The sequence below is a fragment of the Caretta caretta genome, chromosome 1 (assembly GCF_965140235.1).
Source record: "Caretta caretta isolate rCarCar2 chromosome 1, rCarCar1.hap1, whole genome shotgun sequence".
In the NCBI taxonomy this organism is placed as follows: Eukaryota; Metazoa; Chordata; order Testudines; family Cheloniidae; genus Caretta; species Caretta caretta.
The window spans coordinates 59,732,488-60,309,203 of record NC_134206.1 but is presented as its reverse complement, the minus strand read 5'-3'; the positions used below and the strand labels follow the sequence as shown (position 1 = coordinate 60,309,203).

The window sequence follows — 576,716 nt, the reverse complement described above, 5'->3', positions numbered from 1 at the left end:
ACAAACGACTTTTCTTTTAACTAGTTCATTAATTTTAAAGTGCCAAAGACTAAATCTGCTAGTGCTGCAATCCTGAAAAGCTGCATCATGTGAACAAGTTGGTCCATTGAAACAAGCACACACATTTCTTGTTTTTAAGAAATGTTTAATCCTTTTTAAAAAAATTAGTCTAACATGAATTAAGCGCTCACTGTTGTCTCTGATAGTCCAGACTGTGTCTTGCATAAAGTCATTAGTATGCTTGTGTAAAACATGAAGCATGCGTTTCATGAGGCTGCTTGAAAAAACTAAATTTTAAATACATAATAAATAAATTTTAAAGCAAGAGTAAATTATCAGGGAGGTCAGTATTTATCTGGTTTAGAGTGAGGGGGCATAAGGTATATAAAACAGGTTATAACCAAGTTTAGTGTATGACAAGCACAACCAGACATGTTCTGCAAAGCTAAAAGAACATTATATATTCCTTACTTGGGATGGGTACAGAGTGTACCCAGTTGCTCCAAGGCTGTGGTGATGAGAGGCCCATAGAAGTATCTAGATATGTAGTCTGTCTAATGAGCTAATTGGTTACAGTGAGAGCAATTGAAGAGCCACTAATTCAATTATTGTTTATTTGCAAGCATTTCCATGGTGCCCACTGTGAGTGACCCGATGTGCCTGGAGTAGCCCGCACTGGAAATCAGGGCAAGCTGCAAAAGGGAGAGCAGATACTCCCAAAATTGGAGGTTAACACTGAAGTTAAACCACCACCAAGTCACAGACTGTACATCTGATCTCCCATGCTGGTTATCAAGAAGTAAAAAAGAAATCACACAGCTCCCTTATTGCATTCCAGTTCTCTGGCTCACAATCTGCACCTAGGTCCAGTAGAATGAGAAGTTATTTAAATAAGTCTGCTCACTATACAAAACGTTCTTCTGCACCCCAAAGGGCCAGCCACACTGCCAGGTCAAAATTAGGTTGGATCTTATCCCAAATACCACGCCAGCAAATCCTTTAGTGTCTAAGGGCACGTCTACACTGGCAAAGTTACAACACCGCTCAGAGAGCACTGACGGGAAGCCACTGTGGTGTGTTCACATTGTCAGCTGCCTGCGCAATAGCGTGTTCACACTTGCGGCACTTGCAGCGGTATTCGGAGCGGGGCACTCTGGGCAGCTATCCCACAGAGCATCTCTTCCTCGTCTGCTGCTAAGACATGTGGGAAGGCAGAGCAGGTTGCGGGGCATCCTGGGTCCTGTCCCAATGCCCCGTGATGCATTGCTTTGCATCCCAGCAATCCCTGTGCTTCCGTCCGCATTTGGTGCCATCTTTCAACAGTTTGTATGCTGCGCGCCCTGCCTCTTTGGGTTGCAGGAATGGATCCCGAACTGTTGACCAGTATGCTGCTCGCGCTGACTAACACGTCATGAGTGGCAGTGGAGTTATTCCTTAAACTACAAAGACAAGAGGAGTGTGACATTGATTTTGCCATGCATACTAGCTACGACACGAGATTACTTATGGCATTCACCGAGGTGCTGACCACACCAAGCTTCTGGGCTCAGAAAACAAGCCTTGGGTGGTGGGATCACATCGTCATGCATGTCTGGGATGATGAGCAGTGACTGCAGAACTTTCAGATGTGGAAAGCCACGTTCATGGGACTGTGTGAGGCGCTTGCTCGAGCCCTGTGGTGCAAGAACATGAGAATGAGAGCTGCCCCGTCATTGGAGAAGCGTGTGGCGATTGCACTGTGGAAGCTGACTACTCCAGACTGCTACCGATCTGTCACTAACCAGTTCGGAGTGGGAAAGTCGACCGTTGGACTCTTGTTGATGGAAGTGTGCAGGGCCATTAATCACATCCTGCTCTGAAAGATCGTGACTCTGGGCAACGTGCATGACATTGTGGATGGCTTTGCACAAATGGGCTTCCCTAACTGCGGAGGGGCAATAGATGGCACGTATATTCCAATTCTGGCACCAGACCACCTAGCCACTGAGTACATTAATCGCAAGGGCTATTTCTCAGTGGTTCTCCAAGGGCTTGTGGATCACTGTGGGCATTTCACAGACATTAATCAAGGCTGGTCCGGAAAGGTGCATGATGCATTCATCTTTTGGAACACTGGCCTGTTCAAGAAGCTGCAAGCAGGGACTTTTTTCCCGGACCAGAAGATCACCGTAGGGGAAGTCAAAATGCTCATTGTGATCCTGGGAGACCCCACCTACCCTTTAATTCTATGGCTTATGAAGCCATACACAGGGCAACTTGACAGCAGCCAGGAACGGTTCAACAAGGGTGAACAAGTGCAGAATGACTGAGTGTGCATTTGGCCATTTAAAAGCCCACTGGCAATGTCTCTATGGGAAGCTGGACCTGGCCGATGACAATATTCCTATGCTTATAGCCGTGTGCTGTACGCTCCATAATATTTGTGAAGGGAAGGGTGAAAGCTTCACTCAGGGCTAGACTGCAGAGGCTTGAACAGCCAGAGACCAGGGCTATTAGAGGGGCATAGCGCAGGGCTGTAAGGATCAGGGATGCATTGAGACAGCAATTTGAAGCTGAAAGCCACTAATATTTGTTGCTATGCTTGGGACTGCAGCGCTTGTAATGCTAGGAGATGATTGGTGCACATGATGCAATAAGGGGGTTTAACATAATTGTATGTTGCTTTGTAGTGCTCTTTTTGCTTTTAATTAATAGAATAAAGATTGCTTTCAAACAAACACAATTCTTTTATTAAAAGACAACAACCGGAGGAGAGAGTCAAATGAAAAAATACATCAGCAGGGAGGGGGATAGGGGAAGGGAAAGTCTCAGGAAGAGGAGGGGTCCCAGGACGGCTAAAGATTTGTGTATGTCCAGGGATCATATCCAACCTTTTCCTTTGGAGTACAATGCAGCGGGTACTTCAGCAGGGCCAAAGTGCAGAGGGATTGGTGTTGAGTTCAGTGGGTACTGGGAGTCCACAGTGCTGCACTGTGAGAAGGGAGGAGTGGAAGCCTCAGGTATATACTGGAGCGAGGAGGTTGATAAGAGTGTGTTGGTGCTGTCTGTGGGGAGCATGGGAAAGAGTTTTGTGACAGTGGCTGCAGGGGAGGGCGGGCGTGGAGTTGCTGAGTTTGAAGAGCTCGTATCTCCTGAAATGTGTCTGCTTTGCAACATTTAAGAGCCGCTCCGTGGCATCATTCTGGTGCTCCAGATTCTCCTTTCGGTCCCTCTTCTCGCTGTCCCGCCACTCCTTCAATTCCTGTTCTTCGATGGTGGAGTGTGCATCATAACCTCATGCAGAAAGGCCTCCTTAGTTCTTCTTGGTTGCTTTCTAGTTCTGCACAGCCATTCTGCCACCAATAACGAAGAGGGAGGCTGGGCTCCCAAGGTCATCTCTGTGAAGTTTAAACACAACATTTTACAGAAGCGGTATTGTTTGCAACACAGACAACACTGATTCAGTGCTTTAAAACACAGCCAGTACTCACACACCTGTCACTAACTGACTGACCCCAGGCAAGCACACATGAGCCCCAAAATGGTGAGTAGCCGCAGGGGCAGGGTAAATCACTGTTCCCGGACCCTGCTGTACACTTGGCACATGGCTCTTGGGGAGAGCCAGCACTGTAAAGGGGGCCTGATAATCATTCCTGTCCCCACACTTTCCACAGGATGTGATCATTATGGAAGATATCTCGCTGCTGAGGGTGAGCAGGGAATCAAGGGAGGATCTTCTCCAAGCCTGCAGCTTCTGCCCTGGCCCCTGTGCAGCTCGCCTGTGTGCAGCACTGGTCCCCCACCCCCCCCGGTGACGGCACAGTGACACAGGAAAGTTACCATTAATGGGACAAGAAACAAAGCAGCTCTGCCAAAGAACCTGCTGCAGCAGATTGCCCAGTATCTCCACAAGAGTTTCCTGGAGATCTCTGAGGGAGATTCCCGTGAAGTGAGGGAGTCAATCAACAGCCTGTTCCACCGTTCAGACTAGGCAAGTGGTGGGAGACAAGCCGGCTTTCTGCAACCCTCCTGCCCCCAACAAATCGCTTCAGCAATTCCCAAAATCAGATCCACTTACCAGGGGCCTCCTCTCCTGTTTGCACTTCACCAAGCTCTGACAACTGTGCCTGGCTTGCCTCCTCGCGGGTAGAAAAGAGTTCCTGGCTGCATGCATCTCTGGCCTCATCCTCATCCAAGATTTCCTCCTCTTGGCTCGGTCCACTCTCGACTGGCACACGAGCCAACGAAATATCCATAGGGGCCTTCACAATGGAGGTGGGGTCGCTGCCAAGTATCATGTCAAGCTCTTTGTAGAACCAGCAGCTCGTGGGAGCAGCACCAGCGTGGCAATTTGCCTCCCGTGCCTTGTGGTAGGCGTTCTGCAGCTCCTTCACTTGGATCCTGCACTGCAGTGTGTCCCGGTCATGGCCCCTTTCTGTCATGCATCGTGAAATCTGTCCATAGGTATCAAAATTCTGACTGGAGCGTAGCTGGGACTGCCCAGCCTCCTCGTCCCAAATGCCGATGAGGTCCAGCAGCTCGGCTCCAAGACCTCCAAGCGGGGGATAGTCTGGTGCGTGGATCAGGCATGGCCACCTGGAAAGATGCACTGAGACCACTGCGTGCATCACCATGCAAACAGCAAAGGGACTTTCAAATTTGCAAAGGAATGTACGGGGTGGGGCTGACGGTTGGTCACCTGAGGACAGGGCAGTAGAGTTCAAACCGATGACCAGAGAGGCGAGAACAGGCATTGTGGGACACCTCCCGGAGGCCAATCTCAGCGCTGTAATCGCCACAGTGTCCACACTGGCACCGCAGCACTGTAGCTCCGGTGCAGAAAGCTCTACGCCTCTCGTGGGGGTGGTTTTTTTATAGTGCTACAACTGCGCAGTTTCTGCGCAGTAAGTGGCTTGGCAGCGTGTACATCTCGGGAGTTACAGCTCAGAAAGCTGCTTTACTGCGCAGAAACTTGCCAGCGTAGACAGGACCTAAAACTAAAGGTTTATTATAAAGAAAAAAAGAGAGAACAAGAAGAGTTGTTAAATGGTAAAGCAATCAGATAAATACATAAGACTATAAAGTCCATATATCAAGTTCTTAGCAGTGTTGGTGAGTTTGCTAGCTTGAAAATCCCTCTGGAACATATCCACAGCTTGGATGGGTCATTCAGTCCTTGTTCAGAGTGTTAGATCCACAACAGAGGTCTCGCTAAGGGATGGGGAGCAAGCAGATACCAGACACAGTGTTGGTATACAATACTCTATATGCTCGTTATTGATTACAAAACAAACCTTACTTACTCCACAGTCACACCCCAAACATACTATACCAAAGTCCAAAGGTCAAAATGGTCCAGATGACCAGTCTAGTTTCCTTCTGTCAGGATAAGATCATAAGATGCAGGGAGACGGCAAAAAACACATCTATATCCACACAGGACTCTGGATCAATGAATGACTCCAATTTGGAGAAATTATAGGCATCCATTTATAGTCCATTCCATTGCATCATCGGTTCTTTGCCTTTGTTTACTAGGCCTTCTACCCACAAAATTCCAAAGAGACAATTCTGGGCGGGTCACCATGATCCAAGGCATGCCATTTCCTCCAATTCTTTATACAATTTACATTAGTCTGTCTAGTGTTATTTCCTTTTCTGATAATTTTCCGTATTTTTCTTGGAACATAAGATTATTTTTGCACAAAGAGTTCGAATAGTCCTTGACCTTAAGTACTTGCTTCAGTTGCTAACTTGCAATGCACACATTCATGTTAAGCACACGTCATTCATACCAGGCCTCAATGACCTATAACATTTACATGGATATATGAATCACAATATATATATATATATATATATATATATATATAGGGGTGTGTGTGTGTATCCCAACATTCCCCACTCTTGATACATGATTAATGCCATTAATTATTGTACCACTTTATAATTTTGCAAGCCATTCAATTTTATATATCACTTGCTCCAAAACTACTTCTTGCATAATAAAGATTAACAAAATCATTAATGCAAATAATATTATAATAGGATGTAGCATTACATTTAGAAGAGCTGTGACACTGGAAGACCAGCCTTTTAAATCATCATACCAATGAGAAATTACCAATTCTTCTCCTTCTTTCTCCTATTTTAATATTTGACCATTGTGGATCAAAATGTTTATTTTCCCCAGCTGAGCAGACTTAGATACATCTTTTGCATATTGATTTTTTTGCTTTCGTAGATCAATTTTTCCCAATGTATTCCCAAATCAAACCAGCCCACATCTTTGGTTCCCAAACAATTTCCTTTTTGAAAAATAGAGGACATTGGTAATTATTATTAATTACCTCTATTACATTACATTACATAATTATTACATTACATTACATAATTATTATTAATGACCTCTATTACATTACATTTGCATGACTCAATTGGGCCTTTTTCTGTCATACTTCCCCAAAAGACATGTTTTTCAGTGGTTACCACACAGATACACCCATTGCCTAAATCAAACACTTTTGTGCCATTAGAAGCCAAATATTGCATGGTACATTGTCCGCTTGAATGGTTCAAATGACTTCTCTGTAGGGACCAAGTTAGTTGTGGGCACACCCATTTGCGTTGTCCCCACTCTTCACAACGTTTCATTAATTCTACTAATTTATAATCCCCTTCTTCTTGAATCAAGAGTGTCCCACTTATTTCTATTTGCCATAATTCTCCATTAATAATTTTTTGCAACACCCAGGCCATTGCTGCTTTTTCTTTGCTTCCCTGTGTTGTGTAGCAGCATTCTGCTTTTCCACTCTCCACTCAGAGTGGCTTGATCTCAATTAAACTCTATATATTTCTTCCATCTTGTAATTTGTTGATTCCATACATGAGGATCTTTGAACCACTCAAAAGACCATTGCCCATTGCTTAAGAGATTAACCATTCTCTCTATGTATTTTATTCCATAAGTTTGCATCTGTACACCTTGTATTGCTAGTACAGTTTTATTGTCAATCAGACATACCAAATAGATTTACATTTCGAGATGTTTTCAAGGCTTGGGGTTGTTTCAATTGGAGTTCCACACTTCTTATTCCTTGTTCCAATAATACACCAAAATTTTGTGTCACATTTCTGTATATCCCCCAAAATCTTACCCAAAGCTGACATTTTCTCCTGTAACGTCTCAATATCAAATGTGTTTAAAACTCCAGCTCCGATAGTATCTACGATATATTCCCCTATACCTCTCGTTTCATATAGTCCCATCTCCCCATTGTTGTTGCCATGTTTGTAATAGAGGCAAGGCATATGGCACACACTCCAGATTTTGTGCACTTATGTTTGTTGGATCATATTAAAGAAGTTCTGTATTAAAATCACAAATGAGTTTGATTCCCCAGAGTTTAAATTCCAGGGTATTACTAATTAAGAGGTCTCTTGGTTTTTGGTACTGTTTTTCTCCCTCTGTGTGAAACTTGAAAGCTGCTAATTGTGTTAATACATTCTAAGACAGAGTCTGTTCTCAAAGCAATTCACAGAGAGAGAGACTCAAAGCAATACTCTGTAACAACAGAAACAGCACCCAGAGACTCCCCGCCCTTTTGTTGTATTAACAATTGTGATTAAAATAGAGATAGAGGATGTATGTGGATGGATGCTTGGTGTGGTTAATAACTGAATGGTCAGGGAGGTGCCAGCCTAAGAATCCAGTGTCCACCAGCTGAAGAAGGCGTCAAGTGGAAATAACCAGAGGACCCCCGGAGGGCAGACTGGAATCCACCCAACAGCCTCAAGAATGGGAGAACCAAAGAACAAGATAACATCTGGCAGCACGGAGCCGTCAGGAATGTGCTATCTGCTGATTGATTCAGCAACAGCATGACGAAGCAATTCCCATGGACTGGCATAGGAAGAAATTCCTATAAAAATGGACTCTAGAAAGTGAGAACTTTGGGGGTCTGATTCTGAAAACCAACTTCCAGGAGCATCAGTTGAGCATCTGACAAGGCCCTGCTCCCTCCTCATGTCCAGGCCACCTGGCCAGTGGCTTGGCATGAGCAACTCTAAGGCTGGTAACTATGATAACAACCTTGCAGAATCTGTGTGTGTGTGTGTGTGTATGAATGAATGTGTGAATAAATATGAGATTGAATGGAATGTTATAACTATAACTAACTGCTTACTATGATTCTTTCTGTATTCACAATAAATGTAGTATTTTGCCTTTTCCCCTTTAATAAGATCCTGCTGGTTTTTAATTTTACTTGTGCTCCTTCCAATCAGATTGTTTGATCCCCAATAGTTGGGGCTTCGATTACTTCTCCTCTCCTATATGGGTGCTCGTCTGCCATAATTCTTGGTGCAATCTTGTTTATTGGTATCTGATTAATAAACATAAAAAAAGACCATATCCCCGAAAATATATTCCCCCATTAATTTTCCTAAAACAACTTAATCTTATCATTATGGAAGGATTTGCTATTACACCATATTCCCATAATTTAAGAGCCATTGACTCATTCCATCCCACATGAGTATTATCCAATTCTTGTTCATTAGTCACATCTAGGGTGACCACATCAAATCCCAAACTCCAAAAGGTACAGTTCAGAGTACTCATATTCAGATTGTTCTCATCATAACTAAATCTAAACCTTAGGTGACCTTCCCCCTTAGTATGTACAAATATCTCCATTGCTCTTCCAAATCTTTTGGCTTTAGATATTCCCATGTCAATTTTTTGCCATCTTCCCACCACATTTCAAATTTTACCTCAGAAGGGTTTTTCTTTACATCTGGTTTTGTTTGGTCCTGTTTTTCCCATTCTGTCCCATGAATAGTCAAATGTATTATCCCCTTCGATCCATACCTCCATCCCAGAGGTGCTGCCATATGTATATCCACATACCCCTAAATTTCCCCAAATATTCAAAAAACATAAAAGCCAAAAAACATATTTCTACCCTTTTTGAATTATTAGGATCCTCAATATTGAAGCCCTGGCCATTATTCCATATGAATAATGTCCGATGCTTCCAGCCCATATTATTTTAAATACTTACAGTAACCTCTTCTACCTTCGCTCGAGCTCTGGTATTATTATTTCTTCCTAAAATATAATGCACACAACACAATTCTTCTACTAAGCACAAAATGCAAAGCAAAGCAAGCATAAGCAATAAACCCATTACAAAAATAGTAGCACCGTATTCACACTACAAATCCAAGGTCCGTACAGAATAATCTTCAGTGCAATTGGGCATTCCTTTCCCGCTGTAAAATAAACTAAAAGGAACATTGTTTAATCTTTAGGCCATAACTTTAGTTGTGATGTGTGGACCCACTTTCCCTTTTCCCCCTTGTTAATCTGCACTACAGTAGGTAAAATTTTATTCATGATGGAAAATGGTCCAACCCATTTAGACTCCAGGACATGATTTTTCAACGTTAATTTCAAGTACATTAAGACAGGTTTTGGAGTAACAGCCGTGTTAGTCTGTATTCGCAAAAAGAAAAGGAGTACTTGTGGCACCTTAGAGACTAACCTAAGGTGCCACAAGTACTCCTTTTCTTTTTGCAAGTACATTAAGCTATCTCCAATTTTCCATGATTTACTGTCCTGAGCCACACAAGAATCCATATAATCTCTTGCTTTTTCAATGGCATCAGTCAGTTTAAATTCAATTTTCTTAAATTCTATTGGTAACTCCCTTACCCATTGGGTAACTGATACCTCCTCCCCTTCTTCTTCTTCTTCTGGGTACAATAAAGGGCTCCACAGTCTCATAGGCCTTCTAAAGAGAATTTGATAAGGCTGGTAGCCAGGACCCAATTGATCATTACTTCGGATTGCCACCAACACCATTGGCAATTTATCATCCCAATCTTTGCCAGTTTCTTGCACTACTTTACGTAGAGCTTGTTTAATAGTTTGATTCATCCCTGCTACTGTCACTGATGATTGAGGATGATAGGGGTATGTAGTTGTTGCTTTATTCCTAAGGCTTTTTATAAACTTCTAATTACCCCTCCTACAAAATGTGGCCCATTAGCTGAATCAAATACTTTTGGAGTTCCATATCTACTAAACACTACTTCCAACAACTTTTTGGCAGTGATCTCTGCAGTATGATTTCTGGTGGGAATTGCCTCTACCCATCCAGAAAAGGAATCTACTATCATTAATAAATACTGATTCCCGCTTTGGGTCTTAGGCAATTTATCAATATAATCAACCTGTATTCCACTCCATGGCCCCACAATTCTTTGGTGCAACAAGGGTCCCAAATTCAGTGGTCTATTCCTGTCTGCTGCACACCTTATGCAGTTTTTAACAAAGTTTTCTACATCCTCTCACACTTTAGGCCATATTCCAATTTGTTTTACTTTAAAGAGAGTATTCTCTATTCCTTGGTGGGCCATAGGGTGACACAGGTTAATAATCTCTTCTCTTTGAAGTTTGTCAGTTACCCACTTTACCTCTCGTTTTCTTATTCACCACATAACCACCTTGTATATTCCAGTTTTCTCATCTTTCCTCAGGTTTAACCTCTGGTTTTATGGCTTGAGCTCTAGTAGCTACAATAACCCCCAAAGGTTTGTTTGCTGATAATTTAACTAAAGCATCCGCTTTATCATTCCAATATTTTTCATTTCCTTCTCACTTTTGATGACCTTTAATATGTCTTACTCTTAATTTTCCTGGGTGTTTTTTCAACCAATCATAGATTTCCTTTGAACCATATTTTTCCTCTCAGCTGTTTCCCAATGATACTTTTTCCAAATCCCAATCCACTATAACAGTCCTTGTACCACAAAGTCTGAATCCATATAGACAGTCTGCAACATTATTTTTCTGTTTAAGCAGATCACTAAGAGCTCTGACCTCTGCTCCCTGAGCTGAAGTCATACTCTTAGAACCAGAAATAGGTTCCACATCAATTTGTACAGCCACATATTCCGTATATTTCTTAGAGTTCTCATGGTATGAACTACCATCTGTAAACCAAACCTCTTTTTTTCCGAGGCTTAATACTTCATCTACCAGGGGTGCTTCTTCAACTAACTTCTGTTCAGTTTCTGGAAGTGGGCATTCATGCTCCTCTCCTTCTGTCAGGAGGGCATATGGTAACATCATTGCTTGTTTGTTATTCTCATAAGTCACATCTCTGCTAGTTAATATCAAGGTCCATTGGGCCATCTGGGTATTTGATACTCCTTTCCCCTGCAAAAAGAAAAGGAGTACTTGTGGCACCTTAGAGACTAATCAATTTATTTGAGCATAAGCTTTCGTGAGCTAGAGCTCACTTCATCAGATGCATACTGTGGAAAATACAGAAGATGTTTTTATACACACAGACCATGAAAAAATGGATGTTTATCACTACAAAAGGTTTTCTCTCCCCCCATCCCACTCTCCTGCTGGTAATAGCTTATCTAGAGTGATCACTCTCCTTACAATGTGTATGATAATCAAGGTGGGCCATTTCCAGCACAAATCCAGGTTTTCTCCCCCGTACCCCCCCCCCACAAACCCACTCTCCTGTTGGTAATAGCTTATCTAAAGTGATCACTCTCCTTACAATGTGTATGATAATCAAGGCCCATGATGATAATCAAGGCCCAAGATGAAAAAACATCTTCTGTATTTTCCACAGTATGCATCTGATGAAGTGAGCTGTAACTCATGCAAGCTTATGCTCAAATAAATTGGTTAGTCTCTAAGGTGCCACAAGCACTCCTTTTCTTTTTGCAAATACAGACTAACACGGCTGTTACTCTGAAACCTTTCCCCTGCAGTTTCCCTGATAAAATATACTTCAGGGGAGAGTGAAGTGTTTGTATTATAATAGGGGCTGTGCCCGTAGTCAAAGCAAAAGCTTCAATGGCCCACACAGCAGCTAAACATTCTCTTTCACAGGTTCCAAACTGCTGTTCCGTAGGGGTTAATCTTCTAGATTCATATGCTACCGGTGTTAACTTCCTATCAGTTTCTTGCATCAATACCACTGCTAGACTGCGTTGGGTTGCTGCCAACTTAATCACAAGCGGCTTGTTTATCTCTGGGAATTTCAATGCTGGAGCTTGCCTCAAGGCTTCTTTTAAATTACAGAAAGCTTTTTCTTGTTCAGGCCCTCACTCCCATTTTACTTTCTCTTTTAGTAAACGCCACAATGGTCCAGTTATAATGGCAAAATTCCAGATGTGTTTCCTTAAATAGTTAAACCCTCCTAACATCACCCTCAATGCCAGAGAATCCTTTGGGCTTGGTAAATTCATTAATTATTTCACCTTTTGTTGATCTACCTGAATTCCTTGTTCCCTTAGGGTCACCCCCAAATAATTCACTCTCCTCTGCACTAGTAGGGCTTTCTCTTTATTAGCCTTGAAATCCGTTTTCTGAATGAGTCTCAACCCTTTTTTAGTCCACTCAGTCACCTCCTCTTCAGTGTCCCCCACAATAATATGTCATCTACATATGAGGTGACAGGTTTCAGAGTGGTAGCCGTGTTAGTCTGTATCAGCAAAAACAACGAGCAGTCCTTGTGGCACCTTAGACTAGCAAATTTATTTGGGCATAAACTTTCATGGGCTAGAACCCACATCATCAGATGCATGAAGTGGAAAATACAGTAGCAGGTTTTTTTATACATAGTACATGAAAAGATGGGAGTTGCCTTACCAGGTGGGGGGTCAGTCTAACGAGACAATCCAATTAACAGTAGAATACCAAGGGAGGAAATATCACTTTTGTAGTGGTAACAAGGGTGGCCCATTTCAAACAGTTGAAAAGAAGGTGTGAGTAACAGTAGGGGGAAACTAGTATGGTAAAATTAGGTTTTGTAATGACCTCTCCACTCCCAGTCTTTATTCAGGCCTAATTTGATGGTGTCCAGTTTGCAAATTAATTCCAGTTCTGCAGTTTCACGTTGGAGTCTGGTTTTGAAGATTTTTTGTTGAAGAATTGTCATTTTTAAGTCTGTCATTGAGTGACCAGGGAGACTGAAGTGGTCTCCTACTGGTTTTTGAATGTCGTAATTCCTGATGTCAGATTTGTATCCATTTATTCTTTTGCATAGAGACTGTCCAGGAAATGGATTTATTAGTTGGTGTGCTTCTGGCTGCCTGTCCAAAGCATTTTTCACGACTGCCTGTCTAATCTTTCCAGTGGTAGCTGTCCTGATTAACCTATAAGATTCATTCATATTTAAATTCTCTGTTCCTCCTAATTCTGCCCACTGTACCAGCCATGTAGCTAAATTTTTCATATTCAGTGGGCCTAATGACATTACCATCAACTGTAAGTCCGATAAACTCGCAGGAATTATTTGCGTCTCCTCTGACTGTGTCTCCCCCACTACATCCTTAATGGTTGATCTCCATTCTATCACTGCTACAGACTTTTCTGGCTTAGGCTCTCCCGGTCAGTTTCTTATTTCTTCCCTCAACTTAGTATAAAGCCCCTCGCAAGGATGGTCAAATTCCCTTTTCTCTCGAGCCACTCGCAGATCCTTTCCATAGCAGATATCAATGGAATCCAAATCCAAATCTCTCTTTTTTGACACACAGCCGCAACTTGCAACTCCTGTATTTTTACTTGCTTTTTCAATGCTCCCATAGTTTTCTGGCACCAACTGTGAGAAACGCTTACGATCTCCTCTTCCTTTTCCTTAGTCAAATCTCGAATTAACTGTCTCATTCCTATCACTTTATGGTCTAATTTATCTTTGCCTGCTTTAATCTTTACCCAATCCATCATTCTTTTCTCCAATTCCCTATGTTGTTTCCCCATTTGTTCTAACTGAGTTTGCATTATCTGTGTCTGCCTCACTTCCCATTCCAAATTTTCCTGACAAGTTTTAAAATTCTCTTGTAATGATTGTAACTCTGCACAGACTTCCCCTTACATGCAAATTGCCTTTTTTACAGCTTGCCACAACAGCCATACTAAGGCCGTTTGCTTTTTACTGGCATTAGGCTTGTAAAGTTGTACATATTTCTCAAATATGTTTTCTAAGGTATCAAGTATTACATCAGGTTCCACCTTAAACAGTGTTTTAAACATTATTACACTCACACCACGTGGTATCTCCCCACGCGTTTTTTTTTTCCTCACAAATTTCACAAATAAGGAGTCACCCTTATTAATCTTAAGTAAGGACTCCCCCAATACTGTAAGACCCTGTCTCGAAATCCAGCACTCCTTAGTATCTCTCCCCTCTCTGCATTCTCCACCAGTTGTTAGACCCACAATAGCAGTCTCCCTACGGGATGGGGAGCAAGCAGATATCAGACACAGTATTGGTATACAATATGCTCTTTATTGATCACAAAACAAACCTTACTCACTCCACATTCACACCGCAAACATACTATACCAGAGTTCAAAGGTCAGAATGGTCCCGATGGTCAGTCGAGGTTCCTTCCATCAGGATAAGATCATAAGATGCTGGGAGCCGGCAAAAACCACATCTATATCCACACGGGATTCTGGATCAATGAACTACTCCAATTTGCAGAAATCATAGGCATCCATTTATATTCCATTCCATCACGTCATTGGTTCTTTGCCTTTGTTTTCTAGGCCTTCTATCCGCACAATTCCAAAGAGACAATCCAGATCTTATACAATTTTACATCAGTCCATCTGGTGTTATTTCCTTTTCTGATGATTTTCCATATTTTTCTTGGAACATAAGATTATTTTTGCACAAAGAGTTCTAATAGATCTTGTCCTTAAGTCCTTGCTTCAGTTGCTAACTTGCAACGCATGCATTCATGTCAAGCATGCGTCATTCATACCAGGCCTCAATGACCTATAACATATTACATGGATATATGAATCACAATGTGTAGATATATATATAAACAAGAGCTTCATTTGTAGCAAAGTTCCTCTAGAGGTAAGAAACAGGAATGAAGACCAGAAGCAGGACTGAAAACAAAATGGCACAGATGCAGCTGCCTTTCATACTTTTTGCCATGCGGGTTGAATTTCCTTTGTCCCAAACACAAGCTTTACAGCACATGGCCTGGAAAAGCCTTAGAGTTCTGTCATAGGAATGCCCCTGCATGCCTTGCTGAGTCATAAGGTGTATTCCCTGGTTTCTTTCAATGGGTTCATTGTACAGTTGATAACACTTGATGGGCCATGGAGCAGGCTAGACAGTGCTGATGCCAATCTGTTTAGGGGTGTCATCCAGAAACACAGCACAAGTTTGGAAATAGATATACCATACATATCTATAACTCATAATACAAAGGTGATACAAACATAAACAAGATTATCATACTTGGCAAATTATAACATTTTCGCAGATACCTCACATGGCATATCTGGTCAGATTCCTTGCAATTTTATAATATTGGTATCATCAATATCATAAAGTGCCCCATATGTTCCATACAGCGTCACACCCATCACCGTAGCTCCTCACAACACTTCTGACTTAATGAAGTGGTGCTAATGACACCAGCTGAAGCCCTTTAGATTTAATTAAAAGTTCATCCATCCATGCCAGAGCTCTACACTGACTTGTACAGCAAGTTAAGCGGAAAACCCCTTCTCTATAATTTTTGTTCACCAGGCCTGGATGTAGCACCTGGTTTTTAAGTGTCCATCTTTCTCCCAAGCATGACACTGAAAATGCAGAAGTGTAGATTCTCATTTTCAGAGGTGCTGAGCCCTTGTGTTCTCATTTATGTCAGTTAGAGTTGTGGATACTCAGCACTTTTGAAAAGTGTGCTTGTAGGGCCTGTAGATGATTGTAGTAGTTGTTGCATATTGACTCCCAAACAACAAAATTTTGGACCATTTTATTGGACTAATTAAGCCCCCTGAGAACCAAGCTTCCTGCAACAGAAGGTCTGGCCTACTCTGCCCTGTGGCTACTCATTCTTCATCTCTCCTTGGCAACTGACTGGTCCTCTTTGTGACTAGCCTGTCACTCTTTCACTTCCTCCGGGGCCAGCCAGATAGTTCCACCTCCAGAGTCTCACTTTCAGTTGTATATATCTTCCCTGGTGCAGTCTACCAACAGACACTGAAAACTTGTCCTGCTTAGAAACAATGTTTGCAGAATGTGGAATCCAGTCCCTGTCATTTCGCCCAGAACTGGGATAAAGATTTAGGAAGTACCTAGAATGAGACAATGGAGAACTGAGATGAAGCATTGCTGGGAGGTGTTTACTTATTTATTTTTGGAGTGTAGCTTTAAAGAGGAAAATAAACCTGTGAATATTTGACCAATATGGGTAGAGAATTCCCTACTGGCAGAACTAATTAAAATCCTTAATGTTATTTTTTGTAATAGTAAAAAGCAGGTATCAGTGGGAGGTATCTTTTATTTAGCTACCTCTGTTTTGCACGTGAGTGTAAGGGACCATGACATAGGGAATTAAGCCTAGCTGTCATGCCTGGGCTGGTGTCCACAAGTCAAAGATGACCACAAGATGGTAGTCAGCGAGCAGGGATTGGCGTAATCACTAGAGTCAGGATTGATAAGCAATGGTTCAGGGTCAGAGTCAGGCTGGGGTTGGAGACTAGCGATCAGAAAGAAAGGTGTTGGCTGGAGTTTTAGCAAGCAGAAGTCTGTGTGGTTGCCCAGACAACCTCGTGGGGCACCCTCCAGGGTTAAATAGGGTGCATGGGGTCAATCAGAGGGCCACAGGGTGTTGTCACTCTGGACCCATTGGGTGGTACTTCCTGCAGTGCCTAATCTCCACAGTGCTCCTGGGAGATGGCTCTACATGGCCTCCGGGTGGTGATGTGGGAATGTCAGCTTCCACAGATGTGGGTTCTCCTTATATTACCCACCACCACCTTTAGGGGCACCCTTCCTCTGAGTTGGTGCTGGGCCTGGATTGTCCAAATGGTTTTGATAAAAGCTTTTTACCAGGTCAGGGGCATGGACATGGGCAGCAGGTTCCCAGGAGTGCTCTTCAGGAACATAGTCCTCCCAATCAATGAGATAGTACAGTATCAGTCAAGTTTAGTGTAGACTATATTCCTCCTAGCCTTGGACCTGAACTGGCAGAGGCAGATGTTAGGACTGGTCAGAAAAGGGGTCTTCTGTTTAAGGCTTCAGGAGGAATACATGGAAAACAGGATACATCTTGAGTGAGCTGCAGTTTGACAGTGATGGAGTTGATTTGCTGACAAATCCGCAGTGGTCTGAGGAACTGGTGGCCTAGCTTTCAGGATAGCCTGTTCATACAGAGTTGCTTTCCTTCAAGACAGACCTTTTGTCCCGCTGTGAGAGCTAGGCCTTCCTGGTATCGACGGTCCATGTCCTGCTTGTGTCTTTTTTTGTGTCTTCAAGGTAGCCAATAAGCTCCTCCTGGATATGATGAATTCATTGTATCCAGTTGGCAGCTGCTGAGTTCAGGGAGGCAAGACCAGGTAGAAAAAAGGGCGGAACCTGCAATTTGCCAAAAAGAGACTTTGTACCATGGAGTCATAATCGGCATTGTATTAGAACATGGCATAAGGCAGGAGTGAGAACCAGTTATCATGATGGTAGTTGACAAAGCACCTCAGATATTGCTCTAATACTTGGTTCACCATCTCTGTCTGCCCATCTGTCCGGAGGTGGTACATGGAGGAGGTAAAAGTGTAAACATCCATTAACCAGCATATTTCATGCCAAAAACATGAAATAAACTGTGGGCCTCAGTCCAAGGTGATATGGTCTGGAAGCCCATGAAGGTGGATAACGTGCACCCACCAGCCAAGAGGGCGAAGTGCACCATTTTGGTCAGTTGGCCTACGACAGTCAATACCATTGTGTGGCCATCAGAGTTGGGGAGTTCCATTATGAAATCCAGGTAGGTTGAGGCCCAGAGTCTAGGTGGGGTCTCCAGGAGTACTAAAGTGCTGAGGGGCTTAGTGCAGGGAGTCTTGATACATGCAAACAGGTCACAAGAGTCAATATAGTCCTCTACTTTGGCTTGCATAAGAGGCTAGCAGAAGAAATGGGAAGCCATGCGGAAAGCCTTAAGATGGCCAAAATAGCCCACCAACAGTGTCATGGCAAAAATGAAGCACTTCTAGCCAGCAGCTGAATGTGCTGGGGCAGAGATGCGACGGGAGAAGGACAGAGCCCCACATCCCATAGGTGGGTGCAGGGTGGGGAGGTTGCTGGTCAGAGGAGACATGTGGGGCAGTCGCATGTCCTCCCAGTCTGTTAATACCAGGCTGTCCTGCTCCAACAGTGGGGAGGCCCAATCCAGCGCTTCTCCGGTTAGCAAACTGATCACTAGTCCCACCCTGGCCTGGTCAGCACGATACGTTCAAGGGTAGAGCAGGAAAAGGAGGCAGCATTGGTTCAGGAACCCTCTGGACTTCTGGTGGTTCCCACCAAAACACGCCAGTAGCCATACTGCAGGACTCTGTCCAGAGGTCAGTGCCCAAGCTGAGCCTGGAGCACAGACTTCTCTTCCTGGGACTGTGCTAGCAGCTCATGGAGTGGCTGATTTTCTGCTTAGAGCTGCACCATCTGCGACTGCAGCACACAGTTCTTGGTTTGGAGTTGAGTGACACTCCTGCAGATACAGTACTCCAGGGGGTCCAGTGGATTCTGGTAGACCCACCTCTTCCATTTCTCTGCTAAGGGGCTTCTGTGGAGGAGGTCAGAAATGGGTCTGGGTGAACTGTAAGGGATCAGGGCATTGGCGATCTGGCCCAGCAGTCATGGTTAGGGTGATGTTCACATGTCAAGGAAGGCCACTAGGTGGTAGTCAGCAAGCTGAGATCAATAAGCAAGAGCCAAAGTCAGAGTCTGGCCAGGGCTGGAGACCAGAGATCAGAGATAGTTACCAAGCTGGAATCAGGAGGCAGGGTCAGAGTCAGACTGAGATTGGAGACTAATAATCAGAAAGCAAGGTGCAGGCTGGAGTCACAACAGGCAGAAGTCTGTGTGGTTACCTAGACAACTTCCTGGGGCACCCTCTGGGTTAAATAGTGTGCATGGGCCAATCAAAGGGTCACAGGGTACTGTCACTCTGGACCCTTTGGGCGGTACTTCCTGTGGCACCTAATCTCCACAGTGCTCCTGGGATGCGGCTCTACATGATCTCCTGGTTGCCATGTGGGAATGTCAGCTGTCCCAGGCTCTAATTCCACTCCTTACAATGAGTTTTCTGAATGAGAGACTTATCAAGGAGGATATAGATAAGGGTTTTTGTGTGTTAAAGTAAATAGAAAAAGCATGGATAAAATGAACAGCAGCAAAGTTGTATCATATGACTGGAGAATTGCTAACATAGGGAAAAATAAGTGATCCGGGTAACTACAAGCCTGTTAGTTGGACATCTGTAGTATGCAAGGTCTTGGAAAAAATTTTGAAGGAGAAAGTAGTTAAGGACATTGAGGTCAATGGTAATTGGGACAAAATACAACCTGTTTTTTCAAAAGGTAGATCGTGCCAAACCAACCTGATCTACTTCTTTGAGAAGGTAACAGATTTTTTAGACAAAGGAAACACAGTGGATCTAATTTACCTCAATTTCAGTAAGGCATTTGATACAGTTCCACATGGGGAATTATTAGCTAAATTGGAAAAGATGGGGATCAATATGAAAATTGAAAGGTGGATAAGGAACTGGTTAAAGGGGAGACTACAATGGGTCATACTGAAAGGTGAACTGTCAGGCTGGAAGGAGGTTACTAGTGGAGTTCCTCAGGGATCGGTTTTGAGACCAATCTTAATTAATCTTTTTATTACTGACTTTGGCACAAAAAGTGGGAATGTGCTAATAAAGTCTGCAGATGACACAAAGCTGGGGGGTATTGCCAATACAGGGAAGGACCGGGATATCATACAGGAGGATCTGGATGACCTTGTAAACTGGAGTAATAGTAATAGGATGAAATTTAATAGTGAAAAGTCCAAGGTCATGCATTTAGGGATTAATAACAAGAATGTTTGTTCTAAGCTGGGGACGCAACGCTTGGAAGTAACAGGAGGAGAAGGACCTCGGAGTATTATTTGATCACAGGATGACTATGAGCCACCAATGTGATATGGCCATAAAAAAAGCTAATGCAGTCTTGGGATGCATCAGGCAAGGTATTTCCAGTAGAGATAAGGAGGTGTTAGTACCATTATACAAGGCACTGGTGAGACCTCATCTGGAATATTGGGTGCAGTAATGGTCTCCCATGTTTAAGAAGGGTGAATTCAAACCATAACAGGTACAGAGAAGGATGATCCAAGGAATGGAAAACCTGTCTTATGAAAAGACTCAAAGAGCTTGGCTTGTTTAGCCTAACCAAAAGAAGGCTGAGGGGAGATATGATTGCTCTCTATAAATATATCAGAGGGATAAATACCAGGGAGGGAGAGGAATTATTTAAGCTCAGTACCAATGTGGACACAAGAACAAATGGATATAAACTGGCCATCAGGAAGTTTAGACTTGAAATTAGATGAAGGTTTCTAACCATCAGAGGAGTGAAGTTCTGGAACAGCCTTCCAAGGGGAGCAGTGGGGGCAAAAGACATATCTGGCTTCAAGACTAAGCTTGATAAGTTTACGGAGGAGATGGTATGATGGGATAGCCTAATTTTGGCAATTAATTGATCTTTGACTATCAGTGGTAAATAGGCCCAATGGCCTGTGATGGGATGCTAGATGGGGTGGGATCTGAGTTACTACAGAGAATTCTTTCCTGGGTGTCTGGCTGGTGAGTCTTGTCCACATGCTCAGGGTTCAGCTGATCACCATAATTGGGGTTGGGAAGGAATTTTCCTCCAGGGCAGATTGGCTGAAGAAGAGCTCTGTGCAAGCTCGATCAAAAGCTTGTCTCTTGCACCACTGGGAGATGGCCCAATAAAAAGTATTATTTCACTCACCTTATCTCTCGAGGGATTTAAATAAAGTTACAAATAGGATGTTTCTGCAGGAGTAAGTACAGATTGAGGTAAAATTGTTCTAGGCTCAATTATTTGTGTGCTCAAAATGGATGGAAGTGTTTTCAAAACGTAACAAATGAACCAAGGAGTGACATATTCTGCTCCGCAGCTGTCAGCAGCTGGCTGTTGGTCTAACATAGGGCTTCCAGTGTTGCTAACACCAGTGGAAATAAACTGATGTTAACTCCATTTGCTAAAAAAATCCCACTGTTGCTAAACTTCCCTAGCGTAGCCAAGGACATATCTTCACTTACAATGGGAATAAGCTGCTATAAAAGCAGGAGTCACAGATTCTGCCTTACTCCTCTGTCAGATAGATAGATAGCTTGGCAAGCTCCGCATCCAGTAAGAATAAAGCCATATCTGCACTACAAAGTTAAGTTGATTTCATGTAAGTTGACATTGAGCCTCCAATTTAAGTAAGTCAATCTTGTGTGTCCCCACTATGCTCATTGTGTCGGCGGAGTGCATCCTCACGAGCAGGGCTTGCATTGACTCATGGAGCACTGCATTGTGGGTAGCTATCCCACAGTGTACGTAGCCGAATGGAATTTTGAGTTGGGCTTGCAATGCCTTATTGGACCAAAACTTTTGGCCAGGTGATTATGGGAACATGGTGTTAGTTTCCATGATGCACTTACCTCCATCCCTCCCTGAAATCAATGGCAAACAAACCAAGCCTTTTTCACGCCTTTTTTCAAAAGCAATACACGTGATCCCTTCCAACTACAACCATGGCACGTTTGGGAAAGCGTGGTTGTGTGACCCAGATTTCACCAAACAGGGGGCGGATTACTTGTTGATTTGTGGTTCAAAGGCTAGCATTGAAAACTTCCCCTGTTTCCCCAAGGTGACCCTATGTGATATCACTCTCCTGAGGGTAACAGAGGCGGCAAGAGAGCAGATGCTGCAAGTGTCTGGGTACAGTCCTGGTCCTTATGCTGCAATGCTGTGTGCCGCAATGATGTCAGCAGAGTTAATACTGGAGTGGTGCAGGTAAGTGTCCTTCCGTGATGGACGAAATAAGGCAGCCCTTCCCAGTAACCCACAAAGGATTGCAGAGTAACTCCATGAAAGCTTCCTAGAGATCTCTATGGAGGATTCCAGGGCCATCCCTGTACACATAAACAGTCTTGTTAGGAGCTCACCCTCCATGTAGCTGGAATGGCCACCAATGCTCACTACACCCACTTTTCTGTTCAGATTAAACATAAAAAATAATAGCATGTAACCCCTACAGTTTGATTGAAAATGTGTACTCACCAGAGAGGTGACTTCCCCAGCATCATGCTCCACTAGCTGGTCCTGTGAGGGGATTAAAAACAGTTCTTGGCTGTTGGGGAGAATGGATCCTCCGCTTGTCTCCATGCATTCTCCTCCTCCTCTTCCTCTTGCTCATCGACAATGTCCTCCTCGTTGTTGCCTAAGGTGGTCCAGAGCTCCTGGGAGATATCCACGGAGCATTTTCAGATAGTGGTGGGGTCACTGCCAAGAATTGCATGCAGCTTCTCATAGAAGCAGCATGTCTGTGAGGCAGAACCAGATGGAGGGTAGGGATAGGATACAGAGGGACCTAGACAAATTAGAGGATTGGGCCAAAAGAAATCTGATGAGATTCAACAAGGACAAGTGCAGAGTCCTGCACTTAGGACGGAAGAATCCCATGCATTGCTACAAACAAGGGACTGAATGGCTAGGCAGCAGTTCTGCAGAAAAGGACCTAGGGGTTACAGTGGATGAGAAGCTGGATATGAGTCAACAGTGTGCCCTTCTTGCCAAGAAGGCTAAAAGCATTTTGGGCTGTATAAGTAGGGGCATTGCCAGCAGATCAAGGCACATGATTGTTCCCCTCTATTCGACATTGGTGAGGCCTCATCTGGAGTACTGTGTCCAGTTTTGGGCCCCACACTACAGGAAGGATGTGGAAAAATTGGAAAATGTCCAGCGGAGGGCAACAAAAATTATTAGGGGACTGGAACACATGACTTATGAAGAGAGGCTGAGGGAACTGGGATTGTTTAGTCTGCAGAAGAGAAGAGTGAGGGGGATTTGATAGCTGCTTTCAACTACCTGAAAGGGGGTTCCAAAGAGGATGGATCTAGACTGTTCTCAGTGGTAGCAGATGAGAGAACAAGGAGGAATGGTCTCAAGTTGCAGTGGGGGAGGTTTAGGTTGGATATTAGGAAAATCTTTTTCACTAGGAGGGTGGTGAAGCACTGGAATGGGTTACCCAGGGAAGTGGTTGAATCTCTCTCCTTTGAGGTTTTTAAGGTCAGACTTGACAAAGCCCTGGCTGGGACGATTTAGTTGGGGATTGGTCCTGCTTTGAGCAGGGGGTTGGACTAGATGACCTCCTGAGGTCCCTTCCAACCCTGATATTCTATGATTCTATGACTGTTTGCCTCCCTTTTCTTCTGGTACACTTGCCGAAGCTCCTTTATTTTCACGTGGCACTGCTGTGTGTCCCTGCTGTAGCCCTTCTCCCCCATGTCCTGTGCGATCTTGGCATAGATGTCAGCATTTCCTCTTCTGGATCAGAGCTCTGCCTGCATAGACACTTCTCCCCACCCAGCAATAAGATCCACCATAAGGTGACCAGATATCCCGATTTTATAGGGACAGTCCCAATATTTGGGGCTTTTTCTTATATAGATGCCTATTACCCCCCATTCCCTGTCCTGATTTTTCACACTTGCTATCTGGTTATCTTAATCCACCACCTCCTGTGTACTCCATGCTGAAGCGCGTGTGCGGCCTTGAGTCGCCATGATCAGGTGTGCTGACGAGCTCTCCACGCCGATTAAACAGGAAATGAACATTCAAAAGTTTCTGGGACTTTAACAGGGGAGCAGCTGTTTCCTGTATACCCGGCTGACGTTCAGTGGAGTTGAAAGTGTTCTCCAGAGCGGTCACAGCAGAGCACTGTGGGACACCTCCTGAAGCCAATTCACTCGAATTACACAACACAGTGTCTACACTACCCCCATGTCAACCCGTGGATATCGAATCAAGTGCTACGCCTCTCACAGAGGTGGAGTACAGAAGTCAACTTTACAGGCCACTTAGGTTGGTAGAAGGGACTCAATAATGTAGACACATACATTATTAGCTTGATTTAATGCGGCTTACGTCGACCTAAGTTTGTAGTGTAGACTCGGCCTAAGTGGTGTAAGAGGAGAAGGTCATAAGTCTCTTGGAAAGCAGAAATAACACCTGAGGGGTAAGTGATATCTGCTGCATTCTGAGGGTTACAAGACAACATTCCAAAGTGTCTAATTGCTGCATTCCATAGTCTGTACATTATAATGGGGTGAAGCTTCATCTCCAGAGAACAAAAGCCCATAGACAGCACACTGAAATAATTGATTTTTCACTTAGGGCCTTCTCCTGTGCAGCAATGGAACAATGAAAGACGGGGATGCTCCAGTCTTCATTGAATTGGACCCCTTATTATTGCATGGATTTCTAAAGCACCCATCACCATAGCATCTGGTAGCACTTCACAGATATTATATGAGGGGCAATAATTGAATAAGCCTCTCCCCACATTTCTTTTACACTCATGACTTCTTGAAAGGATTTATTCCAAGATGAGTCATGGTGTTCCTTATGGTATGCTATGAAAACACCTTTACAAAGCAATTATTCTTGAACCATGTTGTGAGCATCTCCAGCAGAAACATGAATAATCAAAATTCCTGATGTGCAATAGCTGCCAATTGCTTCATTTTCAGTTGAATCAAGCCACTTGATTCTTGTCATTTCTCAATCAAACCTACTTTGTCTTTAACGACATACAACACTTGCACTAATTCAACTAAACTTGTGTTTTTGGGAGCCCTTTGTTTTCTCTGAAAACTGTTATGTAACTATGGTTGGGCTATTGCGCGGGTTGCAGCTAAGCAAAATGCAGATGCTCACAGTTCAGCAGCTTTGAAACACATGGTTAGTCATTTGGTTACTTCTGTATTTCATTATTAAACAGGAGTTCCTCTATTTAAATACCTACTGTTCCTTCAGTAGTAATATGAAAATTTGTTAAGGACATTTTATTAATATTGTTTTAAAATATTTCCATCAGTAAATTAATTAAGCTACACTAATTTAACTGAGGCTAAACTGGTTTAAGTGCAGCTACATTAGAGGGTTTCACCTGTTTAGATTTTTTTACAACTGGGGCAACTTGTTTATTACAGACCAGGCCTAAGGATCTATTCCTGAAATAGGAGCCAGAACATTTATTGACTGCTCAGGCACACAGGTCCATCTGGGCAGTTCCAGTTGCAGGATTGGAGCCTAAAGTTCCTGCCCCTGAAAAGCTATATTTTCCTTACTATATCTACTATAAAAATGAGTTTGTCTTTAGTAAATTTAATAGATATAAACATACTCAGGTATTACTGTGTTGATGGAGTCCATATAAATACTTAGAAAGACACAGTATCACTTTTTAACTGTCAAGTGCTTTAGAAAGTGGTTCTGAGGACTATGAGATTGTTATATTTGTGTTGGGGTTGTATGTCTTACATGGTAGATTATGAAAGGGTTTCCTCTTTTTCTTTTTAATGTAAAGTGAAACTTTGTAATACTTCACACTATCTGCAAAAATGGACTGAACTAACCTGAATCTAATTGGAAATGGAAGAACAACCTGTGACCTTACATGAATTGGTAAATTAAGGGGAAAGCCAATGGTTAGAAATGAAACAAAAGAGATTTTGTTTCATGGAATCCAGGCTTGAGAGAGGCATTTGTCTACATGGGGAAATTTACTGGCATAATTATACTGCGGGAGTTTTACCAGTATAACTCCACATGTGGACACTCTTAAACCTGCACTCAAGCTTTTGTGACTTGAGTCCCAATCTTGCTGCCACTGCCTGCAGTCAGTGGGAGCTGTGCCAATAACTTTAGTGGGAAGAGGACTGAACTCTTGTGTCCATTTCAACCATTACTTTCTTTTCAGGTGTTTTCTTTTGTGCTAGGCTCCGCCCAAGAGAAGCAAAGCTATTGTCCTAACCCCATCTACCACCTGGGGCTCTGATGCTGATTGGGGTCTTTGAGTGCTACTGCAATACAAATAAGTGTGGTTCATAAACAGACAAGGGTGGGAGTGAAGAGGACCAGGGTGATAACAAAACATGCAGTTACTCATTAAGGCATGTACACTCTTTGAAGGTTCTTTTACTTCCCTCCCCCTCAATTCTCACAGGTTTTGTGGCCACACTACAAAAGTCCAAATATTTTATTTGCCACCTTCATATGACAAGAATTTGCCACTGGGGGCAGAACCCTGCTGATTCATGGATAATACACTTATGTGCCATTTATACATTTTCCTTTACTTGCTATGATAATAATGGCTAGAGTTAAACACACTGCAGCCAACTGGGACTAAGGAGCCACAATCCTTAAGTGATGTGTCAAAAGGCAACAACGGCCCCTTTCCCCACACACTACACACCCTGGTGAGCATGGCTATTTATAGCTATCGATGAATAATCTCAGAACAACTGCACTAGGTCTTTTTTCATTGATCTGAGATGCAGTATCCGATAGTACACATACACATTTCAACAAACATGACTGTCTCCCTGCCTTCACGGTGTGGATAATTATAATTAACACCTAGCCCTTCTGTAGTGTTTTTCATCTGTAGATATCAAAGGATTATCCCTGTTTTACAGATGGAGAAACTCAGGCAAAGGGAGGTGAAGTGACTTGCCCAAAGTCACCCAGCAGGCCAGTGGCACAGCTGGGACTAGAACCCAAGTCTCCTGAGTGGGTCCCAGGGACCTCTTAGTGCTAGCTGGCAGAGGACACACAGGCTGCATAGTGTTTTACAGGGATCCCTTGGGTCAGATATATGCTTAGTAGTTCACCAAAGGGTGATATGTGAAGTCTCTACCAAGAGCCAGTAGCCTGCTGGTCACCGTAATCATTGTGAAATGATGTATGGATAATATTTAAGAAGATATATATCTATACAGAAAGTTATGTTCTTAAGGTCTGAAAGACATGAGGGCAAGTAGAAATCTGGCCAAACAGGCTAGAAGAAACATGGGTATTTCTGGCTATGGGGAGGTTGGAGCTGCAGGCATCATGCGACCCTTACAAAGATACGTTATCAGAACTTGTCTTTCAGGAGGGCTATAGATAGGAGACTATGTAGTTTCACCAAATGTATTTGTGTCTGCAATTTACTGCGTCCTTCTCTTGCAGGCTTAAGCTGTTCTAGAGCAAAGATATAGAGGTGGTTTTGGGGTTGGCCAGAAATATAGTTTCCTGCACTCAACTGAATTTTTGCCAATGAGTTGTACAAAAAGGCCAGGCCTCTTCCCACACCAGTGTGGTGTCCTCATTTTGCCTGTAATACAGACAGTATCCAAACCCAAAAGTCAACCTTAAACAAATGAAACACAGGAAATAGTGGTAGGGAAACTCCTGATTATATTTACCCTGCTTCTAAGCTCCAGTTGTGCCTTGAAATTCACCCTGAGGTGCTTGAATGGAGTGGAGTGGCCTTTCCCAACTTCCAAGCAGTTAGGGAAGACTGAAGTCCAGGAGTGGAAGCCTGACCCTGTGAGGTACTGAGCACCTTCAGTTCCCACTGACATCAGTGAAGAAGAACTGCAATGGAAACTGAGAGTACATTTGCAGCAAAGTATGGTCTCACCACTTGGAGCCTATTGTATGAGCCCAAAACCACTGCTCCACCATGTACAGGTTTCTCAGTGAAATACAGAAATACAAAAGAATGTCCTGAAAAAGGTCAAGATAGTTGTGGTGATTTGTGCAGCCTTCAGGGTTTTAGAGGCAAGAATGAAAAATGGTGTGGAAAAGGAGTAGATTGTGGGATGGAACAGAGGGATTTGTGGGAATTTGACCCCAGACTCCTTCACCTTTCTGAGAGGAGTGATGATATTCCACAATACAAGGCGGCAGCCCCACAGTACATTGCAAAACATTCTCACAAGATCCATAGTGGCTATGGATGTAGAAGCCCTCTACACCAACATTCCACACAAAGATGGACTACAAGCCGTCAAGAACACTATCCCCGATAATGTCACGGCTAACCTGGTGGCTGAACTTTGTGACTTTCTCCTTACCCATAACTATTTTACATTTGGGGAGAATGTATACCTTCAAATCAGCGGCACTGCTATGGGTACCCGCATGGCCCCACAGTATGCCAACATTTTTATGGCTGACTTAGAACAGCTCTTCCTCAGCTCTTGTCCCCTAACGCCCCTACTCTACTTGTGCTATATTGATGACATCTTCATCATCTGGACCCATGGAAAAGAAGCCTTTGAGGAATTCCACCATGATTTCAACAATTTTCATCCCACCATCAACCTCAGCCTGGTCCAGTCCACACAAGAGATCCACTTCCTGGACACTACAGTGCTAATAAACAATGGTCACATAAACACCACCCTATACCGGAAACCTACTGACCACTATTCCTACCTACATGCCTCCAGCTTTCACCCTGACCACACCACACGATCCATTGTCTACAGCCAAGCTCTGCGATATAACCGCATTTACTCCAACCCCTCAGACAGAGACAAACACCTACAAGATCTCTATCAAGCATTCTTACAACTACAATACCCACCTGCGGAAGTGAAGAAACAGATTGATAGAGCCAGAAGAGTTCCCAGAAGTCACCTACTACAGGACAGGCTTAACAAAGAAAATAACAGAACGCCACTAGCCATCACCTTCAGCCCCCAACTAAAACTCCTCCAACACATTATTAAGGATCTACAACCTATCCTGAAGGATGACCCAACACTCTCACAAATCTTGGGAGACAGGCCAGTCCTTGCCTACAAACAGCCCCCCAACCTGAAGCAAATACTCACCAGCAACCACATACCACACAACAGAACCACTAACCCAGGAACCTATCCTTGCAACAAAGCCCGTTGCCAACTGTGCCCACATATCTATTCGGGGGACACCATCACAGGGCCTAATAACATCAGCCACACTATCAGAGGCTTGTTCACCTGCACATCTACCAATGTGATATATGCCATCATGTGCCAGCAATGCCCCTCTGCCATGTACATTGGCCAAACTGGACAGTCTCTACATAAAAGAATAAATGGACACAAATCAGATGTCAGGAATTATAACATTCATGAACCAGTCGGAGAACACTTCAATCTCTCTGGTCATGCGATTACAGACATGAAAGTTGCGATTTTTCAACAAAAAAACTTCAAAACCAGACTCCAGCGAGAGACTGTTGAATTGGAATTCATTTGCAAATTGGATACAATTAACTTAGGCTTGAATAGAGACTGAGAGTGGCTAAGTCATTATGCAAGGTAACCTATTTCCTCTTGTTTTTTCCTACCCCCCCCCCCCCAGACATTCTTGTTAAACCCTGGATTTGTGCTGGAAATGGCCCACCTTTGATTATCATACACATTGTAAGGAGAGTGATCACTTTAGATAAGCTATTACCAACAGAAGAGTAGGTTTGGGGGGGGGGGGGGAGTGCGGGGGAGAAAACCTGGATTTGTGCTGGAAATGGCCCAACTTGATTATCATACACATTGTGAGGAGAGTGATCACTTTAGATAAGCTATTAGCAGCAGGAGCGTGGGGTGGGGGGAGAGAAAACCTTTTGTAGTGGTAAACACCCATTTTTTCATGCTTTGTGTGTATAAAAAATCTTCTATACTTTCCACAGTATGCATCCAATGAAGTGAGCTGTAGCTCACGAAAGCTTATGCTCAAATAAATTGGTTAGTCTCTAAGGTGCCACAAGTACTCCTATTATCACAAGGTAGTTTCAGAGTAGCAGCCGTGTTAGTCTGTATCTGCAAAAAGAATGGCAAGACTTGTGGCACCTTAGAGACGAATAAATTTATTTGAGCATAAGCTTTCGTGAGCTACAGCTCCAATGAAGTGAGCTGTAGCTCACGAAAGCTTATGCTCAAATAAATTTGTTCATCTCTAAGGTGCCACAAGTCCCCCTTTTCTTTTCACAAGGTAGTAACAGTCAGCGGTTCAGGGGCCACTGGGATGCCTACCCACTGTGCCACATTTTTTGCTGATACCAGTTTGAAATGGGAAATCCCCAGTAGGTGCTGTTGTGATGGAAGCTTGTAGAATAGTGTGTTGGACGGACGCGTGGGAATCCTGACCATTATGCCAGGGGCGAGTTTAGTTCTATGAATAGGATCTATAAAGCACATGAATGGAGAGGACAAGTTGAGAACTGCTTGGAGAGAAACAGGAGCTTCAGGGCCCGATTCCCCACTTGATTACATCAGTTTTACACTGTTATAGCCTTATTGAAATCATTGGAGTTATACTCACGTAGAACTGGTGTAAGCGAGTAGAAGACTCAGTATTTGGCAGTGGGAGTGAGGCTTTATCAGTATTAGAGTATTTTTATTTATTTCAGATTTTGTTTGAATTATGTATGATTGAGTCTCTTGGACTATTAGTGGCATTTGTTTGTCAAAGAAAGGAAATACTGAGTAGCTCACACAGAATTTTACAAACCACTTCACATTTGAAGTAAATTATTGCACTAAATTATAAAGGTTATTTATTGAGTGCCAATGCCGAGCTCATGGCTGCACAAAAGAAACAGGCCCTGCCACAAGGATGTGACTATATTTGAAATCCAGTATTGTGCTTTTTAAAATGAGCTGCTCACAGTTACTAAAAAGTTGTACCTCTTGGAACATCCTACAATGTTAATTTAGTCAATTTACACATTGCATAAGAAATAGTTTCCCATCTGTCAACAGCTGACACCTCAGAAGTAAAACATTTTTACAGCTTATTTACACAATCAAAGTGCTGTGCTGAGACTTTTCTCAAATATTTTAAATTGTCTTTTATTTAAAGAATAGAATGCGTTACTTAAATATGCACACTAAGATGCTCCACCCCCCCACCTACAAAATGCATGAAGTACAAAAGCATGCACCGAATACTTAAAGATGCGCACCACAATATATGTATTGGGCTACATTTTTGTTCTTTTACAATGAAATAAATGTAGAGTAAATTCATCTATATCAATGGGGTTTCTTTGGATTTATACAGAGAAGAATTTTGTCTAACAAGTTATTGTACTCATGGAAAAAGAGGAATAAAAACACCCTCACACTTTCCTTATTATTTAGTATTTGTATTGGATAGCCCCTGTCAGGAACTGGGGTCCCATTATGCTAGGCATTCTACACATATATAATGAAAAGCCAGTCCCTGCCCCAGGAGCTTACAGGCTAAGTATATGATGAGGCAACAGGTAGATACAAGAGACGGGAAGCACAAGGTGATAGTGAGACAGTTCTGATCAATGGTTATAGTTTCACCAAAGATAACAGTGCACCTAACATTGTACTGCCAGTGAAGTTTTTAAATTTATGCATCATGCTACATAAGGATTTAGTTTTTCCACCATTTACAGATTTTTTCCCCCTGTGCCACTTCCAAATCAGGTTAAAATCAACCAGCTTATCTTCCATCCTGAATATAAACTTTTTACATGAGAAGGCTGTTGAGAGACGTCAAGAATTCTACTATAAGTTTATTGCTACCCTTTCAGTGTCGCAGAACTATGTGTTTAACAATCAGGCCATCCATTAGGCCTTGTCTTTATTACAATTTGCACTGTCTTAATTAATAATTGTTAAAATCTATGTATTTAGTTAAATTGGTGCAAGCCACTGTGTGGACACTCTTCACTTGATGGAAACCTGGCTTGTGTCAATTTAGCTTAAATAGATTCCTTATTAACTTGCTTTAGCTTAAATCACATTTAACTTAAGGTAAACATACAACTTTAGTTAAACCCATGCAATTCGTAATATTGACAAGGCCTAGAGTTGCCAACCCTCCTGGATTCTCTAGGAATGAAAGATTAATCTTTAATTAAAGATTATGTCATGTGATGAAACCTCCAGGTATACGTTCAACCAAAAATGGCAACCCTAACAAGACCTTGTTGATGCTTTATAGATCCCTTTAATTCCCCAAACTTAAACAAAAATGCAGCGTTTCAAATCAAGGGCCCAATTTTGCAACTTTTCTCATGAGTTAGCATTAATCAAGCAAGCACTGACCCATTGTTTTGAAACTATAGGCATGTCTGAGGATGACTTGTGTAGGTGTTACATGATCAGGTACACATTTTATTTCCTATTTACGATTATTGTCGACACCTTGGGCCAAAAATATGCAACCTCTCTTTTTCCATTACTTGTGTTTGCTGTCTTTGATAACATGCAAGCAGTTCTAACATTCACATTTCTAAATCCCAACCTTACACATGTGATTAGGATTCAATATAACCTACCAGAAATTCTGAATTTTATTTCTTGTAATGTCATCTCTGATGCTGACGGTAAGAACACTTTCAAGATTTTATCTCCATTTTGATCAATTCTCTAGAAACTTAAATGGTTTTCATATATTTCATGTCAACTATTACGTTAGCAATTTCTTAAATATAATATTTGTCTGTCTTGATGTCTTTATGATTCAATTTTCTTAAATGAGCATATGTTGAAGTTTAGGAAAAATTATACTCATTTAATGAACAGTCCCTTAAGATCATATATTGTCAGTGCACATTATCATTTCATTTTGCTCTCATTTCTAGTTCCTTAAAGTCCATAAGAGCTTTAGACCCTGATTCATTCCAATTCAGGAAGGGTGCTTAAGCTTATGCTTAACTTTAAGCACATTGCCTAGCTACTTTCCTCAGGTAGGGCCCTAGGGCTTGTCTGTACGTAAAAGGTGTTGCTTTAGCTATACCAGTATAGTTAAAGTGGTGCAACCCTCCCGAGAATGGCTACAGTTTTATGAGTACAAATGTGCATATGCCATATAGTTTATTCCCATATAGGAAGATGAATAAAATGTACAACAGGTGTAGCTGCATCCACACAAAGGGTTGTACTGATATAGCTATAAATCAGTTAAAAAAAACAAACAAAAACCTACACCCTAATTGAAACAGTTACACCCAGGGCCGGCTCTACCGTTTTTGCTGCCCCAAGCAGGATGTCTGAAGACAGAAGCTGCCGCCAAATTGCTGCCGTGGCAGTCTGCAGCGTAAAGCTGCCGCCAATTTGCCGCCGCGGCAGCCTGAGGAAAGAGGCTGCCGCCGACTTGCCACTGCAGTGGAAAGATGAGACACCATCCTGATGGCACACGGACGGCCGCCCCTTTCAGAGTCCTGCCCCAAGCACCTGCTTGGAATGCTGGTGCCTGGAGCCGGCCCTGGTTACACCAGTACAAAATCTCTGTGTGGGGCAGGTTTGGTAATCTAGATTCTAATTTCCTTATTCACACTGAATGGTGCCTTACTCTGCAAGCAGACCCACTGATTATGATTGGACTACTATGTAGTAAGGCACTGGTCTATATGAGTAGGAGTATCAGAATCTGGCCCTTGATCTTGTTTTTTTAAGTGAAGGGGAGAGGTTTACCCTATCTTTACCTTTATGTAATGCTTCTGCCACTATTCTGGAGTGTAATATCTACAATATGGCTGAGAAAGTGCTTCTCTGAGGCTTTAATCTCAGCTGAAACGGAATCCTTATTGAGTCAAGCTTGAACTACTACCTGGTAAAATGGGTCCAATGGTCCTTTTCCTTTATATCATTTTAATTATCTCTGTATATCTTTATATTTTTTATTGCCAAATATTTTCTTTCATCACACTGATGGCAAAATGGCTACTCATACAGGGTGTTTAGTAAAATAAATGATTAACTGAAGCAAGCGAAGACAGCTTTCATGGTCTCTAGATATGTTCTTCTGCACCATCAGTGCAAACTCTTGCTTTTCTGTATAGAACAGTACTTTTATTTTGCCCTTTGTTGTGTATCTTAGTTGTAACTGACCAATTACTTCTGACCTTCTGCTTCTGCACTTCAGCAATGACAAAACGAAGCTGAACCAGTGCTTGACAGGGGAGCACAAATAATACATTCAGTGTACTACTTTCCAGACACTAGGCCAGATTCAGTCAGGTTGGCCAGCATATCTAGCCACAGGAAAACTCACCCAGAAGAGGAATGCAAAGTGCCCACAGATTAACACAGCCCCCAGGATGAGCTGTGCTGTTTGAGAAGGGGTGATCAGGATGATAAGGGATATGTAATTTTTGGGCAGCCTTCAGCAATGGGGATCCTCTGTTGGGACTCAGATATAGAGTGGTGGTGCCATACCCCAGAGGATTAAACCCCCAGCCACCATCCTCTACACAGTAATCCTTGCTAGCACATGAAGGTGCAACTTACTTGACTGCCCTCAGTTCCCACTGGACTCACTGGAAGTGGAGGGTGTATCAACCCCACACTGGGTCAACAGGGGCTGACCGATCACTGCAGGCCCAGGAGACCACACCCATTTGCCCCTGCTGCACATGTTTCAGGTGGAGGGGACAGATAACGGAGGCAGTCCAGTTCAGTCAGGGATGGCTGGAGAGGAGGAAGGATGTGTGCTGTAGGCTCCTGCAAAGGAATCTTGGACTCTCCAGGCCACTGGGACTGGGCATCTGGACTATGCTGTGGACGACCAGCTGACCATGGAGACTGACTGGGACACCGAGCCACTGCCAGCCAAGGAGATGCCCAAGATGGACCTTATGGTAAGAAGTAACCCAGGGAATGTATTAGAAGCTGATGCTTGAACCCTTACTAGGGAAATTACTAGCTTCATAGGGTCCTGGGTCAGAATCCGCTGGAGTAGGGTGTGGGCCCGGGTTCCCTTAACTGCCCCACACACCAGCCATGAGGCATGGCTACTGGGGGCCCCAGTTCAAGACTGAGCACTTGCTTTAGAACATAAGAGAGGCCATACTGGATCAGATCAAAGGTCCATCTAGCCCAGTATCCTGTCTTCCAACAGTGGCCAATGCCAGGTACCCCAGAAGGAAAGGAACAGAACAGGTAATCATCAAGTGATCCATCCCCTGTTGCCTATTCCCAACTTCTGGCAAAAGACGCTAGGGACACCATCCCTGCCCATTCTGGCTAATAGCCATTGATGGACCTATCCTCCATGAACATATCTAGTTCGTTTTTGAATCCTGTTATAGTTTTGGCCTTCACAACATCCTCTGGCAAAGAGTTCCACAGACTGCATTCTGTGAAAAAATACTTCCTTTTGTTTCTTTTAAACCTGCTACCTATTAATATCATTTGGTGGCCCCTAGTTCTTGTGTTATGAGAAATAGTAAATAACACTTCCTTATTTACTTTCTCCACACCAGTCATGATTTGATAGACCTCTATAATATCCCCTCCTTAGTCATCTCTTTTCCAAGCTAAAAAGGCCCAGTCTTACTAATCTCTCCTCATATGAAAGCCCTTCCATACCCTTAATCATTTTTGTTGTCCTTTTCTGAACGTTTTCCAATTCCAATATATATTTTTTGAGACGGGCGACCACATCTGCATGCAGTATTCAAGATGTGGGCATACCATCGATTTATATAGAGGCAATATGATATTTTCTGCCTATTCCTTTCTTAATAATTAGCTTTTTTGACTGCCGCTGCACATTGAGTGGATGTTTTCAGAGAACTATCCACAATGACTCCCAGATCTCTTTCTTAGTGGTAACACCTAATTGAGACCCCATCATTTTATATGTATAGTTGGGATTGCATTTTCCAATGTGCATTACTTTGTTCAGCCCCAGAGGCTACAGGCTGTTTGTATGCTCTGCCATGCCCTGAGGGTCAGAGCCCCCAACTGCTATTGTCTGCCCCAGCCAGGAAGTTCAGGGGCCAGAGATTGAATATTTGCTCTACCCCGCTTCCGGGGCTATGGACTGCTTGGTTGCTCAGCCCTGCCCAGGGTCCTGAGTTTCCCAATTGCAATCATTTGACTCAACAAGGAATCCCGATGGCCGTGTGATGGGTGTAACAACCCCACAGTGAGCCAACAGGGGTGGCCCTGCTCGACACACTGAGCCCCATGACAGAGGATACACAGCACCTATCAGTACTAAGATCATAGTGTTTGGTTACTGGGACACTGCACCCCATATTCTTGGTAATATGATTATGACATAGTTATTATGTATTTTCTGCAAGATAAGTCATGTGAGATGTCATTGAAAAGATTATGATTTGCTGAATCTGTTTATCTTATTTGTATGCATGTATCATTTTTGTATCTGAAGTTATGAATACTGATTATGTATCTGTATTTCAAATGTAGTTACACCCGGGTAATGCTCACTAGACAAGATGTTTTGAGTTTAGATAGTGGTTGAAGAAGGGCCTATTCAGTGCAATGGACCATTAGGAAAAACAACAGGCCTTAGGAAAAGCTGATCTCCCACCTGCTGAGCCTTCCTGTGAACGCTCCAAACAGCCTGTGAGTGATGGCTGCAATGACTCTACAAGGAAATGTAATGAGACCACATGTCTCTAGACTCCATCTTGGGATATCAGTATTTTTCCACCAACTGGTCTGGGAACCAAGCTTTGAAACAAAGGGTTCCCACCCTATGCAAAATCTATATAAGGCAGAAATCATCTGAGGTTCTTCGCTCCCCACCCAAGATGACTCCTGGAAACACCTGAGGAAAAAAGACTGAACTGGGGGAAGTGCTGGACCCAGGCTAAAGGGATTTTTAGCCTGTGAATGGAACAGTTGGGGATTCCAAGCTGTAAAGCAAGTGCAGCTTGCCCCTTAAGAATCTGCAGCCTGCTTGTGAGGATCTGCTATTCAGATCCTATCTATTTAGTATATTAAGTTTAGTTTGCATTTTTCTTTATTTGCTAGGTAATCTGCTTTGATCTGTTTGCTATCACTTATAATCACTTAAAATCTATCTTTTGTAGTTAATAAACTTGTTTTTGCTTAATCTAAACCAGTGTGTGTGAATCTTAGCTCAGGAGTAAGAGGCTGTTGCATATTCTTCTCTACACTGAGGAAGGGGGTGAATGTTACGAGCTTATGCTGTACAGTTACCCATACAGAGCAAGACAGTATAATTTTGGGTTCATACTCTGGAGGGCATGCATGCCTCAGGAGCTGGGAGTAGCTTTCCCATGCATGGGCTGGTCAGAGAGCCTGTTTGCAGCTGGGTGTATCCCTACCTGTATGTATGCTGGTGAAAGTGCAGGCTGGAGGGTTTTGTAGCTTGTCACAGCAGTACACTGTGAGAGGGAGCCTAGGCTGGTGCATTAGGGGGCTCAGTGGTAATCCAGTTCCAGGTTGCACCCAGGGGGGAACCCATCAGAGTTACCTGAAAAAGTAATATTATGACAGTTAAGGAGACAACATGAAAATAAATTTGCTTTTATCTAATGGGAGGGTCATGCTGCCCTCCCCATTTAGAATCTATTTTTAAGCGTCACACTAAATGTTCCTTGTTACCAGTAACCCCCACTTCTCTTATCTCTCTCACCATCACTTTCCAGTCCTTATGTGGCTTCCTCGTTATTTATTATTTCTGCAACATTGGTGCCATCCCCTAATTTGAACACAGCTATGTTGGCACAAAAAGAATATACCCAGCAAATAAAGACATGAAGTAGCTGTGCAGGGTGAAGAGTGATGCTATGGGGGGTGGGGACTGTTTGTTTTGTTTTTAATTTGTCAAAGAATTCCCTGAAAATCCTGAGAGGCCTAGACATGGCTACAGCCTGCAAGAAGTAGCCCTGCTTGAAGACAGACAGATGTGTCACCATGGTAACAGAAGCAGCTCCACGGAAGTGTTCTGTGCATCACACCAACCATCCACAGACAGTAGTTCAAAAACCACTGAGCTTCCTGAAATGCAACAGAGAGGGGATGCAAACAGTCAATAGGTGTAAGGTAAAGATATTTACCCAACTTCCATATTTTTCACCTGTGAGCTCATCGCTTCTTTCAGACTCAGAATAGGCTTTCTTTTTGTATGCTCATAGCACAAAGCCAGAGAGCAATCCTGCTCTCGGTGAAGCCAGTGGGAGAGCTCTTTATATGAACAGCAAGAGCAAAGGCCAAATTTGTTCTTTTGCTTCAGAAGTTTGCTTTGTGTTACATCCTCTTTTGCCCTTTCCTCTTTGCACTTTCTGGTCTCTGTGCAGATTGTTGATATTGGTTTTCTTTCCTTGAAGACATTTTGTTTCTCTTTTGAAAACTAATAAAATAGGTGAACATACAAAAGGTCTGCTTTGACTTTATGGAATCAGAGCCACAGGTTATGAATCAAAATGTATCAAATGAAATAGACCTGTTGATTGGGTACAGTTGATTGGGAAGCCAATCTGAAAAACAATCTGGCAGTGCCAGATGTGGCCACGATACTGAGCTGCTCAAATTCATCTGTATTGGTGAACTGGTCACAGACACCCTGATTTCAGGGATAAAACTGAGATACTTTGTCTATAAACTAGTCTAAGATTGGATATTTATGTTGAATATTCTATCTGTGGGATCTTGTTCAGCATATGGGATATGGTGTGTATATATATAGGATGGTAGAACCTGACCTAATGATTCCACTGTATTTTTCACAAAAGTTGGGGTGTTAGCCTTTTAGGGCTAAATTCCAGTTTGCGTATTTAGTCTATAAGCTTCCCCTCTTTCCCCCCGCTCATTACTGTAGTGTGGATATGATAGTCTTTATTTCCTGCCCTGCCCTGTTTTATAGTAGTGCTGTGTGCTGTTAAAGGGCTCGCTCATTCCACCACAGAGGTGAAAGCATGTCACTGGATGGGGAAGTTATCCACTTGTTTAAAATATATCTTATAAAGATATAAAGGCATTAAGTATACCCCTAAATCACTCTCATTATAAGGCTGAGCATCAGAGAAAGACAGTCACTGAGAATAAATATTCGTGGAGCTGCTCCTTCTGAAAGAGGACATGATAACAGTTTTCAAGTAAATAAAAAGTTATTACAAAGAGGAGGGAGAAAAATTGTTCTTCTTAACCTCTGAGGATAGGACAAGAAGCAGTGGGCTTAAATTACAACAAGGGAGGTTTAGGTTGGACATTAGGAAAAACTTCCTAACTGTCAGAGTGGTTAAGCACTGGAATAAATTGCCTAGAGAGGTTGTGGAATCTCCATCGTTGGAGATTTTTAAGAGCAGGTTAGATAAACACCTGGTCACGGATGGTCTAGATAATACTTAGTCCTGCCATGAGTGCAGGGGACTGGACTAGATGACCTCTCAAGGCCCTTTCCAGTCCTATGATTCCATGATTAAGGAGGTATAGAAAAAAACCTTTATTTCACATTGGTAGTAGCAGCGAGATGCTTGATAATAACAGACTGGAGGATTTAGTGAGCTGATAAGCTAAAGGTTACAGAAGGTCACAGGAATGGAGAAGTTGACCTTTGAACATTACAAACCACCAGACAATTATTGTGAACATTACAAACAGCCAGACAATTATTTTAAGACCTCACTTACTTTTATTGCATCTAAACACAAATAAAGACTAGGCCTCCAAGGACTCAGTCAGTTAGTATGGCTTTCTTTTCTGTTTTTGACAAGACCCCCATTATACTGGGCGGCTGGCTCCATGTGATCTATTGAACCTGTGAAACAAAACATGCGGCTGTCCTGGGCTTAGAAAGGGAATTGGGTTCATAGTTTTACTTAAGAGATTTACTGTCTTAACTAGAAGGCAGGTAGAGGAAAGAAGAGCCCTGAGAGTCTGATAGTATATATCACCTGGTATTAGGAGATACCAGACAAAACTGTCTGACCCACATGTGACTAGCTGACAATGTTGTGTGCATACAATTATAAAAATAAAATGCTCAAAACTAATCTGAAAAACACCCTGGAGCTTTTCCTTCAGATGTGGATGAAATATTGAGTCTTTCTTTGGAGGGCCAGTCTAAAGGGTTATGGTCAGCAATAGCTCTGGTTGAAATCTAGCCTGTCTCAACATTAGGGGGGAAAACATCTCCTAGTGGTACTGAGAAATCAGAGGTAATTTACCTGATTATTCAGAACTATTCTCTGTGGTGTAAGGGGAAGCCTCCTCCTCATGCTGCATTGCTCCAGCATCTTCTGAATAGGTTGTCTGAGGTAACCATGACCAGTCAGTGGTACATCAGTGGTAAAATACCCAATGTACCCTCTCTGAGGGACCAATTGTGATAGCCCTACTCATTCCACAAGCAATCCCCTTGGTTTATTCAATGTGAGTTGGAAGGGGAATCTGGTCCTGAGCCATTTTTGGCTATTGTCCCTTCTAACATTTCCTGAAGTTTGAAGGAAGTATGTCAAATTTAAACTAGGGGAAGCTGCAACAGCATCCTTATTTGAAAATCTTTACATGTTAGTTAGTTTCTGTATCCAGTAAAATGTGCATGATTTCACTAGATTACTTTGTAATCAGTACAGATTAGAGTTTTGTTTTATGTTCTCCACCATATTTCATACCAAGGTCTACCAGGTTGCTTTAAAAAAAAAACCAGTTTTCCTGAGAGTGGGAAGGTTGGCCCCCTCACTTTGAAAAACTGCCATTGGACATTAATTTCCACTTGAACAGGTATCAGGGAACCTTAGGATACCTGAGGTTAAGGTATGACACTGCTAATGGCTATATAGTAATGTGGAACTTGGATGTAAGCACAAGAATTTGTGGAAGGCTGCGAAAACCCAGAGTTTGGCATAAATTTTATGGTAATTCAATGATTTCATGGTCTATACAATTCTTAAATATTTTTGGTAGCACCTGTGATGTTCTAGGAAGAATAGGGTAGTGCATCTTTAAAAGACATGTTAGTGGTCACTAAAATATGCATACCCAGAAAATGAACACCCTCTCCCTCAAATCTGATGGAGTGGACAAGAAAAACTCAAAGCTCCAGAAGGCTGCTGGGGATAATATACTACTGGTGGACAAGGATGTACTAATATAAAGAATATGTCATGATTATTTATGTCACAGAGTCAGAGTTAACAAAGAGAATGTAATCTTTTCAGCCCAGCATCTTCTATCACCACGATATGTTGATGTAACCTGTATTCTGAAAGGTTCAAATGCTCAGAAACTCCCCCTACAGTGCCGTTTTCAGTGCGTGACCAGTCAACATACAATTTCCTGCGTTTCCTCTTTTTATTCCAGTTGTCCACCAGAGGGAGCTAGACTCCCCTGCTACTGCATGTAAACCATGTAAACTGTAACAGAGTTGTGCCACTGAACTCTCGGAGCTAGTTAAACACAGATCACATCCATTCCCTGCAAGAGGAAGTGACCAAAGAATCAACGTCTCTAGCATGCTTTAAAAGTATGAGTCCTGTCTTTCTCCTGGCACTTTGAGAATAACTAGTATAAAGTAAGTATGTGGACATGGACAAAGTGCTCTGTGATGGGGAGAAATCTTTGTGATGCTCTGTAAGGCACTGAAAACTGATCCTAAGGCAGAACTGAAAGACGTTTGCTTGCTGCTGCAAATCCAGTGCACCCTGTTCACACCAGCAGGGCTGCCATTTCAACCCTGGCTTGGAGAAGAGAGGGAGGCTAATGTGTTTCTCACATGGACATATCCCACATTAATTTTGCTGATTTCATTATGCACAAGTATTATCTCAAGTCATCTGTCCTCAGAACTGAACAGAGTTCAAATCATGCTCTATGCATTATAACACAGGGCAAGGTGAAGGCCTCGCCCACTAATAAAATATGAATAATAACACTTCCCCTACCTCAGAGGGGTATTGTGAAGAGCAAATCACTAATGTTTGTGAGGTGCTCAGACACTACAGTGGTGAGTGCTATAGAAACACCTGTAGGCAAATAGAAGGATAATGAACCATTGTGCAACAATTAAGGGCAGGTACGAAAGCAATGAGTAAGCTATTTCTTTTATCTCCACCTGCCCTGCAGAAGCTGGTGGCATCGTGCCATGATCGCTGTTAAAGTTGCAGTGTACATTTAGTATTGGATCGTTTAAAGTAATGCCACTCCACAAAGATCAAATCCAAACATCTTATCCGGCACCAGAGATTTGGATGAGGAGTGTTGATTCAATCCCTGTACTTTCAAACTGCCTACTGATGTCAGGGTTAGCAACTGAATGTCTGAAGAAAAAAAACAAAAAACCAAACAAACTTCATTCAGATGGCGCTCAAGGAGTTACCTACTCAAAGGTAAACAGTAACTGGATACTTAGTCACGAGCCGAGGTTCTTGTCTGTCGATATTCTGTAAGACAGGGATAATACTTCCCTACCTCACAGGGGAGTTAGGAGGATAAAATCCTCCTTATGTGTATGAGGCACTCTGCTGGGGTTTACAGACCCCACATTAAACCAGAGCAAGGCATGGGGTAGAGCCTTCTGGCCCAGTACTTCCCCTGAGCAGCTGCAGGGCATGTGCCAGGTGGAGGGACAGTTTAAATGGGCACAGGTAGCCCAGGAGTAAGGGGGGAGAAATTTAAGGCTATGCTAGGTAGTGAGGTTGATGCCTGGAGCTGTGGGAAGAGTGATGATAGCATTGGGAAGGCCACTCTGGAAGCAGTGATCCATTTTAACTCCCCCACCCTTTGTTTTTTATTATTTTTGCAGTTGGAAACCCAAGAGAGGCCCTGAAGGAGGGGATGTTGTCCACCTGGCAAGCTATACTGACACTGCTAAGTTTGTGGCTGTGCCCCAGACGGAGGAGCCACAGCCTGGGAGGAAGTGATCTGGGGTGGGGAGTGTAACTTGGAGTGGACCAATGAGTGGTCTGGACATGGCAACATCCCTTTAGGGCCCTGGGCTGGGAGCTGGTAGAGTGGGAGGGACTGAGTCCCCCTCCCCTCTGTTGTGAGAGACCCCAGTGTGGTGAGGAAGGGGGAAGAAGGGACACATGGGGTGTAGTGGGGGTGGTGGAACTGAGGCTCACTGTGTATGACCTGGCAGGGCCCCCCTCCAGGGTGAGCAGACAGAAGAGAAAGGAGGAGTCACTGTCTGACCACTAGATGAGTTGACTATTGGGCTGGGCTGCTACAGGTACTTCTCAGATGCAGTGATGGGGCTATGTTATTATCTAGGTAGATAAATATGCGAACAAGAGAGGCTTTGAATCTCTTTGGAAAACTAGAAGTATATTTTCAGTGTGGTGCTCAAGGATGAACTGTCCAACCTCCTCCTACCCCCCAAAATGACAATGGGAGTGATGTGGCTGCTCCTCACCCCTGGGTACCGTACTGAGACTGCCAACTCATTTCGCACACAACACTTCACTTCATTCAGATCTAAGGCAAGGTCTACCCCAGACTTTTCAACCTTGTTTGACAGTGGCTACCAAAAATGTGACTTTCACCAGCCCACCTAACACTGAACTATGCTGAAGATGCAACCTCCCTTTTAACAAGTACAGTCAGTCCCTGTGAGAATGAAGGGTTGATGCCAATTTACGAAAATAAGTATGGATTTTAATTGACCCTGGCCAGGAGAGCAAGGCAGCTGAGTTCAACTGGCCGAAGGGAGGCAGGGGAAGTTGTTTGCCCTTATCAACCAAATCTGAAAATGCTGGAACTGCTGAATAGTTTTTGTACAGCCTTGTCAGTATAGAAACCACTGGGGTTAAAGAGGTAAAATCCCCTAATGTTAGAGTTGCCAACCCTCCAGGATTGTCCTGGAATCTCCAGGAATTAAAGATTAATCTGTAATTAAAGACTGTCATGTGATGAGATCTCCAGGAATATGTCCAACCAAAATTGGTAACTCTGCCTAGTGTAGAATCAGTTATACCGGTATACCAACTTTTATAAGTGCCTTTATACTACTTTGGGGTTGTACTGCTTTAGTTTTGTTGGTTTGACTAAGCTCTGAATTGAGCCTGTAAATGGTGCCTACGCTGACATCAGATGTTTGATAGTGGGCGTTGGCCAGGGCTTCTCTTGCCTTCCATCAGGCAGGGTTGGGCTAAGTTGCCTAGCTCATTTGGACAGGTTTCACATGCACTTTCTAACACACTCAGCTATGCTGTGACTGGCAAAAAGGACGTAGTTCTACAAGGTCTGCAAACACTAAAACCATTATGTGCTTCGCGTAACCATGTAACCTAGAGCCTGCAAGAACCCAGTAGATCTAATGCAGCCATCTGATAGTGACAGCTTATTCCCTACAAGGTATTTTCTAATATTTTGTTCAGTCTACTTTAAAATACTTCAAACAATGAGGATTCCACCATTATCCCTGGGAGATAATGCCACAATCCAATAAAATTTACCATTAGATTGATCAAACTTGCCATTTCTTAATTTCATTTCATTACTTCTAATTATATACCCTTCCACCACTTCCTGGGGGAAGAACTGCAGTTCTACAGGACACTGGATAAACCTATCTTCATATCTCCCTCCAGAGACTAACCCTCAAAGCGCTGGCCAAAATGTCCTCTAGTTTGGGGTGCCTCACTTTTTGGGTGCCCAGCTTGAAACAGTAGGGGTTAGTTTTCAGAGGTGTTGGACTCCTGTAGCTCCCAATCACTTCAGGGGACTGAACGCCCACAGCTCCAACTGAACATCAGGCCCTAGCTGTCAAGCTGTGCCCCCAGTTAGGTGACACTTTTGAACATGTGGGCAGTGGAACTATGCCAGTCCCCATGATACTGACAGCCGGATCTCTCCTTTAGCTCAAGGGATAAGAACTAGCGCTTGTGGTGCCAAAGGTCCTGGCTTCTATCTCCTCTAGCGATTAGTCTGGATCTGTACATATCCATCGATTTATTAAATCTACACCTTCAAATAGCTCTAGACCAAGGGTTCTCAAACTTCATTGCACTGCGACCCCCCTTCTGACAACAAAAACGACTACATGACCCCAGGGTGGGGACTGAAGCCTTAGCCCGCCTGAGTCCCGCCACCCTGGATCTGGTGGGGGGGAGGGAGGGCGTCAAAGCCGAAGCCCAAAGTCTTCAGCCTGAGGCCGGGGTCCTGTAACCTGAGCCTCATTGCCCAGGGCTGAAGCCCTTTGACTTCGGCCCCAGGTGGTGAGGCTCGGGCTTTCGTCCCAGGCCCCAGCAAGTCTAAGCCAACCCTTGCAATCCCATTAAAACAGGATCGCGACCCACTTTGGGGTCCCGACCCACAGTTTGAGAACTGCTGCTCTCGACACTTACAGTATATCTGCCTTTAGCTGTCACCTGACCATGCTATTTAGTGCTTTTTATGCTTTCTTCTAAATCATTCCTTCCTTTCCTTGCACTGTATTTTCCAAAACTAGATAAATACTAATGCAACACTGTGAGCCCTAGGAGTACCCTAATGCCAGAAGGCAAAGGGCTCCCTGTATGTAGCAATGAGCTTCAATGAGTCTGACCGGTTCAGTGAACCCTAACTCATTGTTGTCCTCACCTCCATGACAACTTTTAGATATAGCTTAGCTTCCTCTTCTTCGGCTATCCCTTGATGCGAGGATGATGTCTGCCAAGGGATGATTGTGGGTTTTTAAGTGGCTGAGGAGCCGAATTCATGCCCTGCAGATTTTCCCACAGAAGGGAGAGGTGTAATCTTGGAGGAGACATAGTTGTTGGCTGGACTGTTGTGTCCTTTCTTTCCTCCTTTGTCGCTTCTGTCTCATGAGCACGTCTGTTCTCTTCAAAGTGAGCAATGGTGCCACTGTGTTCTGTTCCACGCCGAGTCCTCCCAGTTTGTTGAGCTGATGCCTCCCTTTTTAAGGTGTACTTTCAGTATGTCTTTGAAGCACTTCTGCTGCCTTCCGCGAGCACTTCTTCCCTGACTTACCTGAGAGAAGAGTAATTGCTTCAGGAAACAAGTGTCAGACCACAGTGGCCAGCCCAGTGGAGCTGGTGTTTCATGACCTGCGCTTCTCTCTGCAGCCAACATCAGCAGTATAGAACGCAGATGCTGATGCGTCGGTCTTCCCAGCTGATCCTGAGAACCCTCAGATATAGCTTATCATGTGTGACCTGGCAATATTATTGCATGGTGTATGTATGGGTGATGTATTAAAAATTATGAATATGTGCTGGAAATATGTTTTTAAAAGGTGTTTGGCAGGCAGGGCTTAAGTCGACCGATCCTAGCCAAAGGAATGTGGTTACGTTGTTTCAGCATAAATTGAACAAGGAGAGACAATGAAATTACATCCGTAGACAAAGCCATCAGGCAAACCAGGGTGGGAGATGGCCACTTAACACTCTCAATGGGGGTGAAAGCTGCAGCTCCAGGAAACCTTCCTGCCTCCTGAAGCAAAATCACTGAACTTTGGAAGATATTAGAGGAGAGAGCCAGCCAGCCATTGTGGCATCCTTCACCTGAAGAGACAAAGAAACCCAGCACTTCGGACTCTGTATGTTGGATCCTGGCTAAGGACACGCCAGCCATGCTGGAAGAAGGACTGTGGAGAGAAAACTACTTTGAACAAAGGATTAGATTGTTAAATTAGATTTTAGTGTTAGAAGCATATTTTTGTTTTTGTTTGTAACCATTTCTATCCCAATTACTTCCACTTGGTGTCACTTAAATATTTGTTCTGTGTTAATAAACTCACTCTTGGTTTGTTACACAACTATCTCAGTGCAGTCTTTCATACTGCTGAGTCACGCTAACAGGCTGGGGTGGTGTATTGTCTCTTTAAAGGAGCATCAAACTTGAAAAGTTTTCGGGAGTGTTCCAGTGAGAGGGACTGGACGCTACAGGGGAGACAGTTTTGGGGCATCTTGGGGCTGGAAGGGTTGTTGGTGTCGCCCTGCACAGAGGGAACAGGCTGGTGGAAACCAGGGTGAAGCTATTTGTGCTGTGGTCACACTGTGGATATCAAGTCTCTGAGTCAAAGCTGCACAGCACAGAGGCACCTGGGGTTATCCAGGGCAGGCAGTGACAATCCCTTTCTGGTCTGGGTTGAACCCCATAGCAAGACAAACACTTATCAGCATGGTATTGCATTAAGGAGACAGATTGGTTTTGAATAACTTCTCCTGCTGCCTCTTTCTGCCTCTGCGTCATCTCAATATGCTTGATCTTGGGCAGCCTGAAACTCTCAATATCAGTGAGATGGATGGGCATGGATCTAGCACAGTAGGACCTAAAGCCAACATGAATCCTAAATCCATGCTGATGCACTTGAACAACAATGGTCGGCTCTGAGCACCCACAAATCTTTCCAAAGTCAATGGGAGCTGCGGGTGCTTAGTTCCTTTTGAAAATCAGGCCACTTATTTAGGTGCTTAAGTATGGGTTTGGCCACTGGGTTTGAAAAATTGTGTTCGAATTGAACATGAGCTGAAGCAGGGCCTCATGTCAGGAAGGGAGAGAAGCTTCCTCCCAAGCTCTGCCACAGAACAGGCAGTTCTAAGTGTCGGGGGACAAATCTGAACCTGAACTTTCAGACAAATGGAGATGCCGTGTCTGGAGTAACACTGTACTGTTAGCAGTACAGGAACACTCTTAGCAGTAAAGAGCACAGAGATGAGTTAGAAAAACAACTGCCTTTTGTTAAGGGCAAAATTAAAACTACACAGACAAGAATTTATTCCTGTTCAGGCTGATTAGGGTGCAATTTGGTGACACACAAACCCATCAGCAAGATATTGACAGCCCCCTCAGCTAGTAAAACACAAATGCCAGCTCCACACCAAAAGAAAATACTATTAATAAGCAGCAATTGGGAAATGATTGATCTCTTGTGGGGTTACACTCCTGAGGGAATTGAGGTATTCAAACTTTCCATGTTACAGCAGGCTTGGATATTTTAACAAATGTTAGGACCTAATCCCAGTCAATGCTCAAAGTTCATAAACTTTCAGCCTTAGCTTGTTGAGGTCCATCGTGTTCACCCCATATCCAGTGCTGTGTTGCCAACTGAGGTGAAATGATGAACTGCTGAGTGAATGTCAATACAATGTCATCCAATGTACTGGGATAAGTCTGCTATTATATATATATATATATATATATATATATATACATATATATACACACACACACACACACCTCTATTCTCCTCCTGTCTCATCTGTCATAATTAATGACTGCTGAGAGACATACTGCCTAGTTCTCCCCTGACACTAGATTTACACTTCAGTGGATGAAGCAATGTCCACTAACTCCTCAATACTGACCCTAGACAAACTTTAAAGCAGCTGCAACAATGTATATTGTTTCCAGCCACAGGCCTGTGGATTACATTAAAATATTCAGTTTTTGGGAAGGTTTGGTAGTTGGGGGATGTTGATAAGTAAAATGCTGACGCCCTCAAAAAAATCAGGGTTTACTTGTAAAGTTTTCTATGTTTATTATGTTTGATGTCTGATATATCCTCAATATCATCACCAATTCTGAATGAGGTTAATTACTTTATCTTGATCAATCTGGAGACAACTGAAATATAAAATGCCACTAACATGAAGTCTTCTCTACAGTAGTTCTCAACCTTTTTAGGCTCAGGACCTATATATACACACAGAGAGAGAGAGAGAGTAATAAGTACTAAATAAGCACACCATGCATGCCAGAGTGGAAGCTCCTGTTCTGTGGGGCTGGCTGGGCTCTGTTCCCCAGTCTGGGAGTTGCAACCTCTGGGGCGAAACAGTACTCACCTTTGGACCATCAGGAGGGCTAGCTGGACCAAATTTGTGAGAGTGGCATTACAACTGGCTCATGGAGTCGCAGAACTACTCACTTAAATTTGGCCTAGCTAGACCCCCATTTTAATGACAGAGGAGCCGCTGGGTCAAATTTGAGTGGTACTACAACATCAGAAGTCACGATGCCTGGAGCAGGAAGCTGAGCTCAGCCAGCCCTGTGGGACTGGAGCCAGAAGAGCAACTGCTGCAGGATGAGTGTTGACAACCTCTGCAGCCTGTGCCCCCAGGGGCAGGGCCCCCCGTGATCTCCCACTCTCCCCAGGGAAAGGACTTTCCCCCAGCCTCTCACCTGATTGACACATTCTGGTGACCATCATGACTCATGGGTTGGGAAACCCTGCTCTACTGAGCCATCTAGTGTTTCCCAAGTTATTTCCTAGGGTCACATTGTGCTAGCCATTTTCAAACAGAATGGAATTCATGGGGAGTTGTGCTTAAAAATGAATAAGACGTTATGGCCACTAATTAAGAGGGTGATATACTGTGGAGAAGAACCTAATAAATTATTTGGGTTCAGACACAGTGTATAATTTGAAATCCAATTTATAACCTGAACTGAAAGGCTTCAATTCACCAGTTTTCTGTACTTCATTTAATTCAAAAGACTTTGATAGAGCAATGACATGAGTGCAGTAACATGACCTTAGTCATAATCAGACATATTATGAATGAAATGTAGTAATGCAGAAGAAATAGAGTACTCTATTCTAATCCTGGTTTCAGAGTAGCAGCCGTGTTAGTCTGTATTCGCAAAAAGAAAAGGAGTACTTGTGGCACCTTAAAGACTAACCAATTTATTTGAGCATAAGCTTTTGTGAGCTACAGCTTATCCTTTGATGACAGTTTTATTAACATCATCAACCAAAGGTTTTTAAAGTCTTGCCAGGCACATGCACCTACACAGACATTATAGCCTGTCTAACATTTTACTGAATTGCCATTCCTGTGTCCTAGTCTTAAAAAGTGACTTGTTTCAGTAGAAACAAATTGAATGTTTACAAGAGGTTTGTCAACAGTTCTATTGTTTTGTTTTGTTTTAATTATATCAAGATCACTTTGTTTTTCGTAGCAAAACCACCACTGCTACATGTACAGTAAACAGTATATATGATAATTCTGAATTTGACCTCCATTTTTAAGGCCATATTTTGCCACCCTTACTTCTGTCAAGTAGTACTTTATTCCACGAATAAACACATTCAATTCAGTGGAGCTGAGTTTTGTGTGTAAGATGATATTCAAGGTGATTAAGTGTGGCACAATCTATCCTATAGATTATCTGTCTATTTCAAGAGTTTCCTCCTACCACGTGTTTGAACAGCACCTACCACAATGGGTTTCCAGTCTCATCTGGACACCACTGTAATATCTAATAATTTGTTTAATGGCCTTACTGTATTTTCATTGTGTTAATAGAACCAAATTAAAAATCATGCATCTAGGATAAAGGATGCAGGCCATACCTACAGGATGGGACTGCATCCTGGAAAGCCGTAACTCTAGAAAGGATTTCGGGATCATAGTGGACACACAACTAAATAGAACCTCTCAGTGCAATGATGTAGCAAAAAGGACTAATGAGATCCTTGGGTGTACGAAGAGGGAGTAGGGAGGAGATTTTTACCTCTGTATACAGCATTGGTGAGACTGGTTCTGGTGTCCAGTTCTGGTGTCACATTTTAAAAGGCTATTGGATAAAAGGATATTGGAAAATGGAAAAGGTACAGAGAAGAGCCACAAAAACGATTCAAGCACTGAAAAAATACCTTCCAGTGACAGACTTGAGCTCAATCTGTTTAGTTTATCAAAAAGAAGATCAAGGGGTGACTTGATTACAACGCATTACTGGGAGAAAATATTAGATACTAAAGGGCCCTTTTAGCCTAGTGGAGAAAGGCATATCAAGAACCAATGGCTGGAAGTTAAATCCAGAGAAACTCAAATCAGAAATAAAGGCACAATTTTTTTTTAATAGTGAGGGTGATTAATCATTGTAACTAACTGCCAAGGGAAGTGGTGGATTCTTTATCTCTTGACATCTTCATATCAAGACTGGATGCCTTTCTGGAAGATATGCTTCAGCCAAATACATGTTATTGGGCTCAGTAAAGCAGTAATTGGATAAAATTCTATGGCCTATGTACAGGAGGTCAGACTAGATGATCTATTGGTCCCTTCTGGCTTTAAAAATGTATGAATTTATGAACTACTTTATAAACTAGTAATTGTTCCAAAATCCTTACTAGAACTTAGGTCTCCTGAAGGAACATATAAAAATGCAGCACTCTAGTGGGGGGTGATATCTTACTGTTTAACAGCTGATTTTTGTGTTTAAGTGTGTGTTTTAAAATCTACATGCTTATGCAAGTTTCATTGAAACTCATGCCTCACGGGGGAATTGAGGGTAGGGTTAGTGTTCCAAAATTGAGGTTGTTTGAGGCAGGTGTTCCTGAGATACAGTTCCCCCTAAAAAAAAATTGTGATATCAAAATTTTACAGTTCTTATAACCTCTTTTGCACACACCTACGTTCTGATGTTCCCTGCATTGATTTCACCCACTCAAGATTGAGCTCATCATTCCCTTTGAGGAAGCACTATTAAAAAAAGTTATTCAGGATAAAAATTGGTTCTACAATGTGGCTTGAGCCAAGCTGACAACCTAAGATAGGTGAGGAAACATGTCTTATTGTATCAGCTTCTGTTGGTAAAAGACAAGTTTTTGAGCTCCACAAAGTTCTTCAGGGGGAGGTTATCAGAATGTCATAGCTAAATGCAAGGTGGAACACATTGTTAAGCATAAGGAGTTAACATGTGTTGCAAGAAACCATTCACAATGAAGCAGGCAAACACCACCTCTGGAGCCATAGGACAAAGGAGAGTTAGACTATGTCTACACTGCACTTTCATCGGTAAAACTTTTGTCGGTCAGGAGTATGGGGAAAAAAAACCCTACACCCCTGACTGACAAAAGTTTAACTGACGAAAAGCGCCAGAGACAGCAGTTTGTTGATGGGAGACACTCTCCGAGTGACAAAGCTACCACCCCTCATTGGGGGTGGTTTTATTTTGTCAGCAAGAGAGCTCTCTCCTGCCGACAAAGTGTGGCTACACTGCGTACCTTACAGTGGCACTGCTGTAGCAGCACAACTGTGCTTCTGTGAGGTGCGTAGTGTAGTCATAGCCTTACTGGGTTACAGATTGCTGTAATGAGACATAAAACCAGTGTCTTTACTGACTTCGTGATTTTTAACGTCTAGCAGAGTTATGCATTTAAATGCCCAAGCTTGTCTTCTGATGGTATTATGAGGGTTTCCTTTGAGGATGAGGGCTGAGAGATCAGATATGGTGAGATTGTTTTGTGAAAAATGTTGGCCCGCAGGTGATAAGGTGATTGTGTCTTATTTTCCTGTGAGTTCATTGGAGAGCGTAGTGATTGTCTGCTTTCACCCGTAGAGTTGGTGGGGCGTTTGATAGGCATGGACACATCAAAACGCTTAGCACATGTAGTGTACCTAATCCAGTGCATCAAATGCCCCAGACCTGAAGAAGAGTTCTGTGGAGCTCAAAAGCTTGTCTCTTTCACGAACAGAAGCTGGCCCAATAAAAGATATTACCTCACCTATATCCTGGGCCCAACACAGCTACAGTAACCCAGAGGAAGTCATTTGTACATGTACATCAGGACTGGAGGTCTGTTGCAAAGTAGTATTCTTGCAGGCAGTCTGACAGACTAACTGGGTGGCTACTACTGACTACTGAACCTGTGCCATCCCCATGCGTGGTGCGTTGGAGTTGTGGTCTGGTCCTGGTGTCTTTCTTAAAAATGGCTGTTGTACACATCAGTTGCATTCTGCAGGGGCTCCTTTTGGAAGTTTTCCCTAGAGACCAAAGCGGCTAGTAAAGAGATGATACTTTAAGGTGCTCTAAAGTAGATGTGCAGACTCAGATTGTTTTAAAAATTGCTATGCCTCATTAGGGCCTGGGTAGAATTAGCCGTGCAAATTTTGCATCATTTGATCATGGGTTTCCTCAGATACAGCCTCCCAGTAAGGAGCTGTTTTTTAATATTCAAATCACTTTAAAATCCACAGGCATCGACTTGAAAACTGGTATGCCACAAAAGGGCTGGGGTACAGTGTAGTGGAAATTTCAATTCCTGAGATACAGCCCCCTCTAAAATGAGTTAGTCATAACACTTTCAGATGCTTAACTTTTTATTTATTTTTTGAGCAGAGCCAGGGAAATGACTCCCATGAAATTTATATTGTAGGCTTCCCCGAGATCTACTATTGAATAGTACTAAAGAGAAATTTAGAAATATTTCAGAAGTAACTGCATTATAAAAACTTTGGCAACTCTGCTTACTGACAGTTCATATCTTGGAGAACTATTATTTCCTCCAACTTCTACATGAGTGACAGTCAGTGTATACCATACTCAAATGGTGGCTTAGTGGAATAAGCTCTCTCCCTTGAATACAAGAGCGGTCAGGTCCAATCCTCTCTTGTGGAGTTTTGCATTGTGTGTCCATTAGTGCTTCCAACCTGCTTTAGTTGGGGTCACAATGGGGATCATGATGTCTTCCCAAAGCCAAGACATGAGATGAGACTGCAGGACTGGGTAGACTTCTGAAGTTGGTGAGCAAGGCTGTTATGGTGCATATCAGCACTGACAAGATGGCTTCATTTGATACCTCACAGATTATAGATGACTCTAGAGAAAATCTGAAGGGTATTGAAGGAAAGGAATGTCCAGGTGATCTTCTCAGAGATCCGTCCTGTGCCATAAGTGAAGGAAGACAGAAGGCAGAAAATTCTCAAGGTGAAGTGTTGGCTAGGTAAGTGGTGTGAGGGGGAGAAGGTTTTGTTTATGTGAATATTGGGCCACCTTCTGTCGGTGGAGAAAGTTGTACAATTTGCGTGGCCTCCATCTCAGAAGGAAAATCAATATCCTAGGAGAAAAGGGGACTAGACTAGTCAGGAGGGTGTTCAACTAACAAAAGGGGAGGGTGAAAAGAAGAACAAATGAGTAATCATTTAGCACAAAATCACAATGTGAAGAACAAAATTAATCAAGAACCAAAAGGCATGAAGGGAAGATTCTTTAATTGTCTACACAAGAATGCTAGGATCCTGGGTAACAAACGAGGAATTGGAATTGCTCACTTATAAGCACAAATTCAACCTAGTTGGGTATTAGTGGAATCTGATTCACGTGACTGGAATGTTAAAATCACTCATTACAATAACCTATTTAGGAAGAGCCAAGTGGGCAGAAGAGGACAAGGAGTGGCACTCTGTCAAAAATGCAATTAGCTGTTTCTGACTCACTGATAACTCAGAAGCAAGTGATCTTGAGTGCCCGTGGATAAATGTTCTAACAGCTAATGCTAAAAATGGGGTATTAGCTGTTGTCTGCTGCACAATAATCACACTAGAGAACAGGATGACGCCTTAAGAATATGTTACAATGTGTCAGTACTAAAATGTACTTGGAATTTTTAAATGTTACAGATGACAATTTCTTAACTCAAAAACTGTTGCATCCAACATGGGAAAATTCTATATTAGATCTCACCTTGACAGATAAAGAGGTTTGAGGACAGAACTAAGTTAATGGTTGCTTATGTGAAAATCATCAAGATTTGATTACATTCATTATGTGCAACCAGGATAAACTTCCAACCAGTTATAGATATATTTGGTGTGTTAAAAGGGCCAATTTTAATAAAAGTGTAAACAATTACACGCCAAATCACTTGGGAGAGAGAGTATAAATAGAAAAATGTGAATGATACTTAGAAGCTGTTTAAGAAAATTTTACTAGATGCCCAAGAAATCACAATAGAGAAAGAAGGCTACACTGGTTTTTTTTTTGTTTTTTTTAAAGGGAAGGAGTTAATAGCAATGAATATAAATTAGAAACTAGAAATAGTAGAAAATGGATAAGGGATGCCAAAAGACACAAGGAGACCTCTTTAGTTAGCAGAGTCAAGGACAATGAGAGAGAGTTTAAGAATGTTAGGAACTAAAGGAAGTCTAGCAATGGTTTGATCCATTAATACATGGAAAGGGTAGAATTGTCAATAATAATGCAGAAAAGGAAGTATTCAATGCATATTTCTGTTCTGCATTTAAGAAAAAGTAAGATGCAGTATTCATATCATATGATATATTTCCCATTTCAGCTGTAACTAAGGAGGATGTTAAACAGCAGCCACTATTTAAAATCAATAGCTCTAGACAACTTATATCCAAGAGTTTTAAAAGAGCTACCTGAGGAGCTATTTGGACAGTGACTGATTTTCAATAAGTTTTGGAGCACTGGGAAAATTCCAGAGGACATGAAGAAAGCTAATGTTGTGTTACTAATTTTAAAAGAGTAAACAGGATGACCTAAGTAATTATAGGCTTATCAGACTAATTTCAATCCTGGACAAAATAATAAAATTGCTGATATGGGACTCAATTGAATAAAGAGTTAAGAGGGTAATATAGTTAATCCTGGTCAACATAGGTTCACGGGAAAATAAATCTTGTCAAACTAACTTGATATTGTACGTGTGTGTGTGTGTGTTTTGATGAGATTACAATTTTGGTTGATACAAGTAATACCTACTTAGATTTCTGTAAGGCATTGGATAGGTATCACACAACCTTTTTAACTAAAACTAGAATGATTCAACATGGCATACATTAAATGGATTCAGAACTGGCTATCTGATAAACCTTATAATGTAATCAAGCCAGTGTATTTCTCATGGAGTCTCTCATGGATCAGGTCTTGGCCCTATGCTATTTAATACTTGTATCAATGACCTGGAAGAAAACAATTACTGATATAAATTTTAGATGAAACAAGGACTCACTAATACAGAATGATCTGGATCAGTTGGTAAACTGAGCATGAGCAAATGATGTGCATTTTAATACAGCCAAATGTAAGGCCATATATCTAGGATCAAAGAATGTAGGCCATATTTACATGATAGGGGACTCTATCCTGGGAGGCAGTGACTCTGAAAAAGTATTGGGGGTCATGGTGGATAATCAGCTGAACATAAGCTCCCGGTGCAACACTGTGGCCAAAAGGGCTAATATTATCCTTGGGTGCATAACCAGGGGAATACCAAGTAGGAGTAGGAAGGTTGTTACCTCTGTATGTGGCCCTTGTTTAACCAATACTGTAATACTGTGTCAAGTTCTGATGTCCACTATTCAAGAAGGATATTGAAAAATTGGAGAGGGTTCAGAAGACCCATGAGAATGATTAAAGGACTGGAAAGCATGCTTCATAGTAGTGATAGACTCAAGGAGCTCAATCTAGTTAGCTTCACAGAGAGAAGCTTCACAGAATGACAGTAGTTCATTGAGAACAGGGCCAGTTCACTTGTGATTCTTCAGCTGCCTCCCAATTTGGTTTAAAAGCAAACAATTGGTGAATGAGGGTTGTGTTAGAGTACAGATTGAGTCAGTTGGGAAAGGCTGGGTGAGAGCTTCCGAAGATCAGGGTGACTGTGGAAGCTCCCAGAAGGAAACTAGGTGGTTCCTGGGAGAAGGCTAAAGAGCAGCCAGAGGGATTTTGCTGACTGGTGTCCCCAAGCCAGAGAGCCAGGACTGGAGAGGACTGAAGGCCATAGCACAGCAGAGGGAGTTGCCTGCTGATGTCTAAGCTGGAGAGCTGAGTCTGAGGACAAGAGAGGACTAGAAATAGGGGAGACAGCAGAGAGGCTTACATAATGATGTCTCCAAGCTGGACCCAGGGAAATGGTGAGAGGGCCAGGGGAAGGGAGGGATGGTCCCCTAGTGAGGATGATCTTCCAGCAGAGAGGTGGGAGGCTCCTGCTGGGAAGAGCAGGTCTGCATTCCAGTTGGAAGGGCTGGGATGGCACTCCTGGCAAAAGGACAGAAGAGGATGGATGAGGAGTTTAGATGTGGCAGAGCGTGTGTTAAATGGACTATGTATGGTCACTTTTGTTATGGACTATTTGCACTATGTTCTAGTAATGAAGCATCCCGAAGTAGGGGTATTGTTAGGCAAGAGAGCTATTGCAGAGTTAGTGGGGACTCTCAAGAAGGGGAAACTGAAGCAGACCCGCCAGTTCTCCCCAGTCTGCTGCAGGAGGGGCTGCCCTATGACAAGAAGGCTAAAGGGTGATTTGATAAATCTACAAGTACCTACATGGAGAACAGAAGCTTGATAATAGAGGGCACTTCAGTCTGGCAGACAAAGGCATCACAAGATCTAATGACAGGAAGTTGAAGCTAGAGAAATTCATACTAGAAATAAGGTGCAGGTTTTTTAACAATGGGGGTAAATAACCATTGGAGCAACTACCAAAGCTGTTGTGGATTCTCCATCACTGGACATTTTCAAATTAAGAACAGATGTTTTTGTAAAAGATAGGCCCTAGTTCAACCTGTAGCGAGGAGGTGTGGCCTCCCTCAGAGTGACAGGAGGGACCACAAAATGCCCCCTTGTGGCTGAACCAAGAGAGCCACATCTGCCTCACTGGAAGCAGAAGGGCAGGACTGGAAGCAGATGTACAAAAGGTGGGCCCTGCAGCTCAGTTGGGCTAGAGCCACCATAGGAGACAGATGCATCCCGCCTGCAGAGGATCTGCTGGGGCTGCCTCCTGAGGACTGGCCAGAGCTACCAGGGCCGCTGGCCAACCGAGATACTGAGAAGTTGCCGGGGCTGCTGCCTGAGGACTAGTCAGATCACCCCAAGATGACAGACGATCCCCACAGTATAGAGATACCAAACCCTGGGGATATAGGAAGTAGCCCAGGGGAACTAGAAGACTGTCTGGTTGAGTGTTGGACTGCTACAAGGTCAGTGTGTTGCGGGCGGATTCCACGCTGACCCAGTGGCGGACCACTCCACCACTTTTAGGACCCCAGGCTGGGATGCAGAGGAATCGGGCAGGCCCATGTCCCCCTATCCCCTCCAACCCCATCTTAGGCCAGGAGGCCTGTGGTACCCTACTGCTCACCCTTAGACTGTGCTGGTGCTCACCCTTACCTGGGGCTCATAGATTGCTTAGCCACTCTGCCCTGATTGCAGGACAGAGCCTACTAACTGTCTGCTGCCCAACCCTGACTGAGGGTCTGGGGCTCATAGACTGCCATACTTTTCTGCCTGGTCGGAGGCCTGGAGCACTAAGTGCAGCTGATTCCTCACTTTGAGCTCACCTTTACAGGTACGTGAGGGGGAAAGGAGTCCAGGAGAGCTGGCTGTATTTTAAAGAATCCTTATTGCGGTTACAGGGACAAACCATCCCAATGTGTAGAAAGAATAGTAAATATGGCAGGCGACCAGCTTAGCTTAACAGTGAAATCCTTGCTGATCTTGAACACAAAAAAACAGCTTACAAGAAGTGGAAGATTGGACAAAGAACCAGGGAAGAGTATAAAAATATTGCTCGGGGATACAGGGGTGAAATTACGAAGGCCAAATCACACCTGGAGTTGCAGCTAGCAAGAGATGTTAAGAGTAACAAGAAGGGTTTCTTCAGGTATGTTGGCAACAAGAAGAAAGCCAAGGAAAGTGTGGGCCCCTTACTGAATGAGGGAGGCATCCTAGTGACAGAGGATGTGGAAAAAGCTAATGTACTCAATGCTTTTTTGCCTCTGTCTTCACGAACAAGGTCAGCTTCCAGACTACTGCACTGGGCATCACAGCGTGGGGAGGAGGTGACCAGCCCTCTGTGGAGAAAGAAGTGGTTCGGGACTATTTAGAAAAGCTGAACGAGCACAGGTCCATGGGGCCAGATGCGGTGCATCCGAGAGTGCTAAAAGAGTTGGCGGATGTGATTGCAGAGCCATTGGCCATTATCTTTGAAAACTCATGGCGATCGGGGGAAGTCCCGGACAACTGGAAAAAGGCTAATGTAGTGCCCATCTTTAAAAAAGGGAAGAAGGAGGATCCTGCTAATTACAGGGCAGTCAGCCTCACCTCAGTCCCTGGAAAAATCATGGAGCACGTCCTCAAGGAATCAATTTGGAAGCACTTAGAGGAGAGGAAAGTGATCAGGAACAGTCAGCATGGATTCACCAAGGGCAAGTCATGCCTGACTAATCTAATTGCCTTCTATGACGAGATAACTGGCTCTGTGGATGAGGGGAAAGTGGTGGACGTGTTGATCCTTGACTTTAGCAAAGCTTTTGACATGGTCTCCCACAGTATTCTTGCCAGCAATTTAAAGAAGTATGGGCTGGATGAATGGACTATAAGGTGGATAGAAAGTTGGCTAGATTGTCGGGCTCAACGGCTGGTGATAAATGGCTCCATGTCTAGTTGGCAGCCGGTATCAAGTGGAGTGCCCCAGGGGTCGGTCCTGGGGCCAGTTTTGTTCTATATCTTCATAAATGATCTGGAGGATGGTGTGGATTGCACTCTCAGCAAATTTGCGGATGATACTAAACTGGGAGGAGTGGTAGATACGCTGGAGGGTAGGGATAGGATACAGAGGGACCTAGACAAATTGGAGGATTGGGCCAAAAGAAATCTGATGAGGTTTCAACAAGGACAAGTGCAGAGTTCTGCACTTAGGACGGAAGAATCCCATGCCCCGCTACAGACTAGGGACCGAATGGCTAGGCAGCAGTTCTGCAGAAAAGGATCTAGGGGTGACAGTGGACGAGAAGCTGGATATGAGTCAAGAGTGTGCCCTTGTTGCCAAGAAGGCCAATGGCATTTTGGGATGTATATGTAGGGGCATTGCCAGCAGATCGAGGGACATGATCGTTCCCCTCTATTCGACATTGGTGAGGCCTCATCTGGAGTACTGTGTCCAGTTTTGGGCCCCACACTACAAGAAGGATGTGGAAAAATTGGAAAGAGTCCAGCGGAGGGCAACAAAAATGATTAGGGGACTGGAACACATGACTTATGAGGAGAGGCTGAGGGAACTGGGATTGTTTAGTCTGCGGAAGAGAAGAATGAGGGGGGATTTGATAGCTGCTTTCAACTACCTGAAAGGGGGTTCCAAAGAGGATGGCTCTAGACTGTTCTCAGTGGTAGCTGATGACAGAACAAGGAGTAATGGTCTCAAGTTGCAGTGGGGGAGGTTTAGGTTGGATATTAGGAAAAACTTTTTCACTAGGAGGGTGGTGAAACACTGGAATGCGTTACCTAAGAAGGTGGTGGAATCTCCTTCCTTAGAGGTTTTTAAGGTCAGGCTTGACAAAGCCCTGGCTGGGATGATTTAGTTGGGGATTGGTCCTGCTTTGAGCAGGGGGTTGGACTAGATGACCTCCTGAGGTCCCTTCCAACCCTGATATTCTATGATTCTATGATTCTAAGCAGGACCAATCCCCAACTAAATCATCCCAGCCAGGGCTTTGTCAAGCCTGACCTTAAAAACTTCTAAGGAAGGAGATTCTACCACCTCCCTAGGTAACGCATTCCAGTGTTTCACCACCCTCTTAGTGAAAAAGTTTTTCCTAATATCCAACCTAAACCTCCCCCACTGCAACTTGAGACCATTACTCCTTGTCCTGTCCTCTTCTACCACTGAGAATAGTCTAGAACCATCCTCTTTGGAACCACCTCTCAGGTAGTTGAAAGCAGCTATCAAATCCCCCCTCATTCTTCTCTTCCGCAGACTAAACAATCCCAGTTCCCTCAGCCTCTCCTCATAAGTCATGTGTTCCAGACCCCTAATCATTTTTGTTGCCCTTCGCTGGACTCTCTCCAATTTATCCACATCCTTCTTGTAGTGTAGGGCCCAAAACTGGACACAGTACTCCAGATGAGGCCTCACCAATACATCCCAAAATGCCATTGGCCTTCTTGGCAACAAGGGCACACTCTTGACTCATATCCAGCTTCTCGTCCACTGTCACCCCAGGTCCTTTTCTGCAGAACTGCTGCCTAGCCATTCGGTCCCTAGTCTGTAGCGGTGCATTGGGTTCTTCCGTCCTAAGTGCAGGACCCTGCACTTATCCTTGTTGAACCTCATCAGATTTCTTTCGGCCCAATCCTCCAATTTGTCTAGGTCCCTCTGTATCCTATCCCTGCCCCCCAGTGTATCTACCACTCCTCCTAGTTTAGTATCATCCGCAAATTTGCTGAGAGTGCAATCCACACCATCCTCCAGATCATTTATGAAGATATTGAACAAAACCGGCCCCAGGACCGACCCCTGGGGCACTCCACTTGACACCGGCTGCCAACTAGACATGGAGCCATTGATCACTACCCGTTGAGCCCGACAATCTAGCCAACTTTCTACCCACCTTATAGTGCATTCATCTAGCCCATACTTCTTTAACTTGCTGACAAGAATACTGTGGGAGACCGTGTCAAAAGCTTTGCTAAAGTCAAGAAACAATACATCCACTGCTTTCCCTTCATCCACAGAACCAGTAATCACATCATAGAAGGTGATTAGATTAGTCAGGCATGACTTGCCCTTGGTGAATCCATGCTGACTGTTCCTGATCACTTTCCTCTCGTGTAAGTGCTTCAGGATTGATTCCTTGAGGACCTGCTCCATGATTTTTCCGGGGGACTGAGATGAGACTGACTGGCCTGTAGTTCCCAGGATCCTTCTTCTTCCCTTTTTTAAAGATTGGCACTACATTAGCCTTTTTCCAGTCATCCGGGACTTCCCCCGTTCACCATGAGTTTTCAAAGATAATGGCCAATGGCTCTGCAATCACAGCCGCCAATTCCTTTAGCACTCTCGGATGCAACTCGTCCGGCCCCATGGACTTGTGCACGTCCAGCTTTTCTAAATAGTCCCTAACCACCTCTTTCTCCACAGAGGGCTGGCCACCTATTCCCCATGCTGTGATGCCCAGCGCAGCAGTCTGGGAGCTGACCTTGTTCGTGAAGACAGAGGCAAAAAAAGCATTGAGTACATTAGCTTTTTCCACATCCTCTGTTACTAGGTTGCCTCCCTCATTCAGTAAGGGGCCCACACTTTCCTTGGCTTTCTTCTTGTTGCCAACATACCTGAAGAAACCCTTCTTGTTACTCTTAACATCTCTTGCTAGCTGCAACTCCAGGTGTGATTTGGCCTTCGTAATTTCACCCCTGCATCCCCGAGCAATATTTTTATACTCTTCCCTGGTCATTTGTCCAATCTTCCACTTTTTGTAAGCTTCTTTTTTATGTTTAAGATCCGCAAGGATTTCACCGTTAAGCCAAGCTGGTCGCCTGCCATATTTACTATTCTTTCAACACATCGGGATGGTTTGTCCCTGTAACCTCAATAGGGATTCCTTGAAATACAGCCAGCTCTCCTGAACTCCTTTCCCCTTCATGTTATTCCCCCAGGGGATCCTACCCATCAGTTCCCTGAGGGAGTCGAAGTCTGCTTTCCTGAAGTCCAGGGTCCGTATTCTGCTGCTTACCTTACTTCCCTGTGTCAGGATCCTGAACTCAACCAACTCACGGTCACTGCCTCCCAGATTCCCATCCACTTTTGCTTCCCCCACTAATTCTTCCCAGTTTGTGAGCAGCAGGTCAAGAAAAGCTCCCCCCCTAGTTGGCTCCTCTAGCACTTGCACCAGGAAATTGTCCCCTACATTTTCCAAAAACTTTCTGGATTGTCTATGTACCGCTGTAGTGCTCTCCCAGCAGATATCAGGAAGATTAAAGTCGCCCATGAGAACCAGGGCGTGTGATCTAGTAGCTTCTGCGAGTTGCCGGAAGAAAGCCTCATCCACCTCATCCCCCACTTGTCCTGCCTTCAGTGAGCATAAAGAACAATTGATCACTGTTTTCTTTATAACATATTGGAAGACTGTTCATAGATTCCAGGGCCAGAAGGGACCATTATGATCATCTAGTCTGGCCTCCTGTGTAATACAGGCCATAGAGCTTCCCCTAAATAATTCCTAGAGCATATTTTGTAGAAAAACATCCAATCTTGATTTTAAAAATTGTCAGTGATGGAGAATCCACCACGACCCTTTGTGAATAGTTCCAATGGTTAATTACTCTCACTTAAAAATATACGCCTTATTTCCAGTTTGAATTTTTCTAGCTTCAACTTCCAGCCATTGGATTGTGTTATACCTTTCACTGCTAAATAAAGGAGCTATTTTTAGCTCAGTCTTCTCTTCTCAAGATTAAACATGTCCAGTTTTTAAAATTTTCCTAATAGGTCAGGTTTTCTAAACCTTTTACCATTTTTGTTGCTCTCCTCTGAACTTTCTCCAATTTATCCACATATTTACTGAAGTGTGACACCAAGGACTGGATACAATACTCCAGATTTCAGAGGAACAGCCGTGTTAGTCTGTATTCGCAAAAAGAAAAGGAGTACTTGTGGCACCTTAGAGACTAACCAATTTATTTGAGCATGAGCTTTCGTGAGCTACAGCTCACTTCATCAGATGAGGCCTCACCCGCGCTGACAAGAGTGTGTCAATTACAAAAAAAATAACACTATGTTTTTTTGTTATTTTACCATTTTTCTGACTTTATCCTAATATGGTGCTGCAGTTTGGACTATGGAGGGGGGAGGGGGATTGTAGACCATTCTCTTGTGTCCCAAAAGAAAACCCCCCAGCACATTACATCTTTTAACCACAAGGCAATACAAAAATGGCCAGATGGGTTAAAAACCAACCATTTGGTAACCCTACCCTGGAATGATTTTTTTTAATTTGATGGGCAAACTGAAAAAATAGAAAAAATACTTGATTTTGAACCAAAACTTTTGTTCTCACTGAAAAAAAAATCGAGCATTGTTTCAAATTGACATTTCATAATGAACATTAATACTTAAAAAAAAATCCTCATTTTTTATTCACTCCAAACTATTAGCCACATTTTACTCAAATTCGTGAATAGGTGATCATGTTGAAACTGCATTCTTTGGCAAATTTACTATTCTAGTGAAAAATGTCACCAAACTCTAGCCTAGAATAGACATGTGTTGGATGAGATGGTGACATGTCAGGACTATTGTACTGTGTGCAAAAATGAGACCTCTTCTTTTAGGATGGTCTACAGTAGTGATTCTCAACCTTTCCAGACCACTTTATCCCTTTCAGGAGTCCGATTTGTCTTGTGTGCCCCAAGTTTCACCTCACTTAAAAACTACTTGCTTACAAAATCGGACATAAAAATACAAAAGTGTCACAGTACACTATTACTGAAACATTGCTTACTTTCTCATTTTTACCAGATAAATATAAAATAAATTGATTGGAATACAAATGTTGTACTTACATTTCAGTGTGAGACTTGAGTCTGTTATTCACTTGTGAGCCTTGTCTGAATCCAGAACCCCTGCCACTTGGGGCTGAAGCATGTAACTTAGCTTCGTGAGGCCCTAGGCAATTGCCCTGCACTTGCGACCCCCCTAAAGCTGTCCTGTGACCCCACTGGGTTCACAACTCCCAGTGGGGTCACAGGACATTTTATCAGTTTATCACAACTCCTGATAAACATTGATCTAGATGAGTTCAGTACACCCTGGAAAACTTCTGCGTACCCCCAAAGGTAGGTGTATCCCTGGTTGAGAACCACTGGTCTACAGGATGATCAAGTTCTCAATAGCTTACTTAATGTGATCTTAAAGAATTGCCCCGGAGCTTGTTATTGCCCAGTGATGGAATTTAATTGGTTCATTTTAAAAAGGCTTGTACAAAACAGACAGAGGAAAAATAGATACTAAAGATATTGGGTTACCATTTAGTCAATACTCAAAGTTTATTTCATTTGAAAAAAAAATAGCAAACCTCTCCAATTTTTTAATACTAACATTCAATAGATATGCTTGGTCTATTAAGCAAGTATAATCAGAGACTTCACTGAATAAAATCACTAGAAAAGACATGTCATAGGTGTTGTACTGCTGCTCATTCTGTAATATGGTAATACTCTTTAAACAGAGAGATCTGATGGCTATATTCCTGTATGTCTCTTTTAAACAAAAGCTCACTGTTGTGATAATTATTGTTTTGTTTCTCATAGTTACATGGCAAGGATTTGTAAACCTGTTAATACTTCCTAAATACATAAATTGAGTGTATGCATGAGGTTTGTACATCCTACTTAAATGGCAACTTAAAAAAGAAGGTCTGCCTGAACATTTACTCTTGTTACAGGCAACACCGAAATTACTGTAACAGAAAGATATTAGAGATACAGTGGCCTTATTTATTTTAAAAATTGTTAGTTCGTTTGTGCATTTGACATCACTTTGTGTATAGTCAATGTCTTCACTGTGTAGTCAGCTACTCCTGTTGATTGTGTGGGTCTTTTGCACAGAAATGGAGGCAAGAAAAACATTTTAAAAGACAGAAAAATGTTACTTTAAAACAAAAAAAATGTCAGGGGTCTCCGGGGCAGATGTGGTACTTCCCTCAACTTTGTTTGGGGTTTTTTATTTGTTTGGTTGAGTTTTTTGGGAGGGTGGCATTTTGTTTTTAACTAGCCCCCACCCCCACCCCCCGAGCTGGACCAGCTGGGGGAGGAGCACCTATCCTGCAGCCCCAGCCCCAGAGCTCACACGGTGGGGAGAGGTGCCTCTCCCCCCGAGCCCAGGTGCTGCTGTGGGGAGAGAGAGAGATGGGGGGAGTCCTCTCTCCCCGCCATAGCCCCAGAACACCCTCCTGCACCCCAAACCACTCCTCCCTGGCCCCACCCCAGAGCCCGCACTCTCAGCCAGAACCCTCACCCCCTGCACCAAACCCTCTGTCCCAGCCCTGAGCCCCTCATCCCCAGCCCCATTCCAGAGCCCGCACCCCCCAGCCCTGACCCCCTCCCACAGTCCAAAGCCTTCGGCCCCACCCCCACCACATGAATTTTGTTATGTGCACCAATATAAAAGTGACGTGTCACACATCCCCTCCATATTGGTGCACATAACATTCATTCCGCACATGGGTGGGAAAAATTAGAGGGAACACTGGTCACGGCACCTAAGTCCCTTTGTGGATCCCAGCCTGGGTCTGTACAGCCCAACTTAATCCTTGCCTCCTGAAGGAGAATTATATGAGGTACTGAAACCCTTGATTAATAAAGATATTTGCAGGGTTTTGTTGGCTAACATGTCTACTTTGGGCCTGAGCAGCAGGGAGGCATTGCAACAACTCAAACTACAGCAGAAGCTGTGACTGCTGAGCTTTGTTTCAGGAGCTGGCCCTCGCTGTGTTGTTTTGAATTTCCCTTTGCCCTAGTGCTGACCCGTGACTTGACTGACTGAGCCAAATGTGATAAGACTGACACCATGATATGGCAGCTCAGGAAGAGAGAAAACGATGATTGTTTCTAAAAGCGGCAAGAGGGAAAAGAAACAAAAACGTGGAACTCTTAATTTTTTTTAAACCCCCCATTACTCTGAAAAGGAGCTTGTTGGGTCAGTGGTTCCCTCCCCCATCCATTGTTTAGAGCTATTGGATTTCTGCCAAACTGTTCAGCACATCTCACTATCTTGGAGTGGTAGAAATGTGGCAGATCGGCAGGACTTACACAGCCTGTCTCATTAGCTGAAGTCAGACTGAGCCAGCTTATAAACCATTTCTGGGATAATTTTTACTGCTCTACATTTTCTGGGTTATGTCTAAAAGCCTGGCCTCCAGTCTTAGCTTTTGACAGGGTGATTTTTTATTTGAAGTTATGAATGTTGAAGGATAGTTCCTTACAGTCCCCAACAAGCAATCAGAATAAAACACTGAGTTCTTTATATACTGATACATACTGTCATACCGTGACCTTGAAATAATTTTTTGGAATATTAAGAGAAAAGCTGATGTCACAAATAATAGTAAGAAACTATAATATATTCCACTGCAGACCAGTGGCACACTGTTAGCATTTCTCTAGCCACCATGCCTATATCTAGACTTCGAGCTGGGGGGTGTTCTTCCTAGATAAGAGACTGTGACTAGAGTCCTGCACGGATACAAAATGCCTAGGGTCTCAGATGAATACGTATTTGGGATGGCTAGACCATCCCACAGGTCACACTGCTCTGGCTACATTCTATTTTTAGTGCACTAGCTGGATGAGAGCTAGCACGAGTATGTCTTCTTGAGCTGGGAATCACACCCCCTGCTTAAAGTGCAGATATACCCCTTGAGAAACAGTTTGTCACAGAGTGGCTGCCCCTATAAGGGGAGTTGCCAAAGCTAGCTGTGACTTATGAGCTGCATATGCGGCCCAGAATGTGTTACCTGGGCCATGGGGGCTGGGTGGCAGGGCAGCAACAACCTGGACCCTGACCCTGACCCTGGACCCCACACCATGTGGGGCCGGCCAGCTGTCCAGCTGTCCAGCTGTGCCGGCTGCCACAGATCCTGGACTCCCACCAGGCAGGGTGGGCCAGCTGCCCTGTCCCTGGACCCTGGAGTTTGCAGGGCCAACTGGCAGCCCCGTCCCCAGACTCCCATCATGCAGGGTGGGCTGGCAACCCCCACCCCCATCATGTGGACTGCCCTTTAGCACACAGCTGAGCTGGGCCACAGTTGTTTGCTATTTGGGCTGCAGATTGAGAACCGCTGATCTAGAGCTAAGGTTTAGACACCTAAATCTGGGCTTGGGGTGGGGTTGCTCTTGCTCAAAGCAGGGAGTAGCTATAGGTGGGCCACCAGTCCCACCCAAATGGGATGGGCTCTGTGGCCAGCTTGGTTCACATGGCCCACTGATTCTACCCCTTCTGCCATGGTGTTTCTTCCCCCGTCGTTGCAGCAGCAGTAACAGCAGGGAGCTGTGGCATCTCCCCCTCAGGGTGGTAATAACCCAGGGAGCCCTGTCCCCATGCTGAGGGGTTTATGTTGACTGGCCCAGGCAGTGGTATCGGAGGAAGCAGGGAGGGGACTTCAGAATGTCCCAGCCCCCCTGCGAGTTCAGCAGGTGAATGAAGTGTCCCTCCCTTTACCTAGGGTTTACTCCTGCCCTCCCACAACACTTGCAGCAGGGGTATCTGCACCAGTCACTGCCTTCATGCTGTGGAAGGAGTTGCTGAGGGGCGTCTTCCCATAGCCCCACAGGTAGGTTTGTGTTGTGGCTGGTGGTGTAGGGATGCCAGGTGTCCAGTTTTCGACCGGAACGCCTGGTCAAAAAGGGACCCTGGCAACTCCGGTCAGCGCTGCCGACAGGGCTGTTAAAGGTGGGGCTAAGGCAGGCTGCAGCATGTCCCCCTCTGACTCCTACATGTACAGGCAGCCAGGAGGCTCCACACAGTGCCCCCACAGCAAGCGCCAGCTCTACAGCTCCCATTGGCCATGAACCACGGCCAATGAGAGCTGTGGGGGCAGCACCTGTGGATGGGGCAGCGCACAGAGCCACCTGGCCGTGCCTCCGTTTAGTAGCCAGAGGGGGGACATGCCACTGCTTCCAGGAGCCACGCGGAGCCTGTACCCCTGACCCTCTCCCACGCCCCAACCCCCTGCCACAGCCCTGATCACCCTCCCGCCCTCTGAACCCCTCGATCCCAGCCCAGAACATCCTCCTGCACCCCAAGCCCCTCATCCCCAGCCCCACCCCAGAGTCTGTACCCCTAGCCTCAGCCCTCATCCCCCGCATATCCCAACCCCTGCCCCAGCCCTGATTCCCTTCCCACCGTCCAAACCCCTCAGCCCCCGCCCCACACCAGAGCCCGCAACCGCAGCCCAAAGCCCATACCCCCACCTACATCCCAACCCCCTGCCTCATCCCAGGGCCCCTCCCATACTCCAAATCCCTCAGCTCCACCCCCCAGCCCAGAGCCCCCTCCTGCACCCAAACTCTTCATCCCTGGCCCCACCCCAGAGCCTGCACCCCCAGCCAGAGCCCTCACCCCCTCCCGCACCCCAACCCTCTGCCTTAGCCTGGATCCCCCTCCTGCACCCTGAACACCTCTTTTCTGGCCTTACCCAGAGCCCGCACCCCCAGCTGGAGCCCTCAACCTTTCCACACCCCAACCTCCTCAGCCAAATGAGCAAGAGATTGAGGGTGGGGAGAGTGAGCAACAGAGGGAGGGGAGGATGGAGTGAATGGGGAATGGGGCCTCACAGAAGGGATGGGGCAGGGCAGGGCCTTGTAAGAGGGGCGGGGCAGGGGTGGGGCAAGTATGTCTGGTTTTGTGAGAGTAGAAAGTTGGAAGCCATATGGTGGGAGGGCAGAGCCTGGCTAAGTTGTCTCTTAGTGCATACATAAATTCCAGTCTGAAAAATCCCCATTTTCCACCCATCCCCCAAGAACTATCTGAATTGGCACCAATGCCTACATGCAGTGGATCTGGGCGACAGCCTGTGGAGTGTAATCCTGCAGGGAATATATAGGCCTCCGCAGAAGACCCAGGGTCTGGAAGAAAGGACATGATTGACAGGTTGAACTTGTGCTTAAATAGTTTAAATTTGAAGAAATAAAATAAAACTGAGTCCCTGAAGAAAAAGGGACCGAAATCATGTGGCTGGAGAGTGTTCTTTGGTGCACGGGCTAGTGAGAAAGCCCACTGGCTTCTGCTGTTAAATAAGTGTCCATCAAAGTTGGAGGTGTGGCTCCACTCCCACCTCTGCCTCCAGCTGTGGCTCCTGGCCACAGCCCCACTCCCGGCTAGGGTTGCCAACCCTCCAGGATTGGCCTGGAGTCTCCAGGTTATGTCATGTAATTAAATCTCCAACCAAATGTCCAACCAAAATTGGCCACCCTACTCCTGGCCCCAGACCCAGTCCTAGCTGCAGCCCCAGCCTTGACCCCCTTACCCCATCTGTATCCCTCCGCCACACCCCGAACAGTGGCCCCACTCTCGGCCATGGCTCTAGGGTGGTGGTGGGGTGTGTTGACAAGTGTAAGGGGGGGTGACCCTCAAAAGTTTGGGGAATGCTGGATTATATAATAAATTACATGGCACTGTTACGTTACCTCTTTTGAACCCAGCAGTTAGCCAATTCAGGGTCTTGCAAATTACTTCGTTTAGGGGGAGAAATTGATGATGCAGTTTGGTATTTCTTTGGTGTAATCTTATTTATTTACAAATAATGTAAAAAGTCCTGTTTCCCTGTACACAAACAGGAATCAAAGTGTGGGAGACAGTTTCCTTGCTTAATATTTAAAGCCTCCTTTTCCAGCCTGCACTCTACCCCAAAATTCCTCTCTCTTAGCTTTCTCTCAAGGTTACACTATGGGTGCTTCTCTGTCTATCCTTAGCTTTCTGTTGCCTTCTCTGTCTGCTTCTGTGGTGTTTCTGAGGTTTCCCTCCCTCCATGCTCACACACAGAATCATAGAATATCAGGGTTGGCAGGGACCTCAGGAGGTCATCTAGTCCAACCCCCTACTCAAAGCAAGACCAATCCCCAATTTTTGCTCCACATCCCTAAATGGCCCCATCAAGGATTGAACTCACAACCCTGGGTTTAGCAGGCCAATGCTCAAACCACTGAGCTATCCCTCCCCCCCCCACACATAGTTCCACCAAAACAATGCCCAGACCCCTACATTTGCAGTCAGCCCCCCGTGAAACCCCTCTGCCCACATAGCTCAGCTCCTGACCATCCTTTTGTTTTGGGTGGCAATTTCTATTGTTTCAGCTATTTTATTCCAAAAAGGGAGCTTAACAGTTTTTACATTTATTCTGAACGATGTGCACTTGTTACACCCACCAGCTTCAGAGGTTTCACCCAATACACAATAGTACTTATCAAATGACTGCTCTCATCAACCACCACTAAAGTAAAAAATGTATTGAACACTCGAAGTCCCAGATTTTGATTTTCTGCTGCCATAAGCACAAATAAAAATGTGTGGTCCGTGCCTGGTCCGTTGGAATCCTAGCCATGCGTACGTAAGAAGGTGTGGCCACCAGATATGCCAACAAGGTAATGGGCCCCATGAAGAATCGCATATAAGCCAGATCCAGTGAATCCTGTAGTTCTCAAAATACAACGTAGATAGCAAACTCTTAAAGAACAGAAGTAACAGGCCTGTAAAGGACCATGTGTATGAGTCACAGTGCTCCAGTACAGATGGGAACTTACTCCAGTATGTTGCACAAATCTGTGTTGTTAACATTAACGTACTATCACCAAATCTGACAGGTAACCAGTTTCCTGTGCATAGTACACTGCATCCAATACTCTGCTCAGCTGCACACCACTGAGCTGTGTTTTAGATGCAACCATCTGTGGCATGTTGTCAGACCCCTGTATGGTTTACATTACTTTATTAACTAGCCTCAAAATGTTATGGATTGTGCTACGAATGGGAGGTTTTTGCCACACTGCTCAGATATGGACACTATTCCTGCTAGGTTTGGAAGGAATTTATTTGGCTTTTCAATAGGTGGACTGTGTGACTTTCTGACAGACTTATGTGCTTAAGATTGCCTCTCCACATTCGGCCTATACCTATACGTGTGTAGTTATTCACTCATATGAATAGCCATGTGACAGAGTTCTGGGAACCAACAGCTGTGTCAGCACTGGGGTCACCTAAACACCAGTTAATTGTTGCCAGGTTGGATCTTGCAGTATTCTTGCTAGCAAGTTAAAGAAGTATAGGCTGGATGAATGAACTATAAGGTGGATAGAAAGCTGGCTAGATCGTTGTGCTCAACGTCTAGTGATCAATGGCTCCATATCTAGTTGGCAGCCGGTATCAAGTGGAATGCCCCAACGGTCAGTTTTGTTGAATATCTTCATTAATGATCTGGAGAATGGTGTGGATTGCATCCTTAGCAAGTTTACAGATGACACTAAACTGGGAGGAGTGGTAGATATGCTGGAGGGTAGGGATAGGATACAGAGGGACCTAGACAAATTAGAGGATTGGGCCAAAAGAAATCTGATGAGGTTCAACAGGGACAAGTGCAGAGTCCTGCACTTAGGACGGAAGAATCCCATGCACTGCTACAGACTAGGGACCGAGTGGCTAGGCAGCAGTTCTGCAGAAAAGGACCTAGGGGTTGCAGTGAACGAGAAGCTGGATATGAGTCAACAGTGTGCCCTTGTTGCCAAGAGGACTAAAAGCATTTTGGTTGTATAAGTAGGAGCATTGCCAGCAGATCAAGGGACTTGATCATTCCCCTCTATTCGGCATTGGTAAGGCCTCATCTGGAGTACTGTGTCCAGTTTTGGGCCCCACACTACAAGAAGGATGTGGAAAAATTGGAAAGAGTCCAACAAAAATGATTAGGGGGCCGGAGCACATGACTTATGAGGAGAGGCTGAGGGAACTGGGATTATTTAGTCTGCAGAAGAGAAGAATGAGGGGGGATTTGATAGCTGCTTTCAACTACCTGAAAGGGGGTTCCAAAGAGGATGGATCTAGACTGTTCTCAGTGATCCCAGATGTCAGAACAAGAAGTAATGGTCTCAAGTTGCAGTCGGGGAGGTTTAGGTTGGATATTAAGGAAAACTTTTTTACTAGGAGGGTGGTGAAGCACTGGAATGGGTTACCTAGGGAGGTGATGGAATCTCCTTCCTTAGAGGTTTTTAAGGTCAGGCTTGACAAAGCCCTGGCTGGGATGATTTAGCTGGGGATTGGTCCTGCTTTGAGCAGGGGGTTGGACTAGATGACTTCCTGAGGTCCCTTCCAACCCTGATATTCTACATGGCCCCACAGTATGCCAACAAAGGTTCCTCAGCCCTCGTCCCCTAACACCCCTACTCTACTTGCGCTACATCTTCATCATCTGGACCCATGGAAAAGAAGCCCTTGAGGAATTCCACCATGATTTCAACAATTTCCATCCCACCATCAACCTCAGCCTGGTCCAGTCCACACAAGAGATCCACTTCCTGGACACTACAGTGCTAATAAACAATGGTCACATAAACACCACCCTATACCGGAAACCTACTAACCGCTATACTTACCTACGTGCCTCCAGCTTTCATTCAAACCACATCACACGATTCATTGTCTACAGCCAAGCTCTAAGATACAACCACATTTGCTCCAATTCCTCAGACAGAGACAAACACCTACAGGATCTCTATCAAGCATTCTTAAAACTACAATACCCACTTACTGAAGTGAAGAAACAGATTGACAGAGCCAGAAGAGTACCCAGAAGTCACCTACTACATGACAGGCCCAACAAAGAAAGTTACAGAACGCCACTAGCTCTAACCTTCAGCCCCCAACTAAAACCTCTCCAGCGCATCATCAAGGATCTACAACCTATCCTGAAGGACGACCCCTCACTCTCACAGACCTTGGGAGACGGGCCAGTCCTCACTTACAGACAGTCCCACAACCTGAAGCAAATACTCACCAGCAACCACACACCACACAACAAAAACACTTACCCAGGAACCTATCCTTGCAACAAAGCCCATTGCCAACTCTGTCCACATGTCTATTCAGGGGACATCATCATAGGACCTAATCACATCAGCCACAACATCATCAGGGGCTCATTCACCTGCACATCTACCAATGTGATATATGCCATGATGTGCCAGCAATGCCCCTCTGCCATGTACATTGGCCAAACCAGACAGTCTCTACGCAAAAGAATAAATGGACACAAATCAAACTTCAAGAATTATAACATTCAAAAACCAGTCGGACAACACTGCAACCTCCCTGGACACTCAGTTACAGACCTAAAAATTGCAATCCTTCAAAAAAACTTCAAAAACAGACTCCAACGAGAAACGGCAGAACTGGAATTAATTTGCAAACTGGACACCATTAAATTAGGCTTGAATAAAGACCGGGAGTGGATGAGTCATTACACAAACTAAAAACTAGTTCCCCATGCTAATTTTTCCCCTACTGTTACTCACACCTTCTTGTCAACTGTTTGAAATGGTTCCAGAGTAGCAGCCGTGTTAGTCTGTATTCGCAAAAAGAAAAGGAGGACTTGTGGCACCTTATTTAGTTTCTAAGGTGCCACAAGTACTCCTTTTCTTGTTTGGAATGGGCCATCCTGATCATCACTACAAAAGTTTTTTTTTCTCCTGCCTGATCATAGCCCACCTTAATCGATGAGTCTTGTTAGAACTGATATGGCAACACCCATTTTGTCGTGTTCTCTGTGTATATATATCTATATATATATCCCCACTGTATTTTCCACTGCATGTGTCCAGCGAAGTGGGTTTTAACCCATGAAAGCTTATGCCCTAATAAATTTGTTGGTCTCTAAGGTGCCACAAGGACTCCTCATTCTTTTTGCTGATACAGACTAACACGGCTACCCCTCTGAAACCTATCTGATGAGGCTAATTAGTGGATTAGAATGGGCTGGGGGAGGATAATGAGCAAATTGGCCCATTAACACGGGAGATATGACAAGACACAGGAAGGAAGTCCAGAAGATATGGGGCAGGCTGCTGGTGCTAGGAAAGATTGCTGGGTTAAGAGATTCCTTCCTTCCTTCCTTCCTTTCTCTGGAGTACTGAGGAGAAACTGAAACTGGTAAAAAATATGGTGTTTGGATCAGTAAAATGGTGGGAAGAGCAGATGTAAATAAACTGCATCAGGATGCTTAATAGTTGAAGATCTCTCTGAGTCTGTGCAGACAGAGCAGAAGACAGGAGCAGGTTGTTGCCCTGTCACAAGTTGCTAGGTTGCCTGAGATAGGTCAGCCTACAGATCCCTGTTCCATGCTTGATTTAATACTAGATCTAGACATTTTAGTATCTGAGCAGAGTGTTATAAAAGAGAGAGTGTCTAATTCATTTGGATAAATAATCCGCTGGTAGGTGGGCTTTATCTAACCCTCGTATCAGTTTGCTCTTTGTGAGGATATGTATTTTAAGATACTATATCCTAGTAACACCAGAATTAAATGTCGACTGGAGTAAGACAGGCAAGCTCGGAGAATTCATTATAAGGTACAGAGCTGCTCTCATCTAAGTCATGGGTTCCAAGCCAGAGTAATCAAAAATTACATTCTAATCGTTGTAAAGTGGCACATATCAAACTAGGTGTTAGGCTAGTTCTTAGCAGCAGGTGCCAATATAATTAAAAACACTCTCATGACTGGCATTGTTTGGTAGAGGGACCAGCGATTATATAGCTATAGAGAATAATCCACCTATTTACTAATTCAAGTAGCTCTTGAAGTCAGAGTGAAGACATATAAACAAGGCATTATGGGGAAAATTGGAAAGACTTCTGTTTACCCGTGGACTCTGTCACATGGGCAATCTGATACCTTTCACCAGCAATGTTCAGTGCAAGATCCTGGAGTTTTAACAAAGGTCACTTAAAACAGGTAAATAACTCTGTATTCCATGCTCATGAGATGATATACTGTTCATTAGGTCTAGAAACTTCCAAGCAGATAAGACAAACAGTGATGCAAGTAGGGTGGTATGGTCTGGTACACCGTACCAGTAAGCTATTTATAGCTGATGCGGTGTACCAAAGACCCAGGAGGAGCCACCCGGAAGCCCCACACCAGCAGCTCCTCCGGTGTGGCTGTACCACCCCCAGCCCTTCCATGCAGCTGCGTGCCTGCGTCTCCTATCTGTGGTCTGTACAGCAGCTCTGTCGGAGGACAGGACTGAGGGGGGCGAGGCTGGGGGCGGTACAGCTGCCAGCATGGGACTGCCCGACGTTCTGCTCCTTTCACCGCTGCGGTTCCCAGGAGAAGCCTGCGGTTCTTCTGAGACCATGAGAGATGAGGTTGGTGATATGCTCTTGAATACCATCAAAATGTAATGAAGAAAAGCATTCTAGTAGGCATGCAGAAGGGAGCAAGGCCTTAATTAAATAAAGATGGTGGCCTTCTGTATTGGCCTGAACTGTAAATAGCAGGGGGCCACCACTAATGCCCCCTTAGTGGGAAGAGGTGGGAAAGGAGGAATGACTCATATAACAGAACCCCCCAGTTTGCTACCCTTAAACCCTGACCATAGGCTACTGGTGAGAATGTAATGGGGGGTGGGGGAAAAGCACAGCATGTGAGAACATTGTTACCATGTTCTGAGGACTGGCTTTAGTTATCCTTCTTTGGAATCTAAGACAGGTATAAATGCCCTCTTCAAGAACAGGAATAGTCAGGACTTCCCCCAAATAGAACAGTTGGGTTCAATCCAGATTAGATAAAAGACTAAAATTTTTGTTCTGAAATTCAGCAAAGGGCCAGATCCTGCAGTCCTTATACAGGGAAAATCCCCATCAACTTCAGCAGGGGTTCTGCTTAGATAAATCCTGCAGGGTTTTGTCCAAAGAAAATACAGGAGCTGTGTGAATGTACTGCATAGCTGCTATAGAAATGTAATACCAGTCAGCTGAATTTACAGATGTTGTGATAGGGCAGTCAGCCCCTTTAAGGGCAGTGACGGCTAGGGGTCAGCCTACCCTTGTCACATAGGCCAGCCCACCTAAGATTTTAAAGATGTGATAATATAAAATTAAGGACGTAGGAGCTATTGGTAGAGAGGAAGCTGTCCCAGGAATAAGTGGTGTTGGGAGGAAATCCCATCACTATTTCTTTAAGGACACAGGACTAGGAGCCTGGCAGAGTTGGCAGGGCAAGGCTCACCTCTCACCCAGCCAACTGGGATGAACTTTGGGAGTGGGGACCAGTGTATACGCTGCCTTCTCCCACATAGTAGGAAAGACACCAGTGGAAGATCTGTCTGCTGAACTCTCCTAGCTGGAGGGTGAAAGGACTAGTTGAGGAAAAGGGCCAGCTGTCCCCATTGTAGGTTGTAGGACAGAATTAAAGGTCCACCCCCTCAAGCAAGTGGGAGGAACCATTGAACCCCAACCATAATGGAAGTCTTGGGACAAGAAAAAAAAATAGAGATAGGAGTTGAAAATCAGAGAACCAGACGTTGACATAACAAAGAACACTGGACACTGCTCCTCAAAGGTGTCTAAGGAGTCAGTGGACACCGCCCAGAGGAACTCTGCCTGGAGGCATGATCGGACAAGGGACTGGCAATAGGACCCACAGTGAGACAGCCCCTTGTCCAGCTTCCTTCTCCTGCTGTAATGGATGGCCAGCTTGGCCAGTGCTAGGATGAGGTTCACGAGGACGTCTTGTTACTTTGTGGGCATGCAGATAAGGTGTGCTAGGATAAACGAGTCTGAGAGGGGAAATGCAGCCAGAACCTGAATAAGAGGTTCTGGAGGAGCCAGGAGAGGGGCTGCAGCCTGATGCGCTCTTCATAGGCATGCACCAGGGTTTCCCTCTTGCCACAAAAGGAACAGGTGTCAGGAGTTTGTGAACTGTGCCAGATACATACCTGTGCTTACAGCTCCATGGAGGAGCCACCAACTAATATGATTGGTGCATAGCGTACAGGCTGGCCTAGTGGGATTCCTTGCCCTCTGTGGGTGACAAGGGCCATCTGTAGGAGAAGCTGGCTAAGCTCTACAGCTGGTCTGAATTATGACTCTAGCTCTAAGGAGGAGAGCTGGGGACTCCTTTCTTCAGAGAATGACTGTTTTTAAATTACAACCCCAGCTTCAGAGAGTGGGTGGCGGAAGGGGAGGGAGGATCCTGAACAAGTGACCGAAGAGATGAGTTAATTCTGTAGAAAGAATTAATAAACCAGGCCCCCATGAGGGGGTGTATGCTTTGAACTAATCTGGTCTGAGTAATTGACTGAAAGAACCCAAGTGGGTGCATTGCAGGGCCACCAGGGAGCATGCACATGACAGACACCATTACAAAGAAACGTCTAAGGCCCAGCATCTGTCTACTTGTGAAATAGATCAAGATAAAACATGAAGATCGCCATGGGGGATCACAGGGCTGTCATGAATGGAACCAAACTGTCGGAACCAGCTTGAAAACCACTAACAGTAACAGGCTAGATTCTGTGTGGGTGTGCCATACAGAAAACACAGCCCAGGGTGAAGGTGGAAAGGATGAGGCTGAAGGTGGAAAGGATGAGGTGATTTAAAGCTACCTGTGTATAACCCACATGTTCTCATTACAGCATTTAGTGGTGCAAATAAGGGAAGAAACAACGGGGAGGATACAGAGTTCTTGGTTTTGGTTTGAAGGACTCTGGCCTAAACCCCATTTTTAGTCACCATTGCAATCCATGAAACCCCTGCTCAGTGGCTGCCTAACCCTGTAGGTGCCTAACTTTACTTGGTGCCTAAGTTTTTTGCAGTAAGTTCCCTAGGCACCTATTTTTCTGCCTTTGTGCACTCACACTGCTGCCTCCCTCTAGGCATCTGGACACCTAAGCCCCAGAGCAACCCACAAAGCTCTGGAAGATTGGCACTTGCCCGCCTATATTGCCTGGTCTGGTGAGGGCTAGAGGAAATTGTGATGTAGGTCTCTGTCTCGCTTTCCTATGGAAGTTGTTCCACTGTAATTAAATAACTGACTTTATTAATTGAGCAGGAGAGAGTGAGAAAGTGACTCGGGTGCTCAACGGAAAAGTGGCAGATACCTCTTTAAATCCCACAGCCTAAGCGACAATCCTAACCACTAAACTAAAGGTTATAAGGGAGTTCCACCTCCTCTCCATGTCCCCACAAACATTAGGTATGGAGAGAGGCAGGTGCCTAACACATTCTCAAGAGAAATTACTTAAGTGCCTGAGCCATCTGACTCCAGGAGAGCGGTTCCCTATTGTAGATTGCTATCAGAGAGAGGTGTCTCCTTGTAGTCCCAGCTTAGGCACTGAATTCTGTGGGGGCCAGGGCTTAGGAAATATCCTTCTCCTTGGCATCTCCCATTTGCTAGCTTAGGCAGCTGTGTCTAGTGTATTGGCTTTTGAGGATCTTGTTCACAGGCACCTAACTCTTATTGTATAGGGAGCCAAGGTGCCTAATTCAGATTTGTGGATCACAGTGCAGTTCCTGTGAATTCTTTTTAATAGGTGCCTAAAAGTTAGCTGTTGCTAACTAAGTCCCTTTGTGGACTTGGCCCTCTGGGCTTACAGGCTCGCTGAAACTGAGCACAGTGATTCTGCTACATGGGCCAGGATCATCCAGAAATTGGGGGCAGGCACTAGGTTGTTTGAAGCTACTCAGGTGACTTCCATTGTGGGCAAGCAACCTGGAAGGACATACCCAGAGTCATCCTCAGGGGATGGAACTAATGAAAACTCATGTGGGGAGAGAAGTTTATAAATAGGAGTGGGAGCCAGACTGGAAAAACTTAGTGATGGGTCTACTGTAAGGATGGTGTTCCTGGGACTTTGCCAGTTTGGGACTTTGCCAGGCACTACAGGGTCCTTTATCTCACTAGAGGAGAAGACTACAATTGCTGCAAGCTATGCAAATTGCAGGTTGTTATTGCCAAGACTCAAGGGGAGACTGTAGGACTAGAGCTTGTTTCTCAGACTTTAAGAAGCTGGTGTGCCATCCAGAGGATTTGGACACTATTCCACAGAGACTAAGAAGTGTAAAGCCTCACAGAGAAGAGCCATATGCATGTATGCATGTACATGTTCAAAATTTTAGATATTTGAAATTGATAGCAACAAGTACTGAAACTCGGGGGAAAGCTCCCCTGAAAGTATTTTCATTAGAAGTTATTGACAATCTTTACAGTTGTTTCAAGGGTTATGAGTAAACTATTATGTAAGCATAGAGAGAGAGAAAATGTTTTCATTTAGATATGTTGTGTCACTCTCCTATCAGAGATTTAACTCTGTGTGTGTGTGTGTGTGTATGTGTGTACACACCTGAAAAGACTAAATTTTGTCTAATCTCCAGTTGCACACCTAAAAGGTAAGCTGAGGTACAGGAAGGGGAAAGAAATTCTATACCTGATGTTAGCATATTGCCTTCCCCAAGCCCATTATATTTGCACTTCACTAAGGGTGCCTGCTCTGGGGCAAATGTGGCCCCCTGCGTAAGCTGGAGCAGCTGAGGGTAGTGCTGAATATTACAGCAGGCTCACCTACATGTGTATGGGCTGCTCTATGACCAAGAACTGCTAGAGTGCTCTGTATTGTGCCACTTCCCCACCCAGTACTCAACACACACTACAGCCGGTGATGTGAAGAGTGGCAGCGTAGGGTTGTGTAAACTGGCTATACACTGCCAACATCCTAGGGGAACCTCTGAAGGCTGGTCCATGCATTTTTAGTCATCCAGAGTTACATAAAGGTGCTATAGTGTGTGGACAGGGGTCTTCAGCATCTGGCCCTGTGCTTTTGCTATGATGAGCATTGAACGATCTGAATCTACATGAATTAATAATCATTTCCATAGTAGTTGTTTCTACCCTCCCTAGAAAAGGCCAAAACTACGGAGCACACCCCCCCCCTTCTGTTCTCTAGTCCCTGCAGCCCAATTTTAGCCACCCACTCCATGCTTGGGATTATGAGGGGAAAGGACTCTTCGCACCTTCTTGTGCGCCTGTGGAAAGGCTGGCCTTGATTTGGCCCTACATGTATTGTTATGGCAGAGGTCACCAGGTGGCTCTGTTACACATAGCTGTGCTTCCCCCCCCCCCCTTGGCATGTATCCAAATTTTTAGTCTTGGAAGAAACACAGTGGTGGTGTTAGTTTCGGATAGAGATCTTTGAGGATGCTGTGGGAAGTAGCAAGTGTTTTTTCTCTCTCCCTTCATCTTTCAAACTAGAGTAAATTCTTGGGGCCAAGGAGCTCCTATAACTGGACATGAAATCTCTGAAAGAGGGGTTTCCTGCCTGCTGTTTGACCTCCTCTGCTCAAGGGCTAGAGTGTAGAACAAACAAGTTGCACTAAGAAGGTATCCGGATTCTGCACCACTGATTTCTCCTCCAGTGGGATGCTGATCTGTAAGGCCTACCCATCAGCTACTGCTCAGTAGAAAGGTGATAGTATGATTCTAGCCATTCCAAATATTAGATTTGCAAAAGCTGTTACTCAAAGTGTTTGTTTAAAAGACTTATCAAGAAATTCTATAGGAGCAACTGAGGAATATTTCAGAAAGTATCCAGTAGTGCTAATCTGAACTGAGTTCCTAAGCCTCCTTTTCTGACTAACACCTGTCCTCACATTGCTACTGGGAATAGTTGTTTCCACATGAACATTCAAATAGGCCAGGTAAACACAAAGATACAAATAGCTCTGTATTACTTGTAAATATAACACTAGTGCTCTGGTTAAGGCAAGAGAGATTTCTAATTTTAGTATACTAGAATACAAACTTAAATCTTGAAAGTAGGTACAGATAAATCTTGGGTTTAGAGGAAGAGTACTATCAGAAGATGACAAAGACCAAAGCTACTGATAGAGGAAAAAACAGGAGAAAAACATCAGCGGGAAGCCAGAAATTATTCATTTTAAATAAGAAACAGTGGCAGTAATTTTAAACTGCATGTCTGCTTCCTAGCCGGTTTCAAGCTGCTGGAAACCTGTGATGCTGCTCAACAAGCCATGTGGTAGAAGCAGCTGCATGACGTTTCAGGGCTTCTAGAAGACTTCCATGTAGCGTATCAAACATTAGTAATCTCCCTCAGTAGGTACAGAAAGTAGCATAATTGTTCCATCTCAGGACTCTGATATCAAAAACCCGCACAACCCACTCATCCTCGTAGTCTGAGATCACCAAAACCACTTAATACAACTGTTATTGAGTGGTTATTCGGAACCTTCAGTGTACATGATGCTTTACATGTAAAGACATGGCCCTTGTTTGTCATTTAACTCCTGATAAATTAAGATGATCAATTCAAATATGAGGTGTGGAGGCATAATCAGTGAGGGGAGCAATGTAGGAAGCCTTAAAAAAAAATAGATGGGACGTGATACTGTTCAAAGCATAAGCTGATTACGAGGGCCAAGAGCGTGGCAGAGACAAACCATAAGAGAAGATGCATCTTCTCTCACTCGTCACACTCCTCTGTAAGAGGAAATAAGAAGAGATAGAGGACAGATAGTTGAAGAGTTTTGAATAAGTACTTACAGCTTTATTGTGTACCACTGAGGGCAGGTTACATTATTTCTTGTTTTTACAAGGCTAGTGGAGGAAGTCTGGCAGCTCACGCTACCCTGTTCCAGAAGTCCTCCTGCAGACAAGACAGAGAAAGGGGAACAGACAGCCACTGAGAGAGGAAGCGATGCCATAGTAACCGTTGTCATCTGGAAAGTCCCAGGCTACTGTTCAGTTTAGGACCTGGGAGAGGAGTCTGTAGTGCAGTATAGAGCAGGCCAGGGCTCTTCTCTCAATCAACCAGGACAAATCCTGGAAAAGAGGGCAATATATAGTCAGCCTCTTTCCTCAAAGTTGGGAAGATGCTGCTAGGAAAAAGGACTGGCTGTTCTTTTGGAACAGGAGAGTGATACTGAGTGACTGTTTGGACTTAAACTATCTCTAGACTACACAGGAGAGTTGTAAAATTCTTACCCCATGAGGGACTCCGGCTGGAGGAAGGAATCCAGCACTTTTGGTGTTTGCAGTTCATTTCAAAATGTATTTAGCTCTTAGACGCTGCTCTCAGACCAGCTCTTGTCTTTGACTGGCAATAATCATACAACCATGGTTAATACATTTAGTGACTTTTTGGTCCAAGATTAGATTAAACTGATCTTTGAGATGCATTAGACTGTTCCATACTTTGAAAGAGTACAGCTAGCTCACTGCCAGGGCCCAACTTTTAACAGACTTAAATTAGCTGAATATTTATTTTTAGAATTGCTTGATTTCTGATTTAAGGGCTGCTCCTTAACCACTAGTTGTCAACTCTTCTTTCATATACATTGTGAATATAGAAATAGGTGTCAGCTAATTGTAAACATCTATTGAAACTAAAAAGCAAAAGGATTCTTATTGCCCTTTTTTTCCAACACCAGTGTCCCCGCTCTGGGGAGTGGTAGCAGATATTGTGGGGGGGGCCTTGCAGATCATCTTCCTAGTGGAAACATCAGTGACGCAGAGTCTGGATATAATCTAAGTTTAACTTGTTTTATTTACAAGCATATACTAGTCCTGAAACACAGGTGGTATAACAGCATGCAGGCAATCCTTACTTTCAGGAATTTCAACCCAATCCCAATACTCATCCCCATGGAGCAACGCTGCCTCAGGAATTGACTAATCAGAGATTAAGTCAGAAAGTAACTGCAGTGCTGCTTGCACAGTTTCTTCTACTCAGAATTTTGTATAATCAAAAACTAATAACAAGCATTTCTTCAGAGACAAAAAACTTGCTCATACACTGAGAAAGAACTTTGAGGACTATATGTAACAGAGCCACCTGATGATGCCTGCTATACTGGTATCTTTGTATGCGTTAGGTGGATTGCTGTGTAGAAGCATCTGTTACAAAATCTTCAACTAGTACTATTTGGGATGGGTCCAGGTTTAGATGATTAATGCTGAAGCTCTTTCTCATATCTGAGTCTGTCACAGGCTGAATGAATTCATACCTTCTATTCTATCTCAGGCAGATAGGGCACACTACCATTTGTATTACTTAGTGATCTGATGAACAAATGGATCCAATGTCAGAGAGTGAAACTTCTGTACTGAAGCAGAGATAGCTGTGGAAATGGTGGTAAAAATAACCCAGCATTCAGCTTGTCTCCTGATTATGCTAGTCTATGTTTCTGTCATTCATTGCTCTCATCATCTTTGTTTTGCAATGCCATAAGTATTAATGTGTGATATGAAAGTCCAGGCCCTGCTGTGAAAACTAGTCTTTTAGGGGAACTACATACTATGTTTATACTTCAGTCCAGAAATGAACACTCTTACACGTGCTATCAATGCCTCAGGAGATTCTGAACAAATGCCAGCCTTCTCACATCATTTGCCAGCCTTTTTTCCCTCCAAAACCATTACTTGCAAGGATAAAATCAGTGTCCATAAGTATAGTGGATTGGGATTATAGCGTGGGGTCCAAAAAGGGGTTACAATGCTGAGTGTCACATCACATAACTTTTAGGTACCTAGAAAATCCAGGGACAATAGTAAAAAGAAAAGGAGTACTTGTGGCACCTTAGAGACTAACCAATTTATTTGAGCATAAGCTTTCGTAAGCTACAGCTCACTTCATCGGATGCGTAAAGTGGAAAGTACAATTCACAGAGCAGAGTTAGGTGCCTACGCTTCCTATATAATGAATGGGGAAAGATTGCGCCTAATAAAGTGATCCACAAAAGCCAGCATGCAGATGGAGAATCACCTAACCGAGCCAATGGGACAGGCCAAATAGTGGGGTGTGCTCTAAGCCCCACCCATATCTGAGATAGGTACCTAAGGGAGGGAGGTACCTTCCTCCGCTCAGCAATGAACAGGCACTTACTTGTGAGGAGGAGGTAGTGGTGCCTATACTGCCCACCAGCCCAGGTGTGAGAGCACTCCCCTGGGATGTGGGCAACCCAGGTTTAATTCCTGGATATCAGGAGCAAGTGTTAAATCTCCAGAAGAGTTGCCCTTCCTAATGCAAATGGAGCAGTTCTTAGAGGGTGTTCCCTCTAAGAGGAAATAGAAAGATACATCCTAGATGGGAAGCCCACAACTGTAATTGAGGTGGGGCAGATTGGAGCCAAATGGGTGGGGGTGGCAGAAAAGAAAAAAACTAGTAGCAGTTGGCGCGAATACCAGAAGGGGTAAACCGGAACAAAAAGGGTGGAGGGAGGAGAGAGGAACAATCCTGATCGCAGTTGGAGTGGAGACCAGAAGGGACAACCTCCGACCTCACCCTACTACCAGGAACAGCCCAAGGCCCCAACTACATCCCAAGGAACACTCCAGATACCTTATTGTCCTGCCACACCATTCTCCAGCAACCCACCTCGCCCCAGTGACCCGTCAGCTGGACGATGTTTTAAATGTAATGAGCTGGGGCATGTAAAGGCCAACTACCCCAAGAACCCCAACAGATTACAGTTCATTGCACCAGAATCACACCAGAAGTCCTCAGGCCCAGATGCCTCCCAGATACCCTCGGAGCGGAGGGAAACTGTGAGTGTGGGTGGGAAGAAGGTCACCACATGGAGGGACACCGGAGCGCAAGTGTAGGCTATCCATGCTTCCTTAGTGGACCCAAATTTGATCAACCCAGAGATCCAAGTAACAATTCAACCCTTCAAGTCCAACTCTTTCAATTTGCCTACAGCCAAGTTGCCTGTCCAGTACAAGGGCTGGTCAGGAACATGGACTTTTGCAGTCTATGATGATTATCCCATCCCCATGCTGTTGGGGGAAGACTTGGCCAGTCATGTGAAGCTAGCCAACAGGGTGAGAATGGTTACCCGCAGCCAGGTTAAGCAAGCTGTCATGCCTAGCTCTGTTCCGGAAACTTCTACCAGGACCCAGTCAGAGGTAGTGGAACTAGACCCCATGCCAACATCTGCAACGGCAGTAGTGGAGAGCCAATCCCAGAACCGGAACCAGCAGAAAACCAGCACCACCACCATTGCCAGCACTGAATCCAGTATTTGCAACCCCAACACCAGAGGGCCCCACCGAACCTGCACTGGCAGCAGCAGATAACCCTACACAAGAGGCTCAGTCGGAACCTGAACCCCAACCCCAGTGGAAAGCGGTTCACAGTCAACGGAAACAGCCCCATCCCCTACATTGCTTCCAGAGGGGCCAAGCCCAGATCCACAATCCAATGAGGAACTGATGTCTCCAGCATCAAGGGAACAGTTCCAGACCGACCAGGAAGTGGATGAAAGCCTCCAAAGAGCTTGGACGGTGGCACAGTGCAACCCACCACCTCTCAGCTCTTCTAATCGATCCAGGTTTGGTAGAAAGAGGACTTTTATACAAGGAAACTCTTTCTGGTGGACACCAGGAAGACCGGCATCCTCAGAGACAGTTGGTAGTTCCAACTAAGTACCGGGTAAAGCTATTAAGCTTAGTCCACGATGGTACATGCCGGGGTGAACAGAACCAAAGACCATTTGGGAAATTCATTCCACTGGGAGGGAATGGACAAGGATGTTTCTACCTATGTCCAGTCTTGTGAGGTGTGCCAAAGAGTGGGAAAACCCTAAGACCAGGTCAAAGCCCCTCTCCAGCCACTCCCCATCATTGAAGTTCCATTTCAGCGAGTAGCTGTGGATATTCTTGGTCCTTTTCTGAAAAAGACACCCAGAGGAAAGCAGTACATACTGACTTTCATGGATTTTGCCACCTGATGGCCAGAAGCAGTAGCTCTAAGCAACACTAGAGCTAAAAGTGTGTGCCAGGCACTAGCAGACATTTTTCCAGGGTAGGTTGGCCCTCCGACATCCTCACAGATGCAGGGACTAATTTCCTGGCAGTAACTATGGTAAACCTTTGGGAAGCTCATGGGGTAAATCACTTGGTTGCCACTCCTTACCACCATCAAACAAATGGCATGGTGGAGAAGTTTAATGGAACTTTGGGGGCCATGATACATAAATTCATAAATGAGCACTCCAATGATTGGGACCTAGTGTTGCAGCAGTTGCTCTTTGCCTACAGAGCTGTACCACATCCCAGTTTAGGGTTTTCCCCATTTGAACTTGTACATGGCAGTGAGGTTAAGGGGCCATTGCAGTTGGTGAAGCAGCAATGGGAGGGATTTACACCTTCTCCAGGAACTAACATTCTGGACTTTGTAACCAACCTACAAAACACCCTCCAAAATTCTTTAGCCCTTGCTAAAGAAAACCTACAGGATGCTCAAAAAGAGCAAAAAGATAAACATGCCAGAGAATGTTCCTTCAAAGTAGGGGACCAGGTCATGGTCTTAAAGATGCTCCAGGCCCATAAAATGGAAGCATCATGGGAAGGGCCATTCAGGGTCCAAGAGCGCCTGGGAGCTGATAATTATCTCATAGCATTCCCCACCTCAAACCGAAAGCCTAAGGTGTACCATATTAATTCTCTAAAGCCCTTTTATTCCAGAGAATTAAAGGTTTGTCAGTTTACAGCCCAGGGAGGAGATGACGCTGAGTGGCCTGAAGGTGTCTACTACTAAGGGAAAAGTGATGGTGGCGTAGTAGAGGTAAACATCTCCATGACCCTTGGGAGTATGCAGCAACAGCAGATCAAGGAGCTGTGCACTAGCTACGTGCCGACGTTCTCAGCCACCCCAGGACTGACTGACTGGGCATACCACTCCATTGACACAGGTAATGCTCACCCAATTAAAGTCCAACCTTACCTGGTGTCTCCTCAAGCTAAAACTGCTATAGAAAGGGAGATCCAGGATATGCTACAGATGGGTATAATCTGCCCCTCTGACAGTGCTTGGGCATCTCCAGTGGTTCTAGTTCCCAAACCAGATGGGGAGATATGTTTTTGTGTGGACTACCGTAAGCTAAACGCTGTAACTCGCCCAGACAACTATCCAATGCCACGCACAGATGAACTATTAGAGAAACTGGGATGGGCAAGTTCATCTCTACCTTGGACTTAACCAAGGGGTACTGGCAGATACCGCTAGATGAATCCGCCAAGGAAAGATCAGCCTTCACCACACATGTCGGGCTGTATGAATTTAATGTACTCCCTTTTGGGCTGCAGAATGCACCCGCCACTTTCCAAAGACTTGTAGATGGTCTCCTAGCAGGATTGGGAGACAATGCAGTTGCCTACCTTGATGATGTGGCCATATTTTCGGATTCCTGGGCAGACCACCTGGAACATCTACAAAAAGTCCTTGAGCGCATAAGGGAGGCAGGACTAACTGTTAAGGCTAAGAAGTGTCAAATAGGCCTAAACAGAGTGACTTACCTTGGACACCAGGCCAAAGTGGATGCTATCCAAAAGTGGCCTGTCCCAAAGTCAAAGAAACAGGTCTAATCCTTCTTAGGCTTGGCCGGATATTATAGGCAATTTGTACCGCAATACTGCCAAATCGCCACCCCACTGACAGACCTAACCAAAAAGAAACAGCCAAATACCGTTCAGTGGACCGAAGAGTGTCAGAAGGCCCTTAACCAGCTTAAAGCGACACTCATGTCTGACCCTTTGCTAAGGGTCCCAGACTTTGACAAACCATTCCTAGTAACCACAGATGGGTCCGAGCATGGTGTGGGAGCAGTTCTAATGCAGGAAGGACCGGATCAAGAATTCCACCCTGTAATGTTTCTCAACAAGATGCTGTCTGAGAGGGAAAGCAACTGGTCAGTCAGTGAAAAAGAATGTTACATTGTCTACGCTCTGGAAAAGCTATGCCCATACGTTTGAGAACGGCATTTCCACCTGCAAACTGACCATGCTGCGCTACAGTGGCTTCATACCACCACGGAAAATAACAAAAAACTTCTTCGGTGGAGTTTAGCTCTTCAAGATTTTGATTTCAACATACAACACATCTCAGGAGCTTCTAACAAAGTGGCTGATGCACTCTCCCATGAAAGTTTCCCAGAACCAACTGGTTAAAATCGTCCTTGAGATGTGGAAAATATTGTTAGTCTTTATACACTTGGTAGTATATTTAGAGGTGCATGTGTCTTATTAACTCTGTTTTCTCCTAGAGCTCCAGGAAGAAATCCCAGCCAGCGTTTCATCCTATCTGTGGTTTGGGGGGGGTGTCATAAATATAAAGGGAAGTGTAAACACCTTTCTGTATACAGAACTATAAAATACCTCCTGGCCAGAGGCAAAACCCTTTCACCTGTAAAGGGTTAAGAAGCTAAGATAACCTTGCTGGCACCTGACCAAAATGACCAATGAGGAGACAAGATATTTTCAAAGCTGGAGAGGGGTGGGGAACAAAGGGTCTGTCTGTCTGTGTGATGCTTTTGCTGGGAACAGATCAGGAATGCTCTTCATAACTCCTTAAGTTAGTAAGTAATCTATCTAGAAATGCATTAGATTTCCTTTTGTTTAATGGCTGGTAAAATAGCTGTGCTGAATGGAATGTATATTCCTGTTTTTGTGTCTTTTTGTAACTTAAGGTTTTGCCTAGAGGGATTCTCTATGTTTTGAATCTGATTACCATGTAAGGTATTTACCATCCTGATTTTACAGAGGTGATTCTTTTACTTTTTCTTCTATTAAAATTCTTCTTTTAAGAACCTGATTGCTTTTTCATTGTTCTTAAGACCAAGGGTTTGGGTCTGTGTTCACCTATGCAAATTGGTGAGGGTTTTTATCAAGCCTTCCCCAGGAAAGGGGGTGTAGGGCTTGGGGGGATATTTTGTTGGGAAGACATCTCCAAGTGGGCTCTTTCCCTGTTCTTTGTTTAACACGCTTGTTGGTGGCAGCATAGGTTTCAAGGACAAGGCAAAGTTTGTACCTTGGGGAAGTTTTTAACCTAAGCTGGTAAGAATAAGCTTAGGGGGTCTCTCATGCAGGTCCCCACATCTGTACCCTAGAGTTCAGAGTGGGGAAGGAACCTTGACAAGTGTTCTACCTGCTGAACTATGTGATAGTCTGATGTGGGACCTCGCCTGTTGAAGCTGTGCCATTGAGGCTGAATTAATGAAAGAATGGTTGGAGCAGGGCAGCTGGCTCAGGTGTGGACCCGAACCGCTGAACTATAGTCGGTCTCTCTCCTTCTCCCCTCCCAATGACTGTTCCACAGTGGATAAATAGTCAAACCCTTTCTCCCACTCTGGCAGAGAGGGGAGAATTTAACCTAGGTCTGCCACATCCCAGGTGAGTGCTCTAACCATTGGGCTAAAAGTTATAAGGTGGAGAATGGCACCACAGCCACCAGATTTTTGAATGGGACCCAGTCTAGTAGAGCTTCTGGATTGGTCCCCGCATTTGACTTCGGTGGCCAAATGCCTGTCTTCCCCTGATTAGTGAATGACTAGAGGAAAGCAGCAGTGTGCATGCCCAGAGGCATAAACACAGGTGCACAGGGAACTTTTACCTTGAAAAACTTAGATGCCTAGTGAGTTTAGGCCCCTATAGGGTTTGCTGCGATTTTTGTTGATCACAGTGGAGCCAACACTGGGACTTAGGTGCCTAAAATGTGGCTTGGGCACCTAAGTACTCTTGTGAATCCCACCCAAACTGCCCTAGGTGTGACGGCAATTGCGACTGTAGCCCTAAAAACAAAAGTAATTGAAATGCATTTGGTTTCTTGGGGTATGTCTACACAGCAATTGAACAACCACAGCTGGCCTGGGTCAGCTAACTTGGGCTGCGGGGCTGTAAAACTGCAGTGTAGACATTCAAGGTCAGGCTAAAGCTCGAGTCCTGGGAACCCACGAGGGGGAAGAGTCCGAGAGGTCAGGATCTACCCCGAACTTGAATGTCTACACCGCAGTTTTACAGCCCAAGCCCCATGAGCCTGAGTCAGATGACCCGGGCCAGCTGGGAGTGTTTAATTGCTGTGTAGACGTACCATTGGTGATTCTTCCTGTAATTTACACATTGGACCAAATTCTGTCATCCATTACTTATGCAGTCTTGCTGTATTTAGGGGAGTTGCACAGGTCTACCTGAGGGCAAAACATATAGCACCTTATAGCTTCTCCTTTTATTGAATCATTGAAATGTAATATCAGGGTAGCTGAAGGAATGAGGCAAGACAGCACTATCAAAAACTCCAAAATCCTTTACTGCCATTGGAGCCCTAACACAGCAGTACGAGCTGTTCCTAGGGCTGGCTACAGGCAGCACCACCTACCAGGAAAACACTATATTTCAATTTCCACTTTTCCAGCCTCAAACTGCACCTACCTGCAACTATCACTGAGGGAGAGGATGCCAATTTACAATATAAATTAAGATCTGTGGATGGAAAATGTGACGTTTTTCAGACAAACTGCTGAAGTATTCTCCATGGTGTCCATGAGAGGTATTAAAGCAACAATCTCTAACAATAATGGGGAAATACTTAAATAGTTATAAGATATTATTTGTAAGGTAAAGAATGAAGAACTGTGCACATACTTAAGTGATTTAATAGGGCAGAAGAATCAAAACTTCCCCACTCCTTTCTAGCAGTACTTGAGTCACATAGCATGTGGCAAGTTTTCCATAGATTAATTTTATGCAATGGAATTTTACTAGAATTTCTACTCCACAGCTAATTTCTACTCCACACGTTCTTTAAAATTAATCACTTTCCTTACCACTAGAGCTCCTCACTCCTTGCATCTGATCATAGTAGGGGAGAAAGTTAAACATTTTTATATAGTTTAATTATTTGCTACGCTTACGATGGTTTTGACAGTCCACTAATTGCTGAAAATGTTCTTCCTTGGGCTACTTTATTATTAAACTAGCATTTCCATATGATATGGATCCTCACTTAACATGACAATTTTGTGGAGAAAAGAATGCTGTGGGACAGAGTGACAACCATTTCAAGGTCATTGGTGGCACTTACAGAGCAGCTGGAGATGGGGACAATTCTTCTGGGCCTGAAAAATGAGCACTGGCTGGTGGGATCTCATTGTAATACAGGTTTGGGATGACAAGCAGTGACTACAAAATTTTCGGACACACAAAAGACACATTCCTGGATCTATACTGCCAAGCTCAGTCCAGCCTTCCTCCAACACAGGGGCACCAGAATGATAGCTACAGTGACAGTGGAGAAGGGAGTGGCGATTGCACTGTGGAAACTTGGGAAATCATTTTGGAGTTGGAAAATCCATGTGGGAGCCATTTTCATTTAGGTGTGCAGGGTCATTAATCATCTCCTGCTATGCAGGACTGTGACTCTCCGCAATGTGCAAGACACAGTATGTGGTTTTGCAGCAATGGGGTTCCCAAACTGTGGTGGGGCAATAGATGGCACACATATCCCTATTTTGGCACCAGCCCACCTTGCCACAGAGTACATCAACAGAAAAGGCTACTTTTCTATGGTTATGCAACGGTAGGTGGATCATTGAGGACACTTCACTGACCTCGCTATTGGCTGGTCAGGGAAGGAACATGACACTCACATCTTTAGAGCACAGGACTGTCAGAAAGCTGCAAGTAGGGATTTTCTTTCCCAACTGGCAGATTACGATTGGCTATGTTGAAATGACCACAGTTATCCTGGGGGACTCAGCCTTCCCATTGCTCCTCTGGCTCCTGGAGCTGTACACTGATCACCACAACAGCACCAAGGAAAAGTTTGAGCTACTGGCTCAGCAGGTGCAGACTGACAGTTCAATGTGCTTTTGGTAAACTGAAGGGATGCTGGCGTTGTTTACTCACAATATTGGATCTCTGTGAAAAAAATATCCCAATGGTTCTAACTGCCTGCTGTGTCCTGCATAATACCTGTGAAGCAGAAGGGGAAAAGTTGCCATTGGGCTAGAGGGTGGAGGTGGAGATGCTGTCTGCTGAGTGTCAACAACCAGACACAAGAGCTCTTAGAAGAGCTCCCTGTGGAGTTATAGAGCTTAGGGCAGCTTTGAAGGAGCATTTTAATAATGAGCCACAGTAATGTGGCGTGGTGGACTGTGCTCCACTTGGCCCTGCTGTTTTGGGGCCTGTTAGTAATTGTGTGGTGTTTGGTGTACATGTATGAATATAACACTGTGTTTGTCACTGATCCTGAGTTGTCACACTGTACCATAACAAGTGGGTGCTTTCAGTACTGCTAGGCTCTCTGCAGCATATGGTGTGAACTAATAAAGATGAATTATTTCTCAAAGAATAGAATTTTATTGATTTTTTTTAAAGTGCAAAGAAAAATCTGTTCAATTAAAAACAAATACATAAAAAACTTAATAAATTAATAGAACAGAGCTTAAGATGGGGAGAGAACATTCATATCCATTTTAGCTACACATGCATCAACAGTGGTTTTAACAGGTCAGTATATGTGAAACTGTGGTCTTCCTTACAGTCCCCCGGCATGCAGTGGGAGGGATAAAGAGGCAGCCACTGATGCCACACTGAAAATAGAGGGCAGCTGCAGGGAGGTGTTGCAATGGAGTTCTCCATGGACTGCAACAGGAGGTGAGCCCATGTTTGCTGAACCTGTAGGTCCACAAGAGTCTGCAGCATTTGTGTTTGCTGCCACAGAAGCTCCATGTCCTCTTGCATCTCCCACTCCTTTTCCTGCTGGGCCTTCCTCCTGTCTGCTCTTTCCATCTCCAGACTATCTGCAATATTCACCCTCCAGGTACTCTGCTCTCAGTCTGATGTAGCACTGGCTTGCAGGATCTCAGGAGTCCTCTGCTTTCTCCTCCTTATCTGGCTCCATCATTCTACGGGTGTGCCTCCAGCAGACGGCAGCAGCTACAGATAAAACACACGGAGGTACCACTGTCAGTATAGTCACAATGGAAAGTGAAAATGAATATTCAGAACTCCCTTCCCTTGTTCCCCTCAAGTCTTAAACCAGACATGCTTATTGACACTTCTGCTTCTGAGTGCTTGTGCATGGCACCACTCACAGCACCAGCCATGGTGAGTGTGGTCTGCCAGGGTGAGGGAAATGAGGTGGGAATTGCTTGGGTGCATAAAACTATGAGTATAGGGCAATGGCACTGAACACTGGCACAATTTTCCATAGGTAGTGGTGAACTCCTAAGGGTAATAAAGGCACAGAGAGCACAGCTGCTGCTGGGGTCCTGATGCCGCCGGTGCCGGTATGCAGCTAGCTTGTTTACTGCAATGGTACATGTTGAAGTTATCCCAAAGTGGTGTGGGAAAGTGTCCTACCGTGGAGGAAGAAATAAGGCTGCCATCTCTAGAAACCTTTGGGAGACGATCACAGAGTAGCTCCATTAAAGTTTCATTCAGATCTCTCAGGAAAATTCAAGAGACATCCCTGTGAAGTACATAAACAAACTACTCTGTGTGCCCCTCCCCTCTCCAGCTTAACTGTACAGAGGAATGAAAAGCAGATAACTCTTCCTCTCATTGTTGTACTGCTACTTCTAGTACAAGTAAATTAATGAAAAATCGATAGCTGGGTCCTGTTAAGTTGGAGGTACCATCAGTACATTATTGTAATGGGAAATACATTTACATGAGTACCTAAGGTTCCTTCCCCTGCATCAGGCTCACCCGTGCTTGACTTCCAGGATTGACTGGATTACAGTGGAGTCTCAAACAGGTCCTGGTTCATGGCATAGTGATCCCCCTCCCCCAGTCGCAAGTCCCCCATCCTCTTCCTCTCTCCTCCTCGCTGTTCACAGCAGGAGTCTGTGACTTGGGCTCGACAGAGGTATCCATGGTGGTCTGAGGGGTGGTGGTGGGGTGTCTCCCAAGTATGGCATATGGCTCTTTATAAAAGCGTCAGGTCTGTGACTTGGTACCAGGTTGCCGTTGGCCTTCCCGGCCTTGTGGTTTGCCTGCCTCAGTTCCTTCGCTTTCATGCAGCACTGCTGCTGATCTCTGTTGCACCCTTTCTTCTGCATCCCCTGAGCAACCTTCTCATAGATGTCAACATTTCTGTTGCTGATCCGCAGCTGTGCCTGCACATGCTCTTATCCCCACAGGCCCAGAAGATCTAGGATCTGTTGTTTACTCCAAGCTGGAATGCGTCTGGAACATGTAGCCAGCACGGTCAGCTGGTCAGTTGCACATAACAACGGAGAGCTACTAAGTGTGCATACCAAGCTGGACAATCAGGAAAAGGTATTTCAAAAATTTGCAGGGCTTTAAACTGGTGGGAGGGCTTTCTGGTCTCTGTGATGCCTGGGCAATGGAATTGACAATTGTGGCATAGCGGTCAGTGTCAGGCATTGTGGGACAGCTTCTGGAGGACTGTTAGGATGGACATAAGTAATGCAGTGTCTGCACTCATACTGAGTCAACCTTGGCATGTCAATCATTGCTCAATGCTGACGTGGGAGGTGGTGTTATTGCATCACTGTAACATGGCTCTTACGTTGGTGGGAGACACATATAAGTGCAGACACACACACAACTAGATCGATGTAAGGCGGCTTACATCAACCTAACTTTGTAGTGTAGACCAGGCCTCTGTGTTTCTTGGTTGTGCTTGCACCACCCCAACATGGTTTCAAAACTAGCTGGAGGCCAGTTCCACAGATGTTGACCAAAAACTAACATCCTGTGTTTTGAGAAAATGCTACAAACATTTGAAAGAAGTAATTAACAATTGTAATGTTTAGTGTTTAGGCTGTCTTGTATGCATCCGACAGCTGGGCAATAACTAACTAACTAACGCATCCTACAGCTGGGCTTATCTAGTCAGAAATCTATTGAGAAGTGATCAATAAATGATGGGAGATGATCGTTTTATAATTGTCAGTCTTCTGCCATCATCTCCAGATTCTACAGCATTCACCTAGAACTAAACATGCACATAACCAAGCTATTCCTAGATGTCCCAAGATGGAGCTGTGTTTGCTATATCTTTAAGAATGCCTCATTGGAAACAAATGGGTTCTGAGTCTTTTTCATTGAGGAGTTAAAACTATTTTGCTGTCTCTGTTGAAAATTAGCAAGAGATTAGCAATGACCAGACCTACATTTCCTGTTCTACCAGTAGTGTAGATTCTGAATTTGCATAAATGCAAAAGTCCCAGACAAAAGAATCAGTATTATGAAAATGCAAATATTAAAGGTTGTTTCCATATGTTCTGGCAAAAGTCAATCAAAACTTGACTAGTATTACTAGATACCCTGTATGTGTGCTTTAAATTATACACTTTCAGGTCAGCTTTGCTAAGTGCTTTAATACTGAAGCTTTGATACTGAAATTTGCAAAACATATGCAGCTACAGTATGTAAATAAGATTCATAATATGATGGACATGGCAAATCTCTGGAGCTCTTGGGCGTGGGGGAGGAATTGTAATGAGACGCACCCCATATTATGCAGAGTAGCAGTAATACCAGAGATGTCACTGTAGCTATTGGAGTGCTGTATTGTTAAGTTTGTGGAGAAATGGAACGGAAGCAGAACACGGTCAGACCACCAAATCTCAACAGTCACAAAGGCATTTCTTGGAATTCTGGCAGGCAGTAATCCAGCAGAGAGAGGCTGTTCTTTTAGATATATTCTGCAGAATTAGACATCACGGCAAACTTGTGTCAGAAAATGCAAAGGCTGTTTCTTTAAAAATGTAATTAGCCCATAATGAAGTACACTTATTAACAGTTATGTATTACATAACATAATATGTATTATGTTGCATATAGAATGGCTTCTTAATGTTTTAAATAAATATAATCACTCTAGTACTATATAATGCATTAATCCTTTTGAATTAGTACTTCATATGCTAGACACACAAGTTGGATGAGGTAATATCTTTCATTGGACCAACTTCTGTTGGTGAGAGAGACAAGCTTTCGAGCTTAGAGAGGGCTCTGAAAGAGAGCTCTGTCTGAATTCAAAATCTTGTTTCTCTCACCAACAGAAGTTGGTCCAATACAAGATAATACCTCACCCACCTTATCTCTCTAATATCCTGGGAACAACATGGCTACCACAACACTGCATACTTCATACATTGCTATTTTACTTGTATTTAAATATATATTTTTACTAATGCTTGACTAGTCTCATGTTAATGTGTGTTTTAATCTAAGCGCTTTGGGATTCCAAGTTTTAACAAATTAAATCACAAATATAACTATCAGGTAGTTGCTATAGATATTACAAGGGCTAAATCCTATCTGGCCTGATTTTTCAGAGGTGCTAAGCACACTCAGATGCAACCAAAGTCAGTGGGGGAGACGTACATAGAAGTAGACTGCCTATATTGTAGGAACTGCATATGCTTGAGAGAGGAAGGTCAGGGCACTAGCCTGGGACTCGAGAGTTGGGTGTAATTTCCCAGTTCTGCCACAGACTTCCTGTGTGACCTTGGCCAAGTCCCTTATTTGTAGTCCCACACCTGTAAAATGGGGAACACTATCCACTCTCATTGGGCTGTAGAATTGTTCAGATACTATGGTAAAGGAGAACCATGTAAATACCTAAGACAGGTAAATATTCTAATTAAAAATCAAGCCAATAATTTTTAGTCACCACTCTGGCTGCTGTCTGAGCACAGGCTATAGGATTAACCCTGAATTTTATTTTATGATATAATTTTACAGCAAATTAACAAATTTTACAACAAGGTAGCAACTACAAAAGTGAGGTTGATGTACATCACCTTGAGTCCACCTCTGTCAAATTTGTCTCTGGTTGACCTAAGAGCCCTGTTATAAGGACACAATAAAATCATTTCCTAAATGGTGCAGAGCCATGGTTTACCTACTGATGTTGATGCAGAGCCAGTGTAGACATTGCATGACTTGTGTGGACTCTAAGAGTCCTCCAGCAGCTGTCCCACAATGCCCTGTTTTCTATGACAGTTTCCGCTCTAGTCACAGTTGTGAACTCCGCTGCACAGGGATCACATTGTTCGGAAGCCACCCCCTCACACACACACACACACCCCGGCATGTTTTTTAAATGCCTTTTCCTGATTGCCCACCTTGGCGAACACACCTAGAAGCTCCCCCTCGTTGTGTGCAACTGCCCAGCAGTATTGGATCTCCTGGGCCTGCCGGGAGAAGAGGCTGTACAAGCACAGCTACAGAGAGTCATAGAAATGTGGATATCTGAGAGCAGATTGCACAGGGGATGCAAGTAAAGGGGTACGGCAGGGATCAGCGGCAGCTTTAAACTGCTCTCTGCATAGTTGCCATTTCTGCAGCAATTTCTAGTCTTCTCTCTCCTTTAAGCCATTTTTAACGTATACATTCAGTATTTCATATTCATGCTTCTATAATAAATTAGATGAAAATGGCAATTGGGCCACAAACTGCTGCTGCTGGAAGAGCAGCTGGGCTTCTGGAGGAGAGGAGAAAGAGTCCAAAAACTGACTGCACAAAACCTTGATAAATAAGATGGGGGCAGAAGACATTGCATGTACTTTTTTTAACTGCAACTTAAAGCCAGTCCAGGGGTGCTTTAGCCAGCTATTGGTGCACTTCTTAGCATGCTGAAGGCATTCAGCAAAATGTACCCAAGCACATAAGAGAACCCTAGCAGTGCACATCCTGTTTTGGCTCATTGCTCTATTATTTGGTGATTACTAGAACACTGGAAATGAATTTCACATCTCTTTTTTCACGTCACTGGGTTTCTATCCAGCTGTGTAATTGCTATAATATTACTCAGTATGTAATGCTATTTCCTAGACTGGTCATTCTGACTTCCCCTCCCCCCGTCCCTATTCACTCTTTTGGTTCATATTCTCACAATGTTCTCATTGTGATTCACTTCCCTATTGCCATTTTTAAAAATAAATGCTCAGATGCTATGGTGATGGTTATGGCATAAGAATCTGATTAGAACAGAAATACTGGTGTCTTCCCCCTCTTTTCTTCTAGCCTCAAATTTAGGGAATACTCTACCCCTCTTCATTTCTGATTCTTTAACCTTAAATGCCATCTCAACTTCTCCTTTTTTAAAAGCTGCTTTTAATGATTTGATGTTTCTCGCTCTTCTTATAATCTTTCAGTAGTTCTCACTTGATTTGGGAGCCATGTGGGTGGAGGAAGATGGTGAGGGGGAGGGAAGGCAGATCTGACAAGGAGCCAGGGTGCTGGGGGAGAACTGGGACTGGCTGGGCAAAAAGATGGACAAGGAGCCAAGTGATGTGAAACTGAGATTGGATGAGGACCCTGGGGTGGGAGACTAGGACTGGAAACTGGTGAAGATGAGGAACATGGGTGGAATGGAGAAAGACAGATCAGATGAGGAGGTGGGGAAATTAGGATTGGCTGAGCAAGGAAGCTTGGAATGGGAGCGAGAGGGAAAGTCAGGGATTCTGAAGGAGTGAGAAGAGGACTTACTAGGATTGGGATAAGAAGCCAGAGGAGTTGAGATGAAGACTGTGTCAAGGAGCTGGGAGTAGGGAGAAGATAGAATGAGGACAGGTTGGATGTGATGGGGCAGAAGGGGTCAAGCTTGGGGGAAATAGATGGAAGAGTCTGTGCCCTCTGGAGCACACTCTCCTCCAGAGCCTGGAATGGAACCCAAGATTCTTGAGTCCCACCATTACTCTGCTGTCAGCAAATATCTGTGAAACCCACTGGCAAAGTTTCCCATCCCTCTCTAGGACTAGTCCACGGAGGAAGACAACCTGCTGTTGTTAGTTACTCTGTTAGCTCAGCTGGCAGAGATCTCTATGGTGGATTCAAAGGTTCTAACCCTGCTGATGAACCATGTTGGTGTCAGTATGATGCCACATGCTGGAATTCCTGTTTTTTCATTTTGATTTTTAAAAATTTAGGAAATTACACACACACAAACATGCAAAACACATTACGTAGGGTGCAAAACCAAGCACTCAAAACTTAGGAAGTACTAGAATTAAGGTTGCCCATGCAACCTTAATTCAGTTCCTTTGTGTGTATGTGTTTGTTTGAATCAAGCACAGGAATGGAAGTTAGTGGTTGCCTAGGGACCAGTGATCATGACCTTATTACATGCAAAATACGAGCAAACAGAGGACAGTCCTGTACAGTTATACAAATTTGGTCTTTTGAAGCACCAAATATGTATGTGTGTGTGTGTGTGTGTGTGTGTGTGTGTGTGTGTGTGTGTGTTATATACTTGGGGCTTCAAAAGACCTAATTTCCCAAAGCTGAGTAAAATTGACTGGGAGGAAAAAATTAAATTGAAAAACATGAAGAAAATTTAGGAGCTCTTTAAGAAGAATTTATTAGGTTGCCAAAAAGCCACAATTCTACAATCAAGAAAGAGAAAAACTTTGGTTAAAAGCTTATCCCTGGTTCAATGGGGAAGCAAAGGCTGCAATTAGAAATAAAAAAGCAATATATAGCAAATGAAAAAATGGAAGAAATAGATATAAATTAGAAGTTACAAAATGTAGAAAATTGATAATGAAAGCTAAAGCCATCAGGGAAAAATCCATAGTTGGCAGGGCTAAGGACAATGTGTTTTCAGAAGTATATTAAGAACAAAAGAAAACCTATGGTATAGGCCAGTGGTGGGCAACCTGCGGCCCGTGTCACACATGGCCCATCAGGGTAATCTGCTGGTGGGCCACGAGACAGTTTGTTTACATTGACCAACCACAGGCACAGCAGCCCACAGCTCCCAGTGGTCATGGTTCACCATTCCTGGCCAATGGGAGCTGTGGGAAGCGGTGCAGTGTCAATATAAACAAACTGTCTCGTGGCCCTCCAGCGGATTACCCTGATGGGTCACAGGTTGCCCACCACTGGTATAGGCCCATTGCTAGCTGCAGATGTTAAAATCGTTGTGCAGGCAACCCTAATTCTGGCATTTCCTAACTTTTGAGTGCTTGATTCTGTATCCTTAATATTCCTCTAATGTGTGTGTGAGTGTGTGTGTAAGTAAAACCAAATCCTTGGATTGTGTAAATTGGCTTAGTTCTAATGGACTTAATCAAAGCTATGCCGAAGTACACTAGCCGAGAGTTTGGCCCATGTAATTTTTCACTTATTAAGCGATATGCTTGATGCTGTATTTTCTGCACCAGTGATGCTCAGTGCTACTGGGTCACTCATATGCATTTTAAAAACATAAGGTCCTGATTTTCAGGGTCCTGTTGAAGTGAATGGAAGTTGCAGGTTCTTAGCACACCTGAAAATTGGACCCTAAATGTGCACATGCCTTGGATCCAATCTGACCTATAGGTTAGAAATCCTGGGCCAAATCCTGGGCAAGTGTGTGTCTTTGAGGCTCTGGGTGATTTGGAAATGTCATGCAGGAGATGTAGTTTTAATATTCTGGTGAATAAATATTTCAAATGTTTAAATATATAACCCACACAACCTAAAATAAAAATCATGCATTTCTTTACTCTTTATTAATAATTTTGTCTGTATTTATTAAGCAAACTAAGATCTTGGGAAAAAGAAAAGGAGGACTTGTGGAACCCTAGAGACTAACAAATTTATTCACTTTATCACTTATTTGAGCTGTAGCTCAGGAAAGCTTATGCTCAAATAAATTTGTTAGTCTCTAAGGTACCACAAATACTCCTTTTCTTTTTGCGGATACAGACTAACACGGCTGCTACTCTGAAACCTAAGATCTTGGGGAAACTGATGGACTAACCGCACTAGCTAAAATCAGGCAGACTCTGTAAAAGAACCATACGTGCTTCTCTCACATAGAGCTCTGTCCAGTCAAACATATTCAGCAAGCCCTGGAAAGCTATTGAAGTTGGCTGCACAGCAGGGCATCCTATTCAGTAGGCAGGAACAAAAAGGGCAAAAAAAGCCACCCCAGCACAAAAATTGTATTGCTTGCTGATAGTTGTACAGCGGCTGGAAGGAAGAGATCTTTTCATCACATGAACCACGACTGCTTGTTCTTGCCTCCCTTTCCCCACTGTAACTGTGCAGCACAGGTACAGGAACATCCCTATTTGGTAACAAGACAGAATTATGGGTTTAAAAGAGAAAATTCCAACAACCTGGTGTTGAGCTGGGAAGAGGTGGAGAGGACCATACCCACCCCTATCTCTATTGAATAAGAGAGCTCTTGCTTCCCTCCTTATTGTTGGGGCAGAGGCTGAAACAAAACCCAGTCACCTGGTCTAAACAGTACACACACTGCTATTTAAGCTAAGATACTGTTCTGTAAAGTGCTGAATGCTTTTTGCAAAGTGCTGAGCATCCTCCACTCCCACTGAAGACAGAGTTTAGGATGCTCAGCAACTTGCAGGACTAGGCCTGTACTCTGTCCATATTCTAGAATTCACTGCTTAAAATAATGTGTGTTTAAGAGTGAGAATAAAAAGAAGCTATTCAAGCTGCTACAGAAGTGGGCAGCACCCATAACTCATTGAAATGCCACTCTTTGGTAAGGTGAACATGAATATGGCTTGTGCTGAGCTAACTGGCTGTAGATGAAACACACGAATGATAAAGACCAATCGGAATGTTGCGACACTGGGTTTGTTTGAACTGTATTTCATGTAAACCACGAAAACTTAGGAAGATATTTAACACAGGATGAAAGGTGACTTCAGAACGGAAAGTCTGAAACATCGTGTGACACAGTTGTTGTAGTGGAAATCCAAATTCTCATTGGTTAGTATGGATGCTACATCGTTATGGTAGGAGAGAAGGAATCTTTTAAGAATAATAAAAATCAGTCTGCATTTCAGTTGCAAGCCAGACTGACACAAGTTGTTAATTAAATAAGATGAGGAAAATCAATTATTGTTTTGCCTGCGTGGTGTTAGTTGGAAAGGGTTTTCCGTAACTGTTGAGGAGGCACATGTAGAGCACCGATTTGCATACTGACTCTACTCCTCTTATCTCTAGATTTTTCTATTTAAGTCATCTCTAGCTCCAACCTGCATGTGATGCACAATATTTAATATCTTGTCTGCATGGGTGAATAGTGAGTTTGATATTATGTTTCTTCAGTGTATTAGGAGAAGTTGTTTCATTTGTTTTGCTAGCTGTTCCTCCCCTCTTCTAGACATCTTTATGTGAGGGCCCACTGAAACAGGGAAGGCCTATAACCTCCTTCATCCCATGAACATGTGGGAATGTGCACAAATATATTTAGGGGAACTTGAGAAACGTAACATCTGTTTATCTAACTCAGTTGCATGAAAATGTTGATGAATGACGAATGAGAGAACCCTTTCATTGAAAGCCTTATGCCAGTGTAGCCACAAAACCCTTACCCTGATGCTATTTCTTTTACTAGGAATCCCTGAATAGGAGTAGCCTGGATTACTTCTTGGGTGTCCTAACAATAAGAATGTGTTCAGGGCTATACACAATACACTGGAAAGCAGTCCCTGCCCCAGCTGCTAAATACAGTATAGACAATACAGACTGCTCAATGTTTTATATACAAGTATTGAACACAAATAAGGCATAGGTGGAATAACAAGTTTTTGTGCTCTTTTCCCCCACTTAGTTTAGCTATACATTTTAAATGCTCCGTTATTGTCATTAAAAGATCTTGTGGAAAAACTGGTTTTAAGGAAAGTATGGAAATGTAGCAGGAAAGATCGCTTGATGAGTAGTGACGGAGAAGAAATTCCAGACACAGGCAGTAGCATGAAAAAAGGCACAGATGAAATTAGAAGACAAAGGGGAAAGTCAGGTGGAGGCTTTGGAGGAGGGTCATGGAGAATAGTCCTAAGATATCAGGAAGGCCCAGATCCAGAAAGAGACTTAGGCGTTGTGATGCTTAACAGTGCAGTACCTAACTTTTAGGTGCCTAGAAAATCACAGTAACAATGTTGCCATCCACAAATCTCCCTATATGATGAGTGGAGAGAGAAATGTGCCTTAGATTGTGTTCCACGAAGCCAGCATGTTAGGTGGTGGCTGCCCAAACTAGCAATGGGAGATGCCAGGGAGGGTTGTGTATGCTAAGCCCCGCCCTTCTCCCAGAGTACCATACCCAAGTCTGGGCAGCAGGGAGGTACCCCAATATAGCCAGACGAGTGTCTCTCTTCCCCTAACTTGTGTGCGGGGCTTGGTCTGGTGGACGTGCTCAGAGGCTGCCTAACTCCACACAAATCAGCCAGGGGATAACCTTTAGTCTGGTGGTTCTGGCACGCCTCTGGGATGTGGGAGACACCCCCATTCATTTCCCCCCCTCTGCCTGATGAGGAGAAGCGCTTTTAAGAGGGATCTGCCACCTCTAACCACTAAGCGATAGAGTGATTCTTGCTTGGTCTCTGGCCCAATTAATATTTAATTATTCAATTATTTATTAAAATAGAACAACTTCAATAGGAGAGATGGAGGGGTGCCACATCAGAATATCCCATGTCCCAGCAGCTACAGCACTCTCATGAAAGGTGGCAGATCCCTGTTCAGATCTCTTCTCCTCATCAGGCCAAGGGGAGACTTGAAAGAAGGTCCCCCACCTCCCACATGATTTCTCTAACCACTGGACTAAAGGTTATGTAAGCAGAGTCAGGATGAACTCCACCCTGACATCTGGTGGTGAGTTGTGGCAAGTTGTGGAAAAGAACTTCAGGGGCTGATCTCATTTGCATAGGCACACCCACCCCACCTAGCATGAGCCCATAGCTGCCCAAATGGTCACTTTGGCTGCTGTGGGATCCCCAGTTTCTCTGTTATTGGGGCAGGAAGAATAAATTGTAATTATCCTGATTATGTGAATCAAGGACAGTGGAACTGTACTTGGCCTTTTGTTATGATGGAGGGACTCGCCATCAACTAAGTAGCACTCGTTGGGCAAGGGACATGGGTTCCAAAATTCAGTGAATTGAGAGAGGTTGGTGGTAGGTGGCCCTTTGGTGAGGGCCTTACATGCTAATTGTACTTCCTCCTCTCTCCACTGTGGAATATCAGAGCTAATTTTGATTCTATTAGGCATTTCATTACAGGCTGCTGAGCTGAATTCACTTTGGGCCAATGGTGCACTAGTACTGAGGCTCCCCTACTATAGACTGAAATTGTGAAAGAGCTAAACTTATTCAGAGCTGAAATCACTGAGTGTTTGTTAAGTAGTGGGGGAGCCTGAGGATATATTGTGGAGCAGTTTGTCGGACAGCTGGTAGAGCAGAGCGGCTCGTGGAGCGGAGCAGTTTGTGGGATGGCTGGAGCAGCTCATGGGGTGTGGCTGGCAGAGAGGAGCGATTCTTGGGATGGCTGGTGGAGCGGAGCCCCATGGAGAGGTGGAGCAATCGGCTTTGGACCATGTAAGGTGCCCCTTAACTCCCCCACCATCTCCACCCAGGTTGGGAGGTAAAACTCTGCAGATAAACTTTCGAGCTCTGGTGCTGCACTGACCAGGGACAGAGACTTTGGGGACTTTGGGTGACTTTGGGTTGCTGGACTCAAGAACCAAAGGGAAAGGACATGCCCCAAATTGCTTGAGGTGGGTTTTTTTTTGCTCATGGGTTGTGTTATGAATCCTGTTGGTGGTGTTTCCCCAACATAATGCCACATTGTTTCTCTCTGTTATTAAAAGGCTTTTGCTACACTCTGACTCTGTGCTTGTGAGAAGGGAAGTATTGCCTCTTGGAGGCACCCAGCGGGGGTGGTATATATTTGTCCCAGGTCACTGGGTGGGGACTCGAGCCGGTTTTGCATCGTGTATTGGAATGGAACCCCTAGATACTGAACCCGGCCCTTGTTGCTGCCAACTCTGACAGGCAGAAAGGTCACAGTTATAAGAACATAAGAAAGGCCATATTGGGTCAGACCAATGGCTCATTAAAACTGTAGCATATATATATATTCAGGCTTGGGCTGGAGCCTGGGCTCTGGGACCCTGTGAAGGGGGAGTCCCCAGAGCCTGGACTCCACTTGGTGCTGCAATCTTTTATTGCAGTGTAAATATATCCTCAGTGAGACAATGACTGACAAACCACATGTACACAGTGCATACTCCCTTCTCCCATGACATTCAGCATCCTTTAACCAACTGTATCTCTCTGTATTATGAAATCTCAAAGATCAAGCTGTAACCATATCCACCGGCAAGTGGAAAAAATCTCACTCTGTACATTTTGCACAGTCTTGCAGTGTTTATTTGATGGAAGGGGAGAAGGAGTGCCCCAGCACTGCAAGAGCCTGGAGTTGTCCAATACAAATAAAGAAAGTTTTGAATTGTCTTTTGTAGTCACTGTTACTAGAACCAGTGAATTCTACTTCCTCCCAAGGGAGCTTATTACTTATATCCTATTCCCTGATGTTATGCTATTTAATTCAGACTACACAGTCAAGCCCCGAACCTGCAAGCATTTATGTATGTGTGTAAGATTACTCACATGCTTTTTTGGGCAGAGATTATCTTTTTGTACAGTGCCTGGCATAGTGGGGCCTTGAGCCCTGACTTGGGCCTTTAAGGAACAATGCTATACAAATAATAAGTGCTTGCCTTGCCCTAAATTACAGGCAATAATCTGCAGTTGGAGAGTGTCCGTTGCAGCACATAGAACAGAAAAGAATGACAAACATGCTTACTACTTCTGATCCTGTATATTAGTAATAGAGTAAGGTCACTAAATTTAATATTATAGTAGCGTCCAGAGGCCCTGACCAATATTGGAGTCCTATTGTAATAGGCACTGTACCAACATAAATATTTCTGATTCTGACTTTACTTGCACCAGCTTTACTCTGGTAGAACTCCCTTGACTTCAGTGGAATTACACCCAGTTTACACTGTTTAACAGCAGAATCAGGCTGTTTGGAAGAGTTTACAACCTTGGGGTGGGGAGACTATCAAATACATACAATTGTTGTGCCTTTTTAATTATTTTAATAGTAATTATAAATACTGATCCTCCCCATCTGTTCCCGAGTGGCCTACCTAAAACTGCCCCTCAGCATAGCTAATAATCCCTATCTAGTCATCAGTGTTGGCCAGTTTCTTGCTGGTGTTGACATCTATGGGACGAATGTGCTTAAAGTTAAATAGGTATATAAATGTGTGCAGGATCAGGGCCTTTGCTACATATTGGTGTTAAATACCAAATAGTTATTAAAATGTCTATCATATTGCCCCTTAGTTATTTCTTTTCCAAGCTGAACAGTCCCAGACATTGTCTATATGCTTCCCAGTCCCAGATATTGTCTATATGCTTCATTGGTGCAAGACTATTATAGTTACTTTAGATATTAACTGCTTATGTTGAAACAAGCTGAGTCTTTGTCTTTCTCTAACTTAAAACAGGCAGGGCTGTGTTTCTTCGTAGTTATGCCATGTTAAGGTCACTGGAACATTTCATGTGACTAATCCATTTCTGGATGTTTGGGTTAAATAGACTGCAGCTGTACTAGAGTGTTTGGGACTCATTCTGTGTTGCTGTTCTCAGGAGGCGCGGTACAGAAGATGCAGTCCAGGAGAGTGATAAAGGGAGGGGCAAAGGTGGTTGTATGCAACGTTTGTGCTTGCCAGAATAGTGGATTAATTTAAATCAAGGCAATTTAAATCATGGTTTAATTCACCAAGTGGAAAGTCTTGATTTAAATAATCGATTTTAATAAACTTCTCCATTTGTACTTCAGTTAAATTCTAAAGAAAGGTGCATGCTCATTGGTTGATATAACCTTTAAAATATGTTGATTTACAACTAAATAGAGCCTTTAGCAAAAGATGTACCAAATATAGTGTATCTAGGAGGGAATACTATAACTATATACATTTACATAAGAGATTATATAAATTAATATTTTCAGATTATTAATAATTAGCGGTACATTTTTAGAGTGCTAGAAAATGATGAATTAATATTGCTTATTTACTAGATAATTAACTTTTTGCTTATGATTTGTGTCAAGCAGCATTAGAATGGTAATGGGAATTTTAAACAAACACACAACAGCATATAAAATTTATGTTTACTAAAGAAAACAAGCCTTTAATATAGTACATAGAAATGAAGGACTGGAAGGGACCTCAATAGACCAACCTCAGTGCAGACTAGATGACCTATTATCTAGACCATGCCTGACAGGTGTTTGTCTGACCTGTTCTTAAAAACCTCCAATGACTGAGATTCCACAACTACCCTAGGTATTTGTTCCAGTGCTTAATTACCCTTATAGTGAGAAAGTTTTTCCTAATGTCCAGCCTAAATCTCTGTTACTGCAATTTAAGTCCATTACTTCTTGTCAAGACCTCACTGGATAAGGAGAAAAATTTATCACTCTCTTTATAACAACAACTTTTTACATCCTTGAAGACTATTATCATTTCCCCCCTTAGTCTACTCAACTCCAGACTAAACAAACCTAGTTGTTTCAGTCTTTCATCATATATCATGTTTTCTAGACTTTAATCACTTTTGTTGTTCCCCTGTAGACTCTCCAATTTGTCCGTGTCTTTTCTGAAGTGTGCTGCCCAGATTTGGACACCGTACTCCAGTTGAGGCCTGAGTAGAGTGGAAGAATTACTTCTCATGTCTTGCTTACAACACTTCTGCTAATACACCTCAGAATGATGTTTGCTTTTTTTTGCAACATTGTTGACTCATTCAGTTTGTGATCCACAGTATAACCCCCAGATCCTCTTCTGCAGTACTTCTTCATAGGAAGTCATTTCCCATTTGTATTTGTGCAATTGTAATACCTATCTATAAAAAGAGGAATAAGAACAAACCAGGGAATTATAGACAGTCAGCTTAATGTCAGTACCCAGAAAGATAATGAAGCAAATAATCCAACAATCAATTTGTAAGCACCTAGAAGATAATAAGGTGATAAGTAACAGTCAACATTGATGTGTCAAGAACAAATCATGTCAAATCTACCTAATATGCTTCTGTGACAGGGTGACAAGCCTTGTGGATGGGAGAGAAGCAGCAGATATGATATATTCCTTCGTATGTGTATTGCTTTGCATTTATCCTTATTGAATTTCATCCTATTTATTTTAGACCATTTCTTCAGTTTGCCTCTACCATTTCGTATTCTAATCCTTTTCTCCAAAAGTGCTTGCTTGGTATCATCTGCAAACTTAATAAATGTTCTCAGAATGCCATTATCCATATCCTATATGAAGAAATTGTACAGAACCGGACACAGTACAGATCTCAGAGGGATCTCATTTGATATGCCTTTGTAGTTTTTGACTGTGAACCCTTGATAACTACTCTGTGAGTAAACTTTTCCAACCATCCACGTTATAGTAGGTTTGTCTAGGCCATATTTCCCTAGTTTGCTGATGAGATAGTCATGTGAGACAGTATCAAAAGCCTTGCTAAAGTCAAAATATATCAAGTAATATATTGATTAAACTGCATTAAATCCATGTAGACACTCTCAGTCAGAATTAAAGTGGCTGTAATTTGGTTTATCTTAATTATTAAAGCCATTTTAATTCTAAACGAGAGTGTCTACACAGGGGATTCACCTATGGTCCAAGAGGTGAAGCTGGGTCTTTTCAATATCTTCATCAATGATTTAGATAATGGCATACAGAGTACACTTATAAAGTTTGTGGATGATACCAATCTGGGAGGGGTTGCAAGTGCTTTGGAGGATAGGATTATAATTCAAAATGATCAGGACAAACTGAGGAAATGGCCTGAAGTAAATAGGATGAAATTTAATAAGGACAAATGCAAAGTACTCCACTTAGGGAGGGACACATACAAAATGGGAAATGACTGCCTAGGAAGGAGTACTGCAGAAAGGGATCTAGGGGCTATAGTGATCACAAGCTAAATATGAGTATTAGTAGGAGTGTTGCAAGCAAGACACAAGAAGTAATCCTTCCACTCTACTCTGTGCTGATAAGGCCTCAGCTGGAGTATTGTGTCCAGTTCTGGGCACCACATTTCAGGAAAGATGTGGACAAACTGGAGAAAGTCCAGAGAAGAGAAACAAAAATGATTAAAAGTCTAGAAAACATGACCCATGAGGAAAGATTGAAAAAATGGGTTTGTTTAGTCTGGAGAAGAGTAGACTGAGGGAGGACATGATAACAGTTTTCAAATACATAAAAGGTTGTTACAAGGAGGAGGGAGAAAAATTGTTCTTAACCTCTGTGGATAGGACAAGAAGCAATCGGCTTAAACTGCAGCAAGGGAGATATAGGCTGAGCATTAGGAAAAACTTTCTGTCAGGATAATTAAGCATTTGAACAAGTTGCCTATGGAAGTTCTGGAATCTCTTCAACTGGAGGTTTTTAAAAGCAGGTTACACAAACATCTGTTGGGGGTGGTCTAGATAATATTTAGTCCTGCCTTGAGTACAGGGAATGGGACTAGAAGACCTCTCGAGATTCCTTCCAGTCCTATGATTCTATGAACAGAGAAGAACCGCTTGGTAATAGCGATCATAATATAATTAAATTTAACATCCTTCTGGGAGGCAAAATACCAAAGAAGCCCACCACAGTAGCATTTAACTTCAGAAAGGGGAACTACACAAAAATGAGGAGGCTAGTGAAGTGGAAATTAAGAGGTACAGTCAGAAGACTGAAATATCTGCAAGTTGCATGGCAACTTTTAAAAAACACCATAATAATCTGAATTTAAATGTATACCCCACATTTAAAAATATAGTAAAAGGGTCAATAAAGTGACACCACAACTAAACAGAGTAAAAGAAATGGTTAGAGGCAAAAAGGCGTCTTTAAAAAATTGGAAGTCAAATCCAAATGAGAAAAACAGAAAGGTGCATAAACTCTGGCAAGTCGAGCATAAAAGTATAATTAGGCAGGCCAAAAAAGAATCTGAAGAGCAACTGGCAAAAGACTCAAAAATGAACAGCAAAAAATTGAAGTATATCAGAGGCAAGAAGCCTGCCAAACACTTAGTGGGGCTACTGGACAATCAAGGTGCTGTAAAGGAACACTCAAGGAAGATAAGGACATTGCATAGAAGCTAAATGAATTCTTTGCATTGGTCTTCACTGCAGAGGATGTGAAGGAGATTGCCACACCTGAGCCATTCTTTTTAGGTGACAAATCTGAGGAACTGTTCCAACTGAGGTAGCAAAAGAGGAGGTTTTGGAACAAACTGATAAACAGTAATAAGTCACAAGGACCAGATGGTATTCACCCAAGAGTTCTGAAGGAACTGAAATATGAAATTGCAGAACTACTAATAGTGCTATGTAACCCATCATTTAAATCAGCTTCTGTACCAGATGACTTGAGGATAGCTAAAATGACACCAATTTTTTAAAAAGGGCTCCAGAGGCCATCTGAGCAATTACATGCCCGTAAACCTAACTTCAGTACCAGGCAAATTGGCTGAAACTGTAGTAAAGAACAGAATTATTAGACACATAGATAAACATGATATGTTGGGGGAAGAGTCAACAGGTCTTTTGTAAAGAGAAATCATGCCTCACCAATCTATTAGAATTCTTCAAGAGGATCAATAACCATGTGGACAAGGTGATCCAGTGGATATAGTATACTTTGGCTTTCAGAGAGACTTTGACAACATCTTTCACCAAAGGCTCTTAAAGCAAAGTAAGCACTCACACAGATAAGAGGGAAGATCCTCTCATGGATCAGTAACTGGTTAAAAGACCAGAAATTAAAGGTAGGAATAAATGGTCAGTTTTCACAGTGGAGAGAGATAAATAGTGTCCCCAAGGGATCTGTACAATGACTAATGCTGTTCAACATATTCATAAATGGTCTGGACAAAGACATAAACAGTGAGGTGGCAAAATTTGCAGACAATACAAAATGACTCAAGAGGCAAGTCCAAAGCAAACTGCAAAGAGTTACAAAGGGATCTCACAAAACTGGGTGACTGGGCAACAAAATGACTGATAAAATTCAATGTTGATAAATGAAAAACATAATCTCAGTTATGGATAGAAAATCATAGGGTATAAATTAGCTGTTACCACTTGCGAAAGAGATCTTGGGGTCACTGTGGATTGTGCTCTGAAAACATCTGCTCAATGTACAGCAGCAGTCAGAAAAGCTAATAGAATGTTAGGAACCATTAGGAAAGGGATAGATAATTGGATAGAAACTATGATAATACCACTGTATAAATCAATGGTACACCCACACATTGAATACTGCATGCAGTTCTGGTCACCCATCTCAAAAAAGAGATATTGGAATTGGAAAAGGTAAAGAGAAGGACAACAAAAATTATTAGGGGAATGAAACAGCATCCATGTGAGGAGAGATTAAAAAGTCTGGGACTGTTCAGCTTGGAAAAGAAATAATTAAGGGGCAATATGATAGAGGTCTACAAAATCATGAATGATGTGGAGACAGTTAATAAGGAAGTTGTGACGCTGTATGGTATATGGATGACCATTTATAATATTATTGATACCAATATTACAAAATTGCAATGAATCTTATACAAGATATGCCATGTAAGGTTTCAGTGCAGATGTTATGATTTGCTAAACATGATAAGCTTGTTTATATGTATGTATCATCTTTGTATCATGAGTTATGAATATGGGTAGTATATTGATATCTCAAACTTGTGCTGTGCATCTGCGTGACACTCCCCAGACAGATTGGCATCAGCATTGTCCAGCCTGCTTGGTGGCCCATCAAGAGCAATCATCTGTTCCACGAACTTATTGAGAGAAGTCAGGAGCTACATCTATGAGTCAGCAGGACATGTAGGGACAGGAGAGTCCAAGTACCTTTCCATGCCCATGTGCTGTGAGCTTGTGTTTGAGACAGAGGATGTACAAGCCACATGGCAAAGGATACAAAAAGGCAGCTGCATCATCTCCATTTTGTCTTCAATCCTGCTTCTTACCTCTGGAGTAACTTCTCTACAAACTGAAGCTTTGAACAAAGGACTTATAGACCCCCCCCCAAGCTTTGGATGTGTTTCAGAGGGACTTTACAAGCCAGCAAAGTCACCAATGCTCCTGAGAACCTCATATATGGACTCTGAAGTCATATGCATGTATCTGATTGCTTTGACCATTTAACAACTCTCTTCTTGTTCTTTTCTTTCATAATAAAACTTTAGTTTTCGATACTAAAGGACTGGCTGGCAGCATGGTATTTTGGGTAAGATCCAAACTAGTATTATTTTGGGGATCAGAAGAACATTTTGTATAGTGAATAGAGTTTTAAATAACTTCTCACTTTACTGAACCTATTTACTGATTGGCAGCCAGAGACTGGAAAGCAATAGAGGGGACTGTGTGATTTTCTCCCCCCTACCAACCCCACCCCCAGCTTCTTGATAATCCATGTGGGGAATCAGGAGCACAGTTTGTGACTAGTTGGTGAATCTAACTACAGTGTTAACCATCAGTTTGGGGTTTGGGGAGAATCTGCTCTCCTTTTTGCAATCTGCCCTGAGCATGGCATTTTCAGTGTGGGCTATCCTAGGCACCTTGGGTCACACTGGCATAGTTGGCAGGATCCACAGAACCAGATCATTTGGGTTTTGGATCAGAACCCCACACTATTCCAAATTTAAAATGTGATACTGAGAGTGTTTAAACGTTAAAGTTAGACACAATGAGTGATCCATGATCATATGAGGCTATGAACACAAAAGAGCTTAAACAACTATGCAAAGACAGAAAAATAACACTTAAAGGGGACACCTCAGATCAGAAAATGAGAGATTTGCTCATGGACAGTGACCAGAGAACAGGGTCTTGGTCTGCCCCTCTCACAGATGTAGCTACTGCAGAAGCAATCAAACCGGAAGCCCTGAGAGAGAGCCAGCATCTTCAGCATGAGAGAGAAATGGCAGAACTTTGAATGCAAGAGAAGGAAGCCTTGGTCCAGCTGGAAAAAGAAGCTGGAGAGAGAGAATCTCACAGGAGACGAATGGAACTTCTGCAAGCTGAGATGGAAACTGTCAGACTCCAGCTCAAAATCCTGGAAGAGAAAAAAGGTTTGTCACTGCCTGGAAGTTCTTCTCCTCTCAATGTCAAGGATTTGTCCAACTTATAAGGACAATGAAGATGTTGAGGAATTTCTGTGTTTGAAAGACTCTGTGATATTCATCAAATTCCAGATGAGAGAAAAATGCCTGTTCTCCTCACCAGATTGACTGAAAAGGCAAGAAATGTATTTAATGAAATGGAGTTAAATGATGCTTTGAATTATGTAAAGTTTAAAGAAACTGTATTGCAAAGATTTAAAGCTACTCCTGAGTCTGATAGCTTAACATTTCTAAACGTCAGTCTATCTGATAATGTTATCTATGTTAAGACTGTTCATAAATGGCTTGGGTATATAAAAAGGTGGATTAAGGGGGAAAAGGCTTATGATAGTTTGTTAAAGTGATTGATTTAATTGCTATGAAACAGCTTCTTGAAATAGCACCTGATCATATCAGAGCTGAAGTGTGTGATTAAAAACCCTGATACCATTTTGAAAGCTGCAGAAATTTCAGGTGCTTTCAAAGAGAGTAGAAACCATGGACGGCATAAGCCTCAAGGAAAAACAATTCCTATTCATCAGTTTAAGAGGGAGGATGGGCTCAAGAATGAGATTAGCTTCAATTTTGTTAGAAAATCTTACACAAACCCAGAATTTAAAACTGCTTACCCCAGAGGAAAACCACTTATATGCACTTGTGTGGAATTGTTGTCCATATAAAGCCAAATTGTCCAAACAGTAGGGACAAAAACATCCCCAAACCAGCAATGCTTCAACCAAAATCTATTTGAATATGGAAGTACAGACTAGCCATATAAATGCTAACACCACTAGCTTGAGTCCAAACACAAACACTGCAGGTGTTATGCTACCACTTTAGTAATCCCTGATGGGAGGGAGGACTGTAGCCTCACTAATTATGTTATGGTTGAGACATAGAGGGATAATGAGAAGTTCATAAAGAGTGCCTGGGTCAATGGGATTATGTGTACTGGATGGATAGATTCTGCCTCAGACATTACCTTGGTTAAAAAGGAATTAGTCTGGGAGGAGAATTATTTGCCAGATCAAAGCATGAGCCTGGTGGCACTTTCTGAGCATACAGTAAAGGTGCTCTTAGCAAAAATCCACTTAGAGTGGGAAGATTTTAGGGGTGATATGACAGTTGGAGTTAGGGAACACCTCCCTGCAGATGTTTTGATCAGAAGTGATATTGTAGTTGCGACTAGCAATGTCAATGTCATAACCAGGTCACAAAGGGAATATGACTCTGATATGGATACTGTAACTTGTGATAGTGAGGGAATCTGTGAACAGACAAAGGATATCTCTCGGCTGGTGCCAGTTGAGACTGTGGCTGAAGTGGCTCTGAATTTAGGTGAAATTCAGAAGAAGTTTTATTAGGGCCCAACAAGAGGGTGTTTCATTAGAAAGGGCCAGAATTGATGCCCAAAACCTCACCTCAGTGGACGAAGGAACAGGCAGATTTGTCATGCAAGATGGCTTGCTGTACAGAGAACCTCCTACTGGGAAAAAGCAGCCTCATGGTAAGATCTGCAAGCAGCTTGTGGTGCCTGAGGAATATAGAAGTGTTTTGTTAAAGTTGGCTCATGATGGTCACTCTGCAGGACATCTGGGCATAGAAAAAACTTGTGACAGGTTGAAGCAAAATTTCTATTGGCCTTACCTGTTTTGAAACAGTGAGGGAGTATTGCAGAATCTGTGATTTGTTTCGGAAGCACCAGGGCTTTAAGGGTCCTAAGAAGGTACCTCTACAGCCATTACGCATTACTGGGAGGTATTTGCCAGAATATCTGTGGCTATTGTGGGACCATTCCCTAAGCCTTCCAGGAATAGAAAGAAGTATATTCTGGTGTTGATGGATTTTGCCATCAGATACCCTGAAGCTGTAGCTTTGCCTAACGTTGAGTGGCTACAGCTTTGTTTACTATTTTAACATAAAGAAAAGGAGTACTTGTGGCACCTTAGAGACTAACCAATTTATTTGAGCATAAGCTTTCATGAGCTACAGCTCATTTCATCGGATGCATACTGTGGAAAATACAGAAGATGTTTTTATACACACAAACTATGAAAAAATGGGTGTTTATCACTACAAAAGGTTTTCTCTCCCCCCACCCTACTCTCCTGCTGGTAATAGCTTATCTAAAGTGATCACTCTCCTTACAATGTGTATGATAATCAAGGTGGGCCATTTCCAGCACAAATCCAGGTTTTCTCCCCCACCCCCCCAAAAAAAACCAAACCCACTCTCCTGTTGGTGATCCAAGGAGAGTGATCACTTTAGATAAGCTATTACCAGCAGGAGAATAGGGTGGGGGGAGAAAAAACCTTTTGTAGTGATAAACACCCATTTTTTCATGGTTTGTGTATATAAAAACATCTTCTGTATTTTCCACAGTATGCATCCGATGAAGTGAGCTGTAGCTCACGAAAGCTTATGCTCAAATAAATTGGTTAGTCTCTAAGGTGCCACAAGTACTCCTTTTCTTTTTGCGAATACAGACTAACACGGCTGTTACCCTGAAACCTATTTTAACATAGTGGGTTTTCCCAAGGAAATTTGTTAGACTGTGGTGCCAATTTTATGTTGATTGTATTTAAGCAGCTATGGGAGATGTGTGGAGTAAAGTGCCTAAAAGCTGTCCCTTACCAGCCAGAGACCCATGGTTTGATAAAAAGGTTTAATGGAACATTGAAGGCTATGCTAAAAATGTATGTCGACAGGTGCCAGAATGACTGGGAGGTCTGGGTGTCATATTTGTGTGCATATAGAAGTGTACCCCAAGAATCTACAGGATTTGCTCCCTTTGAGCTACTTTATTGGAGGCAGGTCAGTGGACCCCTATATCTGATTCATGACTGAGGTGACAGAAGAGCCAGTGATATCTGTCACAATGCAAAGAAAGCTTGCAAGGCATGATGGATCTGGTTCAGCAGAATCTTGAGAGAAGTCAGGAAGCTCGGAAGGCTTTGTCTATTAGTCATACTGAGGAAAGAGCATTTGAAATTGGAGATGTGGTGCTTACACTAGATCCTGTGAGAAGGAATAAGATGCAAGATATTTGGAATGGACTTTATGAGGTAGTGGAGAGAATTAATGAAGTTACATGTAATGTGAAGAGGATATGCAAATAACGCATACTAATAGGTTGAAGGCTTACCAGAAGAGGGAGATAGCTGTAAACATGATTTGCTGTGCTGAGGAAGAGACTTAGTCTATGCCTTTTGTCGATATGGTTGCAGAGAGGAATCGCAGCTGGAAACCACTGAAATGGGAGAGGGTTTAACTCCAGCCCAAAAGAATGAGATATTAGCTTCATGGAGGCACCACAGGCAAATATTCTCAAACCAGCCAGAACACAATGACATACTAATGCACTCCATTCAAACCACAGGTCCCCGCCAAGCTCCTAGCAGAGCATACAGAGCTAAGGGAGAAATGCAAAAGCAGATTCAAGAGGAGGAAAAGGAAGAAAGCATGTTATCCATGGGAACAGTTACTAGATCTAAAAGCCCATAGACACCCCCTATTGTTATGGTACTCAAAAAGGACAAAATCATGAGGTTTTGCATGGATTATAGGCCGCTGAATGCTATCACACAACCTGACCCTTACCCCATGCCCAGAATAGAAGATTTGCTAGATACACTGGGGTTTGTGTGTGTGTAGTGAAGTTCATAAGCACACTGGATTTAACTTAAAAAGAAAAGGAGTAGCCATCACCTTCAGCCCCCAACTATTAAGCCCTCTCCGACGCATCATCAAGGATGTACAACCTATCCTGAAGGACGACCCATCACTCTCACAAATCTTGGGAGACAGGCCAGTCCTTGCCTACAGACAGCCCCCCAACCTGAAGCAAATACTCACCAGCAACCACACACCACATAACAAAAACACTAACCCAGGAACCTATCCTTGCAACAAAGTACATTGCCAACTCTGTCCACATATCTATTTAAAGGACATCATCATAGGACCTAATCACATTAGCCACGCCATCAGGGGCTCGTTCACCTGCACGTCTACCAATGTAATATATGCCATGATGTGCCAGCAATGCCCCTCTGCCATGTACATTGCCCAAACCGGACAGTCTCTACGCAAAAGAATAAATGGACACAAATCAGACTTCAAGAATTATAACATTCAAAAACCAGTCGGAGAACACTTCAACCTCCCTGGACACTCAATTACAGACCTAAAAATCGCAATCCTTCAAAAAAACTTCAAAAACAGACTCCAACAAGAAACTGCTGAATTGGAATTAATTTGCAAACTGGATACAATTAACTTAGGCTTGAATAGAGACTGGGAGTGGATGTGTCATTACACAAAGTAAAACTATTTCCCCATGTTTCTCCCACCCCCCACTGCTCCTCGGACGTTCCTGTCAACTGCTGGAAATGGCCCACTTTGATTATCACTACAAAAGGTTTTCTCCCCTCCCCCGGCTCTCCTGCTGGTAATAGCTTATCTTAAGTGATCACTCTCCTTACAGTGTGTATGATAACACCCATTTTTTCATGTTCTGTGTGTATATAAATCTCCTCACTGTATTTTCCACTGAATGCATCCGATGAAGTGAGCTGTAGCTCACGAAAGCTTATGCTCAAATAAATTGGTTAGTCTCTAAGGTGCCACTAGTACGCCTTTTCTTTTTGCAAATACAGACTAACATGGCTGCTACTCTGAAACCTGGATTTAACTTGAGGGTACTGGGAGTTTCCCTTTGATACTGACTGCCAAGAAAAATCTGTTTTCATAGTGGAGTCTGGCCTGTATGAATTCAAAGTCTTACTGTTTGAATAGCAAAATTCAGGAGCCACATTCATGGGGCTTATAAATGAAGTCCTACAGGGTTTGGAATCTTTTGCCAGGGCGAACATAGATGATCTAGCTATCTTCAGCGGTTTTTGGCAAGACCACATAAACCATGTGGGAATTATGTTGCAAAGGCTTTGAGAGGCTAACCTTAACTTTTAAGGTTTCTAAATGTAAGATGGGAGTCTCAGAGGTGTCATACTTGGGACACAGGGTGGGCAACGTGTTGGTTAGCCCTGAACCCTCAAAAGTAGAAACTTTAAAAAGCTGGCCTGTCTCTAAAACAACAAAACAAGTCCAATCCTTTATTGGCCTAGCCAACTACTATAGGAGATTTGTAAAGAGGTTTAGCAACATTGTTGCTCCAATAACAGACTTTACTAAGAAGGGAAGGTTAGAAAAGGTGATATGGACAAAGGCCTGTGAAAATGGCTTTCAGAGCATTAAAGAGGCCTTATCTAAACAACTTGTCCTAACCAGCCCTGATTTTGAGGAACCATTTCTGCTGTACACAGATGCCAGTTCAACTTTTAGGCTTTATTCCTTCTTCCACATACACAATCCTCTCTCATCAAGCACTTCCTAAAAATAGTGTTCTCAAAGTTCCTCAGTGCTCCCTTTTGAGAAGCTATCTAGCGTACATAGCATCCCTCTCCATGCTGCTGCTGCCTTTTTAAACAGCTGCTGCTGTTACCCCAGTCCCCTGCAATGATGATCGTATAAACGTCTACATTTTTAAAAGATTAAGTGTAGTCACTTGAATGAAAAGTGTTATCAATGAGAACCACACTGATGATCACTGCCATGCTTTTTCATGCTTAGGTTTTATTAACTAACAAACTTGGTATTTATGTTTTTGTAACTATTACTTACTGAAGCAAACCTAAGTCTTCCTTATTTTGGAGGAATGGACTGCTATTCTTTCCTTGTGGAGTCATTCTCTACCTATGGCACATAATAGTGTAGTCTTCTGTGGGCTGTAATGCTTTGGCCTAATTTTGATTGTTAGGATTAGTGTGCAGATACTGGGTGGTGCTGGTCTGACCCAGGAGGTGGTCCCGTCTGGTCTTAGACTGCCAGGAGGCCAGACTAGATGATCTGGTGGTCTCAGCTTCTGGCTTTAAACTGTTTTGATTCTGGGCACGTCTACGCTACAGCACCTACAATGGCATACTTACAGTGCTGCAGTGGTGCTGCTGGGGCATAGATATTTCTTACATTTCCAGAAGGCTTCCCCGCATTGAAGTAAGTAATCTGTGAGAGGCAGTGGACAATTCTGCCAGCCAACTCTGTTTGCAGGGGTTGATTAAGTTGACTTAGCTATGTTGCATTGGGCATGGCATTTTTCATATTCTTGAGTGATGTAGCTAGGTTGATCCAATTTTTTGGTGCGCATTGGGCCTCTATTACTCCACTTCCACGACAGGCGTAGCACTTAGGGCAATGTAGTTAGAGCGACAGTGTCAATGTAGACATGGCGTTGCTTACGTTGACTTGCTGCCTTTCCCACAATGCCCTCCATTGACTGCTAAATCAGTGCAGGTGCTGGCACAAGGAGTGTAGCGTGGACAGGCAAAAGCGAGTCAATTACTGCACATTGACATAACTTAGATAAACCTAATTTTGTAGTGTAGATTTGCCCTTAGAGATGTTCAAGTTTCTTCCCCGGCTGAGCAGGATGTTTGCTGTGCTTTAGTGAAACACACTAAATCAGGGTGAGTCAATAGGCAGACTGTAGGCCAAATCTGGACCATCAGATGCTTCTGAATGAGTGAGAGCTCTTTCTACTTACTTACAATTATTATTGTTTTTGTATTATTTTCTCTGGAGCCCGGACCTCGACAATACCTTGACCAAGAAATTTGGACCTTGACAAAAAAATAAGTGATTACCCCTGCCCGCAAATCTCCTTTGTTCAGAGTGACCCTCCCCGTGCTAGGCACAACTCCTGTACTGCCTGTCAGGCACAGGTCAGAGGGGTGGCAGGTGGCCTGACGGTTTCGGTGGGTGGGGAGCCACAGGGCTGAACGCTTGCACAGGGGTGCAGAGAAGCCGCTTTGGAGGCAGCTCCCCGCCCGGGCTGCGCTGAACTCCGGCGCTCAGACGAGTCACAGGAGCGGGTTTCCATGTAACGCGGGGGTTAATGAGGGGGCGCTTCCTGAGGCGGGCAGGACGCCACAGGGGAGGTCGGCAGGCGGGCCGCGCTGCGGGCTCTCGGAGCAGGCTCGCCGGGCTGCGGCCGGCAGGTGGCGCTGGGCCGCCGCAGCGCTGCCTGAGCCGGGCCCGGAGGCGGGGGCAGCCGGCGGGACATGCGCGCTGGGCCGGCGCCGCCTGGCAAGCGGAGAAGGAGCCCTCGTCCCGGCCGCTGCCTCCGCGCCGTGCTGCGCCCTGCCGGCCCCCTGCCGCCCCGGCAGCACCGCGGACCGGTCCCGCTCCCCAGCGGCCCCCGCGCGCCCAGCGAGCCGCGGCCAGGCCGGGAAGATGGCGACGCTGGGAGGCGAGTCTCCGGCTTTCCCCGCTGGCCTGGCGGCGGCCGGGGCGCTGCACCCCCAGCACCTCGGCGGGGGCGGCGGCTCGCTCGGCTACAACCTGCCGCTGAGCCGCGCGTTGGAGCGGGCGCTGGAGGAGGCGGCGCACTCCGGGGGGCTCAGCCTGAGCGCCAGGAAGCTGAAGGAGTTCCCGCGGGGCGCGCCCGGCCACGACCTCTCCGACACCGTGCGGGCAGGTGAGCCGGGGGCGGGCATCCCCCCAGGCACCCCCTGCGTGTACCCCCCACTCCGCCCGGGGACGGGCACCCCTCACTCCTCCTTCTCCCGGCGTGTACCCCCCACTCCGCCCGGGGACGGGCACCCCCCACTCCGCCCGGGGACGGGCACCCCTCACTCCTCCTTCTCCCGGCGTGTACCCCCCACTCCGCCCGGGGACGGGCACCCCTCACTCCTCCTTCTCCCGGCGTGTACCCCCCACTCCGCCCGGGGACGGGCACCCCTCACTCCTCCTTCTCCCGGCGTGTACCCCCCACTCCGCCCGGGGACGGGCACCCCTCACTCCTCCTTCTCCCGGCGTGTACCCCCCACTCCGCCCGGGGACGGGCACCCCTCACTCCTCCTTCTCCCGGCGTGTACCCCCCACTCCGCCCGGGGACGGGCACCCCCCACTCCTCCTTCTCCCGGCGTGTACCCCTCACTCCGCCCGGGGACGGGCACCCCTCACTCCCCCCCCCGGGGGACGGGCACCCCCCCATGTGCCACCTGCACTCCTCATACCTACTGAGGTCTCCCCCCATGCACCCTTCTAAGACAGGTACCTTCTGCATGCACCCCCTGGGGACAGCTGCAACCCACTCTTTGCATGTACCCACCCCTACATGCATCTCCAGTCCCTTGACAGCCATCCATCCAGGGGGCAGGCCCCCCCACGCTATGCACTACCCCAGAGGGTAGTCATACATCCACAACCCACACGGGGGCTTATACCCATTTCCTCCACGTAGCCTCTATGCAAACCAGTAATTCATCTCTTAGTATGGGGATATATTCCACAAACCCTTCATATTCCTGCCCACACCATACATTTGGGCTACCTTTTCACACCCCATACATTTGGGCTACCTATTCACACTCTTGCATATGCCCAGTGAAGTTGGTTGTGTAGTGGTGCTGCAGCTGGTGGGGAGTGGGTGACTACCCACCCACATAGACTCCTGCTGCTGGGGGACGTAAATACAGGTTGAACCTCTCTAGTCCGGCACCCTTGTGACCTGACTGGTGCTGAACCAGGGAATTTTCTGAACTATGGGAGATCAATGTAGGGTGTGGGTGGGTCTCCATAGGCACAGGAAGTAGGGTGCCAGTGGGTCTCCATTGGCACGGGTCTCCATAGGCAGCACCCCCAGGCTTTGCACCCAGCATGGCTCCCCACCCGGGGGCTTTGATGCCTGCCCGGGGTCCCAGCCACCGGCCCCAGGTCTTCCCCCTCCCACCCGGAGCTTACATGCTGCGAATCAGGTGTTCGCGGTGCTCCAGAAGGGCTGGGACGGAGGAGGAGGAGTTGGTAAGTACAGGGCCGCTGGTGTGTGAGAAGGAGGGAGCTTGGTGACCGTGAATGCTCCGCACCCAGTCATTTTTCCCCGTGGGTGCTCCAGCCCTGGAGCACCCACTGAGTCGGTACCTATGCCGGACCACAGATGTTGCCAGACCAGGGAGTGCTGGTTTAGAGCGGATCAGTCTGTACCTACACACATTTGGGGTTATGTACATCACCTGCATACTTACCCACTCATACACACAAGGGCACATACACCTGTACCTCTTGAAGCCCACATAACCACCCAGTATTGTATCCACACGTTGGGATCACATACACTTCTACCTCTCCTGCAGAGAACAGGCACTATAATATTTTTCATGAAGAAGGAGTATGTACCTTTTTTAGACCCAGACCAGGTTTCACCTTTAATAGTTCCTTAGCTTTGTCTGTGGTGGCTGCTGCTGGTGACTGGTTCTCAGAATGATTAGTTTCAGTGCTTCAAGCGAGTTGTACCTATGGAATAGATGAAATATATAAAAGGAAATTTATACATATATTAATTATCATGCTGGATCAGACCAATGGTCCATCCACTCTAGTATTTTGTCATTGACAGTAGAAGATGCAAGAAACCCTGTAGCGGATAACCTGTTTGTAGAGGAGTTAGTGTTCAGCTGTCCTTTGAAGCATTGGGGTTTACATCCTTCCCGTTCACAGCATAAAACAAAACCCAACCCTCATTTTTTTTCAAATATATCTAGCCTTGTAAATTTCTGATCTTTATTTAAATCCTATTAAGCTATTGATCTTTGGGTAGCAATGAGTTAATTAGGTATTGTGAAATCACTTGTGTATTGACCACACATACTTGTAATATTTGTATATGTATCGTGTGTGTGCATGAATGCACAAATGTTTACATGCGATGTATACAGCATTTAATGTACACTGTTACGGGTATTACATGCATATGTTCATGTTTGCCATAGGCTTACTCTTCCTAAAAAAAAATTATTTAGTTGAAGTTTGTAAAAAAAAATATATTTTTTTTTCATTTGAACATACTGGTTTGAAGCTTTTTATGTGCTGCAGTGTGGGTATGTACTCTTGTAACATTTTAACTAGGTAATGTGTTTGCAGAAAACACAACATGGAAGGGGATTTTCATCCTGGTTTTGCTTGATCTACATGGAGTCTGCAGAAGCAGTCTGTATCTTGATTTTAAAAAAGCAGAGTTTGCTCTTTATGATAAGTCTTTGTAACCTGATCCTTTTTTGGGGAGTTATGTATTTTAAAAAAATTAAAGTATCTGCATATCATCTTAACAGCATGTTGTAACCTGTTAAAGTGAACAGCCTGTTTTGTGAGTTATGTCATGGGTTGATATTTCTGGAGGGGCAGTCAGTTGTTTCACTATTTGCTTTACAAAAGCAGAACATATGAACAGTTGGAGGATATGTATGGCCAGGTCATCTAACTCTTACAGGACATTTTTGTGACAGTAATTTTTGTCTCACCCCTCCTTACATTTACATTATGTAAATACAATGCTCTTTTTGCAGCAGTTAAGTCGTACTTATTAAATTTTACTTTTACCTTTTGGCAGATAATCACTTTGACTTTCTTTCTGGAGTACTTCAACTTTGGTGCTCGTTTTAAACTTCATAGCACAGGGAGACAGGAGCTTTAAGCTCAGAGATGTGAGTAATAGGGGACTTGCAAAGAAGTAAAACCTTGTCTGCACCCTGGCAGCATCTTCCTGGGGTCACAGATTTCTCAGTTGCACATTTCTTAACATAAGTTTTCAGCAAAATCTGAAACTGCAGGTACTTTATAATAAAAGATTCTTAAGGGTGGTTCCTGAACATGCTCCCCGTGTTTTAGCCAGATATAACGAAATATAAGCTGCAAAGTGTGGCTAATGTAAATAGCCTAAGCAAAATATTTCTTAAGTTCAAATTTGATCATGTATGTTTTTCTTCAGCAAAATGTGGGACTGTATAAAGAACTCAAATTGCTTCCTATATTTTTGGAAGCTTATGGCCAAGATAGAAAATACAAAATACAGATCATTTTTCATGACATCCTTTAGATGCAGTTTGGGCACAGAGTATTAGTAAAATTTATTCAAATATTTTGGCTGAAAATGGTGCTGAAAAATGTCTTTGCAGAATGGAAGTATATAAACCATCTGTGTCACGTGCATGTATCTTTACTAAGTTTTTATTGTTTAATGTTAGTAAAGAAGTTATGCAAAGATTGAGGTTGCTTATGGTCAACTTTATTGTACTACGTTTCCTTAAGTAAATGAGGTTACTAGATGAAATATCATACATAAAGAGTAAAATACCCTCAAGTGTTTTCTTAAAGATACATATTTTGGTTAAAAATCATATTTAAAGAAACTAATATCCTTATTTATGTAGTTAAACAACCCAGACTACTAGAACTGGAAAATTTTGGGTTTGTTTTTCCTTTTGTTTACTACTTGCTTGTCACTCAAATTGGATAATGAAAATAGACTCTAGTCATTTTCACTTCCTAACTATCCTTCACCAGTGCAATGTTTGGGTTATAAGCGTTTGGGGTAATGCTCAAATCAAAAACCCACTTCTCATTTTAAATCAAACATGAAAATTTAACTTTAAAGCAGTCTTGTGCAAAAAAACCCAAGTCTACTAGATAAAATGAACTTCTGAGGGCTAACTAGTTGGCAGTATTCCTTTAATACTCCTTTTTTAAAATGCTTGTAAATGCATGGATTTAATTTACAGGGTTTCTGACACTTGCGGCATCTAACAAAAAATCATAACCAGTATGAAGTATTCTAATTACGTAACATTTTTATATGAAGATTGGTCTTGAAGTTTATATATCTTTAAAAATGACTTAAAGTTGTTTTTTTATCACTCTAAACTTGTTTTAGTATATAAAGTCCTATTGCAGAGAGCTCTTTAAAGCAATATTTCAAAGCTACCTTTACTCATTATGGGCATTACCTGCTCCTACTAAAGTCAATGTCAAAACTCCCAATAAAGTCAACTCTCACTGCAGTAGGACTAGACTCCAGGTATGAATGAGAATCTGGTATAAATGTGCAATATTAATATGAAGGACAGTAGAACTAAGGATACTAAATAGGATGTATTTTTGAAATGTCTAAAAGTGTTGTTCATTTGAAAACTATTAAAAAGGTCTAAACAATTTAAAATTATTTAATACACTGTTACTCATTTGGGAATTTTTCTGCTTAAGAACTGAATGAGTCAGTAAACTGAATTTTCAGGTTCTTTATTGGATGTGAAGTATTAAGGGATGTCTATTACAAAAAGACTTAGGGCATAGCAAAGTCTCTTTTTTTATATAAAGTTTCTGGTTAGATTTTTCTAAACCACATCAGTGTGGCTGCATTGCACAAGCAGTTTCAAAAATAATAAATGCTATTCTTATCACTTGTATTACAGACTGGATTATGCAAAAGACAGTGGCACACTAATCATATACTTCTAGAGTGAGTGTGTAATTATATTCCACACAACCACTGGGAAAGCTAGAAGCATATTAGTTTATAAAAAGAAAAGTTACTTTAGATGTGCAACCATGGCTGTGTCTGTCAGTTACTGTAACCTCTTTTTGTGAGTCTTGACTATATTTCTGGAGACTGATCCTGCAAACCTTTTCTTGTGTAACTAATACCCATATGATCCCATTGATTTCAGTGTAAGGATTGCACACACGAATAGGATTACTTGTGTGAGTAAAGGAATGCAGGACGTGGGACTTGCTTTTTTAAATTGGTTAACAAAACCATTTAAAAAAGGTACAAAACTATTTAAACATAGTTACTTGGCTAATTTGGAACAGGTGGAAACATGATTTTTTTTTAAGTTGCTTAAAATTCTCTGTAAATCAGCAGGACTCTATACCATGTTTTTAAAATGGTTATTCCTGTGCAATGCTGCCCAGGCAAAACCATTAGTTTGAAACCATCTTCAAATAACTAAGTTACAAGTGGGAATGTATGTGACTTTGCTTTCCATATTCTCTTATGATGACTGGGGCTGCTCACACTCACCCTCTGCTCCCTAGGAGATCGATTTCAAGTGTTTTTTATTTAGCTTTTAATGAGCACTTTTGATTGAAATATGACATATAAAAGTTTGGCTCTGAGGATTCTTTCTACAGAATCTGAAAAATGTATTTTTGATGGTTTTTTATTATAAATTTTAAATACGTTAAGGCTTAACAAGTTCTACATTGCTTTTCATTTGAATTTAGTCCAATTTAACCATTTAATTTTTGACCATTTAATTTTTTTCTTATGTTGAAACTGGTTTCAGTTATTATCCATTAATTAAAAATGTTTGCCCACAAATTCAGATTTCCCACAGCTTCTTTTTATAAAAACTATACACATTTAATTATTTTAATTTATTCTGATTAATTTCCTCCAGCCCTTTGCTATCCTAGTTGCTCTTCACAATGCTCTGTTTCTGGTAATTTTGCTAATTAGATCAGTAGATGTTCAGTCAACTCCATTTAAGATGGATGTAGGTTGTTTCGGGGAGGAGTAAACAATCAGACAATCCAAATAAAAACCCATTTTCCCAAACCAGGTTTCTCTAAGATTTTTGTTGAATAAGTTATAGGGGAAAAAAAAAAAAGAGTATGACTATTTGACAGGTCCTATTCACTTCCTCTCTGATTTCCTTCCCTTTCCCAATGCCCACTCTGCTCCACTCATCCAGAGAGAACATAATTATTGCCTTGAATGGACGCTGAATAAAATGAATAAATTGGGCTTTGCACAAAAAGCTTCATTCAACAAAATTACTGTAATTTAACCAAATTATAAGAGTATATGGCAAATTATAATCCACCACAAGATAATATAAAAAAAAATCAAATTCTGTATAAAACCAAAATAAGAATGATTTGAGCAAGAGCATTCACATTTCAGGAATTAATCATAATACTGATAGCGCATCTGTGATTTTCTCTTGTGCCTAGATGTTTGACATTTAATCCTTTTACTGCAGGTTTCTTATGTTTATTTAAGGCCTTTTAACCTTGCTCAGAGTAGCTTTTATATAAATATTACTCTAAACTTATTGGAATAATGAGGGGAGGGAAGTTAATTTGAGAGAAATAAATTATGATTATTACAGAGCCATCAAAACCAAAGCTTAAGGGAAATACCGAAATGTATTAAAAAGTAGAAAAAATCATATCAAGTAAATAAATGGAAGTCCAGTATTGTTTACCCAACTGTCAAAACAATATTGCTATTTTAGACTGAAATGTCTTGACATTATTTTTAGTCTAAACAGCCCTGTATCAACATCTTAAGGTTTCTTTTTTCTGAAGGGCTATCCTTTATAGAAGATCTTTCAGTATAAAGGAGCCATTTGGAAGTAAAAAGGCTGCTAGTGATTAGTAATCACAGCCTAGCCCTTTCGAAGTCATTTTCCTTTTCGTTTGGGGCCCATAGTAGATGTCCTCCCTTCAGGTTTTGGGACCCCATAAATGTCAAGGCTAAACAAATCCTTTTTAAAAAGTACCTATTTGACCTTTTTGTTACTGAGCCTTGAATATTTTGTGGTACAAGCTGATGGCTAATGTTTAAAGCTTGTCACAGATTTTTTTTTTTTTCTGTAAAACCTGTGCAAGTCCCTCTTACATTCTCCGACAGCTAGCCTTTGTGACCATGTTACTTCCTCTTTTGGGAAAGACTCCAGATCACTTTGTGGTCAATTTTTTTCCCATATGTAAAACGAGGACAATAATAGTTAATATCCTCACAGTGACGATGTGACTATTAATTAATCAGTGCTTATAGAGTGCTGTTAAGTGCTAAATATTAGAATGAGAGGAAGATGAGGAGATGGAGAGACAGTAGAACACAGGAAGGACCAAGTGTGAGAGAGTGAAATGAAAATTTGTGGAAGTGCAAGATACAGAATAAGAGGAAGAAAGGAAATGAGGCAACATAATGTGGGCCTGAACAGAGAGAATGGTTATGAGTATGAATGAAAACCAGCTTTTCAAAGAAAACAGCATTAGAGAGTAATGACAGAAAATTCATGAAGATGGATAGAATGGAAGACGAGAAAAGAGAATAAAGAATTGGAAGAAGTAAATAAGCAAGAAGAGACCTAAGTAAGTTTGACTAGTTGAATTTTATATTCTGAGAGAAATCTTACATCTCTAAATTAGAAGAAAGAGGGTGGGATTTTGAGCAGTTAAGTTATGTTAATATTGTTGGCTATTTAGGCTTAGGTAGTCCAACACTGGAGACAGAGAAAATAACACAAAATTAACAGGTGAATAATGCATTTATGTGCAGGCAAGCCCACTTAATTCTAATTTTAAAATGTTGACAAGTATACATTAAAGCCAGCACAAGAAGCTGGATTTCTCTTTCCACGCAGGAGAGAAAGCTGATGGTATTACTGATATTTGTAAAAATGCAAATTATTCTCTTCCCAAAACCCTAAGGCTGGTCTTGTATGTAGTAGCATGACCACATGAAAGGATGGAATGGCACAAGATGCTGATGCCATCTCTGTTCCTAACTGTACTCTCGCTGACCGCAGCCAGTTTTTTTGCTCACTTTTTGGGAGACTAGTCCCTGTGTCCACATCTTTGATTGTCCAATCCCCATTTCCTGCCTCCTCAAAGGTCAGAGTTTAGGCTTCTTTTGTAAATATCCATGTAATAGGGTCATTGATGGGCTCAGAGGCCTAGTGGTTAGCATCCACTGAGTAATGGGGGCAGTGATGGGGAAGCCCAGGCCCTAGGAGGATCAGCAGCATTTGGCCTCAGGGGAGAGAGGGTCCTCCAAGTTACCTTCCCTGGGTCATTTCCTACCACTGTTTTCCTTCGTCAGCTTCTGGTCCCAAATAAGGTAAAAGAAACCAAGCTATCAGCTCCAACAGGGCTCAGCATATAGACCTGTTCCCTCAGGAAGGCTTCTCCAGTGCCTTTGGCAGGAGCCTTCAGGGTAGGTCTGTCTTTCTTCCCTGCTAAGTTGGGTTGCTCCCTTTTCAACCCTCCGGTTGGAGCAGCCTCTTCAGGGCTGGAAGGGCAGGGCTACCTGCACCCAATATGGTCTTCTAATCCTTTCTGGCCTAATGTGGGGTTTGTAAACTGCATTACAGTCCATTAGTACCAAATAAGCCAGTTAGCTCAAATAAAGAAAGTTTGTTTGACATTGAAAACAAAATTTAAAAAAATCAGTACTTAAAAGCTAGGTTCAGTTAGCAGTATTGCAGTATTGAGAGTAGAGTAGTTAGAATTTATTGAGTAGAGTTAAACATCTTACCTCTCAGCGACAGTGTTGATCTTGCAGTTAACAAGCTGAGTTCTAGTCAGTTTGAGTTGTCATCCTAGTTTGTTGGTTACATGTGGCTCCTCCTTCAGGGATTGGGAATGTGGGTGCCAGGCCATCGTCCATGGGTCCCAAAATATTGGAAGGCCTGTGGTGAAACAAATCTTGATATAATTTTTATTTAAATTTGAGACTTGAAATTTGGAGTGTTAGGGAGGAATAAGACTTGGTTCCTTCAGTGCTTTTCATCTTTAAACCTTAAAGTGCTTTGTTTTGTAAAGGAGGGCAAAGGCCAGACTTACCAAGGTGATAGGCACCGAGTGACATTTACAAGTGCCTAAATAAATTTGGCGCCTAAATAAATTTGGCACCTAACTCCCATTGAAAGTCAATAGGATTTAAACTCCTAAATGTCTGTGGCACTTTTGAAAATCCCACTAGTTGCCCATCTGCATCGTTAGGCACCTAAATACTCTTCTAAATCTAGCCCCATGTATCTTTATCTCCTTTTAGCATATAGGGAAGCACATAGAGAGAAAGGACTTGCCCAGATTCACAGAATAGGTCAGTGGCAGAGACAGAAATAGATCCAAGTCTCCTGGTTCCAGCTGCAGTCCACTGGACCACAATGCCTCCTAGTTAGACTTTGGGGTGTAGCAAACCCATCAAAGTTTATTCACTCATATCAAAGAGGTTTGTTGAATATGTTTTAAGGAATTCCTCACAGTCTTAACACAGTATCATCTCAAGGAATAGTTCCTTCCTGCTATGGTTGTGAGTAAACATACCCTTTTGGGAAGTCTTGTGTATTGACTGTGTTTCTACCCTATGTGGTGGTCTTGTTTATTCTCAGGCTGACTTGTTGGCCGGCATGCCTTTTTCTTTCTCTCCTTGTATGGTACTGATCACTATAGTGTATGAACACCTCAACATATTTAAAAATAGAAATAACAGTAACAATCTTTGTTCCTTCCATCCCAGGCTGTAGGAGAAATATTAAGATTATTTTTATACTTGTGTATGAAGACTTTACTGAGAGAGAGCGCCAAATAAGATGAGAATTGCATATATTTGTGAATGTGATGAGGTCTATAGTCATTCCTGGATCTGGAGAAAGTGAGTTTCCTACTTAGCAATGCCTGTGAAAATTCTTTTATTTGAGCACAAGCTTTCGTGAGCTACAGCTCACTTCATCGAAAGCTTAAGCTCAAATAAATTTGTTAGTCTCTGAGGTGCCACAAGTACTCCTTTTCTTTTTGCGAATACAGACTAACATGGCTGCTACTCTGAAACCTGTGAAAAATTCTGATTCTCATGATCACAAGTCTGCTGACAGTTTCAGTGGAGCACAGCTGTTATGGGAGGTCCTGAGCCTGAGGGAACGGTGATCTGAGGTAGCTACCCACGATCCCATGCTGGGCTTTGAATGTCAGGACAGAGAACTTGAACTCCTCGCAGCGGGGAGGTAGAGCAGACAGCAGAATACACAGTAATTTGTCTTACTAAGTGGACAAGCTGCTGTCTTTTATATCAGTTGTAGTTTTCTCAGGGCATATGGTTTCATTTCTAGATACGAGTTGCAGTAATCAAGCCTGGAGGTCACTGACTTACAGATCTCTTGGTCTGAAAATATGTTCTTTACAATGCTGAGCTTGTTGTCAGTGTTGAAAAACTAAGAGTAATACTTGAATTAATAGGTTAACTAATTGGAAATTAACTTTGTTTTTTTTTTACTTTTCAGTAGATGAAGGCATTGAAATATATGAATCCACTTGCTTGTGGCAGAGTTTTGTGTAACTTATGTTGTGGTGGTATCTTTGAGATAAATGATAGCACCTGCATTCTGCTCACTAATCCATCCCTCTCAAAATACCTAATAATATTTCAGACTTTTACGCAATTTTTATACAGTTGGCTTTAAAACTCTCCAAGCCTCAGAATTACATGGTTTGAAGTGCAGGGCTGGTAATAGGCATTCTGGACTGGTAACAGGTTTAATTTCCAGTTGTTTCTCTTGTTAACCATAAAGACTAGAATCAGAGGCATTGTACTAATGCAGTGCTGGGACTACAACACTTTTGAGATGGCTGATGTTAGAATAGTGACATCATTTTAGGTAGTAAAGCTATTTCAGATAATTTTTTTTTGCAGTGCTGTAGCCATGCTTCTTAACAATCTGCTCCACCGTGAATTTAACTATGACACTCTGAGTACCTATCCCAGACTTAAAGAAGAGCTCTGGTGTAGCTCAAAAGCTTGTCCCTTTCACAAACAGCAGTTGGTCCAATAAAAGATAATTTTTGGAAATTTCTAAAACTTGGCTAGTTTTTTCTCCTCTTCTAATGTACAGTTACTAATTCTAATGTACTAAAGTACAATTTAACTTGAGGTATCACACTATTGACTTTGTCATATTTCAAATTCTACAATATAAAGCATTTACTAGTACATTATTAAGTACCATTTAAACACCAACTTGTGAAAATGTTAAAATGGAACTGATGTGTTTTGACAAGGGAAGATATTGTGAGGATGGGTAACTGAAAAATCAACCAAAATTACAAGATGTAGAAATCATGGAAATAGTTGTTAGGCAGAAAAATAGATAGAGAAGAAGTATAAGGTAAATAAAGTACCTCATGTTGTCAGTGATTATTAGTAATGCTTTGCGGTGCCTTTATTTTAAATTCAGCATGTATTTCTGAGAATGCAATTAGGTCCAGTTGAACTTCTGTAAATCTGGTTCCCTTACACCAAAATAATACAGCAAGTAAAAAAGCTGACCTTCATATTTAAAGTAAAAGAAAAGAGCAACAGCATAATAAAAATTCATAGATTTAAAGGCCAAAAGAGACCGGTTGTGATCATCTAGTATAACTTCCTGCTTACCACAAACTGTAGGACTTTCCTGATTTAATTCCTGCTTCAAGTCCAATACCTGTGGTTGAACTAGAGCGTATCTCTTACAACGGTATCCAGTCTTGATTAAAACATTTCCAGTGATGGAGAATCCACAACCATGCTGGGTAAATTCTTCCAGTGGTTAGTTACTCACACTATTCAAAACGTATGCCTTATTTCTAGTCTGAATTTGTCTAGCTTAATTTTCCAGCAATTGGATATTGTTATGCCTTTGTCTGTTTGACTGAGGAGCCCTCCATTATCAAGTTTCCACTTCCCATATAGGAACTTATAGACTGATCAAATACCCTTAACCGTAACCTTCTCTCTGATAAACTAAATAGATCAAGTTCCTTGAAACTCACTACTATAAGGCATTTTCCCCAATCCTTTTCTGAACCCTCTCCCAATTTTTCAACATCGTTCTTTAATTGTGGACACCAGAACTGGATACATTATTCCTGTAGAAGTTGCACTTCTGCCAAATATAGAGGTCATAAACACCTCTACTCCTGCTGATATTCCCCTGGCTAAACATCCAAGAATTGTATTATCTCTTTTAGCTTCAGTGTCACACCCTGGAGCTCTTCTTCAACCGATTATCCGCCACGACCCCACCCCCCCAATTTTTTTTTAGAGTTCTGCTTCTGAGGATAGTCCCCCATCCTTTAAGTATTGCTTATATTCTTCGTTCACAGATGTATGACTTTACATTTGGTCATATTGAAATGCATGTTTGCTTGTTCCCAGCATAACCAGCTGATCCAGATGGCTCTGAATTGGTGACCACATCTCTTCATTATTTACCACTCACTCAGTCTTTGTGTCATCTGCAAATTTTGTCAGTAATGATTTTGTTTTCTTCCAGATCGTTGATAAAAATATTAACTAGCATAGGACCAGGAACTGATCCATATAGGAGTGTTGGACATAATTTTCCTAATAAACTCATTAAGGATTACCCTGACTCAGTTTTCACACAAGCATTCGTTTATTAGTCTGAAGGTCACTTGGTATTGGTTACATGTAGAATATCAATGTAAGCATATATACCCTTATATTCTCTGTCTTAGCAACAATATAATTATAAGCATTTTCTGAATACTTACAATCAGATTAGGCCTGGGAGGACATCCCATTATGGTGTGAAGGGTAAGGAAAAGCTCCAGAGGGATAAGGAAAAGTTCTGACAAAGAACTCCCAGAAAACCTTGTCTTTTATACACTATAACAAACAAGTGATATCAGTGCTAGTTATTGGACCTTAGTTAAAATCAGCTGAAGCAATTTAGGGCTGCAGTCTGCTTTCATCAGTTTTCCTCCTTATCTTATATTTTTTCCCAACTACTGGGCTAAGCATTTTCTAACCAATTATTTACTGCACCTAGTGCCCAGTTAACCAGTTTTCTTAATAGGTGTGCGACAGTTCTGAAAAAAGGACCATATTTTATGAGTTTACTGTACCCACCCTACACACACCCAGATCATCTATCACTTGAAAGATTATTTTATATATGTTTAGATGAAGTCTGATTTGGAGGTGTCAGGAGGTGCTGTATGCCTGTAGTTGTGAAACAATAGTACCCAAAATGAGTGTCACTTTTTGCATAGTTCCAGAAACACTGCAGTATGACTGACTTTTTAGTTTTTATTGTTTAGTTAATTTCAGCACTTTAATGTGGTGTTTACTGGTCAGAATGATCAAATGACATGTATTAAGATTTTTATTGGTTTTGCCTGGGCAAGCTTTTTTAGAAATGAAGCTGTTTAGCATATAATCTAAATGGCAAATACCAATATTTTTCAAGATACTAACATTAAATGTTTTCACATAATATATTCTTAATTGTCAAAGTATCTCACAAGCGATTATTATAGTTTTCTACATTTTTCAGTTGAAACTTGCTGTCCAGACCCATCTCTCACTGAAGGTTGTGGACTAGTAGAGGTAGATTGTGTGCCCACAATTTGTACAGCATAGTGGGTAGACATAAATGCATATATAAATTCCTAATGTAATGCTTCTCTATTTGTAAGCTTTTGTACATATGACGTTGCACCTGATTTGCCTGGTAGAATGTTTTAATTTGCAATTGCCTGTTCATGCAGTACAAGCCTTTGAAATATTATAGAAATTAGCTTTTTAGTTTAGTGATGCTTATACAAAAATGTCAGTTCTGATGCTAACATAGATCTAATTTATATCTTCTGTAGTACAAATCTGTGTACTTGTACAAAATGAAAAACGGTGGTGGTGGTAATGCTAACAATATACTTTGGGAATTTTACCTCTACAGAGAAGTTACAGTGTATGAAGACTTCGAGGACACAAGCCCCTTAAAACGTACTTGAAAGAACAGGACTTGCCACAAATTTGGAAAATGTGTTACTTGTCAAGAAAATCAAAAGAATGCAAAACTACCAAAAGCTACCAGTGCTGAACAGAATTCGGTGATTCTGGCAGCAGAAGCCAGGAGAGATTAATTGTATGGAAGACTACTGGCTGAGTTTTTTAGGTTAGATGAAATTAGACAAAGGTTTCTAACCATCAGAGGAGAGAAGTTTTGGAATAGCCTTCCAAGGGAAGCAGTGGGGGCAAAAAACCTATCTGACTTGATAAGTTTATGGAGGCGATGGGATAACATGATTCTGGCAATTAATTGATCTTTAACTATTCATGGTAAATAGGCCCAATGGCCTGTGATGGGATGCTAGATGGGGTGGGATCTGAGTTACTACAGAGAATTCTTTCCTGGGTATCTGGCTGGTGAATCTTGCCCACATGCTCAGGGTTTAGCTGATGGCCATATTTGGGGTCGGGAAGGAATTTTCTTCCAGGGCAGATTGGAAGAGGCCCTGGAGGTTTTTCGCCTTCCTCTGTAGCATGGGGCCCGGGTCACTTGCTGGAGGATTCTCTGCTCCTTGAAGTCTTTAAACCACGATTTGAGGACTTCAGTAGCTCAGACATAGGTGAGAGGTTTTTCGCAGGAGTGGGTGGGTGAGATTCTGTGGCCTGCCATGTGCAGGAGGTCAGACTAGATGATTATAATGGTCCCTTCTGACCTTAATATCTATGAATCTATGTGCTACCAGTTATTACAGGAGCTGCTTTCAGAAAATTCACAAGCCAGCTGAATTTGGCACGTCAAAGTTGAATTGAACACGGGAAAGAAAACAGACTAAATCTGATCAGACAGTGTCATGTTCACCTGCTTCCATAATCACCAGAGCAAGTATATCCTTTGGTGATTGGATCTGTTGCATTGTTTGCTTGAGAACAACACACAAGAAAGACAAGAAACATCATAAAAGAGAAACATTTGAGAGAGCAACCTATCTAAGGGAGGAAGCACTTCAAAAAGGAGATGACATTTTGTGCAGAATATCTGTCGAATACTTGATTGCTAAGGATGCAGTTTATCACTCAGCATGCCATTCTTTCTACTTGATTAAAACTAATCTTAAAGCAAACCATCTGGTTATACTGCAGCAATAGTCACCTTATGACATTGCATTTTATCAGCTGATTGAAGAGAGAGACAGTGATCTTATCTATAACAAGAAGGCTGTTCTCCAGTCCTAGCTGCTAAAAAGTTAAAGTCCATCTTCCCTCAGATGTAGAAACTGCAAGCTGCTCCAGTAGCAAATTACAGGCAAGATTAGAAAAATACTATGGTTCTGCAATTCCATTCCCTTCAAAGTCAGGTGATAGTAATTTGCAGAGGTCAGCTATTTTTGTGCCCCTGTTTGTGCAGGAGTTTGTCCTTTGGTTGGTAAAGAGGCTTATAATTCAGCCAACAATGAATATCGTACTTCATAAGACAGTCGTATGAGGTGCTTGACAATTGTGGAGTGCATACTATTGAACAGTTCCAAAATTATGACACCACTGCACATAAGTCTGGCTGCACAGTTGCACCCTGAGTTTGGGTCTCACAATTTAATTGACATACTACACCTTCATGGATTCTGCATCAGTTATGATGAGCTGAGGTGATTCATCACTGGTGCTGCAAAAACTAAAGTAGAAAGACTCCAGGGACATATGTTCATTCCAAATGGAATTGTACCACTTTGTGCTGGTGGAAATCTCATCCATGAAGGAAATAACATAGAAAGCAACATAGAGACCTTCCATTCAATGGCTAGAGAAGTATTTTAGGAATAGTCTGCAGATAGTCCAGCATCACAAGAAATATCACTGAAGTGTGGGAAAGAAAAGTCACTTATTTTCGAGGGGCAATCGGAGTCATAGAATCATAGAATATAAGGGTTGGAAGGGACCCCAGAAGGTCATCTAGTCCAACCCCCTGCTCGAAGCAGGACCAATTCCCAGTTAAATCATCCCAGCCAGGGCTTTGTCAAGCCTGAGTCATTTATGCAGTGTGCAGCATTTGAAAAACCTAGAACATATCCAGAATGGAGTTGCTGTGAAAAAGAACTTGAAAATATAAACCCTGGTTGCTTACAAATGGACCCTGTCTGAGATCTCTCCTGGTGTCTTTTAAGACTATTGTCTCGTGATGTTCTGCCAATACCAAATTACATTGATGATGTTCACACTAAAGTGATTCCATTTTGGACTGGTTTAAACCACAAACTTGCAACAGAGAAGAGCACCTAGACAGCAGTTGCATATGCACCTATTGTGGATGCCAACCAGCTGACATGGCCGCAGTCTATATCACAATGCTGAAATAAGGAAATAGGAATAGCTCTAGGACAGCAGCATGCGGTTCAGATCTTGGATCAGCAGCTGTTTGCTGTTGCTCAGCAAGTGAAATGGATTCTCCTAAATGAAATTTATACCACTGTGATTTGCCTGGGTGGTTTTCACAGCCCGTGCTGTTTTATTGCATGTTTTGGGAAATTTTGGGGAGTTGCAGGATCGCTTGACCTTTTTGTGGATTCTGATGTATATGCAGCTTGTATTGCAGATCAAATTGGGAGAGTGTGCTGGGCAAGCTGCAATTTCTGCAGCAAGGAAGTTGGTAGCAGTAGTGTCTGACAGGAGAGAGGGAAGAAAAAGGAGACCCACAGAGACCTGAATTGCTTGCACCTCAGTCTAGCCATCAAAAAGGACAAGTCACTGGCCAAACTCCCACCATGTGAGGACAGTTTTGAAGAACATGTCAAAAGAGTATCTTGGCAAACAAAGGTTTGGATGTCCTCCCACATAGGCAAACCAGATATTGGGTCACTATTGCCACACGGATGGAAAAATATGGATGATGAACTACATCCTGTATTGTTCAAGGGCCCAATGGCATCTGAGCTTCCGCAACACCTTATTTGTGACTGTGCCAGTCGGGGTCACTGCACAATCAACTGTCTGTAGTCAGAATAATCTTCCCTGCACAGAACTGTGCACATGCTAAGGCAGTTACGACTGTGGTAACCCACACATTCTTGATAGAGATCATAATGTTGAACAAGATGAAGATGTTGACTAGAAATGTTACCAGCGCTATTACATTTAAATTATACCTGTATACGTGTATTAATATATTTTGTTTTCCTTTTATATTATTGTTGTGATGCTTTGAGGTCGCAAAGAAATCCAATTTTGCTTTGAAATAATTGTAGTCATTAAGCTATCAGAAACGAATGCAAATATTTGTAAGTGGTCATTTTAATATGTTGAAGGTGCCATTGTTTCCCTCTCTTAAGAACAGCCATACTGGGTCAGACCAAAGGTCCATCTAGCCAAGTATCCTGTTTTCCAACAGTAGCCAATGTCAGATGTCCCAGAGGGAATGAACAGAACAGGTAATCATCAAGTGTTCTATGGTAATGGCACCACTTGACAGCTCCACATCAAATCTCATCTTAAAGTAGACATAAAAAGCTTTTTATGATGTGTATGTGTGTGTAGAGAAGGTACCTTAAGTCAACCAAGTTGGTGGTATCTGATTCATGCCGATTATTTCCCAAACCTTAAATAAAATTACACTGGTATTCGAAAGGGTCACTTCAAGTTTAACACAAATAATCCTTCTTTCTCATAAGTTCATTCTTTTTTGTTATGTGCATTGGGCCTATTGCTCATGGTAATATCAAAACTCAGTTAAAAACTAGTTCACTTGGGTCTAAGATGGGCTATGTTTCTAAAAGAAGCCCACTAGAAACATGTCTGCCTGATATAGATTCCCTGTTTACAATTAAATTTTGAGACCCAGTGGCCAGTTTTGAGTCCATTTAGAGTTTTCCAGGTTGACATTATATTGTTCTAGTTTCTTAGGGTGTGTCTACACTGCAAAAAAAGGTGTGCTAGCTATCTCAGGTTAAAATATCAGTGATAATATGGCAACTTTTTAAAATGTTGGTTAGTAGGTGAAGTTAATGCCTTTACAGGATTCTGGGATTGAACTCCAGCTATAATCCTGAGAAAAAGCTGAGTTGTTGCCATGCGTTTGCTGCCTTTAAGGCCAACAGGCTTATAGTTATTTTGGCCATCCCATTTACCTTTTTTCAATATTGGCGCAACATCAGCTTTCTTCCCGTCCTTTATAATTTCACCACTTTCACCAGACTTATTAAAAATGAACAGGAGCAGTCCAGAGAGCTCCTTGTCCACTTCTTTCAAAACTCTTGGTTATAAGTTATCCAGACCTGTTGATTTGAAAAGGAAATTAATATTGTGTTAAATTAAAAAGGTTCTGACTTAAACTGATGTTAAAATAAGTGAATATGGAGGTAAGGCAGCCACTCTATTCTTAAAGTACTATTTTATGTCTTAATATTGCAAACTTTACTGGTATGTAACAGCACATACACATGAGACTCTCAGAAATTCTAGGTTTCAGAGTAGCAGCCGTGTTAGTCTGTATTCGCAAAAAGAAAAGGAGTACTAGTGGCACCTTAGAGACTAACCAGTTTACATCCGACGAAGTGAGCTGTAGCTCACGAAAGCTTATGCTCAAATAAATTGGTTAGTCTCTAAGGTGCCACTAGTACTCCTTTTCTTTTTTCAGAAATTCTAGTCTCAGTTGTATGATTTATATAGTTGTATGAAGAAGACTTACCTTTGAATTTCTTGGCTTTTGCTCAAAGTCAAAACCTTCACATAACTATTTTATATTAACATAACTAGCTATTTTAAGAAGCTAATCCTGAGCTTTAGTAGACAAGACCTTGTTCTGTACATACTACTAATACAGTAACTCCTCACTTAAAGTCCTTCTGTTTAACGTTGTTTTGTTATGTTGCTGATCAATTAGAGAACATGCTCGTTTAAAGTTGCACAATGCTCCCTTATAACGTTGTTTGGCAGCTGCCTTCTTTGTCCACTGCCTGCAGAAAGAGCAGCCTGTTGGAGCTAGCTGGTGGGGGCTTGGAACCAGGGCGGACCGGCAGCCCCCCATCAACACTCCCCTCCCCTAAGTTCCCTGTGCGGCAGCTGCCCAGCAGGCTATCAATTGCTGGGCAGTTCAGCTGTCCCTCTGCCCACTGCTGTGTGCTGCTCCTGCCCTCTGCCTTGGAGCTGCTCCCCGAGCCTCCTGCTTGCTGTGCGGGGGGGGGGGGGTGAGGAAAAGAGGGGGGCTAATGTTAGGGTGTCTCGGTCCTCCCTGCTTACCCCATCTCCGTAGAGCGGTGCGGGGGACGGACGGAGGGGACATGACAGGGCTCAGGATGGAGGGAGCTTGCTGGCAGCAGCTGGTGTCTGAACTTGCTGATCTACTTAAAAAGGCAATGTATTTAGTTGGGTCACTGTACTTAAAGGGACATTGTGCATCTCTCTCTCTCTCACGCATGGTGTGTGTCTGTGTCTCTGTCTGCCATGCTGTATCCCTTTCCTCCATTTGTGCTGCCTTGTAGAGTGTGAGGCTACATTAACAGCAATGTGTTAACCCTTTAGGGCTCAGCCAAGTGCTAGTTCATCATTTAGCAGTAAGGCATTCCTTGGGAAATATCCCACCCACTTCCACCCTCTGACTTCTTCCTCGTCCAAGCTTCACAATCATCATTGCTGTGTACAGTATTAAATTGTTTGTTTAAAACTTATACTCTGTGCGTATGTGTATTGTGACAAAGTTCCTCCTCTGCCTTGGTGGGTCCTGCGCTTATTGGAGGATTTTCTCACCTCAGAGGTTCACGGCAGCCCTCAGTTTGGCCACTTTCGTGGCTCAAATCTGCCATTCACTCAGTTAGCCTCATCACTGGCCAGCAGGGGAAAGGAAGAAGAACAATCCCCACAGTCTCTGCCGATCCACCTAGTGGATCGGGGAACAGGCTAGAGACCTTCCCCTCTGGTGGAACCCACAGTCCAGTTCAACTCCTCTGGTGTCAAGTAGGGAGTTGAGAGGTTTGGGGGGAACCCGGGCTCGCCCTCTACTCCGGGTTCCAGCTCAGGGCCCTGTGGATTGCAGCTGTCTACAGTGGCTCCTGTAACAGCTGCATGACAGCTCCAACTCCCTGGGCTACTTCCCCATGGCCGCCTCCCAACACCTTCTTTATTCTCACCACAGGACCTGTTTACCCCCCGTATTTACATGAATTCTTATGCGGAAATTAGATTTGCTTAACGTCATTTTGTTTAAAGTGGCATTTTTCAGGAACATAACGTTAAGCGAGGAGTTACTGTACTAATATCTTGCAAATTTCAGCTGAAGATTTGTTTTACATAGGTAAAAAGTATTACTATTCCTGTTTTTACAGATAAGAAATGGAGGCACAAAGAGGTTGAGTAACTTGAGCTAGATCCCAGAGCGAATAAATGGGAAAAGTTGAGAACAGAACCCACCTATGACTCCCAGTTTTCTGTTTTAACAATTAGATCAAGACGTGTTCAAGCGTCTGTAAGAATGGGTGGAGTGGTATTTTATCTAAAGTTTTCTTTTGTGTGCGTGTGTGTGTGTGTGCGCGTGTGTGCATGCGGTACTTATAAAGCTAAAATCTCTGAAGATTTCATTGCTGTTTTAGGGCATGGGTGCCACTTCATGTAAATATTTTTGCACTAATGCTGCGCAGAGACAAAAACATGAAACACTGGAAACAGCTGGAACTTTTCATTAAAATGCAGAGAAAAAAACATGAAGGTAGGATTCAGAAATGTGCAGTCTGTGAAAGGGTCATTGTCTAGATTGGTGACTGATTAAAAATCAGATATTCTCTGAATGAGAATGTGAACTTCAAAGAAGCAATATTTTGGAAAAAAGTGCTCTACTATACCTTCTCTCCTTTCCAGCTCTTTGTACATTTAGCTTCTTAGTGAATGGAAAAGGTTATTTTTGGCGTGGTGCCCAAGAACTAAAACTAGCTCCTGGAATCCTTTAACTCTGTCTGATGTTGAACAGCTCTGGGTGGTAGTAAAATAACTGTAGTAATTGGCAGTCTGACTGAAATATTTTAGTTGTTTATTCTAATATTAAGTTGTGAGAGAGAGAGCCACATGACATGTCCTGCATCCAGCTTATCAGAAATATGTAACCCACATTTATCTAGAAAGCAGTGAAAAACCTGAATAATACAAAGCGGTTCCTACAAATAACTGATAATGCCCTTCCTTGGGGAAGGGGAGGAGGAACTAGTTTACTTGTCTTCTATATGGATGTTAAAAATGAGAAGTGATGCACAGATTTACTGTGAGAATTTTAAAAACGTTCCCAATGTCTTTGAGACTATGCACACTGAATATCAAACAAGCCTGTGAAGTTTCTAGTGCTGTTGCTGAGAACAGGGCTTTTTTTTTCTTGTGACAGTGGATTAAAAAATTAGGAACTGATACAGTAGAACCTCAGAGTTATGAACACCTCATTTGGAACCGGAAGTATGCAATCAGGCAGCAGAGACTTAAAAAATAAAAATAAAAAAACCAAACACAAAATAATTTCTAGAGCAGATCTTTTAGAAAAACATTCAGTCTTGATTTAAAAATTGCTAGTGATGGAGAATCTACCATGACCCTTGATAAACTCGTTCCTGCACCAGTATTTATTTTGTGTACAGTATTACCGTTGTGTACCTTTGTGATTATGGAATTGGAGAAATCAGTTATGAATTATTTCACAACCTTTTTACTGAGGATTGCTTTAAATTATGGTTATTACATTCAGGGATTTATGAGATAGGTTAAGTATTTTAACATGAAAAATCATTATTCATTAATGAAAAGTCCTAAGGGCTTCTCCATACAGCACAGTAATGTCTGCTAGGAAGGTGTGAATTCTAATGTGCTGTGCACTGACTGGCCTATGTAGACCCTGCTGGCGCACACCTAGAGTTAATGCTCATGAGGGAACTTGTAGTTCATGCCAGCAGTCTCTGTGTGGACCAGTTAGTGCACAGTATGTTGTGGACAAAGTTGCTTACGTTTTTTGTTTTTAATCACTTAGCCAAAACAATTTTTTGGTATAAAGTTGCTGAATGTATTTGAAAATTACCTGCATAGCTGTATAATAGTCTCATTTGTGTAGCCAGGACGTGGATGTCTTGCTAACAAGGTCATTTGTGTGGATAAAAATTAATTTAATATGTTGAAGAGCTGTAGGTCTGTGTTTTTGCCATGCGGTAGATTTTTCTGTAGTCTCTTGCTGAATCTCAGTAAATAAAATGGCTTTGCTACATGTTTTCATTGTAGAGAAACCGTTGTAATTCATTGATATTCCTCTGGCTGAAATTGAACCAGGGTGGAAAAGATTAAGTATCTTGGCACCCAACCTTAGTTGGAGTTTCTGGAGTCCAATGAGGGGAATGTGCCTGAGGGGACGGTGAGAGAGAATGAGAAGGCCTGTTTTTACTAAGATGTACAAATTCTCTTTTTATCTACTATATTGTATACATGACCTAGGTCCTACTCTTTCCATTAAGTATAAATTGATCATTTTTTGTTACATGAAATGTAAATGGTTGCATTGAGGGTAGGCCAGTTTGTGCATATAAACAGTTCTCAAAACAAACATAACATTGTATTATAGAAATTAGCGACTAAGTAATGTGATTCCCGTTACATTTACACAGAGGCTAAGGGAACACAGATACATTCTGCCTTGCTCCTTGTTTGGTATTAGACTCATGGGAAGCTATCAGTGTTACAAAAAAATCTGATAAGGAATGATAAGCCATTATTATTCACTTTATTTACAGAAGCTGATTTCTCTTGGAGAGATTGATTTACTGAGTATTCTTCAGATGTTAGCTCTTTTGTCATTCTGTGTCATTCTTTGCTCATTTAATGCAGTTTTTTTCCTATGATACTGGAATAGATTATTTGAGTCATGGGACCTGATAATTTTAAAGCCAGAAAAGGCGGTTAAGATGATTTAGTCTGACCTCCTGCATAACATAAAATTCACCTAGTAAATTCCTGTATCTAGCCCAACAATTTATAGTTGAATTAGAATGTGTCTTTGATATATTCTTGATTTCAAGTCTTCAAGTGCTGGTAATCTTTTCCACTGGTGAAATCTTGAAAATGTGCTCACTATTCCCATTTTGAAGTTGAAAGTTAAACTTCTTGCCATTGGATCTTGTTCTGCCTTTGTGCCGTATTTAGTGGACTCTTTAATGTATCCGATACCTTCTCCCTGAGCAGTTCATTATAAACTACCTCTTAACCTTTTTTCATAAACTAAATAGATTGAGTTCCTTTAGTCTCTCATTTTTCAGATCTCATATTCATTCTTGTAGTTCATCTGTAAACCTGTTCAATTTTTTAACATAACATTTTAACAACATCTTTTACTTAAAAATGTGGACACAAGACCTGGACACAGCATTCCAGTAATGGTCTCACAAATGCCATATATGGAGGTAATATTACTTCCCCACTCTTTAATATACCTCTCTTTATACGTCGAAGTATCGTGTTAGTAGTTTTTGTCACAGGCATCACATTGGAACTCCTGGTCCATTTGCTATCCATGATGATAGTCTTTTTCAAAATTACTGTTTTCCAGAAAATGGTCCCTAATTCTGTATGTCCTGTATTCTTTTATGACCTTGCATTGTCTGTATTAAAATGCATGTTGTCTGATTGTATACTGTGTACTGAGTGATCCACATCCCTCGTTATCAGTGACTGATTCTTTTAATTATCTCACCACCAGTCTTTGTGTCGTCTGCATATTTTATCAACAATGGCTTTATAGTCTTTACAGGAAAAAAAATTGAATAAGTTGATCAGAAAACCAGGCCCTGTGAGGCCCATCATAATGTATGCTTGAGGGATTAATGTCTTGCTATGCTGAGAGCAGACTGCTCACTTTGTCTGTGAGTAGATGTTGGCTTAATGCTTGCTGCAGGCAAGCCAAAATTAATAAGATTTCTAATGTTTGCAGTGTTGTAGCTGTGTTGGTCCCAGGATATTAGAGAGACCAGGTGGTTGAGATAATATCTTTTATTGGACCAACTTCTGTTGGCAAAGGACAAGCTTTTGAGCTTACACAGAGCCCTTCTTCAGGTCTGGGCTGAAGAAGAGCTCTGTGTAAGCTTGAAAGGTCTCTCTTACCAACAGAAGTTGGTCCAACAAAAGATAATACCTCACCCACCTGGTCTCTCTAAGGTTTCTATAGTGAACAAAATAAAATACTTCATGATCTGCTAATAATTTTTTACTACTAATAAAATACTTGATTTCATTGCAGGATTACTGAAGTGAAACCATTCTTGGTTTTTTGTTTAAAGATTTCCATTGCAATTTTTTCTCATGTTTACCTTTAGACAGTATTTTAAAGTATATATTCCTTAACACTTTAGTGTGTTGTAGAACTCTTTAGAGGGCTAGGATGCAGTCAGATTTTAATTAAATTAATTAGATCTGTAACAGATGAGTTCTTGAATTCCATTTCTGCTTCATTCTTTTTGATTCTTTTGGTAAGTAAAGGAAGTTGTCAATGCCCATAAAAAGTTATTTAAATTATTTAAAGGTTTAAAAAATTGATGGGTCAGTTGATTCAGCAAAACATTTGTATTACAATAGGGAAATATAATCTATCAACTGCTTTTAAAGCACTGTAATATAAGTGCTATAGGCTCCAATTTAGCAAAGTACTTAAGCATATGCTTTGCCAGATGAAATGGGGACATAATGGTAAAAGTTATTTCTAAGTGGGAGGAAGGTTTATAAAGCAAATACAGGAAAGCCAGCTCTTTTAATAAAATTAAAAATCTCTTCTGAAGTATCTATTGCAGAAAACTGTTTGATCGTTCTGTTTATAGAAACAGGATGTTTTGGCCCTATGAAATGTGGATTTCTTGGGAGTGAATTTTTGAGAAACAGTTTGCTCTGGTGGAATGCAGATTACATCAATTTGTTTAAAACATGCTGTGACCAATGCATAAAGAATAGCTTTGAAAGTATCAGTAACAGTGGGATTCCGAGAGGGATTCCATGCCAAGGCTTCACAGTTTGCACTGAATTGGTGGTATTAGAGTTCAGACGATCACCTCTTGGACACTTAAAAACTAGAGTTGGGAGTTAATTCAGGACAATTTGGGGACAAGTGGAAGAGGACAAAAGCATATATGACATGAAACAAACACTGCAAAGGACAAGTTGGGGTGAAAAACTGATGAAAGGAAAATGGAATTGGAGGAACAGAGGAGTTGAAGACCCATGCTTCCTTCTTTTGAATTGTTTCCTTTTCCTTTTAACTACTTCAGTCTCACTTCTTCACTTCCAGTATTAAGTATATTTGTATTGAGGTAACACACAAATACCCCAGTCAGAATAAGGGCACCGTTGTGCTGGACATTGCAGAAATTAAAAAGGGTGCTCCCATCTAGAGGAGTTTACAATCTCATCTCTCCTTGTTATTCTCTTCTGTCCTCCTCCTTCCTGCCCACCCATATGTTGCAGCCTCTCCCATTCTTCTGTAATCTTTAGTTCTCCCATATCTTTCTTGCTCCTCCCTGCTACATTTTCTCTCTGTTTTGCACCAGATACCTTGTGCAGTTGGCACTCTTAAAAGATTTCCTCTACTCTGAATTTTCTATCTAGTTGATTTGCCTAATAGCCTGTTTTTCTTACAGCACAGTAGACTTTTCAACAGACGGCACTTCCTGTCAGTTATTTTATTTGGGATTCTGCTTCAGTCATTGCTGATTTAGCAGTGGATTAATGACAACTGCACTGAGAAAATATTAGAGGACTGATGAAGATGGAGAAAAAAGGGAAGTAGCAGCCATATAAATGGCACTGATGGGGTGAGGTTGGGGTCCTGGGTGATTTTTAGGTAGCCAGTCTAAGAATGGTTCTAGAAAATGTATTTAAATTTGCTTTAAAAGGGTGGTCAGGGTGCTAAAGCCTTCATAATTGCATATTAACTTTTAATAGTAGGACATGATTAGGTGAGGTTTTTTTTAGGCTTTCCAACTTGCTAGAGAAGAAGGACTTTGACCTTCCCATGCACTAATGAAGAACAACCACTGAATAAATCAAAGCAATTTTTATTGTATGGATTTAGTTTTTCAGATATACACGGATTAAGTTTCCCTGCTGTAATGATTACAGAGTGAGTTGTGCTTTAGATCCCTTTGCAGTCCCTCTTGAGTATTTCCCTTCAAGTGATAAGCATGCACCTGTCCTTTTAGTGGAATTCTGCACTTCACCTCACTCTAAGACAGGTCTCTGGCTGTAGCCCCCTTGTTTATGGCTGTGATAATTTGGTATCCACAGTAATCTTTGCTTTGGAACTTTGTGACCAATGTCTGGTTAAAGTGACCTCAAAACAGTTTCTTCAAAACAAATGTATTGTTTGTTAATCCAAAGGCACATAGCAACAGACTACTTAAAACAAAACAAAACAAAAAAACCCTAAGTGCATATTTTCTTACATATAAGTGCATATAGTTTTTTCTTGCCAGCTTAAACAGACTTCACTTAACCCAGGTATCACGAAACATTAGGTTGAGGTGAGGTAGATTGCTACCTGCAGCTACTTCTTTGTGACACCCAAGCTTTATGTGTCGTCCTTTAAGTCATTGGTGGTTTTTTATCCATTCCCACCCCCCTTTGTTTAGAGTTCCCACCCAAAGATTTCTTGGGACATTGAGGAGGTCATCTGAACCTGACCACACTGGTTTCTCTGTTTCTCATAAGGGTGTTGGAGGTACTCTTCCCCCAGTGGATTCTTGCCCCTTTGAGCACCAGGCAGTTGAAGTCTATCTGCAGTCACTGTTTGTGTGTTCCTTTAGGATTTAACTCTTAGCCAGCTTTTACCAGCAATGCAATAGCTACGCAAACCCCCATCCATATCTATATATAGATGTTTAACATTCATAGAACTATGCAGTTAATCTGTATGCAGATAATTCCCACATTCTTCACACCTGGCAACTATTATGCATAGATCTTTCATCATTAGAATATCTGGGAAATAATTGATAATCAAATAGTTTAGTCCAAATTAGTGATTTAACATCAGTCTGTCTGTTGAGAAGGGAAAGACATTATTTTAAAATATATCTTGTGGAGGTTACAAAATTTTGAAAAATGTGTTCAAGTTCTTGAACAAGTCCGAACTGATGAGACACTGAATAATTGCAAAGAGCTTTTTTTTTTTAAAGGTGAGACTTCAGTTTGAGTACATTACATTTAGTATTTGTTCGTGCATGCAGGAGGGCAGCAGAAGAAAGCATGCTATTAGAATGACTTATCAAAATTGTCTCACTTGTAAGACTGTAAATTTCACACAGTAGAAACTTCTAATCTAAAAATAGAATTTCCCAAAAGACAATTAAATTTTCTGTTTCCATTCTGTGCCAGTTACAAATAATTCCTCAGTAATTCCTCAGTAACTTTTTCTAACATAAAAATAGTTATTAGTAATCTACTGATTTGTTTTAATGGGCATCTTCGGGCTTACTTACTGTTCTTCTAAAATAGAATGCGGTCAATAGTAGGCATATTAAACTGTAAAAAGACTCTTGGGTGTTCTTTGGGTGTACTGCATTTCAGTATGTGACTTGTGCAATATCAGATTGTCTAGAGGCATATAAACAGCAAGGGAACAGTGATCTGGATTGTGTCCTACAGATACAAAAGGGATGTATTTTCTTGTAAAAGAAAACGCGTCTGTGAAAGAAACTGTTACAACATTTTTGGTCATCTAAGCATAACAAAAGATATATTAAAAATCTTACTCAGAACTATTTCTAGTATTAGGATAAATTATAAGAAACCGTACTCTAATTTTGATGATTATGCTTTGCCTTAATTCTCTTTGGTTTTCGTGCTCTGATTCTGCTGTATAGCTTTAGCAAGGTCTCCTTCACCATCTATACCAAGCCTCTATAGTATGATTTAACCTGCTTTGCTGAATCGTCTTGCGTAATTTTAAATAAATCTGGTTTTAAAATATAAATGTAATTTTATCATTAGCTTTTGCAATCCTTGAAGTCATATTTTTAACAAAAGAACTGGAGTTCCTCAGTTGTGTTTCCAGAGTGTAAGATACTGCCTTTTGAACCCATTGTTCTGTGACATTTGGAATATCTTGACTGCCTTACTAGATTTTCATTCTAAGGCTCTTTACACCAAGTAAAGAGATTTATCACTTAAACTTAGTTTAGACTTAATCTTCATCAAACACATATTTTAAATAACACAATTATTCAGTTAATTGAAATGTTGCAAACCAATTATTACTGCTGATCTTGTGTCACAGTTGTTTCCATTAAGTAAGCAATTTGGTTTTGCTGCTTTTGAGGATTGACACACAACCCCCTTCATCAGTAGTTGTTAGTGTCTGGTTGTAAGCTTTCCCAGGCTGTGCTGATTTTAAAAGATATAATAGAGAGCACAGGATTTCTAAATTAGCTTAACTACTGTATGTACCTCAATGAAAAATACATATTTCCAGGAGCTGGAAAGTGTAAATGTCCCTAGGAGCTGTTAACAATATATAGGTCTTGAGGGAACATTGTGTCAATATGAAAATGCTATCATATTTCCCCCTTCCTGTTTTAAGTTAAAGAAGTGACATGCCTTCTCTAGGGTGATTTTTTAAATGTTAGATTTTTTTTGAGGTATAAAACATTGTGTTGACAGCTACTACTTTTTAAAAAATATTTAACAACTTCAGAAATTGGTGATGATTTCATAGAGGTGCAGTACATTAGCTGACATTCCTAATATTGCAAGATTTGGGATTAATATAAAATGTACAGTCATATTAATTCACATTGTTTTTTGTTTCTGTGGGACAAGCTGTCAGTAAGCAGGTGGTAGTGTAAAAAATGATGTAATGACATCTTCCTTTTGTGTGGCTAAAGGCTTCTGAGATTTAGTTCACCTTCTTTAAGAATGAAAAGTGATTTAATAGTACTTGACAGGTTTCAGAGTAGCAGCCGTGTTAGTCTGTATCCGCAAAAAGAAAAGGAGTACTTGTGGCACCTTAGAGACTAACAAATTTATTTGAGCATAAGCTTTCGTAAGCTACAGCTCACTTCATCGGATGCATTCAGTGGAAAATACAGTGGGGAGATTTATATACACAGAGAACATGAAACAATGGGTGTTACCATACACACTGTAAGGAGAGTGATCAGATAAAGTGAGTTATTACCAGCAGGTAATCTTTGGTCACTTTTCGATTACAGACCTAAAAGTGGCAATTCTTCAACAAAAAAACTTCAACAACAGACTCCAACGAGAGACTGCTGAATTGGAATTAAGTTGCAAACTGGATACAATTAACTTAGGCTTGAATAAAGACTGGGAGTGGATGGGTCATCACACAAAGTAAAACTATTTCCCCATGTTTATTCCTCCCCTCCCCCCCCATGTTCCTCAGACGTTCTTGTCAACTGCTGGAAATGATCCACCTTGATTATCACTACAAAAGGTGTCCCCCCCCCCCCCCCGTCCCGCTCTCCGGCTGGTAATAGCTCACCTTACCTGATCATTCTCCTAACAGTGTGTATGGTAACACCCATTGTTTCATATTCTCTGTGTATATAATTCTCCCCACTGTATTTTCCACTCAGTGCATCCGATGAAGTGAGCTGTAGCTCACGAAAGCTTATGCTCAAATAAATTTATTAGTCTCTAAGGTGCCACAAGTACTCCTTTTCTTTTTAATAGTACTTGGCATTTATAGCCCTTTGCACTTTAAAAATGCTATGCAAATATAAGCCAAAAGCAGTGCCACAATTAGAACTCAATAAATCCTCACTACCAGTCTAGTGCTCATTTGGAGTATAACTTCTATGGTGATTAGTGATATATAAGGCTGTTTTAGTCATGGGTATTTTTAGTAAAAGTCATGGTCAGGTCACGGGCTATAAACAAACATTCACGGCCTGTGACCTGTCCATGACTTGTACTATATACCCCTAACTAAAACTTGGGCCGGGGTGCTCTGGGGAGGCGGGCCAGGGGCACTGTGAGTGCTGGGAGCAGGGGACTGGAAGCCCCGCTGGTGCTGGGAGGGGGGGCTGGGCAGCGGCGGCCCGTGGCCGGGGACCCGTGTTGGGTTGGAGGGTTGGCAGGGCTCCCTACCCAGCTCTGTGTGTCCCTGCAGCTCCTAGGTGGAGGGAAGGCTGGGGGGCATCCCACGCTGCCCCTGCCTTTAGCTCTGGCTCCACAGTTCCCATTGGCTGGGAACTGCAGTCAGTGGGAGCTGCTGGGGCGGTGCCTGTGAGTGCGGACCCACCCCACTTGCCAGGCCCTCGGAGTGAGCAGCTGCAGCTCCCGTCAACCCTTGAGGCATTTAGGTGGCACAGGACTTGTTGCGCCATTTTCCCCTACCAGGAGAAACTACATCTTCCAAAGGTGGGGCTTTCCCCAAATAGATCTCTTTGCCACATGATGCAACAGGAAGTGCCAGCAGTTTTGCTCCTTCTGAATCACGTCCGAGCTCAATCATGGACATGTTTGGCCTCCCATAGGGAGGCCATCTCCTATATGCATTTCCGCCTATCCCTCTCATTCACAAGGTACTCCTCAAGATAAGGCAGGAACAAGCTTCAGTGATATTGGTAGCTCCAGCCTGGTCCTGCCAATTCTGGGACACATTGATCCTGGAAATCTCCGTGGAAGCCCCAGTCACCTTGCTGCTCCTTCTGGACTTAATAACTCAGGATCACGGCTATCTCCAGCACCGAACCTTGAATTGTTGCACCTCATGGCGTGGAAGCTCCATAGCTAAACCCGGTGGAGCTCTCCTGCTCTCACCCGGGTAGACAGATACCCCTTGGCAGTAGGAAACCCTCCACCAGGGCTACCTACCTTGCCAAGTGGAAAAAGTTTTCAATTTGGTCGGTGCAGCATCGCTCATCCCCGATGCTCACCCCATACTACTTATACTGGACTAGCTTCTCCATCTCAAGCAGCAGGGACTGGTCTGTATTGTCAATAAGGATTCACTTGGCAGCCATTTCTGCCTTCTGCTGAGTGTAGAGGGCCGGTCTGTCTTTGCCAACTCTACTGTCACCTGTTTCCTGAAAGGTCTTGACAGGCTATATCCGCACATCCACCAACCTGGGACCTCAGTCTGGTCCTTTCCAAATTGATGAGTCTGCCCTTTGAACCACTGGCGACTTGTTCCCTGCTCTCCCTGTTGTACGGGTGGCATTTCTGGTAGTGATAACCTCAGCCAGGAGGGCGTCTGAGCTCAAGGCCCTAACAGCAGAGCCCCCTTACACCATGTTTTATAAGGACAAGATTCAGCTCTGGCCACATGCAGCTTTCCTCCCAAAGGTTGTATCCCAGTTTCACATCAACCAGGACATCTGCCTCCCGGTGTTCTATCCTAAACCGCATTCGACCGGCAGGGAGCAGAGGCTTCATTCATTGGCTGTCCGCAGAGTGCTAGCCTTTTACATTGAAAGAACAAAACCCTTTAGGAAGTCCATTCAACTGTTTGTGGCCATGGCAGACAGGATGAAGGGTCTTCTAGTCTTCTCCCAATGAATTTCGTCGTGGGTCACGTCCTGCATCTGAGAGTGCTACAAACTGGCAGAGGTGCCTGCCTCTCCATTCACAGCACGCATGACCAGGGCACAGGCTTCTTGAGCAGCATTCCTGGCGCAAGTTCTGACCCAGGAAATATGCACAGCAACGTGGTCCTCCATACATACTTTCACCGCGCATTATGCAATTACCCAGCAGGACAGAGACGATCTGTCCTTTTGGTAGAACAGTGCTCCAGTGAGTAGACATTTGAACTCAGACCCTGCCTCTGAAACTTAGGCTTGGGAGTCACCAGATTGGAATGACGTGAACAAGCACTTGAAGAAGAAAAACGGTTACTCACCTTCTCGTAACTGTTCTTCGAGATTTATTGTTCATGTCCGTTCCAATATCCACCCACCTACCCCTCTGTTGGAGTAGCCGGCAAGAAGGAACCGAAGGGGTGGCGCCCAGGCCGACCCGACGGATGCTGCTATGAAAAAAATCTGGCTGCCGTGCCCACGCGCACACCTGATTGGAATGGACATGAACACCATATCTCTAAGAACAACAGTTACGAGACGGTAACTTTTTTCTCTTATACCTAATCATGTAAATCACAGGAGAGTACAGATCATACAAACCAATAAGTGTATGAGAGTCTCTAGGGACCATTGGTGTCCAGGAAGTCCGGCAGGGAGGGAGTCACACAATAGGTGGTCTCTGCCTCATGGAGCCCCTTATCCAGCTTCTGTGATGTTTCTCTCTCTTCTCCTGTGCTTCCTCTTCCTATCTGACTTCCTCTGTTCTTTTGTGTCTTACTCTTTAACCCCCCCCCCACCCTCACGCTTCTTTTGGTTCTGTCTTTCAGATAGTTTTCCACCCCTCCTTCCTTCCCTTCCTTTCTGAAGAGTCAGCTAAACTGGGTTTCCAAAGATTTAGTTTACCCCTTTTTCACGTGTTTGCACCTGAACAGCTAAGTTGAGTCCTAATGGGGTGGTGTGCTTGTATTTCTGTCTGGTGTGTAACTGCTTCAGTACCTGTCATCAGTGGAGGATTCACATACATATAGGTACTCATAATACAGCAGTTTTTCATAACACAACTTTAATGTCAACCAGAATTCATAAGTTGTACAGACATAGCCCCAATTCATCACAACATCATGGAGGAGCGGCCACTATTTGAGTAAATGCAGAGGGTCTGTGTTTCAGGCATCATGGATTATGAATTCTTTCCAGTCTCCTATGAGTATGTTTTGCATGGGTACAGCTGAATTTCGCTAGCTGTTGGCCTTTTCAAAAAAATATAGTGACATATAATAATAAATGAAGAGGAATAAATAGAGGGTATTAATTTCAGATCTTTACATACACCATAAAAGCTGCTTTTTCTGGTACGTGGGGGACTGGGGGGTGCTGGTAAGTGAAAAATGCCGGTTAACTAAGAGGGAGGGAGTTTGGGGGCAGGAAGGGGTGCAGGGTTTGGGGCAGCGGGTAGGGCCGCGGGAGGAGATGCGGGGTACTGGATATGGGGGGTGTTCACCTTGGGCGGCTCCCTGCAAGCAGTGACCTATCTCAGCTGCTCCTGGGCAGAGGAACCTTCACAGGCGCTGCCCCCACAGTTCCCGGCCAATGGGAGCTATGGAGCTAGTGCTAGGGGTGGGGCGGGGGCAGTGTGCGGAGCTGCCTGCTGCGCCTATGCCTAGGAGCAGCCAGGACATGTTGCCGCTTGCAGGGAGCTGCCCAAGGTGAGCGCCCCCTGAATCCGGCACCCCGCACCCTCTCCCACGCCCCAACCTGCTGCCCCAAGCCCCCTCCTGCACCCAAACTCCCTCCCAGAGCTCACGCTCCACACTCCCTCCTGCACCTTAACCCCCTGCTGACCCCTTGCCAACCGGACTATAAACCAGAATTTCAATGATCAGAAATGCAGATTTATAGAGCTTTCTGTGTGGTGAAGTGATGGATAAAACAGCTTTTATTGTACAATGCCTTGCTGAACTTCTTCCCTTCAGCAGTACATCTTTAGTATTTATCGATTTGGAGAACTTTCTCTAATGTGTCTCAATACCTCATTTAAAATGCTTATAAACCAGTTTCTGTCTGTCAGTGAACTAACAAGTGTTGCAAATAAAAATATCTGCATTTTAATTAAATTTGAGATGTTGTGGCAAATACTTTCTTGGGAAATCCAGTGGAAAGTCCCTTTGTGTTAATCTGTAGCTATCTGGTTGTTTTATCAACCATTACGCTATTACAAACCTATGCAAACTTCATAGTGCGGGTACACCAGTAATTATCCTGACAGACATGCAACAGTAATAGCTCTACTTAATTTAGAGAACAACTTACCTACAGCTTAAATCTGTTGTTGTGCGCTGTGTGCTTATATTTTATTGGAATGGCACAATGGCTGAATTGATCTGCTTTGAAAGAGTCTGGGAAACAAAATGAAGATATACAGAATAAGGCCATGTCTACACTTACAAGCGTACAGTGGCACTGTAAGAACGCTCGTATAGCTGCGTTAAGTTGACGGGCGAGATCTCTCCAGTGGACATAATAAACAAGCTCACAGAGCGGTGGGAGCTACGTTGGCGGGAGAGCATCTCCCACTGACATAGCGCTGTGAACGCCAGTGCTTATGCTGGCAAAAGTTATGTTGCTCAGTGGGTGTTTTTTCACACCCCTGAGCCACAAAAGTTTTGCCGACATAAGTGCTAGTGTAGACATGGCCTTAATAACAAGGCTCTTGGTGGAGTCTGTACCAGTGACATAGGGAAAGGTAGGAGAGAGGTACAGAAGGCCACATTTAGGTTGCTTGGAGGTACCTTGGAGGATTTGAGTCCTGATGTTGGCTCTTACCAGTGTATTCATTTGAGTAAAAGAAATAAAACAGAGCTATAGTTTGTTCTTGCTGTGGTAATCTCTGGTAATCACCCGGCCTACTGGGACACCATAGGTTCGCCACACATCCTATGAACCACTCACACAGTGCTGAGTGCTCCTAGGGATTGGCATGAGACCCAGTTATTCTCAATGGAAAAAAATTCACATGCCAGAATAAATCTACTAGCAGGCGTGTGTGAATCTGTTCAGCTAGTGCAATCTCTGTTTACCTCAAAATTTGCAAATCATACGTGCAATTTTGCAGATGAGAATGGCCCCTATTTCCCCATTTGTTAGCAAGGACTACCTGCCTTACTGTACTTTCTCTGAATTGATCCAGTTGTTTTTTTAAAAAAACCCTTTGTTGGATAGATGCACTCCAAACAAAACAAATACAGGGGTACTCACAGGAAATACTCTGGTATTCTTAGTCGTTGACATTAATAACCTACTTTCTTAAAGTAATGAGGAAATCTATCCATAGTAATGAGATTGAGGGTTCCAGTGCAGACGACTCTCTAAAATCGTCCCCAGAATAGCTGCTTTAGTTTTTTGCAGTCTTTCTTTTTGAACAAACATATCCATATGTCTGGTCTGTCAAATCATTTGCCTAAAAACAATAAAATGAACAGAGCTACTCCTTCATCCTATGACAAGAGCATCCAACCAGTTTTATACATAGCAATTTTTATAAGGCATTGGGAAAATGAACTCACAGCCCTTTTCTTGCCTTTATCCAATATCATCAGTGTCAGTGGCATTTTTTTAAACTTTCTACCACAAATAGAGATGTCTCAGTAAAGTTGTGTTAGAGGAGGTAGCCTGCCTTTATGACAGGTAATAGGCATAGTCAAGTCATGAGAACACGAGTAAAAATAATGCAAGCAGAAGTCTGGCAGCAGGGTGGGAGTTATCCAGTTTATTGCAGTGAATGCAGAATGTATGATTACCAGTCTTATGAGCAGGTTGCATCTTTGTGCATTTGGTGCAAGCAACTCATGGCCCTCAGCGACAGAGTATGGGTTCTTGAGACCAGAGTGACTGAACTGGAAGAGCTAAGGGAGGAGAGCGAGGTACATAGATAGGAATTTCTGGGGCATAGTAAAGCAGTCTGACAGGCTCTGTTCTGTCGAGGACGATGAAAGTCTTGGAGCACGTCAAGCTGGAGTGGAAGGAAATGATCCCATAGTTGGGACTTTCCTTCCAGATGATATCATGGTATCCTACCGCACTGAGGGTACGCCTCTCAGAGAGGGAACCTGAGTTATTAGGAAGACACAGATAGTAACGGGGGATTTGATTATTGGAAAGATAGTTGGTTTTGTGACTCCGGGAGAATTGCATGGTGAATTGCCTGCCAGGTGTGAAGGTTGCAGACCTCTTGAGACATCTAGACGGACTTATGTACAGTGCTGGGGAGGACCCAATGGTCGTAGTACATGTAGGTACCAGTGACATAGGGAAAGGTAGGAGAGAGGTCCAGAAGGCCACATTTAGGCTGCTCATTAAGAGACTAAAGTCCAGGACATCCATGATAGCTAGCATTCCCTGAAATGCTTCCAGTTCCACACAGAGGGCCAGACAGGTAAAACTGTGGATGAGATGATGGTGTTGGGAGGGGGAATTTGGGTTTATTAGTACTGGGCAACCTTTTGGGAAACGAGGAGCCTATACAGGAAGGATGGGCTCCACCTAAACCTAAATGGAAGCTAATTGCTGGCATGTAAAATTAAAAAGGTTGTAGAGGAGCTTTTGAACTGGGTGCTGGGGGAAATCCAACGGGTGTGGCTATGCACATGGTTCAGACAGACACATCCCATGGGGAGGATTTATTAAAGGGAATAGTCTCTATCCTAGTAAAAAGGAAAGGTTAGAAGTTGATAAAGTACAGGTAGGAACTGAAGAGAAACAGTCAAATGAAAGAGAGTCCCATTCATTACATTGCATGAAGGCAGACAACTAAATATTGAAAAATGTGTAAGTCTAAATACTAAGATGGGTGAACTTGAATGCCTGATATTCAGTTAGGATGTCAGGGTACCCCCTTTCCCTTCCCCCCTTCCCCCCTGCACTCTGAACTCTGGGGTAGAAGATGTGGGGACCCACATGAAAGACCCCCTAAGCTTATATTTTACCAGCTTAGGTTAATACTTCTCCAAGGCACAAATTCCTTTCTTTGTCCTTGGACAGTATATTGTTGCCGCCACCACCAAGTGATTTACAAATTTAGGGAAGGGTCACTTGGAATCCCTATCTCCTCCAATATATCCCCCAAACCCGTTCACCCCCTTTCCTGGGGAGGTTTGAGAATAAAATACCAACCTGTTGCCTTAGCAATTTGAGCTCAGCCAGACTCTTTGTCTTTAGGATACTGAAATCAATCGGGTTCTTAAAACAAGAACTTCTATTACAAAGAAAAAAGTAAAAGAATTACCTTCCATTCTGATTTTTCAGGTGTAACTTTACAGGGTAATAAAAAGATTTAAAACACAGAGGATTCCCCTCTGGGCTCAGCTTCACAGTTACAAAAACAGGAACGAAGGTACCTCTGTAGCATAGGGAAATTCACAAGCCAAAACAAGAGAGAACCTAACGCATTTCCTTGCCCTACTCACAGTTTCTGTGGTTTTAGATGGATTATTCCAGGTATATTTTTCAGGAGATAATTGTACCTGCTTGGCTTCTCACTCAGTCCGGAGAGGGAACAACACACAGAACAAAACAAATCCTCCCCTCCCCAGATTTGAAAGTATCTTCTTTCGTCTTTGGTCCTTCTGGACAGGTGCCAACTAGGTTATTTAAACTGCTTAACCCTTTACAGAAAGGCTAAAAAAAGAGAAAATCAGATAATGGGGATTTCAGTTATTCCCATATTTACTGGAAACATGTCACCTCAGGATGTGATTCAGAGATGAAATGTCTAGTCACCATTAATTTCTGCTTCTTGGAGAAGCTAATCTGGCTAGTCCTGGAACTCACAAAGGAATTCTTGATTTAGTCCTAATGGAGCACAGGAGCTGGTCTTTTGGTGAATAGAGCAGAACTGCTTGGGAAAACAAACCATAATGTATTTAACAAATTAACATCATTTTAGTTGGGAAAATACCAAAGAAACCCACCATAGTGGCATTTAATTTCAGAAAGCAGAACCGCACAAAAATGAGGCGGCTAGTTAAATGGAAATGAAAAGGAACAGTCACAAGAGTGAAAATTCCTGCAAGATGCATGGAAACTTTAAAAGACACACACACACCCACCCCCACCCCCACCCCCACACCCACACACACACACACACACCCACCCCCACCCCCAAATGCTATCCTAGCCAAACAGAGTAAAGGAGCCAGGTAGAAACAAAAAGACATCTTTTTTAAATATTGGAAGTGAAATGCTACTGGGGAAAACAGAAAGGAATATTAACTCTGGAAAGTCAGTTGTAAAAGCATAATTAAGCAGGCCAAAAAAGAATAGGAATAACAAGTAGCAATAGACACAAACTATCAGCAGTTTTTTTGTTTTTTTTTAAAGTACATCAGAAGCAGGAAGCCAGCCAAACAATCAGTAGGGTCACTGGATGATGGAGATGCTAAAGGAGCACTCCAGGAGAAAAAGGCCATTGCGAGAAGCTAAATGAATTATTTGTTTCAGTCTTCACTGCAGAGGATGTGAGGGAGATTCCCACACCTGAGCCATTCTTTTTAGGTGACAAATCTGAGGAATTATCCCAGACTGAGGTGTCAATAGAAGATGTTTTGGAACAAAGTGAGTTCTTAGAGCCAGAGGGTATTCAGCCAAGAGTTCTGAAGGACCTCAAATATGAAATTGCAGATCTACTAACTGTGGCATGTAGCTTTCACTTAAATCAGCCTCTCTACCAGATGACTGGTAGATATTTAATGCAACACTGATTTTTAAAAAAGGTCCCAAAGGCAATTCTGTCAATTACAGACCGTAAACCTAACTTCAGTATCAGGCAAATTGGTTGAAACTATGGTAATAAAGAATAGAATTATGAGACACAAATATGAACACAATATTTTGAGAGAGTCAGCGTGGCTTTTGTAAAGAGAAATCATGCCTCATCAATCCATTATTCTTTTAGTGGCTCAGCAAACGTGGACAAGGGTGAACTAGTGGTTATTGGGTGCTTGGGCTTTCAGAAAGACTTTGGCAAGGTCCCTCATGAAAGGCTCTTAAGTAAAATAGACGGTCATGGAATGGAAGGGAAGGTCCTTTTATGGATCACTAAGAGGTTAAAAGATAGGAAAGAAACAATAGTAATAAACTGTAAGTTTTCACATTGGAGAGAGGTAAATACCAGGGATCTGTATTGAGAACAGTGCTGTTCTGCATATTCATAAATGATCTGGAAAAAGGGATAAACAATGAGGTGACAAAATTTGCCGATGATACAAAATGGCTTAAGATATTTAAGTCCAAAGCAGACTGTGAAGAATTATAAAGGGACCTCACAAAACTGGGCAACAAAACGTCAGATGAAATTCAGTGTCGATAAGTGAAAAGTAATGCACATTGGAAAACATAATCCCAATTATACATACAAAATGATGGGGGTCTAAATTAGCTGTTACCACTCAAGAAAGAGATCTTGGAGTCATTGTGGATAGTTCTCTGAAAACATTGTGCAGCAGCAGTCTAAAAAGCTAACAAAGTTTGGAATTATTGGAAGGTTTTAGATAATAAGATGGAAAATATTATTATTCTACTATATAATACATGGTGCACCCGCACCTGGAATTCTATCTGCAGTTCTGGTCACCCCATCTCAAAAAAGATATATTAGAATTGGGAAAAGTACAGAGAAGGGTAACAAAAATGATTAAGGGTATGGAATAGCTTCCATATGAAGAGAGATTAAAAAGACTCAGAGTGTTCAGCCTAGAAAAGAGACAACTGAGGGGCGATATAATAGAGTTCTGTAAAATCATGAATGGTGCCGTGAAAGTGAATCATTTACCCCTTCTCATAATGAAAGAACCAGGCACCACCCAATGAAATGAATAGGCGGAAGGTTTAAAACAAACATGAGGAAATACTTCTTCAGACAGTGCACAGTCATCCTGTGGAACTCATTGCCAGGGGATGTTTGTCAAGGCCAAAAGTATAACTGGGTTAAAAAAACAATTAGATAAGTTCATGGACACATAACAAGATTGGTCCATCAATGGCTATTAGCCAAGATGGTCAGGGATGCAACCCTATACTCTGCGCGACCCTAAACCTTTGGCTTCCAGAAGCTGATTGTGGATGACAGTGGATGGATCACTTGATGAATTGCCGTGTTCTGTTCCTTCCCTTTGAAGAATCTGGTTGCTGTTAGAAGACGGGATGCTGTGCTAGATGGACCATTGTTCTGACCCAATATAGGCATTCTTCTGTTCGTATGTAACTTTCTTGATTAGCGCACTGTTCCCTGTGGGAAACTAGCTACATAATAAAACATTTTTCTTAGGTATCTAATTTGTTAATCGTGTGCAGACACAATATTTTGAAACAACATTGGCTGTTGGAATTACTGTTTATCAGAGATGCTTTGAAAGTATCTTTCAGCTAGGAAAGAGGATTTCTTATTCATGAAGTTAATATGTTATATCAGGGGTGGCCAAACTTACTGACCCTCCGAGCTGCATACAGCAATTTTCAGAAGTTCGAGAGCTGGGGCGGGCCTGCTGGGGCTCGGGGTTTCAGCCCCACAGAAGGCACCTGATGGGGCTCTGGGCTTCAACCCTGCAGGGAAAGGGGTCTCAGGACTTCAGCTCTGCAGAAGGCACCTGATGGCGCTTGGGACTTCAGCCCCGCTCCTGCTGAAGTGCAGAGCCCCAGAAGGCATGCCTTGCAGCACTGTAGCCCTGAGACCACCCCCCTCCCTGCTGGGCAGGCAGAGGGGATGCATGGGAGGGGTCATGTGCCCCTCATGAGTTTTGCCAGGGTTTGATGGCCCCACTTTGTCACATGGTGCCATTGGGCCCCCTCCCTGCATGGCCGCTGCTGGAGCCAGCAAACTGGGAGCTGCAGCTGTGAGGAGAGGCAGCAGCAAACAACTGGGAGCTGCAGGGAGAGGCACTGCTTTTGCTGCTCTCTCCTATGGAGCTAAAGCAGTGGCTCCTCCCTGCAGCTCCCAGCTATTTGCCACTGCGTCTCCACATGAAGATGCAAGGGGTGGGGGGGACCACTGAGGAGACCTGACTCAAGCTGTTGGGGGTGGTGGTGAACCTTTAAATTGTGCCCCCCCCCAAGCTCCCTGCCACCCCCAGTCTGGTAGATGGAGAATGAGGGGGTTTGAAGGGGCTCTGCGAGCCGCACTTCAACAGTAAAAGAGCCACAAGTGGCTCACAAGCCTCAGTTTGACCACCTGCTTTATATGTATGTACATACATACGTTTGTATGTGGAATTTGCATTTTTTTTCATGTAGACGGGGAAAAAAGAAGGAAAAGGAAAGTTCCATGTACAAAACTTGAAAATTGGAGGCCTTTTTACTTTTAATATGAGAGCTTACAGGATCTAAGGGCAGGATTGTGCCATTTATAGAGAGGAGCAGTTTGTAGATTTTCTTCTGGAGCTCTCAATTAATGACACTTTGTGCTCATCACTATAGTAACTGGGCCTCAAAGTGCTAACCTGATCTATTTATTATTATTGTCCTCCTTGTGTTTTACTATAAATACTGCGCTATTTAAAAATATGGAACTAAATCTATTTCTGCATTTTAGTGAATTAAATGTGTTTTCTGTTACATGATTGGATTGTGACTTTAAGATTTCAATAGGCATTTCTTCATGCCTTCAGGAATAATTAATACATGCAAGAATACAAGATTGATGGGAAGAAAACTAATATCTTTTGTAGTTAGCCATGCCTCAAACATATGTCAACGTATTTGTCTGGTGATTTGTCTTAGCAGTTTTCTGGAGAATTTATTGGGGATGTTTTGTTTTGCTTACTTTCTAAATGAAAAACATCTTTGCAATCCATGTACTTGTTAACATTCTGTTCATTGTTTCCCTGTGATGTAAAGGGCAGATATTCTGATCAGATTTAATACAAATACACAAGTTTCTATATATAGAATAGTTGGTGAAATTTTCTGCTTCCCTTTTTGTGGTCTGTGTTCATACCATAATTGCATTCCAGAAAAATTATCCTGTCCAACCTCTAAATCTTCACTTCCATACAAGCCAAATGCTTTACTGTTGAATGCCAGAAGAGTTTTGTCACTTCATTAATACAAGATTTATTCCACTCCTCAAGGCTTAAGTCTACATGTTCTTGTGCTACAGAATTGATTGGAATCTCTTAAAAGCTGAGGTGACTTCAGAAGGCTGTTTTTCAAATTGACCATTCTGTTCCACCTTGTATTTAGCTATGACATTCTGAGTAAGTTTCCCAGGCCAGGAGAAGTGTTGTGTGCAAGCATGAAAGCTTGTTTCTCTCACCAGAAGTTGTCCAATAAAATATATTACCTCACTCCCCTTGTTTCCCAACACTTGTAAAAGTAGTTTTGTTCGCTCTTTCTTCAAGCCTCTAATGCTTTGAGATAAGTAACATAAGGGAATCACTGTAATGACAGAAGAAAGTTGTTGCCTAGTTATGTAGTTTTATTGGTTACTCATCTGAGTGGACTTCACCAATTAAAGAAACAGGTGACAGCTGCATAAAAGAGAGAGGCAGCATATTAGCAGGTTTGACTCCAGTCAGTAAAATAAGAGGAGAATGTGATATGAAATGTACAGTTTCAAAGTGTCGTGAATTATACAAGAAAAATAACATGACTTCCTGTTTTGTTGAGACCGGAAATTAATATTCTTGTAGCTGGTAAGGGGAAAATGTCTAGAGCTACTTTAATGATTGTCCATTGCATTTTGCATAGCCACCATTGAATGTACTTTTTCTGGACTTACAGTTAAAAGACTTATATTTGGAAATGATCCAAGTATTATTTTACTAATTCATTAATATTTAAACCATTTTCATCATCGTGCCATGTGGTATTGTTCTGAATTTTAGAGAGTGTATTAAAAGCTGACTTGTCATGGTTACAAGAGTTTAATAAGACTTTGTGCATTATGTTTTTAAAATTGGTGGGAGTAGATAAATTAACACACTTAATTTACCAAGACACCAGAAATACTGGGGAAAGTACCTAAAATCAGGTATGTGTTCACTGATTCCACAGCTGCAGAATTTCTCAAAGGATTAACGCTTTGCCACAGAATTGTGCTTCAGAATCTGAGCTTTGTGGAGGAGGAGAGGCTGGTTGTATAAATGTCCTAAGGGTCTGCAGGAGAACAGTTCTGATAATGTGCTTTATAGGAAGTGTGCAGGAGGGGAGCTCTGCTCTTGTGCATTTAGGGGAGTTAGAAGTATTGATGATCCTCTCTCTTTTAGGGGGCGGGCAGGGAGGTGAAAAGTCTTGCAATATAGACAATTATGCGCAGCTAGCAAAAAGTTTTTCATGAGAACATTTAAGAATAGGGTGCTCTAGAAAACTATATTGTAGTTAGCCCACCTAGGTTCCTGTAATAATCTAGTTTAAATTTTCAGGGATCCTTACTTTTTCTTTAATAAAGAACAAACATTCCCAGACAAAAATTATTAATTTAGAGTTAAGGGTACTTAAACTATTAATATAACCATAATGCAAAATAAATAACTACAGCGTTACCACTTTTTTTGGGTGGGGGGAGGCATAAACTCTAGAACATAGAAGTTGCCTTGCCTTCCAGACCGGTTGTCTGTCCCATCAGAATTAAGATTTGAACACAGATCAGTACCAGATGCTTCCTAGGAAGGTTCAAGGAGCCCCTGTAGTGAATGATGAAGAAGTTTTTTATTCCTAGCTAGACTCTCAATATAAAGGTTATGCCTTGAAGTGTGACAGTTTATATCCCTTAAAAAAAATGGTTTATGCTTTCATCCTATGTTCACATTCGTATATCTAATTCTTTTACGACATCAGATAAGCTCTTGGTCTCATACTTTGTGGCAGTGAGTTCCATAGGTTAACCACACGTGGTTAAAAAACAAGTATTTGTTTCCTTGCAATTTAACTGTCTCTTCTTTTTCTTGTATAACAAGGGGATAAATAGGAACACACTATTTACCTTTTTGACCTCTTTTCACCTCTATCAAGTCTCGTCTTATTCATCTCATTAAATTGTTCCAGTCTTTTCAGTCTTTCTTCATATGGAAGTCTCAATGTAATTGTATTAGCTGTACAGTAATACACTGAAATATATAAGATGAAGTTTGTTAATATCGTGGTAAACCAAATGTATGAACGTTAAAGGATATGAAAGGGTTATATAAATTACAGTAAATTGAGTTCTACTCCGAATGCTCAAGTGTTAATCATCATATTTTGCATAAGAGAAGTGTTATAATTACTGCAGTGATCCTGGCCCCAGTTCTTTTGTACACTAGGGCTGCTTTGTGCCACTCTGGCAATGCAAAACTGCTCTAAAGCAGGCTGATCTAGCCCTGGGAATTCCCCCTGTGCAGCTCATATAACACTGTCTGTTTCACAGCTGCTAGAGTAGGGGACGTGGCTGGACATGGACAATGGTGCCCTTGCATTTGGTTGGTTAATTGGTCCCTCAGAGCTAGTATAGATGAAAACAATCTTCAGGGTGATATAAATTTATCCTGTGGACCTGCTCAGTGAGCAGGATGGTGGAGGTGGCCCACATCTGACGTAAAGAATCTTGCCCCTTAGCTCTTAAGTTCTTTGTGTGTGGTTACCGTTATATTTATTGTTATGATTAGTATGCTAGTGTCTAGAGGCCCCAATCAAGATCAGAGCCCACAGTTGTATAGGCACTTTACAAGTGTGTAGCTAGTCCCTGTCCTAAAGAACTTACAATCTCAATAGATACACAGCAGAAGGATGGGAGGAGAAACAGAAGCGAAGTGACTTGACTGAGGTTACTCAGCAAGTCAGTAGCAATGATATAGCTTTGTACTGAAGTTATAAGTAATAGTTGGTTTTTCTATTGTAATGCACTGATTTTTTGGAGTTTCACTACATTTGGTGTTTTAAGGCACATTAAGTTGAAACTTGGTGTGACATTGTCAACACAGATATAAATTGTTTTAATGAGAATTCTATGTGTAAGTACTTAAAAAATAATTACCTTTTAAAAAAGATTTTTCCTTAAAACTTGCCAAAAGCATCTTAAAACAATATTTTGTGTAGATTTAGGAGAGACCAAATCCATTTGCTGTATACTTTTTAAAGCTGGAATTACTAAAGTACTTAAGTTTAGAAATTAGCCAGTGAGCATGTACAGTTGCTAGTTTTGATCATTTGCTTTTGTAAGACTGTTACATACCCTGAAGTGAATGGTTAACTTTCTCACAAATTTTTTATGAAAATGTCACTGTGACTCTACTACAGTGCTCTCTTTTTAGTAAGCAAAAAGTCAAGGTGAATTTACAGTTATGATATGAGGAAGGGCAAAACCGTGTCAGTGCAAATCTGTGACAGCATCATCACGATCACTAGAATGATTTAAAGTTGGGCTGTACAAATCCTGAAGAGTATACTTTAGAGGAAGAATGTGCATAGGCAGAGATATAGTCTACTTCATTTGTGACCCAACTTTTCTTCTTCTTGTTTTCACCTGTTTTTCTGTTATATTTTTATATTTTACGATTTTTAGATCATTTTAACAATTATGCAAAACCAGAGTTACCTGATGATACTGTGAGAGTTTAGGAAAAAAATACATCATGCAGAACTCGGCAGCTTGATTTGCTTCAGATCTTTCTCTAGCCAATTTTCATGCTTTGCAGGCAGAGCCGCGGGGACCTGGCAATAGGCTGGAAAGCTTCATAGGATTAAGGCATATATGTTAGCCGTATAAATTATGGCATATTTCAAATATTTGAATAGAAAACAATTAATAGATTTTGACGCCAGCAGGGACCCCTTATGATCATCTCATCCAACCTCCAGCATAACACAAGCCATAGAATTTCACTCAGTAATTCCTGGAGCAAGTCCATAACTTCTGGTTGAGATATTGGGAAAAGTCCATCTAACCTTTGAAATTTTATTAGGGTGATTGATTGATTGAAACTACCAATTTTAATAATAATTTAAATAAAAAAGCAGGAAACATTAATTTAAATAATTGATTTTAATAGTGTTTAGCATTTGTACCTTAGCCCCGCTGCGTAGGGCTGAAACCCTCAGGCTTCGGCTTTAGCTTTTGCCATAGGCCCCAGGAAGTCTAAGTCAGCCTTGGTGACCCCATTAAAATGGGGTCATGACCCACTTTGGGGTCCTGACCCACAGTTTGAGAACTGGCGGACTAGGGTACAGATTGCACAATATATTCTACTCGCTGTAGATTGGATCTGTAGAGAAGATTCTTAAGAATGAAAGAAAATCTGGTGTATAAGAGCAGTCCTCTGTCTCAAAGGAGGAGGAAGAAATTCATGATGTTAGTTCTTTCCTGTCTTATGTTGATGTCCGAGGTTGGTCTGTCTATTCAAAACAGTTGCACCAGCGATTTTTAAAATACGTATTAATGCTAGGGTCATTATTGGTGCAAGACACTGCCCTTTAAGCTGAGTACATCATCTGCAATGGTCACCAAACCCTTGACAGTACTGGGGTCAGCACTGAACCAGCATACACCTAACATACATTTCCATTAATAGCCTCCTCATTACAGCCCCTTCAGGTTAGTGCTGTTAAGAACTAAAATTGAGTTAGTTTTGGAAATGTTGTCATGAGGAGCATTTGTGTCTTATATAAATTGCCTTATAACATGCCTTCTGCATCTGAAGAAGTAGGTTTTTTACCCATTAAAGCTTATGCCCAAATAAATCTGTTAGTCTTTAGGGTGCCACTGGGCTCCTCATTGTTTTTATAAATTGCCTTATAGTTTGAGAGGAAACTTGTTTTAATGTTAGATTCTTAAAGAGAACAACAATACTCCTCCTCCTCTAATGAAGATCATTTTACCTTTCTGGACACAAATCCCTTCATTGAAAAGAGGAACCTGAGAGTAGATGCTTCTGCATTTCAAACGTGTTTTGTCAGTATGGAATTTTCTGATCTTAAAGCAGGTTCATTTTGTGTGTTTAAAAACAAACAAAGCCTCACAAATCTTATAGCCTAAAGATTTTTATATGTATTTTTGTACTTTTAGTCCAAACTGGGAAAAATCAGTGTTTGGCAAAGGATGTACAGTAATTGGTTGGGGAAAATATTTGCAAGTTTAAGTAGGGTAATAAATAGTATTAAAAGCTACTTAGTGGCTTCCTTTCAGCTAACCACGCTAAAGTTGGTCATGTTGGTTTTGCATTAGATAAATTTTGAAGTAATGGTGTATTTGTTTGCCTTCTCAGCTATAGATTTTCATTTTTAATGCACATTAAAATGTAATTTATATTAAAATATTTTGTTTTATACTGTACATTTTTCGTGTCCAGTAAAAACAACATTATACACCCATGGAGAAACTAGGAAATTTAACATACTGATCTATTAGAATAAGGTATGGTGACAACTCTCCATACAGCAAGGGAAATTCTAAACTGTGCTCCTGTAAAGGAGGGAGCAGGAGTTCCAGAGATGCTTTGTGACTGTAATTTGATATAGGTAGGGCAACATGATATCACAAAGCCAAATAGACCGGTTGAAGGAGTGGTTCCCAAACTTTTTAGTAAGGTGAACCACCAATTGCATTTTGTCTTTCTTGGGGCCCACAGCTTTATCTCTGTTCCTCCCTCCCTTTCCAAGCCCCCTGCTTGGCTCTTTCCAGCCCCCTTGTTGTTGGCTCTCACAGGCCTTGCCTCTTCCTGCAGCCCCAGCCAGCCTTTCTCTCCTCGTAGCCAGGATCCCTACCAGGTTGTTGACTCTTTGCTGGCTTTGGCTGCTTCTGCCATGCTGCTGCTCTCATCCTGCTCCCCATGCCACTGCCTGTTGCCTTGGGGACGTGAGAGCAGGATTCATGCAGCAGCGTCGAGGAAGCAGCCAGAGAACGGACAGCCACCAGCCTGACCCCGCCTTGCATTTGCCCAGGAGGTGTTCCTCCATGCTGCTACCTGGATCCTGCTCCCCAGGCTGCTGCCTGCTACACAGGTGAAGTGAGAGTGCGGAGGTGGAAGGGGCAGAAGGGGGAGTTCCTCTACGGTATGTGTGACCCACTGTTGGGTCTGGACCCACCATTTGGGAAACACTGAGGTAAACTATAAGCCTGCCCAAGGTATTCACAGAAATCTGATTTCCCTTATTTTAATTTTCTCTTTTCCAAGTTCCCACATCTCAGACAGTCATGAATGTCATCAATAGAGGTCAATATGCAGAATAGAAAACTGTTACAATTCAGGGCAATTGTACCTGTATTTCTCCTAAGTGATTCAGCAAGGGCACTCATTCTCAGGCAACGGCTGGGGAGCTGGAAGCCTTTCTTGTATGGAGACCTGCATCTCACTTCCTTCTGACTGGGGTATTTCCAGGATGCAGTGTCCTGCCTTGCCTGTGTAATTCCCAACAGAGAGAGGCTGCCCAAGCACACCTTCCTGCTTTCTTTTCTGAGATGGTTAACAGTGTGACTGCCCACAGTTAAAGTTATCACACAGCTCTTTTATGCAAGCCTATTTTATTCTTAAGATAAAAGCACTTCAGCGAAAACATACTAAAACCAGTAAGAACCTACACACATGCTGATAAGCTTACCAGAGATCACCATAACCCTAACATGGGCTCTAGCAGGAGTAATTCTTCAGCACACCACCCAAGGGAATTCCTGTGGTCACAAGTTCATAACAGCTTCAGATCAGAACAGCCACCTAGTCTTACAGGGCTTCAACAGGGCTTGCAACCCTTCCCTAAGGACTGGGACAGTCCATGGACCTTGGGTCCTGTCTGCTGGATCAGGAAGAAGGCCCTGAGCCTGTTTAAAACCAGGTTATTTATTGGTCTGTTGGTCCCTGGAAAATCCAGGTTGACCTAGCATGTGTCCCTCTTGGGTGGTGGGGTGGTGGTTGGGGCTTCAGAGGGCTGATAACAGAGCAATTACATTAGCATCCCCCACCTCCCTAGAGGAGTTATATACAATTTCACAATAATACACAATTGAAATTTTAATACAATGGACTTCCAGAAGTATTAAACCTAATTCAGTAAAGTTTAATTTAACTCAAGTTAACTTTAATCTTAATGCCATAAGGTTTGTCCAGTATATGGCAGGATGTTGTCAGTCTGTCTCAAAAACTATTTTGTACTTCAGTTTTTGAAGAAGTAAACTAAATTATGTGGAAAAACAAGATAATGAGTTCATTAGCTGAGCTACAAATACAGTAAAGCACTTTTGGTTTAGGGCAGCTAACTTTTTACTCAGTAACATGGCTAGGTTATTCATTGAATAGATTTACAACATATTTCAGTGTTAGCAATGCAAGTGAGCTAATTTCACTGAACAGAGAAGCAATGAAAGTAATATTTTGGTGTCAGAGTATTAGTTTGCTTTTTCATCTATGGATCTTTAATGTTTTTTTAATTAAAAAAGCAAAGTTTTCCTTAGATAAAAAACAGAGAATATCTAGTTAGTTACCCATCAAATGTTTAGGTGTATGAATCTAAAATGTTGATTATATTTTTAAAATGTGATTTTAGATATTTCGTCTGTATTTCCTTTTGTCAAATAAAGTAGGAATACTAGTTCAAAAATTACTTCGACTTGTATACAGTTTTTTTGCATTTTGGTGCATGAGACATAATATTCAGTTTCCAGGGCAGTTGCACCTGAAGGGAAGTGTTGGACCTGAAGGGAGAAAAGAAAGAGGAGTCTGATGTCTCTGGCTGGCAATAGGCAGAGCTTTGATTCAGCGGTATGTGCAGTGTCCAGACAGTGGCAGTATTTGTTGTTTCCTTCCAGAATTATCAGTGATATGGAAATGAATGAAGATGGGAAATATGGAGAAGAGAAATATAAAATTGCTTAAACACCCCACTGTGCCCTCCCGCCAAAAGAAAACCACCGCAAAACCCTAAAACAATATAACAAGCCTGTGTTTTGTGGGTTCTCATAGTAAAAAACTACAGTGTAGAAAGAATTTCTGAATGATTATAATAGCTAAGCTTAAAACAACAAACAGTTTTCTACACACAATTCAATATCATATCTAAATTGTTAGCAGTGTATATATTTTATTTAGGGAGAATGAATCTTACTTAAGATCAGTCCAGGAAAGCAGAGGAAAAAGATAGAAATTGGTCAGATAAACAGTTGCTAAAATGTTTGTTATAAATAAAGCAATGAAAAGTACTAATTTTCTTTAAATGCTGACACAAATTACTAACAAAAAAGTAACTTGCCCCTTAGCTTAAATTTTCTCACCTTGTCTACACTAAGAAAAATTGGCTGCATTGTTTTCTACCAAAAGTAACAGTAAGAGCTGTAGTGTGGGTATTCCAACAACCATATCTTACCCAGCCTTGAGTATGATTAGATAACATGGTAAAAACATCTGCACTGGGACCACACGATAACTTCTGCTGTTGCTAGTGTCGGAGGAGCTGCACCAAAGAAAAAATCAGGAGTCTGAATTTTGCCAATATAGACACATCCTCTGAATCTTTTCTATGAAAAACAATTAACTTCTGGCATTGTCAGTGTAACTCTCTAATAAGCAGAAAAATAAAAATGAAGAACTCTGTTTAAATTGGATGTGGTTCAGATTGTTCAGATAAAAGCTGATTTCCCGATCTGTCATTTAGTACAGTTTTATGCTCTTGCTAAAGACATGGGAATTATCTCCCCAGTGCTGCTTGTATGCCTTTCCTCTCTGACTCCTTTCACAGTCATTCTCCCTGACAGTTCTCCTTTAGGAAAATAAGATGTCATTTTAGATTTACAGACACCTGGTATGACAGTTAAATTAGGCTTTGCCCAATTAGTCTGGCTTTGCTGGCTTGAACTATGTTTTAAAATTGTGTAACAGCTCTGCCTGTGCAGAAAGGAACAAAATGTTTGCATCTCGGAAAGAATAATTCCAAGTGCTTTGTGGAATGAAAACTCAAACATTCCACTTTAAAGTCAGTGGTTTGTTTTTTTGTTTTGTTTTGTTTTGTTGTTTTTAACCAATAGGTGCCAAGGAAAGTGTATTTGACCTGGACTCCACAAGTATTAGAGGATTTTTATAAAGGATAAACAGTGCCAGTTGAATCTTGGCCTGACAAAACTCTTAACTTACTCCTTTGCAAAGCTGCTTTTTCATTAACTAGAGAAGTAACACCAACAAGATATGTGGAAAATCCGTAAAAAAGATCAGGGAAGACTACAGTTCTTCTTAAAGTCCCTAAGAGAGAATTTTACTTCATTTTAGATAGCATAATTCAAGTACTAATATAATTGAGGCTTAATTTGATGTAAAAATCAATATCACTTGTCTTTGCGACTATGTAAGAACACGTGGTGAGATGTGATGTGCAATTTCAGAGGTATTATTTTCCATTTGGGAAAGGGTGTGTGTAAAAAATCAGGCTTATTCTGGGAAGCTAGCTTCTGCCTTAACTATTGAGCAGCTACGGTCACTCCATAATATGTAGAGCATTCATTGATAGTAAAGACTTCTATCTTATTTCAACTGAAGATAATTCTTTTTTAAAAAGTTCATAAGGGAGTAAAATAAGAATTGAGAATAGAATGACTGTCTCGTTCTTAACTCTAGCATTGTAACTGTGGAGCTATAATAAATTCTTCCTCAGTTGATTTAAGAACCAGCTATTCAAGAGGGATTCAGTAGTTTCATGTCTTTGTCAAGTGAGGAAGGACGGTGCTGTGGTTAGGGCACTAGCCTGGGACTCTGGAGACTTGGGTTCTGCCACAGACTTTCTATGAAACCTGGGGCAAGTCATTTAGGACTTGTCTATAAGAAAAGTTAGTGCACGGCGAGTTGGGCTGTAAATCTACAGTAGCCTGCAGTGCAATAACTGACTCTGTGGATCCAGCTACTGTGCACAATAAGTTCCAAAGTGTACTTTGATCTATTCCACTTTGAAACACGCTAACTATTCACCTCTAGACAAGCCCTCTGTTTCTTCAGGTATGTCTACACTACAGTACAACACCTGTGGCTGGCCTGTGTCAGCTGACTCAGGCTTTTGGGCTTGTGCTGCAGGGCTCTAAAATTGTGTAGATACTTGGGCTCTGAGACCCCCCCCCCCCTTCCCTTGTGTGGTCTCAGAGCCTGAGCTCCAGCCCAAATGTCTACAAGGCAATTTATAGCCCTGTAGCCCAAGCCCACAAGCCTGAGTCAGTTGAGATGGGCTAGCCACAGGTGTTTGATTACAAGACATATCCCAAGTTCCCCATTTGTAAAATGGTGATAATAGTACTTCCCTAAGTCACAGGAGTGTGGCGAAGATGGATGAGCATAGGTATTATTGTAATGCAGGCCATGCAAGTACCTCAGAGACATTTGGGCTTTCAAACTATCTGGAATCAGGGAAGACTCAGAATGCCTCGTGTGTGTGAAATAGCTGTATTTTTTTCATAAATGTAATCTTCTGTGAAGAATCCAAATTAGCTACAGTGGCTTCAGAGTTTGACATGTACTTCAGTAGAAGTAAATGTTGAGCACTTTTAAAAATCTCACCTTGTGCATGTGAGACTTTCTTTTGCACATACAAATGTGACATTTTCATTTTGTGATTGATCCTGCTCTCGTTGCAGTTCCTTGGTATCAGGATCCTTTTGTTAGGAATAAAAATTAAGATCAAAATTTAACTTCAGTTCTTCTGAAAAGCAGGCCTCTTAATTTTCCAGCTATAGGCATCCTTTTCTGGATTTTGGTGCTTAACTTTAGACTCGTACGTTTTGAAAATTTTGGCCTCATTACATAAAACAGTCTTGCTGAGCTAGCCCTTTATACACTACAGGTATACAGGTAAAAACAGATACAGTGTTTTAGTAGGTTTCTGCCCTCGTTTAGAACTGCTGCTTATATACTCTACAAAAACTAATATAGAGAACAATTAGAAATTGATTTGGACCCATTGCAAAGAATTCTAACACAGAAACAGGTAAAATTACAAATGAGTGCAGACAAGAAATAAATGCAGGTTCTTTGCTATTCCGTATCCACAGCCATTTTCAGAAATACTGTTATATGAAAACAGGTTCTCTGTTCAAAGCAGTAGGAGACAAGTTTCCTGTTACTTGTGTGTATCCTTCTTGTGACCCCAGCTGAATGCCTGTTTACTATAAAAAGGGCAAATTCAGGAACTCAGCTGTCCAGAGGGACCAAGCTACTGTATAGCTGGTTTATGAAGCACCGTGCACCTGAGTGGAAGGAAAGGTCACACACAAAAATCATAACTGGATGTTTTTGTGGTTAATTAAAAATATTTTTATTCTTTAAATGTGAACTTGAAAAATGATTTTTTTCTGTGAGGAGGTAGTGACTCGGTCACAGTTTCACATTTCTTCAGTTAGAATTTAATTTTGTGCAAGAAAAATGATCTTAAAGAAGCCAGTGTTGCCTTTTTTATAATTAGTAGCTGTCCCAAAACAGAATGTGAATTAAAGGAAGTGTATGTAGATATCCAAGGGAGGAGAAAGCCCCCTTAAGATATAGGTCTTTAAAAGCTTACATTGTGGATTGAGGAAATTATTGTTTTGTTTGGAAAGACAATGAACTAAGGAGAGAGAACTTCTGTAAAATGAATTGTTATAGAAAGTCCTGAAGGTTTGCTTTACAACAGTTTCATAAAACACAGTATTCTTCTTTGAGAATGAGATATGTAGGGATGGAAGGAACCTCAGGAGGTCATCTAATTTTTTGGTCTGTCCTCCCGTGCTGAGGCAGGATTAAGTATATCTAGACCATCCGTGACATGTGTTTGTCTAACCTGTTCGTTAAAAACCTTCAATGATGGGTGCCCCTGTTCGAGGCAGCTGCAGGGTACCTTCAGCAAGGGCATCCACTTATAGCTCCCCAGCCATTGCCTCCCTTGGGTGGAGACAAGCGTGCCTCTCCCTCCTGACCAGGGTATTTCCATGCTCCACCATCCCCTGCCTACACTGTGAATTCCCCAGCAGGTCAGACTGCCTAAGCAGGCCTGCTTTGCTTTTTGTTCAGAAGTAGGGCAGTTGATTAACTGCAGTTAACTTACGCGATTAACTCAAAAAAATTAATCACAATTAAAAAAATTAACTGCAGTTTTAATCGCACTGTTAAGCAATAGAATATCAAGTGAAATTTATGAAATATTTTTGGATGTTTTTCTACTTTTTCAAATATATTAATTTCTATTACAACACAGAATACAAAGTGTACAGTGCTCTCTTTATATTTTTATTACAAATATTTGCACTCTAAAAATGATAAAAGAAATAGTATTATTTAATTTACCTCATACAACTACTGTAGTGCCATCCTTATTGTGAAAGTGCAACTTACAAAAGTCCTTCTTTTTCAGCCAATTGTTAAGATAAACAAGTTTGTTTACGGGACATAATTCTGCCTGCTTATTATTTACAGTGTCATCTGAAAGTAAGAACAGGTGTTTGAGTGGCTGTTTTGTTACCAGCATTGCAAGGCATTTATGTGCTAGATATGCTAAACGTTCATGCCCCTTCATGCTTCAGCCACCATTCCAGAGGACATGCTTCCATGCTGATTATGCTTGTTTAAAAAAAAAAATGGGTTAATTAAATTTGTGGCTGAACTCCTTGGGGGAGAATTATATGTCTCCTGCTCTGTTTTACCTGCATTCTGCCATATATTTCATGTCATAGCAGTCTCGGATGATGACACAGCCCAAGTTTGTTTTAAAAACATTTTCACAGCAGATTTGACAAAACGCAAAGAAGGTACCAATGTGAGACTTCTAAAGATAGCTACAGCACTCGACCCAAGGTTTAAGAATCTGAAGTGCCTTCCAAAATCTGAGAGAGACTAGGTGTGGAGCATGCTTCCAGAGGTCTTAAAAGAGCAACACTCTGATGCGGAAACTACAGAACCCAAACCACCAAAAAAGAAAATCAGCCTTCTGCTGGTGGCATCTGACTCCGATAATGAAAATGGACATCTGTCGGTCCACTCTGCTTTGGATCGTTATTGAGCAGAACCAGTCATCAGCATGGATGCATGTCCTCTGGAATGGTGGTTGAAGCATGAAGGGACAAACTAATCTTTAGCGCATCTGGCTCGTAAATATCTTGTGATGCTGGCTACAACGGTGTCATCAGAATGCCTGTTCTCACTTTCAGGTGACGTAAAGAAGAAGTGGGCAGTATTATCTCTTGCAAATGTAACCAAATGTGTTTGAGTGATTGGCTGAACAAGAAGTAAGATTGTTTTACATTTTATTTTTGAATGTAGGGTTTTTTTACATAATTCTACATTTGGAAATTCAACTTTCATGATAGAGATTGCATGACTATACTTGCAATAGGGGAATTGAAAAATACTATTTTGTTTTTTACAGTGCAAATATTAGTAATCAAACATAAAGTGAGCACCGTACACTTTGTATTCTGTGTTGTAATTGAAATGAATATATCTGAAAATGTAGAAAACATCCAAAAATATTTAAATAGATGGTATTCTGTTATTGTTTAACAGCGCGATTAACTGCATTTAATTTTTTTTATTGCTTGGTAGCCCTATTCAGAAGCTATAAATAGCATAATTGCCCAGGATTTTAAGTTACCACGCAGTTCTTTTGAGTAGGGTGGCCAGGAGCCAGTTTTTCGACCTGAAAGTCTGGTAGAAAAGGGGACCTGACAGTGTCCAGTCAGATATATTGACTGGGCACCCAAAGTCCAGTCACTGTGGGTGAGAAAGGTGCTGGGTCATCACCTCGGCCAGCCCCATCTCAGCTGGGATCACCTCTTACCTGCGTCAGGCCGCTGCAGCTTCCAGCCCGGCTGTGCAGCCATACCATGCCACCCTTACTTCTGTGAAATTGACCAAAATGGACCATGAATTTGGTAGGACCATACCAAGAAAAGATACTACCTCACCCACCTTGAGTCTCTAATACGACACTCCTGTTAGTACATCCTAGAATGACATTTGCCTTATTAGCAAACATACATATGGTACATTTTGTATTTTGAGAATTAATGAGCTGAAACTGAGACTCTAAAACATTATATCAGGGAACTAATATAGTAGTTGCAGTGATGTAATGTTTTCTCATCCTTTTATATCTTTCCTATGCATTTTCCTGAGTTTCAAAACTACATATTTTAGAACTTAGATTCTTGTTTCTTCCTCTCAAGATAGCTGCATTTAGCAATCTTCCTTCAGATTTTAGGTAATGTTGTTTTTCAATATTGTTGCATGAAAAGCGGCCTAAACAAACACCACAGAATAATATAGCACACCAGAAACTGTATGTGCTGTATCCTTTCAAAGGAAGATATTGTTTGTTTATGAATTTTGCTCTTGTATTGTGTACTAAGGGCTGGATATTTTCTAAAATCAGTTTTTCCCCAGCGACTCCCCTGAGAGAAAGTGGAAATATGCTTCAGTAATACAATTCTGTAACTAAGCGGTGATCCTCAAAGAACATTTATTTTATTCATGGACACAGAAATATTTGCATTTGAAATGAATAATTTAATTGTAAATGGCAGGGGTCAATGAGGGCAGACTTCTGAATTTTTGAGAAGTGGCTGTAATTTTATTGATTCCATAATAGAATCACTTCTCAGGGCAACCTGTATTGGAAGCAGGGCAAAGGGGGAAGGCGATAGATGCTCCATCTGTCACCTACCTCCCTCATTTTGAATTCTGAAATACAGGGCATCACAGCTGCTTAAAACAAAGGCCCTATCAGAGCCTGCATTACTCCCAAGACCTAGTCTGGCCTGCAATCCAGAAAAATCAACTGACTGGGAAACCGTATGACTTTGTTATAGGGTGGATCAGGCTTGCTTGTGAATCCAACTCCCTTTTCTAAGCCAGGTATGCTGATTCCTAATTTGCAGAAAAAGCTGTTGGTTTTTGGTTTTTGGCCCCAAACCCTCCTGACTTCTTTTGGTTTGGGAGACCAAAACAGTAACCTCATCACTACCTTGCTGAAAAGGAGGATCTGGCACCCCTGCTGCTAGGATCTATAACCCAAAGCTACAATCCTGTAAAATGTATTGGTAATCCACTCCATGCCTATTCAACAAACAGAGTACCACACAAACAGTTGCACAAGTACTCAAAGTACCTGCCCCAGTGGACTGTATATGTCTGCAAAGTCCAAAGGTGCATGTGCAATTCCATGGGAGAAAGCAAAGCAGGAAGAGGGAAGCTCTTCTCTATCAGGCTTGATCATTTTATCAGTTGGTCTGCACCCCAGACAGCCAATCCAAGAGCCTAATTCAGGGACCAACCCCAATCAACCCCATAGCTAGAGAGGCTCCCCACTGACTGATGTCACAAGGAAGCCAGAGGTGTGCCTGTCCTCCTTGCCTCATCCTGCATTCCCACACTGTCTGAAAAGACTAGCGTGCATTCTTGGAACACAGCTTTCTTACTGCCAATATTTTAACTAACTCAATCACTTAGTGGAGATGGTTAGGAAACCTCAGCATTTTGTCAAATAGATAAAACGTCTTGCTAAATTTTGTTCTCTGTTTTCTGACCAGCTCTTTGCTAGTTATCCGTGGTGGTATAGGAACCTATAAAAAGGCAGCGAAAACAAAAAAGTGTTTCTCTTTCGCTTGAATTTGTTGCTTTTGTTAAGTATTTTGACATCCATGCATAGCTGTGGGAAATGGAGTTCTAGTAAAAACTTGCAGCTTAATTTAATTATAAATGTGGTAATTATGAGCTAATATAAAGAGGCAGGTTTATTTAGTAACTATAGGGAATGTTATTGCATAATGCTTTAAGTTGGTACATATATAGATATTACTACTTCTGCAGTAATTCAGTGTTAAGATTGTGGTTAATTGCAACACATCAGGAAATGCAAAACTTAAGGTTTCCATAGAAACACTAAGTCTATTGCATATGTTGTATCTTTGTGTTACACATATAGTAGCATAAAACGTAACTGTACTGAACAACTCTACTAAGAAAAACAATAATAAAAAGTGCTACGAGTGTGAAGTGTAGCTCAATTCATGTCCATGTGAGAACTTTAACTTCAGTATTTCATGATTTCTTTGTGACTTTCTTTTCAATGTGACATTGCCTTAACTGTTTTTGGAATTTCATTTCCCACAATTTGATTTTAAGATTCCTTTTTTCCTATTTTGCAAAGCATGTACAGCTCACAAAGGGCTACTGACATGCTACATTTGAATGATCAGAGTTCAGCTTTTAAAAAATGATTTGACCAGGAAAAAAGGTATCAAGAAGATTGTTAGTATGAGAATCTATCCTCTTTTTTTGAATGCTAGCAAAACTCAAAAACAAACAAAAATCAGCAACAACAACAAAAAAACCCAAAACCACTTTTAGGTGTGACTCATGAAAAATGACATTCCAATAACAAAGCTATAAGTGTAATCCAAAGAAGTCTCTTTTGGCAACCACTGTATTCTAGTTATGATATGCATGCAAATATGTAAAAAGATAAGGAGTACTTGTGGCACCTTAGAGACTAACCAATTTATTTGAGCATAAGGTTCGCGAGCTACAGCTCACTTCATCAGATTAATACCACCACTCAAGCCCATTGTTTTCACCATTCTCCTTCTCTGATTGTGTGCTACAGCTCACGAAGCTTATGCTCAAATAAATTGGTTAGTCTCTAAGGTGCCACAAGTACTCCTTTTCTTTTTGCGAATACAGACTAACACGGCTGTTACTCTGAAACCTGTCATCATGCAAATATGTATATGTTTAGATTCTTTGTTTCTCAAGTCTCTAATGTTGAGTTAAAAAAATCTGAAGTTACTGAGTGTTCTCGAGATGGTTAATATTTCCTGAAGAAGATTTACAAATCATCTCAAGTTTAAAAGGTTTTTGTGTTAAAGAAGCTTGATAAGTTCAGAACTGTAAAGAAGCTGATACCAGTGTTCTTCGATGCATTGGCCCTCAAGAGGTGCTCATACTTTTTTCTGTGAGCCCAAATGTATCACTTTTGTGACTTGCCTATAGCCAAATGCATGTATGGCTTCAGATCTCTTGCTTCTTTCTCCATGGGAGCTGGAGACCTGAAACCACTCATGAACTGATTCTTCCAAGTCACTGGGTGGTCCCCTCCATAATTTAAATAATGTAGACGTATGAAAGATCAAAATAATTCACAAAACTATTTTTAAATGTCTGCAGAAATGGCTGTTCATGAATCACTTGGTACAGTACTACAAAGAATTTTTAACTTTGTTTCTGCAGTTTTGTTTATACTTTGTCAACTCAGAGTTATTCTGTTGTGGTGCAAGAATTCCATGATTGTTAATGGCATTCCCCAACAAAAGACAATTTTACATTTGTCCTCATTGTCTAAATTGCAACAACTTCCTTCAGTCTCTCTCTCATTTTTTCTCGCCTTAAATCCTAAAACACAAAATCCTTAAATATGTATGTGATAAGATTGTTAGTGGATAAAGGAGTTAGTTTAAAGTAGTCAGTAAAGCTGAATGTTAAGCTTATTCATTCACAAAATATCCAACATGTTAAAATGTTATATGGGATGCATATATTTTATATATCATACACAACAAAATGCTGATTTGCTATCCATGTGACAATTTGCCTAACATCCTCCAGGTGAAGGAGAAGTGACTACATGACCCTTGGAGTGAGTTATTGTCTGCTAGTTTGTTTTTGTTATTGTGTGCTTGCTGTGTGCCTGCTTGACTGAAGTTTATAGTGTGGTCTGCGTGTGTGTGTGCATGCGTGGGTGGGTGGGCTGAGCCTAGTGACCTGCTAGGCAAGACTGAGAACTTCCTAATGAGACTTTACCCTTTCATCCCTAGTCCATTTAGAATCCTGGGACTGGGAGGCAGGGCTAACTCAGGGAGAACAGGAGTTTAAAAAGTTAGAATGTAACAGAGTAGAAAAGCTAGCAAACAGGAGTTTTGTGAGGGAACTTAGAGTGGGAGCCTGATAGTGAGACATACGTAATAAACCTTCTCTAAAATTAGGTCTATAACTGCCCCTTCCCCAAAACATACACTCAAAGAGCAAACAAACAAAAAACCCTGCAAGAGTAAAATAATACAGGCACAAGTCCAGCAGCAGAGTGGGGGCTATCCAGTTTATTGCAGTGATTGCAGCATGTATTATTACCTTTCTTGAGGGTAGATAGCATATATGTGCATTTAGTGCAAGCAATTCATGGCCGTTAGAGACTGGGTATGGGCTCTTGAGACAAAGCTAGCTGAACTGGAGGAACTGAAGGAGAGAGAGAGAGAGGTACATAGCTGAGACTTTTTGGGACACAATAGAATAGTCCCATACCCAGTCTGACAGCCTCTGAGCTGTCAAGGATGATGAAAGTCTTGGAGAGGGAGCACATCAAGCTGGAGTGGAAGGAAATGATCCCATAGTTAGGGCTCTCCTTCCAGATGATGTCATGATATCCTCTCTCACTGAGGATACACCTATCTGAGAGGAAACCCCAGTTATTAGGAAGACATAGTAGTAACAGGGGATTTGATTGTTGGAAAGATAGTTTTGTGATGACTGGGAGAATTGCATGGTGAATTGCCTGCCAGATGTGAAGGTTGCAAACCTCTTGAGACATCTAGACAGACTTATGTACAATGCTGGGGAGGAGCCAATGTTGTGGTACATGTAGGTACCAGTGACATAGGGAAAAGTAGAAGAGAGGTCCGGAAGGCCACATTTAGGCTGCTTGTTAAGAGACTAAAGTCCAGGATATCCATGATAGCATTCCCTTAAATTCTTCCAGTTGCACACAGAGGGCCAGTTAGACCAGTAGAACTGCAGGATGTCAATGTGTGGATAAGATGATGGTGTTGGGAGGTGGGATTTGGGTTTATTAGGGCTGGATAACCTTTTGGAAAACGAGGAGCCTATACAGGAAGGATGGGCTCCACCTGAACCAAAACAGAATCAGACTGTTGGCATGTAAAATTAAAAAGGTTGCAGAGGAGCTTTTAAACTAAGGGCTGGGGGAAAACCAGCAGGTGTGGCTATGCACATGGTTCAGACAGACATATCCTTTGGGGAGGATTTATTAAAGGGAATATTCTCTATCCTAGTAAAAAGGAAAGGATAGAAGTTGATAAAGTACAGGTAGGAACTGAAGAGAAACAGTCAAACGAAAGAGAGTTCCATTCATTACATTGCATGAAGGCAGACAACTAAATATTGACAAATTTTGTAAGTGCTTTTATATAAATGAAAGAAGTCTAAATATTAAGATGGGTGAACTTGAGTGCCTGATATTCAGTGAGTTTATTGATATAATAGGCATCACAAGACACTTGGTGGAATGATTTTAATCAATGGGACATGATAATATCAGATACCTATAAATTATATAGGTCTGACAGAGTAGGTTGTGCTAGTGAGGGAGAGAGCACTACATGTGAAAGAAAGCAGAGTGAAATCTAGTAAAAATCTTAAATGAATCAAACAGTACCATAGACTCTCCATGGCTAGAAATTCTGTGCTTGAATAAAAAGAGTATAGCAGTAGGAATATATTTGTAACCCCCTGCCTCGTGATGGTGATGTGAAATGCTCAGTGAGATTAGAGAGGCTACAAAAACAGAAAATTGGATAATAGGATTTCAGCTATCCCCATATTGACTGGGAACATGTCATCTCAGGATGTGATTCAGAGATGAAATGTCTAGACACCATTCATGACTACTTCTTGGAGCAGCTAGTCTTTGAACCCACAAGGGAGAAGCAATTCTTGATTTAGTCCTAAGTGGCACACAGGATCTAGTCCAAGAGGTGAATATGTGTGAACCACTTGGTAATAGCGACCACAATGAAATTAAAGTTAACATCCTTGTAGGGGGGAAAATACTAAAGAAACCCAGCACAGTAGCATTTAACTTCATAAAGGGAAATGAAACAAAAATGAGGAGGTTAGTTAAATGGAAGTTAAAAGAAACAGTCACAGAAGTGAAATGCCTGCAAGCTGCATAGAAACTTTTTAAAAACTTCATAACTCAGGCTCAAACTATAGGCATACTCCAAATAAAACAAAAGAGGAAGAGGACCAAAAATGTCACTGTGGCTAAATAGAGTAAAAGAGACAGAAGACATTCCTTAAAAATTGGAAGTGAAATGCTACTGAGAAGAATAGAAAGGAACATAAACTGTGGAAAGTCAGTTGTAAAAGCATAATTAACCAAGCCAAAAATGAATTTGAAGAGCAACTAGCTAAATACACACAAACTAACAGCAGTGTTTTTTTCAGTACATCAGAACTAGGAAGCCTGCTAAACAATAAGTGAGGCCACTGGATGATCGAGGTGCTAAAGAAGCACCCCAGGAACACAAAGCCCTTGCAGAGAACTTTGCATAGGTCTATACTCCAGAGCCTGTGAGGGAGATTCCCATACCTATGCCATTCTTTTTAGGTGACAGATCTGAGGAACAGTCCCAGATTGAGGTTCCAGTAGAGGAGGTTTTGGAACAAATTGATAAATTAAACAATAAGGAGTTTCCAAGACAAGATAGTATTCACTCAAGACTTCTGAAGGAAATCAAATATGAAACAGTGGGATTACGAACTGTGGCATGTAGCTCTAGGAAGAAGGATAAAGGAGTTGGAGGCGCAAGTGGTGTTCTCGTCCATCCTCCCCGTGGAAGGAAAAGGCCTAGGTAGGGAGCGTCGAATCGTGGAAGTCAACGAATGGCTACGCAGGTGGTGTCGGAGAGAAGGCTTTGGATTCTTCGACCATGGGATGGTGTTCCAAGAAGGAGTGCTAGGCAGAGACGGGCTCCACTTAACGAAGAGAGGGAAGAGCATCTTCGCGAGCAGGCTGGCTAACCTAGTGAGGAGGGCTTTAAACTAGGTTCACCGGGGGAAGGAGACCAAAGCCCTGAGGTAAGTGGGAAAGCGGGATACTGGGAGGAAGCACAGGCAGGAATGTCTGTGAGGGGAGGGCTCCTGCCTCATACTGTGAATGAGGGGCGATCAACAGGTTATCTCAAGTGCTTATATACAAATGCACAAAGCCTTGGAAACAAGCAGGGAGAACTGGAGGTCCTGGTGATGTCAAGGAACTATGACGTGATTGGAATAACAGAGACTTGGTGGGATAACTCACATGACTGGAGTACTGTCATGGATGGTTATAAACTGTTCAGGAAGGACAGGCAGGGCAGAAAAGGTGGGGGAGTAGCACTGTATGTAAGGGAGCAGTATGACTGCTCAGAGCTCCGGTACGAAACTGCAGAAAAACCTGAGTGTCTCTGGATTAAGTTTAGAAGTGTGTGCAACAAGAGTGATGTAGTGGTGGGAGTCTGCTATAGACCACCGGACCAGGGGGATGAGGTAGATGAGGCTTTCTTCCGGCAGCTCACGGAAGCTACTGGATCGCATGCCCTGATTCTCATGGGTGACTTTAATTTTCCTGATATCTGCTGGGAGAGCAATACAGCGGTGCATAGACAATCCAGGAAGTTTTTGGAAAGCGTAGGGGACAATTTCCTGGCGCAAGTGCTCGAGGAGCCAACTAGGGGGGGCGCTTTTCTTGACCTGCTGCTCACAAACCGGGTAGAATTAGTGGGGGAAGCAAAAGTGGATGGGAATCTGGGGGGCAGTGACCATGAGTTGGTTGAGTTCAGGATCCTGACACAGGGAAGAAAGGTAAGCAGCACGATACGGACCCTGGACTTCAGGAAAGCAGACTTCGACTCCCTCAGGGAACGGATGGCCAGGATCCCCTGGGGGACTAACTTGAAGGGGAAAGGAGTCCAGGAGAGCTGGCTGTATTTCAAGGAATCCCTGTTGAGGTTACAGGGACAAACCATCCCGATGAGTCGAAAGAATAGTAAATATGGCAGGCGACCAGCTTGGCTTAATGGTGAAATCTTAGCGGATCTTAAACATAAAAAAGAAGCTTACAAGAAGTGGAAGGTTGGACATATGACCAGGGAAGAGTATAAAAATATTGCTAGGGCATGTAGGAATGTTATCAGGAGGGCCAAATCGCACCTGGAGCTGCAGCTAGCCAGAGATGTCAAGAGTAACAAGAAGGGTTTCTTCAGGTATGTTGGCAACAAGAAGAAAGCCAAGGAATGTGTGGGCCCCTTACTGAATGAGGGAGGCAAACTAGTGACAGAGGATGTGGAAAAAGCTAATGTACTCAATGCTTTTTTTGCCTCTGTTTTCACTAACAAGGTCAGCTCCCAGACTGCTACGCTGGGCATCACAGAATGGGGAAGAGATGGCCAGCCCTCTGTGGAGATAGAGGTGGTTAGGGACTTTTTAGAAAAGCTGGACGTGCACAAGTCCATGGGGCCGGACGAGTTGCATCCGAGAGTGCTGAAGGAACTGGCGGCTGTGATTGCAGAGCCATTGGCCATTATCTTTGAAAACTCGTGGCGAACCGGGGAAGTCCCGGATGACTGGAAAAAGGCTAATGTAGTGCCAATCTTTAAAAAAGGGAAGAAGGAGGATCCTGGGAACTACAGGCCAGTGAGCCTCACTTCAGTCCCTGGAAAAATCATGGAGCAGGTCCTCAAAGAATCAATCCTGAAGCACTTGCATGAGAGGAAAGTGATCAGGAACAGCCAGCATGGATTCACCAAGGGAAGGTCATGCCTGACTAATCTAATCGCCTTCTATGATGAGATTACTGGTTCTGTGGATGAAGGGAAAGCAGTGGATGTATTGTTTCTTGACTTTAGCAAAGCTTTTGACACGGTCTCCCACAGTATTCTTGTCAGCAAGTTAAGGAAGTATGGGCTGGATGAATGCACTACAAGGTGGGTAGAAAGCTGGCTAGATTGTCGGGCTCAACGGGTAGTGATCAATGGCTCCATGTCTGGTTGGCAGCCGGTATCAAGTGGTGTGCCCCAAGGGTCGGTCCTGGGGCCGGTTTTGTTCAATATCTTCATAAATGATCTGGAGGATGGTGTGGATTGCACTCTCAGCAAATTTGCGGATGATACTAAACTGGGAGGAGTGGTAGATACGCTGGAGGGGAGGGATAGGATACAGAGGGACCTAGACAAATTGGAGGATTGGGCCAAAAGAAATCTGATGAGGTTCAATAAGGATAAGTGCAGGGTCCTGCACTTAGGACGGAAGAACCCAATGCACAGCTACAGACTAGGGACCGAATGGCTAGGCAGCAGTTCTGCGGAAAAGGACCTAGGGGTGACAGTGGACGAGAAGCTGGATATGAGTCAGCAGTGTGCCCTTGTTGCCAAGAAGGCCAATGGCATTTTGGGATGTATAAGTAGGGGCATAGCGAGCAGATCGAGGGACGTGATCGTTCCCCTCTATTCGACATTGGTGAGGCCTCATCTGGAGTACTGTGTCCAGTTTTGGGCCCCACACTTCAAGAAGGATGTGGATAAATTGGAGAGAGTCCAGCGAAGGGCAACAAAAATGATTAGGGGTCTGGAACATATGAGTTATGAGGAGAGGCTGAGGGAGCTGGGATTGTTTAGCCTGCAGAAGAGAAGAATGAGGGGGGATTTGATAGCTGCTTTCAACTACCTGAAAGGGGGTTCCAAAGAGGATGGCTCTAGACTGTTCTCAATGGTATCAGATGTCAGAACGAGGAGTAATGGTCTCAAGTTACAGTGGGGGAGGTTTAGATTGGATATTAGGAAAAACTTTTTCACTATGAGGGTGGTGAAACACTGGAATGCGTTACCTAGGGAGGTGGTAGAATCTCCTTCCTTAGAAGTTTTTAAGGTCAGGCTTGAGAAAGCCCTGGCTGGGATGATTTAACTGGGAATTGGTCCTGCTTTGAGCAGGGGGTTGGACTAGATGACCTTCTGGGGTCCCTTCCAACCCTTATATTCTATGATTCTATGTATTCTGTTGCTTAAATCAGCCTCTGTAGCAGATGGCTGGAAGGTATCTAATGCAACACCAGTTTTTAAAAAGGGCTCTAGAGGTGCTCCTGGCAATTACAGGCTGGTAAGCCTAACTTCAGTACCAGGCAAATTGATTGAGGCTGTAATAAAGAACAGAAATAGCAGACACAGCGATGAACAAAACACATTGGGGAAGAATCCACATGGCTTTTGTAAAGGGAAATCATGCCTCACCAGTTTATTAGAATTTTTTGAGGAAAGTTCAGTAACCATGTGGAGAAGGGTGATCCAGTGGATATAGTATACTTGGACTTTCTGAAGTCTTTGTCAAGGTCCCTTGCCAAAGGCTTTTAAGCAAAGTAAGGAATCATGGGATAATCAGGAAGGTCCTTTCCTGGATCAGTAACTGGTTATGTTACCCACACACTCTGTGGCACCCATCTTTACCCAATTCCTAGGGATCAAGGTGTAACCCAGTTGATTTAGGCACCCCCACCCTTTCCCAGTTCCTAGGGCTCCGGGCAAAAGGCACCTAACCTTACCCAATTCCTTGGGCTCAGGGCGTAATCTGGTTAATTTAAGTACCACCCTTACCCAGTTCCTAGGGCTCAGGGCATACTCTTCTGTGGGTTTGCGGGGTTTTTTACCAGTGAAAGAACCTTACACAGTAATATCCTTAACCTTGCATCCAGTGAAGTGAGCTGTAGCTCACGAAAGCTTATGCTCAAATAAATTGGTTAGTCTCTAAGGTGCCACAAGTACTCCTTTTCTTTTTGTGAATACAGACTAACACAGCTGCTACTCTGAAACCTATCCTTAACCTGTATTTATTAAACAGTCACCAAAACAGAATACACTTTAAGCACACCGTGCTCACCACTCCCAATAAGGCAGAAGAACTTTTCATGCTGGCCAGTCAGGATCAGATTGTCTGGGGATGCAGCTTGTGCATGATGTAGTTGGCAGGGTGCTGAGGTCAGGCAACTCTGATCTTGGGGCTGTGTCCTAGAGCTGGTTCCAAAGAACTTCCTTTTGGACCCCAGTTTATACAGTGAAACTTGAGTCCTGCTTAGCTATACCTTAACCAATCATTTTACTAAAGTATTACAAAATAATTCTTTTACCAGTCCTAACATATTATGAAACCATTCTTTACCCAGTCATACCCCACCACCTTAGTTGATTTAAATCTTGCAAAATTAATTATGCAACAGACAGAAACCATACAGGTAAACAATAGAGAAGTAGGGGCTATAAAGATAAAAAAATAAAGTATAGGATTCACACTTACACTGTTGATAGGTGATTCCTTGCCAGACAGAATGTAATCAAACTCATTTTTCTTTAATGAACTTAAGATCTTGTGATGGGTTCCCCTTGGGGTGCCACCTGGAACTGGGGTACCATTGAGCCCCCTGATCCACCAGCCTGGGCTCCCTCTCACACTGTATTGCTGTGACCAGCTGCAAAGCCCTCCTGCCTGCACTTTCACCAGCATTCATACGGGTAGCAACAAACCTAGCTGTAGTTACACGCTGGCTCTCTAACCACCAGCTTCCCAGCCTGGGACCCCAGAGCAGTACTGTCCTGCCCTGGTCAAATCTGGCCAGTATATAGGTTTAATACACGGTCTGCCTCTCCCTCAATGTGAAGAGAACAATGCATATTTGTGGTAACCAAGCAGAGATTTTTCCCAAACACTCCAGTCAAAGCTCACCGATTTAGATTAAAAAGTTTATTAACAGCAAAATATAGATTTTAAGTGATCATAAGGGATAGCAAACAGATCAAAGCAGATTAGCTTGCAAATAAAAATGCAAACTAAGCTTAGTATACTAGATAGATTGGTTATAAATTAGCAGATTCTCACCCTAAGAGATGATACAAGCAGGCTGCACTTGCTTTACAGCTTGGAATCCCCAGATGCTTCAAACACAGGCTAGAAATCCCTTTTGCCTAGGTCTAGCACTTCCCCCAGTTCAGTCTTTTTTCCGCAGGTGTTCCCAGGAGTCCTCTTGTGTGGAGAGTGAAGAATTACAGATGATGTCACTTCCTCCCTTGTATAGCTTTCGCATATGGCAGGAACCCTTTGTTCCAAAGCTTAGTTCCTAGACCAGTCTGTGGAAAAATACTGACATCCCAAGATGAAGTCCACCATCATGTGGCCTGGTCACATGTCCTTGTAGAGTCATAGCAGCCATTACATACAGGCTGTTTGAAGTGTTCTCAGAAAGGCTCCCCAGCTGGGAGATAAACTTCTCCTAAGGCCTGTTGTTCTTTCTAATGGCTCATTGCCCTGAATAGGCCCTTATGAACCAGCTATCTAGACTGAAAGCATCTTGTCTAGTGGGGGGTTACCCAGGTGTAACTACATTTACAATACAGATACATAATCAATATTCATAACGTCAGATACAAAAATGATACATGCATACAAATAGGATAATCATATTCAGCAAATCATAACTTTTCCAATGACACCTTATATGACTTATCTTGCGTAAAACACATCATTATGCTATGAAGAATATCGGGTGCAGATTTGTAGATCTGTTTCTTTCTTTATCTGATGGTCATGGGTAAGGATAGTCTTCTTAAGAGCCTGATATTACATTGTTTTAATACAATTTTGATGGAATGAGCGGATGTGACTTTCTGCTTCTTGGCTCATGGCTGCTGCTCTCCTAATATGGCTACAGAAAAAGGTGTCAGACCTTACGGTTAAAAGATAGGGAAGGAATACATGGCCAGTTTTCACAGTAGAGAGAGATAAATAGCGGTGTCCCTCAAGGATATGTAGTGGGACCAGTGCATATTCAACATATTCATAAATGACCTGGAAAAAGGGATAAACAGTGAAGTGGCAAAATTTGCAGATGATACAAATGACTCAAGATAGTTAAGTTCAAAGCAGACTGTGAAGGGATCTTACAAAACTGGGTGATTGGGTAACAAAATGTCAGATGAAATTCAGTATTGATAAATGCAGAATAATGCACAATGGAAACATAATCCCAACTATACATTCAAAATAATGGGGTCTAAATTACCTATTACCACTCAAGAAAGAGATCTTGGAATCATTGTGAATAGTGTTCTGAAAAGATCCACTCAATGTGCAGCATCAGTAAAAAAAACAACAAAAAAAAAACAAGAATGTTTGGAACTATTAGGAAAGGGATAGTTTCTGTCTATCACAATTGTGTGCTCCGTGCAATTCTGGTCCCCATCTCAAAAGAAATATTAGAATTGGGGAAAGTACAGATAAGGGCAACAAAAATTATTAGGGGTACAGAACAGCACCCATATGATAGATTTAAAAGAGTGGGAGTGTTCAGCTTTGAAAGGAGACAGCTGAGGAGGGATATGATAGAGGTCTATAACATTTTGAACGTTGTGGAGAAATTGATAGGGAAGTGTTATTTGCCCCTTCACATGAACAGGGGTCACCTAATGAAATTACAGTAGGACCTCAGAGTTACGGACACCTTAGGAATGGAGGTTCATAACTCTGAAATGTTTGTAACTCTGAATAAGACATTATGGGATGCTTCTCAGAGTGGACTGCTTGGAGCGGGAGCTCACAGCTGTACTTGCTAACTTCAGTGTCTTCACCTCCTACCTGTAAGTGACTGCTCCCCGTGTGGTGAGTAGGGGGTAGGGGTGGGGACAGGTAGCCTAGATATGCCTACCTTTAAGATGCAGTACAGGCAGAATACAGTATTTGCTATGTTTTTTTGGTCTCTGCTGTTGCCTGATTTCTTACTTCTGGTTCCATATGGTGTCTGGTTGACCGATTAGTCTGTAACTCTGATCGTATCTTAGAGGTTCTACTGTAATAGGCAGCAAGTTTAAAATAAACATAAGGAAGAGGATCTCCACACAACACTCAGTCAACCTGTGGAACTTGTTGCCAGGGCATGTTGTGAAGGCCAAAAGTATAACTAGGTTCAGAGAAGAATTAGGTAAGTTCATGGAGGATAGGTCCATTTGAGGCTAATAGCCAAAAAGGCCAGGGGTGGAACCCCATGTTTTGGGTGTCCTTAAACCTCTGACTGCTACAAAATGTAATTAGATGACAGAGAATGGATCACTCAGTAGTTCCCCTGTTCTGATTATTCTCTCTGAAATTCGTTGCTGGCCACTTTTGGAAGATAGAATATTGGGCTAGTTGGACCATTGGTCTGGCCCAGAATGACCATTCTGATGTTCCTGTGTTGTGATAAATTGACCACTTTACCTGCTTTCTGCCCACTAATCCATCACCCCACCAATCTATTGCCCCAGGAATTATTCTAACACCTCAACCTATATTGACGGGAGAGCTTCTTCCACCGACACAGCTTCTGCCACTTGCTGAGATGGTTTTATTATGCTGACAGAAGAGCTCTCTCCCATCGGCACAGAGTGTCTTCACCAGACATGCTGCAGTGGCGCAGCTGCATCGCTGCTGCTGCAGCGTTGTACATGTAGACGTGCCCTTAGTCAGAAGATGTTAAAATGAAGAGCAGTTGGGACAGCTCAGGGACATACTTGTATATCACTGAAATGGAATAGAAACGGAGTCAGTTGGATAAACATACAGTCGGCAACAATGGTAATTCTTAGTATCATCCGTAATAGATTGGGAACTTCATTTACAGTTGTGAAATGGTTTAGCTGTTCCTTAGCCCTGGTCTACACTAGGACTTTAGATCGAATTTAGCAGCGTTAAATCGATTTAAACCTGCACCCGTCCACACAATGAAGCCCTTTATTTCGACTTAAAGGGCTCTTAAAATCGATTTCCTTACTCCACCCCTGACAAGTGGATTAGCGCTTAAATCGACGTTGCCGGCTCGAATTTGGGGTACTGTGGACACAATTCGATGATATTGGCCTCCGGGAGCTATCCCAGAGTGCTCCATTCTGACCGCTCTGGACAGCGCTCTCAACTCAGATGCACTGGCCAGGTAGACAGGAAAAGAACCGCGAACTTTTGAATCTCATTTCCTGTTTGGCCAGCGTGGCAAGCTGCAGGTGACCATGCAGAGCTCATCAGCAGAGGTGACCATGATGGAGTCCCAGAATCGCAAAAGAGCTCCAGCATGGACTGAACGGGAGGTACGGGATCTGATCGCTGTTTGGGGAGAGGAATCCGTGCTATCAGAACTCCGTTCCAGTTTTCGAAATGCCAAAACCTTTCTGAAAATCTCCCAGGGCATGAAGGACAGAGGCCATAACAGGGACCCGAAGCAGTGCTGCGTGAAACTGAAGGAGCTGAGGCAAGCCTACCAGAAAACCAGAGAGGCGAACGGCCGCTCTGGGTCAGAGCCCCAAACATGCCGCTTCTATGATGAGCTGCATGCCATTTTAGGGGGTTCAGCCACCACTACCCCAGCCGTGTTGTTTGACTCCTTCAATGGAGATGGAGGCAATACAGAAGTAGGTTTTGGGGACGAAGAAGATGATGAGGAGGAGGTTGTAGATAGCTCACAGCAAGCAAGCGGAGAAACCGGTTTTCCCGACAGCCAGGAACTGTTTCTCACCCTAGACCTGGAGCCAGTACCCCCCGAACCCACCCAAGGCTGCCTCCTGGACTCAGCAGGCGGAGAAGGGACCTCTGGTGAGTGTACCTTTTAAAATGCTATACATGGTTTAAAAGCAAGCATGTGAAAGGATTACTTTGCCCTGGCATTTGCGGTTCTGCCTTTGCAAAAGGTTTCTGGGGAGGGCAGCCTTATTTCGTCCTTCATGGTAGGACACTTTACCACTCCAGGCCAGCAACACGTACTGGGGAATCACTGTAGAACAAAGCATTGCAGTGTATGTTTGCTGGCATTCAACCAAAATCCGTTCACGCGGTGGGAGGAGGCAAAATGCGACCTTGTAACGAAAGCACATGTGCTATGTATGTAATGTTAACTTTCAAGGTTTACCCTGAAAGAGTGTAGCCACTGTTTTATAAAATGTGTCTTTTTAAATACCGCTGTCCCTTTTTTTTTCTCCACCAGCTGCATGTGTTTCAATGATCACAGGATCTTCTCCTTCCCAGAGGCTAGTGAAGCTTAGAAAGAAAAAAAAACGCACTCGCGATGAAATGTTCTCCGAGCTCATGCTGTCCTCCCACACTGACAGAGCACAGACGAATGCGTGGAGGCAAATAATGTCAGAGTGCAGGAAAGCACAAAATGACCGGGAGGAGAGGTGGAGGGCTGAAGAGAGTAAGTGGCGGGCTGAAGACAGGGCTGAAGCTCAAAGGTGGCGGCAGCGTGATGAGAGGAGGCAGGATTCAATGCTGAGGCTGCTGCAGGACCAAACCAGTATGGTTGAGCTGCAGCAAAGGCAGCTGGAGCACAGACTGCCACTGCAGCCCCTCTGTAACCAACCGCCCTCCTCCCCAAGTTCCATAGCCTCCACACCCAGACGCCCAAGAACGCGGTGGGGGGGCCTCCGGCCAACCAGCCACTCTACCACAGAGGATTGCCCAAAAAAAAGAAGGCTTTCATTCAATAAATTTTAAAGTTGTAAACTTTTAAAGTGCTGTGCTTAAAGTGCTGTGTGGCATTTTCCTTCCCTCCTCCACCACCCCTCCTGGGATACCTTGGTAGTCATCCCCCTATTTGTGTGATGAATGAATAACGAATGCATGACTGTGAAGCAGCAATGACTTTATTGGCTCTGCAAGCAATGATTAAAGGGAGGAGGGGAGGGTGGTTAGCTTACAGGGAAGTAGAGTGAACCAAGGGGCGGGGGGGTTCATCAAGGAGAAACAAACAGAACTTTTACACCATAGCCTGGCCAGTCATGAAACTGTTTTTCAAAGCTTCTCTGATGCGTACCGCGCCCTCCTGTGCTCTAACCGCCCTGGTGTCTGGCTGCGCGTAACCAGCAGCCAGGCGATTTGCCTCAACCTCCCACCCCGCCATAAACGTCTCCCCCTTACTCTCACAGATATTGTGGAGCACACAGCAAGCAGTAATAACAGTGGGAATATTGGTTTCGCTGAGGTCTAAGCGAGTCAATAAACTGCGCCAGCGCGCCTTTAAACGTCCAAATGCACATTCTACCACCATTCTGCACTTGCTCAGCCTGTAGTTGAACAGCTCCTGACTACTGTCCAGGCTGCCTGTGTACGGCTTCATGAGCCATGGCATTAAGGGGTAGGCTGGGTCCCCAAGGATAACTATAGGCATTTCAACATCCCCAACAGTTATTTTCTGGTCTGGGAATAAAGTCCCTTCCTGCAGCTTTTGAAACAGACCAGAGTTCCTGAAGATGCGAGCATCATGCACCTTTCCCGGCCATCCCACGTTGATGTTGGTGAAACGTCCCTTGTGATCCACCAGAGCTTGCAGCACTATTGAAAAGTACCCCTTGCGGTTTATGTACTCGGCGGCTTGGTGCTCCGGTGCCAAGATAGGGATATGGGTTCCATCTATAGCCCCACCACAGTTAGGGAATCCCATTGCAGCAAAGCCATCCACTATGACCTGCACATTTCCCAGGGTCACTACCCTTGATATCAGCAGATCTTTGATTGCGTGGGCTACTTGCATCACAGCAGCCCCCACAGTAGATTTGCCCACTCCAAATTGATTCCCAACTGACCGGTAGCTGTCTGGCGTTGCAAGCTTCCACAGGGCTATCGCCACTCGCTTCTCAACTGTGAGGGCTGCTCTCATCTTGGTATTCATGCGCTTCAGGACAGGGGAAAGCAAGTCACAAAGTTCCATGAAAGTGCCCTTACGCATGCGAAAGTTTCGTAGCCACTGGGAATCGTCCCAGACCTGCAACACTATGCGGTCCCACCAGTCTGTGCTTGTTTCCCGAGCCCAGAATCGGCGTTCCACAGCATGAACCTGCCCCATTAGCACCATGATGCATGCATTGGCAGGGCCCATGCTTTCAGAGAAATCTGTGTCCATGTCCTGATCACTCACGGGACCGCGCTGACGTCGCCTCCTCGCCCGGTATCGCGTTGCCATGTTCTGGTGCTGCATATACTGCTGAATAATGCGTGTGGTGGTTAATGTGCTCCTAATTGCCAAAGTGAGCTGAGCGGGCTCCATGCTTGCCGTGGTATGGCGTCCGCACAGAAAAAAGGCGCGGAACGATTGTCTGCCGTTGCTCTGACGGAGGGAGGGGCGACTGACGACATGGCTTACAGGGTTGGCTTCAGGGAGCTAAAATCAACAAAGGGGGTGCCTGTACATCAAGGAGTATTTCAGGCAGGACTGCACGGAGGGTTCCAATAAGAAATGGTGCACCTAAGTTATCGTTGTTATTGGAACAAGGAGGTTAGCCTGGCCTCTGATTGATACATGGCTAGATTTACCTCGCTGCACCTTCTCTGTGAGTGACTGCAGTGTGACCTAGAGGAATGAGTCCCCTAGACAGGGGAGGAGGCAAATGAGTACAAAACAAATCTGGTCTATTTCTTGTTTTGACCCACTCCATCTATCTTTTACATCTTTGGCTGGCAGCAGACGGTGCAGAAGGACTGCATGCCATCCACATCTCATGGCTGCTTGGCAGAAGATGGTACAGTACGCCTGCTAGCCATCCCCATCTCTTGCCTGCCTGGCAGAAGATGGTGCAATACGACTGCTAGCAATCCTCATCTCTTGCCTGCCTGGCAGAAGATGGTACAGTACGACTGCTAGCAGTCCGTATCGCCTGCCTGCTCACCATAAGACGGTTCAATAGGACTGACTGCAGGACTAAAGAGAATGACCTGGTCAAGTCACTCCAAATTTAGTCCCTGCGCCCATGTCTGCCCAGGCGCTCCCAGCCGACGCGGCCAGGAGCACCTCGGACACGATGAGGACGACTACCAATCGTATTGCACCGTCTGCTGCCAGAAGGCAAGGGGTTGCTGCTACTGTGCAGCAAAGCCGTACCGCGTCTGCCAGCACCCAGGAGACATAGGGTGACGGTTACCTGAGCGGGCTCCATGCTTGCTGTGGTATGGCGTCTGCACAGGTAACTCAGGAAAAAAGGCGCGAAATGATTGTCTGCCCTTGCTTTCACGGAGGGAGGGAGGGAACGGGGGCCTGACGACACGTACCCAGAACCACCCGCGACAATGTTTTAGCCCCATCAGAGCGCTCCATTGTGACTGCTCTGGACAGCACTCTCAGATGCCCGATTGTTTGCCATTGCTCTGACGCTGGGAGGGGCGCTTACAGGGTTGGCTTCAGGGAGCTAAAATCAACAAAGGGGGTGGCTTTACATCAAGGAGTATTTCAGGCAGGACTTCACAGAGGGTTCCAATAAGAAATGGTGCACCTAAGTTATTGTCCTTATTGGAGCAAGAAGGTTAGCCTGGCCTCTGATTGATACATGGCTAGATTTACCTCGCTGCACCTTGACTGCAGTGTGATCTAGAAGAATGAGTCCCCTAGACAGGGGAGGGGGGGGAAGCAAATGAGTACAAAACAAATCTGGTCTATTTCTTGTTTTGACCCACTCCATCTATCTTTTACATCTTTGGCTGGCAGCAGACGGACTGCATGCCATCCACATCTCATGACTGCTCGGCAGAAGATGGTACAGCACGACTGCTAGCAGTCCGTATCGCCTGCCCGCTCACCATAAGACGGTTCAATAGGACTGACTGCAGGACTAAAGAGAATGACCTGGTCAAGTCACTCCAAATTTAGTCCCTGTGCCCATGTCTGCCCAGGCGCTCCTGATCGACCTCACAGAGGCGACCAGGAGCACCTCAGACATGACGATGACGGCTACCAGTCGTACTGTACCGTCTGCTGCCACAAGGCAAGGGGTTGCTGCTACTGTGTAGCAATGCCGTACCGCGTCTGCCAGCACCCAGGAGACATAGGGTGACGGTTACCTGAGCGGGCTCCATGCTTGCCATGGTATGGCGTCTGCACAGGTAACTCAGGAAAAAAGGCGCGAAATGATTGTCTGCCCTTGCTTTCACGGGGGGAGGGAGGGAACGGGAGGCTGACGATATGTACCCAGAACCACCCGCGACAATGTTTTAGCCCCATCAGGCATTGGGATCTCAACCCAGAATTCCAATGGGCAGCGGAGACTGCGGGAACTGTGGGATAGCTACCCACAGTGCAACGCTCCGGAAGTCGACGCTTGCCTCGGTACTGTGGAAGCGCTCCGCCGAGTTAATGCACTTAATGCACTTAGAGCATTTACTGTGGGGACACACACACTCGAATTTATAAAACCGATTTCTAAAAAACCGACTTCTATAAATTCGACCTTATTCCGTAGTGTAGACATACCCTTAGTGATATTAGTTTTGTTGCTGTAAACATTTCTGTTCTTCTGGAATGGTAGTGTTGCTGGTTCTGATGGAAAACATGATACAGTTAAATCTACATTCATTTCGTAAAGTATGATGCTGATTTATGAATAAGTTAATATTAAATGCAAATGCAAAGTATTCTGTTATGTGTCTCTTCCTCTTTCTTAGAGGCAAGTTGTTGGAGTGGCCTCAAATGCCACTGCTTATGAAGCCTTTACCTGAAAGGCTAGATCTGTTTGTTTTAGTTGTCAGTTAGAATCAACTGCTTAAATGTTTTTTTTTTAAACATGTCTTTAAATGTATTTTTTTAAAACGACTCAATTTTTCATTCTCTTTTGTTTAACATTAGATATTCAGGTTTTGTCTGTTTTGTTTTTTCCTGAAAGACTCTGGAGACAGGAGAGCTAGTAGAATTATAACATCATAAGTACCAAGAAAGTGAAGCTTGAGCAATTGAAATGAGAAAAACTTAAGTCAGAGCTTTTAAAAAAATGTTATGCCTATTTAATTCAGACATCTGACAAGCAGTTGGGAAAAGAAAATCTATTTGTGAAAGGGTCAATATCTACATCCCTTTGTCTGAGAGTTGAGAAAACTACTGATAGGTTTCAGAGTAGCAGCCGTGTTAGTCTGTATTCGCAAAAAGAAAAGGAGTACTTGTGGCACCTTAGAGACTAACCAATTTATTTGAGCATAAGCTTTCGTGAGCTACAGCTCACTTCATGAAAGCTTATGCTCAAATAAATTGGTTAGTCTCTAAGGTGCCCCAAGTACTCCTTTTCTTTTTGAGAAAACTACTCTAGCTGTTTGGTATTCCAAGGAGAACTCCAGCAAAAACAGAGTTTATAACCTAATATTGCTAAAGTGTAAAAGAAGAGTGAAAAAAAGTAAAATCTCAGTGCTTTGGGTTGCTTTTATACATCATAAAGAAGTCAAAAGGAACACGCCCCATTTTCTCCCTTTGCAAGACATCTGTAAGTAATGTTAATACTTGTAAAGTGTAGAGAGCAGCGGGAAGCCTGAATAGGTTCTGTAGTAATAGCAATATATCATCTGCCAACACTCCCTTGCTATGACAGTTTGTTCTCGTTTGTGTAGGTTGAGTGTGATGATTGTTGTGTTCAGATTTATACTTTGGTTATACTTCTGTGCTTTTATGTCTCTCTCTTGGCCAAACAGCTCCCAAAGAGGTAAGTGTGAGAAACAAGGCTGTGTTTGAGCTGGTAAATGTGGATTGTGTATAATTTTATTGTTCCTTAGAGAGTCAGGAGAGAATTGAGTCATTCATCAAACAGGTTTGATTAAGACTGAGAATGGCCTCAAATGCTAACAGTAAAGTGGATATCTTCCGTCTCCTCCTCCTCCTCCTCTGTTTTATGTTACGATAGTGTCAGGAGACTGCAGTCAGATTTGGCACTCTTCTGGCCTAAGCATTGTATAATATAGAGGTAGACTTGGTACCTGTCCTGAAAAGAGCTTTCAGTCTTAACAATATGAACAGCTTCAATAGGGTGGGGGAGAGGAGGGTGTGTGTGTATGTATGTATATGAGAGAGAGATATGGGGCAAGGAAGAAGGGTGTGTGTGTGTTGCAGAAGAGATAGGGGTAGCTATTTTAGTTTTGTAATTACATCTGTAAGTATTTATTGACTACCCTCATCTTGGCCACAAAACTCCACATGGCCAGAATGGCAAAGGACCTATATGGATCACTGACAAGACATGCAGCTTTTTCCAAGCTAAGGGGCAAAGATAGATCTCTGCTGCCATGGCATGGGTAGTGTTTCGTACTTGTAATTTAAAGTTTCTAGCCTATTGAGTAACATAATTACTAAATGACAAGTTTCAGAGTAGCAGCTGTGTTAGTCTATATCCGCAAAAAGAAAAGAAGTACTTGTGACACCTTAGAGACTAACAAATATATTTGAGCATAAGCTTTCGTGAGCTACAGCTCACTTCATCAGATGCATTCAGTGGAAAATACAGTGGGGAGATTTTTATACACAGAGAACATGAAATAATGGGTGTTACCATACACACTGTAAGGAGAGTGATCAGATAAGGTGAGCTATTACCAGCAGGAATAGTGGGGCCCCCACTCTACTTGCTCTACATTGATATCTTCATCATCTGGGCCCATGGAAAAGAAGCCCTTGAGGAATTCCACCATGATTTCAACAATTTCCATCCCACCATCAACCTCAGCCTGGAGCAGTCCACACAAAAGATCCACTTCCTGGACACTACGGTGCTAGTAAGCAATGGTCACATACCACCACCCTATACCGGAAACCTACTGACTGCTATGCCTACCTACATGCCTCCAGCTTTCATCCAGACCACACCACACGATCCATTGTCTTCAGCCAAGCTCTACGATACAACTGCATTTGTTCCAACCCCTCAGACAGAGGCAGAGACCTACAAGATCTCTGTTAAGTGTTCTTACAACTACAATAACCACCTGCGGAAGTGAAGAAACAGATTAACAGAGCCAGAAGAATACCCAGAAGTTACCTACTACAGGACAGGCCCAACAAAGGAAATAACAGAACGCCACTAGCCATCACCTTCAGCCCCCAACTAAAACCTCTCCAACGTATCAAGGATCTACAACCTATCCTGAAGGATGACTCATCACTCTCACAGATCTTGGGAGACAGGCCAGTCCTTGCTTACAGATAGCCCCGCAGTCTGAAGCAAATACTTACCAGCAACCACACACCACTCAACAGAACCACTAACCCAGGAACCTATCCTTGCAACAAAGCCCATTGCCAACTGTGTCCACATTTCTGTTCAGGGGACACCATCATAGGGCCTAATCTCATCAGCCACACTATCAGAGGCTCGTTCACCTGCACATCTACCAATGTGATATATGCTATGATGTGCCAGCAATGCCCCTCTGCTATGTATATTGGCCAAACTGGACAGTTTCTATGTAAAAGAATAAATGGACACAAATTAGACTTCAAGAATTGTAACATTCAAAAACCAGTTGGAGAACACTTCAGTCTCTTTGGTCACTTGATTACAGACCTAAAAGTGGCAATTCTTCAACAAAAAAAACTTCAAAAACAGACTCCAATGAGAGACTGCTGAATTGGAATTAATTTGCAAACTGGATACAATTAACTTAGGCTTGAATAAAGACTGGGAGTGGATGGGTCATTACACAAAGTAAAACTATTTTCCCATGTTTATTCCGCCCACCCAGTGTTCTTCAGAGGTTCTTGTCAACTGCTGGAAATGGCGCACCTTGATTATCACTACAAACGGTTTTTCCCCCCACCCCGCTCTCCTGCTGCTAACAGCTCACCTTACCTGATCACTCTCGTGACAGGGTGTATGGTAACACCCATTGTTTCATGTTCTCTATGTACATAAATCTCCCCACTGTATTTTCCACTGAATGCATCCGATGAAGTGAGCTGTGCTCACGAAAGCTTATGCTCAAATAAATTTGTTAATCTCTAAGGTGCCACAAGTACTCCTTTTCTTTTTGCGTAATTACTAAAATTACATAGTAGATATTTCTTACCTTTTAATTTGATATTCTTTTCCTCCCTGAAATAAACCTTTTAATCAAGAAAAACTGAATTGGATTGTGATGAGTTGGGGTTTCACTACTGTTTGGTATCCCTGAGCCTTATTACAAAGTCGAGGGAAAGCAGGGATCCCCACCCCAAAAGGTACTGCAATGGAAGTAGCATAGGCCGCGGTGATAATGTAAAGTGGCAGCCTGGAAAAAGTTAAGGGATCCCTGCATAACATGTGGCTGGACTGGGTACAAGAGAAAGAAGCTGGGTCACAGGGGGAAGGAGCCCTCTTTGGCATGGCTGATGAAACATAGAAAAGTCTTTGGGTATCGTGAACAGCATTTTGCAGTTGAGTTATTTTATTTAGTGTTGTTCATATCCTTTATAATAAAACAATAAATCGTTCCCAGAGGAATGGGCCTTAAAAAGGACTTTTTTGGGTGGAGTTTGTTTCCCTTCACTGGCTAGTGAAAGAGCACACTGCCAGTATAGTTCAAGGTATACTATAAAATAAGTGTACTGCCTGTATGTGAGAAGAACTCTTATTTTGTTGTCAGCAAGAGACTTTTGTTCTGAACTTAAAAGTTAAACTCTTTACCCAGCATCAAAATAACTTTTTGGAATGAACCAGCAAACTTTGATGGGCTCACTTAGACCACCAAATGAAAAGGAAGTTGCTGTGGTTTGTGGATAGGAACTTATTTACAAAGACTGTAAATGCTAATTATATAAGGATATTATAATTAGAAAATGACATGCAAATGATGTATTTTCACACCTAAACACAGTACCCTACTGTAACTGTAATAAAGAGATTCTGCAGTTACAAGAGAGGGTTTGACAAAGAAAGACAAAGTTGAACTCTGTGATGTAGACTGAGGCCTTGTCGTCACTACTGAACAGAATGTATTTTTTATCATAAGCAACTAATGTGTGTGAGCTATCCTGAGGTAACAGCACAGTGAAGACAAGGCACTTCAGTTTTACTATAAGGTAAACTCACCACGGTTAGCACTATAAGCCTGGTTTACCTTATGGTAAAACTAAAGTGCCTTGTACATCGGGATAGCTTACATGTATAAGTTACCTTGAGGTAAAAAATGCACCTTTTTTTTTTTAAGCAATGAAGACAAGACCAGACTGAGGCTGAAAACTTACTGCTATGTGGTCAGAAGCAAACTAATTCCCTAGAGTGCAAGATTTTCTAATGTTGTTAATTTACTAGGTTGTATCTAATAAGTAGGGCTGTCAAGAGATTAAAAACATTAATTGCGATTAATCGCACTGTTAATAGAATACCATTTATTTCAATATTTATGGATGTTTCCTACATTTTCAAATATATTACAACACAGAATACAAAGTGTACAGTCATCAGTTTATATTTATTTTTAATTATAAATATTTGAACTGTAAAAAACAAAAGAAATAGTATTTTTCAGTTCCCCTATTGGAAGTATAGTAGTGCAATCTCTTTATCATGAAAGTTGAATTTACAAATGTGAAATTATGTAAAAAAACCTTGCATTCAAAAATAAAACAATGTAAAACTTTAGCGCCTACAAGTCCACTCAGCTTTACTTCTTGTTCAGCCAATCACTGAAACAAGTTTGTTTATGTTTGCAGGAGATAGTGCTGCCCTCTTCTTGTTTATAATGTCACCTAAAAGTAAGAACAGGCATTCGCATGGCACTGTTTAGCTGGTATCGCAAGGTATTTATGTGCCAGATGTGCTAAAGATTCATATGTCCCTTCATACTTCAGCCACCATTCCAGGGGACCTGCGTCCATGCTGATGATGGGTTCTGCTTGATAACAATTCAAAGCAATGCAGACCGACACATGTTCATTTTCATCATCGGAGTCCGATGCCACCAGCAGAAGGTTGATTTTCTTTTTTGGTGGTTCGGGCTCTGTAGTTTCTGCATTGGAATGTTGCTTTTTTAAGACTTCTGAAAGCATGCTCCATACCTTGTCCCTCTCAGATTTTGGAAGGCACTTCAGATTCTTAAACTTTGGGTCAAGTGCTGTGACTATTTTTAGAAATCTCACATTGGTACCTTCTTTGCGTTATGTGAAATCAGCTGTGAAAGTGTTCTTAAAATGAACAACATGTGCTGGGTCATCATTCAAGACTGCTATAACATGAAATATATGGCAGAATGCGGGCAAAACAGAGCAGGAGACATACAGTTCTCCCCCAAGGAGTTCAGTCACAAATTTAATTAACGCATTACTTTTTTAATGAGCCTCATCTGCATGGAAGCATTTCCTCTAGAATGATGGCCGAAGCATGAAGGGGCATACAAATGTTTAGGCTATCTGGCACATAAATACCTTGCAATGCCGGCTACAAAGTGCCATGCAAATGCCTGTTCTCACTTTTTCGTGACGTAAATAAGAGGGTAGCGTTATGTCCTGTAAATGTAAACAAACTTGTTTGTCCTAGCAACTGGCTGAACAAGAAGTAGGACTGAGTGGACTTGTAGGCTCTGAAGTTTTACATTGTTTTGTTTTTGAGTGCAGTTATGTAACAAAAAAAATCTACAGTTGTAAGTTGCACTTTCATAACAAAGAGATTGCACTACAGTACTTTGAAGTACTTTGGTTGAGGTAAATTGAAAAATACCATTTCTTTTGTTTATCATTTTTACAGTGCAAATATTTGTAATAAAAATAATATACACTTTGATTTCAATTACAACACAGAATATAATATGTATGAAAATATAGAAAAACATCCAAAATACTTAATGAATTTCAATTGGTATTCTATTGTTTAACAGTGCAATTAAAACTGCAATTAATGGTGATTAATATTTTTAATCGTGATTAATTTTTTTGAGTTAATCATGTGAGTTAACTCTGATTAATCGACAGCCCTACTAATAAGCTGTACCTCCAGAATCTTGGACAAGTTACGTGGGTATAACCTACTTAATTTTAATGTTATGATTTTTTTCTTTGTTAAACCTGCATTTAATTAAGAATTGGAGATTATTTGAGGACTCTGTATGGTCCTTATGAAAGCAGACTAACATGAGATATTAAAAAAGACCAACAAAAGTGGGGGGTCCTAGCTTGAACACTTAATTCAAAGGCAAGAAAGTTTGGGATGCTTCAAAAGGTGCTGTAAAATGAAGATGTTTCCTGACTTCATAGATGTGTTGTGAGGATTTATTCATTAAAGTATGTAAAGCATTTTGATATCTAAAGTATTGTGATGTTCAAAATGTCAGCAAATCTTACGGGTCTATCATACTGTAGCTCTTCCTGTATTACTGTTTTGAAACAATTTTGACATGTGAGAACTTCTTGTGGGTTCAGGCTAAATTGAAGAAATAGTTCAGTCTAGTCAGATTGCTTCTTCTTTCGGACATGCTTGTATGGTTAACTGATATGAGGAATCTTGATTGAGTAGGCAATGATTGTTTTGATCCCCCTCCCCAACTGGAGAGTATTAGTTTACCTCAGTATTTGGATCCCAGTCTTCCCCTGTACCTAATACATACGGATCAGGTATAGTTTGAGTTTGCCATATTCTGTTTTCACTGCACACTGAGTCCCTTTCTGATTACAGTGCATAGTATAGTTGATCATGCATTCTGGCAATATGACAGGGTAAAATTTTCAAGAGCAATTAAGTCCCACCAAATTGGACCTAGGCACTTAGGCTCCTAAGTGCCTAAGTTACTTTGCCAGAAACTTCAGTGTTAAACAAAAAATGAACAATATTAATGTTAAGACAATCACAGAATCATAGGACTGGAAGGGACCTCAAGAGGTCATCTAGTCCAGTCCCTTGCGCTCATGGCAGTATTATCTAGACCATCCGTGGCAGATGTTTGTCAAATCTGCTCTTAAAAATCTCCAGTGATTGAGATTCCCCAACCTCCCTAGGCAATTTATTCCAGTGCTTAACCACCCTAAGAGTTAGGAAGTTTTTCCTAATATCCAACCCTAAACCTCCCTTGCTACAATTTAAGCCCATTGCTTCTTGTCCAGAGGTTAAGAAAAGCAATTTTTCTCCCTCCTCCTTGTAGCAACCTTTTACACACTTGAAAACTGTTATGTCCTCCCTCAGTCTTCTCTTTTCCAGACTAAACAAACCCAGTTTTTTCAGCCTGCCCTAATAGGTCATTTTCTAAACCTTTAATCATTTTTGTCGCTCTTCTCTGGATTCTCTCCAATTTGTCCAAATCCTTCCTGAAATGTGGCACCCAGAACTGTATACAATACTCCAATTGAGGCTTAATCATCGCGGAGTGGAGCAGAATAATTACTTCTCATGTCTTGCTTACAGCACTCCTGCTAATACATCCCAGAATGATCACTTTTTTTGCAACAGTGTTACACTGTTGACTCATTTAGCTTGTGGTCCACTGTGACCCCCAGATCCCTTTCCACAGGACTCCTTCCTAGGCAGCCATTTCCCATTTTGTATGAGTGCAATTGATTATTCCTTCCTAAGTGGAGTACTTTGCATTTGTCCTTATTGAATTTCATCTTATTTACTTCAGACCATTTCTTCAGTTTGTCCATATCGTTTTGAATTTTAATCCTCTCCTCCAAAGCACTTGCAACCCCTCTCAGCTTGGTATCGTCCAGAAACTTTATAAGTGTACTCTCTATGCCATTATCTACATCACTGATGAAGATATTGAACAGAACCAGACCCAGAACTGATCCCTGCGGGACCCCACTCGTTATGCCCTTCCAGCATGACTGTGAACTACTGATAAATATTCTCTGGGAATGGTTTTTCCAACCAGTTTCGCACCCACCTTATAGTAGCTCCATCTATGTTGCATTTCCTTAGTTTGTTTATGAGGCGGTCATGCAAGATCATATCGAAAGCTTTACTAAATCAAGATATACTATGTCTACTGCTTCCCCCCATCCACAAGGTTTGTTACCCTGTCAAAGAAACCTATCAGTTTGAATCATAGAATACCAGGGTTGGAAGGGACCTCAGGAGGTCATCTAGTCCAACCCCCTGCTCAGAGCAGGACCAATCCCCAATTTTTGCCCTGATCCCAAATGGCCCCCTCAAGGATTGAGCTCACAACCCCTGGTTTAGCAGGCCAATGCTCAAACCACTGAGCTATCTCCCCCCCACCCCCGTGTTTGGTTTGACACGATTTGTTTTTGACAAATCCATGCTGACTGTCACTTATCACCTTATTATCTTCTAGATGTTTGCAAATTGATTGCTTAATTATTTGCTCCATTATCTTTTGGGGATAGAAGTTAAGCTGCCTGGTCTATAATTCCCTGTGTTGTCGTTATTTCCCTTTTTATAGATTGGCCCTTTTCCAATCTTAATGATCATTAATGATCTGGATGATGGGATGGATTGCACCCTCAGCAAGTTCGTGGATGACACTAAGCTGGGGGGAGAGGTAGATATGCAGGAAGGTAGGGATAGGATCCAGAGTGACCTAGAAAAATTGGAGGACTGGGCCTGTCAAGGTTCCTTCCCCACTCTAAACTCTAGGGTACAGATGTGGGGACCTGCATGAAAACCCCCTAAGCTTATTTTTACCAGCTTAGGTTAAAACTTCCCCAAGGTACAAACTATTTTACCTTTTGCCCTTGGACTTTATTGCTGCCACCACCAAGCGTCTAACAAATATATAACAGGGAAAGAGCCCGCTTGGAAACGTCTTTCCCCCCAAAATCCTCCCCAAATCCTAAACCCCCTTTCCTGGGGAAGGCTTGATAAAAATCCTCACCAATTTGCATAGGTGAACACAGACCCAAACCCTTGGATCTTAAGAACAATGAAAAAGCAATCAGGTTCTTAAAAGAAGAATTTTAATCGAAGAAAAAGTAAAAGAATCACCTCTGTAAAATCAGGATGGTAAATACCTTACAGGGTAATCAGATTCAAAACAGAGAATCCCTCTAGGCAAAACCTTAAGTTACAAAAAGACACAAAAACAGGAATATCCATTCCATTCAGCACAACTTATTTTCTCAGTCATTTAAACAAAACAGAATCTAATGCATATCTAATTAGATTACTTACTAAGTTCTAAGACTCCATTCCTTTTCTGTTCCTGGCAAAAAACAACACACAGACAGAGAGAGCCTTTGTTTCTCCCCCCCTCCAGCTTTGAAAGTATCCTGTCTCCTCATTGGTCATTTTGGTCAGGTGCCAGCGACGTTATCCTAGCTTCTTAACCCTTTACAGGTGAAAGGGTTTTTCCTCTGGCCAGGAGGGATTTTAAAGGTGTTTACCCTTCCCTTATATTTATGAAAGGGCCAAAATAAATCTGATGAGGTTCAACAAGGACAAGTGCAGAGTCTTGCACTTAGGACAGAAGAATCCCACGCACTGCTACTAATCCCATGCACTGCTACTGATGCAGCCCAATATGCCATTAGCCTTCTTGGCAACAAGGGCACACTGTTGACTCATATCCAGCTTCTTGTCCACTGTAATCCCCAGGTCCTTTTCTGCAGAACTGCCTCTTTGCCAATCTGAACCGTCTGGCTAAGAGGCAGTTCTGCAGAAAAGGACCTGGGGATTACAGTGGACAAGAAGCTGGATATGAGTCAACAGTGTGCCCTTGTTGCCAAGAAGGCTAATGGCATATTGGGCTGCATTAGTAGGCGCATTGCCAGCAAATCAAGGGAAGTGATTATTCCCCTCTATTTGGCACTGGTGAGGCCACATCTGGAGTATTGCATCCAGTTTTGGGCCCCCCACTACAGAAAGGATGTGGACAAATTGGAGAGAGTCCACTGGAGGGCAACGAAAATGATTAGGGGGCTGGGGCACAAGGCTTACGAGGAGAGGCTGAGGGAACTGGGCTTATTTAGTCTGCAGAAGAGAAGCGTGAGGGAGGGATTTGATAGCAGCCTTCAACTACCTGAAGGGGGTTTCCAAAGAGGATGGAGCTCGGCTGTTCTCAGTGGTGGCAGATGACCGAACAAGAAGCAATGGTCTCAAGTTGCAGTGGGGGAGGTCAAGGTTGGCTATTAGGAAAAACTATTTCACCAGGATGGTGGTGAAGCACTGGAATGGGTCACCTAGGGAGGTGGTAGAATCTCCATCCTTAGAGGTTTTTAAGGCTTGGCTTGACAAAGCCCTGGCTGGGATGATTTAGTTGGTGTTGGTCCTGCTTTGAGCAGGGGATTGGATTAGATGACCTCCTGAGGTCTCTTCCAACCCTAATCTTCTGTGATTCTAAGTATAAAAAGGTGCAGATCTGTTTCTTTCTAGATTTAGGACAAATTAGCTAGGAAAAAAGCAGGGGCCTCTTACCAGTTTGAAAAAAACTTGTCATGAGCTGAATGTTGAGACAATCATATTACACTTGGGTTGGCGAAATTATAAATAAAAATTCAAAGACAAAATCTATTCAATTGTGTCCCTGATATAGTATGTCGAAGTGGGAAAGCACAATAGAAGGCTGAATAATCTGTATATATATATTTTTAATTCTACTGGTTTTGTCCATTGATAAATTACTTTGTTGTTTTCTGGTTTAAATTCTTACTTTTTCTGTTAAATTACAGTAGTAAGTGGCTGAAATAAGTTAAATATATAAGCTATGAGTGAAAGATTGTAGTATGCTATATTGTTTGATATCGGATCATTTTGAATTTTACTACTGCATATATAAACCTCATTCCTATATGCAGATATGCTAGCACAGGCCCTCATACCCACTGTGGAGTCCCATTTAAATCAGTTTAGGATGGGGCTATATAAATACCTAGATACATATAGTTCATTGAAGCAATGTTGATAACATTGCTAGAATAAAATAGTTTTTAAAAGGTCTTATTTGATTTGTGTTATATGAGATGCTGCTAAATTCCTTGTATCCCTTTTTGTTCATTCCTATTGCTTAATCCAGGGGAGGCTATAAAGCACAAAGAGTGATGGATGATTTTCTCCTTTCCTGTTACTGGTAGTTTAGTTTAAATGTTTGCTGTAAATTATGCTCAGACATTCCAAGCAACAGCTGAGATATTTCATGCTAATCATTTTATATACACGCTTAACAGCATGACTAATAATAGCATGGTTGATGTTTTTCCCTAATAAATTTGTTACTCTGACTATAGTTGGAGAATCCTGTCTTCAGAAGTTTTATAGTTTATAACTATATATTTTAATATCTTTTATTGGACCAATCTCTGTTGATGGAAAGGACACTCTTTCCAGCTTCACAGAGCTCTTCATCAGGTGTGGGGAAGGTAACCAAGTATTCCTTTCTGAGAGCTGAGGAAGAGCTTTGTGAAGCTGAAAAGCATATCCTGGGACCAACATGACAAGCAATTATATATATTGTGACAAAGCTCTGTCCTTGTCTCCATGGGTCCCACGTTTCCTTGCGGATTTCGTTAGCCTCAGAGGCTCACTGTGACCCTCCACGTAACCCTTCTCTCTCTAGAGACAAGGGTCACAGTCTCCTAAGCCATTTTCATCATAAGTCAGCGAGGGAGGTGAGGAGAAGTTATCCTTCCTTGCACAGTCTCTGTTGACTCCCAGTCTTAGTGATTAATCAGGGGGTAAAGATGGGCAGGGGGAGCCCAGGCCACCCTCTACTCCAGGCTCCAGCCCAGGGACCCTAATAATATCAGCTATGGTAGCTGACCTTTTAGAAACATAACATGTACAATTCCCTGGGCTACTTCCCCCACAGCAGCCCTCACTTCCTCAAGCTCCACTTCACCCTTACCTCGGGTCCTCCTTCCTTGTGCCTGATATGGTGTGTACTACTCAGTCTCTCCAACAGTGCAACTTCCCCCCACAGCTCCTGACATGCACACCCACCTGACTGGCTGGGAGGCTTTTAACTAGTTTCAGCCAGTCCCTGATTGGCTTCAGGTGTCCCAATCAACCTAGCCTTCTCCCTGCCTTCTGGAAAGTTCTTAATTGGCCCCAGGTGTCTTAATTGACCTGGAGCAGTTACCATTTCACTTATCCTGGTATCAGGGATTTGTTTAGCCTGGAGCTAATATATCTATCTCCCACTACTTTTCTATAGCCAGCTGGCTTTGCCCCATCACAATATATATATATTTCCTTCTTGCACACTAACTACTGGGCAGTGGCCTCTCAAGTAGAAACATTCAGACCCTTTCAGAACTTTGTAAACAATTAAAGGAGGAAGTTATTTTTGGCCAGGAGGTGATTTAACATTGGGCTTTTTTGGAACCACAAAATAAGTAGTGCATTTATTTATTTATTTTAAACTGAAGACAGGGCAAAGAGAAACATAATTTTACAATATTCAAGTTTGTCTTCAGACACGGAAAGAAGTCTCTGGTTAGTTCATGCTTGTGCAGTTCCGGGAATATGAATGGACTATGTACTAATGCTGTAAATGTTTATTTAATTTATTGATGAATTAGAATACAAAAAAAATCACCTTGCAAAGTTACTTATCATGAAAGGGTACTAGGGCTCAAGACCACACTGTAAAACAAAAAATACAAAATTAAAAAAATATTTCTATGAACTGGTGCTTAAGGATGATGCACTTGTATATTTTCTTTATAAGACAGGGTTTTCCAAATATCTCTGGCCACTTCCGCTTTTTGTTCGGGTTATTGCACATGCTTAAAACTTCCTTTGGAAACTTTTAAAATGCATCAGTTTCAGGTGCAATAAAGCAAAATTAATTCATTAATTAAAATAGTTATTTTTCCAGAGCTAATAAGAGGGAAAATTACTTCTTATTTGAGGCCAGAGTGGGGGACTTGTGTTGTCCATCGGCTAGTCAATTTATTTATGTTTCTGTCATACTCCTTATATTAAGGCTGAATTTATTGGGCTGAGGATAATCTCTTTAGAAAAAAAACTTAGGGAACTATAGTGTCACCTTGGCCCTCTGAGGGAGGGGGTTGATATCTTAGGAAGGTGTGGTGGGTCTGTAGTATTTGAAAGCTACCATGCTGTGGTGACCCACGAGCACTTCAACTAGGTGAAGGGTCTGCAGATCAGATCTAGCCAAGGCAAAACTTGTTAGAAATCTGTCCATGGATATGACCTGTGTATCACAAGAAGAGAGGTTTGCATTGGTTTATTTTTTATTTATGCCCTAGGAGAAATGAAGGTATAACCTGTTGATCCATATTTGTAACTTATTTCTCCTATGTTTAGGATTTTCAGGAACTATGTATGCATTAATAAAAGCAAATATCTTTAAGGAGTGTTGCACTGTAGACCTAAACTTCAATAGACAAGGGTTAACAGTAAAAATAATAAGTTAAATTTCCAAATCTAATTATTTTAACTTGGGATGTAATCATTGAGCAACATTGTAAAGGATTGATAGTTTGTCTTCAATTTATTTTGAGTTTGTTTATAACCCAAATTTCTCTATCTAATTTGTTTAAAGTGCCAAAAGGACTCTTAACATTTTTTTTAAAGCCACATTCACGGTAGTACTGAAGTAGTTCAGGTAGTCTTAAAAAGGAGCACTGTTGCACACAGACTAAAAATTGGTCGAAGGACCATGAACAAGAGCTAATGAGGAAAGGCAATAGACTCTGTGGTCATCAAACTTTTCCAGACGTGAAAGATTTGTGGCCTGTTTCTGGCTCAGGGATCGGCAACCTTTGGCCCGCAGCCCGCAAGGGTAAGGTCCCTGGCGGGCCGGGCTGGTTTGTTTACCTGCTGCATCCACAGGTTCGGCTGATCGCAGCTCCTACTGGCCACGGTTCGCCGCTCCAGGCCAATGGGGGCTGCGGGAAGCGGCGGCCAGCACATCCCTCGGCCCACGCTGCTTCTCACAGCCCCCATTGGCCTGGAGCGGCGAACCACGGCAAGCGAGAGCCGCGATCGGCCAAACCTGAGGACGTGGCAGGTAAACAAACCAGCCTAGCCCGCCAGGAGGCTTACCCTGGTGGGCCGCATGCCAAAGGTTGCCAATCCCTTTTCTAGTATCACACAATTACGTAACTATATTAGTATAATTGAGGACAACACTGCAGGTCTTGGGATAGTATATATCTGTTTCAGCAGAGCTAGAATGGGAAATGCATGTGCTTCTTTCCCTGCCATGTGGATTCTACAGAAATATAAGTAGTTTTTAAAAATTGCTTGATGTTTGAGAGATTTATTTTTTGTAAAAGAGGTCTAGATTTGGAAGATATTATCTCCAGATTATTGCAATTTCATTGAACTGTACTGATGGTAGTTCTGAGTTGCTGCAAAAAAATGAAGACCAAAGGACAGCTGGAAATGAAATGAGTACACCACGAATAAATACCTCAGCCATTCACATAGGAGAATGCAGAAAAGTTTTTAAAAATGTAGACTGCTCCTGCTGGCAATAAATTCTCCTGTCTTCTAACTGGAAGTTGCTTGAGGTGACTCATTGATATGCATTGTGTTAATTTTAATTCGTCCCCCACCTCCAAAAGAAGAGAAAAGTGATTGTTGTCTTATTTTCTGATTTGCAGATACAAGCAGCTATTTCAAATGTCCATTCCTCTTTATTCATGTTTATCACACAGTGACAGCTTTGTCATATACATTTAATCTTCCCTGTACAATGGATGTTCCCTTGGAGCCATACCAAGAAGTGTTAGTGAAGCTGATACAACCTTGTGAGATATTCTTTCAAACTTGCCTACTCGCAGCACTGAATCGGTAAGGAAAGTAGCATGGCTTTTGGTTCTCTTCCAAAGCTATAACGAAAACAACGGTTATAACATTGATCTATGTAGCAAATGAATTACAGCATTTAATATTTTACACAGCTGCAGCACCAAGCAGTCAGGAGGCTGAAATTTGGCATACAAGAGAAATTATTGTCTTTTAAAGAAAATGAAAAACATTGCAGGTGCTTAAGGTATAGAAGTGGCCAAAAATGTTTCGTGATATCAGACGTTTGTGAATTCTTAGATCAGTCTCCTGTGACAGGTTTCCTGCTGATGACCTGTTCGTTAGCTGCTAAACTATATGTGAGGCTCATCACAAAATATGGGTGCCTTAGATTGTTTAAAGGTATACACTTAATACCATCTACCTCTACTACTTTAGCCGAATCTGTCATAACTTCTGCTGATAAAACTAATTTTTTCAAGTCCTCCTGATACGCAGATGCGCCTTACACTGTGCCACCAAAGTAGCAAACCATCAGAGAAAAATGCTCTGCTTCCAGTTGTGGAGAATTGTTTCCCAGCAACCAAACACAGAATTCGAGGTGATTTTCTGTAGTAACTAGTTCCAGATTATTCACACAGCTTTAGAGATCGTAGCCAGTACCGTGAAATACTCCTGGAACCAAAGCGGTCAGTGTGCATTCTACCGTCAGAATAGCATGGGGATAGGGTCTGATGGAAGAACTTGCATTTCAGGAGCAATTGTGAAACCATGCTCTCCTCCCTTCCCCCTCAGAAGATCTTATTACTTTTACAAAATCCACTGCAAAATGTGTACTAGTCTGTGTCCTAGATCTAGCTGAATATCTTCTCTTGGCCAATCACCAGATTGCTCTTAGAGGACCCGCTGTACTAGGCCCTGTGTACTTAAGCCTCTGGAGTCTGACACAGGTGCATACACTGGCCCTAGTTAGGGGTCTCTAGGCACATTCTGTCTAGCACCCATCCTGAGAACTGAAACTTCAGAGTTGAACGCCTAGCCCCTGTTATTAGTGTTGACCCCTAAGGGCTAGTCACACTATTGTGCTACGCTGGTGGAGCTGCACCACAGTAGCGCGTCTGGTGAAGATGTGCTATGCCGATGGGAGAGCGCTCTCCCATCGGCATAATTACTGCACCTCAACGAGAGGCGGAAGCTAAATTCGGCCGGAGAGCGTCTCCCGCTGACATAGTGTGGTGTGGACGCTGCTTTAAGTTGCTTAGGGGGGTGGCTTTTTCACACCCTGAGCAACATACGTTACATCAACTTAAGCGGTAGTGTAGACAAGCCCTAAGAGTCCCTTGTAGCGTAGCACACTATTTCCCAGAACTCCCCAGCCATGTGAGTGTTCTGGGTCCACAGGTTACCTTTTTAAGAGCATGTGATAGATATAACATATACATGCAGACAGATTTTTCACAGGATTCTAAACCACCATTGCTCTTTAGTTAATCACACAAGAAGTACACAGATCTATACAAAAATAATAAACCCTACGCACATTTCCCTGCCTCAGTTTTCTCAGCACTCTGATTCCTTGGGATGGAGTCAGAGTACTCTGGGCCACCCAGGGTCTGTCTGCTGCAGCGCACAGCTGGTCTTAATCATGAAGTCTTTCCAGGTCAGCTTGCTTTGACCTTTGCTTGGTCCCCCAGTTATAGCAGAACCCCCTGCTACATATTATGTCCCTCTATTCCCCAGTCCTCCTATCTCAGTCTGTGAGTGCCTTGAGTTTATATGTCCCATTACCACCACCTGGTTCCTTTTTCCAATGCTGGTAATTTTCCACTCTTCAAACCCAAGCCTCCTGTAGACAAGCTGGAAGAAAGTGGCTTCTCCCAGCAACAGCCAATCTCCTTGGCATACCTGTTGACTGGGTAGAATATAGTGATTAAGATTAACCACTTTCAGATATATCTAGTATGGAAGAGACATGCTTAAAGTCTTGTCAGCAATGATGGATTCACATAGATATAGAGCATTCCATGGTACAGCAGTTTCCATAAGAAGCAATTTCCCAGTATCAATTAGAATTCATAAGTTGTACAGACAGATTCCTGAAATCATAACACAGACAACCCTCCCCTTTTCTCTCCATTTCTCAACAAAAATTCAATAGCAGAGTGCTGAAGTGAGCGCACATCTTATGTAGATTTTATTACTCATGCAAACTGTATAATATGAGATATTGCCATAAATTAATAAATAAAACTGAAGAACATATGTTACATAATGTATAGTCACCTCATCGTCGTTCTTTAATTATATTTCTTTGCTTGCTTTCATCTTATATATATATTGTGTGTGTGTGCATGCATGCAGATAATCACTAATATCCAATATTCGTAAAGTAACACAGTTTTACTTCCTCTGTTATATTGAATGGTTTTCTTGGTTATACTTAATTATACTTGTTTTCTTCATATTGCTGCACTTTCTAGGTAATATAAAAGACCATTGGATTTGTAGTTTGAGAACACGATATTCGCACAATGTTTCCCAAAACATATCTGGAGTTGCCGAAGTTACATGGATAGTTTGTTATGGCCCTTCAGTATACAGCACAAAATAAAAATGTCTAGCACTTGCCAGTGTAAGCCACTGACATTCCAGGCACTTGTGTATATGTTTTGTTTTGGCAGACTGCCATATAACTACACTACCCACATACTTGTTTAAAGTAAATTTAGTGTGCCTTTAACTATAGTTTAACATAGTAGTTTTGCTGTGTAGGAGACTGGCAATTGGTTAAGTCAAAAGCAATAACAAAATAAATAAAAGTAAAATAGTAGCACTGTCCTTCCTTCTAGTGGACTAAGAGAAGAGCTGACTATGTTCTTCTGGTTGTTATAAGATACCTGACTTGTAAATTACTGGGAAAGAGTGGAAGAGGCTAGTTGCCCTTCAAACACTTTTGATAGAAACAGATCTAGGAAAATTCAGTAACAAAGGAAGATAAGCATACCTTTCCAAATAAACTTAAGACCACAATGGACTTGCTAACTATTTTGCTTATTTTTTTACCAACTGAAACCCCTTAACTTTAGAATTTTATAGGTGAAGCCAGTAGCATAAGATATTGTTAGGGTCACCTAATGTTTATTTTCCGTGCTTGCTGTCTGCCTCAGGCTGAATTTTTTTTTTTTTTTTGGAAGTTTCAGCAAAAACAGTTATTCTTCAAGTGATTGTTCATGTCCATTCAAACCAGGTATGTGTGCACTGCGTGCACGCCAGCCGGAAGATTTTTCCCTTAGCAACATCCGTAGGGTTGGCCTGGGCGCCCCCTGGAGTGGCGCCTTCATGGCGCCCAATATAGGGCTCTGCCGACCCTCCACCCCCTCAGTTCCTTCCTACTGCCGGTGATGGCTAGCTGGAACTTCGCTCGCTCCTGTAGCAAGCGCTTTAGTAGTGTCTGATAGCATATAGTATATATAGTTTCTCAGTTAGTTAATAGTTGTTCCTTATAGTTATAGTTTATTGGTTTGGCCTCCCCACCCGACAGCGTTTCATCTTCTGGGGTATGCCCAGGTCTCCAGGGTTTAAGCTCCATGAGGCCTGTGGCAAGTTTATGCCCAAGAGTGATCCTCACTCTTCCTGCTTGCAGTGCCTTGGTGAGAGTCAGCAGAAGGAGAAGTGCCGTATCTGCAAGGGTTTCTGTCCCAGAACTCTCAAGGACTGGGAACAGAGACTAAAAATTCTGTTGATGGAGGTGGCATTGAGGCCACACTCTGACCCGTAACCCATTGAACCGGCACCGAGCACGTCCTCATTGGTGTGCAGCGCTATGGCAACAACAGCGCTTGAAACGGCCCCAACTAAGGACTCTAAGGCCCCCCAACACCACCATGGCTTGGGCCATAAGAAGTCGGCGTCAGCATGGCACTGCTCTCCATCCCTGGTGCCGGTAACAAAGAGGCCGGTGAGGGGTCCATCACCCCTCTCGAAACCTAAGGGGTCTGTGGCATCCACGAGCATGTTGGGACAGACCGCCTCCTCCTTGCTTCCACCCAGGGTCTAGTTGACTCCTGCCCCAGCCGGGATCTAGTTGAGTCCGAACCCTCCTCATTCCCCGGACCACCAAGGGGACATACAGCTACTGTCGACGCCGGAGGCGTTCGAGGCGGCTACAGACTTGATGTGCCTCCCGGTGCCGTCCTCCCCACAGAGGAGGGACAAGTTGCCGGTGACTGCGTGCCCCCTGTTCTGGGCAAGCCAGCCATGATGACCCGCCATTCTCCATCACCAGCACCCCCGGCACCGCCCGCACAGATAGAAGGACCGTACCATTCCCCGGCTTCGCGGCACCACTCACTGGCGACCCATGGTCCTGCTCCTCCATGGTCCTCCTACTTGGAGACCTCGGTGTCGGAGGCGGACTCTTAGAACTCCAGCAGATCGTAGAGCAGGAGTTCTAGGTCTCGACGGAGTCACCAGCATACCCAGCAACAGTGGCAGCCGTCTGCTCAATGGCCCTTCTGAACATCCCGGGCTTATCATCAGAGCCAGGGCCAAGCCCAGGGTCTGTGATCCAGGACTGTGTCGGTGTCGTCGGCATCTTTAATGCCACAGACAGTGCCAGCATCGCTGCCAGCGGCACCATTGTCCTTCGAGGGATCCTCCCTGTTCTCTGAAAAAAACAGATAAGAGACTTTACAGTTTGAAGGAATCTAGGGCTACTCTGTGCTCGCTGGGGCTCCACATGCCAGCTACCCAGCACAGGCATTTTAGGCCTCAGCCTGCCCCTCGGCCTTACCAGCCGCAGAACCGCCAGGATGCTCCGCGTAGGCGAAACAGGAGTGGCAGGAGGAGGCAACATCCCTCCTCTGGGCAAAACTCTGGCCAGCCCAAGCCTCCCTGGTCTAGACCTCCCTTTTGAAGGTGCGGTCGAGGATGGCTCACAAGTACGGACTCTGGATCCCTCCCCTCTTACCTTCTCGTCCCATCTGTCCTCTTTCTACCATGCCTGGTCCCAAATTACTTCAGACCGCTGGGTGCTCCGCACAGTAAAGAGGGGATATTCCATCCAATTCTGTGCTTCCCCGCCCTCCAACCCCCTTCCCTGTCCCTCTTCGGGGACCCCTCTCACAAGCAACTTCTAATTCAAGAAGTGTAGTCCCTATTTTCGGTGGGGGCAGTGGAGGAGGTTCCTCAGGAGCTAAGGGGCAAAGGGTTTTACTCCCGTTATTTCCTAATACCGAAGGCCAAAGGGGACCTCAGGCCCATCTTGGACCTGCGGCAGCTCAACAAGTTTGTAAGGAAATTCATGTTCCGTATGGTCTCACTAACCTCTGTTATCCTCTTGCTGGATCCAGGGGACTGGTATGCCGCCCTCGACTTGAAGGACGTGTATTTTCACATTGCAATAGTCCCACATCACAGACGCTACTTCAGATTCATGGTGAGCAGTGGCCACTATCAGTTTGCCTTCCAAAGAGTCCGTTTGGACTGTCAACAGCTCCCCAAGTATTCACAAAATGCATGGCGGTCGTCACGGCATTCCTGAGCAAGCGCCAGATACAGGTTTTTTCTTACCTCGACGACTGGCTGATCAAAGGCCACTCATGAGACCAAGTGGAGCGTCAGGTCGAATTCATAAAAAGGACCTTCCCTGAATTAGGTCTCCTCCTAAACGAGGCCAAATCTACTCTGTCCCCGGTGCAGAGGATAGAGTTTATAGGCACAGTCTGAGACTCGACTCAAGCCAGCGCGTACCTCCCGGAAGCCAGGTTTTGCTCATTAGCGGACATCATACGGGGCCTCAGACAGTTCCCCATGACCACAGCAAGGAACTGCCTAAAGCTGCTGGGTCACATGGCTGCGTGCACCTATGTGGCACAGCATGCCAGACTCAGACTGCGTCCACTCCAGTCTTGGCTGGCGTCGGTGTATCGGCCAGCCCGAGACGCTCTGGACAGCATCATAACTCTGCCCCGCCCGGTGTTGGACTCCCTCCTATGGTGGCTCGACCCAGGAGTAGTTTGTGCGGGAGTGCCCTTTGCTGGCCCTCAGCCCTCTCTCTCATTGGTGACAGACACTTTGGATCTGGGCTGGGTAGCTCATCTAGGGGACCTCAGGACTTGAGGCCTCTGGTCTCAGGCGGACCTCGCTCTGCACATCAGTGTCAGAGAGCTGAGAGCGATGCGCCTGGCATGCCATGCTTTCAAAACCCACATAGCAGGCAGGTGCATCTCAGACCTCACAGACAACACCGTGGTGATGTTCTGTATCAACAAACAGGGGGGTGCATGCTCCTGTGCCGGGAAGCCCTTACACTGTGGGACTTCGGTGTAGAGCATTCGATCCCCCTGCAGGTGTCATACCTCCTGGGTATGCAGAACGAGCTGGCAGACAGTCTCAGCTGGTCCTTCCATGGCCACAAGTGGTCCCTCCGGCTGGATGTGGTGAGCTCAATCTTCCGTCTCTGGAGCTCTCCCCAGATAGACCTGTTTGCCACTCACCGGAACAGGAAATATGAACTATTCAGCTTCCTCATGAGTCACAGTTTGGGGGTCCATCGCGGATGCCTTCCTCCTACCGTGGAGGGGCCGTCTGCTCTATGCTTTTCCACCAATTCCGCTGGTCCACAAGGTGCTCCTCAAGATCTGCAGTCATACTGATAGGGCCTGAGTCACACTGATAGTGTCGGCGAGGCTGCGCCAGCACTGGTTGACATCGCTCCTGGGAATGTCCAGAGCGGCACCACTCACTTTACCGCTGGTCCCGGATCTGATCATGCAGGACCATGGCCGACTCTGGCACCCGAATCTAGAGTCGCTCCACCTCACAGCCTGGATGCTCCATGGCTAAACACCACGGAGCTGTCCTGCTTGGATCAAATCAGAAAAGCCCTCCTTGGTGGTAGAAGCCCTCCACAAGGGCAACGTACCTTGCCAAGTGGAAAAGGTTCTCCGTCTGGGCGGAGCAACGCAGTCAGTCACTGTTGCTTGCCCCCATACCATTCACACTGGACTGCCTCCTTCACCTAAAACAACAAGACATGTCTCTGTCATCAATAAGGGTCCATTCAGCTACCACTTACCCCTTTAGCTGATCTGGGAGAGGTCTCTGCTGTAGTTCTATACCTCCTGTATTCAAATATCACTGATAACCACTGCAGAAGGTCAGTGTGGTTCCACATGATGCAGGGTAGTTGTTTTTTTGTATATAATGCTTTAGATTTAAAAACAAGAACATTAAAAGAATGTGTCAGAGTCAAGTACTCAGAAGTTAGGAAATGTCTGTGCATCTGTAGTTCAATTCTCTTATTATTTGCATTCTGATAGCATGTGATACGTAATTAAAGACTAGGAACCAGTGCTCAGGATGGACCGTGAAGGAGGCAGGGGGCTGTAAGAAGAAAAAGGACATTCTCTTGTGTTTTAAGGAACTGGCCAGAGACAGAGGAGAGTTGGGTTCTGTTAGTGGCTCTACCACAGATTTCTTATGTGATGTTTAGCAGACTCTGTCAAAGTGCATAAATCAGAGGGTTAAATCTAAGTTTTCACAGGCAACCTTAATTTTGTCATTTTCTAACTTTTGGGTGCTTGACTTGGAATTTTAACATTCTTTCAACATAGTTTTTTGTATGTAATATATGCTTATTGTAATGTAGTTTGAGGTTAGAAATATTTTGTCTGTCAGATCATGAAACTACTATATACAGAAAACAGGTTAACTATAGATAGTTTAAAGCAGAACAGCCATGTAGTACTTTTTTGGATAGCACACTAAATCCTTGTTGCAAGAACATAGCTTTTTGAGTAATATATGTAATATAAATGCAGATGGTGCTTGCGTAGAGGCTAATACAAGCACAATTTGGATGCTTTTAATGCAGTAAAAAATGATCAGCTGCCATTTGTATCAATCTTAAATAAGCAAATGTTATAGACTGGACTTTTCATTAGATGGTATTTTGTTCAGTCTCTCATGAGAGAGAGTACTGATCGTCTGAAGGAATTAAGAGACTCCATGACCCAATTCTTTGATGTTTCTAGGTACCACAGACTTTATTTTCTTGGTCAAAAATTATATAAAAAACTAATAATGGAGGTGGGATGGTGGTGGTGCTACACTATTGATCCAGAAAGCTGGATAAATGTTTTTTTGTTCTTTGTTTTTTTCCCCCAGAGATGTTATAAGAGGAGGGTTGTGAGGAATGTGTATATATTTTTATAAATCACAAAGAGCTATACTCTGCTACCTTTATGCATGTTGAATAGTATCTTACGCTGCAAGTAGTTCAATTGATATCAATAGGATTGTTTTGGGACCTGTGAGGAACTATTCTTTGTGAATCATGGTGGCAGAATCTGGTTGTAAAGTAGGCCAGACTGCAAAACTTTGCTTTTGTCACACAAATAGAAATGCGTAAACAGTATACAATTCTGATTCCCTCTTACTACCTTCCTTTTTTTTTACTGGACATGACCTAAGTATCAACATGTTGGAATTTAAAGAATACCTTTACTAATGGGATTATACAGTCAGCATCCAGATCAGAATAGTGATAGTGTTGACAGAGGTGTGGGCGGGACAAAACCTGCTAAAATAATAATACTGGATGACTTCGCCTGTCCATATGTTAACTGGTCAAATGTCATATTAGGATACAGTTTGAAAAAGCAATTTTTTGACACATAGCCAACTGGGTTTTGAATCAGCTTGTCTGCAGCATGTGAGAATGATTACTGCTGATTTAGGGTCAAGACGCAATGGTAGTTGAGCCCACTAAGTAATAGTGACCATAATATAATTAGGTTCAATATCCTCACAGGAGGGTCGTACCAAAAACTAGTACTGCAACACTGAATTTTAGGAATGATTTTTAAAATGAGTAAGCTAGTTAAAAAGAACATTAAAATTAAAGTTAAGTACTTAAAATCCATTGGATCATCCACTGTTACAGTTCAGGATCAGCTGCATCTTTGATCCATTGGGTGGTCTCTCTTGGAGTACACCCCCTCCAGCTTCTAGACCATGAGTCTTTACCTCTGTGTAGGGTGGAATCCTACAGTTCTTCCTTTCTCAGACTGGGTGCGGGGTTGCCGCTCCTTATGTACCTGTTGTGGTTGCTCAGTAGGCCTGACTGGGTTCAAGACCTGCAGATGTTCCCTTTGGGAGCTGTGACCAGTATGAATACAGTGATTCAAAACTGCTTTTTCAAAACAACTATTGTTTAATCTTAACAGTAATAACAAAGTATAATAATAAAAGGGTTTTTAACACAATGAACAGTCTACACACACCTCCAATTTACAGCTTAGTTGGGCATAGTTTATCCTAGATATCCCAATCACTTGGGGATCAATCTACGTGCCCAGGAGTCCCTGTCTTTCTCACCCCTGCTCTTCAGGGGTTGCACTTTTATCCACCCCTACGTTCTTTGACTTGTTTGTCTCTTGGGCATAGTTAAACAGGTTTACATGGCACACTGTGTGTGTATGAGAGAGAGACTTCAAATCAGTGGGTCCTCTATATAGTTTAATTATTGGCAAACGGGAGGCTATCAGAAGTGTTCACTTTCTTGCCTACATGCAGCCTAACTACACAAATGAAAACTGTTAACGCATATGCACTTAAACAGGTAAAAGTGCAATTTAAGAGAGTATATATTAATGTGGTAAATTACGGGATTGAGCAAAACTAATTTAAGTGGGGTTAAGCACTTGTATGTTAAGCATTGGCAAAAGTGGAATTAAATCAGTTTAAAAACAATGGTGTGTAAAAAAGTCATGTGTAAATCAGCCCTAAATAAAAAAGGAAGCAGAAAAGCATGAAGGAAAAAACCTACTATGGTTTAATCACAAAGTAAAATTTTAAGACAAAAATTTATCCTCCAAAAGTGGAAATCTATCCTAAATAGTGCTTATGGAAATGAACATAAACTAGGGTTGGTAAAATGGAAGATGGAAATTAGGAAAGCGGGAAAGGGAATTTGAAGAGCAAATACCTAAGGATATAGAAATGAATAAGAAAAAAATATGTATATCAGAAGCAGGAAACATGACAAAGTCTGTGGGTTCACTAAACAGGGAATAAAGGGAGCTATCAAGGAGGCCCAGGATATTGCTGCAATGCTTACAGGTCTAAAATTCCAAGAATTCCAGCTAGTGGGCTTTTTAAATATAGAGACAATATTCGCAAAAAGAAAAGGAGTACTTGTGGCACCTTAGAGACTAACCAATTTATTTGAGCATAAGCTTTTGTGAGCTACAGCTCACTTCAAATAAATAAATAAATTGGTTAGTCTCTAAGGTGCCACAAGTACTCCTTTTCTTTTTGCGAATACAGACTAACACGGCTGTTACTCTGAAAAGAGACAATATTGACTGCCTTTCAGTCTCCTAGTATAGTATCTAATTATAATGAAAAACTACATATTTTTATCAGTTCAGCCATTTCATTCATAAATTATTTTAGAATTCTTGGATGACTACCATCTGGTCCTTGTTTATTGATTGGAATTTAAATTATCAATAGGATTTTCTCTTTTGGAACTTCAGTGTTTGATAGTTTCTTCATAGTTATTACCTACAAAGAGTAGCTCTGAAGTTGCTATTTCCCCATTATTCTCTGTAATAAACAGATGAAAAGAAATCATTTAGTTAAATTACTTGAGATATAAATGTAAACATAGTTATAAAACACTTGGAGGTGCTTAATATGATAGGCACAAAACAAAAAGCGTGACTTCTCTGAAGAAAAAAATGGTGCCTTTCCAATCTACTAGAATTCTTTGAACATGTCAACAAAATAGTGAACAGAGAACAGTTTGATATAATTTATATGGACTTTCACAAAGCTTTTGATAAAAAATGCTTAAAAGAGATGTCACAGGGTGAGTGGAAGAGTTTTGTTCTGAACTAGAAACTGCTTAAAAGAGGATGCAAACATCAGGAATAAATGGTAAAATTTCCGTACAGGAGGTAGTAGTGGGTTGCCCCAAAACCCATACTATGCTTGGTGGTGTTTGTACTATATTAGGAAACTTTTTTGATGAGGTATATGAATAATTTTTTAGCTTTGCCTTGTGCAGTAATTTGGGAGCTTTTTCTAATATAGCTTCCATGTAAATGCTATATGATTAGTTCATTGCTTATATAAATGCAAAGTAGTTATTAGTCGTCTTTTTATGGCATTAATCAAATTTGTGTTGATGAGCTGTTACCATTATTTTACATCGAGTTCAAGAAGAACATGAATAATTTATTACAACTCTGGCATCTGTGAAGATGCACAAACAGAAAGAGGGAAATGATTAGAAAAGTAATATTCTGACTTTTCATGTCATTGTAAATTAACGTCAGGTTGCTTTTTTGTAGATTTGCCCACATACCTTCAAGAGAACAAAGTTCAAATATACCTCTGTATTTTTCCTTGTTTATATCTTGTTTTTTTATAGATTATGAAACAATATCCACTGTTTCATAATATCCATGGTATTTATATTTCTTGTTTAATCCTTGGGCACATCTTTCAGTGCTGTAATCTAATTTGTGACATGAGATTAGAAACTGTGAAATTCCTTGTGAATCTTAATTTATAAATAAAAAAAAACCCACTGCATTTAAAAATGAAGCAAATGTAAGGTAACATAGGGTTCTTGAATCTTGAAACCTGACATTTGTTTTTTACCTTTAAAGCTCTCAGTGGGTTGGGACTTGCTGTTTTTGAGTATGTTACACTGAATCCTGGCATGCAAACAGATCATCAGGGTTATTGAAGTTGACAGTTCCCTAGAAGAAGCTCTTTGGGGCTGGAGCAAGGTATTCATAATGGAAGTCTTTGGAATTCCCTATCACTGGAGATTAGGGTAAACCTGGGTGTTGCTAGCTTTACTGAGGAATGTAACACATTTCTTGCCTATGATTTTCCTACTGCAGCAGTGAGCACAAGATGATCTAGTGAGGTTTTTCTTGAGAAAACAAACCACAAAAATAGTCCCATTTGTGAAATCATTTGAAAATGAGGATTTAAGGCTAAAATCTGCTCCTGAGTTCTGGAAACTTCTTTGCCCAACAGTCTCTGAGAAAACTCCTAATTTGACTGTGTTATTCCAACAGCAATGGCCACTCCAGGGATGGCAATCACAGTAGTCAGCAAATTTCAGACTGATTTTTCTCATACACAAGGCTCAATTCTAATATTAGTTGCATGTCTTTTTCTTTGGTAAAATCCAGTAATGCGGTTGAGCACCCAAACATTCTAGCAGATTTTGAAAGTAGTGTATGTAGTAAATTTGTAAGACAGTGTTGTAGCTGTGTTGTTCCTAGGATAATATAGAGAGAAGGTGGATGAGGTAATATCTTTTATTGGACAACTTTTATTGGACCAGGAAGTTGGTCCAATAAAAGATATTATCTTACCCACCTTGTCTCTTGTGAATATGTAAGACAGTGAAGCAAACTCATTATCCCAGACAACCTGAGTGAAAATTAAGACTCCATACAGTCTGATTCTAAAAAAAGGATATAAAATACTTTTTACATGTTAACACAAAATTAAGCCTTTTCAGCAATTTGCATTATTAATCTATTCTGTGTTAATAGGCATTCCTGAAAGTGGTAAAATTGTTTCTGATTTAGTTGTATTCCTGTGTACAGCTTGGTCCTATTTAGACTGTGGAAAACAATCAACCACATCTCTAAACTTGTGCTTTTGGGAGCACTGTATGCATTGATATGACTGTCTGTGATAGGGTCCACTCCACACAAGGCCTGAAGGGGTAAATTAGGCCAATTAACCTATAGGCTACACCTGGGGGAAAGCCAGGGAGTGCTAAGGTAGGGTTGCTACCCATCTGAGTTTTACCTGGACAGCCCATTTTTTGGCTTTAGTGTCCAGGTGCCATTTATGGTTGCCAGGTGCCCTGTTTCCGGGCACTTGAACCAAAAGCCCGGTTACAGAGGGGTGGGGAGAGTTACCATGTCATTAACCTGTGCCAGACCCTGCTCATCTGGGGCTACCTCCTACCTACATGCAGGCTCCTTGAGATGATCCAGCAAGTGATGGGGAGGGAGAGCTACGGGGTGGGGTGCTGAAGGAAGAGGTAGCCCCAGGACCATGAGGAAGAGGTAGAGAAGGGAGTGGGGCCTTGAGTGAAGAGGTGGAGAAGCGGCAGGGCCTTGGGGGAACAGGCAGGGAAGGGTGTGGGGCCTCAAGGGGTCCAACTACCAGCAATTAGAAAGGTGGAAATCCTGTGCTAAGGCCTAATTGCTGATAAAGTCCAGCTGCGGGGAGCTGGGCTGGGTTTAAAACGACAGGAAATTGGCCCCAGAAAGGGGGAAATAGTCTGCGGCCACTCCCTGGGAGAAGGGAGGTATGCTGGGGTCTCCAGTGCCAAGTAGCCTGTGGCTACTCCCTGGAGGAAGGTGTTTGGGCTGGTAAATCTAGGGAGGGGAGGAGCCAGAAGGTAGAGCTGAGAAATAGGAAGGAGTCCAAGAGAAGTGCAACCTGGTTTGGGGAAAGCAGGCCACCGTTGCTAGAGAGAGGTCTCTGGACTAGAACCTGGAGTAGAGAGCGGGCCTGGGTTCTCTTACCAATCACAGGAGTAGTGGCATAGCCAAGGTGGTGAAGGGAAGACTGCTGTTTATGTATGGAGGGACTTTGATACCCTGGAAGGGGAGTACTATAGTGACCTGGCTGGAGGGCTGAGTCACAGCAAAAAAGAGAGACCACAGGGCGAGGAACTGACAGAGAGGGGCATCAAACCTGGAATCAGCTAATCTCCAGAGCAACCTGGAGAAGGCACTTCAGGGGTGAGTGGAGCCTGTAACACCTTTTTAGGATTATTTTTTTTAATGGCCCCAGAATGCTATGATTTCATAATATAAAGCATTTATGGTAGAATTTAATAGAGCTGTCTGTCTTAAGGTTTTATTTTGGTACCCATCACTGTAGTATCTGAGCATTCTTACATTGAAATAAATAGCAGTAACAAAGTCCACCAAGGTTTTGGATCTATTCCCTTTCCAAGGTAAAAATGCCACTTGGGCGATTGATTTGTTATTTGGGTTAGTTGATTTTTTGTTATAGGCTTTTATTTTGAATTTTTGGGAGGATGAGGAGTATGCCTTTCTCCTTTTCTGAGCTTTCATCTGCTATATATGCATGATGGCTAAAACATCCAGAATAATTTGAAACGTATGGCCTGTAACAAAAGAAATGCAGTGCTTGTTAAAAACTTGCACCACAGAGAATATAATTTTCATCTGAGTAATTCATGAAATTCCACAGATTTGCTTTCTTTATTGTAAAATAGCTCATTTTATATGAATTTTAAACTTTTTTCCCTCTGGCTAATATAAGATGGAGGAAAATTCCCAGGACTTCTGATCAATTTTCTATGATTTAAGGCATTTGTAAACTCTTAATATATCTTGTAAATTAAAAATTCATTTGTTTTAAAAAAAATTGTTTGCAATTGTACAAGTCAGTGTTCCCACAGTGTGACTTACAGTATATATCGCTATCATCAGAATGTCTCTATCAGTCCCATCTTGGCTGAATGCAAATTTTGAGACTTCAGGCATAAGTAGATTCACAGACTCTTTGTTCCTACTATGTTGAACTGAGAGAAGAAAATTGAGCAAGGTTTTTTTTCTGAAAAATTTGTCTGCAGAATTATATATGGTTTCATATACTGTATTGCAGACTGCCAATCTCTGCCTATTTGAGTATTTTGTTATATTGCCTCTTGTAACTGTAGCAGCTGAACAACTTGTGAAAATTAATAATAATAAAAAAATTCCTTTGCATCAGGTGGGAGCAAATTCTTGACTAAAACCATTCCATAGTCCTTGACAGCTCTTATGAAAATCCTATCTTGTGCTAAGTAGACTCAGCAGTCTCCCCCTTAGTCAACAGTTTAATTGCTCCCATGGAATGTAATTTGTGGGATACCAGTGTCATGGAGGAAGTGTGTCTCTCAGGAAGCTAAAGCCAGTCCTATGAGGACTTTGAATATCAGGAAAAGAGACCTGGAATTGGACCATGTATTCGGTAAGGAGCTAGTGCAGGTCTTAGTCTTTCTTGTGGTCATCTTCAGCCAGCTCTCCTTCCAGGGCCTGGTTTCAATGGTGCATTCAAAGCTTGGAGATGGTTTGATATAAGAGATGTAGAGCTGGGTATTGTTCACATATGTTGTGGGCACTTGAGCCTGTGTTGTCCCATTAGCTGCCTCAACATCTTAATATAAATGTTGAATAGGATGGGGCAGAAGTTTGAGCTTTGTGGGCCTCTGCATTTGATGGCTTTGAAGATGGGAAATTACCCATAATGACCCATTGGGCTCAGTCTGCGAGGATGCTCTCAGTGCTTTTACTTGCTACAACAGCTAGCTAACCCAGCACTGGAGCAGTACATCTGTTACTCCTGGGGGAATTGTGCGCTGAAAAATTCTGCAACAAAAAATTAAAAATTCTGCACACAATATGGGAAGTAAATTGCTGGGAAGGAGCCTGGCTGTAAACTTGGCGGGTTGTTGGGTATGGGTGGGAAATTATGTTTTTTTTGGAGAGTGGGGAGGGATTGTTAGGGAGCTTCCCCCATGCAGACCCTGGCTGACTCCTAGCCTCTCCCATTCAGTCAGGCACATCTGCCCCTATCCCCATGTGTGTCTGCACCCCCATGTGTCCCTACATTCCCACTCAGACACCCATTCCCCCCCATCCCCATGTGGCCCTGCAGCCCCTCTCCCTGTCCCCATGTGTCTCTATGCCCCCAATCAGCCACTCCCTGTCCCTATGTGGCCCTGTGCCCCTTCCCCTTTCTCCATGTGTCTCTGTGCCCCCACTCAGCCACCTCCCCATCCCCATGTGACGCTGCAGCCCCTCCTCCATCCCCATCTGGCTCTGCGCCTTCCTCCCCCCTGTGGCCCTGCGCCTCCACTCCCATTCAGCCCCTGCCCAAGTCTGCTCTCCCCCACTAGTCCTTATGAGCTCCTGTCTGACCCCCCAGCAGCCCCACACTGTCTGTCTCCCCATATCCCTGTCTCCTAACCTGGCCCAACAGGCACTGTGAAGAAGGCAGTTTCTTTCTCTTCCCTAGCTGGCTGGGAGCTTCTGCTCTGTTCTAATGCCATAGCGCCCTCTGGTGGGCAAAAGGCAGAATTGCAGTAACTTTCCGGCAGAAGCTTTTTTCTGCGCAAAAATTAAAAATATGTATGGCTCATTAATTATGCACATGCACAGTGGTGCAGAATTCCCCCAGGAGTAATCTGTTAATCCCCTTATCAAAATTAATTGCTTACTAAGGAATATGAAAGTTTAGAGGTCCTCTCATGCCTTCTCCATGGGAAGAACTGTCTGACAGTCAGTTAACTCGGTGAGTTTCATATCACAAATTTCTAAAGATCATCAAATGGCAGGGTGCGTGGATCTCCTAGTCTACTGATTCTTGGATATGTAAAGGAGGAAATCACATGGTTCTAAAGGGCATTTCGATGAAGGGCCTGTGCTTCCACAGCAGTTCCTACCCACATTCTTTATGTCAACACAGCTCCCTCAGGAACCATGCTTCCATGGGTTCTCTACCACCAGGTGCTCCAAACCATCTTGCACTCATTCCTCTTGAGGGGGGAAGATAATGTGTAACATGGCAATATCTATGCTGTAGATTTCTTGCAGGCGTATTTCTCTCCACCCAGCCAACCCAGATTTGTGTAGTAGTTCTTTTGGGCAGTGGGGCTTCCACGAGCTCCAAGGGAATGGGAATATACCATATAGCCACTCCCTCAGTACCTTCAGTGGCATCAGGGGCTTTTATGACCCCCCCCCATTCTTTTTTGTTACCCTGCACTTCACAGAAGAAGGGAGCAATAGGGCCTTAGTGATTTATGTTCAAACCAAATGCTTCCACTTGCTTAAATATTTGGCCTTTATCAAGGTGTCATAGGACATCATGTTATCCGTAATATTATTATTGCTGCATGCTTTGAATATCGGGTGCAGTGTACTGCCTGAGAGGAAGTGTAGAATATACATCTGTTGTACTTGCTTTGGCAATTCTTATTGGGGGTTACAGGGCAGTATGCAGTAGAAAAGCAGCATGTTTAGCAGTTTTTAAAGTTTGATGAAATAAAGAAGTATGGCACATGAGGTGGGTTATAAGGTCAGGAAATGGGAGTGTGTAAAACAGTATATCAAGGTATTGGTAAAACATAAATAAAGCTTTAGAATGTGCCAGTTGCCTTAAATAGCTAGATTTTGATAGCTCAGTATTTGCAAATACCTAGGGAATACCTCAATAGTGAATTAAAGTTCTCTAGTTATATTATCTAAGGCAATATTGGAAAACTTTTCAGCATGGCCACTGTACAGCAAAACTTTCTATAGGATTGTTATCTTAACAGAATTCAGTATATTAATTTGCTGTGATAATAGTTATAAATGGAGGTGATTTGCATCAGATTTTGAAAATCATTGTATGAAATAATAGGTTCACAAAATGAGTTCTGTGTAGTTGAGTTTGACTTTGCATATGTTTTTAGCCCTTCTTCTGCCCTATCCCTCACTTCTTTAAAAGCAAGTTGCATTGTTATATATTAATAAATGCTGGTGTAACATACTACTCTAGTGTGTGAGATCAGGACTCCCTCTAGCGGCTGGCTCCAGTGACTGATTATGCAGTGTGCACTTCTCAGAGCTCACTTTTTTTTCTTTTTTCTCACATGGAAGAGGCCTGTGGTTTTGATGGTGATGATTCTGGGTTAGATCCCTGCTGATCACTGTTGTGGTTTATTACATTGGTGAGTGGTAAATTAGGGTTGTCAATATAAAGCTGAGCTTCACTGGGAAATTACTATTAAACTGTCCGAATATCACTGGTTAACTTAATCACTCACGTTCGCCATGCACATGACAGGATGTTGAATGGCAGCAGATGGAACAAGGAGGAGTGAAAGAGCTCATTTTCTATTTCCAGGGCCAGGGAGAGAGTGTACTGAGTTGTTAACATGCTAGTTCACAACATTATTGGGGGAGGGATGCAAAAATTAGGTCTGTGAAAAGATTAAAAAACAAATTGTGATTAATTGTGAGATTAAGCCACAATTTATTGCAGTTTTAATCGCACTGTTAACAGTAGAATACCATTTATTTCAATATTTTGGAATGTTTTCTTCATTTTAAAAAATTGATTTCAATTATAACACAGAATGCAAAGTGTACAGTGCTCACTTTATATTATTTATTTTTATTACAAATATTTGCATTTGTGTGTGTGTCAGGGAGAAGTGTGTGTGTCGTGGGGTGAGGGAGGGGTGGGGGGAATGTGTATGCATTGGGGAGCACTGTCTCTTTAAGCAGAGCACTCAGGACCCTGAATGTTTTTCAGCCATTGGCAGATGCTGTCTGCAGCACTCACTCCTGAGCCAGCAGCAGACAGGCTCCCACTGTTCCCCAACCCCAGCTCAGCAGTGACCGGGTACATGAGAGGGGGACACCCCAACATCAGTCCCTTTGCCCCTGCTCTGCGCAGAAGACAGGAGGCAGGCTTCTGGTCTGGAGCAGCTTGCCCAAAGGTGGCTCCATGGGGGAGGAGGCGGGAGCAGCAGTGGAGCAGGTCAGTGGGAGGAGGCACATCCCTGCCCCGGAGGTACGCAGCAACGCACCCCCTGAGCACGGTGCCCTGGGCGGCGGCCCCCCTCACCCTCCTCTAAGGCCAGCCCTGTCCAGTGGGGAGGGGAGAGAGCAGACAGTGGGGGAGCCGGGCACCTCTCTGTCCCAAGAAGGTGTTTAACCAGCTCTCCCAAATTGCCTGCAGTCTCTTCTCCCTGGCTGTCTCCTGCTTGTTGCCACAGCCAATGCCTCCCTCCGCACTCAGCCGCCGCCACGTCCCATCTCCAAAGGTGTGCGATTAATGCTTGTTTAAAAAAAAAAAAGCATTAATTTGTTTTGAGTTAATCACATAGGTTAACTGCGATTAAGCGACAGGCCCAGCAAAAATATATATTCTTTCTTCTGAAATTTGCTCCATCAATGGTATGGTTTTACATTAACTGTGACAGTGAGGCCAATATTTTCAAAGTTAATTCTTATGTTAACTGTAATATGGGGAGTGACCACAATACAAAACAGTGATCTTTAGGAAGTGTGCATGAACTAGCAGAGTTACTACATAGTCTTATTTATGTGACCCTGTCCAAACTCTTGTTATGACATGTCTAAAATTTACATAGCTAGGTCTGTGGGATGTTCACCCGGTCTAATTATTCTGCAAGCCACCTTCATGTATTTGAGCACAGTACGAACAATACATTACAGTGTTGTCAATCAGTATTTGTACCTTGGTGGGCATACAGGATTACACTACTGATGGTTACCTTCCAGAGATCAATCCTGGGGCCCAAGAGTTGTCAATGTGCCCTTTTAAAAATAAATAAATTTTTTTGGGGGGGTCTGTATTAGTAACCTTAGTTTCAACATTACATTTTTTTCTCATATGAAATCAGAAGTATATTTTAAAACTCTTACCACCAAGCCTGCCGGAATGCAGCCCTTTCTATATATCTTATTCTCTTGGTCCTTCGGTATTTGTTATAATAATGTCTATCAAACAAAATGTTTTCTTTAGTTGACTCAAATGGAAGTATTCTTCCCACTTTTTCATGACCATGATGACATCACTGGAAGTGCTATGATTGCTAGTTGCCATTCGTCCTGTAGGACGCTGTGGAGACGTAGTTAACTCCCTGACTCTAAGGGCAGGTCTACACTACAGTAGGGATCGATGCTCTGAGTTTGATCCACTGGCGGTCGATTTAGCGGGTCTAGTAAAGACCCGTCAAATCGACTGCAGATCGCTCTCCAGTCGATCCCTGTACTCTACTCCTGACGAGAAGAGTAAGGTACGTCGACAGGAGATTTTCTCCCACCAACCCCTCGCGATGTAGACCCCGCGATAATTCGACCTAAGGTATGTCGGCTCCAGCTACGTTATTCACGTAGCTGGAGTTGCGTAGCATAGGTCAACTTACTGTGGTAGTGTAAACATAGCCTTACAGAGACAGAAAATAGTTGCAGAGACTGAGGCTATGGCTACACCAGAGCTTGCAGCTGCGCAGCTGTAAGCTGTCTAGTGTAGCCACTCTAAGCAGATAGGAGAGAGCTCTTCCATCGACTTAATCCACCCTCAGGGACCGACATAGCGCTGTCCACACTGGCGCTTAGGTTGGCGTAAATTATGTCGCTCAGGGAGGTGGCTTATTCACACCCCTGAGCAACATAAGTTATACCTGCATAAGTGGTAGTGTATACATAGCCTGAGACAAAACATAAAGCCGCATTAGATTACAGCAGCATCAATACTAAGTTTACTTCTACAATTATATTACTTGTTAAATATGCTATCCAAACCTCCTGCCTTTCTGCCATCAATGAAAACTCACAAGCCTGATCTTCAGGTTATATAGCTTGCCTTAAGAGTTACGCCATGCTAATATTTTCCTAAAGAATGTGTAACATTTTTTTGTTGGAGGAGGATAACATTCACTACAGTTTGGAAAGAAAATTTTATATGGGTATAGGATGGAATGAAGCAGCTTCTCCACACAAGACCATCTCCTGGTAATGATTCAAAAAGGGAAAGTTATACTGGTAGTTGATCACTTGCTTTCCTTATCAGGAAAAAGACGAATGGGATATGACAATTCATTACTTAATTGTTGTTGTTCTAACCTGTATAAACTGGTTTTTATTTCCTTCAGTATATCCTATGATTAATATGAAATATTGAGTCACTAATTTGTCTCTTTCGACAAAAAATAATCATATAGCAGCACTTTGATAATCATACAGGAGAAATTTAATGTTAGAATTCTTAATGCAAGATTAACTCTTCTGACATACAGTTTTGTTTTGGCTCACTGTAATGGAAATGAAGTTTACATTGTATATAAATTCTTTAGCAGCTACCTTGAATGCGGTTTTATCTAGTGATGGTTTATTTGTATTGCAGTTACACTCAAAAACCCCAATCAGGGTTAGTATTCCATTGCAAAATTGTGCAAACAAAGGTAGACACAGTCCCTGTCCTGAAGACCATTAATAATATAATTAATAATAATAATAATTTATTATTATTCATTTATTAAATTGTTACAGGAATACATGGTCCAAGAACACATTGTGCTAGACACTGTACAAGTACTTCATAAAAAGGCCTCCAAGAATTTACCTTATTTTCTTATCTACATTAGCTATTTTTTTATTGTTGCTTACACATAGCCAAGGAAGTATATTTTAGGTACTATATTAGATTCTTGTCCAGTTTCCAGCTTAGTACAATACTATTTCTCATTCAAGAACAGAATAATTGCAACAAAATTATGCTGACTGTTTCACGATAAAGATTCTATCTAGTGTTTTTCTAGTGTGACTTGCTTATTTTTTTGCATTTTGTTACTTTATTTTGGAGATTTAGCAAACTGGCTTTTGGCAGGTGAAAGACTTTTTGAAGCCAGAAGCCATTTGAAAATCTCTTGGCATCAGCTACAATGAATTATTTGTGTACATCAATTAAAAAGCTTAAGAAGCTGCTTCATGATTATTATTTTTCTATTTTAAACCATTTTATATTTATGTACATATAGAAGTGGTGCGCTCAGGTGAAGTCTACATGCATAGGTGCCGGGGGTGCTGCTGTGCCCCCTGGCTTGAAGTGGTTTCCATTATACATAGGGTTTACAGTTTGGTTCAATGGCTCTCAGCACCCCCACTATAAAAATTGTTTCAGCAACCCTGACAGCATCTATGGTCTTGATAACTATTAAATACACTTCTTTACTTTGGCAGTCATTGAATGAACTACAAATCATGGAACAATTTATGCTTATTTTTCACCTTTTGACATCTTGTGCCCTGTAATCCTTGTAATATTCCAGTTGATTGCGCACAGCTGTCTCTCTCTCTCCCTCCCATTAGTGAAAGCTTGGATCCAGTAACTTTTTTTTTATTTTCACCCACCTGGAGACTCATTCTTCTAGCTGCTTTCTGGACTTCCACCAGCTAAGCAGTGGGTCTTCAGATCACTGAGTGAGGGTGTTCTGAGGGCAGTGATATTTGGAAACAAGTGGGGCTTGGGAGTTGCAGACAGAGAAGAGGTTTGTGAACTGGTTCCTTATTTCATTTCTTATACAGAAAAGCTATTTTTGGAAATGCTTAGAGTGTTTAAAATGTTAAGGTGTACATTTTAAATCATTTTTTGAAAAAGTTTTCTGAAGAGTTTGTCAACTGTGGCATGAACAAAAAGACAAGTGTGCTATAACATTTTTATTGAAATTTATTTGAGGTGCTATGCAAATTCACTTGAGGCTGAACCACTTATTGGTACTAGAATCCTCTATTTAAGCCAGAATCTTTTATTCCCATCCAAGAAAAACTCTATTAACAGACCACATCATCATGGAAACTACATTTATGGATTACCCAAAGGATATAATAATAAAATAAAAACTGGTAGCACAGTACCACTAAATATAAAAGTAATTAAGCACTTTGCAAGAGTTTCTACACAGCCACAGATTAAAAACCTGTTCATTTGTTTATTGAGGTAGAGTGTTTAGCTTGTGCATATTATTCCTGTGTTCTTTCCACCATCAGTTTTTAAGAGATGGGATTTTTTAATTTTCACATGGAAAACTTCCAAGGACAGGGAATGGAGGATTTGGTTTATTATTATATCAAACTGGAACATATATAACAGAGCAGCGCTCCTTAAATATTGCATTGTGGTGTCACAGCGACCAGACACAACTCTAAATTAGTGGACCCCTTAATCTAGTGACAAGACTCTCTGCATCCTGTACGTAGCCACAATTGGGGCTAAAAGGGACTTGTGTTCTGTAGGCAGGAGCTGTGACTGATGAATCAATGGACAATTTTCTTTGTCCACATGCATAAGTTTGCTAAACTACTTCCATGTGACAGTTGCTTTTGCTTGTCTGTCTTGTGACTTGAACCTGAGTTCCAAGTCAAGAGTGCTGTCAGCAGGCCCAGCTGACAGCAGTAATATTTCCATCATTATTTCCTGTCAATGTATGCTCGGTTGAGGTAAACAACAATAAAAACCATGCACCTTAACAATTAAGCAAATGTACAATTACATGATGATGACCACCCAGCAGCATGAAATAATCATGTGCGGATGTGAAACTTATTAGCTAATAAGTCCAAGGAATAAAAAAGTTTGTTTCACCTTTGCAGAAACATATCATCAACCTTCCCCAAAACCCTGCCTAGTTTTGTTTGTAGGCGTGCAACCCAAGAAGACAGAATGTTAGTAATTAAATACAACTGTCAGCTGAGCAGCACTCTTCGTCTCAAGGGAAGGACTTTTAGAATTTGTGCTGACAAGTTGAATTGCAACTGTCAACAGATATTTCCTGAAGAAGGCCTGTAGGTTTAATACAAACTTATTCTGTGCTTTCTTCTTTTTAGTGTGTTTGTGTATACACTCACATATGTGATTTAGTTCTTTCTTTTGTTTTGTGTTGTGGCCATGGTTCATTTAGGTGACAATAAAAGACATAAAAACACCAAAATGTTGTATGACCTTATCCTTCAGTTGTGATAACAGAAGGATATAACAAATGTTTTCACTTCCTCTTTTGTATACATAATTCACCATATACCTAATTATCCCAAGTACAACAGGAAAGCTTTTGTTTAATTCTGTTGTCAGCTGTGTTAGTATGAAGAGCATTCCTTAGATTAATCCTTGTTCTCAGAAATTTTAACATAGTTAAATCAATATAGAAAATAACATTAATCAAAAGGTTAATTTCACTTTTAAGACAAAGTCTGAAATGTGTGGTAAGAATTTATTAGCATTTACTAGAGTTACAATGTTTAGCTTATGGACTAATGAAAATATATTGAAAGAAGGCAGTTACCCACTACATACTAGCAAGTTAGTTTCATAACCACCTTAGTGAAATCTAGGTTAATTTTCTTTATTGACTGTCATGATTTTTTTTTCAAAAAAATTAGTTACAATTGAACAGCATACATGATTAAATAGCCTCAAATCATCCATTAACTTGTCAACATCCAGGTCTTGCATGTCTAAAACTGATATAAATTAAGTGTGTATGAATTAAAATGAATTCTTAACACAGTGATGCTCAGACCACAGAGGTTCAGGAGCCAAATTAGGGATCAACATTACCCAAAAGAGCCACAGTAGTGTGAATTCATTGTTACATTTATGATAATACTATTCATATTTAAACAGTATGACGGGAAATATTTAGTTCATATATCTAGATAATTCTCACAGCAGATAAATTAAAAACTTGATAACTTAATTGGTTAATAACACAGTAAAAGCATCCTGATTGGTTGTTAATTAAATCACACAATGTTTTAATATTATGTGCTGCAAAGAGACGCAGGAGACATGTCAAAGAGCCACTTGCGGCTCATGAGCCACAGTCTGAGTATCACTGTCTTAACATATAATTAAACAGCCAGGATAAAATGGTTGAGTCTAAAAATTTTAATTTACTTAGGTTGTTATAACTTTCTGTGAACTGTCCTCCAAATTTGAAATGTTTGGTTTTCCTACCTGTTGTCATGAAAGATGCTGATGAACAGATAAGGAAACCAGCAAAAGAGGGCTCTTTTGTTATAACTGTTTCACGTGCAAATCTGTGATACAGAGAATAGCGGATGGAGGGGGAGAATTTGTATTCTTACTTCTCTAATAGTTCTTTGCCACTCTTAAAGCAGTTGTATGTTGTCATCTTATAATACACAAGTCTTTTCAAAATAAAAAACAGTATTTCTTGCCTGTGAGTTGTTTTTTTCTTTTCTTAGCACAAGGTGTGGATAATCACATTTCTAAATAGTGACAGAGCCTCAAATGACTTACACAGGCCATCCCAAGCCAGTACAAGTTGCAGTTTTATACCACACCACCATTTGCCCCATTTTCTTTAGAAAGATTATTGTACAAATTTTGTTTTTCTTATTTTATACTTCCGTTGTTCCACTTTATCACTGTAGCTGTAAATTTGGTTTGCACTAGTAACCATGAGTTACATGCTCTGATTCTGCGACATGACATTTGAAGAGTAGCTTATTATGCAAGTAATCCCATTGATTTTCATGGTTGCAGAAATAAAGAAGTTATGTAAAGGTTGTCATGACTACATAATGTAGGTAATCTAAATACATTTTAACAAATGCATTATTTGGTAGGTCTAAATTGTGGCAGGAATTTTCATTTTAACATATACTTTCATGGGTAGTTTCCTTATCCATAAGAGAGGTTCTTCTGGCTAAATTATGTCCTCAATGACGCTTGTTGTGCTGATACATTCCATGTATTAAAATGTTAATAGTATAATATTATGCATATCAGTGATTTAAGGCCTGAATTTGAGACATGTCAAGCTGCAAATTGTGTGAGCCTCTCACAAAGGAGTTTTTGGTCTTGTACCAGCTAGGTAGGCAAGCTGACCATGAACGGCTGCTGAGTTTTGACAATTAACTTTTCTATTACATGATATGCTCAGTAATTCATAGTATATATATATCCTTGTCTTCCCTGTATTCCATGATTCTGCAGTCACATAATTAGCCATGAAATTTACTCCTTGCTGCAGAATTGTTCATTAGAATGTCAGCTTTAATTAAAATACTATTTCTAGCCCTTATGGTTATGGAGATCATCTTGAACATGTGGAGAGAGTGTAAACTGATGCTATTACATCTCTTTGAAAGTGCAGTGGCTGAACCGCTACATTCATCTTACACAGAGGCTTGAAGACTCCACAATTCTGTGGCTGCAGGATTTGGCTCTTTGGATCTCTAGCAGATCCACAATTCTGTTATTTGGAGCTGGTCTGACCCAGTATGGCCATTCTTAGTTTCAAATTAATTGAAACTGGTGTGATTATGTAGTGTTGTTTTGACAAAATTTGCTGAATTTTGCAGAATTTTTACTTTTTTGGCATAGAATGCCCCCAGGAGTAAAGTGTGCTGAAATTAAACCTAGGAACTGAATTTTCAGGAACCAGAAGAATGGGTTGGATAATCAAGTTTCATCTTCTTTAATTGTGAAGAAATGGCCTTACACAAAAGACGATCAGTATGTACTCTAAAAACGTGTTGACAAAATAATAAACTCAGTCAGAAGTAAAATCTGGTACTTGGAAGACCTTTGTAGCAACTTGCTTCAGAAATAAGAACTACTTTCCTTGAGGGGTTAAGCACAGTAGCTATTCAGCTGTGTAGGAGGGAGCATATTAGTCATACTGTTAGTACTGAAGCATGAATGCTCTGAAATATGAGCAGCTGCAGTCTTGATGCTGCTACATTTGTGTATCTCATTTTTTGTGAGGTACCAGAATTTGAAGCATATGCTGTTAGCAAGATGTAGTAGAAAAAGTCTATTTGTTCTAGTCAGGATGGTGAAGGTTTATCGCACTGTTCAGTGAAGAGTGATGTCATGTGAAGTGCCACTCCTTTTTGTTTAACTAATGTTGCTGCACACATGCACGCGTGACTCAGTACTTTATGAACTGGGTACCTGTCAAATTTGGACATAATTTTCTGTATTTAAAGACACTGACAGGTTTGATCAGAATTAAGCTACCTTTATTATTACATTTTTTCCCACCAATGTGTTCTTTGCGTGTTCTTAAAACAAGAAACAAAACAAAAAACTACGAACCTAAAATATTTTGTTCTTCAAGTTAACAGCAAAGGAGTTGTATAGGTAATTGGCAATCCAGTTGGACTTCAAATAAATTAACTATAGCATTATTTTTATTAATAATTAGAATTGCAGTAAAACTATAGGTTCCTGGCCAGGATCTGGGTCTCACTATGGTATATGTTGTACACACGCTTAGGAAGACAGTCTTTTCCCAGAAGAGTTTTAACATCTTTACCTGTTGTCAGATATGGCCTTTTGCCTGATGGATCAGACAGTCCTTCTGTATACTTACTGTATTGCCTCTTCATTTGTTGTTCTTGAAAAAGTTATACATCAATCCCAGAAAACAAATGATCAAACTAACATTGACTGTGCCTTTAAGTAATATAATATTGGTTACTATTAAGGAATACATTTCTATAACTATTAGAAAGTGGATAGACTTATTGATAACAGCTGCTAATCAGTATCTACACAGCTGGTATTAATCTTTGGATACATTCTGTTGCTATAAAGTGCAAATTTCAGAAGTTATGCTTTCAAATCTAATATGATGGTGGTTTTTCTTAACATCTTGAGTCCAGTGAATAATTATTTTAATTAAATTGAATAACAGGCAATTTAATATTTGATATTTCATATTCAATATGTAACAGACTTCAATTTCAAGCTTCTAGGGGTTATTAATAATTTTGTTCTGAATTATGAAAAATATCAATAGTTCCCTCTTTTATGCCTATGATGGCAATATTTGTTTTAATAATGAAATATATCTGTTTAAAGTATATTTTTTTGATGTTTCAAAAATTTGCTTTTTTTTTTTCTCTCCTCAGATCTGTCCAAGAATAGATTAACTGATGTTCCTATGGAGCTGTGCCATTTTGTGTCACTGGAAACACTAAATTTATACCACAATTGTATTAAAATTATTCCAGATGCCATAGTGAATTTACAAATGCTGACTTACTTAAATTTAAGGTAAGTTAACTTTACTGTTTTTTCTGTATGTTGTCACTTATGATGGCTCTTTTTCTCTCTATGTTTTCCATGCATCTCTTCGGAAACATCACCGGCTATGTTGCTCATTTTATTAGCTTCCATAAAGCAGAAGCCAATTGCTAGTAGGATTTTTCTGTCCTCTGTTAATTATGTATATGAATACATCATAGGCTAAAATAAAAATAAGCTCTTACAGAAGATATGAAGAAGCATCGATTCTGCTTTGAATGATGGTCCCTGCACATATTCCACATGTGGCTGTGCAGGTGCGCCATGTGCCTGAGTCCAGAAGCGTTTCTTAGCGGTGTCTATTGACCCGCACATATGTTGTGCGTCCACTCATGCTCCCAGCCGAGGATATAATAGATAGTGCAGGTTGATGCCTCTCAAGTTCCCTCTTATCGCCACATAAGAATGGCCATACTGGGTCAGACCAAAGGTCTGTCCAGACCAGTATCCTGTCTGCCAGCAGAGGCCAATGCTAGATGCTAGCAGAGGGAGTGAACCTAACAGGTAATGATCAAGTTTGTATTGATGACTACTGGCTGAGTTTTTTAGGTTAGATGAAATTAGACAAAGGTTTCTAACCATCAGAGGAGTGAAGTCTTGGAATAGACTTCCAAAGGAAGCAGTGGGGGCAAAAGACCTATCTGACTTGATAAGTTTATGGAGGAGATGGTATGATGGGATAACATGATTTTGACAATTAATTGATCTTTAACTATTCATGGTAAATAGGCCCAATGGCCTGTGATGGGATGCTAGATGGGGTAGGATCTGAGTTACTACAGAGAATTCTTTCCTGGGTATCTGGCTGGTGAATCTTGCCCACATGCTCAGGGTTTAGCTGATGGCCATATTTGGGGTCAGGAAGGAATTTTCCTCCAGGGCAGATTGGAAGAGGCCCTGGAGGTTTTTCGCCTTCCTCTGTAGCATGGGGCCCGGGTCACTTGCTGGAGGATTCTCTGCTCCTTGAAGTCTTTAAACCACGATTTGAGGACTTCAGTAGCTCAGACATAGGTGAGAGGTTTTTCGCAGGAGTGGGTGGGTGAGATTCTGTGGCCTGCATTGTGCAGGAGGTCAGACTAGATGATCATAATGGTCCCTTCTGACCTTAATATCTATGAATCTGTAAGTGATCTCTCTCCTGCTATCCATCTCTGCCCTCTGACAGACAGAGGCTAGGAACACCATTCCTTACCCATCCTGGCTAATAGCCATTAATGGACTTAATCTCCATGGATTTATCTAGGTCTCTTTTAAACCCTTTTATAGTCCTAGCCTTCACAACCTCCTCAGGGAAGAAGTTCCACAGGTTGACTATGCGCTGTGTGAAGAACTTCCTTTTATTTGTTTTAAGCCTGCTGCCCATTAATTTCATTTGGTGGCCCCTAGTTGTTATGTTATGGGAACAAGTAAATAACTTTTCCTTATTCACTTTCTCCACACCACTCATGATTTTATATACCTCTATCACATCCCCCCTTTGTCTCCTTTTTCTAAGCTGAAAAGTCCTAGTCTCTTCAATCTCTCCTCATACGGGACCCATTCCAAACCACTAATCATTTTAGTTGCCCTTCTCTGAACCTTTTCTAATGCCAGTATATCTTTTTGGAGATGAGGAGACCACATCTGTATGCAGTATTCAAGATGTGGGCGTACCATGGATTTATATAAGGGCAATAAGATATTCTCCATCTTCTTCTCTATCCCCTTTTTTAATGATTCCTAACATCCTGTTCGCTTTTTTGACTGCCGCTGCACACCGTGTGGACGTCTTCAGAGAACTGTTCATGATGACTCCCAGGATTTCTTTCCTGATTAGTTGTAGCTAAATTAGTTGTATGTGTAGTTGTGGTTATTTTTTTCCAATGTGCATTACTTTACATTTATCCACATTAAATTTCATTTGCCATTTTGTTGCCTAATCACTTAGTTTTGTGAAATCTTTTTGAAGTTCTTCACATTCTGCTTTGTTCTTAACTATCTTGAGCAGTTTAGTATTGTCTGCAAACTTTGCCGCCTCACTGTTAATCCACTGTTAACATGGCCTGAGTCAGAACCCCTGTTCCTTTGTGCTCTTAGTATTCTATGGGAGTAGTGTAGCTTTCATTTAGTGCATATAGTTGTAAATAGGGGTATCTGCGTCAATGAGGAGAAGTCAGTGTTGATGCCTACACAGGAGATCAACTGTACTGGAGTGTAGCTTGACTCTGTCATGCGAAAGCCTTTCTCCCGGAAGACCACTTCACAATGCTGACAGCCCTCCTCAAAGATGTGCATCACAGACCACAGTCCACCGCTGTCTCTCCCTCCTTGGACATATGGCAGCCTGCACCTACATGACACCACACGCACATCTCCATATGCATTGTTTTCAAACTTAGCTCTTTTCCAACCAAGATCCTATGGGTGCCAGGGTCATCGTTCCCCAGACTGTGCTGGCCTTCCTCAGACGGTAGTCCAATCTTTCCCAGATTATGATTGATATTCCCTTCGCCCCTCCCACACTGCAGGCCACCATCACAGTGGATGCCTCCCTCACAGGGTGGGGAGCCAACTTACACCAACACACAGGTCAGGGTGTGTGGTCACCACAGGAAGCCAGGATGTACATAAATGTGCTGGAACTGTGGGCAGACTGGTTAGCGTTCCAGGCCTTCCTCCCACTTGTTTAGGCCCTCCATGTCCAAATGTTCTCCGACAACATTGTGGCAGTGGAATACATCAACAAGCAGGGCAGTGCCAGGTCTCCTTCCTTCTGCTTGTTGGTCCAGCTTTGGAACTGGTGCATCAAGAACGATGTGATGCTTCAAGCCACACATCTGCCTGGAAGCCAGAATTCCATAGCCAACATGTTCAGCAGGACACTCTATCTCAATCACAAGTGGGAGCAACACGATGCCATGTTCCAGTACTTCTTTGCAAAGTGAGGCACTCCCCTATGGGACCTCTTTGCCACTCCCAAGAATTGAAAGCTGCCCTGCTATTTTTCTGGGGAGCAACAGAGGACAGCTCTCAGGGAGACACTCTCCCCCTCCATGGCTTTCCCTTCCTATGACAGGTGCTACGCAAGGTTCGACAGGACAGAGCCATTGTCATACTTGTATCCCCATTCTGGCCCCATCAGTTCTGGTTCACAGACCTCCTCACTCTCCACCTGCACACCACTTTGCCTCTGCACACTCCCTGATTTACTCACACAAGAGTGCGGGAATATTTGTCATCCCCGTCTGGGCTCTCTTCACCTCACATCTTGATTTTTGGATGGGTGTCAAAGATAGACTGCCCATGCGACAGATCCTTACCCAAAGCAGGAGAGACTCCACCAGAGCCTGCTACCAACCTAAATGGAAATGCTTCACAATATGGGCCCGCTACCCCCATCATTCACTAAACATGGTGTCTATTCCAGTCGTCCTCGATGACTGTCGAGCACCTCAGTTCTATACGAGTGCACCTGGCAGCATTTAGTGCCTTTCTTGCTCCTGTGGACGCACCTTGGTCTTTATGCACCCCACCGCTATTCTCCTCATGAAGCGTTTACTTAACACCTTTCCACCAGTACTCAAGCCCATACCCCCATTGGACCTTAATCTCGTTCTCTCCATCCTCAGGAAGCCATGCTTTGAATCGCTGGCAACATGCTCCCTCTGCCACCTCTCAATGAAAGTGACATTCTTGGTAGCCATTACCTCAGCCAGATGGGTCAGTAAACTAGCGGCCATGATGGTGGACCCCACCTACCTGATATTCCACAGGGACAAAGTGTCCTTATGGTTCCAATCCAAATTCCTCCTAAAAGTGGTGTCAGAATTTCACTTAAATCAGAGCATCCATCTGCTGGTTTTCCGCTTCAAACCACATGCTTCCCCCACTGACAGAGCTTTTCACTCCTTTGACATCTGCCATGCATCGGCATTCTACCTACGCAGGACTCAACCCTTTTGCGCATCACCAAAGCTATTTGTGGCCATTGCCGAGCGGTCAAAGGGTCAAGCCCTTTCACACCAATGCATCTCCAAATGAGTGTCGGGGTGCATCTGCAAAAGCTACAACCAATCCAACACGCTCCCATCTGATAGTGTCACAGCATACTCTACACCAGCACAAGCCGCCACATCAGCCTCACTAGTGGAGGTGTCCTGGCAAGATATCTACTGTGCTGCAATGTGGCGCACTGTCCACACTTTCACAACGCACTGCGCCATCATGCAAGCGGAAGCTATAGATGCCACCGTAGGCAAAGCTGTACTGCAGACTGCACTCCACTGGCATCCTTGCGCCTACCTCCATGCTGATCACTGCTTGTGAGTCACCCATATGTGGAATACACCTAGGGACCATCACTAAAAGAAGAGGAGGAGGTTACTTATCTGGACCTGGAGGTTCTTTGAGATGTGTGGTCCTTATCTTTATTCCACTACCCGCCTTCCATCCCCTCTGCTTCGGACTGGATTCCACAACAGTAAGAACGAGACTGGAGAAATGTCGACCCACACTACCTATTAGCCTCTCGGCTAGGAGCATGAGGGGATGCACTATGCACATGTTGGTCAATGGGCACTGCTAAGAAACACTTCTGGATTCATGTGCATTGCACATATGCGCACCCATGTGTGGAATACACACAGGGACCACACATCTCAAAGAATCTCCAGTTACAGGTAAGTAATCTTCTCTTTTCTACCTGGATTTGTCTAATCAAATCTTGATAGCTAATTACAGCAACAATCCATTGATCTTTTCTCCTAAGTTTTATTATGACCGTAATAAACTTCACATGGCTCACATTGCTGATTTTGTAGTCACAAAAATTTATATATGGCAAATGCACTCTTTTAATTTTAATTAAACTTAGCATTAAATGTCTTATTGGCTCCTACAGCATATATAGTCTCCCTTAGAAAACAACTGCATTAAATACTGTGAAGTTCACCATTTTCAGAAAAGTGTGAAGTTCTGTGCATTCATGTCTAAAACACTACAGTTTGGAAAAAGTACCTACAATACTTGTGTAATTATCCTGCATTTATGCAAATGCTTTGTGGATATACCAGATATTTAGCTTTTGAAAAGACTTTAATCAGAATAATTGATACCAAATTTATTCTGGTTCTACAGTATTAAAAATAGAAAGCATTCTGAAATAATGCTAAATAAATAATGTATTAATACTTATCACTTTATGTATTCAGAGTGAGTTAGAGATATAAATCCTCACAATACTCCTGAGTGGTAAAATAGGGCCAAATAAGGTATTTGGGAAAAGTATGTAAGTGTAATTGTTTTAAAGTTAACTAGACTGTTGGATAATGAAAATGGCTTGAGAAAAACCACTTGTCCTGTAGGAGTAAGCATTTTGCTCTTTTAAGTCACTCTTCCTACTTTCCCTCTTAGAAAGGTTTCAAAGGAGCAGAAGGGTATTGGAGAAAAGAAGTAGTGGCCTGAAGTCATTTCTTGTAGACAGATGTTAGCAGTGAAACAGATTGGCACAGGTGCTGCTTCTCTTCTCTTCTGTTAAAGGAGGGAGGGAGGAGCAGAGAATTTGGAACCCTTGCCTTTTCCCCCAGAGGTGAGAATGAACAGAGTGGCCCACATGGAGAAAAAATATTGATTAAAATGGGGGTGAAGGGTATGTTAGAAGTTATCTTTATTTGGAGACAAGGTGAGGGTAGATTTGTTGCTGAGGAGGTAAAGATATAACACTCTCCTATAGTTATATTAAATAGGTGTGACTTTGCAGTGTGTGAGGCCTTACGGGGCTTGGTGGTGTGAGCGTTTTTCACCAAGGCTGCCAGACTTAGTCTTCAGGCTTGCAAGTATTAAGGACCGTTTTCAAGCTCTGGTCATATTCTTACTGAACAGTAGTTTTGGTGGCTGTCAGGGCTCTTAGTTTGGGCAGTTATCCAGAACATGAGTAATGTGTTTTCTAACAGGAGCGACAGTATTTTAAAATGATCACCTGTAGTTTGTAATGGTGCTACAGTTAGTTATAGTTTTAGATATATCCATAATTGTTTATTTGTATTACATTTGTATTTATTTGTAGCAGCTAGAATCCCAAGTCATGGACCAGGGCCCCATTGTGCTAGTCAATGTACATTACAAACACAGAACAAAAAGACAGTGCCTGCCTCCAAAGGCCTACAATCTAAGTATGAGACAAGGGGCAAGAGATAGATGTACACAGATGGGCGAGTACCAGAAATCAGTGAGACAGTATTGGTCAACATGATAGGTAGCAGTCTCAAGAAATATAAAGTTTACATAATAAATTTTGTAATTGCATCTAGTAATTATAGTGAGATCACATAGCATTGATAGTGCAATTTGTGTGACTTGTACATGTTGCCACAAATTCAGGACAGCAGTTACAGAACCAAACAGTAGTTTGGTTTTTACTGGTTGAAAAAACTATTGGGTTGAAAGAAAGTACATTATTGTGTTCTCTGAGAGAGTGATCAAAAGGCATATATGTATTATATGTAAAATCCTACAGATATCGGGCAGTGTCTGCTTCCTTATTCATTGATGTCATGTGTTGTAACCACTTGGGACCAAAAAAAACCTGAGGTGAAGATGATGATTGTTTGTGTTACGTAAATAGTGCAACACTGTGGCGGAAGGAAGGGAAGATCTTGTTGGGTTATCAGTATTGCCAACCTGAAGAGAGATCAAAAATCAGAAGTTAGATCCTCCAAAATCATGAGATTTCCCCCCCTACCCCCAAACTGAGATTTTTTTTTTAAAAGAAAGATTATACTGTTTTTGGGTCTCTCTTGATTTTTGATTTTTTAACTCTCCCTACCTATCCCCTGTGTGTGTGTGAGAGAAAGAGGGAGAGAGATGATGCATTGCCCACTCTCCCAAATTTATTGAATATGGTGACTTTGGCTCCTGCTGCAGGTCTCTCAACCTCATAACTGTCCTTTGCCCTCCAATTAATTCTGTCCCCCTTGGCCTCCAAATCAATCCTGTCCCCTCAGTTTCCACATCTGCCTGTCACACCAATTCTGTCTGTCTCCCAACCTACCTGTCAGTTTTGTCCCTTTCCCCCATGTCCACCTCTGCTGCTACAGCTCTTCAATTCCCTTTCAGGCAGGGGGTGGGTATTGCAGCCAAGGAAAAAGAGGAAAGGGATGAGGAGCTGTCTCCATTGTGAAGGGAGGAGGAGTGAGGGGCACTCTGCTCTCTCCTCACCTGTGAGAACAGCGAGCTGAGATGGAAGAGACGCTTCTGCTTCCTTCAGGGCTAAACTTTGCAAGGGGGCCAGAGAGTTTTGTGTCATCGTAAGACGAGCTCCAGCTCCCTCTGAAATTCTGTCACTCGGAAAATAATCGTGAGAGTTGGCAATACTGGGTTACACAGTTTCAGAAAAGCAACCCAGAATCAAAACTTTAAAAGGAATGTTTTAAAAATTATATAATTTTTATTGTGGATTCAGAAGAAATTCCTGAAAATGTTACCTTTCAGATTTGAAATTCAGGAGTAGACTGACTCGGTCACAGACCAGGGTACTATTCTAAAAACATAATATCTCAGCTTCTGGTTCCACATAGTCAGGCCTGATGGCTGGAGCTGAGGTTGAAGCTAGGTGTAGTGTCAGGATTGGGACAAGGGAAGTGCTGAAACCGGTGTCCAGGCAGAGGCTGTTAGTCAGAACCGAGGTCAGAGTCAATAGGCAAGCCAACCTGGTATTGAATCCGGAATCCAGATGTTGGCCAATGCCAGTTGGGAGTGAGTCCAAGTGTCAGAGGAACAGGAGGTGGGTGCGGGACTGGAGTGGCTCAATAATTGGGCAGGAGCAAGGTCAGAATAGGCCATGAACAAGGATGAAACAGCTAATATTCAGTTCTGTGTTGGTGAAATACCAGAGCCTAGGGGTCATCTGTCCCAGGTTCTGCTTAGGGATAGGCTGCTTCCACATGCCTGAGGGCTGAGTCACTACAGGCTCTGTTGGAGGAATAAGTCATTGCAGAGTTAAAAAGAGAACTAGATATATTCATGGAGGCTAATAGCCCTTAATAGACTTAGCCAGGATGGGTAAGGAACGGTGTCCCTGGCCTCTGTCAGAGGGTGGAGATGGATGGCAGGAGGGAGATCACTTGATCATTACCTGTTAGGATCACTCCCTGGCATTGGCCCCTGTTGACAGACAGGATACTGGGCTGGATGGGCCTTTGGTCTGACCCAGTGTGGCCATTCTTATGTTCTTATGCTGCATGCCTGAGTGATGACTCTGTGTCTCTGTTGAAGGAGTGAGTCATGGCAGCTGAGTGGGCAGCCCTGGTCTGGCTGCGGGTTTGCCTCGTATAAGATACTGCAGATATGCATATATAATTTAAATAATGTGGGTTACAAGATCATATTATTTTGGGAACCACTAGCACTAGAAAAAATGACTATAAATCATTGGAAGTCTTGAATTCTCAATTTTTCAGTAGAGTAGAGCCCTCGTTAGTTTACAAAATATCATGCTTTGAATTGCTACTGGGTTCTCAAATGTGGTCTATAATGGCTTGTATTTTTGCCTAATACCCTGCGCCAATTTGCTGTTGCAACTCATTGATTCAGATAGCACAGAATTCCCCAAGATTAACTATCAGTCTGCAGGACACTTTCCAGCGGATCCCAGTATGGCCCATAAACAAGATATACTTGATATTCTTTCTTGTCTGCAAGGTCCAGAGATCCATCAATGACCTCTCATTCTGAAAATAGCTACAGAAGCAGAACTAGACCTTTAAGTCAGTGATTGGGGAAGTCATGACATGACTGAAGAACCCGCCAGGTTTTTGTTCTGTCTCCATAGTGGCGGGAAGGTTTATTGGAATTCCTGATGGAGAGCAAAAGTGTTTTTTAAAAAAAGATTTTGGCCATAAATTTGTTTCTGTAGCCGTGTTTCTGATCCTCCCCTGCATACGGATTTAAGGGTCCAGTTCCTCTTTACTGTTGAGACACCATTACAGGGGTCCCTGCCAGTGTGCCGGGAACAGGTCAAAAAGAAGGGTGAAGCATGAATGTATGCTGTCGTCTGCACCCCACTTGTGGAGTGCCTGAATTGGAGATCTCTGTGTATTCTGCAACCAGGAGTCCTGTATACCTCAGCAGATCCAGGTCGGGCAGGGACCTTCATGGAGTTGGTCTCCTGAGCTTGGATCAGCAAATCCAGACCATCAGGAAATTGGGTCAGTAGAACCACTCCTGCTCCCTAAAAGGTGGGTGGGGAGGAAGGGGAAAGGTTTATACTCCATTTTTCCCTCTGATTAAGAAGAAATCATGAGGTGGCAGTGCTGTGCTGGACCTGAAGCATCTCCAGTTCCTGAGAGAGCCCAGATTCAAGATAGAAACACTACCACCAGGGTGAACTTCAATCAGCAAGGGGAAATTAAATTATTACTTACTTGAGAGATGTGTACCTTCACATCCCTAGAATTTCACTGCAAATTTCTCTATTTTACCTTTTGGATCCCAGCACTTCGGATACATTTTGTTGCCATTTAGCCTTGCCATCTCCTCTTCCCCAAAGTATTTACAAAGTTACCCATTGTCCTGGTAGCTGCCCTCAGGCAGGAAGTGGGGTGGGGATTCAACTCTGTCCATTCCTTGGTGTTCTGATAAGGGCTCTGTCCAAAGACAAATTGGTACAAAGCACTTCAAGGGTAATTGGGAACCTAGAGGACCAAAGTTTCATTCTAAATTGGAAAAAAAGAGCAAATTAGACCCCACACTGCAGATAGCTCACCTAGGGTTGGAAATTGACACACATTCCCACAGATTGATTGATTGTTTCTCAAGAGACAGAAAAAATGGCAGATGGCCAGCAGCCTCTGAAATATCCCAGAGGCTACTGGCCATCTGCCACTCCCTGATGTAATTATTGGGGATGGTCATGTCATATGTAGACACAGCAATGAGTCCGAGTGCATCTGAGACCTCTTTAGTCATTGCTGCTATCCCGATCTCCTACACCAGTTCATCCTACCAGGAGAATCCAATTTCTTCAGAGTCTAAAAACCTCTTTTAAGGTGATGGCTCAACACTCATAATTTCAAGAAGTGATTTCCTTTACCTGAGTTGGACAAGAATAGTGCTTACCACTGATACCCAACTCAGAGGATGGGGAGCTCACATGAAGATGAATTTAGTACCAGGCACTTGACGGAGCAAGAGTAAAAGCAGTCTATTGTTTTACTGTAGTGCTTAGAAGCCCCAGCCATGGACCAGGAGCCCACTGTGCTAGGCACTGTAAAAACTAAACTATGGTTAGATCTCAGAGCAATTCACTATAGACTCAGGAGCCTCTCTTCATGGGTAAACAATGCCCACATCCTAATCATGATTGACAACACCAATGCAGTGTTCTACATCAACAAACAGGGTGGTATAAGGTCACCAACCCTAAAAAAGGAAGCCTACCTTCTGATGTTCTGTGCAAAGGGAAACTCTCATCTCTTTTTGCTCTACATATTCAAGGCAGAAAAAAAACATTATGGCAAACTGGCTGGGCAGGGAACAGCTAGATCAAGTGAAGTGGAGTCTTCATCTAGAAGTGTTTTAGTTACTAATGGTTAAATTTGGGGTCCTGCTGGTAGACCTGTTTGCATCACACTTGAAGTGCAACATCCCACCTCCTTTTCCTCCTGAAAGGGTGAGCCAAGAGTAATAGGCACATGCTTTCTTCCATTTGACCCAAGAAAGAAGCTCTGGCATATATTGTATGTTCAGAGAGCCCACTTGATCTTTATCTGTCACATACAGGTTTTTCACAAGTGTAATGTTCTATTCCTTTTCTACCATCCAGCATTTAAAGGAAAGAACCTCAAAATCTTCCATTTCAGGGTGGTTGAGATGGTACATACATGAAGCATGCAAGTCAAAGAGCCTCTCCCTCAACTGGCCTCAAAGCCCACTTACTAAGAGCAGCAGGAGCCTCCAGATCTGCAGGGTAGACACCTGGTTATTCAAACCTTTTCAACATTTTACTAGGAAGAAGCTGGCTTTGATAGCAGGTTGCTTGCAGAATTAGAGAAGGAACATAAAACCTTGTGTATAGTTCTGCTAGATTGAATCTTCCTTGAGGCAAACTGCTATAAAAATCCCATTGGTCAATAGGTTTGTGGACCTTGTATATGAAAGAAAATAGGAACATTTATTTATTCCTTTCTCTGAGTTAAAGTCCACAGATCTGACCCTCCCTTGTTTGAAGCATTTATTTGACCAGTAGGATAAAAATTCCTTCTAGGTTCATTCAAATTTTGGTCAATAAAGTTATTCTGTGCAATAGGAATTCATTGTTTATTGCTATAGAGTGTATTTATTAACAAGTTTTAGTCCACATGGGGGATTATCCTTTTCTAAGGAAGCTGTGTTAGCTGGTATGTTAGCCCTCCCTTATCAGTGACTGACAGGTCTGATTCTGCCTATGTAGCTGCATGCAGGCTGAAAGGCGGTTGGACCCTATAACTCAGAGAAAGGAAATATTTGTTTAATCAAAATAAATTTTCCTGTTCCATATACTGGCTCCACTGATGGAACAGAGCCTCTTCTGTTTGGTGTGTCTATGCACCCTTCCTTGTTTCTGCACTTTCAGCAATAATGAGGGTATATTTTACCATCCATAATTTAATGGTGCTGTGAAAGTAAACTCTGCTTCCCATTCTGACTTCCTATTATATATCCTATTCTACCAACCTCTTGCTCTACTCACTGTTATTAAATAATTGAGGGCAAATTCTCTAAAGTCATTTTGTAGTCACAGGAACCTGGCAAATTAAGTTTAAAATTTTAATTACACAATTTGACCCTTATACTTTTTTCCCCCGTGTTGCTGAGTAGTTTTCTTGTCCTTGAGCTGTACGATTACTGGAACTGAAATTTGACCCCGTTGTCCCAACTCCAGATATATTTTATCATATTTTCTATTTGTTCTTTATTTTAATTAATCACTCTCACCATTGAGTGCTCTGAAATATTAAATTTTAGGCAGTCCTTACTGAACATGAATATCATATATTCAACTCCAGTTTGAAGAGGGAATTGAGGATATTTTATAGGAAGAAATTAATTATGGTTCCTAAGTATCATTTCAACGTGCTAATAAAAAGAGTGAGGAGATTGTTGTTGCCATTGTTGCCATGGTGATGTTATACATGTGCTCTACATTTATTATTAGGTATTTGTGCTTTCAGCCTCTCAATGATTTAGTGTAAAGCAAATGAATTTGTTTATTTGTATTCTGGGTAGCTATTATGGGAAAATAGTCTTTGGTTGGAACAGTGCAAATATAGTACAGATGTACGTAGTCAAAACTGCATTATACTCTCCTCCCAATAGATTTTCTTCAGGGCAGTGATATGCCTTTGCTATATTCTTCTTGTCTTTATTCTTAGCCTTTCCAAAACTGCTTTTTTTTTCTGGTCTGCTTTTTTATTTTGTGTTGCTGGTGTATGGTAATTTTGTTGGATCTGTGTTCATTTGAAATCAAGCTTAGAAATCTCAGCCAAAGTTGCTTTCTGTATACCTTTCAGTTTAAGATGTGGCTCTGGATATAAAAAAATTATAGTCATTCTTTCAGAACACTGACACTCTGGAGACGGTTGGATTTAGGCATCATAATTTCATGAGAATAATTGTCTTCTGCTTTAAAGCATAGGATTAGATTCGATTATGGCTACTACGGACTTTCTGTGTGATCTTGAGCATCCCACTTAACATCTATGTCTGTTTCCTGACCTGTACAAAGGGGATAAAAGTATTTACTTATCTTCACAGGGTTTTTTGAAACTAAAATATTTGTAAAGTATCTTGAAATTTTTGGATACAAGACTTTGTAGAAATATAAATAATGATTTTAATATACAGCTTTTGGAGCAGATGTCAAGATTCAGAATTGGATAAAAGAAGCTGTGGAGACAAATGTGAGAGATCCATGTGGGAATTTGGGACATTTAATGCAATTATAAATGAAATCTGTCTTGGGTTCTCAAAATACAGTCATGCATAAATTGTTCATTCTTTAGAGGCTTGAACAGTGACATATATTGAGAGGGTGACTAAAATAGCTTTTAAGAGGGTGTGAATGTAAATTAAAGTTAATGGTAGTTGGTACAGGATTTTAACCTGTAAAGAAAAGAAAGCCAGGTGTTTTGAATATGAAAAATCTTCAGCTTCTTGGAAAACCAAAAGTTGAGAAGCAAACAACTCTGTAGATTTTTGTGGCATACCTCGTAGGAACTTTACCGGAGAAAACTCTAAACCACAATGTAAATTAGCATTTTTACTTAGTGCTAACTAAGAGTCATGTCTCCTTCTCCTGTCACTCCCAACTTCCAAACTTCCCCCAACATCTCTAAAATAGCTGAGGAGGGACGGGAATTGAATCTGCCCAGGTGTCCCTGTCTAAATATGATTCCTTTTTATTCTCTGTGCCAATCCACCACCCCTGCGCTATCTACCAGCAGGACAATTATTTTACGATGAAGGAGGAAATGTGTTCCCTCTAAGAGCTTTGTTATTTCCTAAATTAACTTTTTGTAAATTTATTTCTAATGATCTTTCTCAGTGAATTTCTCAAGTTTCCATGTGATATATTTCAGAGTAGCAGCCATGTTAGTCTGTATCCGATGCATCCGATGAAGTGAGCTGTAGCTCACGAAAGCTTATGCTCAAATAAATTGGTTAGTCTCTAAGGTGCCACAAGTACTCCTTTTCTTCATGTGATATAGAAATCAGTGAAATGGGGAACAGTGAGCAGCCTTACTCTAGTCTAGTCACAACTTGTTTTCCAGCACCAGATTCATTATATTGCTGTCCTCTTCCCTAGCCTCTTTTCATCGGCCATTTGTTAGTACTGACCAGCTACAGACCTCTTGGGCAGATGTGGTTAGAACAAATTGGGTATGGCTCCTACTGCCTAAAAGAAGTGAATGCTAGATGATTTGTGCCAATGTTCAGACTTAACATATCCCTTTCAAGAAGAAGTTAATAATGATTGACCACCGGTTGAAATAAAATCACTGTGTTCACCACAAAAGAGTGCTTGCTGCTTTTACTCTGGGAAAGCATGTTTTGTCATCTTTTTTCCAACAACAGCAGCCTTCGTTGACTCTTGATTTATGGTTTTATATTTAAAAATCTATAAATTCATATCTAAAGTTAAACAATAACCCACTGCAGGTGCATATGTGCATTCTGGGTGAAACTTATGTAAGCTAGAGAATTAATGAGCATTTGCGGGAGAGAATTTAACTTGTGACATACAGGACCAGACCCAGGGCTATAATTCTACATGCCATCAAATAGATAGATAGATACATGCCACCAGATAGATCAGTAGCCAGAGCTTGGAAATCATGTGGTAGAAATAATGGGCACAATTATTAGGTGCTTCATAACAACCCCCACCCCCACCCCACACGCTCTTTTTAAAATGCATGGTGGGTCAAGGTTGAGAGCAAGCAGCTACTTAAAATGAAAACTGAACCTGCATTGGTGAATGTGCTGGCCCACCACAACATTTGTTAAAAAACGTATCTTTTGAAATGATGTTGGTTTATTGGGTTAATGCACTAGCCTTGTTCTTAAGCATTACTGGGTTTAAATCCTTGTTTATGATTTTAATTTAAATGATTTCAGTGGTTTTCTCTTGATCAATAGTGCAAAATTGTTCAATTTGAAGTACAACACAATATATTACATACAATACAATATGATGCCAGTCCTTACTCCTTACGCTGGAAGGGCACTGGATGCTAATTTGAAAATGAGATGTACCAAGAGATGATGTAAAGTTGGAGAGGGGGGGTGGAGAAATCCCTTAACCATTTTTTTGTTGTTAGTAAGGTATTTTGAGTTTACAAGCCTCTTAAAAATTTATTATTTTTCAGTTTAACAAAATTAAAATGTATGTCTATGGCTTGGTCGGCTCAGAACAGACCAAAGAGTATTTTCTCTCTGACTGGCAAAATTACTAGCAGTATGGGAACAAAATAAGAATCGCTTTTCTCTCTTTGTGGCTCTTCCTTCACTGTAACCAGGCTCTCTGTTGGAATACCACCCTGCTGCTGGAAAGATGCAGGAGGATGACCCATGTGGCCCATTTGCACGTCATCTTCTTTGCATCACTGAACATGCAAAGAAGTAAAAAAGTTCCAGAGAACCCTAACATTAAAAAAAGAACTTCAAAAAGTATGTTTCCTGTAGCAGCTTTCCACCCTTTGCTGCTATGGTACATTGTATTCATATTGTGAGAACTCCTGCTATTGGGACAGCCTTGGCTTCCTCCAGAGCAGTGGTTCTGAACCTATTTACCATTGTGGGCCGCATCCAATACTACCTGTATGGCCCTGAGGATGTCACATGGGCTGCAGCTCTGTGCTGATTGGGCCGCAGGTTGAGAATCACTGCTCCAGAGATAGCACTTGGCAGGCACTCTTCAGAACTCAGTCAGAAGAAAGGAAAAAAACAGCTTACCTGATGGAACAGTCCCTCCAGCTAAAGCAGTAGTGAGAGGATGAACCATAGTGGAAGCAGAGGTCAGATTGCATGTGGGGAAAAATGTCGTGAGCTCTATTCACAACATGAGTTCTCTCCAAATGATATGCTGCTCACGGTAGACTGCAGAGGTTCAAAATATGATCATGCATTCTCTGGTCTCCTTGAACTCAGCTCCTTCTCAGAGGATTCTGAATATACCTTGGGCTCTGCTAGACCCCTTATGCTTGGCTTACCTGCAGTGAGACTTCTGTGTCTGTGAGGCTTTGGCTCTTTCTTGATAATGGGAGGAAGTGTCAGTACTCTCCCAAACCCTGTCATTTGTGGTGACAAAATGGGCTGTCATAATAGATTATGCAGCTCTTCATAATATGCTCCTCCCTCACCACCTTATGTGCTTTGAAGATCAGTGAAATGTTAACAATATTGACATTTAAAATGTTATCATTGGGCACCTTAGTTAGCATCCTTTGAAATGAATGAGGTAGGTCACACTTCGAGAACTATTGTTCCAAGTTTTGCAAACATTTGCAAAAGTGACTATTTCGGTTCATGTCTTTGAGGCTGTCTCAGCAAGGTAGCAGCTAGAGTTGTTTTATTTATTTAAAATGAAAGCCTAGATTCTGGAGGACAAAAAAGCATAAAAGATGCGCTGATGCACTTCACCGCTGATCAGCTCAATCTGAGCCCCAGGTGGAAGGGAGTGAAGGTTCCTAACCCTCTGCTCTTTTCTCTGCTCTGCTTATGTGAGTAAATGAATATTGTTTAGTGTGCCAATCTAAACAAGGTTCCTTTTGTTCTCCACCAAGGAAAAGTCCCAAAGAAGTGTTACCCCAATTGTTTTTCTTTTTATGATTTTCCAGAGTCTTGGGTTTATTCCTTTGATAAACCATTCAGTTACAGCCAACTATATAATGCTGCAGCCCCTACTCCTCTCTTCTTATCTAGATTGCTCAGTTCTTCCTTCGCAGGAAGAAAAAGCCTGGATTTACCTGCTGAGAAATGTTTGTTCTGCAATGCAGTTTGGAAGCTTAGTGGAGAAGATAGACCAAAAGGTCTTCCAGAATTTCTGCTTAAAGGACAAGAAAAGGGGTTCTCAATGTTCACTCTTTAGCTCTCAGGGCTATGGAAACAGCCTGTCCCACCTGGGATCCTAAATCGGCATTCTAGTTCTACAGGCTCCCAGAGTAATTTTCTGATAAGTGGCTTTCTTCCATAAGGTGAACTTAACTCTTTTCTGTTTGACCTCCTAAAAAACCTAATGCTTCTTTTAGGGGTCCCCTGTAGAAATAAGTTTACAAGGAACTATCAAGAAAAGTTTTAATTTGTTGCCTACTGCTGTTAGGTTTTCAGATCAGCCATATCTGCTCAAATAGTCTGAAATGCATCAGGATCCAGAATTCTCTGCTTTTTCACATTAAGAAAGTTTGAAGGAATTTCTGAATTAGTCTGTAGGAACTAACAGTTGTAATATGAGTTGGGTGTCTTCTGTGTGTGTGTAGCTGCTAATTTAGCAACTTTTGCAGAGCATTGTGGATCAGGCTGTTAGGAAGGAACATTCCCTCCTTGCCTGGCATGTTACCCCTGTTGTGTGTGTGGGGTTTTTTTTGGAGAATTTTGAGGCATTACTTCTAACAGTTCAGATATCCAGGTAACTCTGCTTCTTACATCATCTCATGCCAAGAACCCTGAACTTTTCACTTCAGGAATGCATTGTGATTGCTCACCCCTTGACTGAAAGAGTTGGCCTGTTGAATTCTTAACAAAGATGTCCAATTATTTTTAAGCAAAAAAAGAAAAAGAAAGAAACGACAAACCCTTTCAGCTCATATTTATACACCAGAAAGAAACGAAGATGAGCACAAGACCTTTAAAAAAAAATTTGGGGGGTTACTTTTAAAATTTCTCTGTGGGAACAGAGCCTTTACAAAGGTTGATTTACTGTTTATGCATTTTAAAGGATTCAGATGGCCTTGAAGCTTCCTGATATGCCACTGTGCTTAAAGAATTGTATACAAGAATCACAGCAGCAGTGTCCTTCCTGATCGGGATCACAGAATATGCCGACTGGGCTGTAGTTTCTTCCTTGACAGATAGAGGTGAAGCCTCATTAGATAAACTGTGCTGGTCTGCCACCTTGATCAGGCATTGGTGACTGCTGCATTTGGCTGAGAAAGGTTTGGAGATAGCCCTCCTTTGAGGTTTCTCTTTTAAGGGAAGAAATTATTGGGATCATAGTTGGTGTCTTCCCAGTCAGATTAACCTCTGCATTCTGAGAGTCCCGTCAGATACTGTTGTTTAGAACACTGTTCTCTATTCTGATCAAAGTCACAGAAAAACAAACTAACAGTTAACTCTATGTGTGACTGAGCTGATTAATACACCAACTCAGCCTGATGGACATTATCCTATGAGGTTTAGAAAAAGGAAGTTCCTCTTAGGGATGAGGAATGCAGGCTAACCTTCATTCTTTCACATAAAGATTGTCTCAAACTGGGGAGTAAAGAATGCGCAAAGGAGGAGCAATGAAGGGGAAACTTTTCAAGGATGGAAAAATGATAGATTTGTGGTTGAATCACAGGATTGGGAATCAGGAGACTTGAAGTATGTGCTCCAGCTCTGCCACAGACTTCCTGCATGGCCTTGGACAAGTAATTTAATTTCTTGTCCCTTAGTTTTCCAATCTGCAAAATAATTGTGATAACACATCCCTAACTCACAGGGAACTTTAATATATGTGAGATGTTCAGATAATGTGGCGATGTGTTATAGTAAAGTTCATTAATAAATGTTTGATTTGGTTGGTTGCCATCTTTCCTATTGTTGCAACCAGAGAGGGAGAAAACACTATGGTCTATTTTGCAAGATCAAGTCACAAAAAACGAACGATCAGGTAAGAGAATAAACAATTTTGGCTTTTCCGATCTGAGATATGTGAAGAGTTTCAGGCTGTAAAGAATTTTCAGTGCTGAGTTTCAAATACCTGGGGGGAAAATGGGTTGCAACAGACACAGAGAAGACTTCATATGCAGCTGTGTTTTTTGAGAACCGGAGGCATGCCAGTGGTTTTTCCTATGATCAGTTGTTGGCCTGTCCTTCAGTTAGCTGGGAAAAAGTCTCTCATTTATGCTTGCTTCAGTAAAATCATAGTTTTTTTTATAAAATCCTTGCAGCTACTGCTCTCATTGAGTTTCCTGCATTTGTTGTGGAGGAAAACAGCTGTTATAAGTTGATGTCACTTTGTTCGTGCAGTATATTCAGGAGTAAACTGATAAAATTTATTCTTTTGTTTCAGGGTGGTGGTATTCCATAAAGCTGTTTTGTTCAGTAAATGGAGATTTTTTTTCCCTAATTTTGCTTATGTTTGATGTTTTAATGCAGTTTTTTATTCCAAAACTTTCATTTGCTTTTTTTTATGTGCATGCAACATGATATATCAAGATATCTCAATAACTGGACTTTTTAAATAGCACATTGTAATCTCAGATTTTCTAAGTGAGCATATAATAGAATGTAACTTGTATTTTTAATGTTTGTTTTTGTTTCTTTTGTTGCAGTCGAAATCAGCTTTCTTCTTTGCCAGCTTGCCTGTGTGGTCTTCCTCTAAAAGTCTTAATTGCAAGTAACAATAAGCTAGGTTCCCTTCCAGAAGAGATAGGTCAGCTAAAACAGTTAATGGAACTGGTATGTTACTGATTTGGATGTTTGTTTTTTGTTTATTTTATTACTAGTTAAGGTGTAATCAACTTTGTAAAGAACTTCCTGCCAAAGCCTAATGATACAGTAATCACTGTTACACAGTCAATGCTCCTTAGTATGTGGTGAACTTTTTAATTGCATCAGATAGCACAAAGTTACAGTGTAACTGTCTCCTTTCCAGGCTCCCTAACATCCACACTCTCTTTGGGTTCATATAAAACACATCAGTAAAGATCATCTTGCCTACTTGTTGTTGTTCTCACTGCATGACCAAATCACTCCTCTGTTCAAATCCCTCTACTGGCTCCCTGTTTTGCTGCAATGAGTTCAAGTTTCTTGTTCTGGCCTCAAAGTCCCTTCCTAGCTCTGCACCTCTCAGCTTATCTTTTTTTCTTTTCTTACCTCATTGTGTTTTACAAATTATGCTCATCTTTTCAGTCCCTTTTAGTTTCTCTCTCAAATATTTCCAAGCTGTCCATTATGCATGGAACGTCTTCTCTAAAGTGATCCATATGGCCACTGTCCTCTTTCCGCAAAACCTACCCCTTCAGTAATGGCTATAAGAAATCAGCCAGTTATTGAGGGCAGGAATTAGATGGCACTTCATAATTTTTTTTAAAATTGCAAATGTTTATGAAAATTTTATCTGTAAAAGCCTGTGTATATTTTAATGTTTTCTCCTCCCTCACTTTCTTCCCCTTCATATGACACCTTGTTTATTAGAGTGTAAGCTGTTTTGGACTGTCTTCTGCTTATTTCTGATCACCTAACCCTTTTGAGAATAGCCATTAGTAAATGAACCAGTTACTCTGGCATTGCTTCTGAATGCCCAGTAGAAATTATATTACAAAATTTTTCTGGCTGGTAATGTCACTACCTATTGCTTCTATCTTGGGTATTTCTAAGGTGTCTGTCGTGGTGTCAGAAAGTGTCTGCTCACCCATCTTATTTATTAAATAATATTTCCTATACTTAAAGCCTGAACCTGTTACATGGTGTTGAGTTAACTTTGGCCCCAGTCCTGCAACTGACTGTCCCTCCGTGGAACTAGTTGCAAGATTGGGGTGTTTAAATAGTAGCTGAGAGTATTCAGCAGCTCTCAGAATTAGGCCCTTACAACTATAGTTGGGCTAACTGTAGTTGGATACTTTTATTTTTTCTTTCTCTCCCTTGGGATGTACGGGGTCTTTATAATGGCCTAAAGGATGTTTAATATTTTTCTTTTTTGTGAAATGTGCACTTTATTGGTTTTTCATACTTTGTCATGTTTATAATGACTTCTTAATGAAAATAAAGCTATCAAATTAAAACACAAACAAAAACAATCTCACTACTTTAAAATGAAACTGCTAGTTATAGTGATGGTTTATTTTATGCTTAATCTATTAGTGGATTTATTTTATTAAGTTTTTATTTGCAAGTACAATTCAGGAATATTAAACATCTCTCTTTTAGGGGACAGAATGACTAGGTGGATTATTAATGGGATTTGAATCTTGTCAACTCTTGGTCACTGCTGGTTTGAATGTGGCATTACTTAGCAATGAATAAACATCCTTGCCATCTAATGGCTGTTTCGGGGTCTCTCTGAAATAAGTTGGTGGTGCCAGTCCATTTCTCGTTGGACTGCGTTTCATATTTTAGTTGACACTAAGTGGCATCCTTGATAGCAATTTCAGTGAAGAACTACTGAAATACCTTCCCATCCTACTAGTCCATCGAGAACAGGTTGAAACACACTGACAGGGTAGTTTAGCACTATCCATGCAGTTACTGTTCCATGGAGGGTTGCCAGGTGTCCAGTTTTTTACTGGAATGCCCAGTCAAAAAGGGACCTTGGTGGCTCCGGTCAGCACTGCTGACCGGGCTGTTAAAAGTCCAGTGTTCCGCGTTGTTTCTGGGAAGCAGCCGTCATGTCCCTCTGGCTCGGAATTGCAGCCAATGGGAGCTATGGGGGTGGCTCCTGGGGGCAGGGGCAGCACGCAGAGCCACCTGACCACCCTTCCACCTAGGAGCAGGAGGGACGTGATGCCGCTTCCTGGGAGCCACCTGAGGTAAGCGCCTCCCAGAGTCCGCACTCCTCACCCCCTCCTGCACCCAAACTGCCATAATTAAGCATTTACATTTTAGAACATACAGTTTAAAAGGTAAAGTCTCCCTCTTGCAGAAAAATTGCCCAGAGCCCATTCCTGCACCCCAAACCCCTTGTCCCCAGCCCCACCCTTGAGCCCGCACCCCCAGCTGAAGCCCTCACTCCCTCCTACACCCCAACCTCCTGCCCCAGCATGAAGCCCCCTCTCGCACCCTGAAATCCTCAGCCTGGAGCCCCCTCCTGCACCCTAAACCCCTCATTCCCGGCCCCACCCCAGAGCCCGCACCCCCAGCCAGAGCCCTCACCCCTTCCCACTCCCACTCCCCCATCCCTAGCCTGGAGCCCCCGCCCACACTCCAAACCCCTCGGCCCCACTCCACAGCCCAGAGCCCCCTCCTGCACCTCATACCCTTCTTTCCCAGTCCCACCCCAGAGCCTGTCCCCTCCGCTGGAACCCTCACCCCCTCCCACAACCCAGCCCCCTGCCCCAGCCCGGAGAAAATGAGCGAGCGAGCGAGGGTGGGGGAGAGTGAGCGATGGAGGGAGGGAGGATGGAGTTAGAGGGGGTGGGATTTTGGAGGAGGAGTGGGGCAAGGGCGGGGCATCGGGAAGGGACGGGGCAGGGGTGTTCAGTTTTCTGCAATTAGAAAGTTGGCAACCCTAGTTCCATGGGTAAACAGAGAATTTGCATTTAATAAGAATAAAAGCCCCGCTTCTGATTTAGCTTTTAAAAATTAAAAGCAAAATTATTTAAGAGCTTCAAAAGAAATACTAATTGTGCTCAGGAGGAGGCAGGACTCTTTGGATTTTTGGTTTGGTTTGGTCTTTTGTACTACCACTGTTTCAAAAGACAGCAGATTTGACTGATTCTGCTGCTTCCCAGTCCAAGTATTATATCAGTGTCACTCTTTGGAGGCACCAAGAAAATGTAAAAATTACTTTTCTAAAAATAATTGCAAAACAACATTGACTTGTATTGTAGCACATATCACTTTGGTTAGAATCTGACTGGAACAAGAGGGTAGAAAAACTTGTGTCAAAGCTGAAAGTATGACTCATCTTTTTCTCTGTGTTCTATATGGTTACAAAATAGCATGTTAACATAACAAGTTTTGTTAAATTTGTGAATAATTCAGTTCTGATGACATACTCCCCTTACGTTGATGAACACTAATTATTTATGTAACTATTCAGATTGCATTGTTTGCTTGGAAATTGCTAACTTATGACGTATTGGATGGGGTAAAGAGGAATATAAATTAAAGCATATTGATAAATAGTGCTACGGTATATGATTCAGAGACTTTATATGGATGGGTTGCCACAGATTAAGCTAGGTCTCAGAACCCAAATAAAAGCATTTACCAGTAAAATGTTTCTGTTGCTATTGTACTATACCATTTTATAGAAATTTAACATTTTCCCCATTTAACTGCACCCAGATTATAGTAAATACATTTCATAGAGCAAATTGTATTTGTTGTGTATTCTTTTTAGTCTCTGAAGTGAAACATTGAAATGTTTTTAATTTCTATTTAGATGCTACCACTTTAGTGAACATTCAGATTAATTTTAAGTATTGGTTAGGAAAATAACTTTCCTGTGGTTGTTGTAATTAATTACAATTCAGTTGTTCAGTTATTTTCCTTGCATTCTCTATGGTCTCAGATGGCATGAGCTCTAAGAGAACTGGCTTCTTTATTAAGACGTTAACTCATGACTGAATCATGATTTTGAGATGAATGTGCAGGATGAAATTCACTTTAATGTTGACTGCTCGCATAAACTCATATGTGCCCATTACACCAGTTCAGACCTAATTTAAGGATTTATTTGGTCTTTGGCAGTATGGTGAATTTCACCCTTTGAGAACACATAGCAACCAATATTTTAAGCAAATTTAAAATGTTTTAATAGGCAGTGAACAAAAGATTTAATCAGATGACATATTTAGTGGCATACTACTGATTATTTGAATAATCTGAAAGACACCTGGAATGTTCTTCAATGGATGTCAGTAGAACTGGTGAAAGTCTTAACAAAGCAAAAATTTTGCTTTTGAAATATAATTTTCTGTGACTAACCCTTAAAATAAAAAGTATTAAAGTAAAAATGGATATCTTTACCACCACCACCATTTGTTTAATTATGGTTAAACTACTAACCGATTCTTATCCTTGCTTGGGCCATCTATTGGAATAAACTTGTATTAACATTTATAAGAATAATTTTCGAACGAAATCCAAAATGGATGGAACCACATTGTAGTTGTATTTTCTACTAATTTGTAACCATTAAAATTTAAAGATATTGAGTGAAATTAATCTTGTTCCTGTGTACCAGAAGGATTTCATAATCCTTTGAGTTCTTTTAAAATCAAGTTGAATCTGTTTCAATCAGCTGGCTGTGGTTCTGCTCTGAAAAGTGACTCAGTAAAACAACATTGTCGAGTTCCATGATATTTTGTTTGTCTCAGTTATTTCATATTAAATGTCCAGTTTATAAGTAAATATTTTTTCCTGTTGGCAATGTTGCAAACTCAACTCTGAGATCTAAAAGTCAATCTGGATTCTTTTCTTTTTATGTATAATCACCAGAAATAAAGTTTCTGAAGACTAAATTCTGTCCTCATTTATAGTTGGAGAAACAAATTGTCTTCAGAAGGGTAATGAAGATGTAACTGCAACTGTTGTGTGCTGCAACTGAAATATAGTTGAATAAGGCTGCTTGAGCCAGAATTGAATCCAGCTCCCCCTTCCTTGTCTGAATTGGTTCTAATAATGAGTAAAAAGCAAAACCAAATGTTTTTAATGGCAAGGTAACTAGGTATGCACCAGACTGGAAATTCTGTAAGCACCTTAGGTACATTAAATACAAAGTTTTAAAATTTAAATATGAAAATGAATAATAAAATCAACACTGTTTTTCTTTTGTTTCAATAAAATAATTGATTTGGTAGCTAATGGGAAAATATGTAACTCTTGACAAATCATCCAGTGGGTCAACAGCCAGATGATTTATTTTACTTGCTATCAGTGCTCAAAGTGCACACACAATTTTTTGCAGTAGTTGGGATTGAGATGGTGGAAACCCTCCAGCAGGTCCAAATGTATGTAGTAGTTTTGAAAAGTGAGATGGACACAGAAGCTTTAGAGTTAAATCTGCATTGAAATTATTATAGATAGTTTACACCTGTCCTAAAGGGTGAATCGTCTCCATGACCGTGAAGAGATGCCTGTTAACGGCATTACTGTGGTTCTGCTGCTGAGGAGATGTGGCCCATGTATGGAAATGTGCATCCCTTCAGTGCCAAGGAGCTAAGCTGCATGATGGCAACCTGCATGCTGCTGTAGAGCAGGACTTAGGAGGTAGTGCTAGTGTACAACTCTATGCTACTGTAAAAACTGAGTATTTAAAACTCTTAACTTCAGACTTTCGATAGTGCTAACAGCACTAACTTGTTTGCACACTATTTGACCTCCAAATTCCACTTGCCATAGAAATTTACTTAAATTGACTATTGTTCTCCAATCTTATTTGAGAGAGTTTGTCCATGTTGTCAAACAGGGAGACAACTGATAAGAATAAAATGGAATTATTAGAAGAAATCTGACCTTCATCAAATATTAACCTTTGGAATTTGAAAAGGCATTTGGAGTACATTATTTTAATTGTCTGCAGATGTCCTTGAAGCCAAGATGCAAAACAAAAGCAGGGTAATGTATTACATACTGGAATTAGGAGAAGTACGCTGCTCTTGATTTGTCATACGTACCCAACCAGAAAGTAAAAAATGTTGTATGCAGTGTTTAGTTGGATAAAAGATACTGTTGTCTCTGGATATCTTGTGACTATGAACTGAAGAGATGAGTTTTATTCTTGGATTTCTTAAAAGGTCACCAGCAGACTTTGTCCTTGCAGCTACTAACAACCATAAAATTATTATACTTCCTTAAAAAATATCTTACACCCTGAAACCAAAGTCAGTTTTATTAAAGATTCATACACACATAGAAATATGCTTCTAGACACATCCTTACCATACAATTTTTCTGCAAGAGGGGCACTTTACCTTTTAACTGTATGTTCTAAAAAGTAAATGCTTAATTATGAACTTGTTTCAAGTCTTTAGATTAAAATTAGGGCAGTAAATCCCTAAAAATATTTGGACTAAGAACAATGCAATTAACCATACTTTACCGTAGTTTGGACAAGAGAGGGTTTCCAGTGCATTCATTAACAAGGATTTTTTAATTTTCTTGTCTAAAACCTAAAACAATTCCCTGGCTCTGTTTTGAGAAGGGAAGGAAGTTTTGGCTGCAGTGGGATCCTGATAAGGAGACTTTTATCTCTCTGATACCCAATCCAGTATTGTCAAATAGAGCTTCCGTTTTCTCACTAATTATTCTTTGAAGAAATTCTTGATTTGGAAATGGCATTGACATAATATCTTTGAATAGTATTAGAGAAACTCCCTTCAAAGGGCTAAATTTGAAACCCGATTTGGGGAACTGCAGAATCTTATTTCTCATGGGTATTGAGCAACTTTGCCACTCGAAACAATAACCGTAATAGTAGGAGTTAATGTCCTTAAGAAATTCCCTTGTCTCTTTAGGAAAAAGTGTTATCTCTACGTAAATCATACTCTTGGAGATACAGTGTCTGCTTACTTTTGTTGATCTCCCTATTATACAGCACATGAAACCTTGCAGGACCATTCTAGTCAAACGACAATGCATCACAGGTTAGGCAAAAGGTTCAGCGTTCTTTTCAGTGTCATGTTGACTACATAGTGATGTGTTTGGTAGTATAAGCTAAAGCCTGTAAGTTAGTTTGATCTTGTTTTAAAATGCCCTGATTACAAGAGTTGATCTTGATTACTGATTTTAGGCTTTTCAGAGTCTTGATTAATGCATCAACAGTATTAGTATTATTAATGCATTTATTTTATATATGTATTACTAGTATTAATGCATTTCCTACTTTCCATTGTACCTTGTGTTGGATCAACTCCATCTTGTACTGCATCTTAACTTTACAAATCTAACTTTCTAGCAATTGTTCTTTTAGAAATTGTGAGCTGAAAAGAAGCTGCATCTTGGTCCAGGTTGTTAAAACCTGAGATGAGGGGCCTAATTCAGCCCTCTATAAATTAGCCATTGGGGCATTGAAATGTACAGGAATTTTTCTTTCTGTACCTTTGTAAATTTCAACAACCTCCCAGATCACAGGAACAAAGCACACAGCACTCAGGGTTTGGCTACACTTGCGAGTTACAGCGCAATAAAGGAGCCCCCGGGCGCACTAGCTCACTACCCGTTTACACTGGCAAGGCACGTAGAACACTCTGACTCCGCGGCTACAGCGCTGCTGGTACTCCACCTCGGTGAGTGGAATAACGTTTGCTGCGCCCTCGCTGGAGCGCCGCGGCGCCAGTGTGAACGAGGTGTTACATTACTGATCAGCCTCCAGAAACGTCCCATAATCCCCTTAAGTCAAGTGGCTACTCTTGTCATTGTTTTTGAATCGCTGCAGGAATGCAGATATGCCATTTGAAGTTCCGTTTCTGACAGCCAGCTGCTTATCTGCTCCGAGACAAAGCAAGCCATTGGTGTGGGATGCTGTGTGTGAGAGAGAGAGAGGCGGGGCGTGGGTGGAGGGGCGTCTGCTGCTGTCTGAACTTACAAGACAGCATGCTGACATGCTCTCAGCCCGCCCAAAACCCACTCTCTCTCTCCCCCCACATACACACAAGACAATCCCTGTCACACTCCACCCCAACCCACCTGTTTGAAAAGTATGTTGCAGTCACGTGCATGCTGGGATAATTGCCCAGAATGCACCACTTCCCATGCTGCTGCAAGTGTCATAATATGGCCACGCCAGAGCGCTTGAAGCTGTCAGTATAGACAGACTGCAGCACTTTCCCTACGGTACTCTCCGAAGGCTGGTTTAACTCAAAGCGCTCTACATCTGCAAGTGTAGCCATGCCCTCAGTATAGAGGGACATGCACACCTGTCATTGCGAATTAACCAATGGAGTGCTCTCTGTTCTAAGTGTTTGGAAGTCTGTACTTTGGAGAACTTACAGACATTCTGAGTTCACAGAGTACTCTGATTAAAAGTATTTATATTTTTAGATGTGGTTAACTTGGGACCACTTAACCAAGAAAATAGGGTAAAGCACCTGTATGATTTAGGAGTCTAAATTCCTTTGCCTTTCAATGAGACGTATGCTTTTAAGTCACTTACATGCTTTTGAAACTTTTTACCTAATACTCTTTTAACAACCTCTATATTTCCCATCAAATAAATGATATTTTTTTTATAAAAGAGGAGAGTTGTTTCCCACCATCTTAAATTTGTACTGTCACATTGAATTGCCAGTTCTCCTTCTCTCTCTTTCAAAGAGGTGACTTTTGTAAGGGGAGACTATTTCTCCTTCTGTAGAGTTTAAAGTATGAATTACATACCTAGCAGTAATTGTGAGCCCCTTCCTATACCCAGTTCTTAAACTAGTGCGTAAAAATAACTGCAATTGTGTTATGTTTTTGTGTTGCTATCATTTTGGTTTTAAAAAAGGAAAAATCTCTAAATCAATTTTTTTTAAATTGAAACCCAACTTCTAATATATCTCCACCAAACCTCCCCGCAAGTAATCTATTTTAGAGTCCCATCAAAAGAGAGCCAGCTGATTTTAGAAAATTGTTCATTTCCTATCAGTGTTCTGTGTCAGCCGCCCCTCCCCCCCCCCCCCCCCCCCAGATTGCAAAGTCCTTCAGAAATGTACTGGAAAGTCAAAAACAGATGTAGAAAAATGAACAAGGAGCCCAAATGGCAGTCTGCATAACTTCACTAAGCAAATCTAAGTAAATGCTGTATTTTGGTTTTATGTGATGTGACACCTATCACATGGCTAGTTTTTCAGTGCAAAGATAAGACATGGCAGGTTATATGAATTTACATTTCATTAACCTGGAAAACATGTTTTAATGGGTCAACAAAGTACTTTGAATTTCACACCCATAATAGTAGACTGTCTTGAGGGAAGACAGTTCATCATCTCCTTATTGCTTTTAATATAGGATGTCAGCTGCAATGAAATCACAGCTTTGCCACAGCAGATAGGCCAGTTGAAATCTCTAAGAGAACTGAATATCAGAAGAAATTACCTCAAGGTTTTACCACAAGGTAAAAAGAAAAAAAAATAAGACCTTTAAAATCACTTTCTAATTAAAACTTAGAAAATATGCATGTATTTAATTACGTAAATAAGTAAGATAAACCTCGCATTTCCTTGTGTTAAAATTTGTTGAGTTTGGATTTACTGTGCATCAGCAACATTCTACAATACTTACTGCCAAGCAGAAGCAATATGTGGGTCTTTTTAAAATGAATTATCTTTGTGATTCATGGTGGCTTGATACTTGTCTTCAAATCATTAGTTTGAAGAGTACTTATTTATGAAAGACCTATGAAGGCAGACCCTCCGCTGGTATAAAATGTCTTAGCTCTGTTGCGGAGTTATGACAATTTACACCAGCTGAGGATCAGCCCTGTGGAGTCCTAGAAATATTTTAGGAATCTTGGCGAAAAGTATATGATGTACTTAAAAATACTATGTTTTTTTTTCCTGAGGTCATTGTACTTGCATTAGAAGCCTAATCAAATCGGTACTGCTTCTGTGTGAGTAGAAGTTGCATATTATTAGGGCTGTCAAGTGATTAATAAAATTAATCATGATTAATCGTGCTGTTAAACTATAATAGAATACCATTTCAATATTTCTGGATGTTTTCTACATTTTCAAATATATTGATTTCAATTACAACACAGAATACAAAGTGTACAGTAATCACTTTATATTTATTTTTGATTACAAATATTTGCACTGCTATAACATGAAATATACGGCAGAATGCGGGTAAAACAGAGCAGGAGACGTACAATTCTCCCCCAAGGAGTTCAGTCAGAAATTTAATTAACGTCATCAGCACGGACGCATGTCCTCTGAACGATGGACAAAGCATGAAGAGGCGTAAGAATCTTTAGCGCATCTGGCTTGTAAACATCTTGCAACGCCAGCTACAATAGTGCCATGTGAACACCTGTTCTCACTTTCAGCAGACATTGTAATTAAGAAGTGGGCAACAGTATCTCCCATAAATGTAAACAAAGTTGTTTCTCTTAGCAGTTGGTTGAACAAGAGGTAGGACTGAGTGGACTTGTAGGCTCTAAAATTTTACATTGTTTTGGTTTTGAGTTACGTAACAAAAACTACATTTGTAAGTTGCATTTTCATAATAAAGAGATTGCACTAAGTACTAGTATGAGGTTAATTGAAAAATACTATTTCTTTTGTTTATCATTTTTACAGTGCAAGTATATGTAATAAATAATATAAAGTGAGCACTGTACACTTTATATTCTGTGTTGTAATAAAAATTGATATATTTGAAAATGTAGAAAAACATCCAAAAATATTTAATAAATTTCAATTGGTCTTCTATTGTTTAACAGTGCAATTAATCATGATTAATTTTTTGAGTTAATCACGAGTTAACTGCGATTAATCGACAGCCCTACATATTATGCTATTGTCCAAGTCAGGGGTGGCCAACCTGTGGCTCCGGAGCCACATGCGGCTCTTCAGAAGTTAATATGCGGCTCCTTGTATAGGCATCAACTCTGGGGCTGGAGCTACAGACGCCAACTTTCCAATGTGCCGGGGGGCTCTCTGCTCAACCCCTGATTCTGCCACAGGCCCTGCCCCCACTCCACCCCTTCCTGCCCCCTCCCCTGAGCCTGCTATGTCCTCGCTCCTCCTCTTCCCCGCTTCCTGCATGCCATGAAACAGCTGATTGGCGGGGCTCCTGGTGGGCGGGAGGCGCTGGGAGCAGGGTCGGGAGAGCTGATGGGGGGGCTGCTGACGTATTACTGTGGCTCTTTGGCAATGTACATTGGTAAATTCTGGCTCCTTCTCAGGCTCAGGTTGGCCACCCCTGGTCCAAGTGATGATACCTTAGGAAATGCACCAGAAGAAATTCTATATTGTCCACTCACCTCTTGGTCTCTGGTGTTTGATTACCAACACCGTTAAACTGTTGTGGGTTAGTTTTTACACACTGATACACAGTATTGGCATAAAACTGTGTATATTTGGGGATATTAAAGCAATAAGACATTAAACAGGAAAGTGGTGCTTATTAACATACACCTTAATTATGTACATATAAAAATGAGGTGAGTCTAGATGTGGTGTTTATAAATTTACAGGACTTGTGGGGATAAGATGCAGTTATGAAAGCCAGCTATTTTTCCTGGGCTAAATCTTGAAGTTCTTACTCAAACAAAATTTTCTTTGAAGACAAGTTAGAACTGAATGTTTGAATGATTCAATATTAGTAATGAAAAGCATTAGAAAAAAGTTGAGCACCCTAGTAATGTAGTCCTGCCCACAAAAGGGAACAGTTACTCTATTTGGCATTGCTTTGATTCTTTATAGTCACCCGAATTAATATCAACATAATAATGTGCTGGGGAAAGTGACTATATTTAGCTGTTTTTCTTACTTAATCCCATTTCTATCCCTTATTGTGGCAGCATTGCTTATTCTGACAATGCCTTTGGAGAGATCCCATCAGGATTTCCAGAGTTTATGCTATCAATACTGACCATCCTTTAGTAATCTGAAATGCTGTGGCCTACATTAGAGACCCAACCTTCTTGCCTGGCTCTGTCTGATCAGCAGTCCCAAAGAAGGTATCTTTGACTGACACAGCGACTCTAGGAAATGTCTATACTCCTTCAAAAGAATAGTACAATACGTTGTATCCCAACTGAGCAACAATAGTTTATATTACTAGAAATAGAGGTTAGAGACTATTCTTTCTACTTAATATGGTACAGAATTTATTTTCAAACCCACTTGTTTTTATGGAATTTGTAGATTTAAATAGCTCCGCTTCCCTTTGCAGCATGAGAGGTATTTGATTTTATTTTAAGCAGCTGCCAAGTTGGCCTACATACTTGCGAATGACAAGTGCTGTGACTATAGCACTGGTGGACATTGTACACAGAATGTAATTTATAAGGTCTGCAGAATGCATATAAAGTAACAGGATTGTCCACAACTTGTATTTAGAAGAAAAATAAATTTAATTTATTATACTGTGGAATCCTTACTTTGCCCAGTTACAAATAGAATCATATTCAAAAGTACTTACTTCATGTATTTTGTGACAAAAATAAATATCATAATAACTATGATCCTTTCTGTTACTTTTAGAACTAGTAGAGCTTCCCTTGGTAAAGTTTGACTTTTCCTGCAATAAAGTGCTCGTGATTCCAGTTTGTTTTAGAAAGATGGTACAGTTACAAGTATTACTGCTTGAGAACAATCCTCTGCAGTCTCCACCAGCACAAGTAAGTAATGTGTGTCACTTAAATTGTGATTTAGAATAAGGATAGGCTAGATGATGTCAAGAACAGCCTGTGTTTAATTATTATAGTATAAAATTCATTATCTTGTTTTTTTCGAAGATTGCAAACCCAGCAGTGCTAGCTGTTGGGTCTTAATTATCATAGTCAATTGATTTTAGCTAGAATTTTTTCTGAAATATAAATAAATGGGAGATGGTAGGTCTCCTCAAGCTCCTAACTTGTGCTCTTGAGCATACATAGCACCTGAACAGAGTCATTCTAGAATATTCCCCCTACTAAATTGTAGCTATCTTATAAATACATTGTTAAACTTTATTTCATTCACCTGTCTTCTTTCAATGGTTACTACTAATAAACAGGATATTTTCATGATGGTGGAGGGAAAAATTGTAAGAGAAGTGTTGTGGATAAACCTATATTCCATAACTGCTATAAGGGAATAGGTTGACATTTTAGGAAGCTTTGGTGTGATTTTACCAATTAACAAACCACTAATAAGTTCAGGCCAGGAAATCAGTTAAAACATCATCTTCTGGAAGTCTACTGTATGGGATGCACACAGAAACTAAGAAGTTCCATATTTGGATATAGCCTGCCTTGAAGTGTAATATATTGTGATGGTGAATGTAGACAACACCTCCACCAGTAGACAGTGCTATATCTTACTTGTATGTTATGTTGTTTGTGATCTGAGGGGTTAGCAGGAAGATCTGTCCTGCCTGTGTTTACTAAGTTGGTGTTTGCTGTGTCCGAGTAAATCTTTGATTCTATAAGCAAATATTGCAACCAGTGGCTTCAAGATGGCAAAAGCACTTTTGCCTGAGAAGAAATTTACTGGATTTTTGAGTCTTCAGACTTTGAGAGGATTGTCGAGGAAGTAGCACAGTACCTAGTGGTATTTTTGAATAGTAATGCCAAGATATTTTACCAGTAGCTTCCCAGTGCAGATCATGGTTCTTATAGACAGTTACACAAACACTTATATAACCTCTATGAAAGGCCCTTGGCCTTTTTGGAGTACTGGAAGGAATGACAAGCCAGAAGGCATCTGGAAGAGGAACCCCTGCAGAGTTATATGCGTGCATTAAGGAGATTGTTCAATAGACCTTTCCGTCCTCTCCCTGTCCAGGAGATGACTCGAGTGAATCAGAATCTGCTGTGCCACATATGGAACTGGCAATTCAGAGAGTGGCAAGCCACGAGAGGATTCTGTGTGAAAAGTCAGTTTCTAAACAGTTTAACAGGAGAACTTCATAATCTGCTGGTGAAGGATAACATGCTGAACATATCTATGGACCTGATTATATGCAGAGTTCAAAAATATGGAAGAAGAAATTTATGTTTCCCTTAAAGGTATAAGCTGCTAATTCGCACCCCTAGGGTGATTCCTTTATACCAGATGCTGCACTTCAAGAAATTATTGCTAGTGAAATGGCTAAATAATTGGCAGAGGCCCATGTGCAACCTATTCACCGGCATCCCATAGGTCAGAAGAGAGAGACTGTTTCCCAAGTGGGTCCCATGACAGATGACATTTGCAGGTGATATGGAAGCAAAGGCCATTGGAGACAGAATTGCCCAAACAGAGGTAAGCCACACCAAGGGAAATGAGAAGTTGCTGATGCAGTAGGGCCACCATCAGCAACTCTTAGAATGGGCCAGTCAGAAGCTACACAGACACCTGTTACTATGTGTCTGGAGACTACAATGCTGTTGAACTCAGGATCTGAAATAAGTCTAATCTGTGGTGCCCCACCCAGTACTGAAAGGGAAGAGAATTTGTACTGCAGGAGTTAAACTGGTGAGTGTTAATCATCAACACTACTCCCCCTGAACTTGGGGTCTTCGCATACTAAGTGGACTTCTGTTGCGGTGACCAGTATTAAACCAGGGAATATTCCTATGAGGCAGCCCCCACATCAGATTTCCCTGGAATAACAGTCACGGATTATTTTTGGGTTCCACAAATCCATGCTTCCCTGTGACTTGATGTTCAGGCAGCAAGAACTGGCAAGGCCCTCTGCACCTACACAGAGAGGTGTCATGGTGGAATCTAATATCAGCGACCTGATGACTGCGTTCCGGAAAGTGGAGAAACAGATGAGCTGGAAATGAACATGTCGAGCACAGGGTGCCAGGAAAAAAGGAAAATGATGTGCCCATCCAGGAAGGAGAGAAGCTGTAGGTATGCAACTGGAAAAATCCCAGAATTACTCCTTTTTTGGAGGGGACATTACACAGTAATTAAGAAATTAAACAATTTATCCTTCCTGATTTTAAAAAAAAAGAAGTGAGCCCACCCTTTTGTATTGCATTCAGAATTGGTGCCCAGCTTCACTGAAAGAAAGAGGAGGGCAAGCATTGAGGATGCTCAACAACTATTCCAGCGGGCTTCAGTAGAGGATTTGGAGGTACTCAGCAGGTTCCTATGGCACATAAGGGGAGACTGATTGTGGACAAAGAATTGCTGGGGTGTTCTAGGAACCTCAACACAGTGCCGTCTTCATCAGACAGTCTGACCACAACAGATAGGCCTGATCCAGAGGACATGAATCCTTCACTCGCTGATCTAGATCCAACTATGAGTGATGCGTACATGACTGAATACAGGACTTGCGTGAGCAGATGAACATGGAAATCTGCATGGATGGCAGACTACTTGGATTCCTAGGAGTTAATGTTTAAATTCATATTTAACTAGAGAGGGGAACGTTGTAATGATCAGTGTAGATAGCACTACAGTAGATGATGCTATATCTTTGTCAGTGTGAAGTTGTTGTATGTGGGTACTTGCAGTGTCTGAGTAAATCTCTGATTCTATAAGTGAGTTCTACAGTAAAACTGAAGGAAATGCCTATGTTCTCTGTAGGCTTCTGCCATCCAAAGTTTTTCCACTGTCATTGTTTGGACGCATTAAACTATTACAGCTCTGCTATGGGAGCCGAAAATGATTGTTGATTGACAAGCATCACTTGCATGGAATAAGAGTAAGACATGATTTGCTTAAAGAAAATAAGCAAAACGTTTGCCATTTTTCCATTAACCATAAAGCTGATTTTAAAAGATAAGTGAAGCAGACACCCCCAAGTGGTGAGATTAGAAATATTAGCTCATTTTTATTCAAATGTAATAAATGCAGCATACAAATGCATAGAAACTTGTAAAGACCGTTTAACTACATAGAAAGAGACAACACATTTAAGTGCCCAGTTAACTACTTTCTTAAAATAAAAAAATATTTATTACTTTAATATTTTTCAGTTTATATTTTGTCTTTCTCCATTGGGAAGGGAGAAGGTACAGTACTTTCCTCATGGATTTATAATGTATCATATGTTAAATATGGCTGCTTCTTGTTTCTACTTTCTTTACACACTTATTTTGTTTTTGATGTTAAGGGAGATGTGCATTACTCTTGGAATGTATTTATACCTGAAGACGTAAAGTTGTGCACATCTTTCCCAAACCCACATGGGTCACGGTGGGCATGCTCCAGTTGAAGTCATTGGTAAAATTCCCATTATCTCCATTGCGACTTCTTAACGTCTTCTCCAAAGCAGCAAAATTAGATCGCACACTGTTTTTGTTGTAATTTTTACAAACGATATAATCTGATGAAAAACATTCTGTCTGCTATTTTTCCAGGAAGTTAAGGTCAAATTTGGAGCAAATATTTTTTAAAAAATCTTTATGGTTATAAATGTTTTTTTTTTCTCATCCTAATAGATTTGTATAAAGGGTAAAGTGCACATATTCAAATATCTCAGCATACAGGCGTGCCAGATTAAAACAGCAGACTCACTTTATCTTAATGCCATAGAACGACCACACTTGCAGCAACCTGTGGAAGAGAGGTAAGTATAAAAGACTAACGCTGCATTCTTTGTTCACATAAATCAGTTCTAGAGGTCTGGAAACAAAGTGGAATGTATTTTTTATTCTTTTACTTCAAGAGTTTTCAATGTAGTCTTATGTCAGCTGCACCTTTTTCTGAATAAAACTCTGATCTGAATTAATAATCTCTATTATTACAATTATTAAAGGCAGCCTTTTTCAACATTCCTGTGTTATACTTTATTTATTTATCACATATACTTTAGCACAAGTATATCCTTTGTATTCGTTAGCTTTTCCATTAGCTTATAAAAAAATAAAAATTATGGAAAATACTGTTTGCATGTTTTGGAGAATAATCTTATAATAATGGCTTCCAGAGAAACACAAAACCTCTGGGATTTCCACAGATTATTTCACACAAAATCCCAGTATTTGGTAAAAACTGAGCCTTAATCAGAGACCTGGCTTTTACAAAGACTCATAAAATTGCGTTTTTAATTTTTATTGGTAAATGTCTAGTTGCTGAAAAAGTGACACTGTGCAAAAAGAAAAAATGGTGGAATTGGGCAGGATTACAATTTAATTTTTTAAATCACAAATAGGCAGAAATGTGTGTGGAAAAAATGTAATGGTCAATGTACTATCCTAGGAACATGAGCATATGATTGATATTGTACAATGAGTAAAGGTCATATGTTAGGCAGTGAAACCAGAGCAGAAGGTACCTGGCATTATTATGGTTTACCAATTTAAATAAGTAAACCTCAAGGAGTTTTTAAATGAATGCATGTCACAAAGGTACCTATGTTGTTAATTACTTCACACTCTAGGGAGATCCAACCCCCACTCCTCCAACACTAATTAATTTTTAACATATTAATGCTCAGGTGCGATTCAGTTGACTACAGTCTGAGTTCAGCTATTTTAGTTGATTTGAAAGTCACTTTGGGGATATGCTAAGCAATCAGAATGCTGCTAAGCTGCTGGCAGTTTTTATCTGTGTGAACAAAAAAGGATGATTTAACAATAGATTATTTTTTCCTATACTTAATAAATCTTCTTTTTAACCAGTCAGCTTAGTATCTTCTTAGAGGAGCTTGTCGAGTTGTTTGTTTAATCCATGTTACTTGATGTTGAACATTTGCACAATAATGTTACCAGTCTTACTTCACATGTATTATATTATTAATTTGTTAAGGGACTGATCTTGGACCATAGAAACTAATGGGAGTTTTGGCATTGACTTCACTGAGATCAGGCTCAGGCTCTTACTGCACACTAAGATAACTTTCTGTTGGTTTTTGTTTACATTTAGCATTGATGACATATATCCAAGTAAGAAGGATTCTGATTCAGGTGTTGGCAGTGATAATGGAGATAAGCGTTTGTCAGCTACAGAGGTAAATTACCTGAATTTTTGCTTTTTCAGCCATTTTGGTTTATACTTCCAGTTGGATAGTTTTGTGGAGATGCTTTCTATGTAGCAAAAATATGCAGCCAAACCCTGGACAGAAATTTCTACAAAAGTAAAGAGTGAAATGATGAAGGTAGAAGAGAAACTTTATTCTATATATCCTGTGGAGGGGGCTGTCAAAACACTTATTTCAAAAGGTTTTAAGAATACATTACTGAAGAACAGAAGCTGATCATGAGTGGATTGATGCTTTTAAGATTTTATTGCCTATGAGAATTAATTATTTATCTCGCTCTGATTGAAAGTCAGTGGGAATTGTGCACCAAACTCCTTTAGGCACTTTTGAAAATCTCACCCTAAATTTATTATCTTGCTTCCACCACTCAGATCTTCTTTTCAAGTTCTTGCTGTCTAAAGGCCACTGGAAAACACAGACTCTGGATGTTACAGCTGCTTTGTAATGTTCTTGCACATGGCTGTTTTGTTCTGTAAATATTCATTAAAACAGACGCCAGGCTGGCACTCTACTTTGCTGCTGAACTGGCCCCCCTTTTTTTTTTCTTTCTTTCTTTTTTTTTTTTTTTGGAAGCCCAAAATTGAAAAAAGAGCCTTTTGAGGTGAGTCTCCCCAAAGTACTAATTTGGACTTGGTGCAGTTTTTAAAATATTGTACATTTAAAAGCAGAAAGAGAGAAAGAAGTGTGAACAGAATGGTGGGAGGCTGCTGAGAGAACAGGGTATTGCAAAAAGAGAAAAGAATAGGTAAATTGAATCTTCGGGGGAGTTGAGAAGAGCAAGTGAAAATGGATGAATGGAAAAGAGCATGAGAGGAAATAGGAAAAAGAAGGGTGGGAGATAGTGTGGAAAATATGACAGGGAAAGTAATGGGGTATGGAGGAAAATGAAGAAGGAAAGGAAAAGGAGGAAGTTTATCTGTGTAATACAGCTCCCAGTGGGTCATGACTTTAGGACTTTATTGGTACATGCCTTTTTATTTTTTTTGTACAACACCTGCCATGTTCTTGATACTAACCAACGGAACCATATCATCACAGAGTGGCATGATGAAAGCTTTAACTTCTCCATTTAATTTTTTTAAAGAGAATGCTGCCATTTTCTGTACTTCTTGTAAAGTATGGATTTTCATGGGAAAATGGGTGTTGGAGAGCCCATGTGGGTGGCCTCCCCTTGTCCTGGTCCCAGACAGGGGCTCCCACAGGGAGCAGCAGTGGCCAAAGCTGCTTCGTTACTCAGATGTTGTAAATGTGATATGGATGCGTTACCTAGGGAGGTGGTGGAATCCTCAGAAGTTTTTAAGGTCAGGCTTGACAAAGCCCTGGCTGGGATGATTTAGTTGGGGATTGGTCCTGCTTTGAGCAGGGGGTTGGACTAGATGACCTCCCGAGGTCCCTTCCAACCCTGATATTCTATGATTCTATGATCAGAAGAGGCCAAGTATCCAGTCCCCACCCTTTCCTCCCACCCTCCTTTGTATACTTGATGCTCGAATATGAATTCTGTTTGGTTGGGTTTTTTGTAAGTCTGGCAGCCACAAGTGGGGAATTCGGTGGTGAGGGTCAGTAAGACATGAGGCACGCTTTTAGCCACTATAAATAATAATGACAATGAATGGGGAGTAAATCTCTAAAGTAATTGAATGATGAACTTGCAGAAACTTGTCCAAGTTGCCATAGAATTTTTGGTCTGATTGATGGGAGGAATTCATGTCACTTTAAAGGAATACATATTTTGCGACTCTGAACATGTTTATGCTGATTTTCAGTGCTCATCTGCCTCTCAAATGGGTAGGAGAGAAGTTTTTTGGAAGTTGTGCAAGGAGAAAGATTCAAGTCTAGAATTAAATCTGAATTTATTGTTAATACAAAAACAAATAGAAACTAATGAGCACTTGTCATAAAGGATATAAATTGGTTTGTTTTTTAAATGTTGGAACATTAAAAACGGCATCAACTGGAAAGTATTTTGACAAGTTTCCCCCTAAAAATGAAGCTGAATCGCTGCAATTTCAGGCCAGCGTTTTAATAGTTTCCCTGTAGTCCTGGGAGCATATATTCCATTCAAGGAGTCTGAATTTCCTTATTGCCATATTTCTCCATATTGCTTTTCTCATATGTTTGTTTAAAGTGACTAAGCTTGTTAATGAAGCACTGTTATTCCAGAGCTTCCTGTGTGACTATAAATATTTTTAGAAAATGGATTGTCCCTCCTGTAATTAAAATGTAGCAGGCCTACACTGGAAAAATTGTTTTAAGAAAATAGCAGGAGTGATACAACCCCTTTTTCATATAATAGCACAAAGATTAATTATGTAATATTCATGTATTCATTCATTCATTCATTTTCTCTTTCCAGTAATAGAGAAAATGGGAAGTAGGATCATGAATCCTAAACATGCATAGTGAACTTAACATGAGAGAAGTGAATGGTATCACATTTTCTTGTACATCATACTTTGAGACCTCTATTGTACATGGAAATTTTGCAAAATTGTGATTTCAGGTCCACATTTTGTAACCAAATACATCCGTGATCTTTTCAAAGAGAGCACGTTAAATTGGATTATAATCACTTTCACTCCTTTAAAATGTGAATGCTTTTACAATGTACAAAAAGCTCATCTTTCTTACTGAGACTATCTTTACAAATATATCAAAACAAATTGACTTGTAGTTCCCTAAGATTAATTATATTTCAGTTCATTCATAAAATGACACACAGAGCTCATTCTGTATTTTCTGTTCTTTTTTCAAGTATGTGTGAGATTTTTGTGTAATTTAAATAAAAATGAGCTTTTTTTAATTCAAATTAAGTGAAGTTTTTCTTTCATTTAACACTGATGTACATTTTAGGAATCTTGTCAGATATGTAGTTGGGCAGAAAGGAGGGAGAGGGGATAGTGGGCTAAAGGAACAAATTACATATATTCTCTGACTAGCTGGTCTGACCCTAACAGCATCATAGAGGTAATTTCTTTATATCTGAAGTGTAGTCCTGGATATTGCCAATATCACACACAGACATCTTCTCCTTTCATGTATTGTTTCTTTAGAAAATATATTGATTATGGCAACTGTGAGATAAATCCTGCTTTTCAATGGTATCTCCTTTACAGTATCTCATTCATCTTTAGAGATGATGGGTAACACTTTGATTCACCTTTTTTCGTTAAAAGTTCTGTCTCAGTTAAAATTCATTAGAACAGCAGCAGATTTTTATTCCTTTAACAGTAGTATTTGAGATTTGCACAGGGAGATCAAGATTAAATATGACATGTGAAGATCCATTTGATTTTTCTGCACCATTACCCTGAAGGATGTGGCATTGGTACCAGCACTGTAGGCTCTTTGAGTGCTGATCCCTATGTGTTTTCCACTGTGGGGACACATGTGCTCCATGGCCCTGGAGCCGGAGAATTTTGAAAGCTGTGGCTGCTGATCCACATATTCACCCTGGCTCACCTCATGCCTCTGACAGGAGATAAAGAGTGTGTGGACCGACTGCCTCTTTGGTTCCTTCTCACCGCCACATGGTTCAGGTCAGACCCTCCAGAGTCCAAAGCTTTGGAAGTATTTCTTTATCTGTTAACATATATTTAGATATCTGTAAATAATTTTTAGAAGTTTTAGAATTTAAAAGTTTTATCTAATAGTTTATAGTATTTTATAATTAGTTAGTTAGTCTCCCCGATTGGGGAACACTTCTTCCTCTGTACCCCATTTTGGATATTAGACTATGCCCAGGACTCCGGGGTTCAAAATTTGTGCTTCTTGCCTGCGATCCTTCTCAATCAGCGATGACCATCAATGCTGCATGTACTGCCTTGGGGAAGTCAGTGTCATGGCAAGGTGCAATATCTGCTGTTTGTTCCCCAGTCATACCCAAGAAGGGTGGGAATTTTGCCCAAGGAAGCAGCTTATGGAAAAGGCCATGAGGCTGCAATCGGAACTAGGCTGGGAGCCCCCCTCAGGTCCCTCCCCACCCCCGTTCATCCATCTTCCTGACTCAGCAAGGAGTGTGCCTTCTTCTCTCATGAGGCCTTGTTAAGGACTTCAGCAGGGTTTTGTCAGGAGAACAGGGAGCATTCTCATAAGCATTAAACTAAATCTTCCTCCAAATCCACTTTGAAGAAGTTGGATTCAAACCTACCTAAACCAAGCACGTCTCTAAGCTCAGCCCACAAGAACTTAGTACATTCTAAATATCAGTAGCATGACAAAGGCCACAAGTTTAGGGCTCCATTGGCACTGAATCACGATCTGCCAGCACCAATGCCTCCGGTACATTCAAAACACAAACCCTGGGTTCCGCCAGTACTGATGAAGACCGATCACTGAGAGCATTGGCTACCCACAGTACAGTCTTTGTCTTCCATGGCTGGGTCACAGACTATCTGTACTGTGGCTCCAGCAGTTCAAATGGGCAGGACCCCTATCCCTCTAGGAAGAGCTGAGACCTGTGCTGCTCCTGAGGACATCTTTGCTCTTCCAGGTCTGGAGTCTCCTACTACATCAGGTCCCTCCCTCTCAAGAGAGGTTCTGACTCCACCAGGAGAGCCAACATTTGGGAGGAGTCTGTCTCTCATTCCATCTTTGGGCTGAGACTTTCCTCCAGTGGCACCATCAGTATCACTGTTAGGCCCAAAATTGGCTCTCTCCTCATCAGTAGATACTGACCCAACTAATGAATCATTATTCCCTCCTCCAAAACACACCTTCCTGGTCAGAAGGCCTGGAGCAGCTTGGGACCAAACTCCATCCCATCATCTGCCTCAGAACCATTGGTATCCCATGCAATGGGGACCTCTAAGATCCCTATTTGATCTATCTTATTGGCCATACTGGGTGCCATGGGACCAATACCATCCCGCAGAATTGGTCCAGTATGCTAGGGAGTTGTCCCTTCTCTCCCATTAAAGAGAGCAACCAGAACTGCCAACTGAGGAGGAGGAGTAGTATGTGCCAAATCTGTCAGTTCCATTAGAAGTGATGAGATTGCCGTCTTTGTCTCCAGATGAGGCAGTGTTTCCAATGTCTCCACCCCAACCCTCCATTACTGTAAGCAATTCCAAGGACTTCCTCGCAGAATTGCAGGGGAGCTTGCAGATTCCTCTTGAGGAGGTTCAGGATCCTCAACACAAGCTACTAGACATCCTCCAGTCCTCTGGCTCCACTCAAATAGCACTCCCTGTTAATGAAGTCATCCTGGAGCCATCTAGAGCAGTCTGGCATCCCCTGGCTACCTATGCCCCAACCCCTAACAGGACAGAAAAATGGTACTATGTCCCAGCCAAACCTGTGGAATTTCTGTTCTCTCATTGGTCCAGGCCGCCACAGAGAAATCTAAGCAACAAACTCCCTAACTGATAAGGAGGGCAAGCTTCTCAATTTATTGAAAAGGAAGTTCTTTTCTTCTAGCCTCCAGTTCAGGATAACCAACTACCAAGCATTGATGGCTAAATACGAATTCCATGAATTTTGAATAGTTCGGGACTTTGCTGACGGACTTCCGCAGCAGAACAGAGCTCAGTTGCAGGCTCTCATAGAGGAAGGCAAATTGGTTGCCAGAACCGCTCTCTAATCAGTGGCAGATAGGGCTGACACATCTTCCAATGCAAGAGCTACTGCCACTGTAATGTACAAGGAGTTGTGGCTCCAGGCTTTGGGGTTTTCCAGGGAAGTCCAGAACACTGTTGAAGATCTACCCTTTGATCAGATTGTTTAATAAGAAGACGGAGTCCTTACACACTCTAAAAGACTCCAGGGCCACCCTCCACTCCCTGGGAATATATACACTTGCCCCAAAGAGAGAATTCCACCAGCAGCCATGCAAGCCTAGACTGATGGCTCAACAGTTCTACCACTGGAGACCTTATGCGCCACCCTGTAAGAGGCAGAGGGTCCAAAAGACCTGCTTTGCCTCACACCTTCCACAGCAGGTTTCTCAGCATAATGCTAGCCCTCCGCAAAACGTTATTTGTGATGGGAGCTTGAGAGCTGCAGACTACTAAGTCCTGCATCTTCTGACCCTCACATACTCTTTAGGGATTGTCTAGTCCTCTTTTTCAACACCTAGAGTTCAATGACAATGGACAAATGGGTAAGGAATGTCATCCATTCTGGCTATATGATACAGTTTATGTCCCTACCCCATCCAAAACCCCTGCCCTGCCCTCTTTTGGGGGCCACTCTCACAAGAAGATTCTCAAACAAGAAGTGGAATCCCTCTTAGAGTGAGAAGTGATAGAGCAGGTTCCTCATTAGTACCAAGGGAGGGGTTTTTACTTGACATACTTCCTAGCATCCAAAAAGAAGAGCACTGGGAGACCCATTCTCTACCTCTACCATCTTCATTTTCACACTTAAGCTTTGCATGGTTCCATTGGCATCTATAATTTCATCCCTGGAAAAGGACATGCTATTTACACCTCTCAACATGAAGGACACCTACAGTTATGTGGACATGACCGTCTCACTGGGTGATGGTCTATTTCTTCCATGGTCAGACCACTTGAACTATGCCTTCCCTCCACTACTACTCTTGCCTTGGGCTTTACACAGGATTCAGCAGGACAGGACATGAGTTATCCTCATTGCCCTCAACTGGCCCAGAAAGTTTTGATTCACAAACCTTCTACACATGCCATCTCAGGCACCAAACATTATTCCAACATTTCCTGATCTCTTGACCCAGGAGAATGGCAAGATCAAATGTCCCAACCCCCATCTGCTTCATCTCAGGATTTGGTTTTTGGATGGACATCATCCTTAAAGCTATCATGTTTTAAAGCTATACAGAACATCTTTTCTAATATTAGGAAGGATTCCACTAGAAAATGTTACCTAGTTAAGTGGAAGCATTTTTCTGTCTGTGGGCATCAGAGGTGTCCCCCTGAAAGCTGCTGCTATTCTTCTCATTCTGGACTTTATTTTTTTCCTTAAAGATATCAGGTTTATCTGAGTGAGTGGGTGGGTGAAATTCTGTGTCCTGCGTTGTGCAGGAGGTCAGACTAGATGATCATAATGGTCCCTTCTGACCTTAGTATCTATGAATCAGCTCCTTACGGTTCCTTTGGCAACAATCCGTGCATACCATCCACCTTCACAGGGCTACTCCGTCTTCATGCACCCATTGACTAGCAGATTCTGGAAAGGCCTAATCAGAATCTTTCTGCCTATAAAAAGGCCGGCTCCTCAATGGAACTTGAATCTTGTTCTCTACATATTAACTAAGCCTCCCTTTGAATCATTAGCTTCTAGCTCCATGTCTCTCCTATCCTTGAAAGTCACATACCTCATAGCTGTCACCTCAGCCAGAAGGATTGGTGAGCTTGGAGCACTGATGGTGGATCTCCTTATGCTATATTCCATACGGACAAATTTTTAATTGTTTACACCCTAAATTCGCTCCAAAGTATTTTCAGAGTTTCATCTGAACCAGTCAGTTCACTTAGCTGTGTTCTTCCCAAACCCACCCTCAACCTCAGAAGAAAGGAGTATCCATGTCCTCGATGTTTGGTGAACTTTAGCCTTTTACTTGCACAGAATAAAACCAATCAGAAAGTCTCCCAGACTATTTCTTGCCATAGTGGAAAGGATCAGGGGTCAGGCTATGTCATCTCAAAGTGGATCTCAGTCTGTATTTTGCTATGCTATCAGTTATCTAGTGTTCTCTTTTCTTATGGGGTAAGAGCTCATTCCACAAGAGTTCAAGCAACGTCTGTGGCACCATTTCAAGAGGTGTCTCTGGTTGATGTCTGCAAGGCAGCTACATGGAGCTCCAGGCACATGGTTGTGGGACACTGTGTCTTGGTACCAGGACTCCTCCGCTGATGCATCTTTTAGAATGGTAGGCTTTTGTTCAGCACTGCCATCTACAACCTCACACCCTCCTGTTATTTGGGTACTGCTGGTCAATGGCCCAGCACTCGAAGAAGAGAAAGCTACCTACCTTATAATAACTGGAGGTTCTTCAAGATGTGTGGTCCCAGACTGTACTGCTCTACCCTCCCTCCTTTCCCCCTGCTTTGGATTTCTTTATTCTCAGTAGAGAAAGAACTGGAGAGGCAGTCGGTCCGCTCCGCCCTTTATCTCCTTGGTTGGAAGCACAAGGTGAGCCAGGGCGCGTGCGCAGTCCTACACACGCTGCTTTCAAAATTCTCCAGCTCCTGATGCATGGAGCACATACATATACACAGTGCAATACAGATAGGGGTCACATATCTCACGAAACTTCCAGTTACTATGAAGTAAGTTTTTTCTTGTGACATGTAGTTGTCCCAGGATATTAAAGAGACAAGGTGGGTGAGGTAATATCTGTTATTGGACCAACTTCTTTCTGTTGGTGAGAGAGACAAGCTTTCAAACCACAGTACCTTTCCCAGACTTGAAGAAGAGCCCTGTGTGGCTTGAAAGCTTCTCTCTCACCAACAGTAGTTGGTCCAATAAAAGATATTACCTTACCCACCTTGTCTTTCTCATAGGAAGGCAGAAGCTTTCAAAATGGCTGCATCAGGCACTAAAGTTGTTTGAAATTAATGCTACAATAGCCTTAGATTTTTAAGATGAAAATTAGACTCTTCTCTTTTGCGACTTTGATCCTTGTAAGTCTGTCAACGGCTTCCATTGCTAACTGAATAAAAATATAAGTACAAATGAAGGAAATGAGATACAATATTTCACTTGTGTAGAGCTATGATGACTTTATATAATTACAAAGTTGCTTTGGATAGTTCCTATTTGGCCCTATACTGTCAGGAAACACCTGGGAAAATCAGTTACATAGTTTAAAAAAACCAACCACCCTGAATAGCCTGTGGAAGGAACGATTGCAAATGAGCGAGGCTGCATTTACCTTTCAACACTTTCTAAATTGTTTGCATAACTCCACTGATCAAAAAACCCTGCCCAAATCTTAAATATTAGAATTTGTAATCATGCCAATAGAAGATGCCACTGGGCTGCACTATTTTCAGCTGATAGTTGCTAAATTAATAGGACCTGAATCTTTGGTCCAAAATAATCTTTCTGAATCTGCTGCAAAAGCCATCTGCTTGACAGAATTTGTGGAAGTGTTGAGGAATGCCTCTGCAAAAGTGGAAAGGGACATTACTGCTGCTCTGATTTAATGACTGTCTGAATTTATTTATTTCCTATATATGATTATTTTTAAACGCTGGATGGTCATCATTATGTGATTATAACTCTAATTATTAGGCTGCGTAGAGCTCTTTGTACAGGGACCTTTTTTGTTTTAAATCTAAATAAATAAATGTTTTTTGTAATTGTATGTTTATAAATAAGTGACAAATAGAAGCAGTTGTGCAATACTAAGTTATTTCACTGTTGAGCTTTATCACTCATGGCAAAGGTTTGTCAGATTCCTCAATGTATATGTTTGTATATACTAAAAGCACTGAATTGTAAATGTAGAATTCACGGGTCAAAAGTATAGGACACATAGCCTTCCTCCTATAAGCTACTATTTAATCTTTTACATATTTGAATGCTAATAAAATAATTAACGTCAATTGACATTTCAGTCTTGGTTTAATTTTTAAATTAATGTTTTTCTTGTTTCTTCTCAGCCCTCTGATGAAGATACTGTCAGCCTTAATGTACCAATGTCAAACATAATGGAAGAAGATCAGATTATAAAGGAAGATACGGGTCACCACATCAACCTAATCCAAGGTCTGAACGTAAAGAAGAGAAAGTTGTTAATAACAAGAATTTTCCCTGCTATTCTAGATGTAATCCTGTATGAGTGCAATTCACAAAAAACTTCCCAACCCAAGTTTCTACTAACAACATGCTTAAAACCTACTCCTTCAGTTTACCACTACTTTTCCTGGAAAATTTATGAAGCACGTTTAGTTTTGTACTTCTGAGAATAATCACTTAGGCCTGAAACTACAAAGGCACTGAGGCACTTAAACCCCAGACTTAGATGCCTGCTATCTCACTCTAGGTGCCTGAATGCCTATCTCCTGCCTAAGCCCCAGAGTGATCCATGAACCAGAGTAAGGTAGGCATTTGTCTACCTAACTCGCATGCATATCATGATCCTGTAGGTGTGCTCCGAGGCTGTCTACTGGATCGGGTACCATTCAAAATCTGGCCACCGGAGGAGGAGGACATGGAAGGTGGTGGTAGTGGTGCACCTTTAAACTTTTAGCCTAGTGGTTAGAGCACTCATCTGGGATGTGGGACAGCCAGGTTCAGTTCAGTTCCCTCCTCAGGCAGAGGTGGGGGAAAAGGAATTAAACGGGTCTCCCACACCTCTCAGGAGAGTGCTCTAACCACTGAGCTATGGCATATTCTGATGTGGGGCTTCCTTAGTCTCTCCTGTTGAAGCCGTTCTACTATGTATACTTAATCATTGGGCCAGTGAGAGAGAGTGACTCTGTAGCCTGATGGTTAGAGCACCCACCTGGGAAGTGGGAGTACAAGAAATAGATCAGGTATCTGCTTCCTAGACTGACCTAAAATATACTCTAGTCTGTGTAACTTAATTTTTGTATTGTTAGTGACATTTGTTGCATTTACAATTGATTGAGTGCTTTCCATGAGTCATATTCTTATCTCTCTCACTAGTGTAATTTAAAAGTAACTCCACTGACGTGAGTAGAATTGTTCCTGAATTTTACTTGTGAGAAATCAGAATCTGGTGTCACAACATAAAATAAATTTGCATTAAAAGTAAAACGTCTACACTTTATTAGTAGTGGTCCAGTGTAGGCCAAAGTCGTCCTCCCTGTTTTTATCATTCTTGTACCTTTTGGATTTCATTTTAGGCTGTGTTGCTGTGCCCTACTAAATTTAAAAGGTTCCTTAGGTGACTCTGATTTAAATGCAAAGTTGAAAAAGCTGAATCAGAAATAATTTTTATATCTTTTTGGGTCTTTTGGTCTCATTTCTCATTAGTAGAATTTCGTCAGGGACCTTCTCTTATGATTCACAATAAGTCAAGAGAAGCAGGAAACCAGTTTGCTGAAGGATCACATCCCCTCACGACTGAATTTATGAGCTACATCAAGGCAAGTTTTTGATCAATTTTAAAAGAAAAAAATCTCATGACTACCTTCCTAGCAAGCAGAAGTGATAAACTGTTGGCACCTTGCTCTTAATAAGAGAAGTGCAATTGATATTCATCCTCATCAGTGCAGAGCCATAGAGGGCAAACATAGGCAGATTAATCATAACTGTAATTTTAAAGCTGTAAGGTCAGGTTACCCACAACACTTATTTTAACCTAACCCTAACCCTAACCCTTGAAATCTGTCCTTTTGTTTTCTTTGTTTTGTTGTTTTTAACTAGCAGATGTGTTCATCAGTAAAAGTTTACATTTTTCTTCAAGTTCTGGTCCCTGTGCATATTGCATATGTGGTACACATTTACTTAATGTGCCTGAGACTGGAGAATTTACTAGTAGTGCCTGTTGGTCCATGCCTGCACCCTTGCATTCCTCATGTTCGGTACCGAGGTTATAAGGGGAGGCGTGGACTGACTGCCGCTCTAGTTCCTTCTTACCGCCACATGGTCTGAGTAGAATCCTCTGTGTCTGAAGCATCTTCATCGTCTTTTTATCTGTAAATGTGTTGTAAATTCTTAGTGTTTTACTGTTTTTGGTACTTTTCTAGTAGCTTTTCACAGTTAGTATAAAGAGGACTATGCCCGAAGTTCTGGGGTTTAAGAACTTAGTATCCTGCCTCCATTTCCTTTTGGTCAGCGATGACCATCAATGCTGCCTTCGCTGCCTGGGGGAGGCTCACATCTCCACCAAGTTCAGCATCTGCCACTCCTTTCCTTCCTGAACCTGAGAGGGAGGAGAGCTTAAACTGTACCTCATGGAGAAAACCATGAGGCCCCAGTGGGATTCAGTCTGGAAGGACCCCTCTGTACATTACCAGCAGTCCCTGGAGTACCCAAAACATTGGAGTACCCTCAAGCAGCATTTGGGACCCTTGGGGGCCCATGGGATCCCTTAGCATGATACCCTGGATCATGCACGAGTCTGACTTGACCCTCTTCCCCTAGACAACAGCAACCAGCTCTGCCAGAGCACATGGAAGAGAAAGATGTTGAGCAGGATTCACTGATACCAACCATATTGACAAGCATAAGCTATCGTGCCATCCTCACCATCCCTGCCTGATGACCACAGGCAATGCCAATAACTTTTGCAAAGGGTGGCAACCGAACTTCATATCCCACTTAAGGAGACCCATGATACACAGCATAAGCTCCTGGACATCCTGCAGTAAACAAGGTGGTCATGGAACCAGCCAGGGTGGGATGGCACATAAGCACATCTTGCAGCCCTATCCCTAAAATGGCTGAGATATTTTGTAGCTGTGAAAGAGACAGAATTTTTGTTCACCCATCCGAATCCCCAACTCCTTAGTAGTTCAAGCAGCCACAGAAATGTCCAAGCAGCAACAAGCTAAGACTACCCATGCAGACAAGGATACTGAATACCTCAACCTTCTAGGGAGGAAGATATTCTCATCTACCAGCCTCCAGTTTAGATTTGCTAAGTGTAATTTTACAAACTACTCCAAATTTCTGTAATTTAAAGACAAACTCCAATTCTAAGCCATTCTCGATGAGGGTAAACTGGTAGCAAAGACCTCACTTCAAGACACAGTGACTTCTGTGGCTTCCATCTTTGGGGCTCCCCACTGAGGTTCTGAATACTACCGAGGATCTGGCCTTTGATGAATCTTACCTCTTTAACAAGAAGACAGATGAGGCTTTACACTTACTAAAAGGTTCCAAGACTACCCGCAACTCCCTGTGCATATATACTCTGGCCCTGAAGAGGAAACAACATTAACAGGTATACAAGCCAAGGCTCGTTCCACAGCCTTTCTACCAACAGATCCCATATGACCCACCATGCAAGTGCCAGAAGGTGCAAAGACAAAGGTTTCGAACCCCATCCACTTTGACATCATCCACCCAACCCATTCTACCAACTAAAGGTTACTTTTGAAGGGATGCTTGAGAACTGAGAACCATCATCGATGCCATCCCTAACTACTCCCTGAAGCTTTGGTGGCATACTTCCTCCACAACTGGAGGGCTATAACAACATACAAGTGTGTTCTAGATGTCATCCACTTTGGCTACATCTTCGAGTAGAGAGGCGTCTCTCCTGTCCCTGCCGCAGCCCCGGAGCTCCAGCATCTCTCCCATCCCCGCCGCAGCCCTGGGGTTGAGGCCGGGGCCACAGGAGAGGCGTCTCTCCCTGCTGCAGCCCCGGAGCATATGCCTTCCCCCCCACCCCCATAGCTGTGCATGCCCCAAGCTCCCTCAAAGCCCATCACCGTCCCCCACCTCACCACACTGTCCCCACCCACCCTACACATCCTCCACATTCACCTGTGTTTGTGGTTGATGCCCAGCCCTTGATGGTCTGCTGTGTGGCTGCGCAGGCACACACTTTAGAGAGAACACAGGTGAGAACTTCATTATTCGGTCCTAAACGAAATCATCACCTGAGTAGGGAATGCCATCTTGGGACTTGTTCACCTCCCAAATGAACAAGAACATCTACTATCCTGGACAGACCACCTGAAGTATGCCTTTTCTCTCATTCCACTGGTCCCGCAGGTTCTGCGGAAAATGTGCCGTGACAAAACGTGCGTCATTCTCATTGCACCCAACTGGCCCAGGCAGTTTTGGTTTCTGGACCTCCTGCAAATGTCAGCCCGTCCTCCTCTCAGCATCCGCCCCCTCCCAGATCTGCTAACTCAGGAGAATGGTAGAATCAGACATCCCAACCCAAACCCTCTTCACCTCGTAGCCTGGTATTTGGATGGGCATCAGACTTGGAGTCTTGGCATGTACACATTTAAAGGGTGTTCAAACTGTTTGTAACCACGACAGAGAAGACTCCATGAGACAATGCTGTTTAGCTAAATGAAGGTGTTTCTGTACCTGGATGCAACAAAACTAGCTAGTCTAGAAAATAGCCTGGATATCTGCTGTCTCTGGAGCTATCTCCTCACTCTCAGATATCGGAGCTTTCTTTTAGCTTGCTGTGGGTACACCTAGCAGCAATCAGTGCCCTCCACATTTGGGTAGAGGACTATTCTGTATTTACTTCCCCGATAACTGCCAGATTTCTGAAGGGTCTCACTAGGATCTTCCTACCAGTAGTAAAGCCAGCACCGCAATGAGACCTCAATCTTTTTCTCTCAGTACTTACCAGACTACCCTTTGAATCATTGGCTACATGTTCAGTGTCCAACCTGTCAATGAAGGTCACCACCTTCATCACAGTCACTTCAGTCAGGAGGATGAGTGAACTGGCAGCACTCATGACCGACCCACCATATTCCACATTCCATAAGGAAAAAGTTTCCCTTCACCTCCATCCAAAATTCACCCCGAAGGTAGTCTCTGACTTTCACATAAATTAATCAATTCACTTGCTGGTATTCTTCCAAAAACTCATGCTTCCAGTGAAGAGAGGAGACTTCATTCCCTCAACGTCAGATTATCTTTAGCTTTTTATCTGCAAAGAACTAAACCTATTAGGAAAACTCTCTTCTTTCTCCCTGTGGCAGAGCGATCATGGGGACAAGTGTGATCAGCTCATAGGCTGTCTAAGTGGACCTCTAGCTGCATCTTCTTTGCAATCAGTTAGCACAACTCCCTGGGCAGTTTTAGGGTGGCTACCTGGAGTTCTGAGCACACCTCTTTGAAGGATTATGCTTTAGCCAAGCCTCCTTTTCAGATGAGTTGTTGGGAAAGTGGTATTACAGATCTCTAGACTACCAGCATCTTCTCACCGCCTCCTCTTTCCACAGTCACCTGCCTGTGGAATACACATAGGGACCAGCACTTGAAGAAGAAATGGCGGTTAGTTACTGGTAAATGGAGGTTTGTGAGATGTGTGCTCCCTATCTGTGTCCCACTACCTGCCCTCCTGGGAGGAGTGGTAGATACGCTGGAGGGGAGGGATAGGATACAGAAAGACCTAGACAAATTGGAGGATTGGGCCAAAAGAAATCTGATGAGGTTCAATAAGGATAAGTGCAGGGTCCTGCACTTAGGACGGAAGAACCCAATGCACCGCTACAGACTAGGGGCCGAATGGCTAGGCAGCAGTTCTGCGGAAAAGGACCTAGGGGTGACAGTGGACGAGAAGCTGGATATGAGTCAGCAGTGTGCCCTTGTTGCCAAGAAGGCCAATGGCATTTTGGGATGTATAAGTAGGGGCATAGCGAGCAGATCGAGGGACGTGATCGTTCCCCTCTATTCGACATTGGTGAGGCCTCATCTGGAGTACTGTGTCCAGTTTTGGGCCCCACACTTCAAGAAGGATGTGGATAAATTGGAGAGAGTCCAGCGAAGGGCAACAAAAATGATTAGGGGTCTGGAACACATGAGTTATGAGGAGAGGCTGAGGGAGCTGGGATTGTTTAGCCTGCAGACGAGAAGAATGAGGGGGGATTTGATAGCTGCTTTCAACTACCTGAAAGGGGGTTCCAAAGAGGATGGCTCTAGACTGTTCTCAATGGTAGCAGATGACAGAACGAGGAGTAATGGTCTCAAGTTGCAGTGGGGGAGGTTTAGATTGGATATTAGGAAAAACTTTTTCACTAAGAGGGTGGTGAAACACTGGAATGCGTTACCTAGGTGGTAGAATCTCCTTCCTTAGAGGTTTTTAAGGTCAGGCTTGACAAAGCCCTGGCTGGGATGATTTAACTGGGAATTGGTCCTGCTTCGAGCAGGGGGTTGGACTAGATGACCTTCTGGGGTCCCTTCCAACCCTTATATTCTATGATTCTATGATTCCTTCCCCTCCACTTTGGATCATGTCCGGGTTCACGGTAGAGAAGGAACTGGAGAGGCAGTCGGTCCACACCTTCACTTATGCCATTGGTACTGAGCACCAGAAACCCAGGGCACAGGCATGGACCAACAGACATCATTTCAAATTCTCCAGTCTCAGGCACATGGAGTGCACGCACACCATGCGCGAAATACAGGTAGGAACCACACATCTCAAAGAACCTCCAATTACAGGTAAATAATTTCCATTTATATTTTTAATTAGACAGTGTTTTCATGCATTCATAGGCTACAGTGATGCCAAAAGATGATGGGATATAAATGTGCATTTAGTTTGTAAAGATCTTAGCAGAAACGTCAAGATCTCCAAAGACAAAGGATATCATCTGCTGTTCGGTAAGCTGCGTAAGGATGTACTTCTCCTGAAAAATATAGTGAATAAGGTTCAGTGACTACCTTTCTCATAGGAGTCTGTTTGTAGCACTGATAGCAGGAAGGTGTGTGTGGTCATGGAGGAGTTAGAGCTATGGATAAGTTTAATGAATTATGTAGAAAGCCATGGGCTTTTTCCCCAACAGAAACTTTGGAATTGTATTCATCTATATTTCTCTTATATACTGTAGTAATCTACATCATTACTAGTGAAAACTAAGGTGGCTTTACAGTAGGTGTGAGAATGCACACTGTCAGCCATTGTTCCTGCTTTGCCCCTTTCACTGCCTTCATGGTTAGTTGGTTAATCTTTGTGAAAATATCACTCTTGTATTGCTGCAAGGGTTAGTGAACACTTTGGCTGTTAGCTATGTTGTATCCAGCTGTGTAAATAACATCTGCCAAGGGAATACTGTAGCTTACACTTCTGACTGTTTTCAGAATTGGTCTGAGACTTCTCTTAGGTTGCTCCATTGTACGTACCTCTCTGTAGTTTTCTGAATTGCGTGTTCTTCATTTTCATTATCCTCTGCTCTCTATTTTATTGTGGAATTGGATCTTTGGCATTCCTGAATAATATCTCTCTGAGAAAGTTGCAGTAAAATCCTTATAAACGATCCATAAATCATTCATGAATGCAGCCACTTTGTAATTCATGAATTTCAGCTGGTTCATTATGTAATGTAACATAACACGATTTTTGGACCGATTTCATCATTTATCCCATAATAGTAGGATTTCTATGAAACTTTTTATGCCAAGGTTTGAACAATGTTTATTTTTATATGAGAATTTGTTTGCTGGCCAGTTTTGCCAAATTTTAAGGACGAGTGTATTCCACTATGGTCACAAGAAGTTGCATTTTACAGTAATGTTGTGATTGGGCAGGCAGGTCTTGTCTAGATTGAAAGGCCAGAAGAGACCATTGATCATCTCATCTGGATAGCCTCTTGACCAATTTGTACCTTTTCACCGAGAGATCTAGGAAATGATCCAAAGAGGTCCTGTGTACTTGCCATCAAATTCCTTTATGAGAGAAAAGTGCTAGATAGCCACAGTGGAGAGAATGGATGTGGTTTCCTGACCTCTTAGAAGTGAAGGGAAAAGAACTTCTAGGTGTGCAAAAGAACTTGCCTTTTTGCAGTCCTTCCTACTATTTCCTCTAGCAGCACCGCTCTTGCAGGTGTCATTCTACCAACGGCAGGGCCTCCCTGGTAGTTTTGCAGTAGCAGCCATAGAGGGCATATACATTAAGAACAGTGTAAAAAAAATCCCCAAATGCTCTCAGCCCTCAGTGGCCTCTGCAAAAGAAAATGTAAACTGCTTAATTTAAAAACGTTTTTGTAAAACAACCAATTTCAAATATAATTACTTGTATCAAATACCTACATTTCTAGGGTGACTAAAGCTATCTGAAACGTGCAGTTATCCAATACATCCATGTTGCTTGTTATGTTATTGCTTACTGGATATATAAACACATCCTACAGTATCATTAAATGTGGCAAGTGTTTATTGCTGGGATATTCTCTGATATTATTAGGGAGAGTTTTTTATGGATGTTGGCTATATGGGATGTAATGTATCATCTCTTGGAAAAAGGGCAGGGATTAAAAGAAAGGGTCAATGAAACTAAAATTTCTATTTTGTTTTGGTTTGCATTTTTCATTTAAAAATCCTGACTTTTTTTCACCCGCCCAGCTCTAATATACACTAATATAACGCTTTACATCTCCAAAGCACTTTACAAACATCACGTACTTAATTTTCACATCTCTTTTGTGAGGTAGGTAATTAATGTTATCCCTGCCTGACATATGGACACATAGGCATAGAGAGATTAAAGGAGACAGTTTTTTCTCTTGAGAATCAACATGGTGAGGTAGAAGGAAATGGAAGACTTCACTCTACTCTCTCCTCCCTCAAACTGGATCTTATATCAGAAGCTGCCATTAAATGCCTGTTGTGCATTAACACTTTCTCCCCTCTAAGGTGTGCTATAGAACTATTGGCTATTCCCTCAACAATGCCCTCAGCCTGGCTATAATCTAGCATTTTCGGCACCTCATTGTAGAGTGTGTTGCAGAGCTTAATTCAGTGATGCAGAGGTGCTGTTAAAGAATTTCAGAATGGGAAAAATGTTGCCTCAGATGTGGATTTTGATGCTAATGACAGGTGAGATTAGCAAAAGTGCTTGAGCTAACAGTCCACAGGTTTTATGGGGGGGAGGGGTTGAGGCAAGGCATTTTCCTTATCGATCTGCAAGAGTTCGAATTTGTTGGGCTCTTTAGTTCACACTGCAGATCTTATATATTGTTTCCCAAGATGTATTTTGGGAAGGTGGGAGACTTTAAGGCTGGTATAAATTATGGAATCATATCCACACGAGAGTTTGAACCAGTTTACCTAAATTGATTTAAAACATAACTTGTTCAAATGGTTCAACTTGCAATAGAAACAAGGCCTTAGTTTTAGTGGGTTTGGGAGGATTTTATATTTGAGATTTGTCCTAATTTGTGTGCTTTATTCTTTAATTTGTGTACATATACCCAAAGCTTCAGATGGTCATCTTTTAAAATAAATTAACATAAATAATGGTTAATGCAGATTTCTGAAATATATGGTGGGGAGCATAGTTATTTTTCATTGTAGAAAATACCTGCATTTTCTATTGGAGAGATCAAATGCTTCATTAATCACTTAATGAAAAATAACAGATGAAAAGAATGGCTTTATTTGTGGTATTGGGCACTAACTTTGGGAATAAAGTCATATTTTGTGATGAGAAATGTTAGAGAAGCCAGTGCACACAATTCAGTGATACATCTGGCAGAATCAGACTGCATTTTATTGGTGCAGGGTTTCTGAGATGGATGTGCCAAACGCATGGCCTTGAAAATAGTCCTTTTGTCTGTTGTTCATTCCCTGCCAGTGCAAGTGCACATCCTTTCAGACAGCTTCCGTCCTTACTGGCCCCTGAATTAATTCAATGTTTCTGCATGTTGGAGATGAAAATGAAAGCAAACGTATAAAGTGCCAAATGGAAATATAAGTGTCGGATGCACCTTTACAAATATTAACCATCAGTTCATAATTATGGATGCACCTGGTAGCAACTCCACAGTTGGAGTTCTGTTATAAAATGGGGTTAGAATGAGGCACGAATTCTTGGTTTTTTTCCCCTAAAAGTAGGTGACAGACTGGTGTGCAGTTTCCCACAATTAGTTTTTACGATGTAAATTTTCTATGAGGTCTATGTTTTGTTTCTTTTAATACTTTCTAACAGGAAGCCTTTGAATTAGGGCTCTGGTTAAAATGTATCATTGGCAGATCTACTTTCATCATTAACCAATATTGCTTTAAAGTATTATCTATCCACACAAAACTTAGTAGAAAGGTGGGCCTTGAGAAGATCTGGTTCTTTTTTAAAAAATGAATTGAATGTGATTTGTAGCCATTATTCACATTATAACTGAAAGTGTATGCACTGTGTGCACCAACCGTGTTGGAGGGGAGCTGAGCAGGTGCAGACTAGCTTTGTTGACCAGACCACGTGGTAGGAAGATGGGTACAAACTAGCCTGATTGACATAGGGTGGGTTTTGGGCAATTAACCTGTTTGACGGGTGGTGGACAAACGCAATTTTGTTTGATTAATGGAGGGTTGGATGAGCACCTACAAAGCCTGATTGATGAGGACTAAACACACACACAACCTCCACCATGAGGAGCTACACTTGTCTGTGAGAGTGTATCTTTCATCATATAAATGTACCTGCTGACAAATATTTTCCTACTGCACTTCAAACGCCAACCCCAGTGTTCCACTCCTTCCTTCCTCATATATTGCCAATCCCCCAGTACACATTAAAAAAACCTAGAAAATGAATGGAGCAAAACTTTGTTATGAAGCACTCAGGATTACTGTACACATGTCTGACACAAACCCATCGAAACAAGGAAATGAGAAGTGACCTAAATTATTCTTTCTCCACCCACAAGCACACATCTTTACATTATCACAACTACAGTACAAAACAGATCATGCACCACTTAGCAACAGAGCTCTTTGTGTATTAATCTATCTTTAAATAGTGACAGAATGGTCTTGATTCTTCTCCCACATATGGGAGTTTAACACCAGTGTAAATCCACTGATTTCAATGGAGTTACTCCTGATTTAGTGTGGCGTAAATGAGAGAAGAATTAGGCTCATGCTTAATTGGTGGGTTATTTGCATACATCAGAAGGATATGAGAGAAAATGGGGGCATTCAGTCATAATTCTCAAGTTGGTTGACTTATTTTTATATTTAAATGAGGTTAGGCTTTGCCCTCAATAAAATGTGACAATTTAATGAAAGTTGGTGTAATCAGTATCTTGGTTGGGGGTGGAGAAATAGCAATGAAGCACAGACTTTAGATTGCTTCAATTAACTACTCTAAACTGATAAAGGAATTAGGTCAGTGCTTAGTCAGAAGAGGAAACTTATTATCTGTCTACTTTAATAGCAAATTTCTGTCCTAATGTTCATTATAATGTCTGTTCACAGGGCAGAGAGGCAGAATGTGATGAATTATTGCGAATAGAAGAAGACGCACACTGGCAAACAGAAGGAATGTAAGTATTCATTTATGTACATAATGAAATAATATTGGTTATCAATTTTAGGTGACCTAAATTTAATTTGCCTTTTGAGTATTTCCTTACCAGCTTCTTGTTTTGTATACAAGGAAGCATAACATTTATATAACAATAGAATTTGTCTGCATTTTGGTATTTTTAGTGCATTGATTAACACAGTGAAAATTATATTAAAATGCTGTAATACTGTATTATATTTAAGGAGAGAGCAGGTGTTGTTCAACTAGACACTGGCATTACATCTGCTATTAGTATTTGTAAAAGGGCTGTGTCAACCTTTTTAAGGCCAAAGTTTGACCTATGATAAAAATGTTATAATTTGATTGGAAAAATGCTGAAACCTAGGGGGTGTGTGTGTGTATGTTTTAACACACTTTCCTGGCCTTGTAATAATAGTGAATTCAAAACCACTGTTTCAAGACTGGTGCTGACAACTGTCAGTCGATGAACATACATGAAACAGATAGGTTACAATGAAAGGGAACTGTTAATTGAAGGGTTTGCTAAGCAAAGCAGCAGTGTTTGTTTCTGCTTTGCCAAAAGTTCAAATGAAAAAAATATCAGTAGTTGCCAAAAGAATAAACAAAAATTAGGTGCTTTTAAAGCTTTTAAAAGCACTACAAACATTGAAAACTAAAGGGTAAAATGCTATTTTAAAACCTGCCAGTGTCTCCCTCATACTAGAACAATAAACTTTATTAATCAAGGGAAAAAATTGTTGGTAATTAAATTTATTTCAGCGTCGGAAGTCAGGCTGTTTAAATTGATTGAAACGATAGATGGGGGAATAACTATTTAGTTCATCGGCTTCTAAACTGACTTCCTAGTTTCCACACGAAAATTGCCAAATCCTACATCTGTATATTAATCGGCACAAATGCAGGGTTTTGCAATACAATTTAAATAGCCAATTTGAAAATATTGCCCATTGATTTAAATTCTAACTCCTTTGATACTCACCTTAGTGTCTTTGTTTCCTACCATAGAACGAATACATCAAATAAGCAAAGTATTGATATAGCCATGATAGATCATTTAAAAGAAGCAGTAGATTTGCTGCAAGATCCCAACAGGTATGCTCATATCAGAGGGTCTCCTGTTGTAAGTAATACATTGTATGGGAAATTCTGTGAGGATCAAAGTCAAAAAATGCTCTCTCGCTCTTTTTTTTTTTTTTTCCATGACTAAATGCCTTCTGCCCTGCATGAATGCGATGTGGGATGTTAACTAGACAGCAGGGGATATGGCATGGTGCCTGGAAGGGCATGGGGGATGCAAGAATGCACAGTTTGCAAGATGGGTCTGGCTTCTCCTCCTCTTCGGATCCTTCACCTTTCCATTGCCTGAGGGTGAGGGGACTGGGCTGGCTGACTGGCTCTTGCATACCCCTCCCACCATTTAAACTTTTCCAAGCTTTTCAATAGCTTCTTATACTGATTAGCTGCCCTGCCCCCCTTCCCTTTAGTTGTAGCATAGGAGTTGTATTTTCAGCATACTTCTGGACTGTCTAATTGTCTGTTTTGGGATGAGGGAGAATTTTTCCCATTGGGTCAAATTGACTGAGTGGGTTTTTGTTTTTTTTTAAATCTTTGTCATAGTGTTATGGAGGCTGAATTAGGTTGAAAGCAATAGAACTTGAAAGTTTAACATTAGGAAAGGTACGGTTGGCTAGTTTGTCGCAACTAGTAGGTAAATGCTAAAAGGGTCAGCTCCCAGAAATAAATGAGACATGGGGTTTCGCTAGTTGACCTCATGCCTATAGGAGATGGGGTCACCTGAAGTCTTCAGGGAGCAGTAGAGAGGATTCCGAAGTGAGGAGAGTCCTAGGGGCAGTTTGAGAAGGGTCTAACCTGAGTTATTGGTTATAAGGTGGGAGTTTTGTATCACCACAATGGAACCAGTTAAATGTCTGGTATGTGAAAGCAGGGCGTGGTGCATAGCCCCCCTATTCCATGTTAAATTAATAAAGTTGTGGCCTGACACTTAAATTCATCCCTGCATCTGTCATTCAGTCACCTGAATGTTCTGATTAAAGTATGTTTGTCTGTTGAAGTTATTTGTTAGCATACAAGGTGTTCTTTAGGAATGGGTTATCAGATGTTCTTAATTTGACAAGCTAATAAAAAAGAAAATTAATTGTTATGTGACCTTTTGACTAAGAGTAGCTTAGATATAATCTTCCCTGGATAGTATGCACTAGATTCCCATGATGTTAACACAGTGGTGTCCAAACTTTTCTGTCACTATCTCCCCACCCTTACCAGAAATGGAATCTGTCCATGCCCCTCCCCCCCTTCATTACTGCACAGTTGGCTCAACAGAGAAGCTTGGGGGAGCAGCTGGGGCTTGGGGGCAGAGCTGGGGCTGGGGACAAAGCCAGGGGCAGAGTGGAGCAGGGGGTACAGTGGAGTTGCAGCTGGGGCGAGAGCTGGGCTGGGAACGGAGCTGCAGCTGGGACCAGAGGTGGGCAGGGGACAGAGTGGGGCTGCGTGGTGCCTCCCCACGCTCTGTGGGGGCTGGCCCTCTCACGCCCCCCCCCAAACATTCCTCTACACCCCCTTAAGGTGGTGCACCCCACAGTTTGGGAACCACTGTGTTAACAGGAACTGTAAATGTAATAGAAAACATAGATGAAGAAAAGCTAATTAATCCAGCCATCTAGTTGTACAGAACTGTTCCCCACAATGGTTTCTCTGATGCTTTGTATAGCCTAATTTAAACTTTTTCTAGGGATGCATTAGAAAAAGAATATAATCCCCAGTCTATACTTGCAATTGCCCAGTGGGAGTAGGAGCAGGCCCTTTGTAAATGAACAAAGGATCAGTTTTTTCAGTCGTTCTAGTGAATGTATTGCTGCTCACTTTGAAAATATTTCCCCTTTTAGTTCAGAAGATGAATTTACTTTAGCTCGTGCTGGACAGTTGTCTCTATGGAAATGTTTGTTAGTTTTGAAATAGGTAAAGCAGATGTTTTTACTTTGTAAAAGAGAAATAAGCTTGCCAGTTAGAAAAGTTTGTTCATATTAGTTCTGGATTCAGTAAATGCAACATTCCAAGTGGCATTGCTTCTGCACCTCACCTGAGGCGTTCTTTCAGTTGAAACAAGCGTTGCTATTTTAAAAAAAAAAATTAGTTTAAAAAATGTGTTAATTAAACATAACAACGAGAAGGTCTTGTTTGTCACTTAATTACTCAGTGCTGTAACCCATAACAGTACACATCTCCTTTCCCCTACCAAACCAAGAAGAGACATTTAAAAATGTAATGAATTGTTGTTTTAATATTTCAGTTTAACTAGGTTTCTTATTCTGAATATATGTTATGAAGCAAATATATTTGCAATACTCACGTCTGTGAATATTCAGATGGGCCATTTATTTCAAATACTGCTGTTCAGGATAGCCAATCATGTGTACATATATACAAAACCAGTAAAGAGAAATGTAGAAAATAAAATATGTAGGTTATTCTTTTTCTTTGTGATTTTAAGACGTGCTTAATTACATATCTATAGTCTGAACAGTAAAGAGCAAGTTGCACTATTTTCCCAGTTGATATTTTGCTATTTTTGGCAGTTCCAACCCACTTCTAAAGAATAATGGGAACTAGTATTCTGTTGGATTTGCATATGTACAGTTGAATAAGAATTTGTATAACCTACTGACCAAGGTTTAATATTGTAGTCTTGCATTTGGGTACTGAAGTGAGTGGTGTGTAGATGGGGAGTTGCAAGTAGTTGCACAAGTTAGAAGAAAACCATCATTTAATATACCCATTTTTAAAAATTAAATACTTAATAGAACGTTCATCAAAGATATACCCCAGTGCATTGTTTTTATTTCAAACCTTACAGATTAAGCATGGATATTACAGAGAGCAGTGGTGTGAATCTGTATCCCATGGAACCAGCAACAGATTTAGAATTACAGGAGTCTACAGTAAAGTGTGTTTATATTCCTTTTTCAGAAAAATAATGGATTTGCTAAATTTCATATTCAAGATTCTACACTTCAAAATTTAATGTGTTGTGTTTTGTATATCCACATACAGTGGCCAAATGCAGATGGAGGAGGCTCCTATCTATCAGGTACGTTGTCACTGTATTACAAAAGATCCAAGAGAGACACTGAAAATGGGTCACCAATTACATTAGCTATTGGACCAGTAAATGAACAAAGTTTAGTGGTCTGCAAGAGAAAAATGTAGCTGCAGTTATTTTCAAAATTTCGCATATCATTTTGTAAAATTAATTTGCTTTCACAAATTTTTTAAATAGCTCATAAGGACTTTTTTAATGTACAGAGATTTAGTTATTTTTAATCTCTGTAGTCCTTTGCCTTCGCTGTGGTGACTCTGCTTGTTGCTGCACTCATAAATCTGCCTGCAATTGTCCCATTGAGCCAAATACTTCAAGAATTGTAATGGCCATAAAAATAGATGAACAGTCTGCAGCCCTTCGCTAAATGCACTCTTGTTTGTTTTTCTTCCTACCCTATCATTCCACTGTTCACTACCACTGTGGGATTGCTCTTCACAGTATTTGTACAAAACTACTTGTTATAGTGTGTTAAGAAAAAGTTGGGTATTTGTTTCTGATCCCCAGCAGTGTGCATAAAGTCTCAACAGATGTGTACATTACAGAATGAAAATGCTGAGGAAGAACTAGAATTTCAGAAGAGGAGAGAATTGATTATAGAGAAAACCAAGACTGAAGCCAAAATAGCATGTGAGCAGGATGAGAAGCAACTACTGAGTCAGGTATGGAGGAGCCTGGGTACAACATATTTATCTAGTCCTAGGACCTTGAAAAGGGATTCCAAAGAATGTTATCCTATTCGTTGGTGTGCAAATAGAACTATTGTTCTATAGGATAAAACATGACTACTCTGGGGGTTTATGCCTTACCATGAACATAACAACGGCCATAGTGAGTCAGACCAGTGGTCTATCTAGCAAAGTATCCTGTCTCTGACAGTGGCCACTGCCAGTTGCTTGAGGGAATGAAAGAGCAGGATAATTTCAAGTGACCCCTCCCCTGTCTTCCAGTCCCACCTTCTGGCAGTTGGTGGTTTAGGGAAACCCATAGCATGGGGTGGCATCTCTGCCTTCTTGGCTAATAGCATTAATGGACCTATCCTCCATGAATTTACCTAATTCATTTTTAACCCTTTTATAGTTTTGGCCTTCACAATATCCCCTGGCAATGAATTTCATGGGTTGACTTTGCACTGTGTGAAGAAATACTTCCTTTGGTTTGTTTTAAACCTTCTGCCTATTAATGTCATTTGGTGACCCCTAGTTCTTATGTTATGTGAAGGGGTTAATAACACTTCCCTATTCCCTTTCTCCATTACCATTCATGAATGTATAGAACTCTACCATATCCCCCTTAGTCATCTTTTTTTTAAGATGAACAGTCCCGGTCTGTATCTCTTCTCGTCAAAAAGCTGTTCCATGCCTTTAATCATTTTTGTTGCCTTTCTCTGCACCTCTTCAATTCTAATATATCTCTTTTGAAATGGGACTATCAGAACTGCACTCAATATTCCAGGTTTGGGTGTATGGTGGATTTATATGGTGACATTATCATAATTTGTTTTATCATCTCTCTCTCTTTCCTAATGGTTCCTAGCACTCTGTTAGCTTTTTTGATTGTTTCTGCACATTGAGCAGATGTTTTCAGAGAACTATCCACGATGACTTCAAGATCTCTTTTTTGAGTGGTAACAGCTAATTTAGACCCCATGATTTTATATGTATAGTTGGGATTATATATTCCAATGTACATTACTTTGCATTTATCAACATTGAATTTTATCTGCCATTTTATCACCCAGTCGCATAGTTCAATGAGATCCCTTTGTAACTCTTCAGTCAGCTTTGGACTTAACTATTTTGAGTAATTTTGTATCATCTGCAAATTTGCCACCTCACTGTTTACCCTCTTTGTCCAGATCATTTATGAATATGTTGAACAGCACAGGTCTCAATACAGACCCTACGGGAGCACTGCTATTAATCTTTCTAAGGATTTGGCTCTAGAATAAAAATAAATAAGAATTAGCTCCTGGGGGAGAGGAACTGGTGTATTGAAATTCAGCATAGCAGGAGACATTTATAATGGAGATTTTGTAAAATACAGTGACTTTAATCTTGTAGGAAAAGAGAGGACACAACACCTAGCAGGATTTGGCCCTTCAATAAAGTTGAAAAAATATTTCTTCAAGATATGTGTTGTTAGGCTATTGTAAACAACAGTGTTTAAAACACAAAAGTTTAATTTTACAAGAAAAAAACTATTTACACGTTGAAGTAATTATTAATCTTCAAGATATCTTGGTTTTTGAATGTGTTGTAGTCATCAAAATTTAAGATGTCTGAAACCTGTGAATTTTTGTTGATATTTATTATCTTGAACCTTGATTTTGACAGTGTCCTTGCAACAAGCCACAGAGAACATAGTCATATATCATTCCACATACAATTAATTTGCTAATTCCTTTAATATCTTCTGTGTATCCAGAATCTCTAATTGTGTATCTTGAATTTCTTTTTTGAGTGATTGCACATGTCCATTTCACTGTAGGTTGTGTGTGTGTGTGTGTCTGTACCTCATGCGTAAGGCTACGATTTAGTCACGGGTATTGTTAGTAAATGTCACCGATAGGACACGGGCAATAACCAAAAAGTCACGGCCAGTGACCTGTCAGTGACTTTTAGTAAAAATATCCCTAACTAAATTCTACCTGCTTCGGGGGGGGCCCACCTGGGGCCCTGCCACCGCTGCTTCTCCGGGTGGGGGGGCAGCCCAGGGCCCCGCCACCACCATGTGTGCTGGGAGGGGGCATCCTGGGGCCCTACCGCTCCCACGCCAGGCTGGGGGTGGCCTGCGGCGCCACTGTTGCTCCTGAACCACTGCTCTGGGCCAGCACCTGGGACCCGTTGTCTGGGGCCACTGGAGCAGCAGCCGGTGCAACTGGACCCAGAGCAGCCCCAGCAGGGTGGTCCTGTGGTTAGCTGCTGCAGCTGCGGAAGTCACGGAGGTCCCAGAACGTCATGGAATCCGTGACTTTCCATGACCTCCATGAAAGATTTGCAGCCTTACTCATGAGCAGTTGGAGAAGATTTTCCCCTCAGCATTTTTCCCTGTCAGGGCTGCATGAGTACCGTTTTTCATCAGTGTTATAAAAGTGACTTTTTTGATATAGCATGATTATTATATACTGTAACATATCTGGCCTGTTGAGCAAGTAGTGCCAGGATGTCTGTTATGGACTTGGACCCCTTTAGCTGTGGGGTTGATGAAAGCTGTCGTCTCCAGGCAGGACACATGATGAAGAGGGATCTACTGACTTAGAGTGCTCTTATTCAGTCTAGAGAAGATGAGGGTTGATTAAAACTCTGAGGGAAGTCCTTTCATGAAGACTTGGCAGGAGCCCTAGGAGGTACACAGGAAAGCCTATGCAGTGGGGAAGGGTGTGTCTTCTCCCATCCCAGCTTGCTGAAAGTTGGAAGCAGTCTTAGTGGTTGGGGCCAAGTGTTCTGCATTGCTTTGTTTGTTCCAAAACTTTTTTGCAGTAATAAAGCTGGCCCTGAGGAAAAGGTGTTGCATTGAACTGTGGTTTGGCCTTTATTTTACCTTCCATAACTGGTGTATCTGCCCACTGGCTTACATATAAATGATATGTTAGTACTTGTAAGTCATGTTGTGAAATATGCAGCATACATTGTCAGTCTGATCCTGTTTAAAGAAGTGGCAAAAGATAAGTTGTACCATTATTGTAGAACTGACTCCTGGTAAATCTTTAAATCTATATTAAAATAGTTTTGTTTGGTGCTTGTTTAAATTATGACAGGTTTCAGAGTAACAGCCGTGTTACTCTGTATTCACAAAAAGAAAAGGAGTACTTGTGGCATCTTAGAGACTAACCAATTTATCACTCTCCTGCTGGTAATAGCCCATCCAAAGTGACCACTGTCTTTACAATGTGTATGATAATCAAGGTGGGCCATTTCCAGCACAAATCCAGGTTTTCTCCCCCCCAAACACACACACACTCACTCTCTGGCTGGTAATAGCTTATCCAAAGTGACCACTCTCCCTACAATGTGCATGATAATCAAGGTGGGCCATTTCCAGCACAAATCCAGGTTTTCTCACCCACCCACCCCCATACATACACAAACTCACTCTCCTGCTGGTAATAGCTCATCCAAACTGACCACTCTCCTTACAATGTGTATGATAATCAAGGTGGGCCGTTTCCAGCATAAATCCAAGTTTAACCAGAACGTCGGGGGGGGGGGTAGGAAAAAACAAGGGGAAATAGGCTACCTTGCATAATGACTTAGCCACTCCCAGTCTCTATTTAAGCCTAAATTAATAGTATCCAATTTGCAAATGAATTCCAATTCAGCAGTTTCTCGCTGGAGTCTGGATTTGAAGTTTTTTTGTTGTAAGATAGCGACCTTCATGTCTGTAATTGCGTGACCAGAGAGATTGAAGTGTTCTCCGACTGGTTTATGAATGTTATAATTCTTGACATCTGATTTGTGTCCATTTATTCTTTTACGTAGAGACTGTCCAGTTTGACCAATGTACATGGCAGAGGGGCATTGCTGGCACATGATGGCATATATCACATTGGTGGATGTGCAGGTGAACAAGCCTCTGATAGTGTGGCTGATGTTATTAGGCTCTGTGATGGTGTCCCCTGAATAGATATGTGGGCACAGTTGGCAACGGGCTTTGTTGCAAGGATAGGTTCCTGGGTTAGTGTTTCTGTTGTGTGGTATGTGGTTGTTGGTGAGTATTTGCTTCAGGTTGCGGGGCTGTCTGTAGGCAAGGACTGGCCTGTCTCCCAAGATTTGTGAGAGTGTTGGGTCATCCTTCAGGATAAGTTGTAGATCCTTAATAATGCGTTGGAGCGGTTTTAGTTGGGGGCTGAAGGTGATGGCTAGTGGCGTTCTGTTATTTTCTTTGTTAGGCCTGTCCTGTAGTAGGTGACTTCTGGGAACTCTTCTGGCTCTATCAATCTATTTCTTCACTTCCGCAGGTGGGTATTGTAGTTGTAAGAATGCTTGATAGAGATCTTGTAGGTGTTTGTCTCTGTCTGAGGGGTTGGAGTAAATGCGGTTGTATCGCAGAGCTTGGCTGTAGACGATGGATCGTGTGGTGTGGTCAGGGTGAAAGCTGGAGGCATGTAGGTAGGCATAGCAGTCAGTAGGTTTCCGGTATAGGGTGGTGTTTATGTGACCATTGTTTATTAGAATTATAGAATCATAGAATATCAGGGTTGGAAGGGACCTCAGGAGGTCATCTAGTCCAACCCCCTGCTCAAAGCAGGACCAATCCCCAATTTTTGCCCCAGATCCCTAAATGGCCCCCTCAAGGATTGAACTCACAACCCTGGGTTTAGCAGGCCAATACTCAAACCACTGAGCTATCCCTCCCCCCCCAAGCACTGTAGTGTCCAGGAAGTGGATCTCGTGTGTGGACTGGACCAGGCTGAGGTTGATGGTGGGATGGAAATTGTTGAAATCATGGTGGAATTCCTCAAGGGCTTCTTTTCCATGGGTCCAGATGATGATGTCATCAATATAGCGCAAGTAGAGTAGGGGCATTAGGGGACGAGAGTTGAGGAAGCGTTGTTCTAAATCAGCCATAAAAATGTTGTCATACTGTGGGGCCATGCGGGTACCCATAGCAGTGCCGCTGATCTGAAGATATACATTGTCCCCAAATGTAAAATAGTTATGGGTAAGGACAAAGTCACAAAGTTCAGCCACCAGCATTTTAAGGAGAGTGATCACTTTAGATAAGCTATTACCAGCAGGAGAGTGGGGTGGGAGGAGGTATTGTTTCATGGTCTCTGTGTATATAATGTCTTCTGCAGTTTCCACAGTATGCATCCGATGAAGTGAGCTGTAGCTCACGAAAGCTTATGCTCAAATAAATTGGTTAGTCTCTAAAGTGCCACAAGTACTCCTTATCTTTTTGTTTAAATTATGAACTCCATAGAACACCCTGAAATATTGACCTCTCCATGCAGGAACCATATATTAAAATGTTGTAACTTGTGAAACAAATATAATAACCAACTTACGTGCTAGATTATTTCTAAAAGTCTACAAATTTCTTTTATTTCTATTCTAAATTAGGAAAATTTCTGTTCTAACTGAGGAAAATTTAATAAACTCAAAGTTTGCGCACTTAATGAGAATGTCACTAGCTCATTTAAGAATAGAAGTGTGTACATGTGTTCTTCAAGAAAAATAATTGTTTCACTGAAAGGCTAACTAGTCTTTGAAGATGAAAAGTATTATATAAATGCTAAATATTATTCCTATTAGTTTAGGATTGTACTTAGTTTTTACTTTAAGTCTATTCACTCTAATTTTCCTTGATGAAAGTATGGGTAGAATGGCATAGGTTCCCTAAATCTCTCTCTATGGCAGTGTGAATCTACCTATCAACAAAATGCTCTTTATTGTGTGATAAATTTACTTACTGAACCACTTTATTTCTATTCAAACATGCAGAATGATCTGATTGTCTGGAATATAGGAGGACGCAGTTCTCACAATGAGGTGAGATACTACTAGTATTGTGTGTGTGTCTAATGTAAATTTTACTTTTGATTTACACATTGTCCAATGTCAGTGTATTTTTGACTATTTCTACCTGTTAAGAATGAAGTTGGTAATTGAACATCATTTGAGTTAAAATGATAAGTGATTGTCTTCTATTTCTATTTGCTGTAGCCTCTGTAATTTGATCCTTTTCTTAGTGTTTAATTGAACATAAACATGCAATCCTGGAAGTGTTTCTGATGAAATGCAGAGTATGTTGATTATATATGTTGATTATATGTAAGAGCATACCTCTGTTTTATTTCATTATACTTTCTCAAATTCTGCCACCTGGTGTTGAGTAGTACCCTATCCCACGAGAACTCCCATTGATTTCAGTGGGACTTCTTCTTGAATACAGTACATTCTGCCAAGAGTGGCCCTTTATAGTAGATTTCAGAAGGAAAAGTTATTTCCTTGGCCCCATTCTCCTCCATGGAAGCACTCTCAGGAGGAAGCTAAAGGAAAGGAAACATTTTGAGGTTTTCCTTGTGGAGATTTGTTGTTAATGGTTCCGTTGGGGAGGCAGCATCTGCTGCCCCATGTAACTGTGTGGATGGCTCACAAATTCAGTGGACCGTGAGCGAATCAGGTGAGAGCACTGTGGCTGCTCCCTGCTCTCCACAGACTTACGCCCAATTTCTGCCATTGTAGCTCCAATAAAGCCTTGGTGATGGGACTCCTATAACCTGTGGCTCCCCCAGGAAGCCCCTTTTCTGGTTGATTCCCACCATGGAGTCTGTGTGGGCACAGAAAGATAATACAGTCTGTGCTGTACTATCTTTCCAGTCTTAGCTCTCCATGGTACAGAAGGGTAGAGTGTTTATCCTCCATATTCTTCTACCCACTGCTGTACTCCTTCCTTTCCTCCTGCATAGATCTGCAGACCCAGTTCAAGGTCAAGGGGGAGGATGCTCTGAGGTGTCTAAGTAACATCCCCCTTTCAGGTTTTTCTTGCTTGGATTTGAGCTGGTTTTTCTTCCGAAGAATTTCACAATACAGTAGGCAAAGCAGTTAGGCAAGGAAGTGTATTAATGCAATGAAAGAACAGAATGTACGTAAGGAAGGAGTGTTTTTTCTTATTCATTCTAAAATCTTGCACTGTAGTGATGAATTATTGTTCATGTGAAATGTTTGTGTAATATTAAAGTGATGATATGAAATAAAACTGAAAAATAATCAGATGAAGTTAGAACAGTGGGACAAATCCTGCAGTTCTTACTCAGTCAGAATCCCCTTTATAGTCACCAGGAGATTTGATGGAATAAAGAGTGAATTAGGGTTACAGGATGTGAGCCTATAATGTTAACAATTTGGGGGAAATAATTGTAATGCTGCATGATTGAATCTCTATATTTTGTGTAAACAATTGTGCTGAGATGTACAGTTTCTTACTCATATCTATCTTGAAACACACAGAGTAAGGAAAAAACTCCCACACAATCTCCTACTACAAACAACACCGCTCCTTTTGGCCTGAAGCCACGATCAGGTAAGATTGTGAAAAAGAATAAATTACAAGAGGGCTGCTTCTCCAGTAAACTCAAGGACCTTTGTTTTCTTCTATCTTATCTCCATCCAGCAGGAATCAACAAGTCTCTTTTTAGTTTCTTAAGCCTGTGCTTACTGGTGGTGAATGTTCACTTACAATAGATATATATTTAGAAAGAAAGGAGGCAAAAACACTGTCCCCAAAACACTGAAAAAAAGTACAGTAGAAGTACTAACTTTTCAGCACATTTTATATGGATCAGTTTTCATCCCTCATTTTTTTCATATATAAAAATGCCATATATCTGCCTGATGCATCAATTTAAATCCTATGTTCACCTGGTTGACATACAGAGATACATTTTAAAGCTGTGAATAAATAAATTTATATGATAATTAGGTTTATTCAGGTAATTATTGTGCATTGCTCTGAAAATATATTCATGAGTTTTTCCATAGGAGTATGTATAAATATCAAATTAGGTGTTAACATAGCTGCAGTCTGTAGCAGAATGAATTTGTGATGTGCTAAATGCATAATCACTGACGTTTTAATTAGTGTGTTGATATAAACTAATTTTAATTGCTAGAGTATTAAGAATGAACAATCTCTTTTTAAAATGGGATCAGATGTAGGATGACATCGTTTTTATCTTTTGTTTGCTGAAATATGCAATATTAGAAGTCCTCTCACATTGTCTTTGAAGTATATCATGGTTTAGATTTTTTTAAATTTATTTCAGCTTCCTAAAAATGTAATTGTATTTTTTTTTTCACCACTAATACCTTTAATCGAATGCTGGTAAGCCACTACAAGCCTGTAGCTTTCGTAATGAAATATTTCAGAAATAGCAGCACATTTTCATATTTGAATGCATTATAAGAAATTGTACCCTTAGAATTTATTAAAGCAAAAAAAAAGGGATAATGAAACAAAGAAAACGTTGTTGAAGCAAAATGGGTATCATTATTGAGAGCATTTAAATTCCCTGTTCAGTTGAGACGATGAGAAAGGTGTGCAACTTAACCAGGATACCCAAAAGTTTTAGATTTGTTCAGAACCAAGGCTTAACAGCTTAACAAACTGAAAAGTACAAACATTCTTGTGTATCCTTACTGCTTCAATTAATTTTAAATATACGCCAACATATCAATGCCCTCCACTCCTGACAACTCAGTGTGTAAAAAAAGGACTTCCTCTTTGTATATATGTTAAGTAATTTAACCCTTATGTCTCAGTTGTTTTTCATATAATATTGAACAGACAACCTGAAACCCATTATTGCATAGTGCTTTACTTTACGCTTGCTCACACCAGTTTTGCAAGTGTCATTTCATGGGTTTCAATTGGATTACTCGTGATTTGCACTAGATCAAACAATGGAATTATGCTGGTGTGAAATCAGAATCAGGCCCAATGTCTTTTCCCATGATATAACATTAGTGTGAGTGGCCTGGTCTATGCTAATGAAGTAAGTTGACCTAAGTTATGCTTGTTATTTAGGTAAAGATACATACCTTAAGTCAACGGAGCTTAGATAGACTTACAGTGGTATCTACATCATGCTATGTCGATGGGAAATGCTCTCCCATCAACTTATCGCATCTTCATCAGACCTGCTAAATTGATGCCTGCTGGATCGATCACAGCAGCGCTGATTTAGCCTTCAGTGAAGACATGTTGATCATGCGCTGTAACCCAGCGTGCTGTGATGAAACATTACAAATGAAATTTGACACCTTGGAAATTACTCACCTCACCTATCCCATTTCCCCCCAAAAAGCAAGTGCTTCATACAGGCATTAAATCTAGTCCTTTAATGTAGTTTACCCACACATTAGAGCTGAAGATAGTATAGCTGTGAAGACACCTGCCCTATTAGTGAACCTTGTGTGTATTTGCCTTTTCAAGTCAAAACTGGTTGACTTGACACATCTCTAATTTCTTCAGGTAATGCCATCGTACTTTTCAAGCTTTTTTTTCTTCTCAAAGAATGTACAAATCTAAACCCTTCCACCAGTCAGTGTTTGCTTGTACAAATGTACAAATCTAAACCCTTCCAAACAGTGTTTGCTTTTTAATTACCTACATCCTTATTGACATAGAGCTGGTCTTGGAATCCAAACATGCTGTATGAGCCTGTAAAGTTAGTATTATAGATTTCAGTTCAGTTTAGAGTTGAGGTTTAAAAGCTTTTTTATTTAAGTAATATGTGGCCTTGTGGGAGAAAACCTAAAAAAACTTTAGACTAATTTTTAGCAGTTTACTGCTACAATTTAAATTTTATGGGAACAGATCAAATTATTTTAATAACAGTGCAAGATTTGTTTTAAATTATGCTAACCAAAATTTGTAAATCTTGCTCTGAAAACAGAAATAAGAAAGATGTGATAGAAAAGAATATACCAGAGGGGAAGAAATGAGGGGGCAGACTTTCAAGCAAAACATGCCCTTCAGAGTGTATATTTTATTTTCCCTATTTGATTCTACTTAAAATTAATGTTTTGCTTTCTATTTAATATTATTGCACTGTGTCAGTGATTTATGTCTCTAGGAAAGGTAAAAATAAACAGAGTACTAGACTTCTGGTAGTGATTCCAGCTTTTTGAAGTACATACACAAAGCCTGCTTCCAGAGGATAAACCACAGTTACTTAGATTTCTCTGTCAGCCCATACTAGATCTGTGTTCATGAGTAAAAGTTCTTTTTATACCCACATTTTAAGGCTCGCCAAAACATGAGGAAAAATCCAAACATGATGCCTAATTAGGTATCCAAAGAAAATGTTTTTCAAAGGTAATGAGTATGCTATCCTGACCTCTTGGTGTATACCCTTTTTTAATAAAAGGGTCAAACTGCTATACAGAAGTTAAAAGGAGAAACTCGGTGCATTTTGAATTAGTCTGTCTTATATATACACTTTTGAAGAGTGGATCTCTCTAATTCACACGAGTGATTGGAAAAACATTTGAACATGACTAAATATTGTAAAGAAATAAGTAATATGAATTTCCTTTTAACAATAATTCTGCTGCTCGGAAACACTTTCATACTCTGAGCAGGAATATCTCTGAACAGTTCATGGATTTACTCTTGATTTTTCAAATAGATCGAAGCACTATTAGTAATCGTGGTGCTATTGTAGATAAATTTGAGAATTTCCTAAACTTCTTGCCATGTCATTCACTATAAAACCTTAGTTTTACTCAGAACTTGGTTGGATGTACCCACATCATCTCATACCCTTTGCAGTATTCAAAATTATTCATTTCTACTTTTGTGCCATTTTTACTTAGTTTTTCTTTCATGACCTTTACTGAACAGAGTGGCTTGCAAGCCTAACTGAGGAGCAATGCTTGTGTACTCACAAGCTACACTAAGTACTGAAAAAAAAATCAAGATACAAGGCCTTTTGCAGTAGAAATTCCACAGGAAATGAAGAATAGACTGTTCATTAATTGAAACAAAACTCTGAAATACACGTCTGCATCAAGTCCCTTCATTTTTGTAGCCCTACCTAGCACATTAAAGCAGATTTAGTTTGCATTGACATGTGCTGGAAACTCATTTTTTTTATGTCAGTTGCAAAGAGTAACTGAGAATCAATTAGTAATTATTTTTCTCTTCTTCATTAGTTAGAAAAATAGTAACTCTACGTCCTCTCATTTATTGTTACATTTAAAATTTCTTCCCAGGAAGTGAATTGGCTGGTATGTGTACTTGGAAACTCATGAGAATCATTTTTAACAAATGAGACTGACAGTGCCGGCAATATTGCTTCAGACCCATACTGTTTTAGCAGGTGTTGATCCTACTTGAAGTGTGTTAGGTAGGTTTTGCTGACTCATTGATGCAGCTGGCTCCTTATCCCACAGGATATAACTGAGCTTGGAGTAGCTGGAGTCAGAGTGAACTGAGGTTTGGAACACACAAATTCTAAGGAAAAGAACACTAAGAGCAGCCAAACCTAATGATTTAGAGAGGGTGATAGTTGTGATATTATTTTTAATTACTCTAGTTAACCTGTCAGATTCCAGAAAGGGTGAATTCTTTTTCTTTCAGTATGTGTAGCTTTATTTGGAGTGGGGCAAGGCTTTTTACTGAGGCTTTATTTATTTTTGCCTTTTTTCCATTTTAATATTTAAAAAATAAGTTTTCATTGAACTGGTATAAATCATTGCCTTTTTAAAATCTAAATGCTAATTTTCATGTTTATAATTAATCCAGATTTCTATAAGGTACTGTAAACTCACCTATTTAAATGGAATTAGGATTACAGTTTGGCATTCAAAAAGGCAACATGTAATAGCATCCAAAGACCTCATTCAGAATCAGGGCCCAAAGCTTAAATTGTACATGGTGGAAAACAGGGAGCCAGTAAAAGGTTTAAAGAGGGGGATGACGTGGTGAGAGTGGTGGGCAAAGAAGATGATCTTTAGCAGCTATGATTTGTAAGGACCATTGGGTGGGGGGCAGTGTGGGTTTGGGGGAAGCTAGAGAGTAAAATTTCTTGTAATCAACATGGGAGAGAATGGGACACTGTAGGTTGGAGGTGAAAGGGAAGAGATCGCTGAGGTTAGTGGAGGGATTTGAAGCACGGGTGAGAAGCCTTGTTATAGATAACTAAAGGAGGAGAAACAGGGAGGAAAAAAGGAGTAGCAGGGAAGACCGTGTTGAGGAGAGAGGTTACATTGCCATTCTTCTCTTTGAAAGAGTCTGAAGATCTTGTGCAAAGAGGAAAGAGTGCAGAAGAGGGGAGGACTTTAGTTGGGGTGTCAAAGGTAGGCAAATAGGTGGCTAGGATTGTGGATGAGAAGTTAATGAGAGGGAAGAAATAGTGCTGCTTGAGCTGGAAGATGACAGCTGAAGAAGGAAGGAATAAAGTCAGGAGGATCATGGGATTTTCTCCATGATAGAAGGAGAGCCAAAGGATTAATGAACTACTACTAGTATGTCCAGGACAGAAATGGGTATTTTTGAAATAAAAACTTTCCCAGGAAAATCTTAACAATTTTGTTAAACTGTGTTTATTCCACTCTGTGGAAAAAGTGCTCTTCTAACACTGAAAACCTGAAATATATAACATGTTTATTTCCTACTGTTTTTCTTCTTGGTTTATGTTTTTACTTGTGCAACTGCGCTGTTGATAAATTTACCCAGCAGTTCAGAGTCAGGGTTTCCTTTCCTTAGCCTACAGTATGAAATCTATGGGTACTTTTTCTTCATAATTATGTAAAGTGCTATGTTGTAGTAATCTTGTTAAGATTAACAGCATTAACTGCACATATAATGTATGATTTACAAATACTAACATTTAATTTTTCATTCTTTTTATTCTGTACACCATCTCTCATTCTTTTCTTCCAAAATTATACATTTTATAATAATCATTAATTTGAATGGCATCTTCTTCATTGCCATGCAATCTTCATACCATATATGAAATGGTGCTACCCCTTTGGTTTTTCCTGGTCTGTATGCTACTGTATCTGGACTGGCTCTCACTCCCCTGCAACAGACCCACCCCTCACTCTTCCTCCTATCTCCTTCAACAAACTTACACAGGCTCAAACATGGGACAACTATAGCTACAGTATCCCATCTGAAGGGGACAGTGACAATGGTAGGTGATCTGTACATATTTAATTTGTATGTTTTCAGATAATTTGTATGTTTGGCTACATTCCCCACACAGCTAAAGGTGCAGGACATTCAGCCATATTCTTGTTGTAATGGGTAAAAAAACTTAAGGATTAGAAACCAAAGGCTCAGGTGGTACATGTTTATTAGTGTAGAAGAACGTTGAGTACACAGTCTAAGAAGTCTATGAGCAGAAAATGGAGGGAAACCAAATCTGATCATTATGTCACTACTAGGCCAATGAAAAGATATTTAACTGACCAGCATTCTTATCAGCTTTCCCTTCTCCGAAGAAGGGATTCAAACAGAGGTGAAGAGAGAGCTAAAAATATTTTAGTAAATAAAACAGTGTTTTCACTGAGTGAAATCAAGGTAAAAAAGATAGATAGGTAGGTCAGTTGGTCTTCCTTTAGTTTTAGTTTGTTTCCAGACAAAAATCTATGAATTGTTTGAAAACCATAGCTGTTGTGCAAGCGTTTTTCCAGTGACACTTGAGCTGAATAAGAGAATTACATAGATTTTTGTGCTGGACTTGATGCTGTATTTTTCAGATAATGAAAGTTATTGAGAGGTTTTTTTCAGTCAGCAGCACAGTGTGCCAAGAAAACAATATCTCTTCACATTTGCAAGTACCTAAGATCTATGAAATATTCAAGAGCATATATCAGTGTTTCCCAGACTTGGGACACCGCTTGTGCAGGGAAAGCCCCTGGCGGGCCTGGCCGGTTTGTTTACCTGCCACATCCGCAGGTTCGGCCGATCGCAGCTCCCACTGGCCGCGGTTTGCTGTGCCCAGTCAATGGGGGCTGCGGGAAGTGGCGCAGGCCGAGGGATGTACTGGCCACTGCTTCCCGCAGCCCCCATTGGCCGGGCACAGTGAACCGCGGCCAGTGGGAGCCGCCATCGGCCGAACCTTCGGACGCAGCAGGTAAACCGGCCAGGCCCACCAGGGTCTTTCCCTGCACAAGCGGTGTCCCAAGTTTGGGAAACACTGGCATATATGATAAATTTGTCACAATGCATAACAAACAAAGCACTGACCAAAAATGAACAGTTCTTAATTTTTATCTCTTTAACCAAAGAGCAGATCAAATGTGATTTCCTACGAAATTTCCAGATTTCTGACCACCACCCGGACACAAAGAAGATACTCTTCCCTCCACTCCCCCACATGAGAATATTTCCCACATTTCAGTCTGAACCTGGTGCGTGCTGGAACAGGATTTGGGGAATTTAGCAAGTACACAGTGGATCCACTGCAGTGCTGACATCAGTAAAGTTCACAGCTATATATATATAACTGTTGAGTCTGAGTGCTTTTGATTGAAGCAGCTCCCGTAGCCTGGGACACAACATGAAAATGGTAATATAACTTTTCTCCTGAGGACATTATAGTACTGCATGTCACATCTGATAATGGATCCACTGCACTCAATATTCTACATAATGGTAGCGTAAAGTATTTTTGATTTTGTCTGCTGTTTGTTTAAATCTAGTATTACATGGCTTCCTTGAAAATGAAAAATTAGAAAAATCATCACTGACATTAAAAAAAAAAAACCAGTCAGAAAGCTTTCACATTCTGAGACATTCAAAAACATGATGGTCATTCAGAACTGTATCTTATACAAGATGTGCCTATATGTTAGAATTCAACATTCTTTTTATGAAAATCTGTCACACCAAAAAAAAAAATTGAACATGATGTAGCAGGTGTTCTTCTGAATGCTAAACAAGGGACATATATGAATAATTTGTTGTGCATGCTGAGCCCTTTGAAACTGGCTGTAAGAAATTTGTTCTGACCATTCATCCATTAGCCAAGTACTCCCACTTGTCTGGCTTATAAAACTGAAATTTAAGAAGTGAGGCTAAAGAATAAGAATTCTTCTTTTTTTTTCTTTTTTTTTTGAAAGAACACATTTGGTGGCACCATTTATGCACATTATTGAGAAACTATCTTTAAGTGCAGTCTGTAAGCAAATATTCTTTACAGTTAAAATCCTGCACTTCTGGCTTAAATGGAGATGGAGCACTAAAAAGTGATCTGTTAGCTTTTTAAACTAAAGTATTGGCATCTTCAGCACGATGCTAGCATTTTTTTCACTCTCTAAGAGTCGCAAGCTCACTTAGTATGGATCATGAAGATAATGTCAGACAAGGCTTCCTGATCCTTTCCAATATTGGGAAATCTATTCCATCATTACAAGTGCTCATCCATAGTTCACATGGTAGAGTGTGGGAAATGAAAAAAAGAGCTGGCTACCTTGACAGATGTGCAACACTTAAAACACCTGAATTATCTACCAACAGATCTTTCTTTGCATGAGAAGAATGGACAGTTGGTATATTATTGAAGAAAATCAGTCTTGCTGATTCTTAGTAATAAAAGGAATTCTAGTAACAAGCAAAAGCCTACAAAGATTTTTCTCATTGGAAAATAAATTTGCTAACTCTTAACCATTCTTCATAACTGTGATGGGGTGGACTAGGCCCTGAGACCCAGGCCTTGTGGCCCTGCCAAACCCTGGCCCAGAAAAGGGCAGTAGAGAGGTCTTCCAAGCTGCCTAGAGCAGCTGTGTGGGAAGCAGCCAATCAGGGCTCAGCTGGTCAGTATAAGAAGAGCTGCAGGGTAAGAGCGAGTTCAGTTCCTTGCTAGAACTGGAGGAGAATGGATGGTGTGTGGCTGGCTGAGGAAGCTGCAGGACCTCGGACGAAGTAGTGCTGCTAGAACCAGGGAGAGCGAAAAGGAGCCCCGAGTTGGTTGCGGGGACTCCCATGAGGACAAGGTCCTGAGGTAAGGGTGAAGATGGTGCAGGGCTGCGGAGAAGTGGTCTGGGGAAGTAGAGCAGCAGTGTGACTTAGATAAAGGGACACAGCAGACAGCTGCGATCTACAGGGTCCCTGGGCTGGGACCCGGAGTAGTGGGCGTACCTGGGTCTCCCCCAGCCCCCATTAGCCACTGGGGGAAGTAGCCTGGACATTGAGGCATCCCAGAGGTGGGAACTGAACTGCAATGGCCCAGCTGGAGAGTTGTGGCCAGAAAGGCCTTAAGACGGCAAAGACTGCATCAGGGAAGGACACTGCTATATTCTGAAGTAGGGACAACTTGTGGGAGACATTACAGAGGGAACTGAGAAAGACCCCTGTTGGACTTGTGCCCTGGAAATGGTTTTGCTTTGCTTTCATCACACAGACAGACTGTGTGTGACTCGGCCGGAGGGCTGAGTCACCAAAGATGCACCAGATAGAGAGTGTAGGCACACACACACTTGGCGGGGGTGCTCACAAGAGGTGAGTGCGACCCTGTTACAATACCTTAGATTCTTGAGGCCTGTTATCATTTTTTGCCATATGTTGCACCCTTCCAGTCATACAGTGACCTGTACAGCCAACAGTTATTCATGGATGATTGCTCTATTTAGCACATAAACTCTAGTTTGTTTCCCTTTTCCCAGACTAATTTGTGTATTTTTTAAAAATGAACAGCATTTGCCATCTGCTAGCCTGATCTCCTAAACTATCCAGATCCTTTCGAATGGACTTGCAGTGGTCATTATGTTCAGTGCCTCCAATGTTCATGTCATTTACAGAATTCTGTGGTTTGAAGTCAAATTCTTAAAACTCTAAGCTGCTGAACAGTATTATTACAATTCTAGTCTCCACATGCTTAATTAAAGTATAGAACATTATACCTCTCCATTTAACACAGTACTTCCTAAGTTAAAAATTACTTATTTAACTCTACTCATCTTTCAGTAAAGTACTAGAGATCATGAAAGATCTATAATTGCTTATAGACTCAGAGGTAGAAATCAGCCTGAAGTTGGCTTTTTTTTTTAGCAAGAGAACTTAGTTTCTTCCTGTTAATGATTCTGGAATCAAGTTCTGCACTTGGCTTCATGTGTGTGTCACCCATTGAAATGAATGGGAGCCAAGGATACAAAAGATAGAATTTGCACCTTAAAGCTGAACTAGAATCTTCTTTAAAATTGTCAATTTTTAACATTTTAGTGTATCCAAATATTAACCTTTGTAAAACCTTTCTACAGTAATTTTATTACAATACTTACAACGTATGAAATAATATTATTTACATAGCCTCAGCCCTCTCTCCTTCCCACTAAGATAATTCAATTTTAGAACATCTAAGAGACAATGATCAAACATTAAAAATATTGGAAATTACATAATATAAAACCTGATTAACAAATCATAGCAAATTGCTCCAGTGAAGAACATATACAAAATCTGTGGCTATTGGGGGAAGGGGGGGAATAGACGTCAAAGTTCTTTCATAAAATGGGGGGCAAAATACTATCGTTTTTATTTGGTGCTGTCATCAAAAGGCTATCATTCTGATTTGTGTGTACAAATTACACCAACTTTGCACTTGTTTTCCTCAGGTGAAAAGGACCACAAAGACATAGGACAGTGGAGAATCCAGCCTGCTGACTTCTATATCAAACTTGATAGGCCACATGTTCAGGCATTGTAAATTGGCATAACTCAGTCGAGTTTAGTGGACTACACCAATTGGGGATCGGGCTCTAGATGTGTTTTTTATCCTTGTTGATAGGAATTCATTAGGTAATGTGATCTGTGCTAACCTAGGGCTAACAGTGTAATTATACTGTGTGATACAGCATGGCTAGAAGACAGCAGGAGAGTGATATAGGAGACATCTGTAAGTCCCAGGATGAGGAGAAGCCTTATTCCCTGTAGAGGGAAGAAAAGTTTCTATAGATTAAAAGCACCTGATGCCAATTAGAGCACCTGAAGCCAGTCACCTGATAAAAACCCCCTGCTTCAATCAGCCAGGGGAAGGAGTTGGAGCAGAGAGCAGTTTGAAGGAGTTGGAGCACAGTGCAGTTTGGAGGAGTTGAAGTAGAGGAGAGTTTGGAGAAGTGCTGTGGCTGGCTAGAAGACCAAGACTCTAGGTAAAGAGACACCCGGCTTGTGCAGAGAGAGGGCAGGAAGTCCCACAAGCTGAAGAGCAGGAGAGGGAAGTAGCCCAGGGGAAGGAAGCACTAGTTCAAGTGATTTGCCACTATCCCTAGGGCCCCTGGGCTGGGACCTGGAGTAGAGGGTGGGCCCGGGTCCCTCCATCTCCACTACCCTTCCTTGGGTTGCTAGTGGGACAGTAGATACCCTAGTTCAGGGGCAGGAAACTGCTCTCTGAACCCCCCATCCCAAGAACAGGAAGCGCGGGACCCATCATAATTGTGCCAGCAATTTGCCACAGCTGTCATAATAAAATGAGAACAGTGTAGGCAAGCTTAAGCATAATCATTTGAAACCATTCAAATCCGATAGCTTTTAAGCCAACTGCAAATATTAGTATTAATGCTTAAAACTGTTAGAACAGTATGTTTTTATTAGATATTTTTATCTCCTGTGTTGATGTGCTTGAAAGTTTGCTGTGCAGTCTATCTTAGGTACTAAAGCAGTCTCCTTCTCCTCTCCCCTGCCCAAATCACTGTAGTATCTTGAGTGCTTCACAAATTGTGTTTATCCTCACAACATCCATGTGAGGCAGGGAAGTGCTATTATCCCCATTTTACAGATGGGGAAATAAGGCACAGAGAGACTAAGTGACTTGACCAGAATCACACAGGAAGTCTGGAGAGGAACAAGGACTTGAACTCAGGTCTCATAAGTTCTGTTAGTTCCCTAACCACTGAATCTCCTCTCAGTGGTATTCAGATGTGTCATAAGAAGCACGTATTCCATATCCACTTGAACCATATATAGTTAAAGAAATCTGAATAGAATTGATCATGAGAAATAGAACCTTATTTTCAAATTTTCAGCCTTGCTTTATCTAGGCCTCTTACAAGCCCTGGCATTTTTGCAACCACAGGTATTTACAGGTGCCATTTTTGCTCATTTAGATATCTAAGTACTTGATTGGGCTGGCAAGTTAAGTACTTGCAGTATTAAATGTCCTAAACTTTGCCTGCAAATAATTGCATGTACAAAACTGTTCCTACAATGTAATGAAGGTGTGAAAATGGAAATCAATTGGAAGTCTGACTTTTAACAAAGAGACTAAATACATGTCATGTATTGTAGATTAGACTAAGTATTACTGCTAATTTAATTTTTTTCACTTAAATTTTTAAAAATTGCCAACAAAAGCTTATTATTGAAACTAACATGAAATAAATAAGTTGTGTTGACCAGCAATGAAGAGAACTACTGTACTTTGGACTGAAGAAATATTCTCTTCTGAAAAAAGAAAAGGAGTACTTGTGGAACCTTAGAGACTAACCAATTTATTTGAGCATAAGCTTTCGTGAGCTACAGCTCACTTCATCGGATGCATCAAATAAATAAATTGGTTAGTCTCTAAAGTGCCACAGGTACTCCTTTTCTTTTTGCGAATACAGACTAACACGGCTGTTACTCTGAAAACTCTCTTCTGAGGCACACATTTGTGTGGTGTGGGCCCCCTCTAGTGGAACAAATGTATAATGCAGAATAACTAGCATATTCCATATTGTTGTATTTAGAACACTTTACTTCTGAATTAGAACACTTTACTTCTAATATTTCTACTGTAAAACAGAGATGAAAGAATATCTTATTCACTTGCTAATTTATTTTGCTTGTGTATGTTTTCCAAATTGGCTAACCTGTTTATTTATTACAGTTTGAAGGAATTGCCTATATGTTTTCCTCTTATTCAAACTGAATGAATAATTTTCACATTTACTTTCCATAAACAGATGTTTTCTATTCATGGACATTTATTTACAAAACTGCATACATTTGAGGTACCTGTACCAAATTACTGTTTGTAATTTATAGCAAACTTTATAGTTAAAACTTATAGGAAACTAGGCAGTGATAGTATTCAGAAATAGTATCTAGTGCAGGTGAGTTGTTCCACAAAGACCAAACATGAGTATCCTCTCTCACAAGGCTTACATTCTACATATGAAAACAGTACGCAGACAATAAACTGAGTCTTACTCATAATAGTATTTCCTTTCAGAACTTCTCCTGTTCTTGTCTAATACATCCTCATTACAATATGGGACCAGAGAAAGTTCAGTTTCTCTCTCGTGCAGGCACACACCAGGTCAGCACAGCACATAAGCAAGATAAACAAGGCTAGAATGATTGAAGACCATAATAATAATTTCCTAAATGTAGACTCAAACACAAACCATACAACAGTGGCCTTTGGTATGATTCCTTTGTACAGAGCTCTTTGAATTGTTGCTGCTGTTGAAACTGGAATGGAGATTGCAACACAGTTTTCAAGTCTGCTGTTGCAGTGTGTTTGTGTGTGGGGGGGGGGGTGCATGTTTATTTGGGGGCGGGGGTGTGTGTATTTACCTATTTTCCTTGGTATTATAGGGAACATACAACATATAGCACATCTAAATAGGTTCCAGAATTTTAAGTATTGTTTGTTCTAAGTTTTACAGTAAGTTTACTAATTTGAAATGTAAATAATTACTTAACACTTTTAACTGATATTCTTAATAAGTGTAGTAAGGTATTTTCATTTTTTTATTATAACATTAGGAACAATTTAAAAAATTGGCCTGATACAGGAACACTGTATTTCATTTTAACTTACTGTTAAAAACACAATCTTCCTTTTCTTCATATGTCTTAGTTCTGTTGTGGATATCTGATAGGGAGCACTAGATGACTAGCGTGTGATCTGTTATCCTTGGATTTTAAATATGATGCAAATGAATGTATCCACAGAACTACCATGGAGTTTAATGAAAGTGGCTAAATCCCCAGGTATACTTTGAAAATATGGGAGCTGAGCTTAGCTTAGCTTTGCTATGCTGCTCTTTCTGAAAATATGGGAGCTGAGCTTAGCTTAGCTTTGCTATGCTGCTCTTTCAATTATGATGATTTTCTTTTACAAATCTGAGGATGGGCTGGTTTTTATTGCTTAACTAGTAGGCTCTGCCACCATCTAGTTGGTGGCTTTTCCTAAAATATTTATTTTTAATAAAGCATTTTACTATGCAGTCACTGCAATCATCATCTCATCTAGAACAGTGCAAGCTATTCCTTCAGCCATTGGATCCAAGCAGAGATTTCATTTTGTCACTTCAATATTATCAGGACCTCTATGAACACAACTCATGAGCCCTTTCTGGAATTTCAAAGAAAGTATCTCATGCAGGAACCTTTTTTCCCTCCCCCCCTTCTTCCAAGATCTCAGTGCAGATACATAAGCAAACCTGTCAAGGACCCAGAAGATCCCAGAATACAGTTTAGTTTATTGATCTTTCAGATTCATTGAGCCTCATGCAAGCATACATTCATCCTGTGTTGAACTTATTTGAACTTTCCTTACACTCAATTTTTTTTCTAGTGTATTGCATAATTTAAAAATTGATATAAAAATTAAAACATTTATCCAAAATACAACCTAAATTAAAAATGAGATAGTGTTAGCATGAAATAATTAATTTGAGTAGTAAAGAAATAACTACTAATTTTATTCCGTATTGTACCTTTCTTTTGTATTATGCAATTAGAAAGAATAATTTAATTCTTTATTCTTACCTGTAGGTGTCACTGGCAGTTCCTGTATTTGGTTTAGATGGGCTCACATGTAGTTTTCACTTCCCACTGGAATTGAAAGTAGTTTTAAATTGTTGGACCTCAAACAATTTTATTTTTAAAAATAAACATATTTCGTTTAGAGCAGTGGTTTTCAGCCTGTGGTCCTGGGACTCGTGGGGATCCATAGACTACATGTAAGATTTCCAAAGGGGTCCGCACCTCCATTTGAAATATCTTAGGGGCTCACAAATGAAAAAATGTTGAAAACCAGCAGTGGGTCTCAAACTTTTGTATTTGTGACCCTTTTCACACAGCAAGCCTCTGAGTGCGACCCCCCTCCCTTATAAATTAAAAACTTTTTTTTTAATATTTAATACTATTATAAATGCTGGAGGGGAAGCAGGGTGTAGAGGTGGAGGCTGACAGCTCGTGACCCCCGTGTAATAACCTCACAACTCCCTGAGGGGTCATGACCCCCAGTGTGAGAACCCCTAGTTTAGAGAAACATGAAATGGTAGGCCAGCTCTTACTAATTGTTTCTCTTCCTGACGGCTCAAGGATGTGGCTCCTGCTGTTTAGTCACAAGTGTTCTTTAACATACCTTAGAGGACACCATTATTAAGAGAAGAACATACAACATAATCACAATTATTAACCACAGCTATGTTGTTATTAAAGAAAGGAAAAGAAAACATTAAACAGAACATCAAATGACTGAACATAAATGAAACTGGTTACTACTATTACAATCTCTTGTGTATGTCTCTCTGTGGAGAGAATTTAACAGAGATTACACCCTTGAGAGTGAACCGCCTCTGGGGAGGCACCTTTCTCTTGGTAAGTTAAGACCAAAGTATATTATTTCCCAAAATTATTGTGAATTCAGTTTTAGAATCTTAAAACTGTTCATGTATGGGCAAAATAGTTCAAGAGCAAATGAAGCCTGTCTATCACTTAATAACCTAAACAGTTTATAGTTGGGCAAAGTAAGCAACCTTAACTAAATCCTATGAAAATGGAAAAAAAATACTTAAATGAGTTACTTAGAAGAAGCCATTTAAGGAGCTGTCCCTAAGACAGTCCAATTATTTATTATCTTAAATCCGGTTAGATTCCACTATTTCTCTATTTGCCAATGTTTAGCCACTGTTTCCTGTCCAGGAATACATATCTAACTACTTGGTGAATAATAGAATAAGAAACTGTTTGTTGTGGCCAGATCATGTGCAACCAGACCTAACAGTGGGAGTGAGTCTGCAGTCATGAGACAGGAGTCAAGAGTCAGCTGGGTCAGGATACCAGGGGGTCAGAGGCAGGAAACAAAATGGAGGTCAGGAACCACAAGGCAGATGCCAAGAGTCAACCTGGGTCAGGATGCCTGGAAATAAAATAGCAGAAAACACATAGTCCAGAGCAGGGTGGAGCCCAATTGTTTGGGAGAGCTGCTTGTTGCTGCCACTGGCTTAAGTAGAGCCATTGGGCCAATCAGACTTCAGGGGCAGAGCCTCACTCTGGGGCTGGGCTTCATGGGTCCCAGGTAAGCCATTGTCACCAGGCTGCTAGGTTGAGAGTTGAAGTGTTGTTGCTCCCATGAAACCTGCAGACTTGGGTTTGAGATCTGTGGGTCATTACACCACCCACACCTCTAGGAGTGCCCTCTTTACAAGGGTAGCAGACAGGGTGTGTGATAGGTGCTCACTTAGAGGTTTTTATACCTTTATCCTTCCTGCTTTCATAAAAGTACAGGAAAACGCACCTCTTTCAGACCTGTTCAGATTGAAAGTCGGTTGCTGCTACCCTTTTGTTTGCTTAGGTGACACTTTCAGCTCCTGAATATGCAGTCTGTTTAATGAATATATGCAGCGTTTCTTTATAGATTCATAGATATTAAGGTCAGAAGGGACCATTATGATCATCTAGTCTGACCTCCTGCACAAGGCAGGCCACAGAATCTCACTCATCCACTCCTACAATAAACCTCTCACCTATGTCTGAGCTATTGAAGTTCTCATATCATGGTTTAAAGACATCAAGGTGCAGAGAATCCTCCAGCAAGTGACCTGTGCCCCATACGACAAAGGAAGCTGAAAAAACCCCAGGGTCTCTTGCAGTCTGCCCTGGAGGAAAATTCCTTCCCGACCCCAGATATGGCGATCAGCTGAACCCTGAGCATGTGGGCAAGATTCACCAGTCAGATACCCAGGAAAGAATTCTCTATAGTAACTCAGATCCCACCCTATCTAACATCCCATCACAGGCCATTGGGCCTATTTACCATGAATAGTTAAAGATCAATTAATTGCCAAATGTCCCATCATACCATCTCCTCCATAAACTCGACAAGTTTAATCCTGAAGCCAGATAGGTTTTTTGCCCCGACTACATCCCTTGGAAGGCTATTCCAGAACTTCACTCCTCTGGTGGTTAGAAACCTTTGTCTAATTTCAAGTCTAAACTTAGAATCATAGAATATCAGGGTTGAAAGGGACCTCAGGAGGTCATCTAGTCCAACCCCCTGCTCAAAGCAGAACTGATCCCCAATTAAATCACCCCAGCCAGGGCTTTGTTAAGCCTGACCTTAAAAACAAAACTTCCCAATTGCCAGTTTATATCCATTTGTTCTTGTGGCAACATTGGTACTGAGCTTAAATAATTCCTCTCCCTCTCTGGTATTTATCCCTCTGATATATTTATAGAGAGCAATCATCTCTCCCTTCAACCTTCTTTTGGTTAGGCTAAACAAGCCAAGCTCCTTGAGTTTCCTTTCATAAGACAGGTTTTCCATTCCTTGGATCATCCTAGTAGCCCTTCTCTGTACCTGTTCCAGTTTGAATTCATCCTACTTAAACATGGGAGACCAGAACTGCACACAGTGTTCCAGGTGAGGTCTTACCGGTGCCTTGTATAACGGTACTAACACCTCCTTATTTCTACTGGAAATACCTCTCCTGATGCATCCCAAGACCACATTAGCTTTTTTCAAGGCCATATCACATTGGCGGCTCATAGTCATCCTGTGGTCAACCAATACTCCAAGGTCCTTCTCTTCCTCCATTACTTCTAATTGATGTGTCCCCAGCTTATAACTAAAATTCTTGTTATTAATCCCTAAATGCATGACCTTGCCTTTGTTCTTCTTGTGGCAAGACAGCATCAGATAACTTTCAAAACTAGTCTTTATTCAGTCCAGTCTCTGAGAGTCTTTCAGTTTTATTAGAGCTTGTCAGGAAATTAAATTCTGCTTTCAGAAAGTCCAAACACTCCTGGTCTTTATATAAAAGGTTTTAGTTCTCAAAAAGTCTCTTAAAATTAAATAACTTTTAGAAAGTCTTTAGCTCAAGTTGTTGTTTCTGTTTTTGGAATGATGATTTTCTTATCTTCCTGAATTGGGTGAGGGTTTGCTTGCACACTGCCAGTAATTAATTAATTCTCCATTAATATAAATATTCTATACTTAAATGGCTTCTTATCTTAGTAACTAGTTACAGCATCAAATGACTTTGCTATATTTCTGCATAAAACATCTTATTATTCCTGTAACAGTATCAGGCAGTTATATAAAGGCTTGCATTTTGATACAAAATATTTGCAAATATACATCTCAAAAGGTGTTTGCTGTTTCAACATTTAAGAAATAAAAGTTTTTAAAACATTTCCAACTACACTTGTTTATCCTGGAGTTTCAAAAACACAAGCAGAGATTTTTCCTTTGAAAAGAAATGGGGTTGGTGTGGTCACTTTCCAACCTAGATTTATAGCTCGCATAACACACCTACATTCCTTTTTACAGTTAAGCCTCTACTTAAAACATTAATGTTTTTTACATGTTTTGTCTTTTTCATGTTTGCTTGACCTTGGAAGATAGAAGCAGAAAACTTCTGGCACTTCGTGGATTAACTTTAACATTTTGTAACATGCTTGCTAAACACATGTACTGTTATATATCCAAGCATCCTGGCTATAACTTATTTGTAGCTATTTCTTGATGTTTAGTAAAAGCATAAACAAGTTTGTAACAATGTCATGAAAAGAGTTGTTATAATTTATTAATATAATACTGAGGTCTCTCTCCTACTAAGGCTATTAGCAATCTGTCCATTTGGGACATTTCTATATACAAGACTTCTTCCTTCTCTTTGTATCTTGATGACCAAAACATCATCCCCCACGTTTCTTCCCACATTTTGAACAAGCCCTGGCTCCCCAAAACTGCAGGAGATGGAGAGTAACTAACTGAGTCTTGTGGAGGAGTCTGTGGATATATTCCTCTTCCTGCACCAGGACCAGACCACTCCCATCTCAGTATCCAGAGGGAGACCAAGAAAAGGAAAGCACTAGTTCAGGGGGACAGGAAATAATGCTAACAAAAGAAGCAAAGCAAAATAGTAATGCAACAAAATCTAAAAATGACCATAACCTGTGCTTACTCAGTGTGACGCTGTACACCCCCAGTCCCTCCCTCCCCCCCACCCCCCTTAGTGGCTGTACAATGCATAGAGGCGGTTGAGCCTGCTGCTGACTTCAGCCTAACGGGTCTGGGGTTGCATCCTGCTGCGAGGGGCTAACCCGGTGGTGTCAAATGACAAGTGGTGGCTGAACCACATTGAGGTTTGAGTCTGCTACAACCAGCTAACAAAGCTGCATCTTTTAGTTCAGGCAGTCGAGTTTTATGCTTTTAGAACCAGAGGACCTGGGTTTAACTCCCCTTGTGGATGACACACCTAAGGCTGTCACATTACATTAAAAAAAAAAAAAGTAATAAATACAAGTTTTATTGTATTATTCTTGAGCACTTGTCACTTTTCATGATACGTGAGCAAGTCAGTCCAGCCACAGGAACTGGTGACCCTCCGCCATGGTATCTACAGTGTGGGAGGGCATTGGTGGGTATAGCCCTCATGATACATGTACAAGAAAGAACCATTAAAAGCAGTCATTGGAACACAACAAAAATGTTTAAAAGTACAAATATACATTAAATACCATAGACTTTGTCCCTGCTGTGCCTGAAGTTATGGGATGGATAAAATCATCCCCAGCACCAGGAGCGGTTGTAGGAAAACTGTGTAAGGACCTAGTGCAATACTGCACATGAAATGGGAATCTCTAGTGTAGGCAAACCTTCAGAGGTGCTATAATAGGCACTCAGTTTTTAGGAATCAAACACATAACTTTGTTTGATGAAGGGAGAGATGAAAGATAGTCATGAATAATTGGAGAGTGCTAGGAGTCTGATCCTGCAAGGTGCTGAATGCTCTCGGTTCCATTGGAGTCCTGCACCTTGTAGGATTAGGATCTAACTAAAAGACTGAGAGAGGAGTCCTATGATAGAAGTAGCAAGACTTCTAACAACAGATTAAAAACTCCAAGGGACAAATGCTGTGCGAATTTAGTAAAGTTCCCAGTCAAGACCATAAGATATAAATGATGTCTGTATATTCCACTTATATCAATAATACATGCATTCTGTTATGAGCACCCCCAAGCAAATACACTTTTATGACTGTAGTTCTAAATCAGATTTTCTTTCTATATGCTCTCAGGGAAATCTTCCAACAGACATAATTGGGACAGTGAATAAGGATTTTGTTTAACCTGAAAATTAATAAAGCAAAAGTTTTTGATGGCTTGTTTTTGCTAAACATCTCTCTTTAAAATCACAGTATTTTTAAGACCACAGAGAAATTTGGAATCCATAGACCCTCAATTTACAATTCGGAGGAAAATGGAACAGATGAGAGAAGAGAGAGAGCTTGTGGAGCAATTGCGTGAGGTATGTGAAAGACAATGTGAAAGGCTGCAGATTTTCAGCTGAAGCATGTATTTCCTGTTTTCCCTTGGGAAAGTCACCTAATCTTAGGGCAAAAACCGTGCTTGGGTGTATAAGCATGGGAATATCAGAGTGGGAAGATACAGCATTAGTGAGACCATGACTGGAATACTTTTGATGTCCATACTTCAAAAAAAATTTTGAAAAATTTGGAAAAGATTCAGGAAATAGTCACAAGAATTATTTGAGGTCTGGACAAAATATCTTACACTGAGAGACTTAAGAAGCTCTATCTATTTAGTTCATCCAAAAGAAGGTTAAGCGGTGACTTAATCAGTGTACAAGTATCTGCTTGGGGAAGAGGTTTCTGATGGTGGGCATAGCTCTTTAATCTAGCAGATAAAAGGCATAATGAGATCCAATGGTTGGAAGTTGAAGCTAGACAAATTCAGACCAAAATTAGTGCTTTATTTCTAAAGTGTAGATAATTAAGATTTGCAACAATTTACCTAGCAATATGATGGATTCTCCATCACTTGAGATTTTTAAATCAAAACTGGGTATCTTTCTAAAAGATACACTACAGCTGAAACAGAAGTTATGGGCTTGATGCAGAATTACTGGGTGAGGTTCTATGGCCTGTGTATTGCAGTCCAGTTTAGATAGTCACTTGTGGCCTTAAAATTTATAAACCTCTCTGTGCCTCAGTTTCACCATCTATAAAATAGAGATGATATAATTACTGCAAAGAGTGTTAAGTGTTAAGATCTTCAGTTGCAAGCGGTCCCAAATACAAAGTGTTCTTATTTGTGTCTGTAGTGTTAATTGCATTACAACTACTAAAGTTATGAGATAATTTTACATTACTATTGGTTTAAGATACATTTGGTGTTACAAGAGAATAGTAGTATCACCTGATATTATCATGATCAACTTGAATTTTGTCCATTGACTAATGTAAAACATGTATATTTTCTTGATTGAGCAACTTTTAAATATGTACTGATTTTAAAAAAAAGAACAAAAAAAAAAAAAACCTTTTCTAAAATAAGGGCTTTTCTGTTCCCCAGCTAATGTTTAGAGGGGTCATTTAGTTAAGCACACCACGTCTTCCGCCTCCCTTACACATTGCACACATGCCTATCTGGTGCCTGCATAGTTTGTTTTAGCTTCGCTGCTGCTGTTTATAATACAGTGGCACCAAGAGGCCTCAGAAGGGCCTGTGATAAGCTGAATACCGCATATTGTAAATGAATGTTCCTGCCCCAAAGAATTTACAGTCTAAAAGACGAGATAGAAGAGTTGGGTGACATGGACAAACAGATGGAGGAAGGAGGACAGGGGAAACTATTTTAGCATAGACTGGCAGTATGCACAAATTTGTAGTTGTTACTGATTGGCTCATTACAGCAATCAGAGCTTGTCACCTGTTACTGGTAAACACCTCTTGCAACTTGTGAATTTTAGCAAACAGACAGAAGTGGGGAGGGAATGCAAGGGACAGGGATGATATATTTTTATCTGTCCTCTAAAGGACATAGTATAGTTTGGGGTACTATATAAATAATAATAATAATAATTAATAATGTGCTCTACTGGGAAGGAATATGAAAACACATGCCAAAGCATTTGCAAGATTGGAGCTCAAATCAATAAAAGTTACACATTTGTAACAAAATGCAATGGGTTTTTCTCCAGAAAATTTGTAAACATTCTCAATGTGCCCTACTTTGCTGATTGTTTTGCAATGCGAAGTGCATTTAATTAAGGTGTCCCTTTTGTCTGCGTAGAGAGCTTTCATATTTTTACCCAGTAGTACACATTACAGATCCAACCTTGTCCTCCATTCTGCATTCTTTCCAATTTTTGTTATGCCCACTTGTTTCTTTTCAGCTGTTTGAGGAGTGGCCATCTTTTTACTCTGTGTTTGTAGGGGGCTTAATGCAATGGGGCTCTGATCCTGACTGGGGATTCTGGGTGCTACTATAATAAAAAGAATATCTTTAGATAAGAGGCAACAAGCAAGAGTAGCAAAGTATGGTGCTGGCAGGGTGATGGAATGAGGAAGGACAAGCATTACAGTAATAAGATGATGTGGCTACTCACTTCTGGCACCGTTAAAGTGATGAGGTTTTTTCATAAGTTACATAGAATCATAGAATATCAGGGTTGGAAGGGACCCCAGAAGGTCATCTAGTCCAACCCCCTGCTCGAAGCAGGACCAAATCCCAGTTAAATCATCCCAGCCAGGGCTTTGTCAAGCCTGACCTTAAAAACCTCTAAGGAAGGAGATTCTACCACCTCCCTAGGTAACGCATTCCAGTGTTTCACCACCCTCACAATGAAAAAGTTTTTCCTAATATCCAATCTAAACCTCCCCCACTGCAACTTGAGACCATTACTCCTCGTTCTGTCATCTGCTACCATTGAGAACAGTCTAGAGCCATCCTCTTTGGGTGACCTGGAATGGGGCAGTGTGGTTTTTTTGGGGGGTTGGGTTTAGGAGCAATTTAAATGAAGATGTGGTGATGGCTTGACAAACTGGAATTGGATGAGGATTCACTGCAATAGTGGATAGGATGGGAAAAGGCATGGCGATGTGATAGAAAATATGGATATTTGCTTTTGGGGGAGGTGGTTCTTTCTAATTCTGTGTAAAAGTGGTGACGTGTTTGTTCTTCTTTTACAGAACATTGAAATGAGACTAAAGATTTGTTTGCCTGAAGACTTGGGGTCTGCTCTTATGGATGGGGTTGTTCTCTGTCATTTAGTCAATCACATTCGTCCTCGATCTGTGGGAAGTATCCATGTACCCTCACCAGCAGTAGTAAGTCAAATTTTTTTTAAAAAAAGAAAAATTAAAGCTTTATTATCAAATAAAATCTACTTTTGAAAAACAGGTCAGTGGGTGGTGAGTAGTGTTCACTCCTACAAACGTGTACTTCTTTCTTTTTCCTTTCCAGTTCAGATTGGCAGTAACTCAAATCTTCATAAAAATGAAGTAGTGGAGCTATTCAAAAAAAAATATACACTTCTCTCTTTTCTTATGAATAAACTGATCTGTGGCTGGCTGAAGCTCATGATAGGTTTGTTGTCTATACCATCTAGATTGCAGGAGGTCAGATTTTTCCATAAATGCCTTGCTGTTTATGTTGTAGCAGGTGATCATTATCCTCTGACAAGATTTTGTTCCAGTGGATACTTTCCTAAAAATCAGTTCTCCACTTCCTGGTGCATTGTTAACATGTTTTGTCATAGAATACAATATGATTTATAATGTACTCTACTAAGCATGTATCTGCATCCAATCCAGAATCCAGAAAAATGGTCCACGGGTATCCGCATCCACATCTGCAGATGCCTATATCCGCAGATATAAAGTGGAGAACTCTAAGCATGTGGGAAACATTATGCTACAATGAGATTAGCAATTTATTAAGTTAACAACAATCCTATATAGCAAGGGTTTGGGCAGGTTTTTTTTTGTTTTTTGGGTTTTTTTTGTTAAATATCAAAACAACTCATTTTTTGTCACAGACAGGACAGAAGAGAAACATATGACCTAGTCCTGCAATCTTTGATTCCCCAAAGGTACTAGGACATATGCAGGACCAGGGTCATCAAGGATTTTTTGTATCAAATCTACTTACGTACACTTTTTTCAAACCTAATTTCCTTTTCTTTTCAACTTTCTTCTGGATTTTTCCTGTATTTACGGAAGACTTGGTTTCTGTTAGTGGGGACATTTCTGGTCTAGATTTCTGAGGTCACTTTGATTCTGAAGAGGTTTCCTGTATTTTCAAAATATGATGCATAAAGTTGTGTAGTTTTTTCTGAGTGTACCTCCGGTTAAATATTTGTTAAATAAAACCTTATCTTTAATTCTGAGAGAGGCATGCTGATTGTAAAGGTTATCTGCTTAGGCTTTTAGGAGTATAGACTTTAACAAAAAACAAGGAGTTTTCAACAGTGGCTAAAAAAATGTATCCCTTTCATAAGAATGGCCATACTGGGTCTGAACAATGGTCCATTTAGCCCACTATCCTGTCTTCCAACAGTGGTCAATGCCAGGTGCCCCAGAGGGAATGAACAGAACAGGTAATCATTAAGTGAACCGTCCCCTGTCGCCCATTTCCAGCGTCTGGCAAACAGAGACTAGGAATACTTCAGAGCTAATAACCATCGATGAACCTATCTTCCATGAATTTATCTAATTCTTTTTTGATCCCTGTTATAGTCTTGGTCTTCATAACATCCTTTGGCAAAGAGTTCCACAGGTTGACTGAGCGTTGTGTGAAAAAATACTTCCCTTTGTTTGTTTTAAACCTTACCTATTAATTTCATTTGGTGACCCCTAGTTTTTGTGTTATGAGAAGGGGTAAATAACACTTCCTTATTTACTTTCTCCACACCAGTCATGATTTGATAGACCTCTATCATATCTTCCCTTAGTTGTCTCTTTTCCAAGCTGAAAAGTCCCAGTCTTATTCATCTCTCCTCATATGGATGTTGTTCCATACCCCTATTCATTTTTGCTGCCCTTTGCTGTACCTTTTCCAATTCCACTATATCTTTTTTGAAATGGAGCAACCAGATCTGCATGCAGTATTCAAGATGTGGGCATACCATGGATTTATATGGAGGCAATATGATATTTTCTGTCGTCTTATCAATCCCATTCCTAATGATTCCCAACATTCTGTTAGGTTTTTTGACTGCAACTGCACATTGAGTGGATGTTTTTCGAGAACTATCCACAATTATTCCACGATCTCTTTCTTGAGTGGTAACAGCTAATTTTGACTCCATTTTATATTTTCAGTTGTTGGTTTTAGATCACTTGATTCGTGTCATGTCCCATTTTACTGCAGAGACTTGCAGAGTAGACAAGACCTGAATTTCCAAGGCTAAAAGGTTGTTCTTAGTGTTTTACAAAACACTTTCAGCCCTTGCTGACACATAGTTAACCTTGAGAAGAAATGTTCTGGAGAATGCTAGGCAGCTAATGTCTCTTTTGGTGCTGATGAGCTTTCAGTTTAAAGGTCAGGAATATCAGTATCACTTCTCCCTGTTAAAGTAGGGAAATAAAGGATTGGCTGTGGTGACACAGAATGCCACTGTAAGAGGTTTGATAGTCTTGAGTCAGACAAATAGGACAAAGATGGCATCATATTATAGGAATCTTTGAAATTCTAAAATACTAAGGAAGTAACTGTAAAAATGAATTGGAAGGTTTTTAATTAAGAATCAATATGATAAAAGAACCAATTTAAAAATATAGAAATGACATTATAGAGTTTGTACAACTGTTCTTAATGTATGTTGAAATGATATATCAAGTTCTCATAATATCCAAAAATTAAATGTGAAAGACGTATGATTCCCTTTATACACATCTTAAAACAGCCTGAGATGTTTGGGTTGTAAAATTCCCATTAGAAAAGTATTACCACTTCTTGCAAGTAAGCCAGTCTTCCACTGCACATGATTATTAGAGGGGACAGATTTTCAGAACCTTGCAAGCCAGACTTTCATGTGCACAAACTGAGCCCACAGTGAGTTGGATGCACTCCCAATTTCAAAACTAGAGACTGGGCATGCACAAAAGCAAATGCACCCAAAAGCTGCATGTTTGTAAAGTAGCCTCCTGAAAAATTAAGCTGCAATGAACTAAGGCCACTTTAATTCTGAATGAGAACATCCACATGAGGATTTAATGTTTTTATTTATGCATATTAACTTTATCACTTTAATTCATTCATTTTCACTTTCCTGAATGTCCTTGCATAAATGAGCCCTGATTTGAGAGTGTATAGGCTGAGTGGGCCAGTCACTACAAGACCATCCAATGGAAATTAAGAGACAGTGATTGAAATGGGAGACTCTCAGTGCAGCTGAGCCAGATGAGTGACATAGAAAGAGACAGGCTGATATTGAGAGGAAGAAAAGAGAGCATAGAAGGGAACTTTTATGGTATGTAGCACATTTCAGAAGAACATGGAAGCAAATTCCACTTCAGTGTCTGTGATGCAATGTGAACATCATTACTAAAAATTCCTACTACTAACAACATGCATTAGTAAGGAGAACATATACCCAACTCAAAGAACTGCAGTTTTAACAGAATTGCAAAATACAGAGAAATAGAAATGAAGGAAAACCAGGCCAATGATTATGATTTTTAAAAAGCAGAAAAAAACCTTCAACTATAAAAACACATGATGGGAATGGAAAGGCTTCCACGCTCTTATTTCTGAGCATATTTTTGAAGGTTTATAGACCATCTGAGAATGTCCTCTGACCAGCTGCTGAGAGAGGTCACCGCATGAGTTGGGGTATATCTACACTGTAATTAAGTAGCTTTGGCTGGCCCATGTTAGCTGACCCGGGTAGTGGGGGCTGTAAAACTGTGGTGCAGATGCTCGGGTCGGAACCCGAGCTCTGGGACCCTCCCCCTTTGTGGGGTTGCAGAGCTCCGGCTCCAGCCCTAGCATCTATACTGCAGTTTTACAGTCCTGTAGCCCGAGCCCTATGAGCCCGAGTCAGTTGACACACAGGCCAGCTGTGGATGTTTAATTGCAGAGTAGACATACCCTTGGAGGCTTACAGAGTGCACTGGCCTCCTCCACTGTTGTTCTGCCCTTGCCAGTGCCACAGAGGTCACTGCCGTGATGGATGGGTGGTGGCATGGAGACATCGTGGCAGTAGGAGACTAGTACGTTGGCAGTTTGTCAGTTATTAGATGTTGGTCAATCTACTGTTTACCATTTCCTAATTTATTTTTTCAGGAACAACCTCCTCTAAATATTTCATCAGCAGTAGAAACATCATTTAATAGGCAGAATTTTATGATGACTACTGTATATTATTAGCTTCTGTCCCATTAATCCATGGTTCCTTGTTTTTTCAGCCTAAACTTAGTATGGCCAAATGCAGGAGAAATGTGGAAAACTTTCTGGATGCATGTAGGAAACTGGGTATACCAGAGGTAATTTTTAATTATGTCTATCAATATAATGTGACCTAAAACACACCAAAAAGCATAACTTGTGTGTTATTTTACAGTTGAAGGCTCTTTATTTTATGGCTAAAATGATTCGTGTCTCATTTTATGAACTATTACAGTCAAACATTTACCCCCTTATTCAACAATGCACGTATGTATGCTTTCAGCTTTAAGCACATGAATTGTCCCATTAAGGTGTTCATATGAGATATTCATGAGTTTATGGTTCTACTGTCGTTAATGAGACTATTGTGATTAAAGGCATTGCTGGATTGGGTTGACTAGAAGGCCCACTAAGAAATGACTGAATTTTGTGCATTAGCAAACTCAACAATAAAACAGGTACAAGGTATAACAAAATGGATAATATTTCATTTTTTAAAACATACCAGTTTTGCCATAGATAGCTAGATAAGAGTATTTACAGTAATCCCAATACCTCCTTGTATTTCCTATAGAGAATAACTAGTAAATATCTACTAGCAAGTAGATGCTAATTTTTCCTTATATAAAACTAATATTAAGTTTTTTAAAAGTGATGACTGTGTTTTACTTGGTGCTTTTATTTTAAAAGCTTAGTTTAAAGTATTTATACTTTATACTATATTACATATTTTGTAGTATGTTTTGTCAAAGAAATTGGTAATATGAGATCTCATCTCGGAGCTCTGTTACATTTTTGCTGAGGTGTAAGGAGAGCATTTCATATGTGTAAATTATGAATGTGCAGATTAGCAAAATGCAAATTGAGTGAGGTTCTACTGTAATGTTAAAATATCACTGTAGAAATGTGAAATGACAAAATGCAGTAAACTCAAGAAAGTTTAAGATTTTACATTTTCAGGTTTCTGTAGAGAATGCCAGTAGTCCATATTCTGATAAACATTATACTAGAGTAACTCATTATGATACAATTTAGTTACTCTGGATTTACACTGATGCAGTTTAGATCAGAATCTGTCCCAGTATCCAAAAATATGTCTGATGTAATTAAAGACCATTTCATTTCAAACAATTGGCCTTCAGTATGAGGAATTAGTTTGTATACAGACTAGTTTTTAATGCAGTAAAATATAAAACTACAAACATAAAACTGTACATGACTTAATGTTGTCATTGTATTTTTGTTAACAGTACAACTTAGGCTCTGAGAGCACTTTTATTTTAAGGTTTACTTTCAGGAGTTTAAAACATGTTTAGATTTGTTTTTACTTTGGGATGAGACTTGAACACAAAGTCTTTAAGTTATGGAAGGATTCCTTTTTCAGAATGTGAAGAAATCCACTAGTCTGACCTCTATTTGAAGGGCAGCAAAACAAACAGTGTTTTTTCCCTTTCTGCAATTTGAAGAGGCATTGGGAGGGAGGATTGTTCTCATATCTACATGAATTACTGTTAAAATTAAACTTTGCAATCCATAGTGTTATGAACTATGTCTCTATTTTAAAAATGATTATATTGGCCATCTGTTACAGTTTATTAATGCACAGTAACTGGTTTCATAAAGTTATGTAATGTAAAATATTCATGATAATATTAGAATGGCTGCATATTGTGGGCTAAAAAGATTAGTTTCAGAAATAAGACGGCATGTCTCCGTATTATGAGAATATTGTGTCAAAATGTATGCAGCCTGTGTGTGGAATGTTTAGTGAGATGTGAGCGACCCTTTGATGCACTCATAATCAGAGTTGCCTGGAAATGGCCTTTTGGGGGAAGGGAGAGAAGGAAGGTGGTTGTTTTTTAATTAAGGCACATGACCCCAACTGCCCCCCGCCACGCGTCGCCTCTTTAAGGGTTTACATTTGTTTTTCTCTTTGCAGCTTTCAATGAAATATAAACTTTCTCTGCTAATGTTGCAGACTTGTTATAGATTTTTGGCGCCATTTGACTAACTGTTTATATATTGCATGTTTTCATAGAGGGTTAAGCAAAGGGTCAAATCTCATAAATCTAAATAAATAAACATTAGTTTCTACCCATATAAAATTTCATTCACTTAAATATCAAGGACATTTGATTAAGGTTTGTAATTTATAAGAGATCTTGTGGAATTCTGTAAGAGAATTCAGGTTTACTCAGCATGGATGGCAATTGACAAATTTACTGCTATACTTCCTGGAAAAGGCATTGTGTTTCAGAGCTTAGATGGGTGAAAGTGTTTGGAGTTTGCTGTGTTTTACTGAGTGAATGAGAGAGAGAAAATGTTGGAAACAAAGATCAGTGGTAGGTAGATATGATTGTGTGAGTAGCTAGCAGGATGCCAAAGCCCAGATAGATCAAGAATCTGTCTAGGAACAATGTGCTGTAAAAGTGCCGAGAGAGACATTCCCCACTTTCTAACATTTGAATGTATGTTGATTGTTCTTATGTAGCCTAACTGTCTCAGGAGACTCCAGCAATAGGAATACAACATTTGCAATGAATTTGTTTTCTTTTCTGAACAGATTACCGTTAAGCTCCAGCCCTTTCTTGGCAGCTCCTATGCCTACTAACCCATACCACAGCGTAGCATTCTATTCCTATCACATTAACATATGTCTCTGTAGGAAAAATGGATGATCTGGGACGGGCTGAATGCTGTTTCAGTACAAGAGGGTGATCAAAATGGAAGATTTTAGACGCCTTTAAACAGAAGGGGGCTTTCAGTGGAATAAGGTGGGATGCTGTTTAGTGGTAGTGCTGAAGGATCTCCAGAACCATATGCTCACTGAGCTTCATGACTGACCTTGAGACAAGTGTAGCATGAAGATGCAAACATGCAATGTGATTTGGAGGATGATAATTTTACAGGACATTGAGTCCTGGGTTGCAGCTTTTCCAGCCCCCAGTTGAATGTTGAGTGTCAGGAAAAGATTCTCCAAAGATCTTGCCAAGGTCCTTGAGCAAACCAAAGGAATTTGGGACATACAGTATTTTAAATCAGTGGCTCTCAATCTTTCCAGACTACTTTACCCCTTGAACGAGTCTGAATTGTCTTGTGTACCTCCAAGGTTCACCTCACTTAAAAACTACTTGCTTACAAAATCAGACAAAAATACCAAGTGTCACAGCACACTGTTACTGAAAAATTGCTGACTTTCTCATTTTTACCATATAATTATAAAATAAATTACTTGTAATATAAGTATTGTACTTACATTTCAGTGTATAGTAGTGTATAGAGCAGTATAACCACGTCATTGTCTGTGTGAAATTTTAGTTTGTACGGACTTCGCTAATCCGTTTTATGTAGCCTGTTGTAAAACTAAGCAAATATCTAGATGAGTTGATGTACCCCCTGGAAGACCTCTGTGCACCCCCAGGGGTACGCATACACATTGTTGAGAACCACTGTTTTAAATGAATAAACAGGCAGGAAAAAAACAGTCCATCTTTGTACATAAAAGCTCACTTTTTTGCTTTGAAATTCACCATTAATATATGTATGAACACACTGTTGAGGTACTCAGTCATCTGCCCACAGCATTTAGCCTCTCAGGAGTGCTCAGAGTCATAAAGACACTTACAGGTCAACAAATTTGGAAGTTTTGTCTTGACACAAAGCAAAATATGTCCAGGACTATATATATAATAGGATTATATTATATATATATTATCAGGGACAAAAGAGAGACAAGAGGGAATATAGAGGGGAAATCTAATGAATATCTTAGGTGTCTGTATAGTAATGCAGGAAATCTGGGACATATACAGGAGGAACTAGACATACCAGTGAATAATCACAATTATGACGTAATTGGCATCGCAGAGATTCAGTGGGATAATTCATATGACTGGAATAGTTGTGTAGAAGGATAGAGCTTATTCAGGAAGGACAGGCTGGGGAAAAAGGGAGGAGGTGTGGCGTTTTATATCAAAGATGTATATGCTGGCACTGAGATTGAGACAAAAGTTGGAAGCAACCTGTTTAAAGTCTCTGGGTAAGGATAAAAGGGGTAAAAAACCAGAGTGATGTCTCCTACAGACCATCTAATCAGGAAGAAGAGATGGATGAGGCTTTTTGAAACAACTAACAAACTCATCCGAAGCACAGCACTGGGTAGTGTGATACGCAACTTCAACTACCCAGACATCTGTTGGGAAAAACAGCAGTGCACAGATTATCCAACAAGTTAATGGAGTGCATTGAAGGCAACTTTTTATGGCAGGAGGTGGAGAAAGCAAGGAGGGGAGAGCCTGTTCTAGATTTGATTCTGACAAATAGGGAGGAACTGGTTGAGATTTGAAGGTGGAAGGCAGCTTGGGTCATGAAATGAGAGAATTCAGAATTTATGAAATGGGGCTCTGTCTTTCCTACATCTTACGCAACTTAAAATTTTTTTTTAAAGATACTCTTACTTACATGTATGCATTGAGTTGAGCATTGATAGAGAGGTTATGTGTGCAAAGGAGATTGGAATAAAAATACAATCATATTGTTTTCATCTTCCAATTTTAAAAAGATCAGTGTGCACCTTAGGTTTGATTTTGTGTACTGATAACCGAATATCGTCTGCTTATCGTGAATATCATTGCTCAGTACAACTTTCTTAATACAACAAGTTGCTTAGATGTTTGTATTCCAATTTAAATAGCTGCATGTGGGCATTTATATCTTCCAAAAATGTATGAATAGCCTAGGTTCACATATTTTTAATTTTAAAATTTTAAATAAGAAGTTTGAGCCTTAAACTCCTCAGCTTGGAAATTTTCTTAAACTAATCAGTATCCTTTAACCAGTGTCTCTTTCAATTTTCATCCCAGAGTACCAGCCAAAGTAAACAATTTAATCACCAGATTTTAAGGTGCATGTGATGTTAGGTGAACAATTGTATTTATATTCATAACAATTTATTTTTTAGTATGTTTTTCCTGAGATTTCAGTATCATGGTTTGTCTCAACTGCTAAGAGAACTTTCTTGCTTTTATAGGGGCCTGTTCTTGCAAAATCTGAATCATGCAATTAGTCCCATTTAAGTGATTAAGTGATTGAATGGACTACGTCTATAAAGGTTTGCAGGATTGAGCTCTGAGCTTGCACTGTATATTTGTGCTAGTGTTTTGATATTGTTTGATAGCTTAATTATTTAGAGGAAACAAAAGAAAGATGGTGCATGTAGTAAATTAAGGGAATAATTGGAAGAAACAATATATTCCTACATATTTATACTAGTAATAGAATACTGTGATGCTTTATCAAACTCTATCTCTTTGTATTTTTAATTTTATGCACTGTTTTTTTCTGTTCTAATGGCTGCCCTTCGGGATAGGCTGACCTCTGCTCTCCGTATGACATCCTGCAGTCGGATATTCGTCACATGCGAAAGACTGTTGACACCCTGCTGGCCCTCGGGGAGAAAACCCCACAATCAACTTCTACCTTTCGCTCCTGGGATCTGATAGGCTTTTGTCTTTTCCACATACTTTTTATAGTCTTGATGTACATAACTTATCACTGGAATGTGCTAACATCATAACCTGTTTGCATGTGCACACAAACTTTCTGCTTTATCTCTGACACATTACAGGTACTTTAATTTCCTTCCTTTGTCTCACAAACTTCCACCCCTATAACCTCTCTATTAATCTCTTGACTAGAGGTAGCAGAATCTTGAATTGATTGTAGAGGGAAACCCGCCCTTCACTTCCCCCAGCCCTAGCTTAAATGCATACATATATCTTGATTTTTGCAGCCTGTTTCCTTCCACACTGCCTGGGTTGCTCACAGATTGTGGAGATGCAGTAAACTGCATCTATATACCATTTTGGGCTGTGGTCTTATCAAATCTTACAACCTAAGCAGCATTGAGCCTGGTCAGTGTTTGGAGGTGAGAACCCAAGGAACCACCCAGGTGCTGAAGGAAGTGACACTGGCATTTCAGAAGATGGCGGTATTCTCTTTCAGTATGTTTTGTTCGTTAGAGGTGCCATCTTCCAAATGAAGAATAGAAACCATGGTCCTTAAGATCAGTAAAGATCCCATAGTACTTGTTGTAAAAGTGAGTGTTTACTCTGGTGTTTTGGTCAAAGTCCAGTCTGTGGTCATTACAATCCCCCCCCCCCTAAATTTTTTCTCCAGTTTCTTTTGGAAACAGTAATCTTCTCTTTCCCTGTCAAACTGTGTAGTGTTGCTGTGCATTTTTAAATACATGCCATGTTCCATGCCAAATTACAAAGAACTCAGAATTTGTAAGGGAACTTAGGGTCTTTCAGGATGAAGGTAATGGAGGCAACATGGTGCAGGGAGTAGGGCATCAGAGTGGGTATTGGCAGACCACTGATTCTTTCTGTGACATTGGGCAAGTTACATAATATTCTTGTCTGTTCCTCATTTATACAAACAGAAAAGGAGTACTTGTGGCACCTTAGAGACTAACCAATTTATTTGAGCATAAGCTTTCGTGAGCTACACGATGAAGTGAGCTGTAGCTCACGAAAGCTTATGCTCAAATTGGTTAGTCTCTAAGGTGCCACAAGTACTCCTTTTCTTTTGGCAAGAACAGACTAACACAGCTGTTACTCTGAAACCTGTACAAACAGAGATGGTGATATTCTGTAACACATCTGAGAAGAATTCTTTAACAATATGTAGAGATGTGTATTTAGTTGTTTTCCCTTCACTTAGAGATCTACAGATGAAAAGCTTTATATAAATGCTAATTATTTCATAATGAATTGTAAACATAAATTATGTTACTAACATATCAGTTTAGCTAACCCAAGAATACCAATCCCATGAATATATAAGTATACTCATTTAGGAATTCCCCTAGGAATTGAGGAGTCTATTAAATCGATCTCTTTGCCAGTGCTTTCTACATTGCTATGTTTGTTACACAATCCCTATTCCCATGTTATTTACATGAATATTTTTGTATGTATTTAGAGTATTAGAATCAAATCAGGTGGAGAAACTTGTTGCTACCAGCCCATGATATTAATCCTAATGTTATACATCTCGGCCTGTGCCAGATATTTTTAGTGACATGTTTTGCTGGTTTAATTACCCAGAGTATCCAAAATCTCCCAACCATTGGAAAGATAAGGGAGCAGTTGTTTCAAGGTTGCTGATGTGCAAAGAAATAGAGGCTTGTGTCTCCCATGTTCTGAATGATTCCTCAGTCTGAACACTGGATATGAGAGCTGAATTGCTGTTCAAGAGGTGGATTGGATTAAACTGGTTGCACAACTACACATTTTTTTCCAAATCACAGTGATAAGCAAACCCACAAACTTGTCCAAAAAAGCTGACTTCTCATACACTAGGAAGTAGCCCATATTGCAAAAGTGATTTAACATAGCCTGAAAATACAAATTCTGAATTGAATGTTACTTAATCCTTAAACTGCCTACAGGTTTTACCCATAAGTTCTAATCCACACATGCAGACATGTCAGTCTCCTCAATTAATTTACCTTTGTGATTCCCAGATCTGCTTCTTCACCTGGCTTCTAGAAAATGAGTGAACTTAATTGCTCTTCAGTTTCTTTCAGCTTTTGAACAGAATGACTAAACTAATTATTGCTAATGTTCCTGTCTGATACTGCATTAACTTTTTTGTCCCAAACCTTACCAATTAAATAAACACATTCATCATGTACAGTGCTGAGAATAAAAGTAAATTCTCATATTCCCATAAACAATAGGAAAGTTATAACACAAGATTCAAAGAGGAACATTTCAAGTGTTTCCCTATAGCTGTGGACTTGAAGTTAACCCAGACCATATTGTGAAGGAATGCCTTAGGCTTTGTAACTGTAACTAAGACCAGCTCTACACTAGAAAGGTAGGTCAACCCAGCAACATCTCTCCGGGTTTGAAGAATCCACACCTCTGGGCGACATAGCTAAGCTCTAAACCCTGATGTAGACTTCGTGAGGTTGACTTCCCTTGACTTAGCTATTGCCTCTTAAGAAGTGGATTAACTACAGTCATGAGAGAACCACTCCCATCACGGTAGTGAGTGTCTACACTGAAGTACTACAGCGATGCAGCTGCAGCATTTCTAGTGAAGACAAAGCCTATGTTGTTGTTCTCCAAACATTCATTTGTTACACCTACAGTACCAGACTCCTCTTTTCCACAGTTGTTAATGATGATAATATATAACATTGTTATATACATTTGATCCCTATACATCAGCACTGAGTAAAATATACTTTCAGCTTCTGCATAATAAAGACTGTAATGTTTCTGTAGATTATAAATTTCAACATAATGCAAAAGTAATGCCCTTCTTTTACAAGTCAAGTATCCCCACCCTGAATTGAGGAATAGAGGGTGAAAACTGGCTTAAAGATACAATACGTATCTGATGCATCTGCTTCAGAGTGCTCTCTGATAAATTCAGAAGTCTATTTCTATGCTGTTCCTCATAGTATTGTACCCAGAATACTCACAGCTCCACACGTTGGAAATTATAGTGTTTCTCCACCTCCACCATTATTCTCCATAATGGGAATTCATCTCCATAGACTTGGTGCAGTCTGCTTTTAGCAGGTAGCGCTACTTGTTTGCTCACTGCTGAATGTCTGCCTCGTATGTTAAAAGTAGTGTGTGCTATGATATGCCCATTATATCCCATTTACAAGTTGTGATTTTGTATCTGCTCCTTCTACATGTTCTCCCCATTAATACCAGTGGTTTTCCCATTGCCATGACAGGATGATTATCAGGAAATTTCAAAACTCTTTGTAATCTGTTCCAAGATTGCAGCTACTCAGATTTACTGTATGTTTGTACAATGCCCAGCATTATTGGGCTTTGATTCTGGTTAGGTCATCTGGTCTGTACCTCCATACAAATAATAGCAACTGCTTAATTTAATATACAGTTACAATACAGTGCATAAATATTTTGTTTTTTCTGGTAAGCCAAAAATCTGTAGATAGAAGAACATGTGGCATTGTCATAGCATTGAAAGTATTTAAAAGGCATCTATTCGGGTAGCATGCAGCGTAATACCCTCCCACCTGCCTCTTCACTTCATAGATGTATTCTCAAAGCTTTACTAGTTGGAGACGCTTTTGGACGTGATCCAGCTCCTATTGAGGTCATTGGTAAGATCGCTATTGACTTAATGGCAGCTGGATCAGGCCCTTAGCAAATAAAGGTGAAATCCTATTTTTCTGTTCCAAAAGCTATAATGACATCACTGTCTATCTCTGCAATGTTGCCTGAAAAGGAAATGTCCTTGGCATTTTACTCACATTCTCATTAAAAACTAGCACCACTTCCGTGTATGCATATATAGAAATTAAGATAGCAGGAGTCAAGAATAATTTTGTAGTAGACTCTTAGCAATTACTTCATTCCGTCATATTTTAATACATGATCTGAGTGTTAGGTAAAAAAAAGAGAGTTGCACAATAGGGATTTTTGAATCCATTCCACTTGATGCACAATACAAAATGCAATTCTTATTCACTAGCTCTCATCTCACAAATCTAAACACTTACATGTGAGATTCTGGTGTATTTGAATTTCTTTAGCTATAGGCGTACCTTTTCTATTGCTGTTTATTATACTTATCTGTCATTATTAGGCTTTTGGAATTAACTGTCCTCTTAGCTTAAGGCTGTTGTGTTCTTAGAATATTAAAGTGAAATTGTCAAGTGTTTAGGCAAAATATTTGATGTGTTTTAAAATAATATGGCAAGGAATGATCCTGATTTGTAAAAGGCCCCCAGTCTGCCTTCTGAGTTGGGGATGTAAAATTTTGTTTCTGAAAATATTTGTGCCTACAATTAATTATAGGTGCAGTTCATAACATTGAGGTTACTTATTGACCGCAACTGCAAATGCTGTTAATAATGAATGTAGTATTCCACATGCATATCTGATATCTGCTTCTTAAAAATCAGGCCCTGTGTATGTGAAAGAACACTAATCTGTCATTGTGAAGTTTTTAAAAGCCACTTATACACACACACACACACACCAAACCAATAATATTAATTCCTGGGCTCCATCTGTTGCAACACAGTGTTCCCATAGATGTACAGATAGCGTCAGTGATGCTGAGATACGAACAAGGAAAGGTATAAAAATGAAAAGTAGTATCTATAGCAGGGGTTCTCAATCTTTTTCTTTCTGAGGCCCCCCCAACATCCTATAAAAACTCCACGACCCACCAGTGTCACAATAATGGGTTTTCTGCATATAAAAGCCAGGGCTGGCATTAGGGGGGTAGCAAGCAGGCCAATTGCCTGCGGGGGCTCATGCCACAGGAGCCCCCACAAAGCTTCAGCCTCAGCAGGCAGGGCTTTCAACCCCATGCAGCGGGGCTTCAGCTTTCTGCCCTGGGCCCCAGTGAGTCTAATGCCGGCCCTGCTTGCTGAAACCTGCTCACGGTCCCCCTAGGGGGCCTTGGACCCCTGGTTGAGAATTACTGATCTATAGTATATAAAACTGTAAAAAGTATTTGAGAGGTTTTTGTTTAAAACTAGTTTAGTCCTCTTTGTTGTAATGATGACTTAAATTTCAAAATACTTGATTCCAATTATTTACGTGAAAAACATGAGATTCATTTTCTTATCTGAAGTCTCTAAGAAGCTACACGTTGCAGCCTTTTCAGAATATTTCAGTTTTTCTTATGTCTACAAATGTGGGGAAGAAATAGAAGGAGCAGAGAATAGCACTTGCCACATTGCAAAATTTCATTCACTCTTCAATTTTTGCTCGCAAATACAGCTGGGTCCTGAACATTAACATCTGCAAATCAAATCAAATCACTTTATGATGTACCTACCTGATTCAGTGGCCACAGTCACTCCCTTAATAACAGACAGTTGTATGTTAATTGCCTTGAAGTTGTCGATTAGCCTAGATTAGTCCACTTCACACAGTAGCCTTGACTTTAAGGCAACTAATGTCAAAGAAAATAGAGATATGTTTAAGTGCCAAGTTCATACTGAATCCCCCCTACTGTTGCTTGCCGTCATTTTCCTGTTTTTCCTTAAATCCAGCTAAATCAACCATCTTGTTCTGTGGCTAGAAGATTACTGTGAGGCTAGCGTTTGCATTTTTGGCTATCCCTACAACTTTGTCTTCTCTTCGTACTAGACTGCTGGTGGCTGTGTGGCGCAGCCTACTGGCTCGGACTCTCTCCTCTCTATACTGTTACATTTTGCCTCATTTTTGATTGAAAGAAGTTTGTTCTTTCCTTTGACATAAATTTGAAAATAACATTCAAAATTATATCAGTCTTTTAAAATTTAATTTAAATTTAGAATGTGGTTAGCCTGGTTGCAATGATTAGGTGTTTCAATGATTAGGTGTCAATCATTCCACTGAGTTCATTAGAAGCAGACCTTAGATCCTGGGTAATTCATCAGGGTGTGTGTTCTGTTGTGAAAAGACCCATCCATGACCAAAGCAGAAATCGGTGGGTCCTTCCTCTGTATTGACTGACCGATTCTGTAGAGACCATCACTGGTGTTGGAAATGAAGTGCCCAACTCCATCTCTCTCACACTCTCTTTGCAGTGACATAACTTCATTGACTTCAAAGGAGATACTACTGAGAGATGAATCATACCCTGTGTTGAAGTTAGTGGAGTTACACTGGTGTTATGCCAGTTTAAGATAGAGAGAAATCACTTCCAAAAGTGGGAAAGATGTTTAAAGAATCTGTCAGTTACCTAAAGTCTTACTGTAGTCATGGGCGAGTTCCTCCATAGCTGAGGTCTAGTGCCTAGAAATGCTAGATTTCTATAAAAGTTTTGCAGTATTGTCATATTATATAGTGAGTTTCTCTCATCTGATTGTTTGACAGCTGTAGGATAAGTGCATTCCTTGTGTCTTAGAGATAGCATTTGTAGATGTGGTAGGAAAGAGAAGAGGAGGAGGAAGAGGAAGTGGCCAAGTTTCAGGGAGAATGATTGAATATGGGTAATTGGGAGGGTTGGGATCTGATCTAAGCCCATTGAAGTCTTTGGAAAGGCTCCTACTGACTTCCTTGGAGTTTGGATAATACCCTTAGTAAGATTTGATTCTTCTCTTATAAAAAAAAAAAAGTCATAGAATGTTGTTGAGCTGTGATTTGAAAAGGATTTGGGTGTGCAGAGGTAGGAAGGTTGTGTTAGATAGTGGGAGCAATGTAAAAATCTGGAATGTAAAGCTCAGCACTTAAACTCTTTATTGAGGTGAACAAGAGAATTGAGTTAGTTATGAAAACGATGAGGTGAAAGGAGTGTGTTCTTTTTATAGGATGCTACAGGATCCAATAACTGTTCTGGGATATTTGTCAAAACACATAACCCTTGTGTTTGTTCATTGGTTTGTTCTTTATAACTTTGCATTGTCCATCGTTTTCTTGTTGGTAATGTAGAAGCCTTCGAGCATGTGAAAGAGAGAAGGGAACTAAGCAAGAGATTAGGGACAAGGAGATGTATTCTGGGGAAAGTGAACATGCTGGTTACAAAGTACTGTCTTCCTTTGTATCACCTATTTCTGCTTTAAAAACTAGAAATTAAACCTAGAGTCTGCTTGTATATCGGTCCTAAAAAAACTTCCTTTATTTGAGAATAGAGCTCCTAGGTATTAGTTTTATACTTGACTAGAATATTATATTAGATTTTGGACTGGTTAATTCATTTTTTTTAAAGATAAAGCAAAGTGATATTGGGGAGATTTTTATGGTTTAAAATGAATGACTGAACTTATTTACAGTTAATCACAAAGAGTAATTATGAGTAAGACAATAAACACTATAGCCAGGAAAAATCAATAGGTAAAACAAAAGCTCTGACTGATACAGGTGGCTAGATGAATAGTGAGTCAGTTTTGCAGTAAAAATCTTTTAAGTGTGAGGTAAAAATCTCTTTAAACTGAACTGTGTTTGATACAGATTTGGCTTCAATAGAAGTGATTTGGGACAAACATATCATTTTAAGAATGCATTCAAACTTACAAATACCTAGCAGTGATTTTTTTTTTTAAAGTGATGTCCCTCTCTTATCAAATGCTTGTAACTTTTTTCCTTTGGTTTTCAAATACTCACTTCAGTGTCCAATAATTTAATATACAGTAATTTCGTATCTGAAAATGTAAGAATAATGATCAATATTCAGACAGGAAACTCATATCACCTTTTTATTGGGTTTTCTTAGCCCAGTCCTTATCTGGTGAGGGGAGGGCCATATCCAGTGGGAGTAGAAACAACTTTTAAAAAAAAATTCATCTGACTTTAAAACATATTCAGTATAGAATGTAAAGATTTTTTTTATCTGACAATACCAGATCAGAATATTTTATTCCTAGAGATTCTAAAACTGAGGACATTATGAGCAAGTGGGTTGTGAGATATGAGATTGACCAAAGTTCCTTAACTATTAGACATATTTGAATAAACTTTATATTACCAGAAGTGAAGAAAACCTTCATTTTTGTCTTGTATTTGAAACTGAAAACATATTTTTCATTTAGTTACTCCACTACCAATCATGCATCAAGTTACATGACAGTTTGCATCTGAAGGAAAAACTTTAAGCCTTACAAGGTCTCTGTACATCTCTCCAGAAAGAAATGTCCCTTAATGAGGAAGCAGAAGTTAATGACAGTCTTGCCTGACACTTTGAGAGTCTGCAGGACCTCACAGTCACACAAGATTGGCCCCACTGAGATTGTTTGTATGATTTCAATTAAGTCCCTTTCATTCTAGGTAAAGATACTCACAACATTAATACGTGTCAGGGCTGGTTGATTAGATATACTGTGCTTCATTACAGCAGTGAATTCAGTGATGAATTATAATATCAAAAGCCAACACATTGAAGAGAAGACAATAGCCAAAGTGGTGGAAAGCCACAGACTCCATATGTAATATAAACCAGCTTGAGCAGACTGCCAGAACCTTGCAGCACCTTCGCTGTAGGACATGGGGTAGTGTATCTGTACCACAGACACACTCAGCCTCACAATCTTGAAGCTTACATTTCTCAAATAATTTCTTGTGAATTTGATAAGAGAAGCCAAAATATGGTATGCTCATAGATACAGAAGTATAACCACACACCAAAAGTTACAAGTAAGATAAGTCAAAAATACTTGCACTTCTACATTTAAAGATCAATTATAGTACCAGTGGCAGATGTAATAATTTTGAACAAATTCTGGATCTCCCTTCTTGTCCTATATTTGACACGCAAGATGCAGAGTTTGATTTCTGTCTTGTTTTAAACTAGGCTACTAAATGTATTTATGGCCTGTAGATGCACAGCCTTGTGCCATGATTAATTAACCTCAAGGTAAGCTTAGTCTGGTTGAGACACAACTTGGACAGAGGGCTTCTAAGGAAAAACCTCTGTGTTACATGAAGTTGTATTGTGGTACTTTTTCCTCTGAGACAGTATTGAACCAAGGTCTAGAGAATTTTATTACTTTTGAAGATGCCAACATTTTGATTATATAATTGAGGTCCTGACATCTTGCGTTCATTAACAATCTGGTGGCATTTTCTGTAAGAGTATACGCCAAATCCCATACAGGAGGTTATTAAGGAAAGTAAGTGGTCTTAGAGTGAGAGAGTGTACTGTCATGGATTGGAAGCAGGCTATGACAGAAAACAAAGGGTAGGAATAAATGGTCAGTGTTCATTGTGTCCGGAAGTTAACAGTGGGGTGCCACACAGACCCATACTACAACCTGTATAGTTTAATATATTTATCAGTCATCTGGGAATGAACAGTGAGGTGGCAAAATTTGTAGATGATACAGAATTATTTAGGCTAGTCAAGGCTAGAGGTGACCATGAGGAACTTCAGAGGGATCTGTCCAAGCTAGGTAAAGCACAATGACAGATGAAATTCTCATGGTTAACAAGGTCAGGGCCATGTGCATTAGAGGAAATATTTTCAGTCATTTAAACAAATTAGTGGGTTCTAACTGAACTGTAAATTGGAGAAAAATCCAGTTATCACTGGGAAAAAAAATTAAATAAAAGAAACAAAATGTTAAAATGCATAAGTAATGGGATAGAAAATATTATATCATTATTATATGGTGTATGCTATATTCTGTTCAGCATCAGAAGGGATTAGAGATTGGGAAAGATTACCATAAGAAGAGAGATTGAAAAGATTGAAACTGTTTAATTTAAAGAGGCGATGAATATGGGGAGATACGGCAGAGGTAAACACAATAATGCCTGGTGTAGAGAAGATAAATCAGATGCTCCTTTTTACCCTATCTCACATTCTAAAAGAAAGAGGACATTCAAAAAAATTGAACAACGTTTAAAGCTAATAAAAGGAAATAGTTTTTTGCATAATTAACCTATAGAACTCATTGCCATTAGATATCAGGAGTTTAGCAGGATGACAAACAAGATTAGATGTTTCTATGAATCAGAATATCCACAGCTGTATTAGCGAAAGCATTATTTTAGAAAACATAAACCAGCCACTAACAGATGCGGATTAGGAATAAACTTCCCCTTTGGCAGGCTATTTCTTAATGGTTCACTCTGGGGCTTCTTGCACCTCCTTCTGAAAGATCGATTATTCTCTACTGTTAGAGTCAGAATAATAGACTAGAGGTTTGTTTGTTCTGATGTAGCTCTGTGGCTGCTGCATTCCATTGATGGATGAAGTGATCCCGTTGCACATCAACATAAATGTAAAATGTTGTTGTTCACGTTTCAATCTGTTGATTGTAATCACTGCTGTTCAAGGTTTATATTCCAGGGTGAAAACTTGACCCTATGGAATTCAGTGGCAAAACTCCCTTGACTTCAAGAGGGTTGGGATTTCACCCCAGGAATTTTTTTAAAAAGTAATGGGCACATGTCACAGTATCTCACTATTGTCTGTAATGTTGGTGTCTTTACAGTGATTACATGCTAAATGAATGTACCATCAGACTTGGTGCTGAAAACTAATTGTGAATCTTTATGGTGTTAAAATGTTGGTTGCTTTTTTTAAATGTAAGAATAAGATGGTTTCTTGTTGGCCTAGAGTCATCCAGAACACTTAAGTCTCAAACTAGGCCAAGTGTGCCATCAGAAAAACAAGAGAATCCTTTCTGAAAAAGCATAGACTGTTGTCTAATTAAATGATTCCTGATTGTTGTGATAACTGCATTCTAGCTGCATTTGCATCAAGCAAGATTTTGCAATAAGAGGTAGGTGGTCTCATCTTTACTCCTTTGTTTTTTCTTTTAGGAGAAGCTCTGCCTACCACATCACATCCTAGAAGAAAAGGGCTTGGTAAAAGTGAGCATAACAGTTCAAGCATTACTAGAGGTAACCACAATGAAGCAAGCTTTATTCACATGAAACTACTATTTCTGCTGTAATCCGCTCCAACGTGCCATAAAAGTATCAAAACACTGCTCATCTTTTCAAACTGCATTGACAAATACCCTTCTGCTCCAAAAGAGTATTCCTACAGTTCTGAACTGAAATCATCTTTCAGACTATCTATATATGTTGAACTGCAAACTAATAATCATTTTATAAAACAAACTGGCATTTCCACTGCTTTCATAGCTCAGTTTGTACAGTAGCTATTAAAACAGCCACCTCTCTGCCGCTTACATAAGTGTGGAGTACAGCTGCCTTGCAGATAAATATGTTCATCTTATTAACACAAGAGCATCTTAATTTTTTTTTTTTAATAGGAATTTTAACCTGTTTTGTTTTTCTGCAGTTGCTTCAGGCCATTTTAAAAATATTCAGCCATAAAATATTTATATAAATATTATTTATTAGTGAGTTGTTATTCATCCTTTGGATGCAAAATGTAAATTAGGAAACTGTATTTTATTACTGCTTTTTTGTGGTTAAACACTTTATTTTAATATAAATATTTAGTTATTTTTTATTCTACTTGGTGTGCAGTAATTCTAGATCTCCATAATTGTATTTTCTAATATGTATGATAAACGGTAAACAAAAATAGGTGCTTTCATGAAAAGAATGGTTAGCTGGGACGGCATTCTTTATTTTAGGGTTTGTGGAAGATGAGTGGCGTTGGTCTGCATTCCAGTTAGTTTCCAACATTCCAGCAGCACTTCCCTCTGCCCCCCAGTAGATGAAGTTGGTTGAGCTGAAGAGAAGCACACCTTTTTATTTGTATATAGCTGTTATTAAAAAAAAAAAAAAGGAAAGATTAAACTTGAACACACAAATGTGAACAAATATTTTTGATTGATACTTATTTTACTATGCACAAGACATTAAACTTTTATTACAACAAAATAACTGATGTGCATTAGCGTCACGTGTCTTGAGATATAATTTTGCACTGTAACTTAGGTAATCTTAAAAGGATACAGCACTACGGAACAAATAAAAAAATAGCACAAGAAAGGTGAAAATAGAAAGTTTTCTAGATAGTCAAATATACGTTTGGGGTTTTTTTTTAAAAGAGAAAATATAATTTCATTGCAGTTGTTTTAGGTCGTTGTAACAGCCTAACCCTTCAAATATGTACTGCAGGTTGCAGGGCTTACTGCTGTGAGTGCTCTCCTTGTAGTTAATGTACTGCCGTGGGATTGCCCTGTATCGAGTGTTTGCAGGATCAGACCCCTTGTCCCAATTCAGCAGTAGGAAATAGTTTTATTTCATTACTTTTAATTTCAAAAGGAGGTTTTAAAGCTTAATTTATTGTTCAGTCATTGTCAGACAGATATTTTAGGTAGAAAAGTTCTAGCACAGTGATTTTCACAACCTCTTGAACATCCTTTTTTTTGGGGGGGGGGGAGGTATGGAAATCTCGTGATGTAAGTAATTTAGGCAAACAAGACAGGGAAGTTGCATGTGGTAGAAAGGATGGCCGTTAGGGGTCCCTGTTACATTTAAGGAAGGAGAGTTTGAAATTCATTACAGCAAAAGTGAGGCAATGTAGAGGGCAAATGAAAGAGTGAAAGAGGCTATGGAGAGAGAAATAACCATCTGTTTGAAGAATGTGTACACTTGTCACAATATTGCATATTCTAGGCAGAGTTACATGCCTGGTCACACAGAGAGACACTGCATTTAAAAAACCACCAGTATTCCAAGGAATTATATTTTTAATCCTGAATATATACTGTTTTGAATGCAGACCTTGTGTTTTCGACATCACAGATGATGGTACACATCAACAACCATCTGTTTGGCGGAAAATGTGAACTCAAGGACAGTATAATGGCACATACAGTATGCATGGAATATTCAGTTATTTCAACCAAAGTAAAAGCTTTTGTTCTATAGAGGGAACATTGACTTACTTTGCAATTTTGACTGGCAGCTAGCATATGGTTTCCTATAAAATATATTGTGCACTTTAACACTAAATTAAAATGTATTTTAATATTTTACAGAGCTGCACAAATACCTGTTTTGTCAAATAGCATGAACAATATAAAAAAAATAGGTTTTCAACTCCGAGTATATCAAACTTTAAAAGCATTCAGAAATTGACTATATAAATAGGAATATTAATTGCTGCATCGAGGGGTAAAATGCAGGTTCCTGAGTATTTTTTTTATGATGTATATATGGCAACATGAAGTTTTGTAATTATTATTTTGACAAATCCTGTTTTTTTCATAATTAATTTGTTTTCCTCCTAATAGTGACTTTCAGTATTTGCTTAAAGTTGGCTGTAAATAGCGCTAAATATTTTGTAATCCGGCTTTTTTTATGCAGTCTTAACCTGTATGGCTAAAAAGAAAATCTTCATGAATCTTTGTACACTTTATATGTGCAATAAAAATGCATGGCCTCCTGACAATACCATAAACAGTGAACGTTGTGTGTATATAGTGCCAACTTTACTGTGGCTGCAATTAAATCAGTTTATTTGTATTCATTTCCTGACTCTCCCATGACTGAGAATTTGTATAATAAATCTATCGTTGTTGGAGGAAATCGCAAGCAAGTAAAGGAAGCAAAGTGCCTCTTTTTTGGGGGGGGGGGAAGGAGGCAAAACCAAAGTTCAAGCCAGACCTAGCTAAAGGCCCTTTGCTCTTGCAGAATCCGTTTCTCCAGACAAGTTGCTAGAAACCCCCACCATACACAAATGCAAGTAGACAGTTGTAATGTTTGGGTGGTTCTGGGTGTGTTCTTATAGCATAGTGGTATTTCACTGTAAAAGCTTTCTTTGATGCAGTCTGTGCTGAGAGAACAGCAAAATCTATGTAAATCTCTATCTTCTCTGCTTAAATCAGGCTACACCTTAACTGGATTATTTTATGATCCTCCTCTAGATTCTAGTTTGGGGCAGTGAAGCTGTGGGGTAACACAGCTGCTGTATGCACGGCTGGCAGAAAGGAAACACACTGTGGGATTAAAGGCATAAACGTATTTGATCGTGATTACAGACCTGCAACTAGCCACTAAAAAAAGTAAGGAAAATAATTTTATCATTTGTCCTCCAAATTCAAATAGCCTCTACAGCTGCATGTCTTTTATTATAGCATGTGTGTTACTCTGTACAAGTCTCTTTCCTGAAGACTTTACAATCCCTGGGCTGAAGCCCTAAAACTACCATGACTAGTGCCCTTGATTTTGGTAGTAAGCACTGTGTCTAAGTAGTAAGTGCAGCACTGGGCTCTAACTTGGACACACAAGACAGTGAATATTGACACCCCAGTCATGGAGGCTAGAGAAAGGAGGAGAGGAGGATGTAAACAGTAGGAAGGCAGGAAAAGTAGGAAAGTAGAATGTCTCCATTGTTCTACAAACAGCGACACAGGTACAGAGTAATGTGTTACAGCAGCTGCATTAAGGAGAGAGAGAAAGGGACAGTGTATATATGCCTGGAGGCCGGTAGAGGGGAATTTCTACGGGATCAGTCAAAGATAAACAACCTTTTTGCTGAACTAGCTTTTCAGCTTTGTTGCTGAATCAAGGATTCTTTATTTCTGCTGCAGGAGTTGATGGCATCACAAATGGTAGAAATTCTGCCCCAGTGCTATTTGTCATGTCAGTTATTGCAAGGTAACCAGATCCTGGAAGGAAGAAGCGAGGTCAGTGTGAAGGGTACTTCAGTTGCAATATGAGAGGTATCCAATTCCCAAAAACCTGCCTTCCCCCTGACTTCAATTGGTAGCCAAAAGAGCAAGGCATTTTATTGCTGTTATGGATCTGGGACTTGTGTACAAATCTAGCTTCTTTGAGAGTTAATTTTATAAAACCTCCTCCACTGTGCAGGGCTCTAAAACAATTTCTCATAGAAAAGAGCCTCTTGAAGGTATAGTTCACTTGCACTGCCTCTAAAAATCAGCTTTAAAAGAAAGCATCAGACTCATCACTGCTCCTAAGTTTTGTCAGCAAAGCAAACTTGCTCTAGGATAGTAAGTGATTCTGCATTCTTACTAGAAAAAGCAACAGGTATTTTCTGTATCCAAACTTGTATATGGGCTGGTGTTTCAACATGGAAGCTGAAATTGTAATAGATCTCTTGCTGGAAAGTAGATTAAGACTCAGGCAGGAGCTGCATTTCCTGTATCTCACACAGTACTCGGAGATTTTAAAAATAGACTGTAAATGTAACAGGTACGAGCCTGCTGGTGATCTGCATTTGCTACCGCTAAACTTACCCTTGTTAAATGATCCTGTTTAATGTTATATTAGGATCCATTAATGATGTAATCTCCTTTGAAGTAAAATTTAAGGTTTTACTCCCTGTATTCTTTTTCAAAGGAAATGCCACAACTTTTCACATCTGCTTTTAATACCTTACAGCACCCAAATGCTTGACACTTGTTACTGTAGAATGATAAATGTCAGATACTAGGAGGAATTCTATACCTGTAGTTAAAATGGTTTCTGCTTAGTTGCATGCATAGAGAGGTTGTAATGGAAATCCCCTCTGGATGGCACATTCTGATTTCGAGCTCTTAATTTTTCTGTGAAAGCAACACTTTGCTCTTACTGAGGTGAACATGGTACAAATTTCAAACAAGGTTAAATTAACTGTTTGCAAAGTCTGATGGCAGGGATATCGTTCCTTTTGTATAGATAGGGAAACTGTAACAAAGAGGCGCTGTGATTTAGTCCTGCAATAGTCAGTGGCAGGATTAGGTCTGAAGAGTCCTGACTCCCATTCCCACAAGGCTACAGCTAAAATACAGGCAGCCCTTGGACTTACAACACAAATCACTTAAGTCAAAAACGTAACTTGAATTTCCCATAGAGTGCTGTAAAGTCAAAACAATAATTTATAAACATTGTGCTGTTCATCATAACTCAAACATTGTAAAGTCAAGGACTGCCTGTAATGCCCGAAAGATAAATCTTCCAGCTTTTGATGCTTCGCAAACCGCATGCTCTAGGCACTAATCACAGCACCAGATGCTGCTGTTTCAAGCTCAATGGCTATTTCAGAATGAATTAGGAAAGACTTTTTACATACTTTGCTACATATAATAAAATGGAAGTGTTTCCTACAACATACCCCTGCTGAATGAAACAGCTGATAAGAGTGGTCACCACACCATCTCAGGTGTCATAAAACATGGCACACAGCACCAATACAGGGTTGGGATTTTCTATTAGAACGTTTGAGCTGGCCCAATAACTCGTTTGCAAAGGGCACCAGTATCCTGGAGATCAGCCCTTTGTCTTAAAAAAGCATAGTTTTTAAAAAAATTAACATTAATTCCACTTGTAGCAGTCACTTAAACTTTGTACTGCCATGCACCTGCACAGGACTTGGTGAAAGGAAAGGAACTACTTTTTCCCCAGCTGCTTGAAAACGTACTGCCTTTGAAATACGAAGCTGTCCCCATACAAAGCAGGGGGAGAAAAGGCTAGCCTGCCGTTAAATAAGAGCAGAACGGTTTCAGTTTTTGAGGAAAATCACATCTCTCTGTTTCCCAAAATCGTGGCTTTGCATTTTGGTTGCAGGTATTTGATGTCCTCTCTCAGGTTAGCAGTTCTACCGCTCAGTTTTCAACATGGAAAATAGCCCGCTTGGTGCTGGGTGGGTGGTTATGTTTGTTTTACGTGTTGTAGAGAATTAGATCGCTACAGTCACTGTTTTAGTGATGGAAAAGTGACTGCACAGTCAACATCTTGCCCTCCCCTGCCTTACACATGGTGATAGTCCAGCAGTAGGTAACTCAAGAGTACATTAACCTCTCTGGGCAGTTTTTAAGCCAGCAATCACAAAATATAAAGGTATTATGTAGCATCCGTCTCTCTAGTACTGCAGTCCGTGGGATCTGTCGAAGTAGAACTGAGGTCAAGTGCTGTGTTTGGTTCTAGAACCAAATGTTTCCTGCACAAGCCCAGCTACTAACCTTTCTGGCCAGGGGGAGGAAATCAAGAATCTCCTGCTCAAATCTTGAGGACTGACAGTTGGATGAAAGCTTGTTACTAGCTCCTCTATTTCCTTGAAGACATGAAATTACATTACTGACCTACTACTTATTCATGTAAGCAACTGCAATGTGTTACATGGGGATGTTATCTGATTACAAACTGGAGATGGTCCGTAAGCTCTATTAAGATGTGGTCCACAGTTAAGTTTGAGAACCTGTGGCAGCAAGTATTTTCAGGGACTTGCCATAGGTAAAATAATTCTCCCCCCAAAGCTGTTGTATAGCAGTAGAGCTATTACTCCAGCTCCAGGCTGAAACAGCTGGTACCACTATTGGAAGAGGGAAGAGAAGGACTGGCTGTTGGATCCACATAGTGCACAGAAAGCTCTTGCGTGATGAACAGCCAAAGTAGGTTGGCTAAATCCTGTCCCCTCACAGTTAAGTGGAGACATGTTAACTTAGGGGAAACACTAAAATCCTAGTGAAGAGTAGGCTGACTGTATTCCTCCCCCAACATACAAATTAGCAGGCAGAGTTACACACCATGGGGAATCATTTTAAATCTGGTACAACAGGGTCAGATTCAGCTACCTTTACTCACGTAAAACAGTCCTGTCCTGTCCCCCCGGCTGCCCTTTCTCCTCAGATAGTAAAGTAATAAAAGGTGGCAGAGTCTGCTCTCCAATGCTCTTGATGTTAGGCAAAGAAACCATCCCACTGCTTATCCATCCCTCAAACTAATTTATTCCTCTCTAAGAAGAATCTCTAGCCTTTCCCCAGAAACTTACTTGGTGGCAAACTTAAGTCATAAAAAGGATGAACTGCTCCCTTTAATACCTGATTTCAGGTAGCTGCCTTCAGACTGTGTTACAGAAGCCTCTTCCTTTCACACTCCCAGTTACAGGTTCAATGTTAACAAGGGGGGAATGGTTGATCACAATGCAGCATAAGTTTGTTTGCATTTTCCATCAACAGCTGCAGATTTTGGCCTGGAAATACACTTCAATAGGCAGGAGAAAAACACTTCAGTGTAAATCCATTTAATTTACTATTGTTTTCAGCCCTGTATTCAAAATTGTCCAGTTATTCTGTTCAGTGCTGAATGAGTGACAAATGGAAAGTTAGCGTGTTACTAGTTTTCCTGCTGCAGTCTGCACCGTCTTGAGACCACTGACACATTCTATGTCAATATGCTGTTTAAAAACAAAAAATTAAATGATCATATCTATTCTGAGCCATACCCTCAGAATGCTTTTCCCAGTATGGTTAAAAAATTTTCAAAGCAGATGAACACATTCAAAATATTTATTTTCAAGTACACAGAGAATTAAGGATTTTTTAGCAGTACTATCAGCATGACTCCATTTTTATAGGCACTAATTCAGCAAGTGATTTTTGTTAACATTTGTTTATGTATTGACTTGTACTGGGCAAAAGAGACTCCTACGGTTCAAGCATTGAGGTATTTTGCATGGTGTCTGATGTGATCATTAACAAAGGTTGCGATGAAGAAGTAGCTGTGATCGTAGCCCTAGCAAAGAGAAAAACAGATTCAACAATTCAAGATACTTAAACTCTGTATTTTCGAGCATTGTTAATGATGGCTCATTCAATGGCGGTCTGCTTATTTAAAGAAGGCAGTAAGGAGGTTGTTTCAGATTTATGCAAACCTGGGCTAGCCCTAGGAGGCTCCATGAACTGGCTGTGTACTAGGCCGTCCTATCCCGATGAAGATGGGCACACTCCATAAAGAAAGGGAGGGGAAACAGTAAATACATCTGCTGTGCAGGTGGCAGCTATCTTGGAACGACATGGCAGATAGGATGGAGTCACTTCAGAAACCCTGAAGAATTTCAGGCTACTGCTACTCTGTGCTATAAAGCTACAGGAAAGGGAGGGTTCTTTCTTTGCCTCCTGACTGATCCTGTCAGCCAAAACCAACAATGTACCACTTTGCTGATACACATCATATATAAACACCACTACGCTGTTTAAATGTATATGGATGATAAATCAGATAAGAGTACACTTTCTTCATGATACTTTTGCGATGGGTTACTACAATACTATATTAAAAACAGAGCAAGATACTTATCCTCCTCAGCATGTCGCCACTAGGTTGGATTGCATTCTGAACACCCTATAATGTTTAAGCTAAAAATCAGCTCCCCCTGTAGGGGTCAAATGTAATTAAATTAGTGGGGTCTAGTGGATACACCACTGCGCTGAGTCAAGAGAGCTTCTCTCTGTTCTCACCCCTGCCATTGATCTGCTGTGACACCTTGGGCAAATCACTTTACCTTTCTGTACCCTTTGCCTGTCTTGTCTATTTCAGGTCTGGGACTGTCTCTGGCTAGCTACTCCACCTTTTAGGCACACAGAGTCAACCCAGTAATTATGGGATGGATACATCAGACATCCCTCTCCCCCCAAAAAAGGGTACTTTTTGGTACTTGCCTGTTGCAATCTAAAGACTACAGGGATTTTCCGCTCTGTGCAGGCAGCAATGAAGTTGTCCGGCAGTAACTGCCCTGCTGAAAGGAACTGGTCATCTTTGCCTTGATCAATTAAGATGTCGAGATGGGAGTCTGGATAAGACTTCACAAGATGGGTAGCATCATATGCCTATAGAAATAAAATGAAACTAATGAAAAGTGTAACAAAATTTTTGAAAGTGTAGTTCTATGCTTAGTCACTATACTACCAAATTGGGTTAGAATTATTGTTTAGGAAGGATAGGGACATGTAATGCAACAAACTGGGGTTTAAGACAATGTCTACACTAAAACTAAAAATACTCCATAGTTTGGACAGCCTTTTAGTAAGTTCAAAGTTAGGGTGCTCAGGCCAAAACCTTAAATCTATCTCACTGACTCTAATCCTGTTCCATAGGTATCAATGCCCATAGTATTTAATCATGATTAAAGAACTGAACATTTTGCCAGCCTGCTCCTACAGAACTCAGACTTACCAATCTCTGACCAACAAGTCTTTCCTCTTTTGCCTGCCACTATAAGAAGAAATTCCTCTGTGCACAGAGAATACAGGAATCTACATTCGGAGTATGTCAACTCCTGCAAGTGAATTTAGCTCAGGCATACCATGCTAGCTTAGTCTAATTAGTACAGGAAACCATAGCAGCGTAGATGTGGTGGCATGGCCTTCAGCATGGGCGAGCAGCCAGCATACAAGGCCTCTAGGTGGCCTAGCTACGTATTCTGGTTGCTAGCCTGTCCTGAAGCCCATGCCACCACATCTACACTGCTATAGTTACCTCTGCTAGCTCAATTAAAGCTAGCCTACCCATGTTATAATCACCCCTTCACTTGTAGTGTAGACATATCTTAAGGGGCGCCATCGGAGCATTTCATCACCCTAAAAAGGGGATCCGATTTTCATCTGTTCAATGTTTTCAGGAAGTAGACAAAGAGCCAGTGCTTACTCATATTTCTACTTATCTCACAATTTAAAATCTTCAGAAGCGAGGAGAGAATATACTGTCTCTATGTGGTAATAACAGCCTCCCATTAAAGTATGTTTTTTGTAGAGTGCCAGTCAGCAGTATGATGGTGATCAGGATCCACACAAGAAGAACCAGGAGTACTTGTGGCACCTTAGAGACTAACATTTATTTGAGCGTAAGCTTTCGTGGGCTAAAACCCACTTCATCGGCTGTATGTAGCGGAAAAACAAACACACACACACACACACCCACAATGAAAAAATGTGTGTTGCCATACACACTATAATGAGAGTGATCAATTAAGGTGAGCTATCAGCAGGAGGAGAAAAAAAACCTTTTGTAGTGATAATCAGGATTATCAAAAGGTGTTTTTCTCCTGCTGATAGTAGCTCACCTTAATTGATCACTCTCTTTATAGTGTGTATGGCAACATGCATTTTTTCATGTTCTCTGTGTGTGTATGTGTATATATCTTCCTACTGTATTTTCCACTGCATGCATCTGATGAAGTGGGTTTTAGCCCACGAAAGCTTACGCTCAAATAAATTTGTTAGTCTCTAAGGTGCCACAAGTCTTCCTTTTCTTTTTGCTGATACAGACTAACACGGCTACCACTCCACCAGTATCCACACACTTACTGTACAGCAGGATTCAATGTTTGGTGATGGGATGACATGGTGTTACTCAAACAGAAGCAATCACTTCATGTTTTGCTTCCTTACTACACAGTGCAGTCACAATCAATTTTACCATTCATGAAATGACTGGACTCTCCCACACATACCTCCCATTTCATTAGATCTGATCCCAGATATCCACCAAAGGCTTTCTTCCCCCAGGGACACTGAACTGGGTTGCAGATAGGAGCAAATGCGGATACAGACTGTTTAGAAACACAAACATATGGATTAAGAAAAGTCATTTTGATAAGCAAGATGTGAGCGGAAAGCGTGTTCAAAAGCCATTCTGCCCAAAGTTACAATTGTAGCACACTGGGGAAGCAAGTGCTCTATTCTCACTTTTAGACAGCATTCATTCTCAGTCTTGTGATATAATTAGAAGATTTTTTTTGGGGGGGGGGGAGGGGGGGTATAAAGGAACACAACCCACAAGTAAGTGCTCAAAGACACCACAAAAAGGGACAAGGTACAATTAGCTCCCCTCCACACACACAAGAAACTAATGGCTCTCATCTAACAATAGAGTTAAATGATTTGCTAGCCAAAAATGCAAGGGGTTACTTTGGATTTTGAAATCTCTAAAGCCATAAAATGGGGGCATTTATTGAAGATGCCAAGGAAGACAACAGCTTAAAAATTCTATGAATTGTAATGTGCATGTTTTGGGAATTAACGCAATACAAACTTTCAGCCATTTTATAATAATCTTAAGAACATAAGAATGACCATAACAGGTGAGACCAATGATCTGTCTATCTGGCCCAGTATCCTGTCTTTGACAGTGGCCAGTGCCAGATGCTTCACAGGAAATGAACAATCCTCAAGTGATGCATTCCCAGCTTCTGACAAACAGAGGCTAGAGACACTTCAGAGCATGGTTTTACATCTCCACCCATCCTGGCTTATAGTCAATGATGGACCTATCCATCCATCCATGAATGTATCTAGTTCTTTTTCTAACCCTTTTTGGAATCTTACAGTTCTAAGGCTTTAAATTCCTCTGGAATTTCTCCTTAATCAGCTGTTGCAAAGAAATCTCTTTCTTCCCAAGATCATACACTCTGAAATTTAATTTTTGTTGACAGAAGATAGAAATAATTTAGTAATATGAAAGATTAAAGTTATTTTTCTGAGAGGAGATTCTGTATTTTCTTTAAATTGGCCCTTTGCCATGCTTTCAAAATTTTTGTTTAAGGGAAACTTTATAAATCAGAGATATGAAACGATTCTCTTCCTCATTATTTGAATTATTTTAAAATTAAATATATTTAAGATTTTGATTATGTTTTATCCTTGTTTCAGTTAAGACTAAGAAGAGGATGAACTGAGATGTATTATTTTGGTGATAGCTACAGCCAATCTATTCAGCTGTGAATTTTATACTAATTTATTCTCTTGATGTATGAGCTAAGCATCGTGGCCTTCTTTGCATACATGAATTATGGTCTCTTGCACATGATTCCGAATGTGGTCTTGTAAAGACAAGCTACTGAAGCTCTAAATGAGCAGGCATGTCACGATTTTGCATAGCAACATGAAAAAGGTCACATGGTGGGGGGGAGGGGGTAGAGAACATCCTCTAAAGATGAATTTTTAAATTTCACATCTCGTACTTAGGCCTCCATCAGCTTTGTCATCACATAGTCTATTAAAAATAACAGAATGCAGTACTCCTAATACTCAGTCCAATACTACCATCGAGCCTCACACAATTATATGTACCACTAGGCACACTAAATCCTCAAAAAAAAAAATTCTGAATCTATGGGACTTAAGGTCAACGGTGACAAAACTAAAGTTATATGTGCCTCCTATGAAATGGAAATGAACAATCTGCCAATGCTACATGTAGATAGTAATGATTGAATAGTTTTATCTATTTGGTAGTCGGTTGACAGCAGGAGATTCTGTAACCAAAGATGTCATGTCAGATCGGTCTTGCATCAACTGCATTTCAGCATCCTCAAAAGACACTGTTTGGGTGGTGGGATGTATTTGTGACAACTAAGATACGAGTGTTCAGTGTGGTGGTGATGACTAGCCTGTTACATAGAGCAGAAACAAGGCCATTAAAACAGCTGAGGACAGAAAACTAAACAGTTTTCCATGTCAAAAGTAATGGTGTATTCTTAACATCTGTTGGTTTGATTTTGTCACAAATGAGGAGGTACTTGGATGATTCTGGCAAGTTACAGTCCTGCCCAGATGAAAACAAGATGACTGCAATGATGGGATCCTATCCAACGGGCAGAAAATGGTACGTTTCTATAGAAGATTTACAGACCTGAGGTAAAAGGAAAGAGCATGAGATCGGCCACAAATGAGATTGGAAGATGTGATTTTTGAGGGATTTAAGAAGCCCAAATCCTCCTGTGCTGGTTCATGATGAAAGAAGACAACTTGCAAGAGACTGTTCAAGATGGAAGTCCATTCTAGGTGATGCCACAGCTACACCACAGCCACGTAAACACGCTGCTGCTGAACTACAATAGTCTGGATAGAATAGCAATAAGACTAATATTCTCCACTGGAGAGGATATTTAACTCAGTTTTTAACTTTTTTAATTCTGTAGTTGGTATTTCACCAATGTCAAATACTAATACATTTTACAGTAAGTAGCATTCAGTACTAGGCAGTGCTAGTACCAAGTACCAGTAGGCTATTAAGATTATAAATAACTTTAAACTCTCTGTTGTTGCAACCTTTAGTATTAAAGTTAACTTGAATTTGATTTTTAAAACTATTTTTCTCTGGAAGATTGTATAAAACTTAGTATCTTACTTTGTATTTTCCAGGATTCTTCAAAGCAAGGATAAGAGCACCATGGCCCCCCATTGAGTGCCCAAAAATAGACATCCTTTCTGAGTCAGCTGGAAAATTGGCTTTTATTAATTTAGGCAGCTGAAAAAAATCAAGTGTGACAGGAAAAAAAAAGGAAGACTTTAATATGTTTAGACTTCGAGAGTCATGCAACTTAATGTGATCTACGATTGTGTTTTAATCCAGATAAAATGTACAAGGTTGTTCTGTACTTGTGGTTAAGTTAACAGTTGAGGTCACAGTCTGAAAACTATCTCAACTACTGAATATCACTAAAGACAAAAAGAAACATTTCAAACATCTGTAGACATTTCATGGTCTACAAGATGTTAATCAACTAGACATATTACTGCAATACATTTATGTAAATGTACATGTATAACAAGATTGAGGGTTCATTATAACCCTGTTCTCATTTTAACTAAATCCCTAAATGTGTTCTCACAAAATAAGCAGAATGACAACTTGTTCTGGAGAGGCCTTTTGTATTTCATGTCCCTGTCAACATTAGTTTTTAATCTGGACCACTCACGGTCCAAATTGACAGATTTATATGTATTGTTATTCATCATCATAATAGATTTGCTCAAGCATTCTATTTTGAAAATGACGACATTTGACTGCTAATGAAAATGGTCTAATTTTGATATGCATGACAAGCAGCCATCTCACTACAATAGTCCAATTAAGAGGAGATCAGTCCCTCTAATCAAGGCAAAACAATGAGATTGAATTTCATACCTTTAGTAACATTAACTTAATTAGAAAAAAAAAAACACACCTCATCCTTTATGTACGAGTACATTCTATAGTTGGTTTTCCATGGTTCTTCAGTGGCGTCTACATAAAAACCAGCACCTGTGCCAAAATCCCAGCTCTCATCTTCTCCTTCAATATTGCAGCCACCTATCAAGTAAAAGTGATTCTGTGTTTATTGTCCCATCTTTATCAGATGTTTGATATCAGGATATTGTTTTCCAGGATATAAACCACACCCTTCTAGATGGATCTGGATAAATTTAACCTCTGTGCCTCAGTTTCCCAAAAACTGTAGAATGAGGATGATGTTTAAGCCATAATACCGTGGTATTGAGGGTTAATACATTAATGTTTCCAAAATGTTTTAAGAGCTACAAGTAACTAGAAAGTGCAAAGTATTCATAGTTTTCACTTTTCTTCATCCCTTCAATCGCAAAATTTATCTCTGATGTACAATCAGATATTAATTTAACTGAACTTACTACACTATGAATTTCTTATCAAATAAATCAGGGATATGTTAGAAAATCCAGTCTACCCTCCTGGCAGTACAAGATACCCTATACTACTGTATATCTTTGATTGCTTTGTCCAGTCTAGTTTTGAATTATTCAAACGATATGCTCCACTTCTTCCCCTGGGAGTTTCCAGTCTAGTAAATCTCACCATCAGGAACATCTTCAGTATGACAGGTTTATATTAATTCTTAATTCACTTTTTCTCTGTTTCATGTCAATAATAAATTAGAACCCCAAATAAAACTTAAGTCATTCCTCTTTTGACTAACTGTAGACATATCCTCCTTCACCAAGACTATACTTTCGGTACTTAATTTTTATATGTTTCCCTTAAATTCAATCCATCCAGCCATCTCTTATCCCTCTTCAGTTTGCCCATGATTTGACAATAGAATCAAATGAAGTAAAAATCTTAAATGAATCAAACAGTACCACAGAATCTTTATGGATAGTAATTCCATGCTCTAATAATAAGAATATAGCAGTAGGGATATATTACCAACCACCTGACCAGGATGGTAATAAGTGACTGAAATGTTCAGGGAGATTAAAAAGGCTATTAAAATAAAAAACTCAATAATAGGGGATTTCAACTATCCCCATATTGACTGGGTACATGGCACCTCAGGACAGGATGCATAGATAAAGTTTCTTGAGACTTTAAATGACTGCTTCTTGGAGCAGCCAGTCCTGGAACCCACAAGAGAAGAGGCAATTCTTCATTTAGTCCTAAGTGGAGCTCAAGATCTGGTCCAAGAGGTGAATATAGCTGGATCACTTGGTAATAGTGACCATAATATTATTAAATTTAACTTTCCTGTGGCAGGGAAAACACCACAGCAGCCCAACACTCTAGCATTTAGTTTCAGAAAGGGGAACTACACAAAATGAGGAGATTAGTTAATCAGAAATTAAAAGGTATAGCGCCAAAAGGGAAATCCCTGCAAGCGGCATGGAAACTTTTTAAAGACACCATCATAGAGACTCACCTTAAATGTATACCCCAAAATAAAAAACATAGTAAGAAAACCAAAAGAACCCCCAAAAGAAAAACCAAAACCAAAAAAGAGCCACCATGGCTAAGCAACATAGTTAAAGAAGCAGTGAGGCAAAAAAGCATCCTTTAAAAAGTAGAAGTTAAATCCTAGTGAGGAAAATAGAAAGGAGCATTAACTCTGGCAAATTAAATGTAAACATAGAATTAGGAAGGCCAAAAAAGAATTTAAAGAATAGCTAGCCAAAGACTCAAAAAGGAATAGAAAAAAAAAATTTAAGTACATCAGAAGCAGGAAGCCTGCTAAACAACCAGTGGGGCCTCTGGACAATTGAGATGCTAAAGGAGGATGTGAGGGAGATTCCCAAACCTGAGCCATTCTTTTCAGGTGACAAATATGAAGAACTGTCCCAGATTGAGGTGTCATTAGAGAAGGTTTTGGAACAAACTGATAAATTACAGGGAGTCCTCGGACTTACGACACCTGACTTACATCGGAGGCCACTTATGATGCTTTTCAACTGACTGCCCGTTTCACCCCTACGATGCTCGATTTGCATGAAGTTCACTTGAAATCACCTCTTGGTTGCATTATACTGGCATGGAGCTGGAAAGGGGTCACTTCTGATTGGCTTCGAGGCAGCCGGGTAGCTTGTTGTCTGGTAGGGTTGCTGCTTGTTTTTGATTGGCTCTCGGCCCCAGGCTCAGTCAATCAGAAAACTTGAACAGTGATTGGCTATGGCTCAGCCTGTGTGCCATTCTCCCTGGCTTTTTGAGCCTTTGTTGCTAGCATTCTGAGCAGCATATGTGAGTTTATATGTTTATTTGAATGCTGATTACCAAATACACAATGTACAGTAAGTACATTGATGTTCCAACATTAGTCATCTAGAAGTCATTTAGTACAAAAATCTGGGTTATTGTGGTGAAAATAGTGTATCAAGCCTTGGTTCAGGAACCAATCCCCCCTTCATAGCATTGATTCCTATGGGAAAAGTGGTTTCGACTTATAACGCAACTCTGAGGAACGAATTGTGTCATAAGTCTGAGGACTCCCTGTATACAGTAATAAGTCACCAGGATCAGGTGGTATTCACCCAAGAGTTCTGAAGGAACTAATAACTGTAGTCTGTAACCTATCATTTAAATCAGCTTCTGTACCACATGATTGGAGGCTAGCTAATGTGACGCCAATTTTTAAAAAGGGCTCCAGAGGTGATCCCAGCAATTGCAGGCCAGTAAGCCTGACTTCAGTACCAGGCAAACTGGTTGAAATTATAGTAAAAAACAAAACTGTCAGACACTTAGATGAACATAATTTATCAGGGAAGAGTCAACATGGTTTTTGTAAGGGGAAATCATGCCTCACCAATCTACTAGAATTCTCTGAAAGGGCCAACAAGCATGTGGACAAGGGGGATCCAGTAGATATAGCGTACTTAGATTTTCAGAAAGCCTTTGACAAGGTCCCTCACCAAAGGCTCTTAAGTAAACTGTCATGGGATAAGAGGGAAGGTCCTCTCATGGACTGGTAACCGGTAAAAAGATAGGAAACAAGGAGTAGGAATAAATGGTCAGTTTTCAGAATGGAGAGAGGTAAATAGTGGTGTACCCCAGGGGTCTGTACTGGACCCAGTCCTATTCAATATATTCATAAATGATCTGGAAAAAGGGGTAAACAGTGAGATGGTAAAATTTGCAGAGGATAAAAAATTGCTCAAGATAGTTAAGTCCCAGACAGACTGTGAAGAGCTAAAAAAGGATCTCTCAAAACTGGTGATTGGGCAACAAAATGGCAAATGAAATTCAATGTGGATCAATGCAAAGTAATGCACATTGGAAAATATAATCCCAACTCTACATATAAAATAATGGGGTCTAAATTGGCTGTTACCACTCAAGAAAGAGATCTTGCAGTCATTGTGAATAGTTCTCTGAAAACATCCACTCAATGTACAGCAGTAGTCAAAAAAGCGAACAGAATGTTGGGAATCATTAAGAAAGGGATACATAATAAGACAGAAAATATCATATTGCCCTTATATAAATCCATGGTATGCCCACATCTTGAATACTGCGTGTAGACATGGTCACCCCATCTCAAAAAAGATATATCGGAATTGGAAAAGGTTCAGAAAAGGGCAACAAAAATTATTAGGAGTATGGAACAGCTGTCATATGAGGAGAGATTAATAAGACTGGGACTTTTCAGCTAGGAAAAGAGACGACTAAGGGGGCATATGATAGGAGATCTAGCAAATTATGACTGGTGTGGAGAAAGTAAATAAAGAAGTGTTATTTACCCCTTCTCATAACACAAGAACTAGGAGGTCACCAAATGAAATTAATAGGCAGCAGGTTTAAAACAAACAAAAGGAAGTATGGAAGTGTGGAACTCCTTGCCAGAGGATGTTGTGAAGGCCAAGACTATAACAGGGTTAAAAAAAGAACTAGATAAGTTCATGGAGGATAGGTCCATCAATGGCTATTAGCCAGGATGGACAGGGTTGGTGTCCCTAGCCTCTGTTTGCCAGAAGTTGGGAATGGGTGACAGATCACCTGGGGATTGCCTGTTCTGTTCATTCACTCTGGGGCACCTGGCATTGGCCACTGTCGGAAGACAGGATACTGGGCTAGATGGACACTTATGTTCTTAATAGCGGGTCCCAGAACTATTCTTCTTAGCATATGCATAACGTGCCTCCAGGTGGCATGTGAGCAGGATCCATCACTGAATTTGGTCCGCTGAGAACTGAATGTAGTATTTAAGGCCACTAGCACAGGGACCATTACTTTCTTCCTTGATAACATGCCCCTGTTTACTAACACCAAAATTACAAGGGACTTTTTTGCTGTCATATTAAATTGCAAACTCTTATCTAATTTGACACAACTGGTAGAACAATTTTTGAGTACACACCTGCCTCCTTATCACAGACTGAGCCTGGGGCTTTTAAGAGGATCAAAGTTCAGCTTACTCCTGTGACACAGACTCTGCCAAAAACTGAGGGATTCTGGAACTTGTAGCCTAGGAATCATAGGAACTGTAGGCTGTGAATCAAGTATGCTGGGTATAAAAGGGTTGGTTGCCTCTGTCTGAGACAGATGGTAGGACTTGCTGTGAATCTTTCTGTTAAGCATGATAATCTTACTAAAGGAAAGAGCTTAAGGAAAAAAGGTGGAAAAGCAGCCTGGGAAGAAGACTCAGAGGAGATGAACAAAGGACTGTTTGGGACACTCCATGAAGAGGGGCAAATGCCTGCAGTAAAGGGAAGAAATGTTCACTTATATCCTCATGAAGAGGCTTTAAAACCACATAAACAGGAAAACATGAAACACATCTGTTTACCAAGACAAGAGTTTTTCATTCAGCTGGAGGGCTAAACCACCAAGAGGGGAAATTGAGGGACCAGACAAATCTGATGACAAAAAGGTAAGCTGCACTGTCACAGTGCTATAACTTGATTCTCCCTCTCTTCTTGGCTTGTAAGTTTATTCATCTGTTGCATTTTGTCCAACTCTTAGATAATGAGCTCTCTAGGGCAGAGACTGTCTTGATTGTGTTTGTTTGTACAGTGCTTGGAAGAACAGGGCCCTGACTCCTAACTCTATTTCTTAGACACTATCACAGTAGAAGTGATAACTGTTTAATACTGCTAAGTCTCTTCGCTTCCCAGCTGTTTTGTTTCCAGGAGAGTTTCTACTGGGCAAGCACTTTACAGACACCTGCACATGCAAACACCACTCTGAATATTTTCTCCACACTATGTTCAGACCACCTACTTTAAATATGTGATTACAGTTAGTCTGCTGTAAACTCAGTGTTCCAGATAACAAAGATGTTAGAGATTTGGACCCTGTGAACAGAGACTGTCTGGAACACAATGGACATAAGAGATGCACTAGAAAATCCATTAACACAGCGGAGCTTGCAGTCATCTGCTTTGATTTATTCCAGTTACGGCAAGTTACAAAGACAGGAGAGAGGCCAAGAGGTTAGTGCAAAAGAGAACGTATGATAGCACAAAAGCAGGTAGCACAAAAGCAAGTCCACGCACCCAAGGGCAGCTACAGCCCAAAACCCTTAATCTGATGTTCTTTGAATGACATAATGAAGATCTGGCCATCCCTACTCCGCACTACATAATAGCTATGAATACATGTCACAATAATGCTTGTTTCAATATACTTTTTGTATATGAATTAAAAATACACTAAACACAGGAAGACATCAGGTCCCAAGATAAAATATGGAAGAATATATGTTGCTCCCCTAGCAGTTCATTAAAATATTTTGCAGTAATTTTTCTTAGTACCAAAAAAAGAGATTAAAGTATAGAACTTCCAGAAAGTTGAAATTCTGTCCTTAAATCATTGTTGTGATCAAGGGCTCCCAAATATTCAATGATCTTACATACTATGTCCAGGGAACTGGAATACCTAGCCAAGACGAATAATTTGTAGAAGGAACTTGTTAGGGGGTCGTTTTGGGGGAATTAAATCAAGCATTTCTGTTGAGATTTGATGCCATCAAATACTGGAAAATATCAGAAAGGCCCCTCAAATATGTACAGCGTAAGTATCACTGTAGCAGAAGAAAATACCAAGTACATTCAGAAAGCTGTTGTGTAATTTACAGAACTCTCCAGGTAACTATGACGAAGATGGTTACAGAATTCCCCCTTTTCAGGTTCCCCAATTTCTATACTCATCAATGCCTTGTACAGGGAACATATGTGCGCTTTTTTTAAACTGTTGTTTTAGCTCTATAAGTACTGAGTACAGTAAATATTAAAAGGCTCTGAAAAATCATGCAACACAGTGAAAACAAAACACTAGCTCCATGTTCCAACAGGGTTCCATGGATGATGTAAGGTACTAGCATAGTATATACACCAGTGATACTCAGATCTCTGTGATTCAAGAGCCAAATTAGCAATCAACACTACCCATCAGAGCCACAGTGCTGTGAATTCATAGTTTCGTTTACTATTTATATTATATATAAATTCTCACAGCGAAAGGACTATTATTTTATCAACTACAATTGGTTAATATCATAGTAAAAGCATCCTGCTTGGTTAATAACTTAGATTAGTTAATAATTAAATCACACAGTGTTTTAGTTTCATGTACTGCAAAGAGACACATTAAAGAACCACTTGCAGCTCTTGAGCCTCAGTCTGAGTATCAGCAGTATACACCAAGATGTCACATGGAGTGTAAGCCAGGGACTTTGGAGAACCAGGAAAAAACATGGATGGGAACGAGAGTCCTACATTGCCCATGTGTGACCTGAACTGCCCCCTTATCTTAATTTTAGGGCATTTGTATTAAAATGGCTTTACTAGTGGAGTTCTAAAGTTACAATTCATTTAGTATATATTAAACAAATAATCTAGCAAATTGGTATAAATTATAGAACCTACAGATAGAACGACATTCCAAATTCAGATACAATTACACCAATATATTTAGTAGTAACATGAATCATTCTATTCTTTGGAGATAAGCAGCAGTAAACGTTTATATGCTGAAGGCTCATCATGTAACCTGAAAACACTTACGTGGGCTGGTATCTGGTGCAACTACAATGAGGCCATGTTCAGCTGCAGCTTGATGAAAACCAGATTTGGTAATAAAGTTTTGTTCCGTGCAAGTTAATCCTAGAGATAAAAATATGACTGGTTATGTACTACTCTCAGCATTCCAGCTTCCAACATATACTAGAAAAGTTTAAAAATAAAATGGGATTCATGCCTTAAGCATGAATGTAATTGTTAACTGTCCATAGAAACAGACTCAGTTACATTTTCACAGAAAAAAAGATTTGATCGTACTAAGTTTTTCATTTCCCACTTGTATCAACAACCATTCCTTTTAAAGATCTTTGGGATTTTGTCCATGTTTAGGTATTGACCATAATTAGGTCACTGAACATTTCATCCACAGAGCCACACAAGTGCTTGTTCATTTACCATAAGCAGAGTTCTCAAATACTGCATATGATATCATTTGAGAAGATATTAGTGACAAATAAAGTCCTATATTTCATTAGTTAGCAGCTATAATAAGCATAGTGGATCCCTATATTTCAGGATCCATAGCAATCTGTGCTTATGTCAGAGCAGGTTTGAGACTGAAGTCAAATTACAAGTCTGTGACAATTTAGACTAGTATTTTAAGGATTCTTCACAGTGCCATGTAGGAAGAGTTACAGATTGTAGTTTTAACCTTCACCTGTGGTGAGTTTTAGATAGTTTCAACTGATTGTCTTATTAGCAAAGGCAGCTTGCTTGTAATTATTTATTTTACTGTAAGTGCTGTATAAGAGTTGTGGTACCTCCTCAGACAATTTATTCTAACCTACTCCAATATTAAATGTTAACATTCTTATGCAATCTGTCATCATTCGACATGCACAACACTCAATTATAATGAGAGTCAAGTACAGGTTAGCACTTAGAATCACACCTCTACTGGCCTATTCTACCCTTGTATTTCCCCTAGCTTTAATGTAATTGTAACTGCCTCTAATTTTAGTGACTTATGCTTGTACACTGAATGGAGTCATTTACTAATTTTGCCAACCATCAATAATATAAATTAGCTATTTTTTGATAATTCATACAAAATAGTAACAGTTAAAGAAGGTAAGTAGGGAAAAATATCAACAGTAACATAAGTAAACTTTACCATAGCTACATGTATCAGATTAATGGTAAAATTACAATAGGCTGCAAAACATTGCTTTCAACAATTACCTGCTTAAATTGGTACAGCATATATTACAGGGGTGGGCAAACTACGGCCCACAGGCCGCATCCGGCCCTTCAGATGTTTTAATCTGGCTTGCCCCTCTCCACGCGTGACATGGCTCCCAGAAGCAGTAGCATGTCCCCGCTCCGGCTCCTATGCCTAGGGGCAGACAGGGGGAACCACACACTGCCCCTGCCCCAAGCACTGTCCCCACAGCTCCCATTGGCCACCCTCCGAAACCTCGGTCCCACCCTCCGGCACCCCAGAGCCCACCCGCCAGATGGAGCCCTCACCCCCCTGTACCCCAACTCTCTGCCCCAGCCCAGAGCCCCCTCCCACAACCTGAATTCCTCATTTCTGCCCCCCTGCCTCGAACCTGCACCCCAGCCAGAGCCCTCCCCCTCACCCCAACCCCCAATTTCATGAGCATTCATGGCCCGCCATACAATTTCCATACCCAGATGTGGCTCTCAGCCAAAAAGTTTGCCCACCCCTGATATATTAGGACAAGGTTTTCAGTTTTGTTTTTTAACTAAATTCTTCTACATCTTATATAGAGACACAATGTACCTCTCGCAAAATCCATATTTCAAACTTGGTCTGATTTGTTAATACAATCAAACTGGTTTCATAGATTCATAGATATTTAGGTCAGAAGGGACCATTATGATCATCTAGTCTGACCTCCTGCACAACGCAGGCCACAGAATTTCACCCACCACTCCTACCAAAAAAAAAAAAAAAAACCTCACACCTATATCTGTGCTATTGAAGACCTCAAATCGTAGTTTAAAGACTTCAAGGAGCCGACAATCCTCCAGCAAGTGACCCGTGCCCCATGCTACAGAGGAAGGCGAAAAACCTCCAGGGCCTCTTCCAATCTGCCCTGGAGGAAAATTCCTTCCCGACCCCAAATATGGCGATCAGCTGAAGTCTGAGCATATGGGCAAGATTCATCAGCCAGATACTACAGAAAATTCTTTCCTGGGTAACTCGGATCTCACCCCACCTAATAGCCCATCACAGGCCATTTGGCCTATTTACCGTGAATGTTTAATTACTAAAACCATGTTATCCCATCATACCATCTCCTCCATAAACTTATCGAGTTTAATCTTAAAGCCAGATAGATCTTTTGCCCCCACTGCTTCCCTTGGAAGGCTATTCCAAAACTTCACTCCTCTGATGGTTAAAAACCTTCGTCTAATTTCTAGTCTAAATTTCCTAGTGGCCAGTTTATATCCATTTGTTCTTGTGTCCACACTGGTACTGAGCTTAAATAATTCCTCTCCCTCTCCGGTATTTATCCCTCTGATATATTTATAGAGAGCAATCATATCTCCCCTCAACCTTCTTTTAGTTAGGCTAAACAAGCCAAGCTCCCCGAGTCTCCTTTCATAAGACAAGTTTTCCATTCCTCGGATCATCCTAATAGCCCTTCTCTGTACCTGTTCCAGTTTGAATTCATCCTTCTTAAACATGGGAGACCAGAACTGCACACAGTATTCCAGGTGAGGTCTCACCAGTGCCTTATATAACGGTACTAAAACCTCCTTATCCCTACTGGAAATACCTCTCCTGATGCATCCTGGTAATCTGTTAAAATTTGTTTTAGAACTGTAATGTCATTCTTCCACTGTCATCCACGCATTAACATTTTACAGTATATCCAGTCCCTGATGAGATCTAAATAGCACCATATCCTAAAGCATGGATATAGGATGAAACAATTTTCATATAGCAAATTTACTTAAATAGGACACAGTTTTCCTGGTTGTGGATTCCACCCTACTTGTTTAGTTCTGATCATTTTTTCTTCCAAAAACAGGTTCAGAGAGGAAAATATCTATTGAGCATGCAAACACCAGCTTATCACAAGCTGTTTAGGCGCTGCTTTTTATTAGTCACACAAAATATCCTAAATCTATTTGAAGATTTAGTCAATGTGAGCTAAAGGCCCACTAACAATATATAGATTCTAGATTTTTTTGCATGTACAGAGCCAGATCCTTCAAGGTGCTCTGCACTGCTCCAGCAGCACAGAAAAAAAAAAAAAAAGCCATAAATCTGGCAGCCTGCCCCCCCTAAGGCTGGCTGATTCATGTGCTAGCACAATACCACATTGCAGGGGAGTGTTTAAACCCAAATAAAAGCAGTCTTCAATGTAGGGTTGCCAGGCGTCCAGTTTTCGACCAGAACGCCCAGTTGAAAAGGGACCCTGGCAGCTCCGGTCAGCACCACTTACCGGGACATTAGAAGTGTGGTCAGTGGCACAACGGGGCTAAAGGCAGGCTCCCTGCCTGCCCTGGCTCTGCACAGCTCCCGGAAGCCGCCGGCATTTCCCTGCGGCCTCTAGGTGCAGGGGCATTCAGGGAAACTCCACACGCTGTCCCCACTTCCAGAGCCGGCTCCACAGCTCCCACTGGCCGGGAACCACGGCCAATTGGAGCTGTGGGGGTAACGCCTGCGGGTGTGGGAAGCGCACACCACGCAGAACTGCCTAGCCATGGCTCCAACTAGGGGCCAGACATGCTGGCTGCTTCTGGGAGCAGCACAGAGGCAGAGCAGGCAGGAAGCCTGCCTTAGCCCCGCTACACCAGCAACCGGGAGCTGCCTGAGGTAAGCGCCACCTAGCCAGAGCTCACATCCCAAACCGCCTCCTCCACCCCAACCCCCTGCCCCAGGTCAGAACCCCCTCCCACACCTTAACTCCCTCCCTGAGCCCGTATTCGGCACCCCAGCCCTAAGCCCTGTCCCGTAGACGGAACCTCGCACCTCAACTCCCTCCCAGAGCCTGCACCCAGCACCCTTTCCCACACTCCAAACCCCTCAGCCCCAGCCTGGAGCCCCCTCCTGTACCCCAAACCCCACATCCCCGGCCCCACCCCAGAGCCCACATCCCCTACCACACTCCAATCTCCTGCCCCAGCCCAGTGAAAGTGAGTGACAGTGGGGGAGAGCAAGCAATTGAGGGAAGGGGTCTGGAGAGAGTGGGGGGCGTGGCCTCAGAGAAGAGCCAGAGAAGGGGGCATGGCCTCCGGGAAGGGGCAGGGGAAGAGTGTTCGGTTTTGTGCAATTAGCAAGTTGGCAACCCTACTTTAATGAAATGAATTTATCTCCTTTTTCACATACTGTAAATTTTGGGTCTTAAATTAACCTAATAGTGTCTTTTAAAAATACTGAAGTTCACATTACTTACCTGAGAGCCAGTACAGCACAGGACACTTCCCAATTTCTGCTTTTGGTGGCAAATAGATTCCAAACCTCATTTTGCATTTTAACTCTATACTGTAGCAACAAAATACATTTGATTAACAGTATCTAACAGACAGGCCCAGGACAATCACCAAAAAAAAGAAGGACCACTGTCTAGAGTTTATCTATGCATTTCTAGATTACTAATCAGAATATCTAGACCTGGCCATTATTGATTCAATGGATAATAGTATTTTAAGAGTGCAAGTGAAATAAGTATGAAGTGGATAACAATATAAAATAAGCCACAACATTAGCCTATTAAGTAACAACGACTGCATTTCTACTATGTTTTAAATACAATTAAAAAAAGAAAGAAAAATAAACCAAATCCTTACAGTCTGGCTGGTAGGGAATATTTTGAAAATTAGCATTGGAATTCAAGACCTAACAACGTTTAACCTAACTCTTGTCTGTTAAATTGGAGACAATTTAAGAACATCTACAGATAGCTCACATAATTTGCAGTGAAGTACATATAGAAGCAAAAAAGTCAAGTTGTTTCAGTCTCCCAGACTGATACACTAATCAACTGCCCAATTTTTATTAAATGTTAAAACTGCCAATAGAAAGCATTTTTTCTTCAGAAACTACTTTCTTTAGATGCAGTACTATATAAAGGAATATATATATTCTAATTCAAAAGATGGACAAGCACCTAATTAATATTGTAATGCATGAAATAGAGTATAATTCAAATGTCACAAGCAAACAGGCTGAAAAGACATACATAAGCAACTGGAGTCTGAAAGAGTATCTCCCCTTCACAGCAAAGAATTGCTGATTTATGGGTAATGGGTGTCTTTTAGAGACCAGAAATGAAAACTACATGCTTATATATAGTTGTATAGCTAATTCCTCCTCACAAAATGAAAAGATTGTTTCTACTTCTATTTTACTTTGTTTGATGCTTCTGGTCATGTGAATAAAACACTTACTGTTTCATTCACATGGAGTTAATATATATTCATATCTCCATATTGTAAATACAACAGCCTACGATGATGAGACCAATTCTCAGGACATAGTAAATTTACTATTAATGTTTTCCCTCTGCAGAACTTAGTAATACGTGTTTAAAAATGAAGAATAAAGCAACTAGTAAACTGAAGACATAATATAAAAATGAATCTACTAACACACTAATATTAGTATCAAGGAAATGCATATTTTGTCTTTTTCTTTTGACTATGGCAATATTGGAAGTAATATGATACAGCTCTCCCTGTGCTAAAATTTTAGGTTGCCTTTGTAATGTTTACCTGTCATGTTCAAACACCTTCTGGAAACCCTCAAAGCATTTGTTGCTGGAAATCTGTTTCAGTGCCATAATCTCAACTGTTAAAAAAACAAAAAGCAAAAAAAAAACCACACTATCAATTTGTAGCCTCTTCACTTAACATTACAATTTCTCAGCACAGAGTATCTCCAACAGGTTTTTAAAAAACAGGAAACAAAAAACAAGAACTTTGAATGGCCATTTTTTTCAGGTGACTACAGTACAGCTGACTTTTACAAAGAAGTTACCTTCCAGTTACACAAATTCTTTCCATATTTCAGAAACAAAATTTCAGTTGCCTTACATGAAAATTTCAAATTTAACAATTGTGGTCTATAATAGGGTACCAAATCTGTGGCTGTTTGCCAACTGTGGGGGGGAGGGTAACTTTTAAGAGAGGAGAGAACAGCAGTGGTGTGAAGGGAACGGGATCAAGTTACCAAGACACCTCCTCAAATTCTCTTTTGTGGTACACAGGTTTGAATATCTTTTTGTCATATGAAGTCATTCCACCTCTGGCAATCTATAGTCTTTTATTCTCCAGCATCTACTCCTACATTACACATTTAAAATGAATTTACATTTAAAACCTACAGTTTGGGGATCAGTGTGTTATTCTGCCTTTGCAAACAGTACTTTCCAAGCCTGGCAAGGAACAGAACAGAAATTATCCTATCCTTTGCCTTCGTTTTGTTCATAAATTAATTTTAGAAGTATATGTTTTCTCACCATACTCTCTGTGCTTGGGAATTTTAACTCCTTAATAAACACTTACTAACCAAATACCTTCACTTTTGCTAGTGAATAGAACCTTTTAAACTATCGACATCAGCATCTTGAAGAAACTGGTGCTGACACTTATATCTTTATATGAAGACAATAAGAGCATGACTATATATTTGGGCCCTAATTCAATTACAATTTTACTGTTACTCATGTAACTTCCCTGGACTATGATGGTATTACACTAGCATAAAACTGGAGAAACACAGATCCTTAGGATCTACAGGCAAGGTCTTTAGAAAGCTCCAAATCTTTTTACGTTTATTCTCAAAACTACTTATTATACAATTACATTTGCTACTCCTAGATTGTCAACATTAACATTAGTTTGTATTTTAGGGCTTTACTGTACAATATCAGAGGATTCCATCTTACCAGGTTGACTTCTCTCGTTCTTTATACAAAAATAAGGAACCTGGCAAATACAAAAAACATACTTTTGCAATCTTCTCTGGAAAAGTAGGTACCGTTCAAACATATTAAAATATTTCTGCTGAAACACTTGCAATAATAAACACACCTGCAGTGAACAGGGAGATGACCTAGAAGAACTAAGAGATTCACTCTCTACATTCTAAGATTCCAAAAACAACATTTCTCTTATAAAGAATCCCACTGCTACTAAGCTGATGTCATCCTGAGAAGTCCAATGCATTTGTAGCTTCTTCCAATTTCACACTGTGGCCTTCATGCATTTCCTCTGCATTTCCTTTTACCTTTCTCTCTTCCTGCCAACTTTTTCTACACAAAAATATTTTTATAATATTTTTTTATTCTCCTCTTTAAAACTTTTTTGAGCAGACAAAACAGTTAGATCACATGCATTTCTGCTTGAGACTCTACACCAGCTTTATATGGTTTAATCAAAATTTTCTGAAGTGATTGGAAGACGTTAGATGAGCAGTGCTGTACAACATAACCACATGGTTTTGGTTTATAACAGTTAAAAGTTAACTGGTACCTCAGGCTGAACTGAGGGCCTCTTACAAAGCCCTAAGAATCCATAGCTCCATCATACTCGTTTTACCCTATCCTTTAAAAGAAACCCTCATTGACTGATACACAGCATCTTAAATACCCATGGTACTATCAAATAATAAGTCAGTGTCAAAAGAAAACAGGGCCCCACCTCTAAGGGTTTACAATCTAAAGGTACAATCAAAGAATACCAGACAAAACCAAACAGAGAATCCAGCATGGCCATTTCATGTTAAACAATTAAATGAACAGTTCGGTTTTCAGTAGCTTCTTGAAGATGTTTTTTTCAGCTTTGTCTATTTAAACACAGTACGAGCAGCCAGGAAATTTAGTTCTAATCCAAGCTCTGTCACTTGTTTGCTTGTGTTCTATATTTCCTGTATTCATCTATTGTCTCTTGCCTTATAAGACAACTGTAAATTTCTGAGGAAAAAGGTTGTCTTTTTTATATGGTTGTACAGCAACTTACCACAGTGTCTATGACCAGGGCCCTAAGTACTACCACGACACAAATAATAAATATATCTACCAGCCATACATTTACCATGCAATTTTTTTAAAAAGCTGCAGAAAGTTAAAAAGTACTATCCTACTGTTATAAAATATTAGCCTGATGTAGTTTTCTGTCTTACTGTGAAACCCCATCATAACGGAAATTTGTCTTCCCCTCCCTGACTTGCTAAGTAACATCGCCAATTAATTTTGATGCCTATTACTTCCTTTTCTGCTCGTTCTGAAACCATACATTTAAATTCTAACCAAATGTTTTGGGTTTAGCCATGAAAATACCAACAAAAATGCAGCTGTCTTTAGGAACTTTTAAAAACTATAAATCCCAGGAGAAAATTATTACATTTAACTTAAGAGCTTCTAAATAAAGCCATATGATATACTGTACATTAGAAGAGCTTCAGTTAAATATTCTTTTATCAGCAAAGACACAATGGATGTTTCTTGTTGCCTTGGGGTTGTTAGATTTTTAATCCAATTTCAGTATTAAATGTAAATGGTAGTATTTATGTTTACCTGCTCTACCTACTGTACTTTTGTTCAAGCCCAAAATGTGATAAATTAAAAGATATAATCCTGCAGAAGAATCAATGTTTGTAACAGAACAATTCCACAGCTATGCAAATCTTTACACTATATTATATTCATTATATATATACACACACAAAATTAATATTTCCCTATGGTCATGTCTAATTTTTTTTTTCTATAATCACATTGAAATTTGATTATATCAATGCCAATTCACATAACAAAAATCAAGCTACTGATTTAAAGGTCCAATTTTTCAAATCCAGGTGCCTAAAACTAAGCTCCTAAATTCATACTCTGACACAAAGCTTTGAAAGCTTTGGTCAAAAAGAACTATATGCAGTAGACCAAATTCATTTTTGTTGTAACTTCAGTGAAGTCAATGTGTTTTCAATATGCTGAAAAAGGCAACTAAAAGGAAAGGAAATTTAACAGATTAAGTTTTTGTAGAAGTAGGATCACCAATGGAATGCAATCAGGCAAATGCAATTTTAGTCTGGTAGGGAATTCTTTCTGATCCTCAATGAGCTCTATATATCTACAGAGTAATCTCATTGCTTAAAAGTGAGGCAAAACAAAGCAGAGAATATACTGCAGGAAACAATTCAACACCTGTAGGGGAATTTACCAGTTAACACAATACTGGTTTGTCTACACCTAACTTCTGATAAGTTTTAATAGTATGCCCTGTTGTTGTAGCCATGTAGGTCCCAGAATACTAGAGAGAAAAGGTGGGTGAGGTAATATCTTTTATTGGACCAACTTCTGTTCGTGAGAAACACAAGCTTTTGAGCTACGCAGCTCAGATCTGAAGAATAGCGCTGTGTAGCTCAAAAGATTGTCTCTCTCACCAAAAGAAGTTGATCCAATAAAAGATATTACCTCACCTACCTTATCTAAGTTTTAACAGTAGGAGATATACCATTCAAAAACAGTTGTTTGATTCTGAAATGGGAGGGAGGCCCTGAAGTGTTTTCAAATGGTAGACTTGGCAACTGGAAGGAGAGATGGAAGGGAAGGCAAGCCAGGAACCTTCAGCGGTGCAGATAAGAAACTGCCAGGGCCTACAGTAGCATTACTTGCTGTCAGATAAGAGGAAGAGATTAATTTTGGAAGTGTTGAAGCAAAGAAGCTCAAAGTGCCTGGGTGATCACTCCCTCTACTTTGAGAGGGACTGCATTTGTCTCTACCATGAGAGCTATCGCACAGAAGATTTCCTTGACGCTCTGTTAATATCCTTTACCATCAGACTGGAACTTTTTGTAAATACAGGAGTCAGGCAAGGCGATTCCAAGGAGTTCCCCATTTACCTTTTCTTTATTGTTCATTAATGTATATGTTTTATCATATCTCCTTCCTCAAATAAACTATCCAATCTTCAAAGTTTCTCTTCACATGGGACATTCCATGCCCTTGATCCAGGCTTCTCTGAATGTCCTCTAGTTCTGCAGCAGCCTTTAGAGATAGGGTGACCAATACTGTACACAGTACAGACCACACCACGGATTGTATAAGTAGGGGCATAGCGAGCAGATCGAGGGACGTGATCGTTCCCCTCTATTCGACATTGGTGAGGCCTCATCTGGAGTACTGTGTCCAGTTTTGGGCCCCACACTTCAAGAAGGATGTGGATAATTTGGAGAGAGTCCAGCGAAGGGCAACAAAAATGATTAGGGGTCTGGAACATATGAGTTATGAGGAGAGGCTGAGGGAGCTGGGATTGTTTAGCCTGCAGAAGAGAAGAATGAGGGGGGATTTGATAGCTGTTTTCAACTACCTGAAAGGGGGTTCCAAAGAGGATGGCTCTAGACTGTTCTCAATGGTATCAGATGACAGAACGAGGAGTAATGGTCTCAAGTTACAGTGGGGGAGGTTTAGATTGGATATTAGGAAAAACTTTTTCACTATGAGGGTGGTGAAACACTGGAATGCGTTACCTAGGGAGGTGGTAGAATCTCCTTCCTTAGAGGTTTTTAAGGTCAGGCTTGACAAAGCCCTGGCTGGGATGATTTAACTGGGAATTGGTCCTGCTTTGAGCAGGGGGTTGGACTAGATGACCTTCTGGGGTCCCTTCCAACCCTTATATTCTATGATTCTATGATATATGGGCATTAGAATATTCTCTGTATTATTCTCCATTCCTCCCCATCACATCATCTTGTTTGCTATTCTGACTGCAGATGCGCACTGAGCGGGGGGGTTTTTATGGGGTGGTCTACAATGATCATAGAATCATAGAATATCAGGGTTGGAAGGGACCTGAGAAGGTCATCTAGACCAACCCCCTGCTCAAAGCAGGGAACAGGGAGACTTGGGTGAAGTCACTGCTTCGCTCCCCCACCCAGCACAGAGCAATAGGCTGGTATCTCATTACAACCCCCCTCCCCCATACTAATTTGCAAGCTTTGCCTGCACAATTTGATTTCTTTCTGCAAGACTCGTGCAACCGATAACACAGGGCCCCGCTGCCCGGACTAAAGCTGGGTGACCGTGAACAAGCGTCAACCCAGGGGCGACGCGGCTCCCGTTGGGACGAAGCGATGCGAGGCTGGAGAGGGACAACCTGGCGCTGGTTCGGCGCCGCTTCCCGCGCGGCCCGGGCGAAGTTCAGCCCGGGTCCGTCTACGCGTTACCGGCCGCCCCAGGCGGGGGCTCCACGGTTAAGCGGAGCCGCGCTACTGACCCCGCCATCCCGGCTGCGCTCAGCGAGGCGGGGCCTGGCCACGGCTCCGCTCGCGGGGACGGTGAGCGCCTCCGGGGCCTGCCGCCTGAGCCCGCCGCTGCCGCCTTCCCGGGGCCTCCCCCGGCAGCGCCGCTCCCCCCCTTCCCCGGGGCACCGGCAGAGCGAGCGCGGCGGCCCGGCACCGCACCCCAGCGGGAGCGGCGTGACCAGCCCGCGCCGCCGCTTACCTCGGGCGCAGGCGGGGGGTCGGAGGCGCTGGCGGGACGCGCTGCCGGAGCCGCTGAAAGCGCGGAGGGCGGCTCTTAACATGGCGCCGCCCCGACTGCCGCCTACAACGCCGCCCCGCGGCCACCGCCGGAGACCTGCCTCCTCAGCCACTGCCACCGCCCCGGCCTCCCCGCCACTTCCAGGGCTGCCTCCCCCAACAGTGTCCACATCCCGGGGACACCGCCCCGCCCCTTCCAGGGCTGCCACCTCCCCCAGTGCCAACACCCCCTCCCTTCCAGGACTACGCCCCCCCCCCCCCCCCCCCGCAGTGTCCACATCCCACCTCCCCACTGCCTCTTCCAGGACTGCCTGCCTGCTCCCAGCAATGTCACTGCCTTGTCCCCCCCGCATCTCCACCAGAGCGCCAGGGGTGCTTCCCTTACCCCCGCCAACAGTGTCACTGCCCCCTCCACGGCTTCCCTTCCCCCTCCACATACTCCCTGTCACCACTCCCTCCATGTTACCCGGGGTTCTTTCAGCCCAAAGCTCTTGGTAACTTTTACTCTGTGCGAGGTGGTGTCCGGAAGTAAATCAGGGAGCCGACCGATAGATGGCTGGCACAAACAGCACAACACAAGAGTGCTTTCACTTAAAGCTAAACTTTACTTAGTCTCAAGCACTTATACACACGTCCGCAAGAGGTTAGTAAAACACCCCCAACCCTTGATAATTACCAAAGCTGAGTGTGGCTCTCGAGTGGCACAGCGGCAGCCCGTCTGCTGCTGGGAAACACAAGATGCATCCAGAGAGAGAGAGAGTCCAGTCCTGAAGAGTCCCCCGCCTCAAACTTTCCCCCCTTATTTATACATGAGTAATAGAATGACATGTCCCTTAAAGAAAACTTGTTAAGCAAGCAGTTCCAATGGGCAAGCAAGAGGCTCCTTCTGATTATCGATTAACCAGGTGTGGGTTTTTCCAGGGTTTGCAGTCTTGAGGCCCCAGTAGACATTCCTGGGGCATATCCTGCTCTTCTAAGATGCATGTATCAGCAACTTCAACACAATTCTTATCAGGAAGGATGCGGGGTCAAGCTGCCCTCTCTGTGGCACCCAAAAACCCACTTCCCTTTCACTGCTTTGGTCAAACTGAGAGTGCTGAATGGCCAATTTACAGCCTGCTGACTTGGCTGCTTTTAGCAATAAGCCATAGTGGTTTCAGGCACTTTACTGGTTTGCCAAAGTCTCCCCGTACATCCAGAGTCCACCAAAGTCTCCCTGTACGTCCAGGGTCCCTTCCCCTGCCATCTACATAGTGTCACCACCACCCCTAGGGCTCCCGTCATGGGAAGGACCACCCAAATACCCCAAGAGGGTATTTTCTTTGATACAGGAAAAACAAACCCACTGACCACACACTCCTAGTTGTCACCTACCACCCCACATTGGAACCCAAGCAGGATATCATTAAACAATTACAAACCAGATTTGATAGGAACCATATCCTGAAAGTATTTCTGGAACCCCCTCTTCTGGCCTTCAAACAGGCCCCCCTTTCTATAAAGACAAAGTGGCTTGAAGGACTAATTTGGCTTTTTATTCCTAACGGGGAAATGCATAGGTATAAGGATACAATTCTGTCATTTTCACCTTTTGCCTGGATCCTAAACATCCAAAGGAAAATTGGGAGCATGCTTGATTTTTGAAGAGCTATCAAAACAACAAAATCCTTGCCGAAAAACCATCTATTTGTCTCCTTCAACCAAATTTTCAAGGGGAAGAATGCCTCTAAACAATGGAGAGCAAAATAAATTTTAAGAAATGCATTACAAAGTCTTAAATGCTGAAAGATTCAAGATCACAGGTAATATTATAGATAAGCAGCAGATATTTCTAATTCTAAATTCTAAAGATAAGCAGCAGATATTTCTCAAAGTACTTAAAGGCATTAGTTCTGTTGTATCAATTTAGATCAGTGGTTCTCAAACTTACTTGATCATGCCCCTCTTCTTTGTGTTTGTCACTTTTAGTCATTTACGCCCCACTCCAAAAGTACATATACTGCCATCAAGCTCTGAAGGCAGAGCAGAAAGCAGCAGCTGCTGGCCAGGTGCCCAGCTCTGCAGGCAGCGCCGTACCAGCATCAGCACAGAAGTAAGGGAGGCAATGTGAAAAGTGATACTTGTCAATATCACTTTCCACAGCAGACTTTGTGACCCATTGCCACCCTTACTTCTGCACTGCTGCTGCCACCCCAGGACTGACAGATGGAGCCTTGCCACCCACAGGTGATGGATTGGGGGAGGAGGAGATCCTGAGTCCAGGCTTCCTCCCAGTGAGGAATAGGTGAGGGGAGCGAAGCCCGAGCCCGGGTGGTGGGACTCCAGCTGTCCCTTTTATTCCCGCCTCTCATGTGCACGTCTCTTGTGCACGAGCCCCAGCCACCCAAGCTGACCACGAGAGCTCTTAAAAAAAAAAGAGAAAAAAAGCACACAGTTTTCGCCTTCCTTGAAACATTCCTTCTCCTCTCTTGGGAGGCATGCCCCATAGCTTGAGAAGCACCGATGTAGATGGAAAATAGGGACCAAAGGGTGTTAACATAACTCAGTCACTGTCCAACATTAAACAGTGTTAAATGAGGTTTGGGCTTTGGTACAGAGTCCTCAGTCTGCTTAGTACCATAGCAAACATCATTAAACATTCTTTTAACCTTTTATTAAAGATAAAGAAAAGAAGGAAAAACACGTAAAACATTTGAAATGTAAAGTATTAAATAAGGCATTCATTTTAACAACATTCCTTATTCCTTTTCCCTTTATTGGGGGAGAGTTTTTAGAAGGAAAATCCCCTACTTTGACGATGTCAAAGATGGTAATAACTGTCCTTTTGGATGAAAGAGAAGTTAGTTGAGATGAGCTGTTATTGTTAAAGTCCATTCCTATTTCATCTTAGATGGTGTTTGGGATTCAACTGGAGCTGGTGAGGTGATGATATTATCTGGATCCTTCTCTCTGGCCTGGTCTGGTCAGGACATTTCTCAGGATTAGGATGACAAAGGCCTGGGGTCCCAGGAAATGATGGGGGTGGAATCCATGATGGTGAAGTTCACTCTAGTAGTCTCTGACTGGTCTTCCACAAGATTTCTTTAAGGACCCCAAAAAAGGAGTGATGGTTGGAATAGCCATTCCCCTCATTAGTTTGCCCATCAATTAGGTCTAGTTTCTGATACACCAAATTTGGTTCACTGATTTCCAGACCCACAATTTCTTGTTTACCAAGCATGATCTCAGTACAGTCTTGAGTGATATCACTAGGCCCCTTTGTTTGGGCTAATTCAGTTTTTTTGTCTGGTTTTCTTGTATCTGTTTATAACATTATTAAAAATAATTAGACCTAATTTTCATGGTTAATTCCCAAGCAGGAAAAAAGTTATAGGCCCAATTGTCACAACAGTGCACCTAAAGGCACATCAGACACATTTGCAATATCGTTTATTATAGAATTTTCAAAAAAAGCTGAAGTAATTTTTTTGTCTCTGTCATGGGGTGGGCTAGGCCCAGAGGCCCCATACTGGAGGCCTCAGGGTCCTGCCACACCCATCCCAGGAAAGGAGCAGTAAAGAGGTTCTCCTAGCAGGCTAGAGTGACTGCAGGGGAAGCAGCCAATGAGAAGGGCTGCATGAAACAGCCAATCAGGGCCCAGCAGGACCATATAAAAGGAGCTAAAAGGCTGGACAGAGTGAATTGAGTCTGGTAGCAGGGACTGGAAGGAACAAGAGGTGCTCCTGGCTAGCTGTAAGGGCTAAAGCAGGTAGTTACTGGCAGGAACCAGGGGAGCAAGAAGGAGCTTCTGGCAGGCTGCTGGGACTCAACTAAGGTGGGCTGTGAGGAAGTGGCCCAGGGAAACATAAAGCAGTAATTAATAAAGGGGTGCAGCATGAGGCTGCTATACTTAAAGGGTCCCTGGGTTAAAGGGTGATCAGGTCCCCTCCCCAGCCACTGGGGGGGAAGTGGCTATGCCCTAAGGAAGGGAGATAGAACTGTGGCACCCCAGGGAAGGGAGCTGCAATGGAACTGACTCAGGGAGTTGTGAGCAGTGAACTGAGCCCAAGAGGGGTGACTCAGCAGGAAGGCTGGGGTCACTGAGGACTCAAGTAGAGGCAAAGGGTCCCCAGGAAAGAAGCCCTCAGGATGCTGCTCAATTCCAGAATAGGAGCCTTGCAACCTGGCTGGACCAAGCGAGGGTACTGTGATGGGCCCTGTTGGACTGTTTTAGAGTTTTCACTGTTTTAGAGTCTGTTTTAGAGTGAAGAATGACCCCAGGAAGGGCTGCTGGACATTGAGGACATTGTTCATTGTGTACCCCGGAACAGGTTTGTTTTATACACAAACTGAGTGTGACTTGGCTGAAGGGCTGTCACCAAAGACCTGCCTGACAAGTGCAATGGCCAATGGGGCACTGTGAATGAAAGAAATTGAGAAAAAACTGCAGGTACACACACTCTTAACGAGTGCATCCCATTACAGTCTCTAAAACAGCTTTTCCAATTCACCTCCAATTTGGCAAGAGAAACAATTCTCCTATGAGAAGAGACTGCAATGAGAAACTTCTAAAAAAATTTTTTTTTAAGAAAATACAAAAAATAAAGTACACAATACAATGAGTGCACAATGCAGTGAGCTATTCTTTTTTTTATAAGAGCATAAGAATGGCCATACTGGGTCAGACCAGAGGTCCATCTAGCCTAGTATCCTGTCTTCTGACAGTGGCCGATGCTAGGTGCTTCAGAGATAATGAACAAAACAGGTAATCATCAAGTGATCTGTCCCCTGTTGCCCATTCCCACCTTCTAGCAAACAGAGGCTAGGGCCACTATCTTTGCCCATCTTGGTTAATAGCCATTGATGGACCTATCCAGCATGAATTTATCTAGTTCTTTTTTGAACCCTGTTATAATCTTGGCCTTCACAACGTCCCCTGGCAAAGAGTTCCATAGGTTGACTGTGGATTGAGTGAATAAATACTTTCTTTTGTTTGTTTTAAACCTGCCATCTATTCATTTCATTTGACCCCTAGTTCTTGTGTTATGAGGAGGAGTCAATAACACTTCCTTATTTACTTTCGCTACACCAGTTATGATTTTATAGACCTACATCATATCCCCCCTTAGTCGCCTCTTTTCCAAATTTGGGGATACATCTTTCACTTACCCTACACTGTGTTTTAATCAGTGAAACAGAAAATATCTTGTAGTTTTGATCTTTGTTCTTACTTTGATTGCGCAGTATGTCTTTGGGTTTCCACTGCCTTATCTTCTGATTTCTATTTCTTATCACCTTGATCGATCAGTCCTTCAACCCTCATATAGATTGTGCCAATCACAACATGTCTTTCATTCTTCTCTTATCCTGGTCTTCATTCTCCATGTGCGGCCATGCCTTTTCACAATAAAATCTTCCCATCTCTTTGGAGGTCAGCCAAGTGGTCATTTCAGATCCCATGGGTACCACTTGGCTACAGCTGCAGTCCATCGATTGTCAGTGAGCCTAGCTCTATGCCTGGCCCATCACATTTTACTGTACCTGCTTTCAGCAATGACATCCTGCACTCCATTCCGCTGTCTGATCACTTCTTTGGGGACTTGGTCGCAGATTGAAATCCCTAAAATTCTTCTTTCCATCGTCCTCTCTGTGACAGACACTTGTTGCTCCTCTGTCTTCATCAGCGCCCATGTTTTGCTGCCATACAGCATTGCCAGCAGTACTGTTGAGATGGAGAGGTTGGCACATGTTGCCTTGTTGATTTTTTCCTTGGAAGCCATCCTTGATAGAATTGAATGCATGCCAACCAGCTTTCTTTTTTCACGAGAGTTCACCTTCCTGATCATGGCGCATGTTAATTTCTTGGCTCAAATAAACGCATTGCTCAACTTCTTCTATTTGTTCTCCCTTGACTATTATTTGGGCTTTTGGCAAGACATCAGACCGCATAAATTTCATTTTAGAGCGGTAAATTTTCAGTCCAACTTGGCTGCTTTTTGTGTCGAGTTCTCGCAGCATTTTCTGTAGTTTGATAGTGTTTTCAGGAATCAACACGATATCGTCCACAAATCTGAGATGGTTTAACTGCTGTCCATTGATGAGAGTTTTGGTGGAATAGTGTCTCCTTGCTTCACACCTTTTTTGACTGGGATGCGAAGGGGAGTATCGAACTGAGTTATATCCGTAGTGCAATCAGAGTTTGCTTCCTTTAGTAGTTTGATGTAGTTTGTGTCGATGCCCTGTTCTGCAAGAGCTTTCAGCACTGCATTGATCTCTGCGCTGTCAAATGTTTTTTCATTGTCAATGAAGGCAATGCATAAAGGGAACTTGTATTCCCTTGAGTGCTCCGATAGCTGGTTTATAGTGAAGATAGGGTCTATTGTGCTGAAATTCATTCGAAAACCTGCCTGTTCTCTCTCAGCTGCTGCTTGTCCAGCTTCTGTAAGGGTATGGCTACACCTACAGAGTTTTTGCACTGTAAGTTTCAATGGTGATAGGGAACCGGTGAAAGTAAAGTGCTGGTTTGCATACTCACTCAATTCCTCAGGCGTCAGTGTGTTTACTCAACCAGCACTTCTATTGCCAATGAGATCAGTGCTGTAGAGCAGCTATTCCACAGTTCAGCTCTCTTGATAGGTCTTGTGGGAAAGGAGGGTGAGTGGAAGGCATTCTGGGTCCCTGCTCAGTGCCTCATGCTGCCCTGCTTCATGTCCCAGCAGCCCCATTCGTGGTATTTTTTTTAACCCCCCCTGCTGTCTGGCTGCTTTCCTTGCCATATCTGCAAACAAAAGAAAAGGGAGTTTCAAACTTCCCGGGGCTTACAGGGGGAGGGGTAGAAGTCCGTTTACTGGGCGTCAGAGCAGCAGAGATGCTGGACAGAGGAGTCACTTTTGGAACTGGGGGATATCCTTTGGAGGCCAAAAGGTGTTTACACTGGTAGAACGTGTCTTCACTTTCACAACAGCGCAAAAAGAACAGCGGTAAGAGCTATATGCCTCTCGTGAAGGTGGTTTTCTTTTTGCGGTGAAACTTCTGAGTTTCATTGAAAAAAGTCATTAACAAGTGTAGATGCTCCCATGGTTTTAGCGCAAAAAAGGGACTTTTTGCGCTTTAAATTGTACTTGTAGACATAGCCTAAGACTGGGTTTGTTATTATTTTGGTGAACCGCTTGTAAACATGTGAAAGCAGGCATATTGGACAATAGCTGTTTGCCTGTGGCTGAACAGAAATGTTCCCCGCTGTTAGCCACAGGGAGGGGGGAGGGGTTAGCCACGCAATGGGGGGAGGCAAAATGCGACCTTGTAACGAAAGCACATGTACTATGTATGTAATGTTAACAGCAAGGTTTACCGTGAAAGAGTGTACCCATTGTTCTATAAAATGTGTCTTTTTAAATACCGCTGTCCCTTTTTTTTTCTCCAGCTGCATGTGTTTCAATGATCACAGGATCTTCTCCTTCCCCGAGGCTAGTGAAGATTAGAAAGAGAAAAAAACGCACTTGTGATGAAATGTTCTCTGAGCTCATGCTGTCCTCCCACACTGACAGAGCACAGACGACTGCGTGGAGGCAGACAATGTCAGAGTGCAGGAAAGCACAAAATGACCGGGAGGAGAGGTGGCGGGCTGAAGAGAGTAAGTGGCAGGCTGAAGACAGGGCTGAAGCTCAAATGTGGCGGCAGCGTGATGAGAGGAGGCAGGATTCAATGCTGAGGCTGCTGGAGAACCAAACCAGTATGCTCCAGTGTATAGTTGAGCTGCAGCAAAGGCAGCTGGAGCACAGACTGCCACTACAGCCCCTGTGTAACCAACCACCCTCCTCCCCAAGTCCCATAGCCTCCTCACCCAGATGCCCAAGAATGCGGTGTGGGGGCCTCCAGCCACCCAGCCACTCCACCACAGAGGATTGCCCAAAAAACAGAAGGCTGGCATTCAATAAGTTTTAAAGTTGTAAACTTTTAAAGTGCTGTGTGGCATTGTCCTTCCCTCCTCCACCACCCCTCCTGGGCTACCTTGGTAGTCATCCCCCTATTTGTGTGATGAATGAATAAAGAATGCATGAATGCGAAGCAACAATGACTTTATTGCCTCTGCAAGCGGTGATCAAAGGGAGGAGGGGAGGGTAGTTAGCTTACAGGGAAGTAGAGTGAACCAAGGGTCGGGGGGTTTCATCAAGGAGAAACAAATGGAACTTTCACACCGTAGCCTGTGCAGTCATGAAACTGGTTTTCAAAGCTTCTCTGATGCGCACCACACCCTCCTGTGCTCTTCTAACCACCCTGGTGTCTAGCTGCGCGTAACCAGCGGCCAGGCAATTTGCCTCAACCTCCCACCCTGCCATAAACATCTCCCCCTTACACTCACAGATATTGTGGAGTGCACAGCAAGCAGTAATAACAGTGGGAATATTGGTTTCGCTGAGGTCTAACCGAGTCAGTAAATTGCGCCAGTGCGCTTTTAAACGTCCAAATGCACATTCTACCACCATTCTGCACTTGCTCAGCCTGTAGTTGAACAGCTCCTGACTACTGTCCAGGCTGCCTGTGTGTGACTTCATGAGTCATGGCTTTAAGGGGTAGGCTGGGTCCCCAAGGATAACTATAGGCATTTCAACATCCCCAATGGTTATTTTCTGGTCTGAGAATAAAGTCCCTTCCTGCAGCTTTTGAAACAGACCAGAATTCCTGAAGATGCAAGCGTCATGTACCTTTCCCGGCCATCCCACATTGATGTTGGTGAAACGTCCCTTGTGCTCCACCAGAGCTTGCAGCACTATTGAAAAGTACCCCTTGCGGTTTATGTACTCGCCGGCTTGGTGCTCCGGTGCCAAGACAGGGATATGGGTTCCATCTATGGCCCCACCACAGTTAGGGAATCCCATTGCAGCAAAGCCATCCACTATGACCTGCACATTTCCCAGGGTCACTACCCTTGATATCATCAGATCTTTGATTGCGTGGGCTACTTGCATCACAGCAGCCCCCACAGTAGATTTGCCCACTCCAGATTGATTCCCAACTGACTGGTAGCTGTCTGGCGTTGCAAGCTTCCACAGGGCTATTGCCACTCGCTTCTCAACTGTGAGGGCTGCTCTCATCTTGGTATTCATGCACTTCAGGGCAGGGGAAAGCAAGTCACAAAGTTCTATGAAAGTGCCCTTACGCATGCGAAAGTTTCGCAGCCACTGGGAATTGTCCCAGACCTGCAACGCTATGCGGTCCCACCAGTCTGTGCTTGTTTCCCAAGCCCAGAATTGGCATCCCACCGCATGAACCTGCCCCATTAGCACCATGATGCCTGCATTGGCAGGGCCCATGCTTTCAGAGAAGGCTGTGTCCATGTCCTCATCACTCATGTCACCGCGCTGACGTCGCCTACTCATCCGGTATCGCTTTGCCAGGTTCTGGTGCTGCAAATACCGCTGGATAATGCGTGTGGTGTTTAATGTGCTCCTAATTGCCAAAGTGAGCTGAGCGGGCTCCATGCTTGCCGTGGTATGGCGTCTGCACAGAAAAAAGGCGCGGAACGATTGTCTGCCGTTGCTCTGACGGAGGGAGGGGCGACTGACAACATGGCTTACAGGGTTGGCTTACAGGGAATTAAAATCAACAAAGGGGGTGGCTTTACATTAAGGAGTATTTCAGGCAGGACTTCACAGAGGGTTCCAATAAGAACCAATAAATAAATGGTGCACCTAAGTAATTGTTCTTATTGGAACAAGCAGGTTTGTCTGGCCTCTGATTGATACATGGCTAGATTTACCTCGCTGCACCTTCTCTGTGAGTGACTGCAGTGTGACCTAGAGGAATGAGTCCCCTAGATGTGGGGGGGGAAAGCAAATAAATACAAAACAAATCTTGTCTATTTCTTGTTTTGATCCACTCCATCTATCTTTTACATCTTTGGCTGGCAGCAGACAGTGCAGGACTGCAAGCCATCCACATCTCATGGCTGCTCGGCAGAAGATGATGCAATAGGACTGCTAGCCATCCTCATCTCTTGCCTGCCCAGCATAAGATGGTTCAATAGGATTGACTGCAGGACTAAAGAGAATGACCTGGTCGAGTCACTCCAAATTTAGTCCCTGTGCCCACGTCTGCCCAGGCGCTCCTGATCGACCTCACAGAGGCAACCAGGAGCACCTCAGACACAACGATGATGGCTACCAGTCCTATTGCACCGTCTGCTGCCACAAGGCAATGGGTTGCTGCTGCTGTGTAGCAATGCAGTACTGTGTCTGCCAGCACCCAGGAGACATACGGTGACCGTGAGCTGAGCGGGCTCCCTGCTTGCCGTGGTATGGTGTCTGCACAGGTAACTCAGGAAAAAAGGCGTGAAACGATTGTCTGCCGTTGCTTTCACAGCGGGAGGGAGGGAGGAAGGGCCTGATTACATGTACCCAGAACCACCCGTGACAATGTTTTTTACCCCATCAGGCACTGGATCTCAACCCAGAATTCCAATGGGCAGTGGAGACTGCGGGAACTGTGGGATAGCTACCCACAGTGCAACACTCTGGAAGTCGACGCTTGCCTCGATACGGTGGAAGCACTCCGTCGAGTTAATGCACTTAATGCACTTAGAGCATGTTCTGTGGGGACACACACAATCGAATATATAAAAACGATTTCTAAAAAACCGACTTCTATAAATTCAACCTAATTTCGTAGTGTAGACATATGTGCTTCCTTCTCCTTTAGAATCTCCGATTTCATCTTTTAAAAAGTTAGTCTCTAGCCTTCAGGGTTGCAAAGAAACCCTTCAAAATGTGAAACAAGTGTGACTGATGCAGCAACACCTCCCTGAATCTGCAGAAAGTCTGAAACAATAGATCTGAGACCTGTGAATTGCTTCATTCAGCTAAATGGACACTAAACTACATGCCCAGTGGTGATAAATGTCAGCATTGTTAACTATTTTGTTCTTCCTCAAAGCTTGTTGGAAATAAGAGGGACATCCTATTATGAAGGATGAACACAATCTGCTTTGAGTGGCATCTCATTTTGGAGTTTGGGGGAGTATCAGAACTTATTTTTCCTCAACCTGACCTATGGCGTGAAAAGACCAGTCGGTAGGTGTGGAGTTCAGTGGAACTTCTAAGCCCTACTAATCCACAGAGCCCAGCACGATTTAGATTGCAAGGTGGAATCTACATGCAGCAAAGTTCATAATGTAGAGGTTCAAGGACCAATCCCTGAATGCAAATCTTCTGAGTCATGATTCACTTTCTATGGCACTAAGCAAACTGCTTGTAAATAACACTGAAGAGTTTACAAATAAGGCTTATATCAACAGTGTTTATTAGAAAAATTAAATTAAATGGGCTATTTGGCCTTCAGACCTCTAAAAATGAGTTATTTCTAAAATGTAGGGCTCGTTAGATTCTATCCCAACTTCATTCTTCTCTCCATCTGTAGGAGTTATTGTCCTTGAACTTTCTACTGTTTCTTCCCACTCCCTTTTAGCTTTGTTTCTCCTTCCTTTTTCTCTCCTTTAAAATCTTCCTTTAAACCCTCTCCTTCACTTTATTCCCCACCCATAATTTTTGGCAGATGGCTCTTGTCTTAAAGTGCTAACATGGCTACACTTGCATTCAGCTCTGAATGCCATTTATGTATGTCACAGAGGGCCAGATACCCGCACTGTCTGGTATCTTGTATAGTCCCTTATACATGGGCAAAATGGGTTTAAAATGGTGCTGAATCAGAATGGTAGTGTTTGACATCCAATTTGTACATGTGTAATGACTACACAATTGGAGAAGCAGGTCCGCAGATCACACCATTGTGATCCATCATTTTTAAAACAAACTCTGCACAGGAAATATGAAAATGAGGGTGTAACAAGGGATTTGGAGGGCTTGGCCGCCTAGTGGTTGGCATGCCTGACCTCAGGCCCCTTGCTTCCCTGGTCGAGGTGCCTCAATCTTTTAGGTGGTGGGTTAGGGTACCAAAGCCCTCAGTCTCCTCCAGGTCCCAGCCCAGGGCGCTGCGATGAGTCCAGCGACGGATTAACTCTCCTGTGGGCCCAGGGCTATTGGATTTGTGGTGTCCCTGTATACAAGTCTTTTTCCCAATTTAAAACAAAATGATCACAATTATGGCATCGAGGCTATTAATGCTATACTAAACTTGCCTTTTAATTAACATAAAGCCATTCTGTGGTGACATTTCAGTCTTGAAACGTGTAGAATATAGTTAAGTTAATTCAAAATAGCCTACTTCTTACTTTAGAACAGCTGTTACATTAGTTTCTTTCTGGCAGGGAGTTTGGGTGCAGGAGCGGGCTCCAGGCTGGGGCAGAGTGTTGGGGTGCAGGAGAGAGTGAGGGCTGAGGGTCTGGGAGGGAGTTTGAGTGCAGGAGGGGATTCTGACCTGGGGCAAGGGGTTGGGACAAAGGAGGGGGTGCGAGATGCCGGCTCTGGCCAGGAGGCGCTTACCACAGGCAGCTCCCGGCCGGCAGTGCAGCAGGGGCAGCAGAGACCTGCCAGCAGCGGGCTGCTTCCAGGAGCAGCGTGAGTCCAGAGCACGCAGGCAGCCTGCCTGAGCCCTGCTGCACTGGGGGCCCCCTTGGCCCTGGGCTGCAGCCCCTAAAGCCCCTGTGTTAATCTGGCCCTGGGTGAGTTGACCTCTGAACAGGGGGCTCTTACAACCAGGAGTATAAGGCCTGATCTACACTACACGGTTAGGTCAACTTAAGCTGCCTTGTGTTGACTGAGCCGTAGAAGTGTCTTCACTTAAATTTGGCTCCCCCCTACATAAGGGCCTCTCTACACCAATTTAGTAACACCACATCCCCGAGTGTCATAAAGTCATGGTCCATGTAATTAGGTTGGAGCAGCGTCAGTATAGACACGGTGTTGTTTACATCGACTGTTACTGGCCTTCATAAGCTATTCCGTAATACCCCACACCATCAATACAATCAATACAAGCACTCCAAGTGAAGACGTGCACCACTGACACAAGGAGCCAAGTGTGCATGCTCCAAAGCTATTTAATAACTGCAATGGCTGTATGCCAATGTAAATTAGGTCGACATAGTTTTGTAGTGTAGACATGGCCTTTAAATCTGCTTCCCTAGACTACTTCCTACCACTGTCCCTTTGGTTTGGGACCCTATAGCCCAATTCACTGGAGTGGCTTGCTCCCAGTAAACCACCCTTGTGGAGCTTGGGCGCAGGGACATCCCTACCCATACGCAAAGTACGCAGCTGCGTAGGCAACCATTTCCTGATGCCCTGCGCAGCTGCGTGCTGCTCCAACTCCTGCCCCGCCTCTTCCCTGTGGCCCCCGCCCCTGCTCTGCCCCAGCCCCACCTCTTTCCACTCCTGCTCCACCCCAGCCCTGCCCCCACTTCCCTGAGGACTGCAGCAGGGCCGGGCCTGCACTCACCGGCAGTGGGAAGTGTAGTGACCTGGCCCCAGCCGTGTTGCTGGTGAGTGCTGGGGGGTGGTTCCCCGCTGCCTCCCAAGCCAGCCCCCCACCCCAGGAGGCTTGGGGCTGTGTAGGCTCCAGAATAGCTAGGGATGGTCCTGCTTGGAGGGCGCCCTGCCAGTCCCAGGTTCTTCAGGCAGTGCAGCCATACATTTGGTGAAGCCAAACCCCACAATGTCTCTGTGCTTCAGTCACACAGTTACCAGAGGCTTCTAAGTCTCCTCCCCAGTCTCCCTTGGTGGGGAGACAGTACTTATTCCCTATGGCTACCTTGGCTGCCAGGCTAGTGACCTGTCCCCTCAAGTAGGGCTGTAGCTAGCTCCGGCCTTTCCACCAGTCAGCCCTGAATTGAGCCAGACTTTCTCCTTTTCTCCCTCCTCCAGGCCTGGCATCGGCTCCAGGTATAACTGGGTGGGGCTAGCTGGGTCCAAAAGCTCTCTTTAACCCCTGCTGCACTGGTGGGCAGTTTCTCCACTTCATCACAGAGGGGTTTCCTTGAAGCCAGGAATGGTATGATGGAGGGTATGTCTACACTATGGAGCCTGTGCCAGTGTAGCCATGTTGGCATAGCTATATCAGCATAGCTCCCTAGAGGAGAGGCAGCCTACTCCAACAGCAGTTGTTCTGTTGGTGTAGGAGCACCATCTCATTGAACAACATTGGCTACGTTGACAGAATCCCTCTTCCTCTGACATAGCTGCATCTATGTTGGGGGTTTTGTTAGCATAGGTATGTCAGTCAGCGGTGTGGTTTTTTTCACACCCTGACTAATGTAGCTATGTTGACATAACTGTTAAATGTAGACAAGCCAAAATAGTTAACTTTTTTGTCCCGTATGGATTTGTTTCTGTCTGTTGGATCCAGCAATTAACTTTTTATTCTTTCCTTCTTCTCTAGAACAAGTATAAATGATTTCAGACAGAATAATTAATACCAAATATGGAGTAAATAAAACCCTTCAGGTACTGGGCCAGAGCATGAGCAAGTTGAAGCAGAAATTTCCAGCTGAAATTTACCTCAGTAACTCTTGGAAGAGATCCTTAGATCATCCATCACAGTGGCTTTATACCAGTTGTAATTCCAATCAAATTCATCATCCCGGGCATGGTAAGTGATCTCGACTTTGTCTATCTAAAAATGTGCTACATTTTTTTAACCTACAGAACTGGTGTGATGATCTACACACTTGCTTCTAGGTCTACTCAGGGTCCATCTTGTGTAGTAGGGGGTTGGGATTGACAGTTCATTGAATGGGGCTAGCAACCCTTTAGATCACTAACTCCTGCAATTGTTACTGATGTTGAGCTCTCATTTGGGCTTCTTGTAGCTGCTCTAGGCTTTCTGCTGTTCATTTATGAAATGGGACTACTCACATGAATAAACACTGCAAGCCTGGGTCCTAAATACATACGTCACAACAAAAATGCTTCTGTCTTTGGGATAGAAGAAAGGATGGAACCAACAGCATGGAGAATAAAAATAAGTAGAGAAAATTCCAGAAATGGGCAAAGCCTTACTCTTATGGAAAATGCTATTGGATTTTTTTAATGTCCTTGTAAAGGAGAGAGAACCTGAATTTTAAAGGTCTTATATGAAGAATCTTCACACAGAGAATTGCATGGAACTCAAAGTATCCAATTTAGAAAGATTAAAGAAGGCATAAACCCCACTGGAATTTTAATAATGAGTCTGGGGCAGGTCCAGGTGTTAAGAGTGCGATACTGTGTCCTTGAAACGAATGGCAAAACTCCCATTGTCTTCTAAAGTGCAGGGCTGGGCACTAAACCACAACTCCTTTTTAAGTGTGATTGCTGGGAAATAAATTGTGGAGTGGGGGGAGGAGGGGGGGAATTTAGTGTTATCCGTCACCTGAGCTGGCAAGAAGGAAAACAATCCCTTGTAGGAATGAATGAATGGGTGGCTCCCTGTCATGGGAGGTTATACCAATTACTGCTGTTAGGGCTACAATATTGCAAACTGGAAGGAAGTTAATTAGGAGAACAGCAGGTTAAAGCCCTAATCTTTATTAGTTTACAAGCAAGCAAGATGAAGTCAGATATATTGAACTACAGTGAGAATGTTCTTCCTCGGTGATTAAAAACAGCATATCATCATTTGAATAGAAGGCTTGTTATATAAGTAGAATTGCAAATGATTGTAAACAAAAAAGGTCTAAGTGTCTGAACTTAGGTATTTAACTACAAAGTTATATAACATTTATGTCTGACTCTATAAATTGATTACACATTAGTTATATTTTTCTTCAGAATGTATTTTTGAAGCCTCATTTAACAATATTTAAGCATAATGGGTGAAATTCTTCCTCTGTATCGCTGTGCTGCTATAAAGCTGCCATAAAGGTGGTTTAGCCAGCCACAGAAGCATTGCTCCATAGTAGAAATGATGGCTAGCACAGTGAACTTGGCCAGGGAATGGCAGCATGGGTAGAGTGTCCCTGCACTCAGGTGATCCCTGGCTGCCATAATTGGGCTTTTGGGACCATTGGTAGCTGGCACTAGTTGAAGCAACCACATGTTAAGCAATCAATTTGTGATCACCTAGAGGATAATAGGATTTTAAGCATAGTTGCCAACTTTCACGCTGTAAATAAGCACCCCGACTTTCACAATAACCAAAAATCAAGCTAATCCAAACAAAGCCAAATTCAAAATTCAAAACAAGCCAGTCCCTAAGAACTCCAATATACTATGTGACTAGTATATATATATATAATATATATATATATAATATATATTCCCCCTTGCGTGCAGTTTGGGAGTATGGTGGGCCCGCTGTGCACTCCTGACTCACTTGGCCCCCCTTGCCCCTGCTTGCCTGGAGCCAATCAAAAAAAAGAAGCTACAAGCCAAAAGCTAGCCAACAAGCAACTCACAAGCCATTAAGCCAAAAACAATCCCAATGTATGCATTTTTTCCCACGTGTTTGGCATGACTGGTTTTAAGCAATACCCAGCATGCATTCGTCAAGAACAAATCATGCCAGACCAACTTGGGGTTACTAGCCTAGTGGATGGGGGAAGCAGTAGACATGATGTATATTGATTTTAATAAGGCTTTTGACATAGTCCCACATGACATTCTCATAATGAAACTAGGGTAATGTGGTCTAGATGAAATTACTGTAAGGTGGGGGCACAACTGGCTGTAAGATCGTACTCAATGATTCACTGTCAAATTAGGAGGCTGCATCTAGTACGGTCCCGCAGAGGTCAGTTCCGGGTCCAGTACTAGTCAAAATTAATGACTTGGAGAGTATGCTTATAAAATTTGCAGATGACATCAAGCTGGGAGGTGGTGTGCAAGTATTTTGGAAGGCAGGATTAGAATTCAAAATGACCAGGAGAAATTGGAGAATTAGTCTCAAATCAACAAGATTAAATTAAATAAAGACACATGCAAATTCCTTAGTAAGGAAGGAGAAATGAAATGCACAGCTACAAAATGGGGAATATATGGCTAGGTGGTGATCCTACTGAAAAGATTCTGGGGGTTATAGTAGATCACAAATTGAATATGAGTCAACAGTGTGGTGAGGTTGCAAAAGAGGCTAATATCATCCTGGGATGTATTAACAGGACTGTAACATATAAGGCACAGGAGGTAATTGTACTGCTCTACTCGACACTGGTGAGGCCTCAGCTGGAGTATTGTGTCCCATTCCGGCTACCAAATTTTAATAACAATGTGGACAAATTAAAGATAGTCCAGAGGAGAGCAACAAAAATTATAGAAAGTTTAGAAAATCTGATCTATGAGGAAAAAAACTGGGCATGTTTTGTCTTGAGAAAAGAAGACCTGATGAGGAGGAGGGGACCTAATATATCTGAAGACTTATCAAGGGCTGTTTGTGCTATACCAGGGTGAAATCCAGACCAAGGAGTAGCTGTCACCCCAGTCCTGTGACCTGGAGTGCCCTTTAAAATGCCTTGCTGTTGTGCAACCAACCTGGACTGCTCAAAAACTGCATGTAAGTCACTCCTAACTATGTCTGTGTGTGCCGCACCTAGCCCGCCACAGCTTGGCTCTTACAGGCCTTAAAGTTTATCACAGCGTGACCCCAACACATTCCCAGTCCCAGATTTTATAAAGATAAAATGCTTACTGGTGCCTAACTTAACAATCTTCATTAGATTCAAAGCAAAACTTTCTCACCACACTCCTTCAGCAGTCCTACCGACCAAACTCTTTAGATCAGGACCCCTCCCTCAGAATCCAACAGCTGCTTCCTTTGTCTCTTCAGGTGCAGTGAATGCGATGCGCAAGGAGAGAAAGGGTGTCTTGCTATCTGCCCCTTCTTTTCATAGTCCTATCCCACCTTTGAGAAGCATTTCCAGCTGGGAGCAAGACCTTTGTCTCTGAGAAACTGGTTTGGCCACTCCCCACATTTATCTTGAAAATATGTTTAGGCAAGACTAAGGATACAAAATTTGACATGGAGGTTGCGGAATCAGTGACTTCCAGAGACATCTGTGACTTCAGCCCTTGGCAGCTGGGAGCTGCAGGGTCCCCCATCTGTGGCTCAGAGCTCAGGGGTCCAAAGTGTCCGGGCGCCCTGGAGCTCCTGGCTGCAATGGGCAGTGGGGGTGCCCCGACAGCTCCCCATTTTGTCACCCATATTTTTAGCAACCATCATGAACAGGTCAAAGGCTTCTGTGAATTTTTCTATACTGCCCATGAACTCTCCGTGACTTTCACTAAAAATGAGTGACAAAATCTTAGCCTTAGTCATGATTTCAGCTTATATTTACAGCTTCACATATAATGCTACTACATGCATTGTGCCATATTATTGATCAGCAAATTATGAGTTTTTAAATGATATCTCACCAGGTATATCTTGTACAAACACTATTACAATAATAAACTATCTAAACTACTACATGCCACAAGAGGCCACAACAGTGGTTCCCTTAACCCACCCAGCAATATTGTTAATCTATCCAATTATACTCTTAGCCCAGCAGAAGAATCTGTCCTATCTCGGGGCCTCTCCTTCTGCCCCTCCACCCCCACGAACACGATACAGTTCTGTGGTGACCTAGAATCCTATTTTCGACGTCTCCGACTCAAGGAATATTTCCAACACACCTCTGAACAACATACTAACCCACAGAGACCTTCCTACCAAAACTACAAAAAGAAGGATTCTGGGTGGACTCCTCCTGAAGGTCAAAGCAACAGACTGGACTTCTACATAGAGTGCTTCCGGCGACGTGCACGGGCTGAAATTGTGGAAAAGCAGCATCACTTGCCTCATAACCTCAGCCGTGCAGAACACAATGCCATCACAGCCTCAGAAACAACTCTGACATTATAATCAAAAAGACTGACGAAGGAGGTGCTGTCGTCATCATGAATAGGTGGGAATATGAACAAGAGGCTGCTAGGCAGCTCTCCAACACCATTTTCTAAAAACCATTACCCTCTGATCCCACTGAGGGTTACCAAAAGAAACTACACCATTTACTCAAGAAACTCCCTGAAAAAGCACAAGAACAAATCCGCACAGAGACACCTCTGGAACCCCAACCAGGGATATTCTATCTGCTACCCAAGATCCATAAACCTGGAAATCCTGGGCGCCCTATCATCTCAGGCATTGGCACCCTGACAGCAGGATTGTCTGGCTATGTAGACTCCCTCCTCAGTCCCTATGCTACCAGCACTCCCAGCTATCTTCGAGATACCACTGACTTCCTGAGGAAACTACAATCCATTGGTGATCTTCCTGAAAACACCATCCCAGCCACTATGGATGTAGAAGCCCTCTACACCAATATTCCACAGAAAGGTGGACTACAAGCCGTCAGGAACAGTATCCCCAATAATGTCACGGCAAACCTAGTGGCTGAACTTTGTGACTTTGTCCTTACCCATAACTATTCACATTTGGGGACAATGTATACCTTCAAATCAGTGGCACTGCAATGGGTACCCGCATGGCCCCACAGTATGCCAACATTTTTATGGCTGACTTAGAACAACGCTTCCTCAGCTCTCGTCCCCTAATGCCCCTACTCTACTTGCGCTATATTGATGAAATCTTCATCATCTGGGCCCATGGAAAAGAAGCCCTTGAGGAATTCCAACATGATTTCAACAATTTCCATCCCACCATCAACCTCAGCCTGGACCAGTCCACACAAGAGATCCACTTCCTGGACACTACGGTGCTAATAAGCGATGGTCACATAAACACCACCCTATACCGGAAACCTACTGACTGCTATGCCTACCTACATGCCTCCAGCTTTCATCCAGACCACACCACACGATCCATTGTCTACAGCCAAGCTCTTCGGTACAACCACATTTGCTCCAACCCCTTGGACAGAGACAAACACCTACAAGATCTCTATCAAGCATTCTTACAACTACAGTATCCACCTGCTGAAATGAAGAAACAGATTGACAGAGCCAGAAGTTACCTACTACAGGACAGGCCCAACAAAGAAAATAACAGAATGCCACTAGCCATCACCTTCAGCCCCCAACTAAAACCTCTCCAACGCATCATCAAAGATCTACAACCTCTCCTGAAGGACGACCCATCACTCTCACAGATCTTGGGAGACAGGTCAGTCCTTGCTTCCAGTCAGCCCCCCAACCTGAAGCAAATACTCACCAGCAACCACACACCACACAACAGAACCACTAATCCAGGAACCTATCCTTGCAACAAAGCCCGTTGCCAACTGTGTCCGCATATCTATTCAGGGGACACCATAATAGGGCCTAATAACATCAGGCACACTATTAGAGGCTCATACACCTGCACATCGATCAATGTGATATATGCCATCATGTGCCAGCAATGCCCCTCTGCCATGTACATTGGTCAAACTGGACAGTCGCTACGTAAAAGAATAAATGGACACAAATCAGACGTCAAGAATTATAACATTCAAAAACCAGTCGGAGAACACTTCAATCTCTTTCGTCACTCGATTACAGACCTAAAAGTTGCAATTCCTCAACAAAAAGACTTCAAAAACGGACTCCAACGAGAGACTGATGAATTGGAATTAATTTGCAAACTGGATACAATGAACTTAGGCTTGAATAGAGACTGGGAGTGGATGGGTCATTACACAAGGTAAAACTATTTCCCCATGTTTATTCCCCTCCCTCCCCCCACTGTTCCTCAGATGCTCTTGTCAACTGCTGGAAATGGCCCACCTTGATTATCACTGAAAAAGGTTTCTTCCCCCCGCTCTCCTGCTGGTAATAGCTCACCTTACCTGATCACTGTCCTTACACTCTGTATGGTAACACCCATTGTTTCATGTTCTCTATGTATATAAATCTCCCCACTGCATTTTCCACTGAATGCATCCGACGAAGTGAGCTGTAGCTCACGAAAGCGTATGCTCAAATAAATTGGTTAGTCTCTAAGGTGCCACAAGTCCTCCTTTTCTTTTTGTGGATACAGACTAACACGGCTGCTACTCTGAAATCTATTACAATAATACGTACGGTGTGAACACAGGTATATTCTGTCACACTGTTATAAAGAGGACAATGATCAATTGATAGTACAAGAAGTAATCGTGCTTAATCTGCAGCAAGGGAGATTTAGGATAGGTATTAGGAAAAACTTTCTAACTTTAAGGGTAGGTAAGCTCTGGACTAGGCTTTCAAGGGAGGTTGTGAAATCCCTGTCATTGGAGGTTTTTAGGAACAGGTTAGACAAAACACCTGTCAAGGATGGTCTAGATTTGCTTGGTCCTGCCTCAGCACAGGGGCCTGGACTTGATGAGCTCTCGAGGTCTTTTCCAGCCCTTCATTTCTATGATTCTATGTGTGTTCCTTCTTAATTAGTATCAGTTACGGTCCATGACCAGAGCTGGTGTGTAGATAAATGGGTTGAAACTACTTATTGTAGTTGAATTACACCACTGAAAAGCAGCTGTAGTAGAGGAGTAGTGAATATAAATTCAACTAACTAAAATTAAGCACTGCCCAAAGTTTGGATAGACTGCAGCACTGTCTCTTTCCCTGGCCTGTCTGGCACACTTCCTGGGTACAGGCTGTTTGTGTGTTACCCCTTTGTAATGCTGGCAGACCAGGTGCCAGGTCAGCCAAAGCCCTAGGCCAATTCTCTTGTGTATTAGTATAGATGAAAGTGATTGTTAAATGCATAAGAGTGTATTTGATGTTTAAACTTCATGAAAACTAATGGGATGTTGCATGCATTGTGTTCACTTATCTGTATCTGTAAGGGTCCTGTCTTGGGGAGCATGGCCACAGTGGTCATGGCTACAACTCCTGACTGCCAAGGGGGTTGTGGGGAGGGCAGCCTGGGCCCTCCCACTCTACCCGGCTCCGACCCAGGGCCCTTTGGGCTACCAGTAGTCTGGCAACCAATGCTGTTTAGAACTGTCCTCCGTGGGCCTCTTCCTCCTGTCCACCCTCTGTACACCCTCCAGGATTAGCTTAGGCCAAGGCTTTCCCCTGATGCAGAAACCCAAACCTCAATAAGTAAAGGGGGTTACCAACATCCAAGTTCCACAGAATACTTCCCTCTCAGGCTGTCTCTGGGTGAGTGGGGGTGGGGGTGGGGCGTGCTGCCTTCCCTCAGGGAGGGTCCCTTTGGGCAGCTGTGTCAGAGTCTTAGGCTTCTCTCTGCTCTGCTGGAACTGTGGGATGCAGGTCTGCTCACCTCCAGCTCTGCCACCATTTGGACTGTGACTCACCTGTATGCAGGGATGCTGGAACAATTTGTAAAGTGGCAGTGTTGAGAGCCTGTATGTAATGGAATCCACTTCAAGCGAGGGAATGCGGCTGCACCCTCAGTACCCCTAGTTGTGGCACCTAGGCCTGTACGTATATTTTACCTGCTTTAACCTCGCAATAATTCTGAGCCCTTTTTCTTAGCTGATAAACCTTTAGTTAGTTTACTATAGAATTGGCTACCAGCGTTGTCTTTAGTGTAAGATCTAGGGTACCAATTGATTCTGGAGTAAGTGACTGGCCTCTTGGGACTGGGAGCAACCTGAATGTGGTGTGTCTATTTCTTTTTGGTGTGTCTATTTATCACAAAGTCCAGTTTGTCTGGGAGACAAGATAGACTGTAGAGTCTAAGGGGACTGTCTGTGACTCCATGGAATTGTGGAAGACTGGAATTGTGATCCAGGATTCACATTTGTTACTGGCTTGGTAAAATCTAATTATAGAGCACACCACCAGTTTGGGATGTCTGCCCTGTTTTCTGACAGTCTACCCTGAGGTAGGCACTCACAGTCTTGAGCCTCTTCAGACAATATGACACCCTTCACCAAAGTGGGTCTGCATGGCCCAGCTGCCTTAGGGCGCAAGGGCCAGCGCTGAGTCCCCAGACTCTCCAACAGTGTAAGCACACCATTTCTCAGAGCTTCAACCCTTTGGGGACTCTGGGTTTGCAGTTCACTTCTTCAGGGACATGGGACGGTGGAAGCAAACAGACACTGGAGTTTTGTAAGGGTTCAAAAACCAGTCATCTTTACTTTAGCTTAACTAGCACAAGAAATATACATATCTACACAAAACAATAGAACACTTATATACATTGCCTTGTATCAGTTTCCCAGCTATTCTTGAGCATTCTTCGGGCTTAGGTCAGAGTCCTCCAATGAGTCCAGGGCCCCCATCTCCTGCACATGACTTTTCCCCTAAATCATGGAATCTCCCTGAGGCATTCAATGATACAGCAATTTCATAAGATCAACCAGAATCCATAAGTTGTACATAGATTTCCCCAAAGCATTACAATATGTATATCAGGATCTGCCCCATGACAAAGTTGCCAATCACTTACATTCCAGTAATGAGAACAGAGTGTATGGCTTATATGACTAGGGGAGAAATTAGCAGACACTTGTAAATGTTTTTACTGTTTTGAAGAGTACCAAAGGTTTAAAAATAAACCCTTACACTTTTGTTGTTTGAAAAAGGTCTTATTTTTAAATCTTTCTTAAAAAAAATGAATGTACTGTATAGTCATATAAAAATAGCTGGAAAAGTACAAAATCATTAAATAGTGTCAACATAACTGCAGAAAAGGAAAGTCATGCCCCACTGCTTAAATTCCTTGAAAACTGTACTCCTCTGGTAAAAATTTTATTTTGGTACCCTAGCTTACCCTGTCCCTTTTATGACTTAGATTGTGATCAAATAATATGATCTCCAAGTTTCAAATTGTGAAGAACAACAAATAAAAAGAAGAATCATATATAAGAATATAACTGTTAGATTGTCTAACTGCTTGTAATAATTGGGAGCAAATGAATTTCACTGCACTGAAAAAATCTAATAGAGACTTTTGTCTTGGAAAGATATTTTGGAGTTATAAAAATCCCAGGGTATAGTGGCAGTTAAGAAAGAAAACAGAATTGTATGTCCCCTGCTCTGTGTTACCCACATTCTTCCATATATTTCATGTTATAGCAGTCTTGGATGATGACCCAGCACATGTTCATTTTAAGAACGCTTTCCCTGCAGATTTGACAAAACGCAAAGGAATGAAACCAATGTAAGATTTCTAAAGATAGCTACAGCACTCGACCCCAGGTTTAAGAATCTGAAGTGCCTTCCAAAATCTGAGAGAGACAAGGTGTTTGTGGGGTCCCGTTCACCTGCCCAGTGTTCTCAGTGACTGAGCCATGCACTGTCCGCCCACCCAGTGGTCTGGGGGGCCGCCCGCCACATGGTGCTGGGGCCACCCACCTGATGCTCCAGAGGGCCACATGCCCACCTGGTGCTCTAGGATGGGAGGGGGGGCTGCCTGCCTGCCCAGTATTCTGAGGGGCCATGCGCCGCCCACCCAGTACTCTGGGGGGTTGCACGCTGCCCAGTGGGGGCTGTGCATAACTCAGTGCTCTGGGGGGGAGGCTGCCAGCCTGGTGCTCCAGGGGGCCATGCGCCGTTCACCAGATGCTCCAGGAGGGGAGGGGGATCTGGGTTTGGGGGGTAAGGGAGAGGGAGGGGAGGGGCCTCAGGTGGAAGGGGTGGCTGGGGGCTAGCCTCCCCGAGCCGGTGGCTCACCCACCGACTCGTGTGCCAGAGATGCTTAACATTCGTATGCCCCTTCATGCTTTGGCCGCCATTCCACAGGACATGCTATCAAAAATATTTAATACATTTCAATTGGTATTCTATTATTGTTTAACAGTACGATTAAAACTGTGATTAATCAAGATTAATTTTTTTAATTGCAATTTTTTTTGTTATCCCCCTTTTTCTGAGATAACTGCGATTAATCGACAGCCCTATTAAATATTGATATTTATCTATTCTCCTTTTGCCCCACTTCCACCCAAGATCCAAAGCATGTATGCTGAACCATCCTGTAGAATGGTACAGTTTACTCCTCTCTCCACTGCCACAAGTTCTATCACCTGGTGTGGAGAGGAGACAGGGCCATGTCTCACTTCCTCTTCATCCTTCCTTGTCTCCTTTGGGTGATTATTGCCCGAACGGGCACATGCAGTGTAGTTCCTGTACACCCCTGAGTGCCTATACTAGTATTACAAAATTGCTAGTTAAAACATTGTCGTTTGCAATATTGTTGGAGGGATGTTGGTTCCAGGATGTTAGAGAGACAAGGTGGCTGAGGTAATATCTTTTACTGGATCAATTTCTGTTGGTGAAAGAGACAAGTTTTTGAGCTTACACAGATTTCGGAAGAAGAGCTCTGTGTAAGCTCAAAAGCTTGTCTCTTTCACCACCAGCAGTTGGTCAACTAAAAGATAATACCTCACCCACCTTTTCTAGTTAAAACATGTTAACTAAACAAGATGCAATTTCCTAGTCTAGAAATGGTTTTACACTGATGTAATCCCATTGATTTAAATGGAGTTAATCCTGGTTTTCACAAGTGAAAGGCTCCAATCCTGCAAATACTGAAACATGTGAATAACTTTACACGTGAGCAATCCCACTGAGTTCAAATGAAATAATTTGTCCTCTCAGCTTTTCATTATATTTGGTCCCTTCTGGCCTTAGAATCTATGAATTTAAGATTCCTGGTCATACTGAAGTATGTGAAGATTTTATTAAATTAATAAATTTTTGGACATAATTTATCATGCTGTGTTAGAATCATTGTTATAACAGTTTACAGTTTCAGATAAAATAAAGGCCTCTCTGATACCTAAGTAGCAATATCAGTGTCAAATAGAATGAGGTTCAAGCACACCCTAAAGTAGTTGTTCCTGGAATCTTGTTCTGTTTGCAAGATACATGATGCCAATACTAAAGTCATCTAGAATTATGTGCCATGTGGTAAGTACTGTAACAAATTGGTTATACACCCCAAAGAGCATCACCGCAGCACAGAAACCTGCCAAATATCATCTGCCATATTTTCAGCCATTCAAGAATTCAGTTGTCCCCTGAAATCATGCAGTGATAAACTTGCAGACCAGACATCTCTTGTTTTACAGCTGGAACTGCCAGATGGATGAACCAGATGAATTCTCATTCAACAATCAGGGCAAACTACATAATAAGTGTTAACTCAATGAAGGCGCTTTCAAAAAAACAGAGGAATTCTGGTACCATGACTACTTCTTACAGTAAAGCAGTCTTCCTCTCACTCCTCCCACAGAACTACATAACTATATATAAACATTCACTGATACTGGAGTTGCAGTATGCACTTTGCATAACATTGAAACAATCTGGGACTTTTATTTAATTCTAAATGGAATTTAATTACACCTGAGTTCATTATAATGAACCCATGCTGCTGGACTGTAAAAGCTGATTTTTATTAGTGACTGAAAAAGCCAAATACCTGTATTTTTGTCCATTTGTAGCATTGTGGAATACTGTGCATATGAATTTTTCAGTGATGAATTAGTTGCAAAATAATACCTGGTGATTGTATTTATTGAAGAGTAAACTCCTTATCCATGCAGAAAGCAACAATTAAAGACTGCAATCGTCATTCAGATTTTGGATTCTATTATTTTGAACTACTACTGCTTATTGAATTGTCTACTTTAGTTGCCTTCTGTTCAGAGGTAGTGCTACCCCATTGGGGGCCCTAAGCAGGAATATTTTGCCTCCCACAAATAATAAAAAGCGAATAGGGGGCTCCCTTGAGCTGCTCACAGGGCCCTGAGCAATTGCTTAGTCTGGTTATGCCTAGTGCTGGCTCTGTTTCTGTTAAGCCAGAACCCTTTTGTTTCACAAAACTGCAGACTGTTTATAGTGCGAACAAGCAGGATTTGTTTAAGACCTTGGTCCTAATTGACATTTCTAGGCACAATTGTAACATAAATAATGAAGATGATGATAAGGCTGGCTTGAAAGACTGAAAACTGAGCTGCAGCTGATGGAAATCAGAATGGGTATGTGAACATATAGGTACTGGGTCTCATTCTTGACTCGTTAGAGCAGTGTAAATCAGGAGTAATGCCACTGAGGTCAATGGAATTACATTGGTGTGAAACTGGAGTAAGTGAAAGTAGAATCTGCCCAACATAGAGATGCTATAATATCTTAGTACGAACAAGTAGGATTGTATGGGATGATTTTTTGGAACCAAGGTTTTCATCAGATACAGTTATCCCAGTGGTGCCACACTGGTCAATGAGTAAAGGAGCCTTTTTTCCTTAATTGGATAATTTGTGAACAATATGAGGCTATATATTTTTAGCTGCACGTTACAAAGACTGGTGAAGCTCATGCACTTGTCACTGGGTTTTGAGAGGGCACTTTATTAACAACCATCCTACTTTAACACACATTACAGTTGTAAATAAAATCATATGTACTGTACAGAACAATTAACAGTCTGATGTTTTAGGAAGGTGTTTATTTTATGCACGTGGCAGGAAACAAAGCATTAAATGGTACAACACATTTTGATTTCTTCTTATGATAATATTCACTTTAAAAAACTACCAAAAGATGGCGCTGTGGTCATGAAGTTGAGGTAAAATTTATGTATATGTGAACTGCCCTTATATTGTAGCTTATTATGGCACTTACTAATCTTACCTTTATAATACTCCCCTGAGTCAAATGAATTTGATAGGCTGATGAATACTGTAAGTAGCTTGTTGCTGGAACTGAGATATTTACAGTAAGATATTTATCGCCCATCCAAACAAAATACATTTCTGTTGTAGAGAAATACATTCAGTCAAAAGGTAGAATGATCATAATTTCCATATTTTTATTAAGTCATAAAGTTCCTTAAGGTGCTGTTCTGCTTTGTCTGACTCTAACAAAACATTTTAATATTTTTTTAACCTTCAGCAAACATAGTTCTCTTAAAATTTACCCAAACAAACAAAAAAACCACCCCAATAACTTTAGACAAGCTTCCAGTTTATAAAGGAACTGACGGCATTTGAGTGCTTTAATCTGCTTGGCTAGCAGTGGGATTTAAGAAAACAATTAAACATTAGAGCACAATTTCACATTAAAATTTTTCAAAATACAACAAACATTCTTCTCTTGTGTTTATTTACATAAACATTTATGTTATATGTATTCAAAATAGAATGCATCTTACCGTTAGGCACAAAATACATATATACAGTACATGATTGGATGAATGGGATAGAAATGGAGGATTTTTTGCCCTACTATATATAAAAATGGGCATAGTCGCCACAAACTAAGGAAATATTCTCTAATAGAAGCTTAAAGTCACTGGACACTTTTCAGATGCTGTTGAAAAAATAAATTATTATTAAATAGCAGAGGCTGGTTGAAACATTTTAGATGAAAGGTTTTTTCCATCAAAAATGCTGTTAGATTGCAAATGTTTCTCAGATCCAGGGTGGCAGAGACAGAGAGAGAGAGAGAGAGAACCCCCACCCCAAAATAGCCAACAGCCTGCTGATTCAGAGCACAGAGACTTGAAATTGGGTCTCCCACATCCCAGGTGAGAGCCCTAACAGCTGAGTTAACCTGGGGTGGTGGTGGTGTTGTGTGTGTCATTTTTTCATGAAAAATGTCACGAGGTCTCATTTTTCTCTGATGTGGAACCAAAACAAATGTCAAAATCTTAATTTTTTTCATGAAGTGGAATAATTTCCCCCCACCAGCCCTAGTAAGCAGTACTGTATTTCAGTTCAGACAGTGGCTAGATATCAGCAGGGCGCTATAAATTCTGGTCTTGAAATTGCTAAATCCTGATGTCTACCAACAATAAAATTTATCTCTTAGTTGATATCTATTTATTAACTGTCTTGCAAATCTATTACTGCAAACTAGGGGGCTGTTGTCCTTATTCAGGCAAAGCTCATTGAAGTCTATGGGAATGTTGCAAGAGCAAGGCTGCAGGATCAGGTACAGTAGCAATCAAATTGTCAAAGATATTTATGAAGAGCCAGAGACATTCATCTTTGTCTGTTATGCATTCCATTATCTTTGTTTAAAGAGGCTTCTTGGGCTAAAACTGTTGTTCTCTCCGCATAAGCAACTATCTGAGAGCTAATGAGATTAAAAATCAAGTATCATATATCCATGTCTTGTACATTGCGTTCTAATGGAAAGGTAAGTTCTTTATTACCAAGATGAATTAATTAAAAGGACACTGTCAGGTAGCATAGGTCTAAAATATAGGTTTTATTTTAATAAGTTTTAAAGAACCATATATAAATAGACATCCTTTAATGAAATGTAAAACAATTAATTAAAATCACTTGTTTAGACTGCAATATTTCCCTTCAGTTTGCAACCTGAGCAATGCAACATTGTAATAGTCTTGTTAGAGACAGAAAATGAAATTTTCGAGAAATGGGGAGTCCGCTTTTGTTGGCCAAGCTGAATAAAATGCAGAAAATAAACAAACAGTATAAATAGTGGAAATTAAATGCTCCGTTATGTCTGTAAAGCACAGCCCAGTGGGGGAGATTGCATGAAGAAGCACTCACCCACTCAGAAGCTTCAGAAAATATTGTGCTTCAGGGAAACACCGTGGCTTCTCAGATCTCCTAGACATGCACTAGCAGTGAGTAATGATTGCACTGAAGTCAGTGCAGACTGAAATGCGACTTGTTCTTTGCACCAGGGAAGGCTCCTATGACTCATGCCACCATGCACTTGGTGCAAGGTCGCGATAGGCACTAAGTTAGATTTTTAAGATTGTTTCATTTTTTATCATCTAAGGGAATTTGGTTTGGGGCCAAATGCTAAAGTCCTCACTCAGTATTTACTCACTCCTTATGCTGGTGAAACTTAGTGTCTTAATGAAGACATAACTTTTGACCTAATAGTGACCCTTTATTTTCAGTTGATAGGCTCTAAAACTGGACAGTACCTTGCTTTTCTTATACCTGTTTGTAAAGTTCATGTAATTGTCTAGTATTTGGACGCAATCTTGCAGATAGTAGCAACAGCTGTAATTTTACTCCCACACGGAATCCTACTGGGTTCAGTGGAAACACATGCTATACCTGGTAGTAAATGTTTGCATGATTAGGCCTTTTTATCAAAGTAAAATATTGATGCTTTTTAAATAATCTAACTATCCTGCCATTTAAGTCTGTGCAGGTAGAATCCTACACCATTTGCAGAATCTCATTATTTTCAGTGGGCCTCCACAAAATGTAAGGATCTGCCCAGGAATCCCTCATTAAGATTGTAGCCAAATAATGCAAGGAGCCCAGCATTCCTGAGGAACCCTCTAACAACAGCAAAACAGTTTGCATATGTGATGGAGGAAAACCAAATTCTAGTAAGAAAAAACACTTCTTTTTCAGTCTTCTAATTATTCTCAGTATAGAAACATTAAAACAAAACAAGGAACAGAAATGGGGAAAGATATTCTATTAAAGCCCACTCCTTACTCATGCAGAATGCCCATTGAAGTTAATTATATTTGAAACCTATGGGAGCTGTAAAGAGAAATGTCAACGGGATTAAGCCTGAAATTATTTAGCAGTGTTAGGCCTGATTTTCCACCCTGTTACCTCACTTACACTGTTGTAAAATCAGTATAATGTAGTAGAGAACCAAGCTCAATAGAGGCTTTTTGTAACAGTATACTTTAAAGTCTAAACCAGTGTATGTGAAACATTCAGAATAGGGGATAAAATGAAATAGAAAGTAGAGCTCAATAATGTTTGTAGTGACAAATGAACATTCAAATTTAATTTACTTTTGAAGAGAACTAACTTGAAGTACAGAACAAATGGCAGAAAGGCCAACAACATTTCAGAATTGTAATTGGAAAGGAAAAATATCCATAAAAACACCAAATTTTTTCACATAGTTGATCTATACAGGTTTTCAGAGCATTTTCTTTAATATTTATTTTATTTTAAATATATATCCATAAATTAACTGATGCTTTCTTTCCTGTAAAATCTTGTAAAGTGCTCATTCAGTTAATGATAATAAAATTACATTGTAGCAAGACAAATTAATTCAAACGTAACCAGCAAGTAAACCAAACAATAGCTTTGTTTTCATTTGCAGAAGGAAAAGAAACACTTTAATTTCGTCACAGCCCATGGTATAATAATACAATAAATTGCTTTTTTTCTTTAAGAAATATATTATTTAGGATACTAAAAAAATAAGTTTAATAAAGCCTTTCCTTAAAACAGCTGAAATACTGTATGAAAAAAATGCACATTTGATAGCATTTTAACCCTGTTTGTCATCAACTGGATAACATGAGTATGTGATGCTACTGAAGTTCTCTTAGACAGGGCTAATTTTCCTACGCTATCAAAGCTTCTCAGAGTTAGGTGAAGTTTTCTGAGTACATACCATTGGTTGCCATGGCAGCTGTTGACAGGCTAGCAGAGTCACACACAGCTAACCTTTTCACTGTCTGGGCTAATACTGCCCTTTGATGTACTATCTAAAGGATGTATTCCGATTGTAACCATAGAATAATCCTTGGCCATCATTTTAGCCTCTTTTTTTAAACTCTTCATTTGTGCTAGCTGGAGTTGGCTGGAGTTATACGCTAAAGCAGGTATGGTGTTCACTAAAATCAGCTGTAAAGGCTTCTTCTCCTCCTTGTATCGACACTGAATATAACGTGAGAAAGCAGAACGGTAGGTTTTATTGAACAGTGTGTATACTAATGGGTTGACAGCCGAAGAAAGGTAGCCAATCCAGACAAATACATTAAGCAGTCCTCCAATGACTTTTTCATTGCAAGATTTCTTGCAAATGACTGCCATCACATTGGTGATGAAAAACGGGCACCACATCACAACAAACAGAAAGAAGACGATACCAAGTACCTTGGAAGCTTTTTGTTCATTACTGATTGACTGCATAGTCCTCCTTCCTGAATTCCCCAGCTCTCTGTTCAAAGAGCGTTGAAAGAGTTTCTCTGATGACAGAGAACTTTGAGGGAGAAAACTAAATGAAGCAAACTTGGTCTTTGTGCCAAGGTCATTAATGCATAAGGTAGCTTCTTTCTGAAGTGATTTTATAGTTAAAAAATAGGTGACCACCATGATGGTTAAAGGAATGAAGAACGCCACAAAAGAGCCTATTAAGACAAAGCTCTCATCAGCCAGCAGGCAGCTACCTTTCTTGAACACTTTGGAATCATCTTGTAGTCCAAACACAGGTACCGGCATTGAGATACCTGAAGATTGATTAGAGAAAAGAAATAGAGAATTTCATGCACATTAATTATAAATAAATAAATACAAAAAAATACACATCATTTGACAAAACATAAGAAGTGTGGCATACAGTTACTCGGCATAACCTATAACTGATACAAAGAGGTTAGATTAAAAGACATTCCAAAACTAATTCAAAGCACTCCCCCAGTGCCTCCAACTCATGTGCAACAGTCTGCTGATTCCATTCCTGTCTCACCCTTTGAGCTAGGACGACAGGGGTACCACAGGGAAAGAATGCCGTTTGTACGTTTTGTCTTGGAGCATGTAATTTTTGGAAGAGAAGCTTCTGTTTGGAGTGTTACTATGGTCACAGCCCTAGTAGAGCTCCCCTGAGCGGGACACTCACCAGATTGCTGGGTTTGGATCCCACCGCACACTGTACTCTTAAGCGTCCCGTGATCTAAGCAGGCTGCAGCTTGTGGGCACTCTGAGTTTACAGGTCACCTCTTCAGGGGCATGAAGCAAACTTGGTCTTTGTGCCAAGGTCATTAATGCATGAGGTAGTTTCTTTCTGAGGTGATTTTTATAGTTAAAAAATTTCTGTGAACACAAACAGCGTGGACGCAAACAGACCCACAGGCTTTGTAAGGGTTCCAGAAACCAATCAACTTTTTTACTTTAGCTAGCACAAGAAATATACAGATCTAGACAAAACAATAAAATGCTGTACACCATTCCCTGCCTAGTTTCCTCACCACTTTAGAGCATACTTTGGGCTAAGGCCAAGTCCTCTAAGGAGTCCAGGATACCCCTCCAGCATGTGGCCTCTCTGATACTTGCTCACTCATTCACTCTCTCCCCTTGCTGCAGTCAGGTTTCTACTTCTGTGGCTGGTTTTGCAATTAAAAGAACCCCTCTGCTACAAAAGCATACCCCTCTGTTCCTCTCTTCTGCCCACACTTCTTTTGTCTCTGAGTGTCCCTCTGGATTCCTTCCAAGTCTCTCAGGCTATGTCTACATAGGGCTAAAAGTCCTGTGGCTGGCCTGGGTCAGCTGACTTGGGCTGCAGGGCTAAAAATTGTATAGACATCCGGGCGTGGCCTGGAACCTGAATTTTGGGACCCTCACTGGGACCCAGAGCTCGGTCTGGAACCTGAGCCCCAGTGTCTTCACAGCACTTTTTCAGCCATGAGCCTGAGCCTCATGAACCCGAGCCTCATGAACCCGAGTGTAGACGTACCCTCAGGCTGTGTGATAAAGACCCAGTGCTAACAACTGATTTCTTAGTTCTTTTGTTTGGGGATTTTCCACTCTCCAAATTCCAGTCCCCCGCAGAGAAATTGGATAAAACTGGCTTAATCTAGGCAGGAGTTAGTCTCTAGGTAAGATCTATTTAGGTCCTGATAGAGTATAACAATTGGCCTATTCGTGAATAGACTTGTCAGCACCACTCCCGTGACTCCTTAGTACAAGGAGTGCTAGTAAAAGGGTCATAAAACATAAGGGCGCAGGCAGGTTATAAAATCAAACTGGAATTCATAAGTTGTACGTAGACAGATTCCCCAAATTGTCACAACTATCCTAGAAAGGGGCTGCAGTTACCCTTGCAGAGGCCCGGTTGAGAAGGGTCGGAGAGAGAACAGGACCCACAAATGCCGGGGTGGAGGTGATCTTTGGTCAGGTAGGGCCACATCCTCTCTTCCTGGCTGACAGTTTGGCTGTCTTTGTACCACACAATCCCGTTTACAAAACCTGTCCCTGGTGCAGGACTGAATATTGCTTCTCCTATAGAGCTGTCGTCTAATGGGCTTGATGAAGGTGAAGCGGTCCAAGGTGAATGGAGTTTACTACTTGGCCCTGCAACTTATTATATGACTGTAACTCAACATACGTTTCAAGGAAAGACAGCTAACGTTTGTGCTGCTGTCTTTTCTCCTCAGGGGTTCTGCTTGGAGAGAGCAATTTGAAGTTGCTCATAGTGCTCCAAAGGAGCCCCATTGACCTAGGAGTCTGGGGGATGCATGAATCCGAGGCTACCTTATTGCTGGTGAACCAGTGGCACCCAGGGCTCAGTGTTACCCATATAGTTCACCCCTTCTCTGATTACTACTATCATCCCTGCCAAGGTTGACTTGACCTGAACTTGAACTGTACCAAAAACTGCAGGCATTTCAATAAAAAGACCATGGGAAGTTATCCTCAGGCCTCCTACAAAAGATTTATCCTCCCCACTGCACATCACTCAGTATTTTTAGCCTAGTCAGAACCTCTTAGTCAGAGTGCTTTAAATCTTCAACTGAAAAAGGCCCAGCTGCAGCCTTTACTCTCCACAGCAGCCCCAGAAAGAAGGGAGGAGGCAATGTGGATTACAACTGAGAAAAGCATTTAAGAGAGCAGCAGGAGGTGGAGGGCAATTTTGAAAATAATGACAAGAGGGCCCAGGTTTCAGAGGCGTAATCACTACTATCCTTGTTGATGTCAAGACTTTTATGACACAAGTTCACACATGCAAACTTACTCTACTGGGCAAGAAAACCTGGGTTTTCTGAAGGAGACTAAGGGGGTAAAGCACCCAACTGCTATTGGGTTTCAATGGGAGTTGTGCATCTAACTCCCCTGAAAGACAATCCCAGTCTCTATGTTCAACTTCTTCAAGTAGAAAAACTGAGGTGAAGAAGACTTGTCCGGTATCTGGGGACAAATTCTTCCCTAGTGTTCACCCCTCCCCTCCTAGGAAAGTTCTTCTTGGCTAGCAGGTAGTGTGCTCTGTCTGCTGCTCATTGGTGCCTTGATTGTTACATTGTCCTCCCTTTTGTTTGTTTTTGTCCATCTATTGTCTGTCATCCTGAGGTCCTTAGGGCAAGGACCATCTCTTTAGTTCATGTGTGTACAGTGCCTAGCACAGTGGAGCTCTGATGTGTGGTTTGAGCCCCTAGGTGCTACCACAGTCCACATTGATCATAGTAATTAATAACATAACATTACATATTAACATTAATGCCATTGTTTGGAATTTTCAATGCCTGTAGTAATACAAGAAGGCTCTTTATTCTGTTAATACTACAGTTATTTATTTATCTTCACAGCTCAAAATTGAGAGTCATAGTGACGGCATCCACGATGTTACAAAAAAACTGCCACTCTTATCTGTGCAGAACAGAATTTGATGGCAGGCCTGTGGTTTTGCCCTAACTATTTCTGTTGGATTGTTACAGAAACCTAATCACTCAAACATAACCTACACTGAGTTATTGTAAGAAGTGTCAACCTCATGGAGAATTTTACAGCAAGGGACCAATATGACTAGAAGCTCATGCAACCCAGCTGAAGTTACAGGGTATGTAACTCAGAACATATTTCAGACCCACAGACCAAGTCAATTCTACATGAATAGGAATCTACTAGAAATATATTTGTATGGGATGTTTGAGTAAATAGGGGCCCAATTGTGTGAGGTGCTGAGTACCTGCTGTGAGATGCTGAGCTTTCTCAATTCCAATTGACTTCATTGGCAAATTGAATGAGAGTTGAGGGCACTCAACAGCTCACTATTAGGCTTTAGGCATGTACAAAAATACACCAATCAGAGCAATACCATAAGTTCCCCCATCCAGTTTTGCCTTGTACAGATAACCGCAGTTCTCTTTTTCTCACTTGATTCAAGGAACTACTGTGAGCTGTGTAGATAAAATACAAACCAGTGTCGACAGAATAGACTCCTTGCATTGCTACAGAGCATAATGTTTCAAAAGAGCAGAAATGCTATTAAGATGGTTAACAGTCCTAGAAAGTTGAAAATTCTCAGCATAACTGCAGGCTTTTTCAAGTACAAAGCCAGAGTCAAACTTGTGAACTGGTAACACATCACAAACGAATAATCCAGTCATTCTAGGCTACCTTAAATGGGCATCATAAAATGTCAAAGATTCATTCATGAGAACTGGGATAAAGGCATTGGCAGATTTCCAGTGTCACAGTTTACTGCTTGAGTGATTGGTAAGGAGCTTTATTATCCATCTGTTTTGTTTGCTGTTGGCGATTTCTGGAGAATTGACAGCTTCTTAAATTCTTAAATTTCTTGCTTTCAAATAACCTCATCACTGTGACTGAGTGGTCGCTATCTTCAGTTTTTAACTGCAGTTTGCCCATTCCATTGTAGTTCCCTTACCAAATGTAATAAATAAGATTCACAATATAGATTTGGCATTGCCAGATGTAGCTGTTATATCTGTATTGTGCAAAATTGATCTTCAATTTTAATGATGCTCCAGCCATGTGGCTAATGGCTGTGCTATGTTCAATTGTATGGGAGACCCCAAGTTTGATTCCCAGTCCTGTTCTTTCTTTTCCTGCATAGGCAGAGGCTGGAAATGCTGTCAGATATTAAGAGGCAGGAAGTCTTACATTGCTCAACAACAAGCTTTCTGGTTAATTAAAGTGTGGGAATGACAGAATCTAATTAGGCAAAGGGAGTAAATTCAAAAGCAACAAATTTAAAATGATTAATAAAAGGAAATGTTTTTTTAACACAATACATAATTAACCTGTGAAACTCACAGCTAAGGCTATTATTTTAGTAGGTGTTTTAAACAGGATCACATGTTTATATGATTAAGAATGCCATCCACATTTACACTAACTGGGATACAACTATAAAGGACATCCTAACTCATGCTTCAGGAGTGCATAAAGGAACAGCTCTGGTCTAAATTTTAATCATTCATTTATTGATTGATTTATAAAATACACATGTGTTTATAGAAGTTAACAATCATAAATTAAAAATAGAATTGACAAAAGTTAATTCAAAAATAATTCCCTCTTCCACCAATCTACTCTGTGCAGGATGCTTACTATGGAAAAGCCTGAGCAAATAGATAGGCAATGCAGCATTTCCTAAAGGACAACAAATTTAAGCTTTTTGGAAACAATAGGGAAGCAAATTCCAGACTTTCAGCTCCCCCTCTGAGAATGTCTTGCTCCTTGCCCTCTTGGGGACTTTTAGCAAGTGTATTCCAGTGTATGTTTGGACAGGTGGTCTCTAGGGATGCATCTTACTCACTGAAACTAATGGCAATACTCCCATTGACTTAAGTCGTGCAAGATAAGGCCCTAAGGTAGCCAAAAGCCAAACTACACAGGACTTTATAAAACTGGACTTTACACAGAGCTTTATAGGATTCTGCCCTGAGAAACAAATGGGCAACCAGTGCAGTATACAGAGCACAGGTGTGTTATGCTCCATATGAAGAACACCATTAAGTAATGGCCTGATCCAAAGCCCATTGAAGCCAGTGGAAAGACTCCTATTGCTGAATTTTGAATCAGGCCTTAACTGGGTGACCACATTCCATATAAGCCGTGGGTTCTCCAAGGATAGCTCCCTGGGGTATACATTACAGTAATCCAGACTTAGCACTGACCAAACACTTTACACGGGATCTGTATTTGATAACAAAGACTCAACTTTTATCATGCATTACAGGAACTCGCTGAGTTTATCCTGTAGGATGCAGACCAATTTGTTTATTTCTGCTTGATGATCCAGACATGAAGTGTCTCACACCTTACAATGTCCTTGCTCCCATATCCTTGCTTTTGGTGACTCTGTGGATTTATATAAGAGGCATAGGGAATGTCCTGAAACTTCACATCTCAAGATCAGATCAATCAGTTTCAAAGCTCAAGATGTAATCACTGATGCAGAAGCTCACCCAATACTACCAGCTGACAAAGAGCAGGGAGGGCAATATTTTGAAAACTGAATATGTATTATAAATATTATACTTCCTGTGGTTTAAGGGGATTTATTTATGATTTAAACACATCTAAAAAGCGACTGTCCAAAACTCTAGGTGCTTTTAACAAACCATAGAACATGATGCATACAAAAGCAGTAAGTGATAAATCCTCAACCACATGGCACAACTAGACCAACAAAAAGGCTATCTCAATATATCAAATCTCAACTACTCCAAATCAAAACAATACTAACTGTCATGCATTTCTCCCCAAAAGTCGGAGAAAATTGATAAAGGACATGGTTTACTGGTATTCTCTGGTTGCTTTGCAGACACACAGCAACCATAAACCGAATTTAACTGGACGAGTAAACTTGCGTTTACAGCTGCTTTGCAAAACCAGCATAGCACAAAACAGCTGGAGTGTACCACTGAATCTGAGCTGGAATTTGCAACATGTTCTAAAGATCAACAGATCTGAGCTATGCTGGATAAAGGGGTGGAGAATGGAGTGAATTGTAAAGTCTCAAGGTCCCCTCAACACCCTGCCATCAGTTCCCTCTCATTTAAATCTGGGAGCTCCAACTCAAGGTCCGTCACTGCAGCAGTGTTAATTTAAATTGGTCTTTGATACTGTCTGAGCACTGTTACATACATTTAAGAACTGTCTGAAGTACTATAAACACATTTTAAATTTTATCTATAACAAAATTCTGCCTTTTTGACCACCTCTAAAGTAAAAAAAAAAAATCACCTGCCTAAATCTTGCCCATCACCATATTTCAGACATATTCAAGCTATGGGCCAAATTGTGGCCAGCGATGGGGACCCTGCAGAGTTGCACTGCCTGGAGGGAGCTCAGGGAGGGATTGTTACTCAGGGAAGTGCAATCTGTCCTTCAAGCAGCTCAGTGTGTCCAGGTTGCCCCACTTTTCGGAATGGAGTAATTTGCTCCCTGCAAAACACTTGGCCTTCTCTGCCAGCTGGTGCCTCTTTTGGAGTGATGTTACCCACAGGATGCCCACAGGAAGTATCCTCTGTCCTCCTTTGAGTGCAGCGTCTACAACTGTGATTGGTCCTTGCACTGGGAGCACATGGGTGGGAAAGCTGCTTGTGCACTTTCCTTTACACGCCCACACAAGGGCCACTCACAGTCTGGCTCTGTCTCTCTACTGGACACATGCAAGTTATACAACACAAGTTATACCATTATATGAGCATTTTTTATATGTTTATCTGACTTTTGTATGAATCCAAATGTATTCTCTGAAACCCTGCCCAGCTCTGGTAATGACAAATCTCTCTCTTTTATGTTATAATTTCATCTCTGCCCAAATGCTGCCAGCCTTATATTAACTCTAGTTCCAGCAATGCATTTCTCTTTCTTAGAACAAAAGCATCCAGCCTAGCCTGAGACAGCAGGGGCTGCACTTCCATTCTCCTCCTCTGTCACATTGCACCAAATCCCATGCTGCACCAGCTAATTACAGCTTAATGTTGGTAATCAGAAAGGGCGGTTTGGCATCCCTTTGCCCTTGGTTGGCAATATTTTGGGATCACAGCTTCTAATCCTATCCAGGCCAGTTCATCCCTCCCTCGTAAAGAGTCAGTTCCATGAAGTTCATGTTTGGTTTAGACCATGAAAACGGAGGTGAAGATTTTCAAAGCTGCCTAGGGGATTCCATTGGGAATCGGGTGTCCAAAATCTCTAGGTGGTTTGAAAATCTCCACCTGAGGTTCTGTCTGCTCTGTGTGAACCTTAAACATCTCATGGCTGTTTTAGTAAGTGTAGTGTAAATTTCCGCTCACTCACTGTTGGACAGTGCATAATATGCCAGCTAGCTGCTACCCTGTACCCTAGGAAGTGACTGCATTTCAATGTGTGTGTGTTTATTATTATTTCTTTCACAAATCCACAGAAAATATCATCTTTCAGATGGATTTCATATACAGCTAGTAGGACACAATGTCTGATACTATTTCCTTTTAATATTTCAATATTCCCTACAGAGACACAGGACAGTATTCTCTGACATCTTCCCCTGAGGCGCCATCTACACAGGAGAGTGTACAATAAAGAAAAACGTTGCTTCTAAATTTTCCATATTACTCCCTGTAGTCATAACTTACTTTTATATACAAGTACACATGACTGGTTTTATCTAACTCTGACCTGGAACATTTTATGAATTCATATAAATCATTTAATGTTACCGGCAGAGCAAATTACTTAAGACTTTTCTCACCTCTTTAACTTTCACTTAGAGTAACGTGATTCCAGCTGGAATATTATATCATAACTACTGAAGTGACTTTGTTTTCTGTTGTCCATGAGAACTTTCAGAAAGCATATTTTTTAGCCCAACAAAAGATATATACATGTACTTTTTTGTGGGGCTTGAAGAAATTATTGTAAATTATTGCAATATAATGCTAGATATTGTTGCATTATGGAACAAGTCAAGACTGAGGGTTTGTCTACACTGCAATCAGGAAGTGTGATTCATGCACATGGGTAAAACTAGCCCATGCCACAGCCAATGCTGCCAGCTGCTTCCCTACTATTATTACCCAATCTAGTTAGATCAAAGCTACCTCGAGTATGTCTACATGTGCCACAGTTACACCTTCTGATTGTACTGTAGACATAGCCTGAGCCTCTGCCCCAAAATGTTTACAGTCTGTGTCCTTAGATCTACAGCTTGTTTCATGCAGGTACAGAGGCACCTGCATAGAGTAGTTTGTAGGACTGGGACATGTGTTAAACAAGAACAAACCAGGAGAAGATGAACGCTATAGGGAGGGGTTAGATAAGAGTGAAGACAAGATGATTACCAAATCACTGGGATGACTAATGCATGCATCTTGAGGTTTACAATTTTTAAATATCCACAAATAGACTAAAGTTTATAAATCTCTTAAAGAAGGTTTGAGAAGGGATTTAAAGGAGGAGGGTTCTCTGTGAATTGGAAATAAGAGCATGGCATAAACAGGTTTGGGGTCTGAACCAAACCCCAGTGAAGTAATTGGAAAGACTCCTGTAGCCTTAGGAAGTTGAAATATAGAGCACAAATATCTTCTGATATGGACACATTAGGATTTGAGTTGATCACATTTCATAAACTTAGCAGGATTTGCCTTAGTCAGTGTTCAGAAGGTAAGCCTTCAAGGGAATAAGAGAGTTGCAGGAAGTTGTGCTGTCTAGTCATTAAAGTGCAGGACAGGAAAGTAGGAGATCAGAAGTGTTGATTGGCTGCTGCTGTGCCACTATCCCAGAAGTACTATTTTTTGGAGCAGTATTGCTAATGTCATGTCTACACTGGAGCTGGAAGGCAAAATTTCCAGCTTGAGTACACACAGAACCATAGAAATGTAGGGCTGGAAAGGACCTTGAGAAGTCATCTTCTCCATCCCCCTGCACTGAGACAGGACCTAAACCATCCTTGACAGGTGTTTGTCTAACTTGTTCTTAAAAACCTCCAGTGACCGGGATTCCACAACCTCCCTTGGAAGTCAATTCCAGTACTTAACTATCCTTAAAGTTAGAAAGTTTTTTCCTAATATCTAACCTAAATCTCCCTTGCTGCAGATTAAGCCCATTACTTTTTGTCCTACCTTCAGTGGACATGGAGACCAATTGATCACTGTCCTCTTTATAACAGCCCTTCACATATTTGAAGACTGGCATTATGTCTCCCCTCAGTCTTTTTTTCTCAAGACTACACATACTTAGTTTTTTTAACCTTTCCTCATAGGTCAGGTTTTTTAACCCTTTTTATAATTCTTGTTGCTCTTCTCTGGACTCTGTCCAATTTTTCTACATCTTTCCTAAAGTGTGGCACCCAGAATTGGACACAATACTCTAGCTGAGGCTTTACCAGTGCTGAGGAAAGCGGAACAATTACTTCCTGTGTCATACATATGACACTCCTGTTAAGACACTCCATAATGATATTCACTTTTTTTTTTGCAAGTGCATCACATTGTTGACTCATATTCAATTTGTGATCCACTATAACCCCCAGATCCTTTTCAGCACTACTCCCACCTAGCCAGTTATTCCCTATGTTATAGTTGTGCATTGACTTTTCCTTTCTAAGTAAAACACTTTGCACTTCTCTTTATTGAATTTAACATTGTTGATTTCAAACAAACTCTCCAATTTGTCAAGGTCAGTTTTAGTTCTAATCCTGTGTTCACAAGTGCTTGCAACTCCTCTCAGCTTGGTGTCATCAGCGAATTTTATAAGCATACTTTCCACTCCATTATCCAAGTCACTCATTTTGAATACTACTGGACTCAGGGTGACCTCACTAGATACAGCCTCCCAGTTTGACAGTGAACCATTGATAACTACTCTTTGAGCATGTAAGGAGAGTGGTCAGTTTGGATGAGCTATAGCCAGCAGGAGAGTGAGTGTGTGTGTGTGTGGGGGGGGGGGTGAGAAAACCTGTATTTGTGCTGGAAATAGCCCACTTTGATTATCATGCACATTGTAGGGAGAGTGGTCGCTTTGGATGAGCTATTACCAGCAGGAGAGTGAGTTTGTGTGTGTGGTTTTTGGAGGGGGGTGGGGGTGTGAGAAAACCTGGATTTTTGCTGGAAATGGACCACCTTGATTATCATACACATTTTAAAGAGAGTGGTCACTTTGGATGGGCTAATACCAGCAGGAGAGTGAGTTTGTGTGTGTGTGGGGGGGGGCGGAGGGTGAGAAAACCTGGATTTGTGCTGGAAATGGCCCAACTTGATGATCACTTTAGATAAGCTATTACCAGCAGGAGAGTGGGGTGGGAGGAGGTATTGTTTCATGGTCTCTGTGTATATATAATGTCTTCTGCAGTTTCCACAGTATGCATCCGATGAAGTAAACTGTAGCTCACGAAAGCTCATGCTCAAATAAATTGGTTAGTCTCTAAGGTGCCACAAGTACTCCTTTTCTTTTTGCGAATACAGACTAACACGGCTGTTACTCTGAAACCTTTCCTTTTCTTTGAGCATGGTTCTTCCCTCATGCCGCCTCCTTATAGTCATTTCATCTAGACCACATTTCTCTTGTTTCCTTGTGGGAATGGCATGTGGCAGTGTCTGATCGAGCTAGCACGCTGAGCCTGAAGTGGAGGCTAGCTGCCCTGTGGATGATACCACGTGAGACCCTAGGTACGTAGTCAGGTGGCTAGTCTCTCCCACTACTTGTGCTGCCACAGCTAAACTTCTATTTTAGCACACTAGCTTGATCAGAGCTAGTGAAGGTAAGTCTGCTCAAGCAGGAGATTACTCCTTTGACTTAAAAGTGCAGACAAACCCTAAGAAGGGAATAGCTACAACATCTTTTTTCAAAAAAAAAAAAAATACAGAAGGGGATAACTTAATACCTGGTGTAACGCCACTGAACTCAATGTAGTTACCTCAGGGTTGCATTTAGTCCAAATTGTGTACTCATAGGCCCTCACTAATGGTGTATTGTGATAAATTTCCCAGGTAATGCTTGGTGAACCCCTTATTAGTCTTTATTTTGATGTAATACTTCTAGTTATGCTCAGATATGTTTCAGATTTTCACAGATCCTAGCAATTTGCTCTATAGCCTTTGCTTCCTGGCAGCATCCTTTTGAAAACTTAAGCCCTAAAGCACTTCAGTCTCTGGAGGGTAAACAAAATCATTCTGCTTGGAATTAGCAGTATGGTGACTTGAACACCTGTGGATATGGTTCGCCAGTTGCATGTCCCAAGCCAGAGAAATAGGAAGAACAGTTTCACCTTGATAAGCTGCAACTGCTGAAAAAGTAGAAGATTCCATCAAGGGGAAGGACTGGTGTGGCAATTTGCATTCTAAGTAACAAGCATTCTTGATTTCCCGCTGCTTGTTTACTACAGCGCTTATATCTGCTGACACATAGTACTTTTTCTGCATAGATATGAAGTAATGACCTCTCTAGCAGATAAAATTCATCCGTGGTTCCTTTAAAGAATAAAATCATGTGTATTACATTTTAAGGATTCATGCCTCCCTTTTATAATAGGAGGTACATGGATAGTTTAAATTCTGTCTCCTCTAAATCCAACTCATTTGGGTCAGTGAGCATATGCGTCAAATTTCCTGTATGAAAAATTTCCTTTAATAAATATTTCCTATATATTCCAGTCTCTGAACGTGTCTGTAAAAATGTGGAGCTATGTAACAGCTTTTACTAGCTGGTTCAAGTGGATTAATATTCTAGAGACTGTGAGAACTTCTTGATCTAAGGACATTAAAGTTAATGAAACTCCTACATCTTTCTTAAGATAAACTTGTCTAATCTGTATCAAGACAGTATTACATGGTCTCCCAGACAGAGTGACTAGTCTAATGGAAGCTTATAATGAAGTGCAATTAAATTCTTTATCATAAATATAATTTTTTTTGCAATGTTTCACAGAATCATAGCAGTGTAGGACTGGAAGGGACCTCAGTAGGCCATCTAGTCCAGTCCCCTGCACTCAGGCAGGACTAAGTAACAATTAATGAGTCAGCTTTTATGATTTAAGGTTTCAGAGTAGCAGCCATGTTAGTCTGTATTCGCAAAAAGAAGAGGAGTACTTGTGGCACCTTAGAGACTAACCAATTTATTGCTACAGCTCACTTCATCAGATGCATTCAGTGGAAAATACAGTGAGGAGATTTATATACACACAGAACTTGAAAAAATGGGTGTTTATCATGCACACTGTAAGGAGAGTGATCACTTAAGATGAGCTATTACCAGCAGGAGAGCGGGGGTGGGGGGGACCCTTTGTAGTGATCATAGAATCATAGAATCATAGAATATCAGGGTTGGAAGGGACCTCAGGAGGTCATCTAGTCCAACCCCCTGCTCAAAGCAGGACCGATCCCTGACTAAATCATCCCAGCCAGGGCTTTGTCAAGCCTGACCTTAAAAACTTCTAGGGAAGGAGATTCCACCACCTCCTTAGGTAACGATTTCCAGTGTTTCACCACGCTCGTCATGAAAAAGTTTTTCCTAATATCCAACCTAAATCTCCCCCACTGCAACTTGAGACCATTACTCCTTGTTCTGTCATCTGCTACCACTGAGAACAGTCTAGAGCCATCCTCTTTGGAACCCTCTTTCAGGTAGTTGAAAGCAGCTGTCAAATCCCCCCTCATTCTTCTCTTCTGAAGACTAAACATCCCCAGTTCCCTCAGCCTCTCCTCATAAGTCATGTGTTCCAGTCCCCTAATCATTTTTGTTGCCCTCCGCTGGACTCTTTCCAATTTTTCCACATCCTTCTTGTAGTGTGGGGCCCAAAACTGGACACAGTACTCCAGATGAGTCCTCACCAATGTCGAATAGAGGGGAACGATCACGTCCCTTGATCTGCTGGCAATGCCCCTACTTATACATCCCAAAATGCCATTGGCCTTCTTGGCAACAAGGGCACACTGTTGACTCATATCCAACTTCTCGTCCACTGTAACCCCTAGGTCCTTTTCTGCAGAACTGCTGCCTAGCCATTCGGTCCCTAGTCTGTAGCGGTGCATTGGATTCTTCCGTCCTAAGTGCAGGACTCTGCACTTGTCCTTGTTGAACCTCATCAGATTTCTTTTGGCCCAATCCTCCAATTTGTCTAGGTCCTTCTGTATCCTATCCCTACCCTCCAGGGTATCTACCACTCCTCCCAGTTTAGTGTCATCTGCAAACTTGCTGCGGGTGCAATCCACACCATCCTCCAGATCATTTATGAAGATATTGAACAAAACCAGCCCCAGGACTGACCCCTGGGGCACTCCACTTGATACCAGCTGCCAACTAGACATGGAGCCATTGATCACTACCCATTGAGCTCAACAATCTAGCCAGCTTTCTATCCACCTTATAGTCCATTCATCCAGCCCATACTTCTTTAACTTGCTGGCAAGAATACTGTGGGAGACCGTGTCAAAAGCTTTGCTAAAGTCAAGGAACAACACGTCCACTGCTTTCCCTTCATGCACAGAGCCAGTTATCTCGTCATAGAAGGCAATTAGATTAGTCAGGCATGACTTGCCCTTGGTGAATCCATGCTGACTGTTTCTGGTCACTTTCCTCTCGTGTAAGTGCTTCAGGATTGATTCCTTGAGGACCTGCTCCATGATTTTTCCAGGGACTGAGGTGAGGCTGACTGGCCTGTAGTTCCCAGGATCCTCCTTCTTCCTTTTTTTAAAGATGGGCACTACATTAGCCTTTTTCCAGTCATCTGGGACCTCCCCCGATCGCCATGAGTTTTCAAAGATAATGGCCAATGGCTCTGCAATCACATCCGCCAACTCCTTTAGCACTCTCGGATGCAACTCATCTGGCCCCAGGGACTTGTGCTCGTCCAGCTTTTCTAAATAGTAATGAACCACTTCTTTCTCCACAGAGGGCTGGTCACCTTCTCCCCATGCTGTGCTGCCCAGTGCAGTAGTCAATAGAGTGGGGGTGGGGGGGAGAAAACCCTTTGTAGTGATAATCAAGGTGGGCCATTTCCAGCAGTAAACAAGAACGTCTGAGGAACGGGGGGTGGGGGGGTGGGGGGGAGGAAATAGTTTTACTTAGTGTAATGACTCAACCACTCCCAGTCTCTATTCAAGCCTAAGTTAATTGTATCCAATTTGCAAATTAATTCCAATTCAGCAGTCTCTCGTTGGAGTCTGTTTCTGAAGTCTTTTTGTTGAAGAATTGCCACTTTTAGGTCAGAAATCGAGTGACCAGAGAGATTGAAGTGTTCTCCAACTGGTTTATGAATGTTATAATTCTTGACATCTGATTTGTGTCCATTTATTCTTTTACGTAGAGACTGTCCAGTTTGACCAATGTACATGGCAGAGGGGCATTGCTGGCACATGATGGCACATATCACACTGGTAAATGTGCAGGTGAGTGAGCCTCTGATAGTGTGGCTGATGTGATTAGGCTCACCTTGATTATCACTACAAAGGGTTTTCTCTCCCCCCCCCACTCTCCTGCTGGTAATAGCTCATCTTAAGTGATCACTCCCCTTACAGTGTGCATGATAAACACCCATTTTTTCATGTTCTGTGTGTATATAAATCTCCTCACTGTATTTTCCACTGAATGCATCCAATGAAGTGAGCTGTAGCTCACGAAAGCTTATGCTGAAACAAATTGGTTAGTCTCTAAGGTGCCACAAGTACTCCTTTTCTTTTTATGATTTAAGTAATTTACAATAATAACAGCAGGGCAAGAGGTCGTGTGTGTGTGGCGAGGTACATTTGGGCCTAGAATAAGAGAGGGTTGAAAGTATAGAGTATAGATAAGAAAACCAGGCACCTGGCCACCCTAGTCTGAACATATTCTATCACAGAGGTCACTGCAGGAAACAAATGAGAGGAAAAGAGTGTTTCTTTACAGATTGCTGTTAAAGGAAGGCCCTGCAAGGTATATTCAAGATTGAATGGTATAAAATAAGTTTTGATTAATACGATATCACAAAGGCCTACAGGCCTCAGGCCTGTAAGGTATTTAGCTTAACCAAACAATGTCTCAGGCCTAAAGATAGGCTGACATGAATAGTTAACCAATGAGTGACCCGGTGTCATAAGATGAAACAGTAACAATGATAGGTGTGTTAACTGCTGATATTCAGGGAATATATATTCCAATATACCAGTTAAAGCTGGTTAAAATATTTTGGGGATTTTTGCGGATATAGGGTGTCAGCAGTGTGCTAACTACAAGTTCCTATGGTGACTGAGTGATGTAAATGTTAATGAGTATAAGGGGAACTAACGAGTTAGCATATTTAAAACAAGGCACTCCAAATGTAGTGGGGTGTGAAAGTATAGATAAGGAAAAGGAGTTGAAACCTTCATAAATATGTATGAACCTCAGTGGATGTCAGCATAACACATTGTAAAAGTTGTATCTTGGCCTATGTGCCTTAGGAGATGCCAGGATAGCACCCACTGGTGATAACAGACACAATAAAGTTGATGATGAGGAGGAAGATAATGATGGACACTCCAGGCTTCCCCAGCAGGAGATGTGAGTGATGCGAATAACAGGGTTAAACACTTTGCACTGTCTCTCTATCCACTGTTGTATTTCAGTGTTTGTGGGATTGTGTATCTATTTAGTGGATTTGTTAATAAGGGATTTGTGATAAATTCTAATTGTTTCTCATGTGCTCTTTGGGTCTCACATTCTAATAATACTGGTAATAATTTTCCTGATGTTGTAGCACTCAGGAGACTGAACCCTTATTGATAACTGTGGTCTAAGAGATTAATCAATACACCGATCCACTGCTGTGATGATCAATACCCCCACAACACACCTTTCAAGATCCAGGGGTCCTACACATGTAGTGTACCTTATCCAGCACAACAAATGCCTCAACAACAACTATGTGGGTGAAACCAGATAATCACTACCATCTCAAATGAAAACTCACACAGAAAAATGATAAAAGACAAAAACACCACATCACCCATAGGCAAACACTTTCCACAGAACAATCACTCCACATCTGACCTCTTAGTCCTCATCCTCAAAGGAAACCTGTGCAACATCTTTGAAAGACGAGCCTAGCAGCTTAATTTCAGAACTCTGCTAGACACCCAAAATCATGGACTCAATAGAGTCACTGGTATTATATCTCATTTTTACATTCTTTAACCCACTAGCTCCCCTTTGTCCTATGACTGCCGAGGTGTTAATTGCCCACTTCATTTTGAATGGTTTCTTGCACCACGTGCTAACGGCTTATGCTTCACAATCTGTTAGAACATAAGAACGGCCATACTGAGTCAGACCAAAGGTCCATCTAGCTCAGTATCCTGTCTTCCAACAGTGGCCAATGCCAGGTGCTTCAGAGGGAATGAACAGAACAGGTAATCGTCAAATGATACATCCCCTGTTGCCCATTTCCAGCTTCTGGCAAACAGAAGCTAGGGACACCATTCCTGCCCATCCTGGCTAATAGCCATTGATGAACCTATTGTCCATGAATTTATGTAGTTCTTTTTTGAACCCTGCTATAGTCTTGGCCTTCCCAACATCCTCTGGCTAGGAGTTCCACGGGTTGACTGTGCGTTGTGTGAAGAAATACTTCCTTTTGTTTGTTTTAAACCTGCTGCCTATTAATTACATTTGGTGATCCCTAGTTTTTGTGTTATGAGAAGGAGTAAATAACACTTCCTTATTTACTTTCTCCACACCAGTCATGACTTGATAGACCTCTATCATATTCCCCCTTAGTTGTCTCTTTTCCAATCTGAAAAGTCCCAGTCTTATTAATCTTTCCTCATATGGAAGCTGTTCCATACCCCTAAGCATTTTTTTTTTGCCCTTTTCTGAACCTTTTCCAATTCAAATATATACCTTTTTGGAGATAGGGCAACCAGATCTGCATGCAGTATTCCAGATGTGGGCATACCATGGATTTATATAGAGACAATATGATACTTTCTGTCTTATTATCAATCCCATTCCTAATGATTCCCAACATTCTGTTTGCTTTTCTGACTGCCGCTGCACATTGAGTGGATGTTTTCAGAGAACTATCCACAATGACTGCAAGATCTCTTTCTTGAGTAGGAACAGCTAATTTAGATTCCCATCATTTTATATGTATAGTTGGGATTATGTTTGCATTTATCAACATTGAATTTCATCTGCCATTTTGTTGCCCAGTCACCCTGTGTTTAGCTGTGACACTCTGATTACCTTTCCCAGACGTGAAGAAGAGCTCTGTGGAGCTTGAAGAATTGTCTCTTTCACCAACAGCAGATAGGACAATAAAAGCTATTACCTCACTCACCTTGTCTCGTACATTAACATAGACAGCCTTGCATGCAGTAAGACCTAGGCCATGTCTCTGTGTAGAGCAGAGCAGCGGCACGGCTCTCATGTTACAGCTGCACCACGGCAGCATGTCTGGTGAAGATGCCCTGTGCTGACAGGAGAGACCTCTCCCATCAGCATAAAAAACCCACACCTGCAAGCAGCATAATCTATGTTGGTGGGAGAAGCTAGTGCTTATGTTGGTGTAACTTATGTCACTCAGGCAAGTGGAATATTCACACCCCTGCACGACGTTAGTAGAGCCCTACCAAATTCACAGTCCATTATGGTCAATTTCATGGCCATAGGATTTAAAAATTGGTAAATTTCATGTTTTCAGATGTTTAAATCTGAAATTTCATGGTGTTGTAATCATGGGGGTCCCAACCCAAAAGGGGATGGGGTGGGGAGAGTCGCAAACCTGTTGTAGGGGGGTCATGGGACTGCCACCCTCACTTCCGTGCTGCCTTCAGAGCTGGACAGAGTGGGGATGAGGCAGAGTGGAGCTATCTGCAGCTGGGAGAGATACCCAAGAGCAGCCCTGCAGGGAAAGAGCAAGTCCTGTCCTGCCCCAGCCCTGCCCGGACTAGCAGCTAGGAGCCCCCTTTGCTGGGGCGCTCCTAGGAACAAGGGAAGATTGGACCCACATCCACAAGCCTCCTCCAGCTGCAGGAACCTCTGGGGCTGCTGCACAATCCCAGAGCATCCTGCAGCAGGAGGCGGCACTCAGAGGTGGGTCTGGTCTCCCCCCCGTCCCCCGAACAGCTATGCAGGGGATGGACAAGTCCTGTCTCTCCCCAGCCCAGCAGGAGCTAGGAGCCCCCTTTGCTGGGGTGCTCCTAGGATCAAGGGGAGATCGAATTTCATGGGGAAAGACTTATTTCACGGTCTGTGTCGCGTTTTTCATGGCCGTGAAATTGGTAGGTCTCTAGACATAAGTTTTGCTGACATATGTGGTAATGTAGACATAGCCTTATTGGTCCAAATTCAGATGTAATGGGGTGTATGTGTTACACATTGGAATTTGGATGTGAGTCTAAGGAGTCTACATTGATGTAAGCAAATGTAAGGTAACCAACTTAGACCCCCTTTAGACTCACCTCTAAATATGGACCTCTTTCTGTGTAACAGATGCAACAGAGGCAGAAACAATGCACATTTCCCTACACTCTTCCACTGTGGTGCTGCAGCTGTTTCCTGGAAATACCACCATCACTGATGAGCTAGAGTGGAGTCTCATGAACCTCTTAACAGGACCAGTCACTGGATCCCATGGAGGAGAGTCTCAGCTTTCATTTTAGAAAAAATTAAATCTCTAGCCCTTTGCCCCGTGAAGATAGCCTGGAAAACAGAAACCAAAGTAAACCTATTGGTAGGTGGAAAGCAATTGGCCGTCTGGGCTCTACTGTGATAGCAGAAGTCTGGGTAGAGATGGCCTCCTGGCCTGTCTAGCCCAGTCTGGAGACTGAAAAGCTAGTATTGGGAGGGAGGCTGGAAGCCTGTTTCTCTCCCTTCCCTTTTAATCAATCAGGGGTGACTCACTCCCCCACCAAAAACCTGCCTGATAAAAGCTTCCCTACCTGGCCTCTCATACCAACTAGGGGACTCTGGCAGCAGTCAGAGGTGACCTGCTCATCTGAGAAACCAAAGGTGACCCATTTCCCAGCTGCCTGTTCAGCCCACGGCAAGAGAGGGTGTCCTGCTGACTAACATGGAATAGTTCTGAGGGAGCAGCTTGTTAGTATTTTGGCAGCATGTTACTGTACCACCCATGGGGCGAGAAAGTCTCCTTGGCTTCTCAACTGAATTTGCCAGCTTGATTCCAATTAGTGGCAACTGTGAAGGTGTTTTTGTTACATGGGCATATGTGTATTGGAAACTGGACTAATGACACTTCACATAGGCCACCACACAACTATCACATGGTAAAACTTTCAGCCAATACTGGCCAGGACTGGATTAGATTTGAAGTGGTGACAGGGTCTGGTTTCTATTACCAATCCCTTGAGCCAGCTAGGTGCACTATTATTACTTTTTAAATTGCTTGAAGAAACAAAAATGGCGGTGGGGGAGGGAACCTGCCTAAGAAAAGCTGTCTTCATTTTGACATCAGATACATTTAAAAATCTGACAGGATAAAATACAACACAAAGAGGATCTGTACAGACATGCTACAGGCCAGTTCGCTCGGAAGAACATGGGTTCAAATAGCATTGTTGCTCCCTCTAGTGAAGTACTCTGAAAGATACATGGGGCTGAAAATAAACAGAAGTTTTAAACACATACACACAAAATAAACAAAAGTTGCAGAAACACGTGGATTCTTTTTAATAATTGAGCTACAGATACTATATTCTTGATTAGTAGTCATCTTTAGGCTCTTTCACTACTTAAATCAGATTTTTTCCGACAACAGTCCTTGAGATAATCAAAAATAATTGGCTTTCCCTTATGGTCCAACTAAGTCAGAGTCTGGCAAATTTTAGCCTTCAGTTTGACAATGGTCCAAGATACATCTGCCCAACCAATACTTTTAGCCAGCAGGAAATTTGCTGTTAGGCATGTGGGATTTGTTGCTGGTAGATGGAAATTAGAGGTGAAGGTCGGTGTAGTTTAGTAACCCGATGGTTTATCTATTGGTATTTAATTTTCATTTGAGTGCAACAATGGGCCTGCTACTAGCACTTTAAGCTTTGATGGTAGCACTGCATCTGCTAGCAGTTGCTCCTGCCCCTCTCCATGCTCCAGCCCTCTTACCTGCAACCTCCCATGCATGTGTGTTCCTGCACCCTGCTTCCTACCCTGTAAGGTCTGTGTGGCAGCCTGTAGTGAAGATCAAAATTATAGGTTCAAAATCTACATGTGGAAACATTTCAAACTTTAATTTTTATAATAATTAAAACAAACTTTAATCATTTTGTATAAAGAGTTTGTTATCAGATTGGGAGTAGCCACCTCCCTTGAACCTGGGAAAAATAAGGGGTAGTAGGATTTCGTTTGAAGCCTGAAATGAGGTCCAGAAGTTTGCTTTTATGCAATGGAGCGGGACAGAAGTTTCAGGGCAGAAAGAAAGCAACTACAGTTCTGGTCTCCTTGCAGAGATTTGACCAGACCAGATTTGACCTTGCTATCAAAAAATCTACCGCACAGATAGACACATGCTTTTAATTTTTGCTCTCAAGGCCAGATATTGTGTAATGATGGCCACATAATCAATCAATTAATAAATCAATGGTTCTTTACCTGGTTCCTTTAAACTTAAATGTTCACCTTAAAATTGAGAGATTGTTGATTAGTTTGAAAATTTTCAAGAAATGCAGATATTATAGCTGTTAATTAGTGGCACCATTAATTACTGGTTTCTCACATCCTGGAAATATATTACTAATTCTTGTTTAAAGCTAATGATGAAAAATCCAGGAACATTTATTGCTAAGCCAAAGGTTAGATAGAAGGCCTTATGCAGCTTCAACAACATCAACAAAAACTTATTGTGAAATGCTCTTCTTTTTGTGCATTCAGCTAATGCTGTTTAACTTGCTTAGGTGTTTGCATGTTCCTGGCAGCAATGGTTTAATTTCTGCTGAGAAGCAATTATAGTTTTGCAGTTGTCATTGGTTTAGGTAAAACAGCTGTTTGCAATAGTCCCACTACTCTAGCAATTTATTTTTATTGAGTTTTAAATTTGACTAGGATTTTTCTATCTTCCTTGCATGCCAGCTTTCCAGCAGTATTCATCATGCAAGTCCCTGAGAGAATAAAGTTGTGTATACTGCACTTCACGGAATAAATACCACACACACACAGCACAATGGGATCTAAACAAATTAACAGTGACAGTGTCTTCCACTGGGTTTCCCCGTGCATCCTACTTTATGTGTCTGCCTTTTAGCTTTTAGACTCCTTAGGGCTGGTATGGTCTTTATGTGTGCATTGTACAATGCTGAATATACAGTCAGTGTTTTATAAATAATAACAACCTAATAAATTACTAAAAGCCCCTAGATATTCCGGTACCATTAGCAATTAATGATTTGACTCCCACAGGCAGTCTAAACCACAAGATCCCCTGCTATGTTATATTTCCCTCTTCTGGGCTTATAATTATTATAATTTATTAAATGATGGCAGTGTACTTAGATCAGGTTTAATGCTCCATTGAAGTAAATAGTGGTTTCCAAGGGGCTAGATTTTTCTGAATTTCTCCAGCAGTATATTTGGGTTCCTTGTGTGATACTGCAGTTTAATAGTTATTCTCAATCTACTATTAGACTATATTAATACACGCTGAAATCAGTATTGCACTGCTGCAGAAATTTCCAGCGATGCATTTAATAGCCTTATTGGTATATTCATCCTCAGTAAATTGCATTGAGATACCGAGTAGAACTGTACTAGCCTTGGGCACTTGGCCCTCCTATGCCCCCAGCCACTGGTCAGTGGTAGAGAAGAGACAGAACTTGGTTGTAATGATTATAAAAGGGATTTTGTACTGAGACTGTGGGACGCAGACAGACCCTGTAATTCTTTCAGACTTCCAGACCAATGGCTAACACACACAGCTTGTGCTGCCCAGTGTCCCTCTAGGTCCTGAAGTGATCTAAGAAGTCACGGAATGGAATCTGATCACACTATTTGGTCCATAGTTCATGTTCCATTCTGTTATAGTACCTTCCACACCATTTCTTCACATTGTTCTAATCCCCATTGTGGCTGTTTGAAGAACATCTGCTTAAGCTAGTAGCCAGTTTGTTATGACAAGAATGAAAATGGTCTAAGCCTGTGGATGGCTAGTTATTGCGGCAGAAGTCTCACCACAATATATTCTCTTGAAGAGAAAATATGATGAGAAGCAGGATGCTGAGTTTTGCTGAAGCACACCTGATGGCTCTTGTTCACCACCATTTACATAAGGGATAATGCTTTTAATACAGATTAAGCTGCCTTTGTATCCAGGCTACCTTTACCACAGTGTCATGTCAAAGATGACAGAGTTAAGAGCAGTGGGAAAAAAACAATAGACTATATCTAAAGTTCAATTAATGTGTGGTTATTTAGGTTCTACATCATAATCCCTCGGCTCATCTATTTTGCTAAACTGCACAAACCAGTCAGGAACTGAAAAACTTAAATTATCCTTGGAGAAAACAAATGGGTACAATGTTTGCTGAAAGGACCTCCCCCATGACACACTAGTTCTACAAATGCATGCATGGCAAGGCTGAGTGTTCAAGAAAGATGGCAGTTTTGGCACAAGTTTGGATACACTGAATGAAATGTAATCGCCTTTGGTGAGAGTTGTAATATTTATGCAACACACCTGCAGTATAAAGCTGCACAATGTGTAATTTTGGGAGGTGTTTTCCCCCCAACACAAAGTAAATCAGCCCTGGATCATGGGAGTGATTCCCAACTTGAAAAAACATTACAAGGCTCAGGTTAGATACAAATTCATAACAAGAGGCTTTTGCTGCTGCTGCAAAAAACAAAAAACAAAACAACCCCCCCCCCCAAAACCCTGCTAATAACCCTACTGGATGTGATTTAATTGCTCTTTAAAACTCTTGAGTACTGTGAAAGTTACAGCTCTAGAGGGCTGTTACAGAAAAGCTCCTTGTGTTAGTGTAGAATCCAATTCTGAGTCAAGAAGAACTGTTTTTATGGAGGCAGAAGAGTTTGATGGTCTTGTTTCCACTGATGGTGCCAAAGAACTTTGTAAGGAGCAGCTGACAAGTATTTCTTAATTTGCCATAGGTAACTGGGAAGCTGTTGCAATACCTTTGAAAAAATAATGACTTTTATTAGCTGGTTTGTCTTGGAAATGTCTCATCCATTAGACTAAAATCACAGATATCTCCCTTCTTCACAAGAGTGTGCAGTATAAAATGGAAATGGTACTAGCTACGCAGACCAGCAAACAAATGCGGGAGCGTTTAGATGAAGTATGAGTGTTTGGCTGCTAGTAAAATCACTGATTTAATTCTATAACATAAATATTAAGATTAATTCCCCAATTTTAATGACTTAAAATTTAAAATGTGGGTGTAATAAAGTATAATTCTTTGAAGTGCATAAGAGAAGCTAAGAAATTGCTCTATGCAATTTTGAATTTACTTTAAAAATTCAGTGTTCTTGAAATTGTTACTTCATACAGAAGAGTACAGTTTTAACGACACTATTTTTAATTTCTAGGGCAATTAAAGTGCAATTACAAAGCACAGATGACAGAATTTATAAACCTCAACATGGTTTCTTGTTATTTTCTTTTTGTTCATTTATATTTCATGAGGCTTCTGCTATGTAAAAATCCCAACTTCTCCTATTGCAGATGTTCACATAATTGGTACATTTCTTTGTCCATAGAGGAATCCCATCTCACCATATACTATTGTATAGATCTACTGGTACAGTTTCAGGGTAGACTGTTTACCCGTTCTGCATTTCATACACTATATATAAAAAACTTTCTGCACTGGGGCTTCCACACACGATTCCAACTCTAGTGAAGTCCATTTGGAACTCCCTTATGTAACACACATCTTGCTATATCACACAGTATTGCCTTTCAGAGAGAGGAATAATTACTAGTACATGGCACCATACTATGACTGGATTTTGCCTTAAAACATATTTATCTTAATTGATTACTGTGAATTATTGCACAAAGAGAATCTGGATGATTCTGGGGCTTATTGCAAACCAAAAGCATTTATCAATTTTTGCCCAGACAATGGTGGTTCATGCATTTTGTTTGCTCTCCCTTTGTGCGTGGCTTTGAAGATTTGGCCTTGTCAAGGTTCCTCCCCCACTCTGAACTCTAGGGTATAGATGTGGGGACCTGCATGAAAAACCTCCTAAGCTTATCTTTACCAGTTTAGGTCAAAACTTCCCCAAGGTACAAAATATTCCACCCGTTGTCCTTGGACTGGCCGCTACCACCACCAAACTAATACTGGTTATCGGGGAAGAGCTGTTTGGACGCGTCCTTCCCCCCAAAATACTTCCCAAAACCTTGCACCCCACTTCCTGGACAAGGTTTGGTAAAAAGCCTCACCAATTTGCCTAGGTGACTACAGACCCAGACCCTTGGATCTTAAGAACAATGAACAATCCTCCCAACACTTGCACCCCCCCTTTCCTGGGAAATGTTGGATTAAAAGCCTCACCAATTTGCATAGGTGACCACAGACCCAAACCCTTGGATCTGAGAACAATGAAAAAGCATTCAGTTTCTTACAAGAAGACTTTTAATAAAAATAGAAGTAAATAGAGATGAAGAAATCCCCCCTGTAAAATCAGGATGGTAGATATCTTACAGGGTAATTAGATTCAAAAACATAGAGAACCCCTCTAGGCAAAACCTTAAGTTACAAAAAAGATACACAGACAGAAATAGTTATTCTATTCAGCACAATTCTTTTCTCAGCCATTTAAAGAAATCATAATCTAACACATACCTAGCTAGATTACTTACTAAAAGTTCTAAGACTCCATTCCTGGTCTATCCCCGACAAAGACAGACTATAGACAGACACACAGACCCTTTGTTTCTCTCCCTCCTCCCAGCTTTTGAAAGTATCTTGTCTCCTCATTGGTCATTTTGGTCAGGTGCCAGCGAGGTTACCTTTAGCTTCTTAACCCTTTACAGGTGAGAGGAGCTTTCCCCTGGCCAGGAGGGATCTCAAAGGGGTTTACCCTTCCCTTTATATTTATGACAGGCCTTAAGGATTTTTTATGATGTTCTGTAATGATTAGTGTAGATGGCACCTCTCCCAATAGGTGATATTGTATTTGTCTTAGTGCTAGGTTGTATATATATTTTTGATGTTACACTGTTGTATCTGATCAGGAGTTTTAGTCCCTCCTGTGGTGCTGGAGTTGTTACTTACAATGTCCCAATAAATCCTTTGATTTTTATACGTGAATATTACAGTTTCTTTACCTCCATGTTGTCAAATTTAAAGAATCTGGAAAGAGTTTCAATCAATATAAATTCTTTGTGCAGTTTTCAAAAAGGACAATATACAGGATGGGATTTATTTTAAGTCAGTAAAACTACCTCTTAGTATAACTGAAAACTACTTACAACATTAAAATGAAAAATGTTTTATACTGTACACCCTTGTGGAGGGGGGAGATACTTGTGATAGGATTTTAGTCTAGTGGATGAGACATGCATGTGTTCTTCTGGGATGAAAGAAATCAACCAAATCTAAGCAAAGAAATCTCTTAAGTGGAAAATGGGAAAGAATTTATTTTCAAAAGCAGATTTTGGTGTGATCTTGATGTGCCCATTTTACAGCCCTCTCTCTCAAATTGGGCACCCCATATTAGTGGATACTTTTGACCTTAAACTCTCTGTCTCTTAATCAGTATATATGCTTACTATACACGGAAACAGACACTATGCAGTTAATAATTTTGACTTTTCCAAGGACCATTTATGAATTAAGTGGGCATTAATTCATCAGTAGCCAATTTTGGCGAGGTCTACTACTACAGTAAGGAATTCTATATTGGTATAATTATTATTGATTAATGGGCCCTACACATTATAACATTGTATATCAACACAAAAAATAAGGTTCTGATTCAACAAGATCTGACAGCCCTCATCTTCTATTAATTATTATTATTATTTATTTGTATTCCTGTAGCACCTTGGAGACTTAGTCATGGACCAATTGTAGCCAATAGGAATGGATGGCTCTTAGCACTTCAGGTGATGGAGTTTATGTAATCTGGAATTTCTGGAGTGGATTTTAGATGCAGTTATGGTGTTTTTAATTGTCTCAGCATTTTATGTTACAGTGTTAGATAGTGTCTTTTATTTTTATTGTGGTTTTATTGATAGACCCCAATCAGGAACAGGGTCCCATTGTGCTGGGCTCTACAACAAACACATAAGAAAATACAGTGCTGCCCTGGAGAATTTACAATCAAAGATGACACAAAACATACGCTGGAGAGGGGGATACAAACAAAATAGGTACAATTTATATAGCTATTACATCCGAAAATAAACATCAAAAGAACATTAAATTACCTTAATTCGGTCCCTTTGTGCATATACATTATGATATAATATTTAATCACATGATCACATAGTATTTTTTTTCCTCAGGATCCCTGCCTAATTCAGTGCACAGGATGCTCTGGGTATGAATCAGGGCTGTGTATTAAGGAGGCTGTTGTCTGTAGGACCCCTGTTTCATTTGTTGTAGAAGTTGGAAGGTGTGTGGTGAATGGGGCAGGTGATTGCAGGATGAGAAAGGATGGTTTCATAGAATGTAGAACAGGATGGGACCTCGAAAGGTCATCTAGTCCAGCCTGCTGCACTGAGGCAGGACTAAGAGATCATCCCTCATAGATGTTTGTCTAACCTATTCTTAAAAACCTCCAGTGTGGGAGATACCACAACCTTCCTAGGTGATTTGTTCCAGTGCTTAACTACCCTGACAATTAAGAAGTTTTTGCTAATGTCCAACCTAAATCTCCCTTGCTGTTATTTCTTGTCCTGACCTCGGTGGATAAGGGGAACAATTTATCACCCTTCTCTTTATAACAAAGTTTATTGTACTTGAAGACTCTTATCATGTCCCCCTACAGTCTTCTCCTGATAATACATCTCAAAGTGATGTTCATTTTCTACAACGGTGTTACATTATTGACTCATATTTAGTTTGTGATCCATGATAACCCCCAGATCCTTTTCTGCAGCACTCCTTCCTAAGGCAGTCATTTCCCATTTTGAATTTGTGCAATTGATTATTCCTTCCTAAGTGTACTACTTTGTTCTTACTGAATTTCATTCTATTGATTTCAGACCATTTCTCCAGTTTGTCAAGATCATTCTGAATTCTAATCCTGTACTCCAAAGCACTTACCAAGTTTGGAGGATTTGTATCTTCCACATACTTTTAAAGTGTACTCTCTATGCCATTAGCCAAATCATTTATGAAGATATTGAATAGAACTGGACCCAGGACAGATTGCTGTGGGATGCCACTTGATGTGCCTTTCCAGGTTGACTGTGAACCATTGATAACTACTCTCTGAGTATGGTTTTCCTACTAGTTGTGTACCCATCTTATAGTAGGTTTGTTTAGGCTATATTTCACTAGTTTGTTTATGAGAAGGTCCTGTAAGAAGTATGAAAAGGCTTCCTAAAGTTAAGATATATCACATTTATGGCTTCCCCCTTATCCACAAGTCTTGTTAACCTGTCAAAGAAGGGCATTAGGTTGGTCTGAAATTATTTGTTCTTGACAAATCCATGTTCACTGTTACTTATCATCATATTATCTTCTAGTTGCTTACAAACTGATTGTTTGATTTGTTTAATTGATTATTTTCTCCATTATTTTTCTGGGTACCAACATTAAACTGACTGGTCTATAATTCCCCGGGTTGTCCTTATTTCCCTTTTTATAAATAGGTACTAAATTTTCCCTTTTCCAGTCCTCTGGGATCTCTCCTGTCCACCATGAGTTCTCAAAAAGAATTGCTTGTGGTTCAGAGATCTCTTCAGCCAGTTCTTTAAGTATTAACTTGTTCTTTTCCTATTTTAGCCTCAGATCCTATCCCATTTACACGGATGTTCACTATGTTAGTCTTCTGAATACTGTTAACCTTTTTTTTTTGTGAAAACTGAAACAAAAAAGTCATTTAAAATTTCTGCCATTGCTATGTTTTCTGTTATCATCTTTCCCTCCTCATTGAGTAATGGACCTACCCTGTCTTTGGTCTTCCTGTTGCTTCTAATGTATTTGTAAAATGTTTTCTTATTACCCTTTATGTCCCTAGCTAGTTTAATCTTGTTTTATGCATTGGCCTTTCTAATGCTGTCCGTACATACTTGTGTTGGTTTTTTTATATTCATCCTTCATAATTTGACCTAGTTTCTGCTTTTTGTATGATTCTTGTGAGTTTCAGGTTGTTGAAGATCGCCTGGTTAATTCAGGATGGTCTCTTGCCATACTTCCTATCTTTTCTATGCAGTGGGATAGTTTGATCTGGTTCCTTTAATGTCTCTGTCATAAAAATAAAAGGAAGGGTAAACCCCTTTAAAATCCCTCCTGGCCAGAGGAAAAATCCTCTCACCTGTAAAGGGTTAAGAAGCTAAAGGTAACCTCGCTGGCACCTGACCAAAATAACCAATGAGGAGACAAGATACTTTCAAAAGCTGGGAGGAGGGAGAAAAACAGAGGGTCTGTGTCTGTCTGTATGATGCTTTTGCTGGGGACAGAACAGGAATGGAGTCTTAGAACTTTTAGTAAGTAATCTAGCTAGGTATGTGTTAGATTATGATTTCTTTAACTGGCTGAGAAAAGAACTGTGCTGAATAGAATGACTATCCCTGTCTGTGTGTCTTTTTTGTAACTTAAGGTTTTGCCTAGAGGGATTCTCTATGTTTTGAATCTAATTACCCTGTAAGGTATCTACCATCCTGATTTTACAGAGGTGATTCCTTTACTTCTATTAAAAGTCTTCTTGTAAGAAAACTGAATGCTTTTTCATTGTTCTAAGATCCAAGGGTTTGGGTCTGTGGTCACCTATGCAAATTGGTGAGGATTTTTACCAAACCTTCCCCAGGAAGTGGGGTGCAAGGGTTGGGAGGATTTTGGGGGGGGAAAGATGTGTCTAAACTACATTTCCCAGTAAACCCAGTTAAAGTTTGGTGGTGGCAGTGGAAATTCCAAGGGCAAAGGGTAAAATTAATTTATACCTTGGGGAAGTTTTAACCTAAGCTGGTAAAAGTAAGCTTAGGAGGTTTTCATGTACCCTAAAGTTCAGAGTGGGGAAGGAACCTTGACAGCCTCTTTAAGAAATTGCCAACTCTCCTGAACTCTTTTTTTCCCTTAGACTTGCTTCCCATGGGATCTTTTCTACCAGTTCTCTGAGTTTGCTAAAGACTGCCTTCTTGAAATCCATGGTTTTCATTCTACTGTTTTCACGCCTACCATTCCTTAGAATCATGAACTCTGTCATTTCATGATCCCTTTCACCCAACCTCTCTTCCACCTTCAAATTTTCAACCCGTTCCTCCCTATTTGTCAGAATCAAATCTAGAACAGCCTCTCCTCTAATCATTTTCTCCACCTTCTGTAATGAAAAGCTGTCTACAATGCATTCCAAGAACTTGTTGGATAACCTGTGCCCTGCTATATTATTTTCCCAGCAGATGTCTGGGTAGTTGGAGTTCCCCATCACCAAGTCCTGTGCTTTGGGTGAGTTTGTTATCCTCATCCACCTCTTCTTCCTGGTTTGGTGGTCTATAGTAGACCCCTAGCATGATATCACCCCTCTTTTTACTCCTTTCATCCTTACCAAGAGAATTTCAACAGGTCTGCCTCTCACTTTTAGCTCAACCTCATTGCAAGCTTATACATCTTCAATATTCAAGGCAACACCACCTCCCTTTTTTCCCTTGCCTGAGCTCCCTGAACAAGCTGTACTCTTCTATACCAATATTCCAGTTGTGTGAATTATCCCAAATCTCTATGATGCCAATTATGTCATAATTGTGATTATTCACTAGTATTTCTAGTTCCTCCTTTATATTCCCCATACTTCTTGCATTAGTATACAGACATCTAAGATGTTCATTGGATGTCCCCTCTACGTTCCCTCTTGTCTCTCCTTTGTTCCTGCTATGATAGCCCATGTTCCCCTCTGATTCCAAACCTTCACCCAGATCTCCATGTTCTGGACTTACTTATGGGCTTTTGTCTCCTGCCCCTTTTTAAGGTAGTTGAACTCTGTCCTGAAGAATTGGATTCTATCCCTGCCTCTGCTATAGAGTTCCTATGTGATGCTAGTCAAAAGGCTTATACCAAACTTTTCAGAAGTTGTCACTAACTGTGTGTTCCTCATTTTCTGGGTGCCTGACTTGAGACCAGGGGGTCTCATTTGCAGAAGTGCTGAGCACTCACAGCTGCAACTGAAGTCAATGGGAGCTGTGCTTTGAACATATAAAGTGCTATACAATGCTAAGTACTCTGAAAAAATCACATCCTAAATGTCTCACATTGGGCACCTGAAATTAGTAGACATTTTTGGCCTTAATCTCTTTGTCTCAGCTTCCCATCTGTAAAATGGGGATAATAATACCCACTAATCATTGTGAAAATACATTCATTCATATTTGTGAAGCACTCAAATACAATAGTGATGACCACCATAGAAAAGCGCATGAGAAAATTATTATAATTCTGCCTACATAGCAGGATTTGAATAGCTTGAAGTAAATAGGGCCACACACTGAGCAGTGAGGAGAAAAAAAATATTGAATAGCTACTCATTAATTGAGTACTCTCCATTCTGGGCACTAAGTGAGGCAGAGATCCTATGGGACAAAATAGTATGTCATCATGTAATTAAAGACTGGATCATAATTAGGGCCCTACCAAATTCATGGCTGTGAAAAATGTGTCATGGGCCATGAAATCTGATCTCCTCCATGATATTTGGCTATTGTAGGGGAGGGGCAGGGCTGGGGGGGTGCCCCAGAGGGGGGGGGAGGGGAGTCCTACCATGCACCGGGCTCCAGCTGCTAGTCCTGGCTGGGCTGGGGAGGGATGGGACTTCCTCTTCCCAAGCTCTGTGGCTGTGCTGCCTTCAGAGCCCAGCTGGGTGGAGCTTCCTGCAGCTGGGGGAGGTTCCCAGAGGTGGGTCTGACCCATCTCTGGAGTGGCCTGTGCAAAGGAAGAGGAAGTCCCAGCCCCACCAGGACTAGAAGCGGGAGCCTGGTGCACTGTAAAAGCCCCCAGTTGGGGTGCCCCCCCAAGTGATGACCCTCCCCATGCCCTCTTAGCCTCACATCTGCGCTGCTGCTGGCTTTAGAGCTGGGCGCAGAAGTAAGGGTGGCAGTCCTGCGACCCCACTTATAATAGTTTTATGACCGCCCACAACCATCTTTTGGGTCGGAACCCCCACAGTTACAATACTGTGAAATTTCAGATGTAAACATTTTAAACTATGAAACTGACTATTTTAAAAATCCTATGGCTGTAGAAATTGACCGAAATGGACCATGAATTTGGTAGGGCCTTAATCATAATGCATACATACACAGGGGGCTGAGTTTAGGTTGAATGGACAGCCTTAATTCTGGCTAACCTAACTCTTGAGTGTTTACTTTGCAACCTTAATAATGATCTTTTAACATAGCTTGTTTGTGTAATTATATACAAATTTAGGAACTTTTAACAATATACTAAATTAATCAGTGCTCTTATATTATGTCCGGCTGCCCCTTACTGTGCCTTTAATTAGTTGACTGAGTACTTATAGGCATCATGGAAGAAGAAGTATTGAGAAGGGATCTGAAAAATAAGAAGGTAGATAATGCTCTGCTTGTATCTGCCAGTTCTTCAGGTTGGTTCTCTACCATGGGGTGGAGGATCTTGGGGTACAGCTCCTGATCCAGATGCTTGTGCCAGCTCCACAGGTGGAATAAGGTGACATTGCTTCCCTTCCCAGCTGATCCAGTGTGTATAATACATCACTGACATGTGTATGGCTGTTTAGCATTGCTCTGTTCCTCAAAAAGAGCTGCTATGGTACTTGGCACAAAAATTTCAAACATGGAGTGGATTATGTAGTGTGGTCCAAAAAAAAAATTGTGAGCCTCTACATCAGCACTTCCCTAGCTTTTGAGAGCTGAGTCTCCCCCATACAGGAAAATAAAACCAATCACACTCCCCTTCAGCCCTGCCATATTGGCTAGACAGCATAGAGGAAAGTTACATTACCACCGTTCCATGCCCCCTAGGCTGTTCCTTCCTGTAGCCATCTCCCTTTTAGGGGCTGGGGCTGACCCCTCCTGGTGAGCCGAATGGCCATAGGTCTGGGCTTCGGCCCCTTGCTGGGGCAATCAATAGTCATTTGGGCTCTGGCCCCCTAGGTGGGGCAGAGCAGGGAAACAGTTTAAGGCTTGCAGCTCCTGGCTGGAGCAATCAATAACAGTTTGAGCTCTGGCCTCGTGGGTGGGGGAGAGCCAGGAAACAGTCTTCCAGTCCCTGATGTAGGTCTTCTGGCCTAGGGTGAGTTGGAAGACACCTCGGATGTGGGGTGGCAGCAGGGGTAGGAGGACCTGGGCCCACCCTACTCCACCAGGTCACAGCTCCTGCCCGTAAAAGTGGCGGATGGTCCTGCCACTGGGTCTGCAGGGGGATAACAAAACTTCCGGAGCATGCTGCCTCACTTCCCAGCAGCACAACTGGAACAAGATCTGTTTTCCCTGAGCTACTTCCCACCACTCTTGGCGAGAGAATGCTCCATCACTGTGGGGGTCAGCTTTTCAATCTAGTGGCCAGGCAACACTTCCTCTGGTTGCTCCCTGGGCTTCTCCATCTCCAGTGGCTAAGGTGTGCTTTGGCCTTACTTGACTTCTGCTTTGGGAAATGCTAATCTACATTTTGCAGTAATCAAAATTTTGAAGTCTCCAAAACAGTGCTTCCCAGGGGATTCAGGGGGCCTGCGGCAAAGCAATTTCAGGGGTCCCTTCCATAAAAAAAAGTTAGTTTTGCCACCCCAAGCGGCGAAGAAAAAAAAAAAAAGAAAAACCCAAGTCATGCCACCGAAGAAAGAAGAGAACAGGAGGACCCGCAGCCGAACTGCTGCAAAAGACTGAAACGGAGGGATTGAGCTGCCGCTGAAGTGCCGCCGACGAGGAAGAGAGGGACTGAAAGACCCGCCACCGAATTGCCACCGAAATTGTCCCTGCCCTGTCTGCGGGGCCTGGGGCAAATTGCCCCACTTACTCACCCCCCACTCCCGGGGTGGCCCTGCTCCAAAACTATGGAAAAGGAATTGGCAAAAGTTTTGAGATAAATGTTGCAAACGTTTTTTTCATCAGCTTTGCCCAGCCTTATTTGGGATCCTAATGGAGGAAAATTACTGTATAAGTCTATGTGGTTACTGACTAGGGAGAGCTGAGAGTGCCTGAAGGCAGTGAACAGATGTGTAGGCTGAGGAAGGAAGAATAAGAGAAGAGAGAAACTCAGCTAAGAGGATTTGGGCTTCATCAAACTTTACATGACTTAGATCACAATAGGAGGGTGAATCCTATAACAAAGAAGGGTAAGAACTGAGGAATGATATGAGTGAAACCTTAACATTTATTACTCTAACTTTTATTTTATGTACTGTTTTCAAAGGTCTGCTAAAAGGAGAGAAGGCTGGATTTTAGCCCTTTTACAGAGGATTGTGTTTCTTAGACAGGTTTAGATTCCAAAATTTTGCACAAAAGAAGTGAACTAGATTAATTTTATTGAGCTTCTATGGAGTTTTTCAGTGTGGGCTTTATTTATAGCGCCACATATTCTAGCTGAATGTTATCAAACTGGGTTTCACATAGACCACTGTAATACATTTCAAGAAGTGATAATGTCTAGTTTTTGACATCTATTTTCAGATATCACCTCTATGCTCTAAAATAAATTGAATCATTTTCAGTGTTTAGACATTTAAGGTTTCTAGAATAACAGGCCTGCCCCTGCAATAGCCACACATAACCTAATTATCCAGCCACTTTGGGTACTGTTTGAATTAAGAATTAAAGACAGAATTAGAATCTGTTACAGTAATTAGATTTTATCTTAAACCAATTGCCCTTGGCTCTTCATGGTCCAGAGAAATAAAGGCTGCTGGCTTAATGTTGTTCTGCTGTTAAATATAAAAAACTCATTTTAATACATAATTTAGGCTGAGAACATCAAGATTTTCAGAAGTCAGGTAAGTTACATTTCCTGTCCCATATTGTTATGTAATACATTATTAGCTCAGTCCAAAGCTCACTGAAGCCAGTGGAAAGACTGTCATTAATGTCAGTGTTGTTTGGATCAGACCCTAATAAAACTAGAGTGCACTAAAGTTCATATTTAAACAGGAAATCAGGAACAAAAATATTATATAATGGTGATAAAAACTTTTGGAATTTTATGACTTTGAAATGCTTGATTTGTCAACCTCATTGTTGAATTAGTTTTAATATTTAATTTCTTTGGCCAAGATTTTTATAAGTATCTAGTGATTTTGACTGCATTCATTTTTTGGATGCCCAACTTGAGACACCTTAAAGGAATCTGGTTGTCATAGGGCAGGTGCTCATCACTTTCTGAAAATCTTCCCAGAGCCCCTGCCCCTACACTCAGTCTTCTTTTTTAAAATAGAAAAGAAAAAGGGGAAAAAATCCAGAGTTATTCATCTTGCAGAGCTGATCAGAAAAAGGCCAGAAGCCCCTGGCATCTTGTCCTCCTTGGCTCGTACTATAGTGACCACTCTATTGAACTCTCCAGGAAAAGAAGAGCATTTGTACCTCATTACACAACTTTGTTATAATTTCACATACTACAGTTCAATTCACAAATAGCTCAGATTTTGTTTTATTCATAAAGCATCATTACACCACACATCAATTAACACTGTAGCTTCCTAGCTGTCCCTCTTCAACAACCCCTCATCCTGCCCTCCAATCTAGCCTGCACCTTTCTCTCCCAAGGAAAAACAGTGTCCAAGCTATTAAAAGAGGCAGAACTACAGAACTGACATAAAGCAACTAACAATACTAGTCCTGGTTTCGGGTTACTGCAAGCGGAAGAAAGACACTTAGGGCCTGATTCTCTCCTGTTACTCCTACTACTCTGTACCATTCAGGTGATGCAAAGAGGTTGGAATCTGGCCTTAGCTGACCTGCTGAGACTTTCCCTGGCATGACTGAGGTCTATGTTGGCATACAGCCAGCACAGCTAACTCCTACACCAGCTGCACCCCCAGCATAGAGGGCATGGTATCTGTGCTTCGTCAATTCTTACCCGATGTATGGTGAATGGAGGAGGACAGTCAGCTGGCATAAATAAGAACAGCCACTAATTTATGCCAGAGCTGTTGGTCTACTTTATACTGGAGCTGGGGCCAGAGTAACTTGACAATCAGGAAGCTGTAACTGGCTCTCTGATTGGTATGACCCCCACCTAACCTGTACTCAGCAAAGGTCAGTGAAGGAGAGTATCAAGGCCTTAATCTCTTTCCTTTACCCATATACCCTACAGCTCATCCATAACAGCGATAACAAAACTTCCAAAAGCAAAAGAGGTCACGACCTAACTGAAAACCACAGGAACAGGGGTACAACCAAATGACAAACAAAATGGGACCCAGAAGGCAGAGTATCAAGGGACATGATAAAGCTATTCTCTCCTGACAGAATCACTTAGTGACGTCACATTATACTGCATTGCACCTGTGTGGAACTACAAAGAGTTAAATAATGTATAGACTAAGTCCTATAAGTACCACGGGGAGCCTGGAGATTGGTAAATGATAGATAAAGCATCTCTTTGTTCATAAGCCATTTCCGAACTTTGGTGCGGAAGATTTTTGCAGGCAAGGGAGTGCTGGAGGAGGACAGGGTTACATTACATTGACAATTGACTAACAGTTAGTTGCACTGAAGGGCTGAGACCATTAGGATTCTTTATGGGGCTGGCATTTTTCTTTGTCCCTTTTATGTGGCAATCTGCCATGGTGCACACTCACTCTACTTTGGAGATGAGGGATAACCAGATGCCATGCTGCCGCTCCACTGGTTGTTGTGCAGCTGCCTCCTTCCCTGTTTCCCAGAGCACATCACATTCAAGACATATTCACGCCTCGGGGGCTGGAATCTTCTTCCTTCAGCTTGTCACTCCATGCATCATGATACCACAGTACTAACAAGGCAACCGAGCACCATTCCATTCCTCTTACTGCTCAGTCTGTTAACTGGATTTTTGTATACATATATTTAATTTAACAGCTGTTAGGTTGCACGATATCATCCCACCTGAATTCTAGGATTACATCACAGGTGTTATCAAAACATAACAAAGCCAGATTCTAGAGAGACAAGGTGGGTGAGGTAATATCTTTTATCGGACCAATTTGTGTTGGTGAGAGAGACAAGCTTTTGAGCTACACAGAGCTCTTTTTCAAGTCTGGGAAAGGTACTCAGCGCATCACAGCTAAATACAACGTGGAACAGATTGCTTTGCATAGAAAGTTAGCACATATTCCAAGGGACCATTAAAGGTGGAGTGGCCTGTTAAAACCTCTGCAGTCATAGGACCAAAAGGGAGGGGTTACTGGGTTACCGATTGTTGTAATAAGCCATAAATCCCGTGTCTCTGTTCTGTCCATGATTTGTAGTGTCTAGCAGAGTTATGAATTTAAGCTCCCACGCTCTTCTTTTGAAAGTGTTGTGGAGGTTTTCTTTGAGGATGAGGCCTGATAGGTTAGATATATAGTGATCACTTTGTGAAAAGTGATCACCCACAAGTGATGTGGTGTTTTTGTCTTTTCATTTTTCTGTGTGAGTTCATCCGAGTGCGTAGTGATAGTCTGGTTTCACCCATATAGTTGTTATTGGGGTATTTAGTGCACTGGTTTCACCCATATAGTTGTTATTGGGGTATTTAGTGCACTGGATGAGGTACACCACAAGTTATGATAGGCATTTGTAGGATCCATAGATCTTGAAAGGTGTGTTGTGGGGGGTATTGATCATTGTAGCAGTTGAGATATGTCTGCCTGTTGTTCTGGCAGGGTCTGGTGCTACTTTGAGTAGGTGTGTCCTGGTCTGTGGGGAGCTTGCTTCTGATGATGAGTTTGGAGAGGTTGGCGGGTTGTTTGAAGGCCAGAAGAGGGGGTTCAAGAAAGATTTCTTTCAGGATGGTGTCCCCATTGAGTATGGATTGTAGTTTTTTGATGATACGCCATATGGGTTCCAGTATGGGGTGGTAGGTGACAACTAGGGGTATGGGATAGGAGAGGGTTTTATTTCTATATGAAGAAGTTAGCATATTGGTGAGCCATCCTAGTACCAATGGCTGTTCCAATGGTTTGGACAAAGTGTTTGTTGTTGAATGTACAATTGTTATGGGTGAGGATGAAATGGGATGACAAGGTATTTGGAGTGGCTATCTGAGGGTTGTCCAGTGTCTTGAAAATATTTGTAAATATTGGATCTTACACATGTCTATCACAACATGTGGCATACCTCATCCAGTGCACTAAATGCTTCAATAACAAGTATGCGGGTGAAACCAGACAATCACTATGCTCTTGAATGAAGTCACATAGGAAAATGATTAAAGACAAAAATTCGCTATCACCCCTCACAAAGCAGTCACTCTATATTTGACTTATTAGGCTTCATCCTCAAAGGAAACCTGCACAACATTTTCAAAAGATGAGCCTGGGAGCTTAAATTCATAACTCCGCTAGACACTAAAAATCATGGACTGAACAGAAACACTGGATTTATGGTTTATTACTGCACTCTGTAACCCACTAATCCCTTCTTTTTGGTCCTATGACTGCAGAGGTTTTAACAGGCCACTCCACCTTGAATGGTCCCTTAGAATATGTGCTAACTTTCTATTCAAAGCAATCTGTTCCACGTTGTATTTAGCTGTGAGGCGCCAAGTACCTTTCCCAGACTTGAAGAAGAGCTCTGTGTAGCTCAAAAGCTTGTCTCTCTCTCCAGTAGTATCTCCAATAAAGATATCACCCTATGCATCTTTTCTTTCTAATATCCTGGGACCAACACAGCTACAATACTGCATAAAGCAAGATTCTGTCATTTTCAGTCATGCCAGACTTCATTGCTTTCTAATAAACATAGGCATCATGTTATACAGAGAATACGGACCATGTTATTATCAGTTATTAGTACACTATCATAACACAGAAAATGTGTGGATCAACTGATCATTGGTGGGAGAAAAAACTCTAGATGGTTAAATCCTACTGAATTTTTTATTTGTACAGTGTTTTCTATTACCACGACGGGTGTTTATAACTCTTGAAACAGCATGATAGAAAGGACACATGCACACACAACCCCCCCCCCCCCAAGAGTTTTGAAAGGGAACATAATCCCTTGTGTTTCAAGGCATAAACCAACCTCTAACTAATGGGGATTGAGAAGAAGCTTTCCGTGTGAGCAGTTTATTCCATAATTGCATTCTTTGTGATGCAACTAGTGTTGGCCGCTGTCAGTCAGAATACTGGACTAGATATATCACTGGCCTGACCCAGTGTGGCAATTGCTATGTTCCTATGAATTTGTGATTAGCATAGTTTAAAATGTACACTTTTCTGTGCATTTTGTACACAGGTATAGGTGACATCTGAGATCCATGGGGAAATCCCTCACATTGCTAGGCACAAAGGCCCAGATCCTACCCACTCAGCATACAGTGGCACAGCACTGGATCCATGTGCCTTGGGCTCTCAGTGACCATGGAGGAGCAGATAGGCTTTGCCTCAAAAACGAACAAACCAAAAAAAGCAACCCAGCTGTAAACAAGTCATAGTGGTAAGGTGTCAGGAACAATTGAATTACAGCTAAATCAGAGAGCTCTTTTTTCAGGCCTGATCATTTGCTTTTTCCTGCTGTCCAGGTAGTAGGGGATATCAATACTGAAAACAAGCACATCTATAGAAGAAACTTGAATACAACAGTTTTGACTTTGTTATGTATTCTTTCACTGCAGAGTGTGGCTCAATATTTCTCCACTTGCCATTGTCACTGGTGATTTTTATCATATTACTACATTGCACCACATCTAATACTGGGGCAAACAAAATCTTGCAGCCTGGGACACAATTTTACTCTGCAATATATGTGTCAAGTCTCTCAAAAAACAGGAATCTATAATTATGTGTTGAAATGTTTCCTCACTTACCAACAGATATTGTCCAAACAGCAATTATTTTTGTGAAAGCCTTAGTTCTGGAGTTAAAGCGGCTGTGATGGATGGGATTTCGTATGGCAATATAGCGATCCAGAGAGATGGCACAGAGGTGCATGATGGAAGCAGTGGAGAAAAGCACATCCAAATAGATCCAGACAGCGCAGAGTTTTGTAGGCAGAGGCCATGTATATCCTGCAAAGGAGAAACTTAGCATCAGCTAAGCAGAGTATAAATGGATGGATGAATTTTACTATTGCTTATAACTTTACCTAAGTTTCAGAGTAACAGCCGTGTTAGTCTGTCTTTGCAAAAAGAAAAGGAGTACTTGTGGCACCTTAGAGACTAACCAATTTATTTGAGCATGAGCTTTCGTGAGCTATGGCTCACTTCATCGGATGCATACCGTGGAACTTAACCATTGGTGCTGAGATGTTGTTGGCTTGCTTTCTGCCTCTGGCTGATTTTATATACACAGGCATTTCTGAGAAAGATGTTAGGGAAAAATAGGCAGTTTTATCAATGTAAACATATTTCTTCAGTTTTCTTAAAAGAGCTCTAGCACCTCCAGGGTTTGGAGTAAATTTAGCAGTGGGACAGTCCTGGGAGTAGAGAAGTGCATTTTGTTTTCCCTGTGAAAATACATACTGATTAGACCAAGTTACAAGAAAATTGCCATTTCCTCATGCTCAGGAGAGCTTGTGAGAGGCCTGCTGCTAAAATCTCTGAAAGTTCCATTTGCACTGAGCATGCTCCAGTCCCACAGTGCTAACCACTGGTTAGCCTGAAGGTCCCAGGCAGAGAACTAGAGCTCCAGATAGGGATGATATGGAAGCTATAGCAGCAGCTGTGGTTACCCCTTTGGCACAGGGCAGAGTTTCCTAAAGTATGTATGGCATTTGAAGCACTAGCTGGGGGTGTGTGGAACAGGAGCAGTGCAAGTTTCCTCATGTTGTCCTGCTAACATGACAGGGTGGAAGGGGAATGTGAATGGCTTAATTTTTCAGAAGTGTGTCTCAGTTTTCCCATCAGAAAAATACTAGCCAAAGAGCGTAAAGTGAGTGGAAAGTGAAGGTAATACAGCTCCCCCTTCCACTAAAACCATAGGAAAAACTCCTCCGCTCTCCCTCTTTCTTGGCTGGAGCGGTGAGAGCTCCCCTTCCTGTTTCAATGTGCTCTACCCACCAGGGAAGGTGTGCTGAGTGCTAGGGGGATAGAATCATAGAATATAAGGGTTGGAAGGGACCCCAGAAGGTCATCTAGTCCAACCCCCTGCTCGAAGCAGGACCAATTCCCAGTTAAATCATCCCAGCCAGGGCTTTGTCAAGCCTGACCTTAAAAACCTCTAAGGAAGGAGATTCTACCACCTCCCTAGGTAACGCATTCCAGTGTTTCACCACCCTCTTAGTGAAAAAGTTTTTCCTAATATCCAATCTAAACCTCCCCCACTGCAGCTTGAGACCATTACTCCTCGTTCTGTCATCTGATACCATTGAGAACAGTCTAGAGCCATCCTCTTTGGGACCCCCTTTCAGGTAGTTGAAAGCAGCTATCAAATCCCCCCTCATTCTTCTCTTCTGCAGGCTAAACAATCCCAGCTCCCTCAGCCTCTCCTCATAACTCATGTGTTCCAGACCCCTAATCATTTTTGTTGCCCTTCGCTGGACTCTCTCCAATTTATCCACATCCTTCTTGAAGTGTGAGGCCCAAAACTGGACACAGTACTCCAGATGAGGCCTCACTAATGTCGAATAGAGGGGAACGATCACGTCCCTCGATCTGCTCGCTATGCCCCTACTTATACATCCCAAAATGCCATTGGCCTTCTTGGCAACAAGGGCACACTGCTGACTCATATCCAGCTTCTCGTCCACTGTCACCCCTAGGTCCTTTTCCGCAGAACTGCTGCCTAGCCATTCGGTCCCTAGTCTGTAGCTGTGCATTGGGTTCTTCCGTCCTAAGTGCAGGACCGTGCACTTATCCTTATTGAACCTCATCAGATTTCAGATACAGTGAGTTCTAGTCTCAGTTCTTCCTCTCTACACTTCCTGGTCCTTATTATTAAACAAGGCCTGCTCCAACCTGAGAAGGCAGGCAAGTATCATTCCTCCATATTACAGATGGGATAACTGAGAAGTACCCAGGGTCTTTTGTGACAGAGTTAGAAATAAAACCAAAACACCAGAATCTGTGCTGTGCTTCTCAGAAAGTGTTGTATGGAGAAATGGGGAGAAAAGTTGGTTTTAAGTCACCTTTGTATCTCCTAGAGTCTGGGCTGCTCTAAGAGCTGGTTCTATCCCCAACGTAAATTAGGGGTTCTAGAGACTGCCCTAATTTACAGCCTTACACAGATGCCCATGGGATTCCTCACAGCTCAGAACTGCTGCAGCACAGAGCTTTGCCTCCTTCCGCTGGCATGCCCCTATGCTGAGGGTTGCAAGAGTGTGAAGTGTAGGGCCAGACCAACCTGGAGGAATTCCCCAAGTGGCCACTCTGCATCCTTTACAGCCCCTATATACCATACTGGGGACCAGAATTTATCCATAGATCTAATATGGTAGACCCAAGTTTTAGCCACAATGCTTTTCTGAAGGGATGTGCCAAACTTATGTGTTTCGCTGTGCACAGTCCCTTCCAGAGCCAGGAATATAACCCCAGATTCTGGATTCCCAGTATTCCCCTGCTGTCCACCAAACAGTTATATAACATTGGCAAAACATGTGTCACATTCTTCTTTAGTGGCTGGTCCCCATAAAGAGTAACATCCTACTACTATTACTACCAGTCACTCCTTCAGCTGAAGCAGTAGAGATCTGTGCTGTGGATTGAAAGATCCTGGGCGCCAACTCTACTGATGATGTGTGTAGAGGGACAAGTTTCCACATGAAGGAATATCCCCTTGTCTTGTGTTCGTAGGAGAGCTCCATTCTGCTCCGGTCTCTGCTACAGACTTCCCAGAGATGTTGGACAAAATGTTATTGTAATGACTACGCACAAGGAGGTTGAGTTAAAGCTGCCTGGGCAGAATTTATTTTTGTCATTTTTTATCTTTTTAATCCTTGACTTTGCAACCTTATCATTCTTTTAATGGATTTTTTTTTTTTTTTTTTTGGTACGTATCTCTAGAAAAATCAGAGAAGGGCCATTTTTTTATGAAGGTAGTTGTATAGCACCAGTTCAAAAGGGACCCAATTCTTGTTTGAGTTCTGGCCAATATTGAAATACAAATAATATTGTATGTATGTTAATACACATTCACACACACTCGTCAAATTGAGGCCTAAGCCACATTCAAATCTGTATTTCAACTGTTTCTCCAACACTCTAAAGTTCAGTGCATTCATATCCAGAGTTTTGATCTGGGGTGTTAGTAATTTATACATAGAGGAGGCATTCAGATCTAAGGGATAGTTTTTGCTCCCACTTAAGCCAATGGCCAAACTCTTACAGACTTAATCTGGAATTAGATGAGACTCTAAAAGCCTGAAATCCTGCTGAGCAACTCTCCAGGTGCTGAGTGCTCTGATGATGGGAGTTGAAGGAGCCAGCACCTTTTAGGATTAAGCTCATAAAGCCAGATTATCAAAGGTATTTAGGTGCCCAGCTCCCCTTGATTTTGAGGATCTGGGCCATAATGACTTCTGGTTTGAGATCAGTGCAAATAGCACCAGAAGTGCTTTGGTGTCTGGGATAATATGATCACAGGTTAATGGGAGTCTGGAAACTGACTGATTCCTGGCCTTTTGTTTCTGGTAGTTGGGGTGAAGTTCTTAGTTCTGGTGGGGAAGGAGGGTTCTCTACAATAAATTGTTTGCTGGTCACTGTGATGCTGATAATGTATCACGCTGATGCTGCATTTCTAGGAAAGCTCATGCCAGAATGACTGAGTGATTTTTCAAAGGCATGTATCCTGGAAAGGGATCTTTCCTCTGGCAAAAGACAGCACACTGCAAAGGAGAAAAAACAGAGAGGAAAAAATAGAGAAGAAGCAAAGTGAGAGTCCTTCCTCTGTCAAATGGAGGGGATGGAGTTTTTCTCCTTTGCAGTGTTCATGCAGCTGCCCTCCTATTACTGTGCATGTAGTAAGGGTGCATTTGACCATGTAAATATTGCAGTTAAAATAAATGAATGGTCACAATTGAATATGGATTTCTGAGCAGAAGCAGGGATTAGCTTCCTCAGTGGCAGGGTCTGGCCAGCAGGAGTCCCTATTGCATGTGTCAGTGAACCATCCAGGGCTTGAGTCTTTCACTTATCTCACAAATCAAGCAATTACTGCTTCTATGGCACTATTTTTCATTAGCTTCCCCACTACCAAAGGTAATGATACTACGGATACAATCAGTCACAGACCCATGCCAATTCCAAACCTAATCTGATAATACTATTTAGGGTAGTTTGTCTAGAACACAGGGAAAGTGAAAGAGGGGGATTTGGAAATAAATTCTTATATTGCTGTTTCCTAATAAAATCTTCCTAAAGTTAAAGTTTAGTGGCTGATGATTTAGCTTATTGAAACAAGCCTAGAAGCTATTTCATCTCATGTCTCCTCTCTTCTTGTATTGGGTATTTTTCTAAGTTTTGAAGGTAAATTATAGAAAAATAGGAACATATTTTTATTTAACACTTAGGCTGCTGCTTTTCAACCTTCTCTGCTTTTCAACTTTCTCCGTGTAACAGGCTTCTGAGGATATTGGTCAAAATGACAAACTTCCGATACCAATCTCAATAAACTGTGTCGCAAGTCAATTTACACTTGCAAAATTACTCATTAGAATAGATAGAAAAGATCCCAATATTTGATTATTAATTTGTAAATATTACTAACAATTGGGTACAATTAACTCTAGCCACTTTTCAGCCTCCTTCAAAACACTTATTCCAACATTCCATGGTAGCTAATGAAATTTAAAGGTAGATATGTAAATAAGGATCTCAGTGGAAAGATAATTATTTAGAATTGCAATGCTTGATTAAAAAATAAAAATAAAAAACAGAGGCAGGCTATTTTAACTCTGAAGGCACCAAGTAATTAATGCTTCTGTGCCTATTTGCAGGGCAAAGTAATTGACAGGACATTACTTCCTTATTAGAAACATATGTGTCAAAGATAAAACTGATACAACAGACAGGACAAAATATCTGATAGCAATTATAAGACAATTCCATCAGAATCAAAGTAGTAAATTGACATTTTGGACTGTGTTTAAAATGTCCATACTTAGAAGTTAAAAGTAAATAAACATGTAAATATTGCATCTGTTCTTTACGAACATTTACCCCTTATAGTTATTTTTCACCTTGAACAGGGAGGTGGGAAGCATATACCTTAAAACTAGCCTTATTTACATTTTTCTTTTCAAGCTGAAATAATAATAGCGTGTGCATGCAATTTTTAGAAAGCTACTCAATGTATGCAATAAGTTAGAGAGCTGATACTCACCATACAGTATGGTTAACATTGACACAGGCATGACAAGGAAACCCAATAGCATATCAGCTATTGCAAGAGACATTAGAAAATAATTAGTGGCATTCTGTAGCTTTTTCTCCAGAGTCACAGCCATGATAACAAGAATATTTCCAGCAATGGTTAGAACAATCACTATAACTGTCAGCAGAGCTGGCCAGTTTTTCTCTGGAAGATGAAATAGTGATGAATAACACGGCGGAGTCAGGCTACCTTCACATGAAAGATTAGTTAGGTTTTCGGAGTCCACAGTCAAGTTAAACAGATGAGATGCGTTAACCTCTCCAGGCACAAAAACATTTTTGTAGAGTCTTCTCTCATGATTTAATTGGATTAAGGAGTTTGCAGTTGGGTTCTCCTCGTCACAAAGAATATCCATTGCTAAATCTGAAACTCGGGAGGATGTACAGTGAAAAAACAGAAAGTTATAACCCTTTGTCACCATCAGGCTTTATATTCCTCTGTTGTTCAGAGCTGATGCTGGTGGAAAGAAGGGACTCTTTTTTTGTTGATTGTTTTTTCATCATTAATATGACATTGAGAAAACTGAGGGAGTTATTCTGGATGCTCAAATACTTTTATTTTCAGTTTCATGTAGTCCAATATCAGCATATGTTAAAAATCCAGTTGAAAAGGAAAACTAATTTACAGGCTAGAAAATGTGGACTCGAGGCTTCAGAGAGCAAAAACATTGGCCAAAAAAACTTTTGCAACCACCAGGACTCCCTTCTGTATCTACATCCTATTGCTATTGGTAACTGTAATCACACAGTTTTAAACACAGCAGTATGAAAATAGCTTGCCATACAAAACAGCAGAGCTCTTTGTGCTCTGCATTAAGAAAGTTGATTAAAGATTCCATTCAGCATCTTACTCTCACAATAATTAGATATGCTCTTATTTATAGTTCATCTTCAATATTATGGCTGATAGTCTCTGACTTCTGTCATATTACAATATCATTTTAAGTCTCATTCCAAGATTACAAGTAATGTTCCATATTGATTTTAATATGTAATTGTAATGATTACTTGTTGGCCCAGCATGGCTTCAAAATAGAAATAAAATGACTAAGTACTACAATTATTTAAAAAATACAAGATAAGGTAAGACTTACATTGTACTTCAGAGCCCACACTCAAAGTGCATTAGAGTCACTTTGTACCATGCTTTATTGTGTCCTTCACTGTGTTATCCACTTTTGTGTCCTTTCTCTTCAGTCTCTACAAAAATGATTGTATTTTGATTACAGTTTTGTTGATTTCTACACTGTACATTAGAGTGAAGCCAGTTCCTGTGCTGTGAGTCTTGTTCTCTTCTGAGAGATGGGCAGCTTGCTGTCTCCTTCCTTGTGCATTCCCCCAACTCCCCAAAGACAAACTACGTTTAAAATAATAATATTAGAGCCCTTCTCAAAGTGACACAAAAGAAATCACACAAACCAGAAGGAGCAGTCTCCACAAAGGGATTACTGATTTCAACAGGAATGTAATTTCTTGCTCACTGCCTTGCTCAGTTTGTCAGACCTCCCACTAGCTAGATGTCATAAACTGCAAGGTAGCAACAGCAAAGGAGGGCAGACCAAATAGGGTCTTTTTAAAATAAATACTAGCTTTCTCATTTTATCATTTTGAGGGCTTAGTTTAAAAAAAATTACATTTTTCATTTGTATAGGATGCTGGGCAAAGCAGCTGCAAATGCTGACAATATTTTACAGGGTGAAGTTTTTAGGAAGGCAATAAATACATCTCATAATGGTATATGCTGGTAAAATTGTAAACATATAGCTTTTTCCATCCTAAAGGTTGCCAATTTTAAGCTAACCCTAAACTGAATTGGTAACATTTAGATTTTTATAATTTTATTTCTGGCTCTTCACTGATGTCATAACCAACTTGCCAACCAATAGTTATTATATATATATATATCCTGATAATAAATATAATACATATATATATCCTGATGACAACACTGCATATATACCCTGATGTCATTTTTATTTGTCAAGAGCTGGAAGCTACAATTAACCTCAATAACCTGTTTGAAAGAAAAGCATCCCAAGTGAAGTAATCCAATCAGGTAAACACTGTCTAGATTAAATGGTGAAAATAAATGCTCTTCCAGGATTATGGCCTATTCCTTTGTAACATTGGTACCAGGATGCCTGTGGGGAAACTAGTTAACTGATAATGAGATGTTTGAGGGTAACTGAGAATAATATGTGTTATGTTGAAAATAAAACAAGCTACCCACTTGATGGGGCCAATTACCACCCTACTAACATATAGCATCCCTTCCCCCCTACTCTCTGTCTATAGATTGAGCTCCTCCAGCCAGGGTTTATACCTTCTTCTATCTAGGTTCTTATATGGCCCTCATCACCATAGTATCTGAGTACCTTAAAAATCAATAGTCAATTTTATCCTCACAGCACTCCGTTTTCCAGAAGGGAGACTGAGGCACAGAGTAGATTAAGTGTTTTGTTCAAGGTTGCACAAGAAGCCTGTAGCTGAGTCCAGCTTTGCACTCAGTTCTTCGAAGTCATAACCCAGGACCCTAGGCCCCAATACAATCCTTCATTCCCCCTTCCCTGTTTGGAAGTGCCACTGCAAATATATTATTCATCATTATTTTGTATTTATCTAAAGATAACTTAGATTATTTATCTAAAGACCTCTAGATTCTTTTACTTTTGTTAAAATCATGGGAACTGATCCAATAGGGAGCCTTCAAGCCAGGTGATGCAGCACCCCTAGTTCTAGCACCTATGCCTCCACTCAGCTAAAAGTAGAGCACGTCCTGCTTTAAATCTGTGTAACAAACTTACAGGATTGACTACAGCTGCAAAGCCCATCTGTTTTCTCTGATATTTAGGTATGGTGTGGGTGGTATTTGGAGGATTTTTTTTACCTTGATCTGGGTTGTTACTGGTTGGCATTTATTATTATTTTATTAGTGATTGTTGGAGCAGTCTGTTCCAAATGTTGTGAAGGACTGATAGCTGTGATTGGTTGTCTTGTAATTATAAATCAAAACAAATAATTAAATAGTATTGATCTGTTTTACCATAATATCCAGGGAGTTTCTGTATCCCTAAACTCCTTAATCCTTCTTTCTTTTATACTGAGGGGAGACCATCAAAGGTTTGATGTTTCAGTACAGATAGAAAAGGAGTACTTGTGGCACCTTAGAGACTAACCAATTTATTTGAGCATAAGCTTTTGTGAGCTACAGCTCACTTCATCGGATGCATACTGAAGCTGTAGCTCACAAAAGCTTATGCTCAAATAAATTGGTTAGTCTCTAAGGTGCCACAAGTACTCCTTTTCTTTTTGCGAATACAGACTAACACGGCTGTTACTCTGAAACCTGTCAGTACAGATAAGCACTCTTAAAGTTTGGCTGCCTTTTCTTCATAGAACTGGACTCCAGTTCATATGAGAACATTTTAATGAGATTTTTGGCCTGTCACACTTCCAGCAGGGCCAAAAATACCCTAATAGGATATTGACTCCTTTTCCAGTTTTGTCTGAAACCAGGAAATGCAGCAGAAAATACATATATACAATAAGTTAAATAAACTCTTTCAACCCCAAACATTTTGTTCAGTTTCTATTTAATTATGGATGAAATTTCGGATCAGATCTTCCTTTATCCCCAATGATTCACTACTCCCTGCATTTTGGACTGATGCACACTATTTGTGATGTTTAATAGATTGTTCCACATTCTATTATTATTCATATACCTCCAAAAGTGTGCTGGGTATACTACTATTAAAAAAAACACACACAAACCAGGTCCTGCAGTGAACAGATTACAATTTAAGAGGAGACAAGACACAAGTAATGTAACCTAAAAACAAAGTTGAGAAAGAAGAGGGAGTACAAGGAAACAATACCATATCCTTACTTAGGTAGTTATACATACATCTTGAAGGGCTTGTATTGTTGAGCTTTCATTTTTATTACTGTTGTTGGAAATTCATTTCTAAAGGGCATTGCAAAGAAGTGAGTCTAGTTTTATATATGTACTTTCTATAATTATTTGCTTGACATGTTTATATGCTAGCTTCACATTCAGTTCTCAATTATGGTTTATGGCCTCTTGGGTTTTGTTTATGCAAGGCAATTGACCAGCACAGTTGTAGAACAATAAAAATAGAGTAATTAGTCCAGAATAAAGTCACTTTTATTCCAGAATAGAGTGTCAACACACGTGAGTAATATCAGAATTGCAATAGCATAATAGCTATGCTTTAGCTTTGCTGGTCAGTTTCCCCTTGCAGGCAAGCTCTTGTATCTGAAAATGCTCAACTTGCTACCCATAGTGCTACTCTGAATGGGCCAGGAGCAGTGATGAAGGGAAGAGATCTCATCCAGGAGCAGTGAGGGCAGTGCTCCATGTGGTCGGAGGATGGGCAGACCTGTGAAAGGAAGGGGACGTGGACTTCCTATCCATCCTCAGTTTTGTAGAACCTGGGGCCATTGGTGCCAGGTGAGGTCTGCATTGGAAAAACTCTGCCAGGTAGTTTGGGGTGGTTACCCCTGTTTGGTAATACTGTATGTGTCTCATTGTTACCTTGTCCTCATCAATGTCTCATTGTCATCAATGTGTTAATTCCTTTCCAGTTTGTCCTACACACTATTATTTCTTCATAACATTATGCGACGCTCTGTACCTCATGCTCTAATAAATTTGTTAGTCTCTAAGGTGCCACAAGTACTCATGTTCTTTTTGTGGATACAGACTAACTCGGCTGCTACTCTGAAATCTGTACCTCAGGGGAACACCCAGCACCCATTGTGTGGTATCCAATGCAATGTTTGTCTGTTGGGTGTCTTCGGAAGGCTCATGATGCACTGAGCATTGTTGTTATAGTGATGTTATAGTAATTGTCTTTACAGTAATGTTATAGGTTATAATTTCATGTATATAGTTATGAGGCTGCAGATGTATCCTCATGGCTTAAAGGAAGCCCAGGCAAAAACTCTCTAAGAGCAGAGGGGCACTTCACACCTCATCAAGGCATGTATGGGACAAACCCAGCCCAGCCTCACAGGAACAAAGGACGCTGACCTAGGCAGCAACAAAAGGATCTGTTGGACTCTCGAGTGAGTCACCCCTTCTTCCTTTGGTCAGTTTGGGACTGCAATGAGGTAATGCTCACCTGACTCTGAAGGGGCGGCGATGCAAAGCCAAGAAGGAAGAAAGAACATGATAAAAGGAAGAGACATTTGCCATGCTCTTCCTTTCTCTTCCACCTCCACCTACAAACATCACTACCAAGCAACTAAAGCACTGATCAAAGGGGAGAGCCTGGCTGAAAGGCAACCAGCCAGCCTGTGGTGAGAGGCATCTAAGTTTGTAAGGGCATTGAAAGTGTTAAGATCAGCTAAGAATGCGTTTTGCTTTTATTTCATTTGACCAAATCTGACTTGTTATGCTTTGACTTATAATCACTTAAAATTTATCTTTGTAGTTAATAAATCTGTTTGTTTATTCTACCTGAAGCAGTGCATTTGGTTTGAAGCATGTCAGAGACTCCCCTTGGGATAACAAGCCTGGTACATATCAATTTCTTTGTTAAATTGACGAACTCATATAAGCTTGCAGCATCCAGTGGGCATAACTGGACACTGCAAGATGGAGGTTCCTAGGATTGCGTCTGGGACTAGAGATATTGGCTAGTGTCATTCAGTTGCACAATCCAAGGAGCAGCTTACATGCTAGAGGCTGTGTGTGAACAGCCCAAGAGTGTGGGTTCTCACAGCAGAGCAGGGTAAGGCTGGCTCCGAGATCAAGGATTGGAGTGACCTACCAGATCACTGGTCCAGATAATACCAGAGGGGAACATCACACATTACTTATGTATCTGGGTAAAAGACCCTAATATCTGACATCCCCGAAACCACCAATTATAAAGTGTTAAGATACAAAATGATAGAAAGTCATGTAAGTGTAATGGGCCTAATTCTGCATTTGGTTATACTGGATTCATGCCAGATTACCTCCATTGACTTCATCAGCCGCTGAAACAGTAGGCGGGAGAACATTCAATGCATTAGCCACTGTGGCAGGGCACTACTGGGGAAGGCTCAATCAGCTCCTTCCACTCCAGCCCCAATCAGCGGAAATGGTTTGGGTAAATAGCCTAGGTTTGCCTAATCACTGACTGAACCAGCAAGCCTCATTAGGCAGGAGCTATAAGGCTGGGAGGAAGTGGAAGAAAGGTGGATAGGCAGAGACCAGGAAATTCAGGGAGCAGCAGGAGCCTGCTACTCTGTTGCTGATCAGGCCTGTGTTAGACCAAGCCATTGTAAATAGTCTGTACATCATAGGAAATGGACACAAATAAAGGGCATGGGAGTTGCACCAGTTAGGAGTGTTGCCAAGGGCCTGGATATGCAGGGGTGTTTTGGAGACCCCATTACAGCCACTAAGACCCAACTGGGTGTCTCAACTTTGCTGAGCATATAAAATCCTAACAAGGGATAAATGTGAGTGATATGATATAACATTGTAATGCCTATCTTGTTTAGAACTGTATGTATGTGCTGGGACAAGTTTTCCTCTGTTATATCAGTTTTAAGCTGAAGTAATTCTGACTTCAGTGGAGTTACAGTGGCATAAAAGTAGGATAAAAATCTTTGGGGAAGAGTACAGCTGAACAAAGAGTGGGATTTCTCTCCTACAGGAAATTCTAGTACCTCAACATTTGGTGTCATCCCAATTTGGGATGAAAAGTTAATATCAAATTTTTTCACAGGATGAAAAATTCTAATTGGAAAATGTCTTAATGTTTTATTTTGCCTTTAAAAAATGTAAATGCAATATTCTAATATTCCCAAACTGAAATGTTTCATTTGTAATCAATTCAACAGTCAGCTGCACCAGCCTACAATGCTGCAGTACCTCATGGGAATTGTAATTCCCATGCCTCTTGCCCCCATTCTCCCCAGTGCACTGGACTCCATGGCTGGATTACATCTCTTCTGATGTACCACAGCACCATGGCAAGATGTAATTTAATGTTGAACTGACTCAAAAAAAAATTTCAGATCAGGTGAATAAATCAAATATTTTGATTCTGGTGAAACCAAGGAGAATGGGAAAATCTAAACCAAGTATTTCCTATCAAGGAATTGAATAACTTCAGGAAATTTCCATAAAAAATGTTTTGGCAGAAAATGCAGTTTCTGCAAAATCAAATTTGCTGACCAGCTCAGGGCTGAGGCATTAAATGCTCTCACTTACCGCTGTAGGGACTAATCCTGCAGCCTTTATTTAGGGGAAAACTCCCTTAAAAATCAATGTTAGTTTTGCCATAGTGAAGACTGAAGGATCAGTCTCTTTGTCATGTCTTTCTCTCAGGCTCTGAATATTAAATATCTATCTGAAGATAGTTTTCATATGACCAGGGGCCTCTGCACACATTTGATTTACTAAAACATGTTTTGCTGTAGCCAGTCTCATTTTAATTTAGGAAGAAATGTGTTGGCATCTAGGCTGGTTTATAGAAAAAGCAGTGATATATTCTTGTAATCTGAGTTACAAATCTGTTAGTTTGCCTGAAGGTAACATTTTATTTCATCCAGACCTACAAATATGTCACATTATTGACAGAGTCCCATGCTTCAGTATTGCTATCAGAATGTGCTGTGCCAATGTCTCTCTCATTTCTTAATTTAAACAACCTTTAATAGCCACAAACAGAATTAATCACTTTGATTTGCTCCACTCTATTGTACAAAGATGTAGCAGCTCCTTTACCTGCCCCAAATTAACACTAGTCCTTTTCCAACCCCTGAATCATCTGGACAGTGCTCCAGTAAACAATGTTCTTTTAGTGTGGTGATCAGAATTACACCTATTGCAAATGTAGCACCATTAGTTTTCTACTGTCAAAATAATTTGTGGGGATTCATACTTTACATATGCACCTCAGAAATACTGTTTGTTTTTCCCCAGCTGCTATCCATTATGGAGAAAGGTTGGTGCACAGCCACAATCACCCCTCATCTCTTACTGATCTGTGAAAGCTACCCAACTGGTTTTGAATTTTCCTTCAACTCCATTTAAATTGCTGATGCTCCTTTGCAATGTGTCTCACTAATACATTTAGCCAGAATTAAAATGATGCTCCTTTCCATGGAATACTTACCATAGTCGAACAAAAGTAGTTCTCATATTTTCTACTCACTGTTACCAATCTGTAGTGTATATTGCTCTGATTTTTCTGATAGTGCATCCATATCCTTGGTTAATCAAAGCACATCCCCCAAGGCATGCTGCACTTGGGACTCCAATGCCTGCAAAAGAACTGAAAGTAAAAATCACTTCAGAGTTGGAGCAACCCTGCTGATTTAGGGAGGCTGCAAAATGGCAGGTAGAAACACAGGTGGTGGTTGCACTTTTCACCTGTGTCAGAAATGAGGCTGACTTTCCCCAGCAGAACAGCCTTAGCTATATTTCCCAAGTTGGTGCCAGACTCTTACCGCTGTGCAGGCCAGCTGTGCGACCACCAGCAGAGCAGGTGTTCAAGTTGCTTCAATCATTTGTAATTAAACTTCTCTTATAACTGTTTCATTTCTTTGAGAGGAAATGTGTAAATACCAAGGATGGAGAGGAATTATTTAGCAAGATAAAAAGGGGGTATATGTAACAGTAATGTGGTAACATTAAGGGGGAATACTTTAAATTGAATATTGGGGGTGGGGTGGATTCCTACCTAGCTTTAAAATTTCCTAAGGAAACTGTTGAAACATATATTGCTTAAAGAAAAGGAGTACTTGTGGCACCTTAGAGACTAACCAATTTATTTGAGCATGAGCTTTTATGAGCTACAGCTCACTTCATCAGCTCACGAAAGCTCATGCTCAAATAAATTGGTTAGTCTCTAAGGTGCCACAAGTACTCCTTTTCTTTTTGCGAATACAGACTAACACGGCTGTTCCTCTGAAACCTGTCATATATTGCTTAGAAAAACTAGATTGGACAAAACACTAGCTGAAATATTGCAAGAAACAATCCTGTACTGACAAGCAGATGAATTAGATCAGAGGTTCTCAACCCTTTTCTTTCTAAGGACCACCCAACCTGCCTGGATATGCTATAAAATCTCCATGGCCTACCTGTGCCACAATAACTGGTTTTCTGCATGTAAAAGCCAGGGCTGGTTTGGGGGGTAGCAAGCAGAGCAATTGCCTGGGGCCCTGCAAAACTACATTGCTCAGGCTTTGGCTTCAACCCCAGGTGGTGAGGCTAAGGGCCTCGGGCTTCAGTCCTGGGTGGTGGGGGCTTCGGCTTTCTGCCTTTGGCCCAAGTGAGTCTAATGCTGGCTCTGCTTGCGGCCCCTTAGGGGGCCCCAGACCCCTGGATGAGAACCACTGGATTAGATAGCTTAAAAGCCCTTTTCTGTAGCAAATTTTTATGAAAGAACGATACTGAAATTGGGCTTTCTTCTTGCGATGCAAGTGTGGTATGCAACACACAGAAACAGCCCCTCCAGGATGCTTTTTTAGCTTCCAGGTTCCTATTCTAACTCTTTCCTCTGTGGGGTTACCCTTTTGTAGCATTTTTTTTTATCCCAGCTTGCTTTTCTGGACCTTTAAATATGGCAAAGGCAAACAGCTGCAGCCCTGAAGTGGATATCTTAAAAATGTCTGTTACATATATCTCGCTCGCTCCAACCTGGTAGGGAAAATATAACTGCATTACCTTTCTTATTGCTGAGGCATTTCCCTCATATATTAAATGCACTGTTCTTTATATCTACTGAGATTGAAAATATTATACACTGTGTGTCAGTATAAATGTCTGTTTCTGGATGTGTTTTATTTCCAGAGACTTGGTGTTATAGTCACTGCTAGTTGGTGAAGGTAGGATTTGTGCTAACAGTTTTCATTTAATTACATTTTTTCAGGATTACCATAGCAGCCTATCCACAATGGGCCTAATCCTGTGTGGAACTAAATAAGATTGTGGATTTCTTTTTACAAATCACTTCCAATGTAAAAGCAGACTAACATGGGAACTGTGTATTGGGAGGAGGGCACAGATCTGTAATAAAGGGAGACTTAACCAACATTATGCCTGAAAACTAATAAGTAAATTCAGCATAAATTAGGCCTATGTGAATGAGATTTTGTACCATGCCACACAATCTGTAATGTCGTGCTTGACATAACATGATACTGTCTGGCACTATGTTAAACTGTACCTGTTTCTTAAAATAACCAAAATGAGGGTTGTTGGAACTGCAGAAGATATTAAAACATTATGTTACCAGTATGTAGGCTGAGATGGTGTGAACTGTCACCTGGGAGGAGGGAAAAAAATACCTGAGCAGCTGACTCCAAATAACCACGCCTCTCAGAGGCTGCTGGGAGTGGGAGGAGCCTGGGCCCTATATAAGGGTGACCCAGCTCATTTGAAATAAGACTTGTATGTATACCCAAGAAGATTATGGGGTGGGGTAAGAATAGTCACAGCTGTCATCATCATTACCTTCTTGAGGGGGACAAATGTACTGACTTTGGGCGAGAGCTGGACACTGATTGGAGCCTACCCTCTGTGGAAACTTTGGCCTTCTTTGAGGAATAAGAGAGACTTCGGGGAAATGGGATTAAGACTTTAGGTGTAGATGATTAGCTGAATTTGGTATATGCCTTTTATAAAAGCATCTATGTTCTCTCTGGTGTCTTTTCTCCCCTGGCCTTTATGTGGTGGTCCAGTAATCCTGTCCCACCATTGTCTTGGTGATTTTTGGAGCTGTGGGATTTGAAGCTTAGTCAGGGGAACAGATCAGCTTAGCAGCTCATCTGCTGAGCTCCCTAGAGCTGGCGAGACTCCACCAGATGATACTAGGGTTGCCAGGCTTGCAGTCTTCAGATGGAACACCCAGTCGAAAAGGGACCCTGGGGGCTCCGCTGATACCAGTGACCGGGCTGTTAAAAGTCTGGTTGGTGGCACTAAGGCAGGCTCCCTGTCTGCCTTGGCTCTGTGCAGCTCCCCGGGAGTGGCTGACATATTAAACCCCTAGGTGCAGGGGCAATCAGGGAAGCTCTGTGTGCTGTCCCCACCCCTAGTGCCGGCTCCACAGCTCCCATTGGCGGTGGCTGTGGGCACTGCACAGAGCTGTCTGGCCGCGTGCCTCTGCCTAGGGGCTGGATATGCTGGCCACTTCCAGGAGCAGCGTGGAGCCAGGGCAGACAGGGAGCCTGCCTTAGCCCCGCTAGGCCATTGACCTCAGGTGGCTCCCGGTAAGTGCTTCCCAGCTGGAGCCCAAACCTCCTGCCCCAGGTCAGAACCCCCTCATGCAACCTAACTCCCTCATGGACCCCCTCACCTCCACCTGCACCCCAACCCCATGCCTCAGGTCAGAACCTCCTCTTGCACCCAAACTCCCTCCCAGAGCCCACACCCCAAGCCCCTACCCTAGCCCTGATCCCCCTTCCACACTCCAAACCCCTCGTCTCCAACCCCACCTGAGAGGCCTCACCTCCTCCCACACCTCAATCCCGTGCCCTGAGCCCACTCCCACCCCCCCCAAACACCTCATCTCTGAACCTAGCTGGAGCCCTCACCCCCTCCTACACTCCAGCCCAGAGCCTCCTCCCACACCCTGAACCCTTCATTTCTGGCCCCACCCTAGAGCCCACATCCCCAGCCCAGTGAAAGTGAGAGAGTGGGGGGAGAGTGAGAAGAGGCGGGGCCTCAGGAGGGGCAGGCAGGGGGTGGGGCAAGGGTGTTCGATTTTGTGCAATTAGAAAATTGGCAACCCTAGTTGATGCAGGCAAACACAAGTCTGTGTGATGTAGCTGTAGTAATCTCTGAATTACTAGCACTTGTTGAACTCCTCATTACCAGTGTTCTAATAGAATATTAATGTTCTACTTCAAGAACAATAGTTGCACTTCAAAGTACCTAAGAATAAATGTATTATCCTTCTGTTTAACTGTGAAATCCCTTAATAGTCCCATCTTCTTTTAGTTTGGAAATAGGTTTTCTTTATAGTGCAAATGAAAGCCCTTAAAGACTCTATGATTTTTTTCCTCCTGGGAAGGCTATAATAGCTAACAACTTCAATCATGAAATAATTATTTATTATCTAGTTTCCAATATAATGCTTTCTCTGTATTTCAGTTCTTGGATACAGTTGGAATCCAAATGTTTTCTTTGGAATACCTGAAGCAATCAATCTAGCTATTTAAAACCCTGAATGACTGTAGGAAATAAGTGGGAAACCACTAAAATATTATTCAGTGACTTTTATGATATCCATGAAAAAGTTTCAATTTTACTGTATCATTCATCCCTGCCTCTGTCAACCTCCTGTCTCTCCAGCTGGCATTATGATATTCCCCTATGCAGCCCCCTCTCCATCTTCCTCAACAGTTTTTGGCTACCCTGGTGAGAAGAGGTGGTGACCTATCATCCTTGTGTGTTAGAGAAAGCAAGTGAGAGGCTTTATTGGTATCTTCATGGGTTATGTCCCCCTTCCTCCTCTTGTGATGTTCTCCAGGGCTTCCTATTTCTGGTGTACCAGCCACCCCAAAAAAATCAAAATTTTGTTGGCTTCCACTGTGCATGCCGGGACTGTGTATGGAGGTCAAAATGAAGAGGACAGTAGCTTTAACAACCTTCCAAAATTCTACTAATCTAGGGTGGGCTTCCCCCTGTGCAGAGGGCGCATACAAGGCCTAGCCACCATTTAAATCCCACTCAAACCCTATTTTAGTGGTCTAAGTAGTGAATGGACCTTGTGTAGGTTCCTTGAACTGGACTGAATTTGACTCATAAACTGAGTATCCCTTTTTTATGGGCAAGCTAAATTATCATTAGATTTCCCATTTTCATCAAAAATCCTGGTAAAAGGCAAATGGTCTTTCCACTTGGGATGGTAAAGTAATAATGACATTTTCAATGCACTGTGGGGGCAACACTGCACAAGCCTAGTTTAATATCTCCATTAAAGTGATCTGAGCCTGCAGTCTCTTTCAGTTGTGGTGGCTCAAACGTTTACAGTTGCGAGATGTAAAGTGGGTTTAAAAGAATTGGCTTCCCTATTTAAAAGTATCAGAATTCTGAGAGTTAAGTCTTCTGATTTCTTTTAAACATACCTTTTGATATCCCCTATCAATGCATTACCATGTACAGCAAATCTTATTTTCTATAGTCTTTCATTTGTACTGTATCAGTTATTGCTTCTTACAGAATTAAATAAGAAAATAACGGGGAGAGAGGACAAAGGAGAAGGGGTTTTGAAGTGGGATTTGAAAAAAAATGAGCAGGATTGATCAGGCAGAGAGAGAATCAAACTAAGGAGGCTGTTCCAAATGGCGGGAACTGCAGAATAGAAGGCTCTTGCAAGCAAAAATGTGTGATAGGATGGAGGAGTGGCAGAGGCTAGACGAGCAAAGGGAGAAAAAGAATGAAGCAAAGTCTGTCAAGTTAGGATTGGCTGGGCAAATACTTGGTGTAGTCAGTGTTTACACAGTCACTTAGTTTTACATGGAAATATAGGGAGGTCCTCATGTCCCCCAGGAGTTTTTCACACTTCCACTAGCTCTGTAACCTATTGGCTACAGAGAGAGCTTCTTCATAAACCTAACGATCCTCTAGCACTTATTGCTGTCTCTGTGCTCTCTCAGCATTCCCCTGGATTATTTAATCCTCTTGGAGATGTTGTGTGAAAGGGGAAAGACCACCTCTGTCCTCCAGGGGTTTAGGCCTATGTTCCAGTTTGGGGCAAAAGACCCAGAGTTTGGCAGGGGACTGCAATATCCCTCAAACTATATAAATTTAAAATCTACTTTTTTTTTGGTTGGAGGATGTTGCTGGGTATGGGACTAAAATGCCAAGTTTGGAGTAGGTTCTGCTCTCCTTAACCCTGGTTCTGAGAGGAACGGCTGAGGCTTCCTGCCGTTTCACTCCATGGCAGAAGTAGAGTGCTCTGAGTGATTCTCAGTACCTCTGATACTCGAAAACTAATAGAGAGACCAGAGCTGAAACTGAAGAGTGAGGGAAGAGTTACTATATGTGTACAAGAAGGCTTGGAACAAACAGGAGAAGTCTCTGGAGGAACTATGGGTGGGATAGAATCATAATGACTGGTAATTTTATAGATTAAAATGAGTGTGGTGATAGCAGAAATTTGCTATCCACTGCCTGCAGAGCCAGCCTTCTGGCATCTCAGGTAGAGCTGGATTAGAGCATTCTATATGGGTAGGGGCTGGTGTTTTAAGGAGCTGTTTTACTAACAAATTTTCTGTTTCATTCCTTGCCTCCTTCCAGTGGGTAAGTGTGCATCCTCTCCTTGTTGCCTTGGTAGGCAGAGTTATTATTAGTATAACTACTCTCAAGCTTCCTGTAAGATACCTAAGGCCCAGAGCTGAGATTACAGCGGCAGCTTTAAATTTAAAGGGACAGCAGTAACTAAAGACTTTTTGAAAGAGATGGGTGCCTGCAGCACATGCACCTGGGAGAGCTACTTCCAGTCTAATGCCTTCTACAACCACTTAGAATCATAGAATATAAGGGTTGGAAGGGACCCCAGAAGGTCATCTAGTCCAACCCCCTGCTCGAAGCAGGACCAATTCCCAGTAAAATCATCCCAGCCAGGGCTTTGTCAAGCCTGACCTTAAAAACCTCTAAGGAAGGAGATTCTACCACCTCCCTAGGTAAGCACTTGTGTGCTTCCTGTCAAAAGGAACAATACACCATGAGTGGAACAGAAATCAAACATTTCTGTGAAAACTAAACCTCTAGTGCTGGAAGATTTCAACTAAGTGGAATCAATAAATCAAACAGGAAGTTTGTGAGCATTGCCCTGGACTGCTTCTCTGATGCTACTTCAAGTTGTGGCATATGAAGCACTGCCCCTACATTCATTTGATATTAGAAAGCAAAATCCAAGTAAAAAAAATCCTCTCTAAACTTTAATGAAACATCCAGGCAAAAGTCTGACAGAAGATGAGCCTTGCACCTTGCCCTGAATGGGAACAAAGTTGGACTCTGCCAGTCTTGTGGAAGCTAATTCCAGTGTCGAGCTAGTCACTGAGAATGCTCTGTCAGCCTCCAGGTATTAAAATAGCAGGAAGTGTAGGTGGAGTACTCAAGCTGATCTCCATTGCCATGGTGGTACATGAATAGAGAGGCTGTTCTCGAGGTTGCCGTAATCTGAGCCAAATAAAAGCATGTGGTTGTTGATTAGTAACACAGGTCACACCTTTCTTCCATTTCCATCAGTGCCGTGCAAGGAGTAAATCCATAGAAACTAATGGAGTTTTAGCACTTTAAACCCACATAAGTGAGTAGAAAATTACATCCCCAGAATGTGAGCAGTGTTGGTGGTATGCTTTTTATTTTTTAATAAATGTCTTAATTGTATTTGTGAAGTGAACACAGAAAATAGGTATGAGGGACTGTTTTGTTTGTACAGGACATACTGCAAGGGGACTCTGCTCCATGACTGGGGCTTCTTCTTTTCCCACAAAACAAATAAATGCTAATAATTCCAATGTCCAGCTAGAAATGAATGAGTGAGACAGGAGTTAAAACTTGCATAAAGCCATAAAAGGAGTCACGGCCTGACTGGGACTAGAACTCAGTTGTTCCCGGATCTTAATTCTGTGCTCAGACCACTAGATCTCAAAGCTCACTTGTCAGCATCCCTGAAAAACACAAATTGCTTGCAGGCTTGGGAATGGACAAAGGGGCTAGCTGAGCCTCAGATATGTTGGAAAGAGAGGTAGGGATGTGAGCATACAAGCCAGAAGGTACCTAAAAGCAAGGAGGAGGGAGTTGTCAAAGAAGGAAAAACATCTGTTTAAGCAGTAGGTGTTACACTTTGAAAACAAGCCTTAGATGGCTCTAAATTCCAAGGAAGAGATGTATATGCTACAATTTAGGGTGTTCTCCTATCCCACTCCAATATCCAGGCAGTGTCTTGAGTCTCTGATTTCCAAATCCTGCTGTTACTGGATGAGTGAGAGTGAAGACAAACAGCCTTGTGCCCCTTACTGAATTATGTGTGAGGGGAAGGTTTGTTACCAGCTCCCTCTGGAAATGCCCCACCAAAGACATGTCATGTTAATGGAGGTCCTGCTTGGTTGGGAAGGGAAAAGAAATGGTTGGCAAGTTTGAGGCAGGATTGTTTGAAAGCTTTACCTTCTCTTTTGACTGATGATCATAGTTAGCCCAGATGTTTAAATATGGCATGCCAAATTCCTGTAATGCCTTTGACTTCAGTGGAACTGTATGCCAGTAACAGAGAGTAGCTTGTCCTAGAACATCCAAACAAATGTACAAATTATGGCTTGATTGCCTCCTTCACAACAGGGATGTGTATCACCCAGTGTCTTGTAGTATGAACTGCTGTTCTGGGTGCTTGTAAAACCAGCTGCTGCCCATACAGGTACAAGATAAGCAGCTTTGTGTTCTCACAGGCTCATGTTGTCTGTTTGAGAACGGCATTGAGCTATTAAATTTGAAAATCAGAAGCACTCTAGTCTATACATCATCAGCCAGAGACAATATCATTATTAAACTGATTCCACATCATGCACCTTATTTGTGCTTCCAACCAGAGCATGCTCAACTTGTACACAGTGGTACAGCTCCAGGATAGATTTGCTGCACAGGGTTGGCAACAACTTCATAAAACAGTCTTTCATTAATAATTGAAATTGGTGCTTGTAAAGAAAATAAAGCAATGCCAGCTTGCAGAAAACAGTACCATGAAGGAGTCTGAACTGTTTTAATAAAAACATATAAATCCTACATTCTTGGTTAGCTAACACAGAGTATGGAAGCTACAGGTACGAATCCCCCCCATATTTTATCTAACGCATCCCTCAAAAAGTGCAAGACTGCCATTTCATCTATAATATCTTGTAAGCAATCTAGTTTTAAATATTCCATGCTGTGGAATACCCACATCCTAACAGCCTTTTCTGTGAAAAGTTTTTTTTTTCCTCCAACAGTCATCCTAAGTTTACCTCTTTATAATTTCATTCTCTTATTCCTAGTTGTATCCCCTTTATTCTACCTCTACAAGTAGGGGTACTGGAACAATTTTTATAGTGGGGACGTTGAGAGCCAGTGAACCAAACTGTAAACCTTGAATATAATGAAAACCACTTCAGGCCAGGGGGTATGCTAGCACTCTTAGTTCCAGCACCTATGTCCACAATTCCTTTCCCATGTGTTATTCACATCCTTCCAATACTGATAAAACAATTACAGCCCCCCCACTGTAGTCATAGGTTAAGCCCAGCTATGTATATTTTTAGCTTTTAAAATCTTTCTTCATAAATCGCTCCCTCCAGCCCACTCATTACTCTTCATAGATTCCAAGTCTAGGAGGGACCAGTCTTGATTTAAAAATTGTCAGTGATAGAGACTCCACCAAAGCCCTCTTGGTAAATTGTTCCATGGTCAAAAATGTATGCCTTATTTCCAGTCTGAATTTGTCTACCCGCAACTTCCAGCCATTGGCTCCTGTTATACCTTTCCCTGCTAGATTGAAGAGCACATGATTAAATATTTGTTCCCCATTTGTTATGATGAACCCAATCATTCCTGAAATTATTTTGGAAAATTTAGCTATGGAGGGAACTAGAGATTGAAATGAGTGGGAGCTGTGACGTTTGGGCAGGTAGCGATTGGGGGAAAGTGTATCATTGAGCAGGATGGGGATGGGAGGAGTAGTGGGAAGTTAGGGGATAGGAAGGGAAATGTAACAAGAAGCTTGAAGGGCAAAGTACAGACAGGGCAGTGGGGCAGAACAAATGGGCTGGGGGATGGATACTGGAAGAGAGAGAAGTAGATGGCAACTGATGGGAAGAGAGGATGCTATTGGAACTGCAGATGCAGCCAGCCAGCAGGAAAGGAAGAAGCTGTGCAGTCTACTGTTGATAAGCATCAGTTGATAAGCTCCATGCTGGCTCAGTACTGTCGGAATCCTGGGTACAGTGGCCGATGATATTGAGGAGCTGCTGCCCCCCAGCTGGGTTTGTAATCTCAGAAGGGAACAATGCTCAAGGAACACAGCAAACCCTTTGAAATTAGAACATGTCACGAACACGCCCCTTCTAACGTACCGCATGAAAGAATGAGTGATCGTGTACATCTATACATTTGTACTAGTATATGTAGCAGAGTGACTGAACGTAAAAAGTTCAGTAGGGATAAAGCTCTAATTGCAAAATTTCCACCAGCGGAGTTGGCAGACCCACAAGAGTCTCTGTTCAAAGATTCCTATACACAACTTACAGTATTGCAAAGGTAATGTTATAGCACTATCACAGTTACGGCTGGGGGAATTCTGCTCCACTGTGCATCTGCAGAATTCATGTCCCCCACAGATTTCTTTGCTTCCCTCTGTGCATCCAGATCCTCCCACACCTAGACCCCACCCCACTGAGCTGCCTGCACCCAGATTGCCTGCACTCCACACCTGGATCCCGCCACACCGAGCCACTCCACTCTTGAATCCTGCCTGGTTGAGCCTGCCTGCCCCACACCTGGTGCATAGGGGCAGGGCCCCAGGGTGTTTCTGGGGCAGGCCCAGGCCTTGTGCTGTGTCAGGGTCGGGTGCAGCCTCACCACTGAGTCCATGTCCTGGGGGTGGGGGGCTGCACGGTGATCTCCCACCTTTGTGCAGCCAATGGCCTGTGCTCCTCACTGCCATGCTGGAGCCTCTGCATTTATTTGTTGACAAATAAAACTTACAGAATTTTAAAATATTGTGCTCAGAATTTTTAATTTTTCGTCACAGAATGCCCTCAGGAATACACAATGCAAAGCCTCAGGGAAAGTTTTGGTGGTTTGCACTTAATGTGAAGCAGGCACCCAAGGAACCATGCTGTTCTAGACCTGGTTTGTTGTGTTAAGGTTGTTTTCACAAACATGAGCTGCATTTTAATTGATCCTGCTTGTCACTCCTGATGTTACAAGCATTCTGCAAATATTTAGAGTGTTGCATTAGCTCAAGTTTATGACCAGTGTTAACTGTTTTTTTTTATTTTACTGTAGGTAGCACAGAATTTTTTAAAACTGATATTGCCCATAAGACAGCAGCAGCCAGAAGCAACCCACTAGGTTTTCAAGGTCAGGTTAGCACAGAAAAATGTGTATTGGTTTTTCTGAACATTTTAGCATTTCACCAGCAGCTCTTATCATTCTTAGTATTTTGGCCAAGAGTCTGTGTGTTTTCTTTGTAATGCATAATTCAGATTTTCCTGATGGAAATGTTCCATAATAAATAAAATTTAGTGTGCAGGAAGCAAGACCATTCTTGGTTGAGTAATCTGGCTCTACCATGCATACTAACATTCAGAAGCCTCTTAAAAAATTTTCAGAACATTAAGCTCATTTGAAAGTGAGACAGAATATCACCCATGAAGTAACCAAGAGAAAAGGCTTTCTAGCATCAAATCTATACAAGTAACAAACCCTTGCCCCAATTGGACCTGCTGGGCCAAATGTTCTGACTGCCTCCTTGTTAATTTGTTAGCAAGCTGCACATCTACTTGGTTTAATGCTTAAGAGATGCACGTGTGCGCTTGCACACAGATCCTCAGCTTGTGTAAACCAGCATAACACCCATTGACTGACTTCGATGGATATGTCTAAATTAGAAATGTAAGTCGACCTACAGTAATTACTGCGGTGGCGCATGTCCACACTCATAGGTGCCAACTTCCACTGTTCCCAGTGGGTGCTTGACCCCACTCCTGCCCCTTCCCCACCCCCATTCCGCCCCTTTTCCACCCCTTCCCCCAAGTCCCCGCCCCTGTCCTGCCTCTTCTCCACCTCCTTCCTTGAGTGGGCCGTGTCCCTGTTCCTCTCCCCTTTGTCCTGGAAAGTCCTAAGCTCCGCCAAACAGCTGTTTGGCAGTGGGAAGTGCTGGGAGGTAGGCGGAGGAGTGGGGACGCGGTGTGCCCGGGGGGGGGAAGGAGGTAGGGTAGGGGGAAAGGGAGGGGAGCTTGGCTGCCGGTGGGTGCAGAGCACCCACTGATTTTTCCCCACGGGTGCTCCAACCCCAGAGCACCCACAGAGTCGGCGCCTATGTCCACACTACCTCCTTGTGTCAGTGGTGCACATCCTCACCAGGAGCGCTTCCACCGACCTAAGAAAGGTGGTGTGGGGAGCTGAGAGCCCAGTCTCCTGGGCTCCTGGTGGGCTGCCATGTCCCCCCGCCCCGGCTCCCCATTCCCCACCAGGAGTGGGGAAAGCCAGCTGGGGCTTCTCCCCTCACTGTTCCCCAGGACTGGGGGGAAGCCGCCAGGGGCTTCTTGCCCCTGGGGAGTGGGGTCCAGCTGCCCTGGCTTCTCAGCCCCTCTGCCTGCTGTGCAGGGTGAGATGGTCTGTCTTGTCAATTTCATGACTCACCCAGCTGTGAAATTGACAAGGCTGCCCAGCTCCCCAGGGCTTCTTGTCCCAGTTGGGGGAGAGGGAAGAGAGGGAAGGCAAGGTGCCAGGGCTTCTTGCCCTGGCTCCCAGCTGGGAGCAGGATTCCATTACCCCCCTGATTCCTAGCCAGGAGTATGGTTGCGCTGCCCATCTCTCCAGGGGTGTGAGGGGCAGCTGGGCTCTAGGGGGCCGGCTTTCTTGTCAGTTTCACAGCTCCTGAGAGAAAATAGCACAGGGGAAAGGCCAGGAGAGGTGCTGATGCTGCTGTGGGTGAGGGGCATAAAAACATTATCCTTGAGCTTCCTGGTAGCACAGCTGCGGCTGTCTTGAGGGAAAGTTTAGAGGCCTAACCCGATCCCCTCTCTAAAGCAGGGCTGAACAAGGGCAGCAGCTGGCTTTCACATGCACTGGCTGGTCTGTTAACCCAACAGTTACTGAGGCTGTGGACCAGCTTAAGCTTCTGGGAGAATTGGAGCAGAGAAGTAGAGAGAGTCTCTTCTCTGAACCAGTCTCCCTGCATGGCAAGTGAAATCATTTCACCCACAGCACGGCATGCCTAGTTCCATTTTTTGGCCTATGTCATGGCTAGGCTAGGCCACTCCCAGACCCTTCTCTCAATCTGGAAGTGAGAGCAAGGTGCCATTACTGCAGTTGGTAAGGGGTGGGTTGGTGTGTTTTTACTCCTGTTTGGGTGAAGTGGCCCTGAGTAATGGGGCTGGTTTCTCTTTACCCCTGCTCAAGAGATCTCATAAGGAGATTCATCTTTCCCCAGTCGTTCAGAGACGTAGTGTCAGAGTGGGAGGGGGAGACTCTTTCTGGCAGATGTAGACATGCTGGAAGAAATTCAGAGACGGGCAACAAAAACAATTAGGGCATGGAGGGATTGACAAAAGGAAATAATAAATAGCTAAATAGCTTTTTTTAGCCAAAATAGCGAAGCGGGGACAAAACAGATTAGAAATATGTATAGAACGCTAATACCAAGGAGGAAGAGGAAGTACTGAGTGTGATGTGTGGGGAGGGAAATAACTAGGAGAACTGTGATGAAACTAAAAATAAATAAATATAGGGAAGTACGTCCTGATAGGAGTGGAGAAAGTAGGCTGTGGGATAGACATTCAGGGGGAAAGCTGGAAGCTTCATCATTTGGGACTTTCGAAACGAGATGGATGCTGAGGGTGAGAAAACCTGGATTTGTGCTGGAAATGGCCCATCTGATGATCACTTTAGATAAGCTATTACCAGCAGGACAGTGGGGTGGGAGGAGGTATTGTTTCATATTCTCTGTGTGTATATAAAGTCTGCTGCAGTTTCCACGGTATGCATCTGATGAAGTGAGCTGTAGCTCACGAAAGCTCATGCTCAAATAAATTGGTTAGTCTCTAAGGTGCCACAAGTACTCCTTTTCTTTTTGCGAATACAGACTAACATGACTGTTACTCTGAAAATAGTTCATAGAATTAGACCAGATGATCTGTGAGGTATTTTCCATCTCTAACTTCCGCATGGCACTATAGAATCACAGACGATAGTAATGAAAACATAGAGGGTTAAATCCTTCTTCCAGTTATATCTCTGCAACCACAGTGAAACCTGCATGGGCGGGCTTTGTCTCAGCAAGCATACGCATCAGACTGAGTTCTGGTATTTCTGGCCTTGTCATAGTTAGAATTTGAAATGCTGAATTCAAGATAAAATGTACCAATTATAATATTACACTGTGCATTGTAAATTTGCAACTCTCTCAGAATACGGTCATGTTGATTTGAGAAAGTACCAAAATGTACAATCTGTGTCTGTATTTCACACAACTCGTTGGCCTCTTTTTACCCAGCCCCCTGCACAAAAAAAATAGCATTCTGTAGTTTGAGGCATTTCCAACTAAATGTGTTGTCTTTTGTTTATCATATGAAGTTTAATCTTCATCTCATGGCAATAGCCTCACATTGTATCCTACTGCTGCTGTTGCCAAACGATTTCACAATGTTCCATTTTCAGTTTAAACTAAATTAGTGGAAGAAGCCAAGAAGCCACTCACTGAAGTTACAATAGGAATCCTCATGATGTTGTAGAAAAATGATAAATTGAAACAACTTCCTCTCTAGCCAGCGTGGCTACATCTACGCTATGAGCCAGGGGTGAGATTCCCCGGCTCAAGCTAATGTGAGTATAAATAGCAGCAGAGCCATGGTAGCACAGGAAGCGGAGACATGGCTTTGTCATGCCAAGTACATAGCTGCTGGAAACCAGGGGGGGTGCATCTTTGGCATAGCTAAACTGTCCTCTGTTGCTGCTACGATAGCTACAATGCTCTTTACAGACATGCTAGCTTGTTGAGAGCCAGCATGAGCATGTGTACACAAGCAGGGGAATCACACCCCTGGCTCCTAGTGTAGACAGTCTATGGATAGTTCCTTAGCTGCCTCCAGCTTTGCAGATGGGGACAGAACGGACACAGGAACAAAATCAGGGCCAGAGTCTCAGCTGGTGTATATCGCTGTGGCTCCATTGAAGTCAATAGAACTAACCTGATCTTACACCACTTGAGGATCTGGCCTTCAGTGTTGCTCTCAAATACACAAGTATACGAGGCATGATTTTAAACTGCCTATGAGATGCTGGGTCGGGGAAGACGACGTCATTGACTTTGACTTTTTCTTGAAGGGGTTAAAAAATGGTTTTTGTAACCAAAACCTTTTTTTTTTTTTTTTTTTTTGCCAAACCCAATTTATTTGCTCTGATTTTCCAACCAAAAAACCCCACACACAAATTTTTGAGGGAGGCTGATACTTCCCTCAGGAACTTTTGTTTAATCAAAAATCCAATTTTTAATGAATAAAAAGTGTAGATGGGAAAACCTGCGATGAGCCTGCAGAGTAGGGGGGTGGATGAACCCAACAAATACTGTTTCATGTGCATCACAAGAACCAGACCTAAAGGAGGTCATGGACAAACCCCAGCAGAGGCATTCAGATTCTGCAGAACGCGAGCATCCTAGAGGAACTCCCTCCAACCACTTAGGACATTCTTTGCACTCCAATTTACCATGAATGTGCCTTTCTTTATATGGCTTAAAATTGACTTGGCTCTTTTGTTATTTTTTGCAGCCATACAGTAATACAAACACCATGGCTAATTTGCCTTTTCTTTTAGGGGTGAGGACATATTCTATTCCACAGGGGATAATCCTGGAGAGTGTAAAATGGGCAGCAATGTCTATGCTGTAGAAAGGGGTTATGTCTTCCTGTATTTATGTGCTTAAGACCACATACAATAATACATATATAAATGTTACAAAACAAGACAGAATCCTCCTCCTTTTTCCCATATATAACTCCAGCTGATATTTTGTGTAACTTATACATATTTTTGTCAACAATACAATGCTCACTGTTTGCAGGCAGATTCACAAAAAAGAAAGGATACCAATTTGCCATTCCACTTGGTATATCTTCATTGCAAGTCTCAACTTTAAAAAAAAAATTTCACAATAGAAATTAAATATTTTAACCACTTTTTAATATTACTCACTTTGCTCAACAAATACTGGGAAGCAATTAAGTGTCACATTATACCTGTATGAATTGATTGTATAATTCCTCCCAGGAATACAAAATATGAGGAAAATTAGATTTCATCAGCCACACTGCTCTTTACATGTGAAGTTTAATAATGTGAATGCTTCTTTCTGTTCTGAATTTCAACCGTGTGTTTCTTTTGCATTTAGCCTGGGAATCTTTTAAGGGGCCCAAACCTCATTCAAATGCAATTGGGTTCAGGTGCCCAGTTCCCTTTAGCCCCCATTGACTATCCCAGTCTTACTTCAACACCGTTCAAAGCAGACAGAATAGAAACAGGGCTTGAGAGCGGTTTATATGTCTTTAAGAACAGCATGGCCCAGTGGATCGGGTACTGGATTCTGACTTGGGAGATCTGGGTTTTATTCCCAGTTCTGCCACTGATTTGCTGTGTGATTGAGCAAGTCACTTCATCTCTCTCTGCAGTGTAGACATACCCCCAGTTAGACATCTGTGGCTGTCCTGTGCCAGCTGCCTCTGGCTAAGGGGCTGTTTAATTGCAGTATAGATGTTTTGGCTTGGGCTGGAGCCCAGGCTCTAGGATCCTGTGAGGTGGCAGTGTTCCAGAGCTCCGGTTGCAGCCCGAGCATCTACACCACAGTTAAACAGCCCCTTAATCCAAGCCCCGTAAACCTGAGTCAGCTGGCACAGGCCAGTGCTAATTGCAGTGAAGACATATCCTGACTGTCTCCCGTCCCAGCCCTTTCTTTGTCATCTCTATGTAGACTGTAAGCTCTGCAGGTCAGGGACTGTATCCTATTCTGGTTTTGCACAGTGCCTAGCACCTGGGGCCTGATCTCATTCCTGGTCTCAGTTGGTGCAGCCTTAATATAAATTTACACCTCTCATTCCCATCTCCCTGTCTCTTCCCATGTTGCTCCCTGTGCACGGAGTAGTTCCAGTTTTTGCAGCCATCATCTCTCTCGTAAAGATTCCTTTTATGAGTTGTGAGTGCAGAAAACAGAACATGTGACTATCATTCCCCATGCTGGATTTGCATCCTAAGTTATGGATCTTGTTGGTGTAAAGTCTATTGAATCTCAGGCCAAGGTATTTCTCAGATTGAACAACATATCCTACATGGTCTTGGATTTGGCTTTTGCCTAGCTGTATGACATCATCTCAGCTAGGAGAGGATGAACCTTTCTCTGGTCACTCTATTTCATTATGTTCAGGCTCTTACACTGCACTCGTCACTGTTGTAGCTAAGCGCCTTCCAGTAGTGCAGTGGTTTTCAAACCTTTTGCATTGGTGACCCCTTTTACACAGCAAGCCCCTAACTGATGCCTGGTATAAATTAAAACTGGGGGTGTAATTTAATTTAATGGGGGCTCAGGGCTGTCAGCCCCACGGAGCTGACTGCTCATGACCCCCATGTAACCACCCTTTGACCCCTTGAGGGGTCATGACCCCCAGTTTGATTGCCCTTGAAGTAGTGCATTAAGCCATGTGACTAACCTCTATCTTCTGGACCTTGGTTCTGATCCATCCTTCCAACCTGACCTTACATGAGAGAGCTCCAATTTGAAGCTGACAAAAATCATCCCCCACTTACTCTGGGATCATAGAAAGGAGCATATTTGGGTTCCCGGTGCCCTTCTCCTGGCTTCTCCTTTACCTGCTTAGTTGAGTTAAAAAACAACTTGAGAATCCTTTGGTGGCAACCCAATTAACATTTTCATTGCTTAAAAAATTGTTAAAGGAAAAGCAGGTTTTGTAACATGTAATTTTTCTGCATTCTTAAGTTAATAGAATAGGAGGATTGCATTGTGTGTGATTTGTCTAAAGCCTTAAATCCTGAATAATGAAAGAGAACCCTGCATTTAGCACTAGCCATGGGGCATACAAAGTAATAGCATCTAAGTAATAATCCAGAAATCATGACAAAGCCCTCTTCCCCTGAGCTTTGGTAAAGGCTTATTCAAACTAGTCCTGTATGTCTCATCAGTAGGTTCGTAAGTATTTTCTCCTGTGGATTGATTGTCTTACTCATTACTCTCAGCAAACCCCACAGCACTAGCTGAAATTTGAGCAACTGAGTCTTTACATCAACTTTATGCACTTATTTTGTTGTTGTGATTTCTGAGGGGGAAAAAGTCTCTTACCAGAGGGTTTTCTAATGGCCAGATTATCAGCTTGCACAAATCTGCATAGCTCCACTGAGTTCAACTAAGTGATGCTCAAGTATATCAGTTGACAATCTGGCTCTAAAAGGATAACAGTTAAGAGACTATTTATGAGAATAGGGAAATTATGTTAAAATAATCCTAGTTGTATAGTTGGATTAACAGCCAGTAGGAAGCAAAATTATTTACTTATAGGATAAGTATAAAATTAAAGAATTAGTTTAAGGTTGGTTAAGGAAATATATGTGTTGTAAAGAGAGGTCCTGACAGCAAATAGAAGGAAGGCCTTGAAAATAAGTAATAAGGCTAGAAGGAATAAAGTAGGGAGGAAGTCTGGGTTTAAAGAATATCTAATGAGATAAGGAGAAATTTCTAAAAAGAAGGATTCTGGCCAATGAGGGTGACTGCATGTGGAGTTTTGAATAAAAAAAGAGAATCTGTCATAAAATGAACCAACACGGCCTTTTCCCTACCCATCCACCAGTGTTAAAGCCTATGTGAACCCAGGTGCAAAGGGAAAATTGTTGACCAGCATGAAGCTAGGGAAGAAATAACCTGGGAAGAAAGGAGGCTGTAAATCTTTTCTGGATTAAGACTGGAACAGTGTCAAATTGATTTTAGGTTTCAGAGTAGCAGCCGTGTTAGTCTGTATTCGCAAAAAGAAAAGGAGTACTTGTGGCACCTTAGAGACTAACCAATTTATTTGAGCATAAGCATCCGATGAAGTGAGCTGTAGCTCACGAAAGCTCATGCTCAAATAAATTGGTTAGTCTCTAAGGTGCCACTAGTACTCCTCTTAAATTATTTTAGCTGAAGTCAGTAATTGGCAGTGACATCACTTGTGTGTTAAAGGGTATAAAAATGAACTCTTAAAGGGTTCATCACTGATATCTGCCTGACCATCTTGGAGCTGACCAATCTGGGTCTAAGAACCCCTGGGTTTGGACTGTTTGTAAGTACAGTAAAAGCTGTTTTATCCAGCACTTCACCAACTGGAAAGCTCTATAAACCGGCATTTCTGATCTTCATTGAAAGTTCAGTTTATAGTCTGGTTGGCGCAGGACCAGCAGGGGGTTCGGGTGTGGGAGGGGGTGTAGAGTGCGAGCTCTGGGAGGGAGTTTGGGTGCGGAAGGGGGTGCAGGGCACAGGAGGGAGTGCTGGGTGCTGGATCCAGGGGGTGCTCACCTCGGGTGACGCCCTGCAAGCGGTGACTTGTCCCGGCTGCTCCTAGGCAGAGGCGCGGCAGGTGGCTCTGCAGGCTGCCTCTGCCCACAGGCGCCGTCCCTGAAGCTCCCATTGGCCGCGGTTCCTGGCCAATGGGAGCTGCAGAGCCATCGCTCAGTGTGGGGCTGGGGCAGCACTCAGAACTGCCTGCCGCACCTCTGCCAAGGAGCAGCCATGCAAGTTGCCACTTTCAGAGAGCCGCCTGAGGTGAGTGCCCCCTGGATCTGGCACCCCGGGCCCCCTCCCATGCTCCAACCCCGCAACCCCTCCTGCACCCAAACTCCCTCCCTCGTAGTTAATTGGCATTTTTCACTTACCATCCCCCCCGTCCCCTCAACATGCCAGATAAAACAGCTTTTACTGTATCTTGATCAAATACTAATAAATATTTTGTTACTAGTTGGACGTAGTAAATTGCTTATGTGTTAAACTTTTTAGGCATGTTTAGAGCAATTGTATAAGTACCATTTGGCCTTTGGATTTAATAAAGGAATTTATGGTTAAATTACTATTTGTTGGTTTCCCATATTAATATTAATAATTTCAAATATTAATAATTCCAACACTTCTTGCAAAATTAGAGCTCTGATACTGCAAACACTCATGTGCTTAACTTTAAGCATGCTAGTAGTCCCAGCTTGCAGAATCAAGGCCTTGGTCTGGCCTCAGCAATGCTGTCCAGAGGTGGGCAATCACTTCCATAGTCTGCATCTGTCTCTGTGTATGTAACACAAAACTGCATTGTTTTTGCTACCGTATCACTTTGAAAACTCATGCCTAATTTGACACCCATAACACTCCACTGAACTGATTGCTTTCCAAGTGTCCCCTTCCCATGGGATATTTGTTGTAGATGGCTATTCACCCTATATTAGATTAATATTATAGATTTCCTAATGATACAGTTCTCTAGACACCTATCAAAACTGACTTGAAAAAGTCAACATGGCTTCCAAAGTTCCCCCCATCTAGTGTAAATCCCTTAATGCTATCAGCAATATACAGTAACCGAAACCATCAACAAAACATAAAACTGAAGAAAAGGAAAAAAATATCTTGACTCTTAGTTGGCAGTCTCATTGCTCTGTTGGCTAAATTAACCATCCCTAAAGAGAGGTAACATAAGAGTTCCAATCCTGCCGATCTCAACAGGACATAAAGCAGCAGATGGTCCCTCAGGTAGACTGGGTCCTGCATAATTTAAGGCTTTAGCTACTAACAGTAAGATGCTATCTGATGCCATTTCATCGTATCTTCAGAAGTAGCATTAAATGGGAATTTCCTATTGGGATAAAGGAGACACCCTCTTATAGCTTTAATATTCTTTTATTAGATGCTAATGAACATTATATAAACAGGCTTTTGAAGTCTGTCAAGAACTGATGATTTAATAGAAACACGCCTGTGTGCCAATATGTCGTTCTCTGTTCAAAGAACTATACTGTAATGAACTGTATCCAACAGAATTTAGAGCTTCACTGTTGCTGAAAGCAAAAAAATAGTTAGGCATTTTATGCTGGTTTACATTTTTGCATAATAGAGACTGCAACCGCAATGCCTCTTATGCTAAAAGCCCAACATTTCGTTTTTCTCTTTGATTACAAATTCATTTCTACTGGTTAATGTGCTAACGGGGCTGCTGCGGAGCAGCGTTGAAGTAGGTGCTGATTCAGGTAAAAGTTCACAAACGGAGGTATTAGTCATTCATAATAATAAACAAAATGATTATTTTTGAAGTACGAAGGCCGAATTATCTGTTGTAAATCAATATGCACATTTGTATGGAGTCTGACAAAGCACAGCACGTTGGTGCAGAGGACTTTGTTAAAACGTAGACACTTCAGAGACAGCAAAGTAAATATTTCCTCACATAATCACTAAGCAGCAAATCTGGTTTGGAGAATGAAGTGCAGAAAAGATGACTGAAACCTAGCAAAAGCCCAGCGTAGAATTCAATGTACAATGAAAGGGGGGAGTCAAATCTCTTTTTAAATTTCCTGTCAGACTGCAAATTTCCTCTATGCATAAAGCTTTGGGTTGTAAATTTCCTAGTGCATGTCAAGGAAGGGCACTCATTTTTCTCAGTGCTCACCTTTGGAGTGTGTAGTGATGGAGTTAATCACTCTAAATCTTATCTCTGTTATCGTAGCACCTAGGAACCCTAGTCATGATCCAGTGCCCCACTGTGTTAGGTGCTGTAAAAACATGGAATCAGAAGATGATCCTTTCCCCCAAAGGCTTGCAATCTACATAATGTAAGGGGTCTCCTCCCACTCCTGTTTCAGGAATTAAAGGAGGTTAATAGGCTCACACCAGTAATACAGGATCTCTAAGCACATTATGAACATTAATGAAGTAACCTCATTTAGAAATGTAGGTAGGCAGAGTGTAATTACTGGAGACAGAGTTTGTCCAGAACTGGAGGGATAATGCCCACACTCCTACCAGAATGTCATAGGATCTCTAATGATCACAAGTGAGCAAGACCATTTATTTTAGAGCAGTAATCTAACCCTTAACAATTTGCTGAGGCATTGGCTCATCTCTTGACTATGAGGGAAAACTCACCTAGTGAATCACAATGCAGGTGAACAGTTCTTGGAACTGTCCACAGAGTGAATGAAAGCATCTTATAACTGCTGAATAAGAAAAAAGGGGAGCTCTTAAAAATATATTATGAAGCTATTTGGAGTTAAAAACAGAAGCGTACCAAAGAGCATGTAGCAACTGTGGCTTGGTGGGGAGACTGCAGCAGATGTGTAGCTAAAGAGTAGATGCTCCAGGTGTACAATACCTCTGGCTCTTGGGAGCCTCAGCCATTTAGATTGAAGAGGTGGGAGTCATGGGGCCAAATTGCTTCTCTTCACAGTGTTTGAGAAGTGCCACCAGCAGCTGATAATGGGAGATAAGGGAATTTGCTGCTGTTTTTTCCCATCAACAAAGAGACCTGGCAAAGATCTCTGTATTCAGGAGGTCAGAGTCTGGTAACAGAAGTGGAAACTATGGACAACTCAACTCTGCATTGTATAACATCAGGTGATATCGCTAGGAAAACAAAGGTTCTTGGAATCTTGGCATCTTATGAGATGAGTTACTGTCCTTAATAATATGTTTGGTAATAAATCACTCTTATATCATGCTGGGATGTCACAGAGAGCCTCATAGCTGAGGACATTAACTGTATTATGTGCATATATTGCTATTTAATAGGTTCGCTGTTACTTATGAGATACAAGGAAATCATGCATGAGCCTGACTCAAATGGCATTTTCTACTACATTAGATATACAGTAGCACCTCAGAGTTACAAACACCTCAGGAATGGAGGTTGTTTGTAACTCTGAAATGTTCAGAACTCTGAACAAAATGTTATGGTCGTTCTTTCAAAAGGTTATAATGGAACATTGATTTAATACAGCTTTGAAACTTAATTATGCAGAAGAAAAATGCTGCTTTTAATCACCTTAATTTAAATGAAACAAGCACAGAAACAGTTTCCTTACCTTGTCAAATCTTTTTTAGCTTTCCCTTTATTTTTTAGTAGTTTACATTTAACACAGTAATGTATTTTACAGTATTTGCTTTTTTTTTTTTTTGTCTCTGCTGCCTGATTGCGTACTTCTGGTTCCAAATGAGTGTGGTTGACCGGTCAGTTTGTAACTCTGGTGTTTGTAACTCTGCGGTTCTACTGTAGGTGGTTTGCACTATTTTCTTTCAAGGTAAATAACAATGATTTTACACAGCATGGATCTAAATCTTTATCTGCTTGTTTTGAACAACATTCATCAGAAGAGAATCAAGATGTGACCTTTGTTTTTAATCTTGCCTTTTTCATGGAAAAGTAATGGAAAGATGTGATTTCTTGTATAGTGAGTGCTGCCGCTTTAAAGGTTGGTTCCGTGAGATGGTACCTTGTGGAATTTGTGACATCTGATTGACTGATCTTCAGCTGCCATTTAGGATTCACTTCTGAGAAGAACCGGGTCCATAAAGTCAACTTAAACCTTTAAGAACAATGTCATATTAAAATATGAAAGATGAAGGCTTAAGTTAAATATGTAATTGAATCCAAAATGGCAGGTGCTATTTAGTGCTGTTCCACAAAAAGGCTAGGTAAAATTGGCTTTTAAAAAATCATTACAATTTGCTATTCACATTTTTGTTCTCCAGGGAATATCAAGGACCCAATAATTTCCTTCAAAAATATCACAGATTGGCTTATGAAATTCACTTTGAGTTCAAAATTAAACAAATTCTCAATTACGTGGATTGAGAATTTTGTGGACTGAGAATTTGCACAGTAGTTCTATGGCAGCTGATGTTGGCAATTTTAGATAAAGCAGTGAGGACAGGAAAGGATAGTGTAATGACTAATATTGGAGATGCACACTAGGAGCTTGTCTACATTACCCGCAGGATCGATGGGCAGCGACTGATCCAGCATAGGTCCATGTATTGTGTCTAGTCTAGTCTAGACACGATAAATCGACCTCCAAGCGCTCTCCCATCAACTCTGGTACTCCACCGGAGCGAGAGGCGCAGGCGGAGTCGACGGGGGAGCATCAGCTGTCGACTCACAGCAGTGAAGACACTGTGGTGAGTAGATCTAAGTACGTCGACTTCAGCTACGTTAATTACGTAGCTTAAGTTGCATAACTAAAATCAGTTTCCCCCCACCACCACCCCATGAAGACCAGGCCTAGGTCAAGCTGGGTTGGAAGTGGCCAGTTCAGTTATGAAGACATTCTTATTTGACATACTGGAAGTGGCACAGACATCTGAAATAACTCAGATCAAATGTGAAAGGAAGAGGAGGGGAAAAATAAAAAATATGAAACTTGACTCTCTCTTTTTTTTTTTTTTTTTAACATCGTCAGTAACATTTTAAAATTCAGTTTTCATTGAAAATTTTTGAAGTTTGTTTCCCCTTCGCAAAAACAGTGACCACCTCCAAAAAGAGCACATTTTTATAACTATTTTGCTCAGCTCAGTTGTACTCCTGTGTTTTGTCTCAACTGAAGAAAAATCACTTCCTTTGTATTTTCTTTTCTTAAGGAAATTTTATAGAAGTTCAAACTTGGAGATAATTTTTCAAGCAGAATAGAACTGAATCACAGATTTTACTTTAGCACCTCAGTAACTTACTCTGGCAAACTCCTGTACTCATGTAGGAAAAATCTAATAAGCATCATTCTGTCTGCTGACACTTGCTAAAAGGACCATATGCTTCTGTTTTGACTAAGTGTTGTCAGATGTCAGAGCGGGGGAGAAATGGAGTCAGTCGGACCTCAGACAGCAACACTTCTTTCTTCACTGAGCCTGAAAGTGCAAACTTGTTCACGTATTTTATTGTACCTAATCTCTGTATTAATCTTAGAGGGAATATATGGGGCAAAATTAGTAACATAACCCAGTCACTGTCCAACATTAAACAGTATTAAACAAGATCCGGGGTTTGGCATACAGAGACCTCAGCCAGCTGAGTACCATAGCAAATACGCCATTAGAAAACCGTTAAACCTCTTATTAAAGAGAAATAAAAAACAGTTAAAGCATTTGAAATGTAAAGTATTGGATAAGACTTTCATTTCAGTAACATCCCTGATTCCCTTTTTCCTTAGTTGGAGAGAGTTTTAGAACACAGTCCTTGAGTTATATCGGGAGGCCTTTTTGTTTGGACTGATGCAGTCTTTTAGGCCAGGTCTACACTATAGACCTATGTCGGTATAACTATGTCACTTGGACCGTGAAAAAGCCACATCCCTGAGAGACGTAATTATACTGACCTAACAGTGCTATGTTGATGGGAAGATGCTATTTTCTCCCACTGACATAGCTACGGCATCTTGGGAAGGTAAATTAACTATGTTGACAGGAGAATAGTCAGCATAGTAGCGTCTTCACTAAAGTGCTACTGCGGCACAGCTGCAGCGCTGTACGTGAAGACAAGCCCTCAGCCTGCCGTTGCATCTTTCCCCATCAACATTTGTTATAGGTTATTGTGATATCTTATGAATTCACACTCAGGCTTAACAGCTGAACTCACAATTAGGATAAATTTATAGGCCCAGTTATCATGCTATCTCTGTATGGGATTACATAGAATACAGTAGGGTTAACATGGAATGTGAAAATCCAGGGGCTGATTTTTCAGAGGTGCTGAGCACGCACAACTCCCTGTTGGCATTGTGGGTGCTCGGCACCTCTGAAATCAGGTGCTTGCATTTTAAATCACGTTCGCTGTACTTTCAAAACTCAATGGCCTTAGAAGTTTTGGGTGTGCCACTAATGATTATAGAATCAGCCCCCTGAAGGCCAAAGTCAGTCCCCTTCCACAGGTGCAGAGGTCCACCCAGGCAGCAGAAGGGGTACAGTTTCCATGACAGAAATGGGGGCAGAATTTAAGGAAGCTTTATATACTTCTGCACTACAAAGATCTGTTCTGCGGGGTGCAGTCATGCTGTGAAGGACTGAGGGCAGGGTATTATCAGGAAGGGAGTCAGGGCAGAGATCAAGGACCCATGAATATGTGAATAGGAGGCATTTGAGCTGCAGAAGCTACGGCAGCCTCAGGGAAGTAGCAGTTGTGGAGCAGCTCCACAGCAGCCATTAGCTTTGTTGGGGTGAAAGATTCTTTCCCCACCACACAACGTAGAGGCTGACACTGATACCATTGAGAACAGTCTAGAGCCATCCTCTTTGGAACCCCCTTTCAGGTAGTTGATAGCTGCTTTCAACTACCTGAAAGGGGGTTCCAAAGAGGATGGCTCTAGACTGTTCTCAATGGTATCAGATGACAGAACGAGGAGTAATGGTCTCAAGCTGCAGTGGGGGAGGTTTAGATTGGATATTAGGAAAAACTTTTTCACTAAGAGGGTGGTGAAACACTGGAATGCATTACCTAGGGAGGTGGTAGAATCTCCTTCCTTAGAGGTTTTTAAGGTCAGGCTTGACAAAGCCCTGGCTGGGATGATTTAACTGGGAATTGGTCCTGCTTCGAGCAGGGGGTTGGACTAGATGACCTTCTGGGGTCCCTTCCAACCCTTATATTCTATGATTCTATGATTCTATGATACCCTAGGGCATGGGATCTGGAAACTCAAGCTGTGCACTGCTTTCCAGTATTTCACCCTGGGTGGGAGCAGTTTCCTGAAGTGGTCATCTCATGGACTCCTAATGTCAGAGCTGATACATTTGGTCTTTTTAAAACGGGTTTTGAGTTTTTAAAAAAATTATCTTTGAAACTGTGGAAAGACATGACTTCTTCTGTGTTTCCTTCTATACCTCTCTTCCCTTGGAAAAGGGAGGGGGGAAGGTAAAGTGCAAGTAGGATTTTTCATCCTCTTTTTTCACACTCTTAACTTTCCATTTAAGGTATGTGGTGCTTTTTCAAAGTGAGAGTCTGAGGGAAGGAGTTGTGGTTTTCCCCACTTGCTCCTTTGTTTTCAATGTCTTCCCCATTCCTTTTCAGTGTGTGTGGGGGCTGGGAAGTAAATGAGAGAGGGGAAAGCAGGGACTTTAAAAATTCCTTTTGCTTTTAAAAAGGAAAACAAGCATTTGTTTGAATTTTTTTGTGCATTTTTTGGGGGGTGGCAAGGAAGAGGCGACTGACTTTTTTTTACCAGCTCTATTTATTACCCAGAGACTACTCTTCACGTATATGGTGCTTTTCAGACCTGAGAGAAGACAAAGTAACTGTTCTGAGGTATTCATGACCCAAAATAGACAGATGCGGCAAGATGTCTAGCTTTAGGATGCTGTGCGTATAGGCCCACAGCTATTCTGCTGACTCTCCCTGACTATTAGATGAGCCTGTCTCTGACATAAGGAGAGAGTTAGAGAGAGGTTATTCCCAAATAATCTGGGAGGAAGATGGGGCTAAAGTGAATATTTCTCAGGGTAGGTTTCCAAGACTGCAGAATAAAAACAATCTCAAGGATGTGTGTGTGTGAGCGCGTGCTGTATAGAGAATAGGGCGTGAGACCTTAGCTGTTTATGGTAGATAATTCAGCAACACATTGATTACAGAGCTGACGTTGGAGCACGAGCCCCCTATGACGAACCTGCCAGTTTGCTAAGAAGATTGTTGCGTGTCTTAACTTTAGGTGCTGTCTTCTTCAGGTGATCATGGTAACTCAGTGTGTGGTCTAAGGTCACACCTAGATAGACCGGTTCTACTTCATGCTTCACCTTCTGAACATTCAGAGAAACATTCAGTTCTTGGGTTACGCTGGTGTGATGAAGATGGAACAAACTGGAGACCGTTTTTATGACGCTTGGCTGGAGTCTTGTAGAGCCGAGTCTTACATTAGTCAACTAACTTTGTCATGTCCTGGTTTAAGGTGGCATCAAGCTTGTGAAGACCTCGGTACCTCAACAGATGTCATCTGCATAAATGAACTTTCATGATTCTGTTGTTGGCAAGTCACTGATGTAAAGGTTGAACAGGGTTGGAGAAAGCACAGAGCCCTGGGATAACCCATTGCTCTGTCGTCTGCAAGCACTCGTCTTCTCCCCCATATGGACTCTGAACTGCCTATCGAGGAGGAACAGTTCAGTGATGCCTGTGACCCAAGGTAGCAGGGCCCGTGGATACCTTCGGGAGCAGGCCAGTGTGCCATGTCATATTGTATGCCGCTGTGAGATCGATGAAAACAGCACCTGTTTTCAAGTTTCTCTAGAAGACAACAATCTTCTTAGCAAACTGGCAGTTTCATCATGGGGTGCTTGTGCTCCAACTTTGCAGACGTTAGCTCTTGCCACCTTGTATTTGGTGGTGGAGTAGTTGATCATCACACACCAAACTGGTGGATACACAGATATATGCTGCCATGCGTATCATCTCTGGCACCCTGCATCCAACTCCAGTTCTGAGCAATATTGCTCCTCCTCATATCAGACGAGAGGTTGCCACTGGCAAGTTACTGGAGAAAGTATGAACCAACCCAAGCCTGCTGCTGCACAATGACCTTTTTAAACCACAAGGTGCACGTTTGCCGTCACATTGCCCATTATGGTCTCATCCGCCATGCCAGGATGTTAGGGTGGAAACACTCTGGTGAGAGGAATGGATATTTGCTATAATCCCCAACCAGACCCTTGTCGCCGACCCCACAATTTGCACGCCTGGTTTTGACCTGCCCTGTCACCAATGGTCCCTCTTGAACAGATTCCGGACTGGGCAGGTCTCTCTGGCAGTCTACCAGTATCGCTGGGGCCTTCGTGAAAGCCCATTGTGAAGCTGCAGTGCAACACAGATGATGACGCACATTGTCGATGAATGCCTGCTGACTAGGTTCAGCAGTGGCCTAGAAGAACTGCTTTGTGCCACAGAAGATGCCATCGTTTGGCTAGACGACTATGCACACACTAAATAAAATAATATTGATTACAGATAAGGATTACGGATATGAAAAGGACAGGCCTAGAACAAAGGTAAAGAGAATACAGATTTTGGAGGGCATTATCTTTCAAAGGCAGAAATTCAGATTGGGTAGGGAGGTTTGGGCTCTGAGTCTTTTTAATGCAAGCTCAGCTGCTGGAACACAAGAAGATAGCCTCCAGAAAAGAGTGCTGGCTCACTGAGCTGCTATGAGCCCTCAGTGAAATAACAGGTTAAGGACTATTTAGAAAAGCTGGACGTGCACAAGTCCATGGGGGCGGATGCAATGCATCCAAGGGTGCTGAGGGAGCTGACGGATGTGATTGCAAAGCCATTGGCCATTATCTTTGAAAACTCATGGCAATCAGGGGAGGTCTCAGATGATTGGAAAAAGGCAAGTATTGTGCCCATCTTTTAAAAAGGAAAGAAGGAGAATCCAGGGACCTACAGACCGATCAGCCTCACCTCAGTCCCCGGAAAAATCATGGAGCAGGTCCTCAAGGAATCCATTTTGAAGTACTTGGAGGAGAGGAAGGTGATCAGGAACAGTCAACATGGATTCACCAAGGGCAATTCATGCCTGACCAACCTGATTGCCTTCTATGATGAGATAACTGGCTCTGTGGATATGGGGAAAGCAGTGGACGTGATATACCTTGACTTTAGCAAAGCTTTTGATACAGTCTCCCACAGTATTCTTGCCAGCAAGTTAAAGTATGGATTGGATTAATGGAATTTAAGGTGAATAGAAAGCTGGCTAGATCGTTGGGCTCAACGGGTAGTGATCAATGGCTTGATGTCTAGTTGGCAGCCGGTATCAAGCGGAGTGCCCCAGGGGTCGGTCCTGGGGCCAGTTTTGTTCAACATCTTTATTAATGATCTGGATGATGGGATGGATTGCACCCTCAGCAAGTTTTCAGATGACACTAAACTTGGGGGGAGAGGTAGATATGCTGGAGGGTAGGGATAGGGTCCAGAGTGACCTAGACAAATTGGAGGATTTAGCAAGGTGATGGCTTGATGAAGTTCAACAAGGACAAGTGCGGAGTCCTGCACTTCGGACGGAAGAATCCCATGTCCTGCTGGAGGCTGGAGACCAACTGGCTAAGCAGCAGTTCTGCAGAAAAGGACCTGGGGATTACAGTGGACGAGAAGCTGGATATGAGTGAGCAGTGTGCCCTCATTGCCAGGAAGGCTAAAGGCATATTGGGCTGCATTTGTAGGCAAATTGCCAGCAGATCTAGGGAAGTGATTATTCCCCTCTATTCGGCACTGGTGAGGCCACACCTGGAGTACTGCGTCCAGTTTTGGACCCCCCATTACAGAAAGGATGTGGACAAATTGAAGAGAGTCCATCCAGTGGAGGGCAACGAAAATGATTAGGGGGCTGAGGCATATGACTTATGAGGAGCGGCTGCGGGAACTGGGCTTATTTAGTCTGCAGAAGGGAAGAGTGAGAGCGGATTTGATACCAGCCTTCAACTACCTGAAGGGGGGTTCCAAAGAGGATGGAGCTAGGCTGTCCTCAGCGGTGGCGGCAGATGACAGAACAAGGAACAATGGTCTCAAGTTGCAGTGGGGGAGGTCTAGGTTGGATATTAGGAAAAACTGTTTCACTAAGAGGGTGGTGAAGCACTGGAGTGGGTTACCTAGGGAAGTGGTGGAATCTTCACCCTTAGAGGTTTTTAAGGCCCGGCTTGACAAAGCCCTGGTTGGGATGATTTAGTTGGGGTTGGTCCTGGTCCTGCTTTGAGTAGGGGGTTGCACTAAATGACCTCCTGAGGTCTCTTCCAACCCTAATCTGCTTTGAGTAGGGGGTTGCACTAAATGACCTCCTGAGGTCTCTTCCAACCCTAATCTTCTATGATTCTATGAGCAATTTGATGCCTGGTTGTCAGTAATGTAGCTCCTCAACAGCCTTTCCATAACAAACCAATATAGTATAGATACTTTTAAAAATAAAGAAACAATTCAGATTCAAGCTTCCAAGGGATTATGCTATAACTGACAGCGGGATAAAATTCTAACGTTTATGGAACCCATGGATATTCTATAACTGAGGATAATGAGAATTACATTGCTAAATTCCCATGCTCCGCTTTGTAAATGTTTCCCTTTTATCTCTATTTCTAATTCGAAAACCGAAGAGGAACACTGGCAATTTTTGGATCTGTGTTTCTGATGAAAGGTGTCAGGTTAACAACCTTGTGTCAAACTACCCTTCAAATGCTACACTTTGCTTCTTCAGAGATCCTGCTGCATCAGATACTGTGATCCTCTTCACCAGAACCTCTCAGGCTTCAGAGTTAAAGCTCATTAGGATTTATGGGTTTGGGAAGGACTATAATTTATATCAGAATCTTAGCAGTGATAACGCTTTTTAGATGGTAGCTACAGATCCCAGCTGAGCTCTGGTTCCACAGTTTGACAGTATAAATAATTAGGAGTATATGCACACATCATTCTTCCATTTCATCTTATTTCCATGAACAGGGCTCAGGACAGGGAACATATTATGTATGTGACAGAACTTTGTGACCATAATCTATTAAAATCAGGGTTTGGGTTTGAATTGGCTATTGGACAGCTTTTGTTTAATTCACACTTCCTAGGCAGAGTCATGGTTACTAAGCATCACCTCACAGCTTTGATGTCAGTGCTGCTGTTCTCCTAACAGCTAGATCATCTGGCATCATGGTTTCACATGTGCTTTGCTGACTATTCACTGTGAAATTTTGTTAGATGAACTATAAAACTGCTTTAATAACTGCACTTGAGAGACCTGCCTATATTACACCCCTAGATCCAAAACAACAGTTCCATTGCAAAAGTCTGTTTAAAGTGGGGTTTATAAAGTTTGTGATATTATTTGCGAACCATTGTGAAAGGCATTTTGAAGACTATGAAATCACAAAGTGGTAATGGGCAGAAATAGGAGACGGAAGATTGATTACACTTGGGATATGAGCAGCAGGGGATATTATGGAGGGTGGATGAAGAGATGAAATAGCGCACTGTTCAGGATGCTACTAGATCCTGTGGGATGCTGCAAAATATTTGACAGCTGATGTCCTTGACTTCCTCTGGGAAGGATATTGATAGATGTTGCTGGTAATGATGGGGAGGAGGGGGAGTTGTATTTGGCATGTAGTTTCTGTGTAGAAGACAATTTGGTTGTAAAATGTGATTGTGTAGGATGTTGGAGGTGTATGTGTCTCTGTTTAAATGTAGTTTCCCAACAGTAAATCAAGGTGAAGATGTACTGGTATAACAAAATGACATAATATATTACAACATGTAGTATTTTGTGGTAACCTAAAGTATCTTCAATATTTTGTTGAAACCATTTTATAATTTGCTTTAAAATTTGTCAGACTAATTGTAAACAAGTTGTGGTGATAAGGGTACTGAATTTCAGTATACTTTGTATTGTACATTTGGTGTCTCATAATATTGCATTTTTCAACATCCAAAGGATATCTTTAGTGTCCCCAGTTGGTTGTTGGAGATGGAGACCTCTAATGTAGACACAGCCCAGGAGCATCCAACAAACAGACCTACTGCAGCCTGGGCAGAACTCACTCTGTAAGTACCAGACCTAGTCAGTTGCAACTTCCAGGTGTAGCCCCCTGCCAGGACTCCTAAGGCATAGTCCATTACAATATCTCTTGAGTGGGTATGTTGGTTTATAACAGAAAATTGTTTCTCTAAAAACTGCAAAGTAACAAACAGCGGGAGATAATTCTGGCATGAACTGTTTAAATCCAAGGAGTAATAGGTTGCCTGATCATTCCTTTTTTAAAAAATAGAAGAACAGCAGTTATATTTAAGATAATTTAGCAACAGGTCTGGTACATATGGTCAATGTGGTGGCAGTGATGTTTGGAGGCTGTGCAAGTTGTTTATAACACTTCAGTCAACCTCACTCCCACAGATGTGCAGAAATAGCTCAAAGGCGTTTGTAGACACAACTATTTCTGCACAGCTGTGGGAGTGGAGTTGGTGGGGACGATCATGCACGGAGACAATGGTTCAGTGCTGCCCCTTATTGGTAACTTTGTTTTTATTCCAGTTCTTACATGAACCTCAAGATGCCAGAATATTATGGCTGTGACTAATCAGTTTAACTTGGTTTCCTGCAATGTCAAGAAGCTTCATGGTCATATGAAAGGAAGCAAATTTTGAGGCATTTAAGACAAGAAAAAGCCAATGTGGCTTTTTAAAATGAGAAATACATCTTCCAGAAGAGGAAACAGACACTCCAGACAAAACTGGGCATCTTAATTGTTCTCCTTCTAAAGACTGTATCAGTCTATACTTCTATTTAATGAAGAGTGCTATCCACCCGTGCGAGAAACACACCGTCCTTTGAGCTTAATTTCCTCTCACAACTGCAGTCTAACTGTGTACCCTCTCACTTATCCCTCATATACTACATTTTCCCTTCAGTTACACAATCTGCTTGCATAAACGAAGCACTAACCCTAGTCTAACCCCTAAATATCTCTTTCCTGGCCAGATCCCCTTCCGAAGCTACCTTTTTACTCTTGCTGCTTGAAGTAAATCACCATCTTGAATGTTTCCATTCCTTCCTAACCCCAGTCTTTCATCCTCCTGACTACTTTTGGCCATCTCTTCACCTTCCATCCCTTCCTATAGCTACACTTAAACCACTACAATGGCACAGCTGCAGCTGTGTGGCTGTAGCTCTTTGATGTAGACACTCACTACAGTGATGTGAGGGGTTCTCCTGTGACCGTAGGTATTCCCTCCTCCCCCTCCCTGAGCGGTGATAGCTAGATCTAGGGAAGAATTCTTCTGTTGAATTAGCACTGTCTACACTAAAGGTTAGGTCAGGTTAACTACTTCACTCGGGGTATGAATTCTTTCACACTCTTGAGCGACATAGTTGGCTTGACCTAACTTTTCAGTAACTACCTGTAGCCACCACCTTGCTAACAAACATTCTTCAGCCAAACGATATTTTCTAGGTCATTTGGCACAGCCAGCAGGTCAGTATGAATGTAGTTCAGAGGTTCTCACTGGGAAGCCATTACCCACCGGGGATGATGAACATTCTGCCTTCTTTGTTACTAAATGGAAAGGATGTCCCAGCTAAATCCTGGCTAGATAGGAGTGGAGGGGCCTTTCCTCTATGGCAATGATCCTGCTCTCAACCTACCGCATCCTCTATTGGGAGGTTAGCCTGGCTAGGGGTGATAGATTGAGCTTTCCTGGCTCTCCCTACTGTGATTATCTGGCCCCCACATAAGGGGAGTGGTGGAAAGGCTCGCTGCTCTTTGTGCACTCACCAAGGGCCTGCCACAGAACGTTTTAAGCATCTGGCCCTACTCACAGCTGTCTCTGTAATTCAGTGCTGCTATTAGTTGAAATGAATCTGTTAGCAATTTGTGAGACCCTAAGGTCTGGTGTTTAAAGTCAGGTCTCCCAGAGAATGAACATAGATCCTTGCTTTTGTTGGTGTCTTCTCTCTGAAAAACAGTATTCTTATGTTGTTTGTTGTCATATTTTTCATGGGTATACTTAATTTTCTTCCTTTTTTTGTACATTTGATTTTTTTTATGCATATCCATTGCAGGGTTAACACTGATCATTTGATAGTGCTTTTAGTAAATGGTAGGCTTAGTCACAAAAAGAATGATTAAATGTCATAGCACATATACAGGTGATTTTGTGTACAGCTAATTGAAGTGTGCTTACACTCTTTCAAGCCATGTGCTATCAAAATAAGCACATGTTTGAGGGCAACTTTCAACATTTGTTTGCTTTTATGCCTGCACATGTCACAGCTCGCTAGCAGTCAATACTTACTAGGGCTTTTTTAATATTAAAAAGGCTTTACAGCATGTGATGAAGAGCTGAGGTGGTTGCATTATGAAGCTAGTAGGAGAGATATAAACTCTTCTAAAAAATGCTCACAGGCTGAAAGTTTCATGTGTCTCCCTAGTGAAAGAAGTACTGATAACTGAACGGGAAAGAGAGACCTGGAGAACAGGCTGCAAAAGTGGATGCTGAGAATGAAAAGCAAAATATTTGTCAAGCAATTCTGAAATTTGTATCTAAGAAACAAAGAGAAAACCGCCCATCAGAAAAATGTAAACAAACCAAAAACCTGGAGAACTACCCCAACCGCACAATATGAGCCTCCTCCTCCATTATGGGAGCCCAGGAGATGTTGAGAGGTTCTTAGCATCAGGCCACATCAGAGTACAACAGACCAAAACTGCAGCTGAACTAACAGATTATTCTTCAAGTGGCTCTCCCATTGACTTCAACAGCAGTTCTCTGCATAGGTCATTTTTATCTATCTATCTATCTATCTATCTATCTATCGTACTTCCAAGGTACAGAGTTACCCATCTGTTGACCTGACATGACATCCCAGGAAGTGTGTTCCCTGCCAGGGGTTCATACCTGAGATGTTACAGAGAGCTTGTCGAGGATCATCTGGCCCTCTGACTAATACCCCATGCTAGTCCTCCATGTGGGCCCTAAATGATATTGCGAGGTATGACTCTGAGGAGATCAGAAGTGACTACTGGGCTCTGGGGGTAAGGGTGAAGGACTTGGGAGTGCAGGTGGTCCATCCGGTCAAGGGTAGGATCCCAGACAGATATAGCTGCATCCTGGAGGTAAATGGATGGCTTTGCAGATGGTGTTGACAGGAAGGCTTCGGCTTCTGTGATCATGGGATGGTGTTCTGGGAAGGAGGACTGCTGAGCAGAGATGGGTCCACCTATTGAGGAAAGGGAAGAATATTTTGGATACAGACTGGATAACCTAGTGAGGAGGGCTTTAAACTAGGTTCAACTGGGGCAGGAGACAGAAGTCCTCAGGTATGTCCAGAATATGGAGTTCCGGATGAAGGGTTGGAACTGGTGGGAGCATGAGCAATTATAGCAGGGACAAAGGAGAGAGAAGAGAGAATATAGAGGGGAAATCCAATTAACATCTTAGATATCTGTACACTAATGCAAGAAGTATGAGGAATATACAGGAGGAACAAGAAATACTAGTGAATATACACAACTATGACATAGTTGGCATCATAGAGACTTGGTGGGATAATATGCATGAGTGAATATTGGTATAGAAGGGTACAGTTTGCTCAGGAAGGACCGGCAGGGAAAAAGGAGGAGGTGTTATCTTGTATATCAAAGATGTGTACATTTGGATTGAGATGGAAATAGGAGATATACTTGTTGGAAGTCTCTGGGTAAGGATACAAGGGGTAAAAAACAATGTGATGTCATGGTAGGGGGTCTACTATAGACCACCTAACCAGGAAGAAGAGGTGGATGAGGCCTTTTTTAAATAAAAAAATCATCCAAAACACAGGCCTTGGTGGTAATGGGGGACTTCAACTACCCAGACATCTGTTGGAAAAATAACAAAGCAGGAAACAGATTAACCAACAAGTTATTGGAATGCATTGGAGACAATTTTTTATTTCAGAAGGTGGAGAAAGCAACTAGGGGAGAGGCTGTTCTAGATTTGATTTTTGACACATAGGGAGGAACTGGTTGAGAATTTGAAGGTGGAAGGCAGCTTGGATGAAAGTGATCATGAAATTGATAGTTCATGATTCTAAGGAATGGTAGGAGGGAAAACATCAGCATAAAGATAATGGATTTCAAGAAAGCAGACTTCTGCAAACTCAGGGAGTTGGTAGGTAGGATCCCATAGAAGCAAGTATAAAAGGAAAAACAGTTCAAGAGAGTTGGCAGTTTTTCAAAGACACATTATTAAGGGCACAAGAGCAAACTATCCCCCTGCATAAGAAAGATAGGAAGTATGGCAAGAGATCACCCTGGTTTAACCGGGAGATCTTCAATGATCTGAAACTCAGAATCCTACAAAAAGTGGAAACTAGGTCAAATTACAAAGGATGAATATAAAAAAACAATGATGTAGGGACAAAATTAGAAAGGACAAGGAAAAATGGGATTAAACTAGATAAAGACAAAAGGGTAATAAGAAAAAAAATTATAAACACATTAGAAGCAAGAGGAAGACCAAGGACAGGGTAGGCCCATTACTCAATAACGGGGGGAAGACAATAACAGAAAATGTGGAAATGGTAGAAGTGCTAAATGAGTTTTCTGTTTGTTTGTTTCAGTTTTCACCAAAAAGGTTAGTAGCGATTGGGCATCTAACATAGTTAATGCTAGTCAAAATGAGGTAGGATCAGAAGCTAAAATAGGGAAAGAACGAGTTAGGAATGACTTAGACAAGTTTGATGACTTCAAGTGTGCAAGGCCTGATGAAATACATCCTAGAATATTCAAGGAGCTGATTGAGGAGATGTCTGGCACTATATTTGCCCTTTTCCAGTCCTCTAGAATCTGTCCCATCCTCCATGAGTTCTTAAAGATAATTGCTAATGACTCAACCTATAAAAAGGGGAATAAGAACATCCTGGGGACCAGTACATCAGTTCCCAGAAAGATAATGGAGCAAATAATCAAGCAATCAATTTGCAAACACCCTAAAAGATAATACAGTGATAAGTAACAGTGAGCATGGATTTGTCAAGAACAAATCATGTCAAACCAACCTAATAGCTTTTTTTGACAGGGTAACAAGCCTTGTGGATAGGAGGAAACAGTAGATGTGTTATATGTGTAGATGTGTCTTGACTTTAGTAAGGCTTTTGATACTGTCTCGCATGACCTTCTCATAAACAAACTAGGGAAATATAGTCTAGATGGAGTTTCTATAAGTTGGGTGCATAACTGGTTGGAAAACAATTCCCAGAGAGTAGCTATTAGTGGCTCACAGTCAAACTGGAAGGGGATATTAAGTGGGGTCCTGCAGGGATTGGTCCTGGGTCCAGTTCTGTTCAATATCTTCTTCAATTATTTAGATAATGGCATAGGGAGTACATTTAAAGTTTGTGGATGATACCAGACTGGGTAGGGTTGCAAGTGCTTTGGAGGATAGGATTAAAATTCAAAATGATCTGGACACACTGGAGAAATGGTCTGAAGTAAATACGATGAAATTCAATAAGGACAAATGCAAGTACTCCACTTAGGAAGGAACAATCAGTTCCGCACATACAAAATGAAAAATGACTGCCTAGGAAGGAGTACTGCGGAAAGGGATCAGGGGGATTATAGTGAATCACAACCTAAATATGAGTCTACAGTGTAACACAGTTGCAATAAAAGCAACATCATTCTGGGATGTATTAGCAGGAGTGTTGTAAGCAAGGCACACAATGTTATTCTTCCATTCTACTCCGGGCTGATTAGGCCTCGGCTGGAGTATTGTGTCCAGTTGTGGGTGCCACATTTCAGGAAGGATGTGGAGAAATTGGAGAAAGTCCAGAGGAGAGAAACAAAAATGATTAAAGGTCTAGAAACCATGACCTATGAGGGAAGATTGAAAAAGTGGGGTTTGTTTAGTCTGGAGAAGAGAAGACTGAGAGGGGGACATGATAGCAGTTTTCAAATACGTAAAAGGTTGTTACAAGGAGGAGGGAGAAAAATGGTTTTTCTTAACATCTGAGGATAGGACAAGAAGTAATGGGCTTAAATTGCAGCAAGGGCCATTTAGGTTGGACATTAGGAAAAACTTCCTAACTGTAAGGGTGGTTAAGCACTGGAATAAATTGCCCAGGGAGGTTGTGGAATCTCCATCATTGGGGATTTTTAAGAGCAGGTTAGACAAGCACCTGCCAGGGATGGTCTAGATAATACCTGAAAATGCTGTCAATAAACACAGAAAGGTAACCATTTCAATTACAAAGAACCTAGTGATTAAAATGTCTGATCAATTGCCACTGAAAGTTAAGGAACTAACAAACAGGAAAATAGATGAGCATCAAGTTTAGCAGTTTTATATCTTAACAGCACCTTTGACATAAAAGGCCCTTTCCATTCAATCTGGAATATAGTCAAGAAGCTTTTAAATGTCAGAGGTATCATCAGCTCTAGAGAGCTGAACCAAACTTCTAAATAGCCGAAAGAAATATTCTCCTGTTTTTGTTTTTCAAATAAGAAATGGCACTTTCCAATTTTTAACATTGAGGGCTTTTAAATGATGCCTGCTAACATGGTATTATTTTGCCTGATTCTTGAAAGAAAATATTGAGGGGGAAAATAGCCACTGAGCCCAAACTTAGATTAAATTTGATCCTGGTAAAATGAAGCTCATGGGACACTTAACTAATGTGCAAATCACCTGCTTACAATACTGTTATCAGCAAGCTAACAGGGCTGCTTGTGTTTAATGATGCCATAGACCAGGGGTCTCAAACACATGGGCCAGATTATTTCCTGCGAAATGCCAAACTGCCTGCCAAGCTCCCCATTCCCCCCACCCCCCTCAGAGTTATTTCCTGTGGCCCACAAGTCTCCCCTCCACCCGCTCTCCCCCTCCCATGCGCCATGTCCCCGCTCCTCTGCCTACCTGCAGGCGCTTCCTGCTGCCAAACAGCTGTTTGGCAGCACTTAGCGCTTTCCAGGAGGGAGAGGGGAGGAGTGGGGAGTGCACGCTCAGAGGAGGAGGCGGAGAAAAGGTGGGGTAGGGGTGGGGATTTGGGGAAGGGGTTGCAATAAGTGGGGCAGGGGGGATTTTTATGTATCCTGTCTACATCAATCATATAGGATGGAACTCTGATGTTTGTTTCTGAACCACTCATAGTGCCACCACCTAGATTTTCCTACCAGTTTAGTTTCCCATTACTTTTTTCTGACTTTGGAGTTTATCTGGCTGTGTGTGAACTTCTTGCACCGAAGTCAGAAATCAAATGAGTTTTTCTCCTACTTTCAGGTTGCAGCGAGAAACTGAAACTGTGATGTTCTGTGATTTGGGAAGGAGACCTGCCCCAGCCCTAGATCCTCCTTCCAGAAAGATCTCAGGACCGCCTGTATAAATGGCAGTCTCTCTCTTTCTAGTATGTTCATAGGGAATTTTTGTTGACAGTCAGTTGTTTCTGCATTTGCTCTCATAAAACATGAAAAAACACAAAAGGTTTCAGCACAAACCTTCCTTCCTACAAAGCTTTCCCTTCCAAACCAGCAACAGGTTGAGGGATCCTCAGTTCCTCCTTCTATCCCAACAATATCCCTCCCCCAACCACAATTGCATCTCTCCCATTATGGAAAAAAAGTGCTATAGAGAATTTCCTATAGAATTTTTAAATGAGCTTTTTTTAAACCGATACAATTATAATGGTACAACCCCAAATATGCACACAGCTATATTGATATGAAGGTTTCAGAGGAACAGCCGTGTTAGTCTGTATTCGCAAAAAGAAAAGGAGTACTTGTGGCACCTTAGAGACTAACCAATTTATTTGAGCATGAGCTTTCGTGAGCTACAGCTCACTTCATGAAGGTAATTTATATTATTATAGCTTTGTGATGGATTGGGGTGAACTGCACCTGTGAGCTCTCCCACAGTTTCTCTCATGGCACTCTTTCCAAGTGACAGGCCTCTACCGCCACTTCTCCCACAGGGGAACTCTCCAGTTAGACTAGCTCACCAGGCTCCAACACTCCTAGTCCCACCATACTGCCATGGTTACAGTGAGAGTCCCTCATGAGAGCACCCCTCAGACTACTACTTTCATCTCTGGTCGGGTGAAACTTGGTGGCTCTACAACATTGAATTACCCATGAGACCAGTTACTCAAGACCACCGCTTCTCCACCTTTGAAGTTCCTACAGTCTAGCACTTTCTACTGGGACACAGGCACAAATGAATACAGATTTTTGTGCGCAGAGGGCTATGCTATGTGACTCAGAATTCATTGTTCATTCCATGGTGCCTAAATTTTAATGCAGCAGAGTCCATGACTGTGGCAGTGAGACTACCAGAACTGTTGGTACTCATGAGAGAATTTTAGGAGATCTTCAGATAGCTTAGATAACTGATGACTAGGGCCGTACCAAATTCACGGTAATGAAAAATGTGTCATGGACCATGAAATCTGGTCTCCCCTGTGAAATATGGTCCCCCCCCACGCTTTTACTCTATACTATACAGATTTCATAGATTCATAGATACTAAAGTCAGAAGGGACCATTATGATAATCTAGTCTGACTTCCTGCACAACACAGGCCACAGAATTTCACCCACGCACTCCTGCAAAAAACCTCTCACCTATGTCTGAGCTATTGAAGTCCTCAAATTGTGGTTTAAAGACTTCAAGGAGCAGAGAATCCTCCAGCAAGTGACCCGTGCCCCATGCTACAGAGCAAGACGAAAAACCTTCAGGGCGTCTTCCAATCTGCCCTGGAGGAAGATTCCTTCCTGACCCCAAATATGGCAATCAGCTAAACCCTGAGCAGATGGGCAAGATTTACCAGCCAGATACTACAGAAAATTCTTTCCTGGGTAACTCAGATCCCACCCCATCTAATATCCCATCACAGGCCATTGGGCCTATTTACCATGAATATTTAATTACCAAAACCATGGGAAAGACCAGTGTTTCTCAAACTGAGGGTCCTGATCCTAAAGGGATTCATGGGGGGTTGCAAGGTTATTGTAGGGGGGTGGATTATGGTATTGCCAGAGAGCAGTGGCTGCTGGCCAAGGGCCCAGCTCTGAAGGTAGCACCCTACCAGCAGCAGCACAGAAAAAAGGGTTGCAATGCCATACCAGGCCACCCTTACTTCTGCACTGCTGCTGGCAGTGGCTCTGTCTTCAGAGTTGGGCTCCTGGCCAGCAGCCGTTGCTCTCCAGCCACCCAGCTCTGAAGGCAGCACTGTCGTCAGTGGCAGCAGTGCAGAAGTAAGGGTGGCAATACTGAGACCCGCCCTACAATAACCATGTGACCCCCCCCACAACACCCTTTTGGGTCAGGACCTCTACAGTTACAGCACCATGAAATTTCAGATTTAAATATCTGAAATCATGAAATTTATGATTTTTAAAATCCTCTGACTGTGAAATTGACCAAAATGGACCCTGAATTTGGTAGAGCCCTAGCGATGACAAAATGGAGACAAAACTGCCTACAAGTATTTGGACATTCTAGGCATGAAGAATGGTGAAGAATTATTGTAGGTGGCAAAAAAAGGCATCTCTGGGAGCAATAGGATGAAATTCTGAAAGGGAAAATATAGGTGGCATGTCAGGCAAAACTTCCTGCTAGTGAAATCTGTGAGATTGTGGAATAATCTCCCAAAAGAAATGTACAAGCCACATCACTTGGGACACCTGGAACTACTCTAGATTGGATTGGATAACAGACATAAAACTGTACTGTAGGAATCAGTTCTGTGCTGGCAGGGGTATAGATTAAATGGTTTAATAGACTTTCTGATTCTAGTACTGCATCTAGAAAAAAGAAAAACAACCTTTCTTTGCCTTAAATAGAGACATAAAAAAGCAACTCTGTGGCAATGTTAAGGTTAAGAAATTAAGCAAAATCATGAAATAAAAAAGTAATTGTTCTCAAAGCCACACTCTCCCACCCACGTTCCACCTATTATATGTAGTTGTTACATTTAGGAAAAAGATCCTTCATTAAAAGAACATATGGGTTGCAAAGACAAGCACTCGAAAAGAAGGAAATGCCAGGTTTATGGTTGCCTCAGTTCTGTCCCCTTATGAATCCAATCTGTGGGCTGCATGAATCAGGGGTCCTGTGGGTTTGGGGGGGGGAAGGGGGGATAATCTAATGTAATCAGACTGTATTATAACATATATGTACAAGGAGGCAGAATTAAGAAGGCATCTGTAAATCTGGCATTTCCTAACATTCAAGTTGGTTGCCTTTGCAACCTGAATAACATTCTTTTAATGTAAAGTTTTTGTATGTAATTTTCGAGGGTTTTTTTTTCTTTAAAAGAATGTCCCCATCATTCTTCATGAGTAGGGTGTGAAACCTGAACTTCTAGCTAGCACAGACTTCTGCCATTCGAGTTACAGGACTAATTACATCAGCTGGCACTAGAGGAAGGCTGTTATCCCAGGACGGGGATGAACTGCTGATACCATGTGCTGGATCTAAGGGGAAAGTCTGGGGAACCTGGCCTGTCACTTCTGTTCCCCACCCCCCAACACACTCAGAGAGGTGGAGAGCTCCTAGCTTATATGGTGGGGATTGAGCCATGCACTAGGTCTGGGGAGGATTGTTGCTGGAGTGCGGGAACCCCACACCTAACCCTGAACCTGCTGTTATGGCAGGTTCCAGGAGGCACCAGTGTGGTGTGTTGTGGCAGGGGAGCACTTACTTTGGGGGCAGCATGGATCCAACCTTAGAATGCTCGCTTTCACATGTTGTGGCTCACTGCCAAATTTTCCTGAGGAATGCGAGCAGGGAGCCGGTGATTTTTAATAACTTATAACTCAGCCAAAGCTAAATAGAATTTGATGGGACCAAGAAAAGACATTTCTCTAGCCGGAGCAGTTTTTCCCTGCTGAATTTTAAGGCTTTCTGCAAGCCATGGATGTACTAGTGCTTCTTTAAAAAGACTGCACTGTGGAAACTTGCAAGGCTGGATTGCTATCTGTCATCTGGAAACAATTTTGGAGTTGGAAAATCCACTGTGGGGGCTGTTGTCATGCGAGTGTGCAAGGCCATTAATTGCCTCTTGCGACACAACACTGACTCTTGGCAATGTGCAGGACATAGTGGATGGTATTGGCAGCAATGATGTTCCCGATCGATGATGGAGCAACAGACAGCATGAACATCCCTATTTTGGCAGACCACCTTACCACAGAGTACATCAACAGAAAGGGCTACTTTTTGATAGTTATGCAGACACTGGTGGATCACTGGGGACACTTCGTCAACAACAATGTGGGCTGGTCCGTTCTTTCCTTCTCCATGCTGTTTGCAGTGTTCACCCTCCAGGCCCAGTGCTCGTGTGCAGGACTGGCTTGCAGGATCTCATTGAACTGGTCATCCAGAGTCATCTTCTTTCTCCTAACCTGGCTCAGGTGTTCTGTGGGTGGGGATGCAGAACTCCTCCAGGCTGCAGGAGCATCAGCTACAACACACAGAGTATAGTCACATGCTGTCAGTGTAGCCACAATGGAAAGTGAAAATGAAGATTCAGAACTGCCACCCCTTGCTCCCCTGAAGTTTTAAACCAGACATACTTCTTGATGCTTCTGCTTCAGAGTGCTTGTGCACAGCACCAGCCATGGTGAGTGTGGTCTGCCGGGGTGAGGGAAATGACGAGGGAATTGCTTGGGTGCATAAAACTATGAGTACAGGGCAATGGCACTGAACACTGGCACCATTTTCCATAGGCGGTCGTGATTTTAGCTGATATCTCATTCCTGAGGGTAACAAAGGCACAGAGAGCACAGCTGCTCCTGGGGTCCCGAAGCTGCTCAAGTCCATATGCTGCTAGTCTGTTTACAGCAATAATGCATGCCAGATTATCGCTGACTGGCATGGGAAAGTGTCCTATTGCGGAGGAATAAATAAGGTACCATCCCTAGTAACCTTCAGGAGAGGATCACAGAGTAGCTCCATGAAAGCTTCATGAGATCTCTCAGGAGGATTCAAGAGATATCCTCGAGTATATAAACAAACAGCTCCACGTGTCCCTCTTGCCTAACTCTACAGGGGAATGAAAAAGCAAATAACAACACTACCTCTCGTTGTTGTGCCGCTACCTCGTCTAGTACAAGTAAATTAATGAAAAGTCCATAGCTGTGTCCTGTTAAGTTGGGGTGCCATCACTGTAATGAGAAATAAAGTTACACACTTCTCTGAGGATCCTTACCCTGAATCAGGCTCATCCCTGCTCAACTGACTAGAGTGTGGTAGAGTTTCAAACAGGTCCTGGCTTATGGCATAGCTGGATTCCCGGGTTGCATGTTCCCCATTCTCCTCCTCTTCTTCCTCCTCCACTTCCTCCTGGTCCTTGCTGTTTATGCCAGGGACCTGTGACTCAAGGGCCTCAAAAATATCCACAGTAATGTGTGGGGTAGTGGTGGGGTCTTCCTCAAGTATGGCAAGCAGCTCTTTGTAAAAGTAGCAGGTCTGCAGCTTGGTGCCTGACCAACTGTTAGCCTCCATGGCCTTCTGGTGTGCCTGCCGCAGTTCCTTCGCTTTCACGCGGCACTGCTGCTTGTCCCTGTCGTACCCGTCTGCATCCCCCGGGCAGTCTGCTCGTAGGTGTTCACATTTCTGTGGCTGGTCCATAGCTGTGCTTGCATAGCCTCATCTCCACACAGGCCCAGGAGGTCCAATATCTCCCGTCTACTCCAAGCTGGAGTGTGTAGCCAGCATAGTCTGCTGGACAGTTGTGCACAAAAATGGAGAGATGCTAGATATGGTCGCCAAGCTGGAAAATCAGGAAGAGGCATTTCAAAAATTCAAAGGGCTTTAAAGGGGTGGGGGGCCTTCTGGTCTCTGTGACCCCTGGGCAGTGGAGTTTACAACTGCGACCAGAGTGGTCAGTGTTGGGGATTTTGGGACAGCTGCTGGAGGACTGTTAGGATAGGTAACGCAGCATCTACATTCAGCCTTCATCAACCTCAGTACATTAACCATGGCTCAGTGCCCTTTTGGAGTGTGGTGTTGGAACACCTCCAACTCTTGGGTTTAACAAAACACTAACCTTTTGTTTAACCAGAGTAAACCTAACATAAACATAACAATAGCATTCAGCAGCCCTTCTACTTCTTATTCCTGGAGAGCAATCCTAATGTTATAAAAACCTGGCAGTGCCTCCCTAGGATCACAGTCTAGCATTCTGACTCCCTCTGTAATCCTGCTCCATTTCATCTCAGGAGCTAACCGACCACCCTTCATGTTCAACCCCTACAACGTTCCAGATGGGCAGTGTGGGTGGAGCTTCCATCCAGGAGTCCCAGCATCTGTCTCTCTGGTCTTTGTAGTCTTCTTCCCACAACAGGCCCCATCATGCAGTTTCACTTAACCACACTGTAACATCATTTCATATCAGACAATTTCAAGTTAATATAGTCCCTACTCCACCCTCTCCCCCATCCATGGGAAAGGAGTCTTAAGCCAGTCCTTTGGGAAGCATCTTAGCAACTCTGCCTTCTCATACATTACATCCCACATATTAGCAACAGAACCATCTGTAATCTCATAATACTCAATATTAAAACATCTTTCTTTATCCAGTGTTTCTATTAGAAGCTTTAACCATTCATCTTGTATGGTATTTCTTTGATGTAATTATAATATATCTGACTGTAGTTAACTGAAGATTTAATAACATCTCATTTTGTTTCCTCAGAAGAATATTAAAGACACTGGATCTCCAGTAAGGAAGAGATAGCTCTGGAATAACCTTAAATTACCTTTGAATATACTTCTTTTGGATAGATATAAAATGCAAAGGTTTTTTAACTTTGACTATGGTCAGTCCATCATTTTTGTGGCTTTTAAAAACATGTTTGGCTGTTAAATTTGCAGTGGCATAAAGCAGCATCATTTGCATGGCACTACTTGGAAGCTCTAGCTGGTTGCAGCATGTAGCTGTCTACATTTTGGTTATGGTAGACCAATGTCAGTACATTACTCTTGTGATTCAGAGTCTTCTCTGGGTGAAATACAAGAGGCTCTTCATGAACTTCAAAGCTTTAAATGGTCAGGGCCCCAGCTGTTTCAGAGACTGCCTTCTCATCAAATCTCCACCATTACATCTATTCTTGGAGAGTCCTCTTCTTCATCTACATCCTACTAGGGTGAAGTTCAAGGAGGTTGGAAATAGAGTGTCCTTGGAGGTAGAACTTCTAGAATTTGATCCCTGGCTTGGCCATGTTCAAGGATTCTGCTGAGATTTAATCTTTTGAATTCTGTCTGCTATCTTGGATCTCATCAAGGAACCTGAGTCAGCTGTTATGGAGGGTCATAGAGCATCTTGTTGCTGATTCTTGTGGTAACTGCTTCTTTTCAAGCAGTGCATCTATAAATCATAGTGATGGGTGCTGTGCCTTAAAAATACTTGTAATAATAATCTGATTTGTGTCCTGGAGCCTCTATCCATTGACTATAATGGATTTTGGATCAGGCCTCTGGTGTTGAGCATAATATTGATCTACCACTAAGCAAAATGAATGAAGTCCTGTCTCCATGATGTCTTAAGAGATCTCTCATCCATGCTATTAGTTTTTTCTCTTAACTACAATATTGTTTCTCTGAACATAATCCTGTGTTTGGGATTGATGTAGGCAGTCATTGACTGGAACTAATCCGTTCCACAATGCAGAAAGTTCATGAATTTCAACAGTAAGTTCTCTTCTGTTTTCTGTTTTCAAAACTGTTACGTGCTCCAATGGCAGAGAAGGTAAGTAAGAGTGGGTGGAGCAACTTCCACAATGTGCTAGATGGCAAAGGACACACAGAAATGTTTTGTCAGATGCTGTTGGTAATGGGAAGTAAATTGTCAGGGACCATCTGCTGTGCTTTGTGTATCTGTGAAACTGACTTGGCCATGATTATTCAGTGGCATGTCAGAAGTTTGGTAACAATATTACCAGTAGTTTCCATGTTCTATAGTCTTTTCTAGTTGTCGTTCATATTTTCATCCTTCTTTCTACTGAATTCCATATGTATTTATACATCCATAAATTAACACACAAATGAAATCAATTCAAAATTGACTCTTCAGTTTTATAATAGTAATATCTTGCCATTGAATATGATTTGTAATTATTCTAACATAGATGACAACCTCACAGCAGCCATTCCAAATATGTGGTTTATAAGTGACTATAAATTATATTGTGTATATATAATTATAAACATAAATAATGAGTGTGTTCCTTGGAGGATTATTGAATTATGTTCCCATTTTGTGAATTGCAGAGAAGTTAACCCTAAATTTTAGAGCTGGTTCTGCTACATACTAGCTGTGTGATCTTAGGCAAAGGACTAAAACCTCTCTACCTTATTTTTCTCCACCTGTATAATGGGGGTGATGCCAATGTTACTTGTTTGTAAACTTTGGAAAGAAAGGTTTTAGTGACAGAACAAACTAGTTTGAAAAATGTCAGGTACTTTGTCCAGTCATTGCCACTCTTTTGGGGAGGGTTAGGGAGAGAACTTTCTATTTCAGGTCCAGTTCCTTCCTTGATTGTGGGTATAGTGGCCACCACATTCTGCAAACTCAATCTTGTGTGCCATACAGTGTGTACAGTCCTGTTACTAGTCTGCATGTGATGGTGGGGATTTACGTTCTGTGCATCATTCAAAAGCTGTGGAGGTTCTAAAAAAGCCCCCCATATCATGCACATTAACTCAAGGTGAAATATTTTGGGGCTAGATTGTAGCTGGCTTCTGTGCAAGGATGAAATGAGCTTTCCAACTCACATGTTCATATATCTTGGTCAAGGACCAGCTGCAGTTGCTAACTACCCCAAAAAGGGTAAGTAGGGATGGGCACTGGGCAGTGCCATTGTCCCAGCCTGTACTGGCCAATACAGAGTGATTCAGTGGGCTGGTCTTCTGGTGCACCTGGAAGCTCCAGAGATGGCGCACTGTGTTCTAGTAGATAGAGTATGCAACTGGAACTCGAGATCTGGTGCCATGACTGGCTCTGCCACTGGCTGGGTGACCGTGGGCAAGTCACTTCACTGCTATGTGCCTCAGTTTCTGGATCTGTAAAATGGGGATAATGATATTGACCTCCTTTGTAAAGCACTTTGAGATTTAGTGATTAAAAACACTATATAAGAGCTAGGTGTTACTGTTATTAATAAGGCTCATGCCTTCCCATAGCTCCCCCTGCTGCTGCTAAGGATTTGCTTCAAGTCTTTATTTGGAGTGAAATGTTAATGAGAAAAATCTGGCAATAAAACTTTCCCAAATAATGTTTTACTCTCTGGAGCCAGATGTAAACCAGAGGTTGCAGTTTACTCAGAATTAGTGGGCTTCATTTTAATCTCTTTTTTAAAAAATGCTACAACGTGTGGTCGAATTGAAAAATCACCATTTGATTTATTAATTTTGCACATTACTGGATTCTTAGAACTGTTTTCTGAATTTGCTTTACCTAGCCTGACCAGTCCAAGGAATCTAAGTCAAACATTATGAGTGGATAATGGTCATGTTGGCAGAGAAGATGGTTTCCTTAGTTCATTTTTGTGTTTGTGGATTAGAATACAGCATAATTCCTGTTCAGCCTGTCTCAGTGGTCTGTTGTAATTGATAACATGTTTATGGGCCATGAATGTTTATGCACATCCTAATGTAGAGAGAAGCTGAAATAAATTCAATTATCTTTAACACTTTTCTTCCTTCAAATATTCACTGCCTGAAAGTGAATGAGAATGTAATGCAATCTGGCATGTGTGGGATGGAGCAAAATAATCAGTTTATTTCTCTGAAGTGATAGCATAATTTTCTAGTAGTGATTTGGCAGTAACAAAGAACATTACTGTTAGGGCTTGTCTACCCTTGAAATGCTACAGTGACGCAGCTGAAGTACTGCAGTTGTGCTGCTATAGCCCTTCAGTATAGACACAATTTGCACTGATAGGAGAGGTTTCAGAGTAGCAGCCATGTTAGTCTGTATCCGCAAAAAGAACAGGAGGACTTGTGGCACCTTAGAGACTAACAAATGTATTTGAGCATAAGCTTTTGTGAGCTACAGCTCACTTCATCGGATGCTTATGCTTAAATAAATGTATTAGTCTCTAAGGTGCCACAAGTCCTCCTTTTCTTTTTACTTATAGGAGAGGTTTTCCTGTGGGTATAGATAATCCACCTCCCTGAGAGGTGGTAGTTAAGTCAGTGGATGAAATCTTCTGTTGGCCTTGGGCTGTCTACACCATTGGTTAGGTCGGTTTAAGTATGTCACTCAGGGGTATGGATTTTTCACACCCTGAGCAAGGTAGCTAGGTCAATCTAACTTTTTAGTGTAGACCAAGCCTTAGAAAGGAACTCTGAGCTACTGTAGTTAGAGTTGAGTAGCAAGATTCCTCTCATCAACATGTGGAGTAGTTATAATAATCAGTGTTTATTCCTGATGCTGTAGTAGTCTGTCTTGTGGGCCAGAAGGCCACATTTTAAGGTGCCACATGCAGACTTAGGTTTTATAATTAGTGGTAACACTATAGTGATTACTAGGGGAGAGCTCATTGTAAAATGTGTTATATGCATAATGCATCCCCCATCCATTGCCTCAACTGTGGGAGGCTTTGTCTGGGCCAGCAGTGGCAAGAGGACCTTTGGCCTCTTTTAGAATCACCCCCCATACCTCCTCCCAGCCTTTCTCCTCCTTTCCTCATGGGCACTCAGCCTCCTGGTGGGTTTAAGGAGGGGAAGGCGAGGCACTTGGCTGATTGGTTGGACAGAGGTGTAGCATAAGCCTATTGGCTCTTGCGCACCCAAGAGGAGGTCTTATAAACCCTTTCCTTTGCCTGCGGGCACCATTCTGCACTGGGAAGAAAAGCTTGTCCCATCCCCCACAAACCCATGGGATTATAGTCCGACCAGTGTTTTGGTCTGCGCTGTGGGCTCATGCTAGTCATAGAATCATAGAATGATAGAATATCAGGGTTGGAAGGGACCTCAGGAGGTCATCTAGTCCAACCCCCTGCTCAAAGCAGGGCCGATCCCCAATTAAATCATCCCAGCCAGGGCTTTGTCAAACCTGACCTTAAAAACCTCTAAGGAAGGAGATTCCACCACTTCCCTAGGTAACCCATTCCAGTGCTTCACCACCCTCTTAGTGAAAAAGTTTTTCCTAATATCCAACCTAAATCTCCCCCACTGCAACTTGAGACCATTACTCCTCGTTCTGTCATCTGCTACAATTGAGAACAGTCTAGAGCCATCCTCTTTGGAACCCCCTTTCAGGTAGTTGAAAGCAGCTATCAAATCCCCCCTCATTCTTCTCTTCCGTAGACTAAACATCCCCAATTCCCTCAGCCCCTCATAAGTCATGTGTTCCAGTCCCCTAATCATTTTTGTTGCCCCTCGCTGGACTCTTTCCAATTTTTCCACATCCTTCTTGTAGTGTGGGGCCCAAAACTGGACACAGTACTCCAGATGAGGCCTCACCAGTGTCAAATAGAGGGGAACGATCACGTCCCTCGATCTGCTGGCAATGCCCCTACTTATACATCCCAAAATGCCATTGGCCTTCTTGGCAAGAATCCTAGAATCATAGAATAACAGAGTTGGAACGGACCTCTGGAGGCCATCTAGTCCAACCCCCTGCCCAGAGCAGGACCAATCCCAATTAAATCATCCCAGCCATGGCTTTGTCAAACCTGACCTTAAAAACCTCTAAGGAAGGAGATTCCACCACTTCCGTAGGTAACGCATTCCAGTGTTTCACCACCCTCCTAGTGAAAAAGTTTTTCTTAATATCCAACCTAAACTCCCCCACTGCAACTTAAGACCATTACTCCTTGTCCTGTCATCTGCTATCACTGAGAATAGTCTAGATCCATCCTCTTTGGATCCACCTTTCAGGTAGTTAAAAGCAGCTATCAAATCCCCCTTCATTCTTCTCTTCCGTAGACTAAACAATCCCAGTTCCCTCAGCCTCTCCTCATAACTCACGTGTTCCAGTCCCCTAATCATTTTTGTTGCCCTTCGCTGGACTCTCTCCAATTTCTCCACATCCTTCTTGTAGTGTGGGGTCCAAAACTGGACACAATTGACTCATATCCAGCTTCTCGTCCACTGTAACCCCTAGGTCCTTTTCTGCAGAACTGGTGCCTAGCCATTCGGTCCCTAGTCTGTAGTGGTGCATTGGATTTAGTTGCTTACTCACCTCATGGGTCTGGGAAGGAATTTTTCCCTCAGTGCCAGATTGGCCAGGGAGGTTCAGGGTTTTTGCCTTCTTCTCAGCAGCCCAGGAACCAAGGTGGGTAGGTTAGATTGTAAAATTAATTTTGTCACAATTTGGCAGGTGCCAAGTGCAGGTAATAATTTAATATGGGTCTGGGTCCCTGATAACTCAGAACTGGATGCCAGTTGGGAGAAGGCATCTCCTAATCGAGGTGGGAAATGGAGTTGGGACTCTCAATGTCTGGTACGGCAAGGAGACAATCTTCTCTTCTCCATCCCCTTAACCTTGACCCCATTACTGGGACCTGCACTCTCCTTGTGTGAGGGTTAACAGGGTGCAAGGCTGATGGAGTGGAGAGAGTGGACAGCCCTACCCCAGGTAGTACAGAAAACATCCTTTCAGAGGTGAGTAAGCAACTAAACCCAATGTGAGTAAAACTGGAGAATGTAAGAACCAAATACATCAATGATATCCTCTATCACAGTGGTAAGGCTACCTCTAAATGTAAATACATATGCAGATATTTTAAGATAGGGCTGAAATGTGATAGTATGTGACTGAAATCTCTGCCATAGCATCTTCTTCCCATAAAGAAGAAAGGAAGCAACACCAGAAGGCAAACTTTAATATTAAATGCCTTAAGTGAGAATTGTACTCTGTTTAAAAAAAATTATAACCTTGTATAACTAGGAAGAGGATGGCAACTGGGGGCTAAACACCTAATTTCCCTCACTCCCCCACCAGCTAGCCTCCCTTGTGACCTTTTTGTTTTGTTTTGTTAAACTTGCCACTGGAACGCTGCAAAAGAAAACAGCTTTGCTCTGAGCAGTATTTTTACTTAAATTATCTGCTAGAGATCATTTTAGCAATGGGGTGAAATCACTCCAAGGCAGGGAACTCATGCCAACCATTCCTACACTTTGGTGACATAGTTTTAACCAGGAAGTCCTGTGAGCCCCATTGAGAGCTATTCAGAGCATCACTGCATATTACGAGTCAATGTGACCTGCTTATTTAAACAATGGGAAAATGGCGCTCGCTGTCTGGATTTGGGTATGTAGTATTTACACCCGTATGGGTAACTAGGAAACATAGTAAGGAAACTACCTGTGAATGTAATTAACATTAGGGGACATGGGGTTTGAGATGAAAGGTACAACACCCTGTGATTTCCTTTAATGAACAAGTTCAGTACATTTTTTTTTCTTTCTCCAAAGTATAAAAGTGAAACTTTATTACCTGACATTCAGTGCCTGTTGCCCTGTTTTCTGTTCAAGAATTATACATGAAGTGACTTAGTTTTATGGAATTGTTCCTTATTCAAAGCAATTTGATGCATCATTTCTATGTCCATATTTCAGTGTAGGGGTTGTTCTTTGTTCGTATTTGCTTCGACTATTCCCTGTTTGTTTAAAAAAAACCCACCCCTAATTTGCAGTTTTTAATCTGAATGAATGTGCATGAATACTTTATTCCATGGTTCTGCTTGGCCAAAGACATTGAACAAATTACAGGTTTCAGAGGAACAGCCGTGTTAGTCTGTATTCGCAAAAAGAAAAGGAGTACTTGTGGCACCTTAGAGACTAACCAATTTATTTGAGCATGAGCTTTCGTGAGCTACAGCTCACTTCATCAGATGTTTACCGTGGAAACTGCAGCAGACTTTATATACACACAGAGAATATGAAACAATACCTCCTCCCACCCCACTGTCCTGCTGGTAATAGCTTATCTAAAGTGATCAACAGGTGGGCCATTTCCAGCACAAATCCAGGTTTTCTCACCCTCCACCCCCCACACAAATTCACTCTCCTGCTGGTGCTAGCCCATCCAAAGTGACAACTCTTTACATAATCAAGTCGGGCTATTTCCTGCATAGATCAAGGTTTTCTCACATCCCCCCCACCCCCATACACACACAAACTCACTCTCCTGCTGGTAATAGCTCATCTAAACTGACCACTCTCCAAGTTTAAATCCAAGTTAAACCAGAACATCTGGGGGGGGGGGGGGTAGGAAAAAACAAGAAGAAACAGGCTACCTTGCATAATGACTTAGCCACTCCCAGTCTCTATTTAAGCCTAAATTAATAGTATCCAATTTGCAAATGAATTCCAATTCAGCAGTTTCTCGCTGGAGTCTGGATTTGAAGTTTTTTTGTTTTAAGATAGCGACCTTCATGTCTGTGATTGCGTGACCAGAGAGATTGAAGTGTTCTCCGACTGGTTTATGAATGTTATGATTCTTGACATCTGATTTGTGTCCATTTATTCTTTTACGTAGAGACTGTCCAGTTTGACCAATGTACATGGCAGAGGGGCATTGCTGGCACATGATGGCATATATCACATTGGTGGATGTGCAGGTGAACGAGCCTCTGATAGTGTGGCTGATGTTATTAGGCCCTGTGATGGTGTCCCCTGAATAGATATGTGGGCACAATTGGCAACGGGCTTTGTTGCAAGGATAAGTTCCTGGGTTAGTGGTTCTGTTGTGTGGTATGTGGTTGTTGGTGAGTATTTGCTTCAGGTTGCGGGGCTGTCTGTAGGCAAGGACTGGCCTGTCTCCCAAGACTTGTGAGAGTGTTGGGTCATCCTTTAGGATAGGTTGTAGATCCTTAATAATGCGTTGGAGGGGTTTTAGTTGGGGGCTGAAGGTGACCGCTAGTGGCGTTCTGTTATTTTGTTTGTTAGGCCTGTCCTGTAGTAGGTAACTTCTGGGAACTCTTCTGGCTCTATCAATCTGTTTCTTTACTTCTGCAGGTGGGTATTGTAGTTGTAAGAAAGCTTGACAGAGATCTTGTAGGTGTTTGTCTCTGTCTGAGGGGTTGGAGCAAATGCGGTTGTATCGCAGAGCTTGGCTGTAGACGATGGATCGTGTGGTGTGGTCAGGGTGAAAGCTGGAGGCATGCAGGTAGGAATAGCGGTCAGTAGGTTTCCGGTATAGGGTGGTGTTTATGTGGCCATTGTTTATTAGCACTGTAGTGTCCAGGAAGTGGATCTCTTGTGTGGACTGGACCAGGCTGAGGTTGGTGGTGGGATGGAAATTGTTGAAATCGTGGTGGAATTCTTCAAGGGCTTCTTTTCCATGGGTCCAGATGATGAAGATGTCATCAATATAGCGCAAGTAGAGTAGGGGCTTTAGGGGACGAGAGCTGAGGAAGCGTTGTTCTAAATCAGCCATAAAAATGTTGGCATACTGTGGGGCCATGCGGGTACCCATAGCAGTGCCGCTGATCTGAAGGTATACATTGTCCCCAAATGTGAAATAGTTATGGGTAAGGACAAAGTCACAAAGTTCAGCCACCAGGTTAGCCGTGACATTATCGGGGATAGTGTTCTTGACGGCTTGTAGTCCATCTTTGTGTGGAATGTTGGTGTAGAGGGCTTCTACATCCATAGTAGCCAGGATGGTGTTATCAGGAAGATCACCGATGGATTGAAGTTTCCTCAGGAAGTCAGTGGTGTCTCGAAGGTAGCTGGGAGTGCTGGTAGCGTAGGGCCTGAGGAGGGAATCTACATAGCCAGACAATCCTGCTGTCAGGGTGCCAATGCCTGAGATGATGGGGCGCCCAGGATTTCCAGGTTTATGGATCTTGGGTAGTAGATAGAATATCCCAGGTCGGGGTTCCAGGGGTGTGTCTGTGCGGATTTGATCTTGTGCTTTTTCAGGAAGTTTCTTGAGCAAATGCTGTAGTTGCTTTTGGTAACTCTCAGTGGGATCATAGGGTAATGGCTTGTAGAAACTCGTGTTGGAGAGCTGCCGAGCAGCCTCTTGTTCATATTCCGACCTATTCATGATGACAACAGCATATGAACGGAATATGAACAAGAGGCTGCTCGGCAGCTCTCCAACACGAGTTTCTACAAGCCATTACCCTATGATCCCACTGAGAGTTACCAAAAGCAACTACAGCATTTGCTCAAGAAACTTCCTGAAAAAGCACAAGATCAAATCCGCACAGACACACCCCTGGAACCCCGACCTGGGATATTCTATCTACTACCCAAGATCCATAAACCTGGAAATCCTGGGCGCCCCATCATCTCAGGCATTGGCACCCTGACAGCAGGATTGTCTGGCTATGTAGACTCCCTCCTCAGGCCCTACGCTACCAGCACTCCCAGCTACCTTCGAGACACCACTGACTTCCTGAGGAAACTTCAATCCATCGGTGATCTTCCTGATAACACCATCCTGGCTACTATGGATGTAGAAGCCCTCTACACCAACATTCCACACAAAGATGGACTACAAGCCGTCAAGAACACTATCCCCGATAATGTCACGGCTAACCTGGTGGCTGAACTTTGTGACTTTGTCCTTACCCATAACTATTTCACATTTGGGGACAATGTATACCTTCAGATCAGCGGCACTGCTATGGGTACCCGCATGGCCCCACAGTATGCCAACATTTTTATGGCTGATTTAGAACAACGCTTCCTCAGCTCTCGTCCCCTAAAGCCCCTACTCTACTTGCGCTATATTGATGACATCTTCATCATCTGGACCCATGGAAAAGAAGCCCTTGAAGAATTCCACCACGATTTCAACAATTTCCATCCCACCACCAACCTCAGCCTGGTCCAGTCCACACAAGAGATCCACTTCCTGGACACTACAGTGCTAATAAACAATGGCCACATAAACACCACCCTATACCGGAAACCTACTGACCGCTATTCCTACCTGCATGCCTCCAGCTTTCACCCTGACCACACCACACGATCCATCGTCTACAGCCAAGCTCTGCGATACAACCGCATTTGCTCCAACCCCTCAGACAGAGACAAACACCTACAAGATCTCTGTCAAGCTTTCTTACAACTACAATACCCACCTGCAGAAGTAAAGAAACAGATTGATAGAGCCAGAAGAGTTCCCAGAAGTTACCTACTACAGGACAGGCCTAACAAACAAAATAACAGAACGCCACTAGCGGTCACCTTCAGCCCCCAACTAAAACCCCTCCAACGCATTATTAAGGATCTACAACCTATCCTAAAGGATGACCCAACACTCTCACAAGTCTTGGGAGACAGGCCAGTCCTTGCCTACAGACAGCCCCGCAACCTGAAGCAAATACTCACCAACAACCACATACCACACAACAGAACCACTAACCCAGGAACTTATCCTTGCAACAAAGCCCGTTGCCAATTGTGCCCACATATCTATTCAGGGGACACCATCACAGGGCCTAATAACATCAGCCACACTATCAGAGGCTCGTTCACCTGCACATCCACCAATGTGATATATGCCATCATGTGCCAGCAATGCCCCTCTGCCATGTACATTGGTCAAACTGGACAGTCTCTACGTAAAAGAATAAATGGACACAAATCAGATGTCAAGAATCATAACATTCATAAACCAGTCGGAGAACACTTCAATCTCTCTGGTCACGCAATCACAGACATGAAGGTCGCTATCTTAAAACAAAAAAACTTCAAATCCAGACTCCAGCGAGAAACTGCTGAATTGGAATTCATTTGCAAATTGGATACTATTAATTTAGGCTTAAATAGAGACTGGGAGTGGCTAAGTCATTATGCAAGGTAGCCTGTTTCTTCTTGTTTTTTCCTACCCCCCCCCCCCCCCCAGATGTTCTGGTTTAACTTGGATTTAAACTTGGAGAGTGGTCAGTTTAGATGAGCTATTACCAGCAGGAGAGTGAGTTTGTGTGTGTATGGGGGTGGGGGGGATGTGAGAAAACCTTGATCTATGCAGGAAATAGCCCGACTTGATTATGTAAAGAGTTGTCACTTTGGATGGGCTAGCACCAGCAGGAGAGTGAATTTGTGTGGGGGGTGGAGGGTGAGAAAACCTGGATTTGTGCTGGAAATGGCCCACCTGTTGATCACTTTAGATAAGCTATTACCAGCAGGACAGTGGGGTGGGAGGAGGTATTGTTTCATATTCTCTGTGTGTATATAAAGTCTGCTGCAGTTTCCACGGTAAACATCTGATGAAGTGAGCTGTAGCTCACGAAAGCTCATGCTCAAATAAATTGGTTAGTCTCTAAGGTGCCACAAGTACTCCTTTTCTTTCTTTGAACAAATTACAGTACATGTCAAAAGAAAAGGAGTACTTGTAATATCACTACAACCAGCTAAAAGAGTCAGTGATAACAGAAACAGAAGCTACTACATAGGAAAAGATAGTTTCAGGATGTTCTTAACTGTAAGGAAAAGAGTTATTTGTTAATGCTTTACTGTGACATCAGCTCTCTGTGGAGATGCACAAGCTGTCCAGGACACCAGATTCTTTAATACTGCTCAAAATATCCCCACTTTTTAGACAGGGAGATCCAACAGCAGTTATGGATGAATGTCCTTCCACTGAATTTAAAATAACTGTCTCAGGGTGTGAGATCAAACATGCTCCTGGTTTATATATCAACTTGTTCCACTGTGCCCCCAGGCAAAAAGTGAGACAGGAGAGGGAATGAAGATCATTTTCCTGGCCTATGCTCTGACCTTGTTGCCTTTTGCTTTGAGTCCTTCTTCCGGCACCTTTTTTTCTACTGTACTGAATTCAAGCTCCTTGTCTTTCCCCTTCACGTTCCTTTGCAGCTCTGCCCCTTTCTGCTGAATTGCTCTTATCTCTTATCTCCACCTCAGTCATCTCTCCTTTGCCAGTGATGCCACTTTTGAGCTCACTGATTTCCTTCTCCAAATGCCTCCTCAAGACTCATTTCTGCTGTGATGTCTATAAGTAATCAGCCAGCCAGTGACAGCTAGGTTGGAGATAGCTGATTTTTATTATAAATACATTTTTCAGAGGATTTAGAGCCACATAGATTGTGGTATCTAATCTATGTAGCCACATAAACTTATTACTGTTGCCTTTTTCCCCCTCCCCCTGCTATTTGTCATACTTATTTGTTGCATCTTGCCTCAGATTAAATTGTGTGGCATTTACAAGTAGGACCACGCTTTCCTGGGGTTTTTTTGTACAGCACCTAGGACAATGGACTCCTGATCCCACTTGGGGCCTTTGAGTACTTCATTAATATAAATAAAAATACTAAAAAAGCTAGCAGATGCCAATGAAACTAAATACAATTCAGTTTGTCTTCTGCGCAACTGTTAATGGAACCCAAATTTCAATGCTTTCCTCAGTCCACAGAGAGCAATGAAGTCAAACATAAAATCAGATCTTTAATAATTCAATGCAATATCTATCATCGTCAGGAGTATGCTGGTTTGGCCTGATGGATAAGAGGCTGGACTTGTACTCAAGGAGGCATGTATTCAGTTCCTGACTCAGCCACAAACTTCCTGTGTGACCAGGGGCAAGTCACTTAATCTACCATGTGCCTTGATTTTCGATCTGTAAAATGGGGATACTAGTTCCCTGCCTCACAAAAGTGTTGTGAGGATAAAGTCAATTAATGGTTGTGAGGAGCTCAGATATTACAGTGATGAGGACCAGATATGCACTTAGATTGCCTCAGTCCTCTGAAACCCTCCTGAAATGCCATTTTCAGAATTACTGACTCCACGTGAAAAGAAAAGGAGTACTTGTGGCACCTTAGAGACTAACCAATTTATTTGAGGATGAGCTTTCGTGAGCTACAGCTCACTTCATCGGATGCATACTGTGGAAACTGCAGCAGACTTTATATACACACAGAGAATATGAAACAATACCTCCTCCCACCCCACTGTCCTGCTGGTAATAGCTTATCTAAAGTGATCATCAGGTTGGGCCATTTCCAGCACAAATCCAGGTTTTCTCACCCTCCACCCCCCCACACAAATTCACTCTCCTGCTGGTGATAGCCCATCCAAAGTGACAACTCTTTACACAATGTGCATGATAATCAAGTTGGGCCATTTCCTGCACAAATCCAGGTTCTCTCACCCCCTCACCCCCCTCCCAAAAACCACACACACAAACTCACTATCCTGCTGGTAATAGCTCATCCAAAGTGACCACTCTCCCTACAATGTGCATGATAATCAAGGTGGGCCATTTCCAGCACAAATCCAGGTTTTCTCACACCCCCCCACCCCCATACACACACAAACTCACTCTCCTGCTGGTAATAGCTCATCCAAACTGACCACTCTCCAAGTTTAAATCCAAGTTAAACCAGAACATCTGAAGGGGGGGGGGGGTAGGAAAAAACAAGGGGAAATAGGCTACCTTGCATAATGACTTAGCCACTCCCAGTCTCTATTTAAGCCTAAATTAATAGTATCCAATTTGCAAATGAATTCCAATTCAGCAGTTTCTCGCTGGAGTCTGGATTTGAAGTTTTTTTGTTTTAAGATAGCGACCTTCATGTCTGTGACTGCGTGACCAGAGAGATTGAAGTGTTCTCCGACTGGTTTATGAATGTTATAATTCTTGACATCTGATTTGTGTCCATTTATTCTTTTACGTAGAGACTGTCCAGTTTGACCAATGTAAATGGCAGAGGGGCATTGCTGGCACATGATGGCATATATCACATTGGTGGATGTGCAGGTGAACGAGCCTCTGATAGTGTGGCTGATGTTATTAGGCCCTGTGATGGTGTCCCCTGAATAGATATGTGGGCACAATTGACAACGGGCTTTGTTACAAGGATAAATTCCTGGGTTAGTGTTTCTGTTGTGTGGTATGTGGTTGTTGGTGAGTATTTGCTTCAGGTTGTGGGGCTGTCTGTAGGCAAGGACTGGCCTGTCTCCCAAGATTTGTGAGAGTGTTAGGTCATCCTTTAGGATAGGTTGTAGATCCTTAATAATGCGTTGGAGGGGATTTAGTTGGGGGCTGAAGGTGACGGCTAGTGGCGTTCTGTTATTTTGTTTGTTAGGCCTGTCCTGTAGTAGGTAACTTCTGGGAACTCTTCTGGCTCTATCAATCTGTTTCTTTACTTCTGCAGGTGGGTATTGTAGTTGTAAGAAAGCTTGACAGAGATCTTGTAGGTGTTTGTCTCTGTCCGAGGGGTTGGAGCAAATGCGGTTGTATCGCAGAGCTTGGCTGTAGACGATGGATCGTGTGGTGTGGTCAGGGTGAAAGCTGGAGGCATGCAGGTAGGAATAGCGGTCAGTAGGTTTCCGGTATAGGGTGGTGTTTATGTGACCATTGTTCATTAGCACTGTAGTGTCCAGGAAGTGGATCTCTAGTGTGGACTGGACCAGGCTGAGGTTGGTGGTGGGATGGAAATTGTTGAAATCATGGTGGAATTCCTCAGGGGCTTCTTTTCCATGGGTCCAGATGATGAAGATGTCATCAATATAGCGCAAGTAGAGTAGGAGCTTTAGGGGACGAGAGCTGAGGAAGCGTTGTTCTAAATCAGCCATAAAAATGTTGGCATACTGTGGGGCCATGCGGGTACCCATAGCAGTGCCGCTGATCTGAAGGTATACATTGTCCCCAAATGTGAAATAGTTATGGGTAAGGACAAAGTCACAAAGTTCAGCCACCAGGTTAGCCGTGACATTATCGAGGATAGTGTTCCTGACGGCTTGTAGTCCACGTGATATTTCCAAAACTATAACTTTATTGGCAGTGAATTAACATCACTGAAGCTTCATTTCTAAAATCTCCCTTCATGGAGGCCACATTTCCAGGTATAACTAACAATACTGTCTTTGAGGGGAGTGCAAAATTGTCACTTTTAGTACTACTTTAGCAACTGTAGATTGATTTTTGCAGTAGGGTTATTGAAGAAGGTCTGTGTAAACCAGGGTTCCAATAATCAATGAATTTATTAATTATTAAAGAGACCACAAATAACTCAGCTTGACTGATTTTATTAGATAATTTGATAGTCACTACATAACAGAGAGGTACATTACCAGGTCTGTGGGAACTGATCCTTGCAGCCTGATGATGGTTATCTTGCACTATTTGTCTGGTTCAAATTTTTTGCTTATAACTTGGGCTATTTTATTCAGTTGTTTACAGCTTCACTTTCATTATTTCCTCTTTTTCACAGATAGACATCTTATTTTAGCATATTTCCTAGTTCTCTGATAGAGTTCTAACTACATACTCACACATCTGTTATTTGCATATATCTTTTCAGTAAGTACATCAATTTTTGCTAACCTAAGTGTCTCTCACTTTTAGTCTAGTACAGCACATAGCTAAAAAAATTATTCCTTATTCAATAATTGTTGAGCTGATAATTTCTAGAAAACTTAGAATTTTACTCTTCTTAGCCTGACTGTATAGCATTATGGGCACTCTTGCTCACAAATAAGCTAACAGGCCTTATGAAAATCTGACATATAGGTCAACATGTGGTACAGATCATTACCTGAGCACTAGGGAATTATCCATATTTTCAATGGTCTTCCAGTTTCAGAAATGCATTTGCCATGGTGTGACATGTAGATTGAGACCTTTAGGGTCAAATGAAGACAGATTTAAATAACAGCAGAAGGCAGAACGGGCCTTAGCATTCTTGCATCAATTTATTTCAGCCCAACTCCAAAATTTAACTGTTTTCTTGCCACCACTGTGAAGGGCAGGCCAAATGATTGTGAAGAGGCTTAGTGAGCTGGGAATCTTACATGAAGAGTGCAGAAGAAGAGTATCCCAACTGCTTGTATCTTTGTGATTGGTTTATATTCGTTTACATTTTCAAAGCAATCTTATGCAGAAAAGGACCAGAAATGTTTAAAAAAACAAACGAAACAAAACCCTAAACACACCTACTCCCTTTAACTTCTCCATTACAGTTCTAGTTCCCGCAAGCCGGGGTGGGGTGTGTTTCTAAATCCACCTCTGGCAGAAGGGATTGAATAAATAAGGAAGCATTATGGAGACTTCAGCTAAACAAACAGCGCTGCAGTAAGTTGTTCATTAGAACTAAAAACTTGTCCAAGCAATTCTACATCTTCAGAATTGTAGCACATTGACACAGGTATGCACAAGGGTCACACATGAAAAGAAAACCTACACTTGTCAGTAGTTACCATCAGTCAAACGAGGGCACCATTTTCCACTATGCTTAGAATCAGAAATAACCGATAATGTCTGTGGACATGTGGCAACACCTTAAAGGTTTCAGAGGAACAGCCGTGTTAGTCTGTATTCGCAAAAAGGAAAGGAGTACTTGTGGCACCTTAGAGACTAACCAATTTATTTGAGCATAAGCTTTCATGAGCTACAGCTCACTTCATCGGACGCATACTGTGGAAACTGCAGAAGATATTATATACACAGAGACCATGAAACAATACCTCCTCCCACCCCACTCTCCTGCTGGTAATAGCTTATCTAAAGTGATCACTCTCCTTACAATGTGTATGATAATCAAGGTGGGCCATTTACAGCACAAATCCAGGTTTTCTCACCCCCCCCCCTTCCAAAAACCACACACACAAACTCACTCTCCTGCTGGTAATAGCTTATCCAAAGTGACCACTCTCCTTACAAACTTTAGATAAGCTATTACCAGCAGGAGAGTGGGGTGAGAAGAGGTATTGTTTCATGGTCTCTGTGTATATAATGTCTTCTGCAGTTTCCATGGTATGCGTCCGATGAAGTGAGCTGTAGCTCACGAAAGCTCATGCTCAAATAAATTGGTTAGTCGCTAAGGTGCCACAAGTACTCCTTTTCTTTTTGCGAACATCTTAAAGGTGACTATTGTAATTGAGGTGGCAATAACAGTGTGTCCCTAAACAATTACAGCTTCCCACACTGGAATTCTAGGCACATCTGATTTCCAAGAATAGAGTGCACTTCAAAGAGGCGGTGATTCTCAGGCCCAGAGGGTAATGGCAGCTCTGGTTTTTTTAAATGTGTGCTCTCCAGTAGATCTTGAAAATTCTTCTAGAATGTTTTGCTGCACCAGCTTTGATCTTCATAATATTAACAATATTGGTGAAGTCTCTCTAATGCAGTGGTACTCAACTATTTATTATTGTGGGCTGAATATGCAGCCCACAAAGTGTTACTTGGGCCGCAGGTTGAGAACCACAGTGCCTCCCACCTACCCTTCCCCCACAAACCCCTATGCCCAGCACCCTCTGCCCAGAGACCCCTCCACAGATTGGGGCCAGGAGCAGAGAGCCAGGCATGGGGCAGGGACCCTGACCCCGAGTGGCAGCTGGCTGTCCAGAGCCTGTGGCCTTTAGCACACAGCTGAGCTTGGCCGCAGTTGTGTGCTAATTGGGCTGGATGCCGCCTGCGGGCTGTGTGTTCATAGAATCATAGAATATCAGGGTTGGAAGGGACCTCAGGAGGTCACCTAGTTTAACCCCCTGCTCAAAGCAGGACCAATCCCCAATTTTTGCCCCAAATCCCTAAATGGCCCCCTCAAGGATTGAACTCACAACCCTGGATTTAGCAGGCCAATGCTCAAACCACTGAGCTATCCCTCCCCCCCTTTCCCATGGGGAGCTATTGTGAGAAATGCACTGTGTACTCTGGTAAGAGGATGGTGCAGATTGATGACTCTGTGACAAAAGATGACACAAAGGATGGCAGGAGAGTTGAATGAAAAGTGTTGAGGTCCTTCCTATCAAGCACCTTAATAAAGCTGAATCACTGTGCTGGGTCATGTGGTGGTGCCTCCAGGAGGAACCAGCCATGCCACTCCCTTGGAACTGGAGACAGACCTGCAAAGAGACCCTTGGACTACGACTCATCCGACCTGTGAGTGGGTTTGCTGGATGGGTGAGGTGGTGTGGCCAAGGGATTGTTACCTGTGGGACATTCTCTGGCAGGTGGGAAGGGGGCTACAGAGATTACTGCCAAAGTTAATGAAAGAGTGGGGGGTACTTTACTCTTTATTTGTATATGTATTCTGTTGCTGTGTTTTCCCAAGTTTGACTGCATTCCCTTTCCCCTAATAACGATTCCCTTGGTTGTACACCATCTCTCAGTGCTTGCAAGAGGGGAAGTTCTGCTTGTTAAAGGCACCCACAGAGGATCCATGTAGTTTCCCTGGCATCTGGATGGGTGCTCAAGCTGGTTTAGTTATTTGTCAAGAGGGACCCTAGATAGATTGAACCCAGACCTTTTTGCTGCTGTTATCCACTGGAAGAATGGTTACAACTTGATTCATTCATTATTGCAGTTTAGATTGATAGAATTTACTGTAAAAGCCCTGCTAGGGAAATTTGAACTTCCACTACATCAGTAGAAGCTGCGTGGAATGGATTTTACCTTGGGACTTGGAGCGGAATTGGAGTCAGAGGATCTTGGGTCACTGGAAGGACTATTATTGAGCAGGTACCAGGAAAACAAGGAATGTGAGGAGTGGGGCTGGAAGCAACTCAGCCACAGGGACAGAAGAGCATACGGGATTTAATAAATGTTCTACTTTTTCAACTTCAACTTCACTCTTTGCTAATGAAACAGGACTGATTCTAGGGATAAGGCTCACTCTTACTATGCGTGGTCATTCTTTTTACTTGTAAGTGAGATTTCCCTGAGAAACTAAGCAGGATTTTGCATCTTATTATTTTCACTGACACCAGATAAATTCAGAAGAGAAACCATATAATAAATCAGTAGTTCAGTGGAGCTACAAGATAACCAGGTTTTTACATTTTCATTTGGCAACAGACGTATAATTAATGACAGATTTTTAACTTTGCATGAAAAACCCAAAAAGTTTGTTGCAAAAGGTACCAGTGCAAATCCAGTCAATATTATCAGCTGTTAAATTATATGAAATTATCAGAATTCAATTTTTGGTACTTTATGTTCAAGGGATGTAAGTATGCCATCTAATTATTTTGGAGAGTGTACAACCACGCGTGTTTCAGGTGGCTGAAGGCGAAGTGGCAAGTGTTTCTTTTGTAATGCCTATCTGAGACTGTAAACTCTTCCCCAGCCTTCCAGACTGAGACTGTCTTTGTACAAGTTCATACAGTGCTTGGCACAATAATGCCTGATCCTGATTGAATACTCCAGGCAGTATTGCAGTTTGAAAATTAAAAAATTTGCATTGCTAATATTGCAACAAACCATGATAAATGTAATTTCCAGCTCCTCTGCTCTCCTTCATGGGATTATGTTGGAGGATCTCTATAAAAAGATCCTCACAGACATAATAGTAGAGATTTCTTTCCCCAGTTCCCCCTTCCTTGGGATTTTCCCTAAAAAAGAGGTGGTCCAGCTCACTGCTTTCTGTTGTGCTCCATCGGCTGGCTCTGGGACAAACCCTTAAAACGTAAATTGAATTGTTTATCTTCTGAGGAGGCTGAAAGCAGTTTACATAGGAAAAGTCATTCCAGTGGAGAAGTGCAACAATTATACTCAACAAATGAGAACAAACGTTAGCACAAGGTGATGCAGGTAGAGAGGTCAAATTCAAGAGAGTAAGCTGAAGGAAGGAGAAACAACACATGTAAGCAGTAGGTGAATAAAGAAAAGAGAAGGTGGAATTAATTCACGGGGGAAAAAAAGGTGGGTGCTCAATGCCCACTGACAGCCCCCACAATCACCTCCTCTCCCTCCCCACAGTGGCCCCACTGATCAGCACCTCCTATGCGCCGGTGATCAGCTGTTCAGTGACATGCAGGAGCTGCTGGAGGGGAGGGGAAAGGAGCGAGGGCAGGGGGTGCTTGGGGGAGGGAACAGAGCGGGGCAGGAAGGGGCGGGTTGGGCTGGAGCAGGGGAGGGGTTTGGGGGTAGGGGTTGGGTGGGGGCAGAGCCAGAGAAGCATTCCCAGGCACATTAGAAAGTCAGTGAAGGGCTTTAGGAGAGAGAATTGGAACCTGAGGGATTCAAGTAGCTGTGACTTGCATTCTATTGGGTTAATTCATTCCAGAATCCTAAACAGGCCTAGCTAGTGGTGGTCTAACTTAGAATCATAGAAGATTGGGGTTGGAAGAGACCTCAGGACGTCATCTAGTCCAGCCCCCTGCTCAAAGCAGGACCAACCCCAACTAAATCATCTCAGCCAGGGCTTTGTCAAGCCAAGCCTTAAAAACGTCTAAGGACGGAGATTCCAGCACCTCCCTAGGTAACCCATTCCAGTGCTTCACCACCCTCCTAGTGAAATAGTTTTTCCTAATATCCAACCTAGACCTCCCCCACTACAACTTTAGACCATTGCTCCTTGTTCTATCATCTGCCACCACTGAGAACAGCCGAGCTCCATCCTCTTTGGAAACCCCCTTCAGGTAGCTAGAGGCTGCTATCAAATTCCCCCCTCACTCTTTTCTCTTCTGCAGACTAAATAAGCCCAGTTCCTTCAGCCTCTCCTTATAAGCCATGTGCCCAAGCCCCCTAATCATTTTTGTTGCCCTCCGCTGGACTCTCTCCAATTTGTCCACATCCCTTCTGTAGTGAGGGGCTCAAAACTGGACACAATATTTCAGATGTGGCCTCTCCAGTGCCGAATAGAGGGGAATAATCACTTCCGTCGATCTGCTGGCAATGCTCCTACAAATGCAGCCCAATATGCTGTTAGCCTTCTTGGCAACGAGGGCACACTGCTGACTCATATCTAGCTTATCGTCCACTGTAATGCCCAGGTCCTTTTCTGCAGAACTGCCGCTTAGCCAGTCTGTCCCCAGCCTCCAGCAGTGCGTGGGATTCTTCTATCCTAAGTGCAGGACTCTGCACTTGTCCTTGTTGAACCTCATCAGATTTCTTTTGGCCCAATCTTCCAATTTGTCTAAGTCACTCACTCTGGACCCTATCCCTACCCGCCAGTGTATCTATTTCCCACCGGCCCCAGCTTAGTGTCATCTGTGAACTTGCTGAGGGTGCAATCCATCCTGTCATCCAGATCATTAATGAAGATGTTGAACAAAACTGGCTCCACGACCAAACCCTGGGGCACTCTGCTTGATACTGGCTGCCAATTAGACATCGAGCCATTGGTCGCTACCCATTGAGCCCAACGATCTAGCTAGCTTTCTATCCACCTTAAATTCCGTTCATCCAATTCATACTTCTTTAACTTGCTGGCAAGAATGCTGTAGGAGACCGTATCAAAAGCTTGCTAAAGTCAAGATATATTATGTCCACCACTTTCTCCATATCCACAGAGCCATTTTTCTCATCATAGAAGGCAATCAGGTTGGTCAGGTATAACTTGCCCTTGGTGAATCCATGTTGACTGTTCCTGATTACTTTCCTCTCTTCCAAGTGCTTCAAAATGGATTCCTTGAGGACCTGCTTTATGATTTTTCCGGGGACTGAGGTGAGGCTGACCGGTCTGTATTTCCCCAGATTCTCCTTCTTCTCTTTTTAAAAGATGGGCACAATACTTGCCTTTTTCCAATTGTCTGGGACCTCCTCTGATCACCACGAGTTTTCAAAGATAATGGCCAATGGCTGTGCAATCACATTAGCCAACTCCCTCAGCACCCTTGGATGCATTAGATCCGGCCCCATGGACTTGTGCATGTCCAGCTTTTCTAAATAGTCCTTAACCTTTTCTTTCACCAGTGAGAGCTGCTCACCTCCTCCCCATACTGTGCTGCCCAGTGTAGCAGTCTGGTAGCTGACCTTGTCTGTGACGAGCGAGGCAAAAAAAGCATTGAGTACTTCAACTTTTTCCACATCATCTGTTACTAGGTTGCCTCCCCCATTCAGTAAGGGTCCCACATTTTCCCTTACCACCTTCTTATTGCTAACATACCTGTAGAAACCCTTCTTGTTACCCTTCACATACCTTGCTAGCTGCAACTCCAGTTGAGCTTTGGCCTTCCTGATTACACCCCTCCATGCCTGAGCAATATTTGTGTACTCCTCCCTAGTCATCTGTCCAAGTTTTCACTTCTTGTAAGCTTCCTTTCTGTGTTTAAGCTCACCTAAGATTTCTCTGTTAAGCCAAGCTGGTCACCTGCCATATTTGCTATTCTTTCTGCACATCGGATTGGTTAGCCAACAGGCGAGTTGACCTAAGATTCTGGGTGGAGAGTCAAAACTTGTCCCCAACAGCAAGATCGCAGGTGACTCTTGGCCCTGATTGGCATGATGCTTGTACGGGTCCTTGGCAGATGCTAGGTGTTCCTTCAGTTCTAGATGTACTTGGCAGAGGTGGGCAGTCAAGTCTGTGAAAGCTAGTACCAGAGATCCTGTGGGGATGTTTGGGTGAAACCTGTAATTGGAGAATAAAGGGCTTTGGGAGGTAGTGGCATGGGTGGCACTATTATTTGAAAATTCTGCATGGGGAAGCAGTGAAACCCAGGCATCTGGATGGTAGTTCTTGAAACAGTGAAGATTTTGCTCAAAGACTTGCTTAACTCTTTCTGTTTCATTCCTGACAGCATAGTTGCATTTAAATCAATGGGGCTACACTGGTTTACACCAGCTGAGGATCCTGATACCTGGTGAGCTTTTTTTTAAAACTTAACTTAATTTTGCTGTTACTTGGTTCTTAGTGTATAAAGTTTCTGCCTGAGAAAATCCACCTGATGAATGTCACATTTAAGAGTACAACACCTGCACCAACAGACATAATTCCCTCCATTTCTGACATCCTCAAAGGTGCTGGTGAACAAGCAAAGATATACAAAGAAAATGTATATGTTAATTTCAAGCTCAGTGAGAAATGGAGAGAAATTTCAGTGTTTACCCAATGGAAAGTAATATCAGTAAGGAAAGAGATTGTAAAGTCAGACTTCATACAGGGTCCTGCAAATAATGAATAAAAGATTAAAAAGTACTCAGCAGAATGCTTGTATTATTCAATGTCTTCTCATCTGGGCATCTTTCTTTCACTAATCCTGTAAATTTTGATTTTGTGTAAGTGTGTGGTTAAGTTCTCCTAATCAGCATCCTCTTGTCTGGAAATGTATCACCTAGTTTGCAATCATAAAGGTAAGGGTTTTTTGAAGTGCTGCTAATCATAGAATACTTTCCCCACTTGAAGCAAAATCAAGCGCAGAGCCAAAACAAGCCTCAGAACCCTTAGTTACGCCAACACAAAAGGAAAGGTTATAAGAGTCTATTTTACAACCATCTTCTATATTACGCAAAAGTTATTGAAATGGAAGTGTAGAGTCAGTGGTCAAATGTTTCTGTTTAACGTATCATTCCATAAACAGGGGCAACTGCATCCCTGATGTAACAACACTGACTTAGCTGGAGAGAAATCATGCAAGAAAGTCATTGAAAACAAAGCTGGAGCGTTGGGGAATAATGGTAAGAATGCCATTACTCCTAGAAGAGCCACCCAAAACTCTTATAGCAGGTGATCAAGGTTGCCACTTGTAACATAGTTTCTGTTTTGTTTTCCTTCAGTTTCTGGTAATGGAAGACAGGTGATTCGTGTTCTGATTTGGAGATGGATCCTGAAAAATCAGCTTGCTGGATAAATATTAGGGCTAGGCTCACTGAAGCAGCACTAGGTAGAGCCAGATTTACCAGCATTTCTTCCATGTTACTCAGCATATCACTAGGTGGCTCTGGCTTCTGTATATTAAAAGTTTCTGATCATATTGGGTCTTAGGTTTTCACAGATTTCTCTTACCTGAAGCATTAATGTAGGTGTTTAAAGCAATCAAATGGGATTATTTTCCCTCTCATATTATATCAGTGTCTGCACTTTGGATACCTATATTATGAAGGGAGGATCAGATACTCTTTGCAGAGCCACTGTTGGATATAGGGTTACTTATTAAGGCTTCTGGTATTAAACATAAGTGTAATTTGTGAGCTAACAACTGAAACTTGAACACAGAGAAACTATGGATTAAAAGGTTTCAGAGTAGCAGCTCTGTTAGTCTGTATCTGCAAAAAGAAAAGGAGGACTTGTGGCACCTTAGAGACTAACAAATTTATTTGAGCATAAGCTTTCATGAAGTGAACTGTAGCTCACGAAAGCTTATGCTCAAATAAATTTGTTAGTCTCTAAGGTGCCACAAGTCCTCCTTTTCTTTTTATGGATTAAAAGACTGCCAATCAGCAGCCCTACTGATAGATACAGTCTTAGGCAATATTCACAGCTCTGTTTTGTCCAGAAATGAAATCTAAGTTATATTGGCAAACCACTTCTTTTAAGAGTGGCATGGGGGAGGTTGGAAAGGGAGGTGGGAATGGACGTAATCTTCACTGATAGTGGTACCATATGGGAAGGCTATTTAGAATTGTTTCAATGGCAAGACTGCTCTCATGTGTGCTTGACAAACACAAACCATATTATTGAAGGATCTATCACCTGATACAGTTGTAAATGAAAAGATAATTTTACACCTTACTGTACATGAGCAGCAATAAGTTGTCCCTAGCCTCTGTTTGCCAGAAGCTGAAAATGGGTGACTGGGGATGGGTCATTTGATGATTACCTGTTTTGTTCATTCCCTCTGGGGCGTCTGGCATTGGCCACTGTCGGAAGACAGGATACTGGGCTAGATGGACCTTTGATCTGACCCATTATGGCCGTTCTTATGTTCTTAAGATGGCAGGATCTGTTTTTCATCTAAATGAACGATGACCTGCTTCAGTAATATATGCCTTGATTACAGCAGTGTATTTTATCCAGGCCTGAAACCATCAACCCTTAGGAAACTACAATTAGCACAAAATGCAACAATGTGTCTCCTCACCAATACTGGCTACCACAAGCACATCAAACCTGACCTCTGCTCTCTGGCTACCATAATATATCCCATCACATTCAAGGTTTGAGACCAGAGGTAAGAAAATCCAAACTCTTCTTTAATGTCAATTGCCTTTTTGCCTCACATGCTGCACAATGGTGCAAAGACATAACTAAAGTTCTAAAATCACATACTGCCTTGTAGACCTCTGTAGAACTCTCGTAGTAATTGAGTAAAACTTTAAGGAATACTTTAATTTCGGAAAGAAAGCTGTTAATGTTTTTGAATCACAATGGAATGAGATGTCTTAGTCAAATCAGAAAGCGTGCTGTGGATGTGGAATGGAGGGTATTTTGGGGTTATGGAGATTTATCTAGTGTGTGTCTAGGCATTGCTTATATAATTAAAATAATAATTTATGTCTCCACCCTGGCGCATAGCTAGAGCACCCAGAGGGCAAAGTTCTAAAATAAACAAATATAACACCCCCAAAACTCATGGAGACCATGCAGGAGTTACTAATTCCATCACCAATACAGTTCTTTTAATCTCTAACCAGTTTATTGAGGAAGCATCATCCAGTGGTGAGAGCATTTGCTTGGGTTCCAAGACTCCTATTCTCTTTCCATCTGAGCCATTAAAAAACTATGCAACTTGGGGTAAACCACTTCATCCCTTTGTACCAAAGGCAATTAGAGCTAGATGTGACCTGTTCAATCAACCAGTTCATTACTCTGCCAGTGAATAATTTTACTGTAATTATTATACTTATTCATTGCAATTATAATATTTCATTGTAATAATTATAATTATTCATTATAATAATTCCATTGCTCTTCCAGTGAATAATTTTTCAGTGCTTAGTCCAAGTCTACTTTAAAAAAATTTTACTACTTCCCTTTAGACTCTTTCACTGTCTGATTAATCAAACAGGGTTAGATAATGGCTGGGTCAAATATGGTTTTGGAGGATAGTAGCAGGGGGAATAAGGATTCCCTTACCCCTACAAGGTTAGACCATGGCAGTGGGGGTATGAGAAGGGGGATCATGCACCTGGTTCTCCTCTCTGTGAACAACTGGCCAGGTAATGGGAGAACCCTGGCTCTGTCCCCCTTTGGCCCCCTCCACATTGTCTCTGATACTGGAGCTGGACATGTAGGAGTGAATATGCCATACCCTACATAGGGCTCTTGCAGATAACTTCTGTAAACACCCCTCAGTGCAACAGTGGGAGAACAAGAACAGTGCCTCAGAGGGGAATGTCTGCGGCACATTGCCTGCTGGGATTGCATCTTGTGCTGGAGTGTGCCTAAAGGTTTATTAACATCCAGCCTGTCTTTTCATTTCCTCAATATGACACCACACGTATCATAAAAATGAAGCTAATGATACCTACCTCACAAGGATATTGGGAAGCCTCCACTAAAGGGGCTATAGTTGTAATTTTAAAAAACTAGGAGTAATTAAATAAATAAAACTTATCACATGATGATGGTGATGACTTAATACTTTACAAGAAGAGGAGCCCAGAATTCTTTTGTGTCACTGTCTCATGTTGAAGTGACATAGGTTGAGAATTTGAAAGTGGAAGGCAGCTTGGGTGAAAGTAATCGTGAAATGGTAGAGTTCGTGATTCTAAGGAATAGTAGGAGTGAGAACAGCAAAATAAAGACAATGGATTTCAAGAAGGCAAACTTTAGCAAACTCAGGGAGTTGGTGGTAGGTAAAATCCAATGGAAGCAAGTCTAAAGGGAAAAACAGTTCAAGAGAGTTGGCAGTTTTTCAAAGAGACATTATTAAGGGCACAAGAGCAAACTATCCCACTGTGTAGGAAAGATAGGAAGTATGGCAAGAGATCACAGTGACATAACCAGGAGATCTTCAATGATCTGAAACCCAAAAAAGAGTCACACAAAAAGTGGAAACTAGGTCAAATTACAAAGGCTGAATATAAACAAATAACACAAGTATGTAGGGACAAAATTAGAAAGGCCAAGACACAAAAAGCAATTAAGCTAACTAGAGACAGAAAGGGTAACAAGAAAACATTCACAAATACATTAGAAGCAAGAGGAAGACCAAGGACAGGGTAGGCCCGTTACTCAATGGGAGGGACGGGGACAATAACAGAAAATGTAGAAATGACAGAAGTGCTAAATGACCTTTTTGTTTCGGTTTTCACCAAAAAGGTTAGTAGCAATTGGTTGTCTAACATAGTGAATGCTAGTGGAAATGAGGTAGGATCAGATGCTAAAATACAAGTTAAAAAGAACTTGTTAAGAACAAGAACAAGATACAAGTTAAAAAGAACAAGTTAAAAATTACTTTGACAAGTTAGATGTCTTTAAGTCACCAGGGCCAGATGAAATACATCCTAGAATATTCAAGGAGCTGACTGAAGAAGATAGCTGAATCATTAGCGATTATCTTTGAAAAGTCATGGAAGATGGGTGAGATTCCAGAGGACTGGAAAAGGGCAAATATGGTGCCAATCTATAAAAAAGGGAAATAAGGACAACCCAGGGAATTACAGACCAGTCAGCTTAACTTCTATATCGAAAATATCATATATTTAAGCAATCAATTTGGAAACACCTAGAAGATAATACAGTGATAAGCAACAGTCAGCATGGATTTGTCAAGAACAAATCATGTCAAACCAACCTAATAGCTTTTTTTGACAGGGTAACAAATCTTGTGGATGTGGGGAAGTGGTAGATGTGGTATTTCTTGAATTTAGTAAGGCTTTTGATACTGTCTCATATGGCCTTCTCATAAACAAACTAGGGAAATATAGCCTAGATGGAGCTTCTATAAGGTGCGTGCATCACTGGTTGGAAAACAATTCCCAGAGTGTAGTGGTTCACAGTCAAACTGGAAGGGCATATCGAGTGGGGTCCTGCAGGGATTGATCCTGGGTCCAGTTCTGTTCAACAGCTTCATCAATGATTTTGATAATGGCAAAGAGAGTACATTTATAATGTTTGAGGACAATACCAAGCCGGGAGGGGTTGCACGTGCTTTAGGATGAAATTCAATAAGGACAAATGCAAAGTACTCCACTTAGGAAGGAAAAATCTGTTGGACATATACAAAATGGGAAATGATTGCTTAGGAAGAAGTACTGTGGAAAGGGATCAGGGCGGGGGAGTCATAGTGGATCACAAGCTAAATATGAGCCAACAGGGTAACATTGTTGCAAAAAAAGTAAACATCATTCTGGGATGTATTAGCAGGAGTGTTATAAGCAAGACATGAGAAGTAATTCTTCCGCTCTACTCTGCCCTGATTAGGCCTGAACTGGAGTATTGTGTCCAGTTCTGGGTGCCACATTTCAGGAAAGATGTAGACATATTGGAGCAAAAGATGACCTATGAGGGAATATTGAAAAAATGGAGTTTGTTTAATCTGGAGCTGAGAAGACTGAAGGGGGACATAACAGTTTTCAAGTACATAAAAGGTTGTTACAAGGAGGAGGGAGAAAAATTGTTGTTCTTAACCTCTGAGGATAGGAGAAGAAGCAGTGGGCTTAAACTGCTACAAGTGCAGTTTAGGCTGGACATTAGGAAAAACCTCCTAACTGTCAGGATGTTAAGTACTGAAATAAATTTCCTGGGGAGGTTGTGGAATCTCCATTGTTGGTGATTTTTAAGAACAGGCTAGACAAACACCTCTCAGGGATGGTCTAGATCAGTGGTGGGCAACCTGCGGCCCGTGGGCCACACACGGCCTGTCAGGGTAATCTGCTGGCAGGCCACGAGACAGTTTGTTTACATTGACCATCTGCAGGCACGGCCGCCCGCAGCTCCCAATTTCCGCAGTTCACCATTCCCACTACTGGTCTAGATAATACTTAGTTCCGCAATGAGTTCAGGGACTGGACTAGATGACCTCTCAAGGTCCAGTCCTATGATTCTATGAATTAACTTGGGGCCAGATTCTGCCATCTTTACTCGTGTTAAGTAGCTTACTCTGTAAACAGTTCAACGAAATCAAGGGGAATGTTTGCAGAACATGGTGCTACTCAATGCAATGGTAGCAGAATCTGACCATAAATTAATTTGTTTATTTTGTCCCAAACTATTTCTGCAGCCTCTAAATGTTATCAATATCTGTAGAAAATCAATGCATTTAAAGTTGACAAGAAGACCAATGTGGTAATCTAATAAAAGGTATCACAGTTATTATGTTCACTACCTTTTTTTAGGAGCCAATAGCCCTAGAGATATTGTTCTGATAAATGTAATGATTATTCTCGTCCATTCTTCATACAGCGACCATGCACATATTTTACATTTTTGAAATGGATGAAGACTTGCTACCCGAGTCTGCTGAACTTCATAATAGAAAGTCCCACTGAATGTGGGTGTATGATATCAGATCCAATATGTAATCTCAATCTGGAATACTCTTTAATGAAGCAAGAAACAGTGTTTCAATTTCCTGGGGTGATTTCTGATCTCTTTATTCAGAATTTAAACTTTGGAAATTAATCTCAGTCATGTGTTATTGCCACAGGGTTTTCCACTAATTCTTGGCACCTTGATGACATTGTTGATTCTTCTCTATAGAAACACATAATTTCAATCTGTGCTAGATAAAATTCACAGGGTAAGAGGACAACAGATGTGCCAAGTCACCTAAGGCACATTGCACAGATAGTGAGGGCAGCAGTTGGCATATATGCGAGTATAACATTTTCTAAATGTACTTTCTAGGGACTGCTTGTATGCAAAATTAATATATTCTCAAGACACTGCCTCTATGATTAGAATCTATCACTAGAATTGCTTAACATTGCAGAATCATAATTTAGTGGTTTTGTGGCTCTGTTTTGTAGTAATTATTTAGCAGCTTCATATTTTTATAATAAAAATGTAATGCAAATAAGGATTATTTTCCTCAGGGAACACTTAAAAGTTTTCTCACTAATATAATACCTGCTATACTGTAAATATGTTTACATCTCAGAGGAATAAACAATATTGCCAATGTTGTTTGATATTAGTTAATCGAAGCAGAAGAGGCTGTTGGAATTTCCCAGGCTCAGTATTAAATGCTTATGTAGTGTCATATAGGCCCTGATCTGACGCAACATTTAAATATGTTTTGCTGGAATGGGACCATAGAAATCACAGACACCAGGGAATAGAAAGATATTAGGCTATCAAATTCACACAATTCCCCTTGTCCCTGGCAGTGCAAAGGAGGAGGAGTAGCTCACAATTATTCTCTCTCATATATTTTTCCAGTATTTTGTCCAGACCAGTTTTAAATTATTCAGGTAATAGATCCCACCATGTCCCTTGGGAGATTATTCCTCAGTTTAATAAACTTCACTATTGGAGCATTTTTTCTGATATTCACTTTATTATTTTTTTAATTTCATGTTCTAGCAACTATATTGCAATGATACAATAATGAACACCAGCCAGAAATTAATAAGGATTAATCATGGGTACATTTGCAATGCACAGGGCTCTGTTTTCTCTAGCACTTAGTAACAGCGGTGGGAATTTTGAAAATTTCCATATGGCAGTCAAGTAAATGTGTTGATATACTGATGGGTGAAAGCAAAAGTAACCCAGTGGGTTCAGCTAGCAGATTCCAGTGAGAAGAGGTCACTAGAAAGTCTGCTTTTTCTTTCTTGCAGTTGTCTATTGATTCATCCACACGGTTCTGTTGTCCTAGCATTAGCTCAAGCATGTAATGAAGAGACTTCTAATAAACTGAAAACTTCCATTCCTGGTGAGGTTTCTGCAAGTTGTTTTTGCTGTGCTTTAGCCAAGATTTCTTAATTTCTCCCTACCCCCATCATATTTTAAGTGGTTTCGGTTGGCAGTTGGCAGCCGGTATCAAGTGGAGTGCCCCAAGGGTCGGTCCTGGGGCCGGTTTTGTTCAATATCTTCATAAATGATCTGGAGGATGGTGTGGATTGCACTCTCAGCAAATTTGCGGATGATACTAAACTGGGAGGAGTGGTAGATACGCTGGAGGGGAGGGATAGGATACAGAAGGACCTAGACAAATTGGAGAATTGGGCCAAAAGAAATCTGATGAGGTTCAATAAGGATAAGTGCAGGGTCCTGCACTTAGGACGGAAGAACCCAATGCACAGCTACAGACTAGGGACCGAATGGCTAGGCAGCAGTTCTGCGGAAAAGGACCTAGGGGTGACAGTGGACGAGAAGCTGGATATGAGTCAGCAGTGTGCCTTGTTGCCAAGAAGGCCAATGGCATTTTGGGATGTATAAGTAGGGGCATAGCGAGCAGATCGAGGGACGTGATCGTTCCTCTCTATTCGACATTGGTGAGGCCTCATCTGGAGTACTGTGTCCAGTTTTGGGCCCCACACTTCAAGAAGGATGTGGATAAATTGGAGAGAGTCCAGCGAAGGGCAACAAAAATGATTAGGGGTCTGGAACACATGACTTATGAGGAGAGGCTGAGGGAGCTGGGATTGTTTAGCCTGCAGAAGAGAAGAATGAGGGGGGATTTGATAGCTGCTTTCAACTACCTGAAAGGGGGTTCCAAAGAGGATGGCTCTAGACTGTTCTCAATGGTAGCAGATGACAGAACGAGGAGTAATGGTCTCAAGTTGCAGTGGGGGAGGTTTAGATTGGATATTAGGAAAAACTTTTTCACTAAGAGGGTGGTGAAACACTAGAATGCGTTACCTAGGGAGGTGGTAGAATCTCCTTCCTTAGACGTTTTTAAGGTCAGGCTTGACAAAGCCCTGGCTGGGATGATTTAACTGGGATTTGGTCCTGCTTCGAGCAGGGGGTTGGACTAGATGACCTTCTGGGGTCCCTTCCAACCCTTATATTCTATGATTCTATGATTCTATGTCAGATTCACTGAAAAGATTCTCCAGTGTAATTACAATATTTTTTATAAAAGTACAGAATCGTTTTTATTTTCTATAAATGACCAGTCATAATGAATTGGTTGAGGACTGCTTCTTAAGTTGTAGGTAGAGATGGACCTGAATCAAAGCCCAAATTGGGGCACTCCTAAATGATGAGAGTTTGAAGCTAGAACTTTGCAACTGGCTCTTCTCTGTGTAATAGTTCTGTGATGGCATGTACAAACCCCACACTGGGCCTGAAGGGGTAAAAGGACAATACTGGGTTCAGGTAGCCCTGCCCCTCCAGACCTGCAGAACATATTCCAACTGGAGGGGAAGCTGAAAAGGGAGCAACCCAGTTCAATCAGAAGGAAGACAATCTTAGCCTGGACAAGGGTGCTGAGGAAGCCAAGTAGGACTGATCCCAGTTGGGGATGAAGATTAGGTTGTCTTTTCTTTTTCTTTTGTTGCCTTATATTGGACTAGGTGCTGTGGGGAAGCAAGAGATGGCAGGAAGTGACCCAGGCAGAGTACCTCTGAGGGCACGCCAGGGTGCTGGACACTGTTGAGTCTCATAGGGCCCTGGGTTGGAGCCCAGTTGAGTAGAAGGGCCAACGTTCCTTGGCCAACTGTCCCTGCTGCAGGAAGGGCATAAGTCACATTCCAGTCTCACTCCCCCCAGCTAAGCAAAGGGCAAGGACACTGCAACCTGGGGTGAAGCTAAACTCATCCTTGGGTGAGGGACTGTACTGAAAGGCCTTCCCGCTGAGGGGAGATACTGGGTGTGCTACCCACTAGACCACCTGGCCCTCCAAGGGCTCTATTACAAGGTCAAACAACTGCCCTTCAGATTCAAATGTCCCCAAACTCTGGGAAAGTTCCTGTCTGGATTACAACTTTTCAGTTCCGGTCCACCTCTGTAATAATAGGACAGAGGGTCTACTAGAGCTGTAATAAAGGACTGTGAAACTCAGGAAATGCTGTTCTGGATCAGACCCATGGTCCATCTGGTCCAGTATCCAGTCTCTGACAATGATGAGTAACAGATGCTTCAGAGGAACGTGAAAACAATGCTGAAGAGGACAGCTGTGGAAAATTTCTTTCTAACTTTCACTACTTAGAGGTTTGCTGATGCCTGGATTTTGAGGGTTTATATTTCTACCAAACTGTGTGTATCTTAAAACTAATACCTATGTAGGTTCTTGCTACTCACCTAAATCTTCAATGTTCAATCTTTTATCAAAGCCTCCTAATAATAATTTTCTGTATAAAAGCATCTTTCACCTTGAGTGATCTCAAAGAACTTTTTAGACTTCCTAGAAAGGGATCATTCACCCACCACTGAAATGCAGCCATCTCTGGAGTGGATTGCACGTAGCTAGTAACACTTGGTGTCTGTGTGTGTTTTTTCTCTTTAGGATGGAAAGTGACAAAGGTTGAAATTGCAAAGAGGTTAAGAAAGCAGAATGTAATTGCTAACACTTGGCTAGGACAGTGAGGATAACAACTCTACTGTTGACAAGTCCCACTGGAATCCTATATTACAAGTGTTTCAGGCATCTGTCTGTAGTACATCTCATTCAATAGATTCTGGGCCAAATGCTCTGCTGGTGTAAATGGATACAGCTCCACTGAGTTCTGTTCACTTGCCCTAGCGGAGATTTTGGCTTGCATCTTCAGCAGCAGAGGGACTCTCCTCCCTGTATAATGCTGCCCTACTGGTTCAGCACTGGCTTAGAAAGAAGCATGCCTTTCACAGCACACCTCTTCCTACAGTCCGTAGGTTTTCTTGGTAGGACTTCCGTGCAAGTACAGAGTAGGCTGAGTTCTGCTCAATTTGAGATCAGATGAGAACACAGCCTAAAGTACCGTGGCTCAGTTCAATATTGTGGGTACTGATAAGTTGAAAAACCTCCCAGACTTCACTTCGGTGGGTTATTATGAACCTTGACTGAAAAGTGATCCTAATGAATCATTAGCAGTAAAGTAAAACAGATATCCCAGGATTCCTACACACACATCTAATAAGGAATCTTTATTTCCCCACATGACCTCATGCAAGAGATCCCTGACCCTGCTCTCCTTCTCGCAGCAGCTTGGTAGGGTTATGTCTGCAGAAACCTTTGGGCAGAGCATGGGAATCTGGAGAGAATCCTCATTTTAACTCCACCAGCATGGATAGTTGGAGAGCCTGTTGACTTCCTTTCACCACTGAACATCAGTTGGGGTAATAGGGACCAGTGTACATGGAAGTAAGGGGCTTCTATGCCTTGTTCCATCACTGATTGGGAAATCAAATTCAGGATTTGGCCCACAATATTTCATACAAACTCTCTGAAACTCTGAGAGGGGAAACTCAGACTGCCAGTGTAAGACCAGTTCTCTTCTATACCCCTCTCTTTTCTAAGTGTCAAATCTCCCCATGGGCTTCAGAACAATCAACCAATTCACAGGAAATTCAACTCGGCTGCGAAAACTTGTTATGGCGTGTTACACATGACTCAAAATTTGGGGTAGCCTTCATTATAATGAGCACTCCTTTGTAATTAAAACAAGCCTAAACTTGCCTTATGCCACTACAAAAATGAAAGCTAATCCAGCTCAGCGAGGGATTATTTAATTCTCATTCCCTACCCCACCACCAAAGTACAGGCACACAATTTTAAAACCAACGTGTCTGTTTCCTTGGCTTGGAATCAGACTTTTCATGCATGCTGAACATGATGAGGTGCCAGAGCAGCTAAACACTCATGTCCCTACGTGTTAAGATGGCACGATGCCTAGACCATTTGTATCAGTCAGGTTGAAGCTCAATTACAGTTTGGAAGAACGTCCGAATCGCCTTTTAGTTTCCTGAGTCAGAAACCCCAAACCGAAAACACGTTTCCTTGTCGAAGCACTGAGGAACTTGTGGGGACAGGTCAGTGGTAAATTGCTCTCACTTCAGGGGAGCACACGCTGACAATGGGAGTGGGTCATGGGGGCTAGAAATGAGCAGTCTTTAATTTTAAAAACTCCCAACCCCCTAAAGTCAAGTGGCTCAGCTGTATCTGAGCCTCACTGAGGCATGGTCAGGGACATTTGAGGAACGAACTGTGGCGGGAAACATCCCTGTGCAGAAATTCGAAATAGAAAAGCCAGGTTTGATGTTGGGTTCTGGGCTACCCTGCACTAGAGGTGTCCGTGGCAGATGCAAAAGGCATGTGTTTGTTTTATTTGACGGTGGGAAGGGTTATTGAGGAAGGGCTGAGAGAGGGGAAGCTTAATGGCCCGCAAGCATCCAGCTGAGCTGAGGGCAGACTTTCCACCCGTGTAAATTGTTCGCATCAGCTTGTAAAGGACCTTCGGCTTCCAGCAGCAGGGGCACAGTGTGGGGTTGGCTCTTTGACTCACGTACAGAACAAAGGATAAACAGACAGAATATTTTTTTAAAGCCCTGTTGACAAATATTTTTTTTTCTGCTAAAAGATATCTTGACAAGGCCCAGAGAGCTGTGTGCGCACAGACTGTACAGAAACACAATAAAATAAAGGAATACTATGGGTAAAATTCCCCGCGAGCAGAGGCCCAGCACCAAGCTTAGGTACCACAGAATTCCCACCTAAACCCTTAAAAAAGGGTTTAAATGGAACTTAAGTGGTGCAAATTCCCCTTGCTGACTCTTACAGGGGTCACCTTATATATTAAGTTGTTTCATTTTTTATAATTTTAGTACAGGCTGCTATATTCACAGCCCTTCTCTCACACATCTGATCTATGGTACCATTAATAAGGATGAAGAAGAGAACACAAGTTGTACCAAAACCCTTCCTTCTGTTAGACCTGCTCTGCTCCCATTGAAGTTGCTGGTAACAGTCCTGTTGACTTTAGCAGGAATAGGATCACATCTGTAATGGTATACTGGCCCATTAAGGCCAGAGGGTGAATTTTTGGGGGCCAGGCTACCAGTTGCAGGAATTCTGATACAGTGATCCAGGGAATGACAGAGGCAGATGCTGAGAGAGAGGAAGTGATCATGGTGTAACAATTGGTGTCTGGGAAAATACCAAGGCCTGGGACCAGGAGCCTTGTTGGATACGTCTATATAACAGGCAGGATCCTGTGGCAGAGAGTCTAAGAGCCTGGGTCTACAGACTTGGGCTTGTTGGGTTCATGCTATGGTGCTAACAATGGCTGTTTAGACGTTTGGGCTTGGGCTGGCTACTGGACTCTGAGACTAACTGTTGTGGGACTCTGCTTACTGTGTAGATGTACCTGTAGTGTACGGCAGAGCAGGGGAGGTTCTGAGGAGGGCAGCATATAACCAGTCTCTTCTCTCTGAACAGAGAGGAGATTGGTAAGAAGAGGCTTGTTGGCTCACCTTTCCCAGAACAAAGAGAATGAGACTGAATTGTTCTGACTTTGCCTCCAAAGCATAGTTGTGTATTAGGAAATCAGCAATCCAGCAGAGATCCCTGCAGAGAAAAGGATGTTTTTGGTGTAAAGGGTTTTGTTTCAAGTGTTGTTTATTTGAGTGGCTTTGCAAAAAGTCTGAGTGGAAACTTCCAAGGCTGGCTGGGTGAAGCCTGCTCAGGGTTCAGCCTGCTAAAGGGTCCATGAAGTACAATTAGGTGGTTCAGTTTTCTACAACCATTGATAGAGATCATGATCTACCTTTATAGCTTCCTCCTCTTTCCATGTAATAAGAATGCCCTGCATTTGTGGTATTGGAGTGGAGTGCTCAGGGTCAAGAGTTAATTCCATTTGCTGTGGCACATTTTCAAAATCTAAATTGAATTCCCATCATCATGAGTGGTCTGATTCACAACAAGGAGATTCTGGAGAAGACAAGAACTTGATTAGAATTGATTAGAGAACTGATAAAGAGAAGTCATTGGTCATGCTGAGATTTAAGTAGTGTTATACTATTTTATGTTTATGCCTGATGTATTTTATAGTATCTGTCCATTTAACTTAAATCATTCTGCCAGTGTTCACAGCGGTGTGTGCAGGCTTTCTGGTTCCAAATCCTTACATTTTTATTCCCAAAATAACAATTTCTTCTACTATTAAGAATCTGATCGGCAGATATTCTCTGCAGCCATCAGCACTGAATAGATGTTTAGTATTCATTGAAATGTTACCCTGGGAATACTGTGTGTTTGCAATTGCTATAATATACACAGGGCTTCCCTGGAGTACCCTTGAGGCAAGGATCAGTGTGATGGGGTTTACAGAACCCTCAATAAGACTAAAGGAGTCATTCAGCAGTACTGGGCAAAGACCACCCTGGCCTGGCGCAGCTGCAGAGCATGATCCAAATGGATGACGTGCTTCAAATAGACCTTTGGCAAACAAACAGGGATAGAGTGAAGGAGAGGCTGTCTGCAGGAATGAAGCAGGCCAGTTAGTACCTTCTGGGACAGAAGGAAGGGGCTGGTCTGTGGGTAAAGCCTGACTAGGTGTCCAGGGGCCTGACCCTTCTTTCTCTCTGCTCCTTCCTGAAAGGGGAAATCACTGAACATGGAGAAGAGAGCTGGGGAGCCCCTACTAACTATCTGAATTGTTGAGATTGTTTGAGCAGCAGTCGGGAGGAAAACAGAGTGCTGTCACCATGCCCCAAACTGAAGAGGAGCCAAGGGGAGGCTGGAAGTGGCCCGAGGGCAAGGGGAGAGGGAGAGGCCGGTCTTGAGTATCAGCTAGAAGGGACTGAAATTCTCCTCACCTCTTCCACCTTGGGCCCTGGGCTGGGACCCACTGGAAAAAGAGGGCCTGGGTCCCCCAGCCTTCTCTTTGCCCCCTTGTCCAGCCAAAGGAACCTGGTTAAGGACAGACTGTAACTTGGTTGCCAGGTTCACAGATTGCCTGACAAGGCCCCTACAGGACTTTGCAGTCTGTTGAGCCATGGCCAGCCCACTAGGTCTGCTGGCCCCTAAGGGTACATCTACACACCAGGGTCAGCTGGCCTGGGCTCTTGGAACTCAGGCTGTAAAACTGCTGTGTAGATAGCTGGACTCGGGCTGGAGTCCATGTTCTGGGACCCTGTGTGGTGGGAGGTCCCAGAGCCTTGGCCCCAGCCTGACCCCAAACATCTACACCGCAATTTTTAGCCCCACAGCCTGAGCTCCATGCGCATGTCAGGTGGCCTGGGCCAGCTGTGACTGTGCCATGGATCTTTTATTCCAGTGTCGATGTACCCTAAGTGAACCCTGCCACAATCAGCCTGCCACATGTTATGGTTCTGCATAAATTTCCATTACTATCAGGACTGGCAACAAGCTCTCTCCTTCCTGTTGAAAATCCCCACAGGCTGGCTTCTCTGGATATTTGCATCACCGTTACTTTAGTGATTGCAGAAATGATAAAATACTGCTTTACTGGCTGGTAAATGAAGCATTGCAATTCAATGAAGCTCTACAACTCTGACATCTTATGGGACACTGCACTCTGGCAAGGCAGTTTACTGACCCCAACCTAAATTTCCTGGACTTTTGGAACAATTAATGGAACTGCCGCCTTAAAATAGCCAATGTGTCAGACACTGTGGGCCCTGATCCAAAACTCATTGAAGTTGTTAGAAATCCTTCCACTGACTTCAATAGGCCTTGAACCAGAATCTTAATGAATAACCCAAACTTAAACCTTCCCCATAACTAACCCCAGAGTGTCACCTTGTGCACGTATTTCCCCTCTTTCTTCCCCTGTTCCTCTTTTTCTTGCTTCTTGTATATGTATAACACACTTGCATCAGTTATACATTGTTAATATGACCTAGTAGGTAAAAAATATAAAAGCTCTTCAGCACTCCTTAGACTTTGCCTCTTTATATACCCTGGGTGGGATGATCAGGGGAAAAAAACAGAGAAGAACTAGTTGTCAATGGCTCCTAGTTTCCCAGTGAAAATTACCAGAAGCCCCGCTCATTAAATGTGAGGAAGAAGACACTAGTGAATCACCACTCTAACCTACAGTAGTGGCTATAGCTACAAACATGTGGAATTGGACACAAAATCAAAACGAGTTTCAAATAAACAGCACCTCGATTAAGGTGGAAACAAGCCATCAGAAATATATACACCTTTCTACCACCCCATCACAAATAAATACACTTCCCTGCCACCCTGTCTGTCCCTTTGAACCTAATTCTGCTTCTCTTGACCTGGCAGGGAGTCTTGGCACTGAATTCAGTGGCCGTGTGCAGTCCCTTTTGGGTGTGGTTATATTGTTCAGCTATACTTCTGGGTTGCTGTTTTTTTTAAAAGAATGTTTGTAATGTATAAGAGAAATTTCTCAAACATAGGCTCTGATTCTGTAATGAGATCTGTGCGAGCAGACCCTTTTGGCCCATGCAAAACCTTGTTGAATTGAAATCCACTTGGCCCCTCCACTCCTTTGTCTTAGAAAGCAATAGATACGTTACAAGAAAAAAGCCTTAAAAACAAGGCAGTGGGTTGTACCGCAGAAAGCAGAGAGAAAGCATATGGCCAAAGCTCATGGACAGTCTCTACTAAGCTTATTTTGAATATTTTCCATTAATGGACAAAAGACAGGCACGCATGAGCTTGATTCTTCTCTCACTTACACTGATGTAATGCCATTAACTTCAGAGGAGTTACTCCTGACTTATCCTGATGTAAGTGAAGGGGAAAATCAGGACCTTGGTGATTATAGCCTTTCTTTATGTATAAATACAGGAATGCTCCCATGTGATAAATAGGAAATTAATGATACAGTGAAATGGTAAGCAGGTTTTATCACATCATTTGGGGATGACTATATAATTCATGAGTGGTGATTAATGCCCCTACCAGTGACATTAATGGGAATTCTATGTGGTGAGATCAGACTATTGGAGTTTAAGCTTCGCTATGCTGGTCAGATAGGAGAAATTTGCACTTACGGGATGTATTTCCAGCTTAATGCATGCATGTATTTCCTACCTATGATAATGGGAATTGTAGGAAACATTTGTAGATTTATCTCTCCTGGAGAGAGGGTGAACAATGTAGACAACTGGGCCAGATCCTCTGCTATAAATTGGAACAGATTCATTTTATTATTTATTATTTGTATGGTTGCAGCCCCCAGGAGTTCCAGTCCTGGACCAGAACCCCGCTGTGCAAGGTGCTTTACAGACACAGAATGAAAAGACATTCCCTGCCCCAAAGAACTGATTATTTAAATAGATGACAAGAGACAATGCATGAATACTGACAGACCAATGGGGTGCATGAGGAAACAATGAGATCCATTGTGTCACTAGAGCTATGCTGACTTATATTAGCTGAGTATCTGCCCTTACTTTCTTATGAACAACAAATGCATTATATAATGCTGATGTCCTTACTTGAGTAAGGACTTCAAAGTTTGGCCCAAGGGTCTGTGGCCCAAAAAATCAGTTTCCAGGCCGCTGCATGTATTTGAAGGGAAGAATAAATAATTAGTATGGATTATTATTTAGAAAAGATACCATAAGTGACACATTGCGAGGTGTTGTCTGGCAATAAAATTATGAAATTAGGGGGAACAGACAGCCCCTGGCCAAAAGCACCAGTGTGTTTAACTTCATGTTATGCCAACAAACAATTAGTTAAAATGAATTGAATGTAAATAATACAAAATATTTTGCGTTCATGCTGAATCTGACAGTTAAAATATCTATAATTGGAGTAGGGCTCCCTGGGGAAACCATTAGAAAACCACTCTTCTTTATTATACAGCATTTTTGAGCATTTGCTTTACATTTTAAAAGCATCCGATGAGTAATGTGAAAGCCTCTGATCATTCCTCCTACATTAGTAATAAAGGAGTCATGAAAGATGTTTGCTCTCAGGTCCCTATTTGGAGACAGAGCAGCAGCTGATATCGTTTGTGTGTTCTGTTCCTAACATTAAAAATAAACTCTCTGATGGGCCCTTGTGATGCTGCAGGATTGCCTGGTTACTATAGTGATTCCATTCTGCCATACACCTATAATTATTTTGTCAATGGCATTCTAAAATGCATTTAATTGTTTACCGACAAGCCTTCTGTTGACAAAATGAATTTTGTCAAAAATTAAGAGAACCATTAGAGATTCCTGTTGCATGTATGTCAGACAAACTATTGAGAGAGGAAAGGTGGGTGAGGTAATATATTTTACTGGACCAACTCCCGGTGGTGGAAGGGACAAACTTTTAAGCTTCACAGAGCAATTCCTCAGGTCTGGAGAAAGAAACTAGTGGCCAAGCTAAATACAAGGTGGGACAGACTGTCAAGCATAAGGGGTTCACACATGTTGTAAGAAACCCCTTAAATGTAATGGGCAATTAACCCCTCTGCAGTAGTAGAGCAGTGGAGGGTTGGTAGGCAGCAGGGTGTGTTACAAGTTGTTGTAAGGGTCATAAAATAATCATCTGTGTTTAGTCCATATTCTTTTAGTGTCCACCAGAGTCATGAATCTAAGTTCCTAGGCTCATCTTTTGAATGTGTTGTGCAGGTTTCCTCTGAGAATGATACCATACTGAGAACTTGACCTTGTATTTAGCTTGGACGTTCTAGTTTCCTTCTCCAGACCTGAGTGAGATCACTGGGAAGCATGAAAGCTTGTCGCTACCACCAACAGAAGTTAGTCCAATAAAAGATATGGCCTTATCCACCCAGGGCTGGATTACCCAACAGGCAGACTAAGCACGTACTTAGGGCACCAGCAAAGCAGGGGGTATCAAAAAAAAAGAGATTTTTTTTTTGGAAAAAATTTGATATTTGATATTTCAAAAAAAGCATTGAAGTAGTCCTCATGGGAAAAATCAGAACCTTGTTAGACTTCCTTACACTCCACTACACACTCATCCCCCAGTTTTCTGTTCTCTTTTTATTACCTATCCCCACCTAAACCTGTAGAGGGAAGAAAATTTGCTATAAATTAATTAGAGCACCTGAAGCCAGTCACATGATAAAAACCCCCTGCTTCAATCAGACAAGAGGAGGAGTTGAAGCAGAGTGGATTGGTGTTGGAGCAGAGAGCAGTTTGGAGGAGTTGAAGCAGAGTGGATTGGCATTGGAGCAAAGAGCAGTTTGGAGGAGTTGAAACAGAGTGGATTGGTGTTGGAGCAGAGAGCAGTTTGGAGGGAAGCAGAGGAGAGTTTGGAGAAGTGCTGTGGTGGGCTAAGAAGACCAAGACCCTAGGTAAAGGGACACCTGGTTTGTGCAGAAGGAGGGCAGGAAGCCCCACAAGCTGAAGGGCAGGAGAGGGAAGTAGCCCCTGGGCTGGGACCCGGAGTAGAGGGCGGGCCTGGGTCCCTCCCTCTCCACTCCCCTCCTGTAGGACACTAGTGGGGCAGTTAATACCCCAGTTCAGAGGCAAGAAACAATGCCCTGAACCCCACCCAAGAAGAGAAAGCGAGAGACCCAACATAGTAGTGCCGGCAATTTGCCACAATATATACATAAAAATAGTGTACATTGTGTAATTTGTTTTTCTTTTTAAGTTCAGATAACTGAGCTAAGGGGCAGGATGAAACGTAACCAACTGAGTGGAGCACAGAAACGTAAACTGGAGGAAGAAAAGAAACAAAAAAACTAGTGAAATTTTCCAAAATCTTCCAAAGCTGACCTCATTTTTCAAAGCGAATCCATCAGAAACAACATCTTCTCTCAGTAGCACAGACATCGTTCCAAAACCTGTAGGTGTTTCAGAGACTGACTCTTCTTCTATTGGTGAAACAAACACCATTCCAGAACATGTGGATGTGTCAGAGACTGTAAGTGATCATCCTACTCTTGGTGGTAAAACAGAGATTGTTCTAGAAGGTGTGGATGTGTCAGAGACTGAACTTGCTCATGCTGTAAATAATAGGAGAAAAGATCCTGGTATGTGGGTTGATTTCAGTACCGATGATGTAGCTTACTGGATAGATCGTGGACCAAATGACTGTCAACACCACACTGGGCCATTTGAGAAATCACGTCGGACTTTTACCAATGGCAAACAAACGAGATATTATCCACAAAACATATTTTTCGGCATGAAAGCGAATGGTGAGAAGTACACCTGAGAATGGCTACTGTATTCACAGTACTGTTTTGTTTGCAAACTTTTTGCATAAAAACCTTCAACATCCCAGTTTGCTGCAGATGTATTTAGTGACTGGCGGAATACTGTTTTAATTGAACAACATGAAAATAGCACTACTCACAGAGATTCAATGTTGACATATTTAAATCGAAGACAGGGCTTTGGATTGACACAAAAATTGGAAGAACAAATTAAAGGGGAGCGTGAATACTGGCAACATGTCTTGCAGGGTGCTATAGCTGTTATTCAAACATTAGCTGAACGTGGTCTGCTTTTCCGGGGATCAAATGACACATTTGGATCATTGCAGAATGGAAATTTCTTGGGATTGTTGGAGCTTGTGGCTCAGTTTGACCCATTTTTAGCAGGCCATAACTCAAAATATGGGAATGCTGGCAAAGCTAACCCATCATACTTATCCAAGACAATATGTGATGAACTCATTGGTCTAACGAGTGACAAAGTTCATTCAGCTATTGTGGATGAAATAAGTACTGCTGGGCACTTCAGTTTATCTGTCGACTCTACACCTGATCTTTCACATATTGATCAATTGTGTATTGTAATAAGATATGTGTCTCCCACAGATGCAAAACCAGTTGAACGATTTATAACATTCCTCAATTTGAAAAGCAACACTGGTGAAGAAATGGCAGATCAAGTACTGCATTATCTGTGCCAAGTTAAAATCAAATCAAAATAGATTTAAAATCTATTATCAAATCAAAATAGATTTGATTAAAATCAAATCAAAATAGATTTCTCAAAGTGCAGAGGTCAATCTTATGACAACGCTGCCAACATGTCAGGGCGTTATCAAGGAACGAAGAAGAAGCTTTTAGAACAGAACAAATATGCCATATTCATACCATGTGCCGCACACTCTCCCAATCTTGTCGGCCGCAGTGCTGTTGATTGTTGTCTGGTGGCAGTAAGTTTTTTCTCAACAGTCCAGTTACTTTATACATTTCTCTCTGCCTCAACACACCGATGGGCAGTTCTTAAAACATATTTGGGCAATGATCGTGTTTTTAAATCTCTTTCTAATACTCTCTGGGAGGCACATGCAGTGGCAACAAGTGCAATTCTAGAGTCCTACTCAAAGATTGTGGATGCATTAGAAAGTATCGCTGAAGACCAATCATAAAAGGGAGACACTATATGAGAGGCAGAAAACATTGCAAACAAGATGCAAGAACTAGAGTTTGTATTCATGGTGACCATGTGGAATGAAATTTTACAACACTTTTACCACACAAGTCAAGCTCTCCAAGAAAACGAATTGGATTTGAAAACATGTGCAGACCTCTGTCAATCATTAGCAGACCACTTACACCCTTTGAGGAATGATTTCAAAAGATTTGAAGATATATCAAAAGATATCTTGCCTGATACCAACTACAGAGAAGCCCAGTCCTACAAGTGAATCAGGAAAAACAAGCAAATGATAGCAGTGCAATAGAAACAGCATTGAATCCTAGAGACAAATTTTGCATATCTACTTACTACACTATAATTGATACACTTGAAGCTCATGAAGAGGAGAGGTGAAGTGTACAAAGAAGTATCAAGTAGATTTTCTTTTCTAAACGATATGGACTTATCTGATAAACAATATTCACAAGGTTCCCAAAATCTAGTTGACTCAGACCCTGTTGACTTGAACATGAATCTCTGTGGAGAAGTACGGCAGTTCCACTGTTATATGCGTGCAAAGTTTAATGAAACAGGAAAAAGAAAATTCAGTCACATTAATCTTCATGACACAATACTGAAAGACGGAATACAATGTGTATTTCCAAATGTAGAGATCGTGCTACGTATTTTTCTAACATTGATGATTGCTAACTGCTCCGCAGAATGCTCTTTTTCTCAGCTGAAAAGAATAAAAAAAAAACCCTCAGAGAACAACAATGTGTTGGGACAGACTTGATTCACTTTTCCTATTGTGTATGGAAGCGGACATACTTCGTCGAGTCAGTTTCGATGAACTTATCCAGAATTTTGCAATTAGAAAATCTAGGAAGAAGCTATTTTAATTTCAGCATACATGTAAGTTTTGTGTCATTTTGAAAAATAAAATTAAATTTTATGGTATAGTATTGTTTTTATTTTGAATTACATATGGGGGGGGCACCATAATCTCTTCAGTGCTTAGGGCCTCTAAAGGTCTTAATCTGGCCCTGTATCTACCTTGTGTCTCTCATGTCCTGGGATCAACAAGGCTTCAACAACACTGCAGACAAAATATTAATGTGTGTTGGGCAAATATACAAAGAATCGTCTTTCTCATGAAGAACAAAAGCTGGAAAGGGCACTGTTGCAGCAGATCGCCTGATCTATGAAAGCATGTGGAGATAACAAAGAGCAAGTACAGCTTTCAGTGTTAGTAACTCAGTCAGAGACAATTATGTGAAAGGAGTTTTGGTGCAGATCAGACTATATTAGTATCCATACCCACATTAATCTAATAAAGTATTGTTAGATCCAAAAAGTCACAGGGTCCTTACTCATACTTTGGATAGATCAAATTTTTGCATAGTTTTAACTAAAAGTAGTTCTCTGTCACTCTTCTATTCCCATTACATCAAGTTAACATTCCTGAGAAAACTTTATTCTTCTCAGTTCTAATGGTGTAGATCAGGAGTGACTCTAGTAAAGTCAGTGGAGTAAAATAATTGTCAATGAGATCAGAAATGGCTTAAAATTTTTCTAAAGGGTAGAGCACATAACTAGGAGCGTAGTAATAAATTCCTCCTGAATTTGAGGTGTATCTTTGGAAATCTGCAAAAATGTGTCTACATCCACAAAAGGGGGTGGAAAAAATAGAAGAGTAGACAAATTAGCAAATTACATATTCAGAAATATTTAGAATCCATAGAAAAATATTGGTATGTACATTAAACCTGGTCCAGATGGCACGGACTAAGTTAGGCAGCATATTTTGGTAGAGACACAATTTGACATTTAAGTCTCTCTCTCGCCTATGGTAACTTAAATGACTGTGTTCTGGAATTCAGAGCTTCTAAAGTACTGGCATAATTATTTTCTCTACATGTTGTCACACTCCCTCCCAAACCAATAGAGTAGATGGATAGTAGAGCAGTCGTTTTCAAACTTTTCTCTTATGACTCGGTGGAAGAAAAAGACTTATCCCCATGACCCAAAACAATAATATCTTCTGACTCGAATTTTCATAAAATCACAATAAAGGGAAATACATGCTAGCTTTTGCCACGTCATTTCAAGTAATAACTAAAATTAGACATCGACATTACTTGTAAAACATTTTTAAATACAGTAAAAAAGACAATCAGGTTTAGTTTCACTTACTTAATGTGATGGATGGGCCTGACTGCTGTTCATGATCTCATTCTAATCTGCATCACAAGATGAAAGCACTACCCGCATATCAGGTGCACTGTTCAGTTGGTTTCTTTTTTTTGTTTGTTTTTAACTGCCCATGTAGGTTGTTGTGAACTGTAGCAACAACAGAACACTAATCTTACTTAACAGTGGCTTTGACAAGACGTATCCAAAACGATGACAAATTTAATGACTCGTGGGGTGTTCTGAGTGTTCTGTCACAGGTGAGTTGCAGCAGGTCTTTCACCCAATGCTTTTCCTTCAAATTTTCAAACCCCCTTGCATGGAAACAGAGACTAAAAAACTCAGACAGTGCAGCGAAATGTAACTATATGACACTTCATTTCATTCATTTTTTCTTTACTGATGCTGTTCTCAGTGTGTTGTAACAGTGTTGGGAACATAGAATCATAGAATATCAGGGTTGGAAGGGACCTCAGGAGGTCATCTAGTCCAACCCCCTGCTCAAAGCAGGACCAATCCCCAATTAAATCATCCCAGCCAGGGCTTTGTCAAGCCTGACCTTAAAAACTTCTAAGGAAGGAGATTCTACCACCTCCCTAGGTAACGCATTCCAGTGTTTCACCACCCTCCTAGTGAAAATGTTTTTCCTAATATCCAACCTAAACCTCCCCCACTGCAACTTGAGACCATTACTCCTTGTCCTGTCCTCTTCTACCACTGAGAATAGTCTAGAACCATCCTCTTTGGAACCACCTCTCAGGTAGTTGAAAGCAGCTATCAAATCCCCCCTCATTCTTCTCTTCTGCAGACTAAACAATCCCAGTTCCCTCAGCCTCTCCTCATAAGTCATATGTTCCAGACCACTAATCATTTTTGTTGCCCTTCACTGGACTCTCTCTCCAATTTTTCCACATCCTTCTTGTAGTGTGGGGCCCAAAACTGGACCCAGTACTCCAGATGAGGCCTCACCAGTGTCGAATAGAGGGGAACGATCACGTCCCTCGATCTGCTGGCTATACCCCTACTTATACATCCCAAAATGCCATTGGCCTTCTTGGCAACACAGGCACACTGTTGACTCATATCCAGCTTCTCGTCCACTGTCACCCCTAGGTCCTTTTACTGCTGCTTAGCCATTCGGTCTCTAGTCTGTAGCGGTGCATTGGATTCTTCCGTCCTAAGTGCAGGACCCTGCACTTGTCCTTGTTGAACCTCATCAGATTTCTTTTGGCCCAATCCTCCAATTTGTCTAGGTTCCTCTTTATCCTATCCCTACCTGCCACCGTATCTACCACTCATCCTAGTTTAGTATCATCCGCAAATTTGCTGAGAGTGCAATCCACACCATCCTCCAGATCATTTATGAAGATATTGAACAAAACCGGCCCCAGGACCGACCCTTGGGGCACTCCACTTGATACCGGCTGCCAACTAGACATGGAGCCATTGATCACTACCCGTTGAGCCCGACAATCTAGCCCACTTTCTACCCACCTTATAGTGCATTCATCCAGCCCATACTTCTTTAACTTGCTGACAAGAATACTGTGGGAGACCGTGTCAAAAGCTTTGCTAAAGTCAAGAAACTATACATCCACTGCTTTCCCTTCATCCACAGAACCAGTAATCTCATCATAGAAGGCGATTAGATTAGTCAGGCATGACCTTCCCTTGGTGAATTCATGCTGACTGTTCCTGATCACTTTCCTCTCGTGTAAGTGCTTCAGGATTGATTCCTTGAGGACCTGCTCCATGATTTTTCCGGGGACTGAGGTGAGGCTGACTGGCCTGTAGTTCCCAGGATCCTCCTTCTTCCCTTTTTTAACATGTAGTAGCTCGGACGATTACTTTTCCGTCGTGCTTGCCACGGTGCTAATGACTTGTGGAATGCTTGTATTGGTTCGCAGGACTGAAACAAATCATTGCCTCTTCCTTGTCATTTCAAATTTAGTTCATTTAAAATTGAGAAAATGTCAGCCAGATATGATAACTTTATTAACCAACTGCCATCGTCAAACAAATTTGCCAAGTTAGACTATTTCTCGACCATAAAAATTTGAATCTCATCCCTGAGTGTAGAGGGGTAGCCATGTTAGTCTGTATCAGCAAAAACAACTAAGTATATTTTTTCCAGTCTACATTAAACTAATGGGTATTGTTCCTATGCACTGATGGTGTAAGTGGGGAAGAGGGAGGCATTGCCCCACGAGCATCAATAAAATGATCCTACGAAAATTCTGCTAGGAGAACCAACCACTTGGGATTATTTTCAGGGTGAAGGTGATCTGGCCAAATATAAGGGCTTTTCTGAAGTTTTAGAATTGCTTTAAAATAACCTGTTATCTCCTGCAAGTTAAATACTAACTCCTGACCTTGGGAAAACACATTTATTCAGAGGCTACATAGATAAGATTTCTCCATTTCTAATACATCTGTTACTATAATATCTTGGTTTTCGATACATAAGATTCAGATTGATTTCTGTCTGAAATAGGAACTAAATTCTTCACACCCTCCTTGCTTTAGCCGTTAGCCTGGTAGGATAATTCCGTTTTTCTGTTAGAAAAATCCTGAGTTCTCGTTGTTAATTGAAATACAGATTGAAGACCAATTTTTTGATGGCAAATGTTCCATTTGGTCTAGATAATACTTAGTCCTGCCATGAGTATAGGGGACTGGACTAGATGACCTCTCAAAGTACCTTCCAATCCTATGATTCTATGATTTAGAATGTCTTTCATTATATTTACACAATTACCTCGAAGTTTTTACAGATCAGCTTTACAGTGAGTTTTCAGCTAAATGATGGTTGCCTTGAAAAATGAAAAATGCATTTTACTGTAAGTGAATATTAGAACTTTGTCTGCAAATCATAAATCTTAATAGAATTTTGTTTTCAAATCATGTTTATTTCCAGCTCTTTAAATCAGGCTCATTCAGTTGCCTCTCAAGTTTATCATTTTTTCCCATCTTGCTTTTAGTTTGATGAAAGTATTTATTTTTTAATGTGTCATAGAATGTGAATTTTCAGTTATCAGTGTTTGCTTGACATGTAATGGCTATGAGATCTGCCCTTCTTCGTCATTGGCCTGGTCCTATATGAGCAACTATAAATCAGCTTTAAAAAGACAGCATAAGTGAAAAGTGTAAGCAGTTTTTATATTTATTGAACTTTATCATTATGTAAATATTTAGCATCTGATTCACCACTGTCTTAATTCAGCTTAAGACAATTTAGCTTCATTGAAACCAGTGGAGTTATATCAATAAAAAACTGGAGCAATGCAGTGCTAAATTATGCTGTTTGAGAAGGAAGGTCTAGGGGTTAGGTCACTCACCCACAATTTTGAAGACCCAGTTTCAAGTCCCAGCTCTCCCATAGAGTTGTGTGCAACCTTGGGCAAGTTACTCGATCTCCCACCTACAGAACAGGGATAATAGCACTTCCCTTCCTCCAAAGAGGTTGTGAGACTAAATAGGTAAAGGAGTGTGAGGTGCTCAGATATCATGGTAATAGTGGCCATGTATACCGAAGATTAGACTTAATTTAGAAATTGCTCGAAGGTTTTTCCAACATCAGATGGAAAAATTTTGTAATGTGAAAACTGCTTTTTGTAAAGCAGGACTTAATTAAAGATGCAAGCTATTTGGCCCTTAGCACCCAGTTAGTTTATTTTTAAAGTACAATAAAATGAATTCTGAAACAAAATTGCAATTTTGTAAAGTATATATGCAGCACCAGTCCTAGAGATGTGTGACCAGACTGGTGACTCCTAGACCCAATGGACTACAGAGCAGGAATAGCAGTAATTCAGTACATTTTTGTTTAAGTATGAAAAGTAAGGGAAGGGAGTCTTTTAGGAAGAATGGCAGAAGAAGGAACTTCCTGGTGGAGGGAGGAGAAGAGGGGATTGAAGAAACCAGTGTCTCCATGGCTATGTCACAAACCCTCTATTTGGAACTAAAGCTGAAGGTGTAATTTCCAACTCAAGCAGACATACCTGTGCTAGCTCTGACTGAGTGAGCATGATAAAAATAGCAGTGTAGCCAAGGTGACGCAAATGGTGGGACAGGCTAGCCACCACAACTATATACCTAGGGTCTCAGATGGGATTGTATTTGGCTGGTTAGCCCCACCCACCGCTCACACCGCCACAGCTACATTTCTATTTTTAGTACTCTAGCTTGATCAGAGCTAGTGCAGGTATGTCTACACAACTTAGAAATTACATCTCCAGGCCCTGTGTCAACATACCCCAAGATAGTATATGTTATAGACTTTTCATGTAAACGAGAAATTCTGCATGCTTCCTAAGTCACAAAATGAAAGCTATTCATTAAATTTAGTCACCAAAAAATCAACACAAAACGGCTTTTAGTTTTGCAAACAAATAATTGTGGATTTATTTTCCCCCCAATATTTTTATCAAAAATTCTGTTAAATTGTTTGTCTTCCAAAAATGTGGTTTTGATGATTCCTATGACAGTTTTTAAAATACTTTGGATAATGATTTTGAAAATTCATGGGAAAAATTGACCTTTTTTGGAAAAAAAACCCCACCCTTTCAAAAGAAAAACAATGTTGAAATTTCAAATTTTGGGGGTAAAATAGGTTTTATTTTTTGATCAGCTCTCCGAGTCATTTAAAGGTCACTCCCTTGGTCATACTTGTGTGGTTACAAAGAGGAAAGGAACATGAGTCTTATGAGAAAAGTTTGAACATATCATTTTTCTATTGAGGATCCTAAATTGTTTCACAAACTGAATCACACTTACCCTTGTATAACCTCATTGAGTCTCAATCTCCCCTTTTCCCATTTATGTAGTATATATTTACAGATGGGTAAAGTGAGGCTTAGGGAAGTTGTGACTTTCCCAAAGTCAGATAGCAAGGTCAATAATTAGAATAAAGCAACATAACCATTATGTCTTATTCCTGTGTCACTGTCATTGTTTGAAAGATTAATCATTGTCACCAATGATTGTCACAAAAACTAATCTTGAGTAGAAGAGATTCATCAAAGATATGATTCTTGTGACAAGGATTGTCACTCAAAATATATTTCTTTCAGTGGTAAAATTAATAATGGTGAGTCTGGGAAGACCAACACAAAATTAACTTGAGGCAGCCTGATGATGGTTATTTCATGTCAAACTTTCTGCTGAGAAGTTGAGTAGGAGGAGTATTTTACAACTGGGAAAAGTTTGGGGTCATAAAGCTTTCCTGGGCTATGAAACTCTGTAAAAGAAATCCAGCCCCTAAATCTGGACTATTCCTTCCTCCAGTCGCTTAGAGGAATATCTTATTACCGTATATACTCGTTCATTAGCCCATTCGTTTATAAGCCAACCAGCCCCCCCCCCCCCCCGCAAAAGATGGATAGGTTAAAAACAGCAAAAACTGTATCACCCTTTCATAAGCCGACCCTATATTTCAGGGGTTGGCAAACTTTGGCTCCTGGCCTGTTAGGGTAAGCCGCTAGTGGGCCCGGACATTTTGTTTACCTGCAGCGTCTGCAGGCATGGAGCCCCTCAGCTCCCAGTGGCCGCGGTTCACTGTTCCCAGCCAATGAAATCTGCGGTAAGTGGTGGCCCACCACTTTCCGCAGCTCCCATTGGCTGGGAACGGTGAACCACGGCCACAGGGAGTTGAGAGGCTCCATGCCTGCAGACACTCCAGGTAAACAAAACGACAATGTATTAGATCTTCAATTCAATGATTCTATAGAGTTTAAAATCATCAAATTTTGGTGTAGACCCATTTATAAGCCGACCCCCCCTCTTTGATGTGTCACTTTTTAACCAAAAATATTTGGCTTATCAACGAGTATGTACGGTAATTCAGGCCAGTCTGTACAGGAGCCAGTTGTTTTCTCATCCTATATGCAGTACAGCTGCTATCCATGCTTTCTACTGAAGAAATGCTACACATGCTGGGTATGATCCAAAGCCCACTGAAGCCAGTGGAAAGACTCACATTGACTTCAGTAAGCTTTGGATCAGGCTCCCTGTGGCTATTATAGCCTCCAGAGGTATAATAATTCTCCAGATTTATTAACTGTAATATGTTGAAGAGAGAACCTCACTGCTGCCACTAACCCTTCCTCTGAAACGTAGAGTATTTCCTTCATGATGGCCCCAGCCTTCTCTGGGCATAAAACTGAAATGAGGGTGGCTCTAAATCTGGATTCCCTGTATGGTAGTGTAATTTGGGAAAAATGTCTTGTACTAAATAAATTCCTTGAAAACGTATTCTGTGACTATGAGAAACATGTCATTTAAAGTAGCACACTAAACACCAGCTAAAATATAACTCTTGACATAAGTTTGATCTGTATTAGCCAATCATATCACTTCTAGCTAGATGACAATGCAGTGTGACAGAGGCAGCCTATTGAGAGGCATCACAAGAAGGAGCATGAGACCAAACACAGAGTATGGGTTTTCCTCGCTCAAATTCCTCGTTTTCTCAAATTAGAGCAAAACTCTGTAGCCCTTACTCAGGTAAAATTCCCACTGATGGGTGTGGGAGTTTTGCCTGGTAAAGACTGCAGCTTTAACCCATAAATTAGTATGTCCTTTCCCTCATCAGAAGGCTGGTAGTATAATCTTCCTAGTACATTTGTGTTGTTGGGATTTATAGATATAGAGATTTATAGTGTATGATGGTCTCAAATCAGAAATTTTACCCTAGATTATGTGGAATCTATTCAGTGTAGTGCTGCTATTCCCCATCTCTAAGATCTAATTGATAAGCCTTTAGCCAGGTATTAAGGCATCCCGTTGGCTTGTTGTGTCATCATGTTTCAGTGATGTCTTGTTTCTCAACATCCTCTTCTATTTCCAGGCATTCTTCACCTGTTCTTGCTTTTCAGCTTCTCACATTAGCGTAAACGTATATTTTAATTTTTATTCTGACCATGTGCCGATTTTTATCTGTCTAGTCTGATATCCTGCTACCTTTCCATAACTTACCACCTGTGATATCAACCTGTTCTTCCTTCCGTTCAGCTGTAAGTTTGGTTCTACCCTTTGTTAGATACAGAGTTATTGTTGTATCTACTGACATCCTTAGTAGATGGTTTTATCCAACCAGAGTGCTTCTCAGCACCTGCCAGCATTCTACCTGCTCCTAGTTTAAATAATATCTCTGAATCTTGTCAGTTTTCTGTGCCAGCTGTTTGGTTCCACTTTGGTTAAGACGGAGGTCACCCTTTCTGTAGAGATGCTTTCTTCCTCAAAAAAATTCCTAGTTGAGCTGGTCAGGAATTTTTCAACAAGAAGTTTATTTGCTGGAAAATGCTGATTCCTCAAAACCAAAATTTTGTGATAAAAGATTGGGTTTTTGATAGATTTCCCAATTTGGAAAAAAATTGGAAAAAAAAATCAACATTGTTGACATCCCATTTTGATATGTTTCAAACAAAAAAGTGCTGTTTTTCAAGTCAAAATGATTTTTGGTTTTGATATTTAAGTTATAGTAAAAAAAAAAAGTAAAAAAAGTAAAAGGTCAAAAATAGCAATAAAACATTTTCAAATTATCAAAATGCGATGTTTTGATTGACCCACTATGAATTTAATTTTTTAAAATTTTCAGTTTGCAAAAATTTTGAACTTTCTGACTTTTTGTCATGATTTGGGACAGGAAAATACTTGTTGGATTGGAAAACTATTTCCTGCCCAGCTCTAGTCCCCAGTGCCTCATAAATGGTTTATCTTCTTAAATCATCTTTCTGTCCACACAATGAACCTCTGAAATTCCTCCTAGTTATGCCTGTTCAGGGAACCAGAAGCACTTCAGAGAAAAAAAACATTGCCCTAGTACTCAATGTAAATTCCAGAACCTCAGCCTTAGACCTCCTTACATCGCTGGTACCACCACATACTACTACCATGGACCAGTAGCGTTGGAACAATTTGTATAGTGGGGGTGCTGAAAGCCATTGAAAAAAACTGTAAACGCTGTATATGATGGAAAGCTCTCTAAACGGGAAAGGGGTGCTGCAGCTCCCCTAGTTCCAGCACCCCTGCCATGGACTCCTCTCAGCAATCACGAGAAAGTTGTCTAGATGCTGAGAGCACCATCTTTGCATCTGATAGACGTATCACTGAGCACTTCTCAGTCAGTCCATAAGCAGATACCAGGCAAATCCATAAAACACTTGAATGTTATTTATAAATCTTCCTAGAGTTGACTCAACTGTAGCGAATATGAATATGCTGCTACTCAGTAAAGTATTTTCTCATGGGATTGATTAAATGTTTTTTGCCGTAAAGGCAAGTTCCATTAGTTCTTTGCTTTGATCTGGCCAAGTAAAGAACTGGAAAAAAATATCACCCCTGTTAACCTTCAAGATGATAAAGGCAGAGTAGTGTATATGCACTAGCAAATTCCTCTGGGGCATAGAAGAACAACCCATGTTCCTGATGGAGAGAATAAAAGGTGATGTCTCCTGCTATATCAGGCTTATATAGGAAGAAACAATGCAAACTCAGTCACTATTTCAGACAAATTGGGCTATTTTCTGTTTCTGTCCTTCCCTTTGCTTTTGTTATGGCTCAGTGCCCAGCTATCTAAACAGATGGCATATATCAGATGACAGCAATGTACTGTATATGTTTCTGACAGGTGCCATCACACTGACTTATTGTGCACCCTCATGTCAAACATCACGGAGACGCAGATAACTTCTAACAAAATAATAAAAATATGATGTGTCCATATAGCATCTGCGAGCCCAAAGAGCCTCAATGTCCTGTGTGGACATAGAGTAGGTTTCAGGGACTGTACCCCATTTGTGAGTGGAGCATGGGAAAGCTGTTGAAGAACATACAGCAACATAAAGCAACAGTTTAGAAAAGGGAATGAAGATTACTACGTCCTACTGAAACTGCAGTGCAAATGTACACACAGAGCATGTAATTACTAACACGAAAATGTGCCTTCGGTCCTGGAGTTAACTCTGGCTACCAGTGTCATGGGATTTTAACACTTGTCCTCAGCATTCAGGACCAGAGCTTTGCACCTCATCTGAAAGACAGTTTAAGTTGGAAATCCATTCTATGAGCCACCATGGCTACATTATAGCTATGTGAATCTGCTGTGGCTGCTCTTATGTTACACAGAGCAGGGATCACTCTTTGATCTATGCTCAGGCCTCTACTCTGGCCCGCATTTCAAGAGCCAAGGAGGCAGAAAGTCACACTGGCAGAGGAGCATTGGTAGGAGGTAAGGAAATGGACAGGCTGGTGGGGGAGAGTAAATGAGGCTGCTTAGGGGAGAAGGAGAAAAGTCCCAAATATGGTAAACTCATACTTTGGGAAGGAGGCTTGGCTGGTCTGTACCAGCGGGGGCATTGGTTCAGTTACTGACTATGAGGGAGCAATACAATTTTGTGGACCACCACCTCTTTGTAGGGTTTCCCCTCAAAGGCTCCCTTCCAAGTACAGATGAGCAGATTTGACTCTATTGAGTTTATGAGAGCACTTCTCAGAGATGAGAGCAGAGCACATGGTCATATGGCTATGAATAAGTTCCCCTCCCTAGTTGTGACTGGTTTGGGGCACCACACTGAGAGGGGAGAAGATTTCTGTGCCCAAATGACGATAGTTCCAGTTTCAGTCTGCACCATCTGTTGCCCTGTCATATGGAGTGATCTACTGAGAGTCCTCAGATCCCACTGAACTCCTGAAAATTTAGCCCTCCAAATTTTTAATTAATTGAATAGAGAAATGTCTCAATTGTTAAAAGGAATCCACCCTTTCCAGCCCAACTCTACCCTCAGTTATTCCTCTATGTACACCCAAATTAGAGCCCGTGGGGTTATACAGATGTGTCTGAGGGCAGAATTTGACCCCTTGACTCAGTAACTTAAATGTGCACCCTCTATACATGGTAATACATGCACCTTGTGCTAAGCTCATAAACTCTGATATTCTGAAGGCAACTGCTTAGCTGAAGATATGGTAAAGATATGAATTTACAGGTTCTATGACGGGGAGTGAGCAAAATATGACCCGGGGGCCAGATCCGGCATGTCTAACATTTCTGTCCAGTCCGTCAGACTCTTTGGACAGCCCCTTGTGATCTCTGAGCTGCTAAAAGTCCCGTGGTGCAGCAGGGAGCTCAGGCAAGCTACCTGCCTGCCGTGACCCCACGCTGATCCCAGAAGTGGCCGGCTGCTGCTGGCATGTCTCTGCACACCCCTGGTGCGGGGGAGGCAGCTCCATGTGCTGCCCCTGCCCCCAGCACTGTCCTCACAGCTCCCATTGGCTAGAAACCAGCCAATGGGAGCTGTGGGGGTGGTGCTTGTGGTCACGGGCAGCGCATTGAGACCTGCTGCCCCCCACCCTCCAAGGAGTGCACAGAGACATTCCAGCAGCAGCCTGAGCACCCCGCTGCGCCGCTGGCCAGGAGCTGCCTGTGGTAAGCACCTCCCAGCCAGAGCCTGCACCTCGCATCTCCTCCCACACCCCAACACAGATCAAAGACATGCTTGCTGGGAACAATCCTACCTCCAGCATAACAATACCGTCTTTCCTCTGCTGTTCCCTAAATAAGGCATGCCTCTTCCTCTCTTGATTAAAAGTAATTCTTTTTCAATATAAAATTGTATTTAATATCTGGGAATAGTTATGGTAGTTAGAAGTGATGTTCTGGGTATGCTGATTAGGAATTCTGAGGGTAGTGGCCAAATACAGCCAAGGGATTTAAAGTAGCTGTCAAAACAGAGAGGTTTACCCAATCTTTTGTGGTTATTTCACAATAACCATGTATATACTGAAAAATAACCAGACAGTGATTATATAAATTCTTGTGCCTGGTTGTCTGACAGCCATTGTTAGGCAATCAGGGCCTTTGAATACTGGAATTTGAATGCTGTAATGTTATTGCGGAACATTCTAACTGTTCAGTCATTATGCAAATCAGACACACAAATCAAAGTTAAGGGAATTACAGAACTGAGACATAAGTGTGGAGTTCTGGGTCCGTCACTGTGTAGTACCCTTCCATCCTGATAAGCTGAGGGAATTCCATTTTAGTGGACAGTGCATAGATTTTTCTTAACATTACATAGAGGGGCGGCAGAAGGTGTGAAACAAAATGTTTTGTTGGCTGATACTGTCTTAGAAATACTTTTATCTTCATTCATAATACACGCTATCTTCCACCTTCCCCTGCTGAGTACAGTGGCCCTTACTGGTGTAGGGAGGAGTCCTATCATGGTAGTGCGTGGATCTAGCCCATATATTACCTCTGTTAGCAAGGTAACCCCACTATCTCTCATTCTGACTCTGTTTTGACACAAGGGAGTGAAAACAAAAGGGCTTGACTAGCGTTACTAATCCTTGTATAGTGAATACAATGTCACCTCCAGAACTGCTTACTATTGGTATGCTGCGGCAACAGATTTGACAAATACGCTGTAGTTGTTGCTGTTTATATTCTGGAACAGAAAACTAAGTTTCTGATATGGGATGTCTTGTCAGATGAAGAGGGGAAATATATTACTGTGTCCAGAGTAGCAGCCGTGTTAGTCTGTATTTGCAAAAACAAAAGGAGTACTTGTGGCACCTTAGAGACTAACAAATTTATTTGAGCTTTCATAAGCTTTACATAAGCTTTCCTGAGCTACAGCTCACTTCATCGGATGCATGAAGTAGAAAATATAGTGGAGAGATTTATATACATAGAGAACATGAAACAATGGGTGTTACCATACACACTGTAACGAGAGTGATCACTTAAGGTGAGCTATTACCAGCAGGAGAGTGAGGAAAAATCCGCACAGACACACCCCTGGATCCCCGACCTGGGGTATTCTATCTGCTACCCAAGATCCATAAACCTGGAAATCCTGGATGCCCCACCATCTCAGGCATTGGCACCCTGACAGCAGGATTGTCTGGCTATGTAGACTCCCTCCTCAGACCCTACGCTACTAGCACTCCCAGCTATCTTCGAGACACCACTGCTTTCCTGAGGAAACTACAATCCATCAGTGATCTTCCTGAAAACCATCCTGGCCACTATGGATGTAGAAGCCCTCTACACCAACATTCCACACAAAGATGGACTACAAGCCGTCAAGAACACTATCCCCGATAATGTCACGGCAAATCTGGTAGCTGAACTTTGTGACTTTGTCCTCACCCATAACTATTTCACATTTGGGGACAGTGTATACCTTCAAATCCGTGGCACTGCTATAGGTACCCGCGTGGCCCCACAGTATGCCAACATTTTTATGGCTGACTTAGAACAACGCTTCCTCAGCTCTCGTCCCCTAACGCCCCTACTCTACTTGCGCTACATTGATGACATCTTCATCATCTGGACCCATGGAAAAGAAGTCCTTGAGGAATTCCACCGTGATTTCAACAATTTCCATCCCACCATCAACCTCAGTCTGGACTAGTCCACACAAGAGATCCACTTCCTGGTCACTACGGTGCTAATAAGAGATGGTCACATAAACACCACCCTACACTGGAAACCTACTGACCGCTATGCCTACCTACATGCCTCCAGCTTTCATCCAGACCACACCACACGATCCATTGTCTACAGCCAAGCTCTACGATACAACCGCATTTGCTCCAACCCATCAGACAGAGACAAACACCTACAAGATCTCTCTCAAGCATTCTTACAAGTACAATACCCACCTGCTGAAGTGAAGAAACAGATTGACAGAGCCAGAAGAGTACCCAGAAGTCACCTACTACAGGACAGGTCCAACAAAGAAAATAACAGAATGCCACTAGCCATCACCTTCAGCCCCCAACTAAAACCTCTGCAACGCATCATCAAGGATCTACAACCTATCCTGAAGGATGACCCATCACTCTCACAGATCTTGGGAGACAGGCCAGTCCTTGCTTACAGACAGCCCCGCAACCTGAAACAAATACTCACCAGCAACCACACACCACACAACAGAACCATTAACCCAGAAACCTATCCTTGCAACAAAGTCCGTTGCCAACTGTGTCCACATATCTATTCAGGGGACACCATCATAGGGCCTAATCACATCAGCCACACTATCAGAGGCTCGTTCACCTGCACATCTACCAATGTGATATATGCCATCATGTGCCAGCAATGCCCCTCTGCCATGTACATTGGTCAAACTGGACAGTCTCTACGTAAAAGAATAAATGGACACAAATCCAACGTCAAGAATTATAACATTCAAAAACCAGTTGGAGAACACTTCAATCTCTTTGGTCACTCGATTACAGACCTAAACATTGCAATTCTTCAACAAAAAAATTTCAAAAACAGATCCAACGAGAGACTGCTGAATTGGAATTAATTTGCAAACTGGATACAATTAACTTAGGCTTGAACAGAGACTGGGAGTGGATGGGTCATTACACAAAGTAAAACTATGTCCTCATGTTTATTCCCCCGCTCCATCCCCCACTGTTCCTCAGACGTTCTTGTCAACTGCTGGAAATGGCCCACCTTGATTATCACTACAAAAGGTTCCCCCCCGCCCCGCTCTCCTGCTGGTAATAGCTCACCTTAAGTGATCACTCTTGTTACACTGTATATGGTAACACCCATTGTTTCATGTTCTCTATGGATATAAATCTCCCCACTGTATTTTCCACTGCATGCATCCGATGAAGTGAGCTGTAGCTCACGAAAGCTTATGCTCAAATAAATTTGTTAGTCTCTAAGGTGCCACAAGTACTCCTTTTCATATTACTGTGTGTGAGGTACTATTAATAGGGCAGGGCAAACTTGCTTGGATACAGTGAGAACAGACTTGAATTTTCACTCGAACTAAATCTCTGAATGCTGAAACTCACTATTCGCTCATTAGTATATACAGCTCCCTTCTGTGTGATGAAAGTGCTCCCCAAAGGTATCATTTGGTAGAGTCCTGGAGCCGGATGTCCTTGATTTAAACACACAGCAAGTGAAATGCAGGCAGTGGGAGTGGAGGCCTCTCTACCTTGCACTGACTAGGTGCCTCTACCCTAAGCAGCACAGCCCACCTCTCAGGTGACAGGAGAGTGTAGTTTCTATTCCCATTCTAGTTCCAGTCCTTGGGCCTGGATGAGCAGTGCAAAGTGTGAGATCTGAGGGGGGGCATGCTGCCTTTACTCCCACTGATCTGCATGGATCACTGAGTTCTTCAGCTCCTGGAGCAACCTAGAATCATCTCAAGACTGCTCTAAAATATGCCCTGCTGAAACAGTTCCCCAGGGATCATTCCAGTAGCCAGATTGATGAAGTATACCTAATTCTGCCCCAATGCAGGAGGATTGACCAGATGACCTCTTGAGGTCCCTACCAGCCCTACATTTCTATGATTCTATAGAAGGACCCTCTTGCACCATCCTTTTTATGTTGAGGGCTGGGAGAGAGAACAGTGTGGGGTTGGCTGCACTGGCTTTATGCTACTGCACCAAGATTCCCCTGCTCAGAGGGAATGACTGCTAACGCCCAGAGATATGCAGATTTCAGTTCTGCCATTTCTACATGAAAAATTAATTCTCAGTAGAGAACAATCACTTAAAATATGAATGCATCCAATGAAGTGAGCTGTAGCTCATGAAAGCTTATGCTCAAATAAATGTGTTAGTCTCTAAGATGCCACAAGTACTCCTTTTCTTTTTTTAAAATATGTCAGCCATTCACATAACACAAACAAGTATAAAACCACATAGAGAACTACACACAGTGTAACATGAAAGCTACACTAGCCCTATACCAATCATCAAAACACATGAACACATAACGAATAGCCATGGTTGGTGCTAAGGCTGCGCATTAGTTGTTCACAAGGAGGGTAGGAATATGTCAGCTGGGTGTAGCAGGTAGGCAGATAGCTGGGGTTGAAAGGAGAACTGTTGAATGGATTACAGATGGGGTGTTGGATAAGTTTGTTGAATCATAGAATCATAGAATATCAGGGTTGGAAGGGACCTCAGGAGGTCATCTAGTCCAACCCCCTGCTCAAAGCAGGACCAATCCCCAATTAAATCATCCCAGCCAGGGCTTTGTCAAGCCTGACCTTAAAAACTTCTAAGGAAGGAGATTCTACCACCTCCCTAGGTAACGCATTCCAGTGTTTTACCACCCTCCTAGTGAAAAAGTTTTTCCTAATATCCAACCTAAACCTCCCCACTGCAACTTGAGACCATTACTCCTTGTCCTGTCCTCTTCAACCACTGAGAATAGTCTAGAACCATCCTCTCTGGATCCACCTCTCAGGTAGTTGAAAGCAGCTATCAAATCCCCCCTCATTCTTCTCTTCTGCAGACTAAACAATCCCAGTTCCCTCAGCCTCTCCTCATAAGTCATATGTTCCAGACCACTAATCATTTTTGTCGCCCTTTGCTGGACTCTCTCCAATTTATCCACATCCTTCTTGTAGTGTGGGGCCCAAAACTGGACACAGTACTCCAGATGAGGCCTCACCACTGTCGAATAGAGGGGAACGATCACGTCCCTCGATCTGCTCGCTATACCCCTACTTATACATCTCAAAATGCCATTGGCCTTCTTGGCAACAAGGGCACACTGCTGACTCATATCCAGCTTCTCGTCCACTGTCACCTCTAGATCCTTTTCTGCAGAACTGCTGCCTAGCCATTCGGTCCCTAGTTGGTAGCGGTGCATTGGGTTCTTCCGTCCTAAGTGCAGGACCCTGCACTTATCCTTGTTGAACCTCATCAGATTTCTTTTGGCCCAATCCTCCAATTTGTCTAGGTCCCTCTGTATCCTATCCCTGCCCTCCAGCGTATCTACCACTCCTCCCAGTTTAGTATCATCCGCAAATTTGCTGAGAGTGCAATCCACACCATCCTCCAGATCATTTATGAAGATATTGAACAAAACCAGCCCCAGGACCGACCCTTGGGGCACTCCACTTGACACCGGCTGCCAACTAGACATGGAGCCATTGATCACTACCCGTTGAGCCCAACAATCTAGCCAACTTTCTACCCACCTTATAGTGCATTCATCCAGCCCATACTTCTTTAACTTGCTGACAAGAATACTGTGGGAGACCGTATCAAAAGCTTTGCTAAAGTCAAGAAACAATACATCCACTGCTTTCCCTTCATCCACAGAACCAGTAATCTCATCATAGAAGGTGATTAGATTAGTCAGGCATGACCTTCCCTTGGTGAATCCATGCTGACTGTTCCTGATCACTTTCCT

At 41.8% G+C, this 576,716-nt stretch overlaps 3 protein-coding genes across 24 annotated transcripts; 1 reads left to right on the top strand and 2 right to left on the bottom strand.

The window, feature by feature from the left end:
* The first annotated feature begins 119,537 nt into the window (after nt 1-119,537).
* Nucleotides 119,538-391,620, top strand: LRCH1 (leucine rich repeats and calponin homology domain containing 1). Of its 17 annotated transcripts, none has more exons than XR_007356703.2 (23): nt 119,540-119,918; nt 238,022-238,166; nt 257,243-257,369; nt 266,562-266,667; nt 269,765-269,901; nt 273,646-273,773; nt 275,072-275,156; nt 284,774-284,879; nt 286,113-286,225; nt 295,977-296,044; nt 297,055-297,141; nt 299,921-300,010; nt 300,118-300,154; nt 300,709-300,825; nt 306,610-306,657; nt 308,119-308,191; nt 313,710-313,814; nt 328,042-328,151; nt 330,838-330,975; nt 335,059-335,136; nt 351,298-351,378; nt 354,330-354,467; nt 363,697-363,908. XR_007356703.2 is itself a non-coding variant. In XM_075128536.1 (22 exons), the coding sequence occupies exons 1-22, from the start codon at nt 119,675-119,677 to the stop codon at nt 391,085-391,087; spliced, it is 2,241 nt and encodes a 746-aa protein (XP_074984637.1). In that variant the 5' UTR covers nt 119,540-119,674; the 3' UTR covers nt 391,088-391,620. The 17 variants fall into 17 exon arrangements, 8 of the variants coding, with proteins under 8 accessions (XP_074984645.1, XP_048706342.2, XP_074984637.1 ...); XR_007356693.2 differs by lacking the exon at nt 363,697-363,908 and adding an exon at nt 340,407-340,664 and having other exon boundaries at nt 354,330-354,348; XR_007356691.2 differs by lacking the exons at nt 354,330-354,467; nt 363,697-363,908 and adding an exon at nt 340,407-340,664 and having other exon boundaries at nt 351,298-351,412.
* On the bottom strand, nt 358,679-384,366 carry ESD (esterase D). Of its 6 annotated transcripts, none has more exons than XM_075128551.1 (10): nt 384,344-384,365; nt 379,076-379,115; nt 377,901-377,976; nt 376,583-376,671; nt 372,192-372,290; nt 365,135-365,259; nt 364,315-364,434; nt 361,637-361,735; nt 359,847-360,014; nt 358,679-358,920 (listed from the first exon to the last, which is right to left on the bottom strand). In XM_075128551.1, the coding sequence occupies exons 3-10, from the start codon at nt 377,966-377,968 to the stop codon at nt 358,840-358,842; spliced, it is 849 nt and encodes a 282-aa protein (XP_074984652.1). In that variant the 5' UTR covers nt 377,969-377,976; nt 379,076-379,115; nt 384,344-384,365; the 3' UTR covers nt 358,679-358,839. The 6 variants fall into 6 exon arrangements, with proteins under 6 accessions (XP_074984652.1, XP_048706401.2, XP_074984648.1 ...); XM_048850444.2 differs by lacking the exon at nt 384,344-384,365 and adding an exon at nt 383,630-383,771; XM_075128547.1 differs by lacking the exon at nt 384,344-384,365 and adding an exon at nt 382,030-382,174.
* Nucleotides 391,621-408,798: 17,178 nt separating the features above from the next.
* HTR2A (5-hydroxytryptamine receptor 2A) lies at nt 408,799-461,897 on the bottom strand. The gene is made up of 3 exons (XM_048850407.2): nt 460,370-461,897; nt 454,921-455,121; nt 408,799-415,656 (listed from the first exon to the last, which is right to left on the bottom strand). The coding sequence occupies exons 1-3, from the start codon at nt 460,839-460,841 to the stop codon at nt 414,857-414,859; spliced, it is 1,473 nt and encodes a 490-aa protein (XP_048706364.2). The 5' UTR covers nt 460,842-461,897; the 3' UTR covers nt 408,799-414,856.
* Nucleotides 461,898-576,716: the final 114,819 nt, after the last annotated feature.

Bases quoted from the DNA above. Each gene is read 5' to 3' on its own strand.
- LRCH1 (XM_048850319.2), top strand. From the start codon at position 119,675: ATGGCGACGCTGGGAGGCGAGTCTCCGGCTTTCCCCGCTGGCCTGGCG. The intron at 119,919-238,021 runs GTGAGCCGGGGG...TTCTCTCCTCAG, and splicing joins CTCCGACACCGTGCGGGCAG to ATCTGTCCAAGAATAGATTA. The intron at 286,226-295,976 runs GCAAGTTTTTGA...GTCTGTTCACAG, and splicing joins AATTTATGAGCTACATCAAG to GGCAGAGAGGCAGAATGTGA.
- ESD (XM_048850420.2), bottom strand. From the start codon at position 383,711: ATGTTAAGAGCCGCCCTCCGCGCTTTCAGCGGCTCCGGCAGCGCGTCC. The intron at 377,977-383,629 runs GTAAGCGGCGGC...TTTTTTTAACAG, and splicing joins ACCCCCCGCCTGCGCCCGAG to TTGAGATTATGGCACTGAAA. The intron at 360,015-361,636 runs GTATGTGTGGGA...TTATTTCTATAG, and splicing joins CAGATCTAATGAAATGGGAG to GCATATGATGCTACCCATCT.
- HTR2A (XM_048850407.2), bottom strand. From the start codon at position 460,841: ATGGTGACAAAGGGTTATAACTTTCTGTTTTTTCACTGTACATCCTCC. The intron at 455,122-460,369 runs GTGAGTATCAGC...TCTCCTTTGCAG, and splicing joins AATGTTAACCATACTGTATG to GATATACATGGCCTCTGCCT. The intron at 415,657-454,920 runs GTAAGTGAGGAA...ATCAATCTTCAG, and splicing joins TGTTTGGACAATATCTGTTG to GTATCTCAATGCCGGTACCT.